Genomic DNA, 576716 nt, shown 5'->3' with positions numbered 1-576716 from the left:
TCTCCCCTTTTTCACTCAACAAAGAGAAGGAAAGCTCTGAGGGCTCACAGATGAACTCTTGTTTTCCTTCCTTCAGTCTGCTGCCGCAGACGTAGCCAGGAGGGGGAAAATAATTCAGCTAACACAACCTTCCCTCCTTTATTCTTAGTGGTGGAGAGATTGCTGAAACTGTAGAGAATTTTTTCCCCTGTGTGGTTCCTCAGAGAAAATAAGAGCTAGGCTGAAAGATAAAGGTTATATCTGATTACATTTTGGCTATGCAGAGAAAGTCTGTGCCAGTCAGGGTTTGATAAGGAAAAGAGACATGACTGAATATTTTAAATAGAGAGAACTGAATTCATGGAATAGGAGACACAGCTGGGTGAAAACAGGAGACAATAAAAAACTGGAGATCAAGAAAATCAAGAAGCCATGTGTACCCCTTGGATAAAGTGGGTGGTAGTAACACCACAACTCAAGGGCTAGGTCACTCAAGGCTAACTGCAGCTATGGTGGGCTTGTCCAGCCTGAGTTGGGGCCATGGAGGAGGTAAAGCTTGAGGCAGAGAGGAAAGTAGAGAATTATCCTCTCTTCTCCCCTCTTCCCACCCTCCAATCTCTGAGGAAAAACATCCCAGGGGTTCAGCAGAGGAAGGACAGGGAATGGATCTAAGGGCAAATATGTCCAAATCAGCAAAAGGCCTTAGAAACAGAACTCTTTGGTTATGATGTACTTCACATGTTACTCACCAGCACTGAGGCATGCAAATGCAGATTTCAGTGGTGGCCTCTTAAAGTGCAACAAGCCCAGGCTAGCCTCTCTCCAGCATGAAAGGCAGCCATAGATCTGATTGGAAATATATGTGAGAATTGTTTGTGAACTCATGTTTGACATCTGAAACTTCTCCCTCCCAATGGGGATTCCAGAAATCGCTGGGTGATATTAGGCAGGAGTAAGGAAACGAAAGTTTCTCTAATACTCAAGAAGGAGAATTCAGGGAAACTTCAATTATTAGCATAAATAGGACCTAGCATTACCTGGAGACTGACAATACCTGGAAAAATTCAAATTACTAATACACATGACTAAAACAAATATATCAAAATGTCAGAAGCAATGATGATGCCTGTACTTTCCTAATCTCAGATATTCCATGCAAAATATTTTCACCCATATGCCTACTAGAGCAAGGGATGTAAAGGAAAGAATAAACAAATGGGACGTCATCAAATTAAAAACTTTCTTCACGGCTACAGAAAACATCAGAAAAATGAGAAGGGAACCAACCATATGGGAAAACATATTTGCCAATGATTCTTCAGACAAGGGTTTGATCTTGAAAATATATAAAGAACTCACATGGTTGCACTCCAGGAAGAAAACCCAATTTAAAAATGAACAAAGGACCTGAATAGACATTCTCCAAGAAGGACATACCAAGGACCAAGAGACATATGAAAGGGTGCTCAGCATCACTAGCCATCCAAGTTGCAAATTAACACCACAATGAGATACCTCTTCACATCGATCAGAATGGCCATCATACACAAATCAACAAACAACAATTGCTGACAAGGTTGTGGAGAAAAGGGAACCCTATTGCACTGTTGGTGGGAATGCAGACTGGTGCATCCACTGTGGAAAACAGTATGGAATTTCCTCAGAAAACTAAAAAGGGAACTACCTTTTGACCTGGCAACTCCACTGCTAGGATTATACCCTAAGAATCCTTGAAACACCAATTCAAAAGAACCTATGCACCCCAGTGTTCATAGCAGCACAATTTACAATAGCCAAGTGTTGGAAGCAACCAAAGTGTCCATCAGTAAATGAGGGGATCAAAAACAGTGGTACATTTACACAATGGAATACTATGCAGCAGAAAGAAAGAAGGAGCGTCTACCCTTGGTGACAGCATGGATGGATCTGGGGAGCATTATGCTAAGCGAAATAAGCCAGGTGGGGAAAGACAAATATCATATGGTCTCACCTATAAAAAGAATCTAATCAACAAAACAAACAAGCAAGCAAAATATAACCAGAGACACTGAAATAAAGAACAAAGTAACAGTAACCAGAGGAGAGTGGGGAGGAGGATAATGAGGGAAAGAAGGAGAAGGATTGTCAAGGAACTTGTGTGAAGGACCCATGGACAAAGCCAAAGTCGGGTAGGATTGAAGGTGGGAGGTGGGAGTGGGTGGGGCAGGGGAAAGAGTGGTGGCAAGAAAATGTAGACAACTGTACTTGAACAACAATAAAAAATTTCAAAAAATAAAAATGTAATCATCAGAAAAAGAAAAAAGGAAAAAATTCAGATATAAGTAAGACATTACTTTCATCAGTTTCTAAGGTTTTAAAGACAGCACTGTAAGCTATTTAATTCAGACTGCTTGCTGCTTTTGGTGCTTTCTGATTACCTGGCTGGACCTTGGCTCACACAGACCCTTTCAGGCGGCTAGCGTCTGATTATCCAGCTGAAGGCAGTCCAGCCAGGACCCGTCTTCCAGAGTGCTGCTGGCTGGGAGCAGATTTAATTGGCCTACCTTGTCAAAACCCAGCATTCATGCCCTGACTTTTGAGCTCCTTTGCAGAGCTCTGATCAAGACAGGCTGAACGGCTTTAATGTTCCCCTCATCATGACTAAAGGTTAGGCAAGCTTCTTCCTGATTATAGAGGCCCTGTTCTCCTTTTTCTAAGAGCATTTCCTTTAGAAAACTGGTATTTTCCATTTCTTTTCCTGCCCCCTTTGAAATATAAGTAAGCCTCCTGAGAAGCCTTTCACCAGTTTTGCGACACAGGAAACGTCTTTGTCAAGGACCAGAAAAACATCTTTAAAATGTGAAAATCGAAGGAGCTAGTCTCTGTGGGAGGGTAGGAGCCTAGCTTCACAGGGCACCTCAGTTCCAGGTTGTTAAACTAAGGTCCAGCCATGCAGAGGGGAGAAAGTTTCCTTTGCTTTTAGGTAAAACCAATTAGCAAATACAGGTGGCTGTGACTTCCCCTTCACAGTGTTTGAAAAGCCTCTGGTGAGCGAGATCTGTGAACTCATGTTGGACACCTGGAACATCCCCGTTTAGTTGAATTCAACCTGCCTCTCCTTTTGTAATGGTCTTGCATGAAGTCTTCCTTACCCATTTACCTTTTGTTCAGGGCAATTCTTATGTTGACACCTCCCTCCCTCCCTGGCTCATCCTATGAATCATTAGTGGTTTTTTAACAAGGGGAAATGTGATTCTTCGTGGATTCCTCATCTCCCTGGGAAGCTGAGGGACATCATGTTGGTGCCTAAAGCAAGTTGCATTTTGTAAAACACGTTTTTTTACTCTCAAAAGGCCTCCAGCCCTGGCTGGCATAGCTCAGTGGATTGAGCGCAGGCTGTGAACCAAAGCGTCACAGGTTCGATTCCCAGTCAGGGTACATGCCTGGGTTGCAGGCCATGACCCCCAGCAACCGCACATTGATGTTTCTCTCTCTCTCTCTCTTTCTCCCTCCCTTTCCTCTCTAAAAAAATAAATAAATAAAATCTTTAAAAAAAAGGCCTCCAGTTAAGAAACTGGTGTTAGGTTTTATTCTCTCGTCTCTCCTCTTTTTTTCTCTACTCTCTCTCCCTGCAAACACACACACACACACACACACACTTCCATCTCATTTAGAGAAAGTCTGTACCCTTCTCATTTATTTAGAAAAGAAAATCCAGGCCCTGGGTATGTGACAACTACCAGATTGCCCTGCAGTGAAGGATTTGTCACCCAGCTGCTGGAAGAGCTATTGTGGAAAGCTTTCAGCTTCCATCTCCGTCAGTGATTGCTTCACTGCAGAGAGTACCCTTGCCTAGGACCTCCTGTCCATCAAACACAGCGCAGCCTCACTCAATGGCTGACAGATGCAGGGGTATAATGATCTGGACACTTTGGCCAGATGCAAGACAATTCGTCAGCACACCCTTCCAGCTCCAGAGCTCTCATGACATCGACCAGAACTCGTTGGGCCTACATCATAGTTCACCTTCTCCCTCTGCCCCATCCTGCTTCCTTCCTCCTCTTCCCTCACTGATCATCCCATGGATTCTTTTTTTTTCTTCTCTTTTTTTAATTTTAATTGTTGTCCAAGTACAGTTTTCTGTCTTTTACTCCCATCCCAGCCCACCCCCCCAAGTCCTCCCCACCTCCCTCCCCTTTCCATCCCCCCACCTAGTTTTTGTCCATATGTCCTTTATACTTGTTCCTATAAACCCTTCCCCTTTTCCCCTGAAATTCTCTCCCTTCTCCTCTCTCCCCTCTCCCCTCCAAGGATTCTTTATAATAAACACCCTGTCCACTAAGCCGTCTCAGAGCCTGCTTCCCAGAAAATGCAGCCTGCCACGGTGTTGTTGGGAGAATGAAATCAAATGTATGTGGAATTTCTGCAAAACCTCTGAAATGAAAACCATCTGAAAGGGGAAAATAATGATGACTACTTATGAAATACAGTGCTAAGCACTTTAATAAATATTATTTAGTTCTCTCAAAACTGGCAAGGCAGATTTTTTCCCTTCATTTTCAGGTAAGACATATAAAGCTGAGAGGGGTCATAGGTTTTGGCCCAGCTAACTCAGCTAGCTACCAAGTGGCAGTGACTGGGATTGGAACCGAGCAGGTCTCTGTGACTCTCCCTCCCCCTGCTGCCTCACTGCCTACCACCACCTCATCTTAGCTGAGACAGCTCATGGATTCTGTGCAGTCTCTGCACCTGAAAGCTATGACTTTAAGAAATTAAGATTAAGAGTATTAAGATGGAATATACAAGTGCCTTCCAGTGGGGAGAGTGCATCTGACAACAACCAGTGAAAAGTTCAGCCGCCTCCCCCCCACCACCACCCCCAGCAGCTCCGGGATGTGCTCCTGCTGAGAACAGAGAAAGGTTGTCAGGTCTATTAACCTCAGCAAATGTAAATGGGGACCCAGATGCTCTCCTCTAAAATAAAATCCTCTCCAACAGATGGTCGGGTTTAACAAGTTGGTATCGAGAATGAAACTTCCAAACAGCTCATCTGTACAAAAGCGGAATCAAACAGAACCAACAAACTTCAGCCAGCCTATTTTCTGGGGCTTGTACATTGATCCCAGGAATGACCAGCTGTTAAAAGTACCACAGCATCTCTCACTAAAGACAGCATACATGTGGCAGACCAGATTGTTTTATTATCTGATCGAGGAGGCCTGAGTTGGTGACCAGGAGGCTGTCTAATGTAGGACGATCCTGTAGGAAGCAATAATCTACTCCTCTGAACAATGTTTGCTGGGCAGCCGTCAGGTGCCAGGCACTGACTCGGTGGCTGGAGGTACCAAGTAAGGAAGTGGCAATACTTGCTATTAAGGAGGACATGGACCAATGAAGATCAATGGCTAAGTGAACAGTTTTCATCATGTGCTTTAAAAAGGCACTAGAGAGAACAATGCACATAGTGAGAGAACATAGGAGGCATCGTCTAAGCAGCTTTCCTCAGTCAATGCCTGCTTCCCAGAGGAGGAGGCTGAGAGATTGAGACTTGAATGATGAGTAAAAAAGTCCACCAGAGCCCTGGCTGGCGCAGCTCAGTGGATTGAGCTCGGGCTGCGAAACAAAATGTCGCAGGTTGGATTCCCAGTCAGGCCACATACCTGGGTTGCAGGCCATGACCCCCAGCAACTGCACATTGATGCTTCTCTCTCTCTCTCTTTCTCCCTCCCTTCCCTCTCTAAAAATAAATAAATAAAATCTTAAGAAAAAAAGTCCACCAGAAAATGTTTGGAAGGGGAGAAGGGGAACTCATAATAAGCAGAGGCAACTGTTTTTGCAAGGGCTCAAAAAAGAAAAAGGGCATGTCTGGGACAGCAGTTTGATTTCATTAGGGACAAAGCTTTTTAACTTCTCTGAAGAATGTAAAATACTATAATCTATTATTTTATATATCTGAGGAAGCGTGACAATTCTATGTGACATTCACTCATTCAACAGATATTTACTGAGTTCCTAGTAAGTGCCAGATATTGTTCTAGGCCCTACAGCACAGGTAGCGGACAGAAGGCCGGAGGGCCGAATCCAGCCCTCCACTTTGTTTTATCCGGTCCGGCACCTTGTTTCTGCCTGGCAAAAGCACCGAGCTCTGGCTTAACTGTTCAGGGGTAGTTACATTTATACAATCCTAAAATTACAATCGGCCCTTTGAAGGCAACTGTGAGGCTGATGTGGCCCCCGGTGGAAGTGAGTTTGACACCCCTGCCTTCTGGTTTATAGTCAGCAGTAAGAAGAGCTGTCCCCATCACTTACAAGGTTTGTATGGAGTGTCTGCCGTAAGCCAGAAACCCTAAATATTAGGACAGAACTGTGGTTCTTACTCAGGGTGGAACATGTGAATCACCTGGGGAGATTTTAAATTATCAATGCCAAGACCACACTCCACCAATGAAATCTGAATCTCTGGGGAGGAGACACAAGCACCAGTATTACCTAATCCCAGACAACTGCAACGTCCAGCCAGGTTTAAGAACCAATGGACAAGAACAGTGGTTCTCAAAGCTTCAGCATACATCAGAATCACAAAGGACTAATTCAATAGGTCTCGGGTGGGGCTCCAAAATCTGTCTTTCTGACAGGTTCACAGGTGATACTGATGCTACTGGGCCAGATTTTGAGAATCAATGCACTAGGCAGAGGTGTCCAAACTTTTGGCATCTCTGTGCCACACTGGAAGAATAAGAGCTGTCTTGGGCTACACATTAAATACATTGCAACACGTAATCACAAAAAAAATCTCATGTTTTAAGTTTACAATTTGGGGTTGGGTTGCATTTATAGCCATCCTAAGCTGCATGCAGCCCACAGGCCTCAGGCTGGAAACCCCTGCTAGAGTATGGGAACTTATTTGTAGCTACTCATCTCACCAGGAAAAGTTATCTTTCTAATAAATCTACACACTTATTAGGTTGGCCACACCCTCAGTTCCCCTTTCCTTTTATTGGCCAGACACAGCAGCTCACATGTAAAATGTTTTTAAAGCTATACACATATTAAGATATGATGCCAACTCTGAATAACCTTGTGAAGGTGGTAAAGCAAATTTTGCCAACTAAGGATAATTTTACTTGTTTATATAATAGTGGTGACTAGAGAGGACACCTCATTGTGAGAATACAGTTCCTTTTAACTTAAAATTCCTCAATAAGACTGCACATAGGTTAAATATGTCTATGTAGTGGGGATAAATAAAAAATACAGAATATAAAAGAAAAGGTCTCCACAGTGGAGAGAAGTAATTTTCAGCCTGAAATAGAAACGAAGGTAGAAATTTGAGCCATATGAACTTGGATTGAAGTCCCAGCTCCCCTATTTACCAGTCTCATGGCTTTGGGTAAGTCACTCAATCCCTCGACCGCATAGTCTTTATCAGTGAAATGGAACTCATTCATACTTGTGTTGCAGAGAAATGATGCAATACATTAGCCCAGGGCAAGTCTTCAGTTGGTGGCAGTTATGAGTGTTATGGTGTGAGATTGATAATACAAGATAATAATAATATCCTTCAAGTAAAGCACTTTGCTTACATTATATTACCATTCTGTAAAGATCTCTGTAAAGAAATGCTGTTGATATAATTTTACAGATGAAAAACTCAGGCTTACGGGGGGCTGTAACTTAACAAATGCCACAAAAATGAGAACTAGTATAATCAAGCAGATTTTCTGGTATGTAGCTTAAAACAGTGCTTTTCAAACATTAGAATGCTGATTCTGATGGCGTCGGTCTGGGTGGGGTCTGAAATTCTACACCTCTACAGGGACTTGCATGATGCTGATGCTACGGACCTGCAGAGAGCAGCAAGGATAGGCAGTTTGCTCATGGTGTCTGGTAAGAAGTGTGAGATCACCGTGTTTCTCTCTGCCCCATGGATATACCCTTAGAGCAGAGGTGTCAAACTCATTTTCACCAGGGGCCACATCAGCCTCCTGGTTGCCTTCAAAGGGCCAAATGTAATTTCAACTCCTTAACAGTTAAGGAGTAGTTACATTTATACAGTCCTAAAATTATTTCGGCCCTTTGAAGGCAACCAGGAGGCTGATGTGGCCCCTGGGGTAAATGAGTTTGACACCCCTGCCTTAGAGGGAATCAAGATAATTTGAGTCAATAAACCGCCTTGTAGCTGTTCAGACTAACTACCCCCACCACACCCCACCACCATAATTACAATAACACTGACAAAATGCCAACATTTAGAACATCAGTGAGATAATATTATTGATATTCCCAGTTGGTTAAAATAGGTGAAAGCCACAGTTTTCATGAACTCAGATACTAGTGAACTTCTCAATATAACCCCCAAAGATTAAATTCATAGTCATTTTACTTCCAGCTAGGTGAATACACCTCCCTCCGATGCCACAGCTCTAGTTGCCTGCTTCTACAAGTTTGGCTTCATGTTATTAACACCCACAAGAGTCCCAGTTCCACTCAGCCATGCCCCGTGGCCCCGGAGAAGGTGTACGCCTGGAAACACTACTGATTTTCCCTGAGTCCCTCCCACAAAACTCTAGAAAACCCCAAATGGTAGAGATTCTGCCAGCAACTCCAGACAGTCTTATTCCAAAACAGTTTAATGAGACCAAAGAGAATGCCCTTAAATCATTCATGTTGAAAGTGCGTCATGGTTATTTTAGCTATCACTTATGCTTCTGTGACAGAGAATAAGGAAACATTATCTTCTGGGCAGGGAAATAGGCTCCTAGTCGGAGAGAGGGAGTGGAAATTGGAAAAAATCTTTCTGTGTCAATCATGCAATTCATATAAATAAGCCTGAAAGTAAATATGTGTCCTACTTCTGGAAATTCATCATAACAAACTATTGAAAGGACCCACAAATATTTGTTCATTAAGCATTCATTTTCATAATTAAATAGTTATCTATTTATTTGTACATAATATGCATCATGCACCTATGATTTCCCAAGTGCTATTCTGAGTGTTTTTAACCTAATTTATGTTCAAATGGCAAAAAAAAATAGATAATATAATATATATTTTATTGGTTAAGTAAATTACGGTATATACTACCAATAAATACTATCATTAACAAATCTAATATAAATATTCATTGACATGAAATGATGACAACAGCTAACATTTATCCAGTACATATTATATACTAAGTACTAACTCGACCATATGCTTTACATAAGATTTCTAATTTAATGCTTATCACTTTTTACAAGGGGTACTTTCATTTCCCCTATTGTACAGACAAGAAAACTAAAGCTCAGGAAGGCTAAACCCAAGAGTACACAGTGAGTACATTGTATCTAGGATATAAGTTCAGCCCAGGCTTTTAATATGTATTTCCTATCTCTGAAGTAACAAGACATAGTTGTAAATGAAAGGGAAAAAAATAATCTGCATGTGAATAGTATTGAAAATGTTTTAACCAATGCCTAGAAGGAAAATGAATATCCCAAAGTGCTTTTCTCTAGGGGCAGAAATATTAGTGGTTTAATTTTCTTCTTTTTACATGTTTATTTTTTTCTACCATAAATGTAAACCACAACCCCTAGACTACCCACCTAGTTATGGAACTAATTATAATTAAGAATCATAATTTTCCCTTGAAAGAAAGGATTCCTTACAAATAAATACAATCTCACCAACCTTCTGGTGACTTCTACATGGAGTGTATAGGAAAAACTAAGCCGTGGTATGAGCTATGACTTTGCAAAGTAAAAACCTGTTCTCTTTTGGCAAGAAGGGAGGATTGGAGATATTGAGGAGCTATACAGAGTGTGGGTTGGCACAGTGGATTGGTCTAATCAACTCTCCAGAGAGACAGGGGAATGTGATATGGAATACTAAACATTCCCAAAAGGCATACTTCCATCTCATTGAAGAAGGGGGTATTCCCATCAACACCCAGACTAAAGGGGATTATTACACATTGCCTCTGAGCTAACGTTGACTTCTGAGGACCTACAGCAGAGCACCACTCTGGCCCACACGTTGGAATGGGAGGTTATGGGCATCGTGTCCTAAGTGGAGCTTTGACCTGAGCACATTTCACACTGGAACCAGCTGGCCCATAAATCCACCCTGTGATTATTTACCACTTCTTGAGTACATGGTTAAACCGATGCGCTCAGAAATTGGCAGACCCCCACAATGGTTTTCTGACCGGAAAACTGGGGGCTCTATACAGGAAGTGTCAAGCTCCTTTCTGCCAAAATTGAAAACCAAGAGCAATACTACATGCAGGAGGATCTCAAAGATTAGGGCCCACCATGAAAAAGTGTGAAAAATTCAGGAGTACTAATCCCTATAACCCCCATTTCACACATCTGTTCGAACTGCGCAATAGTCAGATGTTCTGCCTCAGCCAGACAATCACCAACAGTGGTAAGTTTGGTGGAGGGTACAGACCCTTGATACCCTGTGCGGGGTAGGAATGGCACTTTACTTCTGTGGTCTTCCTCCTCAAACCCCGTAATCCCAACCTAACCATGAGAAAACACCTCAGACAAACCCAAATTGAGCAATTCTAAAAATACCTAACCAATACTCCTCCAAGCTGTCGAGGTCACCAAAGATGGAAGTCTGACAAATTGTCACAGCAAAGAGGAGCCTAAGGAGACATGATGACTAAATGTCATGTGATATCCTGGGTCGGGTGCTGGAGCAGACAAAGAGCGTTAGGTAAAAATTGAGAAAATAGGAAGAAAGTGTGGCTGTTAGTTAATAATAACGTTGTTGCTGATTGTGACAAATCACCATGATAAGTTAATGAAGGGAGATGTGTATTGGGGAAACGGGAGCTCTCTATAGATATTATTTGTGCAGTTTTTCTGTAAATTCAAACAATGCTGAAGCAAGAATTTTATTTAAATTTTAAAAAAGATGAGTCTATGAAAATGATGTATAGCTTCCTTGTTTGTTTTGTTGATTAGGTTCCACTTATAGGTGAGATCAAACTGACAGTAACCAGAGGGGAGAGGGGAGGAGATAATAAGGGGAAAGGGGGAAGGGTTTTCAGGAACATGTATAAAGGACACTTGGACAGAACCAAAGGGGGTTAGGATCAAGGGTGGGGAGTGGGGATGGCTGGGGTGGGGGCGAGTTGTGGGGAGGAAATGGAGACAACTGTACATGAACAAGAATAAAAAAATTTTTTTTAACAAGAAAATAATGTATAGCTTAATTAAACGGTGACTCCAGTTACCATTGCTGTTCCAAGTACAGTAACTTTACTGGGGCAAATCAGCACTATTCTTGACATTTGTGAATGTAGTTTTTTTTTAACCACAATAAGCAATTTTTTTCCTGTTGTTTTGAAGTTTACATATGGAGACAATGGAGTATATGGAAGTTGAAGTGACTAATATGGAAGGTGGATACACTCAACATTTTTTTCTAAAATACAATAGCCATGAATTCATTTTTAAGTAAAAAAATACTATATATTAAATTTTATTTTAAAATAGATATAAATGCAAATAATAAAAATATTTTTAAAGTCTATAATATATAATAAAATTGCATTTTTTAGAATCTATTTCTCAGAATTTCTTGACATTTCTGGTATTAAATTTCTTTTCAAATATTATTTGAGTTTTACCAAAGTGCCCCATGAATTTCATGAATCTGAAATCAGAAATGCCTTCGGTGGCCCTGACTGGTGTGGCTCAGTTGGATGGGCATTGTTCTGCAAAGTGAAAGGCCTCTGGCTCGATTCCCAGTTAGGGCACATGCCTGGGTTGTGGGTTCAATCCCCAGTTAGGGTGTGTATGAGAGTCTGCTACCGATAGATGTTTCTCTCACACATCAATGTTTCTCCCCCACTCTTTCTCCCCCCCTTCCCCTGTCTAAAAATAAATAAACTTAAAAAAGAGAAAAAGTGCCTTCAGTGGACAGGGCACGGTATCACACAAGGTGTCTATTTGGCTGATGTGGATCTAAGAGGTATGGCTTGGCTCTGAATAGGTAGCAGCCACCCTACCTCTGGGTTTCAGCCAGGACAAGGTGGAGCTGCAGCAGACTGGCAAGGCCATCCTGATTCCCAGACCCCGGAGAAGACCATGTGATGCTGTTGCCGCAGGTGCTTCCTGAGTGTAGCAGGGGTACAGCTGGTCCCCTATGGGCTCAGCTCAAGGCTGTTGGCAGGGAGGCAATTCTGGGGCCCTGGTCTTTCAGGTCAACAAGGATCTCATCAACACCACGTTTTCTGTATTAAATTGCTTCTTTCTTGAAATGCTAGAGTAGTCTGTGTTATCTTCAACTGAGCAATGATTCATGTAAGGGACCAGGGAAGAAGCCATGAATACATGACCCATGCTGCATATTAAATAGTTAAGAATATTTTTCACTTTTGCAGAAAAACATGGTCTTTACCATTAAAAAAGAGAGTTGATTCTTGATCTGTCTTTTGTTTCTCCACTTTAATAGACATGTTATAGAAGCATCTCTTTACTATGGGAGTAAAGAACACTGCAAACACCGTGCTAATTGGCATCTAACGATTGACCTCAGCTGGGGGCACATGTGGGGCATGGTGTGGACTATGGAAAACTCATAAGGGAACCCTGAGAGGAGATGCTGTGACACAAGAGGATAAGGGCAGCCAAAGAGAAAGAGGGCAAGCCTGGCAGGTAGTGACCCAGACTATGTCATACACAGCATAGCATCCTTCCCAGTGCTGGTGCATTTTCTTCTGCACAGTAGGCCCCTTCCATCCCACACATGAGTAAGGCATTACACTGCATAAGGCAGTTAAAGAGGACTCATACGCTGATGTTTGGTAGCCTCGATCCATCTCTCAAAATCACTTAGTTTGGCCAAAATCAGGTTTAAGAAACTTGGTCCCACATTGCGAAATGAGTGGCATGTCCAAAATTATTGATTTCTAGTTTTCATTTAAAAAAAATCAGAAGGCCTGACAATCCTGGGAGTACCTTCCAGCACAGCAGTGAACAGCTGGAGCTAAGCCCTAGGCATTCCCCTCATGAGCCATCCTCATCTTTATTACACAAATCACACTGAGCTGCGATTGTCCCTTTGCTCGCTTATCTTTCCCACTGGATTATGGGATGACAGTTTCTTTTACACTTGTCCCTGTTCCTCCCAGGTTTACATAGCATATGCCTGTTGAAATGCTAATAAGTATTTACTGAGTGAGTAAATGTGTAAATGTAAGGAGCCCAGCTATCCAGTAGTAATTTTGCTAAAACACCATTGGTTGAATCCCTATTCTGTATGAGGCACTGAGCTGGGAAACTTTCTTGCACACTGTCATTCATGAAGTAAACACAATGGCAATGGTACAAGGCAGTCAAGGAAATAAAAGGAAGCAAATTTGAAATTAATGAAGTTCCTTCATAAATAATGTGCAATTTCTGCTGATCTCTAAAGGAAGGGTAAAATTTTAATATATGAGGTAGACATGGGGCAGGGTGGCAGGGTACTCTTCTAGAGAGAAGACTATAACCCTGGTACAAGGCACGACTGAAGAATGAGGGACAGACCCATTGCTATAACCAAGGGCCCAATGGAGATATGGCTGGAGAAGCATATAAGGCATAAATGGAGGAGCAAAGAAAGGCCTAGGTTCCAAGGTTTAGATCTGATTCTATATATATTGGATGCCATTCAAGTAGACAGGAGAAAAGATGGGGTAGAAATATTTAGCTAAGCGCAATTTATAGAAAGCATCGCAGATGGAAAGGTTGTGGCTTATAAAAGCAGGTGGCTTTCAAGTGTATACATATGTTAAAGCTCATCAAGCCTCACACTTTAAATATGTGCAATTTGTTATACTTCAGTTATACTTCAAGAAAGCCAAAGAGAAAGCATTATAAACCTCTAATTCATATTCTCAAAGGCAGCAATGTTGCAGGGGCTGTAATGAGCTAATGTTTATTAAAATTCTACAAAGGACACAGCACCAAGCTAGGGAGCTTATTCGAGCTATCTCAATTCGTCAGCCCAAAAGCCCTGTAGGGGAAACACTATCATCCCCATTTACAGAAATTGAAACTTAAATATCAGCTCCAAACACTACAAAATTAGTAAGAAAAGAAGAGTTTAGATTTAAACTCAGGTCTATTTATCTTCAAAGCCCTGACATTCGCACTCCTATTGAATATTAACATAGAACTTAAAACTGTTTTCATTCTTTCCTCTGATGACAAGTATCATATCAGGGAAAATTGATGAATGCATGTACACATGCCAATTTAAAGACTTAGATTTATATTCATCAAGCATATTAGCCTGGAGTATCTTTTTCTGTAGCATTCTCTTCTGGCCTTGGAATCAGGGCTGTGCTGGCCTCATAAAATGTGTTCGGAAGTATTACCTCCTCTTCACTTTTTTTGTAAGAGTTTGAGAAGGATTGGCATTGATTCTTCTTTAAATATTTGGTAGAATTCACCAGGAAAGCCATCTGGTCCTGGAGGTTTTTTTTGCTGGGATATCTTTGATTACTGGTTAAGTCTTCTTACTCCACTGAGATTTTCTATTTTTTTTCATAATTCTGCATTAGTCGAGGCTGGAGGCATAGGAAATGGGGGGAGGTTGGCCAAGGATGCAAAGTTTTAGTCACAAAGGATGAAGAAGTCCTGGGGATCTAATGTATAGCCTTGTTACAGTTGATAATACTGTCTTATACACTTGAAATTTGTTAAGAGTAGATCTTAAGTGTTTTCACCACATTAAACAATATTGTAACTATGTGTGGTGATGGATATACTAATTAGATGGTGGTAATCATTTCATTGTGTATGCAAATATCAAAATATCACATGATACACCTTAAGTGTATATATAATTTTTGTCAGTTTTAACAGTTAAAACTGGGAAAAATACAAATTACTGACTTAGAAAAATATACTCCAAAAACTTGTTTTAAATTTTTTATAAACTTGTCGTATCTTAAGACATTCTTAAACTGACTGGAAATTTAGTGAAATTGAAAAAGAGGGAGAAAAAGAGAAAAGGGAGAGAAAAGGAGGGGAGGGGAGGGGAGGGGAGATAAAGAAGACAGAAAGAGGAAAGAGAACTAGAAGAAAGAAGGGGGGTGGCAGTAAGGAAAAAAAGTATAGAAAGATGAAGACCATGTTTCTCTACATTTTAATGCCCCATTCACACAATACAGAGACTCTGTTAAATGTCTTAACCAATCTAATCCAGTTATTATGAATACCACTGATTTCACCAATGGAAACTTATATATTAGTTAGCAATGCCTCTGGTGTTGATCAAAATAAAATAATAGTTCCTAAATGTGGACATTATGATAAGAATACTAGCATCCTTCCCTGAGTAAAACTGACAATACTGATAATGTAACTAAAATCTATACATAATATTTGATTGCCCATCTTAAGCATTTTGAAATATAAATAGTGTTCAGTACAAATTTGGGGTTAAATAAATTTAAAGGTGTCATAATAAAATGTAAACCCTTTGAATAACTGAATCTCAACATATTGTCACTGAGTTAATGAAGTTAACTGAGGCAATAAACCATTTTAATCATATAGCTATAATGAGGCAAAACTTAGTTTTGGTTTTCTGTCATTTTTGAATTTTAGAAAGCTTGTCTTTTCATTCTTTTTTATTTGCCCTCGGTGGTTCAGATTGTTATAGTTCATTGTGGTTCATTTGCCTATATATAATTGGCTTCTTGAGTCTTTCATTGGGGAATTTTTGTTGATTCTCAGTTTGGCACTATCCTCCTAGAATTTTTCTCTACTAGACTTCAGCCTCATTGAAGCAAATGAGAAGTGTGTAATGGTGTTGAAAATATTTTTTAATTTGGCTGTTCTCATATTCTCATTAATCATGTATTATGTGCTTCTAAATTATCATTTACTTCCCAATTATCTCTTTAAATCAGCATGAATTCCTTCCTATAGTAGAGAAGAAATTCATTGCTGCTTTACCATCAAGAAAATGAGGTGTAAATATGTTAAGTGGCTCTGTTTTTCCCACTAAAATTGAGGACTGAACATTGTGGCCTAATCTGCAGTGTCGCGCGCATCAGGTACCCAGTTTTGCCAAAAGTCAGGACAAAGACTGAGAATGTCCTCTTAGTAAAATTAGTCCATAGTGGAACCTCCTCTCCCACTCCCCTCATTTAATGTTCTATACCTGCACTTAGAAAAAGTCTAGAAAGTGTGTCAGAAAAGATGAAGATAATTAACCTCGAAGAATTCCACATCTCATCCATACATCTGCAGCACTTTGGGGAACTGGGAGAAACTCATGTTACCAAACAGCAAAATAATAGCAAATCTCATTTATGGTTAGTTTCTTGTTATATAGCTCTCATTCAAAAAATATGTATTTTGCATCATTCTTAAACACATGGGACATGAAAACATGACAAATTTTCAAGTTTCTGCTTTATTCTCTCCTGATAGGCCATTTCAGAGGCTCAAGGCTACAAAAGATGGCAAAGAATTTGCATGTTTTCTTTTAAATTAGCATCCTCTTGAGAAAAACAATACATCAGTTTCCATTGTCATCATTGGAAATGGCATCTCAAAAATGAAGACAAGCGGTGCAAGAGTTAATAAAAAGGTGAGCAATGGGCTAATTCTGACGCAGCTGTGTAATTGATCGTGGTCTGTCCTTATTAGAGGCCAGGGACAAAAATAACTTCCAGGAATTCGAATGGAATATTGGTCAGAATTGAATTAATTTCCCAAATAAAGAACTCTAGTTTGCCAATGTATAGTAATTTTATCTTCTCGTGCAATCACATTAAAAGCATGTGTATCATTGCTGATGTTCAACGTTTGCCCGAGAACTAAATAGGCTGCAAAGGCATTTCCCATTTTATGCAATCATCCCAGTATCCTGGGAAACTTTTGAATGTACTGAAAATTTCTCATTCCTTACATCTTTACCACAGTATCAATTATGTATATTATGGCTAATGTTCCCCATTTGATTGAGAACCACATAAACATTTCCCAGATTATATAATTGTTCCACTTTAAAAGGTTGTTTGTAACTCAAATTTTGCAAGGTCAAGAGTACTGTATGTGCTCAAGGTACATAATGATTCTGGGTTGCAGAGGGGAAGCTAAGAGAAAATAAATGAGGGTGAACTCTGCAGAGTCCTCGGGAAGCTCAGAATTTCAGGAGCAGCCTCAGGCCTGTTCACCACTCTCTGTCTTTGAACACGGAGAGGGTGATTTTTCAGGAACATGAGAGAAGCCAAAGAATTTGGATATCATCCTCACTTAAACTGCTCTTGACTACTCTCTTAACTTGTAGCCAGTACTATCCCCACAGTCCTGGATTTCAAAACTCATCGATATCATCTTGTGTCATCTGCTCATCTCTTGCAATCTCACCCGAAGACCTTGATTCATGGACTTGACGACACTGATCTTCTGTATACAATACAGTATAGTCTGCCACTAAAAAAATAATACACATTATGGAATAAATTGTTCAGATTTAATTTCTGTTTGCCAAGAGTTTAATGACCTACAAGGAACATTCATTTAACTTCCAGAAGAGTAAATATATCTCAACACACACACACCTTAATGTAACATATGAGCACACTTCTAGTTTTAGACTTGTGTCGGACAGTTTTTACTAGGACGTGATCGCCTGATTTTCCAGTTAGTTCCACCTTCTCCCAGGAGACACTGGTCTTTCTCCTATAAACACTCTCTTTTTTAAATGTGTCTCCTTTCTTTAGATATGCTCTCTTGTTTCCAGACCCACATGGAAGCCTTTAACATCACCCACATTGGTGATGCTGAACTTAGTAGCAGCTCCTCGAGGGTGATAAATATTCATTGGGCACCTGTTATAGACTCAAGATACCCCATATTAGTACATCAGGGCCTCCTTTTGGCAAGTTGGGGTCACACTTAGCCACTTCAGGCACACTCTCCAGCACACATGTGTGCATTCTCACACCCAAGCATGCACACACACACACACACACACACACCACAAAGCAGTGTACACAAACAGGTATCATCGGTGGCAAACCCTGCAAGTGGAGACACACATCAGCATCCCACTCACTTCCACCCCAGGGGCAAGTCAGTACGGGAAAGCCCAGACGGACAGATTGGAAGGAAGAACGTTTTCTCCGACATCAGTAGTTGACATAGAGCACAAGTGGCCACATACGGGGCCCTGTTGACGGAGTGGCTGAGACACTGCATCCTTGGTCCCCAATGACATACGAGCTCAGGCTCAGCAACATGTGCTCTCTCTGACTCCCCTCCCTCTGTCTCTTCATAATTCTCCTCCATTCACAGTGTTGGACCCAGAGTTTGCAAATTAAGCTGGTGGCTCAGATGTTAAATCTATCCACCAGATGGCCAGAAGGGCATAATAATGTGTTTTGGATTAGCTGCTAAAAAGAGGAAGATTAACATGAAAAAATGAAATTATAGAGTCCCTCCTCAGTCATTCCAACCTGCCTAGCCCTGGGATTCACTGGCCCTTGAAACTCTGATGGCTCATCAGGCCGCTTCCTAAACAGAGAGAATCTTTTTTGTGCACATTTATTGGGGGTGCTGGGCATCCCCCAAACTAAGCCCTTCCCAGCGATCCTCTTAATGTCAGAGCCTTCCCCGGGTTGTCAGAAACAGTTATTGCACACAACTCTGCATTTTCCCCAAGCCCCTTAGAACATGAAAAGAGGGGACCAGGCAGCCTTCCGGCTTTTACAGGAAGCAGGAGCCGGAGGGAGCCTGGTCTCCCTGCTCCAAACTGCTTCAGTAAATAATCCATTTCATAACTTCTGCCAAGACACTGTTGCTGTTTAATTACTTGCTTGCTTTCTTCTCTCTCTTTTCAACTTTCTTTTAATTGAAAATCCAAGCCAGGCTTGTCACAGGGTGGGAAGTCAAATCGCTTGGAGAGATCTCCTGACTCCGCCTCATTAGGTGTCCAGATACTGAAAAATGAGTAATGTTCAGAGAAAAGGCGATAGAAGCAAAAACAAAAAAAGCCGATTTACCAACAACTAGTGAAGGAAACAACATTTTCCTTCAAAACAACACGGTTTATGATTCAACAGGCAAGGCAGCCACTGCAGTTAATACAAATGATCCGGCAGCCTGAGAATTTCTTGTACGGGAGGGCTGGAGTCAGTAGTAACAGGGAAAACAAATAGCGGGGGGTGGACACAGCCGGTAAAACACTGTGTCAGTAAGGGGTATGAGATGAATAGGGAGTCTCAAACCTGGGCCTGAAGAACAGAGGAAGCGCGTCCATCAGAGCAACTCAGTCAGAAGTAGGAACGCAGTGTTGTGGTGGCGGAGAGAATACTTTGAGTTACATCCAAACGCCTGGGTTTCAGGCTGGGTTCCAAAGCCAGAGGGATACACCTTGCCTTCCATAGCCTTACCTCATGTTTCCTATATGGAAGCCCACAAAACATTTTCATAAAAGTAAATGTCTGGAAGCAAATGCAAACTCTTAATCGATGAGTACAGTGAGCCTCAGGAAGAGTCTGGCTCGAGATTCTGCCATTCATAAAAAAAACACTGGGACTTGGATCTTTTATCCTTGATCCTATCAGACCCCACACCATCAGCCTGTCTGAGATGAGCAGCTGCACTTTGACTGACTAGCAGTTGTGTGAGCTGAAATTCTGAGAGAGAAGAGGCTGTCTCTCTGACCAAAGAATTACACTTTTCTTGATCCCATTTTATTTTAAAAGGAAAGCAGAAAAAACCCTCATCCTAGGTTACATGTGATGCACTCACATGTAATCTTTCATTTGATTCTCTAAACAGTCTTGTGAATTGCCTACTGTTATGTTATCCAATCTCAAATTCAGGCAGAGTAAAACAGGTAGTGAGTATTGGAGCCTGGATTTAACTCTTTCCAATCCCAAGCTAATGTTGTTTTACTAATGATCAAGTAGATGCTAATTCGAGAGCTTGACAAACCCCTCAGTGTTTAATAGATTCTAATTAAGCCCAGACACAGAACCAAATACTATCAGTTCATTGAATTTGTTTATTGCAAGTTTTGTAATTGACAGAACAATGCCCAATCACAATTACTGAAATCTAAGCAGTTAGAAGTTAGATATAGTCTATTAGCAAAACAGAAACAAATCTAACTGCTGTCATCTGTCTCCCAGGGCACTGATAATGGGAAATGTAGTAAGATTTTCTGTTTTCTCTTCTGCAACTCTTTTCCATTAGCAAACACAATGTATCTACCACACACACACACACACACACACACACACACACACACACAATACTTCTTTCTATGGCAAGTAGATCCATCCATCAGCCACTCTGTTCCTCGTTCATTTCTCTTCAACCTTGAAAGATCTCTCTTGGTTGGTAAGAGATGGTTAGTAACACAGTCTTCTTTAGGGCCTATTTAGGAAAATATATTTTCCTCCAGGGTAGATGATTACCAAAATCGTCTCCTTTGCACCTTACTTGCAAAAAAAAAAATGAAGAAAAACTTTGCTTCTTTTCTAGACTTTAGACTTGAAATATTTCAGAATGTGTCAATAACTCCTTTGACAATCCCACGGGAATCTTACCCTCCTTACATTCTTCGTGATTGATGTTTGCTGCAGGATCGGGTGTCTGAGTGTTTTTTAAACCCTAGAGGAAGATAAGAAATTTCTAAAATAAAATAGCTCCTGGGATTTGGTAGACCAGAATACTTCTTCCAGAGAGTGACATCAAAATGATAAAATGATATCCCTCAGCAGTTTCTGTGGTGGCATCAGAAGAAGAGCAAAGACTCACTCAGAGTTGTTGACATGCCCAGTGTAATCTGATCCGATTGAGAGACTACTTCTTTCTGTGCTTGAGTCCAGAAATTGGTGTGGGCTCGACATTTCAGTAGCAGAACATAGTAGTAACTGAACTGAGAGATGTTGTGGTGTTTCCAGAGATTTCTGTTGTCGTTTTCTTTTTTTTTTAATATTTTATTTATTTATTTCTAGAGAGGTAAGGGAGGGAGACAGAGAAAGAGAGAGAAACATCAATGTGTGGTTGCTGGGGGTTATGGCCTGCAACCCAGGCATGTGCCCTGGCTGGGAATTGAACCTGTGACGCTTCGGTTCGCAGCCCATGCTCAATCCACTGAGCTACACCAGCCAGGGCTGTTGTCATTTTCTTTCACGAGAAACCCCAAGAATACATGTAAATGAATTAACTGAGGGGAAATGCTGTCAGAGGCAAATCATCATAGGACAGTATAATCACAAAGTGCTGTTCTCATGGAGCACACTCCCATTTTCTGCAGGGACTTTTTCTGCAGCTGAGTATACTTCCTGTATTAAAAGTAAAGGCCTAGTGAATAGTAAGACAAGTGATACCTGCAACTATTATGCACACAGTCCTGTTATTGAGTGGTCATACTTCCCTTACCCTATAACAAGTAATACTGTGACCAAAAAAACATAATTTAGCTGTTTGCTCCAGGAAATACCCACACCCAGACAATAAGTCTGTTAGCCAACCAAACAGTTAAACCATCAAAAGTCAGTCATTATATTCCAACGTTGATCTTTTACTTGGCTCAGAAACTCATAAATTCTGATCTCATCAGTAACCCCTGTTGCTCAAACTCTGAGAAGCTTAATCCAACTGACCAATCTTACAAGACAACCGGAGAAAGCCAGAATGCCAATTTGAGGAAATGCAACGAGAACTACAACTGCCAGCTGGCCTGGAAGCTCACATCGGTATGACAGGGGCATCCTCTCTGCACAGACAAGCTACTCCCAGAGCCAACTAACAACCGGAAGTTTTCTTCCTGAGTGTGGAATCAAAACAAGGGAGCTGTGTAATGATGGACAAGCCTCACCGGCCTGAAAGCAAGCACTCCTGTCTCTGTGGGGTGACTTGCAAATCACTCTTCAGCACATAAAAAGTCAGTAGTCTGACTCCCGCTCTCAGCTGTCAATAGCATTTCCAAGTGGTAGTGATGAGGGGAAGGGGAGGCTGGCAGCTGGAATGCCTTATTTGTTTCATTGGCTATGGGGAGACTATCACTCAAGGTCATTAATTACACTCTAATGATGGTGGGGCTATAGTTCTTACACAGATCTATCTAATTATAAAAGACATGGTTTTTCCATTATATGCCTTTACTAACTAGCTGGCCAGCTTCTCCAATCTTTCAGTTCTCAGAAATTCAGTTTTTAAAGCTGTAAAGAGAAGTGTTTGTTTTAATTTTGTTGAAAGTATCACTTGTTTAGCAGATATAAAAACTGAATTCTTGAGAATTACCAGTTCCAGCACAGAGGCCTGAGCCCATTACATCTCATCTCTTCTACTGATTACAACTAAAAGTTCTGGACAAAACAGAAAAAGCTACCCAAGGATGATGAAGAATAAAAAAAGCAGACAGGTTGAGGGTGGATGTCAAAACTTAGAGACATGACTGCACAGGGTGAGTTTCTCTTTTTGGTTTTTGTTGTTGTTGTTGTTGTTGTTGTTGCTTTTGCTTTGTTTTTTGTTTTTGAACAGCTATACCCTAAGAGCGAGGTCTTAGCCCAGAGCTGTGAGGTGGTGGCAGCAGCAGGGGTAGCTAACCCTTGAATTAAAAACCCTGTATTTCAGGCCAGAGAAACTGGGAAAAAGAGACCTTGATAGCTACGAAATGAGTGGAGGATCCCAGAGCAAAGGGAGCCAGGGGGCATCTAATTCTGTGTATGAACCTGCTCCAGTTCTCAGGCCCACTGCTGAGCTACACGTGAGTAGGCCAGACACAAGCCAGCACGGCAAAGCTTAGAGATTGGAACTCGGATTCAAACTGCCTCCCACGAAAGGCAAGACAGATACTTCAGTTTGAATCTTACCGGGTTAATTATCTGATAAAATAAAAGCATCCACGTTTCCCAGAAGATTATAGCAGGACTCAGAGTCTAAGGGTCTCAGAGTCTGTCTGAGACCTGCGACATAAACCCCACTTTGGAGTGTCAAGTGGACTTACAAGGTTGCAATGTGTCTACATTTCAGTGAGAACCTAAAGCGGTAAGACGTAAACCCTAGACACTGAAGCTTCAGGCATGTACATTTCATCTCTAAAAACACAGACATGGAAGAGCCAGAATGTCAATAGACAAATTAAAATGGAATATTAAATTTATTCAAACATTCAAAAAAGGCAAGAAGGGAAACAAGAATCAAGAGTAAGAAAGAAAAAAAAGTAATAAAATGATAGGTCTAAATCTAACCATATTAAAATTTTGTTAAATATAAATTAAGCATAATAATTAAAAGACAAATCATTACATTAGATAAATACATATTAAATAAATAATGACCCAACTATGAACCTCAGAGCTTGAAAATATTGAATCTGAAACCTACACAACTAAAAGAAGAAATAGACCAAGTTACAATTATAGTTGGGGATTTCAACATTCTCCTCTCAGCAATCAATATAACAGGTAGACAGAAAATCAGTAAGGATAATAGAGGATTTGAACCCCATTAGCCATCAGCTTCATCTAATTGATATTTATGTAACCCACCACCTAATAGCTGCAGACTCTGCCTTTTTTTTCAAGTTCATGTGAAGTAATAACAAAGATAGACAATATTCTGAATCAGAACATAGCTATAACACATTTAAAAGAATTAAAATCAGACATAGTATGTCTTCTCAGCCATAACAGAATTAAAGTAGAAACCACTAACAGATATATATTAGGGAAAAAACCCAAATAACAGGAAACTAAAGAATTTTAAATAAGACTGGGCTTACACAAGAATTCACAAGATAAAATTAGAAAATACTTTTCATTGAAAGAAAACTAGAACAGCATACAAAATGTGTGGAATATAATGAAAAACTTACCAAATTTCAAATTTATTATTGAATAATTTCAATTTCCACATTAACAATCGGAAACAGAGCAAATTAAACCCCAAGAAAAGAAAAAGAAACAATACAGATTAAAGCAGAAATCAATGAAATTTAAAACAGAAAGACAATAAAATAAATAAAAAGAAAATCTCATTTTTTGAAAAGTCGAAGAAATTTGATATTCCTCTTGACAGATTTAAGAAGAAAAAGAGGAAAATGTAAGAAAGCACATCACTATTCACCCCCAGACCTTAAAAAATAATAATGGGATATTACAAAAGTCTTTGTGGCCAGCAATTAGAAACAAAATGCAATGGATAACCTAAATAGCTCTAAATACATTAAGAAATTGAACTCACAGTTAAAATCACTCTACAAAGAAAACTCCACTCCCTTTTGTAAATCTACCATATATTCCAAAAAAATAATAATACCAGTTCTACACTAACTCTTCCAAAAAGTAAAAGCAAACATTTCCCAACTTGTTATGATTTCAGGACCATCTTGGTATCAAATCTAGAAAAAATAATTATAAGAAAAAGAAACTTACAAAAGTTATTAAATCTATCTATACATTACAAAGATAAACATTATAATAAAGTGATATTTATCTCACAAATGCAAGGCTTGTTCGACATTTAAAAACCAATTAGTATGGCTAAAATCATTAAAAACAATTGACCATATCAACCAGAACTTGTATGACACTGATGAGACTGCAAAATGGTACTGCTACCATCTGGAAAATAGTTTGACACTTTCTTATAAAGTTAAACATATAGCCCTAACTGGTGTGACTCAGTGGACTGAGCGCCAGCCTGTGAACCAAAGGGTCACTGATTCAATTCCCAAGCAGGGTGCATGCCTGGGTTACAGGCCAGGCCCTTGGTTGGAGGCATAGGAGAGGCAACCACACACCGATGTTTCTCTCCCTCTCTTTCTCCCTGTCTTCCCTCTCTCTAAAAATAAACAAATAAAATATTTTTTTAAATGAAGTTTAACACATGCTTGTTATATGACCCAACAATTTCACTTTTTAGTACCCAAAAGATAGAAAAACTTATATTCATATAAAAACCTGCAAGTGGGTGTTTATAGCAACTTCATTAATAACCTGCAAAAGTGGAAGCAGCCCAAACGTCCCCACACTTGTGAAAGGGTAAGCCACGTGTGGCCCATCCATTGGACAGTGTACCAGTCAGCAATAAAAAGAAAGTGCTGATGTATGTGACAACACCAATGACTCCCAAATGTATTATTTCAAATAATAAAGTATATTAATTTCATTTGTGTAGAATTCTGAAGAAGGCAATATTACAGAGATAGAAAACATATCAGTAGTTAACAAGGTCTGGGGTAAAGGCAGGAGTTGATTACAAAGGGATCCAAAGGAATCTGGGAGACAGCTGGGTGATAAAACTATTCTGTATCTTGACTGTTGTCGTTACCTAAATACATGTTTTTATCAAAACATACAGAATGGATTTTATTGTCTGTAAGTTTTAGCCAACTTGAGGAGGATACATATTTGGAGTTGATTAGCCACAGAAACATAGGAAAAAGAGAATCATAGAAACAAATATTTTTCATGACAGAAATTTTAACTATTGTAATAAACTGTAAGTGTTTTTGACATCAAACATTTAAGTTGTCTGACTTTGTCATTTCTTAACTCTGGTATGAATCCAAAGTATTACTCTCCAATACATTTCAGTTTTATGTTTTCCTTCTTAATATTAATACATTCTTTAGGCAAAGGAAAATAGAAGGAAAATGAGATGAGGAGGAGAAGAAGAAAAAGAAGAGGAGGGGGAGGAAGAGGAGGAGGGAGAGGAAGGAGAAGATGGAAAAGGAAAAATAAGAAGAAAGAATGGGAGAAGGTATTGTTTATAACTTTATACCAGCAGGTTTGACTGCTCTGCTGAAATGGACACACTTCTTGAAAATTACAGCTTATCATAAATGAGTTTGTTATTGAACCTATTGCTCCCCACTAAATACACACAGACACAGTCAAAAACAAAATAAACTTTCAGGTCCAGATGGTTTCATTGGGGAATTCTATGAAATGCACAAGAACAAATGACAGGAATTTTACAAATGCTTCTAAAAAATGGGAGGTGAATTATGAGCATAGCATAACACTTTTGTCAAAATCTAACAAAGATATAACTAAAAAAGTAATAATAAATACAAGTATCCTTCATAAACAAAGTAAAAAACCTTGTAACAAAATATTAACACATAGAATACATGAAGGTATAAAATTTATCACACATCATGACCAAATACAGTTTACCCTAGGTGTGTAAGCTTGGTTTAGCAATTGAAAATTCATGTCATACCACATTAATATAATAAAGGAAGTGAATTATTTGATCATTTTAATGGATGTTTGAAGGCATTTAAAAAATTCAACATCTCTATTATAAAAACAGCATATAAAATATGATAGAAAATGTTCTTAAAAAGAAATATGTATATATAACATATATACATGATGCTCTTATTATTACTGAGTATAGGCTTTAGTCAGTTGAGTTGAAATTCTTTAGTCAATATTGATCTTTATCTGTAGTAGATTTTGCTCTGATACTCTTTGATAAATACCCTAGTTGAAAAGAAATTTTATTTTAATTTGAAAAAACTGGCTTCAATTAGTTTGTTTGTTTTTGTAGCTAACCACAGAGAACTCACAGTGTGCTTGAAGGAAAACCTTCCAGTTGCACAGACATGGCTGTCTAACACCCACACTAAGCAAAATCTTCTCTCAATTTCATTCTCCCCTACCCAAGGAAAACCATTAGTGATGACTACCTATTGGAAAGAAAAGAAACCATGAATATGGGAAAGTATTTTGTCTTTTTTTTATTTTATATATATATATTTTAAAGATTTTTTATTTATTTTTTTAGAGAGGGAAGGGAGGGAGAAAGAGAGAGAGAGAGAAAAACGTCAATGTGCGGTTGCTGGGGGTCATGGCCTGCAACCCAGGCATGTACCCTGACTGGGAATCAAACCTGCGACACTTTGGTTCGCAGCCTAACTGAGCTACACCAGCTAGGGCTAGAAATTGTTTTGTCTTAAATAATAAAGATTCTTTCTTGAGCTCATTATAAATCTAAAACAGGCAAATTATAAGAAAGCGAAGCAATTTTTTAATGAAAACTAATTTTTTTTTAATGTCAGTGCCAGCACTGGTAAGGATGCAAAGGAAATTTTTCTTTTGCACAGTAATGGTGAGAGTTTACATTGTCAAAACCCCTGGTGTGAAGGGAGAACTTGGCAAAATATGGCCATTGGACTTTAAACACAGTTCTATGTCCTCTGACCCAGAAATCACATTTTTAGAAATGTATGTTAATAAAGTCATCAGAATGTGTCCTTTTATTTTAAAATATGTTTATTATTATGTTATTTTTAATAAAAAAATAGAAACAGTTTGTATACTTCAAAGAACAGAGTTGCTTAAATGCTACACTGCTGCACCCATCAATGTGTCTTATTCTTCCTTAGTCTTGTTGCAGGAAAACAACTCATGGTATTCAGAAAATGCCCAAGATTTACTGTTAAGTGGGGGAAATTTGCTGTTACATGGTGCCATGTGCACCGTTATCTTGTGATGGGCAAAATAATGCCCCTCTGCCACCCAAACATACCCATGTTCTTATCCCCAGGACCTGAGACTACATTTGGTTATACAACACTAGGGAGCTGCAGATATGATTATAGTTAAGAACACTGGAGTGGAGAAATTATCCTGTTTTATCCAGGTGGGCCGGGTCTAACCTCCCAAGTTGTTAGAAACAGAGAACGCTGACTGGCTATCACCAAAAAGAGATGTGACCACGGGAGGGTTGGGCAGGTGCTACTTTCCTAGCTTTGAAGACTGAGGGTGAGAAGCAGGAGCCACAGCATGCAGGCAGCGTCTGGAAGGCTGCAAAGGCAAATAAATGGATTCTCCCCTAGAACCTGCAGAAGGCACGCCGTCCTGCTGAAGCCTTGGTTTTCGCACAGTGAGACCCGGGTCACACTCCTGAACTGCAGAACTGTGGGATGATAAGTCTGTGCCAGGCCAACAAGTTTGTCATCAGTTGTTACATCTGCAATAGAAAACGAATTCCCATCCTGATGGATCTTTCATATTAGAAAGAGGAGGATATAATATTTGGCCAAATGTTTAACAGTGGTTCTCTCAGAAGTTATGGTTTTCTACTATTCACCCTATATTGCAAAGTTTTTCTGAACTTTTAGAAATAGAATGCTTTAAGTTTTATAGTCAGAAAACATATTAAATGATATTAAAAATAAAAATAACCTCAACTTAAGTGATGATATTATGAAGTATTCCTAGATAAATAAGCCACCTCTTTCAAACTGTTCACTTTCTCTTTCAACAGGTCTTCACGAAGGCCTGCTAACATGATGTGAATTAAAGAAGCATGTGTTTTGTTTTGTTTTCTGAAAAAGGAATTAAATTTCAAGTGCATCACATAATATTCACTGTCCATCACTTTCAAGGACTGAGACAGCGCATCCATTTCAAGAGCAACAGGCGCTTGGAGTTCCCTGCTCCTCAGAGGTGAGAGCTGTGTTAGCCCTGAGCCCTTCCTGCTCTCCCCGCAGATGTCTCTCCAGGTCACCGAGTACATTTTCCAGGTGGTTGCCTGAGTTAAAAATAAATGTTCATTCTAAAAGGCCAGCATAGTCCTCAGCAGGTGCTCTAGATCAGTGGTCCCAACCTTTTTGGCACCAGGGACCGTTTTTGTGGAAGACCATTTTTCCATGGACCAGGGAGAGGGGGATGGTTTCAGGGTGATTCCAGTGCATTGCATTCAAGCTCTCTTCCTGCCGGGTGGTTACTAACAGGCCTGGACCAGTACTGGTCTGCTGCCAGAGGCTGGGGACCCTGCTTAGATAATGAAAATGGTGACATCACATTGGTGTAATTCCTTCCCTTATGTGCTCTATGACATATAGCTCATGTAATAGTAGTCCAGATACTTCAGATATCAACATGTCATAGAACAACTTTGTGTGGGAAACAAGAGTTCATTAGGACCTCATCCTCCCTACCACGTTTGCTTCCTAACTGCAGCGAGAACCCACACGGAGGAAATCACACAATTATCCTAGCTTGAGGAGGCAGTGAGGCAGGGAATAGGAAATATTATCTCTTGGATGCCTACTAAGTGTGATACAGGAACAGTGTGAAGCACCTGCCTATGTTAATAACTTTTCAAGACTAAGTGGCCTTTACTCTTAGAACAGTATACATGGGTAAACATAAATAAATAAATATGTATCTAAATCAAAGTATAGAAAGTCTAAATTTTTTTCCTACTGTGGTCAGTTGAGGGCTGTCCAGAAATCTCCCATCCTTGCCCCCCCAAAATCCTTCCTGATGAACTTCGTAGATCTTCATGTGGCTTGGATTTTGGTTGGATGGTTGGTTGGTTGGTTGGTTGGTTTTGTTCTCTGTAAATCCTGCTGTATGGGAGAGACTGGGGCCTCAAGCATCATTTACTGCAGTGGTTTCCAAAGTCTAGTCCTGGGACCAGTAGAATCAGCATCTCCAGGGACTCACTAGAAATGCAAAGTCTTGGACTCCAAGAATTCTGATTTGAACCCACTGAGTCAGAATTCATAGCTAGAAGAAACAGGTCATAATCTGCTTTTTCCAAATGCTGCAGGTGATTTTGATGTACCCAAAGTTTAAGAAGTCCTGGCACTCAAGTAACATGTTCACAGGTGTTGGGAACTACCCTGACTGGTATCAGAAGCTGAAACCCCCGCCTAGCTAAGGCTAAGGGAACGCCCTTGGAACCGTAAGCCGGCAAGGAGATAAAAGCTTATCTTCCTGGCAGGAATGCTGCTTCTGCTGCTTTATTCATAACTGAACCCTCAAAAAGCTTGGTCGGTTAGCCAAAGACGGGTAAGATTCCCCACGGGGGAAATGACCTAAGACAGGCACGATCACTTTGGGAGGCCCCCCAAAAGAAGGACTTGAGGGGCTGCAGCAAAAGGGGGTGATGGACCCTCGCTCCTCGGCTTTGACATAGCCTGAGTTCTCAGCGTCTGGGAGAAAATCTCCTTATCTCTCGGTTGCCTTAGTTCCCTTGCTCCACCTAAGCCTGAAACAATGACAGGGTGGTGCAGCTCGGTACTGAGAAGTGCGGATTCCCCAGGGGTGATCAGGCCTAAGAAAGAATATGTAAATTACTGTGAAACCTTTGTTTAGAATGCTCTCAGTTGAATGAGAAGGGTCTTAGGAGGAAGTTATTTTGTTCCTCAGTCTTACAGCTCTTTGACCCCCAACTCAATAGACCAGCAGAGTTCTTTGTTTTCTATAGTTCCTTACTCCCCCTAATGAATACTGTACTTTACCTGAATTATTATGCAAAATGAGCCTAATAAAAGCAGGTATGGATGGTAAATCAGCGTGCTCCTCACTAGAAGGGGTGGCCATTTCGTCCCTACTTCTCCACAGAAACTAGTTTGTCTCTGTGCATGTTTTTTCTCACGTGTTTATCGTCGAGCCATCCACAGCGTTCCATGGTCACTGCTGGCCGGTGACCCACGCGCAACACACAGGAGTGCTGGAGTAGTGTTTTTAAAAACATAATCACTAGAATCTGGGACTTCTCAATTCCCTTGGCCCTTCTCCCCATTTAAGTGGCTAGTTCGGTTTGCTCTAATTTAGTAGCAGTGTTCCCTGCTGAGAAGATTCTCGTGCAAGGGATTTAGGAAGGAAGGGTGCCTGGGAAAAGCCGCAGGGCTGGGTGGGTGGGGGGGCGGGGGGCAGGAGAAGCAGAGCAGGAATGATCCTGAAGAGTCTGCCTTCAGCCTCCTCCCCCAGGGAGTGTGCATTAGTCTGCAGAGTAGTCCCAACCCGAGCCACAAGGAAGAATCTTCATACCCCTACCTATGTCAGCCATTGGCTAGACCCATGCCCAGGGCCAGGGAGGGGTGGTGGGTACTGGAGCATTTCCAGCAATCTGTCAGGATAGCAGAGCAGTGGCCTGCAGAGAGAGGGCTGTGGAGAGAGTCACAAGTGTGGGAAGCAAAGCACAGCAGAGAGTGTGGGAAGGGAGCACAGAAACTGTAAATGGGATCCCTGGGGAAAATGGCTCAGGCCCGTACAAAGATTGGGGCAAAAACATCCTAAGGAGCAGGAATTTCTCCCCTTACCCTCTGCTCCCTAAATTATATTTCCTAGGAGAGAAAATGTGAGGAGGCATGCAAGGAGAAGATAAAGATTGATGAATCCCAAAAAGTGGGGTTCCATGCACTGCCTTCTGGGGGTCATTGCCAAGACCTCAGACCTGTGAGCTCAGTGTCATAGAAATAATGATCATTTTAATAACAATAATCATGATGATAACAATTGCTCACATATATGAGGCTCTTGATATGTATCAGACACTGTTCTGAGTCCTCTGTATTTATTCATTCATTTAATCCTCACAACAACCCTGCAAGGTAGGTACTACTGTCACTCCTGTTTTACACACAAGACTACTGAGACGCAGAGCAGTCCAGTAACTTAGTGAAGGTCTCACAGTGAGTAAATGGGTCAGCTGGGACTGGAACCCAGGTGTGTCTGGCTGCAGAATTCATCATGCTCATATCCACCATATATGGTTATTCTGCCTGATTCTGAGGTCACATGAACAACTGAATTGAGTAGCATTTAAAAATCTGCAGGTTGTGGCAGCAACACATAGGAAGACTATGAATAAAATTCAGAGGAGGAGAAGAAGTCAATACATTCATTGAAATCTTATCAAATAGTGCAACAACTTCCACGTGGAGAAACTAAGAAGTAGGTGATACGAACAATGAATCAGGGGATGTGGGCTGTACACTGAGACGACAGGCAGAAGGAACAAGTGTAAAACTCGGTGGAGCCTGCAGCTGTGGCCTGTTTGCAAGAATGTCATCAGCATCTCAGATGGAAGCTTCTTAGGTCACTAAAGGCCTCAGCCAGCTGTGTATGGAACCTAGGGAATTATTTGAAAAGGTTACCCTAACTATTTTGGTTCAGCATAATTGTTTCATTAGTTGCCATCATCTTTCAACACAAGGAAGATTCATAATTAGGTATATAAATATGTAAGAGAATCCAAGCAACAATATAAGCATTGTTTTAAATTTGCACATGCTTGGTGTGTTTGTGTATTTATAATGATTAAGAGAATTTGGTCTATTAAAGTAACAGATTAGCCTTGTAATTCTAATTTGAAAATGTGCAATTGAGTTGTTGGTTTATACTTTTGATTCTTTTAAACCATACCTTTAAAAATACAAAAGAAATATGTTAACAAACAGTTAACATTCCCACAATTCTTATCCTTTTTTTCATTCTCTACATCAACCTTTTTCCATCCTTCAAAGAAAATGCTGTTAAAATTTTGTTTATATACTCACAGACTTATGCTTTTTAATTGAAATCTGAGTTATTGTAAGTACTATTAGAACACTAAATAAAACTTAATATTCACCATATAAATTAAAATTATTAGATTAATAAGAAATACTTAAATACTTAATTGAAGTACTTAAGAGGAAATAGAATATACTAAATTTATAGATGCAATTTAAAATATTTAAATGAGCTTGTTTAGCAGAATTTATAAACAGAGCCAAACAATACTTGCAGTGAAATAATGTATTCATTACACTGTTTCTCCTTCCTGCAAACTCAGGAAATTTCTACTTCCCAGCCCTACTAACTGTTACGATGGAATCTTGTCTTTGAGAATGTGTCGCTTTGGACTGAGATGGTTAAGAGCTGGAGTGAATGAAAGCAACGTTCTTTAAGATGACAAAATTTCAAAAAAAAACCAAAACCACCCCAGATCTCTAAGTCACTTCAGGAGACGTGCCCAGGAAAACCATTTGACTTGTACCAGGCTTTGACTGAACTGAGACATACATCTCTGTTGCAATTACGCACAAAGGAATATACTCAATAGCATTAGTTATACAGGAAATGCAATCAAAATCACAGTAAGATTCCACTACCTAATTTCTAGAATGACTAAAATTTTAAACGATCAATAAATGTCGATGAGGCTGTGGAGCAAACAGTACTCAAACATCAATCAGCTGAACAATGCAAGGTATGGGCCTTGTTTTTTGTAAAATTTTTAAAAATAATTAAAGCATAAGACAATCAGAAACATTTGAATATTGACTAGCAATTTGCTACTATTAAGGAATTGTTGGTATGATTTTAAGTGTTCAGTGTCGTGGTAATCCTTAAAAATTATATTTTAGTGTTGTATACTAAGGTACTTATGGGTAAAATTATGAGCTGTCTGGGAATTTCTTCAAAATGATTTGGTTGTGGGGAGCGGGAAGAGTGAGAAGATACAGAAAATATATCATTGGCCATATTTGATAATTGTTGAAGCTCTATTCTGTCTACATTTTTTTATGTTTTAAAGTAAAAAGTTTAAAGTGGTTTTAAAAGCAGCCAACAAGAATAAAAATACAATTAGCATGACCTCGCTTCTGAGCATTTGGGAGAATCCACCTTTCTGATCAAGATGAAGAGGATAAGTACAGAGAGTTGTGAAATGTTATTAGAACATTTACTATTAAAACATTTTAACAAAGCCTTTTTTAAAACCTTTTCCAGGAGGTAATGTTTTGATTGTTGGCATGGTCCATGTAGCAACAGCAGCGTTCTTGAACCTAGTCAGATGAGATGCCAGGCGAAAGGAACTCCCCATTACCATGTCAGAGCAGCATCTCCGCAGGGGATCGGTGATGGATGTGGAGTGCTGCATCTGCTCCCCCAAGAGCTTGCCCCCTAATTCATATTCGGATCTGTAGGAGAGCTCTCCAATGGGTAATTGGAAAACACTTTCAATTCTGGACTCCACTCCACGTCTCATTTTTATGCCTGAAATCTCAGCTATTTTACAAATAAATTGTGATTCATTCACTGTTCCCTTAGTGAGAGAAGGAATTGGTTTTTTTTTAAGTTGGGTGTTAAATCTGCTCAGCCACAAGAAGACAGAACACACAGACAACAATTGGGGATGAATGTTCCCAGTTCATTCCCCGGGGAGAAGGATTCAAGTCCTGACTGTCTGGACAAATGGTTATAGCTGCATTCTTTAGAGGTTTGGCCCATACTCAGAGATCAGTTCATTGTTGTCTGATACGCTCTAGCTCTTTCCCAAAACTGAGCTGGGAGTATTAACTCTCTTCTGGCAATTAGATAGTATTCACATGAGGAAAACTCACTACGGGTATCCAGTTCAGCATGACACAGATTTCGACTCAAAACTTCTCACTCTATAAATCAGACATCCTACTTTCTGTTTTTCTTATTCTGGTCCCTATACACAATAAGCTCAGTCTACTGAGAGTGCTGTTCTGTGCCTATGCCCTTTCACTGTAAGAATCTACCAACCAACAGTAGATGGTAAAAAAAAAATCATGGAATTTATGTTTGAAAATATAAAAAGTATGCAATCTAACAGTCCCTGAAGTGTTTTCTGTTAGATGTTTATTGGTCTTAGGAAGGGAAAAAAAAGGTTGGAAAGCATGGATTCCAATATATTTAAGAATCTTAATTAAAATAACATAAACAGGTTTTATTTATGGCAGAGCTTCTCAAAGCATTTTATATGTCCGTGCACCCAATACCTTGCTAAAACAGTCACAGATCATGTATTTTCCCAATTTTATTTTACTACATATATCTTTTAAAGAGCAAAATATTTTTTAAAAAAATATGGCTGCTAATAAAATCCCTCATTTTAGAAATGGTTGCACCAAGGACAGAGAGACTTGGTGGCTTTGCCAAGGGCACGGGGCAAAGCCACCTGAGAGCTGCAGCCCCGCAACATCTCCCGGCCCGCACCGTCTCCTGACCCCACAGCAGAGCACTCCCCATGACTCCGTGCTCCTGTTGGGGCAGTGGATGACACCTGAACAATTACCGCTTAGGTCCATACATTGATCATTGAATTTTAGCCTCCCAATAACTTAGTTTGGAAGACCTAGAAATTTGATTTCTTCTTACAGGTAAGAAACAGGAAGAAGAGAGCATAAAGTCTTCTTCATAGGTGCCCCAGATCTTTGGACGGAAGTCAAGGTAAGGATAACGTTGAGTTCATCACAAGCTACCACTCACGGTAGAGAACTGACCACTCAGTAAAGTGCCAGTTTGATTCCTTAAGCCTCTGACTACTTGATGCAGGAGCTTTCTTCTCATGAGTGTTCTCTCAGGGCAAGCAAATCAAATCATTCCTCTGTTGCAACTTTTCCACTTACTAGCTGTGTGACCCTGGACACATTATGTAACATCTCTGGGCCTGGAATCCTATTTGTTAAATGGATACACAGAGTTGTTGTAAGGATTAAATGAGCAAATAATACGTAAAGTTGAGTAGAGGCCTGCCACATAATAAGCATGATAGGTGAGTGCAGTCACTTAGGCCCAAACTTATAGGCTAAACCAGAAACTGCTGAGCCCCAGTTTGCCATGTGATACCCCAGGTAGCAAGATGAGAGACATTTCCATCCAGTTATATACAGTATGCAGTGTTAACTAAAGAGACTATAGAAAGTGAGTGCCAGCTACCAGAGGGAGAATTGTCTTGGAAATTATTAAGCATGGAAATTAACTGTCTGTACATAATGAAAATGACTATCTCAGATCTTCAGATTGATACTGAAGTTCATTTTTTAATTTTCATCCTGAACATGTTTTTGGTTGACCTTCATTTTCATCATCATACAGCCATCTAATTACAAGCCTCCAGCAACTTTTGGGGTTAATATTTCAAAAAAGCCCAACAACTTTCTACTTATACTAGCTATTAAATAGGACAATTAAGAAATTACCTGGAGGTTTTCAGGAAATAATTCTGTCAAGAAGTGGCCTAATGTGTAACTAAATAGGGAGAAAAGCCTAGCCTTGCCTTTAATCTATTTCTGTATCTGTTCTAGTTCCGCATGGCTGAGAAATGTCACCAGGAAGAATATGATTAGCTCCTCAGAAATGAGGGATCATGTTAAATATTTAACTGGAAAGAATCTAGAAGATCACCAAACAGTGGTTCTCAAACTCAGATGTGCATCATAAACACCTGGAAAGTTGTTAAGATGCAGAACCTAGAGTTGCATCCCCTGCGATTTTGATTCATTAGGACTCAAGTATGATCTTAAAGTCTATTTTCATAAGTAATCCCTTAGTAAGCTTGAGGAATACTGAGGTCATCTCCAGTCCTTTCAAAGTCATAAGGAGAGGAGCTGTGGCCACAAAAGGTGGTAGGATCTGAGCTCAAATTCAGTTCTCTTAATATTCATAGCAACACTCTTTCCATAACCATGGCCTTGACTTGCAGGGTGCTACCAAAAACAAAAGGTTCTTGAAGTCTCCTTTCAAGGAAAAAAGTGATCATGGAGAATGGGATAAGCTGAAGGTACTTGAGACCTTAAACCAAAGATGTCAGTGGTGGGAGCACATTCAAGTTTCCCCTGTGATTTCATACATGGGTACTTGACCTGGTGAGACCAGCTTCTGTGCTAAACGTTACGGGTTCTTTGGCAAGGAGAAACACTCGTCTTATTATCCATGAGGATCTGCTTACTTGAGGGCTCTGTTCTAAGTTATAAGGAAGTAAAGCAATGACTGGCTTGCTAGAAATGTAGTCTACTGAATTAAGGACCAGTTATAAATACAGACAAATGATCTATATACATTTACATTCCTATTTCCTTGCCAACATAGTTCTTTCTCCCAACTTTTATCTGTTGTTAGAGGGGCCCCATCTTAAGGGAGTGTAAGGCCTCTGCCATCCAATGTACTAAGAGATACAACTGTTTCCTTTCCAACAATAAGAACCATACAACTCACCCCACTCCCTCTCTTCCTTGGACATTCAGAAGTGCACGGGAAGCACAGTCAAGTGGCTGTGTTGACCACACTGATCAAAACACATGTGTTCTTCTAGAACTGGCCCCCTGATATTTTTTTCTCCCATTTGTATTTTCTGCCTGACTACATCATCAAGGGTGTTGTCTGTGTTGTTGATTTAGCTTTTCTAAATTCTCTATGGACAAAGACAAAACAATTACAAATAACATTCATTATAGTTGAGACTTATACTAGACACGTCAATTAATCTCCTACGTTCCCAAAGCTCCTTACAAGGAGGCAGCTTTAGATAACTACCTTAGGTTCCAAGTGGCTATTCAAAGTTCTATTGTTTTGTTTTTGTTTTTGTTTTTTAAGTGACCAGGGATTAGATTCCAATCCAAAAACAGCCAAGCCTTCCAGGCTTATAAAATCACTCAAAGTGAAAAATCTCTTGCCAAGTTGACATCATTTTGAGCAATCGGAATCCCATTTCCAGGAATTAAATTGGGGATCAATAAGAAAACCAATGGCAGAGAAAGCTGAATTAAAGGGACGCACACAGAAAAGCCTGCAGGGGCCTCAGGAGGGTGGGGCATGGGAGTGGAGAGTATACATAAACAAGAGTTATAAGCCAGCAGCAGCTACCAAGAAGCAAGAAACTACAGGGACAGAAGAGATACAGACCAGTGAAGAGGGAGGAGATCAGACCACACACACAGGTTTGAATAGGTTGTGCCTTGTACTTTCTGCCTGGTGAAGGGGGGAGTCGGGACAGGAATCCTGTGTCCACCCTTCTATCCAACCAGCAATTTCCTTCTTTTTTCAAAGATTTTATTTATTTATTTTTAGAGAAATATAAGGGAAGAGACAGATTAGGAAAGAAACATCATCATGTAAGAGTGAAACAGTTGCCTATCACATGCCCCCAACTGGGGACCTCGCCCACAACCCAGGCCTGTGCCCTGACTGGGAATTGAACTGGTGACTCTTTAGTTCACAGGCCAGCACTCAATCCACTGAGCTACACTGGCCAGTGCTATACCAGCAATTTTTAACTGGTGTGCTGCAAGAGGCACACAGGTGTGCTGCAAGAATTTTTAAAAGATGTAATACCTGATTATTTAGTCAGTGGCACTGACCTCTTTTCCCTTAGATTGTCAAATTTTAAAAAATGACAACAGCTAACACAATAGCCATCTGATGTGAATCTAAATTATACCTATTTTTGACAGATTGACAAAAAAATATATTTTAGAAATTAGTTTTTGTGTGTCATGAGATGAAAAAGGTTGGAAACAGCTAATCCAGAGAGTTCAAGTGGTGATGTTCAAACCTAAGCATACTTTCTCTTCTTTTATTTGTAAAAGAATATTTAGCCCTGGCTGGCGTAGCTCAGTGGATTGAGCACGGGCTGTGAACCAAAGCATTGCAGGTTCGATTCCCAGTCAGGGCACATGCCTGGGTTGCAGGCCATGGGACCCAGCAAACGCACATTGATGTTTCTCTCTCTATATATATATTTCCCTCCCTTCCCTCTCTGAAAATAAATAAATAAAATCTTAAAAAAAAAAAGAATATTTACCCTGGGGAGTGCTGAGGGAGGTGGCTGGGATGGGAGTAAAAGGCAGGAGACTGTACTTTAACAACAATTAAAACAAAAAAATAAAAAGAAATACAAAGAATATTTACCCTCAGGAAGAAGAATCCGTGGTAAACAATCAGTTGTAGTATCTGACCAAGGTCCAAGTACAAATAGTTTGTTTCCTGCCAATTTTAGCAAAAGATCTACATCCTAGTCTCATGCGTATTTACCTATAGGACCTAAAAGAGCTCCTGAGACTCTCTAACCAATTGCCATTCCTATCAAAGAGGGAGAATTTTTGCTCTGGAAAATATCTCTTGCATCCATCCGTAGTGTAGCAGAACTTTTTGGTACCCTATACCTCATGCCCTCAGGCCACCTCTGATCTCAATTGCCACTGCAGTGGACAGTTTGGTGCACCTTGACAGCACCTCAAGACCCAGCTGTACATTTCCTGAGTTTCAGCCCAGGTCCAAAGCTATGGAGTATTTCTACTCAGTGTTACTACAGTCCAGAAGTACGTGGGAAAGAACACCCTCAGTTGAGAAGAAAGCCTCAATAAATGGTGAAAGGAGATTGGGACTCAATGGATGACTGCCCCAGTGCCCAGGCGTTCAGATGTACTCTGTTGAGAAGCATTCTCTTCTCAGAGGCCCTGTTGTCTGTTGCAGTGACTTTGACCTTTTCTCCTTTCCTGTCTTCCCCTGTTCTCTCATTTGCACTTCCTGGGCTCACCTCTGAGATGAAGGATCTGCACCCAAATCTTTGTCTCAGTCTCTGCTTTGGGGATAACACAAAAGTCAGGTGTTTTTGTCTCTATGCCTCCCAGCCCTGCCCCAGACCACATCCCATGATCTCTTGCATAGAATATGCATAACCTCCTAATGAATTTACCTCTGCTTTTCCACACAGCAACCAAGATCCTTTTTTTAAGTCACATTATATCACTGTCCTACTTAAAACCCTTCAGTTGTTTCCTTCCTCACCTGGAACAACACCTACATTGGTCTCAGTGAAGCCTTTAATGTCCAGTTTCAGCGCAAATCCCCAATCTCAGCTCATACCACTCTCCACATCTCACTGCATTCCAACCACTATAACCTCCTTTCTTCCATGAGTAGGACGCAACTTGTGCACCTCCCTGGCTTTATACTTACTCGTCTCTTTGCCTGGAATTCTCACCTCCTCAGTGCTTGAATGCTGAGTTCTTTATTTGACTGGCTCTTTCCTTTTTCTCACATCCAGCTACAACTTTCATTCAGAGAAGACTCTGTTGCTGCCCTAAGCAAAGGACTCACCAACCCTACGAATTTACTTCATAAACCTTGTAACAATCCAAACTGTTTTATTTCTTTGTTAACCTATTGATTTTCCATCTCTCCCCACCAGCATGAACACTTGTTAAGGATAGAGATTTTTATCCACTTTTTTCCCACTGTATACCACAGCATGTGGCTTGGCACAATAATAGATTTTGAATTAAGAAAATCCATGATAATTGAAATGGATAGAAATAGACAACTTACAAATGAAAAAAACCCCCACAACTAAAAAACAATCCCAGTAGATTTCCTTTACCAAGGAATTAAAGAAATACCATTTAAAATACTGAGATCTTTATATAATAAGTCCAAATAAGTGTTTTATTCTTAATCATGCAAGCAAGGATACAGTAATTCTGTGTAAATAAATACAAATCTTCTAGAAAGCAATTTGGTAACATGTCAATAATAAAATTATTCATACCCTTTGACATAGTCATATTATATTTGAAAATTTATTCTAAGGAAAAGACATAAATAAATATGTAGAAAGCTCTATGCATAAGGAATTTTATTGAGATTATATCTGCATATCATATAATGAGAGCAAAGAAATTATTCTTTATTCACTTGTTTGAACACAGATTAAAAACAATGTTTATGGAGGCAAAGTAGCAGCATGCAAAAATAACCATGCTAAAAGATTAAATTTAAATGGATACAACAATGCACGTAAAACAAGAAAAAATAAAACACACAAAGATGATACCAGAGAAAAGTGATGAGATTGGAACTGTCTTCAACTTTATTTTCTAATCGTTTTGTGTTTCCTTGCTTCCATAATGAAAATAAAGACCCGTTCTGCCTATCTAAAAAGATTATTTTGAAAATAGACTACGACAGCTCATGAATTCAGTCCCTGATCTATGTCAGAACCTGCTGAGTCCTGTGGGTGAACACGCCCATGTTTGTCTCCAAGACCTCAGCGATAAGTGCAGAAGAAAATATACCTGATGATAATGCAACACGGAGCGTGACAAGGACAGTAGGTGAGACATCGGTATGAGGCGTGCACAATTCCTAGTCCCCCATCATAGGACATTCTGTTATTCACAATAAGTTGGTAATACTGGCAAGTGTGTTAGTCAGAGTCCCCAAATCTCAGAAGTCCGACGGAGGTGTTCCTGGTTAGCATTCTTTGGTGGAGGAAGGCTCCCTTCTAAGCAATGACTCAGGCCTCAAGTGCTCTGCTGGCTTCTTCCAAGATCTCTTGAGGAGAGAGCAAGAACCCGGGCAAGACACACCAGATACTCAAATCAGCTCTGCCTAAAATGACACATCATGTCCACTCTCTTTTCGTTGACTTGAATGAGTCACATGCCCCCACCTAAAAAGAAGGGGCTGAATTACACTAGGTGAAATAAGCTTCTCACAGAAAGACAAATATGATTTCAGTCATATGTGGAATCTAATGAACAAACTGAACTAACAAGCAACACAGAGAGAGGTGCATAGATGGAGAGCAGATGACAGCTAGAGAGGAGGGTGGGGAAGGTTGGTGGTGGAGGGATTGAACAAAAAGGAAAAAGGACTCATAAACATGGACAACAGTACAGTGGTTGCTGGGAGGCATAAGGGGACTAAATGGCAATGGAAAAAATATAATAAAGATTAAATAAATAAAATAAAATAAAATAAAATAAAATAAAATAAAACAAAATAAAATAAAATAAAATAAAATAAAATAAAATAAAATAAAATAAAATAAATAAGGGGCTGGAAACTGTAGTTCCTGACTGTGCAATGACTCTATACTAAGGAAGGGTGGGGCCACATACAGGACAGGCGGTAGCCATCTCTGGCACGGAAAGCAGTAGGAGGGTGAACCCAGGTCCGGATCCTGGCTTCAAATCTGTGCTGTCAAGAAAAAACAAACCCAGACTACTTAAGGAGAGAGCCATTCTAAAGCAGAATTGCAGGAGGAGGGGAAGGGGAAGGGACTGTCACAACAGGCGGAAGGCTCCAACCGTGAGATCTGCGAGTGCCTGAGTTAAGCCCAAAGAAGCTTCATTTACAGGGAGAAGTGAACAAGGTCTGAAAGAAGTAGATATGGGGAAGGGGTTGAATGGGATGAACAGGTGGGCATGGCAGGGACTAGACAGCAAATTAGCTTTTTTTTTTACCCTGAGAACAGCCAATTCTTGGGAGAGGTTGGCTTAGGCAGAGGGTGGGTCACAGTTCAGGAATCTTGCTGAAGGACAGAACGTTAAGCAAAGTGTGTTTAACACGCATTTTGTTCTGAGTGGTCAGTGGGGACAAACGGTTCAGCTAATCATTTATGAGAAAAAGTGGGAATCCGGAGGGTCTTTGTCTGTCCTTGTCATAGGTTAAACCAAGGGCATCTGTGAGTCTTACCTAAGTCATATTAGGACAGGTGCCTCTTTGCAGTAAGTCATTTCCACCAACAAAAAAGTAGGGGTGACTTCTTAATTGTTACTGTTTTCCAGGAGCATAGGCTCAGGTAAAACGCCACATTGTCATTGTTCTCCTAATTACTAGCATGATGCCTTTGTAGCAAAGACTTCAAATTTTTCATCCAATTTTTTTTTGCTTCCTCTTGGTCTTCTGTTAGTTTGTATTTTCTGGCCACATGACTAAATTTTAGACAATGGGATGTGAGTGGAAGTGGTATGTGCCATTTCTAGCACTCGCCCTTTAAGCTTCCTACCTGTTATCATTTATCATTATGTTCAAGCCAACAAGCCCGGAAGCTACTTGTTGAAGATGGCTGAGCCACAAGACAAAAACAGCCAAGTCCCTAAATCCCTACTCTTTTTGCTTATGAGGAACACTTACTTAAATTTTATATGTATAAGAAATAAGCTTCAATTCTGTTAAGCTACTGAGATAATTCCTTGTTTATTTTATGTCATCTATACAGAAACTAACATTATTTAATCTTTCTTAACCTAGAAAGGCTTTGGTTTAAATATTTACCAAAAACTTCTTAACTTCATGCCTGGTACATGGCAAGCCCTCAATAAATGTTAGCTGTCATTATAAATATCACTCAATATTAGGGTGGAAAGGCTTGGCTGAGGAAAGGGCATTTGAGTCATGTCTTGAGACACTGGTAGGATTTTAACTGCCAAGAAGTCTCAGGGACAGCATTTCAGATGGGACTGACGATGTGCGAGAGGCTAGAGGGAAGGAAAGTCTCAGGAAGGGAAACCAGCCATCCCCACTTTCACAGCTGGCAATGATGGAGAGCGTTAACAGGGGGTAAGATGGGAAGGTTCGTTGCTGCCCAGTATTGGAAGGTCTTCAAATAAAACCAACCGAGGTTTGAGTGTCACCCAAACATAGAAAAAAGGGTATTCATATGCAGAGTAAGGGGACTGAGTGAAAAAGAAACCTGCTTGAATCATTGTTGAGCTCATTAAGAGACTTTAGACTTTTGCAAAGTACAGGAAGTGGCACTTGAATGCACTTTGTCACCAGAAGTGTAATTAAAGAGCAAGGCTCTATTAGCAGCTGCAGCTTGGACAATGGCTCTTTATTTCTTATATATATATAAAATTTAAACATATTCCTTATTAGCAAAAGGAGTAGTGATTTACAGACATGGCTCTTTCCACCTTGTGGCTCTGCTGTCTCCAACAACCCTACGAGGTCAGCATTGTTGTTTCCGTGATGAGTCGAGGAAACTAAGGCTTATAAAGATTAAGTAAATGGCAGACCTGGGACGTGCATCCAATTAGTTAACCCAGAGAAAACATTCTTCACCACCATGTTTCGGTGTGCTGTGTTGGAAGGATTGGGTTTAGACCTCCCGTTCAGCCTGTTCTCTTTCCATAGCACCAGTCAGGAGGTACAAGTTGCCCTTCAGGGGCTGGCAGTGAAGACAGCAGAGAGTCCTGGAGCAGGAAAAAATGAGCACGCATCAGGGCTCCTTTTAACAGAAGACAGACCCCCAGGAAGAGGCTCTTTCTGCTCAGCCTGGCCCCTCTGAAGGTTGGCTCCTGCAGCTTCAACATCCTGAAAACCACAGGAGTCTGGAACATCCCTCCACCAGCCAGGGAAGGGCTAATTAACTAATAATGTTGTCTGCACTCCAAGAGAAAGGCAAGTTCAAAGGGATGTTCATTCTTTGGAGCAGCCATCTGTCTCAGCAAGCCCAGCATCTACTAACAAAGGTTGCTTCCTCCTCCTTCACCTTTCTCCCTCTTTGCTCCTTCTTCACCGATCAGGTGAGTATCTGATAAGCATTCTTGTGTCCCAGACTGAGTTTAGACAACTGTAACAGATGATGAGACAGAAATATTTTGTTTTCATTGGCTTTCCTATAATCCATAGGAAAGCAACATTTTCTTTTTTTTTATTTTAATCATTGTTCAAATACAGTTTTCTCCTTTTTACTCCCAATCCAGTCCCCCCCCACCCATCCTCCCCACTTCCCTCCCATTACCACCCTCCCCTTAGTTTATGACCATGTGTCCTTTAAGTTTGTTCCTGTGAACCCTTCCCACTGACCCCTTAAATTCCCTCTACTCTCTTCTGTGGGCACTGTCAGCCTGGCCTCTATTTCAGTGCCTTTGGTTATATTTTGCTTGTTTCTTTGTTTTGTTATTTAGGTTCCTGTTAAAGGTGAGATCATATGGTATTTGTCTTTCACTGCCTGGCTTTTTCTAAGCATAACGGGAAAGCAACATTTTCCTTAAAGGCAATAGCAACTATTGAGCTCTGCCCATGTGCTAAGTCTTTAACTATCATCTGCACGGCATCCCATCTACTCCTTACAACAGCCTCTGAGGTCCCATGATTCCTGTTTTTCAGATGAGGCACATGAGCTTTCTCTGACCATCTGAGTTTGCCTGTTTTTAAAGATTTTCTAGGGCTCTGCACAAAATATCCATTTTCAAGAAGACTGCCGAGACCTCTTCCACCTGGCCAGCAAAAAAAACTATCTGACCTTTGGGGAAGAGAAATAAGAGTGGATGATATCCTGGATAAAAATATAAACTTCCTAAATCTCTTCTGTGGAAGAAAATAGATCTGGGATTGAAGTTTTGCCTGTGTAACTTTCTAGGTTAATTGCTTTGCTTTTAGGCAGGCACATTTAAGTAGTTTCATCTGAGTACCTCCCTTGGAGGGAGTGTGTGCTTAGATTATTAATTAACTTTGCATTACAGTGGAGCAGCATCTAATTCCCTGCAGAGTGTGCAGTGAGAAGATAGTAGCAAAGAGGAGCCTGGGGAGATGTGCACCCCATGTGGAGCCCTAAGTGCTGCTTTCCGTGAGCCTAGACTATAGAGAGAAATTGGGCAGTCTCCCTTGTTCCCTGGGGATTCCTGCCTCTTCCCGGGGCCAGCATTGAGACTCTTTCATGCCCCATAGTGGCAGGAAGGGCCTCCTCATCCCAGATTATTGCTCACGGTGGCCACTGCCTTCAAATCTGTGGCAACGGCATACACCCTTGATGGTTCCATACGAACTGACAGTGAAATGAAATAGGTATCTCCTTCCTGTGTCCTGAACTTCATTTCCAAATAGAACTACCTAAGAATCTTTTGTTGCCTATTGTGGTGCTTAATACATTGGGTACCCAATAATGGATGGACAGACAGATGGACAGATTGATGAATAAATGGAAATATTAATAAATGAATGAAAATGTAATCTCTCTTCTGCATTGAATAATGCATAAAGCCCTGAGGCAGATACCCTCATGCTAGATTATAGCTTCTTAGCAGTATGGAATGGCTTGCTGGTGCTTCTGGAACACTTCAGTTGACAGAACAAACCCAAAACAGCATGCTTGCCATGGTTCAAGGAGCATCGTGAAAGCTGATTAAACAGACTGAGCTATGAGGGAAAATGTCAGTCTACATAGGAGAAAGGTCTGCAATGTTTGCTTATGACTCTCAGAGTGTGAAGCGAATGATTGTGGTTTCTACCATTTTCCCATATGGACCCCTTTGAACAATTCCTAGGGCATCTACTGGTTAGGAATTAGCATGCTAAGGAACTTAGATAACCATCAAATTCATAAGTAATATATTTAGAGGCTGGCTTTCCAAGACCATACCCATCTTTCTGAAAAATTGTGCAACAGCAATTTGGCATCATAAATTCACTAAGCCATGATTGTAAAGCTTCAGTTTTGATGCTGCCATTCAACTGCTTCTGTGCCTTGGCATTCTAAACATTTTTATGGCTTCCAATCCTACAGAGGCTGAGATTTTCTCCATGTAATTAGCGGCACCAGAAGAAAAAACAACACTCTGTTACTCTTGGCTTTAAATTCATAACATGTTAAAGATGAAAGAGAATTTAGAGATTACCCATGCTAGCATCTAGGTAGTTGTTAGTTCAGGGAGTTTTAATATGGAACTGAACTATTCTGCTTTCTTCCTTTTCTTTGCAGAATGGAAGGCTCAGGTTTCTTTACACCTCCACATAAAGATTTGAAAAAATAAGTCTGCTCTACCCCCTGAGAACAGAGCAAAAAGGCATTCAGTTATAATGTGGAGATGAACCTATCATCCCCTGGGTGCGGGTGCCTTTATCAACTCTGCCTTCCATGGGTGTACAGTGAGGACTTAACTTTGTCAGTATGCATCACTGCCTCAAGGACTGGCCATTGGGAGTGATATTCAATTATGAATCACAGTTCCCTTCTAATTGCCTCCTGTGGACACCCTCTGCAACTGAGCGGAACCTGAGAACTCAAAAGAAGGGTGCAACCTTATAACTGGACAGAGCTGAAATGAAAACCTCAAAGTCCTCTGAGCTATGTGACATAAGTCACTTCAGTAATCTTTTATTTCACATATGAGAAAAGAGGGTTCAGAGAGGTCTTTATGATTTGTCTGAGTCACAGAATCTGGTAAAGACAGAGCCAAACCTAGAATCCAAATCACCTCAAAGCTTATTTCATTGAACATAAGTAATGCACATCAGTGTTGCAACTGGTAGTCCCCATCTTGAAGTATTTTTCTATCAACAGGAAAATAACCTAAAGCAACCAGGGTAGGCAATTCCTAAGTGACTCGGGGACAGACTCTCTGGAAACCTTGGACTCTTTCTCACGTGCAACCCTGGGTGAATTCTCTTCTTTCACACAGTCCAGGAGCCAGGTTTCTTGGGCCCAGGGTCTTTCATCTTAGACTCTGCCCACAGAACAAACCAGCTTCCCCTAAGGATTACCTCTCAGAGGTGATACCTACCTCCCTACAAACTTTTAATTAGGGCCTCCAGTGTGACTCTTCAAGTTAGAAGCATAGGTCCCCTGCTCAAAAGAAGAGAACCTTCTCCTCGGAGTCACTTTTGTATTTTATGTCTGTCCCTTTTCCCCCCCTTTATCTTTTTTTTCCTTTTTATTGACTTTATTGGGGTGACACTGGTTCACAAAACCATACCAGCGTCACTTGCACAATTCCCCAGCCCAGCATCTGTGGACTGTGTTGTGCATTCAACCACCCCACCTACCCTTTTTCTTACAGTCTGAACTGTTCTCTAATTTTTCTTCCAGTTAGCCTCTTTCTTCGTCTTTGCAAAAATGTGTTCCTTTCTTGAAACTTTTGTTGTTGATTTTCTGCTTTGGGTTTGGCAACGGCTCTTTTCTTTGGTCATTATCAATGAAAAAATATCAAACATGCAGAGACCTTCTCATGACAATAATGAACGGAAGAGCCCGGCAGAGTCAGAGGTGAATCAGCTCCTTTTCCTGGGTCTGGAGCGTGGACAGCAGGGTGGGCCAGTAACAAACACTGGTCACTGTAGAGTGATGTCACAGATCTTTCCCACCTCAAGGGCATATTCCTGGTCTTCTTTTTTTTAAAGCGTGCCTAGCAGGGTTATACTGAGCTTCCTCTGTTCTTTTCTTCCAACACGTTCACATTACAAAGGACACAGCGTTGGTAGTACAGGCTGCCGAAGGTCAGAGAGCATGGTCAGGGGTCATCAGCTAGTCCAGAAAAGAACAAACCCTTGACTTCAGAAGGCAAAGTAGGCTCACATTTTCAGTGAAACACTCTCTCATTCATATTGTTCTCAAGTTTATGAACAAAAAGTAAAAAAAAATCTATGAATTAATTCAAGCGACATGTATGGAGTATCCATTATTTACCAGGCCTCGAGGGTACCATGCTGACAAAACAGACACAGCCACTCTATCATGGGTCTAGCAGTCTGTTCTCCACTGAGTAAACAGACAAAAAAATAAGCACACCAAATAAAAATCATTATATATTAGGATAAGTGCTATGAAGAAAAAATACCATAGAACAGGGGTATCAAAGTCATTTTCACCAGGGGCCACATCAGCCTCACAGTTGCCTTCAAAGGGCCGAATGTAATTTTAGGACTGTACAACTGTAACTACTCCTTAACAGTTAAGCGAGAGCTTGCACTGCTGCCTGGTAGAAACAAGGCGCCAGGCTGGATAAAACAAGGTGGAGGGCCAGATTCGGCCCTTGGGCCTTGTGGTTGCCACCTGTGCCTTGGAGTTAAAGTAATCTGAAAGTGTATCACTTACAAATAGTCTTCCAACCCACATGTTCCTGACCTAGAGCCTGTGTTCTGTCCTCCGCGGCATCCTGTACTTTAACCTAAGAAACTGAGCCAAACAAGCCCAAATTATACATGATCGTGGATATAAAGAGGGATGTGAGATGATGGAGTATCTGCATTGACTACAACCTAATAGGCTATTTAATTTTAGAGATTTTCTGTAGAGATCAATGAGAACTCCCTGCAGGTTTGAGTTGAGTCTATGTTTCCTTTGTGTCTCTCAGGTGTCTGCTAACTCTACCCTGCAGGATTTAATGAAATTGGCTCAAGACCAGTGTCCCATATCTTATGAGGAGTCAAGCATTTTCTCTGAGATACATTCCAGTTTCGACTTTATCCTTGGTCTCATGTTCACTTCCTCTCTTGTGACTGCACTATTCATATTTTTTTCTGTTTCAGGTTTACCAGATAGGAACTTGGTCCTTTATTTAAAATTTTTATTTATTTATTTTTAGACAGAGGGGAAGGGAGGAGAAAGAAAGGAAGAGAAATATCAATGTGTGGTTGCCTCTCACGCGCCCTGCACCTGGGAACCTGGCCTGCAACCCAGGTATGTGTCCTGACTGGGAATCGAACCAGCCACCCTTTGGTTTGCAGGCCAGCACTCAGTCCACTGAACCACCCCAGCCAGGGCCCCTTTTTTTTAACTTCACTTCAAAAGCTATGATGGTGTAATGTTGCACATGGCCTAAGGGAATGATGATAATAATGATGATGATTACCTTGCAGGGAAATGAGGGAGAGAGAGAGAGAATTAAGTGTTAAAATTGGACATTAGATCACTCAGTCCTCAGGCACCAATCAAGCCTCCTCTGCCCACTATCTTCATCCTATCTGGTCCTCTTACCATATAGCATGGCTTCCTCCCTTTCTCACTTCTGCCCTTTCCCAAATTCTTGTTTATTTCTTATACAAACTATTTATGTAAGAGCTTTTTTCTCCGTAATACTATTGCCTTTTTAGACATTCCCCCTGGTTTTCATCTCCTGCATCCTAAGTGTTTTATCAAGGCACTTGTCTAAATTGAGGTTGCCTTCTCCCCTAAGAGAAACTGCTGCCAGCTTTCAAACCATGCTATTTTTTATTTCTCACCCTGATACATTGGTTTGGAGACCCAAAGTGTTCGGCAATAGAATTTGAAATCAGTTTGTATTTAAAGAGTGCAAGAGAAAGGAAAGCAAAGTCACAGCTCAGTCACCCCAACATTCTGAGCCTCAAGCTGTGCGTATGTCAGTGAAAGAAACTAAGTATGAGATTTCCTCCCCACCTGCCTCCCCCACAGCGTCAAAGCTAACAATCACACTGAGGAAGAAACAAAACACTGGGCCAATGGTATTCACACCTTCACACCTTTTAATAGGTGTCATTTCACCCTTCCCTCAGAGAACCCATCCACCAACCCAGCACTGTCCTTTCAGGGCCAAAGAAGAAGGAGAAAAAGCAGGCACTGAATGTCTTCTTACAGAGCATTGTCCTTCCATGAAAACGGACTTCTCACTGGTCCCACAGTTCTTTGCATTAGTCATGCAGATTGAGCTGCTTAACTCAGGATTTTGGCACCAAACCATACACTCCACACACCCACTGGGCAGATGCAATGCCAACTGTCTTATTTCAGTTCACCTGATAAATTAATAGGCATCTAACCTGTAAACAGGCCAACGTGCAACCTCAGGAATGAGGGATGGGAAACATCATTTGGCTACAGCTGTCTGGCTCAAGTTCAATATTAAGAGCATGGCTCACTGCATACCTCATTGCCTTGAGGAACACAAAGAAATTGCCTGAGATTTTTAATTGCATCACACACATTTCCCCCTGGGTAGTTTAGTAACATGGTTAAGAACACTGTGGTACATTTACACAATGGAATACTATGCAGCAGAAAGAAAGAAGGAGCTCCTACCCTTTGTGACAGCGTGGATGGAACTGGGAAGCATTATGCTAAGTGAAATAAGCCAGGCAGTGAAAAACAAATACCATATGATCTCACCTTTAAATGGAACCTAATCAACAACATAAACAAGCAAGAAAAATATAACCAGAGACATTGAAATTAAGAACAATCTGACAATAACCAGAGGGGAGGTGGGAGGAGATGATGGGGGGAAGGAGGGGAGGGACTTCAGGGACAGCTGTAAAGGACAAATGGACATAACCAAGTTGGGGGTGGGGTGTGGAATCAGGGGAGGGAAGTGGGAGTGGTTGGGGTAGGGGGAGAGGGAGAATTGCAGTGAACTGCACTTGAACAACAGTAAAATAAAAATTAAAAAAATAAAAGAACACAGGCTCTGGAATCAGACTGTCTGGGCAAGCATTGTGTCTTTGCCGTTCAAAACCTATGTAACCCCACTTACCTAAACTTCACGCATTTCATTTTCTCATCTGCCATTACAGTATAATTACCACAGCTACCTCCTAGAGTTGTTGTGAATACATATACTACACATAGAACAGTGTCTGGCCCATAGCACCAATAAGTATGAGTGACTTTCATCATACAGACAAACAGATTTCTCCTATATCAGGGAGAGAAGATCTTGCTTCCATAATCTTGTGTTTCTAATTGAGCTAATGTAATACTGAGGAAATGCAACAGAATGCCAGGAATATTCAAAGGCACAAGGTAAATATAGTTCATCTCCTGAAATATCAATTTGACTCCTGGGAATTACATTAAAAGAGTAAACTCACCTATCTGTATCAGCATAGATAGATGTCAAAAATGTGATTTTTTGAGTGGTCAAGTTGCAGAATTTTATACAGTGCAATATTTATTGTTAAAACACAAAAACGTGGTATATTTTCCTAGCATATATAAATGAGTGCAAATTCATGAGGATAAAAACCACAAAGAAGTAGTGATTATTTCTAGGGAGTAGAGAGGAGATAGGAATTATTAGTGGTGTCAAAGGGGTTTCAGTCTCTAATGTTCTAAATATTTTCAAGATGGGAGAATAGATTTAAAACTTCATGTAAATAATTTTTAAGAATTATTTAAAACACTATTTTATAACAGGCTAGGCATATCATGGAATAGAAGGTAAAATTTTATAAATTTTCAGAATAAAACAGAACACGTCAAACAAAATTTCCCCAGTTGCAGGGTGAACAACCGACTGGAACCTCCCAGCATACACATTTATCTTTTTGTTGCTGCTAAAGATTTGAAAGAAAGCTCTGAAAAGCACCATATCAACTGAATGGGATCCTACCTCATTTTCCTCAAACTCAGTTGATAACACATATTCACCCACTTACCTGGGTCAGAATACCAGCCAGCCATCCGTTTCCACTCTCTTCATATTCAACCAACCTTTAAGGCCCACCTCCTAGATTCCTGTAAACGTTGTCCACTCTTCTTACTTCTCACTTATCTAGGGCATCCTCCTCATTTGCCTGAATCACTGCAAAAGCCATAATACTGGTTCCCTTGCCTTCATTTCCATGACACCCTTCAATCCACTGACATTGATGGCCTTATGACCTTTAAAATATAAATATCACTACTGCTTAAAATTCTCTGGTGGCCTTCCATCATCTATAATTCATCTAAGCACCTTCGTAGCAAAGGCAACTCATGGCATAAAAGGGTGGCTAACTAATCACCACACTGTCCTTGTCTTCAGCAAAGGTCCAGAGAAACATAATTTTGTAGAACCCCCTGCATGTTACTTGTTGGGCCAGCTAACAAAGTCTGGTAGATGGATAGTGAGCCTCACCCATTTTCTCTGGTAGACATTTCCCCTAATAAAATCCTTGCATGTTTAATTATTTCATGGTGCCTACTTCTTAGAAACCTAAATTTAAATACAAGATATTATGATGAGCAGTCTTCTGAGATAGGTACTATTACTGTACAAATATCTAGACGGAGGCTTAGAGCTACTGAGTAACATTTCTGTCATCTCACTTCTTCACCTCCCCTTCTACCTGGTAAACTCCCTTTCACCTTCACGACTCAACTCGGGTGTCAATACATCTTCTACTTCCTGTTCTTGAGAAGTGAAACCACTTTTTCCCTGTGAAAATTCTTTCATACTCTTATTTTTTTACATGACTGTCTTCTCTATTAGATTCTGAGCACCTTGATGTGAATGTCTATATATATATCTACATTTGCATCACCAGTGTTAGTGCAATGCCTGGAATAAACTCAAGAATTAGATTCTGTTGAATTGTGTTGAGGTTAGCTCAGTTGATTCTGCAGAAGATAATGTGGCTACGTGTGAGAAAATAAAATTTGGGTGGGTTGATGGAAGGAACTCAAGACTATTAAAACCGAAGTTTCAAGTAGGTACCAGTGTTTCAAGAAATGCGAAATTACAAAGCACATGACCAAATTAGCCCCTGAAGAATTAGTGAAAGAAATCTGAGGACCACAGTTCTATCACATTTGCACTCCTTATCCAGACCAAGGCATTAATTAGTATGTGGAGGAGGAAGATTTGCAAAGAGAGTTCTTTGGAAAAAATGGTTACTCTGCTGAGAGTCCACCCTCTGGGGGAAAAGGGGACAGTGCTTCTTCCTATGAAAGAAGCTTCCATGGGCTTCTTGGAAAAAGGATATGTCATCTTTTCCAGCTGGAGGAGCATTAGGGAATTGAGATTTTTTTCCCCTCTGCTCCCCAAAAAAGCATAATATGAGGAACAAGTCAGTGAGCTGACTTAGTGGTGCTGGGAAAAGACTGCATGCTTAGGGTTCTTATAGACTTCAAGTTCAGTAGGTCAAGGGATGCATCAATTCTTCCTGTGATTAAGAAGAGGGTTGAGTAGGGGGAAAAGATCCAGCACAGAGTTACTCAGGGTTCTTTCCAATAGAATCCCCTCAAGGGTCAGGTCCCCAGCAGCAAAAATATAGAGGGGACTTGCTGATCTCTAAAATGTGAGGAAGGAGTCCATAAATTACTTGTAATAGAGATGTATCCATCCAGGTCAAGGCAACTATGAAAGTGCAGGACCAGCAGTAAACCTCCAACAAGTTAACAAACGCATCACACAAAGGAAAGTAAGGTTTGACCATCTGTTTGGCTTCAGAGCACCAAGCCAAATAAGTATCACTCTCTCAATTTCCTCCCACCTCCTTCCTCCCTATCCCTCCCAAGCCCTCTGGAAATCCAAACAGCATGGTGAGGAAAAAAGAGAAGCCCTGGGCAGAGAGGTATAGGCAACGCCATCACAGGTCCCTTTCTCTTTCACAGACTCACCCGCTGAATGAAACAGGATGAAGCTGGAGGCAGGGGAGAGGAGTTCTCATTGCATTCAGTCAGGGTTTTGGATAGCATCTTCAACAGAACACTTTAATTACTAAAAACAAAAAAGCAAACTGCAATTTTACCTATCTGTTAGTGGAAGTGACCAGAAAATTCATAGATCTGCCAGAGTTTTCATTTAAAAAAGAAAATGATCTCCCCCTGAATAAATGTAAAAGAGATGGTGGAAATGGAAAATAAAGGTGTCCTTTGATCTGTGAACTTGAACTTCAGAAGTTCTACCTATTCCATATACAAGTTTCATCACTATCAGAATTACTGAGATAATCATAATCCAGAGTCAGGGGTAGACTGGAGAAATATAATAGGTTTTCCAGAAAATAGAAATCTGGAGGCGGAATATCATCTGGACCCACCTGGGCAGGGCTATGCTTTTGCTTTCCAGAAGAAGAGCTAATTTTTATGGTAATAAAAAGTAAGATTCAAGAGGCCCGATATTCTTGAACATCCTTTTACACGGAAGTGCCTAAAATTGTAGTGTACAGAAATGTCTCTCAAAATGTGATCTTTAGACCAAGAATATCAGCATCACCTGGGAAGTGGTTAACGAAATGCAAATTCGTAGGCCCCACCCATGCTTCCTAAATAAGAAACACCCGGAGTGGGCCCAGAAGGCTGTGTTTAACACGCCTGCCTGGTGATTCTGAATCAGCTGAAGTTTAAGAAACACAGGTACAGTATATTTCAGAATAGTGACCCAACCCTTATATAAAAAGACAGCAATTTAACAAATCTCAGCTGCTTGCTTTTTTTTTTTTTTTTAATTCAGGCAGCAGGCAGGACACTACCCGAGCTTGGAGAAGATTGTACCAGAACACAGACAGGGGGCATGTAGACCCAGCTGACGATCAGAGGAATGTAGTGGCATGATGTAGCACGCAGGAAATGAAGCATTACTTAAGAAATGGCTGGAACTTGTGTCTTGTTACATGAATGAGTAGCTGGATTGTCTCTCTCCCTCTCTCTCTCTGTTACACACACACACATTTATTTATTAAACTTGCACCAGTGTTCAAGTAAGTGCAAAACTACAGCTACAGATCCACCCAATGGGGATGAAACAAGTCAAGAGTTTCAGGATTTTGGAAGAACCCGTGTGCCCAATATCATTTCATTTACTCACACTACATTGTTTCGCACCTATGCACCGGCAACATTCTACCTTTAACAGCTAATTTGTAATATAGTTTCTTACATGTCAGGGACATCATGCTTACAGGAATTTTCTCACTTAATCCTATGACAATTCATTGTTGGGTTAGTATTACAACTCCCGTTTCACAGAAGGATCTGACCTTGATTAACACCCAAAGTCACCGAGCAGGGAAGCAGTAGAACAAAGCTGTCAATCCAGGCAGTATAGTGTCTGTCCTCTTAACTCTACCCTGTATGGCTTCCTGTGAAATTGAGAGCACTTGATATCTTAGTGTGTGATTACACATAGTCCGCCTGTTGCACATAGATTATTCATTCTCCAACTAAAATTTATCAAGCCCTGGCTCTACCACGTACTACTCATGGGAAGTCTGACAAGGTACCTTTCTCACAGTCTCTCCCTGTAGCTCCTAAGGCTGTTATGAAGCTGATATAAAATATACAGAGCACTGTATGGACTAGGAGGTCCATAAAGTTCTTAGGACACTTTGAAGGGCTCTACCACCACCACCGCAGTCAGAGCTGACTCGATCAAGGCAGTCCTGTAATGTCTAAGTGCAGGAGAGGGTCATACTATCTATTTCCAGCTTGGAAACTGGTCAGCTTAATAGTGTCTCCTGTGAAAAGGTGGCTCTGTACGTTCAACTGAGAAAGAGTCTAAGAATATCAACATGCTCCCTTTCGCGTGAAGGAGCACACCAGAGCCAGATTCCACAAGCCACTGTGGACCAGCTCAGGCACTCAGCCAGGGTTCATTTACAGCATCTTATTTAATCCTCATCAGAGTGAGTTTGATATCATTCTCCTCACATTTTAGATGAGACAATTAAAGCACAATGAAGTTAAGCCACTTATGCATGTCACCCATTGGTAGAGTTGGAATTCAGACCCAGGTCAGTCTAAAAGTCCATCCTATTCCCAGCGAATAAAGCTGACTCCCTAGTATAAAGACTCATATGGGTTATGCACCATTTCAGAAGCAGACAACCTTGTGTTCCTTATCATTAGTGTAAATGATTGCTAACAATAACTACAAGTATCAGCTTAGGTTTCCTCCATAGGATATATTAGCCTGAGAAATGAGTTCCCCTTACCAGGCAGCAGACTCTACATATGCCTGGGACTAGATTAGTGTTTCCCAATTTTCAGTCAACCTTCATTCATGCCACCTTCACGACTCTTGCTATTTTCAATGGACACTTATACCACCATTGTTACCTGCCACAAGTAGAAGGCATTCATAGAAATAAATACAAAGAAAACTAAACAATGGCATTTGGATCCTAGCTTGATAATATGCCCTTGCTTTTTGTGAAAATGGAGATCAATAATAGCATCTGAGAAGTGGTAAACACATACTAACATCATCCTGAACTTTGTATTGAGTATAATCAGAATGACTGTATAGTATTGGAAAGGAAGTACCATTCACTAGGTGATGTCATGTCATTGAATGCCTTGTCCAGGTGCCACCTAATGTCATCTCACGTGCTACTGAAGAGCATTTGCTGTGGTCCCAATGGTAGCTTAGGAAATGACCCAAAACATTTTCAGGGTTCCTACTGGTCTTTCGAATTTGTAGAAAGTTTATGTGCTTGTGCCTTTGGTAATCCACCTATTATATAAACTGATGTACATTCAAGCAGCACTCAGCAACACATGGGGTGTCATAAATATAGGTAATGGATAAATAATACAGCCCTCACCCCCATTCAAAGGTACGCTAATGATCAAAACACAAGAAAGCAAGTTATCAAACTTACCTGTTACTTTCACAGTTCCTTGAAGACGAATGTGTCTCCAGAGACTAGAAACAAACACTGGGAAAAAACACTGCCTGTCAAAACAGAACACAGCTCACATCAGCTCAAAATCATGTATGAAATTGTGTTGGATATTCTCTACTGAGCTAAAGTGCACTCTCTAGCAATTCCCACCTGAAGTTTATCTATAATGATGAATTGCCTTCCAATGTTCCTCTCTGCCTCCCCAAAATATTTTGTCTGTATAAAAGAGATAAGATAGACAATTCTCGGGAAGAAGGAGGAAGCTATGCAGAAAGAGAATGCACATATCTGCTTGCTCCCTGTGGGTGTTCCCCAAATCTTAAACATTCAAACAATAAATAATATATTGGGGAAACAACCAGGGCTTACAAATAAGAGTACTTAAGAACTGTTCTCTGTTCCTTGGTCACACTACAGTCAGGCAGAAGCTTCCACATACTCAACTAATGGTGATTTTCAAAAAAAATATCCTCTGCATCTAATTACCCTCCCAGAGAATTCTACTTGAAAAATTCATTAGATACAGTTATCACCTCCATAAATTTTACATTCCCTTTCATAGACCTGAGAGTCAGGGACAGCAAGCATGAATGATTGAATAAAGCAAGTGACCAAATGTCATGCCTAGTTTTAAGTTGTATCTGAAGGTATCATGCCAAGAAACCAGAAGATGCTAAGAGAAAGGTCAAGGAGAAAATCCTTGCTAGGGAGTCCCTCATATCTGGTGTGATTTTATACATCCAAGCTAAGATAGATTTATAAAATGAGCAGGGAATGTATCAACTGGACAGAATTATCCACCCTAAAATTCAGTGGCTTAAAAGAATGGTGATTCCTTGTTTCTACAGCATCTTTGCATCAGCCGGAGGTTGGCTGACCTGAGCTGTGATTGGCTGGGAGCAGCCCTGCTCCGTGTGTCTTTCACCCCCCTCAGTCCAGCACACTGGCCTGGGCGTGGCCTCCACCTGTCCACGGCAGACGTTCAAAAGGGCAAACTCAATTGTATAAGCAGTTTTTCAAGCCTCTACTTGAATGAGTTCTGCTAACATCCCACCGTCCAAAGGTGCATGGCTGAGCCTAGAGTCAAGGAACAGGGAAATACAGTCCCCGTCTTGGTGAGCAGAACTGCAAAGTCATTTGCGAAAGAATATGGATGGTTTGCACTGCTCACCCAGTTCTTCATGGAGAGGAGAGAAGTACGGGCACCATGAAATCAATCCACCTCAGGCTACAACTGATTAACCAGTCATTCTAAATAGTCTGCCTCAAAGTGACTCCCTATTAAAGAAACACTTACAGGAGAAAAAGATGCCCTCAGTTGACGTTTCCTGGTTAGATAGCCAGAAAAATGACTTGTCATAACTACGTCCCAGGCCCTGACAAGCTAAACTCCAGGCCCCAAAATACCTGCAAGAACAGCCACCTTCAGTAAACATGAACTAAATAAGGCTAAGATTGGTGAAGTCATTTACCCAAGGATACACATTTAGTAAGTAGAGACAGGAAAATGTCCAAACGTACTTGTCTGAAAAGGCTCCTAGGACCCCGCTTAACTCTGCTGTCTGGCAGAGTATATCTCTGAAGACGATATTGCAAGAGCCAGGTGCTCAAACCGCTGTAGTCCATTCTCGGGAAGTTGTAATTCCAGCTAATTTTAAAATTGGAATCTCATTTTAATTAATAATCTAAGTCAGCAAAAAGATTGATATTAAAAATGTAGTTAACTTATAATAAGTAAATTATAGCCAGATAGGAAAGGCACTTTCTAATCACAAGAGTCCCTTCCTTTAAGCTTCACCCTGAGTGTTACAATTCAACTGGCTGGCCCTGGATGGGTGGCTCAGTTGTTGGAGCATCATCCCATGAACCAAAAGTTTCTGGGTTCTATCCCCAGTCAGGGCACATACCTAGGTTGTGGGTTTGATACCTGGTCAGGGCATAGAGGAGGCAACCGATTGATATTTTGCTCTTACATCAATCTCTCTCTTTCTCTTTTTTCTTTCCCTATGCCCCTTCCTCTCTCTCTCTAAAATCAATAAATATATTCTTGGGTGAGAGTTAAAAAAATTAACCAGTTGATTCATCCACTCAAGATCAATATTTCAAGACCCAGGCATTCAAATGATCTTGCTTTCATTTAGTATTGGAAGGGACAAAAGAACATCTAGAGAAACTGTCGCAGAGGTGTCGAAACTTTTGGCATCTCTGGGCCGCACTGGAAGAAGAGTTGTCTTGGGCCACACATTAAATACATTGCAACATGTAATCACACACAAAAAAAATCTGATAATGTTTTAAGAAAATTTATGATTTTGCATTGTGCTGCATTCATAGCCATCCTGGGCTACATGTGGCCCTTGGGCTGTGGGTTGGACACCCCTGGTTTAGAGCTTTCGGTGATACAAAAGAAGTTAGGAACATGAAACAGATCTGATGTACACCTCACTTAAAATTTGCAGACATCGCCACCAAACAAAACCTAGGTGTTAACTGAGCAGGCTCTGCCCTTTGGCTGGACCCCCAACTCCAGGGCCTGTGAAAGGCTGATGCACTCCACACATTTTCTAGGCCAAGTTTCTTGGCTCCCTCTGCCTCCTATTTCTGTATCTGAGGATGCTATCTCTGTTTCCCCCTGAAGATAGTATGTCCCACCTGTCTTTTCTCTGCCTTGCATATCTACCCACATATAGCAAGTATTCTATGAGTCTATGAGGTTTCACTAAAATTTGAGAATCACAAGAAAAATGTACTGGGTATCCATTGCTATGTTACAAAGGTCTGGCTGAAATAAACCACCCCCAAATTTAGTGATGTGAAACAACACAACTACTTATTATTGTTATTATCATAGTCCTGCAAAGCTACCGGGTTGAGCAGGGATGGGCCCAGCTGTGTGGTGCTCATTCGGCCCCCCAGCCAGTCACAGAAGCTGGGGCTGCAGCTCTCTCTAGGTTTCCTCACTCTCATGTCTGCTGCCTGGGCTGGGAAGGCTCGAATAGTCGGGGACTAGAACAGGGGAGCTCCTCAGGGCTGTCATTCCCTTTACAGTCTTTCCACGTGGTCTTTGCTTAAGCATTTGTGCTCAAGAGTATCCAGACTTCTTACAGGACAGTTCAAGGCTCCAAAGCAAGTGTCCTATCAGAGAGAGCTAACAGAGGCTACGTAACCTTTTCCAACCTGGCCCTGGAAGCCACCCATCGCTTCTTTTACTACATTCTCTCTGTCAAAGAAGTCACCATGTCCCACCAGTTTGAAGGGAAAGAGACAGACTATCCCCTTTTAATGGGACAGTAGCAAGGTTCCAAAAAAGGTATGGGACCAGAAACATTTTTGTGGTTGTTTTTGGAAAATATAATTTGCTAAAAAGGGATGATATTATGGAGTGTCACGTCATTCCATTGACCACTATCTCTCTCTCCTTTTCCTGCCCTAGCTCTTCACTGCCTTCTTCCCATGTTCCTTCTGAGCTCCAAGTTTTTCTCCCTCAATTATGAAGAATAGTTTAATTCTCTCCCAAATCCTATTTCCACTGCTAGTCAGAACAAAGGGACTCTATTCCCCAAGAACCTGAACATCTACCTTCTCTAAAAATCCATTTTGTTCCCTTACTCTGATTTAGAAGTAAGCAACACTTGGGCCCACTGTCTATAGGACAGCAAGCAATGGTGTGGAAAGAAAGGAAGAGAGCACCAAAAATAAGGGCACTGGCCACAGTCTTTCACAAAGAATTCTCCTCCTTAGGATAGAGCCAGAAAAAAGTGAAGGAGAAGGGAGTCTCACACATTCAAAAAAAAAAAAAAAGAAAGAAAGAAAAGATACATCCTCACTAATGCAAGAGAGAAAAATGGGTGGACAAGACCACTGAGGCTTGGATGGCATGATTTAATGGTCTATTTGGAGACAGAGGAATCCCATGGCTATGGCATGGACTAAGTGATTAGCGAACAAGATGAAAATGTAAGATACAGAAAAGGCCTCAGGAAGGGAAACAAAATTCTGTAACTATTACAGCAACATCAAAACCCTCCTGGAAAAGAGCCTCACTTTATATTTCCATCTCATCTTCTATGTCTATCAATTTTGATGATGATTTTTTAAAAAGTGATTATAAGTTTTTCTGAAGATGCCATTGCATAAAAATTGTTCTGCTATAATGGTCCCTTCCACACAGTATCCTAGGAAAATGTTTTCCTTAAGAGAACATGTTTGAGATGTACTAATTTAGATTATATTCTATAGCATGTAATCACAAATCTAATTAATAATGACAAGGAATTAAGGGGTTTTTTCCTTATGTAATAAGAAGTCCAAAGATTCCAGAACAGTCACTAGAGTGGGTTTATGATTTCATCAGAGATTCGGTTTTCTTCTGCTGTATCTTTTTAGCTCCACTCACATTAGTGTGTGGCTTTTAGCCACATGGTTGCAAGACAGCAGCTACTGTCTCAGTCCTCCACTCACATTCCACGTCAGACGAAAGACAATACGTCAGAGGCCTTCTCCCCTATGAGGCTTTGCCTTTGTATGACAAGACAAAAGCTCTTCCCAGTGCTTCCTGCCTACATCTTATGAAACCAAAGCTCTGTCACATGGCCACAATAAATCTAAGTGATATTTTAGCTTTCCAGTAAAGCTAGAGGAAGATAAAGACTTGGGAACTGTGAATGGTGTTTGGTTACCAAAATGCAGTGTCTGCCAAAGTAGTACCAGGTGACTCAGGAGTGCTGGCTTCTATCAAATCCTCTGATCTAAGCATTTAGTTGTGCAGAAGCCCTTTAACTCCCAGGTCTCCAATTTTCTCATTCAAAACCAACGGAATAATGAAATAAAAGATCTCTAATACCCAACAATTTTCTGCATCCAGGATTACTGTAAGGTAGAATGGTTGAGACAGGCACTGTTGGTCCCCTGCCTAACAGCCATTTCCTACCTGTCTTTGTCATTGGCCGAGGCCAGCTCCCACCTGGTGAGGTTTTCTAAGCCTCTCTCCCAACTAGTGCATGCCCATGTGACCAAAGTTTGTCTAAGGAGGCCTAAGGAAAAGTGAACCATGGCATCTGGGGAAGATTTTCCACCAGACTATAAGCTGAATGTGTACAAAGCCTTCTGGTTCTCTCCCCCACCCTTCTCCCTTTCCAATTACTCCTGCCTTTGGCTCAGTTGTATGAGCTATAGCAGCCATTTTGTACCAAGGAGGCAATAAACTCAACACTCTGAAAAGGATGGAATGGAAAAATGATAAAGAATTTTAGTCACTAATGAGATCAATGATCAAGGCCACCTTTCCCAACTTTATGTTCCAGGAAACAATTAGAACCCTGTTTGTTTATGCTATTTTTTATTTGATGCTATTGCCTGCAGCCCAAAACATCCCAAACAGTACAATGGTCCAATAGAAACAATTGTAGATTCTAAACTAGCTCAGCCTTACACTTCATGTGCATATGAATCACCAGGGGAGCTTGTTAAAATGCAGATTTCTGATCATGTAAGTCTGCTATGGGAGCTAAAATTCTGCATTTCTAACCATCAGGTAATGCTGCTGTTTCTGTTCTGCAGCTGATCTGCACTGAAGATTGAATAGCAAGGTGCTAACCCATATGTGACTACTGATCAAGTCACCTCACTTCTCTAAGCCTCAATTTTCTCATAGAATCTTACATCTTATGACTCTGTCTTATCAGAAGGAAATACATTCATTTCCTCCACAAATGAAGACACACATGAAAAGTGAACCAAGGAAGTATAAATGCTGTGATTTATTTTAAGCCTTATGCTGAAAGGTCATTAATCTCATTACTTGTTACAAATTGCATCCAGGACAAGGGCACATCAGCCAGAACTTGTCTCCGTGACTGCCCAGTGGCCCCACCCACCTACACAGAAATATCATGGGAACAGAATGTTAAACTTAGCTGCGTTTGCAGCTGCTCCTTGGAATCTCATTATGCATAATGTGTGTGCTAATCAGAAATTCAATTAATAAAGATTTGAAAAGATTTAGAGCAATCCATCCTCTTCTTCGCCCCATTCTCTTTCAATGACAGTGAAGAATGAATGTACTTATTCTTTTAATAGAAGAAAAAAACATCTGCCTGCAAGGGTGTGTGTAGTTTGATACCCTTTGTCCCAAGTGGTCCTGGCCATCCACACACATCTTGGTCCGGCACTGGAGTCTGGCTGCTTTCACATCCTACTGTTCTTCTCTCCCTTTTGCCATCACTGTTCTTCTGTTACGCAACTGGTGGGAAATAACCTGCCCTCCTTTGGTACATTTCCAACTTCTCATTTACTACACCCTGAAGTGTGTCTGGTTCCAGGAAAGGATGGAGCCCTGTTCTATCATGAGTGGGGAGATGAGGGATATTCTTTCTTTCCTTAAGTTTCTTTTTAATATATTTATTTCTTAGAACTGTTTTTGGATTTACAGAAAAAAATGAAAAAATAGCAGAGTTCTTATTTGACTCCCATTAGTTCCCCCTATTATTATCTCCCATTCATGTGATACATTTTTTGCAAATAATGAACCACTAATGATTTATAATCACTAACCAAAGTCCATAGTTTATTTAAATTCCATAGGTTTTACTTAAAGACCTTTTCCTGTCCCAGGATTCCATATTACATTTACAGTTATGTCCCTTCAGGGTCCTCTTGTCTGTGATGATTCCTCAGACTTTGTTTAGATGACCTTGAGAGTTTTGAGGCCTGCTGGTCAGGTGTTTTGTAGAATGCTCCACCATTAAAATTGTCTAATATTTTTACTAGAAGACTCATGTTCTGGGTTACTGGGTAGAAGACCAGAGAGATAAAGGACGGTTTTTTATCACATCCTATCAAGCATACATACCATCAACATGATTTACGGCCACTGACATTGGCCTTGGCCACTTGCCTGAGGTAGAAGTGGTCAGCTTTCCTCAGGGTGCAGTTATCCTTTTTGTCCCCTTTCCAAACACTGCACTTGGGAAGGAAGTCACTTTGGGCAGCCTACACCTAAGTAGTGGGGGTTATGCTTCAACTCCTGGAGGGTGGATATCTGCATAAAACATTTTTAAATTCTTCTGCATGGGAAATTTGTTGGTTCTCCCCAATTTGTTAATTTATTTGATCCTTTGTTTACATTGGTATGGACTCATGGATATTTACGTTATAATTTGGGTTAAAATCCAATACTACTTCATGTTTTTGCTCTTTCCAGTTAGGGCCATTGGGAGGAAGCTCTTCTGTGGACCCCTATTTCACTCTGGCACATCCACATCACTGTGCACCTTTGCCTCTTAGTTTCTGGTGCTACAAGATGATCCAGGTGTAACTTCTATACAGCTTCTCCCAGTCATGGAATCAGTCATTTCTCCAAGGAGCCCTGGTTATTTTTATTGGAGAATGGCACTAGAAATCAAGATTTGGGTTCTAGGTGTCTTCATTGCTCATAGAGTGTCATTTCCTTTGGGCCATCTCATCTGACAGAGCAAAAAACCATGTGTGTATACTAACACATGTATAGACTTTATACATATCTATAAGCATTTCCACATGTAAATATCTCTGTCTATATTAAACTAAACACGAGTTCATGCTGAAACCTCCAACTCTAATCCAGTTGCCACATAGATCATCCTAGCTTGCTCCTCTTGCTTGCCTGTAACCTCCTACTCACACCATCTGCCACTCCATTCAATTAGTTCTTCTATTCCAGTTACATGTATGGCAGTATCAGGACTGTTAACTATACCCCCATGGAAACAACATTATTAACTAGGGTACAGTTCCTCTTGCCTTAAGTCTCACAAACTCTTATTTCCAAAGATACACAGGTCAGCATCTTTCTCTTGATTGTCTTCAGTGTGGTTAATTTCATACATTTGTCACACAGTTAAATTCTCTTGTCCCCATCTGGATTCTTTGTTGAGATCCCAAGATTATTTATATATTTACACAGTTAATGGTAATTTGGAGTTCAAAGTGAATAATGCAGCTCGATGTTCTTCAACGAAACTCTTATTTACCCTACTCCACAAACCATCCAATGCAATTTTTTTGCTTTTAATTTAATATCATTGAAGAATTAAATTGTAAAATTGTAGAACACAGCAGCTATTGGGAATCTCAGGAGTTTCCTCACATGTGTAATAAATGAATGACAGGCCAAATAAATTATATGGTTTGTCCAAGAGCTCAGCTAGAGATAGTAGCAGAAATGGAATTCAGCTTTCATAGGCCCCCATTCAAAGCTATTTTTCACATACTATCTAATATATAGGGAGCAGAGTACTTTCTGCAAGAGAAATGAAAACCTGGTTTAATTCTGATGGGCCTAAGTTCCCAGTTCTCACTGACATTGTACCACAAATGCAAACTTGGGCTTGCTATGTTTTGTTTTTTTGCATGGAGTGATTTCAAGTCAGTTAACTGTTCCCCTTGTTCTATAAGAGTATTTTGGCTACTCAGTCATAATATGGTCACTTCCAAGAGAGTCACTAAGTACCTTCCAGTGGACTTCAATTAGACTTTCTTTCCCAGTCTTGTGCAAAGAAAGGGGGAAAAGTGAGGATCTCTTTGAAGCAACAGAAATGAGATATTCTTAGTTCTGATAGTTCGGAGCATCAATTCTGGCATTGCCTCTTCCTGGAGTCTTCCCTGACTCATTGATTTCAGCCTCAGAGTGTTCTTTCTCTTTTCTCTGTGTTTACAGCATTTTTCACACTACTCTGTCATTAGACTGTGAACTCTTGAGGTCTGGGGCCGTGGTATTTATCTCAATTTCTTCCACAATTGACCTTATATGTACCAAGTAAGAACCATTCAATTAATATCTGTGTAAGTAGTCAGCAAAGGATGAATGGAGTTATAAATACTATTAAAAACTTGAAAACAAGAACAAGATGGGGGGAAAAAGAAATCCAATAGTTGAAGTGAGAAAAACAAGAAAAGAATGAGAAAAGCAGGATTGGAATTGGCTTAGTAACTGGAAGGCCCAGGGAAGAAAGGGGATTGAGACTACTGAGCAAAACTGACACTTTGCAAACAAAATAGTTCTGAAATAATCATGAATGTACTGTCCTTCCAGAATGTTAACCACTCATGATTTTGGTAAAATATCCCTCTGTGTCTCCAAACTGGAGGTAGATCATAGACTCTTAGACCTTAAGGTTGTAAGACATCTAAGAACAAACGATCCCACCTTCCTTTCTCTTGCTCACTTCTCTGCTTCACACTGCCACAGCCCAGTGAAGAGAATTCAGAGAATCACAGGATAGAATTCAGAGAATCACAGGGCCCAGTGTTGCATGAAACATGGATTCCTGGTAGGACTAAAGGTTGTGAGAAGCAAAGCTTCATACTGCTATTTGAGGCACCTCTTGGCTGAAGGACAGAAATTTGGTTTAGGGGTTCAAAGTCACAGAACCCCAAAGAAACAGTTCCTTCACAGGTGTAGGAGAAGAGTGACAGATGGTTAGATGTTAAACTAAGTTCAGATGAAAAAGCTAAAAACAAAAATAATAATAATAAACCTTGTGCAATTGATATTGGACCCTAGGACAAAAAAGGACAAACAGAATGATGGAATGGGCTATTAATTAAAATAACTAACTTTGAGAAATAAATCAAAAGTAATATAGAATGGCTAACAATGTGTATAGAATTATACAGACATGGATGCAAATCTGACTTCTTCTAGTCACTTACGGAGTGACTTTGGGCATGTTACTTGTACTTCCCTAGCCTTGCCCTCTTTTCTTGTAAAATGAGGATGGTGATGTTTACCTAGTGAGATTCTCAGGAAGGTAAAATGAGGAAAAAAATATGTAGAACATTTAACACAAAAGTGGAAACCCAAAGACAGAAGTCATCATCATTGTCACTACCATCATTATCATCATCATCATCATCATCATCATCATCATTTCAACCATCACTAAAATTGATCAAGTATTATAGTTTGCTAAACATTGTACTAAGTGTGTTACATGTAATTCTTATTCTTCATATTATTTTTGATCAATCAGTAATATCAGAAACTGAATTTTGTCTTTTTAACAAAGTCCTGGAAAACGACAGCTTTCTTCTGCCTTGTAGAATTTGTATAGAGCAGCCTAAAGGCAGGAGAATGAACAGCAAATGAATTTCCCCAAGTCTTTTGCATTCCTACAATTTATAATAAAATTGGACATCCAGGGCACTGCTGGTTACAGGAGAGATGGGGAGAAAGACTGTGGCATTTGTCCAGTTGCCCAGTGTTGTGAGAGACATCTGGCAATGTCCAGTGTCCCATGTCAGGCCGGAGAGCTGGTTCCACCAGCTGTTTCCTTCTCAGGCTCAGGCACTCGCTGCTGCAAGTCTCTTCAAAGTCAGGGCTGCATTTCTCAGTGCCTGCTTTTCTCCGTAAATGGTAACAATCTCCTCTAATGAAGAGGAAAGCAAATGGCTATTAAAATAAAAGAACTTGCATAAATGGAAAGAGCATTAATTACTATTGCCTTAGTAATCCTTTTGCCTTATTGCCTTATTGTAATCTCTTTCCCTGGTGATTGTCATGATTACATGCTATTTAATTGTATATTTAGTTCTCTACAGAGATTACAGACATGTTTCAGCTTAGCCAGGGGAGTTTTCAATCAAAATGAGTTAACATAATTTTCCTTATTTTAGATTAAGTCAATATGGCTGGGTTCATTTTAAATGTATGATCACATTCGTAGAGTTTTCAGTGGGAAATTTTGGGTAGAGATAGTCTTTCTTGTCACCATCTGGAAAGCCTGTGAGATCTAGGTCCTGACCTTCAGTACTAGGCTAGTCCAGTGAGTAAATGGCCAAGAAGCCAGGCTAGACCCTTCTCCCTTGCTGAGCTGAATCCGAAAGTAGTGCCATATTCCTCTGTGCCAGGTTCTCGTTACCTTTGTCTGATGTAACACTGTAAGATTGTCTTAGGCAAGTAAAGCGACCCACGATTCCTGGCAAGTGTGGAACCTGGCAAGTCTCATGTCCAGGGCTCTGGTGGCCCTGCTGTCCCTTCAAAATGGAGACAAATATTGCCAAAGCCAAGTGAAACACAGAGGGAGATGCCAGTTTCCTGATTCTGCAAGGGTGTTTCTTTCTTTACAAACTGGGACATTACTCCCAAAATTTGGAGAACATTATGGCCAAATGACAAGAGTCTATGGCAGTAGAGACTGAATGAATGGCAAGGGAGAGAGAAGAACTTATTTTTGAAAAGGTATGGGCAAACCCAGGGAAAGGCCTTACCCACTAATCACGAGTTCAGGATCCATCAGCCCAGCAATAGGGACGGCCTGGAACTTCAGATGCATGAAATATTGCCAAAAGAGCTCAACCACCTTTCTAAATGGCACAGCACATGTCACCATTTGCCCATGTCAGGAAATGAGTAACATCTTACATAAGCATCACATAATTTATGATTTCTGCCACAATGGAAAATACATTTCCCCAAGCACCAGAAAGTGTTTATATACCTACCCTCCCAGAACATATGAGTTTTATTTACGTTTTTACTCTTGAAGCTGCTGACAGAAAGCTCAATCTGGGAAATCCATATTTGTACTAAGAAGTTGTCTACACAGCAGAGAGAATTCAACCTGGTTTTGTTCAAATCTACCTGCAATTTAGGGACCTTTTTGCCCTTAGAATCTCACAGGATGAATTTGACAACCTCCACAAGGTAACATGTATTTGTCAGAGCTATTAGGGATTGACAACAGGTGGGAGACCTGAGCCCAGCCCTAGCTCTGCCACACTAACTGGACATAGCCTTCCTGGACCTCGATTCTCTCATTTATGAAATAAAGTAGTTGGGCTAGATTAGTGTTTCTCAATCCTGGACATACTTGAATCAAATGGGAAGATTTTTAAAAATATGAATGCCCAGGCCTTACCTTAGACTAATTGAATCAGACCCTCCAGGGGCAGGACTATTTGTTTAAAGCTCCAAAGGTAATTCTAATGTTCAAGCAGGACTGAGACCCATGAGGCCAGATTACTCCTGAGTCCACACTGCATGAACATTCCATTGCTTTCAGTTTTCCTTCACCTCTAATAGTTCCACCACCTCTGAGCTTTCTCTCCTGTGGAAGGCAGAACTCAAGGATGACTTCCAATGAGGTATGCCTCTGTATCAACACCCTCTGAGTGCAGGCGGAACCCATGACTTTCTTCTGGCCAAGAGGATATGGCAAAGGTGTTGAAATAATCACTCCCATGATTATGTCGTATTATATACAGCAGACTGTGGTGACAGTTCTCCTGTGGGCTTTGAAAAACCAAACTGCCGTATTGTGAGGTCTCTGCTTTAGTCTCAATGCTTGTGTCCCATTCAAGTTTAGGTGTTGAAATCTAACCTCCAATGGATGGCACTTGGAGGTGGGGCCTACAGAAAGTAATCAGATCATGAGAGTGGAGCCTTCATGAAAAGACCTAGTGCCCTTATAAGAAAAGGCCAGCAATAGGAAGTAGCAAGAATTATTCAAAGGGATGAAAAGCAAGTACCTACAACCAAGATTGCTCTACCCAGATAGGCTATCATTTAGAATTAAAGAGCAGATCAAGATCTCCTCAGACAAGAAAGAGTTAAAGGAGTTCATCATCACCAAACCAGTATTATATAAAGTGTTAAAGGGTCTTCTTTAACAAGAAGAAAAATAAAAAATCAAAAATATGAGCAATAGAATGGCAATAAATATATAGCTATCAACAACTGAATCTAAAAATCGAAATCAACAAAACAAGCAGGACAGAAACAGATTCACAGTTACAGAGAACATTCTGATGGTTGCCAGAGGTGGGGGGGGGGAGGGTTGGGGAATGGACAGAAAAGGTGAAGGGATTAAGAAGTATTAACTGGTTGTTACAGAATAGTGATGGCAATATAAAGTGCAGCCTAGGGAATATAGTCAATAATATTATAATAACTATGTATGGTGTCAGATGGATATGAGATTAATCAGGGAGATCACTTCATAAGTTATATAATGTCTAATCACCAGGGTGTACACCTAAAACTAATATTGTATGTCAACTGTAATTGAAAAATACAAAATGAAAAAAACAAAAAAATAAAAAAAGACGGAGAGGCCAGGAAAGCAGCACACTCTCTGTCCATAGCATGAGGGTACATGAGAAGCTGGAAGTCCACAACCCGAAAGAGGCACTCGCTGCAGTACTAAGTGATTACTATGGCAATATTACTCACACTCCAAAACTATAAGAATAAATTCCTATTTATAAGCCACGCAAGCTGTGGTACTTTGTTTTAACAGCCAGTGCAGACTAAGACAATCCCTAAGCAAGACACACAGTAAGGGACCCTCTAAGAGTGGGCCCTGGATGATAACATACAAGAAAGTGGGGACCTCAGTTCTACAGATGTAAAGAACCGAATTCTGTACAAAATCATATGAGCTTAGCAGAGGATCCAGAATTTCAGAATGCAGCAATGTTCACTTAGATTGAAACCTTGTGGGACCCTGAGCAGAGCACCTACAGTCTGTGACTGGCCTCCTGACCCACAGAAACTGTGAGATATAAAGTACATTGTTGTAAGTTGTTAAGTTTCTTGCACAGCAATAAAAAACTAACACGTTTTCAAGGGGTGTAAATGTGTTGAGTGTTACCCAGTGCCCTGTGGCATCTTAAAGAAAGGTGCAAGGTACGTATTGGAGAAACCAGGACTTGTGAGGCTAAAAAACAAACTGTAGGATTAAACTTTTGAGTAAATGAAATGAACCCAAAAATTAATACATATCTGACATTTAAGTTATAATTTCTCAATTAGGAGTGTTTAATATTTATTTAGTCAAGTTCTATTATTGACATCTTTGCATAACCAAATTACATAACCAAACACCTTAAGGTTTATTCTTCCCATGTTTTGACCTCAGGTCTCTCACTTATAAGGTAGGTAGAAAAATTCCCTTTTTCAGTTGCAAAGCTCCATGATCCTGTGCTCTTAGCAGAGTGAGCACAACAGCATAATGATTAAGGGTATGAAGTTTGAAGATATTCTGACCTGGGTTTAAATTCTAGCTCTACTACTTATCAGTTGTAGATCTTTGGCTGAGTAATGTATCAGTCATGCTAAGCCCCAGTTTTCTTATTTATAAAATGGGAATAATAAAATTCAATCTGCTAGCATGGGGGGAGTTGTTATTTGAATCAATGAATGTAATAGGTTTAATTAAACCAGGTACTTAATACATAGTCATGACTCAAGAATGGTAGTGGTGGTGATTATGGGTGGTTGTGGGGCTTTTGTTGTAAGTTTTTCACTTCATTGCCATGGGAAAACTTTTTTAATTTTATAATCTATTGTAATCCTGCTAGGAGATCCTTTGGAGAGCCTGGAATGTTCACTAGGCACATTTGAAAGCCTCCTTAGAGTTGGGAGGAGAACGCAGCAGCGGTACACTGTCTGCTGAGGATGGCAGTGTCCTGCCCCCAGTCCCCTCCAGCCCCCTTCTATGTTCGCGCAGCCATCTTCCAAAGCAAGAGGGCCAATGCCGAGAGGATGGACAAGACTGAGACTAACAACGCATTCCACGTTTATCTGGGTTAAGGAACAAAAACATGCGTTTTTTCCTCCATTCTTTTACTTGCCCCTAATCTGTTCTTTCCCTTTCCATGATTAAAGTGAGTCCTTTTCAGGCACTATTCTGAACCACTTTCAGAGCCCAGATGTGGTTCTTTTCAAGTCAGAGGATGGGAGGCTGCTTGACAGCCTTGAAAAGCCTTCAAAAATTGTGTTTGAGCTGTATTATCCGGGAAGACCATGCATGCTCAGATATCATATTCTTTGCTCAAGCAGAGCTATATAAAAAAAATAAATTCCAAAGTTTGCTTTTGAGAGCCTCACACTGAATTTGGAGAAAGAGAACCATAGAGCTGGGCACCAAGAGAGGTTTTCTATTGGGCTGCGAAGAGTTTTCAAGAAAGTTGCCTAACAATCCCCAGAACTCACATGTATTTGGCAAAGGATGAACTGCTTTTCAAAAGAGAAGTAATTAAAGTGAGAGATAACTTCCCTTTTGTGAAAAAAAGAATGTTAAGGATAAACAAAAGTTCTTAGCAGTTAAGCAAAGGAAACACTAAATTTTATTGAAAATTTAAAATAGGAACTTAACACATTCGCTGCCAGAAATTTGGCATGAGCTAAATACAAAGAGGTTTAGATACATTCATGAATGTAAAGACCATAGGGAATCATCAACTTCAAATTGGAGGTCTTGGAGGTGTTCAGAGAGCCTGAAATTTATGTCACAAACATCAAGAAATTCATCCCACACACGTTGCTTGGTGATACCATCGGAAAAGTAATTCACCACTGATTGGTCCCTGTGCTGCATTTCCATTTCTTGGACATGCGAAGGAATGAGAGTAAAGAAGAATGATGGAATTTTTTTTTTCAAAAACATTTTTATCTATAGCATAATCACTTTTAATATCGTAGTTTTTATTTGAGGGGTAATCACAGTAAAATTTGCCTTTGTTAGGTCGCTTAATCATTGCAAGCTGTATGATTAAAATCAGAAACAAATGTCCCATGAAAACCACGTCCAGGTGTACAACTGGCCTTTGCCCACATGAACTAGAATGTGACTGTTGGCCCTCAAGACCATACCTGCTTCACTCTGTAGATGCAAGGCTGAAAATCGAGCTGTCTAGGAGGCATGAGAAAGAGAGTAAAAGGATGAAAGAAAGGGGAAAACAACTTGGAAGCTGTGCTTAAGATGACCACTTGTCAGTTCCTGCTGTGAGAAGATCTTGGAAGAAAAAAAAAAAATGAGTGTTAGGACCTAGCACACCCACTCCAAATCCCATTGGAGAGTGCTGTTCCCATTGGAACCAAAGGCTTGAGTCCAGATGGCCAAATCACATGACTCCATGTGCAGCAGGTTAGAAGACACATCAAGTATTCTGAATGCATTCCTGGCAATTCTGGGACAGTATCAACATATTTTCTCATCATTTCTCTAGGCCTGACACTTCTCCAAGCAGTTAGAAATCATTTATGAAACCATGATAGTGTCTTGTATCAAAACTGAGTTTAAAAGAACATTAATCATGTCTTTTGTCCTTAAACTGCAGAGGACTTGAGAGTAGGAACTGTGGCTTATTTGCAATGGATTCCCACCACCAAGCAACGTGTTCAACAAAGGCACTTGAACATTTATTTACCCCTTTCACCCGTGTCAAATGAGAGTTGTTCATAAATTCCTCCCATAATTCACAAAACTGATAGCTAGTTAGATGTGGTTTTCTGGATACATGATGAAATATAGCTTAAGGCAATGGGGATCAGGCCTTTGTACCTTGATTCAGTTAATGAGGAACTGTGGCTACGTACCTGCAGAAGGGAGCACAACCTCTCAGGCATCTCCTAAAAATATAAGTCCTATAGTATAGGCATCTCCTTAAAAATATAAGTCCCATAGTACAGGGCAAGTCTGTGGAGAAAGATGCAGCTTTCAGCTTGTATTGAGTGAACTCAGAGTAGCTTGGGGACAGGTGTACCCACTCTATAAATGGGACCAACAAAACTTACTATGGCTTGATCCTAGCTTCTTTCAAGGACTGTCTCTGTAACACCTCCCATGAGTATCTCCAGCCCTTACCATATACTCCAAGTATGCCCTTTAAAGAGAAAGTAGAGATCAAGTCATGTATATTAGATGAATGAATATTAAGTATATGAAACTCAGAATTTCTCTTTTATTTATATTCAGCGGAGTCTTAAATATGACATCGGGGACTGGGGATCTAAGGAGTGTGCCAGGATATTATAGATAAAACATCACTCTTTTCTCTTTCAATAGCTCTATAACTATGATGATAAGCAGATTTTGCTAAACTTTCCAAAAAAATTCTCCCCTGAGCTAAAATCATGCATGATAAATTTCAAGGGGAAAGGATCATTTTTTTCCTAAAGGTTACAGGCCCAAATTATAAACTCAAGTCAATAAGTTAGATGTCTAAAAAAATTCTAAAAATAAGGGTGGATAATAAGAGTGCTTTCTCAACCAAAACCACAACCTTCCCTCCGCTGCACTCAGAGAAAGCAGCAGAAACTAATCTTTCTCCTCAAGTGGAAAAATAGGTAATAGAAATCCACCAGATGCCTTGGATTTTGCGCACTGACATGCACTTTCATCAATCTCATTTATTTTTATCTGGAGTCTTATTTTCAGGCCATTTCCAGAATCAGGCCACATCCACCAAAATGCTTTGGAGGGAGGAAATGCCTTCTATTAGCAGGCTGATTTTCTTGTTTTTACCATCACTGATGACAAGTATCCACTGAAGGGAGGTGAGATGGTGGCTCAGAGAATCTTAAATAAGCAATTGGCTAGAGTTCTTGGAAACAGGGAGAAGTCTGGAGGTCCCTGCTGGGTGCACTTTGGACAGGGTATAGAAGTGCTTTGTCAAAAGGTCTCCAGCTGCCCCAAATGGAGAATAGGACCCTCAAAAATGAGAAAAGGGGTCCAGCACAACCATTGCTGAAAAGACACAGGGTGGGAGGCTGAAGTCCTGCCCAGCTAGCTTCTTCCCGAACATCACTGCCTTCAACAACTAACACATGTGATCGGGTCATTTGGCTAATTACAATAATCGAGTGCTGACAGATGATAAGAAAAAAGGCATACTGCTATACAGCTAGAGAGACAGCCAAAACTAAAATCTGGACGAGCAATGATCTTTCTAAATCTTTGCTCAATCATTGATTAAATACAATTTTATGCTTTTCAATCCAAGTGACACACTGTATACATTTTTGGCATTTTTTTCATATAAATAAATTCAGAGAACAAAAACAAAATCTGTTAACAGATTATGGTTTTGGTTCGCATATGGACAATTTAGTTGCCCCCATTTTTGCCATGTAGGATACATCTAGCAAGCTAGGTTTCTTTTTAAGACTTCATTTATTTATTCTTAGAGAGAGGGGAAGGGAGGGAGAGAGAGAGGGAGAGAGAAACATCAATCAGTTGCCTCCTGCATGCCTACAACTGGGGACCTGGCTTGCAACCCAAGCATGTGCCCTGACCCGGAATCAAACCAGTAACATTTTGGTTTGGCAAGCTAGTTTTGTTTCCAAGCTTCCTATTCTAATTCTTTCTCAATATCTCTCCTCTATCATTCTTTCTTATCCCCCTTCTTTCCATCTATCCCCCTCTTTTCACTTTTCTCACACTTCAACAAAGAGTTTGACAGCCCAGCTCCCACCAGGAAGTTCCCCTTCCCATCAGTGCTCACCACAGGCCATCTGACCATGTGGTTGCCAGGGGAAGACTGGTGACATCTCAGGGAGACCCACAGAGCAACTGCAGTCCTTTGAAGATGCCAGCTGCTCTTCCTGTTTCTGAGAAACTGGAGAAGACAGGACCACATGCTGATACTTCCTCCCCACAGAAGCTGGCTTGGGAAGAGTGACCGGAGCAGGGTACCTCTGATGTTGACCTGCAAGGTGCCTCCACCAGGCAGGGGGAAAGGGAGGGAGAATATTCATCGTCCCAGGGGTTCCTTCCCCAGGTCTTGCTCCTCTCCCAGCTGGCAGGACATAGGTGCTGCCAAAGAACAGAAAGATGAACATACTGTAGTTTCCACTTCAAAACCAGAAGTTTCCAGCCAGTTGTAGTTACTTCATTTGGAATATATTACATGAAATCACATGATATTATCAATATCAGACTCCTTTGACCTACAAAAATGGTCAAACCTAATCTCATATGGTTTAGCCTAACCTATCCTGTATGAAGTCTCAGAATGACAAGGAAAGCATGGTAGAGAAAGAAAATCGGCAGGGGGCCTCCATTCACTATTTTGACTGTATCACTCCCATGCTCAAAAGTGTTCGGTGGATCCGTTACTCCACAATAAAGTTTGCCTTCATCACAGTGGCAAGCAAGTCCCTCTACAAGGGCTGCCACCTACCTAGCAATAGCATTCATTCCTACTTCTCAGCACTCACCCGCCCTGTCCTCTCAACCCCTCCAAACCTTTCTCTCCCTCCACCTCTTGAAGTTTAGGATATGTCATGGGGGGGTTGCAAAAATTCCCAACTTTCTGCCACTCATTTACATATTCAGCTTAACTCATTTGTCTTCCTAAAAGCAGCAGATAGCAGAAATAAGAACTGTAACTAAAGTCTGATGAAACTGTCATTGTTTTCCAGACTTTGAATATTATTTAAAATTGACCTCAGAGCCTTGGCTGGTGTGGCTCAGTAGATTGAGCGCAGGCTGCAAATCAAAGGGTTACTGGTTCAATTCCCAGTCAGAGCACATGCCTCAGTTGCAGACCAGGTCCACAGTGGGGGCCACATGAGAGGTAACCACACATTGATGTCTCTTTCTCTCTCTCTCTCTTTCTCCCTCCCTTCCCCTCTCTCTAAAAATAAATAAATAAAATTTTTCTAAATAAAATTAAACTGATCTCACAAATGTAAAAGACAAGTTTGAATTTCTGTTAAAATAATAATGCATTGCTTGATCTCCAATCAACAAAAGGAGAGGTATGTCAGGAAGAATCCTCAGTCCAGGGGTTTCTATCATGGAGCTGAGGAAATTGACAAACTGCATTTGCCAGGGCAATACCACCCAGAATCCCTTGAAGGAAATAAATAACTGTTTTCCCAGCTCTGTAGGTGGGAGTACTCCTGTTGGATCTCCCTCCAGGAGCTCCTCAGGTGGCTGGTTTCACAGAGAATTGGCTTTTCAGGCACCACAACCTTCTATAATAGTGATGGGCTATCTGAACCATGAACAAGCCAGAGCCCAGCTGACCCTTTTGCTAACATTCACATTATACAGTTATTGGGGCTGGCTGGGAACAGCAAATATGCCCACTACAGAAGCTCAGTGGCCTTGATAGGATTTTCTCCCAGACATTCTATAGACCATGTGTCCTATGTCATACTCTGACCCTGACAATAGGCATGCAATTTATTTTCAGGGACATTATTAAATAGAATCATTTCAGACAATATATCCCCTTCTATTAGAGTTGTTACCCCTTCCTCTCTGTACCTATCTCTTCTCTTACTTTCTCCTAGTAAATGCTTTTCTCCTTGATTCTTTTTTCACTTTCAGCAAGATTGTTCTGAGTATATTTAAACTGTTCCAGAGCACAGAAAAATATGGAAGTCTACTGTATGTTGTTGGTGCCCCACCTAGATCTCTAAACCTTCATGAATGAAGGTGATACCTTGGGACTGCATCAAGTTATCTGAGCTGGAATAACATTTCCCAGAATTTACTTTCTTAGGTGGTTCTAGGTGAGATTTAAACTCGGTGAAATATGCTTGAGATTGGAAAGTAGAACAATATCCACAGCAATTTTGTTAAATCCTGAAGATGAATGTGGGAGTGGATCTTGATACCACTCACACATTGTCGCTGGACCCTGGCTTGGTAGGCAGAAGCTGGGCTTGGAGCTCGTTCAGTTCCTACCAGATATTCTTCTTCAGTTTTTCCTTAGTCCTAAGCCAAGTAACTTCCACGTGGAAGAGCATCAGCATCTTCTGGAGGTCACCTTCACCACTGAGCTTACATGCAGCGAGGGACATAGATTCCAGCTCATCATTACAGGTCTGTTTGCTCTTGGTCTCTGCCACTTCATTTCACCCTCCCTTCCCAACTCTGCCCACAACCAGACACTAAGGCACCAGCTTTTCATAAATCACTTAATAAGCTCCCAAGACTGCATAAGGACTAATCCCTTAGAACATATATTGGCCTTCTTTCTGACTGCTCCCTGGCTGATAAAAATGATCAAACGCAATAGGCATGGCTCCTGCTTACCATAAAATAAATTTTTATCTGAAAGCTTCCTTACGGCTTCTGAAAATATAATGCTCTGGGCCAACCCATAAATTTGACAGACACTGAACCCCGCAGTGAGTCCAGTCTAGGCTTAAGGTGAGATTCACTTGCTATGTATATTGTTTCAACTCAGACTCATAACACTGTGATGCAAGTATTATTTTCTGACTTCATAAAGACCAAGCGTCCAAGATTGAGTGATTGGCTTAAGATGACACAGCCGATAGGTGACAGAGCAGGGATTTGCATCCAGGTCTACCCAAATCCAAGCAGATACTGTATCTGCCATGTCATATCCACAATCAGGCAAAACAGAAGTAAAGCAAGGCAATCATAGAGAACGGTCCAGAAGTCTACAGGCCAGAAAGATTCCTCCTCCCCAGAAAGAAGGCTGGGGACCAATAGTATTCAAGGAACACACTTCTTTAAAATTCTAGACTGCCTGTCCTCTTAACCCCTAACCTGTCTCTTTCAGTAGTGTGAGCCTCCAAAATACTATAACAGACAGGCAACTAGAGTTTGAGAAATGTGACCTGATAGTTTCAGGCACTTCCTTGACCAGATGAGTACCAACTAGAGAGTCTCTTCACCAACTTCCAATTCCACACAGGTTCTAATTGGTTGCTTGGTTCTTGCCCACAATTTTTAAGTTACCCCACCCTAACTTGACCCTTTGAGTATAATAAAGTTTTAGCACAGAATGGGACCTTAGAGATAATACCATACAAAGTCTCCTTTTATAGGTGAGAACAATGAACTCAGAGAGAAGTGACTCTTTCAAGGTCACACCTTGTGATTTGCAGTACATATTGAAGGGAAACCCATTGGTTATTTTTAGAAGCTGAGGGATGTGCCAAGGAGTAAGCTGTGGAAGTAACCTGGGTTTAGCACATTAAAACTGGGTTGCCCTACTCACTCTAAACAAAGAGAACATCAAATACCCACAGGCCTGTTATACTGACTGAGGAGAATGCTTTCTCCTTTGCCTCTGACACCCACAAGCAGTCATTTTTTCCCCAGTGTCATAGCCAGCTGTGCTCCAACATTTCAGCAAATTAAAAAATAATTACCTCAATAATGGATTAGTTGCTGAGTTTAATCAATCTGAAAAAGGACTTGGCTTTTCCTTTTGTGGAATAATAAAATGTTGCATTTCTGTGCTATCCATCATGTAAAGGTCCCTAAGAACATCATGCCTTTGGTGACACAGACTGACATTAACAACAGAAAATGATTAGATGAATAGAGCCAAAGGACCTGCAAGAGGGAAAGAAAGCCAGTGACCAACAGTATTCCAGGAGTTGATTCTATAATTGTCCAGGTAAGGAGTGAAAACAAACACAACAAATTCTACATTCCAAGGTTGCTCAATAGACCAAATCAAATGAATAGGATATAAATAGAACATAATAAGTATTTTTAAAAATCGTAGTCTCATCCTCTCTCTTTCCATCCACGAGGTTCTATCCAATTTCTCCATTTCCACCTAACCATAATGGAATTCCCTGCTAACTCTACTGAGTTCCACTTTAGGCAGAGAGTCAGGTTTTCCCTTTATGCCCCATTCCCCACAGGATTCCCAAGTGCCCTCCCCTATCTGTCTAAGGCTTGCAAGTATCCAATATGACTAAACATCAAATCATTCATAAGTAAATTGTTGGCAGGTATGCCCATTAGTCACAGTTGTAATAGTGCTGTGAAACAAACTGCACTCATCAGTTAATACAACAGCAATCTTGCATTCCTATGGGTCTGTGAGCCGCATGACTTAAGCTGGGTTTGGCTCAGTGGGCCCACTCACTCATTTTTGCAGCTTGTAGGGGGCTGGCTGGCTGATCTAGCCTGGGCTCAGCACTGGTCCACAGTCTCTCGCCGTTCTCCCGGGACTAGTAGCTGGTCCAGACACATTCCTGTGGAGATAGCACGGGACTAGAAGTAGTAAGGACATCAAGAGCCAAAGTCATTCTCATTTTGCTGTGTTAACCAGGAAGCTTCTTTAAGCTGCTGATTGGGCAGCAGATGTGGACAAGTAGTAGCCACAGTAAGAGCAAGTGTACTTGTGAGGCTCTCCTCTGGGACCGCAGAGATAATATCCAGGTTGAAGAATTATTCAATGTTAAACTAAGTCATTTATCATTATTGAAATCTTTAAGTTAAAGAAATACTTAAAATAGGATAAACAAAAGATAAATTGCGGTACTTGTTTTATAAAAATATTCCTCTTTGGTTCATTTTGACACCTACAAATAAAGAATGAAGTTTAAGAATCTTTAACTATAATCTAAGCAATCTCAAATATATTATTATTTAAGCTAAAGTTAAAAATTACACATTTAAAAAAGAGTTTTCCTTACATATGTCTTCTCTCACTCATTTGTTGTGACAGATTATATTTTTATATTCTTTAACATGTCTCTATTTTAAACAGTAAGATCAAGTATAAATATGGTCATAATAAAGACATCATAGCTTTTGTTTCTTCCCAAATTTCTACATAAAAACAGAGCAAGTAGATCACAATACCAAAAACCACAAACAATATTTACAACAAAACTAAATGTCAAGATATCCCTCCAATATATCCAGGTTTCAGCACTGAAAAGGCAAAGAAAAGAATGACATGCCCAGTAGCAAGGGATATCCCTAACATTCAGATTGTCATCTGAACCACAAAATGTACAAAGGGAGCCTGGGAACTCTTACTAGATAGTAAGGAAGATAACAAAAATGAACAGGTCCCTATGGAAACAAATTTGTGAGCCAACTTCAAGAAGGTCCTACTGGCCAAATTTGGGACAGTTTGAGCTTCAATAAGATAAGAATTGCAAACTCACTGAACATTTTAAATCCATGAATTAATAATGCTATAAAATATCTCTCACTTTCAAAGGATGACAGAAGACAAATTCATTGTTTTATAAACTGCCAAATAAAGGGAACAAACCAAGTATCTATTCTGCTTTTCCCATGTGAACTGTAAAATTGTTCAAACTAAACAATATATGAAGGAAAGTATCTCTTTAAATACAAGTAAAATGATAGAAATAGAATATTACCATTTTTAAAGATTTTATTTATTTTTAGAGAGGGAAGGGAGGGAGAAAGAGAGAGAAAGAGAAACATAAATGTGTGGTTGCTGGGGGACGTGGCCTGCAACCCAGGCATGTGCCCTGACTGAGAATCGAACCTGCGATGCTTTGGTTTGCAGCCTACGCTCAATCCACTGAGCTACATAAGTCAGGGCAAATATGACCATTTTACAAGCCCCAGTAAAGAATGTCTCTAGGTATCAACTCTTGCCGTAAGGAGAGACTATAAACCAGTGGGTGTGCATCTCCTCACCTACAGTCTGACCAAAGGGAGCAAAGCTGAGTCTGATAAAACTTGACTGTGTTGTAAATTTGCCAGAAACAGAGGGACGTAGTTGAACTGCACCCTCATTATGTGGTCTGTAAAACCCAGACTGTACAAAACTCTGTATACAGGTCAAATGCCTAGGATTTTCAGCTGATAAAATGTAAGAAAAAGAATGGAAGGAAAGCATGTAAATTTAAAAGGAGACTTTACATGTTCACAACATAAAAAATCTTTAAATGAACAAATCTAAGCTATTGTATTAAGAAGTGAATATAGGGGCATTGAAGTAGAGAGAAATGCAAGGAAATTATTATTCAAACATTGAGATGGTGCTAATTTTTTAAAAAGACAGTGCCTACAATTGGGACCAGGCACACAGAAACCTCCTGGGATGTTAGCAACATTCTCTTTGTTGACCTGGGTGGCACTCTCATGGGTGTCCATGAGAATGGCCAAGAATGGAATATGGGCAGGGGTGGCATTGTGCCAATTGCCAGACTAGGCCTTAAAAACCATCACTTGTTTCCTCTTCCTTTCCTGCATTTCTGCCATCAACAAGCAGGTTACTGCTGCCCTCTTAACCCAGGGCCCCAGAATGAATATACTTGAAAGAGACAATATGCAGTGTGAAGCGAGGCCCAGTGATACCACTTGAAGCAGAGCTGCTAGCCACACCCAGTTCCTACCAACTGACTAACAGATACATGAACAAGAATAAAGGATTGTTGTTCTAGGCCCTTGGATTGGGGTGGTTTGTTACACAGCAATAACTAGCTGATACACCAACTATGCTGATACAATATATGACCAATCACTTCCTCCTGAAAATTTCAGCCTTTGCCTGAGTTATTCTAAACGGAAAGCCCACAGTTCATTATTTTACATATCTCATTCTCCTCTTATTTTGCCCTTCCCCTCACTACCCTGTCCCAGACTAAAATAGAGAGGATAATGCTGTCCAGGTTTTAGCAATAAATTCCATATGTATTCATTACAGGCTTCATCCCTGCCTTCATCCTTTATTCCTTTTCCCTACTTCCAGCTGTGTGACTTGATGATCTGATCCCTCACATGGCCTGTGTGCATGAAGTACACGATACTCCCCACACCATCTTTTGCCTCTAGCTCTGGAAAAGGGTTGGAAGTAGGGTGGAGGGGAGAAAGAACAAGGAAAAGAAAACCTTGTTACTGTTCATGTTCTGTTTTAAACGGTATCCCACCTACAGCCCATTTTGTCATTTCTGAACTATTACTCTCACCTATGATTCACTTTTGCATGTTTTGTCATTCCCAATTTTGCAATTTTAAGACACTGCAGAGAAATATGCCAGGCAATAAAAAGATCCTCCTAAGGAGGAAAATGATACTGTCTTCCGCAACCAAAAGCATTCCAAAACAGTGAAATTTCCAACAATCCTTCTGCCACAAGAAGACATCCAGGTAGGACTTCCTTTCATCTTGGGATGAAAGGACAGATGACTCACATGCTGGAAATGTGGGGCTCTTCCCCAGGGGGGAGGCTCTGGCCATAGAGGGCTGGGCCACCAAGCATCACCACCAAGAAGGAGATACCTTGATGATTTGTGCTCCTACCTTACCACCCGGGAATTTCTCTCCTTTCCCAGCCCCCTGCTGGGTTAACCCTGGCAGCTGGCCTGGCTGGACTTCACATTCCTGGTGCTCCAGGGCAATGAAATCTCATGTCAGAATATCCTGTATCTCTGATTAAGGGAATTCTTTGAATAATCCCTTTCTCATAAGGACTAAACAAGAAGTTCTGTGACTATACCCTCACACCTAGGGACTGCCAAAGAATCCTTATGAGCAACTGTCTTTATATCTACCATGCAATTGTCCTAGAAATATTTACTGAGGAAAGGAATCTGAATATCAATTGTGTCCCCTATTTGCCAATGTCAATGTAAGAAACATTCAAACCTATAGAGAATTTTTGTGAGTTTATTTGAGCCAAACTGAAAACAATTGCCAGGAAGCAAAACCTCAAGGAGTTGAGAAAATGCTCTGGAGAATGGCAGTTTTGCACCATATTTTATACATTACAATCAAAAGAGGAGGCCTCAGTGGGTTCCATGAAATGCATTGGTGATAGTTTAGGGGGGCAGGAGGCAACACAGGGGGAACTTCTGGGACTGGATAAAAGTAAAATGATAAACCCATCTTTTACACACGTGGGTACAGGATAGTGACAGTCAACAATTCACATGACAACAATAATAATGGGGGGATCTGTGGTCTTCCCCTGATACTATGTCTGTGCTTTGAGGGGTCCAGAGAAAGGAAACCTGACATTCCAAACACATGTTATCACAGATGCCAAGAGACAACAGACAGGCTCAGGTAAGGTAAAGACTGCCCTTTGTCAGGGAAAAATACCAGCCAAGGACATGACTACTCATCATGATTGGCTTTCAGCCAGAAAATTTTTAATTTCAGACCATCCTGGGTGATTACTTTAGGTCTCTGAGTTTGTAAGGCCATCACGCAGGCCTTTCTTGAGCTTGTCAGGTATGGATACGACCCTTTTTCTTCTACACCAAGTGGGTCACATGCTTTATTTTGTTTAATTCTTATAACATCCCTATAAAATACGTATTTTTATTCCCATTCTACTGACAAAATGGTTAACGCCCAAGAAGACTCAGTCACCTCACGAAAGGTCATAGAGCTGGTTAAAAGTAAAACTACTTGTGAGAGTAACAGAACATCCCATCAATTCCAGAGCTGTAAAGAGAAGATTCATTATTGAAAATTACCTTGCATGGAACTTAGGTATGCAAGAAATGAGAGTGTCCCATTCCTCTTCCCCCAGTACCCACCCAGCACATAGAACTGTACTCATTCACTTCATTATTCGTTCTTTGAACAAACTCACACTGAGCAACTTCTCTGTCGGAGACTGTGCCAAGCACTAGGAGTCCCTACCTTCAAAGATAGAGGCAGAAATATGAAAGGATTTATGTTCAAATTATATACCATATACTTTTCAGGAGGCCTTTTGATTAATAGGAGCTTAACTCTTGCTAAAGTAACCAGATGAGGCTCAAGATGGAGTCACTTATACTAAGCCTCACACCAGCAAACTAAAACTTAATGTCTGTGACTTAATGTCCATCTCCCAGAAAAGGAAGACCAAGGTCAACCAGTCTGTGTTTGCCTGCTGATACAAGTTACCTAGTTCAACTGCAAGACTTCCTTTTGTTCCAAGTAAGAAAAGTAACCTACTTTAACCAGTCAGCAAATATCCAGTATAACTTTCTTGTTCCTGCTCATTTTGGTATATAAAAATCTCTCGCCTTACAGAGAGGTCTTCAGAGTTCCTTTCTATTTTTGTCTGATTGGATGTTGCCCAATTCATGGATTGTTAAATAAAAGCCTACTATATCAGGAAATATCTGTGGAAAATTTCCTTTTAACATTCTAAATACTGACAGCATTATCTGCCAGACCAATGCACTACCCAGGGCTCCTGGTCACCCCAGTACGGGTGCCAAACCCAGCTTTCTTTCCTCAGTTCTTGACAAACTGTGATTTCCCCTGAGGAGGAGGTTGATGTGTGTCTGGAAGGGGGATAGAAGGGATCCAATCAAGGTCTCCACAGGCTTCAGTTAATTATCGCATATTGACATGGAAACTTTAATTTGAATTCGCCTCTTGCCTGTAATAATAATGATGAAATGCAATCAAGCCAGATATTAGCTCAAATCAGGGACTTGTTAACTTTCCAATTAGCTCATTGTGTTCACTGTGCGTATAAAAGGCAGACCCTAATGACAACCATTTAAAGTTCACTTTGTCTTACTCACTTTCAATTATTTGGGTCTTTCTGTTTTCACCTCCGTAGCACATCCGGCTGAAGCTCAGCAAAGGCACTGAACCAGGAGTCACATTTCAACTACTTGAGTTATACTACAGATGGCCTGCAAAGGTAGCATTCCCACCCACTGCAGCCCACCCAGCCCCCCATGCAGGGCACCTAGCCCCTTGCCACACTTCCACTCCCTGCAGCACACCCACCATGACTAGATAAACTAACTCTGAACCATCCCATAAGATGGAGAGAGGTGCTTCTTAACCAAGAGCTCTCCTAGCTACCTGTACCTGACCAGATTTGGGTTCTGTTAACAAAGAAGAATAAACTGGTGTTGCACAAGAAAACAACAGTGTGGCCAGTACCTATCCCTTCCAAGACTCCAAGTTCTATGTTATGAAGGTCCACAGAAGTACTCCATCAGTGCTAGGATCCCCTTAAGAATTGGGAAATGTAGACAGGCAAAGTCAAAGTCTCATTAGCAAAATAGGATAAGGGCCTGGGAACTATTGTAAGTCTCTCATGTCTACTGTGTTATAATTCTAATGCAACGCATGCAGTGCTGAGTGATGTGGGGAGAAATACAAAGGACTACAGGAAACTAGAAGCAGTAGAGAGAACCTACCATTGAAGAGGTTGGAGTTAACCAACACTGGATGGAAGTATGAGAGTTAAATTCAAATGAAAAAGAACAGAAGTTCACAAAAGAGAAAATTCTGAGAAGAAAGAGTTGTGAAGTTGCAGAGAGTTCTGATTTCTTGTGCACTAGCTGGGAGACAGGCTAGGAGAGTGAGCACACAGCCAGCCAAAAGAAGGGGTTTCTCAAGTGCAGTCTTGACCTCGTCACTTGAACTCACTGCTTTGCAGCATGTGCTCAAAGCTCCTCCAGGGTAGGGTGAATCTGTGACACTTACCCTTGGCCAAATCCTGTCACTCCCCTCAGCTCTTGAGACCTCACTAGGCAGACGTTCCCTGACAACACCAAACGAACTGACTTTTTACCCCTCTACCACACCTACAGAAGGTTTGCTTCCCCCTTTCTCCCACCTGATACCTGCTGTAAGTCCTCCACCAGGAAAGCCAAAGTGAGGTGCATTGTTACAGATCTACTTTTCACTGAGTCCCAACTCGATATTTAGCATTGTACCAAATCTCTAACTATATTATTTTATTTCGCCATCATCCCAACCTTATTAGATACTAATATCTCCATTTTAAAGATGAGGAAATTTAAACTCCAGAAAGTTCAACAATCAGACCATAATCATACTTAGTATGTGGTAGAGCTGGGACTCAAACCCAGAGGTGTCTCATTCCAAAGGTGATGATCTTTCCTGAACTCCACATTTCCACATTGCTCTGTGGAGACCATAGCCACACTACATTTCATTAATTTTTTTCTCTAACCATATTCAAAGTCCTCAGTGAAGATTATATAATGTCAGAAGTCTGAGAACGCAAAAAGTCACAGAAGACTTTTAAAGCTGAGGAGAAACAAGAAATAAGAAGAAGAGTTTGACGACATCTTAGACAAGGATTGTAGAGATAGAAGGAACAGAAAACCCATTTAAAGAAATTTGTGAAAAATGGGAGGTTCCATAAGAATCTCATGGAATCCAATTGCAAAAAGCAAAGCTGGGCTCTTGGGAACGGGACTGTCCCCAGGTAGTTCGTTTTTCCATGTCTCTCCTCCTGGAGCTGGGCTCCCTGGGCTCCAGCTCCAGGTGTGCTGTGTCACGTGCTCCAGGCTTCTCCTTCTGCAGGGAAAGCCACGCTCACTCACGTGCATCCCAGTATGATGGCCTCAGTCTTTGCACCAAACTGACATCAAAATCAGCTCCTGGCAGTGACCAGAGGAGAGTGGGAAAGAGGGTAATGTGGGAAAGGAGGTGAAGGGCCAAGTCAAGGAACATGTATAAAGGACACATGGCAAGGACAACAGGCGGGGGTAGGGGAAAGGAGAATTTAGTGTGGGAGGTGGGAGAGGCAGGGCAGGGACGAGCAATGGGGAAAATATGGGGAAACTATAACTGAACAACAATAAAATTTTTTTTAAAAAAAAGAAAGAAAGAACCAATTCTCATTCTTTCTAAGCCCAGCCAAAAAAAATTTTAATGGCTCATCTGGGTTAGTCTTCTCCCCTAGTCTGTTCACTGTGGCCCCACAAACGCTAGGGCTGCCCTGGTAGGGGTTCCGGCAGTGCAGGTTCTCTGAGAAGCAGGTTTGATGGTGGGTGTGTGGGGTTAGTAGGAACAAGCCATAGTTAGAGGAAATTATTGTAATGTCTTAGGCGCTCCAGAAGGCTACCACAACCACAGCAAAGAGCTCCAAAATTAACACAAAAATAAGCAAACCAGTTCAAGTCATTGCTACACCAGGGTGGCATATGTCAATACTTCTTAGTCTTAGCCACTATAAGTGCAAGAATATATTTTATGATTTATGGAATATGTTTACAGTATGTTTTAAAGGACTGGGTAATAAAAAAGCAGGAATCAGCTAGCTAAGGCCCATGGCAGTCACCTGTTACTGTAAATAATGTTTTAATGGAAGTTACATTCATGTGTTTAAATACAATCCATGGCTGCTCTTGGCTATAATAGCACAGTTGAGTCATTGCCAAAGAGTCCCTATGGTTCGCAAGCCTAAAATATTTTCTAACTGACCCTCTAAGAGAAAATTTGCCAACAACTAATGCAATTATGCTGTTTTTTTTAATAGGATCACTATCTTTCATAGGTAGCTTTTGAAGTCATTTTAAACTTTCCAAAGGGCTACATAAAAGAGGCTTGCATTTTGGAAAAATAAACTGAGTCTGTTCGAGTTACACAGGCTCTGTTCAGAAAACGACTTCCTCATAATTAGCAGTGGGGACATAAGTTAGGTCTGGTCTCAAAAAAACTAGAATTCACTAACATATGCACCTCTCTTATTCTTCATAATACCCGAGGAGATATTTGGGGGTGGGGTGGGCAGGAGATAGATGAAAAAAGCCTTCAGTTAAAAAGTAATCTAGCCCTGGCTGGTGTAGCTCAGTGGGTTGGGCATCATCCCACAAGCCAAAAGGTCACCGCTTTGATTCCTGGTCAGGACACATGCCTGGGTTATGTGCCAGCTCCCCATTTGGCGGCATGCAAGAGGCAACCCGATCGGTGTTTCTTTTGCACATTGATGTTTCTCTCCTTCTCTTTCTCCCTCCCTCTCCATCTCTCTAAAAAATAAATAAAATCTTTGAAGCAAATAATTCCTTCTGCCCTGACCAGTGTGGCTCAGTCAATTGGGGCATTTTCCCACAAAGTAAAAGATTACCGGTTTGGCTCCTGATCAGGGCACATCTCTGGGTTGTGGGTTTGGTCCCTGGTTGGGGTGCATGTGAGAGGCAACTGACCGATGTTTCTCTCACACATCAGTGTTTCGCTCCCTCTCTTTCTCTCTCCTTTCCCGTCTCTCTAAAAATAAGTAAATGAAGTCTTTTTAAAAAATACAGTCCTACAAATTGATAGTTATGAAATAGTCAAAGGGATATAAAGTATAGCATAGGGATTATAGTCAATAACATTATAGTAACTATATGTGGTGCCAGATGGATACTGGAAGTATCAGAGAAAACACTTTGTAAAGTATATGGTTGTCTAACTACTATGCCATTCACCTAAAACTAATACAAAATAGTATTGAATGTAAACTGTAGTTGAAAAATAAAATTTAAAAAGACCTTAAATGCAAATATCTGATGGTCTTTTTCAATATAATATAATATTCTTAAATTTAAATGAAAGCTTAAAAATATGTACAAAACAAAACTGCATAAAAATTGAATATGAAAAGTAAAAGGAAAAATTTTAAAAGATCTGTTCCTATGTGTGTATGGAAGGGTGTATTACATCTATTGTAAGGTGTCACTTAATAGGTTATTATTCTAACATCTTAGGTATTCATAAACACCTACACCCGGGACTTGACACCAGAATACCTCATGTTGAAGTCCTGACTTGCCCTATTACAACTATGGATGGGTCAGAGCTTCCCATCTCTCATCTGCAAAATGCAGGATGTGAAAAGTTTTGCATGCAGTAGGTGTAGCACAAAATATAAGGTGTAATTAAAGACAGTTGTTTAACATTCCTGCCAATCTTCAGTTACATTGAACTCCAAAAGTCCCATAGAGCCTTAGGCAGTATCAAAACCCTTTGCTACCACATCACACAGGGAGAGAAACTTGTTTTGAATACATTATCTCATTAAATCCTCATAACCATTTCATCGTCCACCCTGTGAAGTAGGTATCAGCATCTCATTTTACAGATTAGGCAACAGAAGTTAAATATCTCTCAAGGTCAACTAGGGTGACCAACTTGTCCTGGTTGGTCTGAGACTTTTCTGGTTCTAGCTCTGAAATTCCCACATCGTAAAAAAGCCTCAGTCCTGGGAAAACCACAACACCTGGTGAGCGTAAGCAGGAGTACAAGACCCAGGCTTAAAACTCAGTACTAGGTGTCTATACTTAGTGACCTCAATAGCTCACCTGTCCACACTCTCAGTTGTCCTCAGTGAGTCCATCTTATCATGTCTAAACTGGATGTCTGCAGGCAGTGACCAAGAACCTGTCCACCCACACAATGGATTTCTCGCACTTAACATGAAAGATAATTGGCTCACAAATGCTGAAACACAACAGAGGAGGGGCCCAACAAGAGCCACACCCCTTGTGGATTTGCCTGTCATTGCCATTGGTCCAAGTGGCAGCGGGTGTGGTCCTCCTACCACTCTTCGTTAGCCCTCGAGCAAAGGTGTAAAATGTGTCAGAAGGCAGCCAAAACACTGAATGGCTGGAAGACTGAGGGCTGGAGAACAGCAAAGCTTATCATAAATTCAGTGTTTCCTCTGGCCATTTCCCTCCTGCATCTACTCCCTTTCTTCCCAGCAGCTCAGTAATGGTGTGCTTTCACTTGATCCTCAATCACACTAAGGTAGAAGGAGAATGCAAAACTGTAAATATTCCCTCTCCAAGGAACTCCAGCTGCTGTGTTCCAGCCCAGACCAGTCACCTGAAAAATGAGAGCACTGAGAACTCTGGAGAACAATGCATTTTGCTCTACAGCCACCTCTCACACTTAGATCCCCAGCCCAGATCTTTCCCCGGAACTCCAGACTCATACATCCACTATTTAGCAGACATCTCCAATTGGATCCCCAAGTTAATATATCAAAAACCAAATTCTCAGTTTTCCTTGCACACTGTGGGTCAAGGGTGCCTACAACCACCCTCCAGCTTAATGATTCACTAGAAAGACTCACGGGAATCAGAAAAGTGGTATGTTCATGGTCATGGTTTATTACAATGAAAGGACAGAGATTAGACCCAGCAAAGGGAAGAAATACATGAGGAGTAGTCTGGGGGAAACCACATGCATGCAGCCAGGTGTCCTTCCCAGTGAAGTCATATGGGACACACTTAATTCAGCCCTCAATGACATATGGCAACACATGTACAGTGTTGTCAACTAGGGAAGCTCATGTGAACCTTGGTCAAGAATTTTCCTGGGGTGTCAGCCACGTAGGCATGAATCATGCACATGACTGACCTCAGTTACTCTGACTGCAGCGTCCCGAAGCAAAAACAGGCATTCACTGCAAAGCACATTGTTAGGAGAAACTTACCTGCTCACTGTTGCGTGTGGGTCACCGGCCAGCAGTGACCATGGAACGCTGTGGATGGCTCGACGATAAACATGCGAGAAATAACAACACATGCACAGAGACAGACCAGTTTCTGTGGGGAAGTAGGGACGAAATGGCCACCCCCCCTAGTGGGGAGCGCCCTGATTTACCGTCCATACCTGCTTTTATTGGGCTCATTTTGCATAATAATTCAGGTAAAGTACAGTACTCATTAGGGGAAGTAAGGAACTATAGAAAACAAAGAACTCTGCCGGTCTATTGAGTTGGGGGGTCAAAGAGCTATAAGACTGAGGAACAAAATAACTTCCTCCTAAGACCCTTCTCATTCAACTGAGAGCATTCTAAACAAAGGAGGTTTCACAGTAATTTACATGTTCTTTCTTAGGCCTGATCACCCCGGGAATCCGCACTTCTCAGTACCGAGCTGCACCACCCTGTCATTGTTTCAGGCTTAGGTGGAGCAAGGGAACTAAGGCAACCGAGAGATAAGGAGATTTTCTTCCAGACGCTGAGAACTCAGGCTATGTCAAAGCCGAGGAGCGAGGGTCCATCACCCCCTTTTGCTGCAGCCCCCCAAGTCCTTCTTTTGGGGGGGCCTCCCAAAGTGATCGTGCCTGTCTTAGGTCGTTCCCCCCATGGGGAATCTTACCCGTCTTTGGCTAACCGACCAAGCTTTTGGGGGGTTCAGTCATGAATAAAGCAGCAGAAGCAGCATTCCTGCCAGGGAGATAAGCTTTTGTCTCCTTGCTGGCTCACGGTTCCAAGGGCGTTCCCTTAGCTTTAGCCTAGGTGGGGGTTTCAGCTTCTGATACCAGTCAGGGCAGTTCCCAACAGCTCACACCGGTGCAGTGTGGCCCAAACCTTCAGACATACGAAGACATTCCTATTGGGCAGAATATTCTAAGGACTCAGAGGTTGTCTTCCAGGAGCTGACCAAGGGCCAGTGCTGAGGCCCAGCCTCCGTTTGTAGTGTGCAGCGTTTAAGCAACTCCACCCTGCTGGGTTCACCCTTTGCCTGCACGACTTGCATCTCCCAGTCTTCCCTGTCGGCGCCAACAGCAGCCTCCTCTTACCAGATATCCACGCCAACCTTGGAGTAGTTCTCAACTCTCTTTTCATCCTTTGTCCCACATCAAACCCATCAGTTAGTTTTGTCAGCTCTATTTACATAATTTATTCAGAATTTCAACCACATTCCTCCACCGTGGTCCAGGCTTTCATTATGTATCACCTGGATTCTGCAATAGCCTCCTATGTAACCTCCACACTCCCATCCTTGCTCTACTGCAGTCCAGCCTTGCTCAGCACAACAGCAAGACTAAAGCTTTTATCATGGAAACCAGATTGGACCACCCTCTGATCAACCTATTCACTGGCTTCCCATTTCAACCACCCATTTCAGTGATCTGGTGGCCTTCTCTTCCTCCAGCTCTGTTTCTGACCTCACCTCCACCCATTCTCTCCTGCGATCACTCCTTGTCAGGCCACAGTGGCCACTTCCCTGTTCTTCAAACACATACACCACACTGCTGCCTCGGGACCTTTGGACGTTGCTGTTTTGCTTGCCTGCAATGTTCTTTGCCAGGTGTCTGCAAGGCTGAGTTACTCTTTCAGGTTTGTGCTCAATTATCACTGTATCAGAGAATTCCACCCTGACCATTGTGTGTGAATATCCCCAGCACAATGTGGTACAGCTGTCATCCCGATTTAATTTTCAATGTAATTGATCGTGCTACATGCTTATTTTACTACCCATTGGCTGGTTTGTTTGTTTATTGCCATCTCTTACAACTAGATGCAAAGACTTTGTTTTGTTCACTACTGACCCAGGTTTAGTTAACTACTGGACACATAAATAGCCTTGGAAGAAATGAATGTGGTTTCTGGACCAGCAGCATCAGCATCACCAGAGAACCAGCTGAAAACGCAGTACAGCATATGGAATAGAGTCAGTATAATATTGTGATAACTATGTGTGGTGCCTGGTGGGTACTGGAAATATTGGGGGGAACACTTGGTAAATCCCATGATTGCCTAATCACTATGCTGTACACCTGAAACCAACACAAAATAATACTGAACCTAAACTGTAATTTAAAATTAGAAAATAAATATTTTTTTCATGTAAATTACAAAGACCTTCCAGACCTGCTGATTCTGAAACTCTCTGGCCAAGGCCCCGCCCACATCTATTTAACAAGCCCCCCAGGTGCTGCTGATGCAAATACACTTTGCAAATCAGGGCTCTAGCTACTACATGATACAGATAATGAGGTTTAGAGAGAGAAATTACTTCCTGCAGTGACGCAGCTGGATCACACCCACAGGTGCATCAGGTTCCTGAGGCTGCCCACTTAACCTACGTGCTCCAATGGTTGCATTTGAGATTATTCTCCTCTCAGAGAAATGTTCATATTTCCCTCCTTGGGGGTGGGCTACTTTGTACTGTTTCCTACTCTAAAGGCACAATACACTTATTCAAACAGTTGCCAGAATGAGGCAAAGATGAAGACCGTGTCAGAATCTACCTCCTGGACTCAGTTATTTCTTGGGACTCCTGATCTTCCCACCAAGATGTGCTATGCATTTAAAATCAAGCCTCCCATTCACCAGCTCTGAGGGCTGCTCTCATCACCAACCAAGTGCATCCACCACTACTGCCCAGAACTGATCGTTAACAGAAACAAATAAAGGAAGCTCTGTGGGCTGGAAAGGCCTTGGTGATAAAGCAGACCTAGAGCTGCAACTGCCTCTGCCTGCCCCAGCTGTCAGCTAAAATGCTCACTGCTAGTCCAGGGAGAAGGGTCCGTGCTGAGATGACCTGCAAAACCGCTATTGACAAGCATGACAGCATCAGGCCTCTGCAGCCTGAGGCCTCCCAGATGCCAGGGGTTAGCCTGGCACATCCTTTTAGGGGGCTTTCCGATCGCTTTAGTCCTCCTTGGCTTCCCACTCTCTTCCCTCTTTCTCTACCCCTCCACCCTTGCCCTCAGTAGTAGGCTATGCACCTTATGAATTTTAGCAAGAAGAGGGGGCCTGATTGGCGGTGCTCTCCCTGGAGATTCCATAACCAGAAGGACAAACAGAGTTCCTGTTCAACCCTGTTGTGCTCGCCGAAGCCACCTGCTTCATTTCCTTCTTCAAATTCTGTTTCACATGAAATGGTTTCTGCTGTCACATTAGGCAAACTTTGAAGGTTTAAAACTGGCAAGAGGAAATTGGCTGCGCAGACCCAGAAATCTAATTCTTTTATTTATCTAAATGCTAATGACCATGGCCCAGTAAACCAAGAGAAGAGAAGGGGGTGGAGGTGGGGGCTGCTGTCTTCACTACCTTTTGGTCTCAGCTGGAAATGGTGGAGGTGTGGCAAGGGTCACAGAAGCCTCAGTGCCATGAAGTATGCAGTCTGGGGTCCTGGAGACATGTAGGGAACACCCACTTACCTAGGAATAGGCACCCTACAACCACTGGGTCTCAGCCAAAGCCACATCTTGACTGCCTTTTGCCAGGAATAGTTTCTAGAAAATCAGCCACCTAAGAAATAAAATTAAAAAGAATAAAAGTAGTTAGCATAAACAGAGTGCCAAGCACTCTCAATATATTAGCTCTTATGTAATGCCCTCCAATGTGCTGAGACACTAAGAAATGAAGCCAAAGAGCATTAAGCTTGGACACTAATAGATTTGCATTCAAAGGTTCCCTCCCAAAGCTACTCTTGGCTATTACCTTGAGGAAGTGCAAGTTACCAGACCTCTAATGCCAGTGTGCAAAGGGGCCACTGTGACAATGGTTCTCATCCGGGAACAATGAAATCCCCTGGGAAGCTCAGAAACTGCCAGGTCTCAATCTGGGGTGCAGCCGAAAAACTTCCCCATGAGTACAGTTTAAGCACCGTTGATCATAAAACATAAAAGAGACTGTGAATGTAAAACCCTGACAGCTGCTTAGTAACTGTCTTCACAACAGTTTTTACTGCTTCTCACCTCTTCCATCACAGCAAGAGTCCAGAAGGAGAGCAGAGATACACTCGTCACCTAACCATCGGATGTGCAGTTTGCTCACATCTAAGCAAAAACACTGATGTTAAAACCATGGACTGCCCTGGCTGGTGTAGCTCAGTGGACTGAGTGCAGGCCTGAGAACCAAAGGGTCGCTGGCTTGATTCCCAGTCAGGGCACGTGCCTGGGTTGCAGGCCAGGTCTTCTGGGACACCTCTGGTAGGGAGCTCTCAAGAGGCAACTGCACATTGACGTTTCTCTCCTATCTTTCACCCTCCCTTGCCCTCTCTCTAAAACTAAATAAATAAAATTTAAAAAAAAAAGAACGTTGGACTTTGAGGATTACCTGTAGAGTAACATTTTTTTTTCTAGGTCATCCACCATATCCAGTGACAGACAACTACCTTGAGCAATAGTGCATGTTCTTGAACTTGAAGGTGCTGTCAGTAAGATAGCCATAAAGGATGATACATCTGTGAAGAATTATTATTAGACCTAGTAAGGAATCGGGGATGTGTATTTTCCCCTTTGAGAACACTGCAGATTCATGCCTCTAAAATTAGACATTGAATTAGGTGAAGAAACAAGTTTTAATCCAGTCATGATAACTACTTACTTAACCTATCTCCCAGTTGATATCATCCAATTACAATATTCTTCAGGTTAGAATAATGCTCCCTAATTATAGAATCCTAATAGAGCTTAAAATATTACCCCTGCTCTGATAGCTGGCACATAAAATTCTTTATTTTCCATTCCAGCCTACACACGTTTTTGACTCCTGGTTTCTCAGTTCTTCAAACAATTTTATATTCATTTTGAAAAGCAAAACAAACCAAAAAAAAAGATAACCTGAATATTATAGCATTGTGATAACCTGAGGTCTTGCTAACCTCATGGCTCTCAGAGAGATAAATAAATTGATAATGAAAACCTGGAATGATAAATGAACTTCCTCTTCAAATCCCAGCTGTGAAAAGGCTAAGCACAAGAAAGCATTAATCACATGTTAATTTGAAAATGCAATGCATCATTGTAACTTTGCTTTGGGAATATTCTTGCATTTGTGATTTTTAATCAGATGAACAAGTTTCTGTTTGGTCATTGTAAGTAGATCTGCATTTTAGTTCTCTATGACAGAACATCTGGGTTGACGATACCCAAGTTTGGTACAATTCACAGACCATATTCCAGCGCTGCATGTGTCTCTGTGGTGAGGGGCAGGGAGGGAGAACCCTAAGGAAACAGAGGTAGAAGATGAACCCTGAAGACTGATGGACAGAAAGTGAAGGATCTCACGGTGGCTTCGTGGACCAGGATAATGCAAAGCATGCTCACCGGAGAGCAGACTGAGAGAGAAAGCAGAGAAGGGCACCAGGCAGTAAATGGGAATTCAGTCAGGTCAAGGTGGCACAAATGAGTTAAAATTAAGGAACATGTGGAGAAATCCTAAAAGAACACTAGCAGTGGGGGTACACACACACACACACACACACACACACACACACACACGAGCTCAAAATAAATGCTACCTGGTGCCTGCAGAATCAAGCAACGAGTCGCATCTTTTAGTCCCACTCCTTCCATGGGCAGTGAGGGCTCAGGCAGGATTAGGAATGCAACATGCAGCAGTGGATTTATAATCACATCTGCCAGGACTAAATGGGAAAGGGCCCACGAAGACAGGCCCAGTCCCCAGAGACAGGCGCCTGAGAGTCAGGTGACTTATAATAAAAACAGTATTCACAATAACAGGTTACTATGTGCTGACTGCGTGCATTGCATTTTAAATGCTTTATTCCCATTTACTCTTGCCAATAGTGTTACTGGGAAGTTAGGTATCTTTTGGCTGCAAGAAATAGAACCCCTTCTTCAAACTGACATAACTAAGAAGTAAATTATTCTCTCTGTGAGAAGAAATCCAGACACAGGACAGACTTCAGAATTGGGTTGATTCAGTGCTTTAACCAGGTCATCCAAAAACTAGTTGTCTCTCTGTGCCCACGCTCTTCCATCCTGAGTACTGGCTGTATCCTCAGAGTACAGTGTGACGGCCACAGCAGCTCCAGGTTGTCACATCCAATGTCTGTATGGAAAAGCGACTCTTTCACGGCTCTCTCTTCGGATCAGGGAGCTTGTCAAGAGCAGATTTCCCCATTCCTCAGTGACTATAACTGGGACACGTGCCCGTTCACAGAGCAAATGGTGCAAGGCTCCCATGAGACCCAAACAAAACCGGATTTCAATTACAAAGAAACAGCACAGCCATGCCCACTGCCTAGAAACCATTGTTGTTGCGCGTGGGTCACCGGCCAGCAGTGACCATGGAACGCTGTGGATGGCTCGACGATAAACACGCAAGAAAAAACACATGCACAGAGACAGACTAGTTTCTGTGGGGAAGTAGGGACGGAATGGTCACCCCCTCTAGTGAGGAGCGCGCCGATTTACAGTCCATACCTGCTTTTATTGGGCTCATTTTGCATAATAATTCAGGTAAAGTACAGTACTCATTAGGGGGAAGTAAGGAACTATAGAAAACAAAGAACTCTGCCGGTCTATTGAGTTGGGGGTCAAAGAGCTATAAGACTGAGGAACAAAATAACTTCCTCCTAAGACCCTTCTCATTCAACTGAGAGCATTCTAAACAAAGAAGGTTTCACAGTAATTTACATATTCTTTCTTAGGCCTGATCACCCCAGGGAATCCGCACTTCTCAGTACCGAGCTGCACCACCCTGTCATTGTTTCAGGCTTAGGTGGAGCAAGGGAACTAAGGCAACCGAGAGATAAGGAGATTTTCTTCCGGACGCTGAGAACTCAGGCTATGTCAAAGCCGAGGAGCGAGGGTCCATCACCCCCTTTTGCTGCAGCCCCCCCAAGTCCTTCTTTTGGGGGGCCTCCCAAAGTGATCGTGCCTGTCTTAGGTCATTCCCCCGTGGGGAATCTTACCCGTCTTTGGCTAACCGACCAAGCTTTTTGAGGTTCAGTTATGAATAAAGCAGCAGAAGCAGCATTCCTGCCAGGAAGACAAGCTTTTGTCTCCTTGCTGGCTTACGGTTCCAAGGGCGTTCCCTTAGCCTTAGCTAGGCGGGGGTTTCAGCTTCTGATACCAGTCAGGGCGGTTCCCAACACATTGTTATCCTCTGAAAGTTAAAATGAGGTCCAGGGCAAACAGAATGACCTTCCCAAGGTGACACAGCTATCAAGAGAAAGAACCAGGGTGTATTTTCGGGGAGTCTGACGTCAAAGCCCACACCATAGATCCTTAGCTATATTTATGTTGGTGACAGAGAAGAGGAGAGATGAAACCAGAAGAAACTATCCATGGGTATCTGGCGGTGGCCTCAGGAAGCTGCCAGTCGATGCCCTGGCAGAGGTGTCCAACCTGCGGCCTAGGATGGCTATGAATGCGGCCCAAGACAAAATAGTAAATTTACTTAAAACATTATGAGATTTTTTGTAGCCCTGGCTGGCGTAGCTCAGTGGATTGAGCGTGGGCTGAGAACCAAAGTGTCGCAGGTTCGATTCCCAGTCAGGGTACATGCCTGGGTTGCAGGCCATAACCCCCAGCAACCGCACATTGATGTTTCTCTCTCTCTCTATCTCCCTCCCTTCCCTCTCTAAAAATAAATAAATAAATAAATAAATAAATAAATCTTAAAAAAAACCATTATGAGATTTTTTTGTGTGTGATTACATGTAGCAATGTATTTCATGTATGGCCCAAGACAACTCTTCTTCTACCACTATGGTGCAGAGATGCCAAAAAGTTGGACACCCCTGTGAGTTTTTTCAGCATTTGAACCCTTGTCATGAAGGACTGTAGTAGTCAGTCAAAGGGAACAAAATCCTACCTCCTTAAGTAAGTGAGGAAAAGTGAGTCAGAGTGTTAGGATTCCAGGCCTATCCACAGACTAAGACACTGCCGGCATGCAGGGTAAGCTCGAAGGAAGAGAAGACCCAGGCACCTAAGTTCTTGTGACTAACTCCAGGCCCTACCATAGCTGGACTTGGCCTGGGGTTGAGTGAGACCTAGCTCAGGCAGGAGTGGGGCTGACTTAGCTGGCCCGTGAACCTGAGAAGCCAGGAGCTGGCTAGGGAAATGGGGTTTTACAGCCCTCATCAACGTTAAAACTAGAAAAATGGGGTAATCAAGAGTTGTAAAAGGACTTTGCAATTCCTTAGGAATCATTACAATTCCTTGCAATAAGTGACAGTCACCCTCCTCTCACCACCCCAAACCTCTAATCATAAATGGACTATTCAATAGGCAACTAGAATAATGGAAACAGAGTTTAGAAATAACAACAATAATGAGGTCACTGCAGGATTATTTTCCCAGTAGGGAGGCTGACAATGACTCAAACTCTATCCCATATCTAAGTTAAACACACACAGGTTTTCTTCAGGGACATATTTGAGAATAAGTAACTAGAAGGGTGAAAGAAAAACACGGATAATACATTCTCACTGCTTCTCTCACCCAGGAGGGCCCTTCTCCAATTCTCTTGGTTTCTGGCTATGAGATGTCGAATGACACAGCTTAACACGGGCTCTGAAAAGACAAGGTTGCTGCTTTCCAAGAATGTTATTTTTACAGGAAAAGTGTACACATTTCCCCACTTGAGTGAAATCAATTATTGTATCTTCCCATGTATAATGTGCACCCATGTCTTTGGCCCAAACGTTCAAGAACAAAATCTTTCATTTTAATTTTTTAATTCCATTTTTTATTTATATATAAAACTGATGATTTGCCTTAGCTGGTGTGGCTCAGTGGACTGAGCACTGGCCTGCAAACCAAAGGGTTGCCAGTTCAATTCCCAGTCAGGGGACATGTCTGGGTTGTGGGCCAGGTGCCCAGTAGGGCGTGCATGAGAGGCAACCACACATTGATGTTTCTTTTCCTTTCTCCCTCCCTTCCCTCTCTCTAAAAACAAATAGATAAAATCTTTTTAAAAAATGGTTATTATATTCTAGGGTATTAGTTTGCATATGGATATCACTATTGTCTTCTAGGGTTACACTTTTAATACATAAGCACAAGTAAAAGGATTAAAAACATTTATATAGATACAGAATTAGTACTACCCATGCATAATGCGCACCCTTATTTTTTCCTCAAAAATGTGGGTGAAAAAAGTGCACATTATACACAGCAAAATATAGTATATTCAGATCACAACAAAGCAGCATAGGAAATGAAGAATTGAGTAAGAGTCTGGCTCATGAAGGTAATAAGGCCCTGATTCCTTGTTAATTATTTGGACAGTTTGCAAACAGCAAGTGTGGGTGGGAGGTGATCCAAATTCTGTGCTGTAAGATAAAAAGTTTTCAGTTACCCCGTGCATTTTTCTTCTGCAGTTCTGTTCACCACTATCCCATCACCACGTCTCACTCAGCAGCAAGGACTTTCTGTTCTGCGTGCTGCCCTCAGGGGAGGGCTGTTACAGCAAAAACAAGGAGACAAAGAAAGGGTGACTGCACAGCCTTGAACTGTGATTCTCAGGCCCTCCACGAAGACAGTTGCTTGTAAAAGGAAAAAGCTATCTTTGCCAGCACTTGGGTGTTTTGAGTAGCAAAAGAAAAAACATTTTATAATCAATAATAGATTTGAGGATAAAGAGCTACTAGCTACCTCGTCCCTTCCTAGAGCACTGAGAAAGAACAGAGGAGGAAGAGGTTGAGTGGTGGGACAGAGGAAGCAAGGCGGGTTGTGTGGAGAGGCCGGAAGAGACCATGTCACCAATAGCAGAGTTAGTGTCAGAAGGTTCCTCAGAATCTGCCTGAGAGAAAAGGTCAGTTGCAAACCTCCCAGGAGCTGAGTTTCTGTCTCGAGACTCTCTGGTCAGCATGGAGGGTATATCATACTATTGTCTCTACCGTGTACCAGCTTTCCTCCTCAGGCCTTCAGTAACAACACGCATCCACTGGCTGTGATGAGCCTGTGGCTTCCTCTAGCAGGAGTCACATCATTGGACCCTCCACAAATCTGCTCAGTCTGCCTACATTACTCCAAGTTACTTGACCCTTGTCAATGGCTCAGGGCAATCGGAAGCCCCATACAGCTGAGGGTAGGGGCCTGGGTGCCTAGAAAGTAGCTAATGTTAAAGATGGGAAAGGCTGTGTTAGGGTGGATGAAAAGACTTGAGATCTTTCTTAAACCCCTCTGATGACAAAGGATCCTGTCTTTTCCTTTCAACAGAGTTGGCTTATAGCATTGGCCTATCAAGGTCAAGTCCACAATATGAGCTATAAACCCGAAATGTATCTATAACTTTCTCTTCACCTACCATAAAGGCTCACAAGATTTGACCTGAAGACTGAGAATCCTTCTATTCCAACACAAGTAGCAACAGGGAGACCCAACTTCCCCACTGAATTCCTTAAGGAATTCACAATGCCATTGCTTCAGAAAATCCCTGTGGACTTCGAAGCCTTTGCCTGCCAGTGAGATAAGAACTTAACCTCACAGGCCCATTTCCTCCTCTGTAAAATGAAGGGGATGAACCAGATGGGCTGATTCCATGATTTCCAAAGTCCTTGGCTGGCCTCCATCAGAAAGCTTTCACTTTTATTTATTTCTGTCTCCAGGACTAAAAGCTGCGAAGTTAATTGGCAATCACCAAAAAAAAAATCAAGAACTGCAGAGGAAAAGAAAACCACATCCATTCAAAGTGCCCGATTCCTCCCTCCATCACAATTTAAGACACAGCCAACAGCTGGAGTTCCCCGACATTGGGGTCACCTATCGCCTGGAGCCCCTGCCATCTCCTACCTAACTGATGGGCCCCATGAGAAACAGAGAAGTCAGGAATATGAACTAGAGGGTAATGGTCTTTGCCAAGGTGTCACTGCACGGTTGATAGATGAGCTTTCGCATTGAATGCAGGCTATGCCTCAAATGTGAGATGAATTCCTCCTTCTGCCTCTCCTTGGTTTCGGGCTTATCTCTGATTCCCAGTGACTCTGGCAGATGAGGTGACAGCACTTGCATTTTTAAAGCCAAAAGTCATGAACAACAGGGAGCTACAATAGGCCAGATAAGGTCTGTGGACATGCGTTATATGCTAAATAGCCCACTGGGGTTCTTAACAATTTTTAATTAATTGCACTATATGGCACCTATTTTATTGTTCTAGGCCTTTGGCGAGGCGAGCCTTAAAAACAAATGAAATCAGAACATCATTTTCCATAGGCATTGCTCTGGAGCCAACTGCTACAGATTTCATCAGATTCTTCTGGGGTCTGTCATGCTTGCTGCCCCCCTCCAAAGTAGCTAAGAATTCTTATTTTGCACATTCCTAATGTATTCCAGGGACTAATGCATCAGTGAGCATTAAAACCCAGAAAATGAGAGGAACACAGCAGGTTCTGGCTCTGCAAGCCCAGTAATACTCCCAAGAGCTATAAGAAATGCAACTAAGCAGGAGCCTATCATCCGTATACGGCACCCCAGGACTGGGATCTAGTTTTTCCTCTCGTTTGGTGCATCTCAGCATTTTCCTATTTTTAGATACCAAGTTTCATTTCCTTTTTATTATACCATGTGGTGTGTTATGTTCTTTTTTTTCCTACTAAAATGGTAATATTGAGTTGGCCAAAAAGTTCATTTGGTCTAATAGTGCTTAGTTGTCTTTAACTTCATGCAAAACCTTTTTTTTTAGATTGTATTGGGACACCTGTCCTATCAGCATGCATTAAAAAAAACTTATCAAAAATTGGTGAACTTTTGTGTAGCCATTTTAATATGGAAGGTGGAAGAATATATGCAACATTTGCAGCATGTTATGCTTTATTACTTCAAGAAAGGTAAAAAAAAGGCAACTGAAATGCAAAAAAAAAAAAATCGTGCAGTGTATGGAGAAGGTGCTGTGACTGATCAAATGTGTCAAAAGTGGTTTGTGAAGTTCCGTGCTGGAGATTTCTTGCTGGATGATGTTCCACAGTTGGGTAGACCAGTTAAAGTTGAGAGCGATCAAATCAAGACAGTAATTGAGAACAATCATCATTCTACATGTAGGAGATAGCAGATATAACCAAAATATCCAAATCAGTAAGTTATGGATGAAAATGAGAAATGTGTCTTATTTTACAGACAAAACTAAATGGACTTTTTGGCCAACCCAATATAACTGCATAATCCAAAAGAGAGACAGCAATACAGAAAAGAGGGGGAGACAACAAGAAGGGGTGGGCAAAAGTAGGTTTAGAGCTGTGAGTATGCAAAACACAGAGTCTATACTTGTGTTAATACTTACTAACTATAGTTTTTTTTTTTATCAACAACTATAAACCTGCTTTCGCCCCACCTAGTATTAGCATTACCTATGGTCCTTGGAGTTAGAAAAATGGGGCTTTTGGAGGAACTTCCTCTTGGTTTCTGCAAACTTGAGCAAGATATTTGACCTCTTTGAGCCTCTGTTCTCATCTGTAAAATATGGATAATGGTGCTACATCAGAGAATGTTTTTACGAATTAAGAGGAATAATTGGAAGAACGATGTTACTCTCCTTACCCTAATCCCATCAACCAAATGCAAATGCTGGTGGTATTTTCATGTATTTCCTCTAAATATTTTCCCAATAAACAAGAATTTGATAGTATTAAGTATAGTATAGCTATTAATTTTAGCATGCTTTTAAAAATTCTAATTTGAAATCATTTTAGACTTACCAAAACTTGCAAAAGTAATGGAGTTCCTATACACTATGCATCTATCTAGCTTCCACTGTCAACATCTTACAATTAAAAATTAGTGTAATTGGCCCTGGCTGGCGTAGCTCAGTGGATTGAGCGTGGGCTGCGAACCAAGGTGTCACAGGTTTGATTCCCAGCCAGGGCACATGCTTGGGTTGCAGGCCATGACCCCCCAGCAACTGCACATTGATGTTGCTCTCTCTCTCTTTCTCCCTCCCTTTTTTCTCTAAAAATAAATAAATAAAATCTTTTTAAAAATTAGTGTAATTGTAAAAAATAAGTTTAACATTTGTACAACACTTTTAACCAAACTACAGGTTTTATTTGGGTTTCACTAGGCTTTTAACTAACATTCTGTTGTGGTGGTGGTGGATGTCTCAGGATCCCAGATTGCAATTTGTTGTCACATCTCCTGAGTCTCCTTTAATAGTTCTTCAGTCCCTCCTTGTCTTTCATGAAGTTGACACTTTTAAAGAACGCTGATCAATTGTTTGGTGGCATACCTCTCAGTCTGGGTTTGTCTGGTGCTTTCTCATGATTGGTTCAGTTATGCATTTTGGGCAAGAGTACCATGGAAGTAATGTGTCCTTGTCATTGAATCTTATCGAGGGGTACAGGACATCAATATGCCTTCTTACTGGTGACATCAACTTTGATAAAGATTACTTTTACTTTGCAATTGATAAGTGTCTTGGGGAAGATATTTGAGACTGCAAATATTCTGTTTCTCCTTAAACTTTTTCATTAATTTTAATATCCATTGGTGGAGCTTGCCTTGCCTACAAGCAACAATTATTACTAAGATTTCTAACGCTTTTCTATTTCCTTTGTTCTTTTTACATTTATTCACTGGTATTATTTTGCAAAGAAGAGATACCCCTCCTCCCATATTTGTTCATTCAATGATCATTCTATCACTATGGACTCATGGATCTTCATGTTATTATCTATTTATGTTAATTATTTAGTTGCTCAATTTGTTCCAGCTTTGGCTATTTGAAATTTATTTGTTTTGACTCCTGTTCCCTTTTAACATTCCTTCATCCTTTTTAAATCACTTTCTTACTTTTGGGCACTACGAAATACTCCAGGCTCACCTTGTACCCCTGCCTTATCCCCAGGGGTTAAGATATTTTGTTTTGTTTTATTTTCTGTTCCCTTACCCTAGTTGCAATGAGTTTTACCAGCACCCTACAGCAATGATTCATTTCCTTCCCCTTCCAGATTCAGGATTTTATTTTAGAGAGAAAATAAGGAGGGAGCAGGGTCTAAGAGGAGTTTTGTGCCTCTCCTATAGCAACTATTTTTGGTCTCCCCTATGCCTGTACCAGATGTGAGATTCCTAAAGAATCTTCCTGGGAAGTTTAGAGAAAAGTCTGTAAGAGGCTGCAAAGCTTCCCATGTCTGCTGTCCTCCTGAGCTTCATACCATCCACCCACCCATACTTGACCTCCACCAATGTGCCAACGCTCCCAGCTGAATTCTTCTTGCTGGCAACTGAAAATATCTCAGATAAGCACTTTGCAAGTGTGCCTATCTTTACCAAGAATTACGTTATTTGGTGGCCCTGTGATTTTAGCTGCCGGATGGATTTGAGAAACACCAGGGCCTTGTGTTCTGTATGCCTGTGTTCCTGTTGCAAGGTTGGGGTGATGCTCTTCCTGAGTCGGTCCTGAGTGGAACCCGGGAGAGCCAGCATGACTAGAAACTTACCTGGTTTAGGTAAGATTACCTGGTTTAGAAACTTCCTGGCAAGTTTCCTTCCTCCCTGGGCCAGGGACCCATCCTCATTAGCCTAACCTCCCGGTTAGCAATCATCACACAAACACGCACAAGCCCCCAAGTGCTATTAGGCTGAACTTTTTATTATTACAAATTCAGTTCACCTTGGCACCTCTCAGCAATTTTTCAATAACTGCTTCTAGCGATGCTGGTTGAAGTCCAAGGAATCTTAGCGTAACATTGCTAGCCTTCAGAGAAAATGTCAGCACACGTAGAGGTTGGGACAAATCTGCTGATGCATCCCAGCCCTGGCAGGGTAGAGCAAGGGGCTAGAAGGAGAAGTCAAGCCAAAATACAGGTTGGCCAAAAAGTCCATTCAGTTTTGTCCATAAAATAAAAGACACATTTCTCATTTTCACCAATAACTTTATTGATTTGGATATTTTGAGTACGCCTGCGATCTCCCATGTGGTAGAATGTCTATTTTTCTCAATTACTGTCTTGATTTGGTCGACTGTGGGGCATCGTCCGGCAAGGAATCTCCAGCGCGGAACTTCACAAACTGCTTTTGACGCATTTGATCAGTCACAGCATCTTCCCCATTCACTGCACACATCTTTTTTTGCATTTCAGTTGCATTTTTACCTTTCTTAAAGTAATAAAGCATAACATGCTGCAAATGTTGAATATTTTATTCCACCTTCCAGTTTAAAATGGCTACACAAAAATTCACCAATTTTAGGTTATTTTAAGTGCACACTGATTTGACAGCTGTCACAATACAATCTAAAGAAATTGTTTCAAATGAAGTTAAAGACAACTAAGCGCTATTAGAGCCATCTTATGGAAAAAAACAAGTGAACTTTTTGGCCAACCTAGGTTGGCCAAGTATTTTCTTGAGTTCAAGAAATATTGGGTGCCTGCTATGTGATAGGTGCATACTAGTTAAGGGGATCATGTGGATCAGAGTGACAAAGGTCTTGGTTCCTCTACCTACCAGTCTGACACATAAATAATTGCAATAAATTAAGATAAACAATGTACCTGAAGTATGTACAAATGTTACAGGACAATAGGCAGGAAGCAATTATTTTTCCTGGGGCGTTCTCAGGAAAACAGAGAGGAGGGAAGGCAGACCCAGAGATGAGGGTATGAGGATAAGTAATTTATTTGGGCGGCGATCCCAGACAACACCAGTAGGGAAGTGGGACCAGAGACAGCGAAAGGAAAGAAATAAGTGTCATGTTATCAAGATCAATTGTGCTGGGAAATCTGGGAGCCCACCAGCAACACGCACCCAGGGGTATTCAGCCCCAAAAGCAAGCCTGCTGGTTATTGGCGGGGACTGCTGAGTCCTGGGAGAGGAGCGTTAGGTTACCTCCTCTGTGCTGGCAGCCAGCATTGCCCAGAGGCAGAAGGGACTTTGTGGCCAGAGAGAACACACAGGCAGAGTCCCAGACACTGGCTGTTGGGAGTCATGGGGGCACTCACAGGAAAAGGTGCCCAAGGGGACACCGGTGGGCTGCTGGCAGCATCAAGGGCAAGATGTGGCATTTGAATTGCACCTTGAAGAATGAGTAGCACCCAAGAAAGAAGAAGCCCACAGGAAGAAGAAATAGCAGGAGAAGAGAAGGAGAGACAACCTTATTACAACTGTGTTTCAGAAAAGAGTTTAGAGAGGCTAGAATGAATGGAAATGGGATAGGGAAGGCTGGAGTGTAGCAGACTTGATGTTTACTCTGTAGGCAACAAGGACCACCAGGAAAGAGTGGGTTAGGGAGAAAGAGAGAGCTGAGGAAGGGGGGGTGGGGAAGGTCATGGTCAAGGGTAAGTTGTGACGTGTTTTCTCTCTCTTGAATGCCCATACGTTTCCCGATTGCCTCTGCATTGTGTCTTACCCCATGCCAGGGCCTGGGTTTCAAAGGAAAATACAGCAAGGTCTGGTTCTTCAAGAGCTGAACCCCTGGGTTGTTCCCTCCTACCACCTTAAAAGAAGCGATTGTCTCATTCTTTTCTTTGTTCCCAGGGAGCCTGCAGCATGCCTGGCTCAGAATAGACCCTCACTATACATTTGTGAGAGAATAAATTAAAGTATGTTATTACCCCTCAACCATCAAAGCAGAAGGAAAGAGAAAGGCAAGTACTCACAGTACTTATGAGGCAGCTGTGGGACATAATAATTAATAATAATAACTAACATTAAGTGTTTGAAGTATGGAGCTTAGGGAGGCAAGGAAGCAAAGCAAATGAGTAAGTGGCAGAGCTGAGATATCATCCAGGTCTGTCTGTTTCCGAAGACCAGGTGCTTATCAACATACCATGGTTTCTTCCACAACCTCTCCGTATTTTAATAAAAATTCCCCAACCAACTGTGACAGCTCAGCCAGCCAGCAAAGAAACCTGGCGCTCTGGGCAACCTCCCCTCTCAGGTCTCACAGCGGTGAGTCTGGGACGTGGAGAGGCTTGGGCCGCTCTCCTGTCTGCCCCGGCCACCTCCACCTCCCCGGGGAAGGGGACTCAGACAAACAGCCACCCCTGCAGAAGTGACAGCAGGGTCAACCCTGCTGTCTGCACCCCGTTTCCCCAGAGCTCAGCATTCCTAATGGACAGTCTGTCTTCAAGAATTCAAGGAGCATTTGTGTCCTTTGAGCAAACAATGGTCTTTTTTTTTAAATAAAAGTAAGAAAAAAATTTTTTTTCCTCAAGCAGTTCCTAATGAAATAGAACTTGTCGTTCTGTGTATTTGGTTTAAAAAAAAAAAGTTTCCCTTCAGCCTAAATAAACCTTGGCAGCTTCCCAGGAGCCACTGCAGCCTGTTGACTAAACGAGGAATGTTTAAATTAGTATTTCTCAGTTCTCTTAGCAGGCAATAGTTTTCTTTTTAACTAAAATAAAAACAATTTCGATTTGATGCTATAATCCTGGACTTCAGCAGTCCATCTTTTCTTGTTCTTCCAACTGGATTCTGGAGAGAAATTGATGGAAGTAAAAGGCAGGACTTCGGCTGATTTGAAAATCCATGTGTCAAACATTAATGCGCATAAACATTGCCCCTGGGGGATCTTGTCTGATGCGGATTATGATTCCACAGGTCTGGAGTATGGCCTGAGAGTCTGCATTTCTAACCAGCTCCCAGGTGACACATTGCTGGTGTCTTAAGGAACGCACTTTGGAACTATTTAACTGTGCCACTGTGGCGCAAGAGCAGCCAGAGACAGTCCGTAAATGAATGAGCAGGCTGTGCTCCCATTACATCTCAGCATTTACGAAATTGGACACTGGGCAGGATTCGGCCTGCAGGCTGCAATTTGCTGAAACCTGGTAGAGATGAAGGTTTCCTGGACATATAAAGGTGCCCACTTACAGCAATAAATTTTTAAAAAAGAGCCTTGGGTTAGAAAGCATATATAATATCTTCAAAGAATAATAATAACAAATAATCCTTTAAAAAATAAGCTCTGAATGACAGGAATATAGATGTTTTATTTTCTTTCCTTTTTGCATACATTTTGTATTTTTTTTCTGGGGAAAGTGAGATGCCAAACAGAAAAGGGGATTTTAACCTGAAAAATAATAACACCCTGGAGAGACACTGTCCTAGTACCTAGTTAACAATGACACCCAGAATCTTCCAGCTTTCTGACTATTGTCATCTAACTCAGAAACTGAAAATGCCACGTTGTCACCAGACACAGCAAAAAACTAACCTGCATTAATGGAAGAAGCCCAACCCAAGTCATTTCTAATTCAAGTATGGCCTTTTCAATACATTCTCCCCAATTCAGCCAGACGGGATCCCCAGTCTGTGTTTTTCCATGAGTCTGAAGTGGCGTGACATTGGACGAGTTTCCAAGGCGGCCGCGTGGAGCCCCAGGATGCTTCTCTCTGGGTGCGTGCTCCAATAAATGTCCCCGATTCAGTGGTTACAGTGAGGGGCCATAAGCCATTTGCAGACAGCAGTTTCAGTCCATGGACGCCTGTTAAATCTACGATGGTTACCACAGGGAGGACATTGAAAGTTTGAGGCCAGACACTGCCTATTAAGAAAGTTGTTAAACGCTGTGGGCTGTCTCCTAAAGCCCGCCAAGTGGCAGTCATGCAACATGGCCATTTTCTATTTGTGACCTCAAGTTGGTGGCAGTTTAAACTGAAACGGTAGGCCCGCTGAACAGGAACTCCCATTTAATCTACTTGCTATTTAAGTTGGAAAGAGAACCCGTTCCAGAGAGAACAAATGAAATTTAACTTGTTGAAGGGTAAGGTTTGGGAATAAAGCCAGTTATTTAAGGCTATGCTTGTAGGAATGCCTATGATGAAATTTTACTTTCAAAGATATATGTGCCCTCACCCCCCACCATGCCCCATTCACCATAGTGGGGAAACCAGAGGTCTGCACAATTCCTGTCCGGGGCTATGGTGTCTCAGGTCTGCAGGAATGTGGCAAAGCAAGGCGATTGGCTGCAGACAGGAAGAGAACCAATGCATGAGCATTCCATCACTTCCAGTTACTTAGGGGCCAATTGTTCCTTGTGGTGAGAGCCAGAGTTCTGAGGTAGGAATGACAGCCCTTAACATTTTCACAGAGCATCACTGTCCGCCTCTCCCAATCCCAGCCTCTTCTCTGGGCTCTTGAGAATCTCTGATGATGAGCTCTTTGAGAGGCAAGATTCTTCTTGTCAACAGAGGAGGGGCTCCCCACTAACCTCCGTGTAGCAGGCTACCTTTTCCTGCCGTGTCTCTTCTTCCCAGAGCAAACCCCACTACATGCTAGGCTGTGTGCCAGAAAAGGAGCTTTCTGAGGCTACAAAAGATTGTTTGCTTTGTCCAGCTAAGAAATATGTGTTGGCAAAGAAATCAAGCCAGAAACAGTAAGAGGGGAAGAAAATAAGTAGGGGTAAGGTATGGAGAGAGCTCATCTCTTACATGATATCCTAGGCACCTTCTGTTTTTAGCTGGCTTAGATTCTGGCTTAGAGGTGGGTGGTAATCTAGATAGACATGAAATAGCATGAAAGGTCTTGGTGTCCAGTAGGGTTAGGGGATTTGGTTCCGGGTTACACCCAAATCACTGGTAATTAGGTACTGACTGGCTCGTGTATGTGAATGCAAAACCATGCTTATGCAGAACATCTTAGAAAACTGTGATATGATTCAAAAGAGCATGTTTAAAAAGTCAGGTAACTGAAATGCTAATCTGAGGTAGGCTGTATTTCCCTTAGCAAGAGGCAGGGGCAGGGGGACAAGTTTTATAACCCGATGAGTGGAGCCTGAGGTTGCTTCACTAGGTTGCTGTGGTAACAGGTATTACTACAGCAAGGGTATTAGGATGGGTAATGAGGAGAATGCACCAGGGGAGACTCAACTGGCAAAGGCTAAGGAGTCTGACCCCTTACCTATCATTAACCAGTAACTTGTCAGCATTATGCCTGTGTTTTCTAACTATCTGAACGGAAACTGTTGTTTGAAACTTTGATGCAGGTTTTTATTTATTTAACATTCAACCAATATTTACCAAGTTCCCATAGTCCTTATTACTGAAATTCTCATTCATGAAACGCCAGCAGGTATATCAGTTGGGAGCTCATTTAAAATGCCGGAGCTCATTAAAAATTCAGAAGCTCAGGCCCCGTCCCAGCCCTACTGAATCAGAACCTGCATTCTAATAAGATCCACTGGAAATTAATATGCATATTATAGTCTTAGAAGCACTGGATTATGTGATGAACATTTGTTGTATGAATAAATAAAAGGGTGAATGAATGCTCTTGGCTCACGAGATGGGATAGTGCGGCTTTGCTGCGGTTACGGAGGGAGAATTCCCTCGATGCCGTAAGTCAGGTGAGCAGGCTTAGCACCCAAGCACAGTGCCAGCGTGGAAGTGCAGCCCAGAATTCCAATGAGGGAACTGGAAAACTGGGACCTCCGAGAGTTGAGGGAGTGGCGGCCACTGCCCAGGTGTTATTATCCAACGGTAGATTGAACAGTGTGGCTTGACGTGGGTGTCGTTATCCAAGGAGTTACTTCAGTATGTGGTGTGTAGCAGACTGTATATTAGGTTCCAGGTGGTAAGTTCGTGTTGGACTCAACAAAATAATTTGGGGGTTGAAGGTCACTCAGGCCAGGGCCCCAGTGACAGTCAGGCAGATAACCCCTGAAACACCTGGGATATGCTGATTGGCTCAGGCCTGGGTCATGTGGATGCTATACCTCCCAAGCCAGCAAGAATAATGCCAGATCCCATCAGTGTCCAGTTGAGGAAGAGGCTTTGGGTGGCTCTGAGCTTCCAGTAATATAGTGGTTGCTCTAATCAGGTTGTGCCCACGGCTTGGAGGGTCTGAACTTGCAGGTTAATTATCAGTGGTGCAGACTGAGTAGCGTTTGGGGGGAAACTGGGACATGCTGTGGCCCAAAAAGAGGGGAGTAGAGGTGAGAAACAAGAATAGCATCCCTGCATAGAACCTGCACAATGCTTTTGAGAAAAAAGAGCTGCGTGTTGTAGAATTGAAGAATGAGGGATTAACAGATGTTACTACAGCGAAGTTGCAAACTGACCGCAGGGAAGGATACATTAACCCTTCCAGCTTGTTTGATGTGACTACTCTGCCTCCCGTTACCCAGGCAGCTCTCTGACAAATGAAATGTAGGAGCTGGACAGACGGTTTTTCCCTGGGGCTTCCTGATTTGCTTTGCTTATATTGCTTTCTGGATGAAATCTTTTGATTAAAAGATGGTTTATTTCAGTACCTGTAAGCAAAGTGAAGTGATAGAGTGGAGCGGCCGGAACAATTTGGCCAGGAATCCCTTGTCTGTGGTCATATATAAACGCCTTCTGATAAGGCTACACCTAATTTATAACCATCTGCTATTGTCTGCTGAAAATCCTGCTCCTTATTATCCTTAGATTCAGCATTTCTCCATTGTCATTCTTCAGTAACTGCTCCTTTCCACTCTCAAATTGTGGTCTTCCGTAGGCTCCTCCACTCTGGGTTCCAGGGATGGGCATCACATTTTTTCTCACAACAATGATTGACACAGGTTGGGCACGTGACCCAGGCGCAAACCAATCAGCTGAACCCATTATCCTCTCTTCTCCCAGCTAAGTACCAAGTTGGTCTACTGAGACGTAATTCTGGAACTTCTCTAACACTGATAAGAGAATCTTTCTGATGGACTGGGAACTGGGAGAGCATAATCCTGGTGTTCCTGAGAACCAGTGGAAAAGCAGAGCTGCTTGGATGTAAAGCCATGATAAAGAGTAAAACTCAGAGAAGTGAGTGTAAGAGAGAGAGGCAGGGAAAGATGGAGAAAGATTGAGAAAGAGAAAGAGTCCCATTGCTGCCTCTGAGCCTTTCCATTTAGCAATGTCCTACCTTGAATGTTTCAATTACATGAGCCAATAAATTTGCTTTCAGTCTTTGAACCAGTTGGTATTCTATCTCTGTACCCGAGAACTGATCAGGGTGCTGGGCTATCAGCAGACCCTTCCGACATGGTCCCACTGAGACAGGCGTTTTCAAGGTTGGATGTCCTCAAGGAGGTGGTGCCAGCTGGGTCATTTTAAAAATTAGGAAACAGCCTTAAATGATCAGCAAGGTTGCCTTTTGGCCATTGGGCAATGACAGGTTAATTAGACTAATAGTTTTTATTCATTTAATGTTTCCTGGATCTCTGCATTGAACTAATTTTTTGCTCATATGTTAGCACCTTCTGATAATACATTAAGAAAAGCATGATTATCTCAGAAAACTAAGGTTCAGAATGGTTAAGTTATTTATCTTAGGTCACACAGCTAGTGCTATATCTTTTACTTTGGACAAAGGAGAAGCTTCAGTCCACTGATTTTTTTTTTTCCATTAACTTTAAAGCAAAAATGTCTGATTGAATTTTGAGCCATTTAATTAGAAAATCTTGTTTGAGAACTCATTACCTATCAAGGAGTTTCATGAGCTGGGTTGTCGAAGCACTTTATGGAAACTTAGGTCCCAGTAAACATCTTTTTTAAAAAATGGGCTGTATTTTTGGGTAGCTTGGGCTCCAGGAGTGGAAGAACCATTGAAATGCGAGTGCAGTCTGCATTTGTACTGTTGAAAAGAATGAATAGGGCATTTTTTTCTGTAACTATTAAGGTATTCTTTGGTGATACATACAAAGCAGCCACTAGGAACTACAGGCAAGATGTTACCATTTCATAAGGCACACAGAGTCCTGGCCAGTGTGGCTCAGTTGGTTGGAACATTGTCCCATAAACCAGGAGCTCACAGGTTCAATTCCTAGTCAGGGTACATGCCTCGGCTATGGGTTGGGTCCCTGGGGAGGCGCATACAAAAGGCAGCCAATTTATGTTTCTCTCCGGAACTGATGTTTCCCTCCCTCTCTCTTCCCCTCCCTTCCCTTCTCTCTAAAATCAATAAGCATGCCTGTGGGTGAGGAAAAATAAAATAAAATAAAGCACACAGAGAATTCTAAAACTCCCATAAATTTAGTAATCCTATTTCTGCAATATAAACTAAGGGTTTTGCTTGGTGGGGATAAAAAAAAGCATTAGTAAAGAAGCCATACAGAATCTAAGTTTTTTCCTTGGGTCTGGCTTGTTTGTTTTGGTTGTTTTGTTTGTTTGTTTGTTTTTTCCCACGAGCTACTAGCTCCTTCACATCTCTGAACCTTAGTTCTCTTCAACAGTGTTAGCTGTAACCTCTTTCGCAGCGGCTGTCTCAGTGACTGAAGGGATGTACGGAAAGCACCTTGCACAGGGCATGCCACACAGTAGCCACCAACACCTCTCCCTCTCCAGTGGAAAGATACTCAGACTTACAAAATGAAAATTTGGGAATTATCCTCATGAACGTATTGCTCCCAATAAATCTAGGACTTCTTTAATTTTATCTGATTAACCTTTGAATAAATGTAAGACCTTCTGTATAAAATAAGATTTGTCAACCTCTTATTTGCTTGTGTGCTTATTTTTAATCCATGTAGCTCAGTAAAACTTTTTCACATAAAAATGCTAAAGATGAGGTCAGAATTTTGTTTCCAAGTTGGCAGTTCCCTTCTATTGTTTCTAAGGAAAAAAAAAATGAAAACTATCATACTATAGATGCACTTGAGGCTGAGTTATGGAGTGAATAGGATAAAGTGGGAAAACAAATAATATTTTTTAGGACATTTCATATAATAGCATTACAAATATTGAAAATTTAGAAGTAGAAGAGAAAAGAAAACACGCTTTAGCATTAAACAATAGGAAGAGCTTTGACTCTTGAAACCATTGTGTTACATAGACTGAACTATGTTTCCTATCAGACACTGAGTCAGAGTTAGCACGTGAACCAACACAGTCAGAATTCTAGAATAAGAAAAGGGGGGGTGGATGAAAGAGTTGAGTAGATATTTCGCAACGTAGACAAAGCTCGGTGCTACCTCTGACCAATGGCAACTGACCAATGACAATGCTAACCAATAGGAAGACAACTGGGAGATTTTGTTAACTTTCTCAGAGGAGTCGTGGTGGTGGTGGAGGTGGTAGAGTTGTTGTTGGTGGTGGTGATGGGGGTGCATGTGTGGAGGTGGAGACAGGACAAGTGTTGGGAGTAAAAGGGGCTGGGACAGAGTGTCCAGTGGCAATTCTCCTGATTCATGTAAGACGATGGGCAGGAGGGAGAGCTTCCGCTCCTCACGCATGGCACCCAGGCAACAAGCAGAGTTCCAACACCCAGGCCTTCACTACCACTCCCTACTTTTCTGCCCCACTGGTATGGAACCCTCTTTCCACACTGGAGCAGCTGGTGTCAAAACGCTATTGCTGCCACTGGTGAGACCCCAGTGATAAGGCAGGCAGCGAAAGAAGCAAAATGGGACATGTCAACCCCTAAAAATTGTCATAAAAATTTTCCAATAAAAGTAGTCCCTGATGTGTAACTGACCAGAGGTGCTGACGAGCACTGGAAGAGAACCACAGTCCTCTGTTATGCACTTTGTGCTGAATGTCACATGTTTGTCACAAAAACTCACTTTTTGGAATAGAATCATCAAAAAGACTCACAGTAAGCTTAACCAACATAATCCAAAGCTTTTTTAAAGTAATTAGCAGATGTGAAGATGCTCATTACTTTCGTATGAGGTTTTTTGAAAGAAACAAACAGTCTGAAAGGAAAACTAGCGACAGGTATGGGGGGGAAAGTATTCCATTTCTCTTAGAGACCAAGAGAGGGTCAGCCCACCTTCCCTCTGTCCCAGGCAGCAGGGAGGTTTCCCCAAAGCTGAGCTTACTCCCTTTGTGCGTGGTCAGTGGAGGCAGGGAAGACCCCTTCCCCACTGTCTAATAGTTCTTCTTACTTCCTGTGACTTCCTCTTCTTTTCTTGCAGCTCTGACCTCACTTGATCAAGTATAACAATAAATACGAGAGAGAGGCAGCTCCCTCCGCAAGGGCAGGAAGGAAAGCCCCAAGCCATTTCAGAAGGATCGGCAGGCACTTTTCTTAGGCAGCGGATCTCAGTTATCTCACCGATAGCCACAAGGAGCCACCGACGCAGGGAAGCGAGAGGAGGCAGGGAGTGTTGCCCCAACTACCAGATCGTAGGCCTAGTTTCCTTACTGCTTAATGGGGACTCCATACCTGGCCACACCACAGGGACACCAGCCAGCGTGCATCGTTTCCATTAAGAGATGGTCAATTGACATGCCTAGTCACAAAAATTTTAAGCTAATACTAATTTGGCCATTTATAGTCTGCCAGTGACCCCACCCCCCCAGGGATGTTCCCAGAAGCATGTCCGGAGATGTGGGATGGTTTCCTCAGGAAGTGTCACCAGGAGAACTGACAGGTGAGTGGGACGTAAGGCAGAGACGGAAAGGAAGCCAGGTACCTGGTCAAGCACGGGGCCATGGGCGGTGACTTGGACTCAGTCCTTCAGGGGACCTGTGAGGCTGTGAAGGACACACCTCAGAGATGTCCCAACAAGGTGTGAGAGAACACTGGAGGCTCATTTACCTGGACGTTTCTGTCAGTGGCCAAGGGCTGCATCTGGAGTCAGAAATTTCCGGGTGTTACCATTGCCAGCAGGCCAAGCCAATTCCTGCAACCTGAGGACAGTTGCCACCATGGAGCCACAGATGCAGGCTACTGGGAGAGAAAGTGTCCCAGGAGGCCACATGCCCACAAACCGTCCGAGGGTCTGCTGGACCAGCGTCGCACTGATGCCTTACCAACACCGCAGTGTCTAATCTTTGCATCCAGCTCAGGCTTGATAACCTTTTAAGGTGGAATCTCCTACTATCTTCATTATACAGGTGTGGAAGCTAAGCTTTAGAAAGGTTATGTCCTTGGTCTGAGGTCACCCGAGTAGAAACGGTGGAGCTGGCGTTTTAACCCAAGCGCATGTCAGCCAAGGGCCCAGATGCCTCCTCGTGTTCACTTCGTTTCACATGCAAACACATTTAGGGAATTTCAGACTTCACAAGGTTTGTTTCTTGATCCTTAAACAATTTACAGTATGAGGCTATACACTCTTTAGGAAAATTACAAGTATTTTCTTGGGTTATGTAACCAAATTTCTGGCACGTACGAGAGTTGGTTAAAATGTCTATAGCAGCTCTCCATGGCTCAAGAGATAAGACCAGTGTGTACAAAATTAATTCTTGCCATTTTAGTCTTTAAACTATAATAGCAAATTAAATCGGCATTATAGTAGCAGCTTCAGATAAAGAGTAAAGTTAATTGAAATTATACTCTCAGTCTGGAAGAAAAGGAAAGAATCTTTAAATGGGGGAGATACTCTCTTTTATTCATAGATTATGAAGTATTTTTTTAAGATTGTCATTTGTAGCTATATAGAGCTATACTCTATAATTCACTTATTTAATTCCTGTTCTTCGCCATATAAACATAATTACTAAGAATAGCCCACTTGCTCCCATTTAAGAAAGGACCCCATTAAGAATAGCAGATCACACTGCACCGAGTGTGGAGGTTGGCGGGGGGATGTTCACTGTGCTGCTTCAGGAAGCTCCTCTGGCTTCTGGAGAATAACTTCCTTTCCTGCTTCTCACGCCAGTGACTGAGGTTTGTCTGTCCGTTTGCTGGGTTAGATCTAGCCCGCTGGGGACAACTAACTGAATCCTGCAATGGGGACCGGAAATGTTCTGGAATTCAGGTCCTGCAGTCTGAGGCCATTTTCATAAGACGACCTCACACAATTCTTTCTTCCCCAGGTTGTTTGAGGTTGTAATTATTTCCTATTTCACGGCCCTAGTTTTTCAGGTCTACCTATGTGTGTGCCCTTTGGTATTGCATCTGTGGCAGACGCACCCACAGGTGGCCCCAAGCATCCACTTCCTTGCATGATGCCCTCGGCTTGAGTATAGACTGCAGCTGCAACTTGCTTCTAACAACTAGAATATGGTGAAGGTGATGGGATATCATTCCTTTTACTTGGTTATGTTATAAACCTCTGTCTTAGTCGATGATAGAGAAACAAAGAGAGAGAGAAGTGACCGTCCTGGTGGCATTTGAAAAAGCAAGTTGCCTTGCTGTGAACAGCCTATGGACAGGCCACATGGCGGGGGACTACTACAGGCCACATCTAGTTGCTGAGGACCTCAGTCCTACCGACACAAGGAATTGAAGTCTGCCACCAATCACAAGAGCTTGGAAGAGGATCCCAAGGCCCAGATGAGGCGCCAGCTTCCTGCCCATTCTTTGATTCCAGTCTGTAAGAGGACCCGGTCAAGGCATGCTCAAACTTCTGGCGTACAGAAATTAAGATACAAATGTGCTGTTTTTAATTGCTAAGTTTATACCAATTTATTACACAGCAATAAAAACCTCATACACCTACCCACACTGAGACTGGTTTAACCATGGTCTGCTTTCACCAATGGGAAGAAGGAGAACTTGATGTAAGCAGAAGGTTGACAAAGGAGTTGGGCATTTCCATACCCTTTCTTCAGCCCTTGCTACTGCCAGCACAATGGCACATCTGCTAAGCTGCTGGAGGGATGTGAAACTCATGGAGGAGAGCTGCCTTGTCCCCTCTGAGCCCACCCCAGGCCAGCCAGACCTCAGGCCACTGCCAGCTGGCCATGGACACCTGAGAAGGCCCAGCACAAATCAGCTGAGCCTCGCTCAGACCAGCGGAGCATCCATCACCCAGCTGCCTACAGCTCCACAAGGAATAACAAATGCCTGCCATTTTTACTCATTAAATTTTGAGATGCTTCATTGTGCAACCTTTGTGGCAATAGATAATTGCTTTAATCACCAATTAAAGTTGAGAGACACATTTGTGCTTAAACTCGTATACAGTTGGCTATTTGGAGCTTTTCTTTTTAAACCAAAAGACTTAAAGGCATAAAAGGAGAGATCTGGGGAGCTGGTGAGAGAAAAGAGATGACCATTTGCTATGAACTCCTGATAAAAAAGAAATTCTTTTCCAGGAAGATTTAAATACATTTTTAATTTAGTTTAGCATTTTACAGAGCATATTTAGCGATAGCAAAAATAAAGGCTGCTTGCATTTTTTATATAAATCTTTTATAGAGGAGTTTCATTTTTCTTCACTTCCAAGGCCTCCAAGTTCATCAGTGCTTCCAGTCTCCATGTGCTCAGGCTGGAAGGTGTCGGGGAGGTTTGGGGGGGCCAGAACCGTGTGCGGAGGAGTCCGTCGTCATCCCTCTGCCTCCCACATCACACACCTGTCACCGAGCTGTAACATCTCTAATGACCTAGCGATCCCTGCAGGACCTGGTAACAGTCTGTTCCCTGGGTAGGGACATGGAAGCGGGGGAGGGTATGTTCCAGACATGGGGCTGGGACAGAAAAAGATAGCCTCCTCGAGACTGAGACGAAGAGAGCAAGTTCAAAGCACTTTTCCGTTCTGTGGGCAGAGGCCTTTGTCTCGCCTGGCTGCCTGGAGAATGGAAACCCGGGGTGTCCTGAGACTGGGGGCCAAGCTTCCTTCAGAAAACAGCTCTGCTCTCTTTGATCCTGACAAATTCGCCGAGAACAATAAAGTACAGGAAGCAGTACAATTCAGTTTTGATCCACTAAATGTCAGTAAACAAAACGCACTGAGAGGATTTCTCTTTTCTTTTGTTTCCCACTCTGGAAGAGCAAAAAGAATGGAATCTTTCCACAGCCTGACTGCTAACGGGTGCTCTTGAAATCTCCTAAAACACTTCTTTTCTAATCTCACAAAGTGTAAGCATATTCAAATCTGCCTGCATTTACCTGAGTTCCATATATATTGCCCGTAAAATTGGTATTGTCAGATAAAACGGGCCTGAGGCCACAGAGGGAAGATGTGGAGGAACCGTGGTCCCCAGAGGCAGCCCTGCCTTCACTTAACGCTGCCTCTTTGAGGAATTTCATGTCTTTGGAATGCTGCTAGGGACCCTGTCCTAAGGATTCCCCCGCCAAGTTACTGGGGAGCCTTAGGAGGCTATTCTGGGTGGTGGCCTTACTGGTGACAGCTCAGAGATAATAACCCAATGATAACTATACTCTGGGGAGTGATGTGAGTCATTCAAGTTCCAGAAGCTACCTGGCCCGTCCGTGGCCAATCACTCACCACCTTGTGATGAGCCTGCGGGCCAATGTCAGGCCCTGGAGAGCCACTCGACGTCTACATCAAGTCCAGCTTCTAGAAGTAGCTGTATTTGGTATTTGGGGGCCGGCCCATATCCTTGACAGAGCCATCCTCCATCTTTAACAAGGTGGGATTTCACTCCTGAGTACTTATATTTACTCCGCCCCCTCGGTGCAACGTTGGATCCACACAAATGCTTCAGATACGCCCCCTCGACATGAGGCATCCCCAAACCAGCTGCATTTCCTCAAAAAACTCACTGAAGTGTGAGGTAAACACAGAGAACATGCAGGGCAAGGAAAGCTAAGTTTAATAGTTATTTATAAGTCTTAGATTCTCTTTCAGAATCCTGGCTCACTGGCGCTTGAAATGCAGAGCGGAATCATAGGTGGAGAGTATTATTTAATAAGTGACCTTCACAGTCTGACTTACAGGTGCTTAGGTGTTTAAAAGCATATGTTCCACATGGTTTGTTCTTTCTAGTCCAAACCTCTCTCTGCCTGTTTTATGGGACCAGTTTGCCATAAGGTTGCAAAAACTTCTGCTAATTTTTCATTTGTGAGCTCATCGGATCCATTCCAAGTACCTACCCAAACCTGGTGATGACCTGTCAAAGTGACAGTGATTTTCTTTGAAGACAAAACTTCCGTCTTTGCTCAGAGGAAGTGAAGGTAAGCTAGTTCCAAGTGACAGCATTTATAAAGTTGCATGTTTGCTGCAACTTTATATACTGAATATATATAGTTAAAAAATCTGGCATACCTCACATATCAAGAACACTGCTATAATTTTAGGGTACGTGATCTTCATTTTAAAAAACAACTATTGTGCATCGACCCAGAGTGGGTATAAATTTGCAATATCCATCAGTCATCCCTTCAAATCATAAAATCTTTCCTGTTCCTCTTGCAAATCTCAAAACAACATCATGGCAGAAATATGATAAACTGTAACAAGCATATTTACAATATGCAATGTAACTGTAATGATACACATACGAATTTCTTTATTACAAAGATGTTTCCCTGAGACATTTGAGTCTTCCTATCAATATGAAAAATAGCTTTCAAGGATAAGCATACAGTTAGCAGCATATTTCAATGGAAAAATACCCAAAATGATGCCAATTTCCACCAACGGATATAATCTTCATGACATGAAATACACTTAGTATCACATTTAGTTGTTGAACATGAAGAATTGCTCATTTGGACAGAATTTTACCCAAAGTCAAGGTCAATGTGTGAAAGCACTGAGCTTCCCTCGCTCGGGAGCCCTCCGTGGCTGCATCTCCAGGGTGCTGAGAAGCCACTCCAGCCCTGATTCCTTTGCACTGCCTCCCCAGCTGATTTCTGTGCTCACCGACACAAAACATTAGCAAAGTAAAAGCTAAACAATAAAAGCTTATAAAGAAGCTTTTCCTCCTTTCAGATAGAAGCTGAAGCTATTTCTAAAGGAATCCAGCAAATTCATTGTACTTGGTTCCTTGCCATTCCAAATAGAAGAGAGAAATAGCAACAAATATATTCTGCAATTCAGCAAATCAAAGGAGGGATGTGGATTCTATGTGTATTAATACTGATAGAATAGACTAAACAATATTATCACCCCCATACATCTCACGTGAGTGGTGGTGAACTGATGACATTGCTGGAGCTGCACATAATCCACCAGTTTGGTTGTTTGTTTTTGAACATCAAAATTTATACCATTTATTAAGTCCCAGGTGGTACCTCTAGAAAGACCTTAACCCCAATCAGCTCTACCATTTTGGTAAACTTTATAACAGTGTTTGTTACTTAGGTTCAGCTTTAGAATGCCGACAAACACTGTGCATTCGGCCGATGCCACACAAATCTCCGTATTACACTCAAGCCGCATTTCTCTAGGAGATTTCCGAAGTTCGTCCGTGAGCACTGGAGCTAGTGCCCACGTTACTGCTCCCTGAAGACCTTTAATTAAGTACTGCACACCTGGAAGAAGACGAGGTTAACAACCAGGTGGCACCTAGGCCTGCTGCAGCCACTTCCCTGAGAATGGAGCGTTGTGCTTTTTTTAAAAAAGCAAAATAAGGTTTCAAATACACACTTTCAGACAGAGCTGGTGGATCATAACCTAAAGCTGGTGGATTAATTCACCGAAGTGTTTGTCTAGCAAAAGTGATTTGAAAAGACTGATTCCTATTCTGTCCCATACAAATACTCAGGGACTGAGAATTGGATGGATTCACAGGGATTTCTTCACACAACAAATAATTAAACACTACAGAAAAGAGAAAATCTTAAAATGCAATCAAGAAAGATTATGAGGCCTGTTAAGTTCAAGTAACTACTTCTTTGCACTAGAGGCCGGTTCAGACAGTCAAAACAAAAGGACCGTTCTTGTTTTACAGTAAGGGGTGGGGCAGGGGGAGCTCGTTGTTTGAAAGAGGGGCTTTTGCAAAGTTCCCTTCACCATTGGGATGTGCTTCCATGCACAAAACGGTTCCCTTACCAGCCCCTAACTTTCTCTTAAAGGGTTGGTCTTGCACTGTGAGAATGCTGATTTAGTAGCTGGTAGTTTAAGGGGGGGATTCAAATAGCACACATCCATTATTTTGGAAAAAGACTACACTTACCAGTTGATGGATTGAAAGATCCTGTTGAAAGAGACTTGCATTTGCTTATTTTTGTTTATTGCTATGGGCTCCTAGCATAATAAATGCCATTTTTATGGTCTAAAAGTACTAGATAGAAATCTTTTGTTCCAATTCCCTTTAGTAAGATCAGCCATATGCATTTAAGAATAGCTTTGAATAAATAATTCCTCTTTTCTAACCAAGATGGGACCTCTGAATACTACTCTTTGCTACTATAGATTGTCATTTGATAAAGAGCTTTATTGTTCAACGTTCTCCCCATAGTGTGGTTTATTCCCAGGTACTAGCTTCTACCACAATTAAAATGTGTGCCCCTCTGGGCCCACACCTCCTATACAATGAGAAAAGTTGCCCATTACATATTTTTAAAGAATTTAAAAAGTAATAGTGCAGGTTCAAATTAAGCTGGAATAGAAATAAAATTTTGCCTGGTTTAAATCAACAAAAATCACAGCATTTTGATTACATGTTGTACATTTCACATTTGAATGGAATTGGTTTGAAAGCTGAAGCTGAAATTTTTTATTACTATATTTGCATCTATTATTTTGAATTAGATGTAAATCTATAAATTACACTGCGTTTTTTATTAATTTGGCCTAAAAAAGATTCATTGACAATCTTCAGAGGCATTAAAGGAAATTTGCATATCATTTAAGTATCATACATATTAATTGTAAAAATAGATTCACATTAATAGATTTTTCCATACTATACAAAATGTTGTTTTGTTTTAACCACTATAAATATACTGAACTAAATTCTATTCAGTCATGCTAAAAATATACCAATGTTAATAAAGATAACAGAATTCAGTGAAAAGTATATAAAAAGCATAATTTCAGCTTTCAGATTACTAATTACATAGCATTAAACTGTTCTGCAAGTATTTAGAAGTGTAGTTCAATTTGGCATTAAGGGCATTTCTTGACATTACACCAGTTATAAGGAGCCAGCTGAAGAGGTTTTAGCTCGATAAGAATCTAGAAAATGTTCCCCATAAATTCTCTCTACATAGGAGGAGGCACCGTTTGGCATTCTGACTTTTCTTGGGGGATGTCTCAATGAATAAAGAAGGAACTTACTTTGTATTATATAACTCATTTTCACTCCAAATTTCTAACAACAAAAAATCAAAAACAATGTAGGTAGTTTTAGTAAGGGGAGACTTAGAACAAGGAATATTGCATCTCTTTCATAGAGTCTATGAACTCTTAAAAGTGCTCTAAAAACACTAGAAGTTTGATTAGCAGCAAAGCATTAGCCTAATCAAAACCCCCCGCCCCCACATATATGTACATATGCACACACTGTACAGCAGTGTATTCTATTACTCTAACTTAAATGTGACTATGTGATGGTTATTCCCAGAGGTTGTGCAAGGTTACAAATACTGTCTACACTGTATCAGGTTCAAGACCACTAGCAACCAAGTGGTTAAGACAGAACCAACCTTTCATCAAAACAAACAAAAAAATTCAGTCACATTTTAAATATCTTTTAAGATTAAAAAATGGGAGATACAGTGAATCACCCAACATGTTATTATTCTGAGTCTTATAATTTTCTTTATCTAAAACTGTTTCTTATACACAGAAGGCTAGATGTCTTTTTACATAGTTTCAGCAATCCTAAGTATAAAATATTTCTTTAAAAAATACGATGAGATTTTTTTCTAACTCAGAAGAAAGTTCTGTGAGGGGCGGGTTTTCTCCCCACAGACCAGTGTGCAGCATTTTCTCGCAGGGGCACGCGGAGAGGCCCGCCGTCCTGTGTGTGACCCGTCCCCACATGGAGCCTCCCAGCCCTGCAGCCCTCACGCAGCCAAGCACCAGGCCACCGGAAGGAGGTCCTTTGGGCACCATAGTGCCTTGGTCTTTTATCTTCCAGGCTCTTTTAACAGCGGCCAATCCTTGGACATCTTGCAGTAGGGGCTGAAGTCCAGAACTTGAACTTCACTGGGAAAACCAAGTCCACTCAAAATGCAGCATTTTCATCTTTTGGTTGGGTAGGTCTTGGTCCCCCAGGGATAGGAGTGATACCTAGAAGATTCAGACGTGGAAAGAGTTGCGTCAAGTCACACGTATTTTAGTTCACATATTCAATTTCAAGAGCAGGAGCTTAGGTGTGCAAGTAAAGCACAACGAATAAAAAATGTGGTTCTAAATATAGCAGAATGGGGACATTCTTAGAAAGCTGCCATTTGCTGACGTTTGGCTAACAGTGTCTTTGTTGAACTATAAGCTCAATGGAAACAGATAACCCTTTCTAGTAGAAAAATAAAGACCCATTCAAAGTAGCTTGTACATTTAAATGCCTATGAACATTAAATATCTATTTTACACATTAATCAGTTAATTGGGGAGGGAAATCAATGCAAGTTGATTCAATATAGATTTTTTTTATCTTGTATACCATTATTTCTCAATACCTATTTCATTGTTACAAAATAAAATATGATCGTGTACCTCTAAGTATATAAAGATGTCATCTATTCACTCACAGAACTCAAACAGTTTTACTCTCACAAACAGCAGTGAGAAAATTGAGGCATGTTAGTCTGTATCTTTCTGGTAAGGAAGTTAAATGTTGATGTCAAATATGATTAATCACACAACCCTAGGAATGATGGAGAATAGAGCCCACTTTGGGCTGGCCAAGTTTGTTTTGCCCTTGTTTCATTTTCTTTACCCTGTTTTCTCCCTCTCAGCCCAGCCTCCCTTTCCCAGAGGCCCAGAAATGAGGCAATCCCTATTTGGTTATGGCTTCTTGCTGCTATTTCTGTTTCTGTTACCATTTTTTAAAAAATACCAATGCAGCATTTTGTGCCTGAGACATTCTTTCCACCTACTGAAGATGGAGACAATGAAAACAATGGCAGATCTGGGTAGATACTGGCAGAGAAGTTTGAACAATGTTTCCCGTTTCTAACCATATTGCTAGGGCAGCTTTTCTCAACTGGTGCTACAAATAACAGCTGAGGAATCACAGGGCTAAAAAGGCAGACAGATTTCTTTCCTGCAATCCATCTCAGTCTTGAATATGGTAATGAGTCAACATTCTCCAAAAGTGGGAAACTGTACCTTCAGGGTTTCCCAAATATATTTGGTCATGAAACTTTATTTGGGGGGGGTGGTGTCTATAAACATGTTTGATAATACTGTCTATTCTATGAAGACTATTTGGGAAAACACAATCTACTAACTCTAAACACCGATTCAAAAACCTCTACATGTTCTGTGATATTTAGTATCCTCTATCCTCCGACTACAAAAGTCATGACTGTCACAGCTGCTCTGATTTGCACTTGAAATCATGCACACTTCCAGCTTGTGCAGCGTTAGGGGCTTCTAAATAGAGCCCGACTTATGTCTTGGGAATTAATTTGGAATGCCAGTAAACAAGCAATGGCTTTAAGCACAAGCGGGGTTATTGTTTTTTAAAGATTATATGTATTTATTTTTAGAGAGAGGGGAAGGAAGGGAGAAAGAGAGGGAGAAACATCAATGTGAGAGAGAAATATTGATGGGCTTGCCTCTCGTACACTCCCCCACCAGGGACCAAACCTGCAACCCAGGCATGTGCCCTGACTGGGAATGGGACCAGCGACCTTTCCCTTTGTGGGATGATGCCCAGAATACTAAGCCACGCCAGTCAGGGCCCAAGGGTTATTTTTACTAGTAAACCATAAGGAGTCTTTCATCCAAGATATATTCTATCTTGCTATTACAAGCAAAAAAGGGAATGTTGTAGTTATATGGATTTTTAAATGAATGATTCATTTTAATTTGAAGCATTTTAAGAAAATTTATTTCATACTCATCATATGTTGCTTGAATTTAATCACTTAAATCATGTTTTCCCATTCTCATCACAGTTTTGAATATAACTGTGAGTAATTTCTTGCCTTCGTTATTAAGCATCTTATCTGTTTATCATAGGAGAATTTGCAATGTCTTTTAATAGAGGAATATGTCTTTGGAAGTGGAAATAATGTTTGCTTTTTTAGAAACTTGACAGTAGAACTGAAAAAGGATAAGAAAAATTCAAAATAAGACTGATTTTTTTTAAAAGCAATGATAGCTCTTGTAAGAGCATATCTGAGTTCCTTAAACACCTGGGTTTTTTATTAATACTTAGTTGCTTTTCTGCAAACATATGAAGGCATTGATTGCCCATGATCCTTAGATGTTGAGAAGATACAGATTAAAAAACAACAAGCATGACCTTTGGCCCCACCTAACCCAAGGTGCTTTAAATAATGAGAGGCTGAGAGTCAACAACAGAGATGCTCATACGACCCATGGAAGGCTGGCTAGATGGTCTCATCCAAGAGTAGAAAGTGAAAAATCTGAATCTCTCCAGGAATGGCAGGAGGAGAGTGATTATGGAGACGGGGATTTTTATTAACAATATATCTTTGGAAAATGAGAATTACTCATCGTTTTGCTGCGGTTATAAATCACAACAGAACCAAATTTACAAAGGCTGTATTTTGGAAACATATTGTCAAGCCAAAAGAACAAGCAGTTGAATAATCTCATGTGTGATTCATAAGAACAACTTGAGGAAACAGAAGGAAAACGGTGTTGGAGACGGAACTCACATCAAAAAGAATCTAATTTCCACAATGACCATAACAGGGTATCCGTGGGCCCTCTTTCCCTTCAGATGGCTACTAACTGTCACCTCTGGGGACGACTCCTTGAATAATGTAAATCATGGTCACAAGAGAGCTTCACTAGCTGGAAAGGAAGGCAGTTCTTCCGGGCATAAAACACTACGTGGGGAGAGCCAACTCCACAAGACAGTGCTTCTTCCTACAGCAACTCTCAGCCATATAGAACGTGTATGTGGCTGCTAACTGTCTACATGCATCCCCTATCGCTCCTTGGAATAGCCAAGGGACAGCTCGGGTGCAGTAGACACTGTCAGACCACTTTGAAGCGTCACGGCCGATTTCCAGCAGCCAGCACCTACATTTCTCTTCCTTGAAAACGCCTCTGGCCCTAGAATCTGCTTTGTCCACCCTGCAGGAGGCCAGGAATGCCAGGTGACTAACATCCCCTCGGGCCAGAGCCCAAACAATGGCTGGTGGTGACTTGCTTGAAGATGAAACCTTTACGGAGTTATTTCTTCACTCCCCTACCAGTGCTTCTTGGAACTGCCTCACACATACACGAATTGAACTCAAATCTTTGTGCCCAACACCGTGCTCAACAGTAAAACTGCAGGAATCCAGAACTGAGTGAAGTTGAGAAAACAGAGTAAATTTTTAGAGCACTAATAATGTTATAGTAGAAGATATACTGTATTTTGCTGTGTATAAGGTGCACTTTTTTGCTCAGATTTCTGAGGAGAAAATAAGAATGCCAATTATACATGGGTATAATGATTACATACCATGGGCATAATAACCCCATGTATAAGTGCACACAAAACCACAGGTTGCACATTATACACAACAAAACATGGTAAATAGCCCCTGTAAACTGAGATTTCTTATTTAGGGTTCTCAGAGGCAACACATCACAACAAATCCCTCTCTCACAAACAAAAACAAAGTGATTCTTTGTTTTGCTGCATTTTTCCTCTTACATTCTATGCAAATCATAAGTAGATTTCAGTGATGGAAATCTGAATTTACAGCTCTAGTAAACTGGAGAAAAACAAATGCTTAATTTAAAAAACAACCTAAAAATGCTTTCCCATTTCATCACGTTCATTTTTTTATATAAGAGTCAATTACTGCTAAGTGATCAATCTTTATTTTCCTACAAAAGATAAACATATATTCTACTAATGGCAGTATCATGTCTAAGCCAAGATATTTCATAAAAGTATTTAAGATGAAAGTTGGAAAACCATCTGGAATCAAATATGGAGAAATCAGATCTAATATCCAATGATCTCCATTGACTTTTCAAATTTGAAAGCAAATTCTAGTGCTCACCTGTTAGAAGTAAAATTGTAATAACCACTTTCCTCTAGGACTTCTTCAATCACAGTCTGAAGTTGGAAAAAAAAAATCCAGTTAGTATTGAATTAAAAGCAACAAAATAAAATCATCCAGAGGCACTGCAAGAACCTCACCTGCATCTGCTCATACGTTATCCCCTCCTCCGAATCGAAGCTGGCGGGCAGGCCTGGAAGAAATTGTGGGAAGTCTGACATTTAGTGTACATTTTCTTAGTTAGACATTATTGGTGATTATGACTCAACTGAAGTGAAAACTGGTCAATTTCTTAATGATGAAGATGAATACTCACAAGTACATTCCAAATCATCTTGGCTTAGAATACTCAAACTTCCTGCTTCTCTTCCTTTAATACCTGGCTGCTTCTCAGGTGGCCATCACAAAATAATACACAAAGATTTGAGGTGTTGATCTTGATATAAATGAGTCAATTAAGTTAAGGGGTGTGCGTGCATGTGTGTGTGTGTGTGCATGTGTTAAGAACAGGTGAGGAGTGATTCCAAACTGAAACTGCCTGACAGGTGAGTGTCCTGATTAACACACTCCTCCTGGTCCATGAGACAGAGAGCAGGTATGTGCCAGAAAGAAAATAAATTTTTGGAGGGAGGCAGAAATAGACAACATAGACAGGGAAAGACGACATAGATCTGACCCCTCCCTTCCAATGGCTACCTAGAGGAAAATAAAATCCATACATTTAATGCCAAGAGACTTGTTTCTTTTGATGTTTGGTCTGAGTATGATATGCTGACACCTTAAGCCACCCGGGCTCCAGCCAGAGTAACAGCAGCCAGCTTCCCTCACGCCCACCAACACTGACTTAGTGGATGCCCTAGCATAACCCTGCCTGTTTGCGGAGAGAAAAAAAAAAATGGGTTCGACGTTGAGACAGCACATGAGCACATGAGGCATAAGGAAGCTTGCTTTTCCAGTCCAGTTTAAAAGTGTTCCCAGAAGTGCCCACAGGCTCTGCTGTCTTCGGCTTTTGCCCACCCTGCTGGAACTCGGGACATGCCTGGCCTGCTCTGGGTTGGGGAGTACAGCTGCCCTGGGAGAACAGGTCAGCTCCCTCTCTGGCCACTGACAGGCATCAGCCAGAGCTCCCGGTTTCATCAGAGCCACTGTTGCAAGATGTCTCCCCGGCGGACTGACTTAGAGCCCTGGGAGATGCTTTTGAAAGCAAATGACCTTAGGCAACAGTTTATCTTCTTTGCCTTAGCGATTTCTCAGGAACCATTGTAAATGTAATTCTGCCACATAGGCTAGCTTTATCCTGGGAGTCGAAGACTTTGGGAAAATTTAATAATTAATACGTGAAATAACTTGCCCAAATTAGGAAATCACAAAACCACAACCAAGTGCTTCTCTAGGCTGAAGAGATGGCAAGTCTTCATTCAACCATAAAACCTTCCTTCTGTCCATTCATTCCTCTATGTGACGTAACCACAGTTTATAGAGATTCAAAAACTAGCAAGGAATTCTGAAACCTCAGGGTAGTTTGAAAACGCTGAGAAGTCAACTGTCACAAGAAATGTTCGATTTTGATGAGCCCTTACCAATGACCAAGTGCTTGTTAGATGTTTACATGAATCCTCACTACAACACTGTGGTTTTTAGGCCCATTTTACAGGCGAGGAAACAGGGGTGCAGAGAGGTCAAATAATTGCCCAAGGTCAGCTACTAAACGGATGAGCCAAAATTTGAATCTAGGCATCTGTGCTTCAAGAATCTGTGGTCCCTGTGCTATATTGCCCACCTACACGAGATTTATGCAGAAAGAAACAATATTAAATTTGTCTGATGTGGATTCTTTAAGTAAGTTTCAAATTTTCTCCATTTTAAATATGCAAACACTTCCTTTCTGCTTTTTATCTCCCTGGATGCTTTCGGGCATTTGACTTCCCATCACCCGATAAGCAAGAAGAGACCAAAGGAAATGTGAGTCACCACCTCTAATTTTGCTGTGTGTTTGTGTTATCTCTCACTCAATGGTGAATCTATTGGTCAATGATGATAGAAGCTGCCACAGCCAGGGAAAGTGAATCTCAGAGAATTTCCTACCATACACCCCTCCCAACTATTGCCATAGATAGTTAAAATAAGCTCTAAGTCTTTTTTTTTAATTGAAGACAATCTTTTAAGGATCCAAGTGACGTATTTCTTTGTGAAAGCCAGATTTCCTGTGTCGAAGACCATTACCTGCTGGGTCATTTGGGGACAGGTTGTTTCGGTTGGTTGAATGGTGTAACAAATGGTAATCTGCTGTGAAAAAGTTGGGCTCGATGGGTTCTGGAGATCCCTGAGATAACTGGAACAAAAAAAGCAAAACCACATCTTTCACACTCAGCAGCAAACGACATGAGACCTCTGCGCGGGCTGTTCCATTTCCCTTTGTGTCTGCACAGAAAATTTAGTGCCCTGTGCTTTTCCATCCCTTGTAAATAGATAAACACACATCTTGCTTCCAAGAACGTATAAATTGGAGGTGGCCATATTACAGTGAAAGAAAGTTAGATAATTCCCTGGTCACATGAAAAAAATATGCTTTATAGCTTTAGGAGAGCAAAATAAAAGATGAATAGAAAAATAATGGCATGGGCTAGGACATCAAAATGTTATTTTTTTCAGGCGTAGGAGGAAGAAACTCCAATTATTTAACAGAACAATATGTTTAGCCCAAATCATCCTTTTTTGTGCATCTGCTTTGAACAATGCCTTTTTGTTTGACCAAAAAAAATACATTTCTTAATATATTTTTCTGAATTACTATTAATTAACTGAATTCCAAAACATTGATTCCCAACACCCTAAAGGAAAAAGTTATTCACTAAATGACAGAGTTTATTGGCATTCCAATTGTTTTAACGCCTTTCCATGCAGCTGAATTTTTTTAAATGGAATTTTAGACTATAAACATTTTTCAGCCTCCTTTCACCTTTAATTCTAACCACCATGTGGACTGGCCAAGTTTTAGTGCCTGTGTTAATATAATATACTTTTAAAATGTCGATTCATACGAATAAACCAGAAACAAATGGCACAATTTGGATTATGTAATAGTGGTTAGCTTAGAGTCACACACTCTGTTCATAAATTAAAGCCCAGCATTATTTGATCGCTTGAGAAAACTGTTTGGCAGTATATGTTAAAATTAAATGCCTGGTGCCTACCCTATGACTTAGCCACCCCACTCTGAGGCAGCAGATACACGCAAGAAAGGAGCACCGCTGTTCATCAACAGGCGTGTGTAGGGACATTCACGGCACCTTCATCTGTAGTGACCCTCGACTACGAAAGCCCCCAGTGATCGCTGGGTGGCAAGATAAACAGACATATTGTGGTGTGCTTACCCAATAGACTTCTTGAAAACAATGAAAAGGAACAGACTACAGATACCCAAAGCAAATGGCTTGAATAAAAGAAGCCAGAAACAAAAGAATACATAGAATATGACTTCACTTAGGTACATTTTTATAATCAGACAAAACTAACTAATGGTGATAGAACAATTACAGTGTGGAGGTGGGAAGGGGGGGCAGGGGGAGGGGGCGTTTGGCCAAGAAAAGGCAGGCAGGAGCCTGCCTGGGGACTGGAATTGTTCTATGTTTCAGTGTGAGTGGTGGTCACAGGGGTGAACACATACGTTAGAGTCACAGCGCTGTAAATGAATCTCACTGTATGTATTATGCATTTCATACCTTAATAAAACATTTTATATTGGCAATTTATATTTCATCAATGTACCTTGGGTACTGTAAATATATATCATTTGTGGTTTTCAGTCTTTGTGGTGCCAAACGCTACACTCTAGGAAAAAATATGGTTCTACCCTTCCTTTATTCCTGAAAAATTATTTTTCTAACTTTGGTGACAACCGGTAAAGTTAACAAGCCATTTGTAAAAAGACAAGACTGTAAGATTGCAACACGCTACAATGCAGGAGGATCTGAGAGGAGTCCCACGCTCAGTAACTCAGGGCACCACGGAGGGGGCCCTAAGCAATCCGAGTCTTACATCCAAGCTAACTCCCACCAGGCTGCTCCCACCAAGCTTCTTCGTATGTGTTACAATGTTGCAGATAATTTCCTGGTATCGCCTTGCACATGATTTCGAATGGGATTGTTTTTCATATTGGTGGACACAGCAGTAATATGGCTGCCTGAAATGCTCATCCTAACTACAGAAAGATTATTTAAGTTGATGTAATTATTAAGGATATATACCTTTGAATCTTAAAGATTTCATAGACAGGAGGGTGTTTAAGGCTGCACAGTATAATATATGGATTGTGCCTGGAGAGGGTAAAATGGTCATTTTAATATGACAAGGACAAGTCCTCCTTCCTGACTCAAACCTTGAAAAGGGGAGGATTCCCGTGCTGTGTCGCAGTAGTGGTTTCCTTCCACTTAGGAACCGCAGATCCTCAGAGAGACAGGCCGTGGATGAAGACAAAATCCATTAGTCTTGTGTTTACATCCAGACACATTTACTTTTACCCTAGGAACTTTCCAAAACTTCTTTTGTGCAGTTTGGTTTTTTGACATATTTCACGCAGAACATTATTTGTGTTACAGCCTGAGCAGGTTTTGGAACACAGAGATAAAAGCCAATCAAGGCACATACAGCGGGGATCTCTCCAGCTTATCAGGATCCTGCTGGGCACCAGGGAGGACACGAACGTGATCTGACCTCCACGGGACTTGCCACCCGACTGCACATGAGGCAACAGAGTGATGCAAGAAGAAACGAAGTATGAAATGAGGCGGTGGGTTCCACACTTACACAAAGAAGGGTGCTTCGTGAGGACTAGCATGGATTTCAGAGGCTCTGTAGAAGAAACATCGGAGCTGAGCCTGGAGGGATAGATCTGGGGGGTTGCAAGGAGGCACAGTGGACATTCGAGTGAGGGGAACTAAGGCTGGGCACTGCATTTGAATGGCAAAGTGATGAAATGGATACAACATGGGTCCGTGCTATGGAGGTCTGAAGATTGAGGTTGAAGCGAGAAAGGGAAGTGCCATTCATTAATTCAGTGAGTATTTTTTTAAATCAACTATTATGTCCAATGCACAGATCCAAACAGTGGGGGCGGGGGGGAAGCAATGGTGGCCAAAAACATGTACCTGCAGAGCTTATGGCCTAATACAGGAGAACTATGTCTGCGATAGATCCTCCTGGGGAAAACCGCACTGTACTGAATGAACTGCGGTTCTAGGAAGTGGCAGGTTTCACTTCCAGAAGGTGCTCCCCTCAAAGTGACACTCAACAGAGAGCTGAACTGATGCGGAAGACTGCATAAAGGATGGGGTGTTCCGGAAGATCCTTACAGGCAGAGGGTAAGGCATGTGCTGTGCAAAGACCCGAGGGGAAACAGCCCAGTGGACGGACTTTGGACAGGGCCTTGGGGCTGGCGTGAAGATGGCAGAGGGCAAGAGTGAGTGAGATGAGGAGCGAGAGACAGGTGGGCTGGGACCAGACAGGACTGTGAACACCAGGGTGAGTATTTTGGTGTTTTATACCAAGAGCCCCCCGAATTATTTCTATGTGTGTGTGTGACATAATCAGGTTTGTTTGGAAAGGACCACCCTGGACACAATCCAGACAACAGCCTGAGCGAGGGCGGGGACAGCAGGGTGAGGCCAGATGAAGCACAAGAAGCTCCTGCAAATAGCAGAGGCCAGGAAAGCTGGGTCCCGGAGTTTATATGTTACAGTAGGAGACTGGAAGCCACTAAGGCCTTCTGAGTCTGCTGATAAAAAGCAAGGGCTTAGGAACTAACCATTAGTCTGGCCAGATGGATGGGAGAACCAGGAGGTCAGCAAGGAACCTGTGGCCACAATGCAAGAGAGAAGGGCCAAGAACTTGGACTGGGTGGTGACCAAAATGACAGAATGAGTATGGAAGACGAAATATTCTTGCTGAATGACAACAGCAGCACCTGCGGCCATTGATTCAGTGCTTACCACATGCTAGACATAGTTAATATTCTATCTGATCCTTACAAGGACCCTCTAACACGGGTGTTATCCCCCACTTCACAGACAAGGAAACGGAGAAGTAAGTGTGAGGTCTGCCCGGAACGAGTCCAGCCATTGCTGATACAACCAGTGTGCCGCGGCTGGCACACGGCTGTGCCGCGGGAGTTTTCAAAGCAGGCAGTATCTGATTGTTCAGTCAGGGACACTGACTTTTTGATCCTTAAATTGTCAAATTAAAAAAGAATGACAATAGCCAAGACAACAATAGCCATCTCATGTGAATGAACCAAAGTTCTGCCTATTTTTTCTCAGATTGGCAGAAATATATATTTTTTGGTGTCCTGAAGAATTTTAGTAATTAGTTTATGTGTGCCATGAGATGAAAAAGGCTGAATATCATCAATCAGAGGGATGAAACATGCATTTTTTGAAGAGGAAACAGTGTCATTATTATTTAGTTCTTGGTACTCTGTTTGCAAAGTGTGGTTTGAACAAGTAGGGTCTTCTAAAACATGAGTCATCATATTAAAGAGAACAGTCACTGCCCCTTCCACACACACCCCCCCCACACACACCCCACAACCACAAAAAACACTGATTTTGAGGAAATATTGAGCAATTGTAGCACTTCAGCAATCTATTGAGAATGTAGTACTTTTTGGGGTGAAGCCTAAATAGAAAACAATGAGAAACTGAAAATGTGATCTTCATTCAATTCCCCCAACTATACCTTCTTCCCTATGTCATAAAATAGGGCTCACTGTGCTGTAGGGCAACTGCACAAACTGTTTGGGATCAAACCGCCTGAGGAAGGACTCGGAAGGGCATTAAGACGAACCCGGTGAGAAAACTTTGAGCAGGCCCCATCACCCTCGTTCACCAGTCCTCTGATCTACCTTCCCTTCAACTCGCCTTGTCCTCTTTGACTGAATCCCATGTTAAGATATAACACACTGCCTTACTTTTCATCTTTTCTAATCCACAGCACCTTTCTAGCAGTTTCTATTAGGTCCTCCTAGGCCGCACTGTTACCAGGAACGCCCAGCGCCCGTTTGCACAATGCTCCAGCGCTCTACTTGCTAACGCATGCGCACAGCCTGAGGTTGGCTCCAGGGACCATCCGCCTCCCCCCCCATCCGGCTTCCTCCCCAGCCCTGCTGCTCTGACGGTTACAGTCCCACCGAGGGCTGGGTTTCTAATAAGGAATTTCTAAAGGTTTTCAAGACTGGAAAACCAGGGGTCTGTGCTAGTGACAACCAGGGGCTCATCCCCAGGACCTCCACTCGGACGCACGTTCATCATGTTGATACTTCTAATTGAATTAACATCTTCTGTCTTGTTTCTGTCTCTCCTTTCTCCCACGCCCAGGGTTCTATCTCCCAGAGACACCCACACAGTCTCTCAGATGCTGCATGCCCTGCGATTCTAGCCAGGGTGGGGCAGGCTGGGCTGCAGGCCGCCTTGGCTGAGTTTTAGACAAGGACCTTACTTTCTTACAAGAGCAGTTTTCTTCTCTCTTTTCTTTTTTTTTCTTTTCTTTTCCCTCCCCTCCCATCCCTTCCCCTCCCTTCCCTTCCCTTTTTGATTGCTCTCTATACCCTCTGGGGTCGTAGGTCATCAATAGGTAGCCACAGCGGTCAGGTCCCACAGTGACTGGACATTTCTTTAGCACACGCACTGACTGAAGGGAAATCGCTGGGCGGGGGAGGGCTGCAGCCCCCTCAGCGCACCAGACCAGGTGCTGCACTTCCATCTCAGAAGCCAGGGAGTCTGTGAGAACACGCTTTGTGTCCCAACTGGGCTGTTCCGAACATCCTTCTAATGAGAGCATAAACACCTAGCAACTTGGAATTTTTTTTCATCTTTTCATGGGAGAGATGAGTTCTGTCTTTTTCAAGTCTACTTACTGGAATTCATGATATGATATGGTAATACAGAAAAATAAACATCTGAGGTCTCCCCACTTCTGTTTTGATCGCCCCTTACTTTGTTTCTGGGTCTTAGTTGCCAACAGCCCATGAGAGAAATCTTGCTCCCTCGTCTCTAGTGAGGGAGGTTTCCATTTGGTCTACCCGCGGCTATCTTTTCTCTTCCCACCTCCTGCGTGTGTGTGTGTGTGTGTAAGCATGCACAGCCACCACTGATGTAAGGGGACAAAGCCAACTGCTTGTGTTTCTTATCAGAGCCCATAGTCCTGCCTGAATAATGCGTCAATTTATGCTTAAGACTGGAGACATTGATGGAAAAGAAACTTGTAAAAAAAGGGTCATTAACAGCATGACTGCCAGAGTTTAAGTATATGATGAAGCTTCTAAACATTACAGCAGATGGGAGTGGGACTGAGCATCTTCACCCAGGTGGGCCCGGACTGCTTGGGCCCTGGGTCTTTCAGGGCCAGAGAATGGGAGGTTGTGTCCGTGCCCAAGGCCTATGTTAAAATGGCCACAGACCAAGACACAGGGATTTCCTGTCACCAGGTTGTGTTAAATGGAGATAAACAATTTCCTTTCTGTCCCGTTGATTGGACCTCTTCGCGATTCAGTTTCTTTAAGTGTAAATAGAAATATTTACTAGCACCTGAAGTCTAGGACATGGCAGAAGGTCAAAGGTGGAAAGACCCTCCTTACAGGTAGTTCATTCTGCCCTCATGGGTGATAAAAATCTTGACCTCAATGGTTGAATGACCTGTTCAGACTGTCAACGCTAAATATAGGGACTTTCTGAAGAATAGTCTAATAAAAAAATTAGGATAGAATTCTCTAAAAAACACTATATTTGAAGTAAAAACATTTAACAACATTTTTTCTTAGGAAAACATGCAATAATATGGAAAGAACTTTCTGTTAGTCCTCTGAGAATGATGACTTCAGACATAAAGGTGAGAAAGTGAGAAGCAAAGACACATTTTTGATTTAGTGTCTCAGTAGTCTGAATGTGTGTGCCTCTCCCCCAAATCCGTGTGCTAAACCTAATCCCCAAGGTGGTGCTATTAGGAGGTGGGACCTTTGGGAGGTAATTAGGTCCTAGGGATGAAACCCTTGTATAAGTGCTGTTATAAAAAAATGCCTTTAGAGCAGATGCCTGAGCAGGCTCCCATGCTCCCTCCGCTGTGTGAGGATGCCACAGGAAGTGGGCCATCTACTGCCCGGACGGACGGGCGGGCGTCCTCACCAGACCCAACCGTGCTGGCACCCTGACTTTGCACTTCCGGCTGCCAGAACTGTGAGCAATACATTTCTGTTGTTTATAACCTCCTTGGTTTATGGTATTTTTTTATAGCAGCCTGCATGGCCTAACGTAATAATAATGTCCCTTAATGGAGGACAGAGCTTCAAGTACAAAGCAAAGGAAATATGAGATTTAGCTTGAATGATGTGTTTTCGTTAGCCCAAGAATTCCTGTATGTAGAATACCATACCTTTTTAATTTCCGATTTCAAATTACAAGGGTTACTCTGCTGGCTGAAGAGGGATTTCTTGAATCTCTCTATAACCCTTCTTTTCAAATTGTGGTGCAAAGCTGGAGGAAGCTGCACAGAATGAGAAAACAACCATTAGAAGCAAATTGTTGACACTGCACAGCTGACTTCTGGGAAGCATTTACTGAATATCAGTGTAACAATATTCACTCAACAAGAACTCCTATTCGCTAAATAAGAATTTAAATCATACTCCAAATAGCATGAGTGATGTTGTAATTTTTCATCCTATTATCCAGAAAAAAATATTATTCTGCTCTCCTTCAAAAGGCTGCTTAATTTATCTTACTGTTCTTTCATTTTATTGATATTATTTTTCACATAACAACTGCATAATATATTAATTGCACATATATATTGACTTTTGTAAAGAACAGACTTGAGAGGGAAGAATGCATTCTATCCAATATTTAGGTGTTTGGGTCACACCCACAAGCTGGAAACCATGCCAAACACTCTAACCATGGCCTTGTCCTGCAGGGTCTGAGGCTGTGGACCAGGGAGCACACATCTGCGTTAGTACACAGCGAGATGCCTGCCTGTGATGCTTCTGAATTTACAGCTGGAGATTGTAGGGACCAATTTATCAAGAAGGAGGGAATGAATTAGTACATAACAGGGCCAGGCCAGGATGAGTTAGCCTTAATAAGTAGTAGGAAGTCACTGCAGAATCTTAGAAAATATGGGAATTGGATAAAAATGGGGATTTCAAAAAACTGATTTTGTAGTGCTTTGCAGGTTGGATTTATACAAGGAAATCAAAGATCCCAAAAAAGCAGTGAGGAATAAGCCCTGGCTGGTGTAGCTCAGTGGATGGAGCGCAGGCTGCGAACCAAAGTGTTGCAGGTTCGATTCCCAGTCAGGGTACATGCCTGGGTTGCAGGCCATGACCCCCAGCAACCGCACATTGATGTTTCTCTCTCTCTCTCTCCCTTTCTCCCTCCCTTCCCTCTCTAAAAATAAATTTTAAAAATAAAATCTAAAAAATATATATTAAAAAAAAACTTAAAAAAAGCAGTGAAGAATAAAGTGAAGCTTTAGAGATAGGTGACAGAGAAAAGAAATAAAGTCAACACAATAAGGAGTCTCAGAGTGGAAATGACATTTGCTTTAAAATATGGGGAGGTGTTAGAAGGAGAGGAAACGGAATCACAATGAGGTGGGGGGAAGCTAAGTAGGAAGAAAAATGTGGTAGTAAGAACTTAAAGATTCAAAGAAAATACAATATAGTTCAGAACTCAGATCAAAGGAAGAGAAATGTAGCCAAGGAAATTATCACTCCATCCCCTCCCCATTTCTCTATACTCTTACAGTTTTAGCGGGGTGCCATGTGACTACTTGTGGCCAATGAAAATGATGTCTGTCACCCTGAGAATGAAGCCATGCAAAGCCATTGCCCTTCCCCGGGACAAAGAGCTTGGAGTCAAGATGGCAGAGCCACAAGGTGAATGGCAGTCACCCACCCTGCCCAACCTCAGCTGAGTGAAAAGCAACCCTCTGTTTATCAAGACAAGAGACTCCGGGGTGCACCTGCTGGTGCAGTGCAGCTTACCATGCATGTCCTGGCTAATCTGGTGGACGTCTGTTATTCAAGTTTCATGGAACAGGGGAATGAGTAAAAGGTAACAGTGGGACAATGAATAGGATCTACAGGAGGTCACTGTTCATCGGCCCAAACACAGTAGAACACAGGACCCATTATGAAGCATTGAATGATATGAGATAAAAAAACAATGCCATTGAGAAAAGTTTTAAAAATGCATCTATAATCCCAGTTAATCCTTTGACCTTGCGTGAGTCAAAGTGGTTTAGTTACAAAAGAGTTAAGGCTGGGGACTCTGAAGCCCTTCAACGTGCTTTGAAAAGTTTTGTAGGTGGATAGCACCAAACCTCTGCTGATCTATTTTTATGTCAATATTATGGCCTGCTTTTACCTCGATCCAGATGTGATTACTACTTCCTACCCCCAGCAGAGTCATAATTAATCTTGTCCTTTAATGAAAAGGGGAAAACAAGAAATGTGAAGAACAGAGACAGAGAGGGATTTCTCAGCATTAGTGAGCAAATAGCTGGAAGACAGGTGAGAGAGAAAACAAGTATAAACAATACTGTATGCATGAGAGATTAGCAAAAGTGGGGTGGATTGAACTTAGAGTAAAAGGAGACAGCGAAGAGGAGAGCCATGCGCATGCTTTCCTAGCAAGGAGATGATGGACTAGAGTGGAGAAGAGATGGGAAAAGTGCTTTGAGATACATTTTTCAATTTGCTAATTTCACCACTTCCCTAAATCAAGCACCAGATGGCAGTGCTGGCCCAGGACTGTCTAGTTGCTGCCCTGCATGGTTCCAGCTGTCAAAGAGAAAGGCGGCAAGCCTTTTCTGACATCCCTAACTGTCTGCCATGGCAAACTTCTGCAGATGTGAAGCATCAGTGGGTCCGTAGATTCCTTCAAAGGTGGCTCACCCCCAGATTGGCAGCAACCGGGATCACACTACTAATTCAGGTGCTCTTAAAATCCTTGCTATTCATTTAACTTGATAAGGCCCTAGTTAGAATTATTTTTACTGCTGCCATGGCTTGAACTAATCCTCAGAAAAACTTTCTTGAAGAAGCCAACATTCCATCAACTTAAAATTCACGCACAGAGCAGTATTAAAAAGATATTGTATCTTATTGGAATAATTATCACTAAAGATGGGGACAGCACCCCATCTTTAAAGTTTTCATGCAAGAATTTAAACCTTTCCACAGTTTACTTGTAGATGACATAAGTATAAAAAATATGTAAAACTATAATCTTAGTTGGATATTAGAATAGAATATTAATGCCTATGACGTATATGTGTCAGGCACTATGACTCCCTTTGTATCCACAGTACAGCACGTTTTCCCTACAACAGACATAAAGCAGGTAATGCTGAGTTGGCCAAAAGGTTGGCTCATTTTTTTCCCATAAAATGGCTCTAGTAGCGCTTAGTTGTCTTTAACTCCATTTGAAACAATTTTGCTAGATTGTATTGTGACAGCTGTCATATCAGTGTGCACTTAAAAAAGCTTATCAAAATTGGTGAATTTTTGTGTAGCCATTTTAATATTAAAGGTGGATGAAAACATGCAACATTTTTGGTATATTTTGCTTTATTATTTCAAGAAAGGTAAAAATACAACTGAAACAAAAAAAAGATTTCTGCAGTGTACGGAGAAGGTGCTATGAATGATCAAATGTGTCAAAAGTGGTTTGCGAAGTTTCATGCTTGAGATTTCTCAGTGGACAATGCTCCATGAGCAACTGGAAGACCAGTTGAAATTGACAGTGATCAAATCAAGACATTAATTGAGAACAAGCAATGTTTTACCATGTGAGATACTCAAAATATCCAAATCAAGCCTTGGAAATCATTTGCACCAGCTTGGTTATATTAATCACTTTGATGTTTGGGTTCCACATAAGTTAAGCAAAAACAACATTTTTGACCATATTTCCTCATGCAATTCTTTACTTAAATGTTATAAAAAGTGTTCTATTCTTAAAACAAATTGTGACAGGTGATAAAAAGTGGATACTTTACAATAATGTTGAATGGGAAAGACCGAGGGGCAAGTGAAATGAACCACCAACAACCACCCCAAAGGCCAGTCTCCATCCAAAGAAAACTATGTTGTGTACATGGTGGGATTGGAAGGGAGTCCTCTATTATGAGCTCCTTCTGGAAAACCAAATGATTAACTCCAACAAAACTGCTCCCAGTTAGACCAACTGAAAGCAGTACTCCACGAAAAGCATCCGGAATTAGTCAACAGAAAACACATAATCTTCCATCAGGATAATGACAACTGCATGTTTCTTTGATGACCAGGCAAAAACTGTTACATCTTGGCTGGGAAGGTCTGATTCATCCACCATATTCACCAGACATTGCTTTGGATTTCTATTTATTTTGGTCTTTATAAAATTCTCTTAATGGAAAAAATTTCAATTCCATGGAAGACTGCATAAGGCACCCGGAACAACTATTTGCTCAAAAAGGTAAAAAGTTTTGAGAAGATGGAATTATGAAGTTGCTTGAAAGATGGCAGAAGGTAGTGGAACAAAACAGTGAATGCGTTGTTCCATAAAGTTATTGGTGAGAATGAAAAATGTATCTTTTATTTTTACTTAAAAACTGAGCAAGCATTTTGGCCAACCTAATATTTTATAGGTGAGGAAATTGGAGCTTAAAGACATTAGGTAATGCACAAGCATCCTTTCTGCCACTGTGAGTCCCCTCGCACAACCATGTACTGGTATCTAGAGCAAACAGTGCCACCACCAGCAGTCCCGTAGTATAGCACTTTATAAACATGTCACATACTTGCTTTCCTTTATCACAGTAGTCCCATAGCTGCCTGAATTTTACTGAAGCAAAATATGATTCTAGAAAATGTAATGACTCCTTAACGTGACACAGCTAAAAGTTTGATTTTTGCTTGTTTGTTTTTGCTATACTAAACAATGACAAAAGAAAAAATGAAATCCAATATGTATGGTTTATGGTAGGTTTTCTCAGACTTGCATAATATATGGATTTTTTTTAAAAGAACTGCATTCTCTAGTATCCCCAAGGATATATCACAGACTATCTGTAGCCTTGCAGGGCTCCATCCAATAGTGACTTAATATCTTTTCTATAATAAAACCCTATTTTGACATGTTACTGCTTAAGAGAGTTCCCTAAATGCTAAAGTAAAATGTTAAAGATTATCATATCAAAGTAAATACACAAAATGTAAAACTTCTCTTAGAATTTACAAACCCTGAAAACATGAGTTCACTTGAGAAACACAGCATTACCCTAGATTCAATCAAACCTGCCACCCTTGCCATTAGGACCCAGGAGTTCCAGATGAGCAGATAGGGGTGGTTCTCTTCCCATCCATCACCACTGCTGAAAAAACAGTCAGTGGCACACCTCTTACCTGAGGGCCGCACAGAGCTCCTCCCAACCCCATGCACTGGCTCTGGGGGCCACAACTGTGGTTGGTAAGACAGCAATGCAAAATGCAAAGCAGCTCCAACCAAATTCTTTGTCTGTTCTCTGGGCGACAGATGTTGAATTTCTGAAAGTAGCTCTATGCTAATTTCCAAAGCATTTCTCTAACAAAACAATCGAATCCTAATACAGAGTTAAATCCAAAGCTGAAGTTGGCTAGGCAGATCTTCCCTAAGCAATAACACAAAGACTCATACTGAAAGGTGACATATGTACTTTGGTCACCTGATACACCCAATGATTGATTTTCTGGCTCCAGCGATGGAAATGAACCACTGATTTCATTCTCAGATTATGGGTCTTAAGATTACCATCTCAGTTGTGATGAAAATAGATGTCAAATCAGTGAAGGCCGGGTAAGGATTTTAACATCCTGCCTTTTAAAATAGTTGCTTTTAGATGATTTCCCAGATCTGTCTCCATGGAAACCGGAGGAAAAAAGGCCACCACCAGCCAAAAGTAAGCAGTTTCCCCTGTAAGGTCATCTGTTGGTTGTCGAGAGGGATCTGGCCCTGGCTTCAGGCCGGCCTCCACAGCAGAAGTCTGAGAGGCCGATTAATAAAGAAATATGTGAACAAGAAAGGAGGGCTTTTGTTTGTTTTGATTTGTTTGTTTTGTCAATTCAGTTTTACTTTTTGCAGTGTTCTTTTGCAATTAGCAGAGAGAGAAAGTGATCTTGGTCTTTAGCCTATAGCAAATATAATGTTTAGGCTTGTATTTCTTTCCTTGTATGAAAGGCATTGACTTTGGTTAGCACTGCGATTTAAAGTCCCCAAAGAGGAATCATTCCTTACTATGTGCAATGTCAGAAACTTTAAAGTATTCTGGAAATACATTTAAAAACTATAATGCTTATACTTGAACTTACAGAAAAGAATGCCATCTTGCCAAAAAAATATGAAATCATTTGTAATGTTGTCAATGTAAGAGCATAACAGCAAGAATGAAACTCGTAATGGTTTCATTTTTACTTTAAAATAGGTTGAAATCCAATGAAGAAGTCGAATACACCCATTAAAGTTTATAATATATAAATTAGCAGCACAGGCATATGAACACTCTCTTTAAATTTCAGAGGATTTTTTTTCCCTCAATTTACTAGTTAATCATTGAGGTAACCAATAAGCTCTTTAAAGCAATTCCCATAACACTAAAAGGAAGAATGTTTTCCCCATATATCAATATTTAAATGGAACTGCATTTTAAATATATCCTTACTCGATAGAGATATGGCACATTGCATTTGATTGATTGCTCTTCTCCCCCGACCCACGTGTTTCCTTACGCCCCTCCATCCTCCTGCATTTCGCCGGGCACACAAGTCTGTGTGACTGCCTGAGAGGAGGGTTGACAGCAGAAAATGGAGAAATGTAATCAATTTTAGACTCCTGGGTCTCAAAAGACTAGCCTTCAGAGTGACTAACCAGAATACTAGATGGGAGAAAAGGTGCGACAGATAAGAGACAGACTGCTCCCCAGGCAAGAGGGAGAAGTCAAAAGGAAGCAGTGAGAACTCAAAGACAGTAGCTCCCGGAGAAAGGCCTCCCTTGTCTACCCTCCATCCCCCAGGTTAGTAAGGGCACCAGTTTTCAACTTACCGCCTCTTAGATCCAAATACACTCTTCATTGCCCTGCTGTGATACTGGGACATTTCTCCCCTGCCAGCAGGCAGGATGTTCAGCTGTAAAGGGTGCTGAAGGGACACTGGGGGAGGAGGGAGCTTGTGCCTGGTCCCAGTGATGTTCCTGCCTTGCCCTAGGCCTTCAGCACCAAGCAGTCAGCAGCAATTGTGCCCCCTAGTGGTCCTTACCCCCCAGCCAGATTCAGTCCTGCAGGCCGCTTCCCAGACAGTTGCATGGGGCAGCACCTACCTGTGGGCAGCCTCCTGGGTCCTATAGCAGGTACTTCCCATCACACCACCCTCATGTGCTGACTTCCCTATACAACACCCACCCTAGGTGGCTTGTCCCAATCCCCCAGAGGGAGGCTTCCCTGCCAGCTTCTCTAGAACAGCACTTTCCTAGATTCCTCTGACCTTCCCAGTGAGGTCCGAACACCAGGCCTGCTTGGGGGTGTCCTATTATTTCCCTTCCTTGGGTGCTCTACCTCAGTACTGTGAGCAGTGACTTCCCTATCTGCTCTTTTTTACTTTCTGGATTTCTTGTCCCCTACTTAGTAGACAATGATTTGTTAGAGTCAATGATACTTGAACAATTCTTCACATTAAACCTTCCCTGCTGAGATTACCATGTGGTTTCTGCCTCCTGACTGGACCTGCACAGATACAGATTTGGTTTCATGAATGTCCCGGGAGAAGGATCCGTACAGGCGGGATCTGGGGGGTGAATTGACGGTGCCCTTGGAACCGAGCCCGGTGCTAAGTTTTTGACAACAGGACACAGGACATCACGGCATGGTTACCACCTTCATGAAGAGCCAACTGAAGCCAGTGCCCTGGATACCGCACCTGGACATTAGGCAGCATGGAGCCTACAAGGGCTGGGGTGTGGGTGTTTTCAATCCACGGCTGGGAATCCAAGGATTTTGATGCCTGCCAGAATCCAGAAACCAATCCCCCACGAATATTAAGGGACTATAGGGGTTTTTTTTTGTGGGGAAGGGGAGGAGATCAAATGTTTAATGTAAATTTTCAATTACGTGGGGAGTCAGTGTCCTTAACCTCTGCATTGTCCAAGGGCTGACTGTATACCTTAATCTATGTAACAGGAAGAAACTCTAGGTCTGGTAGAGAAGAATATGAGTTGAGATGCTGTTGCCACAGTGGAACAGCAACTGCTATAAGGGACACACTATAAACTTACCCCCGCTCCTTCCCTAAAGGGACCTGAGGCCATTTCCTGCAGTGGCTGTTCACTGAGGGGAGGAAACGCACAGGCTCTCAGGGGACACAGGAGACTGGCGGTAAGTGATGCCTATTCTCATGGTTTCATAATGCCACTGTGGTACACCAAGCAGAATGGTTTTCCATTTGCTTTGTTTGCTTTTATGTGGGAGGGAGCAGATGCATTAGCCCAAGTTTGACTTACAATGGGCCCATGTGGTCCCCTGAGCTGGTGGTATTTGTCTCTGGTACCTGAACGTAGAATTGAAATTGCCACAATTGGCATCTGACAGAATATCCACATTGGTTCTCTGAGTCTTTAGCTGAGGGCATGTTTACATTTCGCTCACTGGTAGGTCTCAAGTACCTAGAACAGTGACTGGCACATAGTAGGCACCTAATAATTATATGTCAAATAAATGAATGAGTGAACTGCGTAAGATGTGCAATTTTAAACTTCAAAATAACAGCTACTTTCTCATCCAAACATCTTCACTTTTGTATCTACAAAGTTTTCTTTTCCTATTCATAGTACATACCTTTGGTAAATGCATCATCAAGTCACACAAATTTCTGTAAATTATTAGTAGCCATTTTTAAACAGTGTTGCTTCCCCTGTGCCTTAGAGTCACTGAGATACAGAAATAGGAAGTTTTAACAATCCTGCATTTTGTGTGCTTCCCATTTTCACTTCTCTGGGAGGTCCTGGTTTCAACCGAGCATCCTTGGGATTTGTGGGCGGGCACCACTTTCTTCTTTCCTCCCTGTAGTAAAGCTGTTTCAAAAGCGCATCTGTCTCCCCACTTTCATCCCCACCCTCACGGCCCATTCAAATTGAACTGGTGTTGGTTGCGCACTAACAGTGGAAGAGAAGGTTTTAGGTCATAGGGAAAATCTCATATGTTTGCTTTTGGTTTTTTTCCCCCTACTATCTCCTTAGCTCTGCTGCTAAGCCACAGTGTCCTCCACATATTTGCAGCTGGGGAGGATAAGAACAGGTACTCACTGTCATTGAAAGTTCTACAAAGTTCTTAAGCAATATGATCAATGAATTTATATTTAAGATTAAAAGGTAATAAAAAGCTAATAGCACTGACCTGTGTGATATAGATGATTTTGTGCAACTGAATTAAGATCTGCTGAATAGGATCACTGATTTGACGTACTTTCCTCTGGGATACAGCAATCCCTGCAGATGCTGTGGATAATAAATTTTCCATTTAGTCAAGACCCTGGTTTTTTCTCTTAAAAGTGATTATTAGTTGAAAATGGAGTAAAATTCTGAAAAAAAATTAAGCAAAGATCCTAATTCTACCAATAAGACAACATGCAGAGACCCAGTAACACTTCAATATTTTACAATATAGGATGCACAATTCCTTCCTTTTACTTCTCAGACTTAATATAATGATGTTAAATCTTAGAACATCTGAAAGATCAGTTATCTCTTGGAATTTTTGCCTGCAATTACATGAGGCTGCCACCAGGAGTCAGTGGTGCTTTGGATACTGTGGATATTGAAAAGCTGGGCTGTAGATATGGGCAGTTAAAATCATGCTTTTAAAATTTTAATTCATTTAACATATTTAAAACTACTTTCATTAAAACTACTGAATGAAAACAGTGAATAGACAATCTTACTGAGGATTTCCATGTATTCCCCAAAACAAAAAAATTCTAATAACAAAAGTTACTTTGAATTAAGTAACTTTTAAATACTTATTACAAATTATAATTTTCACCTGGATTTCCGTCGCGGTCTCAGTAGGGCAGATTTATAACTTATCCCAAATTCTCATCATAGAGCCATACCACTTTCACAGTTTTATACTAGGGTGTTGTCAAAAATCATTTTGTTTATGGATATCTTTATTGAGTTAATTAAGAAATTCACACAAGAAATAATCCAGTTCTAGTTCATCTGCATTTAATATTTTGTTTGTTTAAAATTTAAAGGATCTATCTTCCCTAGGCACTGTGACTAACTCCTTATCCACATCAATTAAATTACTTGACTTCAAGATGTGGTTAAATAAATAACTCTTAGGGTAAATATGTGAAGGTAAATCAGAAAGAATTAAGATAGCTCAAAAACAGAAAACAGAAAACTGGAGTTATAGCCTGCAGAAATGGCCACGTATATGCACATCATATGTTCCACAGTGGTGGTTTCTTGCAGAAAGAATTCTTCAAGCATTAACCATTTGTCTGTCTAGACCCATACCCAAACCCAGAGACCGTGTAATGTGGCCAAGTTCAAGCTGCAACAGGAACATTAACTTTGCATTTTCAGAAACTAAACAGCTTAGTTTTTTACTGTTTTTATGTTGACTACTTCATGTTTTTGATGTGTGGGCTGAACATTTATAGGGAACAAGTTAAAACCTCACAGCCTGGCAGAGCGCTCCCAGACTCGGGGTGGCATTTGAGTGGGATGTCACATGGGTTTGACTCTACCTTGCCACAAGAAAGTGCTCATCTGTGGCCCTAGACACAAAAACAGAGAGAGTTAGCTAGAATGCCTGTCTTCAGAAATAGCCAAGTACGCAAAGTAACTTAAAATTGCTTTTCCTAAGCCCCTTTTGACCACTGTCTCTCAATTCCAATAAATTCTTGACCTTGGAAAACAGTTTTTTGATCGCTTACTCTCTAAAAATATAAATTAAAAAATGTTTACTCACACATGCCCCATGTAAAACAAGCAAAGAAACACAGTAACCACCGAAGTATTACAGGAGACACTGGAGGCGCCCTGGCACCACCATGCATCTGCCCGCCCTCCCAGAAGTGACCTCTGACATCAGCTTGGTGGGGTGCCTCCCAATCACTTTTCTACCCGTTCACATGCATACGTGTGTAACTTCACAACAGTATTTTCAAACTGTGGTTGATTCCTAAAGTCAGTTTAATGGGTCATGACCAGCATTTTTGAGAAATGGGATAGAATGAAGTGAAACAGGGCAGAAAAATTTCAGAGTGCACTGCATGTGGTAAGAATCCACTCATTCGAGATATAAAATGTGCTTCTTATTGAGGCTCAGTTCCAAAAGAGTTTGAAAGCTACTATTGTGGAGAATCCATAGCATTCCCTCACACATTTTTCTCTCTTTTTAAATATATGGTGACCCGTCACAAGACTTTTATAATTTCTTTTTCTCACTCAGTCCGGCATGGAGATTCTTTTTTGCCAGCACAGAGTTCTGGCTCATTCTTCGTAATGACTTTTTGCATGCATCACAGTTTACTCAGCCATTTGCGTCTCAGTGAGTACTTAGCTTGTTTCAATGTCTCATCTTACAAATGATGCTGCACTGAGTATATATGTGCATGGCTCATTGTGAGTAAGTGCGAGAAGTCTTTTAGGATAGATAGGGAGAAATTAAATACTCGCTGGGCCCTCAGATATACACAGTTCTTATTTTAACAAACACATTTTAAAGAGATCCAATCCATTTCATACTTTGACCAGAAGGGAATCCAGTTTTCTACACCTTGATCACCATTATATATTATATAACTTTTCAATTCTGCCTATCTGATTTTATGTTGATCTGAAGGCAGATGAGGTTACTGCACTTATTTGATGAATTTCTTGTTTCTGCCCTTGCTTTTTTCTTTCCTTATTGGTTTGTAGATGCTCTTTACATAGTCTGAATACTAATTTCTTTACTGCATTTCATATGTTAAAAGTATTTTCACCTAATCCATTATTTCTTTTCAATTTAAAGGATATCCGCCCCTACCACCACCTGGACTAAAGGTAAATCTTAGTCTCAGGTATAGCACAGTCTCTCCGAGACCTGCTGCTGTGGCATCATGGAAAAGCAGGGCACCGTGACCAGTTAGGCCCTCCTGGTGCACTCTGGACAGCTCGCTAGGATATGAGTAATCAGGTGAATTAGGATTGGCGAGACAAAGAAAATTCGAGACTGGGAAAAATGGGAGGGAGTCTAGCTATAATATTTGCAAAATTTCTTGATTTCCTGAACCAGGGCATGAGAACTATTATTCCTCCTTTTCTACATGATCAAATCTTCAAATTTCCTATATTCCCTCACCCCAAAATATATATTTATTTAGCCCTTAATAATTTTAGAAAAACAAAAAAATATAAAAATCCAAATAGACATTGTTTTGATCTTTTCTTCCTCATTTAAATATTAATAACTGACAAGTTCATGACAAATGTTAGCTACATCATTTTGAGTTTTAAAGCATTCTCTCTCAATAAATCTTTCGGATTGGCACACTTAAGGCATGACACATCCTAACCATTCACACACACACAAAATGCAACACATATTTACATTGACAATTTGTCCTAAGAATAATTTTATTAAAATAATTTTCCCTTAAGAAGACATCACAGGTTGGGATTATATTTCAATGTCAGTCATAGTACGCCCACGATTCAGATCTATGTTGTTTTCAATATAACAGATACACAATATTTGGTCTTATTAAAATGTAAACAAAATCAAAGTTTAAAGTTAGAATACTTTTATATTCCTTTAATAGTTTTAAGTGAATTTAAATGGTGTTTTAAACCTTAGAAGAAAACTTCAAAATTCCCTATAGAAGGCAGTTGGTGGTGACCCCCTGTGGTGAGCTAGAGCCAAGGAGGCTGCCGAGGCTGAGGCCTGAGTCACTGAGAGAATGACACCCCCTGGAAAGGCAGAGGGAGGTGACAGAGAAGACGAAGACTGGGGAGCTTGGACATCGAACCTCTCCCAACATAGACCAGCAGGGAGTTCCGCAGTTGGGGAGCAACTGTTGGGAGGGGGGTCCCAGTCTCCCCTCAACCACACCTGGTGGAATTTCCCACAGGATGGTAGGGAGCTGCATCAAACCCTCAGCTTCTTTCACCCCGAGGATCAGGCTCCTGTCACCCCCTTTCATCTGAACCTTCAGATAGGAGCTGTTTCAAGGCCAAAGAAGCAAGACAACTTTGAATGCTGACTCAGTTATGTTTATGTAATGCTTCTCATCCTCTTCAGGCTTAATTCCCGTGTGTGTGTGTGTGCGTGCGTGCATGATTAGGAAGGGTTTCCCCAATTCTAAACTTGCTATCTCTTTAGTTATTTCTAAAATATAAATAGAAAATGTAACCTCAAGATTTTTAAAGTTCCTAGAAATGACTACACAATAGACATGGCAAGATGCCGTGTAGAGAATTTACTGTCGTGTTGCTCCCCACACTCACTTCTGACCCTCGTGAACTCCTGAGCAAGCAGAGTGCAAGGCTAGCTTTCCCCCAAGGCGGGGTGGCGGAGAGGAACCACGGAACAGAGCAAGTACATTCCTGGGTTTTAAAAAGCAACAGTCTGTCTAAGCAGAGGCAGAGAGGTTCAAAACAATAATTGCTGAATAAACTCACTTTCCCACCCCTCCTGGATAACATTAAGATTCTCTGAAGAGGGAGGATAAAGGGGACAGGGGAAGAGGAGGGTCTCAGAAGAGACTCAAATTCCAGCTCACTTGGGCAAAGCCAGGTGGGAACACGAAGGAGGAAAGAGTTGAGTGATAGAATTGTCCTTAAGTTTGTGGATTCAAGAGTGGTACAACTGGGTGCCAATTCCCATGGGGAACTCTGAGAGGCCCCTAGTCATGCAGGGCTTACCTGCACCACATGGCAATGGCACAGGGTCAGGTGGGTGGCAGAGGGTGCTTCCTGGAGCTCCACCGGGTCTCAGGTCTCTGGGCCCAGGAAGGTCAGCCACATAGAACTGGAAGCTGACAGAACGAGAGAGCCTGCCCTGTAGAAGCCTTGCCTTCATTCCAGGGATCCCAGCCACGGGGTGGGGGGCAGGGGAGAGGCATGGGGGCGGAACATGCCTGGGAACTATAAGTCAGGTGGGGCTCTGTCACTTCGCTGGATGCCAGTGTGGAAGGGTGACCACACTCAGTAACCAGATCAGATGCCAGCACAGGTGGTCTCAAAGCCCCAGGACCATGATGCCAATGAAATCCTTGGAACAAAAATGTCACCCAGTTCAGGGAAGAGAGAGAGAGAAGGGCAATCCTGTTTGTCTGACTTTAAGCCTGATGTAGTAAAGAAATCACCAGCACACCAACTTTACCTTTAGGCTGACTGATTGTGCTTTCTGATTTGTGGAAGGGGGCTCAATATCACAATTAAGTTCATTGTTGGGAAAATCTGGAGTTAACTTTTTGTTCCTGAACTGGTAGCCTAAAAATAGCATCCGCATCTGGCCTTGCCCAGACAGCCCAACTCTCTCCACTCCATGGTTCTCATGCGATGCTACGATGACCAACCAAGTCAGGAACTAACCAATGACTCGCTTTGTTCCTCCTGAAGGGGACTGTTTTTTCTCTAAAAGTCGACTCTACTGATGAGGCCCAGAATTCTCAGGAATAGAATATTGCGACATGAAAACCACACTATGTCCAGCACTATGAATGCAAAGGCTCATTAATAATTAAACTAAAAGGAACAGAAAGAAAAGATTCCCCCACCTCCCTTCAATTACCTGAATGAGAGAACTTTATCCCAGTCATGGAAAACTGGGCAAAATGATCATTGCTTCATTATCTGACACCATGCTAGAGCGTTTTCTAATAACCCCACTGGATTCTAACCTAATACTCTGGGGTAATGTCCCAGTGTGTTTAACTAACAGTCCACACCAGTGAAGGGGCAGGCAGCTCACAGCCCAGAGGGTTAGCAATTAAAGCTGCAGAACTTGACGAATTGGTATGACTTCACAGGCCGGTGAAGAAGTAAACCACAAAAATATGGTTTTATTGCCCTGTAGAAGTTTCATCAGTCTTATGCTTAATTTAGCAATGTTATTTCAGCTTTCCTTCTTGACTAACTATATAAATCCCTGTTCTTTAAATGCTCTTGGAACCAGCTCTTTTATCCTCCATCTGGATCCATCATTAATGGATTAAATAAAATTAGAACACTTGCTAAAGAATAACTGTAAGAGTTGTGCTTTTGCATAGCAATATCATTTTTTATAAATATTTTTTTATTTATTTTTAGAGTAGGGGAAGGGAGAGAGGAAGAGAGGGAGAGAAACATCAGTGTGTGGTGGCCCCTCACATTCCCCTATTGGACACCTGGCCTGCCACCCAGGCATGTGCCCTGACTGGGAATCGAACTGGTGACCCTTGGCTTCACAGTCCGGCACTCAATCCACTGAGCCACACCAGCCAGGGCAGCAATATATTTTTTGAAAATAGTTACATAAATAAAATATTAACTAAATCGCAATCTAAAACATCCCCAATAACCTGTGGAGTCCATAGTGAGGAAAGTCAACTAAGCGTGCGAGGTCTCGGGAACACTGGAGCAGCAGGGTACCGGTGGCCGGGCCACAGGAAAGAGGCCTCTCATCACTTTCTCATTAGTACTGACTCACCTGTCACCATCTGCCATCCTCAAACTACTGTATGATTACAACTCAAGGGACAGTTGAATATACTCCAAAACTATTTTTTAAATTTCATTAAAATGATTAATCATAGCATATCTGGAATTTGAGAGCCTTGACTTTCTCTTGAGTCAATTATTTTGAACAGATACGACCATCATCACCCAAGCAACACTGACCTTTCCTCTATTTCTGCCAGAGGGCGCTGTAACCTTCCTCTCCTCCCATTTGGCCCCTCCCCCTGGGGCAGAAACCCTCTGGGCTGGGCGGAAGCTGCCACTGCACAGCTGATTTGCCGCTGGCACTTGGTTTTGGGTTAGGACCATCAATGACTTTTGTAAATCTGAGCATCTCTTTGGAAAGAAACTATCCTACAACGAATGTGAAAAAAAAAAATCCGCATCTCCAGCAGCATCCTCCTGGGACCTTGGTACCTGGTCCACCCTCCCTCAGCGCCTCCCTCAGCAGGAAGAATTAGGAAGCCAAGTATCATCGGTAAAGGAAATGTGTTGGTGCCCACCCCTTCCCCAGCCTGAAGTCTAACATTAAAATACCACTATTCCCATTCTTTAAGTAATCATGAGATTATTTATGTGGTCATTCTCAATAGCAAGGATAGACAAGGGTTATGCAGGGTAGGTCTGCATCAGTAGCTCAGTAAGTAGTTTTCAAGGGCCTGATCGCAGAAGTCCGTGCAAACTTCACTTAAGACGTTTATAGTCTGGTTGGAAGAGACAGCTAACATAACCAAATCCCAGTAAACAATATAGAAAAGTATATAATTATATGCCAAATTGCATGGTATTAGACTACTATTATAAACTTATAATAGTAGACTACTATTATAAGTTTTGATTAAAATCAGGCGAGCACATTTTTATATGCTAAAAGAATTACTATGCAATCAGATGAGAGAAGGCATGTTCTCAAAATCACTTTGGCAATTGTGAAATTTAGTATGAAGTACTTTCTGTGAATAACTAATTTGAACGTAAGATTGCTACTGAAGATTGCTCATAAATAAGACCAATTAGAACACTAGCTGTGCTCTCTGGAATATTTGGATGGGACACTACTTACATTAGATCAGACTTTTATGAACAAAAGGCAAGTATGAAAATAGATTCTGTCACTTAGTAAGGAGACAAAATTAGGAGCCCAGGTACCACAAAGTAACCATTTCTAGTCAAAATGCAGAGCATAAGAATTTCCATGCATCAGTTCAGTGCCTGCTAGCGCCGCTGAAAATGGCAAACTGATCAAGAAGAGAAAAATATCAGTGTCGATGCAGCCAAATTAGGCCATGCTCTTCGTTGACACTGCATTTGCACTTTAAATTTGAGTTCGACTCATGTTCCCTAAAATTTACATTTGACCCACTCTGGTAGCATCCACAGATGCTTAGAGCATTAAAATGTACTCTAAGCATTGACAAAGAGTATCTTTCTCATAATATGTTCTGGTATGATTTCATTTTCTCATATATAGGTCACCACTTCCTCTTCCTCAACAGGCAAGGACTGTTTCTTTGAGTATGCAATAGACTCCAGACATGTTTTTTCTCATTCAAAACATCCAGTTGTTTGATTAATTCATTTGACTCCATAGGCAACAGAATCCATCCATTATTCTTAAAAACTGAGTTTTGCAAAGTACAGGGCACTTATAATACAGCATAGTTCTACATAGTAAGTAAATCAGGTTGGAAAGGTGTTTCTTTTTCTTTCCTTTTCTTTCTCAGTTTTCTTTTCACTGATTATATCAAGGTTGAGTTTCAGTATGGAGCAAGGATATTGTCACCATTTCTCAAATATTAGCTAACATTCTTTCACTAAGAAAGACCTCATGACAGGCAGAGAGCAATATCTATTTAGAATTTAACAATGCTGTCTTGCTTAGATTTGCATTTGTTTTTAGAGTTGCTATCTATTTATGGCAAGTTATGCTATACTGGTTTCCTATTTCTAGCAATAACATAAACTCCCCTTCAAATAAATTTAAGTTGAGAACATGAATCAAATTACAGAAACCCATAGAGGACACAGTCAATAATATTGTAATAATGATGTATGGTGACAGGTGGGTGCTGGAACTATCAGGGGGGAACACAGTGTAAAGTATATCGTCATCTAACCACTATACTGTACACCTGAAACCAATACAAAATAATACTGAATGTAAACTGTAATTGAAAAATAAAATTTAATGTTTCTTTTAAAAATTAAAGAAACATGCACCAGGAAAACAGTAGCACAGATGGAACTCGGGTCTGGCCAACTTTCCGCAATGAAAATATGTAAGCGACTGAAGTTAGGGAGGTAGAGCTAAAATAACTAACATGCTTAAAACGTTCATTTATTCATTGGTTCCATGTTAATTATCGCTAATATTTTCAACCCCCAAATATAGGAATTCCTGAATTTTTATTTCTATTGGCAGAGAACTATAGTCTATTATTTAATCTAAATAATGTTTATAAAATAAATAATTTACACAATCTAGTTAGTACTAAATGACAGAATAGGAGGACTTTTAATTGTGTGAACCTGAAATGGTCCCATAGTTATTTGTTCCACAGGAGTTTTGATACTGCTGTATCATCACAATATGGGCCAAGAAGTCCACATTTTAGGAATACCACATAGGCAAGATCTTATAATACAGCCACTTGGGACTTCAAAATAGTAGTTCTCACCCGTTGTTCAGCCACAGCACATGGAAAATGAGGTTCACATACTAGATACTGTCCTGGGTGCATGCCCAGGTTTTGATGTAAATCTCCCCACCCTGAAATTTTTTTTCCAGAACATTTAGGTAATACAGGACTCAACTATTGGTTATACATGATTTCCAGTATGTTCCTTTTGAATCTAAGAAAGCTAAATCAAATTTTAAATAAATGAAAATACACTAATATGATCTGCCTTCTTTTATACAAATAAATCATTCTTACATTCCAGTGCTTCGCTTTTCTGCATCACCAATGCCTGAAGTATAACTCAAAAATTACCAGCACAGTGGTGTCTCACGACACCTGTTTCTTCTCTTAGGCTAGAGAGACAGAGGCAGCAACTAGAATGGAGCATGATTTGCAGATGAGATGGTCTAAGTGGATGGGGCTGGTACCCATTGTTTCAAGATGGAAGAAAATAAAGACTTTTTTACTTGAAAACAGACACCTACTACCTACTACCATTGGCAATAACCCAAATTACCATATACCTTAATGTGTTCTGTAATATTACCTCTTCTGTGGATAAACCCTGGCATTCACTGACAACACTTACAAATGCTATACTATATTCTGTTTTAAATTTAAAAAATATGAACCAGTGAATTTTTTAAAAAACTGGGCAGGATAACAAACCATAGGTCTCAGAAATACATTACATGCAAACTGCTATAGTGTGACTAGTTTGTTTAAAAGATACAATCGATGTCCCTGACATAAAGTCATATCTTAAGCTGAGTTAATCCAACATGCCCCTTCAGAAAAGGAATCCCTGTTATGAATCACAGCAGAACTGTGAAATCGCTTACATATGTGTTTGTTCTGCTCTTGCTGTAATAAAATTAATGAAAAGTGACTGTTTCAGTTTCATGTTTATGCTGTAACTTACCTTTTGCCAAAACAGCAGGGGTAGAACACAGTCAACATCAGAGCTCTGGGCATCTTAACACCAGAATCACCCTTTTTTGCATCTTTGTTGACAGTGTAAGTGGCACCAAAGGGCCAGTAACTCTTTCGAAGCAACTTTCATAAATATAAAGAGATGGACTAATATTACAGGAAATCACTTCATACCACCCTTGTACACTACAGGTGTTAACTCTACAGAACGTGTAAATTAAGGAAGTTAAAGTGAAAATAGCATTAAGTAATAATTTGAAGTTAACCAATGCAGAATAATAGAACTTTAGACTCAAGAGTCAGACACTCCTGCATGTGTGAAGAGCACAATCACTGCACTTTTTTCCCTGAATTGTCCAGGTTTAGCTAACAACTGTACCATTACTGCTGCACCTTTGTCCTTTTTAACAGAAATCAGAAACTAATTAACACACTCTTCCCCCCAACCATTATTATAAACATTTATGCTTTAAGAATCCATAATTTTTAAATTATTAAACAATGAGATATAGTAATGTTTTAGTCAAATAAAAATTGAAATAATTAAAAATACTTATCTGTGTCAGAATATAGATAGAAAAGATACGCTTTAGTCTTTTGTATCACACAGGTCTAAAGCTTACAGAAATATGTAAGTAAAACTTGGCTACTATTTTTTGCTCATAGGTATACACTTTAAGCATCAATAGTTCAACTGGTTAACATTCCCACCAAAGCAGAAATGCAAATTTTAGAAAAACAGCCTATATCTAAATCAAATGAGTGAACACAGAAAGCATTTGGATACTCTTAAATGCCAAATAATGGTAGACAAAATCCTCCCGCGGTTTGTATTAAAATCACCTCCCAAGCACCACTCGGGCATTTCAGGCCCAACTATAATTCTGTGTTCACCCATCGTGTACTTGAGATCAACTGGATTTAACAGGTACTACCATGATCTTTGAGACTGCGGAGAATCACAGCGGGAAGGCTGTGGGACTGCCACCCCGTCACTAACTCAGCCTCTACCTCCTTAATGTGGGCCCTGAGCCTGAGGGGTGGCACTTTCAGAAGCAGGTCAAGAGGCAGCAAAGCTGAAGAAATAAAAGGGGGAAAAATATAAAACTATAACATAAATCACACGGAATTTCAGGGAGACATGTGTGACTTCATTGCTGCCCACACTAACTTACCTGGTCTTGGTCTTGATCCTACTCCACCAGTGAAGTCCCTGAAAACAGAATTAGGGGCCATTAGAAGGACTTGTTCAACTTGGACTTGACCACCACTTACGGAAAGCCTACACCTTGTTATGGGTTAGATTATAAAAGTAGTTTTCTTTCCCCTGAAGACACTCTCAAGGGTTTAATACAGAAGGAAATAAACTTGTGAGAGCCCAGAGCAGCACTGACAGCCCCCTGACCGATGGAAGAGCTGACGGCTGCTCATAAGCTCTAGGAATGATTAGGAGCCCTGGGTGGTCTTCCTGCTACACTAAAATCAACACACTGATTTTGTATTAAAAATAAATACTATTTAAAATGTTAGATATATTATTTTTCTATGCTTTTTTCCTACTGTCAGAAAAAAATAAACTATGACTCTTCCTATGAAAAGAGATAATTTTTACATTTAAAATGATTATTTTTTTTGAAGTTTCCAGGATTATTAACATTACTTGTTTGCACTGCCCTAAAATTCTAGATTTCCTGGTCATTTTGCAAGTTGGTCTCAGTGCCTTCCACCCAGTAGAGGTGGCTTAAGACCCCATCAAGGACAGCCATAAATAACCTTTAAACTTGACTGTCCCACTAAAATTTAAAGCCAATTTCTTAGTAGGTTTTTTTAAATGAAATAAAAAAATATATGTGCTCTGGCAAGTTTTAAGAACCACACATTAATTTAATGCAATCTAACAAATATATATATAATATCTACCATGTATAGGGATTCAAATAAACATGATTGATAATTCTCTTACCTCACCCCATTCATTTTAATCATAGAAATTTTGATACACGCACACAACACACACCTAAGTTATGAGGGATAGCAAAATTGGCCTTCATTACCCACCACCTAATTTAAGCACTAGAATAATACCAAAGTCGTTACACCCAACTGTGAGTTCCTTCCCTATCCTTTTCCATTCCTCCTGCTCCCCACCAAAGCAGCCCTCTCTGGATCCCACTATTTTTCTGTCCCATTCCCAGCCCACATTTCCAGAGCCTTGAAAAGTAAACAAAACTCGCCTGCCTCGCCCAGTTAATACATTCTCCCGAGCCCTGGAATAAGGGACGTGTATAAAGCAAGAACAGGGATGGCCTCTACCCTCGGAAAACTGAGAGAGCACATAGTCTCAGCAGTGCCCATATGTGCGCAGGATGCCTCGGGGCTGAGCTGAGGAGCAGAGCAGCTCACATCCTTGCCCACATGCTATACCCCAGCAAGTGCAAGTGCAGAGTCCTGTTCCTTAGCCTTCTAGACAGGTTCAGTACTGTTCAATGGGAATATAATGCAAACCACAAACATAAGATTAAATTTTCTGGGAGCCACATTTTTAAATAGCAGAAGTTAAAAAAAATAAAATTAATTTTAAAAATAGATTTTATTTAGTCAAATATATCCAAAATATTATCAATTCAAGATGTACAAAATATAAAAATTCATTATGTGTTTTACACATGGTCTTACATTTAAATTAAGATTAAAATGTAGCCCTGGCTGGTGTAGCTCAGTGGATTGAGCACGGGCTGTGAACCAAAGTGTCGCAGGTTCGATTCCCAGCCAGGGTACATGCCTGGGTTGCAGGCCATAACCCCCAGCAACCGCACATTGATGTTTCTCTCTCTCTCTCTCTATCTCCCTCCCTTCCCTCTCTAAAAATAAATAAATAAAATCTTTAATAAAAAAAAGAAAGAAAGAAAGTAGTAAGAACTCTAAAAATAGAATCTCATAAAAAAAAGATTAAAACGTAAAATTCAGTTCCTCAGCCCCATTAGCTGTACTTCAGTTGCCCAAGAGCCGCACATGGCCAGTGGCCTCCACCTTCAACACTGCATTCCAGACCCTTCCTTAGAAGGTGCTGGTCATTGTCTTAATAAACATTGGGACTGAAGTGAACAGTCCTGCCACTTATCTACACAGTACCATACTGACCCCACTATCTTAAATGTCGCATTAAAATGTAACTTGCAAAAGATTTTTATTCCTAAGTGTATAGGTGCTTTCGAGAGCTAATAACCACTCACAGGTTGAGCTAACTAGATGGTGATTCCAGCTGTCCTGAAAAATCCAAAATTTCAAATATTATTGCCTATTTCAAAACATGCCACATGGAACAGACCCCCCTGACAATGGTGAGTTGCTGTCAACTTTTCTACTCTTTTATATGATTCTCAATTCCTCATAATAAACTTTAGGGGTTTTTTAAAAATAAGCATCACACACATTCATTCATTCAAAAAATATTTATAAAATGCCCACCATGTATAGGCACAGTGCTAGACAATGGAGAAGGGATGATGAAAAAAAATAGTCTCTACCATCTTGGAACTTATAAGATCGCACAGGTACGGCAGAAAAAAATGTTAATTTTTCTAGAAATTTATCATGATGACAAGAAAACATAGTCATCTGAAATTTCAAGATGGAACAGACTCATTGTAATCAGAACGGACAACTTTGAACTACACAATCGTTGGGTCCACAATGGACTAAAGGTTGAAATGATGCAGAGTCTGGGGGAAGTCTACCTCTAGACTGAACCAGATGGGAGGTTCACATCCAACAGAACAGTGTGGCTGCAGAGGATGGGTTCCCCCGGCAGTGCAGGCTGGGAGAAATGGACAGATGTGGTTTACACAGAGAAAGCATCCCAGAAATGTTTTATGGTATAAAGGCTGGACATAATGAAGCTTGTGCCCCCTAAAAGGTTTGAAAAGGGCATTGTCCAATAGTACTTCAGGCTGATGGAACAATTGCCAAGAAATGGAAGGTTTCAAAGGATTCTGAAAGGCCGTCACTTCCAGCTCTTTTCAGCTCTGGTGTGACGTCATGCAGAATTCCTAAGTCAAACCAGAAATGGAAGCACCAAAGGTGAGTGTTTGCCTGCTACCTCCATCCCACACCACGGCGGGCAAGGTGGAGACTAGAAGTCATATTAACTCTAATTTTTTAAATCAATGCCTCACTGAATTAATTCAAGCACAGGGTAAATTATTGGACTATTTAATTGTCACAGTAGTCCCGGACATAAAGGAAATGGAGTTCTATAATTTTATAATATCTTGTCAAATTCTTTTAAATATAGCTCTGAACTGAGAAAATATTTTCATATGCTTTGTAGCTACATCTCATAATTTAATTTAATGGTGAAAAGTCATCAATACTATTTGATGTTGATTAAAAGAAGAAATACGTAACCTTATGAAATGAGAGGCTTGGCTTACAATGTTAAGATAATGCTTTCTGTGGCTGGCTAAGTCAACCACGCCATGCGAGCTAAGCAGTATTTTACTGCTTACAAGTCTCTTCTAGGTGGGGAAATTCATATACATGTTCTGTGTAAATAAGCAACATTATACAGGGTTAAATTCTGTTCAGCGAGAGCTTTTCATCCACCTACAGTGTTAATGGAGTGAGTGTCACTACAGGCAAGTGGCAGGGTTCTCTTGAGTGGCTCTGCATTCCTACTCCAATGCCAGCCAGAAACAAATGAGCAATGAGCCAGGGAAGTTTAGAACTGCTGCAGAAAAGAAATAACGGGGTCTTCCTGCCAACAAATCAAGATTGCTTGATTGTGACATTGGCAGAAAGGCCAAGTTGATTCTGGCAAGTAGTGATCCGGCAGTATTTATCCAATTTAAGTAAAACTAGACGTGGATTATGAATGGTGGGTGGGACTAGAGAATACCTGCAAGTGAAAATGAGCAAGACTTCTGCTAAAAGGAGGCAAGATCCATAGTTCCTGAGATTACAAAAAGGTCCTTCTGGCCACATGCATGACACTGAATGGCTGCAAACGTCCACAGTCATCTTTAGGTACAAAGTCTAGAGTCAGGTGCATGACCCTGACTACAGTTATGCACACACTGAATTATCAAAGAAGTTGTGAAGCACAGGCGTCTCTGATACTGCAAACATCCAATGTCTTAAACCAGCCAGCCAACCATACCCTGTTGCCTTAGCAACAGGATGCAAGCAGGCATGGGGAAATCTTGTTGCCTGAGCAACAGAACCTTAAAGAAAAGAGGGTGAGGGGCCTTAAGCTGTGACTATGGCAAAGACTGTAGGTTCGAGCCAGTAGCTGAGATTTCAGTCTTATTACAGTGAGAAATAACAGAATTTATGCTGGGGTAAAAATCATTCAACTATTAATGGACAAGTATTTGTGGACTGGCACCTCTGTGCAGTACACTGTACCTTGGGCAATACAATAAAAGACCAGGCATACACTGGTATATATCAACACCCAGTAGTACATATTAATTGATATTCTTAAGAAGATCATAATACAGTGACCAAACCTTCGTTGGACTGGCGTGTATGTGATAACGAAAGAGGCTGAAGTCCCTGGGTGCATTATCAGATTCCACTCTTCAGAATAATTTATTTGTAAGTGGAAGTAAAATGTTATGACTTAGAGCTATCAACATCCTTACTGAGTGAGGTTCTAAAACCCAGCTAGACACCGGGAAAAGTCAAGCCCATTCTCAGCTCTTTCTTAGCAAGTAGTGACACGGGCAGAAGATTTTAAGATCCTGAGATCATTGAAAGTGATTAAAGTTGAAAATTTCAAATAAAGCCCTAATTATTGAATTTTTAATTGCCTTTTCCTGACACAGACATTAACCCAGCTTTTGGCTAATTTTGTCAATGTACATAAAACATCCACAACCATTAACAATAAGGATATTTATTTCATATGATTATTTGAAAGTAGATAATAGTTTGTGAGAGCGTGACTACAAAAAGCAAATTCTATTTTCCTTCTTACTCCTTATGATTTCAGAGACTCACACATCAAAGCAAAAGATGATTTCGACAAACGTCACCATTCACTCCAACCCCTCTCAACACACACAGGAAGTTCAACTCTCTCCCACTGGGAATGTAAGGATCATACAACCCCTCTGGGAAACAGTTCAGCTGTCTCTTTAAAAACTTAAGCCTAAACCTAGCATATGACCCAACCATGTCACTTCTAGATATTTAGTCCAGATAACAAAAACTATGTGTCCCTATAAAGACAGAAATGTTCATCTCAGCTTTATTTGTAAGAGCCAAACACTGGAACTCAGATGTCCATTGACATAAGAGTGTCTGAACAAACACAGGCGTATTTATACAGTGGGATACTACTACAAACCAATAAAAAGGAACTAACTACTGATACACAAAACATAGACAAATCTCTAAATAATTATGCTGACTGAAAGAAGCCAGACAAGTAAGAATATATATACTATATAATTCCACTCATGTAAAATGCTAAAGTGCAGACTAACCGTCAGTCCAGCAGGCAGATCGAGGACCGAGTAAGGAGCAGGAGCAAGGGGACAGGAGGATACGAGGACACGTTCAGGTGGACGTGTTCACTGCCTTCACTGTGACATTTACAAGGTGTGTACACTCAACACTTACCAAATTGCACCCTTCAAATACGTGCAGCTTATTTTGTATAAATTGCACATCATCGAAGCTGTTAAAATAACTTCACACAGTCTTATTCAAGAAGTTACTCAAATGGACCATCACATGATCAATGTGCATTCATGACAAGAAATGAATGTATGAAAAATACACCATTAGGTTAATTTTCGTCTGCCTCTTGTTACTTGCTAGATGAAACTGAAATGCAGTCAGAGTTAACCCATGAGAGCTAACTGGTTAGCCCTCAATAGAGTGTGAGTGGGTGCAGTTAAAGCAGCTACTTGATGACCACTCAGGATGATAAATACCTGTAGGAGTATCCTAAGTGACACTCCTATTTATGACTCTCCAATAATGTGCAAAGAACAAAGATATAACATTAAATGTCTATTCTAGTAAACCAAAGTCCTAACTAAAAGTGAATTATGCTGAGTGAATATGCTACACGGGAACAACCTGCTTGTTAGTTAGGAAATGTGGGTCAGCCGGCTGTTTCCCGTGGTCTACTTCTGTGATATTACGAGTGCTACACTGGCATCTCCAGGTTTTGTGAGGGTCCAGGGGAGCTCGGGGAATGGCTGCTAAATGGCATCCTGGCGGGGGAGATTTGGTGCCTGGAGATTTGGGAGTGAGGCTTTGGAGATTCATCTCTGCTTCATGAGTGGCTGTTATTTCCAGAAGCTGAAAAATGGGGCTCTCGCCACTGATCCTGTATCAGTACTTTGAGTTTGGCTTCTGGGACTTTCGGTGATTTGGGGATGAAGGGCTGAGATCTGGGAAAGAATTTGGCAATAAAAGGAGCCCAAAGGAATCACTTGCCAGCCTCATGTGAATTCTGTTCCAGAGAAGGAACAGGGACTTCTAAAAGCTGAGGGACTCTCCTGGTCTTGCCATTAATTATATTCCTACAAAAAAAGCTTCATTATCTGACCGTGACCTGGATCAACAGGGTGCCTTCCAGTTCGGATATCAGGTTCCCTTCCACCATTCTCTGAGGCGGCAGGAGCTGCCCTTCCTCATTTCACTTGCTCACGTTTTATCCACTGGGCCCATTTGTCCAAGAACATCTATCCCAGGCTATTAGGCAGGTGCCTGGGTCCTTCAGCAGGCAATTAGCTTAACGCAAGCTCCTACTATCTGAGGCGACCAAAGTTGAGAGTTGATGTGTCAGCTTTCTCCATGCACTCTTTAGCCAGGGCCAAGTCTGAATTCCAGACCTTGGAAGCTGTGCTGAGGGCAAGTGTGCTCGTCTCTGTGGCTTTTTCCACATTGAGACCAACTCCCTCATTTTAGGGGCCAAAAAAGCTCTCATTTTAACTGGTCTACCATTGCACGCATGGCACAGACTAGCCCTAAATCTACAGGCTTGATTTTCAATTTAATTTTATTTTGTAGCTTTGCCCTCTTCTCTTACATTCTAACTTTTCATTCAGCTTCTAAACACTTTGCAAGATGGGTTTATATTTCATTCATATCAATAAACCAGGAAACCCAGGAAAACCCTGAACAAGTTAATGGCAAATAATTTTAGCCTTATTCAATACCTTTTAAAGAATTAGAAACACATTTTAGAGTTGCCTCCTTTTAATTCAGAAAAGCTCTGGGGATTACCTGGAACTCAAAAAGTTATTAATTCTTATCTCCTCTTATTTGGCCTGAATCATAGGCTCTCTTTTGTCATTAATTTCCTTGTGGAGTCTGCCCTCGGCTCTCCATCCCACTGTGAGTTCCTTGAGAGAAGAGAGCCGGTCTTAAATCAACCCGCGCTCTCTGATGGCATGTCCTGCCGTGACATACACGGCACAGCTCTGCAACAGTTATTTTAGCTCAGGTCCTATTCACCCATGTGTGCACCTTCTGACTCATCAGCCTCAACATGTGGGCCGTCTTCCATTTTCCACCTGTGGATTGGCTCCTTAACCTCAAGGTACAGCCCACTCTGCAATACCCATTTCACTGAGCTTCAGATCGAATGTCTCCTTTCTGAGGATTCTAGTTTACCCCATTTGCTACAAAATGTTTAGATAATGGCTAGCTTCTGAAAACCATTTCCAGCTCTGAAATATATAGTACATATGCTTCTTTTGTTTTTGAAGGGCTTGACTTCAACTGAATTTGTGCAAATAAGACAATTTTGTATGAATCCTCTAAGAAAAAAGGACTAGAATTATTTGGCAATGCTAAGATTCCTAAATTTAACTGATTGAAATGTCCATTTTAATAGAAAATTCTCTTAATTGGGGAGCATACCCATATGTCATAATTTATTTTTGTACTAAAATATCATTTTGCACCCACCTCTTCTATACATTTAAGCAGCTTTATATCATTGAATTAAGTATTTAATAGTAGAGAAAAAGTCTTTTGAAGATGTTTTTAGAAATGTAAATAATCACAAACCTTCACAGGGAGTAGTTAGATTACAAAGTGCGCTTGCTAATTATTTGAGGGGGAGCTTGTGGTAGAACCTTTCCTACGCAAGTACTGTTCCAGGGAGTGACAGCTCTGCAGACCCGCCTCAAAACATCTGTTGAGGTCCTGACATGGTTAAGCTGGAGAAGCTCTGACGCCAGAGCTGAGGAGGACACACCCACCCTATGGTGCCCTTCGGACCCAGGTCCACAGCCAGGCTTGTGTCTCCTGCCCCTGGCCCCTCACTCACGGGCCCAGTGAGCAAGATCTCCCCCAGCTCCAGGCTCCTGTGGGTGGTGCCCTTGTCTGTGACAAGTGGAAGCAGAGCTAGTGGGTTAGGGATGAGAAGCCAGCAATGGGAAATGAGGGGGGGGGCATCCACAAGCCCTGTGACCACTTGGGGGTCCTCTAACTTGGGTCCCAAGTCCCCACAATCACCTACTCTGGTTCTTCTTGGGGTTTTGGACTGTTTCTCATCCCCCTGCTCTCTCCGTTACTTCTAGCCATGGCAATCTGCCCCTGGGCCCACTGAAGAACACCGTGAGCTCTTAATAGGTTTTCCTCAATGACCCTTCTGGTAGGTTATGCACTGTGATGGGTTTTTCTTGGGTTTTGTTACTAGCAACACTGTGAAATTGGACAGTCAAAGGCTCCATCTTAACCCTTCCTGACCCTCACGTGGAAAAGACAAAGTTTTTCAGTGATGTTGTAATTTTGAATAAACAAAAACTCATTTTCTACACAAACCTTTCTTTGCCACCCAACTGAACCCTTCAGGATTTTTCTAGGTAGGTTCATTTCCACCATGCTCTTCCCTCAAACCCAGAAGTAGACAGTGGTTCCCTCTGAGCTGCCCCGCACCCACACCTGCTCCCTGCAGCTCGAGCCCCACTCACCCTCCCACCGCCCTGAGGGGGACTTGCAGGAGCTGTCAGTCAGGGAGCTCAGCCCTCCACACAGCGATCAATAGGGCCCCGGTCCAAGCCAGGCCAGGCTGACTCCTGCAGGACACTGAATCCTGTGGACGTGACAGGAAGACACAAGAGACGAGCCAGGAGCTCAGGGCCTCTACAAGTCTGCCAGTTCTTCCTCCACAGACTCAGGGGCTGCCCAGTCTGCTAACTTGTTGGGGTTTTTTTGTTTGTTTGTTTGTTTGTTTGTTTTTAATTTAATTTTTTTCCTATCCACTGTTTAGTTTGATTCTCTAGGTTCCTAATTGTAAAAGCCTCCCACAAGCCTCCTGATAAAACACTCTGTTGCATAGGTTAGCCAGAGCCAGGCTCTTCTGCTCGCACCCAGAGAGCCTGGCAGACGCAGTGCACCCACAGCCTTAACCCCTGTCACGTGCACGCAGCCGCTGCCCTGCCCTGAGTGCCCACAGCTCCGAAGCCCGCCCATTGGCACCTGAGCCTCAGAGCTGTGTGGCAGTCTCGCTCAGTTCCTTGCTCATCTCCACATTGGTTCTTCCTAGCTGATCACACTCCTCACATCTGGACCAGCCTCTCAGCAAAGACCTTCATCATCATCTAATAAACAAAAGCCCCCAAGTTTACTGTTCCTTAATAACCCTGTTCTCTGCTTTCTAGCTTAATGTTATCTTTGCTTCCATTCTTTCAGACACAGAAAAAGGGTTGTCACTTCACCTTTCCCAGGCCCACCATCTGGCTCCAAGCGACTCTGTGACTGGACGTCATCAATCCTCTTTCCACCCTTGGCCTCTCCTCTCTGTTGGCTGCTCCCCCTCCGTCCCAGTCGGCCTGCGGTCACAGACTGTAGAAGGCCCTTTTACACTACACATTCCCCACCAGCTAACTGTCCCAGCTCACCTCACTTTCCTCAACTGCTCTGAATCCCTGCCTCTGTCACTTCTAAAACTGACACGTTCAGGCTTCCGCTCACAGCAGCCTCACCCAGTGCCACTGGAACTGCTCTCGGAAAGGTCACCAGGGACTTGCATAAGGCCCGACTGAGTCATTTTGTTTTAGCCCTTAGCCCAGGAAACAACTCTTACAGAAACTTCTAGTTATCCCAAAGTGTCAATTTCTTCTTCCGTTTAAAACGGAATCCCCCAAACATATTCATCCTCCCTCACAGGTAGATGTGGTTCTGGCCAATGGTACGTGAGCACAAGGGATGAGCACAACATCTGGATCATGTCATTAGAGGAAGGGACATGTCTCCACTCCCCTCCCCCACTTCCCACAGGCCACGGGTGGACATGATGTGGTCCAGATTTACCAATAAAACCTACATTCTGGGGATGTGAAAAAAACAAAATATAAGGAGCCGGGGCTCCAGAAGATCTCATGAAGCACAACTGTCCTTTCTCCCTGGTCTGCCCTTGAGCTTAGAGAAACCAAGTGGCTGAAGATCACAAAGCTAGACTAAAACCCAGGGCCAAGCTTAGTACTCTTCCCAGTTCTCAGCTTGGTAATTCTGGAAGGGTGGGCTCTAGCACCCCCTATTTCCACATGCCTGGGGCAACTTCAAGATATCAAGTTTCAATTTAGCCACCAATAACTCAACGCTACAGAGTCTAAAAATATTCCTAGGAGCTCAGTGTGACCATACCTTGTTTGGGATTGTCTGTCTCCTCCTGAAGCACTAAAACTTCTCTTTAAAATGCCTGCAACAAGAAAATAAATATCATTTTATATTTTCCCATTGCAAATCTTTTATTTATTCATCTCGTTGCTTGCTTAAAAGTGCTCCATTCTATTATCTGAGCAATTGTGTATACTATAAAGACTGTCTTCACTTATGAAAGCATCAGCTAAAATATAATGTCACAAATTACTATTTTCTTGACAGGTTTGTCTAAGGGTCTTTTTTCCAAAGAAAAGATGCTAAGCAAAGAAACTCTGCTATTAATACCTTACAAAGAACAATAACACATCTATGTCGTGATTATCCTAAAACCATTGCCAAGACAGCTAACTGCAAGTTACCACATGCAAATTTAAGGGTCTAACTTCTCCTTCCCTGCCTCCCCACTGACCCTCCCTGCCACTGTTACTGGTGATACAGAACGCTGAATTCACCTGAAAACAGACAGTGATTAACTGCTTCTAGAATTTGCTATGCACGTTTATTTGCATGGATATTTATACTGTACAATATTCATGCCTTCTAAGTTACAAAACAAGACATTTTACCTAGCAGGCTTGAATTTACAGCGAAAACAGAGCAGAGTATTGGAAATTGGGGTTGTCCCAGAAAATCTGGAACATCTAGTCACCAGTTTTCCAATTAAGTTCGAAAAGGAACAAGAATGAAGCTAATACTTAAGGTTCTACTTTTATCCCAAGGGAGACCATGTTAAACTTTCTTTTTTGAGATAGTCATTGGTGAAAAGTCATTTTCATAGTACAGTCACTGGTGAAATGAATTATTTATACTTAATTTATTTTAGAGTATTTCTATCTACCCTATTTAATATTCCATCAACTTACTTTTTTTATTTTTTTTAATATATTTCATTGATTATGCTATTACAGTTGTCCAATTTTTCCCCCCTTCACTCCCCTCCACCCTGTACACCCTCTCCCACCCACATTCCCTCCGTATAGTTCACGTCTGGGGGTCATACATATAAGTTCTTTGGCTTCTACATTTCCTATACTATTCTTACCACTCCCCTATCTATTTTCTACCTGCCATCTACGCTGCTTATTCTCTGTACCTTTCCCCCCTCTCTCCCTCTCCCACTCCTCTGTTGATAACCCTACGTGTGATCTCCATTTCTGTGATTCTGTTCTTGTTCTAGTTGTTTGCTTAGTTTGCTTTTGTTTTAGGTGTGGTTGTTAATAACTGTGAGTTTGCTGTCATTTTACTGTTCATATTTTTTATCTTCTTTTTCTTAGATAAATCCCTTAAACATTTCATGTGATAAGGGATTTGTGATGATGAACTCCCTTAACTTGACCTTATCTGAGAAGCACTTTATCTGCCCTTCCATTCTAAATGAAAGCTTTGCTGGATAGAGCAATCTTGGATGTAAGTCCTTGCCTATCATGACTTAGAATACTTCTTTCCAGCCCCTTCTTGCCTGTAAGGTCTTTTCTGAGAAATCAGCTGACAGTCTTATGGGAACTCCTTTGTAGGTAACTATCTTCTTTTCTCTTGCTGCTTCTAAGATTCTCTCCTTATCTTTAATCTTGGCTAATGTAATTATGATGTGCCTTGGTGTTTTCTTCCTTGTTCCAACTTCTTTGGGACTCTGAGTTTCCTGGACTTCCTGGAAGTCTATTTCCTTTGCCAGGTTGGGGAAGTTCTCCTTCATTATTTGTTCAAATAACTTTTCCATTTGTTGCTCTTTCTCTTCTCCTTCTGGTACCCCTATGATTCAGATGCTGGAACATTTAAAGATGTCCCGGAGGTTCCAAAGCCTCTCATTTTTTTTGAATTCTTGTTTCTTCATTCTTTTCTGGTTGGATATTTCTTTCTTCCTTCTGGTCCACACCATTGATTTGAGTCCCAGTTTTCTTCTCATCACTATTGGTTCCCTGTACATTTTCCTTTATTTCACTTAGTGTAACCTTCATTTTTTTCATCTAATTTGTGACCAAATTCAACCAATTCTGTGAGCATCCTGATTACCAGTGTTTTGAACTGTCCAACTGATAGGTTGGCTATCTCTTTATCGTTTAGTTATATTTTTTCTGGACCTTTTATCTGTTCTTTCATTTGGGCCATTTCTTTTTTGTCTTGATGCACCTGTTACATAGTGAGAGGCAGAGCCTTAGGTGTTCACCCTGGAGGGCAACCCATGTCGCTGTGTTGTGATGCCATATGTGGGGAAGGGGTTCAAGAGGGGACAATGGCATTTGCTCCATTCTCTGCTGGATATCAGTCACTTCCCCTGCTATCCACAAGTAAAGTGGACCCTTCTGGTGCTGATTCCTGGGTGGGCAGGTTTGTGTATGTTCTAGGACCCTGTGGGTCTCTCCAACGAACTCTCCCGTGAGGCTGGAAGTTTCTCCCACTGTGACCTTAACCACCACCAGTGTTTTCAATCAGTGGTTTGAGACTTTATTTCCCCTGTACTGGGACCCTGGCTTGTGAGATCTGTCTGCCTCCCCGATTGTTTATCTGCACATGAATGTGGTACCACCCGCTCCACCAGCCACTGCATAGCCTTGCCGGCCAGCCGCAACCTTGCCTCAAGTCCTCTCCACCTGCTATCTGTCTCCACCCCTCCTACCGGTCTGGATGAATGTGTCTACTTTAACTCCTTGGTTGTCGGACTTCCATATAGTTCAATTTTCTGTCACTTCTGGTTGGTTTTTGTTTTTAAATTATTGTTGTCCTTTTGGTTGTGGGAGGAGGCACAGTGTGTCTACCTACGCCTCCATCTTGGCCAGAAGTTTCGACTTACTCTTTTAAAATAGCTATTATTTTCTGTCCACTTTCCATTATAACATCTTTTTTTCAGTTTCAGATTTGTTGAATAAATTGAATCCTCTCCTTATAATCTTTAAATTTTATTTTAGTATAGGTACTTTTTCTTTCCCATACCTCTAAGTGACTATTTTCTTTACTGTTTTAAATTAAGAGTCAAAATTAACATATGGACTGAATTTATATATCATATTTTTACAGTGCTGGACAATTAAAATATTTGTTACTTTAGTGGTTTAAAGATAATGTATTCCTTTACACTAGTGTAGGTAAAATGGTATAAAATGGTCTATAGCAACACTAATTTCTTCTTCTGACCCCTAATCAACAGACTCATAAAGGTCACTTCCATTATTCCTGAGGTCTAGTCTTTCCAAATTAGTTATCTCTACTCCCCAGTTAGAACCTGTATTTGCTGGTAGAAATAACGAAACCATTCATTTGACAGCTGAGGTTCTGTCAGAGTGACATGCACCCATGCGCTAATTAGCACGGCACCTGGAAAACGAACCACTGGGTTAGGGATGTGACGGCGCTTGTTTGACTTCCAAACTACTACCTGCTGGAATCCACAAACTGGCAAAGAAAGCTTACTGAATGTAGATTCTTTCAAAGGGCTGGAACTGGAGCTGCTGGAGTTATCCGAAATGTCCAACTCATCATCCAGCTCTGAATATATATCTGCACATTAACAAAAAAAAAAAAAAATAAGCAAATGAACCTTGCAGCAGAAGGGGTCCGGAGTGCATTCACTCCGCCCGCCTCTCACTAGGTATACCTTTTTCAATGTTTTCCAAGTTGAAGTTATCATCCGATAGGATCTCGTCACAGGCCTTGTCTTCTTCCTTCCCACAGGGGGCCTGGAACCCGTCAGGGGGCAGGTCCGCGCTCTCGGAGAGCTCACTCCTCAGGCTCGCCGCTCCACTGCTGCTGCTGCTCAGGCTTCCCTTCTCGAAGGTCTCCTGAAAGAGAAAGTCAGTTTTCAACAGCCGCTCCTTCCCTTTCTTCCACAGGGTACAAAGCTTGCTAGAACGTACATCGAATAGCATTATAAATATGTGTGTTGAAGTAGCATCAAAAGTTCCAACTATATGTCTGCCAAGGAACACATTCAGTTCATAACTACAAAAAAAAAGTATGTGCGCAAGTGACCATGGGACAACAATGAATGGATGTGGCAAGATGCTTCGTCACAATGGCCTGAGCAACCTGGTGAAAGAAAATGTAGTACTAAGGAATCAACAAGTATCAATTAAACTGATATTTGTCTTCTTTAGGGTGTTTTGAAAACAAATGCTAGCAAATCTTCTCAGCACCACAATGAATTAGTAAGTAGGGCTTAGCTTCTTCAAAGCTCAAGGGCAATTAGCAGCAGGCACAGCCAGGGCATGGAGAGAGAGAAATCAGGCCAGGTCTCCTAAAAAAATGAAGAGCTACAGCAAAGGGGACTTTCAAACTACTTAGGGCCCCAGGCCACTGCCCAGTGTCAACACTGCACAGAGCGCTGCCAGCCACAGGCTCTGTCAACCACCTCCAACTGCTGTGAGCATTTTTATTATGATAGTGCCTCAAGGTTACCATCTGGCCGTGTGAGTCCACATTTTTCTAAAACAGCATTACCAGAAACTGCAAAATTATGTCTGATGGTTCAATAAAAATAAGGGAAAAAAAAGATTTCTCTCATTAAATGCAGGAAGTTTTAAATTTTCTAAGAAAAAGAGGGAAAGCAACCGCATATGACTCAGCAGAGAAGTACCACTTGTTTCTTTACTCAATTGATTCTTAGCTCCCAAGATGTTCATTGTGTGTGACAGTTTGTAAGTAAGCGTGCAAAACCTTCTTAGGCTGTAGGGCTAAACAATGCTGAACCTAAGGTATACACCAGGAAGATGAAGAGAGAAAGGAAGAAAGGCCATGGGAAAGGTAAGGGTAGTAGTTGGAGAGCATGAGAAGAGAGTAAAAGGCTGCATTTACTGAAAGGGAAACACGCGCACTCGTGATGTCAGAGGTTGCGTAGTCACCAGTCCACTTCCTCTTTTTGACTAAAAGGCTTCAGTGATGAACAATGCTTGCTATGGAGACAGGTTCATTTCTTTCATTCTCCCAGGTGCTTTTTCCCTAAAACTAAACACCCGTAACTTCAAGGAGCAGGTTCCTAAAAAGTCTATAGTGGTAGAATTTGTAGATGAAGACAATCCAAGACCTTACGAGTAACTGCTGTTAAAAGTAAGTCTCTGAAAGCTTTCATGTACATATGTTTATTAAACAAGACAAAAAACTATTAAAGACATTCTGTGCATTGCAAACTATCCATTTTTTTGACAGTTATGTCTTTTTCCTAAGAACTTTTTTCATTTTTCCTTCCTCAGAGTTTCACCAAGGTACTTGGAGATATTCCTTGCTCTGCTGAAGGTAACATGCAGGAGGCTGAAGGAGAATTTTAATTTTCCTTGTCTAGTCATCCCTCCAGTATTCAGTGTCTTACTACTTTGGGGACTCAGAATCCTTCATTGCTGCTTCTTGGGTCCTCTCTGGTCTGCTACATGAGAACCTGAAATGGAAAATGCTTTGGATGTCTTTTGCCGGAGCTGAATGTTTGCCTCTCAGAAATTCTTCTAACACCTAAGGATTGTAAGGAACTTTCAGCTCCAGCCTCAGCTCTACACACACCCAGACCCTGACACCAAACCCAGAAGCTCCTTCTGAGGCTCAAAACTTCCCTGCAAAACCCACTCATCCTCTTCCATGTCCTCCTCCTCTTTCTATCCCAACCCACAGGCCTTCTTCCTCCAGCTCTCCTCAACTGAGGTCATCAGAAATTTACGCAGAAATAAACATTCAGTTTAAGGCTTTCTCCTTCTTGTAATTGTTTTATTCTAAGAAAATCATCTCCAGCCCTATTCTAAAGACTACAACTGTCATTTACAACTCTGTAAAAATTAAACACTCAAGATGGGTCAAAGCTGTTGAAAAAAGACAAGAGATAATTTCTGAGCTGAGTAAACTTCTTATCGGGTTGATGCAATGAGATGCTGGAATCCATCTATCTGTAAAACTAGCGAAAGTTCAGCCAAGGCTTTGCCTCTCTTAAGAACAGGCACAGACAAGACTCCAGAGGAACAATTTCTTTGAACAAATGAAGAATGGGGAGAAGGTGTGAGTCCCATAGAAGCAATTCCTGATTTAGGGAGGTTTGACTCATCACTAACACCCAAGTATCAGTTGGGTTGCAAATCAACAGCCATTTGCAACTGCCAAAACTGTGTCCATGGGCAACGGGGTGTTTGCCTAAATCTTGGTAAAGGGCATTCTCATTCTGGAAGAGATGTTTCCTCAGACTCTGTAACATGAAAGTTATGATAGTGATATGTAATGTGTAGTTTGTTTTGATTTAAAATTTCTATTTCTATAATCTCTTGCAGCAGTTTCTGCTTCAAAAAAAAAACCTACTTTTTTCTAGTTGCCATAAACCATACGCCACTACAGACACACCTTTCCAAGTGTGACTTTCAGAGTTTTTTCTTATGAATATTTGAGTATCCGCATTATTATACAACTCACTCCTATATGACCTGGGGCTATTTCAGTCCCTTTTAAATCCCTGATACCTTGCACGTTGCAAATGCCCACTAAGTAGTTGCTGTGTTGAGATCCAAGGGAGAGAAGGGCTAGAAAATCAGGTGGATTCCCTTCCAGGATGAGCAGGTTTTGTAACTGGCATTTTTTCTCTTACTCCTTTATCCAGGATCCTATATTATGCAATTTCTCTCGGAGGTGAAGAAATTATTGGGTGATGCCAACTTCTCCCTTCCTTGCTGCTTCCTGGACATAGAAAAGGTGGTAAAGCTCCCCTGTCTTAGAGGGAACCAGCCCAGTGTTGACAACATGCCCCTGTGGCCCAGGGCAGAGGTGGTTACCTTAACATTGGAGGTCAGTAGGATGTTTTTAAAAGTTGCCTCCAGCAAGTGCATAAACCTCTCAAAGAGAGTTAGAGGGAAAAAATGGGCAGCCTTGGAGGATGGAATTTGGCTGCCAGTCATCTTTTCTCTAATTACTTACAATTTTTCTAGGAATAAGAAAGGGAGTTTTGGGGCATGTGTATCTCCTAGGAATGGATGGACAGATTCTGTGTATGCATATGGCAGCAAGGAGAATGCAACACAATATTATACAATAATTATATACAAATTATACAATAAAATGATCATGGATATAGTAATCATCACCATTATAGAAGGCACTTCCTGTCACAATTGCTGATATAGGCACAATGATGTTTAGCTTGGTTTTGCTCATTATAGTGTAATTTTCATGTGTGGAGCAAATCATAATACATTTTTAGCTGAATAGCTATTCTAACAGTAACAGACTGACACTTCCCTACTGTGGCAGCAGGGAAAGAATTGAGAGACTATTTCATTAAAACCAGTGCAATTTTTTAAAATTGCCCAGAATGTTAGTTTTATAATGAGAGAAAGAAATAAATATAAAGCATAACACCATCTATACCCAGTGAAGATTTACGTTAAAGCCATAAAGGATGTACTATCTCTGTCATGTTCTAAACATTCATATTTTCTTTGAGTTATGTCTTTGCCCAGTTTCTTCCACTTGTTTAGTTAATAGCTGTGACCCAAAATACAAAACTTTAGGGCTATCTGGTGTTGGGCAGAAATCAGTCAGGCTGAGATCTCTTTTCAGGGGCAAAGCAAGACCTGTGTTTTTCATGGCTGACCACAGAAAGAAAACTCAAGTTAGCAGACAGATTATTGATTGCAGATCATTATACATAGACTTAGTTCCTAAATTTTGAAATATTTTTTCAAACAATCAACCACTGTAGCCAGACAGCTGAAGGGGCCATGTAGACCCATGTAGCTCAGAGTTGTTTGGATGGTGTCTAATTTCACTGATAAAATCTTGAAGCATTTCCCTTCACCCATGCCCCACATATCAAGTAGAAGAGTAATATGTTCAATTCAAACCAGAAAAACTAGTGTCTGGGCCTTGAAAATGGCTAAATTTATAAATATTACATAATAAAGGAAAATATTCAAGTTTAGATATTAATTATTAATTTGTTTAGAACTTGTTAAAAATATTCACACAAAGCTCAACATTTCACTTGAATATAAATGCACAAAATTATGATTACATTATTATTATGGCATTTTCTTAATTAGAACTTCTTAAAAACACAAGAACATATTAATGAACTGTTGCTTAATTAAATAAAATTAGAGAATGAGTTGATTATAATAGCTGAGTCTAAAATTCTAGTATCAAATTTACCGTGTTTGGTAATGTTTCCTTGCTACCCTATAGCTAACCTAGCATTCCTAATTCAAAGATAGATTTGCTAGACATAATACTGATAAAGATGAGGTGAAGAAAAATGTCATAATCTAAATATATCACTTGTTAAAAATACAGACAATATGGTCTACATCAGCATTTACCAGCTACCATTTTGTTCCAAGACTATGGACAAACAGATGAAAAGAACTGAATGTCTGTTATTATTTTCAAAAGCACTTCGAAAAGGCCAGAATCAGGAGATACCACTTAACACGTGGAAGGAAAAAATGCACAGAAAATTATCAAGTGTCAAGTTTTAAGACATTCTAATTTGGATTGCTCAAAAACAAACAAAAAAAGTGTAATTGAAAACCAGCAAAGCTTACTTAAGACATTAGACAGATTAAAATAAGAAATAGCTAATATCAATAGAGATGATACCCACACATTGAAACCCCACTTCCTGTTCCATTTTTAACACAAAATTACATAAGGAAAAGTCTAATTCTTGTTAAACAGCAAACTTAGCACATGACATCAAAATACCAAACTGTTAAAGAATCAATGGACAGGTATTAAACATCAAGAAAAAGAGCCTCCATCCTTTTTGGCCTGGTCTCGATGCACTCTCCTGTTAACCCACTTTCCAGTCCCACTTTTGGCTCTTGGCAGGTTATTACTACACAGCAACCAGCTATATCATTTTTGAAACACTGTCATCCCCTTTCACTAAACTCACACCTCTCAAGTCTATGCCATGGACTATAGCCTCCTCATCTCCTCCTGTCCCCGCTGCTTTCCCACGCTCCAGCCACACAGGACTCCTTGCTCACTCCTTGAACTTGGCAGAAAAACTCTCACCTCAGGAGCTTTGGACTTGCTGTTCTCTCTCCTCTCGATGTTGTGCTTCCAGATATTTCCCTGACTAACTCCTTTAGTGTATTCTGGTGTCTTCTCAGATGTCACATAATTGTAGAGGTCTTCCACGACATCTCTGTTTAGAACAGTCTCTCTCTACATGTACCAATCTGTTTCTACTGCCTTGCCTGCTTGTAATTTTTATCCATAGCACTTAAATTCACTTTTCATTTATTATTTGCCTTCCTCCGCTATGAAGATGGGGTTCTTTGTTCTGTTCACTGTTATGACAACAGACTAGAATAGTTCCCAGAAGAAAGTAGATGCTCAATAAATTTTGTTGAATAAGTGAAATACAAGATTGCTATTTTTCACCATTGTGAAAATATTCTCCATGTTAAAACAAAGGAGAGGTAGAAGTAAGAATTTCAGCATTTTTTAAGAAATTGACAAACTGATTCTAAAATTAAGAAGGAAATAAAACAGACCTATAGAACAGCCAAATTAAACTTGACAAAGAGGAAAAAAATTGAAAGATTTACACCACTGATTTCAAAACTTATTAAAAATTTACAATATAACAGAATAGAGTTCAGAGGTAGATCCACATACTTTCTGTCAAATTATTTTTAACAAAGATGCCTAATAAAGTTAATAGAGAAAGATTAGGCATTTCAAGAAATTATGTTGGAAAACCTAGTTACCCATATTGGAAAAAAAAAAAGAAAACTCAATGTCTTCATTATTCTATTTACAAAATTAAATCAAAATGAATCGCAGACCTATATATTAAAGCTATAACCACAAATAATTTACAAGGGAAAAAAAGCTTATATTTGCAAACTTAGGATTGGAAACAATATCTCTAACTGAATGCAAAAAGCATGAACAACAAAAATAATCTAAGTAAATAAATTGGACTTTAGCAAAATTAACATTTAACAAAATTCCTGCTCATCAGAAAAATGTCATTAGTAAAATAAAAAAGTTATTGACTGGGATAAATATCTGTAATACATATGTTTGACCAGAGAGTCATATCTAGGATATAGAAAGAACTCCTACAAATAGACAAGAACAAATAATTCAATAAAATAATGGGCAAAGATTTGAACAGACACTTCACAGAAGCAAAGAGATAGATAAATGATCAATAAACACATTTAAAATACTCAACATTCTTGGTTATCAGGAAAATGCTAACTAAAACCATCAAAAGATGCTCTTTTATACCCACTACAAAGGCTAAAATCTAAAAGACTGACAAGACTAAATATTTACAAGAATGTGGAACAGTCTCATGCATTGCTCCTTAAAGTGCTAAACCCTACAATGCTGGAGAACCGTTTGGTAGTTTTTTTTTTAAAGTTAAACAGATAACTGCCTTATCACCCTGAAATTATATCCCTAGGTATTGACCTAGGAGAAATTAAAAGACTTACCCAAGAAAATTCATAGCAGTCTTACTTCTAAAATCCCAAATGTAGAATCACAGTATGTGTGCATCAACAGAAGAATGAACCAATTTCGATATAGTCATACAATGTAATACTCTAGCAATATAAACAAATTTCTGCAATACACACCACCACAGAGGAATCTCACAGATGCTGTCCTGTGAAAGACAGTAGATGCTAAAGAGTGAGTAATGTGTGATTTTTATATACAAAGTCAAACAATAAGTGGAAGTCATGTATAGTGACGGAAATTCTGACAGTCTGTCCATGGGCAGGGAACTGGATGAGAGGGAACACAAAGGAACTCTCTGAGATGATTCTGAATCTGGTTCTGGGTGGGAGCTATACGTGTTCAAAAATTATTAAGCTACACATTTAAAATGTGTACCTTTTACTGTATGTACTTAGTATCAGTAAAAAGGGGGTGGATGTAACAATTGCGTGTATATCTGTGTGGGAGCCTATAAGGCATTGTTTTATTTTCTTAAAACATAACAAATACAGAACATTTCTAAGACAACTCATGATTTTTCCTGTTATTTCTTTCAATGCATCATTTCTTGTTGCATTTTCATAGCCTTGGGGGAAATTCAGTCAACAATTAACCAGACAATAAAAGCAAAGATGCTCACAAAAATATTGTCCTTTTAAAATACATCATTTTCCACATGGCTTCTTTAATCTCTTAGCAGAGGACTACAGATGCACGCCTTGAGTGGTGTGCTCAGCACTTGCAGCTGACATATGGCATAATAAAAATAAAGTAACTCAGATAAACAAACAGCACAACATTTTTTAAAATTCACACTAAGAAAACACGAACCAGGAGCTTGCTGATCTGCTCAATTTTTAAGTGGTCAACTGTAAAAGCATTTGAGAATTTAAGTACGATATCAAACGCATGCCAATAAATTTTGCTAAGAATATATACAGATTGTATTTTTTTAAGATTTTATTTATTTATTTTTTAGAGAGGGAAGGGAGGGAGAAAGAGAGAGAGAGAGAAACATCAATGTGCAGTTGCTGGGGGTCATGGCCTGCAACCCAGGTATGTACCCTGACTGGGAATCGAACCTGCGACACTTTGGTTCTCAGCCCGCACTCAATCCACTGAGATACACCAGCCAGGGCTATACAGATTGTATTTGAAAACTACAATAAGAACTCCACAATAAAGAAGTGAACTATGAAAGGTATGTAAATTAAAAAAAAAAAATTGGCTGATTAACACTCTACTAGCTGCCTTGCCCCCCCCCAATGGATAAAATTTAAGATGATAATTATGTATGCCTTATTTAAGTATTTTGACAATATCAAATTATCATAGAAATCTTTCTTTCTTAGTTCACCAAAAGCTTAGAGTAAATTTCTAGGACTCACCGTGTGAACATTTAGGAACCGTTCTAAGCACGAGATAATTTACCAAGAACAGATGTGAGTGTTTGGAAAGATGGTTTGGGTGGGCACATGGAGGATGGCTAAGGGAAGGCGGTGATTCTAGATTATCTGCATGGAACACATTCGATCATTCGGAAGGTCTTCAAAGGAGAAATGAGGCTCCTCTGAGAAGAAAAACAAATTATGCCTGTGGACAGCTGCTTTAGCCTGGGCCCAACAGTTCCAACCTGCCCTTCAAGCCAGCCAGCCCTGTGGATTTGGACCCGGCCTTGCAGCCCCCACAGTCATAGAAGCCAATTCCGTACAATAAATCTCTTCATCTGTATCTCCCACTGGTTCTGCTTCAGACATTGTGTAGGGGGACTGTCCTGCCCATGGAATAACATTAGCATCCTTGGCTGCTGCCCCTTAAATACCAGCAGTATTCGAAGTCACTGGGATAAACACGGACAAGGGTGCAATGAACCACAGCTCAGGGTGAGGAAGAGTCTAGAGGCAGGACTGGTGGACACTGCGATGATCCAATGTGAGATAATGAGAGTAAGAACTGAAAGAAGATGGATTTCCCAGGCATTTGAAAGCCAGAACTGGTAAAAGTTTGCTAAAGGAATGGATGCAGGATGTGAAGGAGAGTGAATTGAACGTGTCAGGGTCCCAGTTAGCGTGATGAGGGGTACAGCATGGCAGAGTGAAGGGAAGAGAATTCGTTCACGACGGGACTTGCTAAGTGCAAGGGGCCCGTGAGACATTCAGGCAAAGGTCCAGGTCAAAGTTTAGGTCTGGCACACAGAGGAGGCAGGGACTAGATGGAGAGCTTTGGAGGTCTTCAGAAAATGGGTGTGGAGATTATGTTGTAAAATACATTCTAGTGTATTTTGCCTTCTTAGAAAGTTTTGTATCCTTTTCCTTCCAGAGGCCTTATATTATTGAGACCAGGCCATGAGGCTGAGGCTTACGAACCCAAGGAAGGCTGGGGTGAAGACCATGTGGGGAAAGAGGAGAATGCAAGGGAAGGGCAGTTTCTGGGGGAGGGGACGGAGAGCTGGGAAGTCGTTCTGAAGCACAGAGAAAGCCTGACAGGAAGATAGAAGATGAGAAGTGGGGGGTAAGCACCCATGTTTTCCTCCTCACACCCTCTCCGGCAGAGTGAGCCTCGGGAGTGGAGTGGGTTAGGTGGTAGAAATACACAGAGGACTTGACCAGGAAATCCAGATGCAGCCAGAAAAGACTGGAAGCTTCATAGAGGTTTTGTGATCATCATAACACTATATCCTATGTGGTTTATATGGGCACTCAACAAAAGGTTTATGAGGATGAGCCTTGTCTATTTTGCTCACTCTAGTATACTTAGTACCTAGAATAGTGTCGGATACCTAACGGATATTCAATAAATACTTGCTGAGTGGGTAATTGAATGATTGACACCTGGCATAGAAGCATAGGAAAGAATGAGGGAGGTACCAGAGCTGGTGGGCTGATAGACTGCCCCCACTGGCAGGTAGTTCTGTGTGGCACGGATGGGAACCCACAGCTCCCGCGTGCCCCACTGGGGAAGTAGAAGATAGCTGAGGTGCTGGCTGGTGAGTCCCCCAGGCCATCACTGCATGGGGGGAGGACAGGTGGATGGACCATGGAGAAGACAGCTCAAACCAACGATGGCAAGACAGATGCCCCAAAGCCACAGAGATGGGTCACCCCAGCTATGACCTGCAGAGGCCAGAACAAGAAGGCGGCATGCAGAGCCCCGGCCCTCTCACCCCACCTCCCTGCATGGGGATGCTTAAGCTTCTTCCTGCCCCAGTAGCTATCTCGGGAAGAAGGAAATGGAGAAGAGAATTTTTGAAAGGGAAAGAAACTTTTAGGCCAAAAGAGACTGATGTAAGTGATCATGGTTACATCCATCATTTTCTGCCATCAGCAGAAACAAGGATTCAAAATGAAATGATACATGATCATAGAAAATAAACTTCCCATTTGGTACCAATGATTTTTACCCAAAGTCACATGAAAGTAAAAACCATGGGAAGGGGCTGGGTGCAGCTCGCTAGGGGAAGAGCAAGAAGAGAAGCGGAAGATCTAAACTGGAGGAGAAAATAAAGAAGTATTTAGAGAGATAAGGTGGGAACCAGGATAGAGAAATGAAGTGGAAACCACAGCAAAAATAAATAAAAAAAGAAAACTCAAGAAGAAGATGTGAACAATATGGAAGAATTAGCCTATGTAATAGCTGATAATTTGGTTGTCAGTTTCTGCGGAGAAATTTCATCAATTTTTAATGTAATTTGAATGCTTTTTATTTTACTTTTCCAATTACTTTATTGTTGTTCAATTACAGTTGTCTGTATTTTCCCCTCACCACTCTCCCTCCCACCCCAGCCAATCCCACCTCGCTCCCTCGCTTCCACCCTCCCCCTTGGTTTTGTGCATGTGTCCTTTATAGTGGTTCCTGAGAAGCCCTTCCCCCCAAAGCCCCTCCCCCTCCCCTCTGGCTACTGAAATTCATCATTTTAGTTCACACTAACTAGGATTGAATCCAAACACCTCGACTAGGTATTCACAGAGTTCTGCCATCTAGTATCAGCCTGTTTTCCCAGACCTTTCGAACCATGTATAAAAATATAATGCACTGTACATAAAAATATCTATTGTAACTCAGGAGACTGAACTTCTAGGGCTGTCACTAACTAGCCTGGTGACCTTGGGGAAGTCTCTTAGCTTTTCTTGGTTTGCTTTTACTTACCTACTAAATAAAGCATAAAATATTGCCATTTTCAAAATTTGATTCTTCATCCTAAGTGAGCTAAGCTAGTGTATTGGAGTTTCTGCACGTCCGCTACTCTTCTCCACCCAGCAGTGACTTCCTTACCCAGTGTTCAAGGCCTGGTCTTTTGCTCAGGACGCGTCCCTGAACTATCACCCATATTTCTCACTTGGCACTTATCCAAGCCATCTGGAATCGTCAGAAATGTCCTCTGCATATGTGTCTTGGCTTCCCAAGTAGATTGTAAGTTACTTCATGACCAAGACCATTGTTTATAATTTTTTCCAAGCTTTCACAGTACCAAGCACCATGCCTTACATGCAGAAGGCATTCAACCATCCCTCGTTTCTTCATTAATCATAGATGGCAAGTGTTTTCAATTTTTCTCTTTGCGTTGCTCCCTGCTAGGCTTCCAGACGTGAGAGTAGCTCCCCAAACTGAGTGGACTCACTAAATCCCTAAAAAGAAACCATCATCAAGCTTTAAAATGGGGATAGTGAAAATAAAAGTGCCTGCCCAGTATTGTTGGAAGAGAAGAGGCAAAACGTGCAAACCTCCTGCAGTGAGACCAAGCTTCTCGCACCAGCGCTCCCCAGCCTCCCTGGGCTCTCACTGGAGCGCGCAGGAACGGGCTTTATGCACCAACGTCATCATCAGTCTAAAGCCGAATGCACAAAACCCCAATAATCTGGATGGAACTGAAGTTTTCCACGACTTATTCACATTTTCAAGGCTGGATTTTTTTTAACACTCATCCTTATATTTGCTGGAGAAAATTTAAGTAGCACACTCTTTCGAAATGTCTATAGCCACTTCTGTTTGAGCTATAAGATAGTACCTTAAGGGTAATTATTCAGTGTGTTTAACACAGTGCATACAGTGGCAGGACGCCAACCACGACTTTGACCGCTGCAATACCACAACACCCTCTATACTGCAATAGCCTGTCATTACTACACATTTAAGTAAAACTGAACCTCATTTTTTCTTGCATTCTTCCTGAATTCTTGCAATTCTTGACTCAGTGCTCTCCTTGAGATCTCTTATTTTGAATTATAAAACTTGGAAACCTTAACATTCTCCAAAATCAAGTCATGGTTCTTTCAGAGAGGGTAATTAAACCACAGTACACAGGCAGGTGCTTTATTAGTAAAGACTTCTCGGTTCTTTTGAAGTCTGTGTTAATACTTGTCTTGACTGTTTCACAATGGACATTTCCATAGCTAAGAATAAGCTGGCATGTAAAAGTACACAGCACGCACTCCATGAGATAGGAGCCTATGTTTCTTATTAATTGTTTGTTCGCCCACTAATTTGCAAAATTAACTCACAGAGGATTTTTTATGGTGCTAGGAATCCATAAAGTTATATTGAGCCCACTAATTTCTCTTTCCTTTCACTTATGATTTGTCATTAGATTGTATAATTGCACCATTGATATTAGCTACTGTGGGAGAACGTGCCACTACATTTGAAATGAAACAATTACAAACCATAATAATGCTTAAGAAAAAAAAAACATACCACTTTATACCAAAACTTGTTTTGCCAGTCATGGTGTCGATGGGACTTTGAAAACAAATCACTGGTACCCAGTGAGTATATCACCAATGAACTGCATGCCATCTTCAGGGAAATGTAATCATACTCCCTTCTCAGTTCTTTCATAAAGCTGCCTTTTTTCCTTTTAGTTACCATTTGATTAATCTCGAAATGAAAAACCACCAGTATACCTAAAATAGTGTAAAAGAAGGTATCTGTGGCTCTTTAAAATAGTGACACAAGTTTTGAAGTGAGGCACTTCTCCAGGCCCGCTAGCAGACCCCAGGCCCCACGCACGAGGGCTCGGAGGCTGACTAGGAGCAGATGCTCAGTGAATACTGACTGCAGGAGGCACTTCCCTGGATGCAGTGCTGATGCGCCAGTGAGTGTTAGGGCGACCAGTTGCAGCAACAAACTATTCTTCAACATAAGCACTGCTCATTTTACGTAACTGATGCTATCTTACAATTTATGCCACTTTCTAATTGGCACAGTGGATTCAAACACATTAATCTATTTAATCCCAATGCTTTGCAATTGGTGATATTTTCCCACTAATTTATGCATGCGTAAAGGATCTCTAGAACCTCAAAACTCCCTCACTGACTATCTATCTCCTTTTGTTTTAGCTGGGCATGGCCTGACAGCTAGGTTTCTGCAGTTAAAAAGATACAGTGCCCTGGATTTGGAAGGCGGTACTGAGTAAACAGAGATGACACATGACTGGTCTAAAGTAGCAAATCATTAAAATTGGGGGATGGGGACCCAAAGCACTTTCTTTACTTCTATAAATGTATCAAATTTCTCACAACACAGGTTTGATTAAAAGCTTAGGAATAAAGTTCAGTAAATTAATTAAATGGTCTTTCTCTAGGTGCTTTGCTAAAGACAAGGGAATTTCTGCTGTAAGGTTTTAAACTCTACCTACCAGCTACATGAATCTCATATAAACTGACTTGTTTATATCCAACTGGAAATTGGCTAAGTAGTTTTGCAGTGTAGAACTTAATAGAAGACCTCAAATACTTAAGATATATAGGAATGGCTTAATCTCTTGCATTTTACTTCACTGGAAGAACTATACTCTGAATACAACATGGCATCCGCGTGTTTCTTATTGCTGCCTCATTTTTACAAAGTCAGGCCAGGAAACAACAAGCAAAGTGCACTCTGACTCCCTGTGCAGACGTAACTGCCTTCTGCAAGAGCTGTAATTCCAAGTAATAAGCTCCTAAACATAAACCGGGGCCTTGGAGAATCACCATGAATTGTGCTGTGAAATTACAGCTGGGATCAGCTTCTAAGGCAATGAAGATGAAAGAGTTTCCCCCCAAAGAAAATCAGACTGAAGCTTTAGCTCTGGATTCCAAGTATGTCAGGACAAACCCACCACCTAACAGTAGGATAGGCTTTCCTTCTAAAAAAGGGGGGATGGAATTTTCTGGAAACTATGTTCAAGAAGTCAGAACTGCCTTTTCTTTGAGACCAATGTCTTATAAAATTTTCCCAGCTGATGCAGAGAAGGTCCTTACGATCCTGGAAAGAAATTCAATGACCAAGTACCCCTGGTCAAGAATGGGGGGTATGACCCTATTGCCTTGGACTCCAGCCCCAGGAGGGGAAAAAAAAACATTTACAGGTTGGAGGGCTTCTTATTGGATCCCTGCTCAGGGGAGCCCAGGGCCTGAGCAAAGAAGGGGCCATGGGCCACGACGCAACAGACATGCAAAGGAAGGAAAATAAGAAACCACAGTGCGAGCCACAGCAGTGGCCTGCACACACGGACACTTGCAGCACTGGGGTCCCTTTTTCAAGCTGTGCTCAGATATAAACTTCGGTATCAAAATAATTTAAAGGTCACTGGCAAGAAAAATAAAAGCCCATATTTTGACTTGAAGAATAGCAATATTATCACCACCATTAACAGTAATAAATGCAATTACACAGATTAATAAGAAAAAAATTTAAGGCACATATTATTTCCTTTTCTGAATTCATGACATTTTCATCCATATTCCCAACATCAGAATGCTAAAGAAATTAAGTATAAGCACTCACTGCCACTTACGCAAAGATCAGAATATAAACTTAAAGAATTGCAAAGAGAGCTTTTTGATAACTCTGGTTTTGTAATATATACAGTAAATTATGGGTTAGGCCTTTGAAAAATCAGTTATATTGACTTATTTTATTTTAAGATATAGAAATGCAAATGTGTAACCATTTAATAGTGAACTATTACATGTAGCAATTAGTATCTTCCTAACTTAAGACGAATGCTCCTTAAGACCAGCATGAATGACCTCAGACTGCCCTGTCAGAGTGTATCACGAAGAGGTTGAAAGATTCACACTCACGTGAGAGAGCAGAGCCAGCTCGTGGTGACAGGTGACGGCGTTCCGGTTGGCTTCCATAAAGTACCTCTGTGTGCGCCTCCGTTCCCGCTCCAGTTTCTTTTCCAAGGCCAGCTGGGACGCAGACAAGCTATCCAAATACTTCATCATGACATCCGATATCACGGAGCTGACTTCCACAATATCTGGGCGGGCTTCTGCATCGGGAGTGAGGCACCTAGGGGAAGAGGTATTAATTACCACACTCTGGTCAACGTCAGCACCAGGCCATGGGGCTTGGAGGGCTAAAGTTACATGCCACTGTGTGCCCACCATGGTGTCTGCACCCAAGAGAGCCTAGGGTAAGATGGACATCAAGCACAGTTTTGAACCCAAGACTTTTCCAAAGTTTGGGAAGAAGAGGGGAGGCAGCACTGTCCTCTTGGAAACTGGACGGCAGGCAGGGTTACAGGCTGCGCAGTCTCAGGATGGGAGGATGGGGTCATCTTCTCCTGTGTGAATCGGTCATTTTCTAAAATCGCCACCAACTCACTGGTCAGTGAAACGAAGAGGGCACCAATGACACAGGCCCTGACGATCACCCCTGATGCACCAAAAGGAAGAAAGGCTTAGGGGGGAGGGGAGTCACAAGTTATCCGACTCTTCCAGCTGTACGGTGGCAACTGTTAACACAACCTGACTGGGTCTTACAAAACATGAGGTCATAAAAACAAAATGAAACCCAGTTACTTAAGAGGTTTAAGATGTTTGTAGTAAATTCTTTAAAAAATAGCTAATTTGGCTTGCTAGTATTTTCTGCGACTTTGGACGGAGGAAATAACAACCAGCTTTCTAAAGACAGTGCTGTTTGTGTCACAGTTAAACACAAACAGAAGGCCGTTCTAGACGCCAAGGAACCAATTACCTAGATCGATGGCTAGCATCACAAAATACTTCTGGCACTCATTATAGCATTTTCTCTGTTTTTTAAGTTCAAATTTACTAACTTCACTAAAGTTATGTGTGCTTTTCAGTAATGTTTAATTTGTTTGGACTTTGAGAAAAAGAGCTAGTTTTCACATCTTGTATTCGTCTTAGCAACCCATAATTCATACAACTTTTGCCACTACTGATGTCTCCAGGCAAGACTAAAGAATTATCACACATAGTTATTCTTCACAACAGAGGTCAAAATAAGCCTCTGACTTATTAATGTCTGATTGCTCCTTCTAACTGTTATTGACCATGAGTAAACTATATGTGTCCTAATCAGATTTTAAGATATCACTATTTTATGCTCTACCTTTATGCTGCTTCTTTTTAAGTTCTGCGGCAGTGGGCTTATGCTATGGTTATGGTCGGCACTTATACATCTTCTGAATTCATATTCAGTAAAGGTCAGTCTATGAAATTTAACATATACAAAATAAGACAGATTGTGGACATAGGGACAGGTACATAATCTGTGGGGTTCCCTGTATGAAATGAAAATCTGGGACCACGGCAGGGACTGGCAAAGTCAATCTCTTTCCGCAATTCAGCATCCTGAAGGTGGACGGGAGACCCCAAAGAGTTGCGACCTCCATGCCCGAAGGATGCACTCGGTACCTGGACTGCAGGTGCACAAGAGGTCCCCACTCAATCACCCTCCAAACACACTGCGGTGCTGCCAGCCTGGTCAGGGACAACCTCTTCTTGGGCTTGGCCCAAAACACTGGAGGGCACACGCTCCACCCCAACCCCTCCTTACCTGCAGCAACACCCCACAGGGGAGGAGGGTAAAGGAGGAACACAGGCCTCCCCCGCTGGCACACCCAACTGCCACACCAGGTAGGGGCCTGCAGCAATGAGGGCTCAGGATCAGGGAGATGGAGCTGGAAGCAGGTGGAGGCCCCGGGGGCTGGGAGCCGGTGGCTGAGAGTCTGTGCCTGGGAGGCAGGGGGCAGGAGCTAAGGCACCAATCCCCCAACACACATGCCTCTGCCCCATCACGTTTCACTTCCAAAAGACAAATTCAAACGTAAAATTATCAACCTTGGGGCAGAGCCTTGGACCCTGAGCACAGGGCGGACTGGAGGGCAGAGGCCCTGCGCACTGGTCGTGAACACAGAAAGCCGGCTTGGTGTGGCAGGGAAATATTTGTATTCAAGCTCCTTACTTTTGATCATGATCACAAAAGAAGCTAAGTGTCAAATTTCGCCTTTTAATTAAATCAGGTTCTTCCTCTACTCTCACTTAATTAGCAAAAGGAATTAAAGCTGATAAAAAAAATGTAACGTTTGGTCGACCTCGTGTTGGTTATGACTGCTATGTAAGAGGAAAAAAAACAAAAACAAAACTCCCAGCATCTGGGCCTTTCATTAGTGCAGATATTCTAAATTCTTTGTCTGCAGACTTTTAAACTGATTTAGCATAACATTAGCAGTTGAATTATTAGCTGAGGTTCTTTTAAATCAAAAAGACAACATAAGCTAATTTTACAAATGACGAGAGTACATAGTTCTAGTTTATGGCAAACGGAACCAGGATGGCCACTGTGCTGGTGGTTACTCATCTCCTCTCCCAGAGCAGCTCCCCACCTTGCCGTTGCCACCTGGGAGATACAGTGTAGCATCGTTATTAGGTCTGCAGGCTCTGAGTCACATTGCTGGGGCTCCAGTCCTGGCTCATCCTTCATTAACTCTGATCTTGGGCAGGACTTGGCATCCATAAAATAGGATCATCAGAGTGCCCACCTCATCCAGCTGGTATGCTGATTAAAGGAAGCCATTCCTGTGAAATGCTGACCAGTTATAACAGCTCCACGGATGGAAAAGAAAACCCACAACTTTATTTCGCTCCCATCCCCTCCCGCATTCATCTAACAGTAAGTCCCACGGCTTTTACCTCCTAACTAATTTTTGGATCTGTGTCCTTCCCCTCTAACACTATGGCCATTGGCCTATTTCATCCCCACTTGCTTAGACTACTGAAGCAGTCTCCTAAATGACACGCTCACCTCTTGTCCACCTCTGCTCCCTATTGTAGATTGCTACCAGAATAACATTCCAGAACTGATTACACCACTCCTCTGCTCAGAATTGCTCAAGAACCCCCAAAAGCCCAAAAGGACAAAATTAAAATTCCCAGCATGCCGTGCAAGCCTCCTGTTGAACTGGCCCTTACCTCCCTCCACATCTTCCCCTCCTCTCCTCCCCCTCCCCCAGCAGCCCAACAAAGGCTCCTACCTGTGCTTTCCCAAATAGCTGTGGCTTTCCTATGCTCCCATTTCTTTCCTTATTTTTTATCCCTTCTGTCTGAATCTGCCTTTTGCTGATGGTATCTGCCCTTTCCCAAACTTCTTAACTGCTTGCCTAAGTCCCACTTTTCTCCAAGTCTCCGTTAGAAGACTTCTTGGACCCTCCGCAAACAGGCTCACTGTCCCCCTTCTGTATGTTCTCATTGCAATGTCTGTATTTAAGCACTTAAACTTCTACAATTGTTGTATTGTAATTGTTGGTTTCTGCACTAGAAACTGGAAACCTCTGGAGAGGAGGGACACGTGTCCCTTTCGCCATGGTCTCTGTGGCACAGAAAACGGAATCTTGGTCCTAAGAGGAATTCGGCAAATTAACTAACTAACTAACTAATTTAGCTTACCATCTAAGAAGTTACCTATCCATAACCCAAAATATTTGGCCACAGACTTTGGGATTTGCAGGTACATCTCCTACCAGAAGTTCTAGTTTAGCTTCGTTGCTCTGAAATGTCTCCCTGCTTAGGTATTGCAGAGGAATTCTTAAGAGCAAACCAACGCTTCGATGGTTCTCTAACCAAATAGACACAAAATCACATTCTAGAAAACAACCTGGGATGCCCCACTCAGCCCGCCCACTGCCCCCACTCCATTCTGAGAGACCAGAGGGAAAGAATTAGGGGGCGGCCATGTCGGACTGTGTTAGGTTTGTGTTTACAGAAACAGAGAGTTGGAGTTGGGATGAAAAATGTAATGATCCACTTGTCCTGAGAAGGGGCCTGAATGCATTCATTTGTTAGTCTCATGACTGCCTCTGAGACAGAGGTTCAGCCAGCTTATGTAACTAGGCACAGAAAGAGAAAAAATAAGGCAACTGGAATATTTTGTGCATAATAGGGAAAGTTCTTCCTTTTTAAAAAATAAACAGACAATACTCTCTCGACAGTGTACTGGAAGGTAAAAATAGTAATGCTGGTACTGCACAGAGTGATGAAGTGCATTATTTTCTACCCCAAACTCTTCAGGGTTGCTAAGATATTCTCTCAATTTAAAAGTCTGTTAAAAAAAAAAATGGTTCCAGCCCTGGCTGGTGTAGCTCAGTGGATTGAGCGCAGGCTGCAAACCACAGTGTCACAGGTTCAATTCCCAGTCAGGGCACATGCCTGGGTTGCAGGCCACGGCCCCCAGCAACCGCACATTGATGTTTCTCTCTCTCTCTCTCTCTCTCTCTCTCTCTCTCTCTCTCTCTCCCTCCCTTCCTTCTCTAGAAATAAATAAATAAAAATCTTAAAAAAAAATGGTTCCAATGACCAAATATGCTTGTCCGCCACCTGAACAAACAGGTAAGAGGAAAGACACCACAAATTAGAAATACAAACTGTGTGAGCTGTACCCAACAAGACGTAGGAAGCAAAAGTGAGAAGACAGCACCATAGACGAAGAAAGAGGATACATGTGACTGGAAACAACACCACGTCTAAAACCAAGAATGAGTCTGCTGGATTTTCTCAATGGGCGTCTTAGCTCTCAAAAGCTCCGTAGCATTACTAACACCTGGCTCTGAGCCTGGTTTGCTGAGTCATAAATGATCACTAAGGACACTTTTGTCTTGATGTGTCCCTCGTAGCAACGGCCTGAAGGAAACAGGAAATTGAATTTGTTCCCTGATTCTTTGGGAACTAAATTTTTAAAGACTAAAAATCCAAAGCAAATTAAATATGTGACTGCATGCAACCCATGACTGATTTCGTTCTTTATATCAAATTTTCCAAAGATGAAACTTTATTTGTGGTGTGAACCCAGACAATGAGTCTTGAATAACTTTAAAAGAAAACAACATCTGTCACAGAATGCAGGCTGCAATCTTAATTTATAGTCGGCTATAAAACGAACTGTCAGCTCTTATTATGCCATCTTATTATTTTGGATAAAAATTATCCTCAAAAAGATTTAATCTAGAGTCTCTTCATAGTGATCCTTCATTCTCTCAAACCTCCCGGTGACAGGGAACTCGCTCCCCGCCCAGCAGCTTGTTCCACTCTGCATTATCTCTACTTCTGGCACCTGCTTCCTAACAGTGAGCTGACCTTGGCCTCCAGGAATTTCTATCCACGGTCTTGGCTCCATTTTCTCAAGTCCCACAGAATAAATCCAATTGCTTTCATATTTCCAATGTCATTACATTGTTCCAGTTAACTAAAGTACTTTTTAATCCTCTTGTGATGGTACCCCGGGGCTTGTTGACTCGATACCAACCCTGTTGATGAAGAGAAGTGGAGACGACCCCATGTCTCTCCGTCAGCACCAGCACCACTCCAGTCAAAGCCGCCACCATCTCTCGGGGGACAGCTGGACCTCTTCTCCCTCCCACGCTCACTCCCTCCAGTCTGCCCCCCACAGAGCATCCAGCATGATCCTTGCTAAAGAGGAAACTTTCACTCTGTCCCAGCCTGTTAATCACCCTGTAGTCCATTCCTCGGTACTTGAGATAAAAATTCAAAACCCTCAATGTGGCCCATCAGCCTCCCCAGGCCCGATCGTTGGCTCGCTGTCCTCTCCCTGACTCAACATGCTACAGCACCAGTTTCTTCCAGTTCCTCAAGGTAGTGAGCTCTGTCCCCTGGGAAAGCCTTCACAGATGCCGGCCTATGAAATGTTGCCTCTACTCTGCTTACTATTTGAGAGTTAGTCATTGTTCGGGTCTCAGATTACACGTCCCTTCTCCACAGACACTCTTCCCAAACCCCCAGACTCAGCCAAGTTCTTCTACGGTCTCTCATTGCCCCCTTTACTATCCTTCATCGAATTTATCACCATGTGCTTTATAGACTTAATTCCATAAACATTATTGTTAATAACAGCAGCGAGTTTCATGGAGTGCTCACCACATGCTGGGCTCGGTGCTCAGGGCATCAGAAGCATTATCTCATTTAGGCTTCGGAGCAAGCCCTCGAGTAGTTACTATTGTGACCCATTCATCACAGGTGAGAGAAGCGGGGCTGGGAACGCTAAGGTGAGTGGAAGCGTAGGGATTTGAATGCAGTTGGTTCCAGAACCTATTGATGCTCTTAACCTTTCATTATAATATTGATGTGTGACTCTGCCATTAGCCTCTTGGCCCCAGGAGGCGTGGATTCCAACAGCCAGGGAGCCTGTCAGAAGCAAGTTAGAGTCCTGCTCGCCCGGTGCCGCGGAAGTCAGAATCACGTCTCTGTTCTTCCAATCTGCACCCCCCGCCCTCCCCTGCTCCTTGTGGCAATCAAATTTCTATAAAAAGGAGAAATTACATAAGTAAATCTGCTACTCATGTCTTGACACCTCTGGAGACTTCTTGAATTTTTAAGGCACTTCACAGAAAACAAATAGCAGAGAACAGGAACAACTTGTGGAGATGAGCACTTTAAATACATTTGTCTGGATTCATTAGCAACAAGGCACGATTGGTATATGCAGAATTCAGATGACTTACAAAGGGGTTTCAGCTCATTTCCCACAATGTTAACAACAACAATTGCCAGCGTTGCTCGGGATGTACCATGTGCTGAGCTCCGTGCTAAGTGATCTGCAAACACTACTTGGTAAAATCATCACACCAGCCTGGCGAGGATGGTACTATGAGGATCCCCATTTACTGAAAGAGGAAACGGGGGTGCAGAAAGAGGGTTCGAATTGTTTGTTCAGGGTCTACCATTAGTGCAACTTGGCCTCCCCCGGGGATGAGGCTCTGGTTCAGTAGGACAGCACCGTGCTGGACAAGGAAAGCCTCCAGATACAGCCCTGCAAGCACGCGAGGAGCACCTGTTAGTGCCGGATGAGGGGCCAGGAGGAGAAGCCAAAGCCAAAGGGAAAGGGGCGCAGCCGAGGTAATATGTCTATGACATCCCACCCAAGGTGGTGCTGAGCGCCAGGACAGATGCAGAGCCGAGCTTTCGGGGAACTCGGCGGGGACACGGGTAAAGATTCCATCTGGGGTGACTCTAGGGTTTCCATGCTAATGGTGAGGATTTGACTCAGCTCAGTGAGGCAAAGAAGTAACCTTGGACCAAGTTAAGTGCATACAATGGTCTAGAAATAACAATCAGCCGGGTAAGTGAGAGTCATTTTTTCACACAACCAGTGTTTATTAAGGGTCTACTTTGTGCCAGGCATTGCTTTGGGCACCGAACAGCTACGAGCTAAACAAAAAAAGTCCCTGCTCTTGAGCTTTCATTCTGGTGGGGACAGACAGACAGTAAAGAGACAAGTCCACAGGCACACGTGTAACCTGTCAGGGTGCCGGGTGCTGTGAGCTTCCCAGAGCAGGCAAGGGGACGAGAGGGTGTGGGGAGGCCTTGGGGCCTCGGGGCAGGTCTCCTGGCAGAGCTGCATGTCAGCAGACACCCAAGGGGAGCGAAGGTCTGCGCCATGCTGGTTTCAGAGGAGAGGGTTCCGCAAGAGCAAGGACAGAGGTCGAGAGGGAGGGTGCTTGCCAGGATGAACAGGGAGCTCCCTGTGCCGGGACAGAGGGACAAGGGGAACGGGGGAGAGGACAGGGAGGGAGATCTGCTGGCACAAGCCCCGGGGGGTCAGGCCTTTGCAAAAGGATAACGCCTTTCATTAAACCCCCACAACAGTGATAGCTGGAGAAATTCTTCCTTTCTTTGAAAATTTATGATACAATATAACACTACTGATTTGAAAGTCGAAATGAAAAATGCTTACAATTTTACCATCTAACATGGCCTTTTTCCATTTCATAGGTTCTCGTCCAGGCTTTTTTCCACATTCATGCATATTTTTAGGGGTTTTGTCACAGTTATAAACAACTTTACATCCTGTTGTACTTAGGTGCATATTGCCTGTGTTTTACAAATTGATACAAAGCCTTCAGGAGCATCATTCTAGCGGTTGCATAATATTTCAAGTGAATGTATCACTTCCTCTTGGACACCATGGCTTCTAAATGGTCACTGTTATTGATGATGCACAGATATTTTTCTGCGTTTGGATCATTCCGGAGCCCTTCCTCTGCGAGAATATTTACAAAGTGAACCGTTGCAGATGTCAGGTATTTCTTGAGAATCCCTGCATGTTCACGGTGAGGAGACTAATTACCTGCTGATGGTGTCTGTCACTTTCTCCGAGTAGATGCCTGCTGGCACTGGTTCATAAACCGCCTCCACGATCTGCAAAACAAACAGAGTGAAGTGATGGAAGGGGCCATTGATATCTTGGAGCAGTAATGCCGGGCCACCAGATGAGAGGGAATAGTCATTACAGCTTTGTGCACAAAAGTTAATCAGGAACAAAAGCATCCCGACAAATACAAAACTGCCATCAATTAAATACTTCTTGAACCTGGAGTTACATTCTTCAAGCTAGGCTGAAGTTAACCTCAGAGTCATATAAATGAAGTGTAGGATAATATAATATGCTAGAGCATGGGTAGTCCAAACTGCAATTAGGAACAACAGACCAAAAATAACTGGATATATTTATTTAATAATTTTCTATAACTAAGGACAAATATAGGGGGAAATGTGCCACAGCACATGATGTAGATTTAGAAGAAAGGGGAAAAAATAATAAACAGGATCATACGTTAATAAGACAATGCCTGCTGCTAATAGACAGTTTTATTAAAACCACAAAGGTTCTACTGAAGAAGGACAGGAATGGCGTGGTCAGCAACCCGAGACCCTGGTGTCCCCAGCGTGCTTACTTTGGTGGCCAGGGAGAGCATATTGGAGCTGTAGAAGGGAGGATGCAGCGTGGCCATCTGGTAAAGGATGCAGCCGGCAGCCCAGACGTCAGCCTTCTCCCCGTACGGCTCGCTCTTCAGAACCTCAGGGCTGGGTGGAAACAAGGATGTTAATGAACACTGAAAAAGGGAGAGATCGGCACAAAAAGAAGCCCAATCTTTAAGCTGTCGTTGGAGATATGAGGGAAAAAAATGAAACTCTTTATCATGGTTTCAAACAAACATGTTAAAAAGTATCTTTGAATTCCCCCAGACTGGGGTGAATCACAAGCACAAGCAAGCAATTCCATTTATGCACTAGATACCAGTGGACCATAAACATTGCCTGGTAAGTGTCCAGGGAAGTTTTTACTTCCAGAAACAACCACCCCTCTGTGGCGGATGGAGTTATTGGCTCCAGGTCTTGACTGTTCTGGAGATTTTGTAGATCTCACCTTTGCTGCTTAGTGAGCAGTATTTGTTACCCACCCCGCCTCTGGTTGTAATTGTGTTGTCTTGTTCGGGCCAAGGGACAGACACCACATCAGGGACTCAGTCTAAACAGGACTGAAGGCCTCCGTTTGTCCCTCCAGGGACTACTGTCCATCACCAACAGAGTAACACATCCCAGGTGGCCGCTGCCCCTCTCGCCTGGGCCCGTAATAAGACACGTGGAGCAGATCTGCCCCAGATAACCCGTAAACCTGCAGCTTAAAGGAGAACCAACTCAGAAGATCAACAGATCTGAGGTCTGACAATAAGTGCTTATTACTGAATGCCACTAAGGTCTTGTGGTGCTTTCTTATGCAGCATTTTTTGTGGGGGGAAACATGGAGATCACATGAAGGGTTATCAGTAGGGAGGGGGAGGGGGAAGAATGGGGGTAAAGGTACAGGGAATAAGAAGCATAAATGGTAGGTATGAAATAGACAGGGGGAGGTTAAGAATAGTATGGGAAATGGAGAAGCCAAAGAACTTACATGTATGACCCATGGACATGAACTAAGGTTGGGGCATGCTGGTGGGAAGGGGGTGCAGAGTGGAGGGGAATATGGGGGAGAAAAAATGGGAAAACTGTAATAGCATTATCAATAAAATACATTTAAAAAACTGACTGATACAGCACTTTCCTTTGCTATTGAACTCTAACCTGTAAAGGAGGGGGAAACTATACTGAAATAGCTTGCAGAAAATGACAACACCCAGCACACACATCTCCTCTGAAATTGTATTTCCAACCTGGACAAGGAGGTTGTCAGACTTTAAAGAAGTTAAGCTGTGAGAGACAAGGTTGAGACTTTTTTTTAATGTGGAGGGGACTATCATCCCCTTAGATATTTTGGGCCAACAGAAGTTTCCTACATCATATTTGTAGAATGAAACTCAGCAAAGTGTCAAAAGCACTCGACATCCACACACCCCAAATCAAGCAGCTTGATAATTGCGTTCTATAGTTTGTACTTAGGACTGTGCTGAGCCCTCTAAATTAATGGGAGTAGGAATTAATAGTTACCTTGGATGGTGGATTAAAGTATAAAGAAACTTATGAATCGGTAACAGAACAGAGTAAATATTGTATAATTCAATACCAACTGCCAAGAATAACCAAGGAGTTGCTCTTCTTGTGAGATTATGGAGAATTTCTGGTTTAAGATTCACATTATGTATTTGTGGAGGGGAGTGTGGTTTCTAGGTCTCTCGGGCAAGCATTTTCATATTCGGTGTTTTTGAACTCAATAATACGGCATTTGGAGGAATCTCGGGTGAAATTTTCAGGGCTCTGCAGGTCCCAAGTGAATAAAAATGTGTCTCCTGTTATCCCTCGATCAACTGCTCACATTTAAAAACAAACAATGCCTGGTGGCCTCCACAGAAAAATGTCCTTGGCTCACCACAGACAAATTTCTCGTGCTTTAAACTACTGAGAGCTCAAAAGATGTGGTTCCTCTTTCCAAAAGCCGGCAGAGCAGGTGCTCTGAGTCCCTGCCCATGGCCCCTGAGATCCCCTTTGCACGTCCCGTTTTGGGTGTGCTTCCCTCTCCACAGGAGCATCTGGACCTCGTTGGAGGGAAGCCTTCACTTCTCCTCCCAAGATGACTCCTCAGTGTGGGGGGAAGGAGCTGGAAGGCCAGAGCGGACTCGGTTTCTCTTTTTCTCATCATTACATGTCCTCCGTCCCACTGGAGACCACAGGCTGCTCTCATTCCCACAGGCATGCCCCCTTTGCAGAGGGATGCTCTGCAGGCCCCCCCCATCCAGAGATGGGGTGCACTTCTCCACCCCTCGAATCTCGGCTTGACCATATATGACTTGCTTTGGCCAAGGAGACACCAGCAAAAGTGATGCAAGGAGATACTTGGAAAGCACTCACTCCTTGGGACTCACTCTCTCTTTCTGCTCTTGAAAACCCTATGAGCACCACCAGATGACTGAGGCCAGGCTTGCCCCTGGCAGGCAACCGCCAGACCTGCGGGTGAAGCCACTGAAAACCAGGCGGCCGCAATGCCTGCATGAGCCCAGTCCACCCTCTGCTCAGCCTTCCCGGCTGGGACCAGCCCAACTGGCCAGCACCCAGTGTACTGAGGGGGGTTGGGGCGTGGGGAATGGTTATTGTATTAAACCACTAAGTTCTGAGGTACTTTGTCAAAGTCAACTGATATAATAGCTTTTGCCAGATTCTCAAAGCTGTGCAAAGGTCTCTCAAAAAGACTGAGAATCACTTCTCTAGAAGAGAATACGAAAAAGAAATAAAAGACAAACAACACAGTTGCTAACTATCACTTTGCTTCTGGGATCAGACTTTAATTAACCTCTAAGCTAGGAGTTTCATAATCACGACCAGAAGCAATGACAAACTAAAAATAGAATCTGATTTCTAGAAGGGACAACCAAAAGTTCTCTTATAGCCTGAACTGTGCCCCCCAAATTTTTTTACATTGCAGCCCCAATTCCCAGTACCTCAGGAAGATACCGTATTTAGAGAAAAGGCACGTACAAGATGAATAAATTAAGAAGATGCCATAGGGATGGGCCCTAGTCCAGCACAACTGGCGTTCCAGTAAGAAGAGGGAGAGACACCCGGAGTGTGTCTGTGGAACAGCCATGCGAAGAGGCAGCAGGAGGGCCGGGTTTCCCCTAAAGCTGTGAGATGACATTTCAGAGAGAGTAGGAGGGGACCCCCAACCTCAGAGGGAATTCCGGAGCTGGAAGTGCAGAGCTGGGTGAGGGGAAGGGACAGGGGTTGCTAACAGCCAGTGGAGAAGAGATCTGGGGCAGTGTCAGGGCCAACATGTTAAAAAGCATGTTTAGTTCTCCGATTCCGGCTAGCAAACTTTCATCTCTCTAGACTGCCTTAAGGGAAAAAAAAAAAAAGAACTAACTTTTCATTGTTAACTACAACAAAATGTAATTTTGAAAGAATATAAATCATCTCTCTGAGAACACAAGATCCACTCTTTGTTCAATCAAGGAAGCAAAAGTCCATATGAATTCATGAGGACAAAAATTTAACCTGAAGTGACATAATTAAGCCTCTATGCCGATAACCACAGTTTATTTAGACTTAAAAGTAAGTGATACCATATCTTGGAATGATTGAACATAGAGCATTTAGCAATACAGGATAGCGAAAACACACATGCTTACAGTGTGTGTGCGTGTCTGTGTGCATGTGTGTGCTTGTATGTCATGTTTAAGGTTTATGAAAGTGAGTAAAATGTTTCTGAGAAATGGCTCAGAAAATGATCACCGTGGTAGGATGGGAGTTATTGAAAATTAAAGGGGATGCAGGCAGTTGGAAGGACTCAGAGGGCCCAAGTACCTGGGTGCGTTTTCTGGGAAAGAGTGAGCAAGATGACATTCAGATACTCGGTGAGATGAGCAGAGCTCAGCAAAGAGGACTGTGGGCAGAGTGACACGTGGAGTTGCACAGTCCATCCACGTTCTGACCTCTTTCTATGAAGCCCTAAAGGCATTGGTAGAATACGGCCTAGTCCCACTGCAGCCCCAGAAGCTGAAGGGCATTCTGATCAGTGCAAGTGGTGGTCTGCACGATGGAAGGAGAAGGGACTGAGCTGGAGGAGGGACAGAGAGGATGAGCCTCCACTAACGCGATGGCCAAGGGACCGGCAAGAAGAGGAAATCCACAGCACACGGGGAGGAGGAGGAGGGAAGGGGAAGAACACCTCATCTTTTAAGATCCCAAGCGTCTGGCTTGGGTGATGGGGTGAGTATCAGTGTCATTAACTAGACAGAGGGGGAATGAGTGGGGGGTAGGAACTAGATCATTTTGGAATACATAGATTCACGCCTGTGAGAGCCGTAGTTAGGGATATCCAAGAGGCACCACCACTCTGGCTGTTAACAGCCGCAAAGCCAGACCCTCACAGGAACCACAGAAATATTCCCACCTCACAGATGCCTGCTGCCATGAAGCAGATAATTGAAAAGATTTGATATCTAAACAGCTTTGATTGTTCTAAACACCAAGTTCTTACAGAGAAAACAGAGAGTTAGATAACACACTCAAGAGCCAGGGAATACTACCCGGTGCCCCTGCAGGAAAGCAGCCACACCCTCACGGCAAACTAGAGGGCCTGCCCGGACCTAGGCTGCATCCAGGGATAGCTAGCAGCCTCGCCCAGCGAACTCCCAGAACACCAGTTCAATCTCCACTGCTAAACAATTGTGACAAGTAGGACATGTATTCATGCCAAAACAAACATACAACATTTGAAGCACAAACTGCAAAAATGCTGTTGTTTATTTGAAATTCAAGCTTCCCTGGGCATCCTGCATTTTATCCCAGTGGCAGTGTTCTTTGTGTGCTCCCCTTCGGCAGTGCTCAAGTCACCCTTCTCACAGAAAGCACACACAGAGCTGGCTAGGCATGAAGTACGGTTTTGCTGCACTTACTTTAGAAAAAATAACAGCTGTGTATTCCTATGGGGCACTTGGGACATTTCTCTAAAGAATCACATTTCTTTCATGTTGCATAAACATGTAGATGTGTCTTAACATCAATGAAATCAAAGATCAGAAAGTTGTTTTAAACATAAGCAGCATCTTAAGGTATAAAACACATACGAATATATGAAATGTTAAGTCCAGCCCCAATTTTTGGAATGAGGCCATATATTGTCAATAAACATTTTACTTAAGTAATAAATAAACTGGACTATGATCTGTCAGAATAGACTCATGGGCTCCATAGGTTGAGGTGGGCCCTGACTGGTTGCCAGATGCCAAACCTTCCCACTGGGTCCCCTGCCCCCTGCGGGTTAGGGGGATGTGGGATTCAGACGCCTAAATGACATTCAATGGACTGGAATGAATGGCAAGACACTCCAGCTGGAACAGTTATCAACACAGTTTCCATGAACGAGTGGCAGATGACTCTTAAAACCAAAGCTGAGCCATGATTTCACTGATTAATGCAACGCTTTCAGCTAGATAAGCACTTCATATGGAAAAGCGTTTTAACTGGAAAATAAGAAGTCAAGTTACATTCGATTTCCATCTCCCCACTAGGATCAGTGAACATTGCCCAGAGAGCACAATTGATTTTAGATATTTTATATGACACTGCAATTTATTAAGAATCTCTTCATGAGATAATAATGTGCAAGGGCCGTGGAAAACACTAAGTGCTACACAAATGCAAAGTGGCACTAGTATTATTCCATAGAGAAAATCTGCCACCTTTCTTGGGGACGGTGACAATAGTTGGGTCAGAGAAAAGCCAGGCAGCACAGCAGACATAGTCGTGAAGATGGGGCTGTCATTTCCTGAATCCTGAGGAGGTCTGAGTGGATGAGCAAGCAAATATTTGACCTTTGGCCTATTCAAGTCAAAGTCAAACAGGCCAAGAACCTTTACTGCCCTCGATGAGAAACATCTGTGGTGGTGACAGTGGCACCAGGCTGTCTTTTCTAGCAAGTCCAGATTGAGAAAATTATGTGTGGTCTCCAAACACTAGTAGCAGCTGACTCACCCTGCCCCACCCACATTGACCTCCCTCCTGATCTTTGCTCCTCCTTCACGGCACCCTTCCCTAGCGTCTTCGCTCTCTTCGGCCCCAAGCAGCGCCATCCTTTAACATATATATAGCTCAAGTCCTGCCTATTGGGTGAAACCTTCTTTTACCAAGCCAGCAAACACACTTGGCCTAACACCGAACAGCCTGTATTCTTCCTTAGTCATATTTCATTTATTCAACAAATACGTATTGGCCACCTACAGTGTGCCAGGCAGGTGTTGGGGACATAGCAGTAAACAAAACACCCCAAAAACCCCCCTGGGCTCGTGGAGCTTACATTCTACTACGAGAGACAACTAACATATAAGTAAATAAATAAAAGTTAATAAGTGCTATGAAGAAAATAGGTACTTAAAAGAAAAAGTGTATCTCATGAGTTAGCATTTCATTGTTCTGTAGCACAAAGCCACTTTTCCACCTTTAGAGAGACTCAGTGTTTTCATCTTTAGAAGAAAGAGAAATTTGTGAGGTATGTTCTGTTCTGGAATGCGGTGTCCATCAATTAAGGTTTGAAACATCCTAATGGCAGATATACATGCAGTTTTAAAACAAAGACTAAATTCATTTTTCAGTATAAGCAAAACATTGAGGACAGGAATCAACATTATGTTCAAAATTATTGATAGGTTTCTACTCAAAAGTAAATTTGTGAGTGCATCAACAATATTTGATGATGTATTACTTTGGTAGACTTGGAAACTATTTTCTGTTTAAGACTTTTAAACAAAATAAAGGACTTTTATTCTAAAAGACAGCTAGCACATATTTCAAAGTCATTTTTTAGAATTCATTATTTTTATTTGTAGATGTCTTAGACTGAATCCCAGTGTATTTCCTCATAAAATGCTGGGCAAATAGATCCCAAATCTGTACCCATCTGTGGCTGAAAAAGAAAGGAAATGCGTTCTTCTTTCAGCTTTTAAACAGATGTTCCATAGTTCCATAGCTCTGGATGTATGAAGCCCTGGCCATGGCCTCTCACAGCTCTCTCATGAATGATTTCACTCTGTCTCCTGATTCCCGGTAAGTAAACCATTTGCCAAACCCCAACAAAGAAAGCACAGGGTCAGTGTGATGTCAGAGTATAAAGAAGCTCCTGAGGCCAGTACCTGCATCTCACAGTTAGTTATCTGGACTTTTGTGTTAAACACTGTGGGGATTCCTGGGGAACCAGAGAGGAGGAAATGGGAGGGAAGGATTAAAACTGGGAGGATCCCTGGCCAGTGCACGAGATAATGACTGCCTGGCTGACAATGAGCTAAAAACCACAGCATGATATGATACCGAGTCCAGGGCTACGCAGGAGGAAACTTCAAAGTAAATTCCCTAAAATCATAATTTACAATTAAAAATGTAGAGGAATAAAGAAGACAGAGATTTCCAAGTGCAAGAGAGGAGGAATTTTAGGTCATGTTTTGTAACAACTGCTCTTTGCTGTCTGTAACGGACATAAGAAACTTGTTTTCCTTGCTACTTCATTTTGCTAGCATTCTGGTTTGCCACAATCGATTGCTATCTCTACCAATCTGACTAAAAATTAAGATTTTTTTTTTTACTAAAAAGCAATTGTTCAATTCAGGACTCAATGCAAAACACGACTCCTAAAAGTTAAGAAATGAGGGTCCATTTTTACTACCATTTTACCTGTCCAAAACTGCTGATTTCCCTCCTCCTGCAGGCAAGGAGCTAACTGGTCTACCTCAACTTCTCTTACTCAAGCCACTGAAGTGGAAGGCGGGCAGCTTTTACTTTCCACACAAGCTTCTTCCTTGAAAATTTCCATATTCCCAACTCCCAACACTGCTAAAATTAATCTTAACAATCTCAACATTTATAAAAAGAATCACCTCTCTTTAAGAACAATAACTACAGATTTCCAAAACAAAGAAATAAAGCACCTTATTCAGTTCCAAGCTCATTGTGTTCCACTTAGAAATTAATTGCTGTCAGTGTAGCCCATGGATGCCAGCTCTCAACTGAGAAAATAAAATCAATTCAGCAAAGAACCTGGTGTGGCTGAATGGAATGACAGCGTGACACCGTGAGATGATTTTCTTTGCACTTTAGTTTCCTTTCCCGTGCAAGAGGAAAATGACCTGTACTGTGTGCTATAAGGAATGCCAAATGCAACACATTTTCAAGGGATAAGGCCCAGAATACCATATTTACTCAAATAATTGATGTTCCTGCCCTTTCCTCAGATGTTGGCAGTTTAAATGGGAGAAAGGGCAAAAGAGAAACAGAAAAAGTAGAACAATGATTGTACTCGGCTTTGTTTACCGCATTTAGAAATTGTCACCTTAATTTATTGTACCGACACTGGGAGGTTCTGTGATTTTAATATGATAACCAGATCTCTTAAACAGTTTCTTCTCCTTTCTCAAAATCATAAAATGTATAAACTAACAAGCTTTGTGAATGAGTTCATCCCTGAGAAAGAGAAACAGTCATTACCGAAAGTTCCAAGAATTCCAGACAGAATCATTACAAAGCCAATACAATAAGAAATAATAAAATGAGTGAGGGCCAAAACAGAAATGAGAATTCACAATCCTGCAATACAATAAAACAACGGAAACGTCTGAGACGAGCAAACCGAAAAGTATTTAGTATGTGACAGCCACTTCCACTGATGAAATGAACAACTGAAAATAAAGATTCCTGAACCACACAGAGCTGCACTAAATCATAGAAAAATAAAGTAGAAACTATTATAAAGATCACTGCTATGGACTAAATGTCTGTACCCTTCCCCCCAGATTTGTACACCGAGATCCTCACCTCCAGCATGCTAGTGTTAGGAAAAAGGGCCTTTGGGAGATGCAGGCAGAGCACGCATGAGTAAGATTGGCACCCTTTAAAAAGAAAACCCCAGAAGGCTCTCTTGTTCCTTCCACCATGTGAGGACATGGTGAGAAGGCGGCCACCTAAGAACCAGAAAGCAGATCCTCACCGGGCACTGAATCTACCACACCATGCTCTTGGATGTCCCAGCCTCCAGACAATAAAAATCAACTCCCATTGTTTATAAGCAACCAGTCTCTGTATTCTGTTATAGAATGCCAGAGTGACTATGATAACCACTAAAGTAAACACACACACACACACACACACACACACACACACACAATAGCAGTGGGAGATCTTTACACACTAATTTATCATTGGCATAAATAAGGATATAGAATATCTGAATAATTTGTCAATAAGTATAGTTGAATAAACATATTGGGAACTCTGTGGCCTAAAACAAAACACATTTATTTCATAGAACCTATAAAACTTGAGTACATTTTACTACTTATTATGCATAGCAGACTATTACTTTGGCAACTTGCCAAGAAGCACTTTTACTGGTATGTATGTCCTTGTATAGTCCCTTCATTCATTATTTCTGGGCTTGGCCATGTGACTGGCTTTAACCAATGAGACATTCCAAGTGTGATGCTAACAGAGACTTGGTACGTGCTTATATATGAAGGCTGTATTTTTAGAATTCTAAATCTTGGGATGCTCCCTCTCAGATCTAACTACCATATTGTAGGAAGTGAAGTCCAATCTACCCATGTAATGAAAGCACATGGAAATAAACCAAGGATCCAGCCAATAGCTGCAGTTGAGCTCCCAGACAACAGCCAGTACCGACCAGCCTTGGAAGAGACTCCTCCCACCCTAGTTGACCTGCATAGAGCAGAGATAAGCCATCATCACAAATCCTCTCCAAATTACAGAGTTTAAGCAAATGATTATTGTGGCATTAATCCAATAATCTAGGGTAAATAATTTTCCGAATGCAAAGAATTTCTTGGTGTATCCGGAAATACTGTAATTGTATAAGGTATATTCTATGACATAATAAAATTTTTAAAATAAGCTTTTAACAAAGGAAAAATACCAATGTTTTCTAATATAAAAATAGTTTTGTAAGTTATTTGTAAGTAAAAGGGATCAAAATTATAATAACTAATGATTTAAAAAATAAGACCCTGGCTGGTGAGGCTCGGTGGACTGAGCGCAGACTGCAAACCAAAGGGTCACTGGTTTGATTCCCAACCCGGGCACATGGCTGGGTTGCAGGCCAGGTCCTCAGTAGGGTGTGCATGAGTGGCAACCACACACTGATGTTTCTCTCCCTCTCTTTCTCCTTCCCTTCCCCTCTCTGCCTCCCCCCTCCCATCTAAAAATAAATGCATAAAATCTTTTAAAAAATAAGGACAATGACAATGATACATACAAAAGCTAATAAAATCAATAAATTTAAAAAGATTGAAATGATTCAAAGTATGGTCTCCAACCAAACTGAAATTAGCTATCATTAACAAAAGTAAATTTGGAGGATTCAAAAATCTGTAAGAAATAAACAACACACTCCTACATAACCAATGGATTAAAGAAGAAATTAAAAGAGTAACTAGAAAATACTTTGTAATGAATGGAAACAAAAACACAACATAGCAAAATTTATGGAATATCTGTAAAGCAGTGAATATAGGGAAATTTACATCTGTAAATGCCAGCAGTAAAAAAGAAGAGAGATCTCAAATGTATTACCTCATCTTAACTCTATTATGTAAATATATTTCCTCCTTAGAAAATTAGAAAAAGAAGAGCAAACTAAACCCAAAGAAAGCAGAAGAAATGAAGTGATAAATATTAGTGCAGAAATAAATGTAATAGACAATAGAAAAACAATAGGAAAAAGAAAGCAATGAAACCTAAATTTGTTCTTTTGAAAATCAATGAAATGGACAACCATTTTTGATAAGGTGATCAAGGAGAGAGAGACAGACAGAGCTCAAATTACTAAAATCAGGATAAAAGAGGGACAACTGCCATCGACCTTACGGAAGTGAAAAGGATTTTAAGGGAATACTATGAACAACTGTCTGCTACCAAATAAATGACCTAGATGTAATGGACAGATTACTGCAAATACACAACCTACCAAAACTAACTGAAAAAGAAACACAAAATCTGAATAGAATTATAGCAAGATTTTGAGTTAGTAATAAAAAATTTTCCCATTAAAAATAAAAAGCCCGGGACCAGATGACTTTACTGCAGATTTTTACCAAATATTTAAGGAAAAACACCAATTCTTCACAAACTGTTCCAAGATGTAAGAAAGCAACACTGTGTAACTCATTCAATGATTCCAGTATCAAACCAGACAAAGCCTTGACAAGAAAACTGCAGAACAATATCCCTTATGAATACAAACACAAAATAGTCCTCAGCAAAATACTAGCAAACTGAACCAAGGAGCATATAAAAAAGATTATAACCATGACCACTTGGGATTTACCTCAGGAATGCAAGGTTGGTTCAAAATATGAAAATCAATCAATATACAATATCACTCACAGAATAAGGAAATCATCTCAATAAGTGCAGAAAAAGCATTCAAGAAAATCCAACTCTTTCCTAACAAAAGCATTCAAATACTAGAAATAGAAGGAAACTTTCTCAACCTGATAAAAGGCATCTACACACTCTTTACTCAACACAATACTGAATAATAAAGGAATGAAAGTATTTCCCCCATAAAGGTAAATGATAAGAATCTAACAAACAAACAGATTTTCCCCAGAAAAGCAAGATGAGAAAGAGACGTTCCTTCACTTCTGCCCTTTCTTGGTGCATTTACCTTAGAAAACATGAAATTCTAAATTCTTTCCCCTTTAAAACATAAGTCTTTTTAAAACCTAAATAACCCTCTTGTCAGCTTTACAGCCCAAAATCTTTTTCTTAAAACCCAGGGAACCATCTCTTTGATGTATTGTCTGACCTCCCAGTGTCCTTGGGAGGGTGGAAGCCTAAATTCAGCTCTAAGGTACAAACCTTCCTCTTATCATAAAGACATGAGAAATGTGTTTTTCTTCTGGATAAAGGTAATCAGCAAACACAGGTGGCTACAGCAACTACCAGGTCAATTCAGGGTACACTATCTATCACAAATGGTACCGCCAAGTCTTAAAAACCAGTTTTTGTTTATCTTGAGACCATGAATGTCAAGGGCTATATGTGTCTAGCTATAGAAAAGAATAAAAATTTAGTGGATTGAGCGCGGGCTGCAAACCAAAGCATCGCAAGTTCGATTCCCAGTCAGGGCACATGCCTGGGTTGCAGGCCAAGGCCCCCAGCAAGCACACATTGATGTTTCTCTCTCTCTCTCTCTCTCTCTCTCTCTCTCTCTCTCTCTCTCTCTCTCTCTCTCTTTCTCCCTCTCTTCCCTCTCTAAAAATAAATAAAATTTTTTTTAAAAGAATAAAAATTTTTTCTACTTTTGCAACCTCTTTGGTGGATTGTCTGTGATGTAGGTCATATTCTTATTTAATGCTTATTCAACAATCAAACTGTTTTCTTTCTCTTCTACTTTTGTAGAGAGTTTGTCCAGGTTGGCAGGAAATCTTGTTTTTAATTTATATTTCCCTAACATCTAAGATCAGGAATAAGAAAACAGTATCTGTGAGTATATAACAATAAAGAAGTATGGCCCAAATGAAAAAAAAAACAGATCAAAACCCCAGAAAAAGAACTAAATGAAATAGAGATAGCCAACCTATCAAATGCAAAGTTCAAAACACTGGTGATCAGGATGCTCAAAGAACTCATTGAGGACAGCAACAACATAAGGGAAGAAATGAAGTTCACATTAAGTGAAATAAAGAAAAATCAACAGGGAACCAACAGTGATGGGAAGAAAGATGGGATTCAAATCAATGATTTGGAACATAAGGAAGAAATAAACATTCAACCAGAACAAAGTGAGGAAACAAGAATTCAAAAAAATGAGGATAGTGTAAGAAGACTTCAGGACATCTCCAAATGTGCCAACACTGAAATCATAGGGATGCCAGAAGGAGAACGGGAAGAGCAAGAAACTGAAAACTTATTTGAACAAATAATGAAAGAAAACTTCCAAAATTTGGTGAAGGAAATAGACATACAAGTCCAGGAAACACAGAGTCCCAAACAAGTTGGATACAAAGAGGCCTATGCCAAGACACATCATAATTAAAATGCCAAAGGTTAAAAATAAAGAGAGAATCTTAAAAGCACCAAGAGAAAAGCTGATAGTTACCTACAAAAGAGTTCCCATAAGACTTCCAGCTGATTTCTCAAAAGAAACTTTGTAGATTAGAAGGGACTGGTAAGAAGTATTCAAAGTAATGAAAAGCAAAGACCTATAACCTAGATCGCTCTGTCCAGCAAAACTATCATCTAGAATGGAAGGGCAGATAAAGTGCTTCCCAGACAAGGTAAAGCTAAAGGATTTCTTCATCACCAAGCCATTATTATAAATAAGGTTAAAGGGACTTATGTACAGAAAAGAAGAAGACCAAAACTGTCAACATTAAAAAGGAAACAAATTCACAACTGTCAACAACTGAGTCTAAAATAAACAAACAGCCCTGGCTGGTGTAGCACAGTGGATTGAGTGCAGACTGCAAACCAAAGGGTAGCTGGTTCGATTCCCAGTCAGGGCACATGCCTGGGTTGCAGGCCAGGTCCCCAGTGGGGACCATGTGAGAGGCAACCACACATTGATATTTCTCTCTCTTTCTCCCTCCCTTCCCCTCTCTAAAAATAAATAAATAAAATCTTTAAAGATAAAATAAAATAAACAAACTAAGCAAACAACCAGAACAGGAACAGAATCATAGGTATGGAGATCATTTGGAGGGTTATCAGCTGGAAGGAGGAAGGGGGAAAATTGGGGGGGGTGGAGGTGCACAGGCTAAAAAGCATAATTGGTAGGTACAAAATTGACAGGGGGATGTTAAGAACAGTATAGGAAATGGAAAAGCCAAAGAACTTATATGCACAACCCATGGACATGAGCTAAGGTGGGGGAGGGTAGCGATTGCTAGAGGGAGGGGGATACTGAGCAGGGGGAGCAAAAGGGGAAGAATTGGGACAACTATAAAAACATAATCAATAAAATATACTAAAAAAATAACTATGGGACATTTACACAGTGGAATACTACTAGCCATAAAAAAGAAGAAAATGTTATCCTTTACGACAGCATGGATGGACCTGGAGAACATAATGCTAAATGAAATAAGCCAGTCAGAGAAAGATAAATACCATTTGATTTCACTCACATGTGACATCCAATGAACAATCCGAACTAATAAGCAAAATAGAGACAGACTCATAGACAGAGAGCAGATGAGCAGCTAAGAGGGGTGGGGTAGGGGATGGAGGGGAAGAGGAAAAAGGACTCACGGACATGGACAACAGAGTGCTAATTGTGGGGGGAGGAGGGTTTAAGAGAACTAAATGGTAATGGGAAAAATATAATTAAAAAAAAAAACTAAAAAAAAGTGTTTCCCATAAGTGAATGTCAGTCTGAGAGATACATGGTGGCTCTACAAGGCCGAGAGGAAAATTCCAGGCCTCCCAGTATTCAACATAAATCACAACCCAACTAAACCACAGCTCTTGCTCTCTCCTAAATATGCTAAAAATATGCTAAGTCCATTCAGAATTGAGTTGAAGGATGATTTCATTTTCACCATTCAAAAAGACACTCTGGAGATGTACCAACGCTGAAGGCACCAAGAAATACAGCACTTATTATATGGAAGAAATACAGACATTGATCACACCCTGACAACGCCCCATCCTTGGGTGTGCTGGGTCAACCCTGGAGTTACTCAGCATGTCCATTATCAATTTAACGCTTCCTAGCTCCTAAGGCACCCTTCAATAAACAATGGAATTCCTTTAAGTATTTCTTCTCTAAAGTGAGCACAATGCTAAGCTTTCTTCATAAATGGCACTAGAGGGACATTGCCGCCTGCAACTAGGGGAAGGGGCTCCCTGAAATTTCTGGCATGGGCCGGGGTCAGCAGTATAGGCATGAAACTATCCAGTGGAACCTGTCCAGACACAGGCCCAGATCGTTATCCACCTGCAACCCTGCAGCCTCAGGCTGCTGATCACCTTCCTGCAGCCCCCTGAATACAGAACCAGAGTCCCTGCACAGTTTGCACCCCTGAGGGCCTCAGGCTTGGGCAGCACCTGGGCTTGCCCCAACTCCTCCCTCTCTGTGGCCCCCGAACCCTGAAAGCCTTGTACCCTCCGGCTCCATGCCCTCACCATGGGGTGCCGATCCCCTGCTCCCTGGCCCACACTGCAGATGGCTGCTCCCTCTTCTGATGGGATCCAGACTGCTACACTTTATCCTGAGCAGATCTGAGGCTGAGGTGCCAACTGTAAGTGTTTAAAATAGACTACTTCTTTGTATTGTATCATAGCTCTTGGCTTCTGAAGCCACTTAGAAGCTTGCGCTGATTTCTGACAGAACTACAGTGCTGTATTGTGGCTTATTGAATATCACCACAAGCTCCATTCCGCTCCTTCCATCTAATGGTAAATGTACTTCTTGGCCCACCCCTCGAATTTGGCCTGGCCTTAACTCATTTTGACCAATAGAATGTGGTAGGAGGGACTTTAAGGGATGTCCAAGCCTAGCCCTTAAAGGGCCTTGCAGCTTCAACTTTTGCTCTTCAGCTCTTGGAATGTTGCTCCAACACAGTCAGGTAAACAAAAGGCTGCCTGAAGGAGATCCAAGGATCCCTCGCCAAGTCAACGCCCACTGCCAGATGCAAGAGGCCATCTCAGACGTCAGAGCTGAGCCAGTGATTCAGCTGAATGCATGTGAGTGAGTGAGCCCTGGGGAACCAGCATGGAGGACATTTCTTTTGACTAGCCCACCATCCCCCTCCAAAAACATGTTAAAGTAAGACCTCTGACCATTCTGCAATCCCTCTCACACCTCCTTCCAAGAGGAAATGTGGAATACAACACATCAAAACTTGGATATCAAATCATAAAAATTTTAAAAACTAGACAAATAAGTAAATATGGAGAAAGAAATCCACTGTTTACAGACCCATGTGTACTTGTAAAAGGAAAGACTCTAAAAAGGTAGGGAAGAGGGCATACAGAAAGTGAAGACAACTGACTGCAGTTACTGGTGGATAAAGCAGCTGGCCTTCCCCCGACACAGTCAATCAGCAGGCAGCTCCCTTCCTTAGTTTTGCTCTGCTGGGAGTCCGAACAAACCAGACTTGGGAAAGTCCATAATGCACCTGGCACTTTGCATCTAGTTCAGACTTTCAATCTTGGCTAAGCCAAGTATTTAGCAATGCCAGATACAAACGACAACTAGCCAAGCCCTAACTATATACTATAAGGGGTTCTTTTCCCCCATCCATACACGTCCCATGGTGTCTGTCAATTCAAAGACTCAATGATGTCCAAAAAATGAGACTATAATTGTTATTAACTTAGAACTACTATTTTTTCTTTTCTAGAAACTCTACAACATTTATTTACTTTTTTATTTATTATGTATATTGATTTGAGAGAGAGGCCGAGAGAAACACTGATTTCTTGTTCTACTGTATTTATGCATTCATTGGTTGTTTCTGGTATGTGCCCTGAGGATTGAAGCAGCAACCTTGGTGTATCTGGACAATGCTTGAAGCAACTGAGCTAGCTGGCAAGCCCTATAACTTTTCATTTTTAATTCAGAAAGTGTCTCTTATTATTATTATCATTATATTATGAATTGGTAATATTATTAATAACATTACATTATTAGATTATTAATAACATTACATTATTAATAATATTACCAATAACAATTATTGTTGCTGTTATTATTAAGTCTGGTATTAGTATTAAAAGGCTGTCTAAAAAAATTTTAAACTGTTGAATGATAAGAAAACTGGGAAAATTAGGACAAAACTTTAAACAATGCTTGAATAAAAGTAAAACTCGGCAAATAATAGATGTGGGATAAAGGCTACCTGCAATGTGTACATTCTGGAGAACAAACCACAATGTCCCTGAAGCAGACATCGACCATAGCACGAGACTTCAATTCTAATTCTTGACACATCAGTCCGCTGCACCGACGATTTCCTATTCAGTCAGCAGGCACCACAACGGAGTGGTTGAGACACACACTCCTGGAGTCAGGCGGTCTGAATCTGAATCCAGGCTCCTCCACACCAGGCTGTGTGATATTGCACAAGGCCAGGTAACCTCCCTAGAGGTTCCTGAAAATAATCACACCTAGCCTAAAAGAGGTTAGAGTGTAAATGACTTAATATTTGCAGAGCACTCAGAACAGTGCCTGCCACTCGGTGAGCTCTTTACAAGTGTTTGGTACATAAAAATAAGTAACATGTATCATGCGGTAGGGCATCACTAATATACACCCTCTAGTAATTTCTATTTAGCAGCTTCTATTGAAATTCACAAGACCATGTGACCTATTCCAGTAAGTCATTAAGATGCATTTATAGTTCAATTTATGCAATTAAATCCTGAGTTCACTCAAAATTCCCACCTACCTCACCTAATCAGATAAAATAATGTAATAAAACAATTCTCCTGTGTGTGTATTTATAGAGCCTTGGGAGGGGTATGGGGGCAGGGAGGGGTAAGATTATCCAGGTAAACCTTATTCTGGTGGGCCACAGAAAAGTCATCATAAAAGCAATTACAGACAAATGCACCCTTGCTTCCCACCTGTGCAAGGCACCACTCTCGAAAGTTCTGTTCCTCTAGGTTGCCTGTCTTTGCATGCTAAATTCATATTCCTTCTGATTTATACTCCTCAACTGCCTGAGCCCACTGCTAGAAAAATCCTAGTTCCTACTAGCAACCAAAGCTGCCATCCAGGGAACAAATATAGACACAGGGAGGGAGAAGGAGCTATAAATAAACAGAGCATAAGTAACTCTTCTGTATTGTGACTCTTTTCAAAAATGAATGTGATTCATAGACACTATACAATCAAATGAGCACCATCCTTTCAAATGTTAGACTAACAGCAAACAAGCACTATTATCCAGTGAGTGCTTACCATATGCCAGGCTATTTCAAGCACTTGACCTGCACGCTCATTTAGTCTCACAACCATCCTAGAAGGTGGGCACTATTAATACCCTTAGATTACAGATGAGGAAACCGAGGCACAGAGAAGGTCAATAATTTACAAATCTCAGCAGCAGACCCAGGACTTAAACCCAAGCACTCTGATTCCAGGACTTGTGCTCTCAAGAACCACCACCCTGCCTGTCGATATCACCTTCTTTTCCCAATTATAATCTTATTTTTTTTAATTCCTCTTTAGCAATTCCCCTCAGGGCCAATTTATTAGTCACAGAAGAACAGTTGTCTCAATAATTTATACTCACTCCATATTTTATTTTTTTTAAATGACAATATCCTACTTGATTCCATTGCTCAGTGTGGCAGGAACTATGAAAGATAGAAGTAAATAAATGGGAAAAAAATAAAACAGATCCTGGTACCAAGGTTCTGACTGTTTCAAACTGAAAGCATTTATTGTAGACTTCTCTGAGGCAAATATCAGAAAAGTTCAAAGATGTGCTAGTTCTTTAAAACCCAATAATGATGCACATGGATTTTAATCATGTTAAAATACAGAATATTATATATGTATATATGTGTGTGTATATATCTACATATATATGTATACACTATATACACTATATATATACACACACATATATATTTAGATATATATACACATATGGCAGGATTTTTAAATTTGTTTGTGGCTGAAATTCAGCCACAAACAAATTTGCAACAACATGGATAAACCTGCAGAGCATTAATGCAAGTGGGATAAGCCAGAGAAAGACCTCCACCACCCAATATAAATCTGCTTTCACAGAAACCAATGGTAGAACGGTGGTTGTCAGGGGCTGAGAAGGGGACAGGGCATGATGAAGGTCAAAGGGTACAAATTTTCAATTATAAGGACGAGTTCTCGGGATCTAATGTACAACACGGAGACTAGAGCTAACAATATGGTATTGTATTGTACACTGAAGACTTGCTGAGAACAGATCTTAAGCATTCGCACAACAACAAAGAGTCAACGAGGAGAGGCAATCAATGTGTTAATTATCCTGATCTCGGTCATCACCCCACAAAGTCTGTATCTATCAAATTATCATATTGTATGCTAGAAACATATACAGTTACATGTGTCAATTTTCCCAATTACTCCTCAATAAGGATTTTTTAAGCCCTGGCTGGCGTAGCTCAGTGGATTGAGTGCGGGCTGTGAACCAAAGTGTCGCAGGTTCGATTCCCAGTCAGGGCACATGCCTGGGTTGCAGGCCACAGCCCCCAGCAACTGCACATTGATGTTTCTCTCTCTCTCTTTCTCCCTCCCTTCCCTCTCTAAAAATAAATACATAAAATCTTTAAAAAAAGATTTTTTAAAAAGACATTTTCAGATACAACAACCCCAACAACAAAACGAAATGACTTCACTTGACAGTTCCAAGTATTGAATAGGATTCTGCCCATCTGCGGCTCTAGGCCGTGGGGAAACAACAGTGAACAGAGCAGACCACGGCCCCACTGTCGTGGAGTCTGTGTTGTGGTGGAAGAGACACAGGTTAGACCAATCAAAATACGACACAGTGTGAGACAGAGGCCAGTGCTATGAAACACTAAAGCAAGACCAAGGGACGGGGTCTGAGGGAGGTTGCTACCTGGGCAGGGGTTCGGGAAAAGAAAGCTCTGTGGGAGCGACATTTCCGTGGCAGAGACCAGAGGGAAGGGAGGAAGCAAACTCTGTGGCTGTCGGGAGGACAAACACCCAGGTTGGAGCATGTTGGAGATCTGAAGGAACAGCAGAAGGGGACATTTGATAGGGGATAAAAAATCTGTTAGAGTGTAAAGGGGCAATCTTCTTTATAGTACATTATTTTAGGGACTGTTCATAACATGCAAGTACTGGATCACTTATATAGTAAACATTTTTTATGAGCCTATAAAATACCAGATTCTGGGCTCAGTGCTGGGGATAGAGATGAAGGAAATCTTCATGGCCTATCACAAAATAAATAAAAATTTCAGCTTTGTGAAGGAAAAGTGCCTAAGGTGTATAGACGAGGGGAAATATGCCCTGTTGGGGGAGGGGCTCTCGGGGGGAGGCGTTCTCCCTGGGAGGCTACATTCCAGCTGAGAAGTAAAGAATGGAAAGAGTTAAGCAGATGACAAGTGGAAAAGAGAGTATTCCAGGCAAAGGGCGCAGCATGTGCAAAGCCATGTGGGCAGAGGGAATGCCGGTGGCAGGCTGGGAAGGGCCAGAGTGAAGTCTGGGTCAAGGCAGAACTGGATGACTCGGCAAAGGTGAGAGCATGCAGGGCTGTCTGCTTGTAGCCTCCTCAGGGAGGAGTTGGTATTTACAGAATCACCAACTGGAAGCTACTGAAGTATCTCAGGCCATTTAAGTTCCAGAGTTCTGAGTACGTATTATGCCTTTCTGGAGAATTTATGAGGTGCAGTTAATGTTGGGCATGCTTCACTTTGCCTCCACTTGTCCGGGTTTACCTCCAGGGTTATTTTGATCCATCCACTGAAAACGTCACCAGCTTTTCTCTTAATTATCTAATGTCACAACATGAATGGGATTAGACTAAGCAATAAAGCCACAAAGAATCTCTGTTCCAGGATTAGTCAAAGTTTTCCATGTTTATTAGATCATGTTTGCTTATTACCCAGAAATCCCAAATGTACATTCCATGAAGAACTAGTCTAAAATATTTATCAGGACTTCAAACTCTAATATCTGTCCTGCAAATGGAGTTGGAGGTAGTTTGCAGTGTTGGACTCTAGAGTTAGAATAGGACGCAGAGACATAAAATGAAAGCACAGGCCATATTTGGAAATTATTTTCCATGAGAAGAAGAGCAAAAAGCCATGTAAAAATGAATCCAAGCAGATGAAGAAGAGGAGGTTCTCCTGACCTCCGGTTCTGGCACGGTGCCCGCATACCATTTACCTAGAGGTCATGACAGAATAAAGAATGATCGGAGGCCTTCCTACAAGAGTTGATAAAGAGAACTTCCTTCCATTGAATAAGTTAATATCTGAGGAAGCAAAGGCAAAAGAAAAGGGCGAAATCGCAGGGGAACAGCAGGGAAACTCTGGAGACCCTGGAGGGCAGGGACATGCACCTCGACTGTACATTAACAGGCTCAGAGAAGCTCAGGGGAACCACTCGAAGATTACAGAATCTGGACGGAAATACCCTGAGGGTAGCTAAAGGGGAAATTCAAGAAAAGGCATGAAAAGTATAAGACTCATAGCAGGGACTAGGCAAGATATCTGTTTCATTTTTGTCCAATTCACAAACTCATGGAAAATTCAAAAAGAACAGGACATGTCAAATGATTTATTAGGAAACAGCTTAAATTTGGAACAAATAGAACTTGACAGATTATAATAGCTGACAGAGTCAGGACCCTGGCTGGGTCCCATCTGAACAACATTTCCAGGGCAAGTCCTGGGCATCGTTCTGTGCGCTGTGTCCCATGACTTCCCACCCCAGGCAGGCCAGAAGTGCAACCCCTTAGCCAATGACAGGTATTCCCACTTGTGACTGGAAAATAAAATATTCCAGCCTTTCACTGAGCACATAGGACGCTCTGGAACATCTATACTGCATCCCAGACAGTAATCTGTGAACCTGGTTACCAGTGGTCCCTGTACAGGGTACTTTCCTTTCTCTGTCTCACTTCCCCACGCCCCTACCAGTGTCTCCCGGGACCACCTTTAGGCAAACTTGAGTTCACTCATGTCCATGTCTTTTGGAGTATCTCTAAGTAAGAAAGTAGTAGAATATACTGTTAAAAGAACTCAAGTTCTTTTAACTCCATGCTCAGCTGAAGACACCAAAAACAAGGGTGACAGATGGCTTGTGAGCCTAAGTTCATGGTGAAACCCATCGTACAAGAGAAATTTCTAACAACTGGAGGACAGGGGAGGTAAGAGAAGGGAGTAAAAATAATTTTTAAAGCAATTTAGAAGAACGAAAAGTTTGCTACCAAGATGAATGGTAATAACATATATTGTACATGTTATCAAAATAATTGTGATACACCTTAAATGAAGTAATAGATTAATGATATTAATAGGTTCACCTTTCCTGCTTAGTTACCATATTTTTTTGTACCATAAGATGCACCTAGGTTTTAGAGGAGGAAAATTGGGAGAAAAATTTTGAAGCAAAAAATGTGGTAAAATATTTAATAACATAGATAACATAATATTTCACCAATGTAAATGTGAACAGAACTCAACAGCAGCATTAACTACAATCATTCCTCCCAAATTTGACAGGGGGGTGGGGGTGAGGGGTGTGCGTCTTATATTCTGAAAATAGGGTAATTTAAAAAATAAAGAAAAGTATAAATCCATCTTTGGGATAATAAAGCAAAATACTTGTCACATTTTAAATTTCTTCCTATGAATTCTATAGATTCCCTCCCCACCCCAACGCATACACATGAAGTTATTATATGGGCAATTCTAAAATTCTAAAACTTGGAATAAATCTACTTTTATTCCAAGTATGACCAAGTAAAGTTTGGGTTTGTATTTTATTTGTTCTGTAACTTTGGTTGACAACCAAATCTGTTCAGCAATATATGATTGCTTAACACTTTTGTGACCAAACTTTCATTATTTCTGGAAAAAAAATGTAAAGAGAAACAAAAACACATGCATCCAGCAGAAGTAATGGGTGGGTCAGCCTTGTTATTAATAGACAAACTTTGAGTTTCCAAACTACCACATTAGCCTGGCCACCAACCTCTGCATCTTCTCACTAAGCTACTTTCAAAAACTAAGATATAAGGAATTTCTAGTAAAATGAGTAAAAATTTACCCTCCAAAAACACAATTCTGAACATGTTCGTATGAAAGGAGTTTTTGAAATGATGCTGCTATTTACAGATAATGTTGATCCTCCCCTGAGCGGGTCTGTTCTGAGCTCTACCACCAGCACTCAGTCGCACGACAACAGACAAGATTTAGAAAGAAGATAGAAGTGTCTTGATTGCTCGACCTGATGAGTGATACTGCATAATATTTCCTTGAAATCTGCTATGTCTACTGACCACCACACCCGTTTTCTAATTTCAACAGATTCAGACAAATGCTATGTGATCAGCAAAAGAAGATTCTCACTTCAAAATAATTAATGGGTTGCAAATAAATCCTCAAAGCACACTAAAAAATCTACAAGTGTCTCACTTCATCAAAATATAAACACTCATTTACCAAAGAAACAGCCAACCTTAAAAATATATGTTTAAGTATGTATGTCATCATCTATTGATTCACACAATAAAATTTATTAAACACCTATTATTTGCCAGATGCTGGGATACATACTAAGACAGAAAGAACTGTTCCCCTGCCCGTGAATGTTTTAGGCAGAAAAAGAAAATCATGTATACCATAGGTGCCATCAAATGGTCCAAGGTCATGCTGGCTAACAAGTCTATGAGTTCATCTGTGCATCCGACGACCCTTGAACAGCTGTTGTGTGCCCAGGATGGTTTCAATTTCTACCTAATAAAAGTAGTCCCCGTAAGGGGCAGAGTTACCTTAGAGGAATGATGATTTGTGGTGGTGATTGTTTTAAACACACATAACGATGTTTAATTTTATACATGTGTATTAGTTGGGTCACTGGGGAAAACTTACTAAACAAGATTCCTTTCGTAAAGTCGTCTTTCCTTTGCGAGCCAAGAAAGGAAGACAAGGCGCAGACGAGTGAGGAATGACACTGGGAAGCCAGAGAACACTCGCCCTTACCAGGAGTACAGGATTGTCCCAACAACAGACGTCAGCTTGCTGCTCTCTTGTTTCTGCTTCGCCAGGCCGAAGTCAGCTACAATTCACAGATAAAACAAAGTCAGCATTTTTTCCAAGAATCGGCATCGCTCCTTAGGTTTTGAGGTTATGCACAATAGTTATTACAGTTCACAACAGGAAGCTTTTATTTTTTAAACTTTCTATTAGAATGCCCTACGTACCAGTCTTCCACACCACTGCCAGCCTTAACGCATGGCATACCTATAATACTCCATTATGCTTTGTATTTTGCCATGAGGTTTATCATTTTTAAAAAGTAAAGTAAGTCTTGCTAACTAAAACTTAGGAAAAAGTAGTAACTGAACTTGTGATTTCATTTTTAAAATTATTTTTATAATTTTTATTATTTTATAAAAATAATACAATTGTATTATTTTTTATAAATTAATAGAATGAATCTACCATTTTTGGCATATGGTGGTCAGACCCTCACCTGGCAAAAAAAAGTTAAAATTAAACATAAGATAAGCCTGAATAACCACCATGAATATCTAAAACCTATAATTAAATGGCATCTATTGGTATTAAATCACAATAAATACAATGTTCAGAATCATCTCAAAATATTTATACATCAACAAGTAATTTGGATTTTTAAACTAGAACACTAAATAGTTATTTTTAATATTAGTACCAGCTATACTTTTCAAAACACCTATAGATTCTTCTCTTTTTCTAAAACACTCAACCACTTAGATCAACATGGTAGAAACATACAAGGTCTGTCCAGAAGGTATCCAGCCATGTAGTATGAAAAATAGAGACATTTATTGAGGAAGATACAAGAAACATTGTACACAGGACAATAACACCTCAGTCCCCTTCAAAATAGGCACCTTGGAACCTCACACAGTTCTCCCAGCTGCCATCAGTTGCCCCATCATATTTTCCTGAATCTTATGGACAGGCTGAAATCTCTTCCCTTTCAAAGGTGATTTTAGTTTTGGGAAAAGCCAGAAGTCACAGGGCACCAAATCTTGGCTATAGGGGGGCTGAGTCACCTGGGTGATTTGATGTTTCACCAAAAAGCTCTGCACAAGATGTGATGCATGAGTGGGCATGTTGTCCTGATGAAACTGCCAATCACCAGTTGCCCATAGCTGTGGCCTTCAGAATCATCTGAGTAGTTTCCATGGAAGAATGTTCAAGTTAAACACAAAATCTGACACAGAGTCATTGCTCTACTTGTTCAGTCATTTTGAGTGTGACAGCCACACAGTACACATGCTCACTCAACGGCATCTACCACCCCCACCGACTAGTACAGTGAAGTCATCCTTGTTCACACATGCGCATTCCAGTCCACTCTCCTTGGATGACAGACTACATCAATGTCGTGCAAACTGTTCTTGTTGTAGTAACAATGGCTGGACTTTTTGTGGACAGACCTTCGTATTCTTCATATCCTCCTCATACAGACTTGCCAACAGTACAAGAGATTTACTTATCAGGATTGCACAAAAACACAGCACTGAACCAGAATAAGAATTCAAGTTGTTGTGCCTAATAAGGTTTGATGTTCCCAATATCACTTTGTAAAGTGCACCAAATGTTTAGCAAATTTCACTGCACTAAAGTACTTGACTAGTTATCCATACTTAAATGTCTTTTAAGTTGCAATATTCCAAAGTAGTTGAACTTCAAAATAATTACCATTACTAATAACCATACTCATTTACTAAACAGTAACCTTGAACTATCACAAATGTAGATGCTTCCATGAATTGCCTAATACTCACAGCGACCCCAAAAGACAGGTACTATCCTAGTTAACGCAAGGACTCTGGAACTAAACAGCCTCCCATGAAATCCTCACTCCACCATATGCTACCAGTGTAGTCCTGGGCAAGTTATTTAATTTCCTTTTACAGTAATTGATCCATAAAATAAAGATTACTACTAGTGGAGTATAAAATTTGAACAAGTAGTGTAGTAAAATTTGAATAAGTTAACATATGTAAATGTCGTACAGCATAGTATCAACCAACTGCTATACATCATTATTTAATCGTCACAAACGAGTGTAAGTTCCATGAAGGCAGTGACCACGTCTGCCACGCTTGTCTGTCACTGCAGGATGCGGCCGCTCAGAAAGTAGTGGCTGAGTGAAGAACTGAAAGTCTCCCCCGTAAGACTGCGCGCTCAGGGGACGAGGCCGTGGCTTTCATCTTGTATCCACTGCCACACACCTGGCCAACGATGGCATCTCATGAGCATTCGAACCCTTGATGCATGTTCCACTGAATCAGGCATGCCCTTGTTATCATTACTGGTAGCAACAGCCAAATATCACTTGAGAAACATCGAGAAACATGCACAGCCAGTTTTGCTGCGGGATGAACATGTGACCTCTCAAACATGCACTAAAGCCCATGTCTAAAATCCACTACCTACAATGGAATGACTTTTTCCTTTTTCTTTCTGTTTTTTAGGGGAGCAGCAAGGGAGGGGAGGGGAGGGGGCATGCAAGGTTTACGTAAAAGCCAAGGCATGTGAAACGCTGGCCCAGGAGGCAAGTTCCGTCCAGCAGATTCCCTCCGTCAGAGTCACTCTCCGAGGGGGCCGCACGGTGTGGGTCTTACTCGGAAGAAGGCAGCGTTTGGGGCCAACAGTGCCTCTGTTCAGCCCAACGCACCACGGCGTCAGGGTCTGTCCCCTTGCATCCCCTCCAACGCTGCAGATAAACACAGCGACAAGACCCGGACATGTTTCATGGCACAACTGACTCAGAGATGACTTAAAAGATACCGCCTTCTAAGTGGAAATATATTGAGACATTAAAGTGAGGTGACATTTGTAAAACTATGTACACCTATGTGTGTTAGTACTCTGCTGTCTCGTGAAGGCGAGACCCAGCCAACATGCTTACTATAAATAACTGCCAACCAACCTTAATCTTAAGACGCCTAATTCACCCACAGTGAGAAAGAAGAAAAGAAAGGAAATTTTAGTTTTTCTAAAGCTTTTTTTCTGCTCCCATTTTCAATATATTTTGTCTCATGCATCTGAAACATCATTTGGCAATTCTGTGCTTCTTCTCTGGGAGTAAATAAACCTTCTAGCACAGAAAAGAGAAAAATAGAATATGACAAGGCCGCCCCTTAGTGGTAACTTGCTTACACACACGTGCACACAACCACTCCACAAACTACTTTCTTAGGCCCTATGAATTGCAGCTCTATTTAAATCTCCCCAGATATGGAACTCTTACACATTGGATCTTAAATTTATGTTGTAAGATTTTAATTTAACTGTAACTCCTCTTAAAAATAGGAGTCTCTAATATCCACATTTGTATCAGTAGTGATAGGCACCAAAAAACATATTTCATCACTATTTTTATTTAAAATATTTTTAAATAGTGATGACAAATCACTGTGAATTGCCTTTTAGTAAAAGAAAATTATTTTATACTTATTTAAAATAATAGTAGCCCATCAACACCCTGTCCATGCAACTGCTGTAGAGAGACTCTATTCTGAGATTTATCACTGCTTCTTTATTTGAAACTAGAAAAATACTGCCTCACTTAAGTAAACTAAATGTCTTAAAATGTATAACAAATTTCTTAATGAATAACTCCTAAGTCTAAGTCTAATGAATAAGATTGGGCAGAATGACAATAAAGGTCAGGACAGAGAAAAACAAAATAAACATTTGCTTGTTCTTGTTAAAAAAGTAACTTTTTCTAGGGAGTCCTTTACAAGTGTAAACAAAAGTGTATATTTTTATTAAAATTAGCAAACTTGAAAGTGACATATTGTACTAAGTCTAACGTGTAGACAATAATGGAACTAGCTTGCCTGTCCTGGGGTAAGAGGTGGATTGACTCTCTGTGTTTATCTCCACTATTTCTGCAAACACTCCACTATAACAAAGGGAAAGAAACTGACTGAAAAGTTACTCGCCCCCCAGGACAACGGGAATGGGCCTGAAGACAACAGGAGATGAAGCATCCCAGTAAGTGTTGGGAAGCTGGGAAGTAGACGGAGGGCGGTTCAGAGCAGGAGTCCTTGACCCATGTGAGTGAGGGCAAAGGGGGCCCAGGGTACCACCCAAGGGAGAAGGGAAGTAAAAACCTCAAAACGTGGAGTTTCCATACAGCCCCCAAGCCCCGCCCCACACCCACACAGGGTACCCACACACTGAGTTCTCCCGTCCCTGGCAGAAACACAGGTTTATTTCCCAAAGAAACGGAGTGAGCGCAGACCAAACGGAACGGGGCTGAACTCACAGGAAGTGGGTGAAAATCAGCTCAACATGGCTCTCTGCACCCCCTTCGTCCATGTCACTCCCAAAATGACAGCAGGCAGAGGGACCATGCCTCAGGCAAGATCTTAGAGGTGCACTCTCAGGAACAGTTTAATGACATTGGGGCTCTTCAGAGGAAAAGCTGCTTCATGACCTAAGGTAGCCCACCCCATGACAGCCTTAACTGGGGCTCACAGAGCTCCCAACAGCCTTTATTTAGTGTCTTTCTTCTACGTATTAAGGCCAGCCCCAGATCAACAGACATCTGAAGAAATTCTCCAGCAGGAAACATAGATCAAACTAAACAGGAAAAAAAGAGAGAGAGAAAAGATAGGCCTAGAAAATGTAGAGACAATGCAGGTTGCTAAAAAAAAGTCTCTATTATCTTGAATAAATGCAGGGTTTCATGAACATGAAATAAAAAATAGATAAAAGTTGGAGGGATTAAAATGATAATCAAAACTAAATATTCAATAGAAACACTAAAAAACAAAGTTTTAGAAATAACTCTAAAGTAGAACGAAGATAAAGCGAGCTAAAAAGTGAGACTTATTTTAGGAATTAACAGCCGATTCAGTATAAAGATCTAAGACTAAAAGGACTTCTAGAAAAGGAAACAGGAAAGCGGAGGAGAGAAACGTAGTGAAGAAACCACGCAGGAAGATTTCCCAGAACTGAGGTTTTAAGTCTCCAGATTGAAAAGCCACCTAGACACGTTGAATGAAAAGACACATTCCACAGAACTGAATGAAAAAAGATCCATCCAAAGCAGGGGATAAAGTAAACATCCTGAAAGTTTCCCCCAAAAATAAAACAGCTCCTGTATCAAGCAATGGGAGTCAGAAGAGATTTCCCAACGGCAAAATTGGATTAACGTAACACCTGAAAAATTGGAAGGATAATGAGTTTCCTCTGAGAATACTACACCCAGCCAAACTACCAATAAAGTGTGAAGGTCTCATGAAAATATATTGTGACACAGAAGCATCCAAAAATTAGAACTTCCAAAGGACACTTTCTTAGGCAAGTACTAGAAGATACATTTCAGCAAAACAGAGCAGTTAAAGAAGCAAAAGGCATAGGATACAAGAAGCAGAGATGCCAATCAGAGAAGAGCAACTGAAACTTCCAGGACAGCGGCTGCGTAGCAGACTAAATGCAAATCCGGTCCACACGGCAGCAAGTAGCGACGGAAACTGGTTGTCCCAGAAAACAAAATTGAGAATAACTGTCACATTTGACCATGTATAAATAGTACAGAGAGGGCTTTCATAACGCTTTTGGAATATTTGGCAAGAAGAATTAATAGCTACATTTTTAAAAAACTAGGAAAATAAAAAAAAGGCGATTGTTAACTAACAAAAACAAAAAGGTCTATGAGAATGGAAAGGTAATCAACATGGAATGATTATTATATAGCAGTAATGATGAGAACACAGAATATTTACTTAAACCCAAACTGTGCTATAAATATATTGGCAGGATGGTAGGTGGGAAAGAAAAGGAAACAGGAAAACTAAATCTTCAACTGTCACAATGAGAAGTCAAGTACCAGGGAAAAAAGCTAAAAAAAAAAGTGGTTTTAGGGAATAAGAACTAGGAATTGCATAGGGGAAAGCTTTTCTTTATAAGCCTTTTATCACTGTCTTATTTTGTAATCTACTTTGGTGTGTAGTCCTGATAAAAGAAAATAAATATAAAAATGAATTAAAACTAAGTTGAGAAAAAAAAAGAAATCAGGCTACTGCAATAATAAATTAATCTCAGTGCATTTAAATGTAACCCGGGAAAATGATGGCAGGCCATCTTAGTAAGAAAATAAAATGCAGGGTTAGCTGTCACTACAGAAATACGGCTAGAATAGCCACCTAAGAAGGATTAAACAGATTTTTTTCTTGAATACATATCACATACCACAGAGAACAAATCTTTTAATAGTAATTTAATAGTACATATATGTGTGTGTGCATACATATATATACGAGTACATATATTATTTCCCATGAAATTTAAATGTGCAATTTATAGTAATCCGTATTAATTTATAAATTGAAATACCTACATGTATATAAACAGTAAAAATTCTTAAGGAAACACATGTCTATTTTATAAAAAGACAAAAAGCTTATGGTAAACAAAGTTATAATTAGTTTCAAATTATTAAATAAATGTATGTCCAAGATGCAGATGCATGATGATTTGGTCTCATTTTATACCTCACAAAGCACGTGCTTAAAATATTTCCAAGTAATTGCGCCTTGAAGGTTATCGCTGGAGTGTCTGTTTCAGCTTGCTTTTCCTTTTCTAAATTAATACCAGGTTTCCACTCTCCAAACCCCAGACAATAAGTCTAACGGTTGTTGTTGAAGACGTGGTTCTGGTGAGTGTGCACTTTTAGGCTTGCCCTCACGAGGAAGCAGAGTCCTCTAACACTGGGAGATCCGCCTTCCACGTGCTGCCATCTCTCTCTCACACCTGTGCTGCCATCTCTCTCTCTCACACCTGTGCTGCCATCTCTCTCTCACACCTGTGCTGCCATCTCTCTCACACCTGTGCTGCCATCGCTCTCTCACACCTGTGCTGCTATCTATCTCTCACACCTGTGATGGTTAGGGCAATGGCCTCCCCAACTGGATGCTACAACAATCCACCGGGGGCAGGAAAAAATATGAAAATCTTTACCTTGATTTTTTAATGTACCCCTTTACGTTTTATTTCCATGCACTACAGAATAATTGTACAGTGATGTATGTATAGAATTTACTAATCAGTATACATATCATGGCAGTGCATTATCAAAAAAATTTCCTGATGAAATGTCATGATCAAAAGCATTTGGAGCCACTGATGTAGCGACGGCTCCTGACTTCTGGTTGGGGAACAATCAATAGTTCATGAGAGTAACGCAAGTGTTCATGAAACACAGCAACGTTGAAATGCAAGTGGCTGGGTTTTTCACAGCCCTTGATAAATACTTTGGTCACCCATATGGTACAGACTGTGTTAAAATTGCTTAAAATTATACGCTCACATGGTGGTCATAAAAGCTCTTGTTGATGATGTAATGTTCTACAGAAAGGAAATACCAAGAGACCATTGGTTTAGGAATTACATTCTCAAGCCTCCTAAGGGTGCTTGATTCTCTCACATGGGCAACATCCAACTCAGTAGTAGCTACTAGTCACATAGAGATGTCGATGTAACTACAGTGTAACAGAATGTAAGATGCACATCCTCAGTCGCCTCAGCCACATTCAAGTGTCCAAGAGTCACAGATGGCTGGTGGCTACCACCATGGACAGTACAGAGAGAGGACACTCTCATCAGTGCAGTTAAGTTCTATGGGACAGCTCTGCTCTGAAATAATACTCAGAAGTTCTCAAAAGCTGTAAGACTGTCATACTCACTAACTGTCACTTTGTCCTTATCCCCCAACATGATGTTGTTCGGCGTCAGGTCTCTGTGGACGATCCTCTTCTCCTTGTGTAAGTACCGAAGGGCTAAGCACAGCTGCGAACAGCAAAGAAGAAACAAATTTTATTTCTCCCAACATACGCACAACCACTGATGGCTACTACGCATGCCTCCAAGGAATCCGCTTGGATCTTCACCGTTTTATAGAAAATCTCAGTGAAAATAAAAGTGTACCTGGATAAATATTTTCCATAGTCTTTCTTCAGTAAAATGAAGTTGTTTCTCCTTCAAAGAACTGAAATGCTCTCCAAGAGGGGCCCCTTCTATAAGCTCCATAACTATGTACAACCTATCATCTATGTAGAACAAAAACAAAAACAAAAAGGTCATAAAAATGTAAGCTCAATAAAGATATTTCGCAAACACTTAGGATGAGAATATGAGCTTCCCGCTGGGTGTGCAGGGCACAGCACCAGTTACAGACGCATGTTAGGATAGGATCCACTCAGCCATGAAGGGTGTGGGGGTGGGGTAGGGGGCCGTGGGGCCACTGGAGCCCAGCAACAATCTCTCCCAGCGACAGGTCGTCTCCTAACACAAGTTTACACCAGCAAATATCACTTTCCATGTAGGCTGTGATGTGGAATGGTTGAAGGTGCCAGAGAGAACAAGCCAATGACCCCAAGTCATGGGGGATTTTCTGAAGAACATGTAAACCCACCTTTCCTCTCAATTGCCTAATAACAACCCTTATCAAGTCAGCCATTCAGAAAACTGCCTTTTAAAATGCACTGTTTTGTAGTTTCTTAGATTTACTTTTCAGATTTTTGCAGTGGAATCACACAATGAATGGCAGAGCTGAAACACCGCCCGGGATAGACATTTCTGTACTGCCCCTCTGCAGCAGAGAAAGCTGGGCTTCTCCTGGTTTCATCCGAGGAACACTAGAACCCTCACAGCTAATTGTGTTCGTCTCTTTGCTTTGGATGCTAAGAAACAAAGAAGCAAATTCTACTTCCTTCTTCCAAACCAAGATGAGACTACTAACAATGGTATGTAATATGTATCTGTTCTGGTGTTTTGGATGTATGTAAAATGGGTATGTACACAACATTTACAAAGTCAAATCACTATACGTGGTTCTGCACCTTACAGTTTTTTCCCTCAACATCCTCACAAGCTGTTCTTTCTGCTGGTTACGTAATATTCCACAACACACATGGATCACAATTTATGTAATCATTCTCCCAAAGACAATCATCTATATTGTTTCCAATTTTTCATAATCCCAAGATATATTTTTATATGTACTACCCTTACACCTCTAGGCTTTATTTTTACTTTTCTCACATTTTATGTATTTTTAAGCTACTTTCATTTTTTTTGGAAGAAACTAGGATATAAAAAAACTTTTTTTTGGCTTTAATTTTTAACTATGACAAGTTGTGCCACTTCAGCACAAGGTAGAAGCCGACATAGGTCTCTTTATTATAGGATACGCAGTAAATTATAGATAAGTATTCTAAGATCAAGAACCCAAGGGCGCATGATTTACAGGAGACTTGCAGCGCTGAGCTCCCCTGAGTTGTCAGGGGAAAGCGGCTGGGTAACATCACAGCGCCTCCGAGTACACCGGCTGGCTTCACAGGAGTAACTACAGAGGGGCCGCGAGGAAACCCCAACTTTGCCTTCTATTTCTTAAATCTTCCTTCAAAACGAGGTTTACTTTGAAAGTTCATATGTGACGTACGTCATTAAGATTTGTCAATACTTACATTACTTCAGTCAGAAGTCCCATACTGTTTTAAACAATTGACTGTTTTGGCTTTATCTCAACGTTTGGATTCAGCATTCCATCACCCTTGCAAAGCCTGCTAGCCTGCAGAATCAGTCAGGGCTCCATCGCCACCTTGTGGCAGTTACTGGAACTTCAGGCAAAAGAAATCGAAGACCTAGCCCACGCACAATTTATTTTGGAGGCGAAAAAAGTCATCCAATTGAACAAAAACAACTTTTGATTTTTTTCCTAAAAAATCACTATCCTTAAGTTTTCTTCTCTCCTGATTCTAAGTGATTTTTATGTGTATGAAAACAGCCATAACTACTATTCTGGTTTGTTCACCCGGTGTCCCTCCCGTGGAGTCTAGGTATTTTATACACATCTTTAGCACATTATCTCGCTGTTCAACCGATCGGGAAAGCCATGCACTAGATGGTCACCTGCCACAGAAACAGCAAAAAAGGTAAAGAAAACAGATGGCTAAGCTTATTTTTTGACATTCAAATATACAAATGAGTCACAAAGATACATTGACCTAATTAAAGATATGAAACTCATACTCACTCTCCAGAAAAGTTTTGTGATAGCGCACAACATTGGGATGGTAAAGCTACGAGAAAATAGGAAACAAACGTTACATGCCTTCAAAATGTAAACTGTTTTTACGAATAACGTAGTTGGACTTCATATTTGAAAACAACAAGAAAAAAGTAGTGTATTTTGTATTTATTTATAAAACCAACCATTTTAAGTTATCACCTAATTCACATTTTTTTCCGTGATTCTTTTTATTTGCTACTTACAAAACTAATCTGAAAATAGCAATTTCCTCTATAGCCTATCAAATAGCATTAAAAACCGATTGTGCCTTATCACCAAATGTAACTAAAACTGAGCATCTTAGGACTAGAGGGAGCCAGAAGAAGCCCTCCAGCCCGCCCAGCCCCACCCCCACGCGCAGACTGCAGAGAGCAGAAAACAAAAAGGGAACAACCACTACGTCAAATACATTCATTCTTGCTCTTCACCTCTCTTCGCCACTTAAATATTGATATTTACATGCACTGTTTATGTCTGCTTACACTGTTTATGTCTTTTTATGCTCCCCAGAATGATTAATGTGAAACAGAAATAAGAGTTATTAACTCCATTTAAATCTTAATAACTGACGAGGACTCCCTTTTTGACCAGACTTTCCTCGGGTTTCCCTGGGCCCTCTTTCTGACCGGCCTCATCCTCGGCAGCCGGCAGCCGAGGTTTCTCCCAACTCTCACTATCCAATCAAGTTCCTCCCGACCCCCAGCCTCATCCTTACTATCTAATCAAGTCTCTCTTTCCTCAACCTTGATACTAACCAAGTTCGTCTTAGTGACTTTCCACCCTCTGACCCCTCACCCCGCCTTCCGCTGCAACTCCCCAGCTAACCCCCGGCCTCAGGAGTCAACCCCTACAGCCGTGGTCCATTTCAAAGTTCTCGTCACAAGGAAAACAAAAATGGTAACTATGTGTGGTGATGGATATTAACTAGACTTACTGTGGCAATTATTTCACAATACATACAAATATTGAATCATTATGTTGTACATCTGAAACTCATATAATGTTATAAGTCAATTATATATATCTCAATTTTTTAAAGTATCCAGTACAATATCTCTTTGACACAGTTTATCTCAGGATGTGTCACAGAAATTCTACTTTTAAAAAAAAAAAAAAAGTCATTTTCAGCCCTGGCTTGCACAGCTCAGTGGATTGAGCACGGGCTGCGAACCAAAGTTCGTAGGTTCGATTCCCAGTCAGGGTACATGCCTGGGTTGCAGGCCATGACCCCCAGCAACCGCACATTGATGTTTCTCTCTCTATCTCCCTCCCTTCCCTCTCTAAAAATAAATAAATAAAATCTTTTTTTAAAAAGTCATTTTTTACAAGAATATGCAAATTTTTATAGTTTTTTTATTTATAATTTGAGTTTCAAGGTAAATTGAAATCTGTTTCATCTCAGAATAGTCACCATTTCATCGATAAATGGCTTACATCTCTTTTTGGCCTTTTGTTGTTGTTGTTTGCCTGTTTGAAGGGGCATCTGTTAGCTTTTTACCAAAAATCTAGTGTCCAGCCCCTCCCTGGCAATAGAGGTGTAGCAGGACACAGCTTCCCAGTCAGAGGCCGAGTCTCTCAGCCTTGCCAACAGCCAGGAGCAGGCCTGACACTCAGTCCGCACCACTGGGGTGGGAGGGAAACAGGCACGCCTGCGTCTGAGCCCCCTTGTGCCCTTCCCCTTCCCACCTTGGACGTGAACGTGGCCCTGGCAGTCCCAACCATGCAGATGCAGGCCCTGCCTTAGACGGCAGCAGAGCAATAGCACAGAAAGAGCGGCCTCCCTGAAAGTATGCGTGGAGCAGAGTACTTGGCCCACCAACAACATCTGCTTTGGGATTCTTACAAGAAGGAGAAATGGCCCACTGCCTTGTGAGCCTACTGCAGCTTAGTCTTAATCTTAACAAATGCACTCTTCCATCCTAGCCCCACTTCTGTCACCTCTGTCTGTCACTGCCTCCTCTGTACAGGCCTCCACGTCATTGTCCTCTCCATGGGTTCCTTCTCTGGGGTGAGAGCACAGCTGTGCAATTTTAAGTTACCTCAAAGCAGATGCCTCCAGTGCGGCCCCACCCTGACACTTTCTGTTCCTGGGAAAAGGGCCACAAAGTAGCCTCTCCCTCATCAACCAGCAAGTGGCCAGCAGATTTTAAACAATACGAAGGCAGGGATGCGATCAGAACCACACCCTCTAGACCTAGCTCACCAGCCAGGATTACGTCCAGATTTCAGTTCAAATGAAGACACCAGACCAGCTTAGGGCAAAGCCCCATTCCAGCCTGTGTTATAATGAAACAGCACACTGCCAGAGGTTGGGTTATCCTAAGCTTGAGCAAACTCAATTTTTTAAAAATCTAATCTATTAACTATATAAAAGTTAACTATAAAATAAGCTACTGAGGATAGAAGTTATTATCATCTAGAACTTGGAGTAAAACTGTAATTCCGGTGCACTCGTATCCACGATGACCTTTATGTCCCAGCACAGGAGCTGTGCCAGTTTAGCTAGAGCAGAGCGAAGCGCAGTGAGGTTGGTGGCTCTCCATAGCAGTGATAAGTGAACAGTGTCCGTAACGAATGTACGAGAAAGGAAAGCGGAGAAAGAAACCAACATGTTCTTGGATCACAAAAAGAAACCCCATATCTCCTCTGACATGTTTATTTTTCTCCCCAAACAAACCTTCGTAATGATAATTAAGTTGTTATACTATGACAGAATAGTCTGCCTATGCTAATAAATAATAACCCATCTGGAAAATCCTCGTTTTAGATTTAATAAGCCATATTTGAGGAATGTTAACAGCTTGGTTCCACTTGACAAAAGTCAGGGAACTCTTAGTCATATTCTGATGCATGTAACTTAGTAACCAAATATTCTACAATATAACAACAGGAAAAGGATATGTTTACAAAGAAGAGGAGAATTTCTCATGTAAGAGTCACCCCGTGCTGTAAACTCTGTGGTTCTGCACCCCTTTGCCCTGGCACAGACTCCAGAAAGTGCTCCTGTGGTTCAATGCCAAGCATTAGGAAAACAAGCTGGCTAAAATATCACTGCCTTAATATCAATGATTTTACACAGAAACAGTTCTTATGATCATGGGCACAGTTAGCAGAGAAACTCTACTTCCTTTTGATAACATTTGTTTAAGGAAAACACCTTCATAAACAAGAAAAACATTTACCTGCTCTTTAATTATCGTTAATTCAGAAACAATATTCTTCACACTGCTGTCCCGGTCTTTTTTATCCTTTCCAAATGCCGGGTTATGTAAGTTGACCTCTTTCATTGCTAAGAGATTTTGACCACTACGCTTTCTAACCTAATAAGGAAAAAAAAAGAAGAAGAAGGAATGAAGTGGAGGCAGAGAAAGGAACAAAGAGATACATGAATAAGATCACATGATTAAAGCAAGTCATTTAAATAAGTCAGGGAACTTTTAAGATTCTATCTGTGTTTACACTAAGCTCAGCTTTATAAAACTGGTATTTCCTGGGTCCATCTGCAATATTCAATAGGCTTTTACTGTGCAAACACAGAATCAATGGCGTGAATGTGGAGAAGGTATTATGCAGTGGGACAAGCCATTTTGACTATTTTTTGTGTGAGAGATTAATGACAAATGACGGCTTTCTTCAAGCCAGTGATAAATTTCTAGAGCTGACAGTTAAGATAGGACAACATTGATGCAGCTATATGGTGATAAAAAACAATCATTCTAATTTGTGTATCTATTTTCCACTACTTTTCCATGAGAGGGATCCTCTCAGCTGCAGGGGGTGGGTATGCAAGTGGGACGCCTGGTGTGCTTGGGGACACAGGAAGTGCTCCCCCAGCAAAGTCACCTTGTAAACACAGCCGAAAGCTCCACTTCCGAGATGATCCAAAATTGCATAGTTGCCTATATATTTCGAAGGAGCTTTATTCTGATTAATGCTTTCAATATTTTCAGCAATTTGCTTCAGTTCATCTTCCTAACCATAAGAAGAAAAAGAAAAAGAAAATGGGTTGCTATGATAAATTCCAACCTGACCGCAAAGCGGGCTGCCAAAATTTAACACCCAAGACTCACCACTAATAAATTGAACTTGGAGACCAATTCTTCATAAGCACTGATATCACGCACATAATGTCCTATATCGATGAAGATCTCAAACAGGTCAGTGGGGAAAAGTCTACAGGGAAAAACACACACATATACTTCATGAAGGATTTGGAAACTGCTGGTCATTCCTTGCATTTTAGATCTAACTCATTCACAAATTAATTAGACAAAATTAACTTCCTTAAGTTATCGACAGAGTCGGGGTAAGTAATACTCACCAGAATATCTCACAAAAGTGAACTAAAGCTACAGTTTGTGAGGTAAGGAAAAAACAAATGCAAAGCTCTAGAGATCTGCCGTACAGCATCCTGCTTCTAGTCAACAGCGCTGTGTCGTACAATTAAATATTTGTTAAGAGGGTATATCTCATGGTACGTGATCTTTACTACAATAAAAAATAAATATGAGCCCTGGCTGGTATGGCTCAGTGGACTGAGTGCCGGCCTGCTAACCAAAGGGTCGCCGGTTCGATTCCCAGTCAGGGCACATGCCTGGGTTGCAGGCCAGGTCCCTAGTAGGGGGCATGTGAGAGGCAACCACACATTGATGCTTCTCTCCCTCTCTTTCTCCCTCCCCTCCCCTCTCTAAAGAAAATAAATATAATCTTTTAAAAAATAAATAAATATGAAACAGATTATACAAATACTTTATTTGTAAGATATTTGGGGGCATAGGTATTAAACATATTACTAGGGAATGTTTACTGAGCGTTTATTGAGTATTGAGCACTTTAATAAATGCCATTTGAGTCAGTCCTCACATTAACCCTAACAGGTGAATATTAACCAAGTCTAATGTTTTATGAAAATAAAATAATACAGATAAAGGAGAAAATGGAGGTTCCTGCATCATTTCCAAGGTACTGGCTTCAGGGCTTACTAAAATCTTTAAGTCCACTTAAAATGGATGATTTAGGGCCTTGAAGTGAAAGACTTTAAGGAAGAACTAATTTCATGTCCTTTTCTTCCCCTAAATTCAAGCATCACATAGAAATAAAGTAACAACATAAATGCTCTATGATTCTGAAAAATGATGTTACATTAAGTCAAGGTTTTGTTGCTGTTCTACCTTGTCAATAAAATTCTGGTAAGACCTTGGGCTTGTGATTCCGGCTAGCCTGCCCAACGAAGCAGCTCACAGACCCCAACCAAGTGCAGGCAAGTAGCGTCTGCTTCCCAAGGTGGTGATTTTCTGCCATGCTCTCAGGCACGGCCTCCCAACCCAGTGACATCCGCCTGCTACCCTTCTCAATGAGCTTCTGCCCTACGGGAACCATCCAGACAAAGCCTTTTCTTTCTGTACATGAATACAAGTACCCCGTATTCTGTAGTATATAATGTGCATCCAAACTTTTGTGGTCATTATACATGGGATTATTATACCCACTATTACACCATGGTATGTAATCATTATACCCATGTCTACTGCACATCTTTATTTTTCCCTAAAAAATCTGGGCAAAAGAGTGTGCATTATACACAGCAAAATAAAGTAGATCAACTTTGGAAGATGTGAATGGGCTAAAACAAGCACTTCTAAAATGTTACTGTCTAAAAAAGAGAGAGAAACTAAAACCAGAGCAGTCACATGTAATCAAGAAGAGCTGTAATGATATAGCGATTCCTGCTGTTTCATCCTTTTGCTCATTTTCGGTGCTGAGACAGCAAAGCGAGAGCTTGCTTCTGTCTGCGGATTCCGAGAGAGCTGAGGACGCGTGTTCTGCATGCTGACTCATTCCCCTCTGACTCTTTGCATCGCCTAAGTCAGCCATGTGGACACAGCCCACTCTTGGGACGGCAGGTCAGTTAACGCTTCTCTAAGCTCATACCTTTTGAAGAGTGGTCTGTTCCTTTCCATACTGAAGAGAAACCTCAAGGCTCTGAAAGCGTAACACTGCAAATGAAAAGGATGTGTCATTCCCCAAAGGCAGCTCCAGAAATCAAAACATTTCAGGTTAGCATCACCACGAAGTAAACACTGAGGTGGTGTCATTGTGAGCATGGCTGCCGATGCTTGTTTTTAAAAAAGCATTTACGTTGTAGAAACGCTAGGGGCCTTGGCTCTGCTTCACTCAGCGCTTGTCATTAATGCCTTTCTGGAAAGTACACAACGAGCACAGAGACAAGAAATAAAATTCCTACGCTGAGAAAACCAAACGTCAGATGATTTCCAGGAGCTCAGGGTTTATTTTGTTTCTAGCCTGCTATGTATGCCTCAATATTTATATGGTTTCTGTGAGAAAATAAACACTAGGAACCATGACATATAAAAATAGCCACAGGCACACTGGACTCAAACTTGACAAATTGGTCTCTTGAGGAAAGAGTCTTAAGCGTTCCCCAAATAGAACAATCTACAGTAACTCCTGTGAACACTCAGAAAGAAGCCTGTGAGACTTTACTGGAGAGAAGTAAATTTCTGGCACGTTGCAATGCTAAGAAAATAAAAGACAGCTCCCAGCCTGCCTCTGTACCTGCACAACAGGCCACCACTGGGTGGCTGGGGCCTGCTGAATTCGAGTCTGGCACTGTCTCATAAAATCAGTGATCTGAGTATAGAAGAAGGGTCACCCACAGGATCGCCCAGAGAAGCCAGGTGGATGACAAAACGACATACAGGAGCCTGGCAAGAGAGCAGTGGCGACTGTGAGAGAGAGAGAGAGGAGAACTCATGTGGGCCTTGAAAACCATTGAAACGTGAACTTTTAAAAACCCTCTGCTGTTCAGCAAAATGCACCTACAGGATGGATTTGACTGTATCGGTGCCTCAGCCAAGTGTCATGCACCTGTGAAAAAATCAGGTCCCACCCTGTGTTTTCATTTGTAACTCTCCAAAACCTGAGGCTACCAGCCCACAGATACCAACGAAAATTCTCTGCTGGGTTGGTCCATCATTCTGGACAACAGCTCTGAAATCAGGTTGGAGGCAAAGGCCATTTCGTAGTTGCTTTTCCAAATGACTTGGGGGGAAAAAGATGAGCTGCAGCTACTGCACAGGCTCATTTAAATCAGACTCTATCACTCCAATGTCTTCAAGCAGCCCCTGATGCCCACTGCTCAGAAAAGTGCACAGGACGCTGCATAATGTGTCCCCTTCTCATCCATGAGGCCTCGCCTCCTAAAGCACCCCCGCCCCCAACCACTCACCCCAGCCCCACTGAGCACCTGAGCACTCAGCTGTAAGCTCAGGCTCCCACACTTTGCACATGTGGTTCCCTCTGTGTGGAATGCCCTTCCACCCCAGAGTAGATGCCATCAGTGCCCCACACCCACCCCTTCATCCATTTGTCAAGTCTTTTCTCAGCCATCCAGATCCATTTCACAGGCTGTCCTTTGTAAAAGCGCAATGTGAGTGATTGTGGTCCATGCATCATTTTCCTCTTATTATTCTCTGATGTGCAAGCAATACATGGATTTTGGAAATAGAACTTACTGATAGGCAAAGGAATATCTAAATAAAGTCACCTACTTCCCTCCCACAGAGAAAACACTGTTAGGCCTTTTACCTTGTTTTCACAGCGCTGGCCCCCACGCCAGCCTCCCCTCCCCAGGTACCTTCCCTCACAGTCAGTGCAGGGACCGGCACCAGGCCAAAAATTCTAACTACCATAGATTGCATTATCAAAGCTTCTTCCAATTTCGGAAACTTAATATTGAAAAGGAATAGACATCTTTATTACCTGTAGTAGGTTAGTTTTTGCTGCATTCTTTTGTTTGTTCGGTAAAATTAATTTTGCTATTGTATATACACCATTTTCCTGGAAGAATAAAGGGGCACGTTACCAGTGACCAGTGACAATGCCATAGAGACACACGAGCATAGAGAATCAACTAAACAGTCTCAAAAATGCATGTCATGTTACAGTCAGCATAATCTTGGAACTGTAAGTACATGTGGCAGGACAATGCTAAAAATGTCAGTGTCACTTTTACACACCAAAGACCAGAACCACAATCTTAAAATTTCAGTTGTCTTTAAAGAATATAAATAATAACGTGTATCAATTCAATGTGATTGAAATGCTTTAAAAACAGAGAAGGGGATAAAAAGTAACTCAAATATCTTTTTATCATTTATACATTGCATTTTAAATATCTAATTATGAAAGAGAACTCCATTTATAGCTTTTTCTTTAAATAATACATATAAGTTTATTATTATAGAAATAATTAAAAATAATAATAGATTAAAGAAGAAAATGGCCCTGGCTGGTGTAGCTCAGTGGATTCAGCACAGGCTCATGAACCAAAGAGTCGCTGGTTCGATTCCCAGTCAGGGCACATGCCTGGATTGCGGGCCAGGTCCCCGTTAGGTGACACACAAGAGGCAACCACATATTGATGTTTCTCACCCTCTCTTTCTCCTTCCCTTCCCCTCTCTCTAAAAATAAATAAATAAATAGTTCTTAAAAAAGAAAAAGAAAATAAATGTTTTTCATGAAAACACAGTCAACATCTTTCTAGACTTCTGCTAATACAAATATAAATCTAGAGGAATGAACAAAACTACGTTATTGCTACTTTTCTGTTATCTGTGAAAGGCATCATTTACTGAACTCTCCTACGTGTGGACATTTCTATTATAACTGAAGATCTTCCTCTGCCTTTCTGCATTTAGTCTTTTTAGCTATTCAGTGAGTTATTCTATAGTTTTCCTATGTTATACATGATAAGACCAAAGCTTAGAGAAACTGAGTCATTTTTTTTTCAGGGGCCCAGCCAGCAAGTAATGGTAAAAGAAATTATTTTAACAGCATTTGCTTCCATGACAGCCTCCGTCACCAGATATTTCTCCCTCGTAGTCAGTACAAGGACCAGTGTAACCCCCAAATTCTAAGAATCACAGATTATTTTATTAAGTTTTTCCCCAGATGTCAGTTGTTCCACAAACTACCCCCTGATCTACTGAGCTTCTCCTCGGGACACGAATTTTGGGTGACGTGACGCCTAACCAACTGTCATGTCCTTATATGTACTTTGAAGTTGAAGTTGAATATACAAGGTCTGTCCAGATGGAACTACGTACTATGAAAAACAGACATTTACTGAAGAAGATACAAGAAACATTGTACATAGGACAATGACGCCTCAGTCCCCTTCAAAGTAGGCACCTTGGGACCTCACACAGTTCTCCCAATCGCCATCAGGTGCCCCACTGTAATTTCTTGAACTTCATGGACAGTCTGAAACCTCTCCCCTTTCAAAGGTGATTTTAGTTTTGGGAAAAGCCAGAAGTCACAGTGCCCCAAATCTAGGCTATAGGGGCGCTGAGTCACCTGGATGATTTGATATTTCACAAAAACACACTGCACAAGATGTGATGCATGAACAGCTGCATAGTCATGATGAAGCTGCCAGTCATCAGCTGCCTACAGCTGTGGCTTTCTGAATCATCTGAATAGTTTCTGCAGAGGAATGTTCCAGCTTAATGCAAAATTTGATGCAGATCCATTGCTCTACTCACTCAGTCATTTTGAATGAGGCAGCCAGACAGTATAAATGCTCACTCAACTGCGTCTGCTGCCCCCACTGACTAGTACAGTGAAGTCATCATTGTTCACACACACACGTTCCAGTCCGCTCTCCTTGGCTGCCAGGCTACATCAATGTCGTGCAAACCATTCCCATTACATTAACAGTGGCTGGACTTTTGCCAGACAGACCTCACATTGAACAAAAACAAAAGCTTTCTCTATAAAATTAAATAAGCATAAAGTAACTTTGATAACAGAAACCCATACAAGGATTGTACAGGTATATATATTTATATACAGTAATGTACACAGTTGCAGAGTACACACTTGATGTACTCTTAAAGTGACTCCTTTCCTTAACTCATGGGATCCTATAATATATGCCCAGAATTAAAGCAAAGCAGACTAGCTTTTACAGAAAAGAACAAAAAATGAAAAAGTCTACACAAAATGTAGGGGGCAAAATCATCAGTTAACCACATGACAGTTCTTTTTAAGCCAAGCAAGCCGAAAGAAGAAGGACAAGAATATAAAATGGAAATCTACAAGTTAAATAAGACAAATTCAACTATGTTAAAACCACATGATGGGATCCCGAAAGCCATGTTCTGGGATACAGAGTTGGGTGTGGGTGCGGAACCCCAGGCGCTTACCTGAACCACCTGGTGGGCATTGGTGTCATTGAGCACCAGCTCGGTGAGGGCAGCACAGCAGGCTGGAATGAAAACCAGCAGATGAACCGTCTGTCACCGCCATGACTGCAGTATCGCACAGTTACAGTGATACTCTAACTCTAGGGAATTTTCTCAGCAGAGTCAATCCCCCCAAAACATTAATATTCCTCTGGCACAGCTCTTGGAGAAGGGAGACTGACTTTTCATGGCTTCTAACTCTCCTCTTCGTATAATGAGTGTACAAGCACATGTCACAGAAGCCTTTTATGAAGCACCTACTGCGCACCAGGAGCGCTGCATGCGCCTGGTTCGTTGTAATCCCAGTGCCCTGCATGTGCCTGCCACCTAGCAGGTGCTCGATGCATACATTTGCAATGGTTGAATAAATAAGTATTTCAAATACATTACCCAAATTGACTCTTATATTCAGAGTATGTACTAAGATCACCAGTTTTACTGATGAGAAAACTGAGGTTTGGAGAGGTCATTTGCCGAGGTCACAGGACTAATAAGTGGAAGCAGCCAGGAGTCTGACCCCGGTCTGCCAGGCGTTGGGTCCCATGCCCTGAGCACCACCCTTCGTACTAGGAGCTCTTCGCAGCCACCGTGGCAGCCTCCGGGGACACTCCGTACTGAGCTGCCCCTTGTCCCACCGGAGGTATGCCGGGTCCTAGAGCACAGAGCACCTAAATAGGACAGTGCCATTGTATGGAGCCCTCGCCACCGGCCCTGCACTGTGACATAAATTTACACCCTCCTGTGATTCTCACAATAGCCCTCACGATCACCAGCACCATTTCACACAAGCAAAACTGAGGCCTGGAGAGATTGAGAACAGCCATCCGAAACCACATGGCCAACAGTGGGTGCAGCTGAAACTGAGACCCTACTCCTAATCCCCGATGCTGTTAATTTTTTATTGAGGTATAATATGAGCTGTGTGGAATAGGCATCTCTTAAGTGTACAGCGTGATGAGGCATTACATGTCTCTACACACCCTGTAACCACTGCCACTCCAGTGAATGCACAGGACGCTTCCAGCCCTCTGGGGCCCGTTGCACCCCACCCCCCACCCCCCCCCACCCCCAGGAAATAACTTATCATTCCACATGCAGGCAACTGCCCTTCTGACCTCCATCACCATCGGTCTCATCCACTCTCATGGGAGGCCTAGCTCTGACTGCAGCCAGGTTAGTTAGACTGCCCTGGGGAGCCTTCCGAGAGGGGATCCCCATAAGAGTCTTTACACTGAGATGAGGCCTTTCAGACGGAACCTACTGAGATGAGGCCTTTCAGAGGGAACCGGGCTGACAGTTCAAGCAGAGGGGACCCCATTGTCCTCACTTCAAAAACCTGCGAGGAAACAACTCCATTCTCCAGAGGAAAGAGTAGGAAGCAAAGAAAGTTGGCCCCTTCTCCTCCCTGCTTTTTCTCTTCCCCCTGCCATGTCTGCTCATCCCCTCTTAGGTCCTGCCTGCCCTCCTGCAGGCCCACCCACGCTTCTCTGTCCCTTCCCACGGGCCACTGCCGGGCACCCGACTTGGTCAGCAGCACCGCAGCCCCACTTGTTCCAGAGACCAGGTGCCCTTCTGCAGCCACAGGCTACCCCACTGTTCAAGACTGTGCCATACTGCCAAACACCGCACACGCGTGTTCCCGCTCCTGCTTTTGTGTGGCAATCCCACACAGGGAGCATCTCTGTCCTCCCTTTAGGAGCTCACGAGGTGTGGGGGAGGCACTCTCTTGCTCCTGGTGGAATGGTATGTATATTGTAGGGTCTCCTGTAAGGAGGGTGCCCTAAGATCTAAAAGATGGGAGGAACCATAATGTTGGCTACAGATCAAGGTGCATTCCCTAATCCAGCTTTGCCAGTAACAAAGCTAACATTCTGCTCCCTCTATGTCTGACTTTTAAGCGGACTTCTTGATGCGTTCAGAATGTGGAAGGGAGAGGACAGTTGGTGGCATCATGAACCCGCAGGTCCAACACTGGTCCCAGCAAGTTTTGGGCATCCACATGGATTTGATGTCACATTTTTTAAACTTACAAGTTGTGCCTAATTAACATTATCATACTAATTTTATAACAGAGAATAATAAGGCAATATAATGAACAACATCAAATAGTAAGACATAACAATGGGATATAAATACCTGCTTGAAGAGAGAAAGTATTTTCTTGTATTTCCCGAGGGCTTAAATCCTCCGACAGATGGAGCTGCTGGATTCTGCCCGCCGCATTTGCACTAGACAGGCTTCCGATGGAGGAGCGGTCGGAAACAAAGTTCCTGTCTCTGAAAAAGAAATGTTAATGCACAGATAGATTTGTCAGCTTTCCTTCCTGGTCAGTGCTTTCGTGGTCCTGTTTAAGAAGACTTCGTTAGAAGGAGGGAGAGAGAGGGAAAGAAAAAGAAGAGGGGAGGGAGGGGAGGGAGGGGAGGGGGAGGGAGGGGGAGGGGAGGGGAGGGGAGGGAGGGGGAGGGGAGGGGAGGGGAGGGGAGGGGAGGGAAGATCTTCGCCTCCCCAGGTCATGCAGTTTTCTGTTGGGCTATCATTATTGTTTCACCTTCCAGTCCACCTAGAATTGATTTTCGTATATGGTGTGAGGTAGGACTCATGTCTTTCTTACTTTCTACCTTTTCTGTCTTTCTCTTTCTCTTTCTTTCTCTAAAATATGACTACTGAACTGACTCAGCACCATTCATTGAAAAGACTGTCCTTCCCCTCTGTCCCACATGGCCGGCCACCTTAGTTTTTGAACTCTGCCCTGCTGCAGCTGATTCAACTGAATACATCGAATCTTCATCGTTTCACCAAATTCCTTTGGTTTTATTCTCCAACTCAGGGATGTCCTTTACCCTCATGTTGACACCCCATCTTCTGCTGGGCAAGTTTTTCATTTTCTAATTGTTCTTACTGTTTTGTTTTTCTCCTCTACATTATGCATAACTTCTTCAGACTTGCCCTTCCCTTCCCTAAGACCACTTCCAGCAAATCCTGCACGTTATTAAGTCTGTCCTCTTCCCTAGCTCGGCAACCCCTCTTCTCCCCTTTTACTGTCCTCTCGTCTCACCTTCAGTCCGGCTTCACAGAGGCCATGTTCTCCTTAACATCTTTGAGAAAATAAAGCATTTGTTTTTCTGTTTATTTAATGCAATGTCTTCTAAAATAGATTCTTTATGTCTTTTAGCTGCTTTGTTTCTTTTTGTTCTATATGGTCACCATTTTTTTTCCATTTATTTATTTTCATGGCAGCAGCCCGACTTGGATTTCTGTGCCTAACTATAATAATGTGGACAGAGTCTCGCATGCCATCTCGGCCCACCGGTGGCCTTCCTGCACTGAGCATGGGGAGGGGGATGGATCTGGGTCGGGGACAGTCACAACCACTGATCTTATCTGTCAACATAATTATGTTAAAACTTGAATTGAGAGATCACTCCACGTTACCGAGAGTATACAGCCCTTTGGAAACCACCTCTGCATTTGGGGCTGAGGGTGAATGGGCAAGAGCAGGCTCCCCGGAAAGGGCCCTGCCCACAGCACCTGTTCACACTCGAGCCAGCAGACAACCTGGCAACCACCCCCACCCCTCCAACCAGCTTGAGGCAGCTCAGGGGCAGGCACCGGCTCTGAAAGGATATAGTTTATGCAGCTGGGGTAATAAATTCTCCCAGAACGCCGAGACACATTTAACATAGCATAAGTGTCGACATCTATCATCTCCCCAGAAGAGTTTTCGAACATTGCACCACAGCAGGAGACCGGGAAAAGGCCTCGTTAGTTGTGAAGGGACTCTCTTCTGTCAAGGATAGTTACGGCTTGAGCCAGAGAGGAAAAATGGTTCTTGGAATTAAACTCAATTCTGTCTGGTAAAAAAGGTAGGTTTCATCTTTGAAGCTTTGATTAACTATTATAGAATTTAATTTAATCACCAAAAAATAACTCCAAATGGGGTAACCCATCACTGCTATAATAAACATATTGACAAAAAGTAATAACCACCACCACTATCAACATCACCATTACCCTACAAACTCAAGCAAAAACAAAACCTTTTCAAATGTAATTATTTTGACCAGGGAGCTAGTTTATTACACCAGAGTACTAGTGATTTATAATTTATAATTTATATTGTCCCTTAAAGCATTTAAGGCTTTCATGTGATATTCAGAAATGCAAGTAGATTATCAACAGTCTACGGTACTTTCCCTCCGTCTTGACAATGGCGGAAATCACCAACAAAGCTACGCTGCACATGTCTACAGTCTGTTCTTATGCTGTGGGACGTTCCCTCAGACAGAAACAAGTGCAGTTGGTAACATGTCACTCCCCAGGACCCCTGGAGGCACAGCAAGCACAAGTCTGAATAATATTGATTTGATACTAACTAGTCACTTTAAAATTGACAAGTCACATCACTGTGCTTTTATTAGCATGAGTTCATTGATGTGCCATGCATCACACATGTGAGCCCTTTCAGGCAGGTATATTCTTTTGCTACTTGGATGCAGCATCTATAGGACTGAATCATACTTTATAATGACTTTAGGTAACAGGACCTTCCCACTGATGGTAGCAAAAGATGTTGTTATTCGATATTTTAACATGTCTACTATATACAATTATAGTAGTTACTGCAACATTCAGAAAATTTTAATTTGAAATTATTTTAATAAACTCAAACTCATGGCTTTGAATACCATTGGAATTCTACTTTTAAACAAGAGATAATAAGGGGTTAACCCACTTTAGGGCAGTGCAATGAAGATTAGAGAGAAAAGCAGAGCCACTGGACCAGGGTCAGAAACATGACAATCGTTGACTAAAATGCACACTGAGACACTTTAGTACAATGGTAGTCATTATTGTGCTTGTTGGGATCGCAGTAGGAATATACTGATTCGGGAAAAAGGTGCCAAGACAAATGTTTTCAAACTGGGGTTACTGGGTTTCCGCTCAGCCCACATTTGCAGACAGATGGCCTCCCACATGCCTGGCACTGTACCGGAGGCTGGTGATGTAAAGATAAACACATCAGGTTTCCCAAGAAGCTTAAAAGGCGAATGCCCCCAGCATGGATTTAGAGCATGTTCGCCACAAGTATAAGTGACTCTGCAAAACATGAATGATGAAGACCAGTGGGGGCCAGCTGAGCATGTACCCAACCCGCCACTGCACGGCAGGGCTCCCAGCCTTTTCAGTGACCAGGGCAAAGTGGGCCGGGCCCACCCGCACTCACCCTCGTAAAATATGAAGAAGCTGCTTGATGCCTCCCCAAATGCGAATTTCCACACTGGTCTCGGGGTCCTCACAAACCTGCACCAGGATCCAGACGACACTCCAGAGCAGCTTCAGGTGGTCAGAGTGGAGCAGGCTGAGGAGGACGGGGATCCCCTCATAGAGCTTCACCTGCTCCTTTACCTGGGGCTCGGCACAGAGGAGCCGCAGCAACTCTGCGGTCAGCCTGGGAGGGAATGGGGAGGGCGAGGGTAAGGACCACAGCACGAGTGGTTATTGACTTGCGTTTACTTAGACTACAGCTATCACCACTGCATGAACTGTGACTCTAACGTTTTCTAAGTGACTGGTCAACATACATTTTCTGTGAAGGGCTGGACCATAGCCAAGTGTTTTCCGTTTTGCTGGCACAGGGGCTATCACAACCACCCAGTCGTGCCACAGTGTGCAAAAGCAGCCATAGACAACATGTAAAAACAAATGTGCATGGCTGCGTCTCAGTAAATCTTTACTTTAAAAAAACAGGCAGGGAGCCAAATTGAGTCATCAGGTCACAGTTTGCTGACTGCTGTTCTAAGGCATTTTCTCATTGTGTCCTCATGGGTCTGGCTAAAAACCTCCTAACCAGCAAACAGGTGTCAAGTACACAGAATGGGACCTGTACTGTGCTCAAGGCAAGAGAAACATACTGGCTTTATCCTAGTCTTCAGAAACTGACTGTGCGGTGGCAAAAACAAGGCACTAATACAAAATGGCAAAAACGCTGCAATGCAGGGGAGTGACATGAAAATGACAATGGCCTAAGACGTAAGGCTCAGCTGAGCTCTGAAACATGATGATGAACATTGCCTAGAACCACCTTAATCTCCAGTCTCATGCTCTAAACACTCTCTGTGGATGGTGGCACCCGTTCCCATGGCTTTGAGCATTCCCTCCACCCTGGTGCTGTGAGAGTCTGGCCCAGGTATCACCCCCGACTTTGCAAATGCCAGCCACACAGCTGTCTGCAGGTACCTACTCCACTGCATCTAAACTCAAAGGCCTTATCCTCCTCCCCAGAGCGGCTCTTCCTCTGATATCCCTGATCTTGATTCTCGACACCACAAGTGATCCTCTCCATGTCCAAGTCAGAGGAGTGGGAATCATGCAAGGCACTCTTTCCTTCTCTTTCCCAACCTACCACTGCCAATCAAGAGCCTTCAGCAGCCCCACTTCCCGGGCAACTGCTGGGGTCAATCCTCCTGTGCAGCTAGCTAACTCCACCGCTCCGCCCACCATTCCTGTGGTACTTGATCATGCGCCTCTGTCATCTACCTCCCCGGTGTCCTCATTCCCATACTGCCTCAGAATTCCTTTCCCCTGAGCCAATCCACCATGGCGCCTCTCCCTCCCGAACATTTATGCCGTGACATTCGGAACACATGTTCTTTGGTAAACAGTATTCTTCATCTTCTCAAACTTTCTGCACAACACGTTCCTTCCTGTTGTAAGTGGATCTCATTGTGTAGCTATATTTCCCACCCCAGAGCACCTATACACTGCTATCAAAGTGATGCCCCCAAAACAAATCTGATCATGCTTAAAATCTTTCTGGGAGTCCCCCCTAATATTCATGATAAAAACCACACTCCTTATTTAGCACAAAGAACTCATCAAGACCTGACTAATAGTTTCTTTATTGACTCATCCATAAAATACGGAATTCAATGGGGTTAACGTATGGATTAAAGGATGAACACACAAAAGTGCTTAGGGCAGGGCCTGACCAAACTTAGCTGTATTTTTAACGTATCATTAACTGTCTAGTCTAGGGTTCCCTCCTGTACTCTTTGCTCCAGCTGAGCCTGACCATGCGAGATCCTCTAACACGTACCATTTCATGCGGGAGTATATTCTGTTTTTACTTGCTCTCTTCCTTGCTGGATAACTCCTCTTTCCTTCAGGAAACTTGGCACGGCCCCCACAGGGGCTCTGCTCCACACTCCGGAGCGCCCTGCGCACCCACTGACCGCAGGGGCTCTGCTCCACGCTCCAGAGCATCCTGCGCACCCACTGACCGCACCATTCACAGTGTGGTGCTGGAACCATTGACCTGTGAGTCTGGCCCCTCTCCTACACTGGACACTCGTGTCTTACGCACTTTGGTTCGCCAACGCTTGTGCTGAGGCTGCTTGTTGAACGCATGGGTGCAGAGAGCCAAGCCTAGTAGTATAGTTTGCAAAAGAATGTTAAAATGGCTTTAAAGAGAATCCAGAGGGAATTACAATGGATTAAATGTCTAAGTTTCATTACTTAACTTTCTGTTATCTATTTTGCCTCTTTAGAAAATTATTTACTCACCTAATATCAAATGATATTGGCTGCAACTATGAAAACAAACTAACAACTATCTGTATACAGTAATTTTTTAGAATAATATGTAGCTCAATAAAAATGATTTTATTTTACTCTAGGTTTTGAGTTATAAAAACAGGAGGTCATGAAACAAGTCAATACCTATATTAATTTATTTTACTGGCCTTAAGCAAAATAGATTTTAGCAATTAACCATTTATTCAACACATAATCTGAAATTACTAAAAACAGAGTCACCTCAGAGTTTCTTTCCTTAAAGAGACAAAAGCAAATAAATGCAATAAGCAAAGATATTAAAGATGTGATCATAATATCTATACAATTTGATTCTATGCCCAGATCTAGAAGTAATACAGGACCAAAGAAAGATAAATTGATATACCACCTGGCTCTACTTTCTCTCCATAAGCTTAAATAGATGTAGCTAAGCGCCAAGCTGACTCATGATATTCAGCTAACAATATAAATAACATAACATAATAAAAAAAATAATCACTTTCATCAAATATAAAACATTGTCTCTTTCCCTGTGAGCAATCCTACCTTTTGGAAAGCAAGTCATATTCATGTAAAATCATCAGCAAACTTTCTACAACGTTGAGTTCACTTATCTTCTCCCTACATTCTGGGCTACAAATTGAAAACTATTAGTAACTACTAAAAACACAGCTAACCATATTCACTTATATAATATCCTAGCTCTCATAGAAACTGAAGAGGAGCAACAAAATGCAATATAGCTCCAGGGGGCAGGGCAGCATCAAATTCCCACATTCAGTAAACATTGTCTGTCACAAATTTGATTAACAGTATGATGATAACACAACTCCCTTTCTGCAAAGGGAATCATGCTGTTTGCCAAAAAAGTGATGATCAGCACTGTTCACAAGAGCTAAAACATGTATGTGAGCTACACGTCCTTTGACAGATGAATGGATAGAACAAATGTGATATGCACAATTGAATATTATTCAGCCATTTAAAAAAAAAAGAACCTGAAGGGCATTACGCTAAGTGAAACAAGCCAGACAGGGAAAGGCCAGCACTATATGGTATCACTTACATGTGGAATCTAAAAACAACAACAAAACTGATTACACAGAAACAGAGAACAGAATAGTGGGTGGTTGCCAGGGTCTGGGGAGAGGAGGAAATGGGAAGATACAGGTTAGAGTAAAGAGTCTCAACTTGCATTGTAAGTATGAATACTGAGGAAGTAATGCACAGCACAGTGACTATAGTGAGTAATGCGGTGTTATATGCTTGAAAGCTGCTGAGAGCAGGTCTGTGTTCTTGTCATACACACACACACACACACACACACACACACAGAGTTAACCGTGTGAGGTGATGGATGTATTCATTATCTTGTTCTTGGCAATCATTCCACAATGTATATCAAGTCATCATGGTGTACACTTTAAATACATTCAATTACATTTGTCAATATTTCCTACAAAGTTGGAGAAAAAATTCAAACACAAAAAAGCACTGATCCACTTACTGGCATAAAATGTATTTAAAGCTCTTTTAAAGTAATCATGACATATATAAGAGGACAGGTTGCCTATATTTTTTTAAGGGTAAAAATGTTAGAAAATGTTTCATATGTTAAAATAAAATACACAGGTACACAAAAAAAGAATGAAAAATGGAGGCTGGAGAGATTCAACTGCCAAAGAAATACTGAGGTAATTCTGAAAGTAGAAGTACAGGAGGGCTGGATGAAAGATTAGGTAAATACTTCTAGTCAGAAAAAAAGAAAATGTTAAACTGTGATTGGCCTTTTTCAACAACTTAAATTTTAAAATGATACTTTTCCATCCAGGATCCTCTTCCACACATGAATGGCATATCATGCTTATTTTTCTATGTAGGTAACAAAGAGAGAAACGAATCTATTTCACATCCCTGCCAGGAACCTGCTACAGCAGCAGAACTGGAAAGTGTATCGAAAGACACGTACCTTTCAGCTAAACTGGTCAGAGCCAGAAGGGCACCCAACAGAACGTTAGTATCTCGAGCCCCAAGTAAATTCACTAATATCTGAAAAAAATGAAGTAAAAGAGTGTAATTACATAAGTACCATGAGCTCCTTGAAACAATATACTGTTTCTTTGTAAAGATCATAGAGGTTTGACCTCAAAAGGAGTGCCGTTAAACATTCACAGAATCCAGTTCTTCACAAAGGACAGGTGTGGCTCCCCTCTGTCCTTTGGAACTCTTGCCACTGGCGCCTTGTAACCATCCCCTGCCCAGGACAGAAGGGGAAAGGGCCCAAGCTACGTGACCAGCCTCGTTCTCACACTTCCCTCCACTTCCCTGTGCCCAAGAGGTCTGCTCTGCCTCTTCGGACCCCTCACCAAGCAGAAGTGGGGAGACTAATGACCCGAACAGTGGTCGTAATAACTAAGTGCATGTAACACCCGTCACTGAGAACACATTCTGGGTCAGGCGTTGTGTTAGGCACTTTCCAAATTATGAAACTATTTTTCACCAAAATGCTGAAACCTCACTCTTCCCTGAAACTAAGCAAGGCAGGGCATCACCACCAAGCACTCCGTGTGGCTCTCAGACCTCTAACTAATGCTGAAAGAGCACCGATCAATGCTTCCAGACTTTATCCCAACCAACACGGCTTAGCTAGGAGCCTTCGAGATCCTATCTGAATTCAGACTTTCTCTGAATTCCCATTCATGTAAGTTCATCTCTCTTCTCCCCGCATTTTTAGAACTCAGGGTCCCCCGAAAGTGCACACCCAAAAGTATTCTAAGCTAGACCAGCAACACCTGCTGGACGATTTTTTGGTTTCCATCATGAAGATTCTGCACCTTCATGATCTCATGTATTTTTTTGTGGAGCCGTCATTATCTTTGTTTCTCTGATCCTTTCCTCTTCGTCACCTCTCACCTTTTCTTTCCTCTCTCTGTCTTCTGACTTAATGTTTTCCAAACCCGAGCCTCTGATATACTGATCACAAATTTTGCCACATTCACTTAACTTCAATGCTACTCAGAAAAATGTTTTTTTAATTTCTAAAAAAAAATATCATGAAATATATAGCTATCTAAATAAAAAAATTCCAAGCTGTGCATCACCTAGAATAATCTCCTACACGATGAGCAGCACCATAGGCAACCTTGCTCTAATATACGCTGGAAGGTGGCTCCCTGGGATGTGAGAAATCCCCAGATTCCTGAGACTTGGCTCTAGGCAGCTACCATCTAAACAGTTTTGCTATAAATATAAAGTCAGCCTGTTTGGGTTAAATCTGCATTAACCATCTTGAAATGTACATTTGACCTATATGCTCATAACATTATATCACCCGGTTATAAGGCTGCCCCACATGAAATTGGCCCACAGACCATGGCAATTTCATGTGGTTCAAACAGACATAACCCTGAAACTCATTCTGTGAAACTAAAAAAAAACCCTCTTTTTTTTAAATTGGAATATTCCAAACTTTATGAGATAGGTATTATTATTAACTTTGTAGATGGAAAGTAAATAACTTCTGACATTTTCATAGAAGTTTAATGACACAAAAAATATTTTTACCAAATTCTGCTGTTAGGGAAATCTCTCTTAGATAAAGTAAGCTTGCACTGAAAATGTTAAACATTATCCCTGGTTGCCATGGCTTAGCTGGTTGGCGCGTCATCCCATACACTGAAAGGTCACAGGTTTGATCCCTGGTGAGGGCACATACCTAGGTTTTAAGTTCAGTCCCCGGTTGGGGCACATGATGTTTCTCTCTCTCTTTCTCTCTCCCTTTCTTCCCCTCCCTAAACATGTCTTCGGGTGAGGAATAAACAAGAAAAAACTTAAACATTAAATTGGGTTTTTAAGATGAGAGTTGTGATTTAAAAGTCTTCCTTCCGGTGCTGTATGGACTGTATTTCTATGAGTACAAACCTTATATTGATGTATTGGTAAGCACACCTAGGGTTGGTTTATGTATAGCCAGGGTTCTCCAAGCAACACATAAATTATGCAATAAACTTAGTTGGTATAAAGTGACATGGGGGAAAATAGTTTCAGAAAACTCTATAATTGCTCCTTTGGCTGACAAAGAATTTTTAAAAAAATGGTTAGTGGAGATTTACAACCGGAGGCAAGCTTAGCAGATGTGTGAACTGTAATTCCACGGGGCTTGACCACACCGGCCCCGAACCCCGCCCAGCCTGTGGCCCTTTGCCACGTGGAGCTTCCGTGTTAACTCCTCCCAGGACCACTCACCTTGTGGGCTCCGCTTGTGGTGACCCATTCTCTTTGGTCTTTGACAGCAGCAAGTTTTTGAAAAATATCTAGAAAGGAAGGAAGGAAGTCAAAGAATGACTCAGAGCTTAAAGAGGGCAGTGCTCCTAGAACCTCAGGTCTGAAGTGTTGATGGGCGAGTGGAGGAAGGGCAAATGGGAAAAGGGATCACCCAGAAGGAACCATGGGGCGAGGAGGAACAGGGTGATTTGTGTTTGAATTAAGAATTACCTCTCAAGCTCAGCTAGTATTTATTGTATAATACTATTATAATAATGGAATAAGGGAGGTAGCAAAAAAGCAAATCTTTCCTTCCATGTAAAGTTAAATGAGTTTCTTAATATCATTACAAGTTCAAAGTGAAAGCTGTTTTTCAAAGACCATTCCTACAGAGATTTTAGCTCTACAAAGAGGAGAGGGAAAGCCAGCGAATGGGATGGACCTAGCAAGGTTCCTCAGCTGAGGGAAACAGTTGTTCCCAAAGGACCTTCCTGGTGCCTAGCGCTCGCCACCTGCCCTTCTCTCCCTGTAACTGAGACTCAGCGTACTGTCCTATAAATGCATGGGGAACAGGCCTGTTCGCTAAGAAAGGGGGCCAGGGGCCCCCACAGCTGCACACCTCTGGCTCCTTAAACCTAGGAGGATGGGAGGTGGGGCTGAGAAGAGACCCCAAAGAGAGAAGATTGAGTGACCAGAGAATAGGTCACCCACACAGACTGATATTTTCACATTATAGTCATCATATTAGTGCTTTGTGTCATCATATTAATGTTTTATTTTGTTTTCTTTTAATGTTCTGGGCGTTCCAAATTATGTGAGTTAGTTATCACCATTAACTCAACTTTACAGATGAAAACTGAATAGCTTCTGACATTTTAATAGGTATTAAAGGAGCCAAAAAATATGTTTACCAAAATCTGCTGTTATGGAAGTCTCTCCTGAATTAAATAAAGAAACCCTGTGCTCAATGAACATCTTCCTGAACTTGATATTGGGCTTTTCAAGGTAATAGCTGTGACCTAAGTCTTCCTTCCAGGTATGTTTTGGCACTGATTATAACAATTGGAATAGAGTATCAACACAGAACTGGACATGGATACACTCATAAATATTCAAAGTATCCCTTTTCCTGCTGCAAACACCATACTGCTTTTCTTGCAAGTCCAGAGAGTTGGCAATGTCCCCCCAAAAAATGCTTACATGTCATGTTGACCAGCTTGTCCACACTGTGCTGCTCTTCGCCATAGCCGAGGTACTCATTGGCCACAATCTCCATGTACTGCAGGAGGGACCAAACCAATAAGCAAGTCAAGGACAAGACACGGAAAAGCACACAAGTAGGTGACAAGATTGGGCACTTCTAAAAATGACCCCTAGGTGGCGCAATAGATTCGCCAAATAATTGTGCTCTGGACCCATTTCACTCAAGTGAGAAAAGGCGGTTGAGTTCCTGATTCTTTGCCTTCTCTTGCATGCCCTGAAGTTGAGGGAGGGAGCATGTAAAAACTGTATAAACTCTTAAAAGCCCTCAAATAGTTTGTAAGTAAATAAGTTTGTAGTGTAACTTAGTCTGCATGTATAAGAAACAAATAAGATGCATTATATATAGTACATAGAATTTTATTTATTCATTGTAACTTTTTAGTAAAATTTTTATAACAGATACATGCCATTGAGCTTAAATTTTATAATATCCTAAGGTATAGCTAGCCAGCATACAACAGACAGTACAAGTGAAAATAAGATGGGCATAGGGTAGTCTAACAATTCCTAACTATGGATAAAATGATAAGAAATAGGTTCAGAAAAACACATTAATTTCTGATATTATAATGGAAGTTAAAGTGAATAAGAGTATCATTCGCAATATAGTTTTATGAAAGACTATTTCATTAAGTGAGGAAAATCTCCAGCCAATGTTTTAAAATCTTAAAAACAAAAGCTAGATGCATTGTATCAATTTCCCAAGAATGAAAATACAATAAAATAAAATGGACTTAACATTCAGTTGCCATTAGCCTCCATCTTCCTTTAATGATTCGGAATGAGTTTGCAGGGCCACAGGCTTCTTAGGAAAGCCGTGTTTCTGCGCGTGCCATGGGCTTGAGGAGAACGGGCTGCCACCACTCAAAGCCATGGCATGCTCTATCAAATTAATGAGCCCAGACATTTTATTAGCTCAGCATCTGTGTTCTCCTGCTTGCTTTCCCTCAGTGGTTACCAAAGCAGAACAATAAATGAAGTTATAAGCATTCCTCACATTGTCATGTACTTGTTAAAATCTTGGTGAGCACAGTGATTCTTTCTGTGTGTGAGAAACTGTGAACAGCTTCAAAACCAACGTTTTCCCCCATCACTTGTAAGTGCAAGGCTGAGGACTCAGGCCACCAGCCAGCCAAGGCCTCTTTCTTTTCACTACTAACTCAACACTTGTGACCTTTTACAGCACCTTGTCCTTTCAACTGGCTGGGTCAAGTGAGCCCAATTAGCCAAATAAAATGTCATGGGTCCTGCTCTGCTCTCTGAGTATCTTGCTGCACAGGCACACCTCACACCCTGCTCCTCCCCTTGGTAAGCAGCCTAAGGTTAAAAAAAAAAAAAAGGCAGCCACCTTCTGTCACATGCCTCCGTCATCCTTGCCCAGAGCCACAGCACAAAATGGAAAGGCAGGACCATCAACCACAAAAGGAATCTTACCTGAGCTAGGTTTTCAATCCCACCCAAGGTATGGAGTATTTCCTAATAAATAAAAACAATAGGACATGCATTAAAAAATGAGGGTGGAGGGAAAAGTTACATGCACTTTTATTAAATCATGAGATTTAGATTATTTTAAGAAGATCCACATTCTAACATAAACATGGAAAACTTCAGTGCTTGCCATTTGCACTCCATGTAAGATCAACTGTTAATTAAAATGAAAGGTGGGTTGAGATTTAGAAACTGTAATTATGTGCAGAGCTTCAGCCAAACTCCACGTCTTTCCACTTCCTCCCATGTCATCAAAAAATGTTAGAACTGGAGACTGTTAGATACCATTCCCTTCAACCCCTTCATGTTGCAGGTTAGGAAAAAAACAAGACCCAGAAAGGTAAACCATGTTGCCTAAGTGACAAGTCGAGAGGAGAATTCAGAGTCACCAAACCCCCGGGACCTTCCCCTAGGCCTCTGCCTGGTGTGGTCCACGGACCAGCAGCATCGGTCTCACCCGGGAGCTGACCAGAAATGAGAAATGTCCGACTCACCCCAGACCTGCTGGATCATACTCGGAAACTCAACAAGATCCCTGGGAAATTCACACGCTCCGTAAGGACTGAGATGCAATGCTGTAATAGACTAGAGTGCAGGGTTTCCCTTTAAACTGACTGGGCTAATGGTCTTCTTAAACCTGTGCCCTTCTAAACCAATGTCAGGATAATCTCTGCAAAATGTCTCCTGATACAGGTCTTTAAGTCCAATTCCCAATAAGAAGGCATGTTATTACACTTCTGAAGCTGCTCTAAAAGTGTTAATTGGGAAAGAGGAGGAATGGGAGGCTGGAGTCATGGAAAGGACTTGCTCGAAACTCTATGAATAGTAAATGCTCTCAGGTTATTCACACTGACATTTATTTTCAGGCCAACATATTTCTGGTGGCCCTAACCTGTTTAATTAAAGCTGTATTGACATCTCTCTTCTCACCTGACCTGCTCACAAGGAAGTTATTTGAAATACAAACGTCAGCCACCAGGGCAGTTCTGGGAAATGCCGAGGGATGAGTGCGTGAGTGCGTGCGTGCGTGCATGCGAGAGAGAAGAGCACAGTCCCACCAGGAGGCTGGCCGAGCGAGCGAGCAGGCTGGGGGAAGTGCTCCGGGCCTCCCGGGTCAAGGCTTCCTTATTCTGCATGAAGTGAATTTGGAAATGCTAAACATACCCAGGTTTAAATTAAGAATGAAGGGCCATTTATAACTCGATTAAAAATAGTTCTGTGACTAGCTACTAACTTGAATTCTCACCCTGGCTACTCAATCTAGAAAAGCTATAATTAAAGAATATGAGTATTGTATACATTATTCCTACTTATGGCAGGGTATTTTGTACATCTAAAAATAACATTCTAAAACTATTAATATTTATTCTACAAATATTTTTTTCATTCCTATTATGTAAAACTCTTGTGTTAGGCTCTTAAGAGGACACAGATATGCAGATGACCGAGGTGTATTAGGAAGCATAAGGTATTGATAGATCTACAAATAATGGGAATTTAAGACAGAATGTGGTCAGTGTTCAAAGAAAGTTGTACACAAAGTGCTATGATACCCCAGGGAAGGGACACATCACACCCTGTTGAAAGGACCGAGGGAAACATCATAAGGTGATGGTCTCAGGCGGGCTGAGAACGATGGGTAGACTTGCTGAGAAAAAGGGGGGTGGGGAGAGACGGGAAGATAAAGGAGGTCCCAAGCAAAGAGAACAGTAAGCTCAGAGGTGCAGAGGTTGTGCAGAAAGAACCTCAAGCTGTTCTCCAACTCCGCAGAGCACTTCCATAACCCCATGGAGGGCGTCACTGGGAACAGTGTCAGAGAAGCAGGATGGAATTCCACTGTGGCAGGGCTTGGACGTGCGCCTGCATTTGGACTTTGCCATGCACACCATGAAACCCAGTGAAAATGTGTGAATGAGAGACTGGCTGGAGTCAGCTGTAAAGACTTCCCTCTAGTCTGGGTCTAAACGGGGATGCAGAGTGTCACCTGGAAGCCCACTTGGTTGGCAGCGGCCGTGGGAAGGCTGATGGAGACGTGGGGACAGGCTTTCAAGTGGTAGGATCAACTGAACAGGAAGACACGTTGGAAGACAGGGAGTAAAGTGGAAGACATCACCATAATTTGAGCCTGGGTGACTGGGGACAGGGACATGATTAGCAAACACAGGAAGGAGGGAGGAATAGACTAGGTCACAGGAGAAGGCTCGAGTGGACATGCAGAGTTCCTGATGGCATACGCAGGCGGAAAATAAAAGTACAGCTGCCCTTGAAAACTGAGATGAGGGCAGAAGATTGAAATCTGACGTAAAGGAGATTTAAATTTAAAGCTTGGATGAGAAGACTCGGAGGGAAAGGATAATGTTTAAATGATTGGTCACGGTCATGGTCGTTTCTAAATGTTTACCTTGACAAGAATTGCATCTATCCAATCACGTTAACAATACAGGACTAAGTCTGTGTTTCCCCCACTATGTTGTGGGAATGATCATTCTATTCTGCACAGTGGGTGGGAGTAGAAATTCTACAAAAAAAAAAAAAAGAAGAAGAAGAAGAAAAAGTTTCATGATCAAATTCAGAGTGCTTGGGAAATGCTAGGGGCTAAGTTAAACAGAGTTTAACAAGCTCCTCTACCATAGAACTCCTCGGAGCTTCTCATTCTGCCACGCACGCTCAGTCTCCGAGGGGGGAACTGGAGAGCAGCTTTTCCTCAACATCATTCATCGAAGCACAGTTCTTCCCACAGAACACTTTTTAACTACCGTGAAGCACAGCTTGAGAAGTGCTGTCATGAAATATAAGAAGGGCCAAGAGGCTCTGTCCCTCTCAGAGAATTTTGTTGCTATGTACTCAAGAATTTACCCTGCGTTTATGAAATAAACACTCTGCCACCTCTCCTGCTCCTATGGAGACTAGAGTCGGGCCAGGAAATTGCTCAGAGACCTATGGTCTTCCTTGTATTTCCTTTGGCCACACCAACGGGACTGCTTTAACCTGGGAGCATTGACTGGAGAAAAGCAAGACCACGAGGTAGGCACATACCCAGGCTTGGCAGGCTGGTGACTGATCTGAAAAGCAAATATGCTGCATGCTTAGATTGCAGCAATGGCTCCCACGTGCCCTTTCGGGCCTCAGCATTCTCTCCCTGGTCACAGGCCGAGAGGCCACAGGCTGGGTTCTGCACTTCTGAGCCTGATGACCTGGAGAGAGCCCTGTAGTCAATCAGTCCATCAGCTCAGTGTGCACCATGTGAACAAGTGTCCTTGTTCTGCCTATTCCCTGAGCTTTTCCTTTTTAAAAAAATGATACAGTAATATAACACAGATAAAACGTGTGTCTAAAAAAATAGAGCACACTGCATGCCAGCATGGGTATTGTTAGAACAATGCACCACTCTTTTCACCACAGCTGAAAACGTCATTGCCTTCGGACGTGCTCGCCCTACACCTCCCCGGCAGCTAAATCAGTGTGTAACACACTGCAGTGAGCCCCTGATACTGAACCGTTAACGTGATCATTCTCTGTGCAACACTTATCAGTGCTTCCACGCTGTTACTCCTCCAAGACGATGTTACGGCCCCTCTACGCACTGCCCTTTGTGTATCTTCCCAGGAGCAATGGCAACCACCCCACCGGAGGGCCTGTGGAAGAACCACAGAGGTCCACGCGAAAGTTACTGAGTATAGTGTGCTGCGGCGGTGCTTCTCACGCTCGCTGGTCTTTGTGCCCCTTTGCACTCTTAAACATTATTCAGAACCCCAAAGAGCTTTTGTTTATGTGGGCCCTATCTATTTCTAGTTCCCATATTGGCAACTGCAAGTGAGAAGTTTCTAACACACACGAGTTCGCAGCACACGCTCCATCCGGCATCAGAGCCCCGACGGATCACGCCCCCTGCCGGCTCTGGACCACTCCACGGCGCACTGGTTAGACTGTGCGAGCACCAGGGCAAACACCACGCAAGCACTGTTCGGAAGGAAGTTCTGATCCTGTGGCCCCCCTGAGGGGGATTCGGAGACCTGTAAGCAGTTCTTACACTCGGAGGACCATTTTGCTACTGTGTCATCGAGGTGGCTGCCCAAACAGCCCTGGAAACTTGGGGCGGATAGGTGCTTGTGAGCGAAGAACAGCAACAGCAACAAATGATAGTTGAATCCCAGAGCCAGGGAGATGGGGAAGATGAGGATAAAGAAAACGACTTTGAAAAAGTTAACATTTAGAAAAGCGGGATTTTAAAAAGGAGCGAGTAAATACTACAGGAAAAAAAAATGCTGAGGAAGAGCTAGAGGGCCTCGAGGTTGCTGCAGGCCGGCAGAAAACGTGGTGAGAGGCGTGTGCCGCCGCAGAGGCCGAGAGATGCAGGCGCCGAGAGAAGGCCGGTCAGGCAGACTGTCTTCTTATTGGTGTCTAACGTAACTGCAGTCAGGAGCTTTTAAGATATTCTCTTTATCCTTGATAAATAACATGCTATGGGTTCGCTGTGAGTCCAGCTGGGCATTTATCTTCATGCTACTTGGGATTCCTACACTTGAAATCTCAGAATATATGTCTTCCTCTAATCATGGAAAACTCGCAGCAATTACGGCTTCTCTTTCATCCAGGGTTTTCTTGCTGGAGTCTCTGCAAAGCATACTCGGAAGCCTCTGCACACTGACAGGCAAGAGCCACCAGTCTGCAGCCTCTGGGTGGAGGACCGGTGACTGAGGCATTGCACACCAGGGTCTGTTTAAACGCCTTCCAGAGAGGACCCTGGACACAGAATTCAACATGCAAGTTACATGATACATCAGTCTAGATAGAAAGGAAGTGGGTTCAGGAGACATCTCCTGACCTTTCAAAAATGTAGCTGTGAAGGTAAGATAGAAGATGTGAAAGGATATCTGGGTCAAGGAACGGGTACTTTTATGATAAAGGAGAACGAGGAGGGAGCCACTGGCAACATAACAAAGAGAAGAGAAGAAAGGGTAAGCCTTGGCAAAAACCAGGGGATAGTGCTTTCAAAACAAGAAGAGAAGTGAAGTTGCAGGATAACCCAAATATTTGAAGCAACTAAGGGGAGGAAATAAGAGCACCCCCCCGGGATGTCTTCTGAGTTCCCTGTGAAACAGACGACGGACTTCGATGAGGACGACAGGTGCGGGAGGCGGGCTGGGTGTGAGAAGTGGAGAGGGCTTGGAAGGGCCACTGCGGCCCTGCGACGCTGATTCCACAAGCGAGGAAAAGAATGCTAAGCTGCAGCGAAGGCTTGCGGAGATTCTCTGGCACAAACTGTCGTAAACCCCAGCCTAGCCTGGTGACTTTGGCCAAGAATTCTTGGCAATTTAAGATCTTAAATAGCTGCCTGAGCACACGCTCCTCTTTGTGAAAAGAGTGGCAGCGGGAGCGACTCAGAGAGCATCCCCTTCTATGGAAAGGCTGGAAATCAGCCACAGATACGGTTTAATGTGTGTTTTGGTCACGTACTCCCATAAACAAAGAGCCGACTGAATTCTTTCCTTTGGAGAGCACTGCAATCAACCCTGTTTCAATCCATCAAGAGCTAGATTAAGAAAGGAGATTAGCAGAACATGACACAACTGTCATCGGTCTTCTGAACAAACAGAACATCGCTAAGGCAAATATTTTGCTAATTTCTGTAAGTGAAATGAACTAGCTCTCTGCCCTCCTCCGTGAATACATATACAATGTTCTCATCCAAACAGAGACATGCTGGAGAATAAAAGAAGGTGCTATTAATAATTAAGTGGGAACAATGAGCACAACTGGAACCAACCCAGGCAAAGTGGAACATATGGTTCAGCCTTATTACATATGGCCCACACAAAATTGCTTATGGCAGCTCGGAAATGCACAGAACACACAGTTCTGTATGTTTGGTCACTTGAGAAATGGACAACTCCCAGCAAACTCTGAGCAACCAGGACATAAAGCCATCAGAGTGTGCCCTGAGTCCCATATTCAAATGGTCGAGGTTAGCTAACCCACAATAGCACAAAGCCAGCCTAGAACACAGAGGGAAGAAGCAGATGATTCTTCTACAGGACAAATGTGGAGCCACCACGACTCTGAGAAGAATCAAGTCGGAGCAGGCTCTGTGGCTGGCTAATGCCAAAACACTTTTTTGGTTTTCAAACCAAGTTTGGAACAGATGAACAGAAGTATATTCAACTCAAATGATAATCCATCAATAGAATCAAATCCAAAATACATGATCTTCAGAGTGGCCTGAGCTTCCCGGTAATTTATCAGGACAGAGCATAAAAGGAGACACTTCTTAGGGGAAAAAAATAATCTGTGAAGATTACCAAAGCATGTACGAGTAATTAGAATGCTCTTTAGATATTCAAAAACAGCAAGCAGAAACTACAGGGATTAATGAGCAATTTTGCGGCCCTGGGGAAGTAGTTCTCAAACTCTGGTGGTTGCCTGACTGGCAGTGGCAGAATCACCAGGAACTGGCTAGCAGTGCAGATTATCAGGCCCTCCCCAAACCTGCTGAATCAGAAACTGCCATCTTTGCGTCCCACGTGTGCTTCTGATGCACAGAGTTGAAGGACTGCCCTTGATGGAAGCAGCTATCCAGCAGCTGGGATTAGAGGAGTAACTTCAGAAGTCCAGGTGAAGGGTTAAGTCAGCTTTTCTTCAGGGCCTTACTGCTAAAGCACTAAATTCTTGCTACTTACTTGTGGGCCATGGACCAGTGGTATCGACATCCCCTGGAAGCTTGTTAGACATGCAGAATCTCAGGCTCCCATGTACACTGACTGAAGCAGAACCAGCATTTCCAAGGTCCCCAGGTGATTCCTCTACACAGTCGAGTTTGGGAGACACTGAACATTCTACTAACTAGTGAGACCAGTGGGAGGCCCCTTGCTCGCCTCCCACTCAGGGGCTTGGGTTAGATTTGGGGAAGCACATGGACTCTGGATCAGCTACTAAAGCTGCAGGTCCTGCCTTTCCTACGGGCCACCTCCGTAGCTTCGTAAGAAGCCCCCACTTGTCACTGCTGACTTTGACCTAGTGAACTGCTTAGCCTCAAACATGGCTGAAGGTGTGGTTAGGCACACACCTCTCTGAACTGCCTGTGGTTTGAAATGCCAGGTAATAACGAAAACATAGGCCAGTGTGTAATCCACTTCAATCTCATAGGTAATATAGTAGAAATGTACAGATTTTTTTGCCCCAATAAATCACTTCTCTATCTTTTTAAATAGCAGATGAGATCCTTCCCAAATTTGGAAGCTACTGAGTTGTGCAAGAGAAAAAAAGTTAACACATTTGCTTCAAAGAAAAACCCACCAGTTTGTTTGGGGTTTTTTTTTTTTTCATCTTCATCACAAGTAGAAAATATCTGTATTTTTTTTTCAACCAACCTGGTAACATGGATCCCTCATTAGCAGTCTCAGACAGATTAACACTCTCAGGAAATGAATAGATGGGGCTCGGTTAACCCACTCTCTGAAAGAAGAAAACAGGAGAGAACATGTTTGTTTGTGTTTGAAGACCAACATGCCAATTCATGAACAACACAAGACCATGGAGGAGAATGAGCAACATACAAAGGAATAACATTAGTGTACTTAACATTTAATCTTCATGCCCTGGCTGGGGTGGCTCAGTGGATTGTTTTGGTTTGACTGCAAACCAAAGCGTCAGTGGTTCAATTCCTCATCAGGGCACATGCCTGGGTTGTGGGCCAGGTCCCCAGTAAAGGGCGAGAGAGAGGCAACCACACATTGATATTTCTCTCCCTCTCTTTCTCCCTCCCTTCTCCTTTCTCTAAAAATAAATAAATAAAATCATTTAAAAAATAAAACTTAATCTTTACTGGAAACTATTATATGGGACTTAAGCACTTGACCCATTTTAATGCAAAACACTTAAAAACCATTATCACTCTGAAGCAGAGGCCCATAATATTACATGGTTTACAATGCCGTTACTGACTCCAGGCAGCCCCTGACCAAAAGAAATAGCTAGAAGGTCCTGTAATTAGGTTCAACTTAATAAAAATAGGTGCCCTAATAACTTAGCATCCATTTGAAAAATAACACACATACACTAAAAGAAAGATGTTTGTATTTTATTCTCAAATAACCACATTAACTTATCAATGCGGTGTGTGCACACAGACACTAAGCAACCTCTCGAGCCTGGGAATCAGATTGGACAGCAGCATCTCTGTGTCTGCTTCCACCTGCTTTGCACCACAGCAACCGTGGAAACCCCAGCGTCAGTAAGACACGCCATCCAGGCGTCCAGGAAGTAGCACAAGCTTAGTGTGGAAGTCGTAAACTCCCCCGAGTAGTTTGCACTGTGGCTGACGGATGCCATGTATCACTGCTGTCCTTGAACATTTAAAATATCCCCTGACCCCCCAGGGTGTTCCCTGAAGCCCCAGGGCACTTCAGTGGGCAGTTTGGGTGACTGAGCCTTTGGTGCTTCCCGTGGCAGCCCTCTGCTGGAGCCTCCCAGAGAACTGGAAAGATGCTCCCTGAGGTGACATGAGACCAGCCTCAAGCAGCTGTTCTAACCCAAGTATATGTCGTGGTGCAGACGCCACCAACGTGGCACAGGCTGCATCCGAAGGTGAGAAGCTAGGAGGCTGAGCACCAGCGGGGACTGCAGCTTGCCGCCGGGCGCACCGCCTGAGTCACCCCTGCAAGGTGGTCCCTGCCGGGTGACCCTTGCCTCACAATGCTCTCCAAGCTGGTCCAACCGTGGTACTTGGTACAAATGTTAACAGAATCCTAAAATAAAAAGTATCTGCTACTCCATACCTAGCCAAGAAAAACTAAGGAAGATCAAGAACACTGTTCCAAATTAGAATCCACAGAATTTCTCCCTCCCTCTCTCGCACCTCCACAGCTGGGCTGGTTGTGCATCCAACAAGGTTACTTTAAACACCTGCCCCTCTGTCAATTGTAGCATTGACTAGAGCTGGATCTCAAGCCAACTCTCGCCTGGCTTGTCCCACCTTAATCCTTAATGGTAGAATTCACCTTCGTCTTCTCTGCAGTCCTGAGAAACTCAGCTCTGCCCACAAACCTGCACATCCCAAACCTGAGTGCAGAAGTCCCACCCTTGTCAAAGGCAGGATGGACATCTGTGGTTACTGTCACTAAAGGAAGGTGTCCTCCCCCACCCTGTCTCACTGACACTCCTCCCCAAGCCACTCGCCATTCCTGCCATCTAGTAAGACTTAGCTCATGGGAAGGAGGTGGGCAAACATGCCTTTCCCACAGCCTTATATCGCCAAGGATGCATGACTGTTCCTTATAGATCGGAGCCCCACACAGAGGCCTGGCCCGGTGGGGAGAGGGTGGGCAAGCTATCCCAAGAGCATTGCTGGCTGAGAATTATTCTTCCTGCCATCACCAAGGGTCCCGGCTGGAGCTGCCCACCCCAGCTGCGGTCAACACTACAACCCTTCTCCAACTCAGGCAGGTGACGGTGACACCTTTCCTATGAAGGCAAACTCCAGTTTCTTCTAAAAATAAGGGCAGGATTCAACCTATCCCGGAGCTATTAGCCAAGCAGAACTAACTATCCAAGCTCGCTCTGGGAAGCTGCCCTACAGTTTATCCTGACTCCCCCATGTTGGGAAAAATAATGCAGATCTGAAATCTTTGAATCTAAAACTGTCACCTATGGGAACACTTGTAAGGATGTGGTTATTCTGAGGTTCCTATTGCAGAGAGCATAGCTTTAGTCTCTAACAATAGGGAAACAGCATGTGACTGCTTTCCCTTGCAGTGCTTGGGTGAGCTAAAGTTTGCATGCAGCCTGGGCTGCCCTGCAGAGATACATCCCACAGACCCACCAGAAACAATGGCTAAGGTACAACAGCTGCTGGCCACCCGATGAGGAGCAATGCTGATTGCCTTCCATTACTTGAGGCACAGGTGGCGAACACAAGGCCCGCGGGCCGCATCCAGCCCCCCACCTTGTGTCACCCAGCCCAGCACCTTGTTTGTACCCGGTGGCAGCACCAAACTCTCACTTGACTATCAAGGAGTAATTACATTTATGCAGTCCTAAAATTACATTGGGCCCTTTGAAGGTAACCTCGAGGCTGACGTGGCCCCTGGTGGAAATGAGTCTGACACCCCTGACTTAAGGGAAAAGCCAGGGGACGTCCTGAGAGATGATTCATGCTACAAATATTTGTCCGCTTGGTGTTATTCCTAACTGTATGTGATCTTTATGAGAAAAGTTCATGGCCTCGCCAATATTTTTTCATATTGGAATAAACATGAAATGTTTTTTGTTTCCTGACCCCTCTAAAAAAAAAAAGAAAGAAAATTATTTCACAATGGGCTTTATTTCTCTTTAACTATTAAAGGAGCGTAAATAAATGAAAAGTTCCAGAAAAGTCACAGAGTTGAAAGTTCTATTCCAAGCAAATGGCATTTTTTTTTTTGCTTTGCAGTTTTGGGACCAAAGCCCAAGCTATTAATATTTCTACATGATTCTGGGCTCTGCTGCTGTAAATGTAAATAGAATTCCTGGTGTCTGAGTCCTCTGGCTTCTCCTCTGCGAGCACTGACCTCCGAGGGAGCAGTTGTCCCTTCCTTGGCTCCCAGCCCTCGGCTCCCCACGAGAACGTGGCACCTCGCATGCGGCTCTGGTGTTCAAGGGGAATGGCGTGTTCTGTAAGACGATATGGGTCTCTGTTTGCCAAAACTTGGGGGACTAGGAAACACACAACGCAGTGCCACCCGAGAGCTGCGGAGAATGGTAGTGACGGGCTGCGGTGTCAGCCTCCGTTTCACTACGGCAGCAACTGTGGCCTCGAGGCGCCGAGTGACCGGCCCAAGTCTGCGTGGAGGTGCAAGCCGGTGCCTGGCTCCCAGGCCAGGGCTCCTGCCATCCTCCCCCGACCTGGTCCGATGCGAGGGGACAACTGAAAAGAAAGCGACTCTTGGTATGGGAGCGGGAGGGCTCAGCCCAGGGGCCGGAGGGTCCTTTGAGGCAGCCCTGAAAAACCTGTCTGTCTGCAAAGATAGTGTTTCCCGGGAGGCTTGTGTCCCAATATAGCACCCACGCAGCCACGGATTCAGAGCAGGCAAATGTTTATCCCCTCTTGTGACTGAACTTCTGCCACGGCTTTCACACGACTATTAATACATGGCAGCGTGATCGGCTCCCATGGCCTTTGTCTACGCCCAGCTGCCATGTCACTTGCAGCATCAGATGCCACCTTCTGCTGTCGATGTAAAGAGAAGGAAGCTGGGATCAAGCTGAAAAGAGAAAGGGTAGTTGAGGGGTTTGCCTTCTCATATGGTGGAAGAAACCCATATGGGGTGTGAGCGTTCCATGGAAACATGAGTCACAAAGCCGTGATGTTAAATATTGAATACAGCTGCAAGTACCGAGATAAAGGAGAGCATCAGGTGGTCTGGGGTTAAGTGACTCTGGGGGCTGAAGCAAACACCAGAGGTTTCAATCTAGACTGCCCCATTTACAATGTGCTTCCCTCTGTCCTTCTCTCAGAATGAGCAGCAACTTCATGGCAGGGTGTTCCTTAGATTTCCCATTTCATGTTGTTGCACTATGTGCTTTAACACAAACAACAACAAAACTGCCCATTTTGACTCCAAATGTTAATGTGGAAGAACTCAAGCCCATTTCAAAATAAATATTACCTCAAATTCATATGACAGAGCCCTATTCTTTGGATAGTTGATAAAGTAAAATAACAGCAAAATAGAAATTAACTATAAATGAATATTCAAGGAATCTACTCATTTGTTCTACTATTCTTAATGGATCTTTGTTCTTCCTCTGTCTACCACTAAATCTCACGCAGAGCAGGCACCCTATCAGAAGTCCATCCAATGAATTATGCTGGTCCCTAAACTCAGAGAGATATTGAGCAGAAAGGACTGTCTTCTGGGCGTTTCTTCTAAATAGTTAATGAAGGTTTCAGAGGTACAATGGTTTCAAACATTTATTCATCACTGACTAGGAGCCAGGCATGGTTACACACCCAGGGATGAAAGCATGCACTTGTGTTCATGGTGCTTCTTCTAAAGGGAGAAGACCACTGATATACACACACAGATAAAAATGGGTGGTGACCGGTGAAGAACAGCTAAGGTTAAGGGCATAGGGACACCAGGGATGCTATTTTAGGACAGTCAGAGAAGGATTCTCTGATCGGATTAGCATCTGAGTGAACTGAGGAGACGGTCTAGGCCTGAACAGCCGAAGAGTTAAGTATATAGTCCCTGAGCAGGAGGGCAGTGGTTTGTGCCAAGAATGGCAAGGAAGTCCGCAGGACTGGAGCAGAGGAGCAAAGACAGAGTGCGAGGAGGTGAAGTCAGAGAGAGGGCAGGAGCCCAATCCACGGGGCTTTGCAGAAACCAAATAGGGACTTTGGACTTTGTATTCTGGGAAGTCACTGAAGGCCTTACACGGAGGACTGCCATGATCTGGCAAAGAGTTTGAAAAATCCTCCTGGATATGGTATTGAGACCAACATAGGGAGCTAAGGATCAAAGCAGGGAGCCCAGTCAGCCCACTGCACTGGGCCAAGCCAGAGAGGTCAGCAGCTGGGACTCAGTTCACAGGTGGGGGCAGGGGGTAGTAAAGCTGTAGGAAGGGCAATGGGGAAGAAAAATCCAAAGTCCTGCCAGGCATGTTACCTTTGAGATGCCCAAAGGAGAAGGCCACCAATCACTATGAGAAACTAAAGATGAACTGTCAGTGAGAGAGATATACTTCTACGACACAGCCTCTCAGAGCAAAGCTGATAGAGTCATCCAAAGATGGGCGAACTTCCATTAGTGGGACCACTTGGAGCCGTGGGAATGTAGTTTCCAAATGTGTTCATCACTTATTGCCTGGCTCTCAGAAGCTCCTGTACTGATGGGAAACTGTCACCTATTGATTTGGCCAGGTTAAAACTGGTTACCTGTGGCCCAAGAACAAGCAGTCCTTTCCTGAGAAGGTGGGAACATTTTAATTTCAGGACTGTTACACATCTGAGTAAATGAGTTTTATAAGAAATAATAGTAACTAGTGAAAAAGAAAGAACATGGTTGTGGAAGTAATAATTTTTCTGTGGTGCAAGACTGAAAACAAATTTTAATAAAATTTTAATAAAATTTGTTTTCAGTCTTGATTAATAAAAGAACCAGGTAATCAGCGAGGCAAAGGAGAAAAGAATGCCATTCAAGCTTTGTGTCAGCGGGGATATTTTGCCCAGCTGGACACCACTGGGGGCAGCTGCTTTGCTCGGTTGATGGTGTTGGAATTATGGAACAACACAATTCATCCAGTCAAGGTGGACATGTAGGTAAACACACTTTGCCTTCTCACACAACTACAGAAAAAATTACAACTACACCACACAACAAGTATTACCCAGAACCATCAGAAAATTGAGCTGTATGGGGGTCTGACAACCAAGGATTTACAGAAGCCACATTCATCCAGATGGGTAAAGGGGGAGGAGACATGGAGGTGAACCAAGAGACATGGAGATGCAATGTGGCACAGAGAGGCGGCAGAATGGGTGGTCCCACATTCATGTGTGGTGGATAAAAACTGGGAAGGATACCTCAGGAGCAAGGGATCCCAGCCCCAGCCCAGACCACACAGCCCAAATTTCCAGCACCGGGAAGATAAGTCTGCACAACTCCTGACTTTAAAAACAGGAGGCAGAAGAAACTGCCAGCTTTTCAGAAGATTCCTTATAAAGGGCCCACAAGAACTTAGGACTTACACAGATCTACCCCCTCTGGGGTTCAGCCCCAGGGTTAACAGCTGGAAGGGAACCAATCACATACAGGGAGAAACTGAAGTGATTGGAAACAGGGCAAGTGCCAAGAGACAGCTTCTTCCCTGGCCAACCTCCAGAAGCCAAGTAGCAGCACTGTCCCCTTTCTGACCCTCCTCCCACACAGAGTTGCAAATCTGGGAAGCAGGTTGCCCCCACCCTGGTAATCACCTAAGGCTCTGCCCCATACAATTTACAGGTGCCTTTTCTACAAAGGATACCCTACTAAGACAAGGAGTCAAAGCAGCTCTACCTAATACACAGAAATGAACACAGGAAGGCTGCTAAATTGAGGCAATGAAACATGGACCAAATGAAAGAACAGAACAGAACTCTAGAAAAAGAACCAAACAAAATAGATAACCAACCTATCAGATGCAGAATTCAAAACACTGGTTATCAGGATGCTCCAAGAACTCATTGAGTATAGCAATAACATAAAAAAAGACCCAGACAGGAATGAAGATTACATTAAATAAAATAAAGAACCATCTATAGGAAACTAACAGTGAAGAGGATGAAGCTGAGAAGCAAATCAACAACTTGGAACATAAGGAAGGAAAAAGCATTCAATCAGAACAGCAAGAAGAAAAAAGAATTAAAAAAAATTGAGGATAGGGTAAAGAGCCTCTGAGACATCTCCAAATGTACCAACATCCAAGTCATAGGGGTGCTGGAAGGAGAACAGGATGAGCAAGAAATTGAAAACTTACTTGAAAAAATAAGGAGAGAAAAGTTCCCTAGTTTAGTGAGGGAAATAGACATACAACTCTAGGAAGTACGAAGAGTCCCAAACAAGTTGGACACAGAGAGGCCCACACCAAGACACATCATAATTAAAATGCTAAAAGTTAAAGACAGAATCTTAAAAGCAATAAGAGAAAAGCAGATAGTTACCTACAAAGGAGTTCCCATAAGACTGTAAGCTGATTTCTCAAAAGAAACTTTTCAGGCTAGAAGGGACTGGCCTGCAAGAAGAAGTATTCAAAGTGATGAAAAGCAAGGACATACAACCTAGATTGCACTGTCCAGCAAAGCTATCATTTAGAATGGAAGGGCAGATAAAGTGCTTCCCAGACAAGGTAAAGCTAAAGGAGTTCATCATCACCGAGCCATTATCACATGAAATGTTGAAGGGACTTATTTATGAAAAAGAAGAAGATCAAAATTATGAATGTTAAAATGGCAGCAAATTCACAACTATCAACAACTGAAGCTAAAAAATAAACAAAGCAAACAACCAGAACAGGAACAGAATTATAGGTATGGAGACCATTTGGAGGGTTATCAGCTGAGAAGGGGAAGGGGGAGAATGGTGTAAAAGTACCTTTATGCAGGGATTAAGAAGCATAAATAATAGGTATGAAATAGAAAGGGTGATATTAAGAATAGCATAGGAAATGGAAAAGCCAAAGAACACATATGCATGACCCATAGACAAGAACTAAAGTCGGTGGGGAGTGCTGGAGGGAATGGTGTTACCAGGCAAAGGGGGGCAAAGGGGAAAAATTTGGGACAACTGTAATAGCATAATCAATAAAATGTATTTTTTTAAAACAGATCTGCTTCAGGACCTTGGGCTTGTCCCTGACCTCTCACCTACCTAATCTATCAAAGGAGGCTCAACTGGATTTTTATTTCAGGATCCATTCTACCTACATCAGTGGATATCATTTTTTGTGTTATATACACACAGATGTGTGTGTGTATGTGTACATTTTAAGTTTGGGATAAACTCTAAATAATTTTTCAGGGGAAATAAAAATGTAAGAGCTAGACATCTGTTCCAATTAAGTGATGGGCAAAAGAGGAATCATTATTCTTGCTTGAGGATTCCATGAGATCCTAGGTTCTTAAAGTTTATTTTATTTCCTTCTACATCAAAAGGTTGTGAAACTTAGAGGGAAAAAAAGACACAAAAGGACATTATAAAGGATATTCAGTCAATGATTCAACTCTTTTAAAAATTCTAATCTGGATAAAAGCAGAATACAATTTTGTACATTTATAATAATCTCTCATATAAATGAAGAAGAAAAAGCATACAACTAAAAAGATTAGGAGGAAATATAGCAACAGTTAATATAGCTGTTTTTGAGTAATACAAAGGGTAACTTTTCATTTTTTATAATTTTCTGTATATTTCAATGTTTTTACATTGATCAAAACAATTGAATGCAGTGACATTCCACTTTATGAAGACGCTCAGGCCCCATGCTCTTCAATAAAACCATTGCCTATGGCTTGAGTTGGGGATGAAAGACCCAAGCTCCGGTCTTCAGACGCACAGTGTACAGTGGGAAGGATCACAGGCCCAGGGCCACAGGAGGGAGGGAAGGGGAAGGGCCAGTTGAGGGGCCAGAAAGTAAAAGATGTGGGGCCAGTACCCTTCAGGTGAGGATGAGCATGGGCCAAGGCTCAGAAGTGAGAGGGAATAACTTTCCAGAAACAATGAGTGGTTCATTTTGAACTTGGTGAGCCCAAAGGATGCAATGGGAAGGATGAAAATATAAGGCTAAGAAGGAACAAGATCTCAAGAACACCATCAACCAGCTAAGGAACTGGAGTTTTACCCTGGCCATTAGAAGGTTTTTAATTACCTAAAGACCCAGTCCTGAGATGTTTGAGGACCTTAATGAACCTTTGTCTCTATCCAATCAGTGGGGCTGGGTAGAGACCTCTCTGGGAGGTTTTCCCCATCCAACAGCCTTTACCAAGATGACCAGGCTTCTCTTTTCCTAGGCAGGGAGGATGAATGCAAAGGCCCCCACTGGCCTCTCTACCACCTGATGAGATAAAAATCACAGAAAAGAGCCTCTCTCCATCAATTCAGGCATTTTAAGACCTTAGTCGAGACATTGAAGACACTGCTGCTGCAGGCTAACTTCTAGTCCTCCCCTCTCACCTCCCTGACACAGGGTCTCAATAGCCCATGCTGAGGATCAGAAGTTCCAAAGGAGAGTCACTTGCAGCAGACATATGTCCTACAGTGGACAGGACAGCAAAGGTCTGAGTAGTAAACAACCAACTGCATAGGTGCTCTTGGTGAGAGGCACCTTCACAGTGCTCCTGTGAAGTTCCCAGGATACTTCTCATAGCATTTCTATCAAGAATGTGAGGTTTAGCCCTGGCTGTCACAGCTCAGTGGATTGAGCATGGGCTGCGAACCAAAGTGTCACAGGTTCGATTCCCACTCAGGGCACATGCCTGGGTTGCAGGCCACGGCCCCCAGCAACCACACATTGATGTTTCTCGCTCTCTCTCTTTCTCCCTCACTCCCCTCTCTAAAAATAAATAAATAAAATCTTAAAAAAAAAAAAAAGAATGTGAGGTTTGGGCCAGATAGTGTCCCCAAGTTCAAGCAGTTCTTGAGCTCTTGTATAGAGTATAATATAATCTTCCCAATCTACACTTTCTACCAATTCATTTTCAACATATTTTAAAATTGCAGCAGACATTTCAGAAAATGTGACATAAAATAATAAGGATACCAGCTTGTTTTTATCAAAACAAAAGTGACTGCATTTTTGGACAAAAAATAAATTTAAAAAGATCATGCTAAATGGATCAGTTGCTTCTCTTTTAACTGAAATTAGAGAACCTAGGACATCTTCACCTTTATAAAAGTTACAGGTAGGAGAAGAGGGGGTATTCTGGTAATTCTAGAATAAAAGTGTCAGGAAGAGGTCAGTTAAAAGAACTCATTTTAAAATAACACCAAATTTCAATAAGTATGTCCTCAGGTGAGGATTTTGAAAAATTAATGAATAAATCACACCATATTTCACATTAAATAAGGGTATGATTCTATTTAAACATTATCTTAAAAATAAATTATAAAACTAAGACATAGTTTATCCCACATTTAGCAAAATTTAAGTTGTAACTGTAACTGTAACAACCAGAAAGCAGCAGGAATAGATTGTGCTGACATCTCCCAGCACACTTGTTCTGGCAAAATCGTGTAACATGATCCAATCAATATCCTTGAATTCACTTTTGACTTTTGCAGCATGAAAAGGTTTATTTTTGCAAATATGTTAGAAAGAGTCGTCAATTTTTCCTAATAGCATCTCCTGACTTTTGTTATTTAAAATATGCTTTTTTGAAGTTCTAGCTTTTCATCTTCCTTCTTAATACCCTCTTCTTTTTCGATTCAAAGTTACTTTCAGTAACTCCACACAATTCTACATCTTTAGCCAGATTCACAATTTCACTTCACAAGTAGGTTATATTTTATTTGCACTGTATTATAGACTCTTCCTATTGTCTGGCACTCAGCAAGGAATAAACCAACAAGAGGGGGCTCAGAGGAATGGATGAACAGAAGAGATATTTGAGTAGAGCTCAATTTTATAAGTGGTCAGTTCACTGGGAAATATGTCAATTTTGTGACAACTTTTACTTCTCTGCAGAACCTCATGACAACCTCATCCTGGATACCAAGCACTCTTTGTACTTTCTTTGTAATGTCCTCCAGATAAGATAAAACAGCAGACTCTGGTATAGACAAATGATGTTCTGGCAGAAATAAAAGCTGGAAGATCACAGTTTGCTCCCGTGCTGTGCTACACATCAAGATTCAGCACCATGTGCAACCCGGAGTAAACTTAGATTCAGAGGCGATACTTCACTTGCCCTTTGAGATCTGCCATGAGGTGTTTACAGCGTTACCTTATCTGACTCTGGATTAACAAGTCCTGTTTCGTTTCAGAGGCTGCCTGACAACCTCGTTTCTGAGAACAAGGCAGTGTCACAGGTCAATCTTAGGAGAAGAACCCAGAAAAGAGGCATCTAGAACTGTGGGTTAGGGGAAGACTGCAGTTGGGGAGGGAGGAATAGGAGAGGAATGACAAGAGCAACATCAGCTGGGTACAAGTCAAGAGAGGAGTTGGAAGGGCTCACCCTCCTCTAAATTCCCAATCAGCCACACTTAGGGCAAAACGGAATGGCATTACATCCTGAAAATGCCGAGCTTGTCTACGGCCAGGAGTGGACCAAAGTCCACACCCTCGATCTCATCCAGCCTTTGGTGGTCTCCATACATATAGTTTATTTTACCACATTTTCCTTTATATTTGGGGAGCAAATAACTGTTTGGCTGTCCAGAGTAGACTCTGAGTCCCTAGGAAGAAAGGGACCACACATGCTATTCATCTTTGTATTTCCACCCACTCTTCCTTCTCCACCATTTGCTCTGCCTTTCTTCCTTGCACATAGCAGATGCTCAACGATACGTTTATTGAATTGAATCCAAGTCTTCCAGTCAACTGGAAGTTCACAACTCTGATGTTCACAAAGGAAAGGCATAGTAAAACCACACCGGAAAAGATCCTGAGACGTAATTCTTCAATAAGTCTAAAGTTAGAGGGAAAAGGAAAAAAAAGATAGTCTGGCCAACTTACCAAGGTTATTTGAAGACCTTGAAACAATAGAAGACCTTGAGACTAAAGTACTCTTTCACCCAACTCTGCTTTTAGAACAGAACTGAGCACATCAATCTGTCAGCAGCCAAAGGATGATATCAAAGGATGTTCTTGCTGTTTAACATTCCTAAATTCCTTCTCATACTATGAAAGCAAAAAGATCTATAATCCTCTCTTTCTGGTTTGAAGATTTCCAGGCACTGCTCATATTGCAAACCAGTAACACCATCCAATATAAGATGCCTCATTAATCACTAAGAATTTAAAAAGGTCCTGACAGGGGATCTCTTGACTGCAGAATTGTTAAGATCTTTTTCAACTGTTGGATGCCAACTCTTACCCAATTGTTTTCCATAACAATATCTGCTTCTAGTGCCTTCCTCATAGGGACACAGTGAGGTCTTTACATCTTCAACACAGGGAATCTGCTTCTTTTCCCAAAGTACCAACCTGACAAATAGCCTATTAAACACCCCTTGAAGAATCCATGAAAGTTGTCATCAAATCATATTCAAGAACTTCATTTTTCATAACATTCCAGGCATAATTATTCTGCCACTAATCACTGTCCTACTTTGTTCAAGCTCAAGAAAAATAATCCAGGACAACTTTAGACTCTTTGCATGCTCATTAATCTTTCAATGATCTTTTCATATATTGTCAAGAACTAAGCATGGACCCAATTACATAACCTTGGTAAAGATTTTAGGCTTCTTATGTCCTCTGAGTTAGTGTAATAATCTTCTGTGTAAATCAAGTAAAAGAAATGACAGATGCTGTCCCAATCCTTGACTACTTTCACTGTCTAGTACTTAAATACACAATACTAAAAACTCCATTCAAAGGATCTAATCATTAGGCCACCACTTGTGCGTGTATTTAGTAGCTGATTCATCATGGAGGGCCCATTAGGGAGATATTCCACTGGACCAAGTAGGAGCTTCATTTCAATCAAGGCCTTACATTATTAATATCACTCCTGTTTTCCAGAATAAGAGTGATTTTTTTTTCTCATCTCACAAGGACAGAACTCAGACATCTCAGCCAAGTCTCAAAGTCATGGGGAAGATTCAAAGTTTCCACAGGCATCTTTCCAGCCATTGCTGGGGTGGAGAGGGTCTGGGCCTCCCGGGAAGAGTAGAAGACCAGATCCTACCCGGACTGACTGTCGGGGGCCTCCGTCACATCTCACGGCGGCGGCAGAGCCAGGTCTCACACTTCAAGCAGACCAGAATGGAGGGAAGTTTCAATCCTGACCACAGCCCAGCAGCAGTCAACGGCTCACCCAAACCCCCCATATACCTGTGGGAGAGAATCTAGAGAACCTGCCAACTCTTCCTTCTCTACAGTCCCACACTGCACCTGTGTACAGAGCAGGGCAAGCAAAGGAAAGAAGACTTGATTTGGTCCTGGGATGAAAGGTCGTCACCGGGCTGCGAGTGGATGTTACAACCCATCCTTTCGCCAAGGCGCAGGCTGGGGCAGCCCATGGTGTCAGTCCTTGCACAGATGACAAAAGTGGACCATGGATGTTACCACGTGTTACCCATGTCTCTCTCATAAAGACCCAGACAATAACCTCCTCCTGAGTATCCAAACTCAAGAAAAGGAAAATAATGTAATTTCAATGTTTCTCATTTTACCTTATTTATCATAAAATTCTACTAACTTCAGTAGCTAACCAGAATGATTTCAATGAGATCGTCTGCAATGCCTATTTATTCCTCTCCTTCTAAATGGCCTTTCTTCTGTTTTATCCTTTAAATATGTTATATTCAGTCTTATAAACTGCTTCAAACCACATGAGAGAGATAGACAGAATATGCCATTCTTGGGTAAAGGTCTGCTTGTCTCTCCTAAGACAATCTTACCTGCATATGAGTCTGTTTTTCACCAAGGCTGTAAAGATCTCCTGAAATAGTTCATGCTGGGGATGTTTGCTGAAATTCCTCTCATTCTTGTAGTTTATGCTGAGATGAAAGAAACAGAAAAGTATTTCATGGCAAAAATTATTTAGGCAGCTTCAAAGTTACCAAAGAAAGATTGCCTGTATTCATGCAAATGTTGAAGGATTCTTGGATATTAATATATTGCCAAAGGCGATTATCAGTTGTTAAAATGGGAAATAGAAATTCAGTTACAAAGCTAATAGTAATGATTACAGTCAAGCATATATATTTCATTTTACCACATGAACTAAAATTATGTCCTGCAAACACTTAACAGCTAAAATTGGTCAGAGGAAGGAAGAGGGTATGGGGAGAGAAAAAGTGACCAGGGCTCATTATCGGGACAGCTGTGCAATAGGCAGAGAATCGCCTCCCTTCACTTTTCTACTCGCCACGACCTCATTGGCTGCTATAGCTATTAACCCGGGTGGCTGTCATACATATTTCCTTGTAGAGAACAGGGATTTATTAAACACCATCCACACTGCATCAACTGTGAGTTTTTGTGGTTGCTGATTTTGTGTGTGTATGTGTGTGTGTGTTTAACAAAGTCTTGAGATAGTCCAGGTTCAGCTTCTTTTTTCTGATATTATAGCCATTAATGAGGTTAAAATTACCCCAAAACATCCCACTTCAAAACTAGGAGAGGATTGGTGATAATGCACCAAAGGGTCATGTTGCTATAGAAGATATAATACATCTTTGTACATGGTAAAGCAGACAGATTTTAATAAGATCAAGACCAAATAAGTTGTAATTACATAAACACACCACCTCAGAGGCAGTCTCTGGACCCTTGTTCTGCCATCTGTACTGTTCTGCCTTCACAGGTATCAGTGGACAGTGGGTCCCTAGCCTAGGCAGGTGAGGGTATAATGGTATCTGAGTTCATGGACACTGGTAGACTGAATATGTAACAACTGTTAAAGAATTTAGTGTTCCTCACTAAAACTATATTTTAAAAATATGAACTTGAAATATCATGTGACTTTGGGGAATTATTAAATTCACTGTCATAAAATGACAGGAAAATAAAATCTAAGCCAAATAAATAACTGATCATTCTAGAACATTCATATTGATATTTCATGCCATTCACTATTGACGTGGCATGCCAAATGACCTTAGTGCATTGTAAAACGGACCGAACCAGCTCCTGGCAGGGGAGTGGCCCCTGAGAATGTGCAGCTTCTAGAAGGTCTACACAGTGACAGCAGAGATAAACGTGGACCAACACTTTTGATGTTAAAGGTGAGGTACAATCCCTTCACCTGAAAACCTCAGTGGTTTTGGCAGCCACCTTCTGTAGCCCCCACACCTGTCCACAGCAATGGGCTCTTCTGCTTCTCCTCATTGCTGGCGAGGTATGGACGGACTGAAAGCTGAAGACAAAGCCTAGAGTCAGCCTGGCAAGGTCAACAACGTGGAACCACTTCCTCGTGGAGCCAATGCCAAATATATGTCATCAACGTGTCCTGAAGCTCCTCCCAGTGAGTTTCACCAGCAGCCGTAAGTCTGTTATTTACACACTATTTCTGGGAGTGGTTTAAACACTAACTAAAATTGTTCAGGATCCTCAATGTAAATGTTGGAATGGGTTTTAAATTTTAGCTTCCGTGATAAGCTTAAAGAAAGCTTTGGGCTAATTAGAATAGGTTGCTAAGAGCCAGGGAAATACTGGACTTCTTACCTAAAATTTTCAAGTTCAACAGCTTCTGTGGACTCGTGCCACTGACCTCGCGCCCTGTGTCCACCATCCTTGATGGCAGGCTCAGACTTCGTCATGCTATTTTGGGCACTATCGAAGTTAATGGCTGGGAGCTACAGAAATAGAAGCACAGAGTACATGAGGATAACAATTCAGCGCAGGATAAAGAAAGTAACAAAATGGGGGAGGGTGGAGAGAACAAGTCTTTTTTCAAACCAATAGTCAGCAAGCTAGCTGTGTCAAGTGGAGGGGTTTTCCAAGATTTAATCACCTTTGGCAAACATTTACTCTCTCGGCCTTAGGCTACTTCATTTTTCTTTACACCTTGTAATACCGCCTGTCATATCTTACAGTTATTTATGTATTTGCAGCCTCCCTTAATTAAAGTGTCAGTCGGAAATGAGCAGAAACTGATCTGTTTCTGTTCAATGCTGTATCCCCAGCACTTCGAACAGTGCTGGACATACAGGTCTGGGTGAGGCCTAGGCATTGTAGGATATTTGGAAGTTTCGCAGGCAATTCAAACGTACAACCAGAATGGAGAGTTTGGGGATCCAGCTAGAGCACTCTGGTATAGAGAAGCCCCAAACTGAGGGGTCACCATTTGTCCCTTCCATTCATTTGTTCTTCAACATTTACCAATCATACATGCTACTTGCCAGGTGTTAGGGATATAAAGAAAAAGAAGATTCCAGCACTTTTAATTGGTCTGAACATCATGAAAATATATTATAGAATTTACCATAAGAAAAGTGTGATGTGCTTAAATCAACCACAACTTGAGCATGTTCCATTTATACTGTGAGCTGGTAATATTTACATAATGAATTCTCACATTATCAGCATTTGAATAGTTTCACTTACCAAATATTTACCTACAATTGGGACAACCTTGAGAGCTGTTTCTTGTAACACATTAAAGCTGAGCATATAGCAAACAAACAGCCTATTCTTTCCAAAGTACAAAGGATGTTCTATAATTAGCTCATTTATTGCATATGAAGTAAGCAGAGCATAATATAACAAAATAAAGGATTCAATTTTCAGGGAATTGCTCCATTCTACATATTATAATTATCAAATAAAGCTACAAGATGTTGTACTTGTCTTATTCTGCCAAAGTATTTGCCAGAAATCTACATAAAAACATTTCCTCATCCAAAGAGAATATGTCTGACCTCCCATAGGGCAGTCAGCTTATAGAAAATGCATTATAATAGGATATTGTTCAATAGCTAACAAAAAAAAAACACAAAAACAAAAACCTTAAAACCCTTCTTCATCATATGCTAGCCACAGTTGAATTCTCTCAAAATATTAATAATAAATCTTTCATCCTATAAAACAGGACATTGTCCCATGGCAGTTGTAGGTTGACCCACTGAGGTAACTATCATTTCATAGAAGAGACATCTGAGGCACAGAGGGGCTAAGGGACTTGCCCAAGGGTCACACAGCTAGCAAGGGACAGAGCTCGGATTCAAGTCCAGACAATCTCCCTCCCTCTCCAGCATTCTCAGTCCTCCAACACCTATCTGTGTATCTCCAAGAGAAACACTCTTAAGTCAGTCTACTGTATCTGTTCTACTCTTACCCAAGGTTTCCTTTGTACTGAGATGAACATCTGTCTGCCTGTGTCCTGCCCATCTCCTAGGCCGGCAACACCACCTTTCACAATATTTGAAAGGACCCAGTTGTTTCTTTAAATGTCAGGTGTCTAGCTCTGCAGGGCGTCCCCGGACTCCGTGCTGTGAGGACAAACAACCTATGCAGAGGCCTTCCACCACCTTGCCAGCCTTGTGGAGCGAGCCACCTTGGAGATCGACCCGCCAGCCCCAGGTGACATTGACAGGGCCACAGCCTGGCTGACACCTGACTGCAGCCCCGTCAGAAACTGGGGCCAGGACCATCCAGGCACGCTGCTCTGAATTCATGACCCATAGAATGGGTAAGGGACCATAAATGACCACTGTCACTTTAAACCACTAAGTTTTATAATGATTCGCTATGCAGTGATAAATCCACCAGAGAATAAAATCAGAACCCACAAGTCCATACAATATAAATAAATGAATAAATAACAAAAAGTAAAATGAAGTACGATAAAACACTCCCCAAGTTCTGGCTACATTAAACTGGCCACCCACCCTGGAAGGGACCATGGGTTTGACCTATCCGTGGCATGGTCTAACTCCTGATCACCTTTCAGCATTCGGCTCCAACAGCCTCCCGCGGAGCACCTGCCCACGCATTCTGGGTCGGGCTGTTCACCCACTCCTTGGTGGCATTACTGTGCTGATCTCTCTTATAGCACTTACCACGGGTTAGTGCGATGTCTAGTACGCATTGGCCTCCTCGAATCTGACCGCCCCCAGGGCAGCATCACACCTGTCTATCTTCGTGTTCTTAGCTCCTCTCACAGAGCCTGGCACATAGTACGTGTTCAAATGTGAAGCTGTTGAATGAACGCTCACTTTGTCTCCCGTCTCTTTGCTGATTCATCTAGTAAATCACCTGCAGCAGAGTTCATCCATTGGCATGTTTGTGGCAGACACATCATTTGCCAGATGATGTGGGAGACACTGGGTATAAGTAAGCAGGTCGGCCCCGGCCTCTGCCCTCAGGGAGTTCACGGACCCATGAGGGCAGAGGAGGGGGTTACACTAGCATAAGAACAAGCTACAAAATTAGCAAACAAGAGTCTGTTGGGGTGGAAGGTAAAGGTAATAGGGTGGGCCATGGACCAGGATACTAGGCAGATTTTTACACAGTCTGGAAGGCAGAGAAAAACTGTATGTGCTTTAGAAACTGAAAAGCACCTGAGCAGCTTGAATAATATGAGTGGCACGGAGAGAGACCAACGAATGAAGCTAAGGGCCCTCCTAAAATTTTGACCATGCCACTTCTGCTTGGAAAGTTCAACATTCCCTGTTGCTTACGGGATCGAGTACATTTGTAGGTGGCCTTCAGGCACTGCACAGTTTCCTCTGGCTTTATTTGTCACCACTTCCAATAGAAATGTCCAACCACCATTTCTCTCCAGTGCTTGTTCTTTTCTCTCCTTCAGGTATCTCATTATGTTATTCACTTCACCTAGAATGCCTTCCCCGTCGATTCTACTGATGGAAAACCGGCCCGCTTTTCAAGAACCATCTCCTTCCCTGTGACTCAAACTGAAAGTCGGCTTCCTCAGTTCCCTCAACACCCATACACCCACCGCCTGAACCACTCACTCAGGATTCAGGTCCTGCCACGTCGTGGACCAGAACTGGCTTCCCTGTGCGTGGCCGGTCATACCACAAGAACCGTACCTCACACTCTGCCTTTCCACAGCATCTATCAAAACCTCTTCTGTTTCAAAGGCTTTTGATGGACCTGAAATGAATTGATTTTTCTTCTTTTTTTTTTATTGTAAACCCATTTCTCAACTCCCTATGGCTTTAAATGTAGGGGGGAAATAGAAATTCCAGCTCTAGGCAGATAACTTCAGGATTTGTTAAAAACCTCTGGTAAAATCTCGCACCAACTTTGTAACGACCCTGGAGCAATTCTTCTCCCTGAATTATCTGGTTTTACTGGGTGTTGATTATTCTAACCATGCTTATGAGGATGGTGGGGGCCTCCATCTGCCTCAGCCTGTGTCTGCCCCTACCTCTGTCACACTGTGGGACTGTCCCACGCAACAGCAGACTCTGCTGTGCTGAAGAGCAAGCAGGACTAACAGCGAAAGTACAACACAGGACACGAGGGAAACAGTGAGGAAGTGGCTGGGCTCATTAGAGATGCACACAAAGGACGTCTGTCCTTGCAGTTCTCTGCCCAAACCCACAGAGTAGATTTTCTCTGCACTGGTTAATTGGCCATCTTGGCCCATTTGCAAATAACAGGCCAGGACTCGCTGGACTAGAAATTCAGGTTAGAGGGCCTTAATCCCAGGCTCCCCTTTTCAAACCAGCTGCTCCAAGTCTCAGAGCCAAAGTGGGGCCCACTCACGCATTTCGATGGGCACTTAGCTCTGCCTGACTCTGACGCTACTGTGCTTCCCGACCCTTGTTTTTCCTTCTTCTTTGGCCCTGGTTTTACTTAATGAAAGCCCGCCATACTCTACGTAGCTTTATACGTCTCTTCACCCTCTTTCTGGAACCAGCAAGATATAAATAAATTCTTGATTTATTCCCTTCAATATCTTTCTTCTCCTCTAAATGTCTCTCTACACTATTTTATGGAAAGGAGAATAGGGTGTTCAGAATAAGATTCATTATTTTAAAATTAAAAATGCATGAACATTTTATAAACAAATTAGGAATGAGTTTTGTGAACCTGAGGACCTGCACATAGTTGAACATAGTTATTTTCACTTTTTTTCTTAGAACCATCTACTTTCTCAATAATTCAAACATCACAAATATGCATTTTTGTGAGTGTGAAATGTTTTATAAAAAGACATGCCATATGAACTTGTTAGACAACAAACTGCAAATTCTAAAACTGGTTAAGGGGGAGGAAGACTATTAAACTCACTTGAACTAAGCTGGCCAGGTGTTGAAAGGGGACACAACAGAGGTAGACCCAGTGAGCATGAGCTTCAACGCTGGGAAATTACAGCCCAAAACCGCCATTGCTGATTCTTTACCCTGGCTGGAGGGTTATCGTATACGCTTATGTGGTGACCCGATTCTTAAGACACAATTCAATTGGGCAAAAACTGACCAGGAACTCATGGGAGAGAGGATACAGTGAAGCAGAGGTGGAAGTCAAAGTGGCGGCATGGGAAATCTGTCACCTTGCCAGGAACTTAGCCATGTAAACAAGTGTTTCCCAAACAAGGGAGAAAATAATGCTACGAGTGAAAGAGGGTGCTTTCAGGAGAGAGGGGTTGGCTTCTAGAATGGAAGATAAATGAAAGCTTTCTGTGGAGGTGGCATGATGCAGCTTGAGTCTTGGAAACAGGTAAGATTTTACAGGAAAGAAATTTGGGAGAAAGGCAATAGCAAGTAAAAAGAAGTCTGACATGCTGGTAAGATCTCACAGTGAAAGAGAATGGAAACTACACCTAAAACTGCACGCTGAGTCATCCTGCTTCCCTTCCCAAGAAAGAATGCGCTGGATTCGGGGCGATCGTTCCGCAGGTGGTGAGCAGTGAGCCAGGAGGATAACTGAGCAGTGTCGAGGTGGACAAAGGGCAAGAGTGACCGCTGAAACAGGCGGAGGGGAGGAAAGGAGTTCCTGGAGCCGGGGGTGGGGGGTGGCACTAATAACAGAGGAGAGGGAACTGACAGGAGAAAAGGTATTTTAAGGCCACGTTTACTCTGAATCAATGCTTATTCAACTGGCTTTTGAACTGTACGCCATTTAATTTCCCGAGTCATTTAAAAGGTATCTCAGTGGTTAGAAGCACACATTGCAGAGAGGCAGTGTTTGGGTTCAGATCTGTATCCTAGCATTAGCTGTCTGTATGATCTTGGGAAAGTCACTTAACCTCTGTGTGCCTCTCCGGTTCCTAATCTGTAAAAGTGGGAGCTTTGGTTGTTGCGCAGGGTAATGCAGGGAGAGCACCAGGCACATGGTAAGTGCACCCTAAAATGAGCTATCATTATTTGACCTTTATACACCATCAAATCATTAGAAAGTCATTCTCCACTATAAATAAATAGATTAAAAATGCTGGAGTCCTCTGGTAAGTTTGGTTGCTATAACAAAGGCTACCACAGAGCTCTTAAAAAAATGGAACGAGAAATAGCAAAGTAGACTCTGGAGCCAGGCCACCAGGGGTCAAGTCCCATCCCTGCCATTTACTCGTTCACAGTGCTAAATAAGTGTCTTCTGTTACTATTACTAGCGTTACTGTGTTGTTCCCCAAACTCCATGGATGGCCTTTAGTCTCATGACTCTCCAAAGTCTTAACAAAAGCAAAACCAAAAAGAAATGTTTAGAGATCAATTTCAAGCAGAGGTACCATTCTTTTTCTTTCTAATAAAAACATTAATATGCTGTTATAAAAATAGCCAAAGCTCACTCCTTTCCCCCCTTTTCGGTAACAAACAATGCACAGCAAGTCTCGAGAGCAGTGCTGCAGCACATGAGTAGCATGACAGGGGTGAGGGAGGGAGAAGGGAAATGTGGTAAATGGTGTTTTGCAAAATCAGTTGCCCTAAAGCTCTGAAGACTAGAATACTGGGCATTCAATAGGAGACACACTGTTTCTAGAGCTTAGAGCTTCAGTAATGAGGACACATGATAATAAGTGTAGGGTAAAGCAGGACTCAGGCATGACAGGAGAAGAGCGAAAAGGCTGTGCATGCCAAGTCTTGGCAGAACCTGAACCAGGTATGAGGGAAACATCTGGGTGAAGAAATATAAAACACACCAAAGAACAAAGAGAGGGAGACACGTCATTCATAAACATGTTATATGGATCTCTGGAAACATGTGATTGTTTTTTTTCATTGATGCATGCACATTCTTTGCAAACACTACCTGTTGTTTGCTTGACTGAACGTTCAAAAGGCACCGAAGTCTTTTAAGATCTGAATAGTCCCTAGGAGAAAGAAAAACATAATGTCAGTCAACAGAAGACTGCAGCTGAACCAGTCACGTAATCCACTGGTGGCACTGCCCCTGGGGGCCTGCTTTTATGGACTGGAACAGATGCACACTAAACATTTCCTTCTGAACTCCACAAACAATCAAACATTTCAGTAAACATAGTAACTCAGAGTAGCTGTTGTCAAGGGTCCGTGCTATTTCTCAAAAAGCTATTAAGTCTAGTTGCTGGTCTCTGCTTGAGTTAATAATTAGCAAAGACTCGGTATGGGGTTACCTGGTGGTGATTCCTTGTTGTTTTTTATCAGTTGATTTTTCTGTGGTCTTCACCTTTTTGTCTTGATCAGGCATTGTAAAACGTCAACGCCCCAGAATTAACATCTCATTCCTTTCAAAGTAAACCAGAGGGAAAAACTTCAGTTGGGCCGTGTGTTCCAAAATATTCTCAATTAATACAAACAAAAGTCACTTACACCATTTACTTAAATATGCAAAAACTAATATTTATTTCTAATATAATAATAAAAATGTTACTATGAACACCATGTACTATTATCATTTAAAGGCCTTTGGTTAAGCCCTGGCTGGCGTAGCTCAGTGGATTCAGCGTGGGCTGCAAACCAAAGTGTCGTAGGTTTGATTCCCAGTCAGGGTACATGCCGGGGTTGCAGGCCATGGCCCCCAGTAACCACACATTGATGTTTCTCTCTCTCTTTCTCCCTCCCTTCCCTCTCTAAAAATAAATAAATAAGATCTTTAGAAATAAATATATGAAGGCCTTTGGATACATTTAGAGCATTGTTTCAGTTATAGTACTCCAATGAGTACTATATTTTCTAAGTCATCATTGATTTCAAATAATCTGGCCCATGGTCCCAACCATATTATTCTGCAGGTCAGGAAAAGTATCCATATTTGGGATTTCCAATATACGTATCTATAAGCAAATACCTAAAGCCCAACTGATGCTATTATGTCTTTTTACTTGTCTTTCTTACCATAAGCTGCTAGTTCAGGGGGTTCCTCCTTTATCATGGGTCATGCCCATAAGCATCCCAGAGAAAACCCCATCACTTGCAAATAAGCTTTAGTGTCCAGAGCTACACATGAAAAATACCATTGGATTTCCCAAATTCCTAAGTGTTTGAGCTGCCACCTGAATCTTCACTTGGATCAATTCCAGTCGTAAGCTCTTCTGCAACAATTGGGTCAGCCTTGCATAGACCCTGAACTCACCCAACCGTCCTGGTAAAAGCAACACAACAGACCCACAATGGAGTCACTTATGCTAAGCCCCACATCACTAACCAAGACTTAATTACACTTTCAGCTCTCCCGGAAATAGAAACTTAAACCAACATCAGTTAGGTGCTCTACCTGACAAGCCCCTACCATCTTCTTTCAGTAAAGTAATCCTACCACAACTGGCCTGCTGTTTGTGTAGTATAACTTCCTCCTTCCTGCTCCCTTCCACCTATACAAGTCTTTTTCTGCAGCAACTCAGAGCTCCTGTCTATCTGCTAGAGTGTATGCTGCTGCGTAATTTATGAACTGCTAGGTAAAGCCAATGAGATCTTTAAAATTTACTCGGTTGAATTTTGTTTTTTAACAAGTGGGATAGTGAGCCTCAGAATACGCCCCAATAGGTATTTCAGTCTTCTGAATTAAGCTCCGTAGTCATTATCACCTTTCCAAGAATAAATGTCAGTACTATTTCCCACCCCCCACTCAAAACATGAGGTCATGAATGGACAAAGCAATTTATTTGCCATTTTCCCCTTAATAAACTTTTCATTGAACTGTTTCAGTTTACAGAATAAAAACAAAAAGAAAGTTGAAGATACCCATACTTTCAACTATATAGCAAGTACAAAAACCAGTTTAATTTAACCAAATGTGTAATTTCCACTGTGCTGCAGTGTCACGGCGTGACATCACAATGTGTTTTCCAGGCACGGAAAAAGCGTGTTTGTTCTCTGATAGCTACACGCCTCGCGTATTGTAAAGCTGATAGCCAGAGGCCAAGTGTTTCAGAAGTACTTAGAGGCAAAAGGAATTGCCAGTGGTGTTTCACTGCAACAAGGAGCGAGTAAAATTTAATTTTGTGAAATGTACAGAGATAGTTTAAGGAATTAAAAATGATTTTCCCAATATAGTTGTCATATTTGTGACAAAGAGTTCAGCTGAAATTAACAGTTGGGGGCCAAGGTTCTCATCACAAATGCACACCAAGAAAAACACATCATTGGTATTTTAGGATTGTGCCTAGGTGATAACACTATGGACTCAATTCATTCAACAAATATTTAGGCACTTTGTCAAATCACAGACAGAAAACTGCTAAAGGTAAAAGAGGTTATCACAAGTATGAGATTCTACTACAAGCAAAGAAAACCCCACTTAGGAACTTTAAAATATGCTTTGGACAATATTCAGATAGAGATTTGAATTAGCATTGGCTTTACTCTGGAAGAGAGGGAGGAAAGGGAGGGAGGGAGGGAGGGAGGAAGAGAGGAAATAAAGAATGGATGATCTGTAAATTATTCTTTAAAAGCAAAAGATCCAAGTGATCTTTATAGAGAGATATTAAAATAACCCCCAAAAGTTCTAAAAGAAATAGAAATGGAGTCAAAAAATAAACAGAATCTAATTTTATTTTCCCCTTGAAGACAGAGGGAATATTCCACACAGACACACTAGCCCTATGGCTTAAAATTCCTGCTCAGGCCAGAGCAGCAGGCTGTTTCAGAAGGAGGAAATGAAAACTACAATGATCAGCAATGAAAATGTGTTGAAAAGCTCATAGGCTGCTTCTGCTAGGAGATCACATTTACCACAATCAAACCCCACCGAACCCCTTGCTTTATTCCCTTGTTTAATCTCCGTAATTTTATTGACTGGTGTATGAACAGGAAATAATCACCTAATAGTTTTATCAGTTTAAGATTAGCATTTACTCTCTGATCTGGAAGAGTGAAAATAAATACTCTCTGGAAATGTCTCAGTTAATTAAACAGTAAACAAATCCACCAGCACCAATAGAAACAATTACCTTTATGATAAAAAACAAAATCCTTTCCACTTGATAGTTATTAATATAGAAAACATTCCAAAAAAAAACACCTAACTTTGAGAATTTGGGAATGCTTTAAAATATTTAATCTAATTTCATTTTACAATAACAAAAAGGATGACACTGTGCCAATAGTTATAATCCAAAACGGAGCCAGAGATTAGGAGGCGGGTTTGGTGGCAGGGAGTGCAGTTCGGATCTCAGGCTGCCCAGAGGAAGACAACTCACTGAAGAAGTGCCACCCAAGACAGGTCACCACCCAAGACAGTCAAGCACGGGTGCCGCCTCAGGCAAGCAGTCTCCTGGGCGGGTAGCTTCAGCCTGCTGCCCAGGAGTGCTCTGGAGGGTATAGGTTATGCTTCAGAGCTGTCTAAAGCCCAGGGAAGTGCTTCCATGTTCCTGTAGCCTTCGGTCACTGGTGAAGGGCCACCAAGGGAGGTCATAACTCCCAAGACACTCCTGTCTGGGCAGTGGCTTGCTGGGAGTTCTCCAAAAAAGAGATACAGGAACGGGCTGTTAGAAGCAAAGGAGCACTGAAGACAATATCCAGGACAATAGTCACAAGGGCTGGAGAGGCTCTGGGGGGAAGGCCCATGTCACCCACTGTGACCACTGACTCCAGTGGAAGAGCCGTGGGTGGGTGATGAGGGTACAAGAGTCTTTTCTGTGGCTGCGCACTGAGCCCCAGCCTCCTCCGGCAGCTCTCAACTACCTAGCAGGATTTTTCTCCTCCTCTGCTTGACCTCTCCAGCCACTAGCATGACCTTGTGGCCTAGCGACTGGCTTGGTCTTTGGCCTTCTCTTTTCTAGCTACCCGCTCCTCCCTAAGGGGTCTCTTGCTGTCCCATGGCTTTACAATTCCAAATTCATAGGTTCAGCCCCAGCCCCATTCTGACCTCCTCAATGCACAGTCATCTCCAGGATGTCTAACAAGCATCCCAAGTTTAATATGTCGCAAACAAAACCCTTGATCCCCACCTCCAGACCCAATCCCCTCAGTGTCCTCTCACCTAGTGTCACTGGCACCACCCAGCTAGTCTGCACAAAGCTCCCAATCCCTCTCCTTTACCTCCCACAGTCAAGCCCCCAACAAGACCATCAGTCGGCCGGCCATCCCTCGCCTCCACTCCCTCTGCCATCACTCTATACTCCAAGCCACCACACCTCCTGCCTGGACCACTGTCACCACCTCACTAATCTCTCTGCTTCCACCCTTGCTCCTCTATATCCGCAGGAGCCCATGGGATTACTTTAAAATTTGAATCAGATCCTGCCACTCTGTGGTTTACAACCTTCCTGTGGCCTCCTGTCCCACTGGGCTTCTGCCCATGACTTTCACCCCTGAGCTCTTCCGTCCTCTCCCTCTGGCCTGCCCCAGTGCAGCCATGCTGGCCGTCTCCCAGCTCATTCCTGCCTGACGGCCTTGGCGCCTGCAGCCCGCGGTTCCCCTCTCGTGCTCTCCAGCAGGCTCCTTCTTGTCATTCCGGTCTCAGCTCAGACGTCCCCTCCTCATTGAGGGCTCCTCTGATAAATCTCTGCAACATGTTCACCATCACACGCTCATTTTTACCACCGCCCCCTGTTTTACTTCCTTCTGGAGCCCATCGACATCAGAAACACTCTTGCCCACGTATAGGCTTCCTTACACTAGATCACACGTCCCTCGTGGACAGAGACTGTCTGCTTTACCCACGGACATATCGCCAGCGCACAGAGCGGCACTCAGAACAGCGCAGGGCACACAACATAAAACTCAAAACCTCTTTGTGCCTCAATCTGGAAGGAGTAGCTTGGGTATTTTTTTGCCAAAGTTTGTGAACTCCTTCCTTTTTCACAACTATGTACGTGTTGCATTAGAGCCCCCAGATCTGGCGCTCCTTCTCAGCGCCCCAGGGAAGCCTGCGCTCCTCCCCGTGCAGACCTGTGCGTGAAGCACTGCGACTGCCTGCGCACCCCCAGAGACCAGGCACTGGGTCCCCCTCATGCGCCAGACACTTGGGCGGCAGACGGTGAATACAGGGTGGGGCAGAAGTAGGTGTACAGTTGTAAGCACGTGAAACTGTTCATTCTTGTATTATTATTGATTAATTATTGTATTATTTTGCCACTCAGACAACTGTAAACCTACTTTTGCCCACCCTGTATGCATTGAATAAAAAATTAACAAGAGAGCCCTGGCTAGTGTAGCTCAGTGGATTGAACTCGGGCTTCAAACCAAAGTGTCACCAGTTCGATTCCTGGTCAGGGCACATGCCTGGGTTGCGGGCCAGGTCCCCAGTGGGGGCCACGGGAGAGGCAACCACACATTGATGTTTCTCTCTCTCTTTCTCCCTCCCTTCCTCTCTCTCTAAAAAAAATAAATAAATAAAAATAAAATCTTTTTAAAAAATTAAGAGGATGAAAGAATATTTTTTAAAAACCTGCACCATTACTCTTTTAGTTCAAAAATCTCTGATAAATCTTCCTCAAAAATCAAATGAAGTGATGAGTACTTGTAATGTTATAATAATCTTGAACACATTTGGGAATTACTTCACATGGTCAGCCTTTAGGAGGGAAATTAGAATTCTGTGTTAGGTAATACTCATGAACAGTGCTTCGCAAACTATCTAGGAAGCTTTTTTTAGATTTCAAATCTATTAAGGACCAATATTGTCGATCCACATCCTGTTCAGCAATATAAGTCCACTGATCACGTGCTTGGATATTGCAACAAAAATGTTAAATTGCTGTGATCATTTGTAAACACTTACTCTCGAGTTATACTCACCTCCTCATGGACCAGTAATGCACCCATTGAAGACCATCTAAATAATGATGGCCTAGATAACTGAAGTCTTTCTTTTCAAGTAACAACACTGTCTACCCCCAAACCAGAGCCTCGGGGGTGGGTGGCTGTCACCCCCAGGACAACCAGGAGAGAGCAAGGGTGAGCCTGGGAGGGCAGAGCCGGGGTCAAGTAGGGCTGACCCCTGAAGCCCAAGCAAGTCCTGCTTCTCTGGGGTCCTGTGTACAGTTTCATTTGAGAAAGGGGTTCTTTTGTTAAAAATACAAATAGAAAACACTTATTTTCTAGTATTTATTTTACAGATGAGGCCAAACAGACTACGATACTTGCAATATGCAAACACTAGTGCTCACATAAATGTTTCTTTGATTCTAAATGGAAAAGCTGAAATTTAGTGGGGGATTTTTTTCTGAAAAAAAAAAAAAAAAGGAATGGGCACAGAAGTGAAAGTGCCTATGAGAAATCCAAATGCAAAATACTTGAAAACAGAAACGTTTGCTATCTTTCCTTTGTACCTCAATCATGGGACCCAAATACTACCCCGGATGGGAGAGAGATTTTCCCATACATCACGGGGCAGGCACATGGGTCTGTGGTTTACAGCTTTAGTCACGCACAGAAGTGATCACAGTTGTGACTCACTGCTGAATTTTTTTAATCCACTTTTAAGAAGAAACTCTTGAAAGTAATTCCTGTCTTCTATTGCCATCTGAAATCTGGATTAATGCTAAAAGAAGTCCCCAGAGACACACACCTCATTTGCTGGTGATCACTTGGTAATTGCAGGGTAAACACATGTGACAGAGAAAGGTATCCAAGCCATGGTAAAATCACCTAATGGACTGTAATTAATCTAAATTGTGCAATACAAACCCACTAAGTACCATGGCATTTGTGACATGGGTTTCAGATTCTCTACCTGGAAATTTTTTTTATACCACAGTTGACTTGGGTGCTCAAAAGATACTGAAATGGCCTCACCTTTACAAGGTCATCTGATTCATGACGGGAAATAGCATCAAATCCCACAATCCCTTTTCTCATTCTAATCACTTAGGGTGCACCTTGGTAAATATTCCATTTTATTTACTACATTTACTAATGGTTAAAAAAAAAACAACACCCAGAAAGTAATACCAGTAAGTGAGGTTGGCATAACTAAAGTTAAATACCACTTGGCTACATCGGGTTTATTTTTTTGAATAAGAACTAAAATAAACTGCTGTGAACTCTACCACAAAAGGAAGTTAGAACTTCCTTGTACCAACAACAGGGAGTCTCCATTTCTTCTGATGAACGGTGGTTCACTCCACATGAGATGACAAGGGGCAGTTCTGCCTGTGCCTGAGGAGAAACTCAGAGAACTTTCAGCCCTGTAACTGGCTGTCACTGCAAAATGAAAAATCATTTCTGCAGTCCTTTCCTGTGGATATATTTTTCTTAAAACTCCTTTAACGGTGGTTCTGTGGAAAAAAAGTGGTTAAAGTAAGATATAACCCACATAAAACAACAAGAAAGAAGAAAAACATGTTAAAATGCATTGGTGATATGTTACTTTCTTAATCTTGCCCACTGTGCCGTGTGCATGCAAGATGCTAACATTTGGGGAAGCTGAGTGAAGGTTATATGGGAACTCGCTGCACTATTTTTACAGCTTTTATGTGAGCCTGAAATTATTTCAAGATAAACACTTAAAAATGTGCTGGCCACTTGGGCAGCTTATTTAACTAAAGTGCTCTGAGACTAGAGGGCACTTTATTTTTTATTTTTACAAAGACTAATTGCACTTAATCTCATAGATATAGGTGCTTGGCCTTTTCAAATTAGTTGTTTTAGAAAACTATATATCCTGCCCAGAAAGTGTCAAGTTAAACTGGACAAATTATTCAAAATAAAACATGCGTGAGCACACACATACACACACTTTAAAAGTATAGTGATCAAAAAGTCAAGGAACTCCTGTGAAAAACATGACTTGCTTACACCTATTATAGCCCAAAAAGGAAGTCTGGTTCTCTAAAATGTAGCCTTGGTTTTATTCCTCATATTACATTGTTATGTTCTCCGATGAGCGTGTGAAGCTAGCGAAACAGAGACGGTTACTACAAAAAAGAACCCTAGAGCACATCTAGGGTCAGGGGTCAAACACCTTCCCAGCCCAGGAACAGAATGCAAAGGACTGACAGGTGAAGAGCAGGTGACAGAGAGTGGCAGGGCCTCGGTCCAGCCTGAGAAGCACACCTTCCCTAAAGAGACTCACAATCACATCAAACCGAAGCCAAGCAAACTGAAGTGCCTGCACAGCACACACGGAGCTGATCCGCAGGTCAGGAGCTGCAGATGGTCACTCAGTGACCCTCACTTAGCACAGGAAGAAACTGAGGCCCGGAGAGGTAAAATGTGCCTAGGAGGAGAAGGAGGATGAAGCCCAGTTCACCTTCAGGGTCTAAATCTTAGTGGCAAAGTCCAGGGTAGACGGGAAAGAGAGGATTTGTTGACTTTGGCCCTTGATGGAGGGCAAAGAATGGTATAATAAGAATTGACACGTGCATAACTTTGCCTCCTGGACCCTGGACTGCTTACAAACGTCCAGTCACTCACCCTGGATCACTCATGTGAGACAGGTAGGCGGTGTGCACTAACACCATCATCAGAGTGGGAACAAAGATGCCATTGCCACAGCGCCCCACTGGCAGGAGTGTGTCCCCAGCGAAGGGCAAGGATTACAATGGCCTCGCCCCTGAGTCAGTAGATTGACACTTTCTGTGTGCAAATAGTTTATACTGTGAACAATTTTCTATGTTTTTTAATTTAAATGAGCACTCGGAGGTAAAAAAGAATAAAAAATTCTAATAGTATTTGATTGTCTCCTACTCATTCCCTCAAATATTTACTGACCATGGGCTATATGCTAGACACGCCTTTAAGAATTCGCCTTCATTTTCTGCTGGCTGATACTAACCCCGGGTGGTCTGAGAGAGCTGCTCCAAAGTCAGCTAGAATATGTGGCAGATAAATACCATTGTAGTTTTCTTATTTTCAAGCTTTACTCCCATTCACACTCATATCTTTTGTGACAAAGGGAAATACCTGCCGATGTGAATGTCATTTCTGCGGGTTCCCTCAACTGCCACTGCATCATGGTATTCGTGATGCGTCTGTGTTCCGGCTTCGTGTGACTGCTGACCCCAGTGTGCTCACGACAGAGTTCATCACACGCCTGTGCTGGAACTAACGAACCTGAGACCCACATATTCAGTGGTGATTATTGCAAAAAGGGGGAAAGGGTCCAGATGATATGAAGGAAGAATTTCTATTAGTCAGTGAAAATAACTAAAGCAGCACACTAAATTTCCCTTTTCTCATTAGCCCCAAACATGGTAAAATTACATTCACTTTCTGTTTTTGTGTGAGAGAGAAAGGTGAAAATGATTTTCATTCATTCCTTCAAGAAAAAATTATCAATCTCCCCGGATATGCCAGGAATTGAAGATACTGCACTGAAGAAGACATGGCCCCGAAAGTGTTCCCCGAAAAGTTAACCATCATGGTAATGAGTCGTGATAATGAGCGAGTCATGAATTAGTAATGAGTGAGCATGGGTCCATGGATTAGAAGTAAGTGAGGGTGGAGTCAGCCCCAGACCCTCTAGGTGAAGGAACACTGGGTAAACACACTGATGTCCTTAACAATTGGCGGCACTGCAAGAAACTAGAAGCACTTTCTGAGCCATAAAATAACATTAAATTGTACCTAAAAACTTTTCATTTTAACCATATTTCATTATTTACTTTGCTCTGACTGTCTAGAAGACACGACTAGGGACTGCAAAAATTTTTTTCCACAATTCAGTGTGTGGGAAATTGTAAATATGTAGTTATAATATGAAAAAGCACTGCCTTTAAAAAAAAATATTTTATTTATTTATTTTTAGAGAGGAGCAAGGAGGGAGAAAGAGAAGGAGAGAAACATCAACATGTGGTTGCCTCTTATGCTCCCTCTACTGGGGACCTGGCCCACAACCCAGGCGTGTGCCCTGACTGGGAATCAAACTGGTGACCCTTTGATTAGCAGGATGACATTCAATCCACTGAGCCACACCAGCCAGGGCAAAGCACTGCCCTTTAAATAAAAGGACAATTTCTTCTAGTTCAGCCTGAAATAAGATATTAGATAAGAACACTAGAAATGTCAAAAAGCACAGAAAATTCATAACCAGGAAAAGATTACAAGTTGGATGAATTCAGGGTAACAAAGGTCACTGTGGGCTGAAGAGCTGCGGAGAGGCTCACGAACCCTGGGGACTTGAAGAAGTCTGTAAGAACAGGTAAGGTGGGTAAAGAAATCCCCAGGGGAATGAGCCAAGTGATGGAGGCAAGATCCTGAGCGTGGTTTTGGGAGATGGTGGGCAGATGAGTTGAACTGGAGCTGAGGAATCAGGAGAGGGGTGAACAATGGGCCCATGAATGAGTGGTGTCCCCCAAGACCACAGCCAACTTACAGAACAACCTACAGAACAAAGTAGTCTCCAATACAGCATAGCCCTTCGGCATGAACCTCAGAAAAATGATGCCTCCACCTTCCTCACCCCCTTGCTCATTTGGCCTCAACTTCTTTTTATTCAACCTGGTTTCAGTCTGTCCACTTCCCTCCATGCTCACTGCCAACAACCTAGTCTACATCAACACCTGAACTTCAGTCATCACATCAATTACTTCAAATGGTCCCTCAATTTCCAGTTTCTCCTTCCTCCAAAAAAAACCAAAAAAATCCATTCTCCACGCAGCAACAAAAGCACCCATTCCTTTTGTAGAACTGATCTGACTAATTAAGACTTCGTGGGCCTCCCATTTCTCTTAGGATGAAAACAAAAATTACCAAGACCTTTGAGGTGTTTCACGAAATGGTGCTTCTGCCCCCTCAGCCAGCTCCACTCATTCCTAGCCCTGAATTCTTGTCCCAGACCTGCTTCTCCTCAATACCCGTGGGCATTTACTCCTGGACACAAGTATCCATTCTTTAAGGGGATTTTCACTGACCTCCTTGAGGTAGTCACAGACTCACCAGGCACTGCCTAGCAGCTCTTGATAAAGGGGCAGATTCAGGCAATAATTCATAAGTACAGATGTCTGCCTCCTTAGTTTACTGTAAACTAGCCAGGGATAGAAATGACAGTTAGCTTGCTCATCCCCAGCATCCAGCACAGCACTGCTAGTTTATAACAAAAGAAATATTCAGCCCTGGCTGGCATAGCTCAGTGGATTGAGCATGGGCTGTAAACCAAAGTGTCACAGGTTCGATTCCCAGTCAGGGCACATGCCTGGGTTGCAGGCCATGGCCCCCAGCAACTGCACATTGATGTTTGTCTCTCTCTCTCTCTTTCTCCCTCCCTTCCCTCTCTAAAAATAAATAAATAAAACCTTGAAAAAAACACTTTCTTAAAAAAAAGAAATATTCAGTAAATGATTACTGAATGAATGAGTGAATGAATGAATGAATAAAGGAATAAACAAATCCCATGAAACATGATTTGGAAGCTCCAAGTATAACTGGAGTATCACTGTTTAGATATGGAGAATAAAAATAATAAAAAACTGTTATTAAATAGGTTTGCCCAGCTGACCAGTATGTAGTTATCAAAGAATGTTGGTTTGATGAAAATCCCTTTATATACATGAGGAAGACACAAAGTAAATAAGATCTCCATGGTAAATATGGACTAGCTCAAATATACATGAGTAGGACAATAACATTTCCCAAAGGAAGGATGGGTATTCATATTCATATCAAGTGTAACATACACATGCACAATACATGAATTCTGTGGTCTCCACTGGAATTGACGAGAGGTTAAGGGTTTAGAAACAATCATGCCTGTAGCTACACCACTGGAATGTAGGCAAAAGGAGGAAGGGTGGTCGCGGAGACCTGGTTTCCGCTTGCCCACTGAGTGACCTCGGAAAGTCCCTGGACCTGTCTGATGATCAGTGTCCTCACTTACAAAAGCAGAAATAACAACCTCCCTACTATAAGGTGGTAGCTAGAACTCAATACAGCGAAGCCCGTCCAAAACTGTCGGTAGCAATATAAGTATGTTATTGTTGTTATGATAGCTGTTGTAAATATTATCATTGGTAATATTACTGTCCAATTTAAAGAGCTTAGCATGCTTATTTTAAATCACTTCTCTACAGTCACTGACTTAGATCCACTGATGACAAATGCTGGACATAAAGTTTTTTAAAGTTTTATTTTTGATGTCACAAAGAGTCTTCATTTTAATTTTCTTAAACCTAGTATCACTTAGGTTTTACTACTGTAAGCACCTTGATGTATTCATTTAATTTTCAAAACAATCTATGAGGTGGGTAGTGTTGTATCTCCCATTTACAGATGACGAAATGGAAGCACTAAAAAGTAAGTAACTTGGCCAAGAACTCAATCTGGTAATAGTAACGATCATAATAAGATGTTTCCATGGTGCTTACCCTGTGCCAGAGCCATTTAGGTGCTTTTCCAAAGAATCTAAAAGGCGCCTAATATTACTGTCCCCATTTTACAGATGAGAAAACTGAGGCCCATGGAGGTTAAGTAATTCGTCCAAGTGGAACAGCTGATAAGTGGCAGAGCAGGGATTTAAAGCCAGGCATTTATCTGTGTCATTTTCCTAGCTAGTGGCCTCAGCAAATTTTCTAGATAAATGTTTTCCACTTTATTAACAAAATATCACTTCATACACAGTTTTCTCAAATTAATTGACAATTCCCTATTTTTTATGCAAAATACATTAAACACTATCACTTTTTCTTGATGGCCCAAGGTTATGGCTGCTGTGATTTGTCATTCTGCCTCATTTTTATTTGAATTGTTACAGGAGGGTTTTTTTAGTCACTTCTCTAGGTAAGAGCCAGTTCATTGTCATTTTGTCTCTTTGACTCTGCTGAGCGGTGGGAAGCTAGAACTATCAACTACAACTATTCCTAATGTAAGATTTGATAAGCTCTGAGTGGATGCCAACCCCATGGACATGCGGGCCCAAACTGTATTATGACTGCTGTAGATTTCAGGTGAGATGAGGGTGAGTTTGACCTCTTAGTGAGTACTTATTTTACCAAAGGAGATATCATCTATTTTACAGTGATCATTTTCAAGTGCATTTTTAATTATCAAACATGTTGGGCATATACGTGAGTATGTTTAAAGTTTACTTTCCTATAGAAGACCAAGTCTTTCAAAACTGTAACACTCGTTTCCAAATCCAAACCACATACCTCCACCCCAAACTAATATCTTTTATCCCCACATCCTGCTTTATTGTTTATCTGCTTACTTGTCTCTCCCCCGCCCCACCGCTCTCAGTAGAACCTAAAATGTGTACACTGCATTTCCTGTGTACTCACCAAAGTTCTAAGAAATGTGCCCATATGGATGCATGTAATAAAAGAACTCCATTTTACAGGTCAGGAAACAGAAGTGCAAAAATGAAGTAACTTGCCAGGGGTTCCATATCCAGCAGTGGGTGTGCTGAGATTTGAACCCAGGCAGTCTGGTCTGAGAGTCTGTGTTCTATGGACTCTGCTCCTCTGCCCTTGAGGATGTAAGTTCTAAAGAAACCATGACTCTGCCTCGTTCACTGCTGAGTGCCCAGGTGCTCAATCAGTACACTGACTATCTGGGTGAACTCCCTGCTCTGTGTCTGTTCCAGTGCTCAACTCAGTTTACTCTGCCTTTGGTCTCAAAGTCAGACTGGCTCTGACAGGCAGAGTAACACTCCAGGCCCTTCTCTCCTCTCATCAAGACTTTACTGGTTGCAATTTCTCTTGACCCACCCTAATCTGTCATGGTGCCCTGGACCCATCAGATGGTCAATAAATACTCATTGAATGAATGAGTCTCTAACCTGTACCAGAGCTACTGACAAACACAAGTTTGTGATCAAGTAATATGGTGCGATCAAATGGTAGGATGATGTCCTAGAAACTGCATTTCATTAAATTAAAAGATTGATTTTTACCTTTTGTCAGCTGACCATGAAAATTTCACAATTACAACCTCCAGTGGGGTTTTCTTTCTTAAAAAGACTTTATTTGTATAGGGAAGCTTTAGATTTAGAACAAATTTGACAGAGATACAGAGATTTCCCACATCTGCATAGCCCTTCCCTATTATCAGTATCACTCACCAGAATGGTACTATTTTACACCAAGGATAAACTTACACTGATACATCATAATCACCCAAAGTCTGCAGGTTACCTTAGAGCTCACTCTTGGTGTTGTACATTCTAGGACTTTGGACAAATGTATAATGACATATATTCATCATTATATCATAAGGTATTTCCATTGTCCTAAAAACCTTTTCTTCTCTTCCTATTTGTTTTTCCCCTACCCCTAGCCCCTGGCAACCACTGATCTTTTGTCTCCATAGTTTTGCCTTTTCCAGAAAGGTCATATTGCTGAAATTGTATAGTACAACACGTAGCCTTTTCAGATTGGCTTTGTTCACTTAATAATACACATTTGAGGTTTCTTCATGTCTTTTCATGGTGTCACACTTCATTCTTTTTCACCAAATCATGTGCTATTGTCTGGATGTATCATTCACCCACTGAAGGGCATCTTGGTAGTTTGCAGGTGTTGGCAATTGGGAAGAAAGCTGCTACCAACATCCATGTGAATGTTTCTACTTTTAAACATGTTAAGATAAACTACGAATAAGGCGCTGTGCACTTGATATGGAGTATGCACATTTAGCCTTCAAAACAGTCCTGTGAGGTAGATGTTAATACTAGCCCATTGTACAGATAAAAAAGATGATTAAAGACTACTTTGCTGTGGGCCACGGAGCTAAAATCTAGAGCCAGGATTCAAACCAATGTTGACTTTAAGCTTACCTTCAAAACTGCGATGTACTCTCTCTCTGTTCTCCATTTTAAACCTCTGCCATGTACTAACAGCTATCACCCTAATGACTATGGTAGGAAATATGAACTGAAATCGTTTCCAACTACTAAGGGTCTCAAAATCTGAGTAAAAGCTGTAAACTCAACATTTAGCTTTTAATAAGCAAAAGCTTTATAGGCCAAAAGTTACTTCTGACTTTTCTGGAACTAATAAGGATGCCGTGTAAAATGTACTGTCTCATTCTAGAGATCCATGTATTTAAGCAGTGTTTCTTGAACCCCCTGCTATGTGCATGGTACCGTGACAGACACAACAAGCGGTGGGTAAAACAGACATGGCCTCTGCCCTCACAGACAGAATCCAGCACAGGGAGCAGAAAAGCCATCAGGCAACACACAGAGAATGATTGGGGAGTGAGACCAGGGCTGTGGATGGTGCAAAAAGTGGAGTCCATTGCAGGCACTGTGAGCTACAGGTGAAATTACGGCACACGGGAGAGCATGTGCCATGTTCTGGGAACAATGATATGGAACTAAATCCCACTAAAGGGTCTGGATTTGAATCTTTTCAGGAAGTGAAATGCCCTTATATGATTTTTAGAAAGGTCCATCTAAAATAGTGGGGGAAATGGATTAGACAGGACCAGATGGAATCAGGGAAGCTGGATGGTTGTTTGACTTAAGCAGGGGATTGGTGGAAATTGCAATATAGTAAGAATGGAGATGGTGATCTAAGAACTGATTTGACAGCTATTAAGAAGGTATAGCCTTGGCAATCACTGGAAATGCAGAGGAGGTGGTATAGTGTCAAAGAAGTTGTACAGAATGTGGTTTTGGTAACAATGGGTGGTGCCCAAGACAGGGAACCTAAGAATGAGGCTGTCTGGTGGAGTGGCAAGAGATGGAGTTTAGGGTCACACATGTGTAGACTTAACTGGCAGTTGGATTTGGGAGTCTTGCGCTTAGTGAAACATACTGGGCTTGGAGGTGGACAGGCTCACCCACGTGGAACAGAAAAGCCAGTCAGCATCCTATCAGGGGAACACAGAAACGCGACGCCCGTAAGGATTTATGACTGATTCTCCAGAGACGTGGGGGCAGATTGGAAGAGACACACTCAGGTTCCATGTAACCAGAATAATTACTTCATCGAACAGACATCGTTGATGGCATTTTCCCATCCATCCTCCCATCACCAACCCATCTGCTATGAGAACGGTTCACAGAGACTCACCTACCCACAACAGCCGGCACCATCAGCCCCTGACCCCTGTCGAGTGAAGCTGACTCCCAAGGCTTCGGGATGCTCCACAAGGACCTGCGGGCACCTCCCCGGAGACCCTGCTTCAAACCGCGCGCTGGCCCAGGGGAACGCCCGCTCCTGCCGCACTCACCGCGCTGGAGGGAGTGTCCCTCCTGCAGGCCAATTTCTAAAGCGTGCTTCTCATCGTCTCAGTGGCTGTCACCCGCTGCTCCGGATAGGAGGACCCGTCCTGCCCTACCCCCAGCCCACACCTGGGCCCTCAACTTCGGGGGCACCACTACCAGCTGCACCGTTGGTTTTTCAATCAAATCCTCCTCTAGGCCACCAACCGGCGCTGGCTGAGCCAATGCCAACACTCCTTCTTCCCCCGCAGGGGCGCCACAGCCAATCAGGAAGAGCCGTGCTGCCACGTGCCGAGCGACTTAGCTACAGGTGACGCTGCCTGTGTTGCCGTAGCAACCACAGACCGCTCTGGATCCAGCCCTACCACTGCAAGCTTAGAGTTTGAGCTGCTTCCACTTCACCTTGATCTAGAGCTACTTGCCTGTCTACAGGTTTCCTAAACGCTGTGGATTTTTCTGGACTTGGTGTTCCCAGCCTTTAGCATTTACAGTAAAACGGGTGTGAAAGAGCAGCTTCATCTTAGGATGTTTCAAGAGTTGCTATGGACTAAAAATCAATTCTCGCCCTGGTGTGGCTCAGTGGGTTGGGCGTTGTCCTGCAACCCGAAAGGTGGCGGGTTCTTTCCAAGTCTAGGCAACAGGCACATCCGTGAGTTGGGGGTCAGGTCCCTGGTTGGGGGCGAGAGGCAACCAAACCCATCAGTGTTTCTCTCCCTCTTCTCCCCACCCCCTTTCTAAAATCTTTTTTTAAAACATCAGTTCTCTCCCAAAGCTAAGATTTAATTTGAAAAGGATCAATGCTACATGCTAGTAGCTTCCATATACCATGAAAACAGTGACTCAGCTTCTCTGCATGCTTCAATCATGAAAGCGTTGTGGAAAAGAGTGACTTGATACTCAAGGTATCTGGACTGTACAAGGATTACTAGTTTTGTGGCTTTGGGCAAGTGTCTTCACCTGTGAAAGTCTGAAAATTCTTAAATTTTTTTAATTGTTGTTCAAGTAGTTTTCTGCCTTTTACTCCCATCCCGGCCCCCCCCCCACCTCCCTCCAGTCGTTCCCCCACCCCTTGTTTTTGTCCATGTGTCCTTTATCCTTGTTCCTGCAAACCCTTCTCCTTTTCCCCTGGAATTCCCTCCCCTCTGGTCTTTTTGAAAATCTTTAATTGCATTAGATAAAGCTTTAAGAAGATACTTAACATCATGGAGCTTTGAGGAAAAAAAGGAAATATATTGTGGGTTCATTTTGTGCCAGGCAGTATTCCTAACTCTTTCCCTGTGCTCACTTCATTCACATCACCTGGTGGTCACTGATTTTTTTTCATTCCAGTTTAGAGTTGTACATAAAGACACAAGAAATGTTCTAGGTTGCCCAACATGGCAAAGTGATGGCGGCAGGGTAGACCCTTGTTTGAATCTACCGGGCAATCCACCATGACAATGTCTCCTGACAACTTCATGTGTAGGACCTAGTCAATCACCTCTTAATGTCATTGCTCAAAATGCCCACCAGTGTGTCAATTAGTGTGGGGATTGTATCTCCCAAAACTTGATTTAAAATGAATGCAGTGTACCCTTCCCTGATGTTTCTCTGCTTTGAGTAATAAAAAGTAGGTTCAGTGGGACAGCATTGTGGGTTTTGGTCATCAAAAATATACTTTAAAACTAACATAGTAAGGTCCCATTTTGGAAATATAGAAAGGTGAGACAAAAGCCAAAGTCAGGTAAATGCAGCAGAATGAATGACAATTAAAACTTTGGAATCATAAAACCAGTGGGATGAATATTACCAATCAAAAAACAAAAAAGCTCACAGGGGCAGGCAGCCTGATGCTGAGTAGAAACAGTTTTTCTGCACACACTTAAAATACTAAATGAGACAAAAGGACTCCACTGTTCTCTTCATCAGAATCATGAATGTGCTTCTCACCTTTCTCCTCCTCAAAAATAAATAAATTAAATTAAATGAATATTTTGCCTTCCCCGAATATAACAGAGTTGCATAGGAGATTAAGAGGCGTGGCTTCCGGAGGAGCGGTGCACAACTGTCCCCACGGGGTGCGGGTTCACAGTGGGCTCTGTAATGTGAGGGAGTACACGGCCTCAGAGTGGTCCTGCCTGTGGCCTATACTGTAGGGCACAAACCCGTAAGGCCCACTGTCCCCTTATTATGTTTTCTAATACTCTTTATACTATTCTGAAATGAATTCACAGATAATGTGAATTACATAATTCACTAGTAAAACAGCATAACTATAATATAAAGAACAAATATAAGTAACCTGAATAGATATTAAAACAGATATTCAGGATCAACTCAAGAAGAGGACAAAAATACTTCCCAAAATTTCTAAAATGCCCCTAAACCACTGGTCTAGGACAAAAAGGGGGGTATTTAAACATACTTTCAGTGAGGAACAAGAATGATCTTTTATAGACTAACAGCAGAAGACTGAGTACAATTTGAGGAAAAAGCAGAGCTTAAATTGAACTTTGAATAAATAGCAGAGACAAAGGAAAATTTTCCAAGTAACAGGAATGTTTTCATTTAAAGGAGAGAGGTAGAAATGTAAAAATCAACCACAGAACTGATACTCAAGAGATCAAACATGTCTTAATGCACAAGATCCAACAAAAATGAATAAGAAACTATTTCCTCTTTCCCCCGCTAAAAAAAAAATCTCAAAATTCTGTAGATGGAAATATTAACAAAACTATTTTTTTATAAAATAAGTGTAACTAAAGTTTTCAAATGAAATTTCCAAAACCCCAAGTCCCTTTCCCCACCAGTAACCTGAAAGTTACCAGATTCATAGCAGAGCATCAGCTTTCACTGCAGAAAACAGGGGTGGGGGCATTAGGTACATGTCAAACGGAAAACAAACAGAGACCTGTCACTTGCTATTCTTTAAAATATTTCATGATAAAACTAGCCATTAAAAAACAAATCATAGAAAACAAGTCTTGAGATGTGAGAGTTCTGCATGAACATGGTTATCACACATCATGCAAAGTGATGTGTGCTCATTACGCATCACTCTGCAAATTCCACTTTACACAGATGTGTCTTAAAACAGGGAAAATAACAGTCCAGCCCATCTGACAGGACTTTAATTTCAATATCTCATAATTATTGAAAAGTCGTGAATACACGCTACTCTGTTTCTTCATCTCCTCCGTTCTTTTCTCTCTCCTGCTTATTGAAGCATGTGAGTATCAGGAAGCAGGACATGGAAATCACTTCTATTCCTCCATCCCCTGCCCCTTCTCGTGAGAAAGATAAGCAGCTCTTCCAATGATCAAAGCACAAAGGAAAGGCTCCCCAGCGACTAATTCAGTAGACTTTTATTGCTCTTTCAACTTCAGTAACATCTCCAAAAAATAGTTTTCTTCTAACAATTATAAAACAAATTTAAAAGGCAGGATCGTTCACATTATAGACGCGGTAGAGACTTGTACTTCATATAAATGAAAAATATCAGTTGTACATTTTAAATGTTTAATTTACTTTGGATTTTATTACAAAAGAAAATATTATCATTATAATTATAAAAGTCATAAAAATTAGAATTGTACTGTGAAATTATACCAAGCTATCAAATATTATATAAATGAACAATAAAATTCAATTTCTATTTATTTAAACATAGTAAACATTGGAAGATAACCCCCTATATAGAAAACAGAAACCTTTTATTATTAAAGCAACAAAAGAAAAGCCACAACACAAAAATCAATCAATGCACAGAAATCTGATTTAAAAACAACTGGGGTTTAACAATTACTCTAAGTCAACTGTAGAAGTCACTATGTGCTGATTAAATTAAACGTTTAAAATGATCTTTAGATGATTCCAAGTATATGTTTTCCTATTACTGATACATTACCTTTTGAAAAGTTAAAAAAAAACTTTAAACTGCCAAATTTTTAATTCTGAACTATTTTAAATTTTGAATGTCCTTAAAGTCTTTAAATTTACTTTCTAAAAAATAAATAATTGTCGGACTAAACCAAAAGACATTTCACATACTTGTACTGCACACAATAACAATGGTGTGATCTACATAAATAACTTTAACACATTAAATTAAACATGTTTGAATTACAATGTTCTAAGCAATGGCTTGTACATCTGAAATCTGAGCACTTGAAACAGGATTCACAGGTAAAGCTCTTGAGCACATTTACAGAACCGATGTACATGACATAATCCTTAAAAATACAGTAAGCTCTGGTATCATACCTCAGTTTCAGAAACCATTTTTTTTACAGAATTTTGAGCCTGTCCTTGTAAAAGGAAAAAGTTAGAAAGCTATTATATACATACATAAATTTTAAGTATGTGAAAGAAAAAGAAATGTTTTTGGATGAAAAAACAAAAGTTAAGTGGTAAAGAAATCTCTATAATACATGCATTAGGACATAAACAAAGCTGTCCCACATGTGTTACAGGAGACTTGGCAAATGTGAACATTGATACGCCACAGCTCTTTTACACAACTTAGGAGATTTATGATTTGATAAATCATTTACGCACACACCCATTAGAATGGCTGTGCGCTTCACTTCGGCATATCCAATATTATTAGAGAATGTACAGAATCATCCTTTTATCATAAGGAAGTTAGTTCATTGTTTTCTCAAAAGCTGCTATTTTAGAGTGAAATAGCATTCCAAAGAAAAGTAAATTTCAGATGGTCTACATCAGTATTCATTGTAGTCTTTGTAAACAGACATCTATAAATAAATAAAATAGGGTGGAGAGAAGAATATCCTGAGATGGCTCTGGGGCCAGGGTATTCAGTAGCACTAAGCTCCATCCTGGAAACCAAGGCATCTAAGAAAGTGCAGGGCTGTTTATATGAATTTATTTTGTAAATGGAATATGTACAGGTTTAATTATTTTGCACCTTGAGGTAAATCAGTACACAGCAATTACTACTGCTCATTTCCACCCACGAGTATTTAAGGCAACATTTAAGAATCAATATATGTAGTAAATTACATTTTTCACTGTCTTGCAGTCAATGCTATCCATGATTGTTATTTTTCAAAAACAGTGGAACAACAGCATAACCATATAAAACAAGCAGTTAATTACTTAAACATGAGTTACCTTCGCTCTTCAATGGAGTAGTCATATCAAATCATTTTGTAAGTCAAGTAGTCAAAAGGAAACAGAAACCATTAAACAAATTAGAAATATACTACAAACATTTTGAGTGCAAAGTATTTTGCAAGTTGTGGTTTTTCTGGCACTGGACAATCACTATACATAATTAAATAAAATCACAGAAACACTATGATCCCAGGTAGTTTTCGGTTTAAATTTTAAAATCACTTTCTATAAAATAAGCAAATTTGTTAATAACCCTGTGATGTCCAGACACAAGGAAATTATGTGAGGAAATCCTCCTGTTCAGGTACATCAGGGGAGTTTACAAAACATAGCAGCAAATACTGGGGTCTTTGGAAATGATTATGCTGCTATGAATAAAAAGGAATCGCTTCAATGGAAGCTCAAAAACAATAACAAGCACCGTGGGTAATAAATACTCTATTATCAATTGTCAATAGAGTCTCTTTTTTAGGCAGTACCAAATGATACCAGCTACCTTTTCTCCCTAAAAGTGGCCACATTTGCAACCTCCCATCTGAGATATAAGTTAAATCCGTTACTTAAATTAGAATCTGATAATATGGTCTCAGCTGGGGAAATTACATTAATTCTTAAGTATTTTAGAATGAATTAAAAACATTCAGAATTGCTACAATATCAGCGTTTGGCATTTCTCACGCTCCTCTACAAGATCATTCTTCATACTTCTATACTTAAATTACAAATGATTAAAGGCAGCCCTGTAATTTCATTAATATCTTCATCCTAATATTCATGTCACTATTTTCAATATCCTGGTGGCTTCTCAACACTCAGGTCTTTGTCGGTAAACTAGCCTCTTGCCAACTTAGTTTCACAACCCCATTCATCCAGTCCTACAGGCTTAACAGGAACATCTATTTATTTAACGCGGAGCTAAGAGTATATAAAAGATGACTAAAAAGATCTGCTGGCTAGAAGACAGCTCAGAAAAGCAAAAACTAAATAACAAATACACACAATAGAAAGCCATCAATCTGAGCTATACATAAAATGTCTCAATTCCTTTTAAAATACAAATATGGCAGTGCTTTATATAAAGATGGAAAATCTGTCAACTGTTTCAGATAATCAACTGTAAATGCAAATGAGCACCAACTATTTACATTAACTTACTCTATATCTGTTACCTTTTCAAATGTTCCTATAACACTTAAGCATCATATCAATTAAAATAAATAAAATATTTTAAAATCAAATCACAGATAACAATCTATTAAATATTATCTATACAACAGAAAGAACATAAACAGAAAATGAAAGGTAATTCCTACTAGAATAAAGTAATACTGATCATACACCCATTTAAGAGAATTCTGACTCCTGATTAATTGTACTATTTATAATAGAAAAATAATCAAAACCTTAAACCTGATACAAACTAAACTATATTTTAAGTAAAAGAACAGCAAAGGCAGAGAACAGAGTTAGCATTTTGGGCTCTAATGAAGTGTAGAATTCAGAAAAAAATTTCTGCAAAGGCAACAAAATTTACTGTAATGGCACTGTGTAGCTCCTAAAATTATGACTGGTGTGGGGGGTTACATTATATATCATCTGCAGTTCTACTTGTCCATCTGAATGGAAACTAAAATGTGGAGGTCTTAAGATTTAAAATAAATTTCTAAAGCAAATAGGTCAAAACTATAGTTCCTAACTAAAAAGATTCCGTTGTTGTAGCTCTATAACGAAAAAGTTCCTATAGCTTGTGAAACACGATGGACATCTACATAAATGAAACGCGCACACACACACACACACACACACACACACACACACAGAAGCCACATGTTACTATCTGTTCCACAGCATTGGCATCAAGACTCCCTGTTCTTCCCAAAAAGCTCTAACAGAAGTAAAATAATATGTGAAAAACTTTAGTAACTCAAGTTAAAATCATATATGGACAAAGTATCACTTAAGGTTGTTATGAATTGTCACTGATAAACAAATAGATTTAAACTACACTGAATACATTTCCCCACATCTTCCTATTGCAGAAAAGGAAAAATTTTTCAACAGAATAAATATTTGAAAAATAAGAACCATGTACCTCACTCCTAAAAGACCATTCTATTTTATACACATTCTCCATGATGCTCCCAACAAACTTTAGACACTACTTTAAAAACCCTGTGGTCATGCATAAATAGCATGACATACAATATTGTTATACATAGTGACATGAAATACACACATTATATATATGTATCTGTGTGGTGTGTATATATATATAATTCCTCTTGGTTCAATTCTATAGCGAAGTTTCAGCATCCATATATTTCTTCGTTTCTTCATCTTCAATATTTATTTTCACACTCACAGGTTTTTCAGGGCTATTAAAAACAAAGAATGAGAATAAGTGATTTTCGAAATGAACATATTAAATTGGCTAAACATGGCCAAAAATAAGTATTCGTAATAAGCCCTTCAGATGACTATTAATAATAGTATAAATGTCCTGCTATTATCGTTTTACTGCTTTCTTTTCTTATCAGTAAACTTAATTGGAAAGGCAAATACTAAAATTCTTAGTTTTATAGTAGATTTTTCTCACTGAAGTTCATGTTTTTCTTACAACTGAGAAATTTTCTCCAACTGGTTAGTATATGATTATGTTTGATTTATTAGTTTTACTTAATATAAGAATAGTTATAGCCCTGGACTCTCATTTTACTGACAAATCCATTAAAAATTAATCTTTACTAATACAGGTAAGCATCAAATAAATTTCTTAAAAATATAACAAATTATCAACTTTCCCCAAATTTGGTTCACAAATGTAAGAACACAGATTCTCTATTTTTGAAGTTAGTATCAAATGCAGTCACTCCATGCCTATGGCCCTAACTGACTGACTGAATGTAGCACATGAATATCTGAGCTTTGAAAGTGCTTCTGAAGTACACAAGCACACTGTGTTCTGCTGCCTTCTGCAAACAAAACTGAAGACATTTTTCTGTTAAACAACATAACCCAAGCCCTGGCTGGCGTAGCTCAGTGGATTGAGCTCGGGCTGAGAACCAAAGTGTCGCAGGTTCGATTCCCAGTCAGGGCAGATGCCTGGGTTGCAGGCCATAACCCCCAGCAACCGCACATTGATGTTTCTCTCTCTCTCTCTCTCTCTCTTTCTCCCTCCCTTCCCTCTCTAAAAATAAATAAATAAAATCTTTTAAAAAAAAACATAACCCAAACATTCTCCTTCTTCCCATGTGATTTTGAATAGATAGACAACTGAAATGAGACACAGAAGTATAAGAATACTGTAATATTATTGTAAGATGTATATCATAGCTATCCCAACCATCTGGACCAGGAGTGCTAATGAAGGACAAAATTAAGAGTAAGAGTACTTAGTGAAATTCTGGCTGCATGAAATAACCCAAAATGACAAAGACATAACCTTAAAAACTTTTAGATCTAAGACAGAAGTGAATAAAGGAAACAGGTTAGAAATTAGAACTCAAGAAATGATAGTTATTTAAAAAATGATAGAGATTAAGTAGGAGCGAGTTTCGAAAAGGAGGGAGGGAAAGAATGAAGAAAAACCTAATCAATTATCATGGAAAGACGGTGGCCAGAAAGACAGTAAGTCAACAGAAACAGCTATGTGACTGCCTGCCTGGAAAAGTTTGCATCTGATGCCCAAGCAGAGTATACTGACCCTCAACATAGTTTCAGGAACAAAGTATACATGAAATAAATATTTGTTAAAAAGAAATGACTGAGTACCCAACAAGATTCTACCTCATTTCTCCAGAGACCTGAGGGATGAAAGTGCTAATAATTAGCACACTGGAATCCCCGAGGTTCAGGCCATGACATAAAAAAAGGGTCACAAAACAAAAAACAGAAGAAAGGGGTTATGAAAAAGGTGATATATGGGACCATCATGAAACCGAATGACCTTTATATCCACGGATTAAATTTCTTCCAAATATCTTCAATAAAAATACCTCAACTAAAGAAATTATAAGCTAAAACAAAACAAAACAAAACAAAACAAAACAACCATGTTTTTCCTGGACCCCCAGAGGGCAGAACTGAGGTAGGGAGTCCAGTTACAGAATGTACTTAATCCCTAGTAATTATCTTTCTTTATATGGTTCCTGATCTGTCTTTCTATTCCAGACTTCCATAGGTATATATTCATCTTTATTGAAAAATAGCTCACATTTTTTGAAATAGAAAACAACATATTTTAAAATATAAAACCATCAGTATCTATCTAATTCCAGTATCCAGAAAAATAATTGATAAGCAAATGAAAGAAAAAGGGAAGGAAAAGGAGGAAAAGTTGGTTTTAAGCAAGGAGAATATAAATTATGTAAAGTAGGTTACATGTACTGATTTTACTGAACAGCTATCCAGAAGTACATCGAAAATTGGCTACCTCGTGTTAGGTCTGGTTACTCGGGCATTCTCAGTGTTCATGGAAAGTGCCTTCCACTGGGCAGTTTTGGCCATTTCATCTGATATGTTAACCACTGAGGGATCAACACTGAAGAACAAACACACTTTTTGGTTAGTGTTCAGTACTTGCAAAAGCATTAATCACGTCATTCTTATTACCTATGTAATACTTGCTTTCATCAACTTAAAAGTGAGAAAACTCTTTGCTATGCACATAAACCAAGGACTAGCAAGATACCAGAATATTGGAGTTCTGTTACAAGGTCTTGTGAGGAAATGCATCTCTCTTTATAACCAAAACTAGGAGTAAGATTAATTAAATTGGTAATGATACCCAAAGATGATCACCTTGGCTCTAAGTATACTATTGAAATAACATAAAAGACTATATTAACGTGCTTCTGAAAATAATGCTGCTAAGTCAATTAGAAAACTTTTATAATTGGCATGAACTTTGATCTCATTAAATAACTATCCAAAGTAGAGAAGAAAAATTAAGATTTTGGTTAAAAAATACTTGCTTTTTAAAGCTCTTAAAAACATTAAAAAGAATTATATGAAAGGTGACCCTTTAAAACTGAAAACAGAACTCTGAAATATTTCAATAGTTAACACAAAAACAGGTGTATAAATACTGATTTTTGCTGGCATTCACATTTTTGGCATCAAAGTTTTAAATCAAATTAATCAAAAGAATGAAATACTGTCTCTTTTCACTATAAGGAACAAATGTCTCTGTGTCTCTATGAAATACTGCAAACATTACTTCAAGACCCCAAACCCAACAATGATGATTGATATACAGAAACCACTATGGGCTCAAGGCTGTCAGTCATGAGCAATACGAAAGCACTATGCAGTTACTGGAAACATTTTCAAGCTCTCTTTCTTCGCCAAAGAAAAACATTTCATGCAAAAAAAAAACACAAAAACTAGAAATGTCAGGTTAGATGTTACCAATGTGACCGCAGCTAGGTTATGAATGACCAAACAGTCATTTAGAAGGTGCTAGCTTCGTTGCATTCTTTAAATCCAAGTATCATTTAAAATTTAAGACTAAAAAAGTGTGACACGATTATTGTAGAGTCTCTAGGAATGGCTGCTTCATAGGTCAATTTTTTAAAAGTGCACAAAATCTGAATGCCCAAATTCATGGCAGCACAACCATACAACTTGAAACTGCCTAATCTGAGTAAATGTTTCTTTGCTTGCTTGCCAACTTCAAATGACTGAAGAGAAAAAATTTTGAATCACTTTTTAGCTTGTACATGTCCTCCTTTAGCCCTGGCTAGTGTAGCTCAGTGGATTGAGCGCAGGCTGTGAACCAAAGGGTTGCCAGTTCGATTCCCGGTCAGGGCACATGCCTGGGTTGCGGGCCGGGTCCCTGGTTAGTGGTGTGTGAGAGGCAACTGATTGATGTTTCTCTCACACATCGATGTTTCTCTTCCTCTCTTTCTCCCTCCCTTCTCCTCTCTCTAAAAATAAATAAATAAACCTCAAAAAGAAAAAAAATTAAATGTCCTCCTTTAAGTAATAACTTTCCCACTAGTAGACAATAAGATTTTCCTGAATAAAGTATTCATTTTGTTCTCCCCCAAAACTAGATGGGAAAAAGTTGTTCTTGCATTAAAGAAATTATTTTCACATTTTATTGGGCCTTACAGTTTCTAAATGCTGTCATATATTATCTCATTGATGCCCATGGCAAGTAATCCAAAGCTAGTTAATATTTAAAATTCTGGCAGATAAATAGGCCAGCCAATTCCTGGAATTCTTGATGTTCAAATTTTAAGCTAAGCAGCGTTAATCATGGTTCATGTCATCACTTAAAAAATAAAAGCAAATACGCAACCATTCTCTTTGTTAAGTATCTGTGTTAACTACAAACTCCACCAGATTCAGCATGTCTAATCACACTGAGAAAGTGCTAGTGCAGGACCAATGGAAATTAAGTGGTAAATAATCCCCACAAAGTTGTCAGTGTCGCTAATAACCATCATGACAGTTCCCTAATTCTTTTTAGAAGTACGATACAACCAACAAAGTCAATATATTAATTCATTTAACAAACCTTCACAGAATCTAGTAAACACTGCTGCTGGATCATTAAGATGTATATGTGGCATGTAAAGCGCATAAAGATTTGAGGGAACATGTTGAAAGGTGGCATGGAGCAATACCAACTTTAAGAATCAATAGTAAAATTCACAAAGAAAAATTACTTAATAAACTCATTTATCAAAACTCATCAACATGTACAAATACAAATGTGACCTCTGTAAAAACTATCAAGACTTGTTAAAAGTAAAGAAAGGCTGAAGCAAATTAATTAGATACCAACAAACACTTTTCATTAACTGGTCAGGGAAGAAACCTATATACTAATTTCTCTGTTATAAATAGCTAATCAGAAATGGAAGTGTGCATAAATACTGTAGGGTTTTAATCTTTTCAAACTGCAAAAAAAATTCACATTTCCCAACCTCTACCTTTAGTACTTAAATTTAAAAATAAACCACCAAAAGCATACAGGACAAGTGCTAAAAGAAACAATTATTTTTCCATAATATGAGCCTTCACTGACAATGGTCAGATCACACCTTCGGAAACTAGGAGCATTCCTGAGCCTCTGAACAGAGTTGCACATTGGAAGGTTGTTAGAAAATGGATTGCAGATGTTTGCTGCTCAGCCCAGCTGCGCTGCTGAGAGGATGGGAATATTCAGAGACTTGTGCATTGACCTTAAACTTCACTGAAATGGAAAGAGTGATGAAAAAACAAGTAAATATTGTCTGCTTGGCTCTGAAATTTAAGGCTCTGGTTCAAGTGCAGCTTCTTCTTCACCCCTGCCTAAAACCTGCGAGCGGAAGGTGTCGAAGTGCCCAATGCCCTCCTTTGGCTGCTATGCCAGACGCAGGTTTTGTTGCCCTTTAAGCATCACATAGCTTATTCATGCAGCTGACATGTATGTAAAACACATCTTAGAGGATAAAGTTGTAACTCACCTATATTTTAGGGCCTTCACCGGAATTTGCAAGAGACTCCCCCCTTCAAATGGAAGGTGCACAGTTTCGTCATCAGCTCGAAGCATTCGTTCGGCTTCCTTTGGAGGACACACACACACACACACACACACACAGATCACTTTCCCCAGAACATTTCAAATCAACTTCCGTGTTACAAGTTAACAGATAAAGACTAAAGTTTTATTTTGTCAAAAGATGTTTACTTAAAAGTCATTTTGTCATTATGTATGACAGATTATTAAAATGCTGTTAAAACTAAAGTGTATCCTAAAATATAACTCTGTATATAAGGTTAAGTTAGATTTAGAGTATGATGTAGAATTCACTCTGTATTACTTATATTTTCTTATTGCTAAATTGCCCTGAGCAGAAATTAAATATATACATGATATGTAGTTTTTTAAAAAAATATTTTTGTTTCAAAAGTATGGATGAAGCAAGCTGGTAAAATGGGTAAAAACCATATCTGAGACAAGGGCCCTACTAACTTCTCTCTGCCTCAGTGTCCTTCCTTGTAAACTATACTTTATAACAGTAAGGTTCTCAGGAGGTATTAAAGGAGTTAATTCCCATAAAGTGACTGTAATATTGCCTGCTTCTTGGTATAAAATATTAACCAAGTGATTGGTGTAAATTTAAAATTCTTGTGTTGTTACCTCTTTCTCTTTTTTCTTTTTGTCATCTTCTTTCTTTTTCTTACTTTCTGGCATAAGATCATCAAGCCAACTAAGTTCTCTCTTTGTGAAACACAGATCCATCAGTTTCCGTATAAACACTAATGCAAGAACCTTAAAAAGTGAGAGACAGAGAATATTAAGTAACATCTAAAAACATATACATTGTTATCACCTATAGACAGAAAAGTATCTATTAACCATAAATAAGTACTTTATATATTTTATTTTAATATGATTTCATGCACCATCTTATTTCAAAGAACTGAGTCACCTCAGAACTGAACAGAACTTTCTGCTCAAAGAAAAGAAGGCATCTTTAACCTTTCTTACATAAATCATTTGTACTCTGCATAAACTTACAAAGCAGTTTAAGCATGGTGTCTTCACAGTAAGAAAAGGTTAACTTTTATTATGACTTTGCATTATGTGCATTATATAAATACAGATAATAACAAAAAACCTTTAGAGCAATGCATTAGAGTCCATTTTCCAGCATTAGATTCAAATCATATATATTTGTGGAAAAGGTATGTTTTTACTTAAATCTTCTTTTCTTTTACTGTTACTAAGGTTAAAGATGTTCTCAAATGTTCACTGGCAATCTGGATGTCCTTTTTTTCTATTTCCTATCCTTTGCCTGTTTTGCAATTGGTTTTTATAACTTGTCCATGAATGCATAAGAGTTCTGTGTAGTATGGATAGAAACACAGTCTCTGCCTTGTATGTTACAAATATTTTCTCCTAGTTTCACAATCTGATTTTACCACAGACATATAAATGTTTAATTATTATGTGGTCAAATATATCTCTTTCTTTTACAGTTGGGTTTCCCTATCTTCTTTGAAAAGTTACCCTCAGAACTTCCTGTCAAGATGGAGGCATAGGAAAACACAGCTGCCCTCCTCACACAATCACACCAAAAATTACAACTAAAATACAAAACAATTACCACTCAAAACTGTCAGAAAATCGAGCCGTATGAAAGTCAGACAACCACAGAAGAAGTCACATTCACTCAAATGGGTAAGAGGGGCGGAGATGCGGAATGAGCGGTCCCACACCCAGGTGTGGTGGATAAAAATCAGGAGGGTTATCTCAGGAGTGAGTGAGCCATAGCACACCAGATCCCCCAGCCCAGGGGTTCCAGTGCCAAGACGGTAAATCCCCATAACGTTTGAATATAAAAACCAGTGGGGGTTCAGGTTGCAGAAGAAACTGGGGGATTCTCAGGTGTCTCCTCTTAAAAGGTCTGCAATGGACTCGGGATTTAAAATTCACTCCCCCTGGGCTCCAGCACCAAGGCAGCAGCTTGGAGGATACCAGTGGCATATGTGGAGAAATGAAGTGTCTGGCCTCAGGGAGAGTGTCAGGGGACAGCTCCCTCCTGGACAAAACTCCAGAGGCCAGGCAGTGGCCATTGTTCCTTTCCTGAGCCCTCCCCCACACACAGTCACAAAGTGGAGACACCTGATCAGAGACTCCATCAACCTGATTCACATGGTCTTCCCCGCCCTGATGACTACCTAAGGCTCTGCCCTATCCAACTCACCAGTGAGCTTTTCTACGTAGGCCACGCTACTGAGATGGGAAGTCAAAGCTGCTCTACCTAATACATAGAAACCAACACAGGGAGGCTGTCCAAATGAGGAGACAAAGAAATACGGCCCAAATGAAAGAACAGGACAAAACTCAAAAAAAGAAACTAAACAAAATGGAGATAAGCAATTTACCAGATGCAGAGTTCAAAACACTGGTTATTAGGATGTTCAGGGAATTCACTGGGTACTTCAACAGCATACAAAAGACTTAGGCAGAAATGAAGGTTACACTAAGTGAAATAAAGAAAAATTTACAGGGAAACAACAGTGGAGTGGATGAAGAAGAGAATCAAATCAATGTTTTGGAACACAAAGATGAAAAAAATTCCATCAAAACAGCAATAAGAAAAAAAGTTTTTTAAAAAATGAGGACAGGGTAAGCAGCCTCTGGGACAACTTCAAACGTACCAACATTTGAATTATTTGGAAGGAAGAGAAAGAGCAATAAACTGAAAACTTATTTGAAAAATTAATGAAAGAAAACTTCCCTAATTTGGTGGAAGAAATAGACATACAACAAGTCCAGGAAGCACAGAGAATCCCAAACAAGATGGATGCAAAGAGGCCCGCACCAAGACTTATAATTAAAATGCCAAAGGTTAAAGATAAAGAGAGAATCTCAAAAGCAGCAAGAGAAAAAGCAGAGAGTTACCTACAAAGGAGTTCCCATAAGACAGTCAGCTGATTTCTCAAAAGAAACTCATAGCCTAGACGGGACTGGCAAGAAGTGTTCAAAGTAGTAAAAGGCAAGAACCTACAACCTAGATTACTCTATCCAGAAAAGCTATCATAGAATGGAAGAGCAGATCAAGTGCTTCCCAAACAAGGTGAAGCTGAAGCAGTTCATTATCACCAAGCCATTATTATATGAAATGTTAAAGGGACTTAAAAAGATGAAGATCAAAATTACGAATGTTAAAATGGCAATAAATTCACAACTGTCAACAATTAAATCCGATAAACAAACTGAGCAAACAAGCAGAACAGAAACAGAATCACAGGTATGGAGATCATCGGGACTGTTACCAGCTGGGAGGGAGACAGAGAATGGGGGAAAAGATGCAGGGATTAACAAGTACAGAATAGTCAGGGGGGTGTTAAGAACAGTATAGGAAATGGAGTAGCCAAACAACTTATACGCATGACCCATGGACATGAACTAAGCGGGGAGAAGGCAACTGCCAGGGGGAATGGAGGGTACTGGATGGAGGAGGCAAAGGGGGAAATGTTGAGACAACTGTAATAGCATAATCAATTAAAATATATTTTTAAAAAGCTGCCCTCAATTATTGGGTTATAATGAATAGTCTTCAAAATGTTCTACTACAATTTAACATTTAAATCCTGAATTCATTCTTTCTGAATATAGTATCACATAGGGAAAGCAACCTTATTTAGCTCCAAGTATACAGTCAAATTTTCCCACATAAATGAATCACCACCTTTACTGAAATTATTTATGGCATGGTATTCAAGTGACAAATTCTCATATATTCTGATAAACTTCTGAACTCATTAAATCTTAAGTTCAGATGTCTATTAGTCTATTTCTATGTCAATTCCATATTGTGATTTAACAGCAATTTAAAAATATTTAGCCCTGGCTGGCGTAGCTCAGTGGATTGAGTGCAGGCTGCGAACCAAAGTGTCGCAGGTTCGATTCCCCGTCAGGGTACATGCCTGGGTTGCAGGCCATGATCCCCAGCAACTGCACATTGATGTTTCTCGCTCTCTCTTTCTCCCTCCCTTCCCTCTCTAAAAAATAAATAAATAACATCTTCAAAAAATATATATATTTAGTTATAAAAATAGTATGGTACCAACATAGAAATAATCAAGTCCCTCACTCACCCCCAGAGTAAGCCAGGAATTCTTAATTATAATTATTTTGTTTTGTTATTCTCTGGTATTTATAACTATTTTTAAATTAACATACAATTTACATGCAGTAAAATAGAAAAATAGCATGTGTACAGTGTGATGCTTTTGACAAACGTGTATACTCTCATAACCCACACACAAACAAGATACAGCACATTTCTACCACCCATGTTGTGTTTCTGGCATTTATTTTTCTCTATAAGCTTTAAAATGATGTAGTTCACACTGACACCAAACCCACCCCCCCCAACACACACACAACACACATGCAGAAAAACTCGAGTAGATTTCATATTTGGAAGTGACACTTTTATAATACTAAGTCTGCAAAACAAAAAACATGGTATATCTTTGTATTAGTTCAGATCTTAATTTTATGTCCTTCCATATTGTTATGGACCGAATCGTGTCCCCCAGAAAAGACACAGTTAAGCCCTAGCCCGTTAGTTACTCAGAATATTGCTTTATTTTGAGGTAGTGTTCCTCTGGTGTGAAATATGTCTGGTGTCCTCATAAAACGGTCGTGTGAAGACACAGGGGCACACAGGGAGAGCACCACGAGATGACGAACGCAGACAGAAGTATGCAGTTGCTGGCTAAGGAATACCAAAATCTGTCAACAAACCCCCATAAGCCAGGGCCAGACAAAGAAGGAGGCCCCTCACGCATTTCAGAAGGAGCATGTCCACACCTCGATTCCTGACCTCTCACCTCCAGAGCTGGGAGACATGAGTTTCTGTTGCTTTAAGCCAATGAGTTTGTGGCACCTTGTTACAGCAGGCCCAAGACACTAATATAAGTTATTATAATGTGTTTTTGTATACACAGGTCTTTCCTTTTAATTTGGTCTTAAATATTTTATACTCTTTGGTCACTAGTGTGAATATAATTTTTTTCCATTTCCATCTTTAGCATTATTATTAAGATATAGCTTATATACTAATTATGTGTTCTAATATCTAGCCATCCTAACAAAATTCTTAATAATTCTATTAGGGCTTTTAGTCTTTTTGTTTGAGTCATTTGAACTGATAGACACATAATCACATTATTGACAAACAATGTTATCTCCTTTTATAACAAATATATTATCTTATGTCACAGAAACTTCAATATACAAAAACAACAGTAATAGTGGGTTACCCTGTATTAAAACATATTTACAATATGTACATGGTGTTTTTTCTTCTTCTTAAAGAAAAAAACCACAAAGATATGGACAACAGTATGGTGATTACCAGAGAGAAAGGGGGCTTGGGGGTAGAAGAGGGAAATGGGGGGACAGATGTTGGTGAAAAGCGACCTGACTTTGGGTGGTGAGCACGTGATGTGGTATGCAGACAGCGTGTTATAGAGTTGCACACTTGAAACCTGTATGTTTGTACTAACTGATGTCACCAATAAATTCAATTAAAACCTCATTTATGAATTTTATTTGCAATGAAGGATCTTTATTTTTAAAAACCATTTTATCTCTAATTATGTTGATAATTCTTGATGCTGAAGTACAATTGTCTATTTAACCATGATACATTACTTATAGAAACACTATATTCATTTATATGTTTATATTTTAAGATTTTCTACATTTATACTAGTGAGAAGGTACCATAGTGCTTTTATACAATGTTATTAGGTTTTACTATTAAAATGTTGCTAGTGTTTCATTAGAAAACAGTGCAGAAGCTCCCAACTTTTCCTTTGGTCTAGAATAATTCAAAATGTATTGGAATTAACTGCCCTTTAAATTGAGTAGTTAACCCATCTGGACCAGGTTCTCCAAGGGCTGATCTTTTAACCTTTTTTCAAGTATCTTTTATGAAACTGAGTTATACATATCCAGATGTTTTATACTTCTTTCTGGATCAATTCTGGAAATGTATGGATAGTACAGAAATAATCCATTTCCTCCGGATCAGGAATAGGCAGACCACAGCCCTGGGTTAAAACCAGCCCACTACCTGTCTGACCTGTGTGCCGACAACAGCTTGTACAGGCGAGCACTCAGAACTGATTCGATGATGAGGAGCACTACCTCTGAACCCCAATTAAGTGAAATACTATCCCAAAGGGGGGAGGGGCATTGTACAATTATTTTTTAATTTCATCAGTAAGAATCTGTGGAAATTTCTTGTTATGTAAATGCCTGTATAATATTCTTGTGGCCTACAAACACTAAAATACTATCAGACCTTTTGGAGAAAAGTTTGTCGATCTCCACTTCAGATGATCAAATTTATTACTATAGATTCATGTAATATTTCTTAAAATCCCTCCAATCCATTCCACAGCTGTGGTTATATATATATATATCTTTCCTCTTTCTTATTCTTGTATATTGTGCCCTCTCATTTTCTTCTTTACTTTGGCTTGGGAGGAGTTTACCCATTACTGATCTTTACAAATAAAAAACTAGGTTTCATTTTTAAATAATCCTGCACAATAAAAGCAATGAAGGGAATATGTTTTCTTTTGAGCATATCTTTAGCCGCATCCCACAGAATTGTTTACAAGTTCTCCATTTCAACACCTCACAATGGTCTTATACTCAGTCTTCCACTCAGACATTATTTCAACATTTAATTTTTAAGTACTTAAGATTACTTCAGTGGCTTTTCATTAATTCATAATTAATTTGTGACAAGGAAATAATACCTGTATAATCTTCATAGCTTTTTAATTCTGAGATTTTTTATGGCCATGTACATAACCAATCTTAGATGGTATTTACAAAATGATGACTATTTTCTATTTGCAAAATATAATATTCTTCAATAATTTAATGAATAATATTAATTGCTTTAATAATACATTTATAATCTTTAGTATTTTTTAACTTCTAGATCTGTTAATTTCTGAAAAGGATGCATTAAAATATCCTATTAAAGAACCAAGCTGTTCTGGTTACTTTGCTTTTTACACTTGGCTATTGTATTTATTCCATAAATATCCCAAACCCTAAAGTTGTTTAAAAGTACAAAATGGTATTCTATACCTCAAAGACTAAAAAACTAAAATGTAGAAAATAAGCAGCAAATGTACTTTTGAAGACGACTAGTTTAATAGCTAGAAAGGGCAAATTCATATTTCAAAACACCAGAGGTGCTGAAAATGGGCTATTCCTTTTCTCAAAGTCAATTGTTAATATTAATAATTACTATTAAAAACACAAAAATGTTATTAATTAGTGTCAAGGTCTGAAAAAAAAAACTTACCATCATGGGAAAAACTACTGCAGCAGCTGAAGCTTTTATTACCCACAGAAGAACCAGACAAGTGAGCTGGATGACGGTGAAAATATGGACCTTCCAGAGAGGCACGTAACGGAGGTATATCAGATCCGGCTGGTGCTTAGCAGGCATGCCAAATAATTTTATACGGTCAAAAAACTGTGTGCAGAATGAAAAAAACGAGAAAACACTTTCAACAAAAATATCATTTCTGCTACCTAGGAAAAGAAATTACATTCAAAACTTAGAATTTTGTAATTGAATCTTTAACTTCCTTGACGTGTTCTGATAGTATAGGAGAATGTTTCAGTATAGAACATCTGGACCCAAGGTGGAAAAAAAAATCAAGGCAACCACGTGAACTAATGCAATTAATTTACTCAGAAATGCTTTAATTTAGGGGATTAAAATATTTAGGTAAATTTGACTTCTATACTCAAATGCATGAGCCATTTAATCTGTCAGCTCGCTTTTAATACGTACAATCAAAGAGTAACAATCCTACAAGCTTCTTTCCGGCCAGCATTACCAACTCCATGAGAATAACCTCATGTAACAACTTACTAATTTTCACCCACTGAAAAGGAAACTGTGAGCAAATTCCTTGGTCTTTTGGAACTTTAATTTTCTCATTTATAAATTGGGAATGAGATCAGCCCCACCGACCTCATAAAATTATTGTAAAAGTGAATTAATGAGATCATTTCTTGACCAGTGGTGTCGAGAAAATTAAGGTGCTGCCTCTGAGAAATCTTATCAGCCAAGAGCTGGCAGCTTTAGACAACATGCTTTTCACTATGGGAGGCAGTCACATGGCACTAACCATGCTTTATAAACTAAACATATTACACTAAGATTGGATTGATATACAAATCATAATAAATTTCATCAGGTTGTTTTCCAGGAAGTACTTGAAATAAGTCAAAACTGAGTGGTGAAATCACTGGGTTCCAGCCTTGGCTCCATTGCTTACTTAATTAAGAACTCTCAGCGAGTCTCTGAATTTCTGCCTCCTGATTTACAAAATTAGTATTTCTTCCTTTCCTGCCTGTCTCCCAGTGTTGTTTGAGGATCACAGAAAAAAAAATTCTGTTACTAGCTTTGTAAACTGGATTGTACCATACAAATGCCAGGTACTACCGTTTTTATGGAAAACTAATATCTACCTTTTTATTTTAAGCACTGAAGTTGGTATCTGGCATGTCAGAGACATAATTTTTCTCATTCCAGTCCTTTGGATCTTCCCTCATACTACACCAGTTTTTAATGACAGAGGGCCTTTCAATGTCTTTAATTCAAAATAAGTGGGACCTTATCAGTTCATGGTCTCATTCTCAGGGAAAAAATGTGCAGCCAATAATCACTCAGAAAATGGGGATTTGAAGTCACCAGTTAACCTGCCCTCAAAATATAAGAGTTGAGAATAAATCACTACCATCATAAAAATAATCTTTGCACATTAAAAAATTAAGTGTTTCTAGAAAACCATTAAATAGCTAAGACTTACCTGGATTCCTTTTAATGAAGAAACTCCCATATAAAGGAAAACACCATAGAGAACAGGCATTGGAATAAACTGTAAGTAAAATGACCACAGTCAGAACCCATGCTACTGAGACAACTTCAGAGTAATAAATACACAAAAACACGGTCAGTGAATATCTCTTGAGACAGAATTAAATGACCTTTCAGTAATGAGATCTAACTTTTCTATGAATAAAAGAAATGTTAGTCAGTAATAACCTCCTTGGAAAGTGTTTATCTTCTAAATACAGGTTCCTTCCTACAGGGGAGGAGGGCCACACGTTCAGTGGTCAAACAATTGAGCATAACAATCAGAGTGTTTGTTTTAAAGACCCAGTTAGCTTCTTACTCAGCCTTTACTTCTCTGTGCTTTAGTCTCCTATATCTGAACGCAATGAAAATTAAAGGACTCAAATAGATAAAATACTGTATCAATGACTCAAACAGCATTAGCCATTATTGCTTACTATCACTACCCTACTGTGACTTTTACACAGTATCATTTACTGAATATAACAATTGAATCCCACTCCCAAAAGAAAGTTTTTATAACTTTGGCAATTAGGAGGACCCCAAACTGCCTACCTAGTCCACACCCAGGAATCCTACAAGAAAGCTATCAATAGACCCCATCCATTTACTCAAAAACCACAGTCAGCACTCTCCTCTCCGCCACCCCCGCCCCCCGCCCCCGCAAGGGAGAGCTACAGAGGAATCTCTACCAAACAATCTACTATGTCCTTCCTAAAAGGGTAACCAGGGAAGAGAAAATAATGTTAAAAACCTAATCAATATAACTAGGAAATTTCAAGAAAATATTTTTATCCAAAAAGCAACTTTAGAATGCTAAGAAAAGTGAATAAACAGAATGAAAAAAGCCCCTGAAAATGAAAGATACTGATATTCACACTGTATACATATACACATGTGAGAGATAGTCACCATATTAGAAATTAAAAGAAAATTTTAAATAGTTATTTTTAAATCATTTTAAAATACAAAACCCAATACAAACTAACATTTTTATGGAAAAGTATACTTTCCAAAAAACAATCAAGTGATATTAAAAAATGAGAAAGGTAGCATTGTTTGTTTTTCTGTAAATCTCTTTAGCAGGTGGCTTAACAGAGACAACCAAACTCTCCTCTCTGTATGTACATTCAGTCTGCTACAATGGGTTTTCCTGGCTGAAGTACATGAAGGAAATCCAGCCTCATTCAGTTACACGACTGGAAAAAGGAGGATACGGCAGGCCCCTGACAGGGTGTCAGGAACTCCCGGAGGTCCTTGGACTAGACTTTGGAAATTACTGTTTTTGGTAAAGATTTCCAGTCTACAGATAATACAGTGAAAAATAAAATTATGAATGTATATGTAATTGTGGTAACCACCAAAATAACTTAAAAAGACAAAAAAAGTAAAAACCGTTTACCTCTGAATAGTTGCTTTCAGAAAGTGAAGAACAACAGGGAGAGACTAGCTTTTCATTTCAGAGCTTTCTTGACGGTCTCCCTGATTTTTCCTACCTATATGCAGTTACTGTCAAAACCAGTTTAAAACTTTACAAAGTTAAAGGGCAACCTTTGTCCACAGGGGACAGCATCCTCCTAAGAGTGCGTATTTTTCCTCCCATCCCAAGCACTTCTCACAACACACTCACCACGATGCAGTAATTGCCCATTTACCTCCGTTTCACCAACAAGACCACTAAGTTCTTAAAAGGAGACAGTAATGCATCCTATTTATTATTGTTTCCCTAGAGCCCGACAGAACAGTAAGTACTCAACAAATACTTGGAGAATTAATTAGCTGCTAAAAGTCTATGGAAAGAGGCCAGAAATTCTAATATTTGACTATGATTTGTTTAGTTACTTCATAATATACATACACACACACATACAGATACTCCAAGCTTGTATCCTAAGTTTCTAAATGGTATACAACTCTTTACTTAGTAATGTTGTTACCAACAAAAATAATAAAGCACCAAGGGAAAAATGCAGTTGAGCTCCTCCAGGATAAACAGAAAGTTTCAGATTAGATACTTCGGCCATGTTTGCTACAGTTATTGTTAATTTTCTTAATCACAAAATGCAGTAGGATGTGTACAGCAAAAAGCAGATGAGACTAAAAGATGTTAAATATAAAGTGTAATTTCTTACATGCTTCATTTATAATATTAGTTGTTTATGTTTTCCTACTGAGTGCTACTACTTTTGTTTCATTTAGTTTACTAGGAAGAATGCATTGATTTAATTAATAGCAATATCATTTTTACATTTTAGTCAAATAACTCAGTTTCATCTATTTTTCAATACTTTTTGTAATTATCCTTATAAAATCCTCTGTGTACACACACACACACACACACACACACACACACACACACACATATTCTTAGATCATTAACTAAGGCATGGATTAATTCCTTCCAAAACTCTATAGTTTTTAATACTATCCTCTAAAAAAATTTTTAATGGATACATCTAATGTTGTATTTAAATGCCTACTACACTAAACACCATACTGTAATATTATTTTCTTTCTTTTTTTTTAAGATTTTATTTATTTATTGTTAGAGAGGGAAGGGGGGGAGGGGGGAGAGAGAGAGAGAGAGAGAGAGAGAGGCATCAATGTGCGGTTGCTAGGGGCCGTGGCCTGCAACCCAGGCATGTGCCCTGACTGGGAATCGAACCTGCGATGCTTTGGTTCACAGCCCGCGCTCAATCCACTGAGCTACTCCAGCCAGGGCCCAAAATATTATTTTCTAAGTCTAGGCAATAAAACTAATTTAGGTATCTTAACATTTTATTTCTATTCAACCAAGTATAAATTTGATTGCAATAATGGGATTTTACCTTTAGTACTGAAGTCATAAACACAGACAGGCCCATTAGAATAAAAATTATTAGCCCTGTGACCCGCTGTTCACGAATTCCCAAAAACTTGGGTTGTTCCCCTGGAGCAGAGCACTCAGATTCAAGTTTTAAGCTGTTGACGTGACTTATGGACAACACCGTCGCAGCCACAAACCACGGAAGTCCCATGACAGAGCAGACTCCCAGCATAACACCAACCACGAACAGGTCCAGGTGGTAGCCAGCTCCTTTCTGGAAAATGAAACGAATGTGAATATTCACAAGCCTCAATTGTCCTTTTAGGCTAAAATTCTACACTGCTTATAAAGAAAGAAGAAATTCACTTTCACCTTACATCTTTTAATGTTTCAGTCATTATGAAAACGCTCCAAAAACTTGAAGAAATTAGAATACTTGAGACAGAATTTCAAAGTTACCTTCAATTTGTGCTCCTTTCTGTTTATGATGACAGCTGTAATCTGCTGATCCATGAAGATGAGAATGGTGCAAAGCAGGGCCGGGATGGCAGCTATTAATAAGGTCCACCAAGGATTTTCTCCCAGTGGGCTTATGATCCAGCCCCTATTTGGATCAGTAGGCTGTTTTTAAAAACAAAAAAAATTTAAAGAAAAAAAGTTTCTTTCACCCACTGCACAAAATTCCCACAGCACAGACTGTGTCTACTCCAAGACATGCCAAGGCGTCAGAAAGACCCATTACATCTTGGTATGTGTGGTGAACTATTTGCAAAGACAGCCATGAAGATTTTCCCCAAATCTAGATGCAGGTGCCCTGTCCATGGGATTTAGATACTCTTTCCATCTTGAGGTGGAGTTTACTTCCTCCTCTTGAGTTTGGATGACCTTATGGTTCACTTTAACCAACAGAATAAGGCCAACATGGCAACGTGTGGTTTCTGAGTCTTGATCTGAAAGGACCTCTGCAGCTTCTTTCCTAACCTCAGAACCTCGAGAGTAAGTTGTTGAGTGCGCCTGGATAAGCTTTCTTGAGGATGAGTCACAGTGCAGCGAGGGAGAGACAGAAGGCGACCGCCCCAGCTGTTTTAGTTATCTGAAGTCACAGGCCTGGGAACGAGGTCACACTGCCCCCCAACAAGGCAACAGATGGCTGTGGCCACATGAAATAGTACAAACAGGAGACCAGAGCCCTACACACCTAAGCACAGTCCCAATACCACAGAGTTATGAACAAATAAAGGATTGCTGCTTAAAGGCGTTATGTTGTGGGAGGTTTATATACTACACAGGAATAGGTAAGTGAGCAGAGCGTCATTTAGACATGTCCCAATCTATTTCATACAATGGAAATTCAATCCTCCTACTAGGGCAGCTCCTAAACCAAACTGCTTCAGAGATCCCGCAGGCCAGGATCTCGGCACCGTCAGTACTGCGGGTTGGGCTTCAGCACACTGTTTTTCCCAAGCATCTACTGACAAAAATCTGGCCCTTTACCAGAGGCTAATGCATTTCAATTTGTTTTACAGCAAAAATTTTTAAAAGACTGTAAGAGAGTTTAATATTCTTGGAGGATTTTGGACATATCGAAATCTAAACATGTTTTCATTCCCTAGACTTCATATTAAGTCCATTTTTCTTCATGAAAACATTTGTCAATACAAAAGGGAAATTCAGTATTTAATAATTCAGGTAGTCCAATTTTCCCATGTTGATATACATTAAACTCCTGTCATATTCAGTATTACACATATATAAAAATCTTTTACCTGTACAATGCATACATTCTTAAGTGTTCCTTAATTTGTTTCCCTAGGTGTATTTTATGCCCCTGGAAATCAATCTGCTCTGAAGGCTAGATCAATAAATGAGTAACAAGGATATATTTAAAAACCAGACTTAGAAAATGGGGCCATGACTACAGGAAATTAAATCAATATTTTGAACCAATATTATTTTACAGTTTCATTTACTTGTGAAATTAGGTAAAAACAGAAAGACTTTCTCATTAGTCATCTTTTCATGGCCTAAAATCTTTAGTAACTCAAAATCTATGTTTTTAACAAAGGTCTCTAAATGTTTCTTTATTATACACTCTTGGCAGCAAAAAGTTAAAAATTTTTACACATAAAGGTGAGCACATATACTCCATGCCTCTATACTCATTTACCTGTTATGTTACTTAATGGTTATCATACAGGAAAGATTATAAGGCTTAATTTTTCTTATTTTTAGATAAAAATATAAATAGACATTTTAAATAATTTTGGTGTATTATTTTCCACCCATGTACTCTACTTTAGAGACCACTGGTTTTACAAATAATGTTACTTATTTTTATCCCAGCTAAAGGTTAAACAGACTAAAATTATCTTAATTACTTTCTTTAATAATCTGATCACCTTTAAATCATCTGCTTCTAAAAGAAGTCATCTGATCTGCTAGATGTAAATATTAGCAGTGACACAAACACCTGACTCTAAGAAGAAATTCCAGAAATCATTCAAAAGCTACCCACCTCTATCATAGAAGGAAAGATAATTACTGGACACTACATTATGCATATGGTATTTCATACACAAAAGAACTCTAATTTGCTAATGAAAACAAAGGGTTCGTGGATGATTAGGTCAAGTATCCTTTTTCTTGTGGAAAAACATTTGAATCTCTCCTAGTTCTGCTAGAATATGTTACATGGAGCTTTCCAATTACTGTCAGATACACTGACCTTCCAGAAATTTAACTAGGATGCCCTTGCTACTCGTAAATTCAAGTCTGATGTTACTTCTTTATAAAGGATGAAGAATGTTCCTTTTGCCTGGAAAGTACATCATGAACTGCAGCAATGAGAGCAGGGTCAAACTTTTTAAACTTTTCCCAATTCATCATGGACATTTTCATTCATTCTCCAAGGTGGACTAGCTTCGATACCCTCTTGCTAATTCCCTAAATATGTTGACCGGTAGCTTTGCATCTTGCCTTTTTTTTTTTTTTTAAATACATGTGGGAAATCATTTTCCTTTCAAAGCATCTGCTTTTCAGAGAGACTGCACATTTTAAAAATAACTGCCTAGGAAGCTGAGTCTTACTTTAAAGTAGTTTGGTATGCCCCAGTAATAAACAGTCAAGTGTGTTAGTCCTTACCTCGAATTTTTCAGGAACATGAAGTTTAGGAGATGGAACTCCTACAAGGTAGTCAATTGCAACCATTATTACTATTGTGAGAAATATAGCAAAGTCACTGATTGTCGATCGCACCTATGTTAAAGGGATTATGTTAATATAAACAGAAATATCATGTATCTTTTCTAATGAATTCATATCTTTCAGATCAAAATATGCCACTAGAAAGCGTGAATGAGGTTTTTAATTAGTGACAGTGTGTCAGTGAAATACATTTATATCTAATATTTTTTCCAAAAGTTAGTAAACACATTTCGTAACTAGCCTACCACCTCTCAAAGTATCATCATTTTCCCACTGCCAGCTCAGACATCCAATACACATTATTCACTGAGTCATTTCTTTGTAACTATTTGACATAAAGTATTAACTTCTTCAAACAATTTATTACTGTTTTGAAATAAACTAAGGGGATGAAAACAAAAAATGTGACTTTTTCCAGAAGTCCCCCCAAATTACACCCCAGTTACCTTAGTAGGAAAATAGCGCTTGGTCTTAAATTGCTTGAGGAATGAAGACAGAAAAAATGTGGTGAAAAACAAGATAACACACCAAAAGAGCACATCTGGAATATAAGGCCCATGGTGACCACAAGCTGATCCTACAAATAAACCATGAAAGGTTTTACATTCCTGGAGAGAAGAGGGGAAAAACAAGAGATTAATGGGGATTCTCAGGTACCAATAAAGTACTAATGGAATTTCACTGACTGTAACGTGCTCCTGATTATAAGACATGCCATTACTTCATGTGTCATTTAGAAAGAAAAAAAACACTCCCAGCTCAACTTTAACACGCCACTAATTGTTAAGAGACATCCTGAGTTTAGCAACGTTATGGTCTGAGAAGATGTGTGCTTTGGAAATCACTGAATTGAAATACAGTATTTTGCCAAGTTACATCATATTCTCCTTTCTTTCAACTTCATGTTTCCTTTCGGGGAAAGCTTCTAGTGAGTATTAATTCCTAAAAGTTTTGTCTGCAATCTTGCTGGTTCCTAAGTTTACTCTTTACTTCTCAAGAAGTTCCTTACAACAAAAGCAACAGGGAGAAAACCTTACTACCATACCTCTTTCTGATGCTCAATAAGAAATAGCTACATTACTAAAATTCAAATCAGTAATAAAAACTACCGTTGGCTTTTCTGACCTGCGTGATTCAAGACAGCGGGATTAAAGCACTGGACTATGAGCAGTAACTTGACTATTAGAACAATATTTCCACTAATAAAAATCAATAACATAATCAATAACGCAACACAATATAATCCAGTTATAAGGCTGGCTTCATCTTCCCTTTGGAGGGAAAGATAACTGAAGGCGACCAGCTGTTCACAGAGACATGCGCTGCTGAAGTGCCCTTCCCCGCACCTACCTGCTAACGGGACTCATTTTACCCAGCACGGGCTTGCCCCAGCCAAACATGAACAGTCAGAGGGGCTGTTCTTCTCAATTGTATGTGCTAAGATTAGCAGACCTACACATTTGCAATTTGGATCATGAAAATAAAAGCTACAACCACCAAAACAACCTGACATAGCTGTTTTGGGTGTCAAGAAAACACACTGAAAAGACCTACATCTATAATATGGAGACGTCCTATTCATCATGAAATGAGTGTTTTTAACAAATCACTTTGAGCACCTCTGTTATAACTATACCTCTTTCATAACAAAAGTTGACTTTTTAACATGAAAGGCAAAGTATTAATCTAAGTTAATTGCTGATATATAATGCTTTCAATCATTACCATCCAACAGAATTTTCTGTGATGGTGGAATCGTTCCATACCCACACCATCTGATACTGCAACCAGTATTCACATGAGGTGGGTGAGAACATGGCATGTGGCTGCAGCAACTGAGAAACTGAACTTTTAATGAGTTTCATCTAATTTAAATTTAAACAGACACACGTGGCTAATGACTGCTACACTGAACAACACAGACTTTAAATTATCAATGGAATAAAATTTCAGATGATATCCTTCCAATTACATAGTTAAGTGCTGTCACCTTTAGTGAGAAAAAAAAAATGACCTGAAATTGCTCACATGCTATAAAAAGCACCAGAGAAGCTCAGGGAATCTTGATGTTAATTGATACTAGTAGTATCACTTTATATCTTTACTCCTAAATCCCCACCTGGGGCATGTCCAAACTGAACCATTCTAGGGCTAGGACAACATTTCCCAACAGAATACAAGAATACCCAAGAGTGTTCAGGACGCAGTAGGTGCTCATTCTATGATCTGCCCTTCCTCTTTTCTCTTCCCTTAGTGCTTAGGTTGGGCTAGTCGCTACAAATTAAACAAGGTTCAGGGTGACATTCAGGACATTTGCAGACTTCCTGTCTTCTAAATAAGCTGTTCACAGAGCAGAGGAACCAATACCCAGAAGGCAGGACAAGCAGATAGGGTGGTTTTAACTGTCAGCTCCAGTCTGTGCAGCCACAGACCTAGTATATGCTTCCTTTGAATTTATCAATCTAAGTGGAATTAGGGGAAAAAAAAGTATATTCACATCTTTTTAATCATTCTATCTTGGCGCTCAAATACATTCCCTCTTCTTCTCCTATGCCAGTTTCATTCTTTTCCACCTACACTCTTCAGTGCAGGGCCCACACTCACGTGGGTAACTCCCACTTGGTCCACATAACGCTGCATTCTGAAAACATACTGTATCTATCGATCAAGAAGAAAACGTAGATCTCCTCAGAATAAGCTAAAGAACTAGCTTAACAGTTGCAAAACCCTTTGTTTTATAATATACTCACAGAAACAGTGAGATTCCTCCAGGAAACATTGTGCGCGGTTATATTCCTTTCTTCCCACACCTTCAGAGTTTCGTTGCTAGGGTTAGGAGGTTCGACACATACACATCTGAGAAATCAGAATAGGGTAACATGTTTAGGGTCCTGTACTTCATGTTTTTTATGTTTTATAAAACTGATCAAAGTGGTAGCTTTTAACTTTTCCTATGTTTAACGCATGAAGACTAGGACAGTGAAAACGCATCAGAAACAACGGAATGAAATGAGGTTTGCCTTATATAATAAATAAAACATAACTAACACAAATAGTGGTAAGGTGTTTACTTAATGAAACTAGTTGGACACATCCCTTGTGGTGGGGGGTTAGGGGGTTACTAAATCTTATCCACTTAATCTCCATAGGCCCTGTGGCCGCCTCCCCATCTACACATACAGCATGCAGATTCCAAAAAAAATTATCCTCCCAGTAATTCCTTGTACTCTGACAAGCCCCACCTACTCATCCTTTGCTGACCTAAGATTCATACTTAAAGAAATAAGTAACAACACAGTTTTTCATCAGGACAAGAGTAGGAAAGTCATCAGGGGGAAAAGTTTTAGCTCACATCCAAAACTAATTCAACACTTAAAAAAAAAAGCTAGAAACACATACACATGCAAAGCAATCTCTAAATGTGGATTTAAAAATGGAACACAAACAGGAATGTTCCCAATGAGATTATAACTTGTTTAAGAAGAGGCAAGAGGCTGGACTTTGGATTCAATCCAAGCTCTATTATTTACTAGCTGTTTGACCAAAGGCAAGGTTTAACCTCCACGAGCCTTTCTTTATACATATGAATAATTAAGTAACACTACCATATGGATTATGCAACATTCCTAGCAATTGCTTACAGAATGTTAACTGAACAAAGGATGTTCACGGGTAATTAGCCAGAAGGAGGCATCACTCTGTCTGGCAGTAATATAAAAACCATGCTCCACATAATCAAAGGAGCAGCTAAAAAAGACAACAACCACCACCACCAACAACAACAAAAAAAAACATTAAAAAAATTAAATAGTGCCAGAGCAAAGAAGATAGCACAAAACAGATTCAGCATCAAAGTGTCTGTCGCTAATATTCTCAAACAGGTCAGCATCTTAAAGGAATTTCCATAGCCCACCCTACCCTGTGCACCAAAGTGGAGAGTGGGCAAGGCAGGCGAGGGAAGGGGGAAGGAGGACAAACAGGAGGGGACGGGAAGGATACAGGGATTTGGACGTTAGGTGGGTAGAAGGGGGGAAGTAATGTTCTTGTTGTTTGTTGGTAACCACATTTCTCCATGTAAGTCGGCCCAATGCAGAATGACATTTATGGAATCAAAATGACTGAATTTGTTTGACTGGATTCATGTCCACTGAGTGCTTTGGTAAAACCTCATCCATAGCAAGTCAACCTTCACTTAGCTAGTTGGGTAATTTTAGCTAGATACAGAGTGAGCATCACATTGCAAAAAACAAAAAAAAACAAAAAAAAATCCATTCTTAGCCTCAGACATCTCTGCAAAAATACTTTTTAATATTAGAGAGAAAAGAAACACTTACGAGTAGCTGGTCAGTTCATTTAAATTGTTGTGCATATTAAATGCATATATTTCTCCTAAATGAAAGAGCTTCTCCAAAGCCTCGTAGATGAATATGATACAAATGAGGGCTGCAAAAGCCTCCTCTGTAAATCGAGTAATATAACACACAAGGCTGCTGGCATCTGTTGCAACCAAAACAATGCACAAGAAAGAAGTCCACAGACCAATACTGGTTCTTAAAGACAAATAGGAAAGCTGATAATCTCTGTTTAGAAAGAAGAACATGAACATGATCAACATATACACCCAGAATAGTATTTACACTTAAAATTTTCATCACGAGCAATAAGAACAGTATAACAATGCAAGATTCCTAGAGAATAAATTAGAGTAACAAAATAATGACTAATGGAAGCCTTATGTGTTTTTCTGCTTCAAATGAAGACTGGCTTCTTAAACAGACTTAATGGTTACATTTTACCTACATGAAAGATTCACAGTGAAAACCTATTAGGCAATATTTCAAAACCAAAGACCTCTCCTCAGAAATCAGTTACGAGGAGTCAATGGCAGATAAGCAGTCTACAGAACAAGTGAGTGCGACTCCCTCAGAAGACCCAGATGCTCTAGTGTCCACACGGTAATCACACTGCTGCCCCACTGTCACTGTCACTGCCGCCACCGCCACCCCCTCCTCTACCACCAGTATCTCCAGAGAAAGTGACTTCATTTTTTTCAATTTCAAGTGAGAAGGTACTCCCACAGAGGCTAAAACACTCTAAGTCCTTGCATTCTCCATTAGTCTATGTAGCATGCCAGATCAGAATCAGAATCAGCTGGTTCAGTGAAGGAAGAATCAGAGGAGGAGGAGTTAGAGGAATTTAGAGGAGGAGTTAGAGGAATGCTATTTAATAGCATCAGGTTGCTTCACGTTGAAACATTCCATTGTATTTACGTCACAAGAGGAGCAGCACTGGCCCTGTCCCATTCCCAGCATACCAACTACAGAGCCCTGAACTGGTTCCCGCTGTCCCCCACCCTGCCGGTGGGAACTGACGCCCCCTCCGACGGCGGCAGCCCCCTCTGTTGAACAGGCCCTCAAGATCCACCTTCCCAAACTCCTTGTATGAAACCAATATACCATGTAATACGCAATTCAGACTAACACTTTCTTACTGAGTTCAAATTTGCTAACACAAAAAATCTGTATTGCCCCACGAGTGATGTGCTTATCTGTACTCAAATGCACTGATTTTACACCCAAGGTGATTGGGACAGAGATGACAACAGGGGCCAGAGGAGCGTCGACCACATAGTGACACAAACACATTAAAAATATCTATATTGATCAGATCTTCTTTTTCAGCAATTAATAATATACAATGTACTTTAGTTACCTAAAACCAAAAAAACAATATATAACTATACACATATATAAACACATGTGACAAGGAGGTAACTATTACGTACCTGCAAAATTTAAATAAAATTTTTTCAAACACTAAAACGGGACCTGTACTCCCCAATATTGTTAGAGGTTGCCCAGCAAACAACGAGTAGGCAATCCCAGTTAATGATGCTCCAAAAAGAGACTCTATTGCACTCTGTTTGAGGAAAAAAGAAATGAATAAAAGCAATACATCATAAACATATCTCTAACCTGTCATGATACATGTAATGAACATCTGCAAAATAAAGAAGACTAATCAAGCAGTTAAAAACATAAAGCAAACCACACTTTGAGTCTCAAATTTAAATTCTGAATACAGAAGATTAAAAATGCATTTTAAATACACAAGTAAAAGTGCATTGTTTTTGCACATTAAAAGTGACCTTTCGACATCAACTTTAATGCAAAACTCAATACCATGCAAGGCAAGGAGGGAGGAATAAATGGAAGACAGACATAGAGGCTTCAATGTGATCTATAGATGCTTTAAGCCTGTGCTGGGTACAAAGATTCATATATATATTTTGAACATTTTTATATGTTTGAAATAGTTCATTTAAAAAACAGAAAACATACTGAATACTCGATACCCTGTTAGGAAAAAAGACTCCTTCAAACAGATTAAGAAATGAACATGTGATCATATTGTTCTCAAATTGATTTCTAAAGAATAATTTCCCACACATTTTAAAGAAATTAATCTAAGATGACAGGCTTAACCAATAAATACCAAAAATAAAATGCTTAACATAAATAAAAATAGATGGAAAACTCTTTATAAAACTGACAGCAATCATAAATGAGGAAGTACCTTACTGTTATAAAAGTGTGGTAACAGAAGATAAAATGAGAAAATGACGAGACTTAGAGATTTTAAATCAAAGCTAGCAGCCCATTTTATACGACTACCAACATTACATGCTAACTTCAGGTTATTAGATAGTAAGAGGGTTGAGCTAGGCCACTAGACAGAAGGGAGGGGCCAGAAAGAATAGTTTACCATTCTTAGAGATCAAGGTCATATGGAGTATACTATCAAGAAAGGAAAAGCCCATGATCGCTGAGTAAAAGGAGAGAGAAGACGCTGTGAGAAACAGCCCCAGGAACGGGGAAGCAGCATAGCAGCTGGCCAGGAGCAGGGCTGGAGAACCAGGCCCGAAGGGGAAGACTGGCTCCGACTGGGTGGGAGGCCACGGTTACACCTGGGACTTTGAGCCCACGTTCTCTCACGTTTTAAAGTGGGCGACGGTCGCCAGGAGAACTTAATGAAGCAGTGTCTGGGAAACAAGCCTGGCATGGGGCATACAGAATGCACTCAAAAAAGGGTAGCAATCCTCATCATCGGCAATAAACAGCACCCCCCAAAATCTAAGGGCAAAATAATAGTATGCAGTGCAGGTACTGTGTAACTATTTGTAGAAAAATGGGATCAAACCGACATGCAAACTTGACTTTTGGCAAAATGAAAAAGTGCCATGTTAACAGTATTTGTGTTAACTGTAGGAGATAAGTTTTTCTTGCCCACAGACGCTGTTTGTCCTGGAAGACACTGCTGACCCATTGTGAAATCCTTAGTTACAACAGAATATGCATATTTACACATGAAATGGTATCTAGAAATAGAAAGCAAAAAAAAAAAACGAGAGAAAAGCAAGGAGATGGCAAACGAAGAAATGCTAACGGGGCAGACAGGCACAAAATCAGAGTTCCCCTCCCCAGCGCTGTACTGAAAATGCATAAATGGCCACAGGAAGACCCTCCTTTCCACTCTCAGCCCCTCCTGCCACATTTACTGGGTCCTTTATTTTTCTTTATCTAGTTGTTAAAATGTTTCTGTGTTCATTCCCAAACTACATCAGGTCTCTCCCTAAAGGAATCACAGGCCCACTTCCTGCCACCCCCAACCCACATTCAGAAGTCTCCGTTTCACCCACCGAAAGCCCCACCCTTCTCTTCCCCAGGCACCTCTCCCCACTGCCTGGCCCTGAAGACCCTCTGCTAGTCTTCCCTCCTCAAGAACCTCTATTTCGGTTTTTGCAAAATTACATCATCCTGCCTCTCCTTTCAGAGCTCCGATAGGGCCTGTTTCTAATTTGCTGGGCCGTTTCCTTCCTCATTCTCATTCCATAAACGTGAGTAACTTCCCAATTTTCCCTCACCTTCTCTCCCTGTAAATTCCCTCCCTGGGTAGACTCAACCAGTCTCAGCCTCGAGCCCCACCTGCACATGCAGGGCTCCCAACCTACTCATTTCTTCCTTAACCACTACGAACTCTGGAACTCCGCCTCCTAGAGCCCCCATTTATACTTCAAGTTCCAATAAAGCACCTGAAGACAAACACATCTCCAAATCATTTTCCTCCACGACACTCTTGAGCACTCAATGTCTATTACTTCAACTCTGGTGGCTCTACCTTTATCCCACTCAGGTGTGGCACAGTAACCACATGATACTGTCCTTTTTCCCCCTTAGATTAAGATCCTTGGGGGCAAAAGACACACATGCATGTGACACGTGTCCCTGTCCCTCCGGGACCTAAAGCACTACCACATGCACATGGTCCTAACAGCAGGATGAGACGGGCAGGCAGTGAGTGACAGGCAGAGTCCGAGGGCAAGGCAGCAGTTCCCTGATCGTCACTGACAAGACATGTTCCCACAGGGACCAGCAGGGTCAACACAGAACTTGTGACAGCACAGAAAGCATCTTACAAAAAACGAAAAACACCCTAAATTCAGTGATTACAGAATAAGGTAAAAGAATCTAGTAAACTGAGTTGAAAGGATAGTTCAATTGCCAGGTTTATCTCATGTTCAGCTCATGAAATACTTTAATTAAATAATTATCACTACTTAGCTTTGGCTATTTTTTAACCTTTTATTTGTTGTTTTAAAAATTGATTTTTCTCCCAAGAGTAAATATAATTGAATAAAATATACTTAAGAATTACAAAGCATCGCATTTAAATGTCATTATAATGTATATAAACAAAAAATATCAAGATTTCACAAAGCACTATTCAGTTACACTTCCCATGGCCCCTAATACAATTTTACCAAGAACAAAAAAGATATTAAAACTTTCATTTTAGTCAAGAACAAAAAACATAAAAACTTTCAATTCAGTCATATTAAATAATGAATGCAGTTTTCAGTTATACTTTCCAGTAAAAAGTTTAGACTACTTTCACACAAATCTAGTAACAGCAAAATTCAAGTAAGCACCATTTCAGACATCCGTTTGTCCTCAATTATGTTCTCTTCTTCCAAATAGTCCAGTCCAGGCCTACCCGCCAGGGCTGATGAGTTAGTTAACAGTACTCACGTGGCTCTGACTACCCTACGATGCCTTACATGGAACGTGAAGCAGCCCCAGTGATCAACACCCCCCGACCCACGGCCCACCCGGAACCAGTTCAGGTGGTCTCCCCCCACCAGACCCCTCTCCCCCACACAGGCAACACAAGCCTTTTTCTCAATTTATAAAACCATTCATCCGGCAAACCAAGATAAACTTTTTTTTTCCTCTTTTTCTTCATCATCTTCTTTCTTTCTTTCTTTCTTTTTTTTTTTTTTAACATCAACTGTGCATCTTCTCCTGTTCATATGGCTTCCCCATGTTTTCCATAGCAATTACCTCTGGGGGAAGTCTGCTTTTGGACGGGTTAATCATGCTGTGGGTAGACTCTTCAAATAAAAGTATGAATAGTGAGACAAATGCACACAGACACTTGCCTCTGAAGAGCTAAGAGCCTGGCCACTACCAATCTTTGTACTCACTATTCTGCCTTCTGTAGCTTCTCCAAGCAGCCCTCCAAAAGTGATTACAGGAGACATACAGGCACAGTATAGGAAAAGAATCGAGGCCAGGCACTGCAGACTTAATGCATCCTTGAAGTCACTCAAGAAAAAAGGTGCTTTCCTTTTGATGTCAAGTATCAAACCACCAAAAAGCCTAAATAGGTGAGATGAAACTCGTCAAACTGTACACTAGAGGATTCTAGCTATTTCAAACTACAACTATGGGCTACATAAAACTGCTGGTGTCTAGTGTTTTGTCAACAAAAATTCATAACCTATTTAAATCATGGTATACATCAATTACAGAAGATACTCATTTAATCTAACCCACTGGTAGAGGAGAGGCAGACCCTCGTTAAGTTAAGAGACATAAACATCTGTACTTTACAGACTATATAGTAAAAGAACTACAGGCAAATGATTTCATATAATTAAATGTAATTTCAGACGACTACAGGCAAATGATTTTATATAATTAAATGTAATTTCAGACGCAAATGTGCAAGAAAATGTACAATAAAAATAAAATCTAACAACTCATCCATGAAAATATGCATAAACACTTCTATTAATTATTGTCCACATTATAAATCTTAAAGGCAGGTATCCGAAATACCAGAAAGGCAATTATAAATAATAAGCCCCCAAAATACCCTTTAATATAAATAGAGTATGCTTTGCTTAGATACACTCAGTAGTAAATGAAATAATTTCATTACTTTTTAAATTAGTACTTTACTTGCATGAATATTTCTGGTCTGGGAAAAAAGCCTAATAACTACCGCAGTATAAGTAATTTACATATATATAGTCAAACTAGTATGCATATTAAGAAGTTTTAATTAGTAAATTTAAAAATTTGTATTTACACATCAAAGCTATGTCATTTTCATGTTTGTTTGTTTTTTTCTAATCAGACTTCAGGTACAGCTAACCTGAAAGCATTCTACTGAAATGTAAGTTCAGTGAGGGGCAGAGACTTTTTCTCATTCCATGCCATTACCTCCAGTGTCTGGAACACTGCCTGGGACATGGAGGTACTCGGTAAATGCTTGTGGCAAATCAGTAATTCAAAAAGGTTTTATGACTCAAAAGTATACAATCATTCAAATCCCTACTGTAGAAAACTGATCCTATGCTTTTAAATGCTTTGTTACCCTTCTAACTTTAAGTGAACAGTGAAATGTATCATCACACATGAGTGGAAGAAGTTATCTTATAAATTATCTGCCAGCAAGGGGAATCAAGTTGTAATAAAAAATGATGCCAATGATAATCTAGAAAATGAAATTACATCATCAAATAAATCACTGATTATTTAACAGCTTATATAAGGCTGTCAGTTGACCTGATCGTAAGATCAGTAGGGGCCCTGGTACTTCCCAGTGCCTAGTCCTATCTCAGTTTGAAGTTTGAGGAAATAATAGTAACAATTGCTAATGTCAGATCAGTATCTTCTGCACGGAGACAATCTTATTCACTATTATATTCACAGAGACTAATGTATTAGTCAATAAATTAATTGTTAGTTTAAACTTCTCTAAAGTTTCGAGTCAGTATGCCAGTTGTTATTTTTCTCCCATACAGTATTATTTAGGTATGTCATTAATATCCCTAATAGTAAGTGTATCTGTAAAAGACATCCTGGTTTTTTAAACAAACATTTAAGATGCAATGTTTACTTCCATAGAGACCACCAGTGGACAAAAAGGTATCAATACTCACACACTTTTCTGATTAGTTCTATAGAAAAGTATTTTACGGCAATGTTTACACCTGGCTATATTTCTACCCTTCATCACAAAAATGAACAACTTCAACAATTTTTCTAACTGGGTTGCCAGAGAACAATACCATGGTTTAATTATACTTATCTTATTTTACATTATCTTATGATACTAATATTCTTTTAAGAGTTTTAAGTCTATGCACGCACAAAAAAAAACTGGTTATAACTTCTGTTCCCATCATTCTCTAACGTCTTAAGAAGAATTATAAGACTACACACATTCTTCAAAAATTCTTATAAATTAATGTAAATTAACCTGTTCTTATAATTATACAACATTCTTAATATATGTTGCATAATACTTTCACTTTAAATTAAATCTTGGTATATATAACCCAAGTATATACTAGTAAAATTTTTTTAAATGCAAGTTAATTTTCCTTAACATCATATACCTATACAATAAAGCATATTTTTAAAAATATGTAAAAACAGCCATATAAAATTAGGCTCGAATATTTGCAAAGAAAAAGAATTTGTGTGCCTTTTCCATCAAATCAGCCCTAGTCTCACAAGAGTAGCAGTGCGTGTACCCACCGTCCGGTCCTCTGTAGCTCGGGCCCAGCATGATGAGCAGCCTCTTTAGGAGTCTCACCCGAGCTGGGGGCAGATCCATTGGGAAATACAGGAATCTTTCTCTTTTCCTGCATTTCACAAAAAAAAAAAGAAAAAAAACACAGTTTCAGAATTTTGTTTTAAGAAATCCGAGATGGCATCTCGGAGGCCATCATTGATGCCATCTGATTGATGGCATCAATCAGAGGGAGCACGAGATCTCTTACTGGAGATCTATCTATCTATCTAATTAGTGCTCCTAGAAAAAAATGCTTCCTAAAGAAAACTTCTTTAAATAAGCTGTCCTTTAAAACAGAAGCCAATATTTATCTATTAATATTTTAAGTTCATGCTTGGCTTGTTCCATTTTATACTCTAAGATCAAATGTGCTATAAAACACATCCGTACACACCATTTCAAGTTACTATTCAGTATCAGAAACATAAATATCCAATAAAACATCTCTCCGACCAGAATTTTTAAAACACTGCTCATGTACACTACTGAAATATACTTTACATTAAGAAAAAAGTAAATGCAATTCTTCTTTTACTAAAATACTTCTCTTATGATGTAAGTAGTACACAAGTTGTTCTTAAAGGCATTTTCATAAAAAAATCAATATCCCATTCAATTTTATTACAAATTCAAGAGTACAATTCTCATGATAAAGGATGTCATCCTGCTCTTTTGAAGAGAAGGGAGTGAGCTTTTAAGCTGTTACTTGAGCCTAAAAGAATGATAGAGAGAGGACGAGAGAAAACGTGAGGAGGAGGATAAGAGGAGGGAGGTAGGAAAAGTAAAGGAGAGGGAAGGAAAGCGAGAGAGAGAGAGAGAGAGAGAGAGAGAGAGGGAGAGGGAGAGAGAGAGAGAGGTGGGTCATCCCAGGAGGTCCCTTGGGTCAAGGTTCTAGATAAACTACTAACTTACACTACCTGGTTTATATACTGAATATTTATAGAGTATAAAAAACTTATTTATAATCATAAGATTACTTGAAAATATCAAAAACAAAAACTAAGTTACATCTTAGATCAAAACACAAAGAAAAGAAAATTATGGGACTCCTAGAAAACAAACATAACTATATTAAGAAAAATGAAAGAAGAAAATAAATGAATTAATAAGCACCTAACTCAGGAAATGTTAAAAACAAAAAAAAACTCTCTCCTGAAGGAATGTAAAAGGAATAAAAACAGCTAAAGCAGGAATTCAGTTAGAAAAAATGTATATATTTAAAAAACTGATATAAATTTTTACAGCTACCCTATTTGAAATATATGATAAACCATTAGCTAACCACAACAAAAGATATGACAGGGAGGCAACTTCACAAACTGGGGGAAATCTTATGTGTGTGTACATATTTATATGTGTGTGTGTATATATATATGTAAAAATATATAAAAGAGGCAGACAGTATACTGTACAACCCTATACAAATAAATTTAAAACCTTGATGAACTGGGTAGTATACTAGGAAAACAAAATTTCCCAAAACTGACACCAGAAAAGAGAGAAATCAGTACTATAATTTACTAAAACTGACAGTAGAAAAAAATAAAAATCTTACTCCAACCAATTTCCACAGACCAAGGAAGTTATTGAAGCCTATTACGCAACAAAAGATTCAAGCTCAGAAAATTTTACAAAAGAATTCTTCCAACTTTTAGAACCAAATTATTCCAAGCCATTTAAAGTTTTAAGACTACAGAAAAGGGAAAAACAAAAATGTGTTTTTACAAACCAAGTATAATAATAATAATAGCCAAACATAAAACTGCACAAAAATCTATTAGACCAAACTATTTACAAGATGCAAACAACTTAAATAAAATACTAGAAGTAGACTACCAACACATTAGAGCCCAAGGTGGGTTTACTGCAATAGTGCAAGAGTGTTTTCATATTAAAGAATCTATTAACATGATTTATCATAATAACTGGTAAAGAAAATTCATATGATCATCTCCACAGATGCTAAAAAGCCCTTTAACAAAACTCGACATCTACTTATATTAAAATTTTCAATGAAATAGGAATTGGCATACTTTCTGCACATGATAAAGTGTGTATTTTGGTCCCAACATCATTAAACTTAGGAACACAGAATCTAAGAAATTTCTATATAAAGTCAACACTATCAGAGATTTTAGTCAATACAATTAGACAACAGAAAACATATCAGAGGTGTAAGAATTTTAAAAGGAGGGATTAAAATACTGCAGATTGTATGACTGAAAATTTACAAACAATAAGATAATCAAGAAAGGTAGCAGGATAAAAAATATATAGCAACAAACAGCCTTCAAAAAAAATAAAAAGTAACAGACATATAATAACTGAACAAAGACCTCATTTACAATAGAAACAGGAAAGATTCATTTACTAATGAATACACTCACCAAGAAATCTGTAAAGCATAGATAAGAAGAACTTTTATCACATTCCTTAAGGACACAAAACCTGACTTGAAACAGGAAGGCAACTAGGGAAAGATCTACCATGTTTTTGAACAGATTCAGTGTCATAAAGATGTCAGTTTCTCCTGAGTTCACTTAGAAATTTAACTGCCATCACAATTTTTTTTAAATCAGGTTTTTTCTGTAAATAGGAAGCCGACTTTAAAGCTTACATAGAAAAAAATATGGAAATATAATCAAGGAAATTTAGAAAAACAAGAGTAAGAGGAGTCAAGAATGAATCGAAACCTTCCATTTATTAAAATATACCAAAAAGCCTCAAACATTAGTGTGGAACTGATCCATGAAGAGACACACCAATGGCAAAGAAATTCCACAGAAAGACCTGAATGCAAATGGAAATGTAGTAAATTAGAAAGGCCACATCACTGACCAACAGGAATAATAAAAAAATTTATGAACTGTTTAATAAATTGGGAGAACAAAACAGCAATTTAGGAAAAGAGTTGGAGGCATATTCTGCATAATACACCATGAATAAATTCCAAAGGCTCAATGAACAATTTAAATGTACAAAAAAAAAAAAAATACGGTGGCGGAGGGCAAGGAAGAAAATATATTCAGAGATAGTCAACCTCACTAATGACAAAATCACCAAGTCAAGTCACACTAAAATACTCAGTGCAGGAGGATGAAGCTGCCTCTCGGACTAGCACACACCCAAACGCCCCACAACACACTGTGTCGGTGAGGCCGCGGGGACGCGGGCACCTTTCTTCATTCATCACTGTTGGGAGGAATGAAGTTCACTGGGTAAGAAGAGATCCTGCTAATTATCGACTAAAATCACAAACTGTCATGTGAGCCAGTGATCCTGTTTCTGGGAATTTATCCTACAGCCCTGTCTGCGCAAGGCTCACGTGGCACATGAGTGCTGTGACCTGGTGTGTAAGAGCAAAAGGCTGCACGCAGCCTGAGCCCAGGAATCGAACACACTGGGATATACTCAGTAACTGGAATACAACAAAACGATGAAAAAAAAAACAGAAATAGTTCTATGATTTTTTATGATCAGATCACCAGGTTATATACTGTTATTTTTAAAAAGGCAAGGTTCATAACAGAACATACAGTATATTAACTTTTGGTAAGAAAGAAGAAAAAATAAAACTATATGTTCCTATTTCTTTGTACTGAATAAAAACTCCAAAGAAAAATGAAAGACCTGCAGCAAACAGTGAGCCACAGCAGGTGGGTAAAGGGGTGAGAATGTAAAAGGGACATACTGGGGTACAATTTCTCTGAGTGCTCTACATACTTCTGGTTTTTTTAAATGTATGATGTACTCAAAATAGTTTCTCAACATAATTCGAAGGACTGTGTAGATTCTTACCTGAGAAGGAACGCTTTTGGGTGGCTCTATCCGTATAGAAGGGTCCCACTCTCCTGGAGGTAGGACAGTCACTTGATCTAAAAATTCATCAATTCCTGATAAGAGGTCATTTCTGTCTTTAGCTTTATAAGCTACATCATGAAAAATCTAAAGGAAAAAAAATTGAGTAAAAGAATTTTAAAGTTGGAAAAAAAGACTATGCATAGTAAGTCCACATCAGATATCATAAGTCTACAATGAAGATAATTAATTACCTAACCTCTTATCCCAAATACATCTCCTCCCCACCCTGAGTAACAACTATAAAAAATAACTATCAGTATTATCACATGAATTAACAGTAACAAACAACAAAAGAAAATAGTGATGTGTTAAAACAAAGTAATTTTTTTTTGTAAATTCGAGACACTTGGTTACAGTTTTATTTTCCCCTAAAAATATGGAACACTTCATGAATTTGCATGTCATCCTTGCGCAGGGGCCATGCTAATCTTCTCTGTATCGTTCCAATTTTAGTATATGTGCTGCCAAAGCGAGCACAAAACAAAGCAATTTTTAAAAACATAAATTTTTACATGGGAAATACTCAGCAATTCATTACCAAACAAAACAATACTCTAGCATGTCTTCCCACTCCTACGACATTTTAATGTCATTTAACCAAGAATCATGAATGTACAATTTTACTTAAATAAATAATTGATTTGATCGCTTATATTTACTGGGTGCCTACTATTTGCCAGGCACAATTCTAAGCACTTAGGGCAATGGACACACATAAGGCAAGGTCCCTGTACTCAAGAACCTAGGAGGAAAGACAGTGAAACAGGTTAATTCCACAAATACATAACTGCAGGTAAAAATGAAAGCTCTGATAAAAATAAAGCAGGGTAAAGGAAGGTCTCAGAGGAGGCACCACTGTAGGAGAAATCTGAATGAAATGGGTAGAGTCGGGTGGAGATGGGATAAGAGAATTCAGGCGAAGGGAAGACCAACTGTGACTGTCCAGAGGCAGAAGGGAGCGGAACACAGCTGAGGAACAGAAAGGAAGCGGACGTGGCCAGAGCGAAAGCGGGGAAAGCAGAAGTTTCGAGAAGTATTCAGAGGCTAGATCAGGCAGCCCTTATAAGACAATGGTAAAGATTTTAACTTTAAACATAAATCTGTAATGAGATGTCACTGACACATCTCCATCAAGACAATGATATATTCAAATCTGCATGTAACTGGTAACGTAGAGCAAAAGGCTGTCAGGGAAAGACTCGGAGAGTCTGTATTAATCACCAAAGAGAAGAAGGTTAAGAGACTGTAAACCAGAGAAGTTGCAGTGGAGATGGCAGATTAAATGCAAAGCGCATTAAAGAAGTAAAAAATCAATGGAATCTGGTGACTGACTGTTGGAGAGAGGACAGAGAAAGGAGGTCAAGTTCAGAGAGTTGAGGCTTCAGTGACCTTAGGGACACAGGGCAGAGATGTCTGGAGCCTGACCACAAAGCTATCTCCCAAAGAGAGAGGAAAGTCCTGATCAGCTAGGTCATGGTCAAAGGTGAAGGTTGCAAACAGAAAAGAGAAAGTAGAGAAAAAGGAGAGAAAGGCAGAAAGACAAAGTCCTGAGGAAACCCAAAAGAAATGATATCCTAAAATCCAGAATGAAGAAAAATTATAGAAAGTAATCAATAGTTTCAAATGCAGGGGAGAAAATAAAGAAAACACCAAAAAATATCCACTGTTCCTGACAGAAACATCTTGAAGACCTTTAGCAAAGGCAAAATAGTCAAAGAGTGAATATGAGATACACCTGAAACTTACACAGTTTTACTAACTAATGTCACCCCAATAAATTCAATCAAGAAACGAGGGAATAAAAGATAAAATAGTAAAGACATCAAGGACAATTTTTAGGCTTCACTATAAAAGAGAACTTAGAATTTAACATGTTATACACTTCATAATCAGTGTCCACTTCAAAGGGCACTTCAGTTACCTCATCTGTCATGAGAGTGGCTATTGATCTCCCGATCTCATGGTACTGTGGTGCCTTTCCTGCTGGACCCAGTAACAGAAACAAAAACCTAAGAAAACAGTAAAATACACAGATTTAAACACAAACGACATACACACATAAATCTCAGAAATCATTAAAAAAAATCACTGAAGTATAAACCCCAAAACAACACTTAAGACCACTTTATCACCCTCCCGCACCAATCACTGTAAAAGGCTGGCATTTCCACTCAAACTAGAGCAGATCACAAAACTAAAAAGGCACTCATAATAAACTTTCCACCAAGTTATTACACCCCGTCTTCCTTAGGGTAAGACAGTAATTAAGGAATTGAGCGCTTTGCATTAAAAGTTCCCATCTTCTATATCCTTTTGAACTTGAGCTAACAATTTTTTCTAGTCTGTTTGACAAAATAAATAAACAATAAATTAGTGAACATCAATCCCACTGAAATACTTAAAAGTAAGGTTTGCCTAATAAAAGAGTAAAGAATACACACAAAAAAATCCAAAATCACTCAAAATATAATCTGGATAAAAACTCTCATTTGGCAAATAAGGAACTAATTTCTTTGGAAGGAAAAAGAATTTTTATCTACAACTCCCAATTCAACATCAAAGCTCATATGATTTGATTTTTTCATTTCTTTATAGTGACTAAATAAAAATGTTTAATTTCCTACTTAATTAAGTCCTTATTAACACAACAGGAAAATATTAACATTTACACTTTTCCAAATTAGGAAGTATTCATCTTCCTGCTCTAAAAACTTAAATATGAATCTATGGAATTGTTTTTCTCATTTATCTTAATACCACACCATTAATGTACCTCAGTAAAGCATACTGAAAATAGGCATGTGCATTTCAATTAAGTTGCACTTAATTCTTCAGATTTACTATTATAAAAATAATTTTTAAAAAAGTTTAAATTGCCCTGGCTGGCATAGCTCAGTGGATTGAGCATGGGCTGCGAACGAAACTGTCGCAGGTTCGATTCCCAGTAAGGGCACATGCCTGGGTTGCAGGCCACGGCCCCCAGCAACCACACACTGATGTTTCTCTCTCTCTCTCTCTCTTTCTCCCACCCTTCCCTCTCTAAATATAAATAAATAAAATCTTTAAAAAAAAAAGATGCACTCCTAAACAAGTAAATTAGGAATATGGAGATATATAATATTTTTTAAAAAGTTTAAATTATTCTCATTTAGAATTAAGTTTAAACAGTCAATAGCTAAAGAACTGACTACTCCTTACAACACAGCCTGCTAATTGCTCTTATGGATATTACTGCTATTTTAATTTTTATGCATAATGTAAATATTTTGAGTTCCAGAAAGAGAGATCATTCTTTTATCCCCTAATAGTCAAAGCACAAGGTACAAGACGATATTAACAAAATGACCCTTTATTACATAAAGGAACATGTTCTTTCAGTAGGAGAAAAAAACACTTTCAGACGTGAGCGAGAACCGCCTCTCTACCTGGTAGGAACAGGGACCTCGGTCAGCCCTGAGAGCAGAACAGCGGGAGCCAGCCTCACAAACGCGATGATGGGTCGTTCCAAAAAGTCCACTTCCCCCACCAGCACATTGGATGCTTCAGCTCCCGAGGGAATTTTTCTCATGAAATTCATATCGACCTATTGACAAATAAATAGTAGTGTAAAATAAAATTTGCATGGTGTTTATAAGACTATTTAAAGAGAAACAGGAAAGAAAAGATGCTTTTAAGACTAGCATTTGTTAATCAAAACTGGTGATCTAATGAATGAATAAATACCAAAATTCTTACAAATACAAAGAATGGAGTAGACAAATACAAAAAAGCAAGCAAAATACATCTAGGAAACAGTACTCCCAGCCGCTTTAACTGTGATAATCTTTACTATTTCAGAAATCTAAATCATCAAACATAGGAAGCAGAGAAAAGTTTCAATGAATATAGCACTATTCATCAAAAACTGTTAAGGACAAAAATATAGTTTACAAACTAACAACGGCTCGTGAAATTATACACAGTGCTAAAAAAACTATTTCATAAGAATCTATTGGTTAATCTTAGAAATGAATTAGTCCCTTTGTATTTTTTAATAAGTCCTTTTAATTTTAAAGAACTCTGGGCATTTCCCAGTATTTTCATTAAGTGGAAGAAATGCTTTTATTTTTATTTAAAACTAAAATAAATAGCCATGACTGGTGTAAATACACGGTAGTGCCATATGGTCAAATTTGGTTGTCTGTGTATAATTACAAAGAAGAGGTTACAAACATAGTATTAAAGCACGGGAACTCCATCATTGATACGGTTTCACACAAGGCACTAAACAACCACTCACAGGGCTATCTATTAAAAAGAAAACCAGCACTTACGGCGGGCCTCTTGAGTCCCACACCCAGTGTGCCACAACTACAGTGCCAGGAGGCAGACTCCTGCCCAACAGGAGACAAGGAGGTGTACACAAGGATAGGCCAATTAAAAAATTTACAACTGTGACAGAGGAACAAAAATAAAAAACGGCACCTGCCATGTCTAGAGGAGATCTATAATGTAAATTATATTAACATATTCGTTTAACAAGAATAAATTGCAGTTTAGTTCCTGAACACTTTTCACTCATCTGAAACAACAGGAGCACCAATAAAAACAGAATCGAGTTAACACAGAGGTCAAAGTACAACGGCCCTTATGCACGGTCACTGTCCCATATGCGAGGCTTTTTATAATTGTGCAGCGGAAAACCCAGCAAAGTTACATAGACACAAACCACCATTTAAACTTGTTTCTTACAAAATATGATCTATATTTGCATTATTAAAGACTGAAGAGAAATAAAGTGTTATTTGAAATAATCACATTTAATTAAATGTCTGACACTGGAATATAAAAATATTAAAGCACTGAAAGTATCCTGTAGCAAATTAATAGCATTAAATTAAAATGGCCACACAGAACCAATTATGCAGAAGCAGTACTCATACAATATAATAATATGCCTTACACTCAACTGTTACTTGAACTTATAATTCTTTGCCCCCCTTTTTGGAATATTTCCTTTTTCTATTTCACCTAAATACTCATCTACCAAAATGAAAAAATCATTTCAGGTTTTTTTTAGTTGGTTTAGTTGGTAGATGGTTTCATTGAGATACACAAGTTGTTTTTAAATCTGTGCCTTCACCTACTCTGGGGAAGCAGTGATATGCTTCCCAATGACATTCCATTAAGTACTGACAGCATAAGGCAGTGATTCTGGGATCACATTACAGCGAAGGAAAGGCAGAAGTCACTACTATTGCTGTAATAGCATTCCCAGAATTAATCTTTCTAGTGGTGGTAGCTGCTGTTAGAACAAATGACTGTATTTCAAAGGTACTGAAGTTTCACGGTATCTATGAGTAGGTACAGAAGAAAATACTGTTATTCGCATTCTCCTGACAGAATTTAAAACTAATAAGATACATAAGATACAGTTATATTCAAGTGCTCTGAGACTGTCACCTCCCCCACAATTTCTGACCTTAAATTAACCTATTGCAAGCAACACACGCAGATTTGTAAGCACCTATCTATTCAAAAGTTATTATAATCAATGCTAATAAAGGCACATTGCTAGCCATTTTCTCAGTAAGAATGATTAGGAAGATTCATAGTTAATGAGAGAATTACCTTACTGAAGTCAACAGTACTATTTTCTCTGCTGCCTCCACTTCCATTACCTTTAATCTCTCCACTTTTACTAGTGTCCAGGTTTCCAGGTGCAGACTGTGGAGAGGCCAAAATACCTGTATTTAAGAATAAGCAAATTCCAAGTTAGTAAGGAGAAAGTTCACTTTGTAACCTAACTCTGCTCATATCCTGAAAGTGATGGTTTATTAAAAGCAAATGTGCAAGGTAAAAAAAAATAAATAAAAGTGCCAAGTGTTAGTACCAAACCAGCAAGACTAGAATAATATTTTAAGCAATAATACAGCTATACATTTTAATATGTACAACAGTATCATCAGAATTTACAAAAATGGTGGCCTTTGCAGAAAGAAAAAGAGTGAGTAGGTGCGGAACCACAGAAGAGGGAAGGCCTGAGGCTGAGTAATATCACTACAGCTGCCTAGAGATCACACTTCCAGCACACCTAATATATGTGTGGATTCTGGAGGGTAATGACGCCTAGCCACACTTAGCATGCTTGCGACAATAACAATATAAATTTTCTGATAAATACTAAACGTAACTCTGAACATTTAAGATCTGTATCAGCTAAATGTAGGTTAAATTTACCATAATCCTCCATAATCATAACAGTTTCCTCAAGAATTTTCATTTCTGTTGGGTAACATTTACGTGCTGTCTACTACAAAATACCTTATAATATAATAGCAATATTTTTATAATATAAATACAAAGAGTAAGGGTTTTTTAAATCCAACAGACCAGTATTGAAATAAGCACTTTCTGCCACTTTGTAAGCTATGTGACTCTTAAGTAATTCACGCAATTTCTAAGATCCAGACAAACGTAGAAAATTAGTTTGTCTGGATTACAATAGACAGATATATGTTCTACAAAACTACTAGCGTGTTTGGTTACAAATGATGTCTGTCTCAGCATCACTGCACTTATTTCAAGTGACAGTCGGCAGCAACACTGCACAGCAATAAAACAACATAACAACGCCTGAACCATGTAACCCATTGTTACCACCATGAATTCTGCAAAAGGTTCAAATCTCAACAATTTTAAAGTATATCACAGATTTCTATAACACCCAAGATTCTTAGTTCAAGAACATAGATCACTATGCACCCTAGGAGAAAAGGCACTAAACTGAGTTACAACAGACTGACTTGACTATAAACTCTGCCACTCACACGGTAATCTAGTGACCCACCGAAACTCAATTAAACTGCTGGTGGCTCCTTCTTATAAACCTTATGGTTAATCGTTGGTAAACAGACCCAGAATTTTAAGCACATCACAAATATTTGATGTATCTAAGGAAGTTTTCATCTTTCTGGAATACAACACACTATAACTGAAACTTAGTCATTTAGTCTGGTGTTCACACTCAGTGAGAGAAGGCCTTTGTGGTATCTGCTTCTCTACTGAATACCTAATGCAAGATGTCACTGCGGCCCCAGATCGCAGTATAAAAAAGCACATCCCATCTATTTAGCCACATGCTCATTCTCTGGAAGTGTTAAAGAATTCTGGAGTAAAGTATTTCCTAAAACCTAACTCATTCTTCAGCATTTTAGCTTAGCACAGGAAAGTTATTAAGATTCCTCTTCTTTGACCTTTGTCCCTGAACTCCCAGAACAGAATCCACTCCTATAGTACAATACGGGGCCAAGCAGGGTGAGAGAGTAACTAGTATTTCCAGCGGTTTCCACCAACTCCCACAAAAGAAAATGACAAATATCATTAAGGTTCTGGCACCAAGTGCAACAGAGCATCAATATATATAAACTTGCAACTATTGAAAATATTCAATCTGTAGATGTTTAACGAAAGAATACATGAGCACAGTTTCCAGCAAACAGATGTTGGAGAGAAGAGTAGAAGGAGGAGAAGATTATTGAGGGACAGTAAGGTTAAAGTAGGGATGGGAAGAAGAAATGATGGGAAACTAGATATTGTCAAAACTAGAAGATGTGACCTGAAGACACTTAGCTCACTTGGCCATCTGGAACCTGTGAAAAACACCATGTCAGGTACGTGTTAGTTTTCCAACATTATCTTCTCTATGTCGTCCTTCCTCTTCTCAATCTCAACTAAGCTAAAGCTCTCTTCTCAATCAGTAAAAAAAGTCCCTTGGCTCCTTCAAAAAATTCCTAGTGCTCAGCATTCAATGAGTAAATTCCCCAAAGTTAAAACTGTCATTAGCACAGATAACTCAGAAGAACAATCTTTCTTTGCTTAAAAAAAAAAGAAAAAAATATATGTGTATATACAAAAGCAACACTGAGATTCAAAAATCATACTAGAGAAAGATAAATCAAAGTTATCAGAGTTTTCTGTCATTAAAAGTTTGAAAAGTAGAAGCAGTTGGCATGATGGTTTGCAACCTGGAAAGATATTTGTCCCCCAAGAGACATCTGGCAATGTCTGGCGGCATGAAGCGAGGCTAGAGATGCTGCCCAGCGCCCTGCAGTGCACAGCGCAGGCCCCTACAACAAAGAAGGGTCCCATGGCAAACGCTAACTGTGCCAACATCAGGAAACAGTGAGTTAGAACAGCCATTTTCAACCTTTTCCATCTCATGTCACACATAAACTACCTATTAGATTCTGCAGCACAAAAAAATATATTATTTTTTGCTGATCCAAGAAAAAAAAGTATAACTTTAATTGCTTTACAAATAATAATAATAATAATAATAATAATAATAACCTAGTAATAAATAACAATTTCCTTTTTGCTCCAAAGTGACTTTTTAAAAAAATATATTTTGTATATAAGAATTTCTGGTATCAGGCCCTGACTGGCATAGCTCAGTGGATTGAGTGCAGGCTGCAAACCAAAGTGTCACAGGTTCGATTCCCAGTCAGGGTACATGCCTGGGTTGCAGGCCATGACCCCCAGTAACCGCACATTAATGTTTCTCTCTCTCTCTCTCTTTCTCCCTCCCTTCCCTCTCTGAGAATGAATAAAATCTTTAAAAAAAAAAAGAATTTCTGGTATCAAGAATTAACCAATCAGATGCAACCTTATTATGCAACATGATCGTAAGATGAAATTCTATTACATGACCTACATACAAGTATCTATGGTTCGAGACAGGGCATTCACACCAGACAACTATGGTTGTGTTGGCTGTTATCATTTTTTATTTGACAATCTAAGGGAAAAAAAAGTCAGTGCTTCTGACTAAATGTCAGGTATTTCATGTTTTAAAAATTCTTGCAGCACATAGTTTAAAATCCCTGAGTTAGAAGACAGTTACAAATCCCAGAAATGAGTACCTCTTTCACATATAATTATTCTCAAAAAAAAAAAAAAAACCTAATGGGAAACACCACTTTCCTTTTCACTCTGGGTATGCACAGGTAATGAATGACCCATAGCACAAACGTCTACAACATTAGACTTTCCAAATTATGCTGAGGACACCTTCTTCCTCATTTAACACAACATCAGACTTCAAGGAAACAAGAGTTTCTAGGTGCATTAAGCACCAAGGTAATTAAACAGGGAATAGCATATAGTCGTTCCTATCATTTTAATTACATCCTTGTACAGCAATCTTCCTGAACAGTAACTGTGAGCTTTTTCTTTAGAAACTCCCCCTCTCTTTCCCATTCTAATTCCTTTTCTTTAGAAAGGCTTATAAATCTCATGGCATACTTAGGGCAGGGGAGGAAAAGAAACTGTCTTCCTCGAGTCTCAGCTAATTGCTCCTCTTATCCCTAATGACAGGGCCTAACAAGTCATTGAGACTCCTATGTCCCTTCCTATAGAAAATTTGTAGTGCCTTATTATGAATAACCTAAAAGCTGGTGAAACAAGAAATACTCAGTGTTACTGACAGATATCAGTAAAAACAAATGCAAAGATATAACTTTATAACTACTTTTGCTCAAGAAAAACAGTAAATCTTGCTGGTTCTTTATAATTAAGAGGGATGATTATTTCTGAATAATAATTTCTAGGTTTTGTTTCTGATTTTAGTTCAGTTACCTCATTATTACACTATATCTTTTTTAAAAAGTAGTAAAATTTACAATAAGTAACTATACTATTAGGCTTTGTTATGGGTAGATCTCGGTCCAATTCCTTGCTCTGGTCATTTACGGTACAATTTTAACCTCTCTAAGTCTTTGTTTTCTTCATTTGTAAAATAGGGATAATACCACAAACCTCATCAAACTGTGAGGAGACTTAGAAATACAATATATGAAAAGCACATATACCTGTGTATAGAACAAACTATAATACAAGGGTGGCTATAACTGCGATCATAATTAATGTTACAATGATTTAGCCACAAAGCTTCCAGTTTTTAACTTCTAAAAGTGTATCACTGCACCAGCCAGGTGGCTCAGTTGGTTGGAGCATCATCCTGTACACCAAAAGGTTGCAGGTTCAATCCCTGGTCGGCACGCATAGGGGAGGCAACAGATCAATGCTTCTCTCTCACATCAATGTCTCAATGTCTCTGTCTCTTTCACTCTTTCTCTCTCTCTCAAATCAATACACATACCGTCGGGTGAGGATTTTAAAAAAAGTATATCATTTTTTGGCAACAACAATGAGCTTTAATTAAATGTACTCAGCATGCATGGATACAGCCAATAGAGAGTGAGAGGCTGGTCACACAGTGGGAGGAGCACAGAGATTTTCAGGCAGAGGACTCTGGCTGTCACCAGCTTGCACAATCCAGGGAAAATTACTTTTTCTGAGTTTCTAAAGATACTTACATCCACCTATCTGCACAAATTTCTATACCAATAGGCTAATTTAATGATTATAAACTACCACTGAAATATTAGATATTATTAATATTATAGAGAATTTTATGTCATTAAAAACACTAGTTAGGATTCAAATACATCACACTGATGCTTGACTATCAGTAAAATAGTCACTAAAGAATACTTTATATGAATTGGGCATAAATATATGTAAAAATGGACAAATCACTAATATAAAAGAGGCAAAATTTTTCATAATATGTAACCCTTAAATAAGTTCCATAACTTTTATCCACTAAGAAATATTTTTTTAATTCGCACACAAAAATATACTCTAGACACACTATAGGAACTCTGGTCTTAAAAAGTTCAAGATAAATTTGGATTAAAGATAGATATAACATGAATTAAATAAGGGACAACTAAAATGTATTCGAAAATATAACACTACTCTTGAAAGAATGATCCCAGGCAGTCACTGGGGAACATCAGTCTTTTAAGGGACAAATGACAAGAACATCCCCCCTATTATTGTTAGGAAGGTCATACCATACTGCCTTCGCTGGGTGAAAGCACCACACAGAAGATAAAAGGCACCTCCCCTCACTATAATTTATGTACAGTGTGTTCATTCACCTTATGAATGCACAAGAAAAGCCACCATTTCCTAAAAATCATGGCAAATGAAAAGATTACATATAAAAACACCTATGTTTTCCTGAACCATTCAAATGCCTTGACCTGACAAACCTCAGCAAAAATTTCTCTAAGGGCTGAAGTTATTATGGTGTAGTCTTCTCTGTAGTCTTCACGTCAAATTTCTAATAATGCTATTATTTTCTGTAATATAGTATATAAAGGGAAAAAACCATGCAGAAGTCAAAATAAATCATAAGCATCATCTACAAATGCCACTAAAGCCAGGTGCTACAAAGGGCATTCCAAGTGCATGTGATCCAGAGGCAGAAAGCACCACACATGGAGGAGTTTGAATAGTTGCCTGGAGTTATGTCAACATTTTCCTCATTCTTCTGCTCCTGGCCTTTCAGCGCTTCTAAGTCTTCCTCTGGCGGATGAATGACTACTGTGGGGATATCATCACTGGCAGGAGACACCAGTAGCTCTGGGACCTGCAGCTGACTCTGCTGGGAACTTCTGGAGGTCACGCGACTGATGCTAGGGCTAGAAGGAGGACTGTTTTGAGGGGTGGGCACTGGGGTGGTACACCTTGAGCCTGCAGGGGTTCCAGCTCTCGAAGAAGGAAGAAGATGACTGAGAAGAAGAGATAAAGGCGATTCTCCTCTCAATGAAAGGTTTGAGGCAGACAGACCTGTTCGCAAAGAATGGCGGGAGGCTGAAAGGCCTTCCCCTGAGATAAAACAAATAAATGAAAAACAATGAAGTTCACTGACGAAGGCAAATAGAAACACACACACAAAAATCAATTTACACTGTAAATTGCAAGCTTTAAAGACCCAACATTTCAAATTCATGCTATCAGGGTTAGCATGGCAACCAGGTCTTTAAGTGTTAGAAAGTCACCGAAAAATTGCTTACGCTACAATTAGTACCCTGAAGATGTAGTAATAATAAATAATAATAATAATAATAATAATAATAATAAAGCAATGCTACTGTAGATTATAGGGGACAATATTGTTAGTAATAACAATGCCCAATAGTGTGGCTTTTAAAAAAAAGAACACTATCAATGCAAAGATGCTGGTTAAATAAATGATAAATACCAAATAAGAACATAATACAAAAATCTAAGAACTAGAACCCAAAACAAAACTTACCAGCACTAACAGCTTATTTTAGTGTATTTATCCTATACTGTACCAAACCACTACAGATAATTATCTCTCACCAGAAAAGTCCACATTAACAATATTAATAATTCGTAACTTACATCTAATCTTTAAAACATTAAGTCAACAGTACATCACCTATTCATAGTTCTCCCAAAGTAAAATTTAAAAACATTATACAAGTTACAGTAATTTTTTAAAAGAAAAACATTGTCAATTTTAAAGAGTACATATTCTTGAGCTCTCTGAAGATATTAATAAATATCCTCAAATCGGCTTTTATCTGTAATACAGCAGATAAATTTAAACAAACATGGACAGTATTAATCTAACGAGATAAGCATGAAGTATTTCTCACCAACTGCAATAACAAAAGTCAGTTTAGCATATTTCACAAGGTAATGGATACTCATTGTTCAAACACCTATTCTATGAAATATACCTTAATGAAATTACATTGTTGTTAGGAAAATGAGATTTATAACAATCAATCCCATATGATCTAAGTCCAAGTAATCAAAGCTACCTGCTCGAGAGACCCCAGACATATTAAAAATAAAGATAAGTCTTCAATCCAGAAACAACTGCCACTTAGTGGAGAAGTAAGCTCCATGCAGGAAAGCTGTTAAATTATAACACAATACAACAAAATAACAAAGTTCCCATGCTAAAATGGCATTTAAAAGAAAACAGCCATTGTCTTACGATTAAAAGGAACCAAATTACAACTGGAAAATAATCTGGACACAGTGCATATGAGAAATAAAGATTTAACAGGGTCTCTCTGGGTAAATAAACTCACTTTACAAAAGTAGAAAATATATAACACATAAAAGATGAAAATGAGAGGCAAAATGTGACAGAGATGGCTAGCTTTTAAACTGAACTTAGGATCCTAAGAGATTTCTTTTATTCTTAAGCTTCCGTAACTATACAAAGTCACAATTTAAAACAGAATAAAAATACTTTCTTTTAGTGGTCAAACGCTCAGAAGAAAATGGATGCAAGTATTTTACACTGAGCTGCAAACAATGATTACTGTCCATTTTAGATACAGTATTAAACCCTATCACCTATGTCTGTTTGCCTGAAGACCACTTACAATCCGCTCTATCATTTCAGAGACAGAAAGACACTGTGGCCCATCCCCCACTCCTGGTCACTGTAATCCTCATAAGCCTTGGCTAATAGTAGCAGCTAGAGGAAACAGTGCCCTCACAAAGCAACTCTAACCCTTTGCACCTGGGTTTTCCAGAGCCGCTGTCATCAGCTCTCTTGGAGAGCCAAAATAGAACCCCAGTGATGTAATCCTCTGCTTTAAAAAGAGCCAAGGCAACACCTCCAAGGGTTCGAGTGTTAAGACAGTGACAAAAGTTAAATGCCTAAAAAAACCCACTGCCTCCCCACTTCCCATACAGAACCCACTGCTAGACTGTGAGTGTGGGCGCAGAGCAGGGATATGTATTTGGGTCTGCGCCCTCTGTCACCCCTAGAATAAGACAGGAGCAACCCTGAAAACTTTTCACAAACTGTGTAAGTAAATACAGATCAGTAAAATCAGCAAACCAACCCAAAAACACTTGTTATGCCCATCCAATAAAGTATATTCAAGAGATAAAAAAAAAAATTAGGAAAAATCTAACATAGGTAATTAAGGTTCTACCCAAGATTTAGAATTTTTAAAAGGTTAAACTAAATTTATAGATAATTTATGCCTCTTTCATCAATTACACCAGAATTTTTGAGCAGAAATAAAAAAGCAGGAAGGAGAAATAATCCAGGGTTAGATAGAGTGGTAGTGTTTAAACATTACTGATACCTAAGTGTGCTGCATGGACAGAGTGAATGCTTGAAGTGTTTTATTTAAATAGTTTCTAAAGATAATCCTGTCATATTGTAAAGAAAGGCATTTTAGAAATAGTATGAAATACACAAAGAACACTTTTTAAAAAAAATAAATAAAATGGTGATAAAATGACCTATGTAATTATCTGGAAAAAATGTCTTCCTTTCAAACGCTAACTCGAACACACTGGAGTGCTGTTAGAACGGAAGTGTTAGTGAAAATCGGATGCCACAACTTATCTCACCATTCCTCTCAAGCAAGTGAGGGTCAGAATGTTTCTTGCCTATGTCTGCAAAAGATCGAACAAGGGGAATCCGACTGGCGAATCTCTTCTCATTCTGATGATGATGTCTCTTCAGAAGAGCTTCTCTGACATTCTCTCTAATGGACTCATCCAACTGGCCCGAGGCTATCATGTTGTCCAATACCATATCTAGTCAGAGAAAAAATAAATAGATAAACAAACCAACACACACTTAGATAAAACTGTAAATGAAACCGTACTAGAAAAAGAAGATTCTTACACAGCTCTGGAAAGTGTTGTTCTTTGCTAATACTGAATAATGTATGCACAAAGGTAAATACGAACATTATCCAACAAAAATGAACCAGTTACTCAGAGACCCTCATATTAGTAAGTACTATTATGTAAAAAAAGACTGCTGTTCTACACTTACAGCCTCCCTGTAGTTGAAAGTGCTTTCCTGATATGGATAGAATCAATTCTACTAAACTGAATATTCAATAATACTGGCTTCCTAAGAAGTGAAGGTATTTTATTGCTTCACCTCATACTTTTCCCCGAAGCTGAATTTCTGGACTCATTCATTTAATCATTTAACTATTTACTGAGTAGCCATTATGTGTTGGGAATGCAGCAGTTAACTAAGCAGATCAAGTTTTTACTCTCACTCTTCCAGAGGCAGAACATCCAAGGAGCAAATAGATAAAATATCACGAAGTAATCAGTTCTAGGAAGATGGGGGTGGAGGAGATGGGGAGATTGATGGCGATGACATTTTACAAATTACGGTGGTGACTGGACTATTTTTAACTTATGGAGTATATATCAATATTTGTAAGTAGTGTCACCAAACACAAAAGTGCCAAGCCTTCAAACTTGTATGATTGCTCCAAAAGAAACCTGGAGGGGACCAACCTAACAGGTTAACTGTAACATTAACACAATGACTGCAGGCTGCCGTACAAGCGACGGAGGACTATACAAAACACGGGCTGAAATATTACTGCATTGTGTTATGTGATAATCACAAAGCCGAAGACCCATATGTTCAAATTTCAATACCCCTAATTCAAATTTTCCCTCATAAACACAAAAAAGTAAGGACTTCGTGTGATAATTTTAAAGGATTGCAACATGTGGTCAAATCTAACAATCTGGTTCTCTTGAAGATCAAATACTATAGATTTTTTTGTTTGTTTTTCCATGGGAGCAATCTGTAAAGGTAGTCCCCTATCAAATCATTACACTGAACTCAGTGTTAGTTTTGAGCAGTTATAATTAATAGTGAAATAGCTTTACCACAGGTGTTTTTCTACTGTCCATCTCCACAGTACATTTCATTTCCTTGGTTGAAACTATTCCGGTAGAATAACTGGCCTAACTTGCTTCTAACCACTTCCTGGTCCAAAGCCACCCTGCATATTCCTGCCAGAATGATCTTCCTGACACACGCTGGGTTTCACGACTCTCCAACTGAAGCATCACTCAAGAGCCAAATTGCCTACCAAATAAAATCCAATTTCCTAATCCCGCAATTCAAGACTAGTCACAACCTATCTCTAGTTTATTTTCCAAACCTGTCTCCAATTACTATTCAAGAAATATGTACACTCACACGGACTTTCCTGAAAGTACACCTGTCTGTTCTTTCTAGACTTTCCTTCCTTCTCTTCATCCTCCTTAGACCACTTTTCTCTTACACTAACCGCCGCATGTGCCCATGTGTTCAAAGTTCCGTAAGTTAGTTGTACAGTTAATGTATTCTGTAGATCTTCCCCGGACACCTCCGTCCAGAAAACAGAGAAACAGGAAGCTCTTTCCTCTACATTTCCAGAAAACAGACTCCATATCTGGACTATGATTCTACCCACTTTCTTCCTGATACCGCAGTTATGTCTAATCTTCTAGACTCCAAACTTATCAGAGGCAAAAAGTGTCATTTCTATGTCTACTCTTCATACTGCCCCCACACTGAATGGAAGCTCAAAATGTAGTTGCATTTAACTTATTCAAGTATATCTAATTTCAGTACAACTTAAATATAAAAGCATCAATTTGCTATAACCTGCTATTTCATCCAGAGTGCTTGCTCGCATATCCAGCATGACTGTTCCATTGAGGATGCAACTCCTTAGTTCAAAAAGACTGTGCAAAGAGAGAGTTGCCACATAGGGTTTACTCCATCGGTCACCACCATCTTCCACATCCTCTTCAAATTTCAGCCATCTAGAAAGTATAATGTATAAAAACATTTTATAAATAATGACATTTTCATTGGTTTATTTTAATATGATAAATGTAAAGTTGTTCTTTTAAAGAGAAACAAAGATCACTACCCCAAAAAAAATTGGCTACAATTTTTACAATTACCGTATTCTGCCGTGTATAACGCGCACATTTAATGCCCAAATTTTTAAGGGAAAATAAGAATGCACATTATAGATGGGTAGAACAAATTCTGTATCTAATTTTGTTTTTACTGTATTCCATAAATGAAAGCTTTTTTTCCTGAAAGTTTGGGCAAAAACATGGTTGTACATTATACGTGGAAACACATTATACACAGCAAAATACAGTAGGCAGGCTATGATCTACAGTACCTATGAGTCACAAGTTACATATCTGTGTGGTTCTTGTTTCTGTTCTAAACTATCACAATAACAAGTCTCCAAAAACTGTGGTACTTTGCAGTTTCCACTTCTAATCTTCTTTTAAACTTAAAATACACAAGATTTTGATTTTTCAAATTTGCTTCTGTAATTAAGGACTTTAAAAAAATCTATAACTAACTCCTTTTGCATTAAGTCAAAGTAGTAAGGAATATTTATGGAAACAAATTTTGAAAATAAAGAGAAAAAAATAAAGATAATTTTCAGACATGAGGAAATTCTCTGCTCATTGTTTTGGAGCAACATGTACCTATAATGATAATTTCAATTTTATATTCTCGTTACAAGAAGAAATCAGGTAAGGCCACAATCACGCAAAACACGGAGACGGCGTTCATTACCTGGCAGTTTCCTTCCACTCATACTCCTCCCCGTCTCTGTAGCACAGTTCATCCATCTCCGTGAAGAGGTCATGGGGGATGTGCTCCTCGTCGTCATCCTCAGTGCCGAGGATGAACTGAACCCTCTGGGACGGCGTGTCTTGGCAAAATAAGAATTTAAATGCACTCACGATTTTCCTCAATTCATTCAAAGACAAATTCGCAGTTTTTGAAAGTGAAATCCTTTTGTCAAAGATATATCATCAAAACTCTTTTATTCTTAAAATACTATAATTCCGGAAGGAAACAGGTGCAACCATCCAGGAAAAAAAAAATCACAGAAAGATCACATCCACAGGTGAGAAAGGAAGATTCCATGTTAAAAATAAGCAAGACTAAGTAATTTTGTAACTAACTGATGTAAAAACAAACAAATAAAAACAATCACCATCCAAAAACTTGGAGCACTATGCTCAAAGACAGGACTTTCTCTTCACTAAAAATACGTGGAAATGTTGGATTATAAAGAACAAGAAATAATACGTATTTAATATGTAGCTAAGTTCAAGAGTGAAAAAAGAAAATCCCAAGTTCCAAAAAGTATGGGAAAACCCAAAGCTAGAAGTACACTGACTTTTCCTACCATCATGGAGGCGCAAAGCTCTTATCAGCTGAGGTTAGGGAGGCAGGACACACTCTGTAAGAAGCAAATACCCCATTTGTGGCATCTGAATTTAAACTATGTGGTAGAGGATTCCCAGAGACATTTCCATAAATTCCACTCCAGGGTAGTCAAAACAAACTAGCAAACAACCACAAGCATCAATTAAAAACAAACTCAAATTCTGCAGAACAGGAGAAGTTAGGTCAAACTCAACATTGACATTTAAGTAAATAAACTTTCATGCACTTGTAGATGCAATACAGAGTAATATTAGAACAGGTTAAAGAGTAAATTAAAAGGAATTATCACAGGAAAAGACAGCTCTAAGGAAATCAGACAGACTGTATCAATGACAAACAAGAAGACAAAAAACAAAAGGTTAAGAGATGCAGTTGAACAGAAAAAATTTCAGAAAGAGGACAATATAAATAGGGAGAAAGGCAGGAGAAAAACACATCTAAAAATTTTCCAATATGTATATGACATCAGTCTGCATATTGAAGGAATACCTTTAGACGTATGCAGGACAAAAACATACTATGATTAAACTTCTTAAAGTTTTGAACCTTATTTATCCCCAAGTAAAATTTTTGGTGCTACTGAAAGTATTTTTTTATTTTAATTTCTAATTGTTCATTGCTACTGCGTATAAATATAATTGATTTTGCATCCTACAACCTTGCTAAACTTACTTAGTTCTGTAGTTCCACAGATTGCTTCATATTTGTTACATACATAGCCCTGTGTCTGTGAATAAAAACAATTTCACTCCTTCCTTTGCAAAATCTGTATGACTTTAATTTCTTTCTTGCCTTATTACACTAGCTAGGTTCTCCAGTACCATGTATAGAGGTGACTAGACAGGACAGTCTTGCCTTTTTCCAAATCATAAAAAGAAACATCAATTTGTCATTCCATTTTATGCATTCATTGCTTGATTCTTTCAGGGGCCCTGACAGGAGATCAAACCTACAACCTTGGTGTTCTATCAGGACGCTGCCCAAACCAGCTCAGCTACCCAGGTAGCAAACCCCTTGGTTTCTTAAGTTAAAAACTGAAATCCTTGATCTAAGATCTTTCTTCTTTTCTAACATAAGAATTAATGCTATATTTTTTTCTCTCAGCACTGCTTCAGCTGCATTTAACGAATTTCAATGTGAAGGCAGTTTGCACATTACCATGCCGAACAAAGGCTGTGCACATCAGAAGCATGTCCTCAAATTGCCAAGACTTTATCTCAGTTACTGACTGCACTGTTTTTGTTTTCTTGAGTCCAAGTGTTTCCTGATTTCCATAACAACTGCTTCTTTACCTTTTAAGTTATTGAAAAACATCGTGTTTATCTTCTAAATATTTGGGGATTTTCTTTAAGATCTTTCTCGTTTAATTCTACTGTGGTCAGAGAATATCCTTCAATCCTTTTCAATGTATTAAAACTTGTTTTATAGACCAGAATATGATCTCTATCGGTAAATGTTCTATTCACACTTGTAAAGAATGCCTATTCTGCTATTATTGGAGACTATTCTATCAATGTGAATGTCAATCTAATGGTGCTATTCAGGTCTTTTGTACCATTATTGCTTTTTTCTTGTTTATTTGTTATATCCATTAATGAGAAATAAGAATTGAAATCTCCAACTGTAATCGAGCATTTGTATTTTTTCTTTTTCAATGTCATCAGTTTTTGTATTTTGAAGCTATTAATACAAGCATATACACTTAAAGTTGTTACATTTTGATTTCAGCAATTTGGTTTCATGTGCCTTTGTGTGATTCTTTTCACAGTTCTTCTCCTTGGGTTTTGTTGAGCTGGAACGCACACACGTTTCCTAAAACCCACATTATAAAGAGGGCCATGTGGGCCCACATTGTGCTGAAAAACCAGTGACTCCTATATGTCAACTCAGTGCAATGTCTGAGACTCCTCCTCAGGCTGCACAGCTTTTTTTTTTCTGGTTCTTGCCTTTCCCACCGCCCAGCACCACCTAAATCAGCGCTATCAATATTTATCATCAGTTAACATTCTCTTTCCTCTATAGTATGCCCTTTTTTTCCTGAGTTCTTCTGTCTTTTAGTACTTCCATATTTCTCTACTTTCAAACAAAACCCCTGTCCTTTCATAAACCATAATATCAAACCAGAACACTATCTCACGTACAGATAACCAAGAAATCCAGCTTAGTAAGATCTTCTGGCCAAAGTGTTTAAAAATAAAATAAAATATTCAATCTCTTTCAGGAGTCTCAGGATTCCAGACATTTATTTATTGCCTATGTAAATATAAAATATATAATAGAAAAAGGTAAATAAAACTTTACTGAATTGAATTGTAAGTGCTAAGACTCAACTTTTACAATTCTAAGGCTGGAATACAATGAAAACACAGCTCCTTACTTTTGTCACTTATCCCAAGTACATCTTAACCTATAAACTAAATACTTTTCTTGCCCTGCCTGGTGTGGCTCAGTGGATTGAGCACTGGCCTGTGAACCAAAGGGTTGCCAATTCGATTCCCAGTCAGGTCTCATGCCTGGGTTGTGGGCCAGGTCCCCAGTTGGGGGCATGGGCAAGGCAACCAATCTATGTATCTCTCACACATCAATGTTTCTCTCCCTCTCTTTTTCCCTCCCTCCCCTCCCATCTCTCTAAAAATAAATAAATAAAATCTTTTAAAAAATAAAAATTTTTTTCTTGTGAGAAATATATTCTTACTTCAATTAATATTCTTCAACGTACATGTGTCTAAGTTATTGAGGACATGCATTTTTTAAAAGAAAATATTTAATTTTTTAAAAAATGCTTTCTAGTAAAGAACTTTATTTTTTTATTTTTTAAACTTTTTAGGTTGTTGTTGTTGGATTACAGTTGCCCCGATTTTCTCCTATTGCTCTCCCCTGTCCCGCCCAACCCCCTCAGTCCGTCTCCACCCTATTGTCCATGCCCATGGGTCCTTTACCGTGTTCCCCCACTAGCCCCTTCACCTTCTTTTCCTCATTACCCTTCTCCTCCCTCTCTGGTCACTGTCAGATTGCTCCTAATTTCCATGTCTCTGTTTCTATTTTAACTGTTAATGGAGAAATATAGTTTTCTCTTACCATAAGAAGGAGATTCCCGTCCATCTTCTTTATCTGATTCTTTATCTTTTCTTCTCCGGTGGTGATGCTTGTGCCCACGATGCCGATGACGTCGACGACTCTCTTTACTAAATGGGACGTGGACACCAATATATACAGCTCGATGACCTGGCAAAAAGTTCAGAAACGTATGACTGGTTTTCCAAAAGGGGAAAAAAGTGATATGCACAAAAGGATGCTACAACTTACTCTGATGAAAGAAAATTACAGATAAATTCACATAATTTGAAAAGTTAGCCTCCTGTTACTTCCCTTATTTTATAGAGCCCTACACAAAATGCTACAGCAAGGCCCAACACCACTGACTGATACACACACTAGCTACATGGTTACTTGTGTAAGCACTAGAGGGCAAGTCTAGAATGATATTTTGAAAAATAGAGCTTGGCCCTCCTAAAATCATACGATGTGGACATGGATTTATTCCACCTACATTTATGGCCAATCCCAGTGAGTCGTGGTTCTTAAGAGATATGCTTTGATGATAATTAAATACTTTATATTGGGGTATTTGTAAATTTTTACTGATTTCTTAAAGTTCTGAAAATCTCAAATCATCAAAGTCTAAATTACTGAGGACTACAATAAACGTAAATGTTCCAGATAGTCTAATTAACAGGCAGAAATTATCAGATTGGGAAAACAAAGCAACACAGTAAGGTTATGATGTAGTTTTAGGATGGAAAAAGCTACTGCTGATGTTGCATTATTCTGAGTTTGTACTCTGACCAACACAATGGTTACAGACGGCAATCTCTGCTCTTGCCCACTTCATAAAACTGAATCAGGAAGCAAGACAGCTAGCAGCACTGTGTCAACTACTAAAAAGCATGAAAGTGATTTCTGAGGTTCCTATCTAAGCTGTGTTGAGTGACAGGGGTCATGGACTACAAATTTAACTAATTTACAACTAGGCAGAAACTATCTGGCACAGAAGCAACATAAAAAAGTAATCTGCTGAAAAACGAATGCTGATGTCATTCTTTTCCTAACAAATCCCATACAACGGTCAGAAAATGACTACCTCAAAAAATTTGAGATCTTCATCTTTAGGTAAGGTTTACAAGTACAGTCAATCCTGATTATTCGTGGATTCTGTACTTGGCACATGGGCCACTCGATACAATTTATTGGGAAGCCCAAACTCACAGGGATTTTGCAGTCATTTATGACACGCACAAAGCAGCAAAGCCTTCACGCTACCCAACACACACGCTCCCAGCTAAGGCTGCAGAAAGGTGACCCACCCTGACTTCTTGTTCAGTTGCCACAGTTTCCATGTCAACAAAGTAAATAATCACCTTCTAAACTAAAAGACACTAGACCTATAAAAACATATTAAACTAAAATCATCTAAACTCTCCCAGTACCCACCACTCTACCTAGTTCATGGTAAGCACTAGAGGAAGAACTGTCAAAATTCAGTATCAATTATTTGAAAGTATTTTACCAGAAAATCCCAAAACTAAAAACCAACTATAAAGGGTTTCTTTATGAAATGATAGAAAATTTCTGGAATTAGAGCATGGTTATGCACAAGATAGTATGCATACTAAAAAACAATTAATTATATATGCTTTAAACTGGCGAACATTATGTTATATAAATTATACCTCAAGAAAAGTAAAAAAAAAAACTGTAACAAAATTCAGTGAGCTTACAATTTCATTTTAGTGAAACCATTTTCTTATGAACACCAAAGAGAAGTTGAAATTAAAGAGACAAGTTCTCATCACTGTGTACTAGAAATTACCACGCTGTTACCCCAATTAGTACTAATGGGCTTTGGCACAAAAGCCCCAATGTACCAAGACAAAAATGAATTTTACGAGTTAGTAATTTAGAATTAAATAAGTAATTTATTCATGAGTGTGCAATTCAGATAAAATAAATTAAAATATGTTAGAATCCAAAGACTGAGAGATCGGGCCATGTGAAGTTTTTTCCCCCCGTTTTTATTATTGCCCCCTAAGTGTTCTCTCATAACTTTTCTTTCCTCTTTCCTTTTTACTATCAAAGGCCTATTTAGTCAAACTCTGAAATAAACTTAATCTCTCCCTCAAACTTGCTACTGAAATTTAGATACGTACAAAGTATGCAAAGTTAAGGGGCTTTAGGGTAACTGAAGGAAGCCAAGAAATACAGTCAAGTGTCTCTCTTCATGATCTAGGTCACATGTATCTGAGAGATGACACTAAATGGTAAGTGATGGATTAAATATTACCACCATACAATTGAATTAATGAAATTATTGCTAAAATTTAAACTTCCATAATCCCTGTCATTCACAGAATCTAACCACAAACTTTTGGGAACTAAGGTTCTTTCTTTCTAGAAACTCTAATAAGTCTACACTTTAAAAGTCAAATTTAAAAGACAGTTTCTTTGTTTTATCTCAGAAAGTAAATGTGGAGAACATTCGTGTCTCTTCTCATTTCCTTTTTACAAGCCAGAGTAGTGGCTCCATACGATACCAGTTTTCACAGGAGAGTTTAATGTAACAATGTGTTCTCAAAAAGCCCCCAAAATAAGTCTACCAAAACATTTGCCACAAACATCACCTTGACCAAGTGTTCAAGGTTAATATCATCGACAATAAGTCATGATATCGTATGTCCACAGATGTGATATGCTGAGAATAGTAGCCAGTCACTTCTGTGGTATGTTCCCCAAACATGCAGAATCTTGGTCTACTGATATGATAACATTAGACAAATTCAAACTTCGAGACTTCCCTTCTACAAAGTATTCAACCACTCCTCTTCAAAAAATCAAGGTCACAGCCCTGGCTGGCATAGCTCAGTGGATTGAGTGTGGGCTGAGAACCAAAGTGTTGCAGGTTTGATTCCCAGTCAGGGCACATGCCTGGGTTGCAGGCCACAGTCCCCAGCAACCGCACATTGATGTTTCTCTCTCTCTCTTTCTCCCTCCCTTCCCTCTCTAAAAATAAATAAATAAAACCTTTAAAAAAAAATCAAGGTCACAAAAAACGAGGAGTGACGGAGGAACTGTGAGAAACCAGAGGAGACGAAGGAGCCATGACAACTGAACAGATGGCTGGATCCTGAACCGTTCATCTGGACCTTGGGACAAGAGCACATCACTGGAAAAAACAGTGAATCTGAATAAAACCTGCAGTTTAGTTCAGAGAAGCATTACCAAGGCTCTCTTCTTCATTTCCATAAACTTTACGCTGGTTACATAAAATGTTAAGGGAAAAAGCTGGCCAAAGGGTCTACAGGACACGCTCTATACTATCTTTGCAACTCTTCTGTAAATCTAAATTTATTTGAAAAGAAAATGAACAAAAAAAAAAGAAACGACCTTTTTCTGCCTAGGAAAGAAAGATTGGCAAACAATTCATCTGCACCACAATTCTATGTTGAGGTTATTATAACCTTTTAAAACGTTAAGTAACAGACCTATAAAATAAGTATTTAGATGACAACTAGTGATAACTGTGGCTTTTGTTAGTCTGGCACTCTAGTTTGTTTATAATACAAATTACCCAACCTGCTAAAAATGAAAACAATAGAAGTGTTAACTAATTTTGTAACTGTGGCATTTCAATTCTCCAAGTTAACTAGTGGTAACCATTATGAAGTTTGCGTGATACAATCTACATTATGCATACTTTCAACAAAGAGTTAACAATCAGAGAATGTTCTATTTGCAGATATAGGTAGTGGTTACATGAGTGTTTGCTGAATTAATCTTGAAATTATATTTAGAAAGTATAATTGAACACCCCTCCCAGTGTATGCTCTACCTCACAACAACAAAAAATGCTTCAACAAATAGTAGGTAAATCTAAAAGGACACTAACATTCATTAGTAAGTTACCCTGCTAAGCATGAGTGATTATAAACAAACTTACTTTCTAGTTCTTCTTTTTCAAACTTGGTGTTCACAGTTGAACTGGTTTTACCAAGATCCACAACAGCTTCTTCATCAGGACCCTATAAAGAAATTATTTCCATTGGTTCATAAATTAATATATAGTAAGGACCCACTACTAGGTACATTATTTGAGATAGCCCAAAAATACATAACTGCCATCCTGTTAAAGAACTACATTTTTATTATAGCTAACTGCATTCATTTTAAAGTATGCTTATATGCTGCTTTTTAATCCACAGAAGACCATTCCAAAACCTCACGGTAAGAACTGAGATGGCAAAGAGGTTTAACTGGTGTTCCGTGGAAGTTACTAAGTAACTGGTACATATATTCACTTCAACAGAAAGACCCTGTAGAACAGAAACTAAAGAACATCTGGGGTGAGGAGGACCTTAGATAATCAATATACAATGCTTTACTTTTTATTCTTTGCTCTTTGGTCCTCTAATTAAAAGGAAACAACTGAGCTATAATAGGCCAGATTATGGTTAAATGTACAATTGTCAAAAATGAATCTATAGACTTAACATGCAGTACCACTTTTCACTGACAAATTAACCAAGACTCAATCAAAGTTGTAAGAACTTTTTATTTATACAAAGGAAAAGGCACGCTAAAAGTTAACCCGTAAGGAGAGTCTAGCTTTAAGTTGTAAGTCTTCCTTCATAATTCTGTTCCCTTCTTCAGCTCAACAAGGGCTAAATCTATTTATTGTAAAATATGGCACAGATTACTCCTAAGAAAAAAAAAACTTCCCTTCTCAACTTCTAATTTAACTTTCAAAGGAGCATTATAATCACCATTAGCTATTATGTAATTATTATGCATAAGATTTTATGCCACAGATAGAGACAGATGAACAAATTCCCTTTCCTCAAAAAAAAGTCTTCATTTTTAGTTGTCACACACACTCTGTACCCTTGCCCAGCATGCGTCTGCTGGAGCCAGGCAAGGAAATATGCAACCTCGCCGACCTTTACCCTTGCAGGGCGGCATGAAGCTTTGAACCTCCAAAGGTGTTCCAACAGATGCACCCAGACAGAGTGGGCAAGGGTAACAAGGAGGACACCACCACCACTTCCAACTGCTCTGGAAAGTCTATTCCATCTCATGTGACAGAGATTACTACCTGGTAGTACACCAGGAGCAGGAAGCAGTGGAAAAGGATGCTGTGGTCCTTAGCCACGCCCAGGACTGGGAGACACTGGAGGAGGACATCCAGGCTTTTGAAAGGTATACAAAGGCTCTGAGAAAGAGCTGGCTGATAGTAAGCAGGCCTACCTGAACTTCACAGGCAACAACAATCAGCTCAGAGTCTGCATTGTGTGTGCAGTACACAGAGGAACCTCGCTCAGCAAGCCGTTCCCACCAGAGGGTTCCCACCCTATAATGCCTCTGTCGACGAATCAAAGCGAAAGACGAATGCAGGGGAAGGATGATGGCCCAGGAAGAGGCAAAGGAACCAGACATGTGTAGAAAGGGGCTGGGACTTTGTGAAGGGGCAGGTGACCTGCAGAGCAGGCCACAGGATGGGCACAGAGGAAAAGGGCAATGTTCTGGCTCGGATGGAAGCAAAGCACTACCAACTTCCCAAAGCAGGAGAGGAAAACCACAGCTTTCAAGAAGGAACAGAAGTGATCTAATTTGTTCTCTTAGAAGGTCCTTATGCTTTAATTAGTAGCTTTGTAGACAACAGAGGCAACTGAAGATGAGAGAATTAAATAATACCAACATCAAGTACAACACTGTTAACATTCCACTGAACACCATTCTTCTAGAACAAAGTTACTTTTCTACCATCCAATTATAGTCTTTTTTTAATTTTGCAAAGCAAGCTTTCAACCATCCCGTTTTCTCTGTGGTTTCTCTTACTGCCCAGCATCTCCTCCAGCGCTGAGAGCAACAGACCAGAGTGGCACACGATGTAGTTAGTTCGGTTCTTACCCCTCTCAACACCCAACGACCAGAGAACCGGTTGTTTCAGAAAGGGTCAAACAGGAGGTGGGGTAAACTGGTCTTTTAAAGTCTCTTCCCATGTTTGGTCTACAGTTTTGTACTTTTGTATATAGCTTTTCTCAGTGTATACGAACTAGATTCATGTACAATTGTTCCTTGCTAGCCAGACTCTCAGTATTCAAGTTCTCTCATCTTTCAACTCAGGAACTGAATCAATTGGATTACATTTTAAATGAATTCCCTGCCATCCAAACGTTCACTATTTGCTACCCAAAACTCAGAACCAAACTCAGTGTGTTAGAGAACACAAATCTCTGGATATCCACACTTACTTCTTGAAAGTTACGTATCCAAACTATAGAACCAAATACGTTTGGTTATCAAGTGGTACTTGTATATGACTCCAAATAACTGGTGTTCAACTTTACATAGGAAATTCAGGGGGGGAAAATGACTGGCTAAGGCACCATATTTAAAGGAGTAGGAAGCAGGCCAAGTAGACCATGTGACATAATGATTAAGAAAAAAGACAGAAAACAGTACGTAGGTTCATCAAACTGCCTTATGGCAATCATACACCACAGAAACACTGCCTTATGGCAATCATACACCACAGAAACGAGGAAAGGCTGAAAACAGGAGGCAAACAGCCCTGACTGGTGCGGCTCAGTTGGTTGGACAAAGCAAAAGGTCAGTGGTTTGATTCCCAGTCAGGGCACACGCCGGGGTTGCGGGCTTAGTCCCCCGTCTGGGTGCATGAGAGATACAACCAATGGATGTTTCTCCCTCGCATCAATTATTTCTCTCCATCTCCTTTCTCCCTCTCTCTCCTATCTAAAAATAAATCTTAAAAAAAAATAGGAAACACACAAAAAACCCACAAACAATTATAAGAATGGATAATTAACAATTACCATCTGCTAAGAGTGCAATACTCTAAAAGCTTTATTCAACTTTCCTCCAGTGACTTAATCCCATTCAGTCCCTACATGTCCACAGGAACAAAAGACCAGCCGCCTCCTAAAATTAAAAGGGCAGAAGTTGTGTTATCCCAAGAGGCAGCATACTGTGTATCTCAAAAGGGATTAACTGCTCCCATTCTAAACTTTCACACAGCAAGAACAATTGCCAAGATAGAAAACAAGACAATGCACTTATCTCTCACCCCTAAACAACAACACCTTCTATTGCTATGCAGACATACTTACATGCTTAGATGTACTAACATTAGTCAGTTAACACTCAAAAATAGCGTCAAGTGGGCAATCTCACAATATTTGCTTATTTAAAACAAACTCTCTTTGACCTCTAAACATCTATCATAAAAAAAAAACTTCCAATATGTAAAAAAAAAAAGCACATTAAAGTAAAAAGGCTGTCCATCAGCACATCCTCTTAGGGTCCGTCCAGCTTCTCCCATTAGACACCTGTGACCTTAAGTTACCTGTGACCTTAAGTAAGACATTTAACTTAAAACCAAGTGAGAATATTACTAGACTGTTATTATATTGTTACTTTTCAATGAGAATGTGTTCATGTGTAACTTGTAGAACAAATGAAAGTTAAAATTTTGAAGTCTAAATATTTTTACTAGAACTGTGAAGGCGGGGGAGAAGCAATCTTCATTTCTCTCTTCCCTTAAAAACTTAGCTTTTCAATGACTGTGAAACAGGAATCAGAAAGGCAGTCTGAGACAAATGCGAGTATTAAGTAGGACACACGCACACTTTGGCCATCCTGACATTCTACAAGTAACTCAACAGAGTACGTAGGGTGCATATTGCTACATGTTGAAAATCTCTTAGAATGAGGCCCCTGGTGTTTCAAGGGGGCAAGACATTTCTGAAACAAACATACTGCATTTTAAATCCTATCATTTTTGTATAATGCTTTAAGCCCTATGTCTAAATATAAAGTTAATACACTACATATAGTAAATTTTTGTTTTTTAAAAGTACCATAAGTAAAAGCACTACATACAGAAACATATGTAACATTTTGAAGGCGAAGTGTCAAACTGTCAGCACTGCGCCACGATGACTGGGGAAGCAGTAGGAAAGAACACGGGCAGACAATCACGTAGTGTTCAATTCTGTGCTCCAACAAATGCTCTACTTTTAATATTTTTTTAAAGAATAAATTCAAATTTAATTTAATAGGTCCCTTCCTTTTAAATCTGCATCTAGGAAAAAACCTCTACCTCATTTTTTAACTCCAAGAATATAGTGGAAAACTAATAATAGCAATATCACAGACAACCCCTGACATCAAAATGTTTCCATTCTTAACCTCAGATAAGGGAGTGAATCCAAGCCAGTGCTTATAAAACATACCTAAAATGAAATAAAGCCGAGGCATTGGGAAAACTCAAACACACAAAAGAATGAAAAAGCACCCAAAGTACATAAATGCAAGATTGATCACTCTAATCTTAACCAAATTATTTTATCCTTGGTTTCAAGTTTCTACTTATAAGGTAACTGCCCTAGCCTGGTGGCTCAGTTGTTTGGAGCATCATCCCATACACCAAGAGGTTGTGGGTTCGATCCCCAGTCAGGGCACATTCCTAGGTTGTGGGTTCAATCCCTGGTAAGGGCGTGTAAACAGAGGCAACTGATCAATGTTTCTCTCTCACATCAGTGTTTCTCTTTCTCTCTCTGTCTCTCTTCCTCCCTCTCTTCCCTCTCTCCCCTTCCCTTCTTCTCTCTCTAAAATCAATAAACATATCCTTGGGTGAGGATTAAAAAATAGTAAAAAATTAAACATTTTAAAAGATATTTAAGATAATAACAAAGAAGACAACAGATTTAAGAATTATCCATACATGATCACAGAGAAAGTTTAAATTCTCTGTATATGAAACAACACCCATGCCAGGTTATTTACTACAGCTTATATGTACAGCTTATGTACCAGGAAAAGACCAGAAACAACCCATGGGCCCCTTACTAGAGGAATGACTACCCAATGGGATACCAAACTACCAAAGAAAACACGGACACTCTCCGAGCACTGGCATGAAACAACCTCTATTACCTACCACAGATGAAATGCACACAAGGTCGAGAACCACATCTACAGCATGCTACTTTTCATGTAAATCCCCAGAATAGGAATATTTAAATTTCCACAATGAAACACTGGAAGGACATACAAAAAAACAGAAAAACTGGACCCAAGGCAGTAGAGGTAGACTCCTGGATGCCATCTTTTGAAAGCCACTTCACCCATCCTTCTTTGTTTCAAACACAAAGAAGAGTATAATACCACCTGAAAGACCTGTGTGCTGAGACACCATGTGAAAGGCCCAAGCCCTGGGACACAGCCCACAGAGGATGCCCACATTGTTACTGAATCTGAATAAGGAAGCTATTCCCTTCTTCTACAAAAAAATGGTTTCTCATCTGCCATATAATTTTAAAACTAGATCAGAAGAATCTTACAAGTGCAGAAACAAATACGTATGAGTTACCTAATTAAAACCTATATGAAGATGTAAATTGTATCCCCAAATAGCATTAGGGTTGTGTAAGAGATTTATGCTGGGAAAGCATGCATAACTATCTAGGATAGAATGCCAAGATGCTGCAACTAACTTGCATAAGGACCGAACACTGTACTACTTTAGCAAGATTTTGATAGATTAGATTCAGACACACCTAGAGAGTTTGTTCAAACTCAGCTTCCCTTGCCCTATGCTAGAGATACTGGTTCAGTAGTTAAGATGGAGCCCAAGCACCGTATTTTTACTAACCTTTGTATGTGATTTTGGTGTACACCAAAGTCTGAAAATATCTTTGGATTACATTGAAGACTTAAGTCCCACACACTGAAACTTCTCTTTGAGGCTGCTTCGTGCCCTTCATCATTTTACAATAGCTAGGTCTTTTGGGGACCACTCCCACTTCACTAACGCTGTTTTCACTCTTCAGAAAAAAATGTACATTCCAATCACTAAGAAAATACTGAAAGTTACTACACACTTGCACTAATACAAACCACTCCAAATCTGTAGTGTTCTGAAAGTTGACATGTATGTCAGAATATATTACCCAAGATGCTTAGGGCAATCTACCAAAGTATATACAAATAGCAATGTTGTCCCTCCAAAATATGTTTCCTGCAAATAACCCTAATTCCTAACTCCATTCCCATCTTACCACTAAGAATTGAATTGAATTATTAGAAAGCTTAAATTTATGGGCAAAAAGCTTAAGACGAAGGCAAATAATCCTTTCTAATCCAGATAAGGGGAGAAATCATCAATGACGACTGCTTCCTACAATGAAAAGCCAAAGAATAATATTCACAGTTTCTAAAGAACTCGCCTGGCATTTTTGGATCCACATATTCACTCTAAAATAAGCTGAAGAGATAGATGTAAAGGGTATATGGAAAATTACTGCAAATTCTAAATGTTAGGCAATCATGTGACTCCCACAGAAAAAAATACAAAAGCCTTGTGAAAAATACTTGATCACCAGACACAGTGGGAATGGGATTGATTCAGACACTGGAACAAAGAGCTTCAGAATTTTTTCTTTTAAATACCATATGATCTTACTTATAAGAGGAACCTAATGAACAAAATGAATTAATAAGCAAAAGAGAATTAATGGGCAAAAGAGGCATAGAATCATGCAACAGACTGACAGCTGTAAGAGGGGTGGGGGGGTGGGTAATGGACTGAAGGAAGGTGAAGGGATGGGTCCAGGAGCATATATATGATGGGCTCATGGGCATGGACAACAATGTGGGGACTGATTATAGAAGTAGGGGGTGGGCTGGGTAGAGGAGGCAAAGGGGGAAAATTACATAACATAAACAATAAAATATATTTTTTAAATATCACAGTTAAAACTAAAGACAACTTAAATGTTAAGAAAGTTTCCAAGTTGAAAAAATCAAAGAATGAAAGAGCAGAGAACTCAAAGAAACATGAGGTGTAAAAATGGGCAAGTAATAGCCAGGATTGTCAGTGACACGTTCATTGTCAGGTGCTTCGTCACAAGGCACGGGAGTCACGGGCAATGGGAAGCCTTACCATGGTTCTACCTGAAATTATAAATCACAAATATTACTATTTCTCTGAGGAGACAGATGCCCTCACTCCGAGTTCTAACTCAGTATACACGCATGGCAAAAAAACATGTAGGAATCAGTTATTTCAGTATTATCAGGTTTGTAAGTTTATTAACAGAAGTGAAGACAAAACCCTATTACCAACATGGGCTTTCTTAAAAAAAAAACAACTATACATTTTCTATATACTTTAGTATAGAAAAGCACAGGTATTCCACACAAAAGAAAAAAACACAGACAAAAATCCAGTAGGTGTTTTTCCGGAAAAGAAGGTCCCGGAGGTGTCCTGTCAAGACTCCCCATCTCCAGCCAGTGTGGGGTTCCCATTAGCTTGGTGTCTTCAGGGTTCTCCTGTGTATTTCTACTGAAAATCAACAGAGGAGAGCCAGGAAATCCCTCAGCAATATGGTCTGTTTGCCTATTCTTCCCCTAGAAAATGACCGTGTTCCCCACGAATTCAATGGACCATGAAAAAAGTCTCATTTCCTTAGAGACTAGTCATTAAGGAAGCTATCCATTCATTCCACAAATATTTACTCAGTACATACTATGTATCAAGCATTATTCCCAGCACTGGGAATACATCAATGGGTGAAAAACTGTAACACAGTCAATTGTCCAGTTTGTCACTTAATTTGCAGGTATGATGTGGCTCTCCATAAGAAATCCAGATATAAGCCCTGGCTGGCGTAGCTCAGTGGATTGAGCACGGGCTGCGAAACAAAGCATCACAGGTTCGATTCCCAGTCAGGGCACATGCCTGGGTTGCAGGCCACAGCCCCCAGCAACCACACATTGATGTTTCCCTCTCTCTCTTTCTCCCTCCCTTCCCTCTTTAAAAATAAATAAATAAAATCTTTAAAAAAAATCCAGATATAAATGAATTTCCTTTCCATTCCGAATGAATAAATTAGACCTCACAAACTCACAGTTGCAGACATGTCTTACTTTTTTAGTTCAGTTTTCTCATTTTATAGATACAAGACAGACAGACAGAGCGCGCGCGCACACACACACACACACACACACACACACCAGTGACTTGCTTAAGACTTACAATGTTAGTTGACGAAAGAACTAAAATTGAAAGCCAGCTCTCTAAAGTCCCAGTTACATGGGTTCTTTAACACTAGACAATAAACCAAGGCCACCGTAATTCACACTGAGAACACACAGTAATGTCTCACAGTACTTATTAAAACTTGTGATTACCTATTCATGTAAGTCCTTCCTTAACTGTCTCCCAGCCCGAACAGTAAGTCCCAAGAAAGGAATTATGCCTGTTTTGTTCACCAGGGTATCTTCAGCATCAAGTCTGGCACTGGGTAAGTTCTCTAATAAACGCTTGTTGAATGTTGAGTATGTTTCAAAAGAGAAAATATTCAGCTATAAATTTATGTTAGATCCTCTCAAGGACTCCTTATGAACACAATTAAAGCTCAAACACAGAAAAGCACTCAGTATTTTTAAATTTAGTAACTCAGTTTATAAACAAAAAAAGCCCAACACCAATAGTTAATAGAATCAAAATTCAACTCATAAGTGAGAATTCTCAGCAAAACCAAAGTTAGTTTTTATGCCTGAAACAGATTTTATAACTACATACTGCATTTTACTAATTCTTCTCAGTCATTTATCCTGTCTGAAAAGCAAAATCCATAATTTGTATTTTCTTGGTAAAATGGTCAAAATGACACTTCAACATTCCAAAGGAAAAATGACAATGGGGGGAAAAAGTGTTAAAAGATTAACAATAGATTCATAAAATCAGTTTAATATCCTTTTTGGCATGTGAGGCTTAAAAAAGTCCACTACTAAAACAGCAGAAGCCTCCTATCACAAACGAATGTCTTCATTATATAAGACATATAGCTATAGCTCAAAAGTAACACCTCCCACACATTATTAACATGTAGAGTAATTTCAGTTATAGAATACTTCACTTTAGCCTCAAAACACACTTAGCCACTAAGACAATGATTTCTTTCCTAGTATCACAGCCAAATAGAATTTTTAAAGCCTCATTCAAATAATATTAACTCATCAAAAACCTATTTTTATATAATAATGAAGCTGCTACAAACATTGCTAACTTTATACAAGGATTTACTCTTTCCAGCAGATGACTTCCACAGCCAAGGACACAGCGGATGATACTATTCTAAGCCAGTGCTAATAAGCCTGACATTTCTTCACGCTTCACTATTAAACTCTGAAAGAATCAAACTTCTTTGTAAATAAAACACAAGACCACAACTAGGTACATACAAGTAACTTCTTCTCCAGGCGGAATCTTTCCATAGTAATATATAAGTGCCTTGTTTTTGATAATGTAATTCAGTAAGTCCCTTGAAGGTTCCACGGACAGTGAGTATGTATCTGATTTAGGTCACTGTGCTTTGCACAGATGAACTCTTCTAAGTTGCTTTTATGGTACGGCCAATCACTGTCTTCTAAGTTGCCTAATCTTCCAAGCTAATAACTACAACTTATACAGGGGTTACAGCACAAGAGAATTCAAAAGTAACATACACACACACCTTTCCGTAACATCTGTACAATGCACAGCACTCCCTAAGAATATGTGGATGCATTTGTTAGGGTGTCTGCACATGCCTGTATCTTAAGAGTATATATATTTTCAACAACACATTAGGTTAAATCTAGCCCTCTCACTTAATTTCAGGAGAGATCCAAAGATGTTTTTATCTAAAGAGTTTTGCCTTTTTATCATTGTTATATTTATACCAACTTATTGTAACTATATTAATAACTATTAATAAATCATACTGTGGCTCATAAAAATCATTTTAATCAAAAATTAAGTGTTCATATGGGTAACAGCTAAAACGAAAAAGGAAATGAGCAGCACCCCTCCAACTTTCAAACTCAAAATCTCTTTACCTCTTTCAAAAATTACTGAAGACTCTCAAAGAGTCTTTGTTTATATCAGTTTAAAGTCTATTTACTTTACCCTATGGAAAGAAAAACCGAAAAAACTTCAAAATATTTAAATTCATTTTTAAAAACAATAAAGCCATTACATAGTAAAATAACATTTAAATGAAAATAATCATTTTCAAAAACAAGAAAAACTCAGTGAGAATGGCTTTTACATTTTGCCAAAGGTCTAGTATCTGACTTAACAGAAGACAACTGGATTCTCATATCTACTTGTGTAACCAATCTGATATGATTTGGTACTTGGATGAATTATATGAAATAATCCAGATTCACACAAATACTCTGTTGGAAAAGGGAGGAGTGTTTTAATACTCTTTTCTGGTAACTCTGATTATTTCTTTTTGATACTTCACCAAATTCAACAAGTAGTCATTTCTTAAAAGTTAGTTTGGAAGATGGAATCTGAAACCCTTTCAAGTGAATGTTTTGTGCATTGTTATACTGAAACTCAACGGTCTAAAACTATTTCAATTATGTGTAATAAAATTTAAGAAAAAAATTTTCCAACTATAGTTAGTTAAAAACTTCTAACTGAAATTGAATGAATAAAATAAAAAGTCTACCAAACTCATATAAATGCAATCTAAATTAAACTAAAAATGTATCTTTGAATACACAAATTTGTTTTCTGGTACCATCAAAGTCTGTATTTTAACAAAGCAAATGATACTTTCTATAGAAATATCTATATCCCAAAAGTGAAGTCTTACTACCAGCTAATCCTGAAGAATTCACTGATGACATGCAATAGCTAAATAATAAAATAAAAAATTTAAAACTGAAATAATGTACCAAGCAGAAAAAAACTCTGTTTTAATCTTCTACTGCTCTATATGAGACAGTGGATACCAGGCCAAAGAGATAGCATTGCCTTCAAATCCAACTAATGCTTCCTGTTTATTAAACTCTCTAAGAATTAGAAACTCCAATGACATCAACAGTTACAATAAAGCATATAATTCATCATATTGCTTTATCTTCAGACTTTCTATGACTTCTACTCTGCAAATGAACATAAATCGGAAGAAATGTAGAAAAGACGGATCATTCACTGATTTTTAAAATTCTCAATACATCAAGCCCGGAAAAAAAAACTCTGCAACCAAGTTCAATACCAATTTCTACAATGACCTCTTGAAATTTACCTCCTGTAGAAAATCTTAGCCCTCTCCACTAATATTTAAGAGTTTAACCTCCTGGTCATGCATATGTCTCGCCCCTACTGGATTCTAAAAATCCTGAGTGTAGGGATTTAAGTAGAAAACCGAGAAAGAGAGGGGGTGAAAAGAAAAGAAGAAGGTGAAGAGTCTGAAGGAAAAAAAAAAAGAAATCAGATATATACAAACTTTTAATTTCCCAAACTGCAAAGCAAAATGTTATTCTCCATCAAAATACAAAACATCCATTTCTCCAAAATGCTACGTGTTGACACATTACTCTGGGCACTACTAAGCCAATATTCAAATAAAATTTTAAAAATCAAGTTCTACAGTTTAGATATCAACTCAACATATAAACTCAATTTGGTCTTGCTAGTTCTTTTACTGAATAGCAATATTTATTTTTTAAACCAATCTATTGAAGTATGTATGACTGATGTGTGAAGAGCTGTACATATTTAATATACAGAACTCAGTGGAGTCTGGGGATACACATACACCTGTGAAACCAACACCATCATCAAGGCCATAGACATATCATGCCACCTGCTATTGTTTCTTCCCAGCCCCTTTACTTTAAAAACAAATTAATTAACATTTAAAACTGGTAAAGATGGGATGACACAGATATCCTCATACTTGCTAGTAGGAATGTAAGTTGCTCAAAACTTTTTGGAGAGAAAGCTGTCGAGAATGTATGTTTTTAATTTTTAAGAATATCCTTTGTGGCCTGGCTGGCGTGGATCAGTGGGTTGGGATTCCCAGTCAGGGCACATGCCTGGGTTGCCGACCTGGTCCCTGGTGGGGGCACATTTGACAGGCAGCCGATTGATGTTTCTCTCCTTCTGTTTCTCCCTACCTTCCTCTCTAAATAAATAAATAAATAAATAAATAAAATCTTTTTTAAAAATTTAAAAAATAATGTCCTTTGTGCAGCAATGCACCTTTGGGTATCTACTCCACAAAAATAAAAGCACCAAAATATAAAGATACAGTCAAGCGTGTTTACTGTTCAAACTGACAAAAACAGAAAATAACTTTAAAGTAATTAAACAGAATGCCTGATTACCATGAAATATTACAAAGACACAAAGAATTAGAACTACAAGTTCCCTCTTAATAGATATCAGTACATTGTTAAGAAAAATACAAGTTGCAGAGTTACATGTTTATGATCAAATTTTCACGTTTTATGAAGGATAAAACTTTATTTGTGAGTATATGTTTATATAAAGAGAAACAAAGTACAGAAGGATATATAAGTTGGTCTATGTTTCAACAAAGTTCATCATGTTCCTCTAAAGATGTTAAGGATCTATTAATTCAATATGTAGTATAAGATTCTTTTGGTGCTGTTGGAACAAGTCAGCAAAATAAAACTCCAGTTTCTTGTTCTACAACATTGCTTCATACATAAGTCAAACAGGCCTAAATAAACAGCAACTTCATAGGCAAAAAAAAAAGAAAGAAAACAGAAACCTTTTATCTTTGGCCTCTTTAACCATCTATACAAACCAACTACTTACAGTGCAGCTAAGTACACACACAAAAAAGTAACTGGAGTAATCGGAATAAGGTTGTTTTGTTATTGTTGTTAATGCTTCTTTTTTAACACGGTTTTCTTTTTTTCTTGAGATTAAAATGACAAGTAACGTCAGAGGTAGAACAGAGACCGCTCCAAAGGCTAGCCTGGTCACCCTGAGATCATTAAAAATGGTTGATCCCTAACAATATGTACAAAAATATAAAATGTACATAAAAATACAATTTCCTTTTTAAAGGACTTGTAAGAAAAAAAGCAGGGCCTTGGAAGTCTTGATTCTTTTTTCTTCTCCTGGTGCAAATTCCTGTTGCAGTTTCAGTTGGGTGGTGGAGAGTGTGTTGCATCTGCAGAGGGCACTGCTGGCGGCGGGCAGGACTCTGCTCCGGGGTGACCAAGGTGACCCCCGTAGATTCTGACCCACGGGAAGTGGAGGGTGAACAGGCCACAGCGGCTTTTTTTTTTTAAGTTTAACTTTTCCTTTTTTGCTGTCTAGTCATCCTCATCAGTCTTCTGCTCCTTAGTGGCGATGTTGACACCCTCATCCATCTTCAGTCTTCAGTTGTCCCTTGCCCATAACTGCCTCAGCCTCCTCACCTTCAGCTCCATCCTCTCCCTCAACATTACATTCCTCTCCTCCTTTTCCTCTTCATCTGCCACGCTGTCAGCCTACTCCTGCCCATTTTCCACATTCACGTTTCCGTTAGCAGGTCGTCTCTTCCATTCTCTGCCTCCTCCACAACTTACTTCTCCTCCTAAATCCTTGGTGGTGATCTCAGAGCAGCTGTCCACGCCACGACTGACCTGGTGGGGGCGCCAGCGATCCGACACAGAGGATTAAAGAAAAAACAAATGCTCTGGTGGTGTAAGAACAGGTGGGTGGTGAGCCTGCACAGGAATGCAGCAAAGGTGGCTTTTCAGAGCAGCCAGTGGGGAATATCACATGAGATTCAATATCAAAGATAATCGTTAAACCCTGGCTGGTGTTCAGCTCAATCCACTGATCGAGCACTGGACTGTGAACCAAAGGGTCACAGGTTGGATTCCCAGTCAGGACATAGGCCTGGGTTGCTAGCCAGGTCCCCCATAAAGGGGCACGAGAGGCAACCACTTGTTGATGTTTCCCTCCCTTTCTTTCTCCCTCACTTAGCCTCCCTAAAAATAAATAAATAAAATCTTTTTAAAAAAGATAACTGTTTGAAAAATGATTATTTTGGCCAATTCTCCAAAAACTATGATCAATTCATGTTTTGAAAACAACTCTGATTACAAGGCAAGTAACGTTTTTGAAATCACACTTCACGCGGTCTGGAGATGGTTCAAAATTTTCCTCAACACTTTCCCATCTTCTAAAAATGAATTAGCAGGCACCCTGAAAAGAAATTAGAATTTTTTCAGCTTCACAGTCAGCCAATTATATGTTCACACTGATTTTTTTTTAAATCTTAAATTCAGTTAAAAGAAAGGCTAAGAAGCTTAGAATTCTACTTGTGAATTTCAATCAGCCAAAGCGAAAAAAATCTAGAAACATTAAGTTAGGTAGGGAACTGTACAGCAACTAAAATGATTAAGAACGCATATGGATGGTCCTTGAGAACATCATGCTAAGGGGAAAAAGTCAAAAACCCTATGATTTTACTCATAGGTGGGCTATAAACTTAAAGCAATGAATGAATAAACAAAACCTCATAGACACAGACAACAATGCTGTGGTTACCAGAGGGGAGGGGAGTGGGGCGGTGGTTAGTAAATGGTAAAGGGGGTCACATGTATGGTAACAGAAAATGGTTTGACTTTTGCAGTGGGCACACAATGGAATGTACAGATCATATGTCACAGAAATGTGCACTTGAAACCTATATAGGTAGTATAGGTTTCAAGTTACCCCAATGTCACCCCAATAAATTATTAATCAATGTCACCCCAATAAATGTCACAAAAATGTTTAATTCAAAGTCAATATGGAAAAAGAAGAAAGTGTATGTAGTACCCATGTAAGTTCCCTTTACAGATGTGAAGCCACGTTTCAGTACAGGAACATAACAAAAAATGTAACTGCTAGTGGTGTAGATGCTGCTGCTGACATAAGGCAACAGGCCCACAAACATTTCTCTTAATTTAACCACAGTAAGGAGGGGAGATGCAGTCTGGTGTATTTTCTTAATTATGCAGTCTGGTGTATTTTCTTAATTAAGAGAAAACATGCTTTAAATTCTTTAATTTAAAACTGTTATTATTCTCATATTTTCCTAAACTCTTTAAGAAATGAAAGTGTGAGAAGAACAATCTCCTTTAATGGGTTAGGAAGGTAGTTCTATTACTCACTACACATAGACAGACATACTTTGCTTAATTTGGGCAACCAATTCAGAACCCACCACTACTAGTCTTCAGCAGCGTTTAAGATCGCCATCTGGTGGCTATCACTAGACATGCGGACTTGATCTTTCATGTTGTGCTGGTGGTGAATAGGATAACCAAAAACCTTATTCCAGGCACCCCCAACCCCAACGAAAACTGAGGGTTTGAAAAAACTTCCCTGGCAGCTGCTTTATGAAGCCAGAACATTTAATTAGAGTCAGAAACACTTAAACAGTAAGAAGATAAATAACTATTAAATAAATATTCCATTTATGCATTAGGATATTTAGGATACAGTAGAGCTATAGCTTTCACATAGGTATTTTACATGTACCACTGAATAATCAGTCCTGGCTGGTGTGGATTGACTGCTCGCCTGCAAACCAAAATGTCCCCCAGTTCGAATCCCCATCAGGGCACAAACCTGGGTTGCCAGACGGGTCCCGGGTTGAGGGCCTACGACAGGCAGCCAGTTGATGTTTCTTTCCCTCTTTTTCTCCCTGCCTTCCCCTCTCTACAAATAAATACATAAAATCTAATAATGATAATAATAATAGTCAATGTGTTACAGTGAAGTAGATTTAGGGTCATTTTTTAAAAGTTGTTTCAAGTATCCATAGCATTTCAGGAATTTTGTTTTTAAACATATCTTCAGGCATAGGTACAATTTCATGAGAATTAAGTAGGTGGAGAATCTAGCTCATAAAAAAATATATAGTTCCCAATATAAAATATTTTTTATGAAAAACACGCCAGAATCAAACACATCATTGCAAAAAGTAACTGTACTTGACAAAGTATATCTCTATATTTCTTAAGAATAATACTAGACTGCGAACCAAAGTGTCACAGGTTCGATTCCCAGTCAGGGTACATGCCTGGGTTGCAGGCCATGACCCCCAGCAACCGCACATTGATGTTTCTCGCTCTCTCTCTATCTCCCTCCCTTCCCTCTCTAAAAATAAATGGATAAAATCTTTAGAATAATACTCCACACTTAAATGCTAGAGAAAAGTAGACATAGATCAATTTATATTTGCATTGAGAATATATTAGTTTAGTTATAGCAGTCCTACATGTTAATTACAAACAATTTTTCATTCTTGTGTGTCTTACCTCCGGCTACCGTTAACTAGGAAATTTCACCCAAGAAATTAAACAGTAAGTCAGGGTGGTGAACACACAATACAATATACAGATGATGTACTGCAAAATTGTACACCTGAAACCTATAGTTTTATTAACCAGTGTCACCTCAATAAATTCAGTAACAAATAAAAAGTAAAAGAAATTTTAAAATAATCTGATTGAACTCCTCTCACTTCCTCAAAGGCATTCAAAGCCAGTAAAGAGTGACTTCTGTATCTCTAAAAACTTAAGTCTTCTCTATTTTGAATCTTTTGATCTTTTTGTTTTATGATCCTTGATTCTACAGAACAGGGCTTTTTGACTTTGGCACCGATGACATGTAGGGCTGGACATTTCGTTTTTGGGGGGGGATGTCCTATGTGTTGCAGGATGTTCAGTAGCACATCTGGCCTCCACCTACTAGATGCCAACAGCACACATATCCTATCTCCCCAGGTATGACCAAAAAAAAAAAAGGCTCCAGGAATTGCCAAATGTCTCCAAACAGGCAGAAACACACCCCAACACACACAAACCCACTGCGTTAGAAGTAACTGGGAGCTGCTACTGATTTCCTGTACTTTTGGATCCTGTAAAATAAATAAAAAAATAACCTACTAGGTTCTTCCTCAGAAGTCAGCACAAACACGCACACGGGCAAACTTTAAAGCCTTAATCCTTTTATAAAAGCTGCATTTAGCACTGAACTCTACAGACAGAAATGCATCTTAAACTTGATTTAAAATAAAAGTTTTATCAAAGGCTACCTATTCTCACCAGAATCTCAATGTCATATGGATATTTTACTCTACAGAATATTCCTAGTATAGTTTAATATAACTTTTTAGATAAATAAAAGATGGGAATCTTTTTACTTATGCATGCATTTACACATTACATATAAAACAATTAAACCTAAACCTTCACATTTCAGGGTGGCTTGTGAGATGCAGAGCACCTCTGTGCTAATGCATCTGAGACTAACTGATCACACTGCACAAAATCACTGTGTCTTGTCCCTGTATGCATTTCACCAAAATGCAGTTACTTGGTTAATTTACTTAATTAAAGTCACAGACCAGACTAGCTGAGAAGCATCCAGACTATGGACTCTATCAGATTGACAGCCAAAAAAAAGTGAAAAATTGAAGCAGAAGCAGAGAGAAACTATGAGTGATGCCAAGTGGCACCTGACAAAGAAGCCATATGTCAGAGATGAGGAAGATGAAGACTACAGATAGTTGTTCTCTGAAGCTATCTTTCCTCTTTCTGAAGCTCTGGTGTGGCTCTTCCTGGATCCCAGCAAAAAGCCCTATATGGTTACAATATACCCCTAACCATAGCGAGTTTACATGTATTTCTGACTCCGGATCACCAAAAGCAGCCTGCCTGGAACACTCACACAACTTACTCTATTTGTTTTTACTTACTGAGATAAAAGCTGTCAGTTTGGAAATAGAAACAGTTTAAGGATTTAGGAATAAAATATTGCCAAATTTAACCATTATGGAGGTAAACTGGCAAGTCTTGACCAATTACAACAAATGCTGTTGCCATTTATTCTTTGATGCAAGGTCCTTTTCAAAGATTCAAGATAATCTTTATTCCTCAAATTACCCAAATTTGAATGAAAACCAATTCATCAGGCAATTACCCTCATGCTCAATCTAACTTTATAATGCTCAATTATTGCTCAATCTATAATGCTCAAATCTTTCATATGACCTAACTTGAAGTACTTGTAGTAACTAATTCAAATGAATTCAAAGGAACACTGTGGACAAATGTTTTATTTCACCTTATCTCAATATTTTCTATATTTGCTCTCCAGGAGACACATTTTTATGTGAATAAAAAGCTTCCTAAGCCCTAGCCAGGTAGCTCATTTGGTTAGAGCGTGGTCCCAAGGTTGCAGGTTTGATCCCCAGTCAGGGTACAGAAAAGAATCAACCAACGAATGCACCAATAAGTGGAATAACAGATCTGTTGGCAACAGCCCTGCCTGGTTTTAGAAGCTGTAACCCCTCCAAAGGCTGAGGGAGCAACCTTTGGACCATAAGCCACTAAGGAGACAAAGCTTATCTCCCTGGCAGGAGCACTTCTGCTCCTTTTACTACATCCATAACTGCCCCCCAGGGCTCGGTCAGTTAGCCAATGATGGGTAGGATTCCCCAAGGGGGAATGACCTAAGACAGGCATGATCACATGGAAGGCCCCCAAGGAAGGACTTTGGGGGGTACAGCAAAAGGGGGTGATGGACCCTCACCCTTGGCTTTGACAAAGCCTGAGTCCTCATTCTGTCTGAGAGAAGTCTCCTAATCTCTTGGTTGCCTTGCTTCCTCGGCCTGACTTAACCCTGAAACAATGACAGAGTGTGGTGCAGCCCTGTGCTGGAAACAGCAGGTTCCCCAGGTGATCAGGCCTAAGAAAGAATATGTAAAATCCTGTGAAAACTACTTTGTTTAGAATGTTCTCAATTAAATGAAAAGGGTCCAAGCAAGAAGTTTGTTCCTCAAAGTTTTACAGCTCTTTAGCTATCTGACCCTCACTCAAAACAGGCCCTCAGAGCTCTTTCTTATCTAATGTGTGATCCTTACTGCCTGACAATGATTAATGAGCTTTACCTGTATTCTTGTGCAAATGAACCCAATAAAAGTCCATTGAGGAACAGGCTCTTGGCCCTTATCCTTCAAGAGATCTACCACCTTTCCTCCCCAAGCAGATCATGTCTTGGTAGACTTATTCTCATCCCTGGCGGCCAGGGGGAGGGGGGACCTGCAGGTGGAAACCCCCCAGATCGATGTTTCTTTCTCTCAAATTAATCAGTAAATAAATAAATAATTTTAAGATATATATAAATTAACTTCCTAATAATAGTAACTCACTTTATGCTTGCTTACCTAGTGTGAGGGTCAGGGGAGTAAAGAAAAATGACAGAGGTCATCAGAGAACACGACAGCAAAGATTCGAGTTTGGGTTTATGTCTTCTCTTTCCCAACATTCACTAGCATCACAGTAATTTTTAAAGGATGGCAAAGAGAACAGATGAAACTATAATGAATAAGAGACATTACAAAATCTTTGGAATAGAAAGTAGATGTAGGAATGGTTGGAAAATAAACAGCAATCTTAAAATAGATGACTATGGAAGAAACAGAACAGTACTCAGAAACCAAATCATGTTTAAATAAGCAAACAGCACACAAAATTTTATCAAGTGATTAAGACAATTTACATATATTTGAGCAACAGCTTCTACTTAATGACCTTAGCCAAGAAATGAACATAAAATTAAGACTAGATACTACTGAAAACTGTACCTAGACATATATAACGCAATTTGTCAACCAGTTTATTTTGGCTGGAGCTAAAACATTAATAAGATTAGGCACTAGAGTCTGAGCCTGAATTCAAACTGCAGCTCTGCTACTAGCTGGGCCAGCTGGTTCATCTCACTAGATCGCAGTGTCCTCATCTGTAGAATGTGGAAAATATCAGTGCTTACAGCTGATAAGCTGCTAAAATTAAACAAGATAACAAAGGCAATGGGCTTAGAAAAGTGTGGATAATAACAGTGCTTACAACTGATAGGGTGTAAAATTAAACAAGATAATGAATGTAATAAGCTTCAAAAAGATCATAGCACAAAATATATACTCAATTAAATACTGGGTATTGCTACCACCCTACTGCATGATCACATACTATGTTAATTTTACATTTTACATTTAAGTGAGATTAAATTTATTCTCTACATATCTACTACCATCTCCCAACTCATTTCAAGCTCCTTGAAGACACAATTTTCTTCATGCAGAATTTTATTAACTCTGGATGCAGACAACAAGATTCTTAGGGATAAAAACAAAATACAGTATTTCATGCTAGACAGGTTCAAAGGAAGTCACATATAGCTTTTATTTGCTTTTAAAATATTGACATTTTGAAAGAGAAGGCAAGAACTTGGTCCTAGCATGGGTCAGTCATACTGCCACTTGCCTTTCCAGTTCTGATAAGGGCTGCATATTCATTTCAGTCACCTCCGCATGAATTCTGGGAGACAGAGTGAACAATGAAGAATGTGCCTGGGGAACAGCATGCAGACCTCTAAGAAGATTTAATACCAACCTTTATATCAAAGGCTTCTTCAGTGCAAATGATTTTCCATTTACTTTATACAAATGGCATCTTACTGAAAATATAGTAACCCATGTCCTAATTAAGTCGCTGTCTGCATTAACAACTGATTCTTCAATTAAATAAAAAATTGTGTCTTTTTCACTAACTGAATCATATGGATAGCTCTATATAATTCAGAGATGTTTATACCTACCCTTCTACTTCAAGGCACTTTCATTTGTTCCTTTATTCACTTTATGATTGAACAGTTATTTATCAAGTGCCTCCTGTGTGCCAGGCACTGTGCTAGGAGTAGAGATATAATATACCCAAAAGCCTAGTATAGTCAAATAACTCAAATCAGTTGACTGTGGTTGAAATGAAATATAGAACAAGGGGGAACTGCAGTAAGGACAGAAAAAGATGGAGAAGGGAAAATGGACCAGAACCTCCAGGGCCTGTAAGTTTCAGACTCATCCAAAGAGTAAGGGGAGCATGATTATTGCTACAAATCCCACCTAGCAAGGCAACGCTGTGAAGAATTACATGCAAGAAGTGGTGACAAAGACTCTCCATCGACCAAACTTGAATGAGGTACAAAGCTGACCTTTGGCTTCCCTCTCTGTCCTTGCAGAATCCTGAAGTCAGTTTAAGGAAAATCCCTAATCCTTGTTAGCTGACTCAGCCTTGATATCCATCATGCAGTCTGCCTTTAGCCACTCTTGCTGAATTGGTCTAACAAGAAAGAATCCCCCTTAACCTCCGCTGTTCCCTCAGTAACTTTCCATCCACTGACCTCCCACCCCCACCCCCTGTCCCTGCTAGAGTCCGAGTTGAGTCCAGTCTCTCCTTCCCACTGTAGTGGTCCCTACACCCCTCAGAACGCCCTCTCTCAAATAAAGTCTGCTTTACCATTCTTAAACAAGTGTCACCAAATAGTTTTTCTTTAACAGAATACTATTTTTTTCCTGTAACCCTGGAAATGTACTGCATTATTTCAAGCAAAAGAAGACAGAGGCCTGAACCATGGGTCAAAGGAAGTAAGGAGAGAAGTCAACAGATTTGAGGAAAGAATACTGAACCCACTGAATCTGGGTGGTGAGTACAGGGAAAGAAAATTCGTGGATAACGCTCACACTTACAAATTTGAGCCAGACAGCGGTGCCACTCACTGATAAGAAATTGAGAAAGAGGCTTGATGAGATCTACTTAGGACATGTCAAGTTTCAGCTGAGCTATCCAAGTGGAAAGAGCGTCAGATAGAGCTCCCTTCTGGTATCTTCTGCTGGCTCCGTGAAGACAGTAGCTGTATTTGCTGGGGCTGAGGGGGTGAAAGGACACAGCCTGAAGACAGCAGAGAATGTTTAATACCCCCACGGTAGGGAATACGAAATAATTAGAAATACCCAGGAGTGTTTTCTGTATTTGTAGACCCAGAGGGAAACATGAATGTACAGGGGCACCAATCTACAAGGCTATGCAATGGTTTTTCCCGCAGTTCTGAGCACCCCCCCACCCCAGCAGTGAAACTGATCGAGAATTGGGGATTTACTGACCTATTTAATACCATTAAACATGATTACGAATGTCCTCCAACAAAAAGAGAGGCTGAAGAGATGGGCCATGGATTCTAACTGCATAGGGAAGCGGAGGGAGCAGCAAACCACCCCTCAAAAGTGAGATAAGTCACTGGAGAGCTTCAAAGTTCTCAGAATTATGAGAGAATACTGGTTACTGAATCACATGAATGACACTGAAACATAAAGAGGAATGAATCCCTATAGTAGTTCTATTGAGGACCTCCCCAACAGGCATCAGAAGTTCACACACTGATTACGCTTAAAAAAACCTCTGAAAGGAACTCAGTTCTGAACTGCGGGAACTTAGAGGACTTCTGGTAACGTGATGCCCGTGCCTAAACACACAAACTCAGCAAAAGCCTAAAGCTGTCACATGGACATAATTTTCACTACAACCATCTTTACAGTTAAAAACTAAACACGCAGGGCAATAATTAAAGCCACTGCTAAAGTGCTACGGTGGTGAGCCACTCAGCAGTCTCAGAGAAAAAGGACCATTTTGTCCAGCTCCTGCAAAATAATTTAGCTCTTGTAGGGATAATCATTCCACTGATCTGTGTGGAAAGTGGCTAAGAAAGAATAACTTCAGATACTTTGAAGTACCTTTATTACAAAAATAATGCATGCTTTGTACATTATAAAAATAATATAATAATCTATTTGCCCTTAAATTCCACCTCCAAGAGATATTAGATACACATCTTTGATCTATGTCAATATTCAATACTAATTAATATTTAATACTAAATTTCCTTCTATTAAATACACAAAAAGAAAAAAATAGTTATCATACAGGAACATATTCTGCTTTTCTCACTTTCAGATACTTAAGCTGCAAATCTGTTTTCAAATTAGAGCTCATCAAATAGAATCACTCATGCCTTCCTACAGCACAAACTGGTTAACCAGAAGGAACCTCCTTCAGATCTCACTCCAAAACAAACCTAAGTCTCTAGGATTATCCTGCACAGTAAACAGTACTGGTCTTCTTTCAAGTCTGTCCTACTGTTTACATGCACCTCACACAGGAGAATTATAGCTCTGTGTCATTAAGCATTCCATGCTTATCATCTTGCTTCTTCTAAAATCTCAAAGCAGTTAATATAGTCATGGAGTACTGATTCAACTGCTACATTCCTGAAGATTTTTATCAACAGAGTTTTCCACAAGTCCTTTCCAAGTGAAATCATCCCAAATATTACAATATTTCAGGTACTTCTGGGTCACACTGACTAAACAAAGTCTTTCTAACTGCAAATATTCCCATTTTTGCTTTTGCCCAGGAGCCTAAAGGTTGGAACCGTCGATGGGAGTTTGAAATCAAACAGAGGAAGATCCACTAGCAGTTCTTCCTTCTCCTTACACCTCACTAATTATACATGAAACCAGTAAGCTATTGCTGACAAAATGTGAAGCTAAATTCTCCAATATAAAAACTTTTTGATGTAGCATTAACTTAGACATGTTTAATCAAAATACTTACTTGGATATGTTAAAACTTTAAATGAAAAAAGTTTATATATCATATGCACATATGTATTTATCCCCCAAAGAATGTAATCAAATGTTAATTTGTAGAAATGGATTTCCTTTTCCTTTTTTAATAGCGACCCCTGCAAATACAGCACACGTTTGTTTACATGTCTACATGTGTATACATAAGACAAACAAGTTTCACAAAACAGTATTTGCCCTTAGGACCTGCAACACGTTCTGCCATTGTCTACCCTGTTGTTACCTTTCTATTTTTTAAATTCTTGTGATAATCCAATAAACTGTTTTTGTAAATCACTAGTAAATCACAACCTGCAGTTGGGAAAAGAGTGGAGAAGATTCAGAGAATGAGTATGTGGGATAACCCTTCCTAAATTTTATTTAACAACTACTTTAAAAGCTGAACAAGCAGAGGTTAGTCAGAGTTCATTCTCTAAGTAAATAAATACTGGTTTGTGTCCCTGGTTCCAGGCAGAGCTCCTAAATCCCCTGGAATTCCCTGAGTGATAGCAGTGTCCTTTGTTCTAATGAGGTGACTTGGTAGGCTCCTGGTTGGGGGTGGGTCACCAGAAAGACCAAGCCCTGATTAATTAGAAGCTTGGAATTTTCAGCCCCAGCTTTCATTCTCCAGACAGGGGAGAGGGGCTGGAAACGGAGTTCATGATTGTAGTGCCTACCCATGAAGCCTCCATAAAAATTCCAAAACCACGGGTTCGAAGAGCTTCCAGGTTGGTGAGGATGTGCAGGTGCTGGGAGGGTGGCCCACCTGGAGAAGCACCGAAGCTCTGTGCCCGTTCCCACACACTTCGGCGTCCACACCTCTTCCTCCTGGAGGTTCATTTCTAGCCTTCATCACATCCTTTTAGAATAAACTGGTCAACTATTTTCCTGGGCTCTGTAAGACGCTCTAGCAAATCAACCCAATCCAAGGACGAGGTGGCAGGAACCTGGGGTTTACAGCTGATCATCAGAAGCACAGGTAACAACCTGGGCTTGCAACTGGCACCTGAAGGGCAGGTGGCCTTGGGGGACTGAGCCCTTAACCTTTGGGACCTAACACCGTCTCCTAGGAGGTGGTGTCAGAATTGAGCTGAACTGCAGGACACCCAGCTGGTGTCCCAGAATTGCTCGGTGTGGGGAACACCCCCCATCTCCAGTGTGAGAAGCGTTGTGAGTGTGGTCTAGTGTGATAGGAGACACAGGAGGAAGACTGAGCTTTTCTGAATGCACAGCGCCTCCCCAGAGGGCTACCCAGAAGTTTTCCAGTGCCAAGGTTTAAGGATAGTCAAGACTGTTTGCCATCTATGTCTTCAGTAAATACGTACAGTAATTTAGAATTTTGTTACATGAGATATTTCATAACACAGGATTATTAATAACAAGTTTCCAAGGAAACCTTTAGTATATCATATAGTATATGCTTTTCCCTGATCCTGAAGCTGTGGAAGTATTATAATTTCAATTTTATCAATGAGAAAAAAAAGAGACTCAAAGACGTTAGCTGCCCAAGGCCACCTGGTGGCAGATTAGGGGCAGGGAACTCAGGTGTGGCTGAAACCCAAGCCCGTACAATTCCTGTTATACCACGGGCTATAGGCTAAATTACCTCCAAATTGTATGTTGTTTTTAAAATGAGGCCTGGGTCTTGTGGTTATATAGTGCATTTCCTGTTACCAAATAAAAACAGTTTGATGCAATAAAATGAGCGACCAAACGAAGGCCAATTTCAGTCTGAAAGAATCCCTTATCCCTAACAAAAAGGAGACCAACTTGCCCAGATATAAACAAGCTCGTAACAGAACATTATACTGATGATACTGCTAATGGCCTGTGCAAAATGGATGAGGAAAGTCTTCCTGAACATATTAGGAGGTCATTTGGGAACAATGATAAGCAAAACAAAAATAAGTACAGAGTATTACTGAAGGGACTCTACTGAGTCAGGGCCCCAGCTAGCGAGAGCACCTGCACAAACACTGATGCCTGGACTAGGAGGTTAGGGGTTCAGACACAGGAAGGGAGTCCACGAAGCTCGAAAATCATAAAATTAAAAGACAATGAACAGGAAAAAAATCTAGTATGTAAGCAACAATTCTAAGGCATTAATAAAACAGCACAATTTCAAACCAATATACACAATAACGGGCATAGTATCTGGCATTTCCTTGCCAGATACTTCCCATTTCCTTGCCATTGGTCCTTTACAGTCACATACATTAGAAGTCACAGATTTCCATAAAGCGAATATTACACAAGTATCAATATACAACTAAAATACCACTGCTTTCCAACAATCAATTGAAATGTATTTATAATGTGTAAAAATATCTTAAGAGTCATAAAACTTTCATTTTAATGTGCTTATTACTCACTTGGCTTAAAATCCTACCTTGGGTTTAAAAAAAAAGTTAAGTACTCTTACTTCAGAATCCATCTGAACTGTATCTATCCAATATCGCCTTCCCCCCACCCTGGTAGAACCAAGGGAAGAAACATTCTCTTTAACTGGCAGTTACATTAAGCAAAATAACAGTCCTAATGGTAACCACAAAAAAAAGCTGTATGATTTATTAACTGACTGATTAAACAACGAACTAGAAGCACATTCAACTTCATTCTTACGAATTCACGGTGTTATGCTAACATTCATTCGCTAACAAACAGTCACTGGATGCTTTCTATGAGTTAGACCCTAGAACAGACCTAACTGAGGATTTAATAACAATGATCCAGAAAAATTCCATGCCAGCCCTCACGCAATGCAGAGGCAGAGGCAAATTTCATTGAAATATTTAATTGCGGTTATATTAGCAACAAATTCACAAAAGATAAAGTAATAAAAGCTCTTAGGGAAGTAAATGACAGCTAATTAATTATCTGAGACAAACTGCACTTTCACGTATCATTAAGTAAAATTATCTGATATGCTGAACCTTGAATGGTGCTGACCAACAGGCATCTCTGATGGACGACTCCAGACGAAGGACCAGGGGTGAGCAGTGCCTTGGCATCCGCCATGAATTCAACTCTCAGCTCAGCCTCTTACCAACTGCATGGCCTGGGAAAGTTTTGGAAACCTCTCTGCCCGTCAGTTCACATCTGCCGCAGGGATGATAAGTGGTGAACAGATGCCTAGTGAAATGCATGGCTCAAAGCAGGATTTCTCTAAAAGATGACTGACTTACCTATTCTCCACTAACCTGCCTCCTAGCAACAGACAAAACCATGAATCCTGGATTAGTGATCCGCATCCATGTGAGAAACACTATGTCCCTTCTCCCGCCCTGATCGGAGGACTGCCCCAGAACCTTCGGTGGGCTTGCATCATTTTCATCCGCAGGGGTGTCAAGTCCCAGAGCATTACTGCAGTTTACACCCAAATGAAAAGATAAAAATACTTTCAAGAGAGGAAAAAAATGATTATCTACCTTTTCCAGATATTGGCTTCTAAAGACTGGAAATCATTTCTTTCGTCTTCTTTTTAACTTACTTTTTTTAAGTGTAGGGGCAGACGTGTCGCATGGAACACGTGGAACAACATGAGGAATCTGTAGTTACAGTGACATCTTCCCGCAGCACCGCAGTGGCGCACGCCTCAAGGAGCAGCCAGCCACACTGCGCTCAAGGTGAGTGGTGCCTCCGGGGGTGCCAACAGAAAAACACTTCCCCTACCGAGTGGCCCCCGCAACGGTGCCACCCTCATCTCAACAATTCATAGAAATTTATCTGGATCACTTTTAAAATATGTATTATCTTCAACCAATGGTAAGTATAAAAAGCACAAAGTAAAATTCTAAGTTTGAGCATATATATTACATATACATGACCAAGCACAGCCTTAAGGCACTTCATTTATTACAGCACCCTCAGCCTCCTCCTAAGCCCTGCCTTCTGCTTGCTCCTCACCAGCCTAAATCCCTGGTTAGAAAGGAAGTGAAAGTGAGGGAAGGATCAGGACCTTAGCAGCACGCAAACTCAAACTTTCCACAGGGCTCGTGCATTCAACATCATACTCAGGCACACAGCGTGCAACTTTCCTGATAACGTGTGTTAACAACTTTGGCGTTTACATGGTGCCTTTATAACATGAAAATTAAGTAGTTCATAATAGTATATTAGAATATATCAATAGTCATATGTGTCTCTTTCATGAAATTGTAGGATACATTAACCTATAACATAAAGCAACATGAACCAATCATCCTATGTTACTGAACAGATGTTTTCATGGTTCAAAAACGGAAACTGTCTAGAAAGGTACACACTGAAGGTATATCCCACTCCTGTCTCAATTCCTCTTCCCTCACACCCTCTCTGGCAACCATTTGCAGTAGTTCATCTTTCCAGTACATTTATACAAATGCTAGTAAACATAAATACACTTTCTTATTCCCCTGCCCTTGGGAAAAAAACTATACAGTATCCTTTTTCCCATACCTTGCTTTTTTAAATCAATTTATCCTAGAGATCTTTCCATTTCATTACAAAAGATCGTCCTCATTCTTTTTTTATACCTGTAGTATCCTACTGTGTGGCTAGCACATAATTTATTCAACTTGTGCCCTATCAGGTTGCTTCCAAAGCATCTTCTTAAGTGATACATTTTCCAAATATCTCCTTTTGCTGTAACAAGTGAATTAGCAGTATCACAGGATTTGCTTTCTGGAACTTATAATATAACATGTTAGGGGGTCTACTGTTCATCTTTTATAGGAACCATCAGAAATTCCCACCTCACATGGCTGCATTCTCTCCCCATCAAAGTTTAATGTATTTATATGGGGTTTCTCATACACCACCATGCACTGTAATTTGCCATTATATTCAATACATTGTAAATCCCCGGAAAGTATAGTATGTAACATTTCCCAAACTTAATTGGCTACAGGATGACTGATTCTTTGGCAAAACCTTCTATAGATACTGTATTCTGCAAAACAAACTTGAGCAAATACTGGGATGGATGTAATAATTACTGTCATCTATTTAAGAGTATGAACTTTTTAAGAAAGGCAGAAAACCAAGCTGAACTAATTTTGGGACTAGGCATTCCTTAGCTGTTTTTTTAATTAAAAACCCCTTTGAGACCTGAGTGTAAAGTTATTTGACCATCTTCTGGAAAGAATGCATACAAGCATAAAATGTTTTAGTTTCTGGGGATTCATCGACCCTTGAGACCCATCCATAGTCACCATGGTCATATCTGTTTTAAAAGTAATTTTAAATAGACAGTACTATATTATCTACGGCACCATTAATATTCCAAACACTAAGAGGAAACCCAGGGCATTTTTCATGCTAAGCTAATAAAAAAAAACAGCAGAAAACTCAACATGAAGTGTACCTTGGGATATTCATAGGGATCGTGTTCAACAATTAATGATATCAAGCAAAGTACATTGTATTAAATATCTGTGGAAACTGCTTCAAGGGGTTGTAGTCTAATTTTTCACAAGTCCTCATTTTAAATAAATTCCTACAGGATTAAGAAAGTTGTGTCTCTTACTCATTTTGTTCAATATAAAATCTTAACGTCCAGGATTTTTAGAAAGCAATGTATTTCACACGTGACAGCAGTATCTACTAGAAATACAATTCTGCAGCAAATTTGAACATGACAAGGTGAATGCACAGGAGAAAGGGAAAAAAATTCTGGGACTTCTCAACGTAGATCCTTCTCAAAGAATCCCCAACCATGATTATAGTTTAACAGGCACAATGATTACGAAAGAAGAGGTATTAAATCGAAAGGCAATACATGCAGGGCCACCACATCTGTTTGGGGGGGCAGCACTCTACCTGCGGAGGGGCATTCCAAGAAGAGGGCCAGTGGGGGCTGAGGGCTGGCCTAACCTCCTCCCATCAAACTTTGTGGTAAAGTTCAAATCTGCCAAAGGGGGTGTCTCTTCTAGTTCAGACAAATGAGTCCCTTCCTAACACTTCCTCTCCACAAAAGCCCACCCACCCACGGCAAACAGTGAAAGTACTAAAATTACGAAGATGTTTTCTAAATGGAGATAATATCCCCATGGTCAAAGTATAACAGAATGGAAATTTCTAATTTAAACACTTATCAAAAAAATGTTTCTTAAAAGGATTTTTTTTTTTAATGAAACACCTCTCCAACACTCTCCAACATCACCATGGAAGTCAAAGGAAGGAGACAGTCCACTACACATGAATTTCCTGTTTGTTGAAAACATCAATTCCTGAGGCTCAAAGGAGTTCTACGTAAGTATTTTCAGTGCTTTTTCCAGAATACAGAATGGTGTTACGCTGAAAACAGTCCGTGTATAAGACGTGCGCCCAGCACACACGCACCAAGTAGCCCCGGACAGCACAGGTTTGTTTGGCCCGTGCAGGCACGGGTTTGGCCTGTGCAGTCCACTTACTCAAAGGTATTCTTCAATGAATACACACCGTGTTGTAAACGTATTTTCTCATCCTTATGATTCTCAGTAGCATTTTCCCCTCTCTAGCTTACTTTATTGTACGAATACAGTATGTCATACAGATACAAAATATCAGTTATCGGTGAGGCTTCCAGCTAACAGGAAGCTATTAGGCGTTAAGTTTCGGGGGACTCAAGGTTACACACAAATGTTCAACTGCACAGGAGTTGGCACCCCTAAGCTCTGCTCGTTCAAGGGTCGACTGGCTATGTTACGGCAAATGAAGAGGAAAAAAAGATTATACGTATCCTTGCTCCTTCTCATGCTCTTTTGAGAAACCATTCCACATTCCTTTCTACAGTATACAAACTTGCACAGGAGAATCCATTCTGAAAGGTATATCCACTTCCCAAGTTCTGATCAGAAATGATATATGACTCAAAAGCTTCTCCAAATCCGGCGATCTGACAAAATTTTTTTATGAAACCCACAAGAAACAATGTAGTCCTGGAATCCAGGGAGAGGACAATTCTGCGCGGGTTGACACGTGACCACAGTAAGAACCGAATGATACTAATCCACACAGTGTTCTCCACAGAAGGAAAACGATATTTAACCCAGTAAAGCACCTTTTCTATTTCATTGTGAAATGTGAATTGCGCCTTACCATTGACTTAAATACCATCTGAAAAAACACTGCTTAAATGAACTTATTAAAATCCAAACTATAGCTCAAGAAAAATTAAATGTTTAAAAATATCGCCTTTAAAGGAAATTTTGAAGTCTGCTTAAAATAGTCACACTAAACCTTTCTGTACTGGCATATCAGCTCCAGATGAAAATGCAAATCTAGGCCGTAATCATATTATCTTCAGCAGCACTGAACAGGGTGTTGTTTGGCCACGCTCATCTTATAGCACTTATTGTAAAATTGTGTAGCCCGTGGGAGCAGACTCACTCATTTAGAAATCCAGCACTCCTCCTGTCTGGAGCCCGCTGCCCTCTGGAAAACTATTAATAGCCGCACTGGCCATCACTATCATAACAAGATGCCAACCACAGACCCCTTCGTGGTCTATTATCATTATCATTCAAATAATCCTAAACTTCCCCAAACTGTAAAATTCAACACACCACTCAACAAAATACACAAAGCTGTTGGCTAAACAAAAAAACAGAGGCAAATTCCATTGTAAATTATAATGTTGGGATAGCTACCTGCTTTGTACAGGAGTCAAAACTTCTCAACATTCAAGAGGCAGGCTAAAAAAAGGTGGGGGCAGCGAACTGCACTTTTATATGTGAACATGGATCTTCATCACTGATACATGCTTACTTGCAAAACTGTAAATACTGTATGCATAAAAACTGATTAACTATAGAAGACTCCATACCAAATAAAAGCTAGAATATAGTAAATCAAAAGCCACGCTGACTAACCTATAACATTAACCCTATGAATCAACTGTATGTTTTTTTTATATATAAAAGGCCCATCTCATCAGTTGCAGTTTCTAAGATCATATTTGTGGTAAAATACAGTAAGACAGAAGGGGAAAGAAAGAGGAAGAAAAACAACCCACTACAGGATGTTGACAAGTGTTAACGACCAAGGTTTTAGAATGCATTGGTTAGTTAGCACACCACATATCACTAAAATAATGCTCCAGGTTCCTCCAGCACCAGGTTACTTTGGCTTTCAATTTTAACCTACTCAAGTAACAAGAGTCTAGCGTTACAGAATACGCATACCCTAAGCCCTCTTAGAAGAAAACCTGTGTACTTTCTAGTCTCGATTACCAAACAAAACAATTCTTCAACCCAACTCAATTGTTCTCCAATTTCATTTGCGCAGATAACAGATTTGCGGTCTCTCCTTTCATTACAACTCCATGGACTGTGGCCCAGAGATACCAACTATAGGGCAAAAAGTTAAGTAAAATCCTGATATTACGTCTGGGGTACATATTAGGTCTGGAACTATCACAGATCCCCAGAGATACTTAAATTTACAGACCTACCAAATGCCTACTTGCCAATCACCACTAAACTCATACTAGGTTTTCAATATTTTTCATTTATTCTAATGACTACTTTTTAAAAAGTATTTCTAACAGACTTCATGGAAATATTTTAACTGGTGCTCACAAACGGAATTAGTAAGAATGCAAATGCTATCATAGTGTTCACTACACATGCCAAAATAAATTCAATAAGGTTAGGTAGGATTCTGCCTGCCTTGTCTGCCTATAACCCCACTGCCTGGCATCTAGTAGATGCTTAATAAATACTCATAAAATGAATGAAATCTTACAACAAAATTCATGGAACAGCCTCAATTCAATGTTAACAGAATTGCGTTAAATCAAGAACTGCTTAAAAGAAAAAACATTTGCTAATAAGACTTGTGAAGCTTCTAAACCAGAGGTATCAAACTCATTTTCACTGGGGGTCACATCAGCCTCATGGTTGCCTTCAAAGGGCCTAATGTAATTTCAACTCCTTAACAGTTAAGGAGTAGTTACATTTATACAGTCCTAAAATTCTTTTGGCCCTTTGAAGGCAACCGTGAGGCTGATGTGGCCCCCGGTGAAAATGAGTTTGACACCCCTGCTCTAAACGGTGCTATTGTCGTAACGAGATTTAATCTATACCAGAAAATCAGACTGACAGTTAAAATCAATTTTAAGAGAGGCCCACAATTATAAGTTTCTGTAACATAGCAAAGAGAAGTTGCATTTTTTAAGATGAATGACTTTACTCTCTATCCCAAAACCATGGTCAATGAAAGTTACAGAATTTTGGAGGGAGAAAAAAATCTTTGAGCCTAAACCATGAAACATATGGATTCCAATTTCAGAATATCAACTGCCACAAATTTATGGAAACATTTTTGCATAATTATATACCTACAGAATTTTATGCTACTTTTTCTGGCTATGCTAAGCAGTTGGCTTGAGTTAGAGAAATTATAACTGATGAATTATCATTCTCTTCCATTTTTATGACTTTCATCTACTGGAGGGGGAAAAAAATCAGGGAGGAAAAGATTTCACTTTGTCAATTTAAAGTCCCTCTCATCCCAGTTTTCAGTGTTCTCTACTACTTAAACCAAGTTTTCCCGTGTTCCCATCCTTTTTTCTGACTGTATAATAGCCTTTTTTATTTTATTCTTATTATGGATACCTTTACTGTAGCCAAGTCTTATTTCCCCAAAGGTATTTTAGAAGGTACAAAGGCCTCCCACAGTGTTCCCCTGCCCTGCCATTAATGCAGCGCTTGATGACTCCGGTGTCATTTGTCTCCCTCATCTAATGTGAGTTCTGTTAGGAGTCCAGCTGTATCTCTCTTGTTGGATACTACAGAGCAGGTTCTAAGGAAGTGTTATTACAATGAGTGAATGAATGACTTGGAAGGCTTTATAAAAACTCAGATGCTATTTACAGCTCAAACTTGAAAACTTGCAAATAATAAATTCAGGAGCAAACGACACTATCCAATACACACAATTAGAGAAGGTGCTAAAACACACATCCAAAACACTTTATTCAAGGGGCATACAATTACAGAAGATTCCTTAGGATGAGTTTCCAGTATTGCATTACCATCTCTGTGAATGATCTCAAAAACCACTGCTAAATGACTTCACTGTCTGGAGATTCAGTTTTTCTCCCTGTTCTGAGAATTTAGAAATTAACATACTGAAATAATGAATGACTACTCGCTAAGGGCCTTACAATAATCTTTTCAAAGATGGGGCATGTGGGGGGGGGGTGCTATTAGGGAAAAGTCTTTAATACAAACACGTGAAAAGCAATTTTCCTGTTAGTTGTAAAAGACTGGAAAATTTTCACCGCGACCTCCCTCATTTTCTGGTCACAGAGTAAGAACTGGAAATCGGAAAATGTGTAACACCTCCATGCGCCCTGCGACAGGAACTACGAAGGAAGAAGAGAATCACAACTGTGGGGACACATGTATTTCCACATGAAAGCAGGAAGTCCGTTTCTTGAGCTTGGGTCCAGCACCCCAAATGGGAACACCGACCTCTGAAAGCCCACCCCAACCCCCCAGTCCCCTCGGACTCTAACCCTGAAGCCAAAGCCAGCCTATCCGGAAAATGCGACTTGGCTAAGCTGGTGAGAGGAGGAGCAGCAACGAGACTCCGGACACCTTCCTCTTTCTATTTGGCCTGCGGCGGGAGTACACTGCTCCGGTTTTCGCCAAAAGAGGAGGAGGCGGGCCAGACAGAGTCGGCAGCGAGGAGAAGCCTTGGCGGAGAAGGAAGGCGGCTTGTCCACGCGGCCGCAGAACTCACCGAACAAAGCACAGCGCGGGCCGGGTGGAGAGACGGGAAATAAGGGGATAGATTCACCCCAGCTCTTCACCACCGCCTGGAGCTAGAGACAGGTGGAGTCGAGCTCCTCCTTAAAGGGAAAAGAAAGACGGGCTTTCGAGGGGCTGGTCTGAATTCCAGCGCCCAGGCACCCGGAACCGAGACCCCGCCGGGGAGGACGCTCGGGAATTAAGGGATGAACGCTGCAGAGTTAAAGGAAGAGAGGTGGGGATCGAGGGAGGGAGGACGGGCCCTGCGGGGGTGCCAGAGTCTGGCCCCAGCTGTGCCGAGGATACGGGTAGCGAGGATGCGCGTGGCACGCCGGTGGCCCCCACTCGGGCCTCTTCGGCTCGCCGCTGCCCGCCCCCTCGCACCCGCGCCCAGGACGGCCACACAAAGGGGATGGAGAGGAGCGCCAGCCACTGGGTGGTGGATGGGCGCCGGGGCTGGGATGTGGTGGCCGGACCGCGGCGCTCGCCGCGCCCCCGCCTTTGTCTGCCTCGCTCCGCGCCCCCCCCCCTCGGAGGAGCCCCGCCACCCGAGGCGCCCTCACCCTGCTCGTTACCCGGGTGAGTAGCGGTCTCATCTGCTCGCCGGCCCCATCTGCCTCCATGGCCGGCCGGCCAGCCTGCGACGGCCGCTACGGTGTTGCCCCGCGCGGTTCGCCCGCCGCCGCTGAGACCCCAGGACTCAAGGGGAAACGAACGTGTGTCCGTGCGCCCGGTGCGCACGCGTGGGGAGAGCCTGGTGCGCGAGATGCGGAGAGCGCGTGTGCACGCAGCGGCCGCAGGACTGCCTCTCGCAGGACAGCGAGGCCGCAGCGTGGAACGAGGAGTGAGAACTGAGAGAGGAGCCGGACAAGGCGGTGAAGGAGGAGGGAGCCTTGTAGAAACCCAGGGGCGGGACCGCAGCCCGTGACGCTTAATGCCAGACCCCGCCCCGACAGGCCCACCGCCCCGCCTCTTGCGTCACGCCCCCTGCCAGTTTGGCACCGCCAGCCTCCGCGCATCCGCTGGCCCTGCCGCGAGGCCACTCCGGGGTGGGGCGGGAGGGAGCAGGACGGGCGTTTGTCCCAGCCAATCGGCGGCTCTCGAGTTGCATTCGCGTGTACCCCACACACAAACACCCCCTGCCACCTCCTTTGGAGGCCCCGCCTCTCTTTGTAAAATGCTAAATGACCATAACTAAATGTCTAACTTGTTTTTCTGGTCGGAAGTTCCCCTGAAGTTTGGAAGCGGGCTGAGGGTCACCACCGTCCCTAGCTCCTAACCACTTTCTTTAAAGAAAGGCAGGAGGGAAGAAGGATGCCACCCTTTTGGAGGACGCTCACTGGAACCCCAAAGAACCAACGGGTCTTCGGGACTCTTGCAAGTTTTTTTCACCCAGTTCAGTAGGCATGAACCCCAACTCCAGGCCTGGGAAAGAGGGAGTACTCCTGACCAGGTGTGCTCTGGGCTCACCCCCTTGACCAGGCACCACGGTGGCTTCCGTACAATGTGTCTCTCAAATACACACAGCTCTAACAGGAGCTGATGGTACCTACAAACAGGGTCGTTGAAGAATTAGGTGCATTTCAATCCATAAATGTGCCTGACACGCAGCATGTTTGTTACAAGTATTATTAACAGAGTGAGGAGCTAAATCAGTACTTTGGACGGAAATTGTATTACAGCAGATCTGGATTGCATATCCTATTTATCTGCAATAGGATATTAATAAAGCCTTTGTCAGAAATAGTTAAGGATGCTGGTTGAGTCCTAGACCCCTTTTGCTCTAATTTCCCGGAGTTACTTAAAGGCTGGCATACATTATTCTCTTGTGTAAGAGCAAATGTGCTTCTATTATAATAGCTACCATTTAAAGAGGCCTACAATTAGCGACTGTGACATTCTGCGAACATGCTTCATCTCTAGTCCTCGCAATACTCCAAAATATGTTTTATTACCTCCTCTTGACAGAAGAGGAGACAGAGCCTCACAGAGATGACTGGTTTTAGATCCTAGTTAGTGGAACTGCTCTTTCTAATACTTCACTAAAGAAAGTTGAACAACAAGGAAAGAAAACCTGAGAAAAGAATGAAAAGGAAAGAATATGGAGTGAGAGGGGAACTGAAAAAAAAAATGTTTAAATAGCCTCCTAGATTTGTTTCAGGTACCCATCACTCACACTCATTTCATCACTAAGGTGAATATGATTATATGGAAGAATTAGCTCTGAACTGTCTTACGATGCAGTTCCCCTACCACAAAACTAAAACTAGTTTACACAGAACACCCTCTATTGTGTTTCTCTGCTTTACGTTTCTGTGCGGCATTTGTCCTCTTGTCACGGTCTGTATGTGTTACGTTTTATTATGCTTACTGTCTGTACACACACACTAATGCAAGCTCCATGCAAGCAGCAATTTCTATGTTTTGCTTGCTGTTACTTGCTAGCAATCCTGGAAGAGTGCTTAGCCTCAGTAAACTCTCAGTTAAATGTTAAATGCATGTTTTGGGAGTAGACATCCTTTAGGACTTAAGAGCATTCTAGGTAGCAGCTAAGGATATGGCCAAAGTAGTAACCAGAACAAAATAGGTACCAGACCTTCGCTGCCAGAGTCGAAAGAGCTAAGTAGTCAGATTCAAGGACTTAAAAATATATGCTTGCAAGACCATGCTGGAAAATAAGTTTATCTTATCCATGTTGTGAAAGGAGAAAAAAAAAAAGCCCTTGGTTTATTTAGTCCACAGTTGTTGTTGTTGTTTGACTCTTGTGTTGTCATGTACTTTTTCCACTCCTGGCTTCATCCCAACAGCTAGAAAAATAATGTAGCAAAGGTCTGAATTATAGAATTTATTACTCTCAGTTGCCCACTTAATTCAAGCTCAACCAGAGTTCATCCTGGGGTAATGGTTGTGAGTAAAGAAAATAATGTGTTAAAATTGCTTTCATGGAAATGGAGATGGCTATAAAATGTCCTAAGGTGCTGAAAGGCAAAGTGTTCTCTTAAGTATTGTAAGTATCCATCCAAAACATGGCACAGTGAAACATTTGCAAAACAATGGAGAATGAACCTAAGTGTATCAATAACAATGAACTTGTACCACCTAAAATTAATGACATTTAGCTGTATCCCAAATTCAGGATACTTCCTGGGTTTCTGGAACAGCAGGTAATAGTAGCAGGGACTTGGATACAACCTCCTGGCAAGATCTTTATCCTGAGAAACAATAATCTTCCCCCAGCAGTTTTCTTGAGCCAGGGTATAGTTTGTAAAGAAAAACAGCAGCTTGTCATTTTGCAAAGCCATCTTTAACCTCTAGCAGAGGAGGATCCTTTGACAATTATGTATCTCTTCAGTGCTTCTTCTGGGTCAGAGCTGAAATTTGAATGTTCTCAATTATCTGACCCTATAAGGAAAACTAAAATCCTTGGTGTGGTGTTTCCAAGAGCACCAGCACAGCCTCAGTGGGAAAGACAAAAGGAAATGGGAAAAAAAAACGTGTTGTTCTTTATGTCTGTAGGCTAGGCCTACAGAAAATCCTGGAAAAAATAAGTGAATAAAACAGACCAGACATCTGATCACTCATGAAGTTTTGTGTATATCAATATGCATATATACACTTGTGTGTGTATGTCTATATACACATTGATACATACACAAATGCCAGCAATGCAATGTGTACGGCTGTAACACAAGTCAGGTAATCTCAATGAAAGAGAATGAGATGGCTTTTGCTGGAGGTGGAAGGGGGTGGGAGCTGCCACCTTTCGGAAAGGGATGTACAGGAAGGTATTTGAAAAATCTACTGAGACGTATAGTCGATTTAAACTGAGTCATGAATGATGATACACTTTCATCAAAGAGGGGACAGAAAGAAGGGTGTTACTGGTGGAGGTAATTGCAAGATCATTGGCTAAGATCTGAAGAAGCTGGGGAGTCCACTGGTAAAGCATTCCTTCCTCCCCACCAGTCTGGAGGCACACTGCGTGGTGATGAGTGCTTTTGTGCTAGTTGTGTCTTTAGGCAAGCTACCTCACCCGGCCAGTCTCCTTTTGGAAACTGTCAATTGAGGGTAATGGTACTCTGCTCATGGGCTTGCAAATGAAGATTAAATAAAATGTTTAGCATACAACCTAACTTAAGAGAAATATTCATTATGTGTTTATTATTATTATTATCTGGTTGGGAAACCATGAGGTGAAAGAAGGGTGGACTCAAGCTCATACAACGGGAAGGGCCTGATATACCAGGTTCCTAAGGAGGTTACATTCCCATTAGAATGAGAACTCGGGGGCAGAGACCATACCTGCCTCATCACTCAGAACATCCTGGAGTTCCTGGCCCAGGATGGCCACTTAAAAAAAATACTGAATGAATGAGTGAATGGTAAGGAAGTTGGACTTTTTTCTACCTGCTATTCCAGACCCACCATCAGAGGGTATTAAGGAGGGAAGTGATGTGGTTATTACAGACACAACCATGTGAAAGACAGGATGCAAAGGAGAAATGCCAAGAGCAAGGAGATGTGCTCACACTGCCCTGTTCCATGCAGTGACTATTGAGTACATTCTTGAAATGTTGCTGATTTTAATTGAGATTACTCCAAGTTTAAAAGTTTGGGCACACACAAAAAGAATGCAACCTTGTTCATATTATGCTGACATGTGGAAGTCATAAAATTTTAGATACATTGGGTTAAATACACATTATTAAAATTAATTTTACCTTTCTTTGTACCTTTTTTTAATTTGAAAATTTAAAACTACATATGTGGTTCACATGATACTTCTATTGGCTGGCCCTGGGCCACAAAGCCTGGACTAAGACAGTGACACAGGAAATAGACAATGCAAGATAGACATTAGAGATAGTTTGGAAGTAAACTTGACAGAACGTAGTGACTCCTTGGACACAGAAACTGCAGGAGGACAATGAAAGATGGAGAGGTTGAATTTGATGTCCTCAAGAGGAACAATCAAAGATGACCCCAGGTCCATGGGCAGATCAAATTTGACATCCAGCTGGAGATGGATTAATATGTGTGGAACTGGAAACTGAGCTCTGAGCTAGAGGTACAAAATCCAAGAAACTTACTTGTCTTTGCTGAAGCAATAAAATTCCCAGGCAAGTATCCTCCCAGACGCTGAGAGGCTATTACTACTCAAGGAATCATCCAGAGGGAGAAAAGAAGTGTATAGATAGCTAAGATTAAGCTAAATATGATACTAAATCTATTTTTACATAATCAGATCATCTACAAGGTTGTTGGGAACCGCCCTGCCTGGTTCCAGAAGCTGTAAACCCCCATGGGGTCGCTAAGTGGGTGACCTTTGGACCAGAAGCCACTAAGGAGACAAAGCTTACCTCCCTGGCAGGAACACCACTTCTGCTCCTTTTTCCATAACTGGACCCCAATGCTTGGTCAGTTAGCCAATGACAGGTAAGATTCCCCAAGGGGGGAATGACCTAAGCCAGGCACAATCATGTGGGAGGACCCCAAGGAAGGACTTTGGGGGCTACAGCAAAAAGGGGTGACGGACCCTCACCCCTCGGCTTTGACAAAGCCTGAGTCCTCATTCTGTCTACAAGAAGTCTCCTAATCTCTTGGTTGCGAGACAATGCCTTAAGCCTGAAACAGTGACAAAGGGCAGTGTAGCCCTGTGCTGGAAAAGGCAATCAGGCCTAAGAGAGAATGCGTAAAATCCTATGAGACCTACTTTGCTAGGACCCTCAATTTAAATGATAAGGGTCCAAACCTGAAATGAGCTTGTTTCCCCAAAGTTTCATGGCCCTTCCCCTTTGAGAGATCGGCCACCTTTCCTCCCCAAGAAGATCATGTCTTGGTAGACTTATTCTCATTCGTGGTGGATGGGGAGCTCTGCCAGCAAAGCTCCCCCACACAAGATAACACTACTATCACCACTATTCCTCTAAGTACCTATTCCTTGATAGGGATGCTTCCCCTTCAAGACTTACCAAGCATTATAAAGGAGAAAATATTTGCAAATGAAACATCTGATAAAGGACTGTTATCCAAAATTTATAAAGAACTCTTAAAACAAAACAATTTTTTAAAAAACGATTTTAAAGATGGGTCAAAGACCTTAACCAAAGGAGATATGCAGGTGTCAGTTAAGCATATGAAATATGTTCCACATCACATGTCATCTGAGAAATGCAAATTAAAACAATGAGATACCACTAAACATCTGTTAGAATGGCCAAAATCTAAAACACTGACTACACCAAATACTGGCAAGTATTTGAAGCAATAGTAACTCTCATTCCCTGCTGATGGGAATGCAAGATGGTACAGCGACTTTAAAATACATTTTGGGTCCAGCCAAGATGGAGGCGTAGGTAGACACACTGTGCCTCCTTGCACAACCAAAAGAAGGATGACAATTTAAAAACAAAAAACAACCAGAACTGACAGAAAATCAAACTGTATGGAAGTCCGACAACCAAGGAGTTAAAGAAGACACATTTATCCAGAGAGGTAGGAGGAGCAAAGACAGGCAGCCAGGTAGAGAGGACCCGTGGCAAGGTGGCAGCTGGCACCTTGGTGAGATGGCAGACTGCAGAAGGGGTGGTGCCACATTCGGGTGCAGATAACCTGGGAGGAACAACTGGGGAGCGAGACAGACCTCACAACCCAGGGCCTCAAACTTCTGATTGAAAACACCTGTGGGGGTTGAGGCAGCAGCTGGAGAAACTCCCAGCCTCACAAGAAAGTTCATTGGAGAGACCCACAGGGTCCTAGAACATACACAAACCCACCTAACCGGGAATCAGCACCAGAAGGGCCCAATTTGCTTGTGGGTAGCAGGGGAAGTGACTGAAAACCATCAGAGAGCAGAGCAAGCAGCACTGCTCCCTCTTGGACCCCTCACCCACAGACAGCACCACAACACAGCAATGACGGTTGCCCTTCCCTGGTGAAAACCTAAGGCTCTGCCCCAAACTACGTAACAGGTGTGCCCCCCAAAAAAAATGGCCCAAATGAAAGAACAGATCAAAGCTCCAGAAAAAATATAACTAAGCAACAAAGAGGTAGCCAACCTATCACATGCATAGTTCAAAACACTGGTAATCAGGATGCTCACAGAATTGGTTGAATTTGGTCACAAATTAGATGAAAAAATGATGGCCATGCTAAGAGAAATAAAGGGAAATATAGAGGGAACCAACAGTGACAGGAAGGAAACTGGGACTCAAATCAATGGTGTGGACCAGAAGGAAGAAAGAAACATCCAACCAGAAAAGAATGAAAAAACGAGAATTAAAAAAAAAATGAGAAGAGGCTTAGGAACCTCCAGGACACCTTTAAACGTTCCAACATCGAAATCATAGGGGTACCAGAAGGAGAAGAGGAAGAACAACAAATTGAAAACTTATTTGAGCAAATAATGAAGGAGAACTTCCCCAATCTGGCAAAGGAAATAGACTTCCAGGAAGTCCAGGAAGCTTAGAGAGTCCCAAAGAAGTTGGACCCAAGGAGGAACACACCAAGGCACATCATAATTACATTACCCAACATTAAAGATAAGGAGAGAATCTTAAAAGCAGCAAGAGAAAAGGAGATAGTAACCTACAAAGGAGTTCCCATAGGACTGTCAGCTGATATCTCAAAAGAGACCATACAGGCAGGAAAAGGCTGGAAAGAAGTATTCTAAGTCATAATAGGCAAGGACTTACATCCAAGATTACTCTATCCAGCAAAGCTTTCATTTAGCATGGAAGGTCAGATAAAGTGCTTCTCGGATAAGGTCAAGTTAAGGGAGTTCATCATCACCAAGCCCTTATTAGATGAAATGTTAAAGGGACTTATTTTTAAAAAAGAAGATAAAAAATATGAACAGTAAAATGACAGCAAACTCACAATTATTAACAACTACACCTAAAACAAAAACAAAAACTAAGCAAACAACTAGAACAGGAACAGAATCACAGAAATGGAGATCACATGGAGGAATATCAGAGAGGGGAGTGAGAGGGAGACAGAAGGGGAAAAGGTACAGAGAATAAGTAGCATAAACGGTAGGTATAAAATAGACAGGGGGACATTAAGAATAGTATAGGAAATGTAGAAGCCAAAGACCTTATATGTATGACCCATGGACATGAACTAAAGGGAGAAGATGCGGGTGGGAGGTGATGTGCAGGATGGAGGGCAATAAAGGGGGGGAAATGGGACAACTGTAATAGCATAATCAATAAAAGATATTTTTAAAAAATGCATAAATAAAATCTAAAAATAAAACCCCAAAATGTAGGAAAAATATACAGGGTGGGGCAAAAGTTGTTTGTATGGAAAATAATACAATAATTAATAATAATGATGCAAGAATAAAAATAAATAAGTAAAGTACATTTTGGGCCCTCTCCAAATAGCTCAGTTGGTTAGAGCATCGTCCTGATGCACCAAGGTTGCAGGTTCAATTTCCAGTCAAGGCACATACAAGAGGCAACCAATGAACACATAAATGAGTGGAACAATAAGTCGATGTTTCTCTCTCTCTAAAAATCAATTAAAAAGTAAGTAAATAAATAAAAAATAGAAATATTTTCCCTAAAATACAGTTTGGCAGTTTCTTAGAAAAATAAACAGTCTTACCATATAATGCAGAAATTATGTTCCTTGGTATTTACCCAAAGGGACTGATAACTTATGCCCACACACAAACCTGCACACAGATGTTTGTAGCAGCTTTATAATTGCCAAAACTTGGAAACAACCAAGACGTCCTTTAGAAGGGATCAGGTCAACGGCGATCCATCTAGACAATGGAATATTATTCAGCACTAAAAAGAAATGAGCTATCAAGCCATAAAAAGACATGGAAAAAACCTTAAATCTATATTACTACATGAAAGAGGCCAATATGAAAAGGCAACATACTGTATGATTACAACTACATGACATTCTGGAAAAAGCAAAACTATGAAAACAGTAAAAGATCAGTGGTTGCCAGGGATTGGGTGGGAGGAGGGGCAGAACACGAAGGAATTTTAGGGCAGGGAAAACACTCTGTGTACCATAATGCTGAATACATGTATCCTACCTTTGTCTAAACCCATAGAATGTACAATACCAAGAGTGACCGTAAAGTGAACTATGGACCGTGGGTAATTATAATACATCACTGCAGGTTCATCCATTGTAACAGTGTGACGCTCTGGTAGGGGATGTTGATCGTGGGAGAAGCTATGCATGTGTATGGGCACTTTTCCTTCATTTTTGCTGTAATCTAAAACTGCTCTTAAAAAATAAGGTCTTAATTTAACAAAGAAGCCAAAGGATAAAGCTTCACTTGGTGGTACAGGGAAAAATGAAAAACATTTTAATCTACTTTCACTGATAAAAATGGGTGAGTAGAGTATGTATTTAGACAAATTCACTAAAACATCTGTGACAGGAAAAATATCTGGTAGTAATCACACTTACGTAAAATAGTTTTTATTATTCCAATAATATAAAATATCACCTTAACTTGAAATACCATTATAATTTAGGCAAAGTATTTTTTTTGGTTTAAGTTTCACAGATAGTTGCATCAGTCTTTCTCCATCACTTTATATGTATAGATATATCATTAAATTTGATAAACTAATGACTGATATTAAAGAAAGAAATATAGTCCCCCTCCTGAGTATTTACCCAAGAGAAATGATGCTATGTTCACAGAAAAAAAAAAACCCTATACAAAAGTGTTTATAGTAACTTTATCCATATGGCTGAACTAGAAACAATGGTAATGTCCTTTAAGGAGAAATACGGATAAATTAGAGTGAACGGACAAACAAATTTTGGTACATCCATATAACGGAATAGCAATCCACAACAAAAAGGAAAAAACTACTGACACATACAATGATATCAATGAATCCAAAGGTGAATTTTGCTCAAGCCAGCCTCAAAAAGGCTACATCCTGAGTCCATTTATGTGATATTCTTGAGAAAATCAAGAAACAGAAAGCGAATCAAAGTTTGCCAGGATTTAGAATGTGGATTACCTGTATTTTCAGACCATAAGACGCACTTTCCCCTCCAAATTTGGGGGGAGAATGGGGGCGTATCTTATACTCCAAATGTAGCTTACCTGGCTTGCTGGAGGGTGCGGCGCGGCGCGGCAGTGGAGTGGGGTCACAGGTTATTAAATATTTTGCCACATTTTTTGCTTCAAAATTTTCTTTCCTATTTTTCTCCTCTAAAACCTAGGTGCATCTTATGATCTGGTGTGTTTAATATGAAAGGGGCATGAGGGAAGTTATGGGTGTGAGGGAACTTTTCTAACTCTTGATCACAATGGAGGTTATACAGCATACAGCTGTATGCATGCATTTGTCAAAACTAGTACTGCACACTAAAAAGTATGAATTTTATGAGTGAATACCTCAATAAACCTGACATTAACAAAAAGAAACATACTATATTAATGACCACACACACACACATGCACCTATATTTTACAAATCTGGGATTACTGGATTGTTTCTTCATCAACCTAATTTAACATATTTATAATTACACAGTAGGTCTCTATTGTGCTAAATAGTATATCACAGCATCCTTAATAAAATATTATTTTTAAAGTTTCAGTGGACTCTTATCAATAATTTTGGTTTCTTGCTACTACATACAAAACTATTTGCATGCCTATTTCTGAATTCTTTTATGCACCTATAATCAGAAGGAACTACCAATTACTGAAAGTAAAGACCATCAGCACTCTCGTGGTCCAATAACACAGCAAGTTAGGAAGGTCCCCAGAACTGAACGCAGACAGTTAACACTCAGCTCATGGTTTCTTTAACAATGCTGATTTTTCCCAAGTCGGTTCAAAGTCGTTGGTCACCACCGACATAGTTTTCTCAAACACTGGCTGGAATACTGTACTCCACTGTTCAGTTAACGGGTGGCATGTGAGTACGGAATACTGTACCCTGGCACTTCAAGATGTGCCAGCAAATTCATTTTAAAGATCATTACGTGCTTTGATTTAGGCAATGCCCTTTAAAAGTCAGGGCCATATTGGGCACACCTGGGTACACGTGCGTAGTAGCTCACGTGTTGGTTGCTTTCCGAAGACTGCTTTTCTAAGTCCTTGGCCTACGGAAACACTGAAAGATTCTTCTTGGTCTTTTTTTTTTTCTCTTCTCAGGAAACAGTTAAATCTCAGTAAACACTTGGTCCTTTTATGAGAGCGGTTCCTTCCATCAGGTCTATGACTAAAACTACAGTGAATTTTGGGGAAGAATTCATCTGAACCAAAAGGGAAATCTAAAATCCCACGGTTCCATTTTGAGAAACATAAACAAAGATATAACAGACTGTAGGGAGGCAGAGATGGAAGAAAACATTCCTTGCCGTGGAATCAAACTCTCAGAACCAAGTGTTACCATGCATTAGTATTAGACTATGTAACAGGATTGGTTTAGATCATCTCAGGATATTCATAATTATCCCATTTTAATAGAATCTAAAACTAATGGGGAAAAAGGAGACTTAGTTTCTGCATGACATTGGACGTGCCACTTAACGCCTATTGCCTTCTGTTTCTTTATCAGTATAATACAGATAACTGAGGTCATAATCCCTTATTCACAATTGCAAACTCCATAAATTTCTGGAAAACTAATGGTTTTTCATAACTCTTTGGGCTGCAGAAACCTAACCTAAATTGACAGAAGGCTGTTTATGGTCTTGGCCTCCTTATTGTTACTATCCATATGTCTCATCACCAAAATATTAATGTGTCTGTGGACAGGATGTTGTCTCAGACTCTGCTGTGGGTACTCCATAGCATACATTACATCACTTGCCTAAGTTCTGAAATCTAAACTACCTTGCCTTAAGGGTCTCACATAAAGGACCACAGGCCTATAACATCTATTCTGCTGATTTCAAAGATGTCATATGTTGTCCAATAAGGTAACGGATAAGAAACGACTTGGCAAAGTGGGTGCTGTACCTACTTTAACCATCGGCAGCCATGGGGATTCTACTTGCTGGAACCCCTGAGGGGTGGAAGCTCCCCTCTCCTGTGCTGGAAGTAGCTTTCAGCTTCTACTTGTCTTACAGCCTTTATTCCTGTCCCACACCCATGCTGTCCTTCTCCTTAAAGATTTCTTTGAAAGACAGCACCCTGTGCTTAGGGGTTTGTTCCCACCCAGGGCCACTCTGGGTGTCTCTTGTTCTGTAGCTTTGTTCAACTCAGGCTGGTAAGGAGTTGCCAACAGAGAGAGGGGAAAGAAATCAGATCAAGTGAAAACTTAAGTCCTTGGGGTGCTTGCAAAAGCTCTATATGCACTCTGGAAACTTCTGTAATCTTCAGTGCTTGAAGCCAGAAGCCACAGACATGGGACATACAACCTGAACCTGTATGTGAGACAGTATGCCTACTTTTCTCTCTCCTTCTCTCTCTCTCTCTCTCTCTCTCTCTCTCTCTCTCTCTCTCTCTCTCTCTCTCTCTCTCTTGCACATACACATAGAATCATCTGGTGGGAATAGTAAGTTCATCCCATGTCACAGTGCACACTGATTCATGTGACAAGTCTACCTATATGTAATAAATGTGTCCTTGTAACTTGGGGTCAACTAAGAAGGACTGAGAAGTGGTAATCTTCTCTTTTACTTGTCTTTCATAGTTAAGGTCCCTGAGACACTACGCTCAACTGAAGTTGAAAGAGGGGAGGGGAAAATGAAACATATTTTTTGAGCACCAGGATTTCATATTTCCTTGAACACAATCAACCGGAATAAGCACTGTGAATTTGGAAATGTTTCCATTTGAGAACTGAGAATATATCCCCCGCGATTGGGAATACTAGTATTATTATTTGCCAATGACTCACTAGGTGTATCTCCCCTTTAAATGCCAATTAACAATACTGCTTATAAGGCGAGTGGAGATACAGACCATGGTTCCAGTCGTAAGCTGCCCTTTGCATATAAAGATGGCATGACTATTCACCATCAGTAACATGGGATCTTAAAAGATTTCGATGCCATAGCAAGGACAGGTTGATATGGCTCTCTCAATGTCCTACCTATGATATTCAGTTTTGAAAATATGTTGTCAGAGTTAGGAATACAAGTCTGGGACCACAAGGAGGCTAATTAGAGCATCTATACCTCATGCCCATTTTCTAGTGATTATTGGTCCCAGTGGACGCATCTTGTCAATGATCACTTCTAGCCTCTCCCACTAAAGACACTCTCTGGGCTTAAATCGGTACACTCTTGCTGAGAAGCAGTTTGGTGATATGTATTAACAGTCTCAGAAAGAACACAGCCTTCAACCCAGTGATTTTATGACCAGGACTATCTGTCTATCTACAGATCAGTGGAAAGAAATATATTAAAAATTAACAATAAAATAATTAAAAGGAAATAGACTAAAAGGCTAACAGGATTTTTTTCTGGGTAGTAGGACTACAGTTTATTTTTATATTTCATTCTTTACCATTGCTACAAATGTCTACAATGAATAAATTATTTTTGTATTGAGAACAAAGCTATAGCCATCATTTTTAAGGCAAAATAGTCTAAAATACAAATGGAAAATTTAGCAATGTTTTACATTACTAATATTTCAAAGTTAAATACTACTTTGAAAAAGCCAACCCCGTGAACAGTAACTCACCCTGAACAATGTAACTACAGTAAAAGGATATTCACAAGTTGTGAAGAGATGCCACTCGTCTTTGTGAGGCCCAGTCAGACACTGAATGGGTTAAACTAAAGCCTGCGGTGATGCCTGCCCAGTATGTTCTGGGGGCCTGAACGGAGAGGCATGTTAAGTTGTTGATAAATGTTCTCAATGGTATCTGTTTTGGATTAGAAAAATAAATATTATATTTTAATATAGTTTTATATATTTGATATATATGTTAAATATATATATATATATATTTTTTTTTACAAAGAGAAAGCAAACTGCAGGAGTTTCTGAACGTCTCCTGTCTAGGAAATTAAACCCCACTGGCAGTGCAGGGCATTGCCTAGAAACCTAATGAGAGCTCCATAAAGGTGGCATTGGAGTCCATAGGTCACCAGCATCAGCAAACACAAATTCGAATGGGAAGTTTTCTGCCAGTTATTACAACAGATCTTCAAAGACCTGCCAAATAACACTCCTTTAAAACAAAAGCTTCTAGGACTACTACCTGGTTGGAAGCTCCAGTTGTGGTCTTTGTGTGAAGTTCTATTAGACCAGGGTTTCCCAAATTTACTTGTTCCTAAGAACCATCCGGGTTACTCTTGAAATATATGGATTTCCCTACTGATTATGTTTCGGCAGGTCTGGATGGAGCCAGGGAATCCACGATTTTAACAAGGGCCCTAGATTCATTCTAACGACCATCCAGTTTGAGAAACATTGTTATTAACTTTCATTTCCTTCCTAGCACTTCTTGCTGGGTCTAATTACACGCTGTCCTTGCCTGTCTGATGACGTGTTTAACGTCTGCCTCTACCACCAAACAGTACGTTCCAGGAGAGCCAAGATGGTGTTTATTCATTTCCCTACCTCCGAGCACCAGATGGTGTCGGATGCATATGATTAGAAGCTGAGTCAATATTCCTTGAATCAATCAATCAGGGAATCAAAATCTGTTTTGTTCTGTCTAATAAGTGCCCGGTTTATGTCTGGATCATCCTCGGGATCGTAGGAAAAGCCGCGCCTTTGCAAAGCACTGTGTGAATGTATTTTGGCAGAGCCCTGTTGTTACACTAAGGAGAGTGTTCGTGTGAACCTGGAGGAGTGTTTCAAAAGAGGACGTGCTGACTGCCAGGTACGTTAAGACATCGAATTCACACGGAAAGGAAACATCCTGTCCATATCTACTAATCTAGCTAGATAATATCTATTTCTCAGGCAACCATATTGCGTGCTGACCTGATATGGAACAAAAAAAAAGAAAAGAAAAGAAAAACCAACTTCCTGGCTCCTTTGAGGTCATTCTGGGGGAAATTAATTGCCAAGCCAGTGAAGGGCCAGTATGACTGAATAGGGTTCCACTTTACTGAATATGTAGGCTCACAAAGAACTATAAAGGCAAAGAATACTATAGAAATCTGGGTTCTGCAACCCCACCCCTCAAATAAACTTTTCTCTAGTTTTTGGAAGATTAAATTGGAGATGGCTACTGAATACTAACTGGCTGAAATAAGGCACTTGTGTAGGTACGCAGACTACCCAATAGGCCCACTGAGGAAGTACAGTAAACCTTTGCACACATAGGCAGTGAGCACGTGTTTGTAAAATGCTCCTGGATCAATTTATCAAGGCAAAACTGATTCTGCAGAGTGGAGTACGTGGACTGCTACGGGTGTAGCCCATCTACTCCGTGCCTTCCCCAGCCCAGCTGCACTGTGCACGCGGAGGCCACCTCAGCCCTCCCTTGGGGCTGTCCTGCCTCCAGAAGAAGCCTGTTACTGCTGCGACCTGCCCTTCGGGTGAAGTGAGGTCACTGTTGCTCCTGACTCTTAACTGAGTCCTGGCTAAGCCTTCTCCAGCCGTTCACACGTGACCCCTTAAGAAAGGCGTAGATGGGGGCCAGCAAATGTACTGCCCATGAGCCACCTCTGACCAGCCACCTATTTTCGGTGATGAAGTTTTATTGAAACCAGTCATGCCCATTCATTTATAAATGGTCTAAGGCTGGTTTTGCCATTACAACAACAGTCTTCGATAATTGTATCAGAGGTCATCTGACTCACAAAGCCTTAAATAGCCACTGTCAGGCTGAGGAGAGAAAAAGTTTGCCTGCCTACCCCTGACCTAGATGCATAGGGCCCGATAATTATAATCACTGTAACAAAATTCGGCACCATTTACCATATGCTGGGTAGTATTCTAAGGTCTTTGGATATGTTCCTTCACTTAGTTCTTACGATAGTAGTGTGAGAAAACTAAGGTACAAAGATATTAAGATGATGCAGCTAACAAGGGCCCGCCTAGGTGAGAAAGATATTGTAAATAAATGACTGCAGAAGTGTCAGTAATGGAGGGATTAGAAAACAGATAGGTTATCTATCACAGGGTCCCAAACACGAGGAACAAGATCATAATTCAACAGCTCCCACTGAGCAGCAGACAAGTCACGGCAGGGATCGGAAAAGCAATGTGGTCATGGAGGCAGGTTATCACTAACATCTGTGTTCCAATCGGCTGCAGGTTCCTCTCGGTATGAAATTTACGATGAAAAAAATAATGCATAAGTGAAACAAAAAAGGAAATTGAAATGACCAAAAAAACCCTTTCTTAATGAAATATATTTACTCTAGAGCTTCTATATTGAAACAGTAATTCCTAAAGTATCGCAGGTTCGATTCCCAGTCAGGGTACATGCCTGGGTTGCAGGCCATGACCCCCAGCAACCACATATTGATGTTTCTCTCTCTCTCTTTCTCCCTCCCTTCCCTCTCTAAAAATAAATAAATAAAATCTTAAAAAAAAAAAGAAACAGTAATTCCTTGGGATACTCTTCATGTATTAAAAGTGATTCAAAATGTTTTTGAAACTTCCCTTTGGAAATTATCTTCACAACCAGTTTACTAACTTAAGGAACCCAAAGTTTTTAATTTCTGGCTCCATCGTTATAAAGTTTTAGTCCTAAGTGGTATTATCACAATTATTTTGTTTTTGAGTCCACTTTATTCACCAGATGTGGCCCACAGACATTTTCGGCTTCTTTAAGAACGTAAATCTACCCCCAAAGCAGTTCTAAGGATATTCTCCACAGCCTTATCTGAACAGCTCCCTGATCCACACCAGAACCTGGCACTTAGAAAGTGTTCAAAAAGTATTTGTTGAACCAATGAGTGATTTTTGTCAATAAAAAGTCCCAAAAATATGTTAGAAAATGACAATACTCTCTAGGTGACTCTTTGAAGAAACATACATTTGACTGATCAAATTCCTTTGATTCATCTGTCTAACAAATATTCATTGAGAGCAAGGGGTAGCTACATTATTAGTGGGGCCTGGTGCAAAAGGAAAATGCAGGGCCCTTGTTCAAAGAGTAGGAAAAGGGTGTTTTCCTTTTTCCTGTGGTCTCCTCAGCCTATCATCGTGTTACTTGCTACCCAGCATCGTGCTCCCTTAGACATGTGATTCCTGGAAGAGAGATTCCATATGCTCAGAGCTACTAAAGACTGTGTAGAACTCTACGTGGGAGCGGGAGAGCCAGACCCACCCGTCCCTGAAGGGCCAGTCCTTCCCTGCTGGGAATCAAGAGGGGTGGGGGTGGGGGGGTGGCAGTGAGGAGGAATGGGGGAGGAAGTGTAGCAGTGGCCATCGGGTGGAGATCCGGGAGTATCCAGGGAGGGGAGGCTCCAAGCCCCTGCTGCATGCTCTACTGTTTCACTGAATTTCATGCACAAAACCTTCATCCACAGACGAATGATTAAGACGTTCAAGACAGCGACTGACAGGCAGTAAATCCCAAACGCACAGCTCCCTGCCAAGTGCTCATGAAGCTGGCCTTATTGAGAACCTGCTGTATGCCAGGCCCTGAGCCTGCTACGTGAACAAAGGCAGACAGTGCCTGGAGGGCAGACCAGAAAAAAAGGAAATTACCGTGCAACGTTGAAGAATATCAATGTGAACAGGCAGAGCCCAGTGGCTTCAGTCCTGGTGTCAAGGAAGGAGTCACAAACACAGAGGCTTCTAAGTGTAACTCACCAATGTATAGGAGGCATAAAACTAGAGGTAGAGTTTAGACGGAGGGAAAAGCACTTGAAGAGCTGGGGGTAGAGAGCATGGGGCACTCCAGGGCGTAAAGGGCCTGGCTAGAGTGGGAACACAGATTTCAGGCCTGGCAAGTGGGGAGTGGGGGCTTTCTCCATGATGTTAGGGAGTTCCAACAGTTTCTGAGAACAATGGGGAGCCATTGAAAGGGATTTAAGATCGAGTGACTTGATTAGACCTGTGTGATATAAATCACTCAAGTTGCAATGAAAATGAGAAGTTTCAAAACCTGGAGGTTTGGTAGGGGGGAACAGTAAGGGTCAAAGGAGAGGAAGCAGAGGGTGGTTTGGGGATATTTGTGAGGGGCACTAGATAACTAGAGGGCCTCACACTGGGACAAGAAAGGCTTAGGACACCAAAGACTGAGGTGTGTCGATTTCATTTCAACATGCACCTGGTAGATAGGGACCAGAAGTATCAAACAGAGCAGGCTGAAGCCTGCATGGAGTGAGCGTCTTTGGCAGGTCTCAATTAGCAGCAGGCTCTTACCACTCATTGTTCTAAAATTGTTACACGGCACTGAGGCTTGAAAGTTGCTCTGGAGCTTATGCTCACCACTCAGTCCCACACCCTGCCTTACAAAAGAACTTACTCTGCAAAGTAAATATAATAACACGGAGGAAATGTTATGTGAGCAATTCCAGGACAAGACCAGAGGTAAAGTATGAAGTCTCATATTTCATCCCCTTTCAAAAGCACAGGATATGTGCCTCTGTGTAGTCTTCGGACCTGCACACACAGAATAGCATCATGGGCTGGTAGAGGTCGGGGGGGGGAACGTATTCTAACACGTTCCATTTGCCCAACAACTTTTTGAGTACATGAAGTGTCTACCATATTTTAGGAATCCCCAGCTTGCTTGTCAAGTGTAATAAAAGTGATTGATAGTTTCAAAAGCAATGTTGCAATCATGAATCCGAGTTTGCTGAGCAGTGTGGGAACTGCTGTAGGGGATACAAGAGCTGGTCCGAGAAGGTGGCTGGACATGTAGAGTCCTGGGCACTTGTACACAATTAAAGTTCAGGAAACACAGTTGTTAAGATCTCCTTCCTGACTTTGAGAAGGCCATCCTCTGAGTTAGGAAAGCCCTAGGAAACCAGGGAGGGCAGGAGTTTTAGAAACTGCTAACTAATGGGGCATGAAATATAAGGGCTGTGCATTTTCATGAGAGAAGAGCTATCAGCACCATTACTGTTCTCATATATCAGACCACTATTTCACTTCACTAGATTATAATTAATTGCTCTCCTGCCTTCTGTGTTGAATCCCAGTAAGTGCCGTAAGGCCTAGGAACCCAGCCCCCTCACTGTCGCCTCCCTCTAAGTGCTTTGTACATTGTACCTAAAACACATAAAGACTTGTTAAGTACATGAAGTAGTTCAACATCTTCCTCTCTGGTAATGTGATCCTGGCTGGTATTTTTCCAGATGAATTTTTAGGGGGATTTTTCTTAGTAAAAACATTCGAGGACATTCAGGGTCAGGACATGCCTTGTTCTGGTCTTCACTGCAATGTGTTGGGGGTCTGAAGGGTTCTTCAGCTCTCTGCCCGGGGGTGGGGGGGGGGGGAGCTGTCCCTGATCACACAGCAACTATCTGAGTCAAGGACAAGAAACAAGCCCTCCAGGAAGTGAGCCGATTAAATGTTATTTCCTCAGATTTGAGGCTAATAAACAAAATGTAGTGAAGGAGCTGAACCACTTTGGACTCTTACACTCCAGAAAGTGGTAGAAATCATGGATGCCCTGAGATAAAAATAAAAAAGGACCATGGGAACACTTCCTCCTTCTCCCCCATCACGCTGGCTCACCTTTCATGTCTGACATACAACGTGACGTGAAAACCAGCAGAGATCATTTCTCTTTTCTTTCCCGTTTTGTTGGGTGGTAAATACCATCTGGAGCTTTGTGAGCAGTGAGTAATACACCTGGCACAGGACCAAGGTAACTGCCACCTGAAAACTTTCCACTCTGCTATTATTCTCCAGCTCAGGAGTCTCATGGTCCAAGTGCTCGAATGGAGGAAACTGCCCGTGCTGTCTTTCGTGGGACTTTTCCCGGGGCAGTAAGTGCCTGGTTAAGCCACTTTCAGCTCTCAGTTTCACTCCTGCGCACCTAGCCCACACCCGAATGTTTAATCTCAGAATGGTTTCCTCTGGTTTCCCAGCGCATACCTGGGTTGTTTCTCTCAGGGCCACAATTAGACTCATCCTTTTTCTTTTCTTTTCTTTTCTTTTCTTTTCTTTTCTTTTCTTTTCTTTTCTTTTCTTTCTTTTTCTTTTCTTTTCTTTTCTTTTTCTTTTTCTTTTCTTTTCTTTTTAATTCACTCAAGCATACATTTCTTGATCTTAGAGAGAAAGCAAGGGGGCAGGTGGTGGGACAAATATCAGTTGCTTGCCTTCCATACATGCCCCAACTGGGGATTGAACCCACAACCTAGGTATGTGCCCTGACCGGGAACTGGACCTGCGACATTTTGTTGTGTGGGACGACACTCCAACCAACTGAGTCCTACCAGCCAGGGCGCAACTAGGCTTCTTCTTGAAGATGAAAACCAACTTGAGAACCGTCACAAGAAAAATATATTTAGGACTGTCAGAGAGCCGAGGCTGGGCTGCCAGGTCCTTGCACATAGCCCTCAGGCTTTATTTTCAGGCTTCCAATGATCAGTACCTGCCTCTCTGTCCCCAAGTCCACTTCCTTAGCCCAGGGAGCCTGCTCTGCCTGTGTACTGAGCAGGCCTGAAGTTTAGGAGCAGACATCACCCATGACCAATAAGCACTGGTGATCCATGCCCCAGCTTCCATGCCCCTCAGTTAAGATCATTCTCAAGTATCTGTTTTCTGCATTTTCTGCTTCACAAGGCAGTTAAGCCCCTAACACACCTTTATCAGCTGCATTCTCAGGGCCTGTGTTCTGCTACTACACTAACATTGCCTGCAACTTTAAAATAAACTACTAGCCCTTGAATCTTTGTCAACGGGATCAGCTTCTGGGGAAACCCAAAGCAAGATGGTCAGCAGGCTCCTCCCAAAATTCTTGAATGGATTCCAAAGCCAAATATGTGTACCTTTTTAAGTCACCCCTAAGATGTTTAAAAGCTGACAATTTGTAGGTAAGCCGAGACTCAAATTTGCTAAATTTAAGTTCCTTCACTCACAGCATCCAACTTGTCTTTCAGGCTCTGAAAGTGTTCTTCCAACTGAATGACCTCTGCTGGTAAACAGTTCAACAGAATGCATTTCCAGTCATTTTAATGTGCTTTGAAGGTTATGGCACAAGCCTCTGAATCATGATCACAGGTGCTTTCCACCTGTGATGTACCAAGTGACCTTGGCCTTCTCGATGCCTACGTTCAACTGGAATGTGCTCTCTTGTGAAATCATAGCCAAAGGGCCGGTCCGCACAGATGACCTATGTGTTTTAAATGTATTTGATTACTCTTCACTCTTCTTTGTTTCCCTGTTTACCCCAAATACTGGTTTATTTTTTTTCTTTTGACTCATATTTTACCCTGTTTATTTCTATCTTGTCATTGTTCTCTTTACGGCAAAATGATACGAGCCCAAATACTGTGCATACAGTGGATGCCACATGCCCAGCAGATCCCTCTCGGACCAAGAAACTCACTCCCACAGCTGAGGGATCACAGTGGCTGCTGATGGCTCACGATTCAGTTCCTCCTAAAGAATTGTCCTCAGCTGAAGGAAGCTGCCTTGCTCAAGGTCGTACTCCTCCTCAGGGACAGCCAGCATCCAAAAAGGCTCAGACTCTAGCCATGGACAGGTAGCTCAGTGGGTTGGAGTGTTGTCCCATACACAGAAAGGTTGTGGGCTTGATCTCTAGTCAGGGCACCTACACCTAGGTTGCGGGTTCAATCCCTAGTCGAGGCATGCATGGGAGGCAACGGATCAATGTTTCTCTCTCTCTAAAAAATCAGTAAACATATCCTCGGGTGAGGATCAAAATAAATACATAAATAAAGGCTCAGACCCTCTGTCTGAATTTGGAACCACCACAAAGGAGCAGCTCCAAAGCTCTGTGTAGGCTCGTTTTACTGATTGCACTGTGGTTCCCCTTCTCCTCCTGCCCCATCCTGCTTTCCTCACCCTCCACAAGTACAGTGCCTGAGAGCACCTTGAACTAAACATCTTTGCAGAAATCTCAGAAGCTCGGTCTGTTTCCCAGGAACTGGACCTATGACACTTTCCGATAAAACTAGAAAATCTATAGAGATAAAAGTGTGTTCATTTAAATTTTCTAACACCTGGGTGCTCTGCCTAGAGTATGGTAAACTGGTATCATAAAAACTTGGAAGGTGCCCGTATATATCTGTATATTTTACTACCAAAAATGTGTGGAAAAGTTAAGTCTATAGATTTACTTGAATCATAGAAAATAAGTGTTAACACACCTGAGGTATGGAAGGAGCTCAACAAATATTTCCTGAATCTTTTTTTTAAATAGCCCCAGCTTTTTTTTTAAGATTTTATTTATTCATTATTTTTACAGAGGGAGGGGAGGGAGAGAGAGAGAGAGAGAGAGAGAGAGAGAGGGAGAGAAACATCAGTGTGTGGTTGCTGGGGGCTGTGGCCTGCAACCCAGGCATGTGCCCTGACTGGGAATCGAACCTGCAATGCCTGGTTTGCAGCCCTCGCTCAATCCACTGAGCTACGCCAACCAGGGCCCGAATATTTAACTCAGCTTTCTTACCACAAAATATGATTTATACTTGTCTCCTAGTTCAGGGCTTCAAAGATTGTGTATTTTAATAGTAAATAATTGTGTGTTTTTAATAAAAATGTTCACTTGTTAATCTATAGCCAGGCAAATAAAACAATCTAAAATAAATTATTTCTTTCACTGCAGAAATTATCTTATCAATTTCATCAAGTAGGATCGGTTTCTTGACCTGAACCCTCACTAAGTTACTATCAGCTCACCATATATCATGAAATCAAAATCCACAAAAATGGTCCAGAAAAAAAGACTTTACAAAGAAGATGGCTCGCACTATCTAACTGCTATTCAGGCTACACCCTACCTCGACTTTTCAACAACTGAAACCATAGGTGGAATGCAAGCAAGGTTTATTTCGTTGAATGAAAATTTCAAAATTTAGCACGCCTGAAAAATAATCCATCATCCCAAATGGGCACAGTGTTTCTTTCTCACAGTCTCCGTGATGGAAACAATTCCAATGACCTGCCATTAATCAAGCTCTTGCCACACCTGTTTTCTTCCATTGGAGAATGTATGAAAATCTTCCCTGGTAACTTTTCCCAAACTCGGTCATATTTGGTGTGGGGGAGGGGGGCAAGTTTTAAAGAAGAGGTATCACTACCAATTAATGAACAAATTGAAACATAAAAATAGAAAGTGAGCCAATGCCAAACTAAAGATGAGGAACAAAAGGAAGAAAAGAGACAAGGATTATGTTTTTGAAATGATGTTTCCCACGCATATGGTGAAGGCACGTCTGTTGGTGCTGTTTCATTGTGGTCCTTCAATTGCTAGTTACTCAGATGCCTTATTAATTAGGGGCATGCTGGCAGCTGTAATAAATAGACATCAAAATGTTTAATACCCTAGCCTAATAAAAGTTTATGTCTTACGCACATAAGTGACTTCTGGGTGGGGGATGGCTCTCCAGCATGCTCAGGCCCCTTTGTATTATGTTTTATCAAGTAGCTCCCTCTTCCCTGGGGCCTCGCTTTCATCAGCATCCAACCAGTAAAGGAAGAAGTAGAGCAAGGATAAGACATACCTATTTCGTAAAAGGCTTGGCTCAGAAATGGCATAAATCACTGCTGCACATGCTGTGTTGGTGAGAATCCAGTCTTGTGGCCACAACTAACTACAGGGGAGACTGGGAAATGTAGTCTGGCTGTATGTGAAGGGAGAAGTGGAAACTCGTTTTTGTTGAAGAGCTAGGAGACCCAGACACAGAGCCTTTGTGCAGCTTAAGGAAACAAGCAAATACCAAGCTTCTCAAACCACACCAGGGGGTTCTTAAAGGCGACAGACAGCTGGCTGACAGCTACAGCCAGTCAAGTGGGAGTCTACCTTCTTCCACTCAATCAGCATGCCTAAAACTTAATATCTAGAGGTAATTCTAGTCTTGCAGTAAGAGCTGTACCAAGACACCAAAGGAGGCCCCACAGTAAAGCACTTTGTCTCTGCAAGGCGGGAGAGATGGCAACTGACTGAAGATTAAGTTGGTCTTTTTCTTCCTTCCCCCTTCCAATGAAACAGTCACATTGTTTGAAAAGGTTTCTGAGATCATTATCCGGATGCCTCCTCCCTCTGACACCACCAGTCTGGGCACTAGAATTTCAGTCACGAAGTTCTGTGAAACTTAACCAGTTCATTCTCTGCAACATTTTTGTCAACCAATGCAATACACTCTTCGTGGAACATGACAGTTAAGAAAAAAATCACTTCTTTTGACCAGTTCATATAAGAAACCAGTGAACCTTTCATTTCAACATTCAAGCCAGAGATCAGAATTTTATTTGAAGATGACAGCTTTGTGGTAATGGTTTTTTTTTTGTACTTACTCTTCCAGACGAACAACAGAGTAATTGGTCATTCTGAAGATGGCTTCTTACAATGGAAGAGCTGGCAACCCATACTGTATTTTTTTTTTAGTTCAAAAAGGACATTCCTGAGGGCAATTGTGTTTAGGTTTACATGAGTCAAATGCAACTGTCTGTGTAGGAGGCTTCTGCTTTGTAGCCTAAATGGTTAACTCAGGCGTGTCTACACAGAGAAGAGCCGATGATAATTAGGAGCTGTCTGTGAACACCACCACACTAGATATTATCAGTGTTTACCAGTAGTGTCTACTCATATTTACAAATCACTTTATAATGTTCATGAGAGTATCTTACCTCAATTATTTATTTGTAAGCAGTCATATAGCATGGGTGGGTTTTTTTTTTAATCGTTGGTTCATCCTCAAAGCAAGGTCAACCTTGTAATTATTGAGTTGTTTTTCTGAAAGACATACCAAGCATCAAAATTACTTCCTTTTTCACCTAATCAAAGAAAGCAAAGCAATACGTAATGCTTGCAAAAATACTTTAAAATATATTTTATTTCCACGTTGTGGCCAGTTGAGAGAGAAAAAAACAAATAGAAAGAGGAAAGGAGAGGTGGGAAATATCGAGACGGAGTGGTGAATAGGCGTGAAAAGTGAAAGGAACATGTGAATGATGAAGGAAGGACATGAGGGGACAAGCGGGGAGAAAGGAAAACGGAGGAGAAGAAGAGTAGCAGACGGTTTCTTCAGAGGAGCAGGGCACATTTGGACACACTGAAGAACAGAAACTACCCAGCAGGGAATGGAATCAGAGAGAAGGTTTTCTCCTGTATTGTAACTGTTAAAACCAGAGCAACACTGAGGTGGCATGAGATCAGCCCCAGGTAGCTCTCGCTGTGGGTGGGGGTTTCCTCCTTTGCTGTAAACTCTACGAAGAGTCATGTCTGTCCAGTCAGAAAGGTATTCTCACTTAAGTGATTCCTCACAGCTGACTTCCTGATGAATTTCATAGATTCTTTTCTTTTTAAAAATTGACATATAATTTACATACCATCAAATTCACTTTTTAAAAGTGTACAGTTCAGGGCTTTTGTTAAATTCACATGGTGATGTATGCAATCATCGCCATTGCTTAAGAATATTTTCATGACCCCTAAAAGAAACTGCATACACATTAGCAGTAACTCCCCACTCCCTCCTCCTACCAGCCTCTGGAGGCCAAAAATCTCATTTATGTTTCTATTGATTTGCATAGTCTGGAAATTTCTTATGTATGGAAACATCTGACACGTGGCCTTTCCTGTATAGCTTCTTTCACTCAGCATGCTTTAAGGTTCATCCATGTTACAGCACATAGAGCACTTCACTGCTTCTTATAGTTCAATAATATTCTATTGTATGGACATGTCACATTTTCTTTATCCACCTATCGACTGGTAGAGAACTGAACAGTTTCTTAACCACCATGAATAATGTTGCTTTGAACATTCTTGTACCTATTTTTATGCGAATATATGTTTCCAATTTGCTTGAGTGTATGTATGTCTCAGAGTGAAATTGCTGGGTGATATGGTAACTCTATGTTTAACCTTTTGAGGAACCACCAGACTGATTTCCAAAGTGGCTTCACGATTTTATTCACACCAGCACTCTATGAGTGTTCTCCACATTCTCCACCACCTCACCCACACTTGTCACTGTTTAACTTTTTGATGATAGCTGTCCGAGTGGGTTTGGAGTGCCTCTCATTGAGGTTTTGATTTGTATTTCTCTAGTGAGAAATAGTGTTGAGCATCTTTTCATGTGCCTGTAGGTCATTTGCATATGTTCTTTGGAGAAATATGTAATCAAAACCTTTGTCCATTTAAGAAATGTGTTTGTCTTTTATTATTGAATTGCAAGTGTTTTCCTGGATGCCCTTAGCAGATACATAACTTGTAAACATTTTCTTTCATTCTGTGGACAGTCTTTTCACTTTCTTGGTGCATAAAAGTGTTTAATTTTTATAACGTCCACTTTATCTATGTTTTCTTTTGTGGATTATGCTTCATGTGCCACATGCAAGAAACTACTGCCTAATTCAGTCATGAAGATTTATAACTGTACTTTCACTAAGAGTTTTATAGATTTCGCTCTTACACAGAGGTCTTTGACCCATTTTGAGTTAATTTTTGTATATGGTGTAAGTTACGTAACCAAATTCATTCTCTCACATGTGGATACGAACTGACCTCACACCACTAGTTGCACTGAACTATTCTTTCCTCACAGAATCTTCCTGGCCTTCTAGAGATGTGTCCATTTCATCTTGGTTATCTCATTTGTTGCCATGCAATTTTTCACAGTATTCCCTTATATCCTTTTTGTTTCTGTCAGGTTGGCAATAATACCACCTTTTTTTATCTGTGGTTTTAGTACTCTGAATCTTCTTCCTTTTTCCTTAGTCTAGCTAAACATTGTCAGTTTTATTGATACTTTCAAAGAACCAAATTTTGCATGTTGAAATATTCTCTATTGTTCTTCTATTCTCTCTTTCATTTATTTCTGCTGTAATCATTATTATTTCCTTCCTTCTGTTATCTTTGTGCTTAGTTTTCTTTCATCTTTTTCTAGTTTAATAAGGTAGAAGGGTAGGGTATTGATTTGAGAACTTTACTCTTTTAATATAGGCATTTAGAACTATAAATTTCCCTCTATCCATTGTTTTTGCTGCACTCAATAAGTATGCTGTGTTTTGTTTTCATTCATCTAGAGGTATTCTTAATTTCCCATGTGATTTCTTTTTTGACCCATTAGTTATTTCTGGGTGTGGTAATTGCCAATATTTATGAATTTTCCAAAATTTATTTGATTATTGATTTGTAACTTCATTGCATTGTGATCAGGAAACACACTTAGTATGGTTTCAATCCTTTTAAAATTATGAGACTTCTTTTATTACTTAATATACTGTCTGTCCTATAGAATATTCCATGTTCACTTGAGGAGAATGTGTATTTAGCATTTGTTGAATGTCCTATACAGGTCTGTTATGTCAAGTTGGCTTATAATGTTATTCAAATCTTCTCTGTTCATGGTGATCTTCTGTTTAGTTACTCTATCCACTATTGAAAGTAGGGTATTGAAGTCTCCAATTATTACTGTTGAATTGTCTATTTCTCCCTTAAATTCTGACTATTTTTTTTTGCCTCATAAATTGGGGGGCTCTCTTGTCAGTTACATGTAAGTTTATAATTGTTATACTTTCTTGATGTGTTGACCATTTTATCATTATAAATGTCTTTCTTTGTCTCTGGCAAAATTTCATCTTAAGGCCTACTTTATCTGATATTATTATAGCCATTCCAGCTCTTTTGGTTGCTGTTTGAATGGTATGTCCCTTTCCATCATTTTACCTTGAACTTGTTTGTGTCTTAGATCTATAGTGTGTTGTTTGTAGACAACATATACATGGATCACTTTAAAAAACTGATTGATTGATTGATTGACTGACTGATTTTAGAGAGAGAGAAGAAGGGAGAAAGAGAGAAACATTGATTTGTTGTTCCATTTCATTATGCATTCATTGGTTGATTCCTGTATGTGGCCTGACCTGGGATCAAACTCACAACCTTGGAGTATTGGGTCAATGCTCCAACCAACTGAGCTACCCAGCCAGGGCTACATGGATCATTTTCAAAATTCTGTTCTGCCAATCTCTGCCTATTCATTAAGTGTTTAATTGTTTACATTTGATGTAATTACTAATAAAGTAGGATTTACATTTGCCATTTTACTATCTGTTTTCTACATGTCTTGTGTCTTTTTTATTTCCCTTCTTCCACTACTGCCTTCTTCTGCGTTTATATGAGGTTTTTCCACTAGAAGTAATTTCAATCATTTGACAACTAAAACAATATCAATTATTCTGATGTTACCCAGGTGACTTTAAACATCATTTGAAACATCAAATGTCCTTCACTATTCCAATCAAATCATATCACAAGAAAGATTTCATCATGTGGTTTAGGGTTCAGTCATTGCTTACTTGAAAAATTAAATATATTATCAATGACAATAAAATATCTTGAAATGTTTTATTTTGTGTCTTAAATCCTTTCATTATTTACTTACACACAAGATAGTGAGTGCCAACTCAATGCTAGGCAATGACTTAAGCACTGGGTAAACAAGAGTGAATGAGAAGAACAAGGTTCTTTCCTCATGGAGCTTGAGTTCTAGTGAGAGAAACAATAAGTGGACACCCAAGGAACAAAATAAACTGACTAACAAAATAGAAACAGAGGCATGGATACATGGAACAGACTGACAGCTGTCAGAGGGGAGGGGGATCGGATGAAAGAAGGTGAAGGGATTGGCCAGAAAACACGTATGTATAACCCACCGACACAGGCAACAGTGTGAGGATGGCCAGAGGGAGGAGGGAACAAGGGCTGGGAGGAGGGGAGGTGAAGGGCAGGGAATGAGGTCATCTGCAATAGTGTCAACAATAAAACTTAAAAAAATAATAAGTGGAGAACTCTATTCTAAAATATATAGAGAGATAAAGGCTAGGAAAAAAACAAGGGAGAGGAAAAATGTAGAGATATACAGTGGAAGGACTCTTTTAGATTGGGGTTTCTGAGACAAGTGCTCTCTGAGGAAGTGACATTTGAGCAGATGCCCAAATGAAGAGTGGGTTCAAGTCATAAAGATCTGATGGGGTAGCCCTGGCTGGTGTGGCTCAGTTGGTTAGAGCATCATTCCATGCACAGTAAGGTTGCAGATTTGATTCCCCATCAGGGCACATACCTAGGTTACAGCTTTGAGCCTTGGTGGAGGCACATGTGGGAGGCAACTGATTGATGTTTCTCTCTCTCTCTCTCTCTCTCTCTCTCTCTCTCTCTCTCTCCCCCCCACTCCACCTCCTCTCCCTCTCTCCCTCCCCTCCTCTCTCTCTAAAAGCAATGAAGAAATGTCCTTGGGTGAGGTGGGCAGCGAAAGATCTGCTGGGGTAGTGTTTGAGGTCAAGAAAATAGCTAATGCAAAGCCCCTCAGACAGAAGTGTGGTTGATGTGGCTAAGAAACAAGGATTCCCATGTGGCTGAAGAAGAATAGACAGGGGGAAGACTGGTGAAAAATGAAGCGAGAGGTAGTCAGCAATCATATGGGCATGATCTTACAGGCCTTCTAAGAGGAGTGTGAGCAAGAGAATGCAATTGTTACTTTCACATTGTTAAAGGACTACTCTGTCTACTCTATGGAGAATACACTGTAGGAGAGCAGGAGTGGAAGTTGGAAGACTGATGTGGTGGACACACCTCCTGTTGAGCTCCAATGAGTCATGCCCTTGTAGAGAACTCTCCCATGAAGTCAGGCGGATCCTGTGACGTGCTTCTAATGAACAGAATATCACAAAGGCGATGGAATGTCACTCTCATGATCATGTTACATTACCTAAGACTTTACCTTAGCAGACTGAAACATTAGAACTTCTCCTAATTATGTGTTTGTTTGTTTGTTTGTTTGTTTAGAGGCTAAAATGTTTACTTATTAAATTTTTCCATTACAGCTTACTTTCAATATTATTTTGCATTTGCTTTAAGTGTACAATATAGTGGTGATACAATCATATACTTTATAAAGTGTTCCCTCCACCAGTATTTACAGTACCTACCTGGCACCATACACGGTTATCTCAGTACTGTTGACCATACTCTCTATGCTGTATTCCACATCCTCGTGACTGTTTCGTAACTGCCAATTTGTACTTCTTAATCCCTTCACCTCTTTCAGCTGTCCCCCAACCTCCACCACCACCCCTGCCCCACTGGCAACCACCAGTCTGCTCTCTGTGTCCATGAGTCTGTTTCAATTTTGTTTGTTTATTTTGTTCTTTAGATCCCACATATAAATGAAATCATATGGTGTTTGTGTGTCTCCTGATTATGTTGAAGAAGCAAATCACCTATGGCTTAGGAGTGGGTCACGTGTCAGGGAACTATGTGAGACCTCTAAGACCTAGGAGCAGTGCCCAGCCAAGAGCCAGTAAGAAGCAGGTCCTTTAGTTCTATAACCACAAGGCATTGAATTTTGCCAATGATTTGAATGAACTTGTAGGTATATCCTTCCTTAGTCTAACCTCCAAATGAGAATTCAGACTGCTGACATCTAGATCAGAAGATCAGACCCTGAGCACTGCACCCAGTTAGGCCACTTCCAGACTCCTGGTCCTGGAAAACTGTGGGGGAATAAATGTGTGTGGTTTTAAGGCACTAAATTGATAGTGATTTGTTACACAGCAACAGAAAACCAACATTAGCAACTACGATGTTTTTGGAGTAGTCCAGGCAAGACGTGATGGTGACTTGGATCTGGGCAGTAACCATGGAGATGGGGTAACATAGTCTGACTTGGGATGTGTTTTGAACATAGAGTCTATAGATTTTGCCAATAGATTAGATATTGCATGTGGGAGATAGAGAGGAGTCCAAGATGACTCCAAGAATGGCTCCATAAATACAAATACACAGCTTACAAAAATCTATTGATTCATATTTTGCCCATCTCATAAATCAAATCTGGCCAATCCCTGTTGACATATTATACATAGCATTTCTAAAAATGTGCTCTTCCAAAAATGTACTTGACCCTTTCAGAGAGAAAGGAAGGGAGAAAGAGAGGGAGAGAAACGTCAATATGTGAGAGATACATTGATTGGCTGCTTCTCCCACACCCCTATCCAGGGACCTGGCTTGAAACCCAGGCATGTGCCCTGGCTGTGAATCAAACCAGCTAACCTTTCAGTTCACAGGCTGGCACTCCATCCACTGAGCCACACCAGCCAGGGCTACTTGTCTCTTTTCTAAGCCAGGAGAATACTACCTATTCTTCAAAGTTCAGCTAAAATAGTTCCCTTCTGTGAAACCCCCCTCATGCAGGATAGCTGCTTCAATTCTTTGCTCCTTAAGTCAGTTTGGGTTGCTCTAACAAAATTACATACTGGGTGGCTTATCAACAATAAAAACTATTTCTTAAGCCAAGCAGTGAGAGACAAATACCATATGATCTCACCTTTAACAGGAACCTAATCAACAAAACAAAGGAACAAGCAAAATATAACCAAAGACACTGAAATAGAGAACAGGCTGACAGTGTTCAGAGAGGAGAGGGGAGGGAATTTCAGGGGAATTTCAGGGGAAAAGGGGAAGGGTTTACAGGAACAAGTATAAAGGACACATGGACAAAAACTAGGGGAAATGGGAGGGAGGTAGGGAGGGCTTGGGTGGGTGGGCCGGGATGGGAGTAAAAGATAGAAAATTGCACTTGAACAATAATTAAAATAAAATAAAAAAAAACAATAAAAACTTATTTCTTGCATTTCTAGAGTCTGGGAACTCCAAGGTCAAGGAAGATGCAGACTTGATATCTGGCTCACAGATAACTGTCTCCTTGTTGTGTCTTCATATGAGGGAAGGAGTAAGGGAGCTCCGTGGGGTCTCTTTTATAAGGGTACTAATCCCACTTATGAGGACTCCACACTCATGATCTAATCACCTGCCAAATGTCCTGCTTCCAAACACCATCACATTGGGGGTTACATTCCACATGTTAAATTGGGGGGGGAGGGGGGACACAGACATTCATTGTATAGCATTCCCCTGGAACACTGCCTAAAAATTTCCCACGGCATTTGTCTCATGAACTGTAATTTATATTTATACCTCTGTCTCCTACACAAAGCAGATATCTCATATTTTTCATCTTTATATTCCAAAAGCCTGAGTCTGAGAAGTCTAGGAAATATTCAAAAGTTTGATGAATAAATAATACAGTTATTCTTAAACATTTAAAATAATCAGATTAACTGTATTTTATCTGATTCTGTCCTTTAATATCAGCATAGCTCATCTCACATATGATCAACTAAAGCGGAAAAGACACACACTCATATACTACCTGTGTAATATACAGACTGCAATGCGATCATTTGACAGTGTTAACTCCATAAATAATATTACTTATATTATGTATACTGTGTGTATGTGTGTATGTGTTTGTGAGTGTGTGAGAGTGATGGAGAAAGAAAGAAAGGGGGGAGAGAGAGAGAGAAAGAAAGAAAGAGAAGGAAGGAAAGAAAGGAAGGAAGGAAGGAAGGAAGGAAGGAAGGAAGGAAGGGAGAGAGAGAGAGAAAGAGAAGAGAGAGACAAGGGATTCTGTAAGACGAAATTTTTTAGAAGACTTTCGAGACTGACATTTCAACTACCCAAGAACTCGAGAAGGGGATAAGATAGTGCTGGTTCCCTTTAAAAGAGGAAAGGAATGTTCCAATATAAAAAGTAAGGTATTCGCGGGCTACGGTTTGTTCAAACACACTGGCGTGACTTTCCAGGCTTCAGTCCAATGGTGTGATGCATTCAGAAGCCCTGCGCCTACTCATAAAAATGTCTCAGATGAAAGACTTTGAAGACTGTTTAGGAGCTTTTACTGTCTTAAGCGCAGCAATGTAGTTTTGGGACCAGAGGTTCAATATTGAACCTGATAATAGATCGATGCACAGTTGCTCTAACTCTAGAAAGCACACACATGCACACACACTCCTCCTAAGAGGGTAAATAACGTCAAAGGATTGGAGGAGTCTCTCTGAGTCGGTTTACCATTTGCCTTAAAGTATTCATTTTCCTACTCTTACCGTTCTGGGATACTCGAACTCTCCGGTACCTCACAGATATGTCACTGCTGTCACTTGGGAAACTTTCAGGCAGTAAGACTCATGACTTGACGCATGATGGAAATTCTCTGTCTCTTCAGTTAAAAAAAAGATGCTCAAAGCCGCCCATTACTTTGGTTAGAGTTATTCACGGATTGGAACCAAAGCTGAAACGCTAAGCCCAGAAGGAACCCAGACCTAAAAACAGCTGAAAGGGCTTTCCACGGACAAAGTCAAGAAGCAGAACAAACCTAGGCGGCTCAAAAGATTACTTAATCTAAACTTAGTTCTTAAGACAAGGATGGAATACTACTAATTGATGGCGACCACTACCCTTTACCAGGGTGGGTTAAAGCCATTCAAGAGACATAATCGTCAGTCAAAATTTGACCTAGGTGACCTTATAAATATTCAACTAACTTTCATTGCTGAAAATGGATAAGAATTAAAGCCTATCTTGGGGAAACACATTCAGTATGTCCACTACACCCCTCATAGCTCTATCAGTGGCTCTGCTAAGGGAGTTTGCCGTCCAGAGCCTGAAAGAATGCCATTTAAAATACACGAGCTTGTAAAATAGCAGGGGAAAGAAAAACTCAGTAGGTAAAGAAATACTTGTTCTGTGGTTACAAAAACATGTTTCAGAGCCAGAATACATGCCCAAGACTTTTCTTTTGGAGGAATATTCACACAATTTCCAGATTTAAAGAAATAAATAAATACATCCAGCAATGTAAATTAGTAGTGATCCAACATAGTTTATAAGCGAATGAACTGTGCTAAATTCTGTGCAGAAGTTTCCATGAATATGTTTATACACAGAAAGGAGATTATTTTGAAAATTGTTTTTTGTTAATATTCTAGAAAAGAGCTTTCCGCTGGCTGAATCTGCAGAAGGCCCAGAGAAACACCACCTTGCAAGGGGAAGGAAAAAGAGAAAAAACAAGTCATCAGCCTCAGATCTCAGGTGGCTGAAGGAAAAAATGTGTTTGGTGTCTGCCACGTCTTTCCATCCTTCAGTGATGCTTTTGTCCATGTTATTGATTGTTCTGGCAAAGAAACCATCTGCCGTGTGACTGGTGGGATGAAGGTCAGGGCTGACAGAAATGAGTCCTTTCCCCATGCTACCATGGTGGCTGCCCAGGGCGTGGCGCAGGGGTGCAAAGAACTGGGCATCACTGCCCTTCACATCAAACTCTCAGCCACAGGAGAAGGACCAAGACCCCTGGAACAAGGGCCTGGTCAGCTCTCAGAGCCCTTGTCCACTTGGGAATGAAGGTCCCACCGATTGAGGGTGTCACCCACTCCCCTTCTGACAGCACCTGCAGGAAGGGAGTCGCCATGGTCGCCATCTGTGGACAGGACTCCTCAAATTATTGTTTTCTGTTAGTAAATTGCCTTTGTGTGAATATATATAGTTTTCTATTAATATATGTATATATTCATTCTACAAAGGAAACCAGAACTCTGTAGCACTTATGCCTCGTTGGTATATAATAACTATTAAATTTCAAATTATTTTTTAATGATCTAGCAAAATTTATCTTTGTTTCAGACATGATAATTTTGAAACACAAGATTTTCAACTTTCTTGCCCTCAAATGTTTATGAGATGGTTTCTTGTAGCTTTTGTGAGAGCTCACTTAAGTGGCTTTTGTTTCTCTGAAGGAAATGACTACTTAACTTTAGTAACTCCAGGGTTAAATGGCACATGCTTTGATAGGAATTTGGTAGTATATTCTTTCAGCTGCTTAACCTAGATTCAACTTTATTCAAGAAAATTCTTTAGAGATACATGGTTTTCAGTCTTCAGAGTAAAATAAAGCCTTTACTTTTTAAGTTTCTTCATTAAGTCTTTTTTGTTTTGTACTCATCTTGCTATTTCACACTTGGTTGTAATGTAACCAAAGTATCATGAGTAAATTTTGCATGTGTGTATTTTCAAATTTTAAGTTTGAGAGGCAGAATGAGATACTGGAAAGAGTAATGACATAGGTTTGAATCTTGTAGTAACTATGTGACCATTTTCTTGTCTATGAAATGGAAAAAAATTCTTACTTCTAAAGATATGGTGACAGTAATGAGAATCTAAAGACTTCTCTCTAAAGATGGAGGATTGAACACATTCCTCCTAAAACCTAACTGTAACATCAATTGAAGTAATTTTATAAAGCACAAATCTACAATAGTGGAGCAAGGAAGGTAACTATAGAAGCCGAATTTTGGAGGCATGAATACCTAGAGACAAGAGGTGATCAAATTGGCAAACCCAAGATAGCTGAATCTCAAGCCAACAGTGGGAAAAGCTAACTTAAGATTCATCAGAGGGCCCTGGCTGGCGTAACTCAGTGTATTGAGCACGGGCTGCGAACCAAAGCATCACGGGTTTGATTCCCAGTCAGGGCACATGCCTGGGTTGCAGGCCACGGCCCCCAGCAACTGCACATTGATGTTTCTCTCTCTCTCTCTTTTTCCCTCCCTTCCCTCTCTAAAAATAAATAAATAAAATCTTTAAAAAAAAGATTCATCAGAGGGCTCACGAATTGATGAAACCCACCGAAAGTGATGAGAATGTTGATACAAGGAGGACCGGTTGAAGGGTGTTTCAAAGGCAGTTGTCCCTCTATATCCCCTCTCCCACTCCCTGTGCTTGGACAACTGCCCCTTTCCCTTCATGGCAGAAGTCTGGGAGTTTCTTCTTCAGAAAGGGTAAAACATAGCATTTCTTCATTGGGCTGATACCAGGGACAGTTGAGCAGACAAGGTCCATGACAGAAAATAATAATAATTAAGCAAAAGAACTTAAAGTATTCCCTACCCATCAGTTTAACCCTCTGCCCAGGAATATTGACAATCAGACCTATACCCTCCTCTGGTTAGGAGATTTAAGGGGGTTTTTTTTTGGGGGGGGGGTTTTTTTTTAAGAAATCTGACCAACTTAGTAAGTAGAAAAGACCTAGGAACTCAGGAGTTCTCTAACACAGAGCCAGGCAGGCCATTACACACATTTGCAGCTTCTACTCAACTTTAGAATTTCCCTTTATTAAACATAAATGGGAAAGTCAATGACTGTCAACATCCGAGGAAAATCTCTAATATAAAGAATACAGAAAACAACACCATGTGAAAGAAAGCCACTTGGAGGAAACAGAGCTACTCAGGAATAGACCAGACTTCAAATTAGTATCTTTTTTTTTAAGATTTCATTTATTTATTTTTAGAGAGAGGGTAAGGGAGGAAGGAAGGGAGAGAAACGTCAACATGTGGTTGCTTTTCGCAACCCCCACACTGAGGACCTGGCCCACAACCCAGGCATGTGTCCCAACCTGGAACCGAACCATTGACCCTTTGGTACGAAGGCTGGGGCTCAAGCCACAGAGCCACACCAGCCAGGGGCTCAAATTAGTATCTTTAGATAAGAAAGTGTATTACATCTATAAAACCCAAATGAGATGTTATTTAAGAGAACCAAAAAAGTGAATGTACCTTTTGGATAAATAGTAACATTATCACAAAAATGAAAAAACTCAATATAAAAGATAAAATTAAGGAAAATTTCCAGAGCTAAAATACAGAGGTGGAAAATAAAATATAACAAAAAGACACTCTGACTGGTGTGGCTCAGTGGGTTGGGCATCATCCCACAAACCAAAATGTTGCTGGTTCAATTCCCAGGCAGGTCACATGCCCGGTTGCAGGCTGCATCCCTGGTTGGGGGCATGCGAGGGGCAACTGATCCATGACTCTCTCTCACACTGATGTTTCTCTCTCTCTTTCTCCCTCCCTTCCCCCCTCTCTAAAAATAAATAAATAAAATATTTATAAAAATAACAATCATTAAAAATATATAATAAAAAGAGAGGATAAGTCAGAAGCACCCAACAACTAATTAACAGGAGTTCCAGAAGAATGTGCAAAATAGAAGCAAGGAAATTGTCTAGCAAATAATTCAAGAATATGTCCCAGAAGTAAAGGACGCTTATTTCTGATTGAAAGATCCCACCAAGAGTCAGAAAAATTAAAAACAACCAATGAACCAAACAAATAAACAAAAAAAATTCATGCTGTAATAGTGAGAACAAAGAGAAGATCTAAAAATCTTTCAAAATATAAAAATAAGTGATATATAAAATGTTGATTTTTAGAATGACAGTGGATAACTCAACAGGACCCTAGAACCTAGAAGATAATGGCTCAATATCTTCAAAATGCTGAAAGAAAATTAATTCCAATCCAGAATTTTATACCCAGGCAAACTATTAATCAACTATGAAGATAGAATATGTGCATTTCTGAATATATGAAGCCTCACATAATTTCCCTCCCATATAACTTTGCTAAGGAAGCTACTGAAGACTACGCTCCGATAGAATAAGGGAGTAAACCAAGAAAGAGGAATACATGAGACTCAAGAAACCAGAGATCCAACACAGGACAAATGTAAAGGTAATCTCAGAGAGGATGCTGAAGGGAGACCCTGGAACACTAGTTCTCTCAAGTCTATAGCACAACCAGTCCCTGTCGGAGAATACACAAAGAGGGCACTGCTAGCATTCTTTAAAAAAAAAAATTGAATTTGGAAAATGATCTGATACACTTGGATATAGTCACAGAAATTATCCTTCTCGAAGATAAATTTATATAAGCTACACACAAACAAATAAGCAAATTAAAAAAGTGAGACAATTATTAAGTCAAGAAAAAGCAAGAAGTCAGGCAGGCAAGAAAATCTTGTTCACATACTACATGACTCTTCTGTGAATAACATTATATATTTAACTTCATACCAATGTAGCCAAGATCTATGCCTTAATCAGGGTGTCAGGGAGGAAATATTTGTGTGTGTAGGAAATATTTGTGTCTGTAAGGGAGGAAGAGTGAGAGAGTTAACTCCCTGTCTGTCACATTAGGAAGCTAAAGGACTATCTCTAAAAGTGAAAAATCAAGAAATAGCAGGGGATGCCGATTACCTGGACATATAGGAAAAACCATCAGAAGAATTAAAAGGGTAAATATGATTGCCTTTGGGGAGTGGGAATTGGAGAAGGGAAAGAATAAATGCAGAAGATGCTATATTACATAGGAGACTTCACTTAACTTTTAAAACAATGTACATAGGAAACTTTGAAAAATTAAAACTTATAAAAAGAAGATTAAATGGCATACCATGCCTCAAAATCATCTATTAGAGTAGGAAAATTAGATGTTTGCTCTAGTCTTCCCGCACAAGAGGATGGCAGTGACCTAGATGGAATCCAGAAGCACATTGTCCCAAAGCACATGTTGGTATCACATCTTTTGAATTATGTGGGCTTTATTGGGTAGTAGGTCAGGCACAGCAAGGGAACAATGATAGATTTGTCCTTATTGGCCCAGCAAGCCTGTTGAAACACAAATCAGTGAAGTAATTTGAATAAAGGCTTTATGGACCATTCATGTGTTATAAAGGCATTCATCTGGCCCAAAGAGAAGTTTGAGATAAATCAGAATTGTAACTTATCTTAATAACTTTCAGACAACTTAATGAATTTGCGCCATGGCATGGATCAGGTTCTTAACTCTCAGAGCTCCTCTGGAGTGGTTTTCAACCGTGATTGCACACTAGAGTCACTTGCAGAGCTTTAAAATATCCTGATGCCCACCGCTTCACAGACCCATTAAGTCAGAATCTTCTTCAGAACACCTGAAATGATCACACTGTGTAACAAAGGCAGGGAACCATAGCCCTAAGGTGTGAGTTCACGAGACCAGGCCGCCATTTCCCAACTGTTGTCAGAGTCTATGGAGAGGTAGAGAGACAGCCTCCCAATAAGGAGAAAAGTTGGTATCCCTCCTTATACTAGACCCAGCCTGTACTTCTAGTCAAACCACACTGTGAATTGGCACACTTATATACCTATGTCTTCTGGGTAATTATAGGGTTTGAACACTCAATGGGGTCTCAGCTTCCCCTCCCACATCTTCATTTGCTAGAAGAGGGTCCTGATTCATCAGAATCTGAAATACTAACAGGGCATGTGCCTTGAAGGCAGAAAGTAGGCTTCCAATTTTCCCTTTTACTCCTGGCATCCAGATGAAGGGGACCATTTTTCTGGTCTTCAGTGGGTGGGCTCAGGCACACTGGCCACCTCTGTATAAGCATCTCTGCACGAAGGACTGGGGCGATCTCACAGGGCCCAGTGAATGAGGAGTAGGACCTTGTCTGTGTCTTCCTGTGCTGCCACAACAAAAAAACCATAGACTGGGTGGCTTACACAACAGAAATTTATTTTCTCAATTCTGGGAACCGGAAATCTGAGATCAGGGTGCCAGTGTGGTTTGATTCTGGTGAGAGCTCATTTCCTGGCTTACAGAATGTCACCTATCTGCTGTGTCCTCACCTGACCTCTTCTCTGTGCACAGTGGGAAGGGAGGAAGGGGAACAGAGAGAAACAGAGAGAGATAAAAAGGACTCTCCCTGGTGTCTCTTCTTGTAAGGGCATTGGTCCCATTATGAAGGCCCTGCTCTTATGACCTCATCTAAACCTAATTCTAGTCCACAGGCCTATCTCCAAATACTACCACATATGAACTGGCGGGGTGCGGGGAAGGCATAAACATTCAATCTGTAACAGAGACATTACACCTAGGGCCTGGGCCTTGCCTCCAGCACAGCCCTGAGAGGTCTCAGGCTTTGGGCTAGCTCTCCATAACTGGAAAAGGTCTTTTTCTTTCTTTTTTTTAAGATTTTATTTACTTCTTTTTAGAGAGGGAAAGGGAGGGAGAAAAGGAGGGAGAGAAATGTCAATGTGTGGTTGCCTCTCACACACCCCCTGCTGGGGAATTGGCTCTCAATCCAGGCATCTGCCCTGACTGGGAGTCCAACTGGAGACCCTTTTGTTTGCAGGCTGGTACTCAATCTACTGAGCGACAACAGCCAGGGCTGGAAGGGTCTTTTGTTCCCTATGCAGTCATTGACCTTCATGTGTGCCTTCCCTCTTGAGTTTAGTTCAGAACCCCAAAGAGACTGAGTGAGATAACTTGAGTGCTAAATCCTCCCCTAGAAGCACTCAAAAACAGTTTGTAGGGCCCTGGCTGGTGTAGCTCAGTGGATTGGGCATTGGCCTGCAAACCGAATGAATGGTTACTGGTTCGATTCCCAGTCAGGGCACATGCCTGGGTTGCAGGCCAGTTTCCCAGTAGGGGATGCATGAGAGGCAACCACACATTGATGTTGCTCTCCCTCCCTTCCCTTATCTCTAAAAATAAATAAGTAAATTATTTTAAAAAAACAGTTTGTAGGGAAACCCCAAGCTGGTCCCCACTACTCTGACAGCCTAAACAAGCAGCTAGAGTTTTCCTTTCTCCTCCCTAGTCAATCAGTATATACATTTCAAATGCAGCGCAGGATATTATGTGAACCACTATAGGAAACTGAGAAGGAAGACACTCTCCTAGCTCACAAAGCGGGGGTGAAATGAAAAACATTTAACTATGGTAGAGGCATAGGCAATGACTACTTACAATTCCACATAGGAGTATTTTAATATAATGTATTAGCAATATACATGGTAATATCAGTGTGCTCCAGCTAAATATTAGCCTTGCCTCAAAGGGTTATGAGTGCTTGGCCAGGATGCATTCATGGATAGGAATGCAATGAAGAATGCAAGGTATGGAAACAAAGACGTGGGGGGGGGCATTCCACACCCCTCAACTCACTGCTCCTATCTTTATTGAATTTTGGTTGCCTCCACGTGGGGAGGTCCAGCCACAGAGGAGTGCAATGCTCAGAGGGAGGGCCCCCGAGGCCCTGAATAAGCCTGAATCAGCCTTCCCTACCAGACGCATCCTGGCTTGGGAAATGGAGAAGTGAAAAGAAGAAAAGAAAAAAGAATTCCTTTAGTTCAGCCGGAGACAGGGAGGGTCACAAGCAGACTGAGAGGAGGCTGGCTCTTCATTCAAGTTGCCTCAAATTACATCTGTCCACACACGCACGCAAAATGCTGCTTAAAAAATAAATGAGGTTAATTTCTCTTTACGGGTTCCCTTTCATCTCAGGGTTTCAAAGCACTGAGCCACAAAACATCCACATCGTCACTTGTTGTTGTTTTTGTTTTATGTTAATATCAGCACAGGGCCCAATGGCTTAGAGTTCAGTAAAGGCCTCTGAAACTTTGGAAGGAAAAAAAATTACCATTATAAGATCCAAGTGCCCAACCAAGGACCACACAGCCAGAAAACTCCTGTTCGGATGAAAGGCCACACCCCCACTCAGACGACAGGCTTGCTCATTAAAATCACAAAAGCAGCTGAAGAGATGGAGAGCGGTGACTAAAACGCCCTTACCCCAGAAACAGGAACACTCACGACTGACTCACACAGGCTCCATCAGATTCTCTCCAACAGGCATTTGGAAAAAAGAAAAGAAATTCGAGTCCGGGCCGCCCTCCATCTACTGACCCAGTAAACTCCACATCGGGGTGGGTGACACATCTCTGACTTGCTGCCACCTCAGCAGAGCCCCAGTGCTGGGAGGGCCAGCCCGGCCTCCCGGGGATGGGAATGTTGTTTGCATATGAATTTTCCAGCAAAGGGAAGACTCAGAATCTCCCCAGTGGCAGCATGTGAGTCACTGGTAGGTGTTTGTTTGAGGGGTTCTGGGTTTGAGTCACCATCCTTCCTGCTGTTGGTCTTCTGAATCCCAGGGTAACGACTGAAAAGAGGTTCTTAGAAATGGCTGTGATGCTTAAGAGTGGCCACCTATACAAGCCAGACAGTTGGCCATCATAGATAGCAGCTGCTAATTTTGAAAATCACTCTTTTCTCTGTAAACAAGAAGACAGCATTTAAAAATAACAGTGGGGAAGAGGAAGGAGGGGAAAGGAAGAGAAATAAGTCTATAAAGGATGTGATTAAGGTAAACGGAAGTAGAGTTTGTCGAAGTAAAAATAGAAAACTGCCTGTTTGTCAGCTAGAGGAGGGATGGAGTGGCTGGTGTTGACCGCACCCTCTGCGTGCTGCCTTCTGGAACTATTTCTCCTTGGCCTGGGAGCTTGGGTGGAGCTCAAGTGGGACTGTCAGTCTCATTGAACAATTCTGGAATCCAAAAGGCCATCGTGGCATTGAAAGGACATCTTTGTGATGTCCCTCCATCAGCACTGTGCCTGGCACCATTTATTCCTGAAAAGGACCTCAACACCACCCAGCATTCTATAACAGGGGATACTCAATAAGGTCTCAATGTCATGCTGGGACCAGGTGCGAAAAAACACCAGCTTGAAAAACAGTGATCTGACAGTTTGGGGCACCCCAACAGCTAGTTTTTATTTCAGTAGCATTGGCAGAAAAAAATCAAACCACTTTACATGGTTGGAGAGGGGGCTGGGGAAAGATTAGTACAAAACAAACAGGTTTTGCTCTCATGGACAGCTCAACTGGATTTGACCCAGGGAAACCTAACCACAGGCATTCCAGTTTCCCATTTGAGGAGGCAGAGAGATTGCAAATGAAAAGAGCTTCAACTTCTCTACGGGTTTGAAAGTGGAAGTCAGAGCTGGACCTTCTGTAAGCAGTAGGAGGCTGGATACTATGTTTATTTCCAGCATATATAATTAAAGGTATCTGGCTGCCCATGCATCGTCCGTGCCGCGCTGGGGACTTGACAAAGCTCAGAAAAACAGAAACCCTGCCCCAGCACTCCAGATCTTAGTCAACCTGCATAAATCCTTGGCAGAAATGTGAAGATCATGAACACTAACTCGGCTGTCATTCTAGGTCGAGTCACAATGGAAAGAAGAAGTATTATTTAATTCAAAACATTCTCATTTGGGGGAGGAAAAATTATAATGCGCATCACCACCAAATGGAAAACAAAGATTATAAACTGGGAGCTGTTTTCCTGGGAACTTGATGTCTTAAAAGGCTCCATTGTTCAAGGGAATACTTTTTTACATTAATGTCTCAGTTTCTGGTTTTAAAGATAATTATCTGCAAATATTATAGAACTTCCTGGACTACCGATTTGCAGCGGACACGTATATTTAGAAGATGCCTGAGGCCTATTCCAAAAGAAAACAAAACAAAACAATTAACACACCCCCCCCACTGTGACTTTATGCTTAACTAACCTGTTATTTATGACACAACTTGAAAAATTCTCTCAAAAAGGGAAGACCTAGGGTTTGACTCTGGCAGGCAGAGTTATTAAACTCTTTCAGAATAAGTCCACTCGTAACCTGCTCAGTCTTGGGTACCAGCTCTTGGAAATGATGAGATATTCTCAGAATTTATGATCACCCATCAAATTGCTTCCATGCTAAAGCAGAGCTGGTTGCCCAGCTGAGAGTGCCCAAGAAGCAGACTCCCAGGGAAAGTGTCTTTTCTGTTACCCTCCTTGCGTAGCCATAGAGTATCAATATAGGGTTAGACACGAGATCCAAGCCAGGCCAGTTAGAGTGCTACCTTGGAATTTCTCACATTGAAGTGTGGCTGAGAATCCCATATGGTCTTGTATGAGAGCATGGGGTGTGAAATTTGGAGATACAGTGGGTTTTACCATATATAGAAGAAGCCAATCTTCAGAAGGAAAAAAAAGGGAGCTGACACCTAAAGGGGTAAGACAGACAAGTGCTGGCTACATTTGATGTTTTAGTTCCATTTGTCCCTAAGATCATTCAGCTTGTCTTGAGGCATAAGATGTTGCAGAATATTTTTTAAAAATTGTTACCACCACCACTGCTTTTTGGTGTAAGCTACTTAGGTTTCTAACAAACCAGAAAGGAGTCCCACTACAGCCACTAATTGAGCTGTTTGTTAAAAAAAAAAAAATTGAGGCTACCAATATTTTTTTTCTCAAAGAAAATTTGATCCAAGGGGCCATAGAGAGATATTTATTTAATGTTAAGAATCTTTTAACAAATGTCTGCATAGCACACTTGTAGCGTGTGCCATCCTTATGGGGCCTTAAGACCAAGGCATGTCATTTCCACTCTTCCAGAAGTTTAAAGGATTGTCTGAGATATGGTCTCCCATTGTTTCCATGGGAGATAATGTTTCTCGCTTACTGTGTATTCCCCACCCCTTACTAGAACAGGAGCAACACAGGTAGGGATATTGATTTTGTTCAGTGAGGTATACAAGCCCCCAAAACAGTGTTTTGCATATAGTGGGCCCTCAAGAAAAAAATTACTAAATGAATAAACTAACCTTTGTCTGTGCCCTAATCCTATTAAGTGTATTAGCTCTTCACCAGTGCTAAGCTTAGGGACAGAAGTAACAATGAAATTGAAAGAAGGGAAAATAGGTACTAAGGTACTTGGGATAAAAAGCAGGCTTAAAGGTCAAAAAGAGCTATTTTTCAATTTAACAATTTGGAAAACTTTGCTAACACTTCTGTTTCAGCAGCAAGTCAATGGATGAAGCAAATGCATCTCTCTTCATTTCACCTTTATTTAATCTCTCTTTTACTTTCTGGTGCTTGTACCACTGTGCATTCTTTTCTTCTTTTAGTAATAGCAATCCTTTAGTTTTAGTTCAGCAAATGGCAGCCCAACCAAGAACCACATTTTTCAGCTTCCCTTGCAGCTAGGTAAGGCCATGAGTCTAAGTTTTGACCAATACGTTGTCCAATCAGTATACTATATGCCCCTGGCCTAGAACACAGAACTTCTCTGGAGTAGCCATATAACCCAGGCAGAGCCAATCACAGTCCTTTGAGGAGATGAATAGGGGTATAAAAGGAGAAGGGGTTATTTTATCTTTTTACAATTGTTAGCTATGAAGACAGTGTAATTCACCTCAGCCATGGCATCATTGCTATTACAGAGAAGACTGCCTAACAATTAAGCCCATTTGGAAGCGTAAAGAGCCATGATGGCAGGAAAGGAGGTCCTGAGCAGAGTTCAAATCTCTGGAGTCCACTGTGCCTGAGGCGAAACTTCCTCCCACATTGGACTTTCCAGTTATAGGAGTCAACCATTTGCTTTGGTGTTTCAGTTTTGTTGTGATTTTCTTACTTACAACTGACAGAGACCTGAGTAATGCACAAGTAACCAAAGATAAGATTAAAAAATAGATATAGTTCTATTGTGGCAGCCCTACATGCTAGATAAAAAAAGTTTGAACTTGTTTTTGAAGACAACAAGATGAGCCATTTGCATTAAGAGGCTGTTGAGGTGGAATACTGTGTTTCAGAGAAAGAGCACACCCAGATGCAACTTCTGGGTTTATCACCGCTTAGCAATGGACCACATGCAAATCCTGAGCCATTGTTTTCTCTTCTGTAGAGTGGGAGTAATTCCACAGACCTTACTGGGTGGCTGTGTGGAATACATTAAATAATATATTAAGCATTTAATATAATGTCTGGCACATTATAGGCATAATAACTTTTCTTATGGTGATAGTGGTAGTAGTAATGGTGATAGAAGAAGATGAAGGAGGAGGAGGAGGAGGACAATGGGAGGGCTATTCCTGCACTAGGCTGGCAGGAGTGGAAATGAATAAAAATAGTTATAAGAGCCATTGGCAAACACCAGCAGGACTGTATGCAGTCTGGAAATGAGAAGAGAGGAAAAGGGAAAAGTCCATTGAAATCCAAATTTAAAGTATTTGTTGAATTGACTAAATCTTTTTTTAAGATTTTATTTATTTTTTTATTTTTTTATTTTTTTATTTTTTTAGAGAGAGGGCAAGGGAGAGAGAGAAACATCAATGTGTGGGAGATTCATCAATCAGTTGCTTCCCACATGTCCCCATCTGGGGGCCTAGCCCACAACCCAGGCATGTGCCCTGACTAGGAATTGAACTGGTGACCTTCTGGTATACAGGCCAGTGCTCAGTCCACTGAGCCACACCAGCCAGGGCAAATTGACTGATTCTGGAACTTTTTTTCTTTTGCATCCATACCATCAAAAATAGGAAAGACAACAACAAGGAAAACCAACTCTGTATTTGTGGGTGTGTTTGCTCACACAAGGAAGAAGAATGTAAAGATTTCATTGAGTGTCCTTCCTATCCCGTGCCAGCTACATAATTTGCAGAGTGCTGTGGAAAATTAAAATTGAAGTCCTTTGTTAAAAAAATCAGGAAAACAAGTTTTTTTCTTTCTTCCATTATTGTTGTCTTGATCTGTCCTGGTGGGTTTTTGTCCTCGTTTCTTGCTACTTAGTGTCACATAACCTCAGGCACAGGGATACTCACAGTGCCAGCAGAAACCCTCCCAGTGCCTGGGGCGCTGCCCTCCGACTTGGCTCCTGCCCACCCTGATCCTTCCCCTCCCCTTGCCCAGGCCCCACACCCGGGGCGGAGCACAGCTGTGGTCACTGGGCAGGGATGTGGAAGCAGGCACACGAGAACTGGTCCTGGGAGGAAAAGAGGTGGTGGGAGGTGGACTGTGGGTGAGTTGAGGTCCCAATCTCCAATGTCCCATTGCACTTCAATTAGAAAATATAAATTCAAAGATAAGATTAAAAAAATTTCCAGATGGCGACAACAGAGTATTAAACTCCAAACATGGGATCCCCCTATGGGATGGTTAATTTCGTGTGTCAAGTTGAATGGGCCATGGGATACCTATGAACATCCTTCTGTGCTTCTCTGTGAGGGTATTTCTGGAAGAAATTGACACTTAGATCACGGACTGAGTGAAGCAGATTGCCTTCCCTGATATAGATGGACTTCATCCAGTCAGTTGAACAAAACAAAAAGGCTGAGCCTCCCCCTAAGTAAGAGAGAATTTTTTCCTGCTTTCAGACTCAAACTGAAACATCAGCTCTTCCTAAACCTCAAGCCCGCCAGCTTCAGACTGGAACTTACACCTGGTCCTCAGGCATTCAGACTCAGCCTGCAACTAAACCATCAGCTCTCCTGGACCCAAAGCGTTCCAGCTCACCCGGCAGATCTTGGATTTGCCAGCCTCCATAATCACAAGCTAATTTCTTATAATAAAGCACCGTCTCTTTCTCTATATGCATGTGTACACATCCTACTGGTTCTGTTTCTCTGGGTAACTCCAACTAATACACTTTCGCAGTGCTGGGGCCTTGTGTGACTGTATTGGTCACATATCCATGGAGCTGGCCCTGTTTTTATCTTCCTCACCTGCCACTACATCAGAGAGACAGACAGACAGACAGACAGACAGACAGACAGACAGAAAGACAGAGAGAGAGAGAGAGATTAGTGAAAAAGAAATTGCCTTTGTTTTAATGAGCTATTGGTAAAATCTTGCTGTTGTCATAAAGTGCAAATAAATTTTTATACAAAATGATAAATGTATAGATCCATAAGACAGCTTACAAATGTCTAGTGTCCCAAGACTACACATTGAAACCTACTGTTCTAGAACAATATTCATTTCATATGCTAAAGAGTGAGACTTCAGAAATAATAACTGAACCAAGGTTCGTCCTTTGCCCTCTCCAGCCTGTGCACAGTCAGTGGCACATTTTGTATGCAGGGCCACAAGGCCTTATCACAACCCCTGGGGCCAGACGTCAGAATTCAGAATGATCTTGGATGTTTTTAAAAGTGCTACAGGCCCTGGCCAGGGAGGCTCAGTTGGCTGGAACGTTGTCCTATAACCGAAAGGTGGTGAGTTTGCTTCTCATCGGGGCACATGTCTGGGTCATGGCTTCAATCTCTGGTCCGGGCACATGTGATCCCTGGTCCGGGAGTGTATGGGAGGCAACCAATCAATGTTTCTCTCTCTCCCTTCCTCTCTCCCTGCAAGCAATGAAAAAAAAATGTCCTCAAGTGAGGATTAAAAAAAAACTTTTTAAGCGCTGAATATTATTTGCTCTGCCAGAAGACTCTGGGGAGCACTCTGTACTGAAATACATTAACATTTCTGCAGTAAAATATGTGAGTACTTAACACTAGTTGGTCATAGACAGTAAATAGCCTCATGTCAGTCCAGGTAAGATTTTGCTTTCAAATGAGTTCAGGTAAGGTCAGATTTTGCTGCCAACTGAGTTACCAAAAACTCAGTTTGTAGACCTTTTTGGATTTTGGAAATGCAGGTTAGGGTCAGTGGATCTGTAGTTCCGGTTTCCGTGGTTGGCCTCCCCTGTCATTCCCGTTCTCATTCTGGCTGCAGTGACCTTGAGAACAAAATGAGAGAGGAAAGCTTGCCTGGAGGGAGAGCATCCTGTGATACACAGAAAGGGGTGAGAGGAAGGCTTAGGCTTTAGCCTTGCAATTGCCTTCCCCACCTTTTGGCCCAGATACTTAGAGTACGTGAGCCTAGAAAATGAATCAGAACTGAGGTGCAGGAGACGAAAATCCCCGCAGCCTCCCCTGGAGCTGTTCCCTCCCGCGCTGCAGCACACCCACAGAAACTTCCTCCTGAGGCATCCCAGCGTGGCTGCGGCGCTCAGGGCTGCAGGCTGGGGAAAGCCACGCGCTCTTTAAGGAATGTTCATCTGTGTCAACTGAGTTACACAACTTAGGGAAAGAGCTTCCAGAGACTGTCTCTCACATCCAGTCACAGGTTAATTGTATGGAAGCATTATCTTTAAATACATATATTAATACACTAAATTTAGTTATAAGTGGCTATCACATACACAGATAACTCCCTACCCCCTATTTTCTCGGCATAGCTCTAGTCATGCTCTCAATTCTGTCGGTATCTTAAAATTATTAGCATTTTGTGACACTATCTTGGAAATTCTCAGGTATGCGGTCATGGTGTGAACATTGTTCAAGGTCTTCTTTAGAGGGTGTGATTTTCAAGCAATGGAATGGTGCTCCTGTTAAAGGTAAAGAAGGGCTTTGCCTGCAGGGACCCTCTGCATGGTAGTGCCCTCTTACACATCTTGGAATCTTGCCTTTCCTGAAAGGCCCAAGACCAACGCTACCACATCTACAAAAACCATAAACAGCCCTGGCTGGTGTGACTCAGTGGACTGAGTGCCAGCCTGTGAACCAAAAGGTCACTGGTTTGATTCCTAGTCAGGGCATATGCCTGGGTTGCAGGCCAGGTCCCCAGTTGGGGGCATGCAAAAGATAGCCAATCAATGTATCTCTCACATATCAGTGTTTCTCTTCCTTTCTTCCTCCCTCTCTTCCCCTGTCTCTAAAAATAAATAAGTAAAATGAAAAAATCATTTAAAAAACAAAACAATGAATGAAGTTACTTGGTTCCTCCAGTTGAAAGGGAGTTTACTTACATCTTCTGCGTTCTCACTGAAGTATTCCTGTGCCTCTTATGTAGCATCAATCACTTGTTTATCCTGACAAATTATATCACATCCTTAAATATGACTGTTCTTTCTGGAAGGCACTCATTTTTACATCTGCAACTGCTTCCAGGCTAGAACCTTAAATGGAAGTAAATATACTTAATACTGTTCTCTTTTTTTTAAAGATTTTATTTATTTATTTTTAGAGAAGGAAGGGAGGGAGATAGAAAGAGAGAGAAACATCAATGTGCGGTTGCTGGGGGTCATGGCCTGCAACCCAGGCATGTACCCTGACTGGGAATCGAACCTGCGACATTTTGGTTCGCAGCCCGTGCTCAATCCACCGAGCTACATCGGCCAGGGCAATATTCTTAATAAATGAATGATTTGGATTTAACTTTCCTTGTGTGGCAATTTAGGTTAAAAATTTCTAGTAGTCTAGTATTTTTTCCATGTTTTAGCAAATGCTCCACAAATATATTAGATTGTGTAACCAACTTTGTATTAAACATTTTTCCCTTTGTCACCAATATCTTGTTATGAAATTGCTTGTTATGAATACTTATACACTTAACTTTATCAGTATTTGTTTCCTTAATAGTTCACTAAGAAAATAAGCTCTATCTTAAAAAGGATCTCTGATAGGTTATTGGTGAAACTGAATATCTAATGCATTTATTAAAAGCAAAAATTAGATTACTCATTATTACTCAACATCAGTTACTACTGATTATGCAATAATGAAAGTAAATCTTAAAAGTGAGAGACTTTAAAAGGACTCAGCAAATTAGACTATAAGTGGAATGTGTAAAAGAAGTAGGACTTAGTAACTTTAAGGGTCTCAGCTGTCCCTCTGAACTTAACCAACTGCAGTGTTCAAAACACTAGGGCATGCAAAGGAATGCATGTTATGTTGGTTCACATTAAGTCAGGCCATTGAAGTGCTGAAATTCAACCAGGAAACCTACTCAACCCCCATTGCGGAAAGAAAGAAAGAGAGAAGCAATTTATTCATCACCAGTAACATGATCATTCACTACACTGACATGCTAAGGCAGCACATAATTAAAGACTTGGGCTTTTTGAAATTAGTACATTATCTGTTAGACATGCAGAAAAAGATACTTAATTAGCAAGTAAGGGTGCCAGATAAAATGTGGGATGCCCAGTTACATTTGAATTTTAGAAAAACAACAAATCTTTTTTTTTTTTTAATAAATGTGTCCCAAATGTTTCATGGATAGTTAGGATTGTTACCTCAGTTCTGACTCATCACCTTTTAATGTCATGATTCATTAATTCATTTGCTGATTCAACATCAGTTTACTTAGGGCTTTATTCTGTGCTGAGTGCTGTGTGTAGTACTGACCACACAGTGTTGAGCAAAGCAGACTAATCTAGAAAAGCAAAAAGGCAGTCACTTTATAATGTGATAAATGCCATGATTCACAATTTATTCATTGGAGAGGCAACTAACCCAGCCTTGGATCAGAAAAAGACTCCCAGAAGAAGTTGTATCTAGATCAGGCCAAAGGTAAAAGGTTGAGGAAATAAAGGAAGCTTCTTATCAAAGAGTATTTACCACAAGGGCAAAGCTTGGGGGACAGGAGATATCACAGAGCACTTGAGAAATTGAAACCCCAATAGTTGGTGTGGTTGAACCGTAGACTAGAAGGCTATAAGCGGTGAGACGCGTGATTGGAGAGGTCTGCCATGGCTAACTCACCAGGGGCTTCATTTAAGCTGGACTGAATGGTCCGTGCAGCAAAGCGACAGAGACATATTTGCAAGTCAGAAAGCTCCCTTTGGTGGTGGAAGAGAGAATGGGCTGCAACTGAGGACAGCATTATTGGGGACTTGGGAATGGGTCTGGAGAGAAGCGGATAGATGAAAGGGCTATTCAGGATGTCGCTCCAAAACTGTCTAGTTCTTTTAATGGGTGCGCCATCTTTGAGCCTCTTCTCTACCTTTGCTCTGATGTTGCGTATTACATAACAAGGCCCTGCTGCCTTAGGCTGCCGAGGCAGTTTTGCCTCGGCCATTCTGTCATGCCAGATTCAACCAGAAAGAAATGGGAGTCTCATAAGGGGATGGTGAGCCTGGTGTGTGTAACTGTTTGTGTTAACATGTTTAGTAAAGTGTACATAATTTACCCACAGTGTGGTTTTGATCAGCCTGGAGTTACTGGAGAACCAGCCCAGAAACAGACACTTTGCCAGGGCCATGGATAGGAATGACCTAAGAAGGTCACCAATTATACAAGCTATTCATACAGACAGCTCTTATTAGTAGAGAAACATGTCTTAGCTTTTTCATGAGGATGAGCTATACCCAGCCGTGAAGAAAGAAGTCATTCAAAAAGGGAATCAGGAAGAAAAGCCAATGATATGTAAAGGAAGCCAGACCAGTGATAAATGTGGGTAAATGAGAAATGAGAAGATACAAACAATGTCATCACCTAATGCACAGCCATAGTTATTCTTTTTTGAAAGTTGACTATGGCCCTGGCTGGAGTGGCTCAGTGGACTGAGCACCAGACTGTGAACCAGAAGGTCACTGGTTTGATTCCCAGTCAGGGCACATGCCTGGGTTGTGGGTCAGGTCCAACTGGGGGCCTGTGAGAGGCAACCAATGGATCAGTGTATCTCTTGCACACTGATGTTCTCTCCCTCTCTTTCTCCATTCCCTCCCCTCTCTCTAAAAGTAAATAAATAAAATCTTAAAAAAAAAACCAGTTGAGTATGGGCCATGAACTAATTTAGTATACTACATATGCATGATCTCATCTAAGTCCCACAAATGTGGTAAGGAATTAATCATTGTTCCTATGTTCCAGATAAGAAAAATTGTGGCTCAGCATGTTTAACCCTGCCTAGATCGCACAGCATGTAACTACTGGAACCAACACTTGCACCCCAGGTTTTCTACCTTGAAAAGACCATTGTGCTGTTCATAGCCTCTGCTATGGCATAAAAGAAAAGATACTTGCCTGATGAAGAGCCAACCTGGCGTTTCTGAAGCACCACCTTTCCATGCTGAACAGGACAACCAGGACAACTCATAGGCACCATTAAGTTTATGGAATCCTGGGACCTCCCTTGCTGGGAGGTCCGAAAGCATCCATGCATAGAACTGACAAGGTTAACAGAGACAAGTTCTACAATCTGTGCAGAGGTTATTCAAAGACTCTGTGTACCTATCTATTACTTTTTACATGAGGAATGATGATGTAGCCGGCAAAATAAACATTTGAGATAAATATTTAGAAAACAGCAACACTCATTTGGATCTATGTTCACCGAGGCCAAGCCATGTCAGACTACCCTCATTTCCACTGTGTCTGCGATAGTCTGTTGAACTAACAGATCAGGGGAATTCCACAAAAATACTTGATCTTGATTACATCAAATGTCTTAGAAAAATGTTTTATATCAGTGTGAATCAGTGTGAGAATGCTAAGCTGAATGCTATTTCAACTGAATAGAGATGTGGCGACTTAAACAATTATACCCTAAAAAGATTAATGTTTTCTTGGTTATATCAAGTGACATATTAAAAGGCCTCATACTTAAAATTGTCTTTTTTAATATGTTTTTGATGACTTGGAGAATGTGATCTATCTTCTGATCTTCAGCTTGGTAATGAAATCATTACTAAAAATCTTCACGTGGATGTCCAAAGCAACTCGGCCTAAAATGTCCAAAACTGACCTCATCATCCTCTCTTCCAGACTGGCCACTCACTACTCTTTCCCAACTCAGTTAATGGCCTACCATGAAAATTATGGGAAAAATAATTACATCTCCTTTGAAGTAAATTGTTAAGGAGTTTTCAGAGAAAAGGTGTCTTTTTTTTTTCAGTGAAAAACACACGATGCTAGGTAGACAGAGCCACAGGTGTCCGCCACGATCAAGACACATCTGTCCACTCAAATCAGCGAGAGAGTAAGTCCTCTTAGACTGTTCTCCCTCTCACACTCCCTTAGCCAATCAGCCAGCAAGTCCCTGAATACATTAAATTGGTCCCCTCCAATTTTTTCTAACTATACTTCCCTTTCTTACTTCAGATCCTCCTCATTTCTTGCCTGGAAAATTGGCGGTAGTTTTACCTGGGGGCACTGTCTTCCGCTTTCACCATCTTCCTGTAACCATCAGAATGAACTCCCTAAAACACAAATATAGTCCCTCTTTCAAAAATCTCCATCACCCAAAGAATAAAGTTCCAAACATAACATATAACGCAAGTTCCTTCCTAACTACATTGATGCCACTTTTACAGTCTCATCTCCACTGACTCTTAACTTACTCATGTTCTAGGATTTAAACTTGCTTCTTCAGAAATCCGCCCACATAGTTCACCCAGCAATTATAAGAAACATCTGCTTAACTGTAGAGCTTTGGAAATTAGCAAGAGAATTCTAAAGACCTCCTTGTTCAGCTGTTAATGGGGACATGTTCGTGCACAGATTCTAAGAAGGAAGTGATAGAGAGACACTCTAGTTCACCCTCCCTTTACTCGTATAGGGGAGATATTGAGTCCAACAAAACAAAGGGATTTTATCCATCTGCTGATGAGCACGAGCCCAAGTCTTCTGATTTCCATTCCATTTCCCCAAACTGAGTGAAAACAGTTCCTAGAAACAGGAGAGCCAACAAGGGAGGAAGGGAATATAGCCATGGGGAAAAAGATCCAGGAAAGCATGCGGAAGTGCCTTCATTTTCCCAAATCACCCCTCACCCCAAAATGTGAACGTAAATAAGACAAGCTTCTGAAGGCTAGGGGGAGGAGAGGTGCTGCACGCAGGAGGTGGAAGCATAAGAAACGAAGAAAAGGACCAATGGCCAGTTTAAGAAATTATCTCCTCAACATGGGGTGAGTTCCGGCCAGAAATAAAGGGCCCAGATGGTTTTAATGACCAAGCCCTGCCTCTTGCCTTTCATCTGACTACAGCGGGAACCGCCATGGGTAATGGGCCATATCCTGTCAGTGGTCTGCCTCGCATGCTCTCACTGGTGCCTTGGAAGTTTTTCAGTGAGTCTGGGATACTCTCCCATTCCCTAAACCTCACACCACGAAGCCTGGAGTTTATCCACTCCCAGGATGGCTCCAGTATTCAGGACTGCAGTGGAATTTGTAAGATGAATAAACCTCAATCTTAGAGGTTCTTTGGGTCCTATTATTTACTTTAAAATAGAATGCATGTTGGGATATGATTTCTGGATTATCTCAACCTCCTTGATAAAGCAAGAATTGTTAACGGTTATGAGAAATACAAAACTACCAATCAATGTGTGGCCAAAAAGAATACTTTGAAATACATTTGACTCTGAGGAAAATAATTGATAAAATTCATGTAGGAATGATTCTCCTCTCTTTCTCTCTTGTTCTCTTCTCCCAACAAAAGTTGAAATATTAAGAGACCCCACTGTTAGAATTACCTACAGATACCAACATACTCACAACATTTTTACTGCATAATAGCAAAGCAGAAAAGTAACTCCAGCAGTTCTGCAGTGAATCAATGGCCTTCCCTGGACTCATCCAAACTCCTTTTCTGACACTTGAGTCCATACCAGTATCATGAGATCCCAGACCATGTTCTTCTTTTTATTATTTTGGAAAGAATGACTAATCCCTGTATACTATTCTTGGACTCTGTTATTTTGGCCAACTTAGGAAGAATAGACTAATACTAATAATATCCAACGTTTACAGCACTTTCACAGTTTACAAGGCCTTTTTCCATTTAATCCTCGCATCAGTTCCCTGATGAAGGGACTTGCCTGGGCTCACCCATCACTAAGTGTCAGAGCAAGGAAACAAGCAGAGGTCTTCTGAATCTACCTTCAGTTTCAACTGCACCAGACAGGGTAAGAGTGGCAGAAGTTGTCACTAACAACCTTCATATACCAATGGTGTCAAACCATAGTTTGTTGTTGTTGTTGCTCTTGTCACAGCAGTGTGGGTGACTGGGGCCGGGGATTCTGCCCCATATAGTCGTGCAGAGACCCATGTTCCTTCTACATGTGTGTTACTATCTTCCACACATGGTGTCCAAAGCCACTTACAGGAGTGTCCAACATTTTGGCATCTCTGGGCCACACTGGACAACATTAAATACACACATTAAATACACCAACACTAACAAAAACTGATGAGCAAAAAAAGGCCTTCAGTAAATTTACAATTTTGTGTTGAACCGTATTCATAGCCATTCTGGGTCACATGTGGTCCATGGGCCACAGGTTGGGCACCCCTGTAAGGTGGCAGATCACACACAGGAGATTTTTACCAGCCAGGCCTGGAAGTGGCCCACATCACTTTGGCTCAGGTTCTTTTGGCCAGAATGCCGTCTCAGCAAGGGAGGCCCAGATGTAATTCAACTCTTTGTCCAGCTCCACAAGCCTCAGGAAGTGGATTTGAGAGCTTTGCCCTAAGTGCTTTGGTTCACAAGCCTCCACCAGGTCCCTGCTGCTGGGGAAGCCATGTGGATCAATTGCTGGAAGTTATTTTTCTTTCTCATCCAGCGCCTTTCTCTTGCTTTAAACTCCCAGATTATTTGCATATCCCTATTCACTATTAACCCTTTCTTGGGTGCTGTTTTGAGAGTTATTCTGTTCCCATTTTCTTTTAATTTTTCACCTGTGTATTTGTCTTTCCCTCCATGACACATAAACTCTTTAAAGGCGAAAATGTGTCTAGTATCGCAATCCTATGAGATACATCTCCTCCACCCTCCCTTATCAACCCTCCACTTACCTGCATCCACATAAACTCAGTTTGCCGGATTGTGTACAAGATGCTGTGCTTGATACCACGAGGAGAAACAAAGAGGAATTAGGCAAGAGTCTTAAGAAGTTTATAAAACAAGACTAAATGTGAAAGCGCAATAAGAAATATAGAAACACAGTGCTGAGGAAACGGAGGGAAGAGACTGACTCTGAACTGAGGGGAAGGGGAATGGAAAAGACCTCATTGAAGAAGAAATACTAGTTGTCGCTAACACACTGAATTTCAGGAACTGGCATTAAAGTGCCTTACAGCCATCGAAACAACCTTATGAGGCAGAACTATTACTGTTCCCATTAGCCAGACAGAGAGGGAGAATATGCTCTAAAGGACATTACTGGGACAATTGATGAAATGTGAATATGGACTCCAGACTGAACAGATACTAGTACTCTATGAACACCAACTTTCTTGATGTTGATGATTGTCTGTGGTTATATAGCATGTCCTTGCTAACAGGAAAGCCACTCTGAACTATTCAGGAATATTGTAAACTCACTTTTAAATATTATAGAAAACAGTAACAACTCTGTGTATGTGTAGAGGAAGAGGGGAGAGAGAATGATAAAAGAAATGCAGCAAAATGTTAGCCATTGTTAAATGTGGGTGACGGGAGGTTTTGTACTACTCTTGACATTTTCTGCAGGTTTGAAATTACTTTCATGGGAAAGGTAAAAGAAAATAAAAGGAACATTGGCACAGAGCGATGAGAGGACAGCCCAGCCCAAACAGCTTAGAAGGACAGGGTCTCGCCCGGAATTCACAGTTTCGCCCCCAGGCAAGGTGAGGGACACGCGGATCTCGCCACCTCCGGCCCGCGCTGCCCACCTGCCACACGGCAGCAGCCAGGGCCAATGAGGCGCCTCCGCTGACCAGGGAAGGCCCACCCCTCGGGGGCACCCGGCGGCCTGCCTGGCAGACACCCTCCCCGCCCCCGCCCCCGCCCCCGCCCCCCGGCCGGGAAGCACCGCCTCGCCGCCGGGGCGTGGGCCAGGGTGGGAGCGGGGTAAAGATGACGCACCCCGGAGCGCAGGGTGGCGTCTGCCCGCGGGGCGCGCTCCCACCTCCCGGAAGCGGAAGCGGAAGCGGAGGCCGCGGAAAAACTCAACGGGAGAGTGGTCCCGCGTGCTGAGTGGGTGCACACGCCTGACAGCTTGCGTTTCAGGCAGTAAAACATCACCTCCCGTTGCTCCACATCTTCCCTGGCCTCGCTTCGCGTTCCCCCCACCCTCGCTGCCTGGGGTTCGCGCGGACACGGGAGGCGGCAGCTCTCCTTCCATCCTCGCCCTGGGACTCTGTCCTGGGGCGGGAGGGCTAGAAAAACCACGCTCGACCTCCCCCTCAATGCGAGCCGGCTCGGACAGCCAGGAAATTGAGATAAAGGCAGGACCAGGAGAAGGAGCAGCCTTCAAGAAGTGTGCACATAACCGTAAACAGTTTGGTGGGGCAGGTGGGTGGTAATGGGGGTGCAGGGAATGGAATACGGATGTAATGAAAGATGATGGGCTTGAATGCCTGCTCTAGCTGTCTAGGTTAGACATTTCTGTAGGCACAAGTATGAGCCAACAGGACTTTGGAGGTAGGATGTATAAAGTAATAACAACAACTAATGTTAATTAAGCCCTTACTATTTGCTAACCTTTACACTAAGCATTTTTCATAAGTTATTGTATTTAATCCTATGAAATTTGGTACTGTTATTGTATTTAATCCTAACAATGATTCTGTGAAATTTGGTACTGTTATCATTCCCTAAGACTTAGAAAAATTAATAAACTTGTTCAAGGTCACACAGATTTTGAACCCAAAAATGCCATGCTCTGACACCAGAGCTGGGATTAGGAACATGATTTGTGGGAAGTGTGAAGGCCAGATTGGTGGCTGAAAATATTAGAGATAGGGCTGCTCTTAGTTAAATGATCTTTCTAATTTATGCAAAAAAGAAGATGGGAAAATGTGCAACGCAGCTCCCCTTTCCCACATACACTTATTTCAGTGTATTCATTCAAGAGAATAGTTGCAGCATGATGGTAACAGATCTTAAAGCTGGGGATGAGGCAGTGAATGACAGACATTCCTCCCCTCCTGGAACTTGCAGGTTAGAGGGAGAGACAGAAATTAATAAAAGAGTCACATATATATTGTTGCAAACTGCCAGGTCTCTGAAGGAAAAGCACAGGGTGTGAAAACGGCGTGTTCCAGAGAGATGATCTAGTTTGGCAGCCATGCATCCCACTTTGAAAAAGAATCTTTGTGGTGAGGGTGTGGGTAGCTGATGAAAAGTGGCCAACCAGTGGAAACGGTGTGTTTTAAGGTTTTTGAAACTTAGAAGTCTGTAACTAAGCTCCTGATTCCTTCCCTAACCCTAAACTCCTCCAGCAACCCTCAGCTCAGTTAATGGATATGCCATTTTCCACCCTGGGTCAGGCCAAAATACTGTAATCAAGTTTGACTCCTCTTTTTTTTTTTTCTCATTACTTAGATGGAATTTATCAGAAAACACTGCTGGCTTCATCTCTAAGACACATACAGTGTCCATAGTGTCCTGTCACTTCTTACCATCACCGCCGCTACCACCCTGCTTACAGGCATCACTGTTACTCAATGGGAATTATTGCACTTGCCTCCTTGGCTGGCCTCCTTACTTCCACTCTTGTTCCCTACAGACTCATCTCAACAGTGATGTTAAAACATCAATTACAATCACATCATATCACCTGTGCTCCAAAACCTCTACCAACTTTCCATCTCTTTCAGAGGACAGTCTAAAGCCACAAGGTTCTTTGAGACCTAAGGCTCTTCCCTAACCTCTCTGCTCACCTCTTGGGCAGTTTCCTACAGATACTCTCTGCCTCTTCTCCAGCCACACTGGCCTGCGTGCTCTTCCTTAAATACCCCAGACCTACTTCCTCCTTAGGGCTATTCCTTCTGCCTGGAAATTGTCGCCTCTACTCCTACCCCAGCTAACACTTCCCATCCTCCCTTCCTGTTCCACAGTAATCCTTACCATCTGTCTAGTCAGTTTTTTGCTTATGATCTGAACCCACCACCTCTAGAATGTGAGTGCTATTGTGCTTATTCACGGTGCTTTAGCATTGAAAATGTGTCTGCCACATGGTAGAAACTCAGTGAGTAATTGTCAAATAAATTAATTTTAAAAATTTGAGGGTGTGTCCTGCAAGGCTTATTGCCACTGCCTAAGCTCAAGATGAAGAAGAGAGGGGCCCTGGGTGGCGTAGCTCAGTGGATTGAGCGCAGGCTGCGAACCGAAAGGTTGCTGTTTCGATTCTCAGTCAGGGCACATGCCTGGGTTTCAGGCCAGGTCCCCAGTGGGAACCATGTGAGAGGCAACCACGCATTGATGTTTCTTTCCCTCTCTTTCTCCCTCCCTTTCCTTCTCTCTAAAAATAAATAAATAAAATCTAAGAAGGAGAAGGAGAAGAAAGAAGAAGAAGAAGAGAGGGGACCTGGAAGCCCAGGGAGGCCCCTGAGGATTCCCTTGGAATATAGCAAAACACCTAGATTCATTGCCTCTGGGGTGGGCATTATGATGTGCGGCTCAGATCACCCTTCAGGAGTGACAGTTTATTCTCTCAACTCAGCTCCTTTTGAGCATCACCTTAGCTGAATAGCTGCCTCACCTAAATCACACCTCCTTCCCAGAGCCAGCCAACCCCAATGACTGACTGCTGTGGGGTGCAGAGGCCCTTGCCCTGTCCAGAACCACGCCAAAGGATCCTCCCGTCCACAGGACTCCCAGTGGGGTGGGCCGAGGCCCTCATGGGGCCTGCGTGGCAACACACCCCCTCCCTCTGCCTGATGTGCTTCACTTCTTTCCTTGGCCCAGGTGTGGGTCACAGGAGCACTTCCCAGTAAGCCTCCTGCACGCTAACTCCACCTCAGAGTCTGCTTCTCAGAAAAACCAATCTGTAGCCCTGGCTGGTGTAGCTCAGTGGATTGAGCACGGGCTGCAAACCAAAGCATCGCAGGTTCGATTCCCCGTCAGGGTACATGCCTGGGTTGCAGGCCATGACCCTCAGCAGCCACACATTGATGTCTCTCTCTCTCTTTCTCCCTCCCTTCCTTCTCTAAATAAATAAATAAATAAATAAATAATCTTGAATTAAAAAAGAAAATCTGTAACAATGCCTCCTCCCAACATCAATGCATCTCTAATACTGTAACTTAAATAGTGACTTTTCATCCTAACAGGTAAAACGACGCTGTCTCCTAGGAAAGACAAGGGGCTTCAGAAGGGCCAAGAGTTCATTTACCTCTGAACTCACAAAAATCAATGGCATGCTGTGAAGGAGAAAATATGAAACACCCAGGCAGCTCTAGGGAAAGAAGCTGTCATCGCTGGGACTTGGGAAATGCAGTGCCATGCCCAGGTAACATACACACTTCTGACTCGGACCTCCCGAGGACAGTGCCTGCCCCTTTATGTGGGTGCTGGGAAGGCTGTGGTTTTCTCTGTACCTTGACACCCTAAAATAATGAGGATTAATGGAGTCTAACCTTCAGGAAGACTGAGGTAAGGAGTGGTAAAGTGCAGTGGTAGGGCTTTATGCATACTTCTCTTTCAATGTATCAGGGGAAAACATTTATGTTTATTTGTCCAATACAAATGAGCAAAGAAATTTAAAGACTATAAAATTAAATGCACACCTTCTTAAATACAGTCTTTGAAACTGGGAGATGCAGGAGTCCACACACTGATGGTGAAGGTATACCTACCGATCCCCATTCCAGTCCTTGCTACCTGCTCCCAACCAACAGATCTGAGTTTGTATCAAACCATCTTAGGCGCTGCTTCTAGATCCTTTTTCGCTGGCAACCTAAACACCAAACTTCTTACCACCATATTGAAGGCCTTTCACAATCAAACCACAACCAAGTACTCTGGGTTGCATTCTAATTCCTGGAACCTTTTCCCTCTGCCTGCCCCCAGCTTTCAGAATCACTTCCTGTTCTCTAAAGGAGCCGGGCCTTCCCCAGCTCTCTGTTTTTGCATTTGCTAATCCCCGCTTCCCTCTTCCTCTAATTCCATCCCAGGTTCAATGTCACCTGTCTATCAGCCTGGACTTTCCCCAGCTCAGGTGTCATTCATTGCTTCCACTTTTATTTTCATGTGGTACCTTGTTTTTATCACTTTTTTAGCTTTAAATTTTTTTTATTTTTTAAAAATTAATATATAATCATATTAATATTGTAAAATATAAAAGTATATAGAGTGGCAAGGTATAAATTCCTTCACTTACATTTTGATTCAGAAGTGGATTGGTGGGGGCGAGACAGCTACATAAGTGTTCATTATGTTATTCTATATACCTTCTTATTTTATTTTTTGGTTTTAAAGAGAGGGGAAGGAAGAAAGAGAGGGAGAGAAGCATTGTGTGCTTTCCATATGCACCCCTACTGGGGACCCAACCTACAACCCAGGAACATGCCCTGACCAGGAATTAAACCGGCAGCCTTTCAGCTTGCAAGACTACGCCCAACCCACTGAGCCACCCCAGCGGGGGCTCTATGTACCTTCTTGATTCTGGACTATTTCATTAAAAAGTCACAGTCTTTCCCCCTCCCCACCCAACCTTTTTCCCCACTCATCCTCTTTGTCAGAAAAGCTACTGTTAACAGTTTTTTGAGTGCTCATGTTTCTAGACCTTTTGCTATGTTTCCAAACATATAAATACACACTGTTGACATAAGAAACGTCCGAACATGTAGAAAAATTTCTGTAAGAATTTGAGCCAAGCAAACAACATATGCTAGGGAGCAAGATCTCAAATGCTCTGGAGAATAACCGTTTTGCAGGGGTTTTTTCTGCCTTTGAAATGAAGGAGGGAACATCAGGAAGATGGCACAGGATGGTGGGAGAAAGCAAGGCAGAGATTGGATTATTAACTAGTTAAGATTATGTGCTCTCTTGAAGACCAACTGAAAAGTTGGTCCCATATTAGAAGGAGGGGTCAGAAAGAGGGCGTTTCAAAGGTGTGTTAACCTAGGCGCAGGAAACAATGGATGAGGCTTGCTTCAGGCAAAGCTAAACCTTTTACTGAAGAAGTTTTAGGCCTGGGGTGGGACGAGTCACCCGTGACCTGCCCAGTTAGGAATTTATGATCAGATCCCTCCCTGAGGTTACTTTCTGTAGAACCCCTTTTTTTCATCCACAACTCATACACACATGCAATTATTCTTCATTCAAATGGAGTCATACTAAACCTATTGTTCTATGTGTATTTTTTTAATGAACAGACTTCGTTTCTGTTAGGGAAGTTTCAGGCTTAGAGAAAATTGAGCAGATAGTACAGATTATTCTCATTTACTCCCCTGCCCTCTCACAGTTTCCCCCATTGTTAACATCTTGCTTTTGTGTGGGATGTTTGTTGTAATTGATGGGCCAATACTGATACATTATTGTTAACTGAAGTCCGCAGTTTACATTAGGGTTCACTCCTTCTCTGAGTCGCCAGATACATAATGTCACGTATCCACCGCTACAGAATCATGCAGAATAGTTTCACCTCCCCCAAAACCCCACTGTGCTCCACCTGTTCGGCCTGGCAACTGCTTTTTACTGTCTTTGCATTTCTGCCTTCTCCAGTACGTACCCTTTTAAGACTGGCTTCTTTCAGTTAGCAACGTACATTCCACTTTCCTTCATGTCTTTTCATGGATATAATTATTTCTTGAATTGACATCGACATTTTCCCATGTCCTTACATCTACATCTACCTTCTCTTTAATAGCTATATAAGTATTTCATGATTATAGAAACTTCTTTATCCTTTTTCCTCTGATGAACACATGGTTTGTTTTTTTTTCAAGGTTTCTAATGGTCTATTTACATATCTTTATCTTCTAACCCTTAACCATAAGACATGGTGTTCCACAAACAGCATTGCTTCTCTCCACAAAGAACCATATACACAAGAAAAGGGTGGCAGTCGCTCAAAATACGAAGAGGCAAGACTGTCACAGGGAATGGCAGAGGGATTTACCAGGAGGCTGCAGCAGGCTGGGAAGAAGCTGGCCAACGAGGATTTAGCAGGAGGTGGGATTAAAACTGGGCTTTGGAAGGGTGGGTAGGGATGAGAAGGAAGGGGAGATTCTGTTCTTTTTCACTTCAAAAATAAAGAAATTGGTGGTTGCCAGATGGGAAGGGGACTGCGGTGATGGGTAATGAAAGTGAAGGGATTAAGATGTACAAATTGCCAGTTATGTAAAAATAGTCACAGGGATGTCAAGTACAACATAGGGAACATAATCAATAATATGGTAATAACTACATATGGTGTCAGATGGGTACTGGGCTTACATGAGTGATCACTTTCTAAGTTATAAACATGTCTGATCAGCAAGTTGTACACCTGAAACTAATATAATATCGTCTGGCAACTGTAACAGAAAATTAAAATAATTATTGCCCTGGCTGGCGTAGCTTAGTGGATTGAGTGCAGGCTGCAAACCAAAGTGTCGCAGGTTCGATCCCCAGTCAGGGTACTTGCCTGGGTTGCAGGCCATGGCCCCCAGCAACTGCACATTGATGTTTCTCTCCCTCTCTTTCTCCCTCCCTTCCCTCTCCAAAAATAAATAAATAAAATCTTTTTTAAAAAAGATTTAAATGATTGAATAAAATCTAAAAAATAATGTTTAAAAAAAAGAAAGAAAATTAAAATAATTATCAATAAAATAAAGAAGCCACGCGGGCCTGCTGGTGCCAGGGTCGCTCCCCGGCAGCCGGGAGCCTGGAAACACGCCCACCCAAGAGCATGGATGGATGTGCACGGTGAGACTCCCAGGCAGGCCCGGGCCAAAAAAGGCAAGGAGGCCTGGCCTCCGGGAGCCCTTGTTTCAAAAATATTCTTTGCTTGTTGAAACCAAGTACATGCCAAAGGACTCAAGGACTGCTCCCGGGGCTGTGTCTCATAACATTTCTTACCTCCTCTGGTCCAGAGGGCGTCGGGGTGCGTTCCACCTTCCGCTTCCTCACGGACTGTTCTTACGCCCAAGGTTCGTCTCTGAGCCCCTAAACGTCTCCTGTGGCACCGACCACCGCAAGTCACCCCTGGTGTTGGTTGCTAAACGTCCACATGAACAAATAGTGTTAGAAGCCACCTTTCCTACTTTGGGTCCCCCTGGAAGCACCCCCTGAAACGAGGATTCCAGCGAGAGTGGTTTATTGGGGACGTGACGCCCAGGACACCCACAGGAGGGAGAAGGGACAGGGAAGGGACGGCAGCCATAAAGGGTGTGTTATCGTGGGCACCCGGAGCCCAGTCTCCCCGGGGAACTCTGGGAAAAGGTGCAAAACGGGCCCCGGGCTGCTCCTGGGGGTATAATAATTTCCCAGCTCCTCAAGCCCGACACACATGGGGCTACAGGGTGACCTTCCACGGTCCCAGAGAAATCCCTCGGGCTCCGAGGGGCTGATGCTGGGCGGTGGACGTCAGCCAGAGCACACTGCCCTGGCGGAGGCGGAGCGCCGTGGGGGAAGGGAGCAACGGCTCCCACCTTCCAGGGGAAAGAGCCACAGCAGATCGCAATTCCCTTTGGAGATCTGTGACAAGTGGTGGTCTCCCCTCTCGGCCCCCACACTAACTCAGCACGGCCCAGGGCAAGCGATTTCACTGTTGGTAACCCAAGAGTTCGAAGCACTTCCCGGTTTGTCCTACCTCTCCCCTTCTCTCAGTTCCCCACCTGCTGCTAGTGGAGCCTTCTCCAGCTGCTCGGAACGTCTAGTGCCTGCTCCCCATGTCAGCCCTCTGCATATTTACAACGAGAGATCTCCAATCCTTTGCACGTAATCCTCACGTGACGTGGTTTGGAGTTTCTAGCTATCTGTCACACAGCTACCTAAGCAAACATCTTTTAAAAAGGAAAAGAAATGATGTCAGGACTTTTGCACGTGGCATCCCTTCAACCCATGTGTTGAAAATATGTCGTGACCACTACAGGAGAGGGGAGTCTGGGCCTTCCTTAGGGGGATGGGAGAGGACGGAAGGGGACAGTGCTCCATGTCCCTCCTTCAGCACGGTCCAACTCTGGCTCCAAGCTTGCAAGTTCCCACAACTTACAGGAAAGCCCTGTAACTAACGGTGGCACCTTCTCCAACAGGCAGACTAGGAGTTTGGGTCCCTGTACCCTACACGTCCCCCAAATTGTTTATGAGCCTCCTTATTCCAACCACATAGAGGACTTTTCCTGAGTACAGTGGGAGAGCACGATTTTGCCACCCTGTTGCATTTCTAACTAACACGGTTTTACTGAGTGCCCCTTAGAGAGGAGCAACAACAGCAGTTGCTCAGCTCTCCCGCCGACGCTCATGGAGCTCTGCCATCTTCAGCGCTCCCTGGGCGAAAGGACCCTTCTCCGCATGCGTAGAAGAGAAAGCTGAGGCTTGGAGAAGAGAAGGCATTGGCCCAAGCCGACACAAGGCTGGGGTTGGAACCTCTGCCCACCTGAGCCCGAGCTACCTCCGTTGCTTTTTCTCTACTTAGGATCCATTTCTCCTTATTGTTGTAATAGTACCCACATATCTTTTTTTGCCAACTATTCTCTCCCCCCACCCACCCGTCTTTGTTGTTTAGATGAAGATGCCCCCACGCCCAGTATTGGAGGAGCTCAGGTGATCCAGGGACAAGACAAACACTGTCTATTCTCTCCTTGGTTAGAAGGTGGGCACATGACCCAAGTCACACCCATATTTCAATGAGAAGGAGGACAGCAACTCTGAGGTGGGATTTATTATTTGCAATAGAAGACCTAAAAGAATCCTAACAAATTTAGACTCTCCTATCCAAGCTCTTCCTGTGATATTACACAGACTCCTTTCTGTTATAGACACACACACACACACGTACACACAATCATTTATTCTTGTAGAACACTTTGTAAAGCACTTGCCAACCCTTTGGGAGAAGACAGACAGGTATGAAATCACTATGGTCGTTTTCTATAAACAAGAAAACCAAAACTCAGAAAGGCTAAGTGACTGATCTAAATCACACAGCTGGCCGGTAGTGGCGCACCTGCCAGAAGTACCCAGACCGGTCAATGTCATCTTGGTTTCTTGACCCATCTTGGTCATCAAGCTGTGGAACCCTCCAAGTAAGTTCACCTATTTGGGATTCAACTCCCATCTGTTATATGAGGGTGTTGGCGACTACGATTTCTAAGGGCCCTCCTAAAACCCTCATTCTGGTACTCTGTGTCTTTGCTTCATATCTGTGCCTAGGCCCGGCTGGGTGGGTGCTGAGTCAAAGACCCTGCTGGGGGCATGTCCCATCAGTCAGGGACTTACTCAGCATGCGCGCGCACGCACACCTGTCTGATGACGTCACGTTTCCGATGGTCCTGTTCCCAGCAGGAGCGAACATCGGTACTAAACCAAACGTAATGAAACAATTGTGTAGATGCCCGGCATCCCATCTGCTCTATTCCTGTTTAGGAAAATAACGCCATGTGAATTGTCCTTCAGTCTTAAGCAAAATGAAATAAAGCAGGCTTCGTGTTGTTGCATTCTCCCTGACACGACCACATGCTGAGCACTGACTGGCCCTGAGTTACTCCTCCGGCTTTGCATTGCGGGGTGGGTGGGCATGGGCACCGTAAGCTGAAAAGGAAGTGTGGGCACAAGGTTCAGACATAGCTCTTGGGCCATCCACTTGCTAAAGGTGAGGCCCATGGCTTCTCAAGACCTCAGTCGGGGAAGCAGTGTGCCCACATACTGATGTGTTAATGAGAACTTAAAATCCACTCAGAGTACCTGCTTGCAGGCACTGGCAGACTTCATTAGCTTTGCAGATTCTCTCAATCAGTCTTGAACTGTTCTTTTTCCTAGATACTGGTTTTAAATAGCTCTAAAAGGAGTGGGGACACAAAGGCTGTCTGCTTTGCTCTCTTTTGCTGAACCCCAACACAATCCTTTCCAGTGACCTGCCCCCAAGTGGCTTCTGAGAGAGTCGGGATCGTTATCGACCCTCAGGCATTCCTTCAGGGCACCTGCCCTCCTCCCCACGCAGCTCTCGGCTGACGCTGGCGATCCTTCTTCCAGTCACTTCACTTGGAAGGGAGACATCGTGTCCTGGCAAGTTAGCTCACGTCCTGTACTGCCTGCTCTTTGGAAAATTAATATGACACAGTCATGTGATCACCCTTCAGTGTCCCAGCTGTTATTTCTGAACTCAGTAGGACTTCAAACTTTTCACTGGAGTGGGTGGGTGGGGTGAGACAGGGGAGTGTAGAGGCATACTTCCAAATCCCGAGTCCAACAAAACAACAGCAAAGCCTTCATTTACTGTTCACCGTGTAATAAGGTTGAGACACAGTCCCCTGTGGGAAGGCAGAAAGGCGCTTGGTGTAATTCTTAGTTTCTTAGGAGTCAGTCGTTTCCAGATTGACCTCTTATTGATTTCCAAGCTACTTCAGAGAGAATTTTAGTGACAGCTCTATGTTTTGAGCAATATGCAGTTTTCGTGTATATGTAGAACAAAGAGTGATAAAAACCTCCAAGAGAGATTCCCAGCTGCACAAGCTGACAAAAATCTGCAAGCGTTCAGATGGCACAGCCATAAAACACTGGATATTATGCTTCCACAAGAGGAACTCCTCTGTCTTGATACCCACTTGTAGAAGGCCTGCCCTGTCAATTAAGCTCTGTGTCCTCTGGTTAGATGCAGGGCAATCCCGTTATTTGAACATCAGATACTTCATTTTCAGACCACTGGGGTTGGGGGTTGGGGGAATATAGACCAAGAATATTTATGGAATAATTGGTTCCAAAACAATGCCTCCTATTACCATAATACTAGATTGCTGCCCTCTGATCTGGCATAGTCCCAGGTTTGTTTAAGTCTTTTAAAATAACTCCCCGGTCTAATCCAACCCTAAGGACCAGCTCGTACCCCACTCCCACCTCTTCCATGAAGCTATTCCCAAGGACCTCCATGTAGCCACAGCCTGCAGTTAAGCTGTCCTACTTCCTCCTTCACAGCCGGGGTGTCATTCAAACCCCCTCACACCTCAGCCTTGTTCTTAGTCTGCACCTGAAGCCTTTTGTCTCTCCCTATCTCTTCCTGTTCTTCCTAACCTGCTTCTGATCTCTGTGGTTCTGGTCCTTGTGTTGCATCTTCCATATCTAGCCCCACACTAGTCCCTGACACAAATTTCACTTCTCTGGAGGCGACCGGAGATCCCTTTGTTGGCTCCAGTATTGGCACTTGCCTTTTGAATTTTGTCTGCTGATGGAAGGTCTGGGTGTGTTCCCTGCCTCATTTCAATTCCTGGAAACTGCTCGGGCAATGACCACTATTCAGCTAGTTTCTGGTCCTGTCCAGTGGACATGAGGCAGTCATAGCAATTAGTGGTCTTTTGCCCCACGTCTTACCCCAGGTGGGCAGTAACTCTTCTGAGATAGAGCACAAATCACAGAACAGGAAAGACCTCTACTTACAGGCTTTGGGGTCAAAGGTACCTGCGTTCCAATTCCAGGTCACTGTTGACTCATGTACTTACTGTGTGAACTTGGGCAAGTAATGAGCCTCCCTGAGCCTCAGTTTCCTCATTCCCAGTTAAATGGGAATAACAACAATAGTACCTACTTTGTGTGATGGGTGTGAGGACTGAATGAATGGTAGGGTGGATCTTTGAAACAGTAACTCTCTGGACTAGTAGAAACTCTTATGCTTGGTCCCAGGATAGTGTTGAAGTGTGTTTTTGGCAAAGAATTCTCAGAGAGCCCTGTGGGTTTGGGCTAAAGCACACTGTGGCACAGAACAAAGCACTCCATAAATGTAAGCTTAAAAAAGGAGAAACAATAGAGGATTGAGACTCAACAGATGGGTCCCCAGTCATTTCAGGTCATGAAAATGGACTGGAGCAAAGGGCAGTTGCTTGTGCTTCATTTATATAGTTTCCAGGGTCCAAGTTTGCTGTGTGCAAGACTCTGATTTCCAGAAGGGAAGACAGTCCATTGTGTTTGACTGGAAGGGCCTAGCTTCTAGATGGATCTAAAAACTTATTGGTGAAGCCCAAATTTTCTAGATGCTATTTTTTTCTAAACCCTGAAACATAATCATCTTTTAAAATCCAGTTTTTTCCTGAGGTTTGACCTAAGCTCCTGACGGTGGGACCCAAACTATGAGTACCTGAAGATTGTACTCTCTACCAATGGTCAGCAAACTATAGCCTACCGGCCAAATCTGGCCCACCGATAGTTTTTATAAATAAAGTTTTATTAGAACACAGCCGCACCCATTCATTTATGTGTTGTGTCTGCTTTCTCAATAAAATGGCCAAGCTGAGTAGTTGTGACAGAGACCAAATCATCCTTGGGAAATATTTGCCAGCCCCTGCTCTATACCATACATGGTAAGATCCCCAAAATGCCAACTTATAAGTACGTTCTCTTGTATGTTTCACCATTTACATTTCATCTTTGTTGCAAGGAGTATAATCCTGAAGTCAAAGGCCAGTTATCTATTTTTATTGCATTTCTCATAGGTTTTACTTAACATGACATTCAAGGCGTCCTCAGTCAGGTGCCAACTGCTTCTGCAGCCCGAAACCCCTAGCTTTCCTACTTTGCTAGTCTAGGTTAGTTGATCGGTCTTCTTGCCTTTCCCTAAATTTATCTCTCTATCCAGCCTCTAGGTGTTTACCAAGGGGAGCTGGACTTCACTCCTTGTTAATTTCTTTGTCACTTGTGCTGAATTTTCAATTGTCTTATCTCAAGCCTCTCCTATCAGAAGGCGTCTCTTCTTTCTTTGAACTCTGTCCACGGGCTTTGTGTTTCCTGAATGACGCAGAGGCTACTTCATTCTCCAGATATTCGGTCTCCCCAGACAGGCACTGTCTTGCGATGTTGTCTATTGCCTCTTTCCTTTTCTGCTTCACAAACTTCATCTACTGCCTCGTTAGGAGAGGCATTTGTGGAAGTTCATAGTTGTGGAGGCCATGGTACAAATTCAGACTTATCTGCTCATATAAAAGCAGAGCCTGCGAGAAGCAGAGCCCTGGCCGGGTAGCTTAGTTGGTTAGAGTGTCGTCCCTAGGCCAAAGTCCTCCCCATTTCTGTACAAATGCCTCCTGGTTCCTACAAAAGAGGGTGAAAAGGAGCAGGGCTTTGATTGCTGCCTCTCAGGGTGTTCAGTCTGGGGAGGGCTGGTAGCTGTCTTCTTAGCCTGGGGCTCAGGTTTTCACCGAAAGCCTGGTTTTGGTATATAGGCTTTATTGTTATTCTGGTAGAGTGAAGCCAACAGATCTGGAGACAATCTCCAGTGGAAAAATATTTTGTTATTCATAGTTTCCAAGAAGAGGGACCTGGCACGTCACACAGGGCCAAAGAGGAAGCACTAGGGTCAGTGGGAGGCAGAGAGAAGAAGGGGAAAGGAGGGAAGGAGAACCTTTACTCTTTCCTGTGGTTTCTGTGGGAAGGAATGGGCGAGACAGGGTAAACAGGCTTAGACTTGGCTAATTGAATAATTTCAGCTGCCTCTGGGGTATAGGGACTGGCTGTCCCTAGTTGTCTGGTACCTGGCCCAGGGGTGATCAGGGAGGGGATTAGTGACCCTGAGTGTGAGTCCTGCAGGAGCCTGATATGTGAAGGAGGTGGTGGGGTATGGGCTCTGGATTGGCTGCTTTGCATATGCAAACTTATAGGTTTGCACAAGGCATACTTGTAGGTTGAGTCCTAGACGATCTCTAGGGATTGCCTAGCCCTGGGAGGGGTGGCATTTTCAGGGTCAGCGAGGTGCAAGATGTCAAAGCATCAGAAATGCATGGTTAACACAAGTGTCAACAATCATGGCCATGGTCAAGGACCATATTAGTTTGCGAGGGCTGTTACAGTCAAATACCACAGACTGGGTGACTTAAACAACAGAAATTTATTTTCTCACAGTTCTGGAGGCTAGAAGTCCAAGATCAAGGGGCCCACAGGGTTGATTTCATTCTGAGGCATCCCTCCTTGACTTGCACGTGGCCAAAAAGAAAAAGACCCTGTGTTCTTACACAGTCTTTCCCCTGTGCATGCACACCCATGGTGTTCCTTTATGTGTCCAAGTTTCCTCTTTTTGTACCCTAACACCTCATTTTAAGTTTATCACCTCTTAAAGGCCCTGTCTCCAAATGCAGTCACAGTCTGAGGTAGGGGGTTGGGGTTTCAATATACGAATTTTGGAGGCCCAATAATCCAGGATATAACAGGGACATTGCTGAGGTAGCTTTGTGGGGTTGCTGGTATTGAAGAACATCAGAGAACTGTCATTGAGGAGACATGTGAGAATAAGGACCTGGACTTGGTAGAGGACAGGGAGATACAGGTGGGGACTATGAGCCAGTGAAATTTGGATAGTATGTAAATATGACTTCGTTTTTATCTATGAGCTTTGGAGGCCTTAACAAATTTGGAATACAGAGGTATTTGCACCTGTGGAAGATTATTAATGAATTCATATATTGAATTAGAATTCCGTTGATACTGAAAGCCAATGCCCACAAGCCCAGGGCATTGAGGGTGAGGAGGGGGTCAAGTCTTCTTAAAAAGCACAACCATCTTGTGTACTTGTTCTAAGAGTTAACTACCTGACAGTATAGAATCTGGGTCCTCTGTTTGACCACAAAAGTTTACTCAAGTCTTGCAGGAAAAAACAGGGTCCACAGACCGAGTAAAAGAAAGTACACAATTTTGTCTAGTTTTTTAAAATTTCCTGGATAACAAGCTGGTCATTCATTTCCTTCTCCCATCTCCTTCTCAGGAGAGCCTGGTGCAGGCTCCCTTCTCCAAAGTGTGTGCGTGTGTACCATGCATGCATGTGGGCTGTGCACACATGTGCACGCACACATTTTCTCCTCACACCCTCAACTCAACACCCATTCTTCTAGCCAGCCAGGTCTCTTCCCTCACTAACCACCATGACGGATTCCGTAAAAATCTGTCCTTGGCTTGGAGAGGTGGTTGGAAGCAGCCGACAGGGCCAAGCTGCTTGCCTCTGGCCTCTTCACACCCTCTCCTTCTCACAGATAGTATAAAAGCTTTACTACTTGTAGACTCTCCCTACCTTAAACAAAACAAAACAAAACAAACAAAAAAGAAAGAAAAAAGAGCACATACCATGCCAGGAATCCTGGTCTCAGCTGTCAAGGAGGCAGCGGTCCAGATTTGTCAATAACCATGGTGTTTCCAGCGCTATCAGAATTAATTGAGCTGCAGGCCCCATGGAGGCCGATTTAGGCAAAGTGGTCTGAAAAACTTCGTATCGACCAAAGTTGTTGGTGGCAGGCACTAGACACCAACTCTTAAGAGAGACCTTATGCAAAAAGAGGATTTCTTAGAAGGCTATCAGGAGGTGGCTCACAGAATTGAGCACAGGCTTATGTGGCAAGGTGGGGAAACCTTGGAAAACAAATAGGAAGCAAGGGGCTTCAGAAGTTGTCACAGGAACTATTTAGCTAGGGTTCTCATTCTCTGTCACAATCCCACGGCTGGACTCAACCACCAAAAAATGGCTAATAGTAGACACTGTTGAAACTGTGCAAGCGAACACCAGTCGTTCCTGTGCTTTTGCATTATACTCTGCAGATTCAAAGTGCCAGGAGGCATCATCTGATTGATTGGTAAAATCTAGTTCCCTTGCTCAAATTCTTACTGTTAGAGGCAAGAGAAAGGGAAGTTAGGCAGACATGTGTCCTGTAATAATGGACATATTGGTGGATTCCTCCAAAATAAGAAGGGAGATCAAATGTTGGGAAAAAGAAATAAAAAAATGTTTACCACAACTATAATTGTTATGGACATCTGAAAGCTACATCAATAAAAAGAACATTGAATCTAGAATTTCTTATGTTCACTAACCCCTGGTTAGTGAGGTAGAGATAGCTAGATGTCCATGAAAAATCTGTGCTCTTCCTTTCATAGGATAGAATTCTCAAAGGAAATTGACTTTCAGACCTTGACCAGCTTGGCTCAGTTGGATAAGCATCATCCGACAAAGCAAAAGGTCACCAGTTCTATTTCCAGTCAGGACACATACCTGGGTTGCAGGCCCAGTACTCAGCTGGGGTGGGTGTAACTGATGGTTCACCCATAGATTTTTCTCCCTCTCTTTCTCCCTCCCTTTTCCTCTGTCTAAAAACAAATAAATAAAATCTGAAAGAAAAGGCAGAAAGAAAGAAAGAAAGAAAGAAAGAAAGAAAGAAAGAAAGAAAGAAAGAAAGAAAGAAAAAGAAAAGAAAGAAAAGAAAGAGAGAAAGAAAGAACAGACCCAATCTAGGGACTATATTTCCCAGCATGCTGCAGTGAGAAGCAGCCAAGAGGCCTTGTGGAGTGTGTAAGTAATACATGCTACTTCCAGGCTTAGCTTATAAAAATTCTCCATTTAGTGATCCTCCAGGCTATGTCCCTCTCTGGCTGTCTGGAATGAAAATGACATCCAAAGTAACAATGGAAGCTATTGTGTTAAAGACGACAGAGCCTCTGACAACTTGGCCCCTAGATGACTATAAGGTGGAGGGTCTCCTTGCTAACCTGTTCACCTGGCCAATGGTTTTACACATGCAAGAGATCATTTTTGTTTGGGCTGTGGTTATTACACATTGAGGTTCATTTGTTAGTAATACATTTAGCTGGTTTCTTTGTTTATTCTAAGTGAGACATGGTGACATCAACACAGGCTTTGGAATGAGTTCAAACGCGTGCTCCACTACTGATGTCCTGGGAACCCTTTCTTAGTCTCTGTTTTATAAAGTAAGATTAATAGTATCTATCACTAAGGGTAGATAATAAGGATTAAATGAAATGATGACTATGACACACCTAGTAGGAAGATTGGATCACAGTAGGTACACAATAGGTGGTAGACTGTGAGCAGAGTGTATGGTGGGAGTAGGTATAAAACTGGAAAGAATGAGACTGGCGTCCTCGTTCCAGGGCTGCTGCTTCCTGTATAACCTTGGGGGAAACCTCCCTCTCTGACTCTTGCTTTGCTTACCTGCAAAATAATGGGGTTGGATGGCACCTGGGGATCCCTCACCATTCCCTATGAAAACTCTTGGCTCTGCAATAGGATGAAGCTGAATAGAACCAAGCAGACTCTGGTCTCTGCCTCTGTTCCAAACAGAGAAGCTTCTGTTTGGTTTGTTTGCCATGTGGGGCTCCTAGAAAAGAGTTTGTTTGAAGAAAAAGTAGCACTGCTCTTGTAAAAAAAAAATGAAGCATCAGGGTTCTCCAAGGTCTTCAAAATCCATCCCCATTCTGATATTCTAGGATTCTGTGAGGGTCTGAGCAACGATGGTTTAGTCTACCAACTCATCTTGAAAGAGGCTGTGACCTTCCCCGCTTCACCAGCCCAGTTTGCAAGAAGCCAAGGGTGACCTGCAATTTCCAAGAGTGGCCAGGCATAAAGTTCTCAGGTGGGGCAGAATCATGACTGTGAATAAGAACTGAAACTGCAACCAATAGGTACAGCCCCTGGCCCTGGGACATGAGGGAAGGGCAAGGGCACATTGTTCCTGCTGGAAAATGCTTAAGTCAGGTACATGACTGGGCATGTCCTTCCTGACCAGTAAGCTGAGGATAAGTGAGCAGTCAGGCTTACAGGCTCGTGGAGCTGCCACCAGGGCAAAAGCAGCTGGTTCCTGGTGGGGGCCTCAGCATTCCAATATGGCTTTCGCTTCCAATATACTGTAAGAGGAGTGGCCTTATAACACACAAATGTCACAGGAAGGGAGTTGGCCAAAGCTACATATTTTGCTGGTATTATGACTTTTCATTTACCCAGTCCACAAATATTTATTATGTTCAACATGCTGGGTTCTGTTTTAGGTGCTGGGTGTAGAGACGAATTCCTATATTCTGCATTTCAGTCTGGAAAGGCAACATAACTTATTAAGCAAATAATTACATATCAGGTGGCAAGAAAGGGGACAAAAATAAAAGGGCGTGCTATTTTAGAGAGATTCTATCAGGGAGGTTTAATGAAAGGTTGACATTCAAGCAGAGACGTGAAGGAAGTGGGGGGGGGGGAGACCTTTGGCTTTGTGGGACAGCGTGGTCCAGACAGAGAGGGAGGAGCAGCCAAGAAGGCCCAGAAGGCAGAGCAGCCCAGGGGCTAGAGCGGCTGGAGCGGTGTGAACAAAGAGAAGGGGAAAGGGAGCCGAGACTTGGGACACAGCAAGGCATTACGTCATTTAGACCTTTATTGTCCTCTGTGGGCAATTTGGGAGTAATTCTGAAACCACTGAAGGATTGCGGGCAGAGGAGTGACTTAACTTCTAAAAGGGTCACCCTGCATGATCTATTAACAGTAGAGCGGCAAAGGTGATGTGCGAGTGACCAGTTAGAACATAATAATTTAGGCAAGAGATGGTGGTGGGTTAAACTATGGGAGTAGCAGTGGAGGTGGTAGGTGGTTGGATTCTGGATATATATTGATGATAGAGCCAACCAGCTCAACTGAAGGACCAGGACATCACCCAGGCCTTTGTTTTTACTGCACGATCTTCCCCTGGCTCACCCCGTCTCTCCATATAGCAGAGGGGATTTCCTCTTGAGCAAAGACACAGGAAAGAAAGCAGAGCAAAGAGCTAGAAAACAAGATTGCACAGGAGTGGGAAAACAAAAAGAAGATATAAAGGCAGCAGAAGAATAAAAAGTGAAGAGGCAAGAAATAAACATCAACAAGAGAAAAAAAGCAAGGAAAAGAAAGACAAATGCTCTCCACCCTTACAGCTTTTTCAATTCTTTCATTTTCTGTTGCTAACACAAAAGTGAGCATGACTTCCTCTATAGGCAAAAGCCCTTTTGGAGAATAACCAATAACTTTTTTCTTCTCAATGATTATGTACACAATGCCAGGTTGAAGGAAGAAAAGGACATTTTCTGTCCAGAAAAGTGAAAGCAGTGCTTGAGGGTGGGTTCCATGCTCTGAGGTCTAAATTCAGCCCATCACCACCTCTGATAACGTCCAGTCTCCCTGCACGGTAATAGATGTTGGCCTAGAATGTTATGTTCCCTGTCGTCTTCTGGAAGAGAAAAATCTCATTTCCAACAGGACAGGAATTCACCATCTCTCCTAGGTCCCCTTCAACAGCCACAGAGCTGGTTTTATGAGGTGCTGTTTCATGAAGTCACAGTACCCTTGGGGGTAACCAGAAACTATTGGTTTCACAAGGAGAAACAAAGCAGCTGGAAGTCACAACTTCCACTGCAGAATATAATCCACCCCCTGCGAGTATGCATGAGAACACTCCCTGGCCATTGCAGCTTTTTGATACTTTCAGTGAAGGAAATGCTGGTCATTAATCCTGAAATCTTGATGAAAGATTACAGAGCCCATTCCGGGATGGAGAACTGCAATGTGTTCAAGTGTTTAACACAATCTTAAAATGCAATGAGAACCTTCCCCTGATTTTATCTTCAGTCTTTAGCTGTCAACACAGATGCATTGAGTTGGTAAATGGCAAAAGGAAAAAATAAAGAAGTGGTTGTGCAGAGACCAAAGATACTTTCGTTTCCCTTAAAGCTTGGCTTAGTCAACAGTTTCTAAGAGTCAGACAGGAGTCTGCACGAAATTTTGCCAGAAAAAGTTAAGCCGAAAAAGAAATACTTTCCCTTTAGGACTTGCAGAGTTCCAACAGAGGTATTTTGTGTAATAGGTCCACTTCTCTACTGCGATCATGGGATCTATTTCTAAAACTTGCTTCAATGACCAAAAACAATAACAAAAAGCCAACATTGTCAAATTTCAATTTCTCTCAGAAAGTTTTCTTCTCTCTCTCTCTCCCTCTCTCTCTCTCTTCTTGTTCCTAATTTTCTCCATACTCTTCCCCTCTCCTGTCCCACCAGGCCCTAAACCATCAGAGGCATTTCAAAGTTGAGTCATAAACAATATTCACTATGACACCTGGTTTCCGGCCGCTTTCACCTTCCACCGAATCACAGTCTCAACAACAGTTCTTTCCAGCCTGAAATTCTGCACTGTTTTTTGTCATCCCCTTCTCAGGAGAAGATGTTAAAAGGCTCATGGTGTGCTAGGAACACCTTCTACCTGGGCTGAGGAGTGGGCTTTTGGAGGAAGACTAATGGCCCCCAGCAAGTCCTGAAAATAAACAGTAAACAGACAGTAGGAACTCCACCATCCCAACCAAGTTCTCTCTCTCTCTCTCTCACACACATACACACACACACACACACACATTGTCTCCTGGGGAAAAAGCCTTTGCATTTTATTAGTAACTTTGACTTTGGAAACTAAGCAACTATCATTTTGGCAGGGATACCCTTAGGAGTTGAAAGTCAATATGCAGCTGGCTGCCTCTTACAAATGAAATGTTTCAATAACTTCTTATTTTTATCTCCTCCTGGAGCAGAATCCGCTGAGTAAATTAATTAGATGGAAGAACAAAGCCCAGTAGCCATGGACTTTGAATCATCACTTTCCCAGTAGCCTACCCTCATATCTCAGAAGCCAGTTGGTGACAGCCTGGCAAGGTAAGGAAGCCATAGGAAACCCATAAATCACTAAGCAATGATGTCAGAAGAAAGGGCTTCTGGGTGAAATGTCAGCACTGGAAGAATAGAGCCATTTATACTCTCTTTAGCTACCCTTCAAATTAAATGACATTTGATAGCATTAATTCATATAATGAGTAATACTGGACTCCCAGAGGTTTTGCAATTTTTTTAAATAATACCCTTCCTCATCTTCCTCCGTAACTGCCTGAACTATTTTTCTTCCTGGGGGTGTCCCTCAAGGCTAAGAATAGGTACGGAACCCCCAGAAAAGGGGAAATCTCCCATGACAAAAAGTTGGCACTATTGAAAAGAAAAAATTCACTGCAAGGGACACTTCTCTGAGATTATTGTAATAGGATTATCATTGAAATGTGCTTCCTTCACAATTTACCAATAACACAAGCTCACTCCAGAGTGAGCACAAATCTCTTCACTGAAATACCAGCTCACTCTGGGGAGCAATCACTAAATATGATGTGATTTTCTTGTTAGTAAGTGGGGAAACAATGTTGGGAAAAAATGTGGTTTCCATTTTTCTTTAGCAGTGTTATTTCTCACTTAAGTTTCATGATATTTATTGATCATGTGGTTAGTTAAAATGTTTACAAAAGGTAATCTAATTAATAATCTAAGTTTCTCCAGCAAAAATATAAGCTATGCTTACAAATATATTTTACTTATGTGTAATACATATACAACATATTATATACAATGTAATTGCACATGTATGCAATTCATGTGTATAATTGCATGTATACATCCAAAACCCAGTGAAAGTCTAGACTTAGCTACTCCCATGAACCCACAATGATACTGGGGGAAAACATAAATGTTTCTACCAATTCAAGTGTTTCCATGGCGTCTTTGGCAGACACAGCTCATTAGCTAAGCCAGCAGTCACTGGACCTCTTCTCCTCACTCCCTTCCTGTCACTAGACACCTGCTTTCTCCGCTTCCAGTGCTGCGAGAGAAGCAGCTTGTCAAGCTCTGACCGAGAAGGCGTCCCGAAAAATCTGCTGAGCAGACCACAGAAAAGCTCTTGCTTCTCCCAAAGGGGCAAATGGTACGGCCACCGTCTCTGCTTTCTGCCTTGCGTACGGATGTGATGCCTTGAAATACAGCAGCCGTCTTTCCCCATCGAATGATTGCCGTGAGTGTGGAAGGGCACACACAGAGCGTGGAGAAGCAAAGATCCCGAGTCCTAGATATTATGCAGCCATTCCCCCAACTGTTTCCTTTCAGATTTCCTGAAAGGCAAATTAACCTTCTTTATTTATGTGGTTTTCATGTTCATGGCTGATTTTTTGTTGTTATTGTGTGATGTGTACCCCTGATCATTTCCTAGCTGGTACACAATCTATAACCTCAGACAAATCCTGAAACATAATATAAACTTAAGAGCTCCAGTACAAGGAATGGCGAGCCAGGAAGTAAGAGATCAAGAGCAGAGGAAAAGTACTCGAACATTGTCTAACTTGCTTGGTATGACAAGAACCCAAAAAAGCCCGAGGGAACCTCACTGCACTTTGATTTCATCTTTTAAGAGTAAAAATAAGGTTGGAAAAAAAGAGTCTTCAAGATATTGCGCCTTGTCAAGGGGAATGATTTGATAAATTAGCCAAGTCGTTTAAAAACCAGGCCAACAACCAGCTTATCAGCCCACTCTTCACAAAATGGCTTTAGAGGAAAACAGGGAGGAGAAGGCAGAAAAGAAGGGAGGAAGAGAAGAAAAATGGAAAGGCTGTCTCTGTGCCATCACAGGCTCTGAAACGGGCCCCTGCTACAAGATAGATGCTGCTGCTTCACCTGTGTCCCCTTGGATTCCTTCCCCATTTTCATACACGCCCCATTAACTTTTTATTTGTTTAAAGGTTTTAATTTATACTTAGGGAGAGGGGAAGGGAGGGAGAGAACCACTGATGTGAGAGATACATGGATTGGTTGCCTCTCACCCCGCAGCTGGGGAACTGGCTTACAACCAAGGCATGTGCCCTGACTGGGAATCGAACTGGCGATTTTTTGGTTCTCAGGCTGACACTAATCCACTGAGCTACACCAGCCAGGGCCATGCCCTGTTGTTTTATGCACACACATTCCCAGGGTGCATTTACTCACCACGGGAGGAACCTGGGTCTCTTTGTCGGAGGGCTGTCCTCAGTCCCAGTGCTCCCTTGTTCAGAGAGCCGTGAGAGCCTGGGAACTCTTGCACTCCTGAGACCGCCTTCAACCACAGATTGATGGGCACCATAGTGTAAATACCTCAACTCCCCCATCTCTGTTTGAGGCAACTACCTTCTCCAGAGCTCCTCTGCAGGTCTGAAGCAGTCCTTGCTGACACTGTGTTTGTCCCCCTGACCTTCCTTCCCCAGCACACCTCCCCACTCCTTATTCTTCCTTCCCAGCAAGTCTTCCTCAGAAAGCACTTGAACGTTAAATCTTGGTTCCTAGGTCCGCTTCTAGAGATACCCACCTAAAACTCCATCTCTCTAGACTGTGTGCAGAGTTGCTCACCCAAGGCCAGCAGAGCATAAGGGCAGAAAAACAAAAATGTGAAACAGACAGTGAATCAAAAAGAAAATGAGAATACATTCACCAAAAGCCAAAAATCTAAAACCACAATTCTTTGGACTGTCTACTCTGGCCTAACTGTTACTGGAGCAAAGCAGCAGTATTTTCCCCCAAAGGTTAAAAAAAGAAAAGTTGATATCTTGCAAAACATCAAGATATTTGTAACACCTGAACAGCCAATCAAATAATCATGTCACTAATAATAAGCAAATGCTCACAGTGCGTTTGGAAGGGCCACTAACAAGAAGGCAGGACGGTGGCCGCAGCACAGCTGGATAGTGTTCCCAAGCCTGGCCCTGGCCCTCTTCCTGTTAGGGACCCGGAGAGGAAGCACAGAGCTCTCTTCATTTACTCAGGAATTTTCCCATCCCAGCTGGGTGACCAGCTGCAAGGTTGAATTAAACAGCAGTTTCTTATCTTGTTAAGGAACTAGTCTCTAGTGACCCGAAGCTCCATCTTCATTACGATGAGAAACCCAGACCACGGCTCAGAGGACCTGGTGATTCATATGTTTTAATGACCGACCCCGCTTGCTGCACAATAGCTAATTTTAGCTGGAAAATACCAGGTCAGTCGTCCTGGGGCCCAATGTTGTTATCTCAGACAACCAAAGGATCAGTGTCTGAGGCTCTGGGAAGGCTGGGTTTGAGGAAAAGACTAAAACTTTTTTCTTTCTTTCTCATTTCTAATTAAATAAATAATCTGAGAACCAACAGTCCAAGAGAAAGAAAACCATTATGTGCAACATGAATATTGATGTGCCTCATAGGTTCATTCTTCATTTGCAACTCTCGAAATAGATTTATATTTTACTTCCATGACAAAAATGAACAATTCCTGAAAAGTTTAAACCCTAAAGTGAACAATAACACCTTCCATGACTCAAAATGCTAATGGACCAAGTGGGTATTCTAAATTCAACAGTCTCTCCCAAATTCAATGCTATTCCCATGACTGAAATAGAAACCATATTTAGGATTAAAAAAAAAGACAAGCGGAATGATTCAACAGGATAGAAATGAACTTTGGACCTTTCTGCGAGGTTTTATCAAGTGTACTTTTAATGATGACAGTTTGTGATTAGTCCACAAGATAAATTAATTTTAAAATAGACTACATTAAGAAGATTAGACATGTTGAGTAAGGTCAAAAGTTTACTTTTTATGGCTATAATAGATCCCTTTACTTTTTAATATTTTAATTTTTTATTGAGGCATAAATTATGTCCAGTAAGAGAACAGATCTTTAATTTGCTGTTTGATGAGTTTTGACAAATGTGTACTTCCATGTAACCATCACCAACCTCATCATCGAGAACATTTTCTGGTAGAGCTTAAGCCTAAATCAGCCTTGAAACTTGAATCACTTCTGCACACTTTGCTTAAGCGAGTCTTGAAATCATCTGCATTGTTTGAGGCACTTGGGTCTCAAACTGAACAATGTCTGCAACCTTCTGTAGAAACCAACATAGAAACCAAAGTCACATTCCATCTCCAAAGCTGGTCCTGGGCCAATCTGTAAAGCCAGTTAAGTTAGCTTCCAGGGTCTTCCAAGCATCCCTCACCTGCCTGCTGGTTTTCTACTGGAACACTCTTCCTTTCCCCTCCAGTGCTGCCCTCAAATTCTAACTCCATTTCTCCCTCCCCTCTCTCGTATTTACAGTATTGTACAAACTGCACCCTCTCAACATACACTCAGCTGAGAAAAGAGGGAATTTTGATTCACACTGAAGATTGATGATTGATGTATTTTTGTGCAACTGGAGTAAAGCTGTAACACAGTCCAGGAATCCTGATAATGATGGGGTTGCTGAAAGTGTCCATAGGAAATCAATGGGCAATGCTGTTCTTGAAGCCTCTCATATCAAACTGTGAAAGGAGCTACCGTCTCCACCTCCACAGTTAGTGTATCTCTCACTCCCCCTCCCCTAGTTTTTATTTTGGGCGTGCTCGAGGGCAGCATCTGGAGCAAGGCCATGGCCTCTTCGTTCTGTTGAGATCTGGGAACTATAAATAACAAAGGAAGCTAGTGACTGAGAGGCATCCCATCATTAAATATTCAGGAGCCAGAGCATATCTGAGTGTCACCTCGTAAAGTCTCTGCTCCTTGGAAGTCCGCAGGGGCAGAGCTGGGTGTGCCAGAAGAGCGAGATAAACACGGACACCTGCGCCTCTCCCAGCTTCCATCTGAACTCACCCACCCCTCCTGGAAGGCCCCAGCGCATGAGATAGGGTGGCTGTGAGTTTCAATTTCCTGACCCTCCAAAATGTCCTTTCTTCTCACATTTTGACCTCCAGGACCAACCCCTACTTTTCTTTTTTTCTTTGCTTAGAAGGTCTAATTCCTTGGTCAACCAGATTGCTAAAATTTTACTTTCTGAGAATGGGCTCTTATTCTATAAAAAATGTACAACATTTAACATATACTTCAAATCCCTGCAGCCTGTCTACCCTCTAGGGGTATGGGCCACCCAGTGAAGAGTGGGCGTCTTGGGAAGTTTAGGACCTGGTTACATCCATTTCTTTAGACTGGTCCTCCTGCTTTAACTACATTCTTCTCAATTCTATCCTCCAATTTTGGATGGATTTCCAAGTCCCATGAAGAAAAGCCCCAAGGGGTTCTTTTCCGTATCAGCTACATACCTAAAAGACATCAGATTTCATCAAGTCTTCTTTGGCATCTAACATGACTATCTTAGAGAAGAAATTCTTTCTGTATTGTGTGCTTTGCATAGGCCATGTGACTAAGACCACTTGTGTGACTAGTCAGGAAACCTTCTTTACAGTTAGCTGAAATCACTCTTGCTTGATTTCTATTCTGACTGAGCACCCCCCCCCCCCGCCCCAATTCTTTATAGTTGCATAGAGTGAGCAGCCAGTGGGGACTGTGGTTTCTCACACCCTTGCAGTAAAAGCAGCAGAACCAGCTACAGGATGCTGCAGAATCTGTTTGGTAATAGAAAACCCAGATCTGGGCAGATGGATGTTATATTCAGAGGAACTACTATCACATGACCGAAGTTCCTGCACTGAGGGGAGAACATACAGAGACTCACATACCTGAGAAGTCATGGTGCTTCCAAAGGGATAAGGCAGCACTTTATTATTTCTTGACGTTTACAGTCCTAAAGCCATAGAAAAACTCAAGCAATTGAAAGTAAGTGAGGCTCATTAGGAAGGAAACAAGCTTTATTTGTCCCCTGAGTAAAGCGTTTCCTTTCTCTACACATTTTACAACCATGGGAGGAGAATAGAATAGTGTCTATTTAGTTCTCATTAATAATGACTTTTACCTTTAGATGAGGCATATATGGCCCCACGTCATTACAATTTTATTGTGATTTCAATGGGGGGTACTTTGTACTTCCTAAAGGGTTCTGGTATTTAAACATATTCAAGTTAAAAAAAAAAAACACCTGCATTTCTCCTTTCCTCTCTTCCTCTCTTCCTTCCTTTCCTTCCTTCCTTCCTTCCTTCCTTCCTTCCTTCCTTCCTTCCTTCCTTCCTTCCTTTCCTTCCCTCCTTCCTTCTTCCTTGAATCCTCAGCCAAGACTCATTAGGTGACATAGCAAGACCTAGCGTGATTCTACCAAGATTAAATTCAATTGTTCAAATATTTGTTGGGTCCCTACTCTGTACAGAGACAGATCTTATATATAAGGACCTCTATCCTTAAGAATCTTCAAGTTTAAGAAGGACAAAAACAAAGAGATCTCAAATGACTACAGTATAAAGGAGAACACTAAAACTATAGGCATAATGGTATGGACACTCAAAGAGGGGAGATTTTCATGTAAGGCTTTAGATCTTGAAGGATGGAGGGGCCTTAGGCCAAAAGAGATTTGGAGCAGAGTTGGATACCAGAGTTTTGAATAGATTCAATGGGCCAATTCAAACTACCATCTGAATGGCCACAGTCATTAAATTTGAGCATTTACAGGTAGTGGAAAGTACTGGGCACCAGTTTCAAACCTGAAAAGTCCATTTTCCTCAGAAACCTTGCTTGGGTTCTTGGCAATATGGTAGATTCGGTTCCCATTTGGTTGGCCTGTTTCATGAGGTTCAGCTCCAGAGAGCTGGTGGGAAAAGACAGTGTAAAGAGACAACCCATCGTGGAGGTGTGATGGGTGAAATTTGTTTGCTATACTTGGCCTGACCTTTGAAAAAATATAAGAGCAGGTGTTTGTGGCTGTGGATATAAATATTTTGAGCAGAGCCTTAAAACTTTTTTGAGTAGAATTATCATATTTTTTAAAAAATGAAAAAGTCTCATTACTAGATTTTAGAAAACCCACATTCTTTTCCCATCATTAATTCTCTTGGAGACATCAGAATATCACTCTGAATTCCCCTTACTTCATGGGAAACATTATTTTACACATCATGAGATTGAAACAAAGTTACTAAAGGGAAGTGCTAAAAATGGGCAGATGTGTCACCAGCAGCCTCTTTTCTACCTGTTTTTGGTGATTTCTTCCCATATCTAATGTTTGCAAGAAAGTAAGGCTCAGGCTAGCTGTATGGAGGCATTGGGGACCTCCCAGGTTTGGAGACCCAGTTGTTGGACCAACACTGGAGAGATGGAAATGGTGTGGGCACCCACAAAACACAAGGAACTGAAACTGGTCGATCTCAGAACGACCAGTAAAATGGAAACAAAGAAGGGGGGGTCATCAGAGTCGCTGGTGGGTGTGAACCCAGAAGGCCACCATGGGTTGTTTTCCTGTTACTGTCCTTTCCAACAATGATTCTCAACCAGGGACTATTTTGCTTCCCAGAGGACAAGTGGCAATGCCTGGGGATATTCTGGGCTATCTCAACATGTGAGGATGAGTACTGTGACTGGTATCTACTCACTGAGTAGAGACCAGCAGGGCTGCTGAACATCCTCCAGTTCACAGGGCAGCCCGCAGCAAAAAACGATCTGACCTAAAATGTCAGCTATGCTGAGGTTGGGAAACTCTGCTCTAGACAGTAATTACCAACATCACTGCTTCATCGTATTTATTGTTGTCTTTCTGATTATAAAAAGTAATCTATCACATGTAAGAAGCAATGCATTTTTAATCTGGAATGCTTTATCAATATATTAAATAAAGTTTCATCGTCATCCCATCAACTATGCCTTAGAAGTTCATAGTCTACTTTTTTCACCCCAAGGGCCAGAGGCTGTGATCTCAAATGTCACTTGAACCTTGAACCTTGGCTGCTGCCAAACGCCAAAGCACGTTATGAAGTCCGTACTTTCTGCAGTCACTTAAACCAACAGGAAATACTTTGATGTGATTTTTATAGAAAAAAGGATAATTGTGGCCAAACTCTCTCCAGGAAAAAGTAATTTAACATGTTGAAAGGAGAACAGCATTTCTTGAAATGTTGAAATAAAATGAGATTTGTTTCAAATGGACAGCTGGGGTCTCGGGAGCCCGCACCTGGGACCTAAACCCCACATCCACTGCAGGGTCGTGAAAGGCACCGTAATCAGCAGCAGGATCCAGAGTGCCATTAAGAGAAAATTGCAGGAATTAAGAGCTGATGGGCATGAAAAGCATCCTGATTACATTATGGTGATGGAGACTGAGAAAAGTCAGGATGACAAAGGACCTCCTATGAGAAGGAACAATTTGGTTGGTTTTATCATGTTTCCAGATGTCCGCCACACAGACCAATGGGCAGGCATTATGTCTGAAAAGCGTAGCTGGTGTGATTAGGAGAGCTGGCTGGTACTGCGCCATGCTGAAGGGCACGGACTTGGGAAATGGGCTGCCTAGATTTGAATCGTCATTTTCCACTTGCTAGCTGTGCGACCGGAGCAAATTACTTAACCTCCTGTGCTTCATTTGTTAAATGGGTTTTGTTGTTAAAAGGCGTTGCAGGAGACAATGTCAGTGCTCTGACCACATCTCCCAGCATCCCTTTAATATTACCTGGGCACCCCTTTTCTAGCTTCTCTGTATTTTTGCTTCTACCCGCCCATTAAGACCTACAGCTTTCTTTGGCGGCCTTTCACCTACTGGAGCAGCTGGGCTGTGGGGGCAGAGAGTTGGAAGTGCCCGGGTGCTTATGTTACCCTGGTCCTTAGCCAACATAGTAGGCCAAGGGCCTGAATGGAAAAGAAAGCTCAACAACCAAGTCCTGGGGTGAAACGTACACTCCAGAGCTCCCCTGGAAGACCAGGCAGAAGCCACCTTCTGTGAGATTTTGCCTGAAAATGCACATATTTTGCGTTTTTTGTCCTGCTTGGCCTACTGCTTTAAGGGTTAAGGAACATGGCCTTTATACAATCACTTGCACTTGAAACTTTTTGCAGAGAACTTTTTAAAAAAAATTATGTATTTTTAGAGGGAAGGAGAAGAAGGAAGAAAGAGAGGGAGAAAGACATCAATGTGCAGGAGAAACAGATTGGTTGCCTCTCACACGCCCCCAACCGGAGACCCACCCCAAAACCCAGGCCTGTGCCCTGACTGGGAATTGAACTGCTGATCTTTCGGTTCACAGGCCAGTGCTCAACTCACTGAGCTACATCAGCCAGGGCCACAGAGAACTTTTAAATAATATGTACAAATTACTAAGAACAACTCCTGGTTCATAATAGGATCTTAATAAATGTTGTCAACATGAGAACATCCAAATCTATAAAAAGAATTTTTATAAGAGTTCATCAGTTCATTTAAGTTTATTAGTTTATTAGTTCATTGAACAGAGGACGCGCCTGGAAGCAAGATCACACCAGACTGAGAAAATGCTCTGGAGAGGGACAGATTTGCTGCATCTTTTATTCATTTGGAAGTAACAAGAAGAGGAATACACGGGAGGTTACATGAAGGTGTGAGAGAGCCAGGCGGGGAAATCTGTGTTTGGGTCACAGGTTAGTTTGCTCCCTGGAGAGTGGTTATACCTCTGAGGAATCTGAAAAAGAGAGTTACTCTGGCATTTCAAAGGGGTGTTAATTTAGACCCGCAAGGACAATGACAGGGTTTGCTTCAGACAAAGATAAACCTTCTCATAAGCCTGGGTGTGACTACCCACTGTGACCTGCCTGGTCAGGAATTTTCTGCTCAGATCTCCCTGAGAGGTTATTTTGGTCAGGTTTCGGAAGGAGCCCCTTTTCCATCCACCATGTGAACAGCTATTTCACTTATGATTCTTCTTGTTAAATGCATACTTTGCGCCCAGCACCGTGTCACCGACACTCATTTTGTGACTTCATCCTCTCCAAACCCGCCTTTCCTTCATTAAGGAAGGAAAAGGAAGAGACGTAAGCCACACTTTAGCTGGCAGAGAGACAAGCCAGGACCCCACCTCAGAGCAAGGATTCTATACAGAAAGACTTACAGAGAGTCGATGGTATGGGGGAGAAGTAGCCAGTCTCAGATAATGGTGGAACTCAGGTAATGGCGCAGAAACTCCATTTCTTTAACATGACCTTTTCTCCTTTCTGTCCGTTCACTTCCTTCCTGAATCATTAAGCCCTTAGGAGGTTATATTCTGCCCAGTATCAAACTGTCTTAAGAACAAAGCCTCAGTTAGGACAATCACAGAAACAGAGTTACAGTCAAACTAAAGATAACATCTTGACTTCAGGCGTGTTTCAGCCCAGGCCCAGGAAGGTGGAAGGGAAGGACCCTAGGACTGAGCCTGCACAGAACCAGACAGCGCAATGCCATGGCTGACGTCAGGACCTGACGCAAAGATCAAGCACTCCCTGCCCTGGCCCCAAACAACCAGTAGAGCCCACAGCCCCAACCCCTTTGGCCACCGTGATTAACGACTTTCCCCCTATACAACCCATCTTCCAGGGGCCACCGGGAGCCAGGTGTTTGAGCATTAGCGTACCTGTGACTCCAAGCTTGGCTCTGTTTCCTCAACTAATAGACCTCTGCTTTCTGTGCTGAAAACTCCTCTTCACGTTTCATTTGGCTTTGGGGCATGCAGGTGAATGAACCCCTCTAGTCCAGAAGCACTCACGGCTTGCGTGTTGAAGTGAGATGGGTGGGCAGGTAAACCCTGATAACAACCTGTCCAGCTGAAGTTATTCTCTCTTCCCTTTGACAGGTGGGACAACACAGGACCAAGGTGGAAAGTTACTTGTGAAGGGTGACAGAGCCTCTGAGAGCTCTGACTGCAAAGACCATGATGTCTTTGATGCTGCACGCTTGCTCTGGCCATGGGCTCGTAGGTTCCCTTTAGCATATTATAGGTAAAGACTGGACACTGCTAATGCCCCTTAATGGAAATAAAAGGCACTTATGCGATTGGTACAAGGGGGAGTACATTCTCAGAAGCAGGGAGCCCTCATCTCTCAGACCTGCACCAATGCTGCTCTCTGTCATGATGTCAGCAAGTATTTAGAACTGGTACTATTTTTTACTTTTTCCTGCTTCAGTGATGGAGGCGAACAGAATATGCCACCCCAAGACATGCTGCTTTGGCATATTGATTATTTTGAGTGCTAGGCACTTGAAACACAGCAAATGCAGAAAGAGGCTTTGTTTGAGCTCCCCATGTCTGCTTAAACAGAGATCCTCCTGGAAGACCGCAATCATCCTAAGTCCCCTTCCTGGAAGTTTCATGAGCTAGGGAAAGCAGATGGGAAGTAGATGCCATGCCCAGGTGAACTTGGTCACAAACTCATATATCTTCCAACTAATCTGCTGAGGGCCTGTTCATCTTTTCTAAAAATCATTTACTCCCCACTAGGAGGTCTACGTCCTCCTGAGTTCTAATTTAATCTGAATTCTAATTAAGCCACCTGGAAGAGTTCATCAGGTTTCCAGTTTATCTTCATGTATGAACTGCTGTTTGTTCTTCTCTTCTTAACTTTGTTTGTTTGTTTGTTTGTTTGTTTGTTTTGAATTACAGAGGTCTCAGCTAAGAACTCAAGACGGTAGAGGGAAAACGATTTTTCCTCTCCTGCAAGGTCACGTCTTCACAACTAGATGACCCGTTCTCTGAAGAGAGGGGCTCTCTTTTGTGCTTTTTTTGAACTCCCATAGTACTTAACACTGGGTGTCCTGCACAGTGGGTCCTTAACAGTATTTAACTGACTTTCCACTACATGGGTTCATTCTATAGGTACCTAACGGTGGGAGGAGGGAGAGGCAATGTGAATTGTCAGTGTTTTATTATAAGTCAATAAATCAAAAACCACATTTCATCACCCTGACCTTCAGCTGCCTTTTCTTAATTCCTCTCTGTTCTTCTCAGCATTTCAGACAGAATGTTTTATATTCTTCTGGTCTCCTCAGAGCGTTTGCTAACTTGTTGTGCCAAGAAAACAAAAGCAGCTTACCTCTGTCCATCTCCCTCCCCCACCTCCCGTAACCTAAATGTGTGGAAAGCCACTTCTGCTTGAAGACAAGTAAGTGTGAACATGATGTGTTAGAAAGGACATTGGGTTGGTTATTGTTGCAGACTGAATGTGCGTGATCCCCTCCTCCCCAAATTCATAACCTGAAACTTAATGACCGGTGTGATGGCACCTGGAGGTGAGGCTTTTGGAAGTGATTAGGTCAGGACAATAGAGCCTCTCTTGAACGGGATTGTCGTCCTTATAAAAGGAACTCAGAGAGCTTCCTCCTGCTTCTGCCAGGTGAAGTGACAGTGAAAAGACAGCCATGTGTGACCCGGGAAGGGGCCCTGCACCAGAACTCGACCATGTAGCACCCTGACCCTTTCCCAGCCTCCAGAACTGGGAAAAGTAAGTGGCAGCTGTTTAGTGACTCCCAGGTTTACGGTGTTTGTTCTAGCTCCCTGGGTGGGCTACACAGCAGCCCGTGTTTTCTGTGCCTCTCCCCAGCTGTAGGAGCCTGTGCAGGTCCCTGGTGTCTCTGGGACTCACTGGTGAAATGAAGGGACTGGACCAGATTGTCACCATCTAATACATGTCACTAGCACATCTGGCTATTAACATGTACGTGTATCAAAATGGGATGAAATAAAAAATTCAGCTCTGCAGGGACACTAACCACCTTTCAAGGGCTCTATAACCACCTGTCTAGTGGCCTCCACACCAGGCAGTGCCAACACAGAGCGTCCCCATCCTTGCAGAGAGTTCTGTCAGACAGCCCCAGGCTGACGGACTTCCTGGTCTCTTCCAGCCCTAAGACCCAATGTCTCTATGCTTAGGATGGGGAAATCCTAGATGGAAAAGAAGAGCGAATGAATTAATCTCTGCATGATTTACTGTAACTCTGGAGGGCAATGTAGAATGGCTGTGTAGTGCTAAGAGGACATACCAAAAACAAAACAAAACAAAACAACCATGAGCTACCAGTGATTCGAAGAGTTCTGTCTGGCCTGGGATGACCTTGGAAGCAAGAACATTTAGCACGGACACGGCACTGTCAATATCCTGGCTGGGTGCCGAGGAGATACAACGCTGGATGTCTGCATCGGGCTGTTTGGCTGCTTTCCCCGACCCTCCTATCTGCACAGCTGCGACCAGTTTATCAGTGTCTCCCTGGCTGGCTGCTGCTAGAGCCAGGAGTGTCTCTTCTGAGACAGCACCCAGTAACGCTGTCCGAGACCAGGCACAGCCCAGGCCAGAAAGTCCCCTCAAGGTCACAGAAGTTACCTTGCCTCTGCTGTCTGGAGCAAGGCTTCTCAGAGCCCGGTAATTTACTCTTTGTCACGATCATGTGTAAGGAGTGTTAGCAGTATGTTACTAATAATATACTACCAATGTTTGCATACCACCTATTATGTTATTGTATTTAATAATAATAGCAACGGTTATTTACTGAGTGTTTTTGACATCTCAGGGACTGTGCTCAATGGCGTGTATCTCATAGCTCATTCATTCCTTGAAGCAACTCTAAGAGCGAATGCAGCTACATTTTACCACCGCCCTGGCTCCAAGGTGGATGCACAGGCTCTGTGAGAAGTGCTCTGTACTTCTCCTAATCCTCCCGGTGTCTCCAGCCCTTCACAAAGGGGAGAGCTTCTGACTGTTACGGGTCATGTGGAATAGGTCACACGAGTACTGTGAATGTTGAGGCCAGATAGACATCACTTCTGCTGGATGATTCTCAGGCAATAGCATTCCTGGCTGGTGAGGTTGGGCTACCTTTCCTGGACACAAAGAGTCAGGATGCCTATTGCAGGCCCTCAGCACAGTCAACACTTGTTACTGGAATGGGAGCTGAGGGCTCCAGGGCACCAGGAGTCCACACAGCTTCCCAGGGCCAGTAGCACATGATGCTCATGCGGCCTGGTGGAGGCTGCAGCACGCTGGGTCTCTACACAGACCACCTAGATCTGACTCTTCTATTCTAGGTTCCATTGGCCTATTTCTCTACACCAGAGCGATGGCAAACATACCCCCACAAGGTCTAATCTCACAGGTGGAGCAATAAATACAATATGAGATCTATCTCATTTTGTGCTGTGCTGGTGTGTAGTAAACAAACGTTCAATACAGAGCAACTGTTAGCATCATTGTTGTTGATAATAGTAACAGCAGTAATAGCAATGAGAATAGTAGCATAAATGTTGCTCTTTTATTGTTAGTCACGGATTCTTGGCACTCGGGACTCTGATCTAGTCTGTGTATGTGAGTGTCATGAAGAAGTCGAGATAAAGACTTGCTGTGATCCATCACGCCTTCTTCCACGTCCTGACCCCACTTCACCCCAAAGCGTATGTATTTCAATTACACATTATCCATGTGGAAACGGAGGCTTAGATTGGTTAAGAAAGTTGTCCATCCCAGTGGATACCTCTAGTAACAGTTCCCTCCTTCTTTGCGTTTCCATACCCATTCTTGAGTGGGAAAGAAAGAGACTAGGGTGACATCCGGGAATAACGCGTGGCACAAAGACAGCTCATGGCAGTGTGTTGGGCATGTGGGTTTTATCAGGTCTCTGTGTCACAGTGAAAAAGCAAGGTTTTTGGAACTGTAATGTGTCGCTACTGAGAACGGCTCACAGGTAGTGATGATGTGGTGTCACTGCTGGCTGGGGGACAAAAAAATTCACCCAATCAGTCACACAGTCAGCAAAGATAGTGACATAAAATCACCATGGCCTGTCTCTGGAATCCAGTTGTTTGCTTTGTTTCAAATAAATCCAGCATCAAAGCTACACCAGACAAAAATTCTCTTAATGGCTAGAGCAGTGATTTCCAACCAGTGTGACACAAGAATTTTTAAAACATGCAATACCTGACTATTTAGTCAGGAGCACTGACCTCTTTTTTTAATCTTTACTCAAGGATGATGTATTTACAGATTTTAGAGAGAAAACAAGGGGAGAAGGAGTAAGAGAGAGATAGAGAAGGAGAAAGAGAGATTGAAAGAAAGAAACATTGATGTAAGCGAGAAATATTGATTGGATGCCTCCCACATGTGCCCAGACTGGGGATTGAACCCACAACCTTTTGGTGTGCAGGACAAAACTCCAACCATCTGAGCCACCAGGCCAGGGTAGAGGCAGACCTCTTTTCCCTTACATTGTCAAATTTAAAAAAAATGACAATAGCCAACACAACCATAGCTGTCTGGTGTGAATGAGTCAAAATTGTACCTATTTTTTTTTGTCAGACTGACAAAAAGTAAAATTTTTTGGTGTGCCACAGAATTTTAGTAACCTGTTTGTGTGTACCACAAGATTTTAAAAAGGTTGAAATTTCCTGGGCTCGAGGAGTGTGGAGTTAGGATCTGTGACAGTCATCTAAAAAAATGGCCCTGTGGGCCGGAGGGCCAGTCTGGACTTTGGGCTTTCTTTGTCTTCCCATGACCTTGGATCAACTCCAGAATGATTTCTGGAGTGTAGGCCTCACCCCAGGGCTTATTCGTCATTCTGTCATTTTTACCAAGCTGTTTGCATTGCTTTTCTTAATGACTGGCCAAGGACTCCCTTCCTGGTCACTCAGGACAGAGTGATAAAGTTCGGCCTTTGTGTGCCTCAAGTGTGGATTTCTCATAAGGACAGAAAGAGCCATAGGGTGTGGCTTTCTCAAGAGTTATTAGGATGCAGAACTTAACAGCTCAGACTTCATAGTCAGCAGATCTGGGCAGGAATCCAACCCCACTTCATCTTAGCTGCGTGATATGGGGACAAGTCACTCACCTCTTTAAGCCTCAGTTTCCCCATATGGATGTCGAGTTGGAATAAGAAGAGTATTCATTTTGCAGGGTGGCTGGGAGGTTTCAATGAGCAAAGGTTCCCAAGGTGCTTGGCACAGTGCCTGGCATGTAGTAAAGCAGGGTGGACATTGGCAGTCCTCACGCCCAAACAGCCTTTTGTCAAAATATTTAACAACAGGAATGGGGAGGGCAGGGACTCAGCAGGATGAACGCTATCGTCACCACCATTCATTCTGATTGGTTAATACGAATGCTGTTTTGGTTGTTAAGTATTTTGTATATCACTCCTGGCATTAATCACTCAATAAATGCTGATTCTGATTATTATTATTGCTTTTCTCACAAGGAAGGGAATCAGGAATTCACAGGGCAGAGTGTCCTGCACAATTTGTACCTATAGATTGCATGTTGTCCTCCTAAGTCCCCCATCCCCACCTCCTCCGTGTTGCCAGGAGGAAACAGCTTCACCATAGCAAACAGCATCTATGTGCCATCCATCAAAGCAGGGAAACTGTTTAGTGTTTCACCAACAGTGTAGCAGATGAGAAGAATCCTTCACTCCCATAGCTGAATGCTTCCAACAGTACAGAGCATCATTTCGAAAACATGACTGGGAATCTTCATCAAAGAGAAGCACTTTTTCCTATCCCTTTCATGCTCAGTGGAAAAATATTGAGATCAAGAAGATAAAAGGCAGGGAACTAGCCTGTGAGGAGGCAGAAATGAAAGAGATGGATACTCCCACACATTAGAACAAAAGCAGAAATAATAAACAATGCCACCTTGTATTCAAACAATGAATTTATTCATTAAAATTTTACAATGGACTGACATGGGAAATAAGGTTATTTCCTTCATTATTTGCACCAGAAAAATATGGTTTCTAAAATGCACACGTCTTCTTGTTCTCCCTCAAATTGTTCCTTGGCTTATCTGACTCATTGGAGTTTAACAATAACAATCGCTTTGGCACTATGTCATTCTTGAACATGAACATTCTTTGAAGTCCTCCATAAATACGCCCAAGCAGAGGTGACACAAAATAGGTTAAAATGCATTAGATGTAAACAAAGCCTTATTTGTCCTAAGGATGATGAAAAGCACCAGTTCATAATTTCTCTGTGAGTTTGGGAGTGGTAGAGGTACCGGGTCCACTTCATAGGGAAAAGAAGGGAATCGGAGCACTGAAAACAACTTGTAGGAGGATTTTCAAGTTCCTGATATCAGGTTTTTCTATTTAAACCAAACATTTCATTATTATATTTGAATTCATCACCATTTGTCCTGGAATGGAGCTAAAAGTTACCATTGACAGTCTATCAGTATAACACCTTCGTCTTAAATAAAGGGGGTAAGTCAGGTCCTAAGGCAAACATAAACCATGGTAGAGATAGGCAGACCCCAGTGTGGCTCCACGTTCATGCCCTGCATAACCTTCCCCACTGGAGTGTGGGAGAAACGTATTACTTGCTTCTAAACAACAGAATATGACAAAGTGGATGCGACGTCACTCCTGTGATCATTTATGATATAAATAGGGCTAATCCTGCTACAGCCCAGCTCTCCATCACTGACTTTGCAAGCTGCCAGGATGTGACAGGCCCATGGAGAGGGCCATGTGTCAAGGTACACAGGGCAGCCTCTAGGAGCTGAGAGCAGGCCCTGCCTGATGGCCAGAAAGGAAACGGGACCTCAGTCCTACAAGTGAATTCTGCCAACAAAGTGACGGAGCTTGGAAGTGGATATTTTCCCAGTCAAGCCTCACCTGAGCTTGGAGCCCTGGCTGATACCTGGGTTACAGTGTGGTGAAGACCCCATAAAAGAGAACCAAGCTAAACTGTACCCAAACTTCTGAGATTAGAAAACATGTGTTTTTAAGCCATGAAGAGTTAGGGTAATTTGCTAACTATCAAAAGAAAGCTAATACATAAACTTGCATCTGTCAGCACGTATCAGATGATCTTTGTGCCCAGCATTATGGCAAATGACATGGTAGTTACAAAAGAAATATGTAATCTAATTCCTGTTCAGAAGTTAGTTGGAGAGTGAGAATCCTCCATAGATGGAGGAGGAACCATAATTTATGATTTCCCTAAATCTCTCAGCCGAACCAAAAATCAAATACCCACAGGCAACATCTACCATAGAACTGCATGGCACGGTGTCCTCATAAACCCCAAGCACAGGTGGCTGAGGACAAACTATCCAAAGCTTCACAACCCATGTGGAATAAGGAATTGGATGGGGTGAAACAGAGGCAAGGCAACTGGGCATCCAACAGCCCCTAACTTACCGGGGAACACAGCAGGTCAATCTGAGAATAGCCCTGAAACTGGAAAGGTGTCCCACAAGATCCTGTTCAGGTGTGCACCCTAGAAGACGGCAATAGTGTTTGATGGTGCTGGGTCCACTTGGCCCTGAGAAGTCCCCAAACTAACACACAGGATCTCCCTTCCAAGGCACAACCCTCCAGAGAAGAGAAACTGTGGAGCATAGAATCCAAACCAAGCAGAACTGGGACAGTGGGGACAAAAGGGATTTTAAAAGGGGGGTCCAGATGTTAGTAGAAAAGGAAACAGTCCACATATATGAACTTTCTAAATAATTTTTGAATCAAAGAAGAAATGACAAGGAAATGTTAGAAAATATTTTCAACTGAATGATAGTTAAAAATATGTAAAAGTTGTATGTAGGGTAGAGTTAAAGCAGCATTTAGAGGGAGACATTTAAAGCTATAGATGCTTATGTTATCAAAGAAAAAAATTTAAACTAATCATTTAAATTTTCAACTGAGGAAGCTAGGAAAAATGAATTAAATATATAGAAAGAAAACAAATAAAGGTGCTCTTTATCAATTGACTGCACTGAATTTTTCTTGTCTTTTCTGTTTAGTAGTTTTCAGTGTAAAGGTTTTGCACTAAGAAAGCAGAAATCAATGTGATAGAAAATAAACAAAACCCCAAAATTTTTAAACCTTAAATTTTGTTAATTGGAAAGATTAATAAAATCAATGTCCCTAATAAGAAAAAGAGAGAGAAAACAACAGTTACCAATCTCAGAAAGGAGGGAGATTATTTTTATCGATTCTACAAACATCAAAAGGATACTGAGAATATATTAGCAAAAACTTTATGCCAATAAATTTAATAGCAATTGAAACTGATAAGTTTCTTTAAAAAACTCAACTATTAAACTAAACCAGAAAATACAAATTTTGAAGAGCCCTATATGTGTTAAGTCAATTGAGTACCAAATTTAAAAATCTTCCACAAAGAATGCTCCAAGACCAAATGATTTCATGGGTGAATTCTATCAAATGTTTATGGAAAAAAACAATACTGACATATACAAACTCTTTTACAAAATAGAAGTTAAAGCATCCATCTCATTTTCAGAACAGTATAACTTATATACAAATCTGACAAAGACATGGTAAAAAAAATTATTGACCTTTTAATGAATACAGATGAAAAAATTCTCAAAAAACATTAATAAGTCAAATCCAGCATGACCAAATGGGATTTATTCCAGGAATGCGAAGTTGAGTTGACATCTAAACATCAATTTAACTTATAAAATTAATAAAATAAGAGACTTCTGGCCAAGATGGAGGCATAGGTAGACACACTGTGCCTCCTCACACAACCAAAAGAAGGACAACAACAAATTTAAAAACAAAAAAAACCCAGAACTGCCAGAAAAATGGAACTTTATGGAAGTCTGACAACCAAGGAGTTAAGGAAGAAACATTCATCCAGACCAGTAGGAGGAGCAGGGATGGGCAGCCAAGGTGGAGAGGACTTGCATCAAGGTGACAGCTGGAGGACAGGGCGAGGCAGTGACTGGTGGAACAGGCAGTCCCACATTTGCATATGGATAAACTGGGAGGAACAACTGGGGAGCAAGATAGATCACCTGACCCAGGGAGCCAGCATGGGGAAATAAAGCCTCAAAACCTCTGACTGAAAAAAACCTGAGGGTTGAGGCAGCAGGAGAAACCCCCTGCTTCACAGAAGAGTTTGTTGGAGAGACCCACAGGGACCTAGAATGTACATAAACCCACCCAACCGGGAATCAGCACCAGAAGGGCCCAAGTTTCTTGTGGGTAGCGGGGGAAGTGATTGAAAGCTGGAAGAGAGTTGAACAAGGAGCACTATTCCCTCTCAGACCCCTCCCCCACATACAGTGTCACAATGCAGTGACATGGGTTGCTTTGCCCTGATTCACACCTAAGGCTCCACCCCTCACTATATAACAGGTGCCCAAAGACAAAAAAATGGCCCAAATGAAAGAACAGATCAAAACTCCAGAAAAAATACAACTAAGTGATGAAGAGATAGCCAGTTTATCAGATGCACAGTTCAAAACATTGGTAATTAGGATGTTCACAAAATTGGTTGAGTGTTTCCCAAAATAGAGGAAAAAATAAAGGCTATGAGAAGTGAAATAAAGGAAAATGTACAGGGAACCAACAGTGATGAGAAAGAAACTGGGATTCAAATCAATGCTGTGGACCAGGAGGAAGAAAGAAACATTCAACCAGAACAGAATGAAGGAACAAGAACTCTAAAAAATGAGGAGAGGCTTAGGAACCTCCAGGACAACTTTAAACATTCCAACATCTGAATCATAGGGGTGTCAGAAGGAGAAAAAGAAGAGCGAGAAATCAAAAACTTATTTGAAAACATAATGAAGGAGAACTTCCCCAATATGGGAAGGGAAATAGACTTCTAGGAAGTCCAGGAAGCTCAGAGTATCCCAAAGAAGTTGGACCCAAGGAAACACACACCAAGGCCCATCATAATTACATTACCCAAGATGAAAGATAAGGAGAGAATCTGAAAAGCAACAAGAGAAAAGGAGACAGTTACATAAAGGAGTTCCCACAAGACTGTCAGCTGATTTCTAAAAAAAAACCCTTACAGACAAGAAGGGGCTGGAAAGAAGTATTTAAAGTCATGAAAGATGAGGACCCACATCCAAGATTACTCATCCAGCAAAGCTATCATTTAGAATGGAAGGGCAGATAAAGTGCGTCCAAGATAAGGTCAAGTTACAGGAGTTCATCAGCATCAAGCCCTTATTATATGACATGTTAAAGGGACTTATCTAAGAAAAAAAGATGATCAAAAAATATGAACAGTAAAATGACAACAAACCTACAACTATCAACAACTGTGGACCTAAAAAACAACAAAAACAAAAACAAACTAAGCAAACAACTACAACAGGAACAGAATAACAGAAATGAAGATCACATGGAGGGTTATCAGCAGGGGAGGGAGAGAAAGGGGGAAAGGTACAGGGAATTAGTAGCATTAATGGTAGGTAGAAAATAGACAGGGAGTAGTTAAGAATAGTACAGGAAATGGAGAAGCCGAAGAACTTATATGTATGACCCATGGACATGAACTAAATGGGGCAGGGCGGGGGGAGGGTGGAATGCGGGCGGGAGGGGGTGTGCAGGGCAGAGGGGAATGAAGGGGGGAATGGGACCAACTATAATAGCATAATAAAATATATATTTTAAATTAATAAAATAAGAGAAAATCACCTAAACACTTTCATAATGCATAAAAAGTATTTGGAAAACAAAACCCATTCATGGTAAAATCTCTCAGCAAATTAGAAATTGAAAACAACTTTCTCAATCCAATAAACAGTGTATTTTAAAAGCCTGGAGCTAGCAATATACTTACTTAATGATGGAAGAGTACCATATTTTTTGTACCATAAGACACACCTAGGTTTTAGAGGGGGAAAATAGGAAAAGAAATTTGAAGCAAAAAAATATGGTAAAATATTCAATAACATAAATAACATAATATTTCACCAATGTAAATGTAAACAGAACTTAACAGCAGCATTAACAACCATTATTCCTCCCAAGTTTGGGGGTTAAAAAAGTGTGTCTTATCGTTCGAAAAATACGGTAAATGTTTTTCCCTCTAAGATTGGGAACAAAGCAAGCTTGTACATTCTTACCATTTCTCGTCAACACAGAACAGGAGGTTCTGGCCCCCCAAAAGGTATGAACCAAAAATAAAAATTAAAGACTTAGTCTTAGAAAAAAAAGAAAAGAAAAAAATTATTCACAGGAAGCATGAACTTCTGAGTCAGAGCTAATGCGGATTTAATCAGATCGGTGATTGCCTGAGGGAAAGAGGGAGGAGTTTTATCAAGCAGCAGTTTTCTAGAGTGATGGAAATTTTCTCTATCTTGACTGGATTGCTGCTTACATGGATGTAATCTTTGTCAAAGGCTATTCATGTGTGAATTTTCTTGTATACAAATTACACCTCAATCCATTGTTTTAAGTGAAATTTGTATTTCTTAGGTCTGCCCACTGAAAAGACCTAGCCAGTGACCAACCCACTGCACCCGGACTGATGTCTTGGAGAAATGGCTGATTCCTGTCAGAAACATCGTACGTTTGTTCCTATAATCGAAACACATCTAGCACACTTTTTGTCCTGCCATAAAGCAGGATGGCTCTAATGATGGTGAGGGTGGTATCAAAAGACAGATGCCAGGTCTGGAAGCCTCCTCACGGGGCATGCTCACTCACGGGCTTTCCCACCCATTCCCCACATCTGGAAGGTACGCTCACGCTTTCTGCAGGGTGATGCTTCTGTCCCTGCCAGTTTCCTAGGTGACATCAGCATTATGGCTGGGCGAGAAGCTTCTTTTGTTTCTCCTTTTCAATCTACAGCAGTGGAACATCCATAACTCAACAAAGGTTTCTCTGCTCAACACACAAGATGCCAGAGATCCACACGTCTGTATACCTGAAAGTGGGTGGATTTGGACACATAGAAGAGACCGTGCCTGTAGTCGGGCACCCTGGCGGAGGTGGCTGAGCCCACAACCCCAGCAAACCCCAAAGCAGTAGTGAAGACAGCCAGTGACCCCAACCCCGCCCCCAACACAGCAACAGTGAGGAAAACAAATTTAAAGGCCGCAGCAACAAAGGTTCCCCCACCAGCAGCTGGTCCCGCAATCCCAGAGACCACAGTAAACAGCCTCAGCTGGGGGCAGCACACATAGCCCCAGTCACTGCGGTGGCAATGGCACCCACGACCCCGACCCCCAACTCACAGCAGTAGCACATGCAATACTGAACACCTCCAATACTGTGAAGGCCCCCTTGATCACTTTTTAGCACCACCCTCCTCCTCTCCCTATCTCCTCCTCCTCGTCCCCACCGACAGGGTGGTGCCCTGGGGCCCTGGATGCAGTGCAGGCACCTCACATCTGAGAGACACCAGTGGCAACACCTAGGACCTCAACAACACCGGCAGCAGCAAGGCACCAACAGACTTTTGGGGAACAAAAGGCAACAATGAGGGCACCCTGGTGGCATCCCTGGAAGAGGCAGCAGAGCCTGAAGAACGCTGGCTCTCGAACCTAACCAGACCCAGCATGAGTAAAAGGAAACAAAATCTTGTGCTATAGCACCACCTGCTGGGAACAAAAGAAAGACCTCTAATTACTGACTGGAATCCACGGAAACAATGCTTTACCTAAATAAAAAAATACCGACTACTCCAAATGCTCTGGCAGAGGAAAAACTCATCAAAGCACCATGAAAGATCATGGTGACACAGTATCGCACACAAAAAATTACAATTCTCCAGAAATCAAGTCTAAAGACATGGAAGATTGTGATATAGCTGGTAGAAAATTCAAAATAATTGTGGTAAAGAAACTCAATGAACTCCAGAAAAGCTCAGAAAGGAAGTTCAATAGGCTCAGGAATACCTCTAAAAAAGAACAACAAAACTCTGACGCTGAAGAAAATGCATGAGATGAAGATTGTACGGGAAAGCACTGGAAATAGAGTAGATCATGTAGAAGAGAGAATTAGTGAGCTTGAAGATGGTTATCTAGAACTAATTCAGGTGGAAGAGGAGAGAGAGCTAAGATTTTTCTTTTTTAATGAAGAAAGTGTACAAGAACAACCCAACTTCACCAGAAAAAGCAATATAAGGATAATGGGCATCCCAGAAGGAGAAGAGGGCAGAAGGAGTGGAGAGCTTATTTAGAGAAACAATCATTGAGAACCTTCCAAACCTGAAGAAGAAACTGGCTATAAAAGTTAATGAAGCTTACAGAACACGTAATTGTCTCAACACAAAAAGACCTTCTTCAAGACAAATTATATTAAAACTATCAAGAGTCAGCAATAAAAAAATTTTCAAAGGCAGCTAGGAGAAACAGACAGTAACCTACAAACGAGTAGCCCATTAGGCTTTCAGCAGATTTCTCCGCAGAAATTCTATTGGCTGGGAGAGGGTGAATTGACATATTCAAAACACTCAAAGATAAGAATTACCAGCCAAGAATATTCTGTTCAGGAAAGTTATCTTCCAGCTTCGAAGGAGATACAAATGCTTTCCCAGACAAGCAAAAGCTGAAGAAGTTCACTACCTGTAGACCTGCCTTATAAGAAAAGTGCCCTGGCTGGTGTGGCTCAGTGGATTGAGTGCTGGCCTGTGAACCAAAGGGTCACTGGTTCGAATCCCAGTCATGGCACATGCCTGGGTCGCAGACCAGGTCCTCAGTCGGGGGGTGGGGTGCACACTGGAGGCAACCATGCATTGATATTTCTCTCCCTCTTTTCTCCCCTCCTTCCCCTCTCTCTAAAAATAAATAAATAAAATCTTTAAAAAAATAGACATGGTGAAAGGAGCTCTTCCACCTATCATGAAAAGGCAAAAGTACACAAAACTTTGAATAAGCTGGTAAAAAGAGAGAATCCAAAAACTGCCACACAACTGCAGAGTAGGATGTTCAACCCTTATTCAGAGCATAAAAATTAAAGGGAAAAAAAACATGAAAAATACCTACAGTGACTTCAGTTTGATAATGAGCTCACAACATAGCGAGAGATAATCTGTGACAACAGACGTATAAAAGGGGAGGAGGAAAAGGATGCAATCTGCTAGGCAAATAGACACGGGGTGCTATCAGCAGAGAAGGGGCTGTTTTTTTAATGGGGTGTTTTCTACAAACCTCATAATAACACAAAGCAAAAATCCAGAGAGGAGACACAAAACATAGAAACAGGAAACTGAGAACATTGTAAATTGGTATAGTCCATATAAAAACAGTATGGAGAGTCCTCAATAAACTAAGAATAAAATTACCATATGATTCATCTATTCTACCTCTGGATGTTTATCTGAAGAATACAAAAACATGAATTAAAAAAAACATATGCACCCGTCCATTCACGGCGACATTATTTACCCCAGTTAAGATATAGAAATAACCTAAATGTTCATCAATAAATAAATGGATAAAGAAGATGTAACACACATACACATATACACCGGCATACTGCTCAGCCATAAGAATGATGAAATCTAGCCATTTGTAACAACGTGAACGGACCCAGAGAGAATTATGCAAAGTAAAATAAGTCAGAAGGAGAAAGGCAAATGCCGTTCGATTTCACTCATATGCAGAATATAAAAACAAAACCAATGAGCAGCCATAACAAAACAAAAGCAAACTTACAGAAGCAGACAACACATTGGTGGGCACCAGAGGAGAAGGAGAAAGGGGGAAGAAATGGGCAAAGGAAGTCAGGTGTGCGGTGACAGATGGAAGTGAGAGGCCTGTGGTGGCGCGGTGAGCATGCTGTAGTGTATACAGATGCCAGATTACAATGTGTACCTGACACTTACATAATGCTATCAACCTGTGTAACTACAATAAAAAAATCAATAAAGTTTAACACTAATCAAGCAAAAAATAAAAGGCCATATTGAAGTCACATTGGTCCAAAATGGAGCAACTTAAGCATCCATAATGAATTAAAATCCTCATATATGTTTAAATCCATGAGATCATTAGAATACTTAAAAGCATCAAATCAATTATTAAACCCCTTTCATAATGCTAGGGAAGTGCTTCATTATATTTTAAGCTGGCAAAGAATCAAATGTTAATTCTGCTTTTACTATGCAAAAAATAGCTCAAATAGCTCAATATGGAAAGTTTATAGAAAAACTGCAGCTAGTAAATAAAGAATGAGTGATAGAGTTAGGACATTACCATGGACTTACTGGATCTAGGCAAGTCCCACACCCGCGTGTGGCAGTTAAAAATTGGGAGGGATATTTCGGCTGCAGAGGTTCCCCCTGAGGAACAAGGAGTCCCAGCCCCAGACTAGGCTCCCCAGCCCAGGGTTCCAGTGCGGGGAAGAGAAGGCCCCTAACTTCGGGCTGTGTAAACCGGCAGGGATGAGGGCTGAGTGAGACTGAGGGCTACTGGAGTCCCAGGCATTCCTCTTAAAGGGCCCACATACGGACTTACTTGGACTCATTCACTCTGAGCTCCAGTGCTGGGGCAGCAGCTCAAAGTCACCAGAGACACAGGGGAGGAGTGGAATTGTCTGGCTTCAGGACAAGGGCTGGCCCCAGACAGAAGTTCTGGCAGAGGCCATTGTTCGTTTGCTGAGCTCTCTCCCTGCGGGCACAGGTGAGCCCTGTATCTGAGTCTCTATCAACTGGCTTTCGCTGTCTGCCCCACCCTGGTGATTCCCTGAGACTCTGCCCCACCCAAATGTTGGGCCCTACCAAGCTGTTTCCAGTGGCTTTTCCGTATAACCTGTCTTGGGTTATGCCTTGGACTTTTTCTAAAATGTTTCAAAGGTCCACAAACCCCAAATAAGCAGCATCTGGCCTCAGCACATCCCATACCTCTGGCTAAGCAGCCCCAAACCCGGCACTAGTGGCAACTGACCTGGGCACCTCCAAGCCCAGCACAAGCGGCAACCATCTGCAGATTGAAATGTAGCTCATGCTGGGTGGCCTGGGCAGGGTTGACTTTGACCCGAACGTCCCCAGGGTCCCCAGAGCACACCCAGTGGGCAGCTTCAGACCAATCGGGAATGCCACCCAACCACCATCACGAACAGCACACTGACGAGGCAGACTTATCAGGCACCAGAGCCCCCCTGAAGTGAGTCCTGCTCTGTGAGGCTGGCCCCTACATAGCAGCTCTTCTGCTGTAGTCACGGTGGGTCCTCGAAGCCTATCGGCCTGGAGTCAATTCCTCCTATTGACTTGCCAACAGCAATCAAGACTCAGCTACAGTGTAAGAGTGTACACAGCCCACAGAGGGGTGCACCTGGAGAGCCCTGCTTAGGGGACCGGGGAGGCTGTGCCAGGGCCCCACAGGACACCTACTACATAAGGCTACTCTACCAAGGCTGGGAGACGTTGTGAATGCTGGCCGTTATGATAAAGCAGCTAGTTTAAAACAAGATGATTTTTAAAAACAAGATCATTTTTTAACAGTCCTTCAGTGATTACACTGAGGAGATCCCTAATGTAAGCAAACAGTCTTGCTGTTATGTAACTAGTGAGCTACTTGCAGCTTGGAATAAATTCTCTAGCAATAACCCCATAAAAGATTTCAAGGAGGACTTATTTGGAAGTAAAAAAATGTAGTTGGGCGTGAAGATGATATCGTCTAGACACTGTGTTTGATGAGTCCAAGTGTCGCCCTGGTGATGACTAAGAACTGAAGTTGCAATGAGGAGTTGAAATAGAACTGTCTCACGAAATGTGAGATAAGAGCGAATGGTGGTGTTTCTCAATCAAGATAGGATTTTATACAAAAAGCCGCTTTAAATATATTTGGTGCATTTAAATGAACAAATTAAATGTGTTAAGTAGACATTTCACTTTTTCATCTACATCACCAACAGTCTTCACATTTAAATTGGTCAGATCCCTCTTTCTTCTGGGGGGTGGGGGGTGGTTTCTCGCTGGGACCACGGGACTGCCTGTGTTCTGGTGTGTCTGGGGCATTAGAGGTGCTGCCGGTCAGAATGCGGGTCACATGGGCAGTTGCGGGTCCAGGGAGGCCTCATGAAGAAAGGTGGGAGGAGAGTGGGTAGGTTCTGTATTAGCCCCACGGAGGGCTTTCCAAGAATGGAAAACAGGTGACTAAAGACACCTTAACAAAACAGAGCTTGACCTGGGACTCTCCCTCAAGCACTGGTTGGAAATAGGACTGGTTCGGTTAACGCGGAGGGCCCGAGCAGAGGACGACTCGGAAGAGGCTGTGCCGTGAAGGGGAGGCTAGGCTGTGGGAGGCCTGAGAGTCGGCCCGAGGGCCCTGGATGCCTTCTGGAGCCTGTGTCCAGAGAGAGCGGCTCGCTGGCTGCAGTCAGGCCTCTGTGATGACTTTCCCAGGCCGTCATTTACACACTTTTGCCTTAATAAACAAATATTAAAAATTATACATTGACTATTAATATGAAGATTAATATAATTCAGGCTGCATTGATTATTTTTGTAGTTATTGTGATATTTGTTTCCCCTTTCTATTGTAAAATAAATGAAAATGAAAACATTTTCATAAGAGTATCATGGGCCTTAAGTACTATGCCTGCTATGCCTAGTGGATAAGTCAGCCCTGGTTAATATTTGCGAATTTGTATTCTATATGTAGTATAGGCATTTTATGTTTAAGGAATTATTATGGTCATTTTATGCACATGTGGACAAAACCATCTTCTGTATATGGACAGGTCAGTCTCACCTGGATTGCAAAATGCTTCCGTGCGAGCCAAGCTGGCTCAGGAAGGATGAGACCATTCATTGTGCCTGCCATTTGGCCGTGACCATGAAACCTCCTCAAATGGATAGCAGAACTTAGTGGGAGAATTTAGTGTGCCCAAAAGACTTATATATGGGTCTAATTTGGGGAAACAGCCCTCAGGACACTGGAGAGGAGACGGTGTTCATCATAACGGGAGTTGGCCTTGGAAAGGAAAGTCAGATCATCTTCTGAAAAATTATACCAGGTTTGGGGGCTGGCGTGTATTGCCTGAAGATCAGGTATTTGAATCTGATGACCATATGCCCTTCAGAATTTCTATCACTGTTTTCTTTTTGTGCTAAGTATAAGCAAGAGGAAGGACTTGGGCCATTCCCAGCGGAGGGCGTTAAAGCAGCATCAGAGAATCCTGCGGGACTGGTGGGATGATGGCAGCAAAGACTGCAGCTAGAGAAGACTGAGAGTGTGGAGTTTCAGAGAAAACCGCCAGGTTTACTCGCGTTCAGCGGGCCTTTGACAGAAGAGTCAGCTGGTCAAGCCATCTGGGTCGACACTGCCTCAGTGAGAGCACCTGTGTGTTCTCAAAGTTGTCAAGTTTCCTTCCCCTCTCCATTCTGGTGATCAGTAATACGACTATGAATGGGTTTTGTTTTTTTTTTTTGCTTTGTTTCTTTTTGCAGTTCACAGGGTAGTAATATGTTGGATTACTATGTAAATTTAAAGAAGTCATAAACAGCATTTATTATTACCTTGGTAAAATTCATATTACTAGAAAAAAACTAGCCCTGGCTGGTGTGGCTCAGTGGATTGAGTGCTGGCCTGAGAACCAAAGGGTCACCGATTCGAATCCCCGTCAGGGCACATGCCTGGGTTGTGGGCCAGGTCCCTGGTTGGGGGCCTGTGAGAGGCAACTGGTCGATGTATCTCTCAAACATTGATGTTTTTCTCCCTCTCTTTCTCCCTCCCTTACTATGTCTCTAAAAATAAATAAATAACATATTTTTTAAATTTCTGAATTTTTAAAGATTTTATTTATTTATTTTTAGACAGAGGGGAAGGGAAGGAGAAAGAGAGGAAGAGAAACAACGTGTGGTTGCCTCTTGCGCTTCCCCTACCGGGGACCTGGCCCGCAACCCAGGCATGTGCCCTAAACTGGGAATTGAACTGTCAACCCTTTGATTTGCAGGCTGGCACTCAACCACTGAGCCACACCAGCCGGGGAAATAAAATATTTTTAAAAAACAAACAAAACAGAAAACTAGTCAATGCTTCCCTCTGCAACCATTGGAAGTCCCTGAGTCTCTTACAGAAACAACCAGGACAGTAGGTAGGAAAGACTGGCCTGCCCGTGGGACCCAGGAAGGGCTGGGAGAGGGACACTTACCAGTGGGTCAGTGATGAGGTTGGAATTGAGGGTAGAATGGGGAGATGTGTGGAAAAGATAGGCTGGGGCCTTGCAACTCAAAGAGTGGTCCCTGGACCCACAAGATCTGCACCAGAATGTGTACATTCTAACAAACCCCCCAGGAGATCTGAAACATAACTGAGATTTTGGAAGCACTGGGCTAGGATGTTAGCTGAGAGACGGAGGAGGGAAGGGTAGATTTGAAAAGTGTATGTAGGCGGCAATTAGCAGGCCTTGGTATCTTGATATTTTTAAAGATAGAGATGACTCAGATTTGGAAGATTAAAGAAAACCAGCAATTTTCCAACCCTCATTTACCCACAGATAATTGATAGTCTAATTAAAAATCATACCTATTAATTAAGGCAATAGACCTGCTGTCAGATCACATGTTTTGTTTTGTTTGTCACATTTGATGCACCCAATAGCATTATTTTTATGCATTCAAGAAAAATTGAATTGTCTTTTTTTGCTCGCCAAGTCAAACTCAGGTTGTACTTACTTAGATCCATTTCCCTCCTCATTATTTCATTAGGATTTCCTTTCTATGCATTTTTATGTAACTTTGGACATAGCTAAGTATTAGGACAATTGCAAATGGTGGGGCAGCTTTCTCAGTGTGTAACCTATTCGGTTATAATTAGATAGTGTGAGGGTTACTCTGTGCTCTAGATACGAGCCCTGTAGGATGTGACTTACTCTAGGGGACCAGTGAGAATGGTCTGATACCCTGGGGCTATGAAATGGATAGAAGAGCTTCTTCTATAGGCCCATAATTCACAGTCCAGGAATGCAAAATTCGGTGACTCTGGGTTCCTTTGTTGGACAAAAGAATCAAGAAAGGAAGAGAAAAACATTGCGTCTATAGCACCCTGTCCGTACTCGTATGCCAGGCATATATACCCAAAGGCTCACAGTTTCAGGGACTCATCCAGATGTTTGGACTATATGACACCAGCCTCATGGACATTTGCAAACATCCGAAGCATCGAACACCCCTTTCCATGTCCATGCCATCGTTTTCGTTCATCACATGAGGAATGTGGTACCTCTTGCCCTCACTCTCAAGTGCAGGGGGAAAAACCACCAGCGAACACATAACCCACCCCTTCCAACCTCTCCTCGTCACCTAGCTCCTTCCACATTCGAGTTTGAATTTGAACCAAGGAAAGCAGTGTCCTCTGAACCTTTTCCTCCCTGGACAAAAGGAGAGAGAATGCAGTACTTTTCTGTGTGCTACAGGTAGAGGATGATGAAAGCTGCAAGTGTTGTTATTCATAATATCAGTGATTTTTGTTTTCCTAAAGAAAAAGAAGTAACGCTGAGGAATTTCAGTGCTCCAGGTGCTGAGAGGTTCTGGCCAGTCCTTCGTGTAACGGTAGCAAAGTGAACTCCACACCCTCCGGCTTACTTTATAACACTGGGGCATTCCCCTGCGGCGTCCTACATATTGTCGTTACCCCTGCAAGTTCTAAACTGGTAGCCTGAAGGCAAGGTCTGACCCACAGACAGGTTCAGTCTGGACTACAGAGTACTTTACAAAATTTGGACCAATGTTTTAAAATAGGGAAATTTCTCATTCTTGGTATGGCAAAGATCAGCTGAAACTAACTTACCCCAGGGTGCCTCAGTCCCCACCGTTCAGACCCCTTCTCTGACTTTGAGGCCAAGTGCCTGGCCTGTGAGAGAATAAAAAACAGAGATAACATTCTCCGACCCCCAGTTCCCAGCACAGAATTCCTAAAACCCTTGTCATTTCCCAAGTGATAAGAGCGCTAGAAACATCTTTTGTTCTAACATTTGTTCTTTGGCCCCAGTTCCTGACACAGAGCTAAATCCCTCGAATTCCCTAATTCTCTATCTGAGCCCTGATAGCAATGTCCTTTGTTCCAATGCAGTGACTCCCGGTGGGCTCCTGGATGGCGGCGGGTCACCAGAAAGACCAGACCACGATTAGAAGCTTGGAATTTTCAGCCCCGCCCCTCATCCTACAGACAAGGGAGGGAGAAGGGCTGGGAATGGAGCTTATGACTATGTGATGCAACCTTCATACAAATCCCAGGAGGATGAGGTTTGGAGAGCTCGTGGGTTGGTGAACATATCTACAGGCTGGGCAGGTGGCGCACCCCATCTCCATGTGGACAGCAGTTCCTGTGCTTGGGACCCTTCCAGACTTTGTCCTAAGTATCTCCTCTTCTGTCTGTTCCTCTGTGTAGTGGATATAATTTATCATACCCTTTATGACATAATAAACTGGTAGATGGAAATAAGTGTTTCCCCGAGTTCTGTGAGCTGTTCTAGCAAGTGACTGAGTTCCTGAGAGGTCAGGAGAACCTTTGATTTGTAGCCAAGTTGCACAGAAGCTGTGGGTGACCTGGGGACCTGCTCCTTGTGATTGGCATCTGAAGTGGCGGGGCGAGGCAGTCTCGTGGGACCTGTGGGGTCTGCAATAACGCCTGCTAGTGTCAGAACTGAATTATAAGACACCCAGCCAGTGACAAAGAGCATGTCTTGGTGTGGGGAATAAGAACCCACATCTCTGGTGCCAGAAGTGTTGGGAATGCAGCAATAGTATGAGAGTAAAGGAGAGACGGGACAAGTGAGTTTTTCCTATCTGGTGCCGGTTTCATTGATTGATCTTCGTTTGTGGTACCTTATTTTTCTTGAAGTAGAAAAAGATCTATTGGAGCTTATGGGTTCATTAGGAGTGAGACAGTAAGAGATAAACTGAGAGTTGTATTTCAAGGAAAATGGGAGCACACAAATTTCGTTTTGGACTTAAAGGAAATTCCTGCATAATCAGCAGGCAGACTGTGTGTGTGTGTGTGTGTGTGTGTGTGTGTGTGTGTGTGTGTGTACGTGCATGTGTTGAAAGATAACTTAAGATCCAGGAGGCTGCCTGGGCCCTGAGGTCAGTGAATGAGTGGCCAGCCCTTCTTCATCTCCCAGATTTGGGAAGGAGAGCCTAAACTGCCTGTGACAACAACTAAAAATAAGTGTGCAACACCACTTTGTGTAGCGTAGGAGACGGCTGAACATAAATGCATCTTGAACGGGGGAAGCCTGCTCGGTGGGGTTGTATAGCAAATGTTGTGGTATTCCCTTTTCTGCCTTTCCTCAGTCAGGAAATATCTCTTGTCAAAAGCTGCAGAGCAAAGATCTCCTCCTCCCCCGCCCACAGGCCCCTCACACAGCACACGGAGAGAGGCTGCTGACTGTAGGTTTCTGGGGCTACAACAAAGTACCACAGGCTGGGTGGTTTATAAACAACAGGAGTTTATTTCTCACAGCTCTGGAGGCCAGAAGTCTGAGGTCAGGGTGCCAGCAGTGTCGGGGTGTGGGGACAGCCCTCCTCCAGGCTGCAGACGGCTGCTTTCTCGTTGTACCTTCCCACGGCCAAGAGCAGGGAGAAGCAGCAGGGTCCTGGAGAGATTCCCACCAGGACGCTGGTCCCATTCATGAGGGCTCCACCTCAATGACTTCGTCTAATCCTAATGACCTCCCCAAGCCCCACCTTCTCCTACAATAATATTGGGAGGGAGGGTTTGAACATATGAGTTCGGGGGGAACACAAAGCTTCAGTCCGTCACACTGACCCCCGCCCAGGGCGGAGAGCAGAGCTGCAGCATCTTGCAAGCAGACAGAAGACACAGCTGCCTGGGACGATGTGTGTGATAGCAGCACAGGTTTTCTGGGCACATCTATAGGTTCCCACCCGTGAAGAAAGCATGAGTCAAAGATGAGAATTAAAGGTGAACTCTAAGTACATGCCTGAGCAAACCCAAGGGCTGGAATATTGCAGAAAAACAAAGGACAATTAGAACCATGAAGAAAAACAGTTCAGACCCTAGCAGAACAGAGATGATTGCCTTGGCTGAAACCCCTCATTTATCCCCTAACCCCTAACAGTAGTTGTTTCACAGAAGGAAGCAGATATTTCTATAGATTGTTCATGAAGGGGTCCTGGTGGAACAGAAACAATATTCTTTTCTATTATTTCTGGAGGGAGTGGGGGCAGGGTAGTGGACGTGATCAGCACTTTTTCTTTTCAGAAAGACTCTTTAGTCCTTCCTTGGGGCAAAGGAAGGTGGGAGGTGTGTTCATTGCTCTGGCCCCTCGTGCCTTACAGAGCTGGCCTCCAAGCACGGTGTAGGAGCTTTTTTTTTTTTTTTTTTTTTTTAAGGATAAAGGACCCTGCCAGGTCAGGATGGATTAAGAAACCCCAACTCCTATTTTTCTGGGGTTCAACACTTTGAGAATCTCTCTTAGACTGAGATAGGTTCACTGACAGCTGCTATCAGGAAAAACCCTCAAAAGGGGCTTTTATTGAGGGAGGGGGCTGTTAACCCATGGTCCCTGCAGAGGGCAGTGGGAGAGAGTGTGGGGGAGGGTTCTCTTGACACAGCAGAGGGCTAAAGCCAAATGCCCAGGGGCAGCGGCAAACCTTAGGAATTACGTAAGCACATGAAGGTTGATTATAAGAGTCATAACCTTGGGCCAGTCCCAAATTGGCATCACTTGACCATTAAGGGTCTCACTGTAATAGCGGATGTGTCCTCCAGCCTATGTGGGATTAGATTCAATAGCCAAAGTCAAGGTGACAGTGGTTTGAGACCACTCTTCAGCACTCTCTCTTTTTGGTTTGAGTAAGCCTCTGACATTCTTCATCAGTTCAAGGCATGGTAAGTTGGTCCTTGAGAGAGACTGCTATCCTTCATGAGAATAAAGATAGGTTTGAGCTCATCAACTGAGCCATGAATTATGAAGTCTAGGAAACATGTAAAGATTAAATGCATATGGTTATCACTTAATCACATAGATTCTGTCTTTCTTTATACAGCTCCTGGCTGTTTTGTGTGACATTGAGTTCAAGGGAAAGAGATACTTGGACAAAGAGGATGTTTCTGGGCAGGTGCAGGTAAGACTGGGGCTTGGCAAGGATGAACCGAGTGATTAGCTGTGTCTTACTAATCTCTGCCTCAATGAGTTTCTTTTTGCCTGGGTCCACAGAATGGCCCATGTGCATGAGGTGGAGGTGGGCAGGTGTTGAAGGTGAGGGGCAGTGGGAAAGAAATATGTCTGCCTTACATAAGGGAGGTGGCCAATTGGCCATCAGAGGGTAGGTGCCATTACCTGCAGCAGGTACCTTGCTTGCACCTACCTACTCAAGGCCAACCCTGAGCTAGGCTGGTGGGGTAGGGAAAACGTGCCAGCCTCTTGAGTTATCATAGCCCTGGAGACGGACCTTGAGGCATAGAAGGCGACGCAAGAGTGGGAGCTGACTCCTCTCAACCCAGCACTTCAATCTGGGAGCAGTGGGCTTGGGATGCATGCCCACCGTGTAGCTGAACCTTGGGAGGTTTCAGCATGTTCTGAGGTACACCAATCAATTTAGCACATACCAGCGCAGCTTGAAATGGCTGATAATAAGCACTAATCTCCCTAATAAAGTCATTAGTCAGCTGTATGGTCTTGAAAGAGGTTTTTACACTCAGATCGTAAAGTAAGCCCTGGTTAGATATTAACCTTCTCTAACTGCTCTGCCAGTCTCCTGGTAGCTCTAATGGGATCAAAAGGTTCTTCAGCCTTCCAGGAGATCCTGCTTTCCCTTGCCTAATTGCACTGATACAAAGTTTCACAGAACATTTTTATGATATAGTGTTTAAAAAACACGTAATGCCTAATCTAACTTCTATGAACGTATTTACTGGGGGAAAAAAGAGAGAGAGTGAGAATGACAATGCACACAGTCATCCCGGATGCTGTGTTCCTGGGAACGGATTCCTGCAGGACACCTTCGTAGGGAGATCAGAAAAGCTATCCGTCATCACTTGGCACTTCGGTCAGGGTTGTCTTCCTTCACGGCCAGGGCAGTGGGCTAAGGGCAGCCCTAGGTCCACTTGTCTTGCTCCGGGGTATAGTGCAATATCTCCTTTATTTTTAAAAAATATTTTTTCAAAGATTTTAGTTTATTGTTTATTTTTAGAGAGAGGGGAAGGAAGGGAGAAAGAGAAGGAGAGAAGCACCGATACGAGAGAGAAACATTAATTGGTTGCCTCTCGTACGCACCCCGACAGGGGACCAAACCTGCAGCCCAGGCATGTGCCCTGACCAGGAATCAAATCAGTGACCTCTCTCTTTGTGGAACGATGCCGAACCCACTGAGCCACACAGGTTAGGATGCAATATCTCCTCTACAGGGTATCTTTAAACTGAAGTATGCACTATCTAGACAAGGCTTTGCAGTCCCTGTACATAGAGCACCATGGACTAGAGTAGCTTAGGTACCTGGAACTCCTGGCAAAATGGCCTGCAAGATATAGCCAATTGCTCCTCTCCCTCCATCTCCAGACTCAGTTTTCCTCTCCCTCTGCCTTGCCCTGCTTGCTCAATGGAGAAAATCCTGTTTTGCTTCCCTACTCTCTCACCTCAGCACGCAGTCATAGCACACAGGTTCAGAATCCCCACCTCTTTGGGTTCCCCCTTATCTCAGCCCCTCACCTGCATGTCTGCAAACTCTGCCATCAACCTCTGCTATTTACTAAAACCTTTCCAAATGGCCCCTTGTACTTTGTCGACCCCTCTTCTCCTTCTCTCATTGCCGGGCACTTGGAGGTATAGGGTCTCTGCATCACAGACGTTGGTTTTCAAATATTGTAGAATCTAAATCTTCCAGGTAGACAACATCCACCACCCAGTGGCAAATGAGAGCTGTGGCAACATGCTGAGCGCCTGTGACAGGCATGAGTGCAGGTGCCTGGGGATATGGAGGTGATAAGGATACAGAAAGCACCCTTACCTCCTCCAGCCGACATCCTGGGGGTGGTACAACCTGTTGCCAAACCTTGGGGGTGGTTTTATTGAAGTTCCATGAGAGTAACACAGTAAGACTTTGTATTTATAAACATATATTTAAAAAAAATAAGGTAGAGAGGTTTTGATGTATTCTTGATGAGAACACATGGACAGGGATGCTCTTGAGACTGTAACTGTCGACAAAAAACGATTAACAAATGTTTAGGTCATTAATGGTACCCTGCTGATGGACTTGCCCTCCCAATGAATTTTTAATACAAGCTAAGTTCCCCTTCACCTGGAACATTATCTTATTTTGCACAGATAAGTACATTTGTTAATGCAGTTACTGTTTTAAAATTTCTACGCACATTTATTTTTCCATATTATGAATGCAAAATGTAAGTTTTTAAGGGCAGAGGACAGAACAGAACATGGGTGTATTTTCAGTTCTTTGGTCTGAAAGTTGCATGAACTCACAGGTTAAGCATTTAAGAATACCGATAGCCAAGCTCTGACCATTCAAAATAAATGCAGCTTTTATTGGCTTGCACCAGCTGAATTATAAGCCCCTGAGTGACCCCAGGAAACTGTCTCCGCTCAACTAAAGGGAAACTGATTAGACTGAATATTCACATGTTAGTAGTCCGCAGATTGATATGAGCCCTGGAGTTTTGTTCTGTTTTGTTTTGTTTGGGGCCAGCCTAGTACTATTGAAAATTAGATGGAGTGAGTGCACATTCTCCAGTTCGCCACAGGCCTCACCACTCTCTATAGTGTTTTCACAATTGCTTTGAATACACTTATATACAATCAGTCATAATGCCTGCCTAGCCTATGATGACATCTGAGTTTGCAGTCCCCGAAATGAAAGCTTTCCTAGGTCTGTGCTCAAAGACTGAGTTTGTCTTTGCCAGCAATTTATTTTACCCTTGTTCACTGGGGGAATTTCACAGTCGAGTGTACAGGATAATGTTTCTTAAACCAATAAAGAGATAACATACTCCAGAGCAATGAGAGATCAATTACAATATTGTCTGAGACAAGGGCAGATGAAAGAAATGGAGTCCAAATTTAGCTGAATTTCTATGAGGTTGGTTCTTGGGAGTGATGGTTTAACCAATCGCAAGCTGATTTCTGGCTACCAGTGAAGAAAACAAAAGTCCCCTGTTGCTGGAGCACGTTGCTAGGGAGTGATGGTGCCGATGTTGAAGGTCCTTCTAGGGGCCCCTCTGCACGGCTTTCCTGCTACCAGTAAGAGAGAGGTTGCCTTTATCAGGGTGGGAGCTAAGGCCCTAGAGGTCTTAGCAGAGGTATTTAGACCAACAAAGGGTGCCTTGCCCAGACCAGCCACTCTTGAATAGTCCTCAGAAAGCCTCAGTATTTGTAGTCTAAATGTCCCCTTGCCTTGTTGTTGCTCCTCCACATTATTTCCTTTGATAAACCACCAGTGGGGACCCTCCAAGCTGAGCTACTGTGTGCCTACCAATGACAGCAGAGAGGTGGATGACACCTGGACATAGCGTTCCTCATGCTTATTTCACACCAGTTTGCTCTTAAAAACAACTTCATTTTCAGAACAAACAGGTGGATTTGAAGTCATACGAAACCCATACACAACAGTCTCCTTCTCAGCTCTGACATTTCTGGTTTTAGTTCTTTCTCGCTACCCTCTTAGTGCTCTGCTGTTTCTCCAGGACTCAGTGAGTGCCCTGGGAGACAGGAGTTAGACATATGACTTTTAGATGCCTCTTAAGCTTTGTTCTGTATCCTTCCCATGACTTGGGTTCTGGGTTCTGTTTAATTTTATCAGTGCAGGGTGAGAGAGTCAGTGACAGATTTTTAAACAGATTTGAAGTACAAAACTTAGCAAGAGAAACATGGACACAGAAACTTTTTTCCCTTTCATCCAACCAGAGAACTTGGACTTTCTTGTGATTGCTTGCACCCAGCTCTCTCTGGTTGGTTGTGCGAGGTGTCACTCTAGAACAGAAGGTAGGACTCAACTGTGGGATCTTAAACTGGTGTCTGGTTGGCTCACTTCTTAGGGTATGGTTTTGAGAGCTGGGGATGAAAGGAGAAGGGGAAAATCATCCAGTATCATATCCCTTAAAATCCTATTGTCCTGACTTGAGCCACCAGAAGCTATGAAGGATAGTTCCCTACCTTAATCTCTCTATTATACTGCCCCAGGGCCTTCTCCAGCTTCAAATGAGTTCGTAAGAGCCAAGGAGTTCAAGCCTAGCAAAACAACTCTCAGCCAATAAGGAAAAGGGTCCGAATAAATACCCCTGGTTTCAGCAGGGCAATTCTAAGGCATGTTCTGCAGGGCTCCCTGGAGAGTCCGCTGCAGGACTCAGCCCTGGCTGCCCAAGGCAATGGCCTGATCGTTAATGCAGGTTTCCCCTGCCTCCCTTTCTTGTTCCTTTGTTTGTGCTTCCCGACCAGCACCCTAATAAACTGCTTACATCTACATCTTTATTTTAGGGTCTCCTTTTGGGGAACTCAGGTGAAGGAGACTTACCCCAGGCAAGGGGCACTAGCGTTGTGGTGGGTCTGAGGCTTTGGAGCCAACTGCCTGGGTGCACATCACAGCCAGGCTCCACCACTAACCAGTTAACTAGTTAGTGACCATTCAGAGCTTCTGTTCCCTTGCCTGTAAAATGAGAATAACAATCGTAGCTACCTCATACGGTTGTTGTGAGGATTAAAGGAGTCCATACAAGTAAGACATTTATAAAGTGCCTGGAGCATAGTAAATGGATAATAAGTGCTTGCTGTTATTATCTAATAAATCAAAGTCTCTTGGGTGGGGCCCAGAAATGTGCTTTCAAAATAAGCTCCCCAAGTGATTCTCATGCACTGTAAAATTTGAAAACCACAGAAATAGAGACACACCTTTTGGCATTCCTGTGCACCAGCAGAACACTGAAAGGAGTCCATTCCACTCCAGCAGATAAGTGGCCAAACCTATCTCTTGCTTGGGAAGCCAGGAGGGAAAATGAAGAGCTGTGTCACTATTCAGAGCTCTGGAGAAAACAATGGCAGGTGGTTCCACCCCGGGGGTTCACCCGAGGGCTGAATGCATCCCTTTTTCACCCCTTGGTGTTAGCCTTATTCGCAGATTACGTCAAATAAATCCTAAACCACATTAGTTCTTTTAAGCCAGTGATTCCCCAAATAGGGTCAGACCCGCAGTATCAGCAATAGCTGGGGGCTTATCGGAGACGCATCCCACCCCAGACCTGCTCAGTTTTAACCTCTGGGGAGGGCCTGGCAGTCTGTGCTGTGCTCGTACAAGCCCTCCTGGCGATTCTGACACAGGCTGGAGAGGGTCCTCTAAAACCGTTCTCCTTCTGTTGCTGACGTCAGGGTTTTTCCAAAAGTGTTTCTTTCGATCAGGTACTAGCAAATGCAGTTTTTAAAAAAATGAAATATCTGCTTAGTATTGATTGTGACTAATGGGGCCCAAAGGTAAAGCATCCAAGGGCAGTGCAGTCAGACTTACAGGAACACACACTCCAGAGTTCTGCAATACTAGGAATAACAGAGAGATGTAATGGCTTAGTCGTAGCGAGCCCTAAATATTTCCTGCATGCCACTGGACAAGGCTTCTCACAGGTGACTTTATGGTATTTAGGCCCTTGCAAGCCAAGAAGAATGTAGAACAAAACAATTTTTTTAAATGAAGGAACTTAGGAAGCTTTGTTAACATTGAAGAGAAAATTAGCTGAAATTATGAAGCAGAAAAAAGAGTGAAATGAAAGTTTACCTTATTTAAATCAGTTCTCCTGCTGGTGTCTATTGGACATAACAATCACAGTCAAGTTCACTTCACCCGTTTCTCCATCTCTGACTCTTTGGCCCATTTTCTGACTCATAAGGAAAAGAATTTGGGATGAAAACTAATTTTTTTTAGGTTATTCCCGGGATGCTCTCATATATCTCTACTACTATTATTTCACATGTATCAAATACAACTATGTCTGTTTGTGTATTGCCTTACTTAATCCTCACACCATCCCTAAGCTACATTATTAGTCACATTTTACAGGGGAGGAAGCTGAAGCCCTGAAAAGTTGGGTGGGTTGTCTGCGGTCACACACAACGGCGGTTCAAATCCAGGCGGTCAGATTCTTCACTTGCCGCCATGAACTCGTGAACCACAAGGTAGACATTATTAACCATTTCTTGGAATAACACGAAGAATTAGAACATGCATTCTATGAAATAATAAATTTTTTAAAATTTCAGAGTAATTTTAGATTTATAGAAAATTTACAAACAATAGTACAGAGAGTTTTAGGATGTCCTTCACTCAGCTTCTTCCCATGGTTAACACCTCACCATGAAACACTTACTTTAAAAAGTTATCAACATTGGCACAACACTATTATTATCTTGGCTGCCAGCTTTATCCTGATTTTACCAGCTTTGACATTAGAAGGTTTTCTGTTGCCGGATCCAATTCAGGAGACCCTATTACACTTCATTGTCCTCTCTCCCTCATCTCCTCCAGTTCACGAGAGTTTCTCAACCTTTCCTTGATTTTTATAACATCAATAGTTTTGAAGAGGACGGGTCAGGTGTTTTGTGGAATGCCCCTCAGTGTGGGTTTGCCTGAAAAGTTTTCTGAAGATGAGACTGGGAAACTGAGTTTTGGGGAAGAAAACCAGAGAGGTGAAGTGCTCTTCTCATATCAGGGAGAGTATGATATCAACATGACCTATCACCGGGGATCTTAACCTTGATCAGTACACAGGTGGCCTATAGTAGGTCTTCTCACAGCAATGTGACTGTTGCCACTTTGCAGACTTTATTCATTGGAAGCAAGTCACTGCCAAGTACAGCCCACACTCAAAAGAAGAGACATTAAGTTCCAGTTTCTGGAGTAGAGTCTCTACATTTACTAGTTGGAATTCTTCTACATGGGACATCTATCCCGCCTACCCTATTTATTTATGTATTTAATCATTTATTTATATTAATATGCACCCAGGGATGATATATATATGTATATATGAATATATAAATATTTAATATATTTATAAATATATAAATATATATATTTCCCTTTGGGTTATAATCCAACAGTACCATTATTTATTTTCTTGTTCAAATTATTCCAGCTTTGGCCATTGTGCACTGTTGCAGGTTGGCCCCTGGGTCCTTTAGACATGGTTTGTACCTTTTTATTTATTTTTTTTTGAGAAATTCTTAATTTTTGGAACTATGGGGTGCTCCAAGCTCATTTTCTCTGTTCAAGTCCTTTCTCCCAGCAGCCCCAGTTCTTTGTACTGGAGAACAGCCTTTAGAAAGCAAGGTCTGGACTGGTTGCATTCACTGCTGCTGGGTATCATGAGTTCTAGACCCTGCCGGCTGACAGAGCACAGAAATGTCTGTCTGTATACCAGCTCCTGCAAGCACACGTACCTCTATTTATTTCTGTGTCTATTCCTGTGTCTAGCTATCTGCATGTATTCATGTTAAATATATATTAAAATAATGTAGATAGTAATTAATATATTAACCAAACATAGATATGCATATATATATTAAAGCATATATACTAAAAAAATAAACATAATGTCCTACTATCATCTCCTACCTAATCCAGTACCATAGAGGACATTCTAGCCTTTCCTTCTTGTTTATTTATAACTTTCTGTGATGTTATTTACTTATTTGTTCAACACACAGCTCTATAAAAAACAAAATCACCAGCTAGAGTAAGGTGTTAAGCAGACTTCTTTGTGTCTTTAGTCTTTGAAACCCAAGGTACCATTTTTAGAAGTTAGGTGGGTCAGCTCCTTTTCCCCCTCCCCCTTCAGTGAGGTACTATTATACATTCGTCATAAAATTAAATTCACTCGTCGCAGTCAGCATTCTATTCTGGAATATAATAGATTTTTTAAATAGTTCATTTACAAAAGGATTTATTGAATATTAGGATTCCTAGAAACCATGTAATGCTTTATATGTTTTTCAGTATATTTTAGGGTATTATATATGTATGGGTCTCTCTCTTATTATTCAAATTATATGTGTTCTCTGGGGAAAAATATCTATAAACACAGGAAAACAAAAAGAAGAGAAAAGAAGTCACCAGGAGGCCTATTGCCTGGCAATCAGCATGGCCAAAGTTCTAGGGTATTTTCTTCTAGACTCTTCTAGGTGGTAAACAAAAATGGCATGATACATTTCATATCATTTTGAACCTGCTTTTTATTTTTATTACATTATGAACATAAAGAGTATTTGGATACTTACCACCACAAATTAAAAAAAATCTTTTCTCCCCTTTTCCCCAGGAATATCAGATTAGTAATTAGAGACACCAGCCAATGCTCACGCGTTCCTACGGATAAACATCTGTCTCCTGGCAAAGGGAACTGATTAGTAAAATGTGCGCAAACATTAATTGATGGTGTGAATTAAGAATCAAATCCCTGTTTTAGAGATGTTATACACACAGGGCAATCAAGGAAAGCATTGGACCAGATTTGCTCATGAATTCCCTCGTGTGCTGTGGAATAGCTAATTTATAACTGCATTAGCCTGTAATCTATTAATAAAACTGGAAGTAAAATTGGGCATAGATTCACGATCTTGGCCAGTTGTGGATGCTCACTGAAGACCATTTTCCCTGCCGATGAGGTGGGGACCTATCACGCTCAGCAGACTGGGGAGCACGTGTCTGTCCTTTATTCTGCTGGTGCTGAGTAATGTTCCAGTGACCCAGGTCATTCATTAAAGTTAGTGAAAGACTTGAGCACATACTTAATCTTCTTTGGCGTTAATTAATGTTGTCTTTGGTTTGAAAAAGGTTTCATCATTTACTGAACTGGAAAATCAATTACTTATCGGGTTTGGAGAGGTAACCGCACCTTCTGCTCGCAGCCCTTGGCCTTTGTGCAGAAGAAGCTGGGCCCTGAGTCACCACAGCTTTTCCGAACCTTTGCTTTCCTACTGGGGTTTGGGCTCATTAAAGGTCAGGGAAAAGTACCCAGGGAATGCATCCAAGGACTACTGTCAAGATAACATTCAGAGAGACCTAGAAAGTCCACAGCTAAATGGAAGGGGAGGCAAGAGCCCAAGGCGAAGTAGTCATTCATTCATTCATTCATTCTGTCAGTCAACCAAACAACCGTCACTGATTCAGCACTGACAACATGCCAGGCATCATGCTAGGCACTGCCAATATAGATGTTAAAGATCCGGGGTGTCCGGCAGTGCTGCCCCACTTCCAGCTGTGAGGGGGAGGAGGAGGCAAAAGTAGAAGAGGACAAAGGGGAGGAGGCATCGTCAGCTAAGCCATGTTCCCCCACACAGTGCCACCCTGAGGGGCCGGGGACCCGCACTGGGAGCCCAGGCCAGCGTGGGCACCCACAGCAAGGCCGAGGGTGAGGCAGCTACTACCAACAACGAGACTCTCCACCCTGCAGGAGTGGGCCCCAAGCCTTGGCATGTGCCCTTGCCAGCCCCTGAAGTCCAGAGGCAACACTAAGGGTCAACTGTCCAGAAGGTGATTATCTACCTGCACCGATCAGGGGAGATGCTGCTGCTAAAACTGGATTCACTCAGTGGCTGATAAACCAGTGCTTTCAACATCTCCCAGGAGGTGATCAGAGTGTTCTGCCAACAAAACACAAGAGCCACAAATCCATGCTGCTGGTGGTAAATAACTACAGGGCCTGGCTGTCCGCTGAGACCTTGGGCATGAGCTGGGCAGCTGCCTCAGACCAGGAGATGGACTCCTATTCCACCTTCAGTCCAGCGGGCATCTTCAGCCTCATCCAGCAGACGACAGAGAACACGGAGACGATTCGGCCCCATACAGGGTGAGCACTGCTGTCATCTGCAGCCTGTTTTCCCCCATGGTGTGGTGAAGATCACGTGCCAGTGCCCATGTTTCCTCTTTAACATTGTTTACACCTGCAACATGCCCGTGAGAAGGAGGAGAAGAGCTGTAAGGACATGTTTGCCTTCACGCACAACCTGGATACCAAGGTCAGCTACAAGTATGAGGTGGTGTTGGCCAGGCTAGTCCTCAAGCTGTTGGCTCACCCATCGCAGCGGCCCTGCCAAAGTCACATCTCCTACAGCTTAGCCCACCAAGACTAAGGTCACTGTCTGAACCATCCATGTTCATCTCTGCCTTCTTGTACAGTGAAACCCTTGGCCTAGAGTGCTGGTTCTCAAACTCAACTCTGTGGGACCCTTGGGGGTTCCAGGAGGTACCAGGCCACCTGGAGGACTCTGGAAGGAAACCTAAGATTCTAGGAAACATCCTGAGGATTCTGGACACCCATTTGCCTCATTTCCCAGCCCACGCCTCATTCCCAGTTTGCCAATGGTCATTTTTGTTTGTCTCTGTGTGATTTTCATCATCAAAATTAGCACCTGAGACTCCCTAATTCACGTCAACAACAACAAAAGATCTGGCCTATGGTTGGCAGGAAGGTGGAACAGTGGGCACTCTCACACACCATTGATGGAAAAGCAAATTAACATATCTTTGTGAAGGGTGGTGAAAATTTGATAGTATTTATCCCTCCTTAAAGTATGTGTATTCTCTTTTCAAATGAGTCCAATTTTGAAAATACATCCTATGAAATACACTGGCTCCTTCTTATTCATGAAGTCTGTATTTGCAAATGTACCTAGTCCCTAAAATTTATTTGTAACCCCAAATCAATGCCCATGGCACTTTCACAGTCATCTGTGACAAGCTGTGTTCACAAGCTGACCTCTCTTCAAGAGCCACCGCCTGGGTAGCAAAACTAGGCATCTGTCATGGCCCACTTCTCACGTCTCCCACCCCCTATGGAGGGAGCAACTCTCTCCTGCTTTTCTTTAGTGTTGGAAAGTAGATGTGAGGGAGGGTGTGCTCCCCAGTCCTCCAGCCAGCAATCCCAAGCCCCGAATGCACACAGTGGTGCCAAGGCCAGGATGCCCCACCCTGGGGAATTTAGGTGGAAAAGCTGGATTGTGGCTCACAGCACAAATTCATGCTCGAGAACAGGTGCTGAGCAAATGGACAGACTGCTCTCGGTCATTCCGGCTCACGCTGTGCTTCAGACGTGTGCTTAGTTAGTCGGGACTGACATGTCAGCCTGGCAGCGGAGATCCACATGCCAGGACGGGTTTGTGCTATTTCTGAAGCAAAGACAGCGGCTCTGAGGGGGGACACATTGCACCCTGAGAGGTTTGTCAGGCATTGACCTTCACAACTGTGAGGTCGCTTCACTCCTCGTGCTTTGTTTCGGCAAAGGCATTCATCCGTAGCTTCGCCGGACATGCACGTGGGGTGCAGAGCTGTGTCACCAGCCCCGACGCCAAATGTCTGGGTACTTTCGACTGCTGGTTCTCTGATTTGGCTACATCCTGTTATTACCCAATTCAATAATTATGGAGCCTGCATCCCTTCTCAGGAAAAGCTGATTAAACTGGTCTGGGGTGCAGCCTGAGCACTTGGAATTGTAAAACCTCCCCAGGAAACTCAGTATGCAGCAAACCTTAGGAAACATTGCCTTAGAGGGCATGTCGTGAGACCAGATTTGTGTGGGGGTGAGGGGGGCTACGGGGGTGTCACACTGGCTTCTCAGAGGTGCCTCATATCCAACTACATTGGAAACATCTATGAAAATCTGGTCTTCAGAGAGGCTACAGAAATGAAAGGAGCAGCTCCTCCTAACCATGCTGTACACAACGCAGAGGCAGGGAGGCTGGCTGAGCGCAGGGTGACAAAATCCCAAGGAGAACACCTGGCAGGGAGCATGAGGTCCTGTCATATTCCGAATGGCCAAGGCTAAAATGCCCCAGGCTGCTGGGGAGCTCAGTGACGACTTCTACAAAGCAGGAGTTGGCTCCAATGATGGTGCAAAAGTAATCAGAAAGAACGCCTTTTAAGATATGTTCTCCCAGCCTGGTGCATTGTTACAAACATAATCTTTTATGTCTCACCACTGGCACCTCTCACTGCAGTGGAGTTGCATTTCGCACTGAGATGCAGGGTGGAATACTGGCCCAGAAGCAGCCCCACAGAGAAAAGGAAACCAAGAGAACCTCCCCACGCCCCACCGCCGGACACCACCCCATGACCTCTTCAGCTTGGCCTTCAAGGCAACTAACTAAACGATCCTGAGAACAGTAGCTGTACACTCTGATTGGCAGATACCACCCGGGTGTCTGAAGCTGTGTTTGTCACAAGTCCAGGACTCACCTATGGATTTCCAAATGCAGTTCCCATTCTAAGGCGGGGAGCCATTCTGTTTACTTTTCAAAAGCAGTTTCCTGAGGGCAAGGAAGTCAGGACTTCACTTTTCCCCACAGTTGGCCCATCCCTCGTAGATTCACACTGATGCAACAATTAGCTTTGCTACAGCTTAATCTCATTTCAGACTCTCCTTCCAGTGTGTCATTAATCCTCGGTGTTGCCCAAACCAGCAATACGGTACAAAGGTTTTTCCCAAACGGGCCCTCTTGGGTGGGACACCGTCACGAACACAGAGGCTTCAGTGTAGTGCCAGGGTTATGAGGAAGGGAAAGGAAACCTCCAAGGGAGCGTCTTTGGCCTTGGCCTTGCAGTGGAAACAAAGGTGATAGTTAATGAAATTTTGGCTGCAAGGAGGAACCCCTTGAAAATACCCCCTTGTACCTGCCCCTGGCCCTTTGTCTCTACATTTTCCTCCCACATCTTCCTTGATAAGGAAACAGTATTCGAAGTCCTTGAATTTTTCTCCTAGAATATCCTCTCACGTGTGGTTTACTTTGCCTGTAAGTCTCTCTGGAGATCACTGCTTATACTTAGGACCTTGTGTAAGTCTGCCTGGAGGTCACTCATTATAATTAAGCTGTTTCTGTCATAATTCACGGAGAAACTCCATTTGACCCTGCAACGTCACAGGCAACTCAATTTAGAAGACCGATGAATAATGTTAAAACCTCAAGCAAAATTTCTTCATACTCATAACCTCTTCATGTTTTTAACCCCCCTCTTGCCACTTTCTGTCCAACAGTTTCAGAGAACGTGGCCCTTGGCTGTATGGCATCCTTTGGCGGAGGAATAAGACAGAATCTACCTATCTGGCCCAATTTCCTTGTCCTTGACTTTGCCGATTTAAGGCAGAAATGGGGAAGGGGCTCCTATGGCAGGGGGCGTGGGGGGGTGGGAAGATTCCAAGGCTGGTTTTTAGCAACCCGATCTACAGAGTAGAAGAAGGATCTGATTCACAGCAGGGCAGGAGCTATTTCTAGAATGTGAGGCGAGAGGGAGAGAGGGACCGGGGATACAAGACCTTACAGGCCCCGTTTGCTCGGATCTGACAGGAACACACAGGCCGGCCGCTGAGCCTGAGAACAGGACAGGGACTAGTCCCGCCCAACCGCAGGCAGGCAGGCAGGCAGGCAGGCAGGCGAGCCAGCGCTACCCTCTCCCGCCGCCCCCCCAGGAGTTTATTTTTCCTCTCCCAGTAGGCCAGTGCAAACTGCATGGTATCTGACTGAGTCAGAAGGAAGTGGATTCCTGCGGCCTTTCAAAAGCCACATCCCAGGTTAAAAGCTTAATCCTCCAGAAGCTGAGTGTTTGTGGGAGATCCCCGTCCATTGAAAATGCTGCCCCTGCCCTCACCCCCAGGGACAAGGTTAGCTCTCCAACAGTTTCCATAAAACAACTTCAAGGTACAAATTCAGAATTCTCTGCTCCATCACTCAGCATCTTGCTGTCTGGCCAACATGTCACGTATCGGATTTCCCTGGTTTTAAATCATTAGCACTATTCTCTCCCCTCCCCCGCCCCCTCCACCCCATTCCCCCTGGAGGTGAAGTGTTGAGTTTTGGTTTTTCACATGAACACTGATGGAGCACCTGTGCTGTGCAGGGCCCTGTGCTAAATACAACGCATCCCCACTGTGTCCAGCGGGACTCTACTGATGGCCTGGGAGGCCTTCTAGCCAAGATTCACCTTCACTGGATGCCAGGAATGCTCACTTGACTTCTCAGGGTCAACCCAAAATGCAGAGCTATAGAAATTGAGGCCTCGGGCCATCCTTGAGCATATCCAGCCTGCCTTCTCGTTAAGTCAGTGAGTAAAGAAGCCCAGAGTGATTAAGAGACTGGGTGAACTAATTTCACAAAGCTGTTGACCATGCCAGGACATGACCCAGGTTTCCTAACTGCTGGACCGAGAGCCGTCTTGCCCTTTGGTTTTCTTTCCAGGATACCCAGACTGGCACACATGAACAGCGTCTCTCTGTCTGGTCATGCTGTGCTCACCTCTGACATGCTCCCTTTTCTTCATCTTGCTGTCTCCTACCTACGCTTCAAAATGCAGCTCCTGTCGCCCCCTTCGATCTTGTCTGGCGCCTCAGGTAAGATAGGGGGCCCTCTCAGTGACCCCATGTGCTCCCCACGTTCACAGCACTCACAAAATTATGCTGGTTCCCACCTCCCCAAACTGTAAACTCCTGGAGGGCAAAGACTAAAACCTCCTTGATATATACAAAAACAATGCCTGCGTAGGATGCCGGATGCGTGTTGGAAGCTCGTTCCTGTTTAGGGATGACAATGAGAACGGCATCATCATCAGAGCGTCGTGCACCCCAAGTCACATGGGGAGGATAAGCTGTACTTTGTGGGCCCTCCAGAACTTTACAGCCTACTTAGGTGGCAATGAAAATACGTTACCTAAAAAATAAATCAAAACGTGACTATGTTAAATGGGGCCCTGGTGTTGTAAAAACCCATTTTCCAACACCAGGGAAGGGGGAGCCCATCGAGGAGCTAATTCTATAACAACTTAGTGGCCAGACCTGGATTTGCAGGACCTTATCAGGAAGCCATGTTCTTGTCACTGAATTTGCTGCCTCCCTGTCACTTAGATAAGAAAGGCTTTGTCAGTAGAGTCTGTTCATCCTCTGATCCTAAGACAGGGACAGAGAAGAGTGTGGGTTTCTGCAGTCTGGTGCTCAATGTCCTATTATCTCAGCTGTTCAAGGTTATAGTACAACCACATAGCTACGACTTCTTACGTATTTATCACTGGAACCATCAGCTTTGGAGGCAGAAATGGGCCCAAAGATTTCTTGGCTGTGAGACCTGTGAGTCACGCTGTACCCATTAGAGCTCCGTCAGGTGATGGGCGGAGAGCAGGGGTGGCCTCCCTCCCTGGCTCCGATCGGGGTTGTGGTTGGCCTTTGGCAGCGCTCTGCCTCTGCATGGACAAGTGGAGTTGAACTCAGGCAACTGGGAAAGAAATGTTGTCTAGGTTGGGACTAAAACGTCATAAGAATACAGGTTATTGTTGTTAATAATGAGTATTCCTTACAACCTATGAATCACATAGTAGTTAGTGCTAATGGCAGTTATTATTCATTACTAATATCTATTTCTACATCAGATGTAGGGCGGAGGTGGAGAACATGGCGTGGAAAGAATAGTGGTGTGAGCGCTGAGGTGCCCTCTGTGTGTCCTTGTCAATTCTGTTCTAGAGGCCTCAAGCCTGGGAGGCCACGAAGTGCCATAGCCTCCCACTGGCTATAGGTTACAGTGACATCTCTGAACTTCCGGGAAGGCCCACTCCTTCATTCCAGAGACAGACTGTATAGGTCACAGAGCCGGGAAGAGCCTCGGAGACCCAGTGTGGGGAAGGGAAGTGACTTACTAGAGCTCACACCATGTCTTACAGACACGTGCTCCTAGAGCCTCTGCAGCCACAGATATTGGTGGAAAGGGCGCACCTGCTTGCACACTGCTGGGTGTTTTCTTGGAGAATCACGATAACTAGAATAAATGGCTTAAAGATTTACAATTTGTCCTTCAAATGTATCAAGTCCTAGTGCTCTACTTCCTCCTTTTCTTTTTTCAAAATGAAATGTCTTGTGTTATTAACAAGCAAACAATGATACAACCCCAACTCATCGAGTTAACAACCTGAGTGAGAACATCAACCATCTGAAGTGCGTGTGGGAGCTGGGAAGCGAGTAGGAAAGATTTTAGGCATTGTGTTCAAACACAGAGACTTTGTTAACTCTTACCCAGACGTCAAGTGATTCTAAAAAGCTCCATTATATGATTTTCTAGCCCCAAAGAGACCAGAAGAAGGGAATTAACAAACATAACATGAGTACTATTATAGTTAAGCACGGTGCTGCAGGCTAAAAGAAAGTAATACCAGAAATCTTCTCAAAAATCAAGCAGGGAGCAGAGGACAGCACTGCTGGGTTATTGAGTGCCCAACGCACGTTCACAGCACTGCAGTGGGGTGGTCTCTGGTTGTGCGTGATCTGAAGCTCATGCAGTTAAAGCCATTGTCGTTAAGAAAAATAATATGAAGATGCAAAACACAATTGGGTATAAAGGGGAATGTCCGTTTGCAGTGGGAAAGTGCATGCATGTATATGCCCCTCCCCCCCAAATTACTAGTCCCTTTTTTCTGAGACTTGTCAGCAATTTGGCAACTTACCAGGACACTCTGCCATGGCCAGCCAGCGCCAGCACTCCCGGCCTCAGATAATGAGGGGTTCCTGGTGCTTACGCTTCATCGGTATGCCAGGGAAACTGCATTTTTTCCCTTCAAAATTTCTTTCATTTAAAAAATTATCATACAATAAAATTGACCATTGGTAGAGTGTACAGTTCTAAGGATTTTCACACATGTAACCATCACCACAACCAGGATACAGGATAGATCACCCCTCCAAAAAAAAAAACAAGTCCCTCATGCAAAGGTATATACATTTTAAAAACCACATGGAAAGAAGCAATTTCTGCTAGCTGTGACATTCATTACCACGAAAGATTTCATTTTCCCCCACATGGTGGCCCGAGAAGATGCTGCTGGCACGCGGATCCGCGGCACATCAGACCAGAGGAAAGTGTGCCGCAGGAACCAGGGTCTGGAGTATCCTCTAGAGTCTCTTTGCCACCTGGTGAAAGCTTAATGGGTTTTTTTGTCCTCACCTTTCCTCGTTGTTTTTTGTTTGTTTCTTTGTTTCTTTTTAAATCTCTAACTTCTTTCTGAAGGCGCTATCCTGAAAAAGAAAGCACTGTGTCCTCCCGCACAGGAACTCCGAGTGCTGACCACGGAGAGGGAATACCCACACGGGAACAAGTGCGGATGAAGCAAGCGTCCGGGAGCAGGCCTCCTCCGCCAATGTGACTTCTCCGTTGTCTCACTTTGAACCCAGCCTCGCCCATCACCACGGTGGCCTCAGTGACCTTCAGGCTCACTGATACCTCTGTGTCAATCTGACCCAGCTGTAAAAACCCTATTCCCGTGGATTCCCTAATTAAACTAAAATGGGTGTAATCAATACCACAGAAAACCAAAGAGAAAAAGGAACAGAGGCATGAACCGTGCAGTGAAAGTCTCTGCTCCTCTGGCTGGTGGGCTTTATGCTAGTTCCGCAGCTTCAGTTGCTGCACCCCAGCTCCTTCAGAAGCCTGCCTGCCCCAGGGCAGCAATGATGCAGCAGAGGGTTCAGAATTTGGGCCCTGGGGGGAAATCACATTCAAATCCATACTCGATGGCTTGCTGGCTGTGTGACATTGAACAAGTTACTTAACCTTTCTGTGCCTCAGTTACCTGCCTGTATTAATAGGATGTACTTCGTGCTGTTGTGGGGAATAGGTGAGATAGTTCTTGATAACCATTTAGGATGGAGTATTCGACCCATGGTAGCTATTATTTTTACCTGAGGACATTGATTTCAGTTCAGATTTGAAAGGGTGTGTGTGCTTCTCAGGTGACTGACAATACAGATGCATACTTTTTAAGTGTGACCCCTCCAACCACAGAAGGTTGGCTTCTCCCTAAAAAAGCTTTATACTAATAACTATAGCCACTGAGCAAGTATAACATCCAAACTAGACTTATAGAACTGTCTAGGAGGACTATACTCCCACAGATTTCTAAGCCTCTTGTCCTTTTTTTGGATAGAGATTTAACCAACTGTTCATAATCAGTATCCTTAATCCATTGCAGGAAAACAGATTCCTCTTGAACTTTACCACATAGAATGTTTCCAAGCATGTAGACAGAAAAGAACGTGGACACTTTTCTGGTTTACAATATATAGCCAGAACTACCCAGCAACTGCATACCTGGAGTACAGAGTATGAGGAAGCTCCCCAGTGTCTCTGCGGAGCCTGTAAAAGAAATGTCACCAAGTCGTGGGCTGTAGGTGAAACCACTGCCCCCTAGAGGCGAAAAGACAACTGAAAATAACAAGGCTTTTTAATCAGTCCTTTAAGGTCTGCCATCTGTGAAGGGGAGCACTACTACAAAACAAAACAAAACAAAACAAAACCTCTGGGGAATCCTCTCTGGTTCCATAAACCCCTCATGTACTCAGGAAACAATTTTTGATAATTTATTTACCCACACAGGATTGATTTATGGCTTTGTGCAATGTCTCCCCCCATTTTCCCAGAATTGTAATTAAGGGTCATTGCTGAGAACAAAAGGCCGCAGGAAGGCCAGAGTCTCTCCCTAGAAAAGCTGCAGCGGCTGTGGCCCAATCGCTTTCCCTAGGACTTGCTGAGAGTGGTCGAGTCTATCATGACCAAGATTCTCCAATATACTGGCTACATGTGTTATTCTTGCCCCGTTCCCAGTTACCAAAAAGATAGAAGGTAATTTCTAATAAATTCACAGCTTTAAATAAGGCCCCCAAATAAGAATATACAGGATATATATAACAGTATTTTGCACAAGACCAGTTGACTGAGGAAAATAGCATCTGGAACACACTATGCAGCCGTATGACATTCACTGACCATTAGCAGGAAAAAAAAAAAATCAAGCCGTGGTTCATGAAGAGAAATCAACCTTCCCTGAGCCCTGAGTTCTCAGTATTCATCACCAGACTCTTGTTTATTATAAAGAAGGTTCCCCACTGCTGCTGTTTTTCTTCTTTTTCTTTCTTTTGTTTTTTTTTTGTTGTTGTTGTTTTTTACAGGAAATGCAAAGACATTTCCCACGTGACTTTTGTGAAAGGCCCGGTAAACAGCACCAGTCGGGAGAGAACAATGACAGAGGAACAGCCTTTTCTAGCCTGACCCTCTAACCAGGACTGAACGCCACACACCTGTGGCTTGTTTCTGGCCCCACAATCATGATATTTTCCTCACAAAGAAGCTCTTAAGCACCAAGCTGAGCTTCCTCTTACTAATCCCCAAAGCATTTCTATGAGATAAGAATAGCAGAGCAAGAGTAGACCCCACCCCGGCTGTTGTAAGAACCATTTAGAAAGATGACTTGGGTTCACTCTGCCCTTCCCTCCCCTCTCCTGCTACCACAAATCCTTAGGAAACAAAATCCCTACAGGAAAGCAAGCTTTAAAAATTCACAATGTGCAATAAGCACAGAGAGGCGCTGTAACTCATACGCATTCAGTAAGGAGAATAAAAATAAATGGCATTAATTTCTAGTTTAGGCTTCACACACACACACACTCACTCACAATGCACCCTATACATGTAAGGTCTGAGAACTCTTGGCTGTAAAATAATTTTTACATTTCTAAAAAAATAATAAAAAATAAAAATTCACAACAGGAGCATGAAATGAGGAAGCAAAAGGGCACAGCACACATTGTAATGTGTCTGTCCACTGCCTGCCACAGGCCTTGGCCAGGCACAGAGCCAAGGCTTGAGGAGAATTAGTAGCACATGCTGCCATGCTTTTTGTGGGTGGTTGCTATGGGAACCTGCCTCTCTGCTCAAATGCTGAGCATCTTTCAGCAGCCACATCTTTGTGTTCTCCTGGCCCGGAGTAGAGTAGAAGTATCAGGAAGGAGGAATGATGAGGGGAGGGGTCAGTAAGGATGAGGGACATGAAGCGAATAGACTGCTGCAGGATCAAGAAAGATGTTGCCCATTCTCTTGAAGGTCTCAAGAAAGAGGTGAAAGATGGGTGGGCTTTAGATATGAGCCCTACTCTATATCCTGCAACAAACTCATTCACTCATTTATTCATGTTCTAAATCATTCTTACACTAGGCTAATTTTATGGAGCACCAACTTTACTCCAGCGTATGTACACTGGACAGGGAAGATGCAAAGACTAATAACCTACAGTCCCCACCCCAAGGGAGTTCTCAGTCCACATGGGTGATGCACACACACACTTAACCATAATACAGGGCCACTACAAAATACGTGTAAAGCGCAATGAAATTGAAATTACTTCTTAGGATTGGTGTGTGGAGCTGGTAAGAGAAAGCTGCACTGAGAGGTTAATACCTGACTGGGCTGCTGTAAAAGGTTGTTAAGTGGACCAAAGGGGACTAATGTCCAGGCAGGGCACACACAACCCGAGCACACGCTGTGAGTCCCCCACACAAGGTACTCAAACACTACACTGCTCCTACTGGCTGTAATAGCCCTTACAGCAAGCCCAGCTACTGCATGATACGCTTTGTGTGCACTCTCTCAGTCCTCACAGTGACTCTGTAGAGTAAGCGCGGCTCTCCATGTTACAGGGAAACTAGCTGAAACACAGAGAAGTAAAGGAACTTGCGCAAGTCACACTGGTATTGACGTCGGTGGCAGAGCCAGGCTTCTGGCTCCACAGCCCATGCTCTTAACCTTGGCACCCTATACATCCCATTGCCCTGGGAAGGCCGGATCACAGGATACACGGGGAAAGAGGAGCTACAAGAGCCAAGGCTTCTTCTGGGAAGCAAAACGAGGGCTCAGTTATGGTATCCTCCAGTGTCATTTTTTAAAGCTGCCAGATTGTTTTCTGGTCATAAGAAGCCCTAACGAGTTTTTAAGATAGAAAGGGTCAACATGAGAATTGTATTCTGACGATGATTTTGGAATTCACGCGTAGGATAGAATGGAGGAGAAACAGCCTGAAGAGTTCAATGGTGAGGAGGAAGAGAAAGAGAGGGAGTTTAAAACTGGCAAGATTCATGCCACCTGGTTTATTCACAGTGCCTGGCATACAGCAGGCATCCAATAGATGATGGCCAAATGAATGTTTCCAAGTTGGCTGAGTTGGCAAGCAGACCCTGAATTAAGGGTTCCGGTGTGAGCAGTTTATTTAGGAGGCGTAGGAAACAGCAGCAAAAAAAAGTGTGAAATGAAACGGGGAAGGGAGGCGGCCGATGAGGAGCACATTTACTGAACCAGCGGCAATGGTGGGCACAGCTGGGGCTTAATCCTCTGGGGCAGTTTTAGGAGTTAATACAGAGCACACCTCAGAGTCATCCGGTGAGAAGAGTGGGGTGTGGGGGTATTTACACATCAACTCAATCAGTTAGTAGTTGAGGGGTGTTCCTGGGGGATGTTATTATGCTTTCCAGGCACCAGCACAGAAGTGTTGTGTGTTTGGGGAAGGGGAGTCGGGCACACCGGTGCCACTGAAAGTCGCTGGGGCTCCTGACCAGCAAGCACACATGCGGGGGGCGGGGGGGTGCGGCAGGGCCTGCTACAGAATCAACCGTGGCCCAAAGATGAAAGAGAGTAGAAATTGTGTAGAATTGTGAGATATCGTTTTCCCAAGAGGATTTAACAATGAGTTTCTTTTAATTTCCTCTCGCCAGGACATAGCTGTGTTTTTCTTTCTCCAACAGGGATTGTGTTCTCAGTGGTGGGAAACTGGTGTTTCGGATCCTTGCATTTTATTACTTGGGTGAGCTCCAGAAAACTTCACTCCACTGGTGTGAGGAGCTTCTGTAGAAGATCGTGCCACTCACACCTGAAAGCTGGGAGCTATCAAGTAGCATTCACATCAGAGCTTGAGTAGGAGGACTAGAAGGAAGAGGAGGGGGAGGAAGGGGAGGAGGAGGAGAAGGAGAGATGGAATAAAAAAAAAGGCTTTTGCTAAAATTAGCATGACAAGCCCCAAACCCAGCCCTTGTAACTGAATGTTTGCACAAAACTTAGAATAGTCCTCAAGCTTCTAACCCGAGGTAATCAGAAGCTAACATGAGATTTTCTTTTTTTTTTCTTTTTTTGGCTACTCTGAGAAGCATTCATCTGAGAAGGAACATTTCTCCCCATTCCCACCAGTTCCCCCACACTCGTCCCTCACCTTGGCCTCCCTCCCACCCTCCCACCCCAACAAGGTCTTGTCTGCTCATGGTTTTTCTGTTTTCCACCATGACTGCATTCTATGAAGGTAGGTCGCCATCTAATTCTCCAACCTGAACTGAAAAAAACAGAATCCAAGCTTGGAACACTGCTGTGTCTGCTCATGTGGGAATCCAAAGAAATGAGCCCGCAGAATCTTCTGCTGTGCAAACGCCGAGGGCTTTCATTTCCAAGCACGCTCCTGGGGCAGCCCCAGAGACTGATGCCGCGGCTGCTGCGTGGCTCGAGAGTGATGCCATCGTCACATTGAAATAATTTATTGAACGTCTTCAGCACACACGATACTGTCAACACACTTTTCAAACGTTGAGACAACCTTGCAGATAAAACTCTCTACTATCCAACCCGTTTATCGGTGGCAGAGAGCGGGTGGCAGACCTGGTGAGTGGAGTCAGGTGGGCGACCCAGAGGCACACGGGAGGGAGAACTATCTTCTCGGCAATGTTCCTTTTGTCATCCCAGGCCTCCTTTGGCAAAGAAACTTCCTTCTATTAGTTTTACAAGGAATCAGAAATTATAGCCACCATCTAAACAAACACAAGTGGATTTATTTTAAACCTGTCAAAACAGAGACAGTTTACAATCACGCGAAGACCACAATGCAAGTTTACCTTCGCCCACCTTCAAGACACTCCTGTCACTCCCCAGACATTGCCTCATTTACACCTTTCCCCCCAGGAGGGAGGACAGTTCTGGCACGTTGTGAGTATTTCCTGCCCCTGGGTGCAATGGAAAAGTACAGCTGGTGTTGAACATCCTAGCATTTAAAAAGCACAGCAGGATCATCCCATCACCAAACCTCACCAAACTAAGGTGAATGCGCAGACAGAAAGACCCAGGTATCTTTGGAGACCACACAGTGAGGGACAGCCTTTTCCAGGGCAGAATATCAACCGAAGCTCATTAGAACAAGCAAGGCTCGTTAAAGAGGGCTTCAGATGGGGCCGTGATTCATGAAGGCAGCTCAAGTGTGGTCCAGAGCAGCATGTCCCCTGGAGGCTACAACTGCCAACGAGATGGTGGGTGAGCTAGCTGTCAGTGTCTTCAAAGGCTTCTGGAGCAAAGCCATGGTGTTCCAGCCAGGTGTGCACAGAAAGTGCTGTTCTGATCCACAGCCAGAACACAGTGTCGGCCTCAAAGGTAACCTGCGGCTGAGCGAGTCAACCAGTGTGAACAGGTGAGTGAGCACCGACATCTCCCTAGATCGGCAAGGGCTCTACCACTAATATCTATTCTAGTTCAACTCCACCAATTGGCAAAACATAAGAGAAATCGAGGAGATGATCCATTAGACAGACTACCTGATTCTGTAAAATTATAATGTCACCCACAACCATTATAATCTTGGGATAGTAACCATTCTAGGCCCTCGTTTCCTCATCTGTAAAATGAAGATTTTACAGGATTCTTGTGCGGATTAAATAAGATGAGAGATGCAAAGAATTTAGTGCAATACTTCTCAGTCAACAGAAACTACTATCATTACAGTAGTAAGTTATATCTATGTACAGGCAAAACTAATGCAGAAAAGTAAAATTGACATGCAAGGGATGTGTGTGGCCATGTGTGGATAATGGTGGTGAAAGTATGTTAGCCCTAATGAGGCAAATACGGCTACCTTGGGCATGATATTAAGATCTGAGCCTCCTGGAATCTAAGGGGAATCTAAAGGAGTCATTAAGACCAAGTTATTCTTATTACTTTAGTAAATGCAACATTGACATATAATGCATCCTCAGTAAATTTGTGAGCATGCAGGAGTAACACTGATCGTTCCTCTGCCCCACGTTGCTTCTCTCACTTCCCGTCTTCTAAGAAAATTACCTTAATCAACCTCCTTCAGGAGTGTCACTTCCGGAAGCCCTGCTTCTAGGGGACCTGCCCTGAGACACCTCTGCAGCAGGAAGCCCAGGATTCACTCTAGAGCCATCTCACCAGTGCTGGTTTAGCCTGAATTGTTTTGCCACACTTTCCTTGAGATCCTTCCTGAATGAAGGCTAGATGAGTTTTTGTAGAAACACTTAGCACCACTGTTTATAATAGTGCCGATAAATCATAATTTTGCTGGAAGCAACCTAGATGCCCATCAGTAAATGAATGGATCAAAACACTATGGTACATTTACACAATGAAATTCTATGCAGCAGAAAGAAAGAAGGAGCTCCTACCCTTTGCAACAGCATGGATGGAACTGGAAAGCATTATGCTAAGCGAAACAAGCCAGGCAGTGAAAGACAAATACCATATGATCTCGCCTTTAACAGGAACCTAAAGACCATGTGGCCTGGGGGGAAGGGCTTATGACAGGAAGAATGGAGGTACGTACACAGAGGGCAGACTGGGACCTGACCGTAGTCTCCTGGATGGTAGGTAGGCTAAGAGATTCAGGCTCTGCCATGTGGGGGATCAGGGAGGCAGTGTACAGCTGGACACAGGACACTAGCATTTGGGGAAGCCATCAAACCCAGCTATGTGGAAGCGCTCATTAGCAGCAGACGATACTAACCAGGGACCAGTCCAGAAACGCAGCCATGCTAAAGAGTGGACAGAACAAACAAGCATAGCATCAGAAGAAAAGAGAAAAACCAGAGAAACAGAAAATCTTGGGCCATAGAATCATAGTGCCTGGGGGACTATGAAAGATCTAGCTCATGTTTTCCATTTTACAGATAAACAGAGAACTCCATAGTAGTTCTCTTGCTAGAGAACCACAGCTTGCAGGAGACAGGCCAGGAGTGGACACTCACATCCTGAGTTCCCGAGCAGCGCTCTTCCCAGCAGAGCAGAGTGGCACAGCCAACAGCAGAGGAAGTAGTGGGAAGGAGGCACCTAGGCAGTGGGTAAAGTCAAGTGACAGAGAGCAATGGAGAAGAGTAAGCCTACGGAGGCCACCGATTGGCTGTTGCAGATCTTCGATGACCTTCAAGTGCCCATTTTGGGGAGTGGTCTGGGAAAAATGAGGTTGTGAATGATTAAAGGAAGGGGCTATGTTTTGCAATTAGAGACACCAGCAGGAAAAAGCTTACTATTTTTAAACATTTCCTTTCAAAGGGCTCAGTACACTTCACAAAGGACTCTAGATTCAATTTTTTTTTTTTTCAAAATAATGAGACACTATCTGTTGGAAGGGATTTTTAAAAATATCGATAGGCTCCAGTCGCATAGATATTCAAATCTTGCCTTTTTTTCAACTTTTTTTTTCTGTAAAGAAAGCCAGTGTTTTCTTACAAATAGAAATGGCCTCAAAGAGACATTAACCAGTGAGCCCTGCTTGCGGGTTTCCACGTTGCATCTCTATACTTTAACTTTATTCTCTGCATAGGTAATTATCAAATACCGTTTTCTCAACATCTGCAATACTAAACAGTATATTTAGGTGATTGAAGTGGATTTTTCTTAGGTGAACAAGAAATCACACCTACCACAGGAATGTTATCTTGTTGACTGGGCCACTCCAAGCAGTGCAGTGAGCCACTTAATGTCTTGGGGTGACAGTTTTATCTCAGGGACAACCTCAGTAACAACTGAGGAAATTCGAATTAAAGCAATGAGATGGCATTTAGTATAGGCAAATATGTATCTGACTGGCACAAATGTAAAATACTAATACCATGCAGAGAGCTGGGACTCCGGCTATTGCAGCTACTTTGTCCAGCAGTTCACTAGCGTCTGTTACAACTGGAATTGAGCACACCTGTGTGACTCAGCAGCCCTCCTCTCACTGTCTACCTGCAGAATGATGTACACGCCAACACAAGGAGGCCCGTTCAAGGACACTGCAATGTTTGATTGCAATGGTAAAAAAACAAAAACAATCTCTGGGTCCATAAATTGGGGACAAGCTAGATGTGTATGTAGGTAGATCAATGTGGAAAGCAGGATCAATAAAATGGCATTGGTCTGATCAAAATAGTGTAAAGTATATAGAACAAAGTAGAGTTACTTATGTCAACTAAGTGGCTGTCAGGCAGTCATGACACTTTGGTTCAAGAGGAAAATGACCTAAGTCCGAGGAGACACATCTGACAAGGAGACACGCTTAAGACATGTGGTCAGAATAGCAGTGTCTGTAGAGTGGGACCACCCATAAACAGGCCCCTGGGGAAATCCCACACTTGCCAGCAGGGGTGTCAAGCAGAACAGCCATGTACACCCCATAGGCTTCTGGGCAAATTCCCCACTTGGTATCAGGGGTGCCAAGGCATTTCTTGAAAAGACCCAGAAAGGTGGAGTACACCACTTTCAAGTTATAACTGAGGCAGGCTCCAGACCACTGCTGAGACAGCCGAGCTCCGCACACCAGAGTGCTACTCCACGCTGTTCTGATCTCCCTTGGCATTGGCTGCTGGAGGCTCTGCCCCGCTGGCCTGAGGACTTCTCCTGCTCTGCTGGCCACCCAGCTCCAGAGATCCTTCTTTGCAAGACTCTGACAGCTCCCTTACCCACCAAGCTGTCTCCAGACCTGCAGACTGAGACTCTGGGGCTTGGGTGTATTGTTCCCTTTTGATTACTATGTGTGTATGTTATATTTCCCTTAGATTGCTAGAGTGTAAGAAGGATATTAACGTGTATTGATGTTCTACTTCGAGTGAACCTGCATTTAATAAAAGTTGAGTGAATAGCATAGTTCCTGTGTGTGACGCTTGCCTCTTCCTTGGTGCCGGACCGCTCAGCAGGCAGCTAGCTGAGCAGTTGCTGGGCTGACTTATGGAACGACCATATCACGACCATGGGCTCATGACAATCAATAGACCCATAAGATGTACTACTGAGTGTTTGAAAGCAAGGTATAGATACAAATGTGTAGTATGATGTCACTTGTGTAAATAACACTCCAGTTTCTATGGAGTGTTAGACAACACATGCCTGCGTGTGTGTGCATGCGTGTGCACACGTGTGGAAGGACGCACTCTGAAATGGACAACAGAGCTCACCTGGGAGGAGCTGGGAAAGCATCAGGAGTGAGAGTTAGTAGTAGGGGAGGAAGGAGGGGAATTTTAGCTTTATCTATAATGGTTGACTTTTAAAAAATGAGAATGTTTTTATATATAGCTCATGCAATTTAAATTTCTTATTTGGAAGAGGATAGCTTATTATATTGTCATAATCTCTGATTCATTTAGGAAATTACAAATTTGGTGGCTTTATGAAGGTACAGCCCTGGATTAAAATGAACATTAAAAACTTTTTGTTTGCACTGGCTGGTGTGGCTCTGTGGACTGAGTCAGTGCCTGTTCGCAATTTGAAAGGTCACCAGTTCGATTCCCAGTCAGGGTTACGGGCCAGGTTCCCACTTGGGGGCATGCAAGAGGCAACAGATCAATGTTTCTCTCCCTCTTTCTCTCTCCCTTCCCCTTTTTTTAAGATAAATAAATAAATAAGTAAATAAAACTTCATTTTTTAAAAATGAAAAATTAGTTTTTCTACATTTGTACGTACATGACACTATATCTGGCTGAAATGGTAACAATTTTTACATGACTTTTATATATAAAATAAAAACTGAAAACAAAAAATAAAAATACATGCAAAACACACATTTTCTTTCAACCCTGACATATTTCAGGGTCTGTGTAAGACATATATTACTTCACGTAAAGGCGTGTGCATCAATGTCTAGTGGAACAAACTGTCTTGTTGTCTAAAACAATGAACTAGTGCGTGTGGCACCGTTTTCAATACCCCGATGACGTGGATGCTGGCGGAGTGTAGCGCTGGGCTTCTTCCGTCAATGCCCAGCCTTCAGGATGAAACAGCACATGGCTCAGGGCCAGACCCCTCTGCCAAGTCCCAATTTGCAAGCACGATTCAGCTCATTTGAGCTTCTGTCTTGGTCCCGAGTGTTGCTCTATTAAGAAATAATAGAGAAAGAACTTTGTTTCTTGGTTGGAGAAAGCTATGCCTTTCGTTGCTATTATCTTTAGGGACAAAAATATTCAGAAATATTTTTAAATTGCCATTTCCTATTGGATTGGGTGACCTCTTAGGAGGTTCATTCAGAAAGACAGGGTTTTCTCACTGGGATGAGTCATAAATGCCAAAGTATTATTCTATCTCAATAATTCGGTCAAATAGACATTGATAGCTATGGGGAAATAGTGTAGTCCTAGTTTCATGAACGAGGATTTTCTAGTGGTCTTCTCTCTGAGGGCTTAAATTAATTAACCAAAAGATTGCCTAGCAACAAAAAAATAGAATAGACTGCTGAGATTTAGAGTCAAATATATAGAGAGAATACATTGTGTTCAGGCACCTCTGATATTCACATAAAAGAATTTAGAAACTCAGGAAAGAAGTTGATGTGAGCCATTGCCAACAGCGTGCTAACGGATGAGTTGACAGAGGACACCTGTTGCTTTTGTCTGCCTAGGATCCATTCCTTTCGCTTGGTAGTAGCATTCTGATTTCCTCTGGGACATAGTCATCTCCCACTCACAGCTCACGTGGTTCAAGTTGGACTATTCCCATCACCCAGCTCTAGGAGTGCCACATGATTCAGATCTGGCCATCAGAGAACGCCATGCCACTGGCATGATAGTGATTCATAGCTGGGCACTTGATCCAAGCCAGGCTAATGAGGATTCAGGAATTTTTCCTGGCACTGCTGGGGAAAAGCTGCATACATTGTGCCAGCTGAATTAAGTTCTGGAGCTCCAGGTAGCTCTGTCTACACAGAGTGCCTACTGGTTGTAGAGCCAATGCTTGGAAGAGCAAGGAGGGCTAAGAGGTAGTGTGACCATGTCCTGATGGCCTCTCTGAGAATGGAAATCAGCACTATGACTTGAACTTCTCATCTCGGTTTTGTTTGCAACTTGAGTGGGGTTTCGGTCACCGGCAACCGTAAGAATTTTGATGGATAACACCAGTAATGCAGTGTGTTTAGCATGTTGTTAAGCAAGCCTATCCAGAGGTTGCCCTTCCTCTGGTTCTCTGAGTCCTCATTTTTGTTTTCAGGGTGTAACAGCGTGCAGCCAAGAGGGGAGCCCCAAACAGGGACTTGTAACAGGGTCCAGAAGAGCTTGAAGATAATTGGCTACACACCACAGGGCCACACCTGCCCAGAATGTGGGCAGCTGTGGCCAATTGTGAGAGGAGCCGGAAATGGGGCTGCAGAGGAAGATTAGCGCTGGGATTTAAACGGAGGCACAGCAGCCAATGGGGGGTCTCTCTTTTTGGGACCACGTGTCTGTTTAGGACCACGCGGCTTTGGTATCTTGGTTGGGACCATGAGGCTTCGGTGAGAGTCAGGACCACGAGGCTTTGGAAGTGCTCCCTTTTGCCACATGGAGGGTGCTGGGAGGACTGTGTGCATTTGTGGGGAACTTGAGTTTGTGTTATTTCAAATGAATAATAAATTCCTTTCCTTTTCACAAATCTCTGGCATTGAGAGATGTCTTTCCTCTGGCGGCGGACGTAACGAACCTGGGGGGGTTCCTTTTGGGTAATAGTATATTGCCTCGGCTGCCCTTGGCCCCCCCTTTTGTACTGTAACAAGGGTCCAGTTAAAATATCACTTTATCCTTACAGTCTTTTAGAATCCATCAGACCTCAGCAGACCCTTCCTTGTTTGAATTCCTGAAGCAGTTGTTACCAGCGGTCAATTATTTTCTCAGCTTATTTGTTTCTAATGCACATATATTCACACACACTCTTTCCCCACATTGATTACAATAATCTCAAGATCGGGAACCACGGGTTATGCATCTTTGTATCTCAGCACTTTGCATAGATTAGGATTTTAATAAATGTTTGTCAGTGATACATATAAAGGGCATTGGCCTCTGTGATCCAGTTTTTTAAAAATTTTATTTATTTTTATTTTTATAGAGAGGGGAAGGAAAGGAGAGAGAGAGAAACATCAATATGTGGTTGTGTCTCACACATCCCCTACTGAAGACCTAGCTCACAACCCAGGCACATGCCCTGACTGGGACTCGAACCAGCAACCCTTTGGTTTACAGGCCCGGCATTCAACCCACTGAGCTACACCAGCCAGGGCTGTGATCCAGTTTTGTTATTCTATCTCAACTACCTCAAGCACTCCCCCAACACATATGTACCATGTACACATACCCCTAATCAAACATGGACACATCATGTATATATACTGAGTGCATACATGTATATACCATATACACACTTCCAATAAAACATAGACACATCATATACATATGCCCAATACATGCCTGTATATACCATGTACCCTCATACATGCACCCAATATGTATGTACATACTGAATTCACTGAGATGGAGTGAGCTCCTTCTTGTGTATTTGCTGAGAAGTCCCTATTTGGGAGAGAACAATTCCAGCAGCTGAGATCCCTAGAATTTATAATGCCTCAAGTACACCCAGAGAACTACTTCATTCCTCCACCCCATCCTGACTGAAAGGAGAAGGAGGGCTGAGGGAGAGAGCCCCGTGGATGAGAAAAGAATCTGAATGAGTAACGCCCAGCCCAAATGAGGGCCTGTGTTGCTAAGCAGCTCCGGAGTAAAAGCAATGAAACGAATCCTTGCTGCATCATGGGTACGTGTTAGAGCCGACGCACAGCTGCACCCGGGCACAGGCCCTGAAATAGACTGTACTGGGCTTGTAAGCAATAGGATCTGGGCGGGGGAAAACTTCAATAGCAACGCAAAGCATGACTCAGGCCTCAGCTCTCCCCTGCAGGCATTTCCAACTCTCTGACCCGGGTTTCGTCACCACTCTTGCGCTGGGGAGCTTGGGAAAGGCCTCCAAGAAGCTGGGTGGATTTTCCTTCCCTTTCCTCCAGGTTCTCTGTGTGAGCGGGGTGAAAAGCTATGTAAGGCAATGTCTATCAAAGAAAAAGTGGGTTTTAACAGAAGTTTCAAAGAAAACAGTCAACAGGTGGGAACACTCAGGGTCCAGAGGTCACGGGGAGGACAGTGCTTTAGCAGGTACTACCGTCACAATGAGTGTCAAAGGGACCCCTCCTTGCAGAGGTCCACAAACAGTCATGGTGCAGCCACCCTTTCCTGAACGTGTACGATGTGCAAGGGCCACACTAAACACTTTCACACGTCTCTTCACTCAACCCCTTCCTCACCTGGATTCAGTTGTACCAAAACTCCCATTTTACAGATGGGGAAACTGAGGCTTACCGAGGGCAAGTCACTGTTCTAAGACTGAAACAGTTCTAGGACTCAGGATCTTTTTACCCCGTCCTTTGAACCTCTCCATAGTATTTACTCTGCACCAAATGGTGGTACCCAGAGAAACAGCTTTTCTTGGCAGGAAACTTTAGGGAAGACATGATAAAATCACACAAATCAAGGTGCCTCCTGGTTTCGAAGAACCTCAAGTGCCCACCTAGGAAGCAAAGCCTTTGACTGACTTGTACAGAGCAGCCGCAACTCCTGGCTCTCAGGGCATAGCCACCTTGGCTCCCTGGCTCTCTGCGTGGACCCTGCTCTGAGCAGCCTTTTTCCCCAGGTAACTTTGCTGTTAAAACAGGTGGGGCTATGGGGGAGGCCATCAGACAGAATCAGAACTGAGCTCTGAGGAGTAGGGTACTTGGAATAGAACCAAACGAAGGTCACATACATTCAAACGACAGGGTTGCGCCTGAGGTGCATGGACCCAAACGGGCTGCAAACGAAGTCTTTGCAGGAGTGGAGAGCGAAACAAGGGGGTCCCATTCCTTCCACCTGGATTTACAGGTGTTTCGTTTGCAAGGTTTAGGTTTTGCCTTTAGTTTTGTCTTTCTTAAACGACCTCTCGGGTTCCGGAGAAGGATGCCTTTACCTTCACCCCAACTGCACTTAGAAACCTGGCGATCAAGTTCCGCTGTAAGCCACTTGGGGGGAAAAAAAAAAGGCTGTGACCGCTGGAAGCTCAGGACTTCCCGCATCCTCAGACCGGTAGCTCCTACAGTCAGGATCCGGTCTCTCCTCCTCCCCTCCCCCACCGAGTCCGAGTGGCTTCTAAAAGGAATCAGGGCTGATTAGATTTACGACGACACAGAACTGGGCACTTGCCTCGCCCTGCTGGGGCTCGTCAGGGAACGCTGGCTCCCAGTCCGTTCAGCAGACAGAGCACGGACGGTTGTCCCACAGCTCTCCCCTGGAACTTGGCTACAAGCAGGTGGCACAGGAAAGCACTTGAGCACAGTGGAACAATGACAGCAGCGCACCGCCTCATTGTTCTCCCCAGCAAGCCCGAGAACTCCAAGCCACCAGGAGAACTCATCCTATTCCCAAGCGTTTTTTTTAAGTATTTTTTATTGATTATGCTATTACGGTTTCCCCAACTTTCCCCCTTTATCCCCCCTCCGCCCTGCCCCCAACCCTCCAGCATCCCCCACCCCGCCTCAATTCATGTCCATGGGTTCTACATTTAAGTTCTTTGAGTCCTCTGTTTCCTATACCATTTTTACCTCTCCCCATCTATTTTATGCCCACTAATTATGCTTCTTCTTCCCTGTACCTTCTCCCCCCATGACTCTATTTTTCAACTCCTGTGTCTCCTGACCTTTACACCTAAGTGGCTGGAGATCTCTGAAAGAGTAAAGAAAATGCAAACAGCTATTCCTGAATCACCATTTTCTTCATTTTTCTGCAGAAATCAGAAAGTGATCACAAGAAACGAGGTGCTCTAGGGCGCACAGGAGGTGTTTTATGACCTTCTATCCAATCACTTGCCTGCAAAGGAGATAAGACTGTCCACATTATAGCTTGCAAGGAAATCAGCTAGTGGTTCTTCCTTCTTGACCCGGCATCCTCAATTTTCGTCTCTGAGAAATAAGTGGCGACGACACAAATCTGCCCTCTGGTGGACAGTGAGAAGACTCACATGTGAGAAAAAGAGTGACCGCCCAGAGAAATCGGATGAAAGGAGCAATGAAGCTTGACGGCATTTCCCAAAACTGACCAGCTGATTGAGATTTTGCCACTGCTGCTCAGAATGAATATGCAGACCGCGTCTGCTTAAAATTGACTTGTTATTCCATACATGCAATGGTTTCTCCATGAAGAAGGGACATCGGAAGGGAGAAATCATTGGGTTAGGCATCAGCTGTGCCTGGGATGAAGAGTCCTGTGATTTTAGGCGGCTCAATCCTCAGCTGTCCCGTACACCAAACTGGGATTACAGCACCTCTAACAAGGGGGTGTGGTGACAACCAAGCACCACGTGTTGTTTGTGCTCCGATTGCACTTCACGGACTCAGACACAGAGCGCAGTGTTTAAGCACCTGGATTCAGCAGCAGCCTGGAGGCCTGGGTTGAAATTCAGCTCTGTCACTTACTAAGTGTATGACCTGAGGTGTGTTTCCTGACTCTTTCCGTGCCTCAGTTTCCTCCCCTGTTACCTGAGGATAATCTACCTGCTTTCTAGGGTCATTTTGAGCAATAAGTGAATCCATGTCTGCAAGTGGTTGAAATGTTATCTAATATGTTGCAAATATTTGTTAAAAATTCATCATATTCATCATCAGTCAGATGAAAAAGTGTGTACTGAACACCCATTACATGCACGGCACAGGGCTAGAGGCACAAAACTCTTTGTGGTCTAGCCAGGGAATAACAGGAAAAACAGCTAGGATTTACTAAGCACCTACAAAGGGCCAGGTTTAGAAGCACTTCCTGTGTACGCTTGTATTTCCCTGTTTAATATTACTAGTAAACAGCAGCTGGATAGAAAAGTACACACTGTGTGTTTTATTGATATGAAACTTTAGAAAGACTAACATGTAACTTAATGTGACCACAAATCTGTGGATGCCTTGGGGAGGGGTGTGGGGACTGGGCTCTGGCTGGACTTTATGAAAGACACAAAGGAAACTTCTCAGGTCAGGAATGTTCTGGGTCTGGGTTGTTGATGTGCATCTATTTGTCACAACTCATTGAACAATGCACTTAACGTGTGTTCATTTCATTTGTGTACGTTTTACTTTGATGAAGTTGCTTTAAAGAAGAAACTGGAGAAACATCGAGAAATTGAAATAATGGAATTTAGTTGGCTCTAGGTTAAGACAAATACTGTTAAAATTTTAAGGTAATTGGATACTTACAGAAAATTGTAGCCAGTAATGCTTTCATCAGTAAAAATTAAGAGAAAATGAATGAACTAAGTAAGCATAAGGAACTATAAAAAGAATAATATAACCCCCCAATTAGAAAATTGTAATAAAAATAACATTAGAACTAATTAAACAGAGAAAACCCCCAAAAAGATAAGACAGAAAGATTAAATGTGTAAGTGTCTGAAAATCCTGGGAAAATACACATTAGAAATGATGAAAATTTATGAAATTATTAAATAGCTAAAAGCACTGGTATGTTTGACTATAAGATGACTGTAAGAGAATACTAAAAGAAATGCATGATTTTTAGTAAAATATTTCTTGAATTAACCCAAAGAGAGGTAGACATTTTGAAGCAATTGTTAAAAGACTAATATGCTAACATGATAGTTGGTAAACAGCAGTGCCTCCCACATGCCCCACTTGCCACATCCTCCCCCCAACCCCCAAACCCCGAGGAACTCCCCTCCCCCGCCACACAAGGCTAATGCCTAGCACAGTGGTGACCCACCAGCCCTATGGCTACTGCCCATCTGACTGGTCGGTGTCTACCTCATCATATCACACTACCTGGAGGAGCGCACCCTCTTTATAACAATCTGAGCCTGCAACCGAATTCCATTTTACATATGCACACAAAGATAACATGGTTTTAACAATTACTGAGTTTTTAGAAACGCAGGTACCATTTAAATAAACAGAAGATTCTATTTTGTTTGTGTCAAAATGTTACTGGGAGTTGTTTTACATTTCAGCCTCATGGTTTTTGAAACACCTGCCCACACACTTGTATCAGTTTACATTTTTTATAGTCATATTCATAATATTTCTATTCCTAGTCAAATATTTGACCACTTGTGTTTTCCAGTAGATTCATGCCCAAGCAATTTCTTATAAAAATTTTCCATAGTATCCTATTATGAATTACTTTTCCAAATGTCTCTTTTACATTCCAGTTAATCATATTCACTTTATAAAATTGTGCATCTAGGCAGGTATATTATCTATGAATTTCCTTCTGGGATAATAAAGAGGTGCAATGATCTGAATTGTGTTTCCCTGCCCCCCACCCCACTCATGTGTTGAAGACAACCCCCAGTGTGATGGTGTTTGGAGATGGGGTCTTTGTGATGTCATCAGGGTTGGATGAGGTCATGAGGGCTGTGCCTTCTTTTAAGCAGAGACACCGGAGTTACCAGTCTCTCTCTCCTTCTCTCTCTCCTTCTCCCTCTCCTTCCCTCTGCTCTCTCTCCTCTCTCTCCTCTCTCTCAGTACATGGGCACCAAGGAAAGGGCATGTGAGCACACAGCAAGATGGTGGCTGCCTATGAGCCACGAGAAGAGGCCTCAGAGTGAAACCCATCTTGCTGGCACCTTAGTCTTAGATGTGCCAGCCCCCAAAACTGTGGGAAAACAAATTTCTATTGTTGAAGTCACCCAGTCTGTGGTAGTTCCTTATGGTAGCACAAGGAGACCAACACAGGGGTTGTTATGAAATATTTTTACAAAAGGGAAGCAGGAATTAGGGCTAATAGGATTAATATCACACCAAAGTCCTTCCCATAAGCCACCCATTCAAAAAGAAATTGTTCACTTTTGGAAACCTCTGTACAGCATCCAGACTGTCAAAGGTGCATGATCTCTCCCTTCCCGTATTGCATCTGGATGACTTGACCTTCTATTGGGAAGCTGAAGCAAAAAAAAGGTAATCCTCTCCTTGCCAAGTGTGGGCAAAAGACCTAAGCTCAGCCAGGTGGAATTTCCCTTCCACAACTTTAAGTCCTGAAAATACTGATGTATAAATGGAAGGAAATGTCACATGGTATCTTATTGGGAAGACTGGCTCTTCAGCCTTTGTCAATACCCTCCCAATAAATTCTCCCTGTGGTTTAAGAAGACATTGTTTTAGAGATCCTATCCAAAGCAATAAGAATAGAAAACAGCCCTGGCTGGTGTGACTCAGTGGATTGAGCAGCGGCCTGCGAACTGAAAGGTCGCTGGTTTGATTCCCAGTCAGGGCACATGCCTGAGTTGCAGGCCAGGTCCCCAGGAGGGGGTGTGTGAGAGGCAACTAATGGACATTTCTTTCTCTAGTGCATCAATGTTTCTCTCCCGCTCTTTCTCCTTCCCTTCCCTTCTCTCTTAAATAAATAAAATCTTTTAAAAAGTGAAAAAAAACTAATCACTCTTCAAATATCAGTGATAAATATAAAAATGAAAATTACAAAACCTATTCATACATAAAAAACCCATGTAATACCTAGGAATAACTTTAGCAACGATGGATTAGGACATAAAGAAGAAAAACATAAAATATTAAAAGATACAAAATAAGACCTCAGTAAGTGGACACGCCATCCTGGATGGAAAGGGGTTAATGTTGCAAAAAGATAAATAAATAAAAATCACAGCCTGTTTTTGTCTTTCTTCTGAGGTGAAGGAAGGAGAAAGGCATTTTCCATAGTGGCTGCAGTGATTTAGTCTTTTTCTTTTAGTGTTTCCTTTTGTAGCTTCTATTGCTCTGCCTTTAAGTTCACTGATGTTTTCTCACGCGATAGACTCACTTCATTCATTGTATTTTTCATTTCAGACATTATCATTTTCAACTCCAGAAGTTCAATTTGGTTCTTTTTACACATCATCTCTATCTTTACTTACCATGCGCCAGCTTTTTGCTAGCTCCTTGAACACACAAAGCATAGTTTTAATACTTGTTTCTAGTTACTTTATTTGATCCTATCACCATTTACCCCCATCTCTTCTACCTGCGACCCCTGACAATCACCACACCATTGTCCATGTTCATGAGTTTCTTCTCTTTTCTTCTTTCTTTCCCCCTTTTTTTTTTTTTTTTTGGTTTCGTTCAATCCCTCTGCTCCCTACTCCCCAAGGGCTCTTAGCCTGCTCTCTGTCTATGAGTCTATCTCTACTTTGCTTGACAGTTCGGTTTGTTAGATTCCACAGATGAGGGAAATCATATGGTACTTGCCTTTCTCTGGCAATTTTGTATTATTCTTATCTACTAACTCTGTCATTTGCATCATTTGGGGTTGGTTTTGATGTTTGTTTTTTTCCTTCTTGTTGTGGGTTATATGTTCCTGCTTCTTTGCATGTCTGAAATTTTTTATTAGATGCCATAAATTTAAATGTTTTTCTTATTATGCGTTGGTTGTTATTTTTATTACTGTAAATGTCGTTGGGCTTTCTTCTGGGATGTAGTTCAGTGTCCATGTTTTGTTTGTGAGCTCTCCGAGGTGAGCCTGGAGCCGCGTTCAGCCCGGGGGGCCGCTTCCCTCCAGCACTGAGCACGGACAAGCCCCTTCTGAGCGCTCCTCCCAATACCCCGAGCTTCCACCCTCGCTAGTGGAAAGAGGAACTCACCCCGGTGTGTGCAAACCCTGGATCTTAATCCCTCTTAGCCAGCAGTTCTCAGCCGGGGGCGATTTTGCCCCACAAAGGCCATATGGCCAAGTCTAGAGACATTTTTGGTTTTCACAGCTCTGGGTGAGGTGTTGCTACAGACATCTACTTGGTAGAAGCCAGGATGCTGTTAAACATCCTACAGTGCAGCCCCCAACATAAAGAATTTTGTCTGTCCCTAAAGGCCAATAGTGCCGAGGTTCAGAAACAGTGCCTAATCCCTTTGGGTGGCTTTTCCCTGGGCTTCGGGCAGTGTTTTCACAGGCATATACCAATCAGCGCTCAGAGTCCAGGCGGAAGTGTTGCTCTGCAGCATTCTCCCTGGAACTCTGCCCTGAACCTGCCGTCTTCACCTACCCTAGCCCCACACACTCTGTGTCCTCAACTTAAGGAGACTACTGGGCTTTGTCTGGGCCCCCACCCTCACCCTGAGTGCAGCCTGGAGAGTCTCCAGGCAGTAAGTTAAAGCAGTCTTAGGGTTCTCCTCATTTGCTTCTCTCCTCTGATGGACTACCTGTCTGATGTTCAATGTCTTGGAAGCCATTTTTCCTTATATTTTGTTTTGTTTTCATTTAAACAATTTTTTTTCCAGACAGAAAGATAAATCATGCCCATGCTACTCCATCTTGTCTTGGAGAAGTCCTATATTTGATATTTTTGAGAGTTTATTAGAATTCAGTCATTGGTCTAGATTGGGGGGGTCAAAGCTAGTTGTCCACAGCTGAATCTTTCTCAAGAAGTATTTCAGTTATTTATTTTTTTCTTTATTTTATTAAAAAAATTTTTGTTGTATTTTTTCAATTACCATTTGTCCCCCCATATCGTCTTCCACCTTTACCCATCCTCTTGCCCCCTGCAATCACCACACTGTTGTTGCCAGTACTGAAAAATAGTGGAGTTTTCATATAGGAATCCAGATTTCCATTTATTCTTGAAATAACTTTTCTGAGGACATCTGAAAAGAACTGGAGGGTATTAGAAGGTTAACCTTTAGCAATCAAGGCATTGTGGGGGGTAAAGACTGGGTTAGATATATTCCTCATTGTCCGAAGTTCCATTCTCTGTCCTCAGTCGGCAGACCGCCTGGCCCTCTAGAGTTCCTTTGGGTTTAGCCGATCAGAGGCATTGACAGGGGATCAGAGGGTGGGAGGAGTCTGGCTTCCTCTTTGCTGGCTTATTGCAGGTCCCCCAAGTACTTCTTCAAATAAATGGCCTCATCTGTCCTGTTCTTCTATGGTTTCCAGTGACCCTGCCTAAGTACAAGGGGCTAGGAAACATACAGAAACCAATGGAATGCCTGGTGAGCACTACTGCCCTCACTACAGAGAGTTCAGCAGGGACCTTGCTTCCTCAGCACCAGGCTAAGCATGTGGCTTTAAGTTGTTTCCTAGAACTCTAATGGGAAAGAGGAGCTGGCAGGGCTCTGGAATCCGTGCTTTACCCTTTCCCAGCAAGGTTCGTTTTGCTGAAAGAGAGAGAAGAATAAGAGGGAGTTATTTTGAGAAATCCACCTGCAGATTAAGAATTAATTGTATTCCTAGAGACTCTTCTGTTTATATTGTCTTTCAGAAAAGTGTTTCATCAATAGGAAAGGATCACCTCCCTCAGCCTAGTCTATTTACACAATCTGTTTTGACAGCTCTGAGCAGAAGGGTCCCTAAAGGAAATATTAGATGCCCACCCTATCATTTTATACAAATCATACATTGCACTCTGTGATCTCAGCTTGATGATATTCAGCTCTGGAGCACAAATACGCCTCCACCCACATACAAGCATGTATATGCATTTTTGCACACTAATTCAACCCATTTTTTTTGGTGCTTTCCTATAAAAGCTAGGTAGTCTCTATATGAAGCCTTTTAGTCTAATTAATTGACTAGGTTAACAATCACCTTGTGAGCACAGCATAAAACTGGAATCCTGGAGGAAGTAAAATGTCAAGGAAAGTTCTTGGATTTTAGAATTGTAAGGTAAAGATAAAACTTGCCTGCCAGGATTAAGAAAACCAGCAAATAAATGTGTAGGGTGGAAAACATATATTGTGTGGATTGACTACCCCAGGGCTGAGTACAGGTCAAAGTGAAAGAACAGACACCACTCCACGACAGGCTTAGATTTTAGGCTTAGATTTTTAATAAAAAAGAATAATTAATCATTGAACTAATTAGACCTCGAGTCTTGCTCATCCCCTGAAAAACAACAGAACCCGTAATAAAAACTGTATGTTAGCATTTTAAGTTTTCATGTTTATTTTATAGCCCTCTGAAATGTTTACGTGTAAAGAATAAACTTACACTTTATGCCTAACGGTGTGCCGAAGAAACCATGGTACGCTGCAGAGCCACGCCTGGGGGCGTGGCACCCCTGTAAGCACCACGACCCTGGGACCTGCGTCTGTGTTGGGGGATGGGCAGAACTAGGTCAGTCCTGTGGTGCCTTCCAGCTCTCCAATTCAGTGACTAAAGGACTGATTATTGGTTTGGGGACTGAGGAAGCAGTCTAATCAACAGAAGGTCATGTTCCCAAGGGCTTATTACAAGGAAAATGGTAGCAAAGACAGGCTGTTACCACAAATATTCTGACTGCCTGGTGGCCTGTGGAATAAGCCACCATTTGGAGTCTGGGATGGGGAAGGGGGTGGGAGCAGAGCAGCGGTATGTGCCTGTTAAAATCTAACCCTGTCATTAGAATTACCATGGTGTCCTCAGTCACCAAATCCATCCCAGTTCCGGAAGTCTGGCCTGTGAATTGTGGCGAACAACCCGGCTGTGCCCTGGACTCTCCCCTCCTCCTTTCTCTGCCAGATCCCCTCTTCAAACCTGCCTTTTACTCCAGACTAAGTGGTAAGAAACCACTTTTTTTGCTTGTCCAGGGTGAAATCTCCACCTCTCCACAACAGCCATCAAATCATGTGATAGTCCTTTTTACCACTTAAAATTTTCATGTGTTCCTCCTTGCCAACTTGCAAAACATGTTTTTAAGAGGATTAAGAGAATGATAATTTGCCTTGGGAGTTGGAAAAGCAAATAGAAACAGACTTTATCACTTAGTTATGCACTGGTTTCATATGATTTCTTAGCAATTTATGTGTAGCAAACTGTTTCAATAAATGCGTATCATCTGCTAATGCTTACCAATTAATGTACTTTGTGCATTTTCTCGCTGAATTTTCAATGGCCTGTGTTCCTCAGAGGGCCACAGTTGTTTTCTTGGGATGATATGCGAAAACCAGAGTCCCTGGCTTTCCTGTGTACTCAGTGGAATGTCCCAAAGTGTCACTGAGACTCTCTATCTCAAAGAGATATCTGCACCCCCGTGTTTATTGCAGCATTATTCACAATAGCCAAAACATGGAAACCACCTAACTGTCCATTAACAGATGAATGAATAAGTGAAAACTGGCACACATATATATCTTATACAATGTTATATGTCAATGTATATCTTAATAAAGCTGAAAAAAATTTTAAAAATGTCATTGAGTAAAACTTTCTCACGTATACGTTGTTGATAATAATAGCTGTACTGAAATGGACCTTTTTTGTCAAACCTTTCATGAAGTAATTGATCTAGTGGACAATTATCAGTGAACAGCAGCATGATCCAAGAAGAGACGATGCAGACATCATAGGCTTCCGGATGGGATTCTAGGACCTATGCATGGATATTGTTGCCCAAAACAGAATCTGAACCAGATAACATCTTCATGACCAATTACCACTTCATCAGAAACAGAAGGGTCAGTGGCTGATGATGTCACTATGGGAATGGGATCAGCAAAATCCAGAACCTGGAAAACCAGACAGAATAAACGCTCAGACTTCTTCAATAAGTTGTTAGGAAAAATCAAGCGGGAAAGCGACAGGAAGACGTCTAGATGCAGAGCATTAAGTGACACATTAACCAGACGTGTGGGACTTGTTTGGACCCTGATTCAAACAAACCAACTGTAAAACAAACAAGAAAAACAGCAAAAACTTCATATGTATTTTATATAGAGAATATTTTTAAATATATATGTGCACCATATACATTTTTAAAGGACTCTTTTTCTTTCAGGGATCTATATGGAAAGAGCCGGGTTAGAGGACAGGCATCCCTGTGATTGGTGGTGGAAAAGCATGGGGTGGGTGTACAGGATGAAGCAGGAGCAGCCCCCGAGTGGGCGGTGGTTGTAGCTGGAAGCCTCTGCACGGGGTCTATTGAGCTCTACTTTTCTGTATGTTTGACATTTTCTGTCATTGGTTTTGAATGAATAAAAAAAACCCTTTCATTTGCTAATGTATCACAAGTGATGTTATAAAGTTGGTAATTCATGCTTTCACAATGTCATGACTCGGATTCGAGCCGAGGTTGCTGCGGCCACAACGCAGACTACTAACCACTATACGATCCCGGGGAGTTACCGGGGATCCTAAAGTTGGTTAATTAATGATGCCTAGTAATACTGGGAGCTACTCAGCAGTTCACAACGCAGTTTATAATCTTCCTCCTGGATACTCTACTCGGGGAGGCAGCTGTTTGAATCAATACATCACAGATCAAAGAAACCAAGAGCAGTTGCTGTTAGTAAGCACCGGCTGGGACCAGAAGTTTAAGTCTTAAAATTCCAAATCCGGGCTGCTCCCCACACAAAGAGAAGCTTTAAAAAAGAACAATGGGAGTGGGATAAGGTCAGACTTGACGGAAGCTTCCGGCCTGACGAGGGGAGAACGGCCGGGGAGATCCTTACCCGTCGTGGCCACCAGATGGCGAAGGCTGCTCGCCTCCCGGAGGAGAACCGGGGCCGCAGCCCTCCGCGGAGACAGCAGCTAGACCTCGAAGGCCAAGGGCAAGACCCTGGACCCTCTTTCCCGCCGGCAGGGAGGGGAATCGAACCTAAAATGCCCAAAGTTACTGTTGGGGTCTTGTTGCCGCCACAAGAGCTTGTAGAAGGAAGTTTCCGGATTTTTAAGGGGCAAAGAAAGGGCGCAGGTGTTCAAATTGTGGGTACACGCACTGCTGCCTAAAATAAGCGGTGACCCAGCGCTTGGCGGGCGGTCTGGGACCCAGCCAGCCGGAGGTCTCCGACACCATCGCTGATGGGCCCGCTCCGTGTCCTGCTGCCCCGGCGCAGCTACATTCTGCCCCTGGGGAACTCGATGCGCGTCCTCCGAGACACGCAGAGTGTGTCTAGGGCAGATGGAGAAAGGGCGAGAGAGCTGAATGGGTGGCCAGGAGAAGTTTACTTTTCCTTTAAACCGTAATAAGGAGAAATTCGGTGGTCACCAAGGTCAGAGTCCCTAACTTGTTAAAAAGAAAAAAGTTTAACTTCAGGCTGCCACAAGCCGCTCTACTTAGGAGCAGTGGAGGAACTCCAGCTCGCGCCGTGTTGGCGGGTCGGGAACCCACGAGAACCCAGTTGCGTGTGCTGGGCCCAGGCCTCTGTGAGTCGTGGGAGAGAACCCGACCCTCGACGGAGGCAGGTGCGGGCGGACGGATTCCGCGGGTTCGAGTCCACCCGCGCTGGACCTGCGGAGCTCGCGTACTAGAAAGCCTAAACCGGAGTAATGGGGGGTTGGGGGGGTGGGGGTTTCACAGAATGGGACTCAATTGGACTCACCAACGTAGCTTCGCCAACTGCCTTTTGAAAGAACCTCCAGGTGATGCGAAAACTTCCGCAAGGTGGAAGACAAACTTTTGGAGTCGGCGTGCAGCGGGATGGGGGACATTTCGGGGCCAGCGGGAAAAGGGGAAGGATGCAACGTCCACACGAGTGGAAAACGAGTGATTTCAATTTTTGTCCCTACTGAAACCTCAATTTCGCTTAAAATCAGGAGACATGAGGGAATGTTTTTATTCCGAGCGTTTCCATGACACCTGCATAATTTAAAAATAACCTGCATCCGCTCCCCCCCACCCCCTTCCCACTAGTTTGGTTCAGAAAGGAGGAAGGGACTGCAGCCGAAAGGGAAGACCGAGAGTCTACCCGTACACCCAAGTTTAAAGTTAATCCACGGAGGCTGAAAGGAAGGACGCTAGGACCGAAAGCTGATTTGGAGCTTCCCCCGCTCTCCTCTGCGGAGCTGGGAGATGCGTTGCTGCAGATTCTCAGCGGGCTCCAAACTCAGGCCCTGGTTCTCAGACTGAAACTTGGGAGCCTACTACGCAACTGTCCCTCCTCCCCGATTTCTTTCCCGACTGTTCCTGCCTTTCCCAGGGGGCGGCTCCCCACCCCGTACCCAGGGTAACTACCCCACGTCCCAGCAATTCTCGGCCGCAGCGCAGTGGAGCGGGAGAAATTCTGGCACCTCGGGGCGAGCTCGTGCCGGGGCGGGGTGGGGGCTTGGAGGGAGGTCCTGGTCCCGCTCAGAGTACTCCCCAAAGCAGAAAGGACTCCCAGGGGCTACAGGTGGGCTGCTTTTTTTTTGTCGTTTGCCTTTAAAAAGAAACACCCTAACGATCAGAAAAGGTTTTGGCGATGTAAAGGACACGTGTGGAAAATGGCAAACAGTATTTCCAACTCCGAGTCAGATCCTTTCGGCATTTCGTTTTCCCCTTTCGTTGCGGTTGATTTACTCGTGGTAGTGCTTATTTGTACGGGGCAGGAACGGAGCGGGAGAGAACCCCGGCGAGTCAGCAGACTCCCAGGCGGGTGTCTGCCGGCTGCGCGCGGGAACGCCGCTTTCGCGGGCGCACACTCCGGGTCCCTGGCGGAGAATGTAAACAAACCCGACGCCGAGCCCTTGATCTTTATTTAAATAGAGGCTTGTTTATCAGTGTCATCCTAGCAGGATTAATTAGATACATCTCTTCACAATTTGGTGTCTGACACTCCATCTTAGGAATGCCTTATCACAAGGTGTTAATTGGGGCCACTCAGCCACTAACGTTTCTATTAAACACTGGGAGGGACTTTTCACAAGCACCAGGTTCTTTGACTGTACGGTGCAAAAATATACAGGACTCGAAATAGACTGGGGCCCGAGTCGGCTTTATCCCGGCAGAGATGAGCAATTTCGGGCTTTCTAGAGGGCAGGACAGGAGATCACCCTTTAGAAATTCCACAGCACCTCCCTACACGCTTTGGTTCCTCGGGGATTGGAGGACGCGCCGCGTAGGGTGGGGGGGGGGTGCTCCTTCCGGAGTCTGAATGTCATCGAGCACGCAAACGTGACTCAGTTATCTAAGTTAACTGTTACTCAGTTAGCGATTTTCCCAAATCTTTGAGCTCACTTTCATTTTGGCGGTCGAAGGAGCCTGTGGTTGAAGTGGTAGCAACAGTGTAACGTGAAATGCACTTTGTAATGGAAGCACAATAAATAGCTTTGCTTGTCAAATAAAATAAAATAAAAACACATAAACCAGATTCCAAAGCGAAAGCTTCCAGCTCAGGTAACCCTCTGGGCGCCTTTGGAGAAGCGTCTTTTGAACCTGCACGGTCGGTCGGAGACGTGGCGCTGGAGTCCGAGCGCGGAAGGTCGCTGGCTGCGCGGGAAGAACTCGCGCCCCCAAAGGGGGGAGGGAATGGGAAACTGGGGAGAGGCGAGGTACCGGCTCCTAGCGGCCTTAATTGGACGCGGAAGGGGAGGAGGTCCGGGCTGATTGCTCGCCTCCCAGCAGCTAATCCTCTTAGCAGCTGCATTTCCGCGCCACAGTTAGCAGAATGACCCTCCCGGCCAGACCTTTACCCCGGGAGGGTCGGGAGGGGGCTGGAAAGGTTTGCAAGCTGGGTCTACAGCCGTCTGCTGATAAACTTGGCGGGACGTCTGGCAGGGGGACAAAGGGTCCTCCGCCCCATCCTCGGTTTAACTCTTCGGCGGGCCCAGGGCTCAGCCGGGGGATGGGGTAACCCCGCCCTCTTGGGGTAATGAGAGCCACATAAACCGAGCTAAGCGCGAGGCGAAACGCTCCCGGGTCGCCGTTTGCAGAGTGGCGGACACGACTGGAATCCTCGCGCCGCAGCCCCTGTCTCGGGCCGGGTTCGGCTGCCCGCAAGGCGCCCGGGCCAGCAAGTGCACGAGCAGCTCCCGAGGCGCGCAGCCCCAGGGCTCCGCGCAGAAGCCGCAGGTGGGCGCAGAAACTGAGCCGTGGGCGGCCAGCTCCCCGCCGCTCGGCACGTACCCGGAACTCGTGGGCGCTCAAAGGCCCGGGGGTTCCCAGGGAGCCCACATGGGTCAGGGAGGGGTGGTCCCGAGTAAGCCTAGGAAACAGCCCAGAAAGCTAAGTGGCCACGGACCGCGGTAGGGCCTGGAAGCCAAGGGGGCGAAGTGTTCCAGGTTTGGATTCGCCTGGTGGTAGGCAATTCTGCATCGCGGCAACCTCCACCCTCCATGCCTATACCCGCCGTCCAGACTTCCCAGTGGGGTGAGGAAATAACCCCATTTACGTTCGAGGAAAAAAGACAAAAAGCAGCCCCACTCCCCCTCATGACTACAGTGTCCACATAGAGATTCTAGAGCCTTCCATGGCAGGGAGAGGGGTTGGTGGGGCAGCGTTCATGCAGGAAAGGGGCGGAAGAGGAAGCAAAGTGAGATCTTTAGGTTAAAACCCATAGTACAGAAGACAGAGCTGTGCCTGTTCCCTTAATGAACCACATTTATTTTAAAAAAATGACTAAGACTGTACATAAAAATCCAAGATCTCTAAAAAGTCTATAGGAGCTGTGGCGTCGGGTTTTAGTTTTATTCACATCACGGCGTTGGGTGGTCGTGGGGGTGGCGGAGGAAGAGGACGAAATAGGAGTTTTCCTTAGACACGGTTCAAGTTAAGTACAGAATAGCTGAATACATTCTTAACTATCTAACAAGTAAACAGAATATCCCCAAATATGGTGGGGGTGAGGAGAGAAACGACCCCCGCTCCGGCGGCAGTTGTTAGGTGATCCGCGAATTCTTTACAAAGCCAAAGCACCAGTTGTACATGATCTCAGACACCTATGTAGACTATTTGTACAATATATTCCACGTTATTCTACAGTGTATCTAACCGCACACAACTGTACACTTTAAATGATTTCTTTTTCTCTTCCTTTATTTTTTGGGGGGATGACTCCCTCTTTTGTCCTCTCCTGAGTCTTAGGAGCCCCCCAGGCACACAGCAGAGGCCTAGCAAGCCAGGCGATCCTGAACCAGGGCGAACATGGCTTGTTCTGAGAGCCGGGGAGGGCTCCTAGTCGGGTAAAACCAGTCCCTTCACTCAAGTTCTTCTGCCTTCCCAGGCCTGACATCTTTTGTCCCTAGCAGAAGGTAAGAGCAAAACGTCCCCTGTTGAAGCTTAAGGACCAGTCCTTCTTTACTAGAAGCAAAATACCTTACTGATTCTGGGCTTCTATATGCTTACAGATTTAAAAAATACTGTAGAAATAAGAACCAAAGCTTTCAACTCATTGGATGGCGCCCAGCACTCAATCTCCACAGCCCCCTTTCTCTGAATGTTTAGTGTTTCCAATAAATAAGTCTAAAACCTTGAATAACCCTTCAAATTTTAAAACACTTCAAGTCCTCTGTGAACTTTATTTTAGAAAGAAAAATAAAAAAATGCTAGCCTTGTTCCAGTTACCTGCAGCAATCAAAAAGCTTTGGCACCTTCTTTTAGAGAATTGCACAGAACAGGATGCATCAAGGTGGAAGGCAAACGTCTTTTTGGCAACCTAGGCAAAGAAGACAACAAGAAACACCACCAAGTCCATCTGCAAGAAGTGAGCTCATTTTTATGAGGTTAAAATAACTCTTTAGGGAGTTGTGTAAAAAGCATAATACCCTCCCATGCCTTTCGAGGTGTCTTTGCTGTACTCTTCAGCATTCATGTCCTCACACTTTATGGAGGGAGAATTTTCGTTACTGGAGGTGCTGGGGGACAGCCGCCTTCGCTTACAAGCACTGGTGTAGACCCCCGAATCATTGGAATCCAGAGACTTGATGGAAGGGGGCGTCTCTATCCAAGAAGAGCTAATTTCTTCTTTGACTTTCTCCTTGGAGAGTTGATTTTCAGAAAACACAGGGGGGCTTGTTCTGGAGGTCCATGGGAGTCCGGCCGCCATCTTCCTCTGATAAGAACCTCGACCTCCCCACCCTGCCATGGCAGGGAAGGCTGGGTCAGGGTAATACCCCAGGGCATGGGATGTCTGGAGGGGCAAGGATTTAATACCATATGGGAGCAATGTGCTGGAAGTATATTCAGACTCATAGGAACCGATGTCTAGTTTGTTGGTCCCAGGCTGCTGGACAGGCGTGACAAGCCACCGCTGGGGAGGGTTGGCCACCTCTTCGTTCTGTTGGGGTGAAAGGAGGCCGTTGGTCTGTGGCACGGTTCTCTCGCCATTATAATATCGGGCTTGAGGTAAAGTGTTGACAAAGGGCTCCGGGAAGAAGGACTGAACGCCGTACCGACCTCCAGGGACAATCTGATGGGATCTAGGAGAATCCGTGGGAGATGGAGTTAACCTGTCATTTTCTGAAGCCGTGTACATGCTACAATATAAAGAGAAACACTTAAAAAAAAAACAAAACCCTAACGTTGTCCCCAAACAAACCAAATTCCCAGAAATGAGAAAGTCTCGCGTACTGGACTCTGTGCTGGGAGCACCGGTCTGCTGGTGTGGAGAGATGGAGGTTGGAGATGCCCTGGCCCATCTGAACTGGAGGGACTCTTGGCTCATGGGGAACACTTTCCCACCACATAGGAAATAGTTCCCTGCCAGGCATTAAGTATTTAAACTATAGGAAATCCACCTTTGCAAGTCTTAGGGTTTGAGGAACTCAAAGCAACTCTCCCTTGTCAGTGTGATGGAAGGAATGCTGACTGCCTTGTGAGGAATCCCAGATTTAAAAGGCATTTGCAGAGCCTTGCTGTTGATGTGAAAATCACATCCTCTTAGTTTCAGGTTTTTCTTATGTTAAAGAAAAGAGGGGGAGTAATAATACTTGCTTCTGAGGGGATAAAATAGTTGGATTAAATGGAAAGGTATGTAAATGCAGATTATGAAAATTTCAAATCTCCACTTAAATGTTAAAAAAAAAGCGCTCCTCATTTTTAAGCCCTTAACATTTCTTTAGAAATGAAGAAAAACCCTTCTGAGAAAATTCTAAAGCAAGATTAGTCAAGGCCCCCCCCCTAAAAAAAAAACAAGTAAAAATAAAAACAGGTAAAAATGGCAAACATGAAAGCTTTTTTCTAGAATATGTTCTCGGGAAAGCATCTGTTTACGAATGTCCTGTTCATAGAGCACAGGGAAGCCTGAATTAAAGCAGCACTTACGAATCATAGTTGTCCCTGAAGCCTTTTGCAAAGGGGTTGTGATCAATCTTTAGTTGAGTTATCTGGAGAGGGGAAAAAATAGTTGTTGAGTGCTTTACCACACTGGCCCTAGCTTTTCCGAGAGCCTTGGGACACTTGGGACACTCACATCGGTGTTTTGGTAGGCAGTGACCGCAATGAACTGTGTTTCCGAGAAGGTAAATGTCTGGGTCTTCGAGGGCTCGTTCAAGTCCTCCACGCCATCCTCCGTAACCTCCACGATGTGCAGCCGCGGCTGGTACTTGTGTAAGGACTGCAGGACTATCATCTGGAAACGGTACAGGAACAGAGCGGCCAGATTGAAAGAGTCTCTCTTAAAGGCTCAACTGAAGTAGGTGATCTTAACCAACTACATATTTTGGAAGGGGGCTTCTGCACACTTCCCACCAGCAGCTGTCTTTTTTTTTATTGCCATGTTTAAGGTCTCATCGTTGCCATGTTTGAAAGTTAAAACATAGCTGAGCATGCGCGTTTCAGAAACACTGTTTCCTCTTGGTTTCCTAAGTCCTCAAAAGATTTCAGTATTTCTGTTCCTATTAGTCAACTCACTTATTGAAATCCAGTAAGAAACTGAAAATGAGAATATTCAAAAGAAAGAAAAACAGAAACAGGCGATCAAACAGGTAACACTGCAGATATAAATACAGTGAAGGGCGTGGAAACGTGTTAGAAAAGAGGTCTACAGCCAGAAGACACCCCTCCTCTGTCACTCTACCTGAGTGTTGTTGTTATTGGCGCCTTTGTTATTGGTGAGTTTTAACTTCCCAAAGGAAATCTCCTGTCTCATCCAGTGGGAACCAGTATTAGGAGATTCTGGGTGGACATACATTTTGTTGCCTAAGAGAAAATGAAACAAGACACAAAACCCAAGCATATAGGGCTGTTCACAAGTGCGGTGTAAGGGGTAGGGGGGAGGGATGTCTCGTTACCCATGGTCAAGGTTGAAGAGCAGGACTTGCAGCACAGATGTCCCCAGCACTAGTTGCTTAAGAAGGCCAAAGGAGACCAACTGGACCCAACCCAACCCCACCTCCTCCAGGGCCCCTCCGCTTCCACAGCGTCCCTTGCACAAGGTGCTCGTCTTCACAGTACCTCAAAATATAAAAAATAGAGCCTAGAGGAGATGCCTCTGGTAGTTCAAATAAAGCTGGAAAGACAGCATCTGGTGGAAATGGTTGCATTTTTATGCTCAAACTTGGGTGGGGGGCGGGTGCTTTCTCAAGTGGATATTAGAACCCGGCCAGGAGAGTTTGTGACAATTCAGCAGAACTGTTTTCTCAAATGTAGGCACTGCAGGGCAGCAGTAGGGTTATGGTTCCAGTTCTGTATATCGGTAAGCAAGAAGTCTGACTTAGCAATTCTCTCCCTTAGTCTGTCAAGACAAAGGAACTCATGCTGACACTTCTAGGTTCCAGGTAGAGGGGAAATGCCTGTGTCAAGGGTTCCCCATCCGCCCCTCCCTGTCCCGGCCTCCTCACTCCTCACCCTGCATGTTATTGTCGGCTTTGCCGCAGGTCACCCACTTGCCCCCCTGGAAGCGCCAGTGGTTGGGGTCCGCCAGTACCACCTCTACGAACACGTTGTAGTGGGCGGCAGGATTGAGTCCGTTTATGTTGAAGCTCAAGAAAGGAAACATGCGCCTGTGCGAGGAAACAGAGCCGGGAGAAGCGACTTAATCACCCCGAGAGCAGGCCCACGCTCGGCCAGGCTCGAGGACACATAGGGGAGGGTCGGAGGACGGCACTGAGAAGTCTACAGAATGACCAGAATACCGGTCAGTGGTCCTTACTATGTAAAATATTTAACTTGCCAACTCTTTGACCGTCCCTTCGCCCAAAATAATTTGCCCCAAAGTCAGTATCTCCCACAGTCACCTGCTTCTGCGCCATCTCCCCACTCAAGTGCTCGACTTTTTAAGATGCTTATTCACTTGTCTTCCACAATGTGAAAAATCATTCATTTTTATAAGTACAAGTATCAGAGAACAACATTAAGTTGTTCTTGTTATAAAAAAGTTCTTTTTTTTCTTTCAATTTTTACTGGTAAGGCTAAGAGCCCCTTTTGAGAGCCCCTCTGTCCCCACCACTCGCTACCCGCCGAGAAACCACTGTTAGCAGTGGGATGCGTCCCAGAACTTGCTCACTCCCCGACCTCCAGCCGGGTCTGGCTCCAGGGTCTGCCTAACCAACTACCAGGATCAAGCCTCCCGCGCCCGGGCTCTGGTCCTCTCGCCCATGCTCCGGAGGCGCCCCACCGAGACCCTGGCGCCCAAAACTGCGGGAGCCCATCTACAGCGCTCCGGGGGCCCACCCTTGCGCCTCCCCCCATTCTCTGTTTCTCGCGGGCAAGCAGGGAGCCGAGTACCGCGGATCGGGCGGATCTAGTAAATGCAGACTTGTGGACAAGCCTCAAGTTCCATTTCCGCGCCTCCCTGTCAGTCCAGGTCAGGATGACCGGAGGGAGGGAGCAGCCGTTAACTTTAGCACCCAGCACAAACCTCCCGTGAACGTAAGGGAAGGACCCCGAATCGGAGATGCAGCGTCTCCACTGAACTGCTCTCGGGAAAACACTCTCCAAACAAAGTGCATCCCCGGCCTTCCTCAGGGCCACACTTTCACTGTCCACCCCTCGCGCCCCGGGTCCCCTCCGCGCGGCGCTCACCTGCCCTGTTTCGTAATGATCATCTCGGTTTGGTGGCGGTGGAATTTGAGCCACAGAGGTCGGTTGCATAGGTAGACGTGGGCACGTAAACTGGAGCCAGAAACCTCCAAGCTCCCCCATCCTCCGCACGAGCCCGCGGCTGCTGCCCCGGGGTACGGCCCATAGAGCGGAGCGCCCTGACTGTACTGATAGGCTCCCGGGCCGCCTCCCCCGCCGCCGCTTGCACCCGCGCCACTGCTCGCGCCGACTCCCGGGCCGAACTGCGCCCTCCCGGGTGGGCACACAGTCGCCGGGAAGCCGCCGGAGGGCAGCATGGAGCCATAGGGGTAGCGCGCACCGTTGGGAGCCGGGTACACAGATCCGTGGGGCGCTCCGGCTGCAGCCTGGTACGGAAAGAGCGAGCAGGGCGCGGCTAGCTCGGAGCCCTGAGGCCCGGGGGACTGGAGGTAGTAGCGCTCGGAGTTCAGGCTGTCCATGGAGTAGCGCGCGGTGGCGGCGGCTGCGGCTGTAGCAGCGGCAGTCGCGGCTGATGGCAGCTCCTCTTCCCCGCAGGGGGAGCCCTTGCGGCCGTCCGGGGGCCCTTGCTTGGCCACTGCCGTGGTGCTGGCAAAGGCGTCCCCGGCGTCGGCGTCACTGAGCATGACCGCGGGGGCCCCCGCGCCGGCGGTTGCGGACTCCCCGCTCCCTGCCTCGCACGAGAGGGTGCCCGAGAACTTCTTGGACGCTTTGTCTAAGTCCAGCCTCTGAGGCGACGGGGTCGCGCCGGGGAGGTGACCAGCGGTCCCGCTGCCGCCGCCTCGCGCACCCTCCAGCGGGTAGAAGTGCGCGCCAGGCAGGTTCACCGAGTTCACCAAGAGCTGCTCCCCTAACTGCATGCTTTACAAAGCGCAGACGGCAGTATTTCCTCTCCTCCCCTCGGCCTTATTATAAAGGCAGGATGGGGGAGCCAGCGCCCTCTTCCGAGGGGAAGGTAACTTCCCCTTCCTCCTGTGCCGGGGCTACCCACCTAGCGACGAGCGGGCAGCTAAGGCGCGCTCGCGCGTACTGAACCCAGCGTCCTTTCCGCGAGGAAAGCGCACCGAGTTTGAAAGGTAGAAGGTGGAAATCGATCGAGAAGCGCTCTCCTTTTCTTAGCCGTCCTTCCAGTCTCTCTGGACCCCCACCTTCCTCCCACACTCACACCCAGGAAGAAGAGGATTTGGACCTCTGTTCCCATCCACCCACCAGTGCTAGTCTTTCTGCCCTCGACTGCCAAGCTTTCGGTCAAGTTGACCACTTGGAAACTTGCAGGCTGTCATTGGCCGCTTTATATATGTGCTGCCAGGGAGGGGCTTCGCGCGGCCCCACAGTCCTGGGACCCTCCTATTGGCTGCTGGAGGTGACACTAATTCAATTAGGCATGTACTAATTGGATCAAGTCGCCTGCGACTTTATTTTCCTTTTCCTTTAGTCTATTTTTTTTTTTTTTTTGAGATTCTGTCCTGCTGTGAGAATCAATTCTAGTGTCTATTTCCCCAGAGTTTAGGCGGACAGCGTTTGGGTTCGCCGCGGGCTCCACTCTTGGCACCGACAGCATCTCCGCGCTCTGAGAGGAAAATGCGGGGGCGGGAGCAGGTTTCGAGGCCGGGAGGAGAAAGGCTCAGCAAGTTGGCTTGTGGGGTGGCCTGGTCCCTGAGGGTGGGGATGTGGGGCGGGTTGGAGAGAGGCCCAAGCGAACTCTCCTAGTCAGGGGCTGGAACTTCAGGCACACTTTCCTCCCGAAGGGAGAGGACTCCTCGGCCTTCAACACACACGAACCACTTTTGTTCGGTCCCAGCCTTTTACTCAGTGGGGAGGACTGGTGGGAGGAACCTCGCGCTTGGCTTTTGGGATTCAGGGACGGCGAATGCACGCTGCCATCCTTGAGGACCAAGGTCCTCAGCTTAGAAGCAGAAGCCCCGGTGGGTGGGATACTAGGGACACCCACATCCCCAGGCCAACGTGCCTGCTTTCAGGAGGCAGTCACTTTTACTCCCCACAATTTAAAATCCCAGCCGCCCAGTGTCCCTGAATCCCAGATCTTCCCCCCACCCATCCTCAGCTGCGCCTGACACCGCGAAACAAAGGTTCCCCAGCAGCCTCGCGGTTAAGATTCCCCGAGCCTCTCCTCCGCGGCTCAACACAGAAGGTAGAATAATTAGTGAAATAATCAGTTTGATATTGAATGAAGCCCTTTTGCCCCAGCTGCCTGCTTCGCTCCTGCGCTTCCGCGCACAGTAGAGTCAAGAGTGGCGCCGTCATATTTTATTGTTTTATTATTACAGGGGATGGGGCAAGTTTCCTTGCTGATCAGAAGCCTGAATATTCGCTGTTAATAAGCAATTACAGACGCTGCTTGTAATCGCTACGGGAGCGCATTTTCCGGCTGAGATGTCGGGACTCTGCTTCCCCAACCGAACACGATCACACGGGAAAATCTTCGCCCACAACAGATGAGGCGGCCACGGGATTTGTTGAGCTCTCACACGCTGGTGCAGAACGGCTCGAAGTTGCCTCAGCTAGGTTCAAACCACAGCAGCACCAGCGTCGGCGCGTGTGGGTTAGAGAGAGAGAGAGACGGTCTGTCGGTCCTATTGCAACCCAGACGCGTCTGGGCTCTTACCAGTTTTTCGCGGTGGTGAAAACAGAGCGCGCACCACGGTCTCCAGTGTTCAGGCACAGCCGAGGGAGGGAGCGAGTTAAGCGAGTGGGTTGGGGCGAGGACGCCTCAGTGCCCGGCCAGAGTGGCCCCGGGGCTGATCCCCGGAAAGCTGGCCCCGAGCGGGCTCAGTTCTGCGCTCCTTGCATTGCGTCCCACCGGTTCAGTCTGGGTTTGGCGTGGCCCCGCTCTGGTCGCCCACCGTCCACTTCCACTCCGCCGGCTGTTGTTTTATTTTGACCCAGGGAAGGCTTGAAGAATTGGACTTGGCAAGTCCTTTGTGCTTTTGTAGACTTCACGATTTCCAAAGTGGAGATTCTGTGAAGGGGATTCGAGAGCAAGGAAAGGAAGGGGCCGAGAGACTGGAGTGGGTCGGCGACGTGGCCCGGGGCTAGGGGATCCCAGTAACTACTCGTTGGCTCCCCCACCTTAGTCTTCAGCTTCAGTGTGTTTGCTGAAAAAGTAGGGGTGAGATCCAATCTCCCGTTACTTGGAGATAGGGTGGCGGCGGGTGGATGGCAGTTTTGCGTTTCATTGCTGCAAGAAAGCGGGCCTTGGTGTCCCTTCGGATCGCTTTCGAGGCGACCGAGGAAGCACTGCGCGTGGCAAAGTGCCATCGCAGGCAACAGGCATCGTTCCGACCTACTCTGGCGCAAGTAACGCGGGCCAGCTGTCCCCCGTGCCACATCAGAAAGGGCCGATTTTACTCCAGCCCCAGAGCAAGCGCCTGAGACGCGTGGGTCCATTCGGGGTGCTACCTAATTATGAAATATATACGTACACGGTATGGGTAATCAGAAGTACTGTTGATTCCTGGGGCAAGAAACTGCAGTTTTTCTCTCTCCACCCCACCAGTATAGCTATTATTTCACCTAAACTTTAACCCATTTTACAGATGGAGAAACAGAGAGAACCAACATTCAGGCTCCATAAAACTGGCCTGGGACTCAGGAATTTTGGAACATGAACAATAGATACATAATTCAGATCACATTTTATAAACATATATTACAAATACCTTTTTTAAATACAAAGAAAAATGACTGTTTTTAGGTTAAAGATGATTTTTTCCCCCTGACTGCATAAAGACATCTCACTGACTGGTTCTTCTGTACTAGTTAACTCATTACATTTTTATGATTACACACAGAATATAACTAGTCTCCGCGCATAAAGAGTGATAGGCGAGCAAATCTGTGATTTCTTATTTGGAGTGGGCTCTTCTTTTGCTGGCTCTATTTTGCTCATAACCAGGGAAAGGGGCACGAACGCTATTTTCACATGTCCCAGCCGCACTTTAAAAAAAACCAAGGCTCGTTTTCCAGAAATAGGAACAGAAAAGAAACCTAAGGCAGTGGCTTCAGGGAACACGTCAGGCAGCAGCCTTCTTAGATTGGGCGGGCAAATAACAGAGCCTCCCAGCCTGTTTGCTGTTTGATTTCAATTACACCCCAAGCTTCATGAAATCCAAATGAGACATTTATTGAAAGGTGCCTGGTTTTATGTGGCTCAACTGACAGTGTATTGGAATACATTGAACAAAAACATCAACATTGGGGAGGAAACGTGGAGACCCCTTGGAACCCCAGACCCAAATGCTGGCTGGATTAACTCAAATCTTGCACGTTTCCGCCTGAGATGGAGCAAGCAGCACCCTTTGATGGTGACGGTGAAACCAAGGCCAAGCCTGTGTGTGAGCCCATTAAGGATCTCCGCTGTTGTCCCAAGCAATAATTCCAACTTCATGCCACTGTCTCGCCCTGATAACACAAAGTGGTTGGCAGCCCAGCCAGGTGAACCCTTTACCCCCTTCCTTCCTTGTAATGGCAACCACTATGGGCACTCATCTTTTAAAAGCAAAACGGAGAACCATCTGGCTGTTACAGGACTATCACAATCAAATACATATACACATGCATGGATGAATTACACTGGTGAGTGTAGATGAGTGCAGTGATACACAGTTTACCTCCTCCCCATCCTCCCCCCACACAACCAAGGGGGCCTATATAAATGTCCCAATAAATTCTATTATTTTCACCCCCACTAAAAATGTGTTATCCAAACACTGTCCGTGTTATTCAAACACTTTGTAAATTCTGAGCAGACTTGCTGCCGGTTCTCCTTTTAACCCTAGGAAAACATTCCAACATTAACCGGTCACCAGCGCTTCGCCTGGACTCTGGGAAAACGTCAATGGGTTTTTTGTGGTGACTTGGTCCTTTTACTATTTATCTATGGCCTTTTCTTTGTTGACGTTACATTTTATTTCACCATCTCGGTTTCACTCTTTGGCCCTTTGTTCTCTGATGGCCAGATCTGCCACCTCCGCTGTGCTTTCCGAGGGGGGAGGGGGCTTCCATTGCCGTCAAGTTGTTCACGTTTCACTTTTCTTTTTGTTGAAAAGAGAAAATGTCCTGTAAGATAAAACACGTTTGGCAAGGACAAGTAGCGGTGGTTCTGCTGACAACAGCAAGATATTCCCACCAACTCAGTTTCACTTTTATAAGCATTTATATTTACCATGACACTGAAATCGACTGATCACTTGCTTAAAAAAAAATCACCAGGTCCACAAACGTGTGAGGTAAAGGGTTATATTCAACCCACTGTATTTTTGCAAACAAAAAATTGACCAATTTAAACTATTATCTTAGCTATCAATTCATATGTTTAGATGGCTGAATGCAACTGTTCACTGTTTAAATATGAGGGGGTGGGGGAATCCTGTAATGAAAGTTAAGAAACATACCAAATTGCTTATTTCAAAAAAGCAAGTGATCTTCTCTTTACATTGAACCAATAACTTTTTATAAAAGTAGTTTTTAAACTACAAATGATTTCCTGGATGTAGCTGCTGTTTCATTGTCATCATCATCATATTTATGGAAGTACGTAAATTTGAATAAATAACCAGCAAAGCCACAGGAAAGTAAGTAAACAAAGTAAATTACTCTCGAAAGTCAGTTATGGGAATGTTTGGCTAATTGTTGCTGCATTAAAATATGAAAGAGTTATACGCTGCTCCGCCTGTCCTGCTCGCTTGGCACCTTGAGAGGCCTGCCACTTAGGTGCTCACCCGTTCAGTGAAGAAAAGGTTCCTCGGTTTGTGAACTAGAACAGATAACACAGCCCAGGGGCCACGCCAGGCAGTCTCAGGCTTCATAACCACGAAGACTCAGGTGAAAATGCTTTTTTTCCTTTTCCTAAAAGAAAAAGGAAACAGATCTTTGTAAATTAATGGAACAGGCATTTTCATTGTTTTTAGACTTTTTCAGATCTTGAAATTCTTGAAAATCTTGTCTTAGACCTTCCCTAACCCAGAGTTCTTACATTATGGCATGCCTTTCCATGTGCCACTCACTGCTGACATTTCTCCAGGGGAAAATACAAAAGTCAGTGTCGGAATTGCAGTGTTAAAGCAAGTGACCACCAGGTAGTCAAGGAGAAATATCCTGAACACGCATCACTTGCACAATGCTAACAGAGTTGGCTATTGGAAATTAATGTTTCACCAGGAGGCACTCTTAGGAGACAGGTGCTCCAGGATATCTACACAACAGGTGGTCAGAATCCGACTCTGTCGACCAATGCTTCAGTATGACTGGGAGCTGGAATCTCAGATCCAGACTCTGGGTGAGAAATGAGGAGAGGGGAAGTTTGGGCTGGGGAGTTACTCAGCTGAAAGAATGAAGCCCACAACATAACCAAGGAAGAGAAAAAAGGAGACAGAAGGAGGAAGGAAGGAAGGAAGGAAGGAAGGTGAATAGGATAGAGACCAAAGAGATTATTCCTTAAGCTCTCTTTTCAGACCCCTCTGAGAAGTTGTAGGCTGGATTGTATGTATTTGTGGCCCTTTTACTAGCCTTGTGGGTCTGGGGAAGCTCCTTCACTTCTCTGTCCTCAATGCCCGATGCAATGATAGCACACAGAATATCAAACAATTTTAGAACAGCACCTGGCACAGAAGAAGGTCTAGAGTCTTTCCTATTACTACCATCACTCTCACATGGAGCTCACTTTTTGCCCTTTTTACTAGGCACTGGGAATAAATGGGGAATCCAGACATCCCAGTCTGATGTGGGGAGGTCAGAAGCAAAGAGGTCAAAGGCAACATGAACCAGAGGTAGGAAGCTGGAGTGAGTCAGTTGGAACCTGAGAGGAGAGCCTCATGTTCCATCAGCTTCTTTCGAACTTCTGCAGAAGGGAAGGAAGTCCAGTGCCCTCCTCGGGAGCTCGATTGGAAAGCTGCATTTCAAAGGGAGGCGGCCGGGTGCCCCAGCCCGGGAGCGCCTTCCGCCCTCTCCAGGCAGCCATTAGCATTCTGTTTTTCCCAGGCCTCCCCGCCCTCCCGCCCCCCGCCGGGACTGTGCCTTTCCGGCGGGTTACTAGTCGCAGAAAGAAAATAGGGTGTTTAGCTCAGGTTTTGCTCTCCCGCTACTAGGTTAAGCGCAGGACGCTGACAAAGTTAAGTGAGTGGTCGGAAGCCTCCCGCGGGGCTCTCGCTCCGGGAGAAGGCACCCTGATCCGGAGCCCAGAGAGACGCCATCTGGATCCTCGGTGGGGCACGTGCAAACTGACCGGACAAGGGCACAGCGCCATCAGCCGCAGAGGGCTGTTGTTTAGGGGAGTCTGGAAGAGGTCCCCCAAGCCCAGGTCTTCCTGGGCTGTTGAACCACTCCTCAGGGGCGGGAAGAACCTCCTCCTCCCACAGATTATGAGGGGCGCACAGGAAAGCAGTCTCTACGGGGAGCAAAGAGTAGCTGGGATCATTTCTCCATCATCTGGGGCGGATTTTTTCAAAAATAGAGTTTATTTTGGAATCCACAGCCAAAGGAGACCAACTAGGCTATAGGTCAGACTCTTTGCTTTACCTTTCAGCAATCAGCACCTTTTCCAATCAGCACCCTGAAATGTTATCATCCCATTTCACAGAGGAGTCAAGTGATGCCTGGAGAAGTGAAGGCCCTCGTCCAAGGGCACAGTCTAAGTCTGGTAGCCCGGGGGTTTGAATGCTGGCCGTGTGAGCTGCGGGGCTCTGGGTGGAAGGGTCAAGTATGTGTGAACGGGGTGGAGTGTGTGGTTTTCTTTGAGGCGAAGGCTCCCAGGTAGGCGTTGGGATGGAGACCCTGTAGACTTCGGCGGAAGCGAGTGGACGGCATTTGGTGCCCATCCGCAACCGCTGCCACTTTACAACAAGTCTCGTTGGAGGACGCTGGGTGCCTACATCTAAACCCCGGGTTCGAGCTGGTCATTCTTTCTTGGGATAACCATCACGGAGGGAGGGAGACCTCTTTCTCCAAGCTAGAGCTGAGCCAAGGCCTCGGCATAAAATATCTCATTTAAACTCTCATTATCACCTCACAGAGATAGGACTTTTACCACCCCCATTTTACAGATGAGAAAACAGAGGCTGGGAGAGGTATACTTGCCGGAGGGCATGCGATTTGAAAGCAGCAGGTCTCAGCGGACCCGGAAGCGGGGAAGGCAGCGACCTCTACCTGGAATTTTAATAGGAAACTGGGGTATCCGGGCCCTGAGCTTTTATCAAGGGACGCTGGGCAGAGGGAGCGGTGGCGAAGCCACAGCCAGCTCTCCACCCGCTGCCCGCGGAGTTTCCTTTGGCCTCCCAGGCAGATAAGTGCTGGAAGCCTTTGAATTGCGCACCGGCGGGGACGCGAAACTGTTCCTAGGAACTCGCCCTGTGTGCGCTCGGGGCCTCTGCGACCGCATCCCCAGGACCACGCACTCGCCACCAGAGACGCCCCCGCTCGCCATCCATCGAAGACTCCAAGTCATCCTCTTCGGAGTCTGGTAGGGCTCCGAGCGCGCGGCGTGTGTTCCTATAGTGACGCACAATCATCCCACCCACACCCTGGTAGGAGGCCGGAGCAAAACGTGCCAACGCCAGGCAGAGCATGGAACCAAGGCGTCTGCACCCGAGCCAGGAAGTGCCCCCCCCACCCCCGCCCCGGCGTGGGTTCCCAGCGTTGCCAGGTCGCTGGATTAGAACTCCAAACGCACTCAGAATTGCATTGTGTAGTCCAGCGCCTCAGTTCACCTCATTCCCTTTCTCAGCAACCGCTCTGTTGTCTTCGGTGAAAAGATATGGGGAGGGGGGCGGGTCCCGTATATTTCCTCTGGTCCCACCTCTTTGCCTTTTCATGCCACGAGTCTTTCTCTGTACTGTAGGTCAGTCTCGGAGGTAAAGGCAAATTTATCCTTTGACCCCACCAGCCAGGAACACATATATTTCCTGGTGTTAAAGGTGTTACATATAATAATATATAACAAATGTATCTTTCACTATAGAATATATTATCTATAACACCATGCAATATAAAATAATATATACTTAAAAACATACTTGCAGAGGCTTTAAAAACTCAGAAAGCCACCAGGTTGCAACGTCTCACGCCTCAACCTGATGGGAACCACGATAAATTTCTCGTATTTCCGGGGCTTTATTACGTTGTGCTTGCACCAGCAAGTAAGTATATGCACCTGAATTTCTCCTTATTTGTCCTCCACCCCATTGCACAGCTTTATACACACTGTTCGACATCTTGCTTTTTTTTACTGAAAATACATCTTAAAGTTAGTTCCTGGAAACTTCGGGGTTTTTGCTGGCTCAGCACATCCGGGGGCGGGGGCACAGCTGGCAGGAAAAGTTTAAATAGATTATACTGGTGCTTCGGCGGGTTTCCTTGCAGCCGCAAGGTCCTCTGTGAGGCTGGCCGCCAGCAGTTCAGCGCCCCCCAGGCGCGCAGCGGGAGGAGAGGTTGGCGCCGCGAAAGGTGCAGCGCCCCCTTGCTTCACTTACGCGGAACCCCTCCTGGGCCTCACTGTGGGAGTTTTCCTTTCTTTGAGACCCCCTCATTGTTTATCCTCTGAGACCCCAGCAGCATGTAAACAAGCTCTCAGACCCTGCCCTGTGCTCCTGGGACTCTTGGGCGGGGGAGCGATCTGCCAGACAGTCCCAGTGCCGATCAAAGCGGAGGACCTGGTGGGGACAGTCGTCTCCATTAACATCCCACTAGGATCTGAAGCTGGGGGCAGGGATGAAGCTGGGCGAGGAGAGCCAGGAATCGCGTGTTGCAGAAGGCCCAGGGACTGACCGGACCTGCAATACTTCCTGAATTCCCTTCGGGCCCAATGGCAATTCTGGAAGAAACCGAAGCTACCTACTTTTCTCCTTAGAAGTTGTGTTATGAGCCTTAGCTCAGAGTGGGGTGCGGGGTGGCAAGATATGAGACTCGCGGTGTTGATAAGGATAAAACTCTTGGTCTTCGGGAGCTAGTGGAAGATACAGACAACGATTCAAGTAATCAATTAAGAGAATATCAGAATATCAGCAAACAGGATAATGCAATGATTCCCAATCGTGGCTGCAGATTGGAATCTCCTGGGGAGTTCTTAAAAATGCCAATGCCCAGGTAGCGCCCTGGAACAACTGAATCAGAATTTCTGAGAAGGAGACCCAGGCATCAGCATGACTTAAAGATTTCCAGATGATTACAATACGCAGCAAAGCTGGAGAACCATTGGGCTTATGGGTTTGGGGGATGATGGGGGTCTTTCTGAAGAATTGACATTTGAGCTCAGATGGGAATGGGGAGGAGGCAGGCAGGAGAAGACCTGGAGGAACATTCTTGCCCAGGTTCTATGTTTGCTGGTGCTCTGGGATTGGCAGTGGAGGTGGGAAAGGACATTTTCTGAGCAGAAGGAAGCAGGTGATAGCTGAGCATCTGGCCACAGTGCCAGGCATCCCTGGGAAGTCTTTCAATTGCCCAGTTCCTAGGGAAGCTTTAAAGATCACTGGAAAATACCTTTGAAATAATTTAAAATAATAGATTTTTAAAACATAACTTCAAAATCAAATAATGCATGGGAATATTTTTAAAATAGAATGATGCTGGAGAATTTCTAACAGCACCTTCATGAGGCATTTCGTCAGGACATTTCCTCAACTCAGAGAAGCCATCCTCTAACGAGTCCGCTGAGGGGGAACCAAAAGCTGCCTTCCACAATTTTAGTTTTGTGCTTACTGAAAGAACTGTTTATTCGGACAAACTATTTCCACATTCTACTCCTACACACATAAAGAAAATACGAGCTGTAAGCACAAGCAGTGACAACTATGTCACAATTGCCACCCGAGGGACAGGGATCGCAAGACACCACTGACTGCAGAATGCATTGGAATTCCCACGCATTAAAAGGTGGGTCCTAGAGTTAATGCAAGCGAGTGTCATCCAGAGTGCTCTCCACTCTCCATCATTCACATATCTTAGTTCATTTAATCCACACAATATCTATGTGGGGTAGGCGCCTTCATTTGTTAACATTTTACAGATGAGAAAACCGAGGCACGGAAAGGTAAGTTACCTGAAGCCAGAGCACTACCACGTCGCAGGGATAGAACATATAAACCCTCTGTGGGCTTAATCCCCGCACTAGCTGAGAAAAATGTCCAACTGAGTCAACATACTCAAAGGGTTGAAAGAGGGGGGAGCGGGGTGGTGGTGGTGGTGAGGTTACTAGGATGAGAGGTGAGAGAAAGGACTTGAGAGCTCAACTAGTGGTAGGCTGAGATCTGCCTTTCAGTGAGACGTCCGTTTCTGTAAGTGGGGGTAGAAAAGGGTGAGGTGGTAAAATAACTATAAACTAAGAGCACTCATGTCATTCACGGAAGGAACGTATGAAGGAATGATATCTGCATATTTCAGGCCACATATTTTTTTATAGGTTTTGTTTTTCATGACATGATAGTAGTTTTTTTTAAAGATTTTATTTATTTATTTTTAGAGAGGGAAGGGAGGGAGATAGAAAGAGAGAAACATCAGTGTGAAGTTGCTGGGAGTCATGGCCTGCAACCCAGGCATGTACCCTGCTGACTGGGAATCGAACCTGCGACACTTTGGTTCGCAGCTCGTGCTCAATCCACTGAGCTATGCCAGCCCG

At 41.8% G+C, this 576716-nt stretch overlaps 4 protein-coding genes, 1 non-coding gene and 1 pseudogene across 18 annotated transcripts; 2 read left to right on the top strand and 4 right to left on the bottom strand.

The window, feature by feature from the left end:
• Nucleotides 1-122420: 122420 nt before the first annotated feature.
• Nucleotides 122421-299423, bottom strand: NEK10 (NIMA related kinase 10). 2 transcript variants are annotated; one of them, XM_045857452.1, is made up of 38 exons: nt 299304-299423; nt 283421-283531; nt 283078-283138; nt 276583-276713; nt 274815-274913; nt 261105-261189; nt 253684-253725; nt 252187-252265; nt 250969-251036; nt 248693-248772; nt 247270-247356; nt 244373-244597; nt 241285-241424; nt 239110-239171; nt 236663-236740; nt 234812-234876; nt 232951-233053; nt 232724-232852; nt 232063-232200; nt 228845-228890; nt 226735-226856; nt 226494-226596; nt 218776-218851; nt 195042-195171; nt 194435-194505; nt 186130-186343; nt 171237-171420; nt 171053-171139; nt 167630-167684; nt 157186-157223; nt 156946-157086; nt 147437-147466; nt 146077-146177; nt 137047-137157; nt 129850-129958; nt 127767-127819; nt 127627-127682; nt 122421-123715 (listed from the first exon to the last, which is right to left on the bottom strand). In XM_045857452.1, exons 2-38 carry the CDS (start codon nt 283492-283494, stop codon nt 123667-123669), a joined length of 3522 nt encoding a protein of 1173 aa, XP_045713408.1. In that variant the 5' UTR covers nt 283495-283531; nt 299304-299423; the 3' UTR covers nt 122421-123666. The 2 variants fall into 2 exon arrangements, with proteins under 2 accessions (XP_045713408.1, XP_045713409.1); XM_045857453.1 differs by lacking the exons at nt 261105-261189; nt 274815-274913; nt 276583-276713; ... (1 more) ...; nt 283421-283531; nt 299304-299423 and adding an exon at nt 254232-254340.
• A 3195-nt stretch (nt 299424-302618) lies between these two features.
• Nucleotides 302619-402563, bottom strand: SLC4A7 (solute carrier family 4 member 7). 12 transcript variants are annotated; one of them, XM_045857344.1, is made up of 26 exons: nt 402251-402563; nt 367551-367632; nt 363635-363781; nt 359894-360032; nt 358949-359109; nt 356884-357072; nt 353983-354351; nt 348241-348356; nt 346056-346213; nt 344552-344639; nt 342568-342714; nt 338733-338839; nt 336386-336560; nt 332627-332760; nt 331176-331421; nt 329592-329697; nt 327288-327449; nt 326779-326892; nt 324097-324258; nt 323660-323911; nt 320785-320853; nt 319263-319436; nt 312548-312679; nt 311871-311968; nt 308846-308953; nt 302619-306788 (listed from the first exon to the last, which is right to left on the bottom strand). In XM_045857344.1, the coding sequence occupies exons 1-26, from the start codon at nt 402296-402298 to the stop codon at nt 306707-306709; spliced, it is 3765 nt and encodes a 1254-aa protein (XP_045713300.1). In that variant the 5' UTR covers nt 402299-402563; the 3' UTR covers nt 302619-306706. The 12 variants fall into 12 exon arrangements, with proteins under 12 accessions (XP_045713300.1, XP_045713289.1, XP_045713290.1 ...); XM_045857333.1 differs by having other exon boundaries at nt 356923-357072; XM_045857334.1 differs by lacking the exon at nt 402251-402563 and adding an exon at nt 376880-376983 and having other exon boundaries at nt 356923-357072.
• On the bottom strand, nt 343001-343107 carry LOC123830884. The gene has a single exon (XR_006787823.1). It is a non-coding gene; the product is annotated as a U6 spliceosomal RNA (small nuclear RNA).
• Nucleotides 368602-375082, top strand: LOC123830693 (annotated as a pseudogene).
• Nucleotides 402297-450054, top strand: LOC123830753 (40S ribosomal protein S14-like). The gene is given in 4 exon segments (XM_045857277.1): nt 402297-402391; nt 435556-435869; nt 435872-436046; nt 449868-450054. Coding segments are annotated over 4 exon segments (771 nt in total).
• Nucleotides 450055-559696: 109642 nt separating this feature from the next.
• EOMES (eomesodermin) lies at nt 559697-566330 on the bottom strand. 2 transcript variants are annotated; one of them, XM_045857012.1, is made up of 6 exons: nt 565076-566330; nt 563900-564054; nt 563130-563251; nt 562524-562682; nt 562376-562437; nt 559697-561588 (listed from the first exon to the last, which is right to left on the bottom strand). In XM_045857012.1, the coding sequence occupies exons 1-6, from the start codon at nt 565948-565950 to the stop codon at nt 560850-560852; spliced, it is 2112 nt and encodes a 703-aa protein (XP_045712968.1). In that variant the 5' UTR covers nt 565951-566330; the 3' UTR covers nt 559697-560849. The 2 variants fall into 2 exon arrangements, with proteins under 2 accessions (XP_045712968.1, XP_045712969.1); XM_045857013.1 differs by having other exon boundaries at nt 559697-561531.
• Between the last annotated feature and the right edge of the window lie 10386 nt (nt 566331-576716).

The sequence above is a fragment of the Phyllostomus hastatus genome, unplaced genomic scaffold, assembly GCF_019186645.2.
Source record: "Phyllostomus hastatus isolate PE091 unplaced genomic scaffold, TTU_PhHast_1.1 phas_scaffold_129, whole genome shotgun sequence".
Classification (NCBI taxonomy): domain Eukaryota; kingdom Metazoa; phylum Chordata; class Mammalia; order Chiroptera; family Phyllostomidae; genus Phyllostomus; species Phyllostomus hastatus.
This window is presented reverse-complemented; position numbering and strand designations above follow the sequence as displayed.

Excerpts from the sequence above, each read along its gene's own strand:
- NEK10 (XM_045857452.1), bottom strand. The coding sequence starts at position 283,494 with ATGCCTGATCAAGACAAAAAGGTGAAGACCACAGAAAAATCAACTGAT. Across the intron at positions 232,201-232,723 it reads CTTTCGGCTGTGTTTACAAG|GTTAGAAAGCGTAGTGGTCA; the intron begins GTGACTTTGCTG and ends TTTCCTTATTAG. Across the intron at positions 157,224-167,629 it reads GACAGACAATCCCAAACAAG|GGACTTCACTGGTGGAGTAG; the intron begins GTATGGTCACAC and ends TTCTGTTTTCAG.
- SLC4A7 (XM_045857344.1), bottom strand. The coding sequence starts at position 402,298 with ATGGAGGCAGATGGGGCCGGCGAGCAGATGAGACCGCTACTCACCCGG. Across the intron at positions 367,633-402,250 it reads TGAGACCGCTACTCACCCGG|GGTCCTGATGAAGAAGCTGT; the intron begins GTAACGAGCAGG and ends ATTTCTTTATAG. Across the intron at positions 319,437-320,784 it reads CTTCATTAAAAGGAATCCAG|TTTTTTGACCGTATAAAATT; the intron begins GTAAGTCTTAGC and ends TTCTGCACACAG.
- EOMES (XM_045857012.1), bottom strand. The coding sequence starts at position 565,950 with ATGCAGTTAGGGGAGCAGCTCTTGGTGAACTCGGTGAACCTGCCTGGC. Across the intron at positions 563,252-563,899 it reads AGCCGACAATAACATGCAGG|GCAACAAAATGTATGTCCAC; the intron begins GTGAGGAGTGAG and ends ATTTTCTCTTAG. Across the intron at positions 561,589-562,375 it reads TTCAGGGACAACTATGATTC|CATGTACACGGCTTCAGAAA; the intron begins GTAAGTGCTGCT and ends TTTATATTGTAG.